Raw genomic sequence first — 576,716 nt, forward strand, 5'->3', positions numbered from 1 at the left:
GCAATTTGAGGGTGATGAGCATTTGTGGATCGAACATAGACTAACATGCCAGAAATAGAGGAGATGTGGCCATGGGTGGGTGGATTTTCATGAGGTCATTTTTACCAGGTTGTTGAAGTTGGCTTTTCTTTTAGAGTTAAAGAAGTAGAATATATTTGGGTTGGTTTTGAAAGCATAACATAGCTCTAAGTGTTATATGGGGAAAGATTAGATGTGTCTGAAAATCGAAGTGGAGGAGCGAGAGGAGGTATAACTGAGGTAGACACCTTGGGGACCAATATGAGAGGGGTTGTCCATCCATGGCCTGTGACAGTACTCAATGGGTTGTAGTGCTGAAAATAATGAATGTCTCTTCAGGATGCTGAATTGAGAAGACTTAGCAAGTAAATGATTTAAAAAGCAAGTAGAAGGTATTAAAAAAGAATGCTTGATGGGTACCTTAAAATTAAGGCAGGAGCAATGTTGCTTCTATGAGATGCGAGAGAGGGTGTGCTGGAAGGTGTTAGGAGTGGCGTAATGTCATAGTAGTAAGAAGCTAGGCATTGTCTCGAGCTTAGGCACTAGGTGACACAGCTACCACTTAGTCTGCCATGTTGAATGAAATATTTTGTGATATAGTGTGCTGAAAACTGTCCATGGGACTGCACTGATATGTCTGCATGTGGTAGGAGTTCAGCTGAAGCATGTTAAACCATCTCACTTCTTCTGAAATAGCCGGTTATAGTTAACTTGTGTTTTAAAGGCACACACTATGGTTTCCTTTTGATGACTGAAATAAAGGGGGCTATGATGCAGACCCAGTTTTGGGGTTTAATTTTTAATCATGTGGCTCAGCACTACTGGAAAATGTGCATCTTGAATATAGAAAATGTGCATCTTGAATATAGAAAATGTGCTTCAAACAGTGAATTTAGCTGGGACATAGCCATGTAAGTGTTCAACAATGCTGATGGTTAACTTACCTGCTATACAACGTAATTCTCCTTAAAATAGCAAATGAACTTTGCTGAGATCTATTTGGCTTAAGGGATGGTTGGATGATACTTGCTGAAAGTAAATTCTTTGTTGGAAGTCTAATTGAGTTAATAGTGGATTTTGGCCTTAAACACAATTCAACTCAATGCCAGGGAAATCCGGTGTCTGAAACTCAAGTAGAGAGAAAGCAAAGGTCATCTTCCAAAATAACTGGCGGTCTTCTGTTCTGTTGGGTGGGGAGAGGGTTATAAAAAATGTACTATAAACTCGGAGACATTTCACTGGAGGTTCACAGGGTCATGCGAAGTTGGTATTCATTTATATAATATAAATCTATGAAGGATCTTAATAATACCCAACTATTTAAATGTTTTAATTCACAGCCTTTGATTCAAAATACCCTAGGACTGCCCAGACCAGAAATTAGTTTTATCTTTGGTTCTGTGTATTTGAGAGATGTCACATTTATACCGTTGTGACAATAAAAAAAATTACGTTGCAGAATTCAAAAGTATAAATCATGTTGATGTTTTTAACACACTGAAAAGAGGGCAATTGTCTTTGAAGAAAGGCTAATTTGGAGGGATAAGTAAAACCCACCTTGATAAGTCATCAATAAAGATTGGTAGCCATTTTAGGAGGTTGGTCCTATCCCTATCTGAGGAAGAGTCTACGCACATTACTTATGAGGTAATATTAAGTTCTACAATATTTTTTAGCAACCAGTCTCAAACTCCAGGGGTATATTTCCTCCAGGTGGTACTGTGTATGAAAGAGAGTAGGGCAGTGAGGAATGCATTCACAAACCTGTACTTTAAAAACAGTTGGATGCAGAACCCCTATATTGAGAGTACTCCTCATCATCAAACATACTTTATTGGGTCACATATTTGACCATAAAAGCACAAAGTTAAAAAAAAAAAAACTAAAAAAAAAAAAAGTATAAAAACACAGCAATGTCATAAAAACATTTGGTAACAAATACAGCAAAGATTTAACCAACCCGCCATCATAAGCCATAAAGCATATGTTCTTCTTAGCCTCAAAGCCCGAATAATTAAGTTCAAAACTGAAAAATGTACTTTTGGTCACTCTAAACGATGTACAACCAGTGAGCCCTCATGATGTGTTTTAAAACGTTTACCTCTAAAAATAGGACGTAAAAACTGCTTTCTAAAAACAGAATACATTGTGCACTCGTATCTCAACTTCAACGGCTCAAGAGCGATTTTCATTTTGCCCTTGGATCATTTAGTATGTTTCTGTGTTACAATTTAGAGAACTTTTTCTATTTTTATACTTATTTGGAATACGTTCAAAACTTCAAAGATGATTTTTCCTTGTTAGTTACATTTCTACATTTTCTAGTGCGCTATATTTCAACAAGTGAGATGCTCGACTGATCACCAAACAATGGCAATAGGTTTTAGCCCAAAGCGCCTCTGCATAGGACGGTCACCTGGCAATGAGTGGGAATGAAAGACATTTCAATCCTTCCCCAGTAGCTTGACCTTCACACCGGGCTTCCCTAATAAACTGAAAACCCATTTCAAACTTGCCCTTGTAAAGGCTTGACTGAATGATAGACTGTAGTAATCATATGTACACAAATGGTAAAAAAATAATTTGTAGGAGTAAATATGATATTCTTGGGCTATAAAGTATTGATTCCTCTTGCTTCCAGTCCCTAACTTCTGTTTCATCTTTTAATAGGCACTTGCATTAGTCAGACATCCCAAACATTCTTATTTACCCTTTCCATTTTAAACAGAGCACTGCTTTGTCACATCTCCTGTAATCTCGTTTTCATTTGTGTGTAAAGGTGTCTTTGAAAGGTCCTCGCTCAGGTGGTCAGCTAATACCAACATTGTATCATTTACAAAATATTATTACGTGTAACTTAAAAAGCATGGTTGAAGTGGTGTGCAAGTGTGGACATTATATATTGGTTTTCTTACTATTATTCACTATGCTCATTTTAATTTGACAACCCTGTAAAATTAAGTCTAAAAACTGATTGTATAGGTTCTAGAAACACTGCTCCATTGCTGTTCTGAGGTTAAATAATTCAAGTTAGTTCAATCAAATTTATTGGATATTGATATTTTAAAAATATCCAGGAATGGAATTTCCGATTGTTGACCCACATTTTTAAATAAGGAAAATGTTACTTTCCCAGTAGACATCTTTTAGTGGCATTTAGTGCTGTAGATTCACATGCTTTGCATAAGTCCGCCATCTAGTGTGGAGTGTTACAAGTTTTTCTTAGAAGAATGTTTTGGAGTCACGAGATCGAGTGACTCCTCCTCTAGGTGATAGTGCACATGGGCATTGAGTCCTTTATTAGATTGTTTTCCCGCAGGCAGGTGAGGTAAGGAGAGTGTGTGTGTGTGTGTGTATATATATATAATATAAAAAGATGTGTATGCAGTGTATATACATATGTACAATATTTGTAGAAAGATTTTACTACAATGACTACAGCATGTGAATCTACAGCACTACATGCCATGAACTGATGTCTGCTGGGCAAGTAACGTTTACCGAGCCGCTGAATGCACCGTGACCTGTGGGCACCGCACATCCCATCGTCCCACTTCACACCGCAGCCCCGACGCCATCAACGCCAGCGCACCTGACATCATCAACGTGGAGTTCGATTTGCAAGGGGTGGGACTTCAAGGGCCTGACAACTCCTGCACCTACTCTGGAACCAACACTGCAACGCTGTTCTTCGGAGCTCACCCAGAGGATCACTATGCCCTAAAAATCCAAGGTACTGTTTGCAGGTCTTCTCTACACTGTAGCTGTCCTGCGAAGCCACGGTGGCCTGAACTGTTGGTTTTGTTGCTCACGATGCAGTGATAGTCCCAGGTGGAGCTATCAACTTCAAGGAACTGTACTTTTAAGATAAATCTTACAAAATTCATATCTTTAGCACTGTATGTTGGTTTTTTTATCGTTTTGGTCTTGTTGTTCACAGATAGGTATTGGCTATTTTTCTAAAACTGGTGTGGTGTCCTTTTGTAGTGTTTTCAGTTGTTACTTTGTGTTACGTGTAAATGCTTTACACATTGCTTCTGAGATCCGCTTGACTGCTCGTGCCAAGCTACCAAGGGGGTAAGCAGGGGTTATATGAGTGGGTATGTCCCTTATCCTGACTAGAGTGAGGGTCCCTACTTCGAAATGGGGTCTCTAGTTGGCAGTCGGTTTGCACTTCGTCCAACACACATGCGTTGCATAGCCTGTAAAGCAGTCCCCTCCAAGTAAGCTGTGGCTAACTTGTAGGAGTTGGAGTAGCTTGAAAAAGTGTCCTGAGCACTGCCTGGCCAAAACGTGCTTGTTGGCGAGCTAAAACATCTACACAATAGTGCTTAGTGAATGTGCGTTGTGTAGACCAAGTAGCAGCCTTATAAATATCTGCTATTGGAATGTTTCCTAAAAAGGCCATTAAAGCACCTTTCTAGTAGAGTGTTCCCTAGGAACTGTAGGTATGAATACACTTGACTATCCATCTCGCTATTCCATTTCTTTTAAATTGGATTGCCTTTATGAGGTTTTGAAAATTCTACAAAAAGCGGTTTACATTTTCTAAAACTTTTAGTCCTATCAATGTAATACATAAGAGCTCATTTAACATCAAGTGTGTGCAAAGCTCTTTTAGCAACTGAGTCTGGCTGTGGGAAAAAACAGGTAACTCAACTGATTAGTTAATGTGAAATGGTGAAACTACTTTTGGGAAAAAGTGTATGGTTTTTCCTAAGGACTACTCTATCTTCATGTACTTGGAAAAAGGGTTCTCCTAAATGAAATCTTTTAATTCACTTACACATTGTAGGGAAGTGTGATAGCTACTAAAAGGCAACTTTCCATGAAAGAAATTGCAGAGAACAGGATTGCATCGGTTCAAATGGAGTACCCATAAGTCTAGTAAGGACAATATTAAGGTTCCATACTGGAGCTTGAGGATCCCTGTGTGGAATAACCCTCTTAAGTCCTTCCATAAACACTTAATGACAGGAATTCTGAACAAAGAAATATATTGTTTGTTTTGAAGGTAAGCAGCTATAGCTCCTAAATGAAGTCTAATAGATGAGTATGTTAAATTTGCCTTTTGTAAATGAAACAGATAATACACAATGTCTTGCACTGATGCTTTGAGTGGATCACTGTGTTTAGGTTGACAGTAGCATACAAAATGTTTCCATTTTGCAGCATAACACTGTCTAGTTGTAGGTTTACATGCCTCTCTGAGATTGTCCATACATTCAGAGGGAAGTTGTAAATATCCACTTCAGGAGCCATATCGCAAGATTGAGTGTTTTGGGGTCTGGATGTCTGCTTTGACCTCACTTTTGAGTCAAAAGGTCTGGTCTGTTGGGAAGTTTCTGGTAAGGAACCACAGACAGATCCAATAGTGTTGTGAACCAAGGTTGAAGTGCCCATGTCGGGGCTTCAAGGATCAGGATGAGTGAGAGAGGCGGAAAACCGTAAGCAAATATCCCGGACCATTCATCCATAAAGCATTGCCCTTGGACTGAGGGTGTGGATATCTGAACGCAAAGTTTTGGCATTTTGAATTTTCTACAGTGACGAAGAGATCTATTTCTGGTGTTTCCCAGAAGTGAAAGTATTGGTGAAGTACTTCTGGGTGAATTTACTATTTGTGGCACATCTAATTGAATTGTTTGAGAATGCCTGCCCTTCTGAGACTATCAACTGACCTCTTTTTTTGATGTTCCTGTGGAAGTTACTCCAGTTCATCACAGTGGGTCCCATCATACTTTGTCAGAAGTGTCTGAGAATTTGCAATTCTCCAATGATTTGCAGCTTGAGCAGCTACCATTTTGCCCGCTCCATCCAGTTTTTTGCTCTCTTTATCAAGAGGATGAGCATCTCCTGTGGACTGACTATCAGCACGCTTTCGTACCGCACTTACTACTATAGAACCGGAAGGTAGCTGTGATTTTATAAATGTTGGATCCGAGGGTGCAGCTCAATTTTTGTTTTATTATTTATTTATTTTAATCGGCCAGTGGTGTAATCCCTCTGGCCCTAACAGGTTCTTTGAAGATCTGAGGCATGTCTAAGCATACCTGGCAGCATGGGTAGGAACTGACTCTTTATGAGTGTTGGTTAAAGTGTCAAAGAGGAAATCCTCTTAGATAGGGTCAGTGTGCATATGTACATTATGGTATGCCGCTGCCCTTGCAATAACCTGGTGGCATGCTATTGTATCCTCAGGGGTTGAAGGCCTTGCTGGATATAAATCAGGGCAATTAGGGAGTATGGGATCTGGATCATATAAATCCCATGGATCTACATCTTGTGGAACATCACCCAAGTCATCTCTAAGAGGTGATGATGACCCTTGTGGAGAGAATTGTGGCTGTATGAAAGATGTAGGAGACTATGGTGGTGGTGGATTAGGAGGAAGTACAGGAGAGTGAGGTGGATAAGGCTGAGGTTGATCTGGAGCCTTGTCTTTATCCTTGGATACTTTTTAGGAGGAGGAGCAGTGTCCAATGTTTCTTGGAAGGTAAGTCTCCTTTTTAATTGGAACAGGAGGAGAAGCAATTATATTCCCTGCTCCCTTTTGTGCTGATGAGCGTCCATGACTTCCAAAATGGGCTCCACTGATAAAGTCCCTTCAGCTGAAATTGTGGAGTCTTTGGTAAGCATAATTTTTGGTTCTCGGCTTTTAAGTCTTTTTTCGAACCAAAGGTGTCTGCTCCGAAGCTGATGTTGAAGGCTGCTTTTTCGGATCCAAAGTGCTTGAATCGAAAGCTCGAATCGATCCCGATATTGGTTGGGATGCTTTTGAGTCTTCGGTCGGTGCCAAAGACATCTTGGTCTTCGCAAATTTCGGTGCCAGACCGGAGGGTGGGGCATCCAAATATAATTTTCGATCCTATCATGGCCCGAAGGCAGTGGTGGACCGATGACCAGCTTGGAAGTCTTTTTCAACATCTTTAGGTGAGAAGATGGGGCTGGCATACTCACATACTGGCTGCTGGGATGGATTGGCTCTCGATGTCAGAATCTTGGGCTGACTCAGAGTCTCAGATCGAGAGGGCTGTCTGATGTCCAATTTATCCTTGTACATGTTCCTCTCCGAAGATGTCGGGAGTGTCATCCACTGTCTTCGAAGCCATCTCCAACCGTCACGCTCTTTGGTCCCAGAGAGTCTTCTCACATCGAAAAGACCTACAGGTGTCGGCGGTCTCTTTTTTATGTTCCAGGGACAAGCACAAGTTACACACCAAATATTGATCTGTGTGCAGGAACTCTGAGTGGCATCGAGGACAGAACCAAAACAGAGTTTGTTCCATTAGCTCAGCATTTTTCGAAAGCACTTGACAGAGTAGGCCCAATAAGGGTGTGGACGCCCCTAGGGGCATTGAACAGACTCAATGCTGAAAATCAGACAGAATAAAGTGTGGATATACATGACTGAAAAACTATACCGTCGTCGGAAGAAAGACAGAAACGAAAGTTCGAAGGAGACCGAACCGAGATCTACCGGAGCAAGAGGAAACACATCCGAACCAGACGGTGGAGAGAAATCAGTCTAACAAAGGGCTTGATGCCCATGTGCACTATCACCGAGATGAGGAGTCACTCGATCTTGTGACTCGAAAACATTAATTGCAGAAAAACAACTTTTAACACTCCAAACCCAACAGTAGATGTTAGGCTTATGCAAAGCACTCGTATCTACAGCCACACATGCCACTGAACATATATTTTGATTGTACATTTCTTCGGAGTCTTTAACTGTCCTTGTTTTCCAAGCTGGCTTGTTAAAATAGAGTGTGCAAATCATTGTTGAGTTTCAGTAAGCGTAGATCTCCTAACTGCCCCAAATGCCACCTCCAGGGGGCAGACTTTGCATACTTCATAGACGTGAAGTCATATTGAATCCTTCCTGTGCACCATTTTCTCTGTTAACCCCAGATGACAGACAAAGCTGTTACCCCAGATCTGCTACTAGTGTTACCGAGCTACGTATAAGATAATACAGAATTGGTATTACATGGCTGAGGAATCTTTATCCCACCCCACATGGTTGTGGTACGGTGCAGGGGCCTGAGTTAATGCTCAATCTGCAGCATAGGCTTCTTTTACCGAGTCTAGAACTAGGACTGAGAAAGAAGGCAAAATTACATCTTCCCCATGTGGGAGCTTGCGTACAAATTCAGGTGCCCAATCATTTTCTGCCAATATCACAGTTAAGTGCTTCCCAAAAAATAAATTTGATAGTGTGCTCTATGTCCCCCTCAATTTGGACATTTAATTTGTAGACTGTCAGGTAGGGAGATGCCTGTCCACTGTCTCTATGACCAGAAAGTGCTTAGTTGCTGTCACATGCAGATGATCTATAGGACTCTGGCGCTGTCTAGCAGAGTCACTGCCCATGTCCTGTTCTTCAACAACATTCTCAGCGTTGCTAGCATGTTTAATGGAAATTGCAGCCACCTTTTTCTTTTTGAATTGGGGCTTTTGTTGGGGAGATTTATCCTTTTTGACGTGGGCTACTGAGGAACTTTGCGAGTCATTCTTCGGCTTCGTATAGTCAGTGCAGTATTATGACCGTCCCACTCTCACTCTTTTTATCCAGCGTGACCTGATAGGAACGATAGGGACGTGTATCAGTATATTGATATCGATCAGAAGTTTTTAAAGTTTCTCTATTTTGGAGAGTATATCTTCTTTCAGATGTTCCCAGTTGCGGACTTCTTTTGTCTTTATTTTGTTTATCCCAGCATTTTTTAGAACCCTCTTGTGCTTATTTAGTATCTTCCTTAGTGGTGGTACTCTGAATTTCTGGTTTAAATGGTCTGGCTCCCAGACTATCTTGAACTATACTAGTATAAGTTTTGGAGATAATCTTTGCTACCTTGTTCTCCTGGTTCTGTTGAGGAAACTCCCGGAGCTGCTGGTGAATGGCCAATGCTGCTGCTTCCCCTTTAATACTGCGTAAGATGACTGAGGAGACTGTGTCGAAATTAGGCATCAGTTTCATTCCCAAGTCCAGAGCCGCCCGTGTTAATTTTTAATTTTTTTTAACACTTCCGACAAATTGGCAAGTGTCGGGGTACCATATGTCGTGTAAACTGCGGCGAAGACTGTAACCCAAGTGGCACAGTTCTCTATTGAGGGAACCATTCCGAATGGCAAGCACATTGTGAGAACTCTATGTTTATCTTTGGCTCCTGTATGGGGAAACACTGCTTCCAGCTGTTTTGTTTTTTGTGCATCCAGAACAGAATCTTTTCCTGTCCAGTGTGTGCTTTGCCCATTATTGAGTGTACTTTTTGAGGATTCCTTCCTGTAACGGCTAATTGATCGATAACTGGAGAGGCCCTTGCCGGGGCATTGTTCGAAATCCTCATTACAAAGTGTATTAGTCGTCTATATATCGCTACTAGCTCATTGTAAAGCGTGTGTATGTCAGCTACTTGCATAGCCTACACCTCAGGATGTGGTGTATATGGCAAACGTGGGCCACGTTGGTCCGTCATTGCTTAAAGGACCTAAACTCACAGGTTGTATTACATGTGGAAGGGCGCCACTAAACCAGTTTTGGTGGTCTTGATAACAAAGTGGTATTTCTAAATGCTGGAAAGCTCGGTATTGCTGTGGTAGGTTCGCTATTCTGTAGGTTTGAAATGTATTTGAATTGTCATTTACTTCAGGAAAAGTGCCCCAAGAATAAAATGTTTGTTTGGTATGCTTCATGAGCTTCAACAATAAATGTGACTTCCCCACCCTCTTCTGTTAAGCCATCGGCTAGAAGCTGCATTAAGTGCTTGTCTGCAGTTCGCAGGGATGTTTATGGTGTCTGCCAAGTTAAGGAGGACGTATCAGAGTTGGGAACACCAACAAGGAAATTACTTGTTGTGAAGGTTCAACCTAGAACAACCTGCAGTCTTGATAGATACACCCTATTCAGCTGAAGAGGATTGTCCCTAAGACCACAGATGTCTCTGTATAATGGTACTTAGGGTACATTAGTGTGTGCGGCACAGAGATACTCAAGAGACTCGTAAACTAGTGCCTACACCATTGTTGGTGGCATCATGTCTTAAGGACTCTTATCTCTACGAGGATGCTGGATTAGGGGGGCAGCAACTCTGCTTGTAGGCGAAAATGTCACTCCTACACCAGGTGGCAGCTGTCGGCCCAGTCCTTCTGGCTCTGGAGCAGCACCTCACCAAAACCCAAATAGTAAAGGTGATTTCTGGCAGCCTAGAGCATGGACTCTGAAAACCTCTCAGGGAAATCGCGGTGGAACAAGTCTCACCCTTTACTCTCGTTAACAATGAGTCACACACACACACACTTCTATACATTTATTGAAAAGACTGCAATCTGCAATAAAAAGTATGAGCTGCAATGATTAGGATAATGACAAGTAATAGAATCAGGGTTGTGAAAGTAAGCGATGTAAATATAAACAGCCTTAACATATTGCAATAAACATGAATATGCAAACTTCTCCCTAAAGTATACTTTATACCCTAAAGAGAGCAAGGTGTGATAAACCTAATCTGCCCAAGCCACGTCCATGAGAAGCGCCCCAACCCAGTTACCTTAGAACCCCGTTACCTTAGAACCCCGTTACCTTAGAACCCAGTCTCCAAATCAGGCTTCGTTGAGATGCGAAGGTTGAGGTCTGCTGCAAAGTGACGAGCAGTATAGATGGAATATCCTGCGAGGATCCACCTCTAATGGCCTTGGTCTCACAAGGTGTTTTTATAAGGCACATGTTATTGGTCGTGCAGACATCCCAACGCGGGTATGTGCCTAAGTGTTAGATTGTGTGTGCTAACTTGTATCAGCAAAATCATAACAAATGCCTGACATGTTCTAATTTTGTTCTTGTCTAACGTAAAGCAAAGAACATGACAATCTACATTACTGATGACCCTTTCACGGAATGGCAGCTGATTATAAAATAAAAACATTTCTTCTACAATTCAAGCAATGCTAAAATGAATAAAAACAAATAATAAAACAGGGCATGTTATCTACGCAAAAGGACACAGGCCTGCAGACCACAGCTAAGGTAAACTCCCCTACCCAGGCAAAACTAAAAAGGACACACAACACCTAAAAGCATCCGCCGCTTATCCGCCATCGCATTACTCCTGCCAAATACAAAATTGCCCTACACTGGAGTAGTAGACACCTGCCAACGACTAAGACTTGGCTTGATAAGTTAATAAATTGCAACACCACCAGTAAACTGTACACATCCCTGCAGCCCTTAACCTTTAGGCTGAAAGCCTTCTGGCAGCCCTACTACCTGCTGGTGATGGAGGGGGAGGACTCGGACACTTGAGCAGTAGTGCTACATCAGTCTGTATTTGTGTACTGTGTCTGTATTTGTGTACTCCTGCTCATGTTTGCTTGTCGCTATTCCTCCCCACTCACCATTTTTACCTCTGGATCCACCACCTCATGTGGCACGACTTCACTGTTCACTGTCCCATTCAATAATGTATGTAAACTTCACGTCATACTACAATGTTGTAAGTGCGTTATTTCCCAAACATTACGGGGTTAGCTATTGTTTGGTCGTCATTTTTGAAGGAAAAAAATCATAAATCTTTTTATTTTTAAAAACCTCTCAGTAAGCATACTATTCCTAACTTATCTATGTTGTGGCATACACACACACACACCATGCTGACAGATTTCACAACCAGACACTCCTTTACGCTAGCCCCCCACAAAAGGACAGGAAATGATAGACAACCACTCCTTTTCCAATGTAAAAATTATTTATTTCAATGAAGGCAGCCACATTGATCAAATAAGTTTAACCACAAATAGAAAAACCTTCCTGTCTTTCAGAAATAAACATGGGAGAATCTCAATTTCTTTCCAAACCGTCTTTCTGTGGGCGAGCAGAGTCTGTTCAACTCTTGACTCTCCAAGTGGTTAAAGGCCAGTTCAGAAACAGAAAATACAAAAATAAGATGTAAGACACAAAATACACAATTGTACAAAGTAATCAAACGGATCTCTCTATATATTTTTCAATTTTCCTTTGAATTAATTTGCCCTGGCTTACAGTTCATGTAAGCATTATGGCCTGCTCCCTTATGACACTCACCCTGTGCCCCAGACCCTAAAGTATCTGAGACGTAGTAAAACAGAGAGAACCGGAGGGCAGAAATAGAGTGTCTGGCCTAAGATGAAGATATTTAGAGGAGAGAAAAACATACTACAAAATATAACAAGTATATCCAGAATGTACTGATCAGTCATTGCCAAAACCAATAAGTTTTTCCTGATGCTCTACGGGGGATATCAATGGGATCCAGTTTAAATTGCAGAGATGTGCCTTCTGCTACAACCTGTAGAGATTCCAGCAAGTCCCTTTTCAAAACAGATTAAATGAGAATCATTAGTCAACCAGATAAGGATTTCTACAGATTAAGAAAACAAAGGCAAACACCACAGTGCACCTTAAAGTAACAGGTTTCTCCCATCTATCAGGCTTCTGGCCTATTGATTTAGATAAAACAAATTCCCGGTTCGGAAGGTAAAGCATGATGGGAAATCCCCTTGTATGCGTTATACTGCTCACTGTTGCAAGCTGGTGGCTCACAGCCTGACGCTACTCTGCAGCCTCAGAGCCCCGCAATGAGGAAACAAGCTAGGGCCCATAGTGATCATGAGAGAACCTAAAGGTAGGTGCCACCTAGTAGTGAGGAAAAAAGTCTGGAGTTTGGTCAAAAACCCATCTTTTAAAAAGGAAAAATAAACCTGCTCTACTGGTCTTTGGTACTACTGATTTATCCTATTGGTACCCTGCTCAAAAGTGCTGTTGACTAAAATGCTTAGAGCTGATGGAAGGTGATCCTCAGTGACTTAATGCTAGCTGGCAGCTGTGTGACTTTAGAAAAGAAAAATTGCAGGAGGTGTAATTGTTTGGGTGCTATCGGCATTAAAGAGTAAGGCACACCTTTTTCTAGTCTCAAGTTAACCACTATGCATGCTGGGGGCAGTGGCTTCACTTTCCTAATACAAGGCCAGAGATGCAAGATCCAGCGCCCTTGAAGCAGTTGGCTCAAACATTCGGACTCAGAGGAAGTACTTTGCATTCTAGCAAAAATATATCCCTCTTTTCAGCATTCAAGGCCACATTTGTCCCATTGAAATGGTTTTCTGAAAACCAATCCTAAACTCATCCGGCATCCATTGTGTCTAAAATCTACAAGAGGCTTAGCAACTGCAAATATAAATTAGTGTTCTGACTGTAATCCACACTGATTCCATCAAGGAGATGCCCTGGTGAGGTAAGAGAAAGCCGAATACAAGGATACACCTTTGTAACAGTGAAGAAAATCCCAAAAGACCATGGGGCCAAAAGGGCTGCTCAGACTACAAAACAAAAGGTGTCCACTTAAATTTTTGCAGTAGAGCCCCACAAAAAATTGTACCTTCTTACCCCTCATACCATCCCATTGGTTTCTTAGCTTAAGCACATGTTGCACTACTTTGCTGCATGGCTTCTTCCTCTTGTCCAATGTACACATCTTGTTTGCAACTAATGTGAGGCCTTCTGCTGCCTCAAGGGGCACACAAGCTAAAGCTCTGAGATGGTGCTCTTGAACAGCCTGTGAAACCCTCTGCTCCTTTATTTCTGAAGGGCAGTGGCTATACACCTTTTTGGGACGCTCCAGATTCTAAAAAGTATACCAAAGTCGGAGGGGTGAAGTGGGAAATTTGTTCAAATGAAAATTCAGATAATTCTTTCAGCAACATTTGAAGCAGTGTTACAAGTCTAGGGGGAAACAGGGTTGTTTGGCTAGAAGTTACAATCCATCCACAAGGACGCAATAATTTCTTTTATGGAGCATTTTGGGAATATGGCCGTTTTTGTTTTAACTAAAAGATAACCATCCTTCCCCCGTGTCCACAGGCCAAAATAATATCTGGCAAGAAGAAATTACGATTTAGATTGTATAATTAGTTTTCTTGCATCTCCCTTTTTATAAGTTCTGGCAAGACAGAACATAATACTCCAGCGCTAGGATACAGAGTGTTCTCCATGGATAGGGGAACTCAGTCACCCAAAACAGGGCTCTAGATTTGGTCTAAATACAGCATGGCTGCACCAGTGCACCTCATCCAAAATGTCAAACCGATAAAAGACTTGTGAAAATTCGTAGCATGTTGAGTAAACGGATGGGAGGTTAAATGTTCAAATTTAAAAGGAACATGGCAAGGGGTGGAATGGCATAGGTATAAGTCAACAGCAAGATAGTAAAAGTTGAAACTGATGAGATCAGTTTCAAAGTTTGCAAATGACACTTTGAGAAGGCAAAGCAGGCAATGAGGCTGGTGAGAGATTATTTACAAACGACAGAATCAGAACCTGGGATGGGGACAGAGAGAGATCAAGGAAATCTACATCTTCTCTAATTATCACCCTCCCTTCTTTAAGGCAAAGTAGAAACAATTAAGGCCTCTTCAATTTCCCCACATACACAGTGCCACATGAGAAAAGTACAATAAATACACAACGAGTTAAGTCCCTGAAATGTTCCAGTGTACTCCACAATAATCAAAAATAGTTTTGCCAATATGGTCTCTAAAAAGCACTGAACGTTTGTCTACAGGTCTATGCATGTGTATCTCTATACAACAGGAATTTGAATATGTTGGTCAAAGTAAGAGTTTACCAAACTGGCGATGCCTGGGCAAAGTACAAGAACTTCCACAATCCCGATGATGAACCTCAAAAATCGAGACCTACAGCACTCTAGGATTGTAGCTAAATGTACATCCACATGTAAGAAAATTATCCCGCTTATCCCAGGATCAAGATCCCATACAGACCAAAACATTAGTAGTTCTGATTAACTGATCTGAAATGTCTGTAAGATTGGGGTCCAAGCGCTCAGATGTCAGGCTGGGGATGAGGTGCTGCTCAATTCCTCCTAAGGTACTACAGTATAGAGACACTGGCCTGACTTGCATTACCCGACTTGACTATAGAACTACCTGCAATTGTTACTACCATGCACAGCACTTTCAGAGTACCTAATTCTTGACACATTGCATCCCCAGCTCGGTTTCTGCATTGATCTCCTCTTCACATGATAGACAGGATTTGGCATCACCTCCAACTTCCTTTTGTTCCTAAACATTTATCTATGGCCTAAACCAGTGACTGTCATTCACCCCTTTCGAGATTACCCCAGAGAAAAGCAATAAATTACACAGTGGGGAATAAAGTACTAAATTCAATTTATGTGCTGGAAAAGCCCACGCAAAAGGCACTTGGACAGACAACGGCAAACACTTTGTTGCACAACTCCTAGAACTGCAGACTTCTCCAAAGGAGCATACAAAGTAGTAAAACAACCTTATTCAATACCAAATGGGACAAATGGGGCATAAATAACAAACATGGTTGGTTGCTTCCAGGTCATAAATCTGTTCCTGGTAGTTATTTTCTTTCAAAATCAGAAAGCATTTACCGTGGAAGCAATCCAAAAACCATGGATTGTCACTGGGAATCCATTGATTGCCTGCCACTAGTGAAATTTGCCAGAATTCAGCATAGTGCGTCTTTTTTCAGTCTTAAATGAAGTTAACTTTCAAAGCGAAGGCCTGAATAAATAAATATAATCCTGTGCATAAATACACATGCATATGACCTGTTAAACTAACAAACCACATACATATAAAACTTTTCACAACCACAAGTGATTTTTCAGACGGGGTTGTTCTCAAGAAGAATCGTGAGGAATGCCACAATTCCTGGTAGAAACACTTCAAATCCTTCAAAGACGTCCAGTCCATTGTAAGAGCAGAGTGGGGAGCACAGAGAAAGAACTCTGGACAGCAACTCCCCAGGTTTGAAAAGATATAGGTGGGGAGAGCAGGAATTTGGAACAGATTCTGTTGGCAGCTGTTGCAGTCTATGCCTTTGCTACATCTGGCTGTGCTCTCCAGTCCTCCCTCCCGGGTACAGGAATGGTTCTGCTCTGCTCACCAGACTTCACACTTCTCCACCGGATTCATGGGAGACCCTGCCGGGCACCTGAAATGTTGTGAGAACTCTGGCGAGTTGGAGATGGTGCCAATGACTCGGAAGCGGGATGGACTGTGAGGGTCTGTGATGAGCCCCTCATGGGAGCTTTCTGGGGTGCGGACAGAACACCATACCTTTAAAAACAAAATTAAGCAAAATGTTTATTACAATAATAGTTGCAGCCAACTCTAATTCCTCTATGCTTTGACAATGTATTACTTAGTACTTTTGCCCCCCCTCAGTGAACAAAGTGTAATTATCTCTACATATGGATGGGAGCTATGGAGTGGTGCAGCATGTGATGTCTTAGAAATAGCGGGATGACTGCCCTGCGCATAAGTGTGTCTCCAAACTAGCAACTACGATGAATTGCCTTTTCCCCTAGCAAAGGCACAACCTTAGAACCAGGATCACTATATTGCTTCTACCCAGTGTCCACCAACACCAGGTGGCTGGTGCACTGTGGACCAAAGGTTGAGTTGCAACAGGTTTTGTGACTCAAACTTCTTCAAAGAAACACAAGTTGCAAACACATGGGATAAACTCAAGATGACAAGAATATGCTAAGTACAAAGATGAGAAAGGTACATGAAGCTTTACCTGAGCGAACCCTACAAAAAAAAGCTGGTTGTTGGAAAGTCCCAGGCTAGGCAACACCATCTCATCACCGTTCTTAGCGACCCAGTTTTTATAGGCCTGTGAGGGGAGACAGAATAGGTGTCAAGTTCTAGTGGTCTGAACACAGAATTATTGTCTGCATGAACAATAGCGGTCAGATGAAAGCAGAAAAACGAATGCACAGGTTTGTTGTACAACTTCAATACTGGGCCAGGGGATTCACCATCAACAGCCAACCTCACCTGAAAAAAATGAATTCATGTAGTCTTACAGAAGTGAGTAAGAGGTGGAGGCAGACCTAGATGGTTTTGCTATATCTTTTTTTGTTGAAGCAATCCGATTGTGAGCAACAAGAAATGGGTAACAATCGTTTTGATGCTTGAAGCTCCTCTAGATTCACATGCTGTGCAGTACTCCGGCATTCAGTAGTTTGATCTAGAAACTACGTATAAAGGTAGATGTTGTTTCTATGAGTCAATAGAACTACCTATGATAAGGGTCAACCTACAATATCCCATCATGTAGTGGTCGTCTTCAGATTCCTTTTTTGCATAAACTTCCCCTCAATCATTAGTGAGGCTGGAGGGGCACATGTGAATGTTGACAAGTGTTACGCAGCAAAGTATTATTCCAGGTTAGCAACCTGTTTTGCAGAAAGAATCGCCTCTAGATTCACACGCTAAGCATGGATTTTAAAGCTGTATCACTTTTAATAGGTGGAGGGATGTGAAATGTGGGTTGATGCAAATATTTGCTGAAGTATATTTCATCCCACCTTGATTGTGCATCTACAATGTATTGTTTAGTAAAGTGTGCACTAAAGCCTACAAGGGTATCTTCATATTATTGAAACTTCAAGACCTCAATTTAGTGTAATATCTTTTGTTACTGTGTGGCATTTGAATAGCACACAATCCGCCATTAGTGCAGCACCACAGTGTTTTTCAGTAATCCAGAGTAGAGTTTCCAGATGGTCAAGAGGTTTCCACCACCAACTAGATGACAATTCACTTTGTGGAGATTCACACTCAGTGGAGCAAACAGTGCGTTTATGTCGGCACTAGCCGAATTGGTCGGTGAGGCTGGAGTAGCTTAGAGAAGTCTATCATTAATTGGTGCAAGTATCGTTTCTTATGGCACACAGTGCTAAAGTTGGATGATCCAACAATCCATCACCCCATTTCCATAGTTCTACCACATTAACTTCAGCAGTAGTCAATGTTTTTACACCAGTCCATGGGGGAATGATAGCTGTGCATTGTCTTCAGGCCTACTATCCTTCTCCTGGAAAACAAAACTGGGCTAGACAATGAATTTCAAGGCCACTGTCTTAACAGACATAAGAAGCTGTGGGGCCATTTGCTACTCTTTCCATTAGTGCCCCCTATCCCAGTTCATTTGTACTGTCCTAAACTGCAGTATCATATGGCTGCATGTCACCTTTGCTATAGAGAATCAGATGCATACTTTTTAATAATTGACACTATCACTAATCATCATTACTGACAAAAAAGGTCCTGTACAAGTGATTAAATTGGACAAGTTTCTGCTTTTCCACTGTCCTTCAGGTAGCTATTCCTACAAAGTGATTCAATGTACTTTTAGCCCCAAGCTCTATATTATCAAACATTTGCAGAAAAGGACTTCCATCACTCCAGTTGGTCAGGATTTGTAGAAAGGGAAATGTCGGAGGAGTATTGAGGAAGTAATGCCTACCTCTAGCCACTCTCCAAAATCAGGCATGCCACAAACATAGGCATGATGATGGGCTGCAACAGAGCCTAAACTCTTCAAAAAGGCAGAACAGATTCCTTTATACCAGGCCATGCACGTGTATACATGGGCTCTCGAAACATACACATTAATTGCCTTTATTCTCCTAATCATTTCCCTAACCCATCAAAGTAAAGAACAGTGATTTACAGTCATGAAATGTGGATGGTGTTTCACATTTTCCATCTTTCACCATCTTGCAGGCCTTAATGTCGGTTTTCCTTTCGATGTTGCACATGTGGTGGACAGATCTACCCTTCAGGTTTTTCAGCTGAGGCTTTTCTTTTTGTCCGTGTCCCTTCTCTCCCTCTTCTCATATCCAAGCTCATCTCAGGTACATGATTTGTGGTTCAGTGTTTCTTCCATTTTAGGCCATGTTGAGAGCTTGGTGCAAGAATGATTAACTCCCCGCACCCCCCCCCCCCCCCCAAAAAAAACTTCCCCTAAAGCCCCCCATGAACAATTTCTAAGCCAACTGTCTTGATGCCCACTCTGAGAACGAAGTAAATGCACTAACTATTTTTATTGTCTCAAATACAGTTACCATGTACAACTCCTGGGCTTTGTCCAATGGGTTTGATACAAAGGGGGTGTGGGGAACATGTGAAAATATATTCAACAACCACTTGCCAGATCACTATTGTATATGCTATATTATACAAGCAAGCACAAGCTGAGTAAAAGGTCACTGTCCATAATGGAATCTTGTAGCACACAATTAATACAAACTCCATTCTTCAATTTATGCTGCTAGCAGGGCAATATCATTGTTTGTCTTTTTATCTCCTTCTCCAACCACAAGGAGGGATTACTAATATCTCTACTACCCTACATTTGTGATCTACAGCTGTTGTGTTCTCTGGGCCTTATTTCTTAAGGGAAGATACATCTGCTCGTCCTACAATCTGCTTTACTCTCTTGTTTGCAGTCAGTCGCTTTCCTAGGGTGAAAACTCAAAAAAACTTCTTAAGGGCTTCTTCTGGCCAGCCTAATTAAGCAGAAAGTAATATTTTTACTGTCGTATTTACTCGCATAACATTCTTGTATTCTGTACGCTCATTGTATATTGTGAGAAAATGTATACTCTTTGTGTTGCATTGGATGGGTTCTCTTCTTATAGCTGTAGGAAGCTGGCTGTTTATAGGATATATCAAAATGAGACATTGTGAAAGAGTCCAGGGATTCCCTTACTAGTGAACAGGGGCTTTCTCAAGCAATCCCAAGGTGCTATTTTTAAGGGGGCAGGTGGGGTGTGTGTTCAGGCAGCATTAGGCTTATCAGAGAGGAGTGTTAGACATCTACAAATAAGGTCAATAAATGAGACACGACTCAAGAAGGAGATACACAACAATTTACACAAATACCACGTATCTTTATATATGTTTTGGCACCAGAATCAATACGAACAGGTAAGTTCGGCAAGAAATATCTTTACAGTTTAGAAAAGTCAAAAGTGCAATTTCTGGAAGCCGCAATGTTATCCTATGGAGGAAAAAGAAAGACAGCAAGACAGGTACAGTACGGTGACTTACGAGGCCAATCTCCATGACTTTAAGCAACTGTTGGGCAAGGGTCAGGACCACATCAACAGGTCACAACAGGCAGCACTGGGGCAGCTGGGTGCGGGGCTGTAGTACGGCATCGGGTGCCCAATGTTACTCTATGGGGATCGGTCCAGTTGAAAAGATGCTGCAGGTGACGACTAGGGATCCAGTCGGAAGAAACCAACAAGAAGGGTTCAAATCTTGAGATGCTCTGGGATGTTGGGGCACTTCGGGTCCTCTTCTCCACGGGCCAGGGGCGATGGGTGCAGATGTGCTTTGAGGCATAAGGTTTACTCCACCAGGAGCAGTCATGTTGGGGGGGGGGGGAGGGGGGCAGGGGGGGCTGGCAGGCAGAGGCTGCATCAGTGAGTCCACAGTGGGTCAATCCAAGGTGGGCTTTGTCTCTGGAGAGCTGGGGAACTACATTGGCACCGTTGGTTCACTTCAACTCTGGATAGGCGGTACGGGTGCAGTGGTTCTTTCAGGTGTCAGGTTTTCTGTGGTTCTGAGTCCTACTGTTGTCTTGGGGTGCGCCTGCAAGATGCAGGGAAGCAGCTCCACTGCTCCTAGGGAGTTCCTGGGTCTTTGTTGAAGGCAGACAGGCCTCCCAGGCTTTTGAAGGCACAGCAGCTTGCAGGGCGAGTCGACTTTGGTGTAATTCGGCAGGAACAGCAGACCGATCAGCAGGGCTGCATCCAAGTCAGGCGCTTCTTCCTCAGAATTTTCTTTTGCGGCTCAAGAGTCCTTCATACATCAGCAGAAATCTGATTTCCTGGTGCCAGGGGGCTACACTAAATACTGCATTTAGGGGCATTTCAGGAAGTATAGGGTAGAAGCCAATGGGCTACTTAACCTGGTGTCACTACACCCCCCCCCCATATGACCACTTCCTGTGGGAAGTGGGTATAACCCTGTCCCAGAGTTACTACATCTGCCAACACCAAGATGGTAGGTTTCTAAATGTTGTGTCCACATCAGGCAGCTCACCTTAAGGGGGGGGGAATTGACCTGAGGGGTGGACACAACTCTGAATACTAAATCTCCTGCCTGCTCCGGTGCCAAATGGGCACTTTGGAAGGGGGGGGGGGGGCAAAGGGGTCATCATCTCTCCTGTGAGTGAAGCCCGATCTGCATACCAATATGGTGGTGGGGTTCTTTGAAGCCCCCTGCCTTGGAATGCAGATTTGAAGGTTATCCTGTTGGATGGGGTGTGTAAACACCTCTCTGAGTTGGCTTTGTTTATGAGTTCCTGAGAGCAAAGGCTTTCACCCTTGAGGGTCAAACTTGTGTCTGGTGGTGGCAGGCTGGCTAAAACTGGTCAGTCTGCACACGGACAGAAGGTAAGTTTTCAGGGGGGACCTCTAAGGTCCTCTGGGTGCATGTATCAATAAACCCATCACTGGCATCTGTGAGGGTGTATTAATACAAAATGTTTGATAACAAACATCCCTATTTTCGGTGAAGCCATTAAGTAGCTGGTGAACTCTTATTGATCAGTGTCCAGCCCGTACTTAAAATGACTACCCTGTTCACTTCCTATGTCAAAGAATTGACAAAGACATAGCAGGAGCATATCTGCTCTTGCACATATGCCCTCACACGTAATATATTGCACCCTGCCTTAGGGCTGTAAGACCTGCTGTATGGGTGACTTACATAAAATACATGCATTGTTAGGGATCATGGCACACAAGCTGTGTGCCCTCATGTTTTAACTTTTAGCGGCACCAAGACACGCAGCCTGCAATGGCAGTCTGCATGTGCTGGACGAGGAGCCCCCTGAGGATGGCACAATACATGCTGCAGCCCTTGGGGACCCTATTTGGTACCCAGGCTGTAGGTACCAGGGGTACCATTTACTAGGGACTTACAGGGGGCCAAAGGTATTACGAACTGGGGAACAATTGCACCGTTTTAGGGAAAAAGGCCTGGCTGTGCGTTCAATCAGAGCTGCTTCGAATACCAGGCAAAAAGTGTGAGTGAACATGCCAAATGGAGGCACTTTCCTACACTAGTCTTCTGCTGGTCGTTTCTTCGATACAGTGCTCTGTATGTACCGACACTGAAACCGAAGATTTCAAACTTCAAGGAAGCTAACAGTTCATTAGGCATCCCATCAGATTCCCCTAAGAGGAAAAAATACTGGTCCTCTGACATTCTGTACTTCATCTGGACTCTAAGGAGACTCTACAAACCAGTGTAAATAAGATCTTAACCTGAGAAATTAAGTTTGCTGGTGGCTGGCCGCCTAGCTGGGACCTGCTCAAAAAAGGAGGAAGCAGTACTGCCCAGAAAGAAGACCAGCAAAACGACAGAGAGAGACTACCATGAGACCCCACCAGGCTCTAGGACTCTTTGAAGGATGCCTTAAAGAAGCTGTCCAGAGCCACAGGACCCAACAGCTCAGCTGGTTAGAATCGTCAAATGTCTTAAAATTACCAGAGATTTCAGACACTTTGGTTGCACTTTCCCAGACCTCCTCAATTGCAAAGGCTGCTCATATCTGCCCGTCATGCATCGTTTTTTCCTCCCAAGCTGTTGCTGTATACCTCTGGGTGCAACCACCAATTTGATTTACCTCGGAAGCATGCACAGTTGTGGAGATATTGTTTGAATGTGAAATTGCTAATCCTAAGAACCCCAACTTCCAGTAATATCATTGGGGGGTTCGACAGAAGTTGGAAGGTTAAGAACCGCTGAGTTGATGAAGTGGGAACACTAGATGAGGAGACTGATGGAGGGACTAGTGGCTTTTTCCTGAATATGTTCTCTAAATGCTTCACACCTTTTAATCTTTACAGGTTTTTTTTTTTCCAATACTAGCACCTTCTTTCCATGGGTTCCCATCAAATGAAAATGTCACTTACCCAGTGTACATCTGTTCGTGGCATCAGTCGCTGAGATTCACATGGTATGCATGAGCTCGCCATCTGGTGTTGGGTCGGAGTGTTACAAGTTGTTTTTCTTCGAAGAAGTGTTTGAGTCACGGGACCGAGTGACTCCTCCTTCTGTGCTCATTGCGCATGGGCGTCGACTCCATCTTCGATTGCTTTCCCCGCAGAGGGTGAGGTAGGAGTTGTACTATAGTAATAGTGCCCGCGCAATGAAAAATGTAAGTATGTACCTATTAAAGGATTAAATAATATATATACAAATGTACAAAATTGAAGGTAACTTCTGAACTGCTACAGGCTTCCGGGGAGGTGGGTGGGTCCATGTGAATCTCAGCGACTGATGCCACGAACAGATGTACACTGGGTAAGTGACATTTTCAGTTCGATGGCATCTGTCGCTGTAGATACACATGGTATGCATAGACTAGTAAGCAGTTAGTTCCCCATAAGCGGTGGTTTAGCCTGTAGGAGTAGAAGTTGTCTGAAATAGAGTTCTTAATACAGCTTGACCTACTGTAGCTTGTTGTGCGGATAGCACATCTATACAGTAGTGTTTGGTGAATGTGTGAGGCGTAGACCAAGTGGCTGCCTTACATATTTCCTGCATTGGGATGTTTCCTAAAAAGGCCATTGAAGCACCTTTTTTCCTTGTTGAATGTGCCCTGGGAGTAATGGGCAGTTGTCTTTTTGCTTTAAGGTAGCAGATTTGGATGCATTTAACTATCCATCTGGCTATACCTTGTTTTGATATTGGGTTACCTGCATGAGGTTTTTGGAATGCAATAAATAGCTGTTTAGTTTTTCTGATGTTTTTTGTTCTGTCAATGTAGTACATTAATGCTCTCTTGACAGCTAATGTATGTAGTGCTCTTTCAGCCACAGAATCTGGCTGTGGGAAAAAAACTGGTAGTTCTACCGTTTGATTTAGATGGAATGGTGAAATAACTTTCGGTAAAAATTTTGGATTAGGTCGTAGGACGACCTTATTTTTATGTATTTGTATAAAAGGCTCTTGTGTTGTGAACGCTTGAATTTCACTTACTCTTCTTAGAGATGTAATGGCGATGAGAAAGGCAACTTTCCAGGTTAGGAATTGTATTCCGCAAGAGTGCATGGGTTCGAAAGGTGGGCCCATGAGTCTTGTTAGAACCACGTTTAGGTTCCATGAAGGAACAGGTGGTGTTCTTGGTGGTATAATTCTTTTAAGGCCTTCTATGAATGCTTTGATAACTGGTATCCTATACAAGGAAGTTGAATAGGTAGTTTGCAGGTATGCAGATATTGCTGCAAGGTGTATTTTAATAGGAGAGAAGGCTAGCTTTGCTTTTTGTAAATGGAGCAAGTAATTTACTATATGTTTTGGAGTTGCGTCTAGTGGTTGTATCTGATTATGATGGCAGTACCAAACAAATCTTTTCCACTTACTTGCGTAGCAGTGTCTAGTGGATGGCCTTCTGGCCTGCTTTATGACTTCCATACACTCTTGGCTAAGTTGTAAGTGTCCGAATTCTAGGATTTCAGGAGCCAGATTGCTAGATTCAGCGATGCTGGGTCCGGGTGTCTGATCTGTTGGTTGTGTTGCGTTAACAGATCTGGTTTGTTGGGCAGTTTGATGTGTGGTACTACAGACAGATCTAGCAGTGTTGTGTACCAGGGTTGTCTTGCCCAAGTTGGTGCTATTAAAATGAGTTTGAGTTTGTTTTGACTCAATTTGTTTACTAGGTAAGGAAGGAGAGGGAGAGGAGGAAAAGCGTAAGCAAATATTCCTGACCAGTTCATCCATAGGGCATTGCCTTGGGATTGCTTGTGTGGGTATCTGGACGCGAAGTTTTGGCATTTTGCGTTCTCTTTTGTTGCAAATAAGTCTATTTGTGGTGTTCCCCAGAGTGTGAAGTAGGTGTTCAGAATCTGTGGGTGGATTTCCCATTCGTGGACTTGCTGGTGATCGAGAGAGATTGTCTGCCAGCTGATTCTGGATCCCCGGAATAAACTGTGCTATTAGACCAATTTGATGGTGGATTGCCCACTTCCATATTTTTTGAGCTAACAAGCTTAACTGCGTTGAATGTGTTCCTCCTGGTTTGTTTAGATAATACATCGTTGTCATGTTGTCTGTTTTGACAAGGATGTATTTGTGGGTTATGATTGGTTGGAAAGCTTTTAGTGCTTGAAAAACTGCTAATAATTCTAGATGATTTATATGCAGTTTTGTTTGATGTATGTTCCATTGTCCTCTTATGTTGTGTTGATTGAGATGTGCTCCCCACCCTGTCATGGAAGCATCTGTTGTTATTACGTACTGTGGCACTGGGTCTTGGAAAGGCCGCCCTATGTTTAAATTTATACTGTTCCACCATAGAAGCGAGAGGTAAGTTTGGCGGTCTAGCAACACCAGATCTAGAAGGTGACCCTGTGCTTGAGACCACTGTGAGGCTAGGCACTGTTGTAAGGGCCTCATGTGCAGTCTTGCGTTTGGGACAATGGCTATGCATGAGGACATCATGCCTAGGAGCTGTAGTATTGTTCTTGCTTGTATTGTTTGGTTTGGAGACATGTGTTGAATGACCCTGTTGAAATTGTGGATCCTTTGTGGAGTTGGCGTTGCTACTCCTTTTGTCGTGTCTATTATGGCTCCTAGATATTGCTGTACTTTGCTTGGCAGAATGTTTGATTTTGCAAAGTTGACGGTGAACCCTAGTTTGTAGAGGGTTTGTATGACTTGATTTGTGTGGTTTGAGCATTGTGTGAGCGAACTGGTTTTGATTAGCCAGTCGTCTAGATACGGGAACACATGTATTTGCTGCCTTCTGATGTGTGCAGCGACTACTGCTAGGCATTTTGTGAATACTCTTGGAGCGGTTGTTAAACCAAAAGGCAATACTTTGAATTGGTAATGTATTCCTTTGAATACAAACCTTAGATATTTCCTGTGTGATTGATGTATTGGTATATGGAAATATGCGTCCTTGAGGTCTAGGGTTGTCATGTAGTTGTGTTTTTTGAGCAATGGTAACACTTCTTGTAGTGTGACCATGTGAAAGTGGTCTGATTTGATGAATGTGTTTACTACTCTGAGGTCTAGAATTGGTCTCAGTGTTTCGTCCTTTTTTGGTATCAAGAAGTACAGTGAATAAACTCCTGTGTTTATTTGTGTGCTTGGTACTAATTCTATTGCATTTTTTTGCAGTAGTGCTTGAACTTCTATCTCTAGAAGCTGTGAATGGTATTTTGATAAATTTTGTGATTTTGGTGGTATGTCTGGAGGGAATTGCAGGAATTCTATGCAATAACCATGTTGGATAATTGCTAGGACCCATGTGTCTGTAGTTATTTTGTCCCATGCTTCGTAATATTGACGTATCCTCCCCCCCACTGGTGTTGTGTGGGAGGGGTGAGTGACGTGTGAGTCACTGCTTGTTGGTAGTGGTTTTGGGGCTTTGAAATCTTCCCCTATTCCTAGGGAATTGCCCCCCTCTATACTGGCCCCGAAAACCTCCCCTGTACTGTCCCTGGTAGGTGGGCGGTGCGGACTGTGAGGTGCTAGCTTGTGTGGCCTGACCCCGAAACCCTCCTCTAAAAGGTGTTTTGCGGAAGGTGTTATAAGATCCTCTGCTCTGCGGGGAGTAGAGTGCGCCCATGGCCTTGGCAGTGTCAGTGTCCTTCTTGAGCTTTTCTATGGCTGTGTCGACCTCCGGACCGAACAGAAGTTTTTCGTTTACTGGCATGTTAAGCACTGCCTGCTGAATTTCTGGCTTGAATCCAGACGTTCTGAGCCATGCGTGCCTACGGATGGTAACCGAAGTATTAATGGTCCTTGCGGCCGTGTCTGCTGCATCCATGGAGGAGCGTATTTGATTGTTGGAAATGTTTTGACCCTCCTCAACAACCTGTTTTGCTCTTTTTTGCAGATCTTTTGGGAGATGTTCAATGAGATGCTGCATCTCATCCCAGTGGGCTCTGTCGTATCGCGCTAGCAGCGCTTGTGAATTTGCGATGCGCCACTGGTTTGCTGCTTGGACCGCAACCCTCTTCCCGGCTGCATCGAACTTCCTGCTTTCTTTATCTGGGGGAGGTGCATCCCCAGAAGTGTGTGAATTTGCCCGTTTTCTGGCAGCCCCTACCACCACAGAATCTGGTGGCAGCTGAGAGGTGATGAATACAGGGTCCGTAGGAGGCGCCTTATACTTTTTGTCCACCCTAGGCGTCACTGCCCTACTTTTAACTGGCTCCTTGAAAATGTCCTTTGCATGGCGTAGCATGCCTGGGAGCATCGGCAGGCTTTGGTAGGAGCTGTGGGTTGAAGAGAGGGTGTTAAATAAAAAATCATCCTCTACTTGTTCAGAGTGTAGTTCCACATTATGGAATAGTGCTGCTCTAGCCACCACTTGTGAGTAGGCTGTGCTGTCTTCCGGTGGTGATGGCCTAGTTGGGTATGTGTCTGGGCTGTTATCAGACACTGGTGCGTCTTACAAGTCCCACGCATCCTGATCTTGGTCATCGTGGCTCATGGCGGTGTGAGCTGGCGAATGTGACGGGGTGTAAGTTGGTGAAGCCGGAGTTACAGGTGGAGGCGAGGGAGGAGGTGTTACCTTTTGTGCTGTTTGTTGCTGAGGAGTAAACTGAAGCGTTCTCTTTCGTTTGACAGGTGGAAGGGTACTGATCTTCCCAGTCCCCTGCTGAATAAAGATACGCTTTTGCGTGTGATCCACGTCAGTGGATTGCAGTTCTTGTTCAAATCTATGTTTCTTCATTTGTGAGGACATAGAATGCTCTTCAGTATAGGAGCCTGAAACAGGGTCTGATGTCGCTTTTTTCGGCTCCGAAAACCCTGTTGATTGTTTTTTCGGCTCCGAGGTAACCTTCCTCTTTTTCTGTGCCGAAAATTCTTGGCCTCTATGGTCTTCGGCGCCACTGTCTCGGCGTTGATCCGTGTCGACACCGAACTCTCGGTGTCGATGCTTCTGTTTAGCACTCTCTCGGTCCCGAGGAGGCTGCGTGCCGGTGTCTCGACCGAAGTCGGACGATCTCGACACTGAATGGGCCTTTTTCGGTGCCGATTGTTGGTCACCGAGAATTTGGGTGGAGCCATGGCCGGTTGGCAGTGGCGTCCCCTGGGCCTTCTTTCCTTTTTTAAGTTCTGATCTCGACGTCTTACTCAGTTTTTGTAGAGCCTAGCTCGTCGGAGTCTGAATCCTGGATGGAAAAGGATTCCTCCTGTTCCTCTTCTGTCTCGAACTGTCGACGCTCCTTTGGCGTGGACGCCATCTGCAGTCTTCTCGCTCGACGGTCGCGCAGAGTTTTTCGGGACCGGAACGCCCGACAGGCCTCACAGGATTCTTCGCTGTGCTCGGGTGACAGGCACAGGTTACAGACCGAGTGTAGGTCTGTATAAGGATATTTGTTGTGGCATTCGGGGCAGAATCGAAACGGGGTCCGTTCCATCGGCGTTGTTCTCCACGCGGTCGGGCCGACTAGGCCCCGACGGGGTGCCGAAATCTACCCCGAAGGGCACCGAAGCGCTTCGATGTTCAACGCGTCGTCGTATGTGTCTATCTCGAACCGGATCGCAACGATACCGTCGAAAATCTTCCGTTTTCAGCTATCTTTCCGTTCCGAAACCCGGAGCGACAGGAACACGTCCGAACCCGATGGCGGAAAGAAAACAATCGAAGATGGAGTCGACGCCCATGCGCAATGAGCACAGAAGGAGGAGTCACTCGGTCCCGTGACTCGAAAACACTTCTTCGAAGAAAAACAACTTGTAACACTCCAACCCAACACCAGATGGCGAGCTCATGCATACCATGTGTATCTACAGCGACAGATGCCATCGAACAATATATTTCGTGCCAGGTCCCCAATTATACAGATTTGTCTAACAAAATAACACACTGCTTTGAAACAATCACATTGCTAAGTTCTATATTAATTAACGAGCCGTGTGACTTTTGTATGAGATGGGGTTAAAATATGTTGTAAGTGTAATTGGTCCACGTTGGAGGATGCTAAAACCTCTTGGTTCCGTTCTGTCCACTTCATTTTTCTGTCTGTAGCATTCGCGTCTAGTCCTGACCGAACAAGGGGTAGTCAGGTGATAATCATTCACGGTTTTAATGTGGGAACTTGGTCATGAATCTTCTCCAACTTTGAATATTAAATTGCAGTTTGAAGGGACTGCATCACATTTTTGGAAGGATGCTTCAAGCAACTTGCCACTTCATTAAAACCAGAAACAGTGAGGTCAGGACCATCAAAATTAGGCTAAACCGAGGGCTTGAAGCTGTGTCTTTAAATGCAGGCTGCATATTTTCACAGCTGAGTTCTTCCTTTGGGCTCACTCATTCTACTCAGTTAAAACTCATCACTGAATTAATTTTTTTAGGTCGAGCACGCTAGAGCTTTGACCTGTTGTAAGTATTGTGGGTTTTTAACCACGCCCACCGCACACCCATCACTTTCACTCGTTGGGTGCTTGTCTGTCAAAAATCCTTTATCATCATTGGTAAATGCTTTACGTTTGTCCCTTCTTGAGGTGGTTTTGTTACCACCTTGCAGACTACCCCTGTTACATTGATAATTGCATGAATGCCGATATGTTTGACTGCGAGCCAACTTTTTTCTTTTTGGGTCTCTCCTTTGCGCTCATGGTGGACATGCCCCTTTGAATAGGCTCGCTTATATCAACGGTTTTACTTTTCATTTTCAATTTATGTGGCAAGAAAAGTTAGGACTTTACAAAGCTAATCGCTCTAATGCAAGCAAATGCAAGACTCATTGCATTGCAAATGCTTGTTTGCTTTTACAGTTGCACTTTCATGCACATTTGGGTGTCTTTGAGGGCTGCTAACACAACATGGTGAACTCTCCTGCAGGATCCAGATTTTTTTTCTGTTTGCAGGCAGAAATATTGCTTCTGCAGCTGTGGAAGCTAGTTCCCCAGTTGGCTGTCAGGGTATGTTCCCTGCATGGTTTTGATCCAGATTACCAGCTGCCTGCTCTGTCATTTACAGGCAGTCAGATATCACCTAGTCCCTACAGGGCACTGCTGTACTACTCACAAGGTTGCTACTGGTGCTTAGGTGTGGTGTCACTAAGATAACTTGATTGGGCTGTTCCCTCTGAAAGCTCCAAAGAGTTGGATTCAGTGCTCACATCAAGCATAACGGCTCGAAAAGATGCGTTGCTCTGCCTTTGTGTGAGGAAAGTAATATCTTCTGGGAAAAAAAATGCTTACCCGAGTTGATGCGTGGTCCATGTTTAACAAAACTGTTTCACAATCATATCCCCGCTAGCAGTACTGCTCTTTATGAAGTGAGGTGGGATTAAGGGCCTACAGAACAGCAACCCCCAGAGAATAAAGGAGGTCGGATCAATGTGGTAGCTACATGGCTGAGGCCATGTTGATCTGTCTCCTCGCTGTTTTTCTTCTTGTTCAGTCTGCTGAATTGCGACCCCTCAACAAGTTCAGGCATCACTGCAAAATGGAGTATTGGTCTTTCCCTCTTTTAGTGCACTTCAGTTTTGACCGGATGCAGTGTGGCTTGAACTAATTTAGTATTGTGTAATGGAACTTGTTAGAAATGGGGTCTTTGGTTGACAGTCAGGTTACCCCCTGTTCAAGCAAGGACCCTCACTCTAGTCAGGGTAAAAGAGAATCACCCTCAGCTAACACCTGCTTACCTCCTTGGTAGAGCACTAGGCTTAACTTTAGAGGGCTAGGTGTAAAGTATTTGTACCAACACACAGTAACTTAACAAAAACACTACAAAATGAGAACACAGGTTTAGAAAAATAGGAAATATTTATCGAAACAAAACAAGACCAAAACGACAAAAATCCACAATACACAAGTCAAGTTATCAATTAAAAATGAAAGAGTCTTTAAGTAGTTTTAAACACACACTAACACTGTTAGCGTGAAAATGTACCTTGGGTACATTAAAAATAACCCCGCACGGGCGAGTGTGCATCAAAAAGGGCTTGCGATGCGTCGATTCCACTCACGAGCTGGACCTTGTGTCGTTTCTACTTTCGTCGGGGTGCGTTGTTTCTTCTCTCCGCAGGAGAGCGATGCGTCGATCCGGTCAGCACGCTCGGGTCCGGGCAGACCTTGCGTTGTTTTTACACGCCCAGCGGTACTTGTGTTGGAAATCCAGCCGCACGATTGAGATCGAAACCCGCGTTGCGTGGTTTTGAATCGAGTCTCCGTCAGCGATGCTGCGTGGCTTTTCTCCAGCTCCGTGCGTCGATTCTTCGGTTGCAATTTTCAGCTGCAGAGCCAGCAGCGCGTCGTTTCTTCAGCTGCAGACTTGAGTTGCGTCTACCTTTTCCACGCACGGCGCTCTGTGCATGGATTTCTCACTCTTGGGCTACCAGCTTCTCCTTTCAGGGTCCCAGGAACTGGATTGGCACCACGGGGCAGAGTAGGAGTCTCTCCAGAGACTCCAGTTGCTGGCAGAGAGAAGTCTTTGCTGTCCCTGAGACTTCAAACAACAGGAGGCAAGCTCTGAATCAAGCCCTTGGAGATGGAAGGCACACATAATCCAGTCTTTGCCCTCTTACTCTGGCAGAAGCAGCAACTGCTGGATAGCTCCACAAAGCACAGTCACAGGCAGGGCAGCTCTTCTTCAAAAGCTCTTCAGCTCTTCTCCAGGCAGAGATTCCTCTTGGTTTCCAGAAGTGTTCTAAAGTCTGTGGTTTTGGGTGCCCTTCTTCTACCCAATTTATCCTTTGAAGTAGGCCTACTTCAAAGTAAAGTCTCTTTTGAATGTGAAATCCTGCCTTGCCCAGGCCAGGGCCCAGACACTCACCAGGGGGTTGGAGACTGCATTGTGTGAGGGTAGGCACAGCCCTTTCAGGTCTGAGTGACCACTCCTCCCCTCCCTCCTAGCACAGATGGCTCATCAGGATATGCAGGCTACACCCCAGCTCCTTTTGCGTCACTGTCTAGTGTGTGGTGCAACCAGCCCAACTGTCAAATTGACCCAGACAGGGAATCCACAAACAGGCAGAGTCACAGAAATGGTGTAAGCAAGAAAATGCTCACTTTCTAAAAGTGGCATTTTCAAACACACAATCTTAAAATCAACTTTACTAAAAGATGTATTTTTAAATTGTGAACTAAGAGACCCCAAACTCCACATGTCCATCTGCTCCCAAAGGGAATCTACACTTTAATCAGATGTAAAGGTAGCCCCCATGTTAACCTATGAGAGGGACAGGCCTTGCAACAGTAAAAACGAATTTAGCAATATTTCACTGTCAGGACACATAAAACACATTACTATATGTCCTACCTTAACCATACACTGCACCCTGCCCTTGGGGCTACCTAGGGCCTACCTTAGGGGTGCCTTACATGTAAGAAAAGGGAAGGCCTGGCAAGTGGGTACACTTGCCAAGTCGAATTTACAGTTAAAAACTGCACACACAGACACTGCAGTGGCAGGTCTGAGACATGATTACAGAGCTACTTATGTGGGTGTCACAACCAGTGCTGCAGGCCCGCTAGTAGCATTTGATTTACAGGCCCTGGCACCTCTAGTGCACTTTACTAGGGACTTACTAGTAAATAAAATATGCCAATCATGGATAAACCAATCAACAATACAATTTACACAGAGCATATACACTTTAGCACTGGTTAGCAGTGGTAAAGTGCTCAGAGTTCAAAAACCAACAGCAACAGGTCAGAAAAAATAGGAGGCAGAAGGCAAAAAGATTGGGGAAGACCCTGCATAAACAAAAATGTCCAACAGAACTGTAGCAAAGCATGCAGGTGATCCCAGAAAGCATCAGGGATACTCATGAAGGTGGAAAGGTAAAGCAAACATTTGCCATTAAACTTACCACTTCCACATCTGCAGTTTAAGTAATTTCAACCCAAAGGATCAGTGTATGGAGTTCCTTGAGGGGGGATGGCCTGACGATAGTTGTTTCTGCAGCAGACAAGTGTGCAATTGTGCAAAGCTTCCTCAACATTTTGGATGAGAACAGAACTTGGGTACAAAGTGCATCACCTATATGTATCTCTGTGTAATGCAGTCAGTATAACATCTAATGTTGGTGCAGCGACACTTACACCCCCAAGGGCAGCAACAAATTTCATCTCCCCACGTGTGACCGAAGAGTATGCCCGAAAGCCCCTTATCATAGATGAAATCTTCAGAATCTTTTATCCCCCTTCTGCAACCCTATTGTATTTCTGACTTCCTTTCCTATACATTTCTAGCTCTCTCATTTGCAATTCCACCTCATTCTGGGGGACTTGGAATCTCTGACACCTCGATGATGGCTTTGTAACTGAAATAACAAGTGGCATGCATTTTTAAATTTTGTAAAATTACACGTATGCTTGAAAATCCTATAACTTTATTTGTGCTCCTTTACTGCACAACTCTGCCACGGTCACCAATTCTTACCCTGTATGCAGCTCTAAGGCCTCCGTTGTCAGCAATGTTCTCCCCTAGGGTGTGGTTGCCATTCACTGCCTCTCCATTTACTTTGTAGTTGCTGTACTGCTTCGTCATGCACTCTGTTTGCTTCTTGAACGCCTCCACTGATGAATTTTTCCACCAGGGACGGAGGTTCCCATTCTTATCGTACTCTCGACCTGCAGCAGAAAACACAAAATAAGAGAGGAGCATTTCACAGCTAAGTTTCAGGGTATAGGTCGAGACACCCAAAAAGTCAGACAACCACATAAACAGAACTACCATAAAAGCGAACAGTAGTAAAACATGCACAGAGATAACATACCTATACATGACCATAAAAGCATTTTGGTTCTCACAAAATAAATATCCATACTTGGGTCGCACACCAGAACTGGGTATATCCACGCTCCACTCAGATTCTAGGGACTTCTCTCACCGATCCTATTGAGCAGACTAGTAAGTGCATGATGCAAAAATGTCAAGCCAGCGGGCGCACAGTATGCCTTTCCCAAAGGGTCTGCCAGTCCCTGGCAAAGAACGCAAACCTCAACTGTGGCTTCCAACCATCTTCTGATGAGCTCTGAATTAGAGTCGAGCTGAGTGCTAAATCCAAAGAAGTACCCCACCCAATGGGGCAGAGTATGTGTATATCTCCACCAAACCAATTCTCACCCACTCAGACATACAGTACCATATGTCTCCCACATACTCTTGCCATAGTAGTCAAACAAGCCCAATCTCTCGTCCGTTCATTTCCATCTCCAGTATCGAGTCCACAGAGACTTGGATCAGGGTCGCCCTGAGCAATGTGCCAAACAATGCCTCTTATAAAATGCAGTTATAACCTGTCCAACCATTGTACCCACTGGAAGTCTGTCTAGACCAGTGGTCTTCAAACTGTGGGGCGGGCCCCCCTAGGGGGGCCTCAAGTGATCCCAGGGGGGGCTCCAGACTCTGGCCAAAAAGAAGCATTACACAGATGACAGTGTTTTGCTTTAAGCAGAAACATGCTATTGCATTTACAAAAAGGAAACAGTACTGAACTGCAATGTTTAAATACGTCTAGACTTATTTAAACATTGCCATCTTTATAAAATATTTCTGAAAAATTCTGAGGGGGGCCCCAATGATTTGTATTTTGCAACTGGGGGGGCGCGGCATTAAAAAGTTTGGAGACCCCTGGTCTAGACTCCTAGAGGAACCCTTCTCATACGCAAACTTTCAGAAGACCTCATGCATCTGTGCCCTGTCTTCCTTGGAAGTTAGAGCTGGAGTCACAGAGCTGCACATTGTGCTTTTCTGTCCCTTATTCTCTAAAAAATAATTTCAAACAAATTAGAAGAGTCTCACTTCAGACATTAATAGCCACTCCAGTTCAGACATTCAGTCTTGTGCAATTACTCCATTGCCCATAAGCGGTGCACAAATACCCTTCTTCCTCAACAGCGCTAACTCACAGCAAGCAAAGCAAACAGCATCCTTTAGATAGTGTGCTCTAGGGAAGAAGTCCCTTCAGTGTGATTGTTCAAGTGTTGATGACATTGAAATCGTGCAAGTTGTGAAGTCAGTTTGATGCTGACCCCTCCATCACTTTAAAAATACAGAACATATTTCTAGTCTGATGGGAAACTGAAAAGCTACAGAACAATGAAAAATATTTAGAAAATATTTGGAAAAAACATTGAACCAGTAAATGAGTAGCCAATGACTGCAGTTAAAGGCCATCGTTTCCACCTAACCAGCCAGTTTGTAAGCCTTAACACCTTAAACGCCTCAATCTCAGTGTTTTTGATTTCATACTACCTGGGTGGCTGCATGGGTGGGCAGGATAAAAATGTCACTTACCCAGTGTACATCTGTTCGTGGCATCAGTCGCAGTAGATTCGCATGTTCTGCAATAGCTCGCCATCTGGTGTTGGGCCGGAGTGTTACAAGTTGTTTTTCTTCGAAGAAGTCTTTCGAGTCACGGGACCGAGTGACTCCTCCTTTTGTCTCCATTGCGCATGGGCGTCGACTCCATCTTCGATTGTTTTTCCCCGCAGAGGGTGAGGTAGGAGTTGAATTGTAGTAATAGTGCCCATGCAATGGAGTGACTAAGTATGCACCTATTTAAGGTTGAGATGACACATATATAAATAATTGAAGGTAACTTCCAAACTGCTACAGTCTCCCGGGGAGGCGGGTGGGCACATGCGAATCTACTGCGACTGATGCCACGAACAGATGTACACTGGGTAAGTGACATTTTCAGTTCGATGGCATCTGTCGCTGTAGATACGCATGTTCTGCATAGACTAGTAAGCAGTTATTTCCCCAAAAGCGGTGGATCAGCCTGTAGGAGTGGAAGTAGTCTGAAATAATGTTCTTAATACAGCTTGACCTACTGTGGCTTGTTGTGCGGATAACACGTCTACACAGTAGTGCTTGGTGAATGTGTGAGGCGTAGACCATGTGGCTGCCTTACATATTTCTTGCATTGGGATGTTTCCTAGAAAGGCCATGGTAGCACCTTTCTTTCTGGTTGAGTGTGCCCTTGGTGTAATGGGCAGCTGTCGTTTAGCTTTAAGGTAGCAGATTTGGATGCATTTAACTATCCATCTGGCTATACCTTGTTTTGAAATTGGGTTTCCTGCATGAGGTTTTTGAAATGCAATAAAGAGTTGTTTAGTCTTTCTGATGTTTTTTGTTCTGTCAATGTAATACATCAATGCTCTTTTGACATCTAATGTATGTAGTGCCCTTTCAGCTACGGTATCTGGCTGTGGAAAGAACACTGGAAGTTCCACTGTTTGATTTAGATGGAACGGTGAAATAACCTTTGGCAAAAATTTAGGATTGGTCCTTAGGACGACTTTATTTTTGTGTAGTTGTATAAAAGGTTCTTGTATTGTAAACGCCTGAATCTCGCTTACTCTTCTTAGGGAAGTAATGGCGATGAGAAATGCCACCTTCCAGGTTAGGAACTGTATGTCGCAGGAGTGCATGGGTTCAAAAGGTGGACCCATAAGTCTAGTTAGGACAACATTTAGGTTCCATGAAGGAACAGGTAGTGTTCTTGGTGGTATAATTCTCCTAAGGCCCTCCATGAATGCTTTAATGACTGGTATCTTATATAGGGAAGTTGAATAGGTAGTCTGCAGGTATGCAGATATTGCTGCAAGGTGTATTTTAATGGAAGAGAAAGCTAGGTTAGATTTTTGTAAGTGAAGCAAGTAACCCACTACATGTTCTGGAGTTGTGTGTAATGGTTGTATTTGATTAATATGGCAGTAGCAAACAAACCTCTTCCATTTACTTGCATAACAGTGCCTGGTGGATGGCCTTCTGGCTTGTTTTATGACTTCCATACATTATTGGGTAAGTTGTAAGTGCCCGAATTCTAGGACTTCAGGAGCCAGATTGCTAGATTCAGCGATGCTGGATCTGGGTGTCTGATCTTTTGGTTGTGCTGTGTCAACAGATCTGGCCTGTTGGGCAATTTGATGCAGGGTACCACTGATAGGTCTAGCAGCGTTGTGTACCAGGGTTGCCTTGCCCAAGTTGGTGCTATCAATATGAGTTTGAGTTTGCTTTGACTGAGTTTGTTTACCAGGTAAGGAAGGAGAGGGAGAGGAGGAAAAGCGTAAGCAAATATCCCTGACCAGTTCATCCATAGGGCATTGCCTTGGGATTGTTTGTGTGGGTATCTGGATGCGAAGTTTTGGCATTTTGCGTTCTCCTTTGTCGCAAACAAGTCTATCTGAGGTGTTCCCCAGAGTTTGAAATAAGTGTTCAGAATTTGGGGGTGAATTTCCCATTCGTGGACCTGTTGATGATCTCGAGAGAGATTGTCTGCGAGTTGATTTTGGATCCCTGGTATAAACTGTGCTATTAGGCGAATTTGGTTGTGAATTGCCCAATGCCAAATTTTTTGTGCTAGCAGGCTTAACTGCGTGGAGTGCGTCCCCCCCTGCTTGTTTAGATAATACATTGTTGTCATGTTGTCTGTTTTGACGAGAATGTATTTGTGAACTATTATTGGTTGGAAGGCTTTTAGTGCTTGAAAAACTGCTAGAAGTTCTAGGTGATTGATATGCAGTTTTGTTTGATGTACATTCCATTGTCCTTGTATGCTGTGTTGATCGAGGTGTGCTCCCCACCCTGTCATGGAAGCATCTGTTATTACGTATTGTGGCACTGGGTCTTGGAAAGGCCGCCCCTTGTTTAAATTTATGTTGTTCCACCACAGAAACGAGAGGTAAGTTTGGCGGTCTATTAACACCAGATCTAGAAGGTGACCCTGTGCTTGAGACCACTGTGATGCTAGGCATTGTTGTAAGGGCCTCATGTGCAGTCTTGCGTTTGGGACAATGGCTATGCATGAAGACATCATGCCTAGGAGTTGTAATACCATCTTTGCCTGTATCTTTTGTGTTGGATACATGCGTTGTATGATGGTGTTGAAATTTAGAATTCTTTGTGGACTTGGAGTGGCTACTCCCTTTGATGTGTCTATTATGGCTCCTAGGTATTGTTGTACCTTGCGCGGCAGAATGTTGGATTTTGTAAAGTTGACGGTGAACCCGAGTTTGAAGAGGGTTTGTATGATCTGATTTGTGTGATTTGAGCACTGTATGAACGAATGGGCCTTGATTAGCCAGTCGTCCAAATATGGGAACACATGTATTTGCTGCCTTCTTATGTGTGCAGCGACTACCGCTAGACATTTGGTAAAGACTCTTGGTGCGGTTGTTAATCCGAAAGGCAGTACCTTGAATTGGTAATGTATTCCTTTGAATACAAACCTTAGGTATTTCCTGTGCGATGGGTGTATTGGTATATGGAAATAAGCATCCTTGAGGTCTAAAGTTGCCATGTAGTCGTGTAGTTTTAGCAATGGCAATACTTCTTGTAGTGTGACCATGTGGAAGTGGTCTGATTTGATGAAAGTGTTCACTACTCTGAGGTCTAGGATTGGTCTCGGTGTTTTGTCCTTCTTTGGTATCAGAAAGTACAGTGAGTAAACTCCTGTGTTTATTTGTGTGTTTGGCACTAATTCGATTGCATTCTTTTGCAATAGTGCCTGCACTTCTATCTCCAGGAGATTGGAATGGTGTGTTGTTAAATTTTGTGCTTTTGGTGGTATGTTTGGAGGGAATTGTAGAAATTCTATGCAATAACCATGTTGAATAATTGCTAGAACCCAAGTGTCTGTAGTGATTTTCTCCCATGCTTCGTAATAATGACCTATTCTTCCCCCCACTGGTGTTGTGTGGAGGGGGTGAGTGACATGTGAGTCACTGTTTAGTAGTAGGGGTTTTGGGGCTTTGAAATCTTCCTCTATTTCTAGGGAATTGCCCTCCTCTATATTGTCCCCGAAAACCTCCTCTATACTGTCCCTGGTAACTGGACGGTGTGGCTTGTGAGGTGCTGGCTTGTGTGCTTTGACCCCGAAACCCCCCTCGAAAGGGCGTTTTACGGAATGTGCTGTAATTGCCTCTGCTCTGCGGGGAGTAGAGTGCGCCCATGGCTTTGGCAGTGTCCGTATCTTTTTTGAGTTTCTCAATCGCTGTGTCCACTTCTGGACCGAACAGTTCTTTTTCATTAAAAGGCATATTGAGAACTGCTTGTTGAATCTCTGGTTTAAATCCAGACGTTCGGAGCCATGCATGCCTTCTGATAGTTACAGATGTATTAATTGTCCGTGCAGCTGTATCTGCAGCGTCCATGGAGGAGCGTATCTGGTTGTTGGAGATGGTCTGTCCCTCCTCAACCACTTGTTTTGCCCTATTTTGTAAGTCCTTGGGCAGATGTTCAATGAGATGTTGCATCTCGTCCCAGTGGGCTCTGTCATAGCGCGCAAGTAGTGCCTGGGAGTTCGCGATGCGCCACTGGTTTGCAGCTTGTGCTGCGACTCTTACCAGCTGCATCGAACTTGCGGCTTTCTTTATCTGGGGGTGGTGCATCTCCAGATGTGTGAAAGTTGGCCCTTTTCCTAGCTGCTCCTACAACGACAGAGTCTGGTGGCAGCTGTGTAGTGATGAAAACCGGGTCCGTAGGAGGCGGCTTATACTTTTTTTCCACCCTTGGTGTGATTGCCCTACTTTTGACCGGCTCCTTAAAGATGTCTTTTGCGTGCCGGAGCATACCAGGGAGCATAGGCAGGCTTTGGTATGAGCTGTGGGTGGAGGAGAGTGTGTTGAATAAGAAATCATCCTCGACCTGTTCTGAGTGGAGGCTTACGTGGTGAAATTGTGCTGCTCTAGCCACCACTTGAGAGTACGCGGTGCTGTCTTCTGGTGGAGATGGCTTCGTAGGGTATGCCTCCGGACTGTTATCTGACACTGGGGCGTCGTATAGGTCCCATGCGTCCTGATCTTGGTCACCCTGGCTCATGGTGGTGTGAGCTGGGGAGTGTGATGGAGTTTGTGCTGGTGAAACGTTAATCACGGGCGGAGGAGAGGGTGGTGGTGTAACTCTTTTCACCACTTTTGGTTGTGGTGTTTGTTCCGTCTGGAACTCCAACCTTCTCTTTCTCCTAATGGGGGGAAGGGTGCTTATTTTTCCTGTCCCCTGCTGAATGAAGATACGCTTTTGCGTATGGTCCACATCAGTTGCTTGTAGCTCTTCCTCAAACCTATGCTTCTGCATTTGGGAGGTTAGCGAGTGCTCTTCTGTATAAGAGCCTGAAGCTGGGTCGCTTGCAGTTTGTTTCGGCATCGAAACTTTGTCTGCGTGTTTTTTCGGCTCCGAGGTGACTTTTTTCCTTTTCGGGGCCGAAACCTCTCGGCGTCGATCTGTTTCGGTGCCGCTGTCTCGGCGTCGAGCCGTGTCCACACCGGCATCTCGGTGTCGAGGCTTGTCTCCAGCACTTTCTCGGTCCCGAGAAGGCTGCGTGCCGGTGTCTCGACCGGAGTCGGACGATCTCGGCACTGTTTGGGCCTTTTTCGGTGCAGACGGTCGGTCACCGAATTTATGGGTCGAGCCATGGCCTGGTGGCAGTGGCGTCCCCTGGGCCTTGTAAATGTTCCTCTGAGTGGATTTCGACGTCTTACTCACGGTTTGTGTATCGTCGAATCCTTCGGAGTCTGAGTCTTGGATCGAGAAGGTACCTTCCTCTTCCTGTTCCTCGAACTCCCGTTGGGCTGTCGGTGCGGACGCCATCTGAAGTCTTCTGGCTCGACGGTCTCGGAGTGTTTTTCGGGACCGGAACGCACGACAGGCCTCGCAGGTGTCTTCGCTGTGCTCAGGTGACAGGCACAGGTTGCAGACCAAGTGTTGGTCTGTGTAGGGGTATTTATTGTGGCATTTGGGGCAGAAACGGAACGGGGTCCGTTCCATCGGCGTTCTTCAGCACGCGGTCGGGCCGACCAGGCCCCGACGGAGGATCGAAAAAACTACCCCGAAGGGCACCGGAGCTCTTCGATCTTCGATGCGGTGTGGAATCTAAGTACGCCGATCCCGAACGCAACAATACCGACGAAAATCTTCCGAAATTAGCTAATTTTCCGTTCCGAAACTCGGAGCGACAGGAACTCGTCCGAACCCGATGGCGGAAAAAAAACAATCGAAGATGGAGTCGACGCCCATGCGCAATGGAGACAAAAGGAGGAGTCACTCGGTCCCGTGACTCGAAAGACTTCTTCGAAGAAAAACAACTTGTAACACTCCGGCCCAACACCAGATGGCGAGCTATTGCAGAACATGCGTATCTACAGCGACAGATGCCATCGAACATTAATGTTATCAATGTGAGCGTCTTTAATTTTCCCTCCTCCACTGCTGTTATTTAACCACTACTTGCTGATACAGCTGGGAAGTGATAAGAAAAATATGCTGCATAGTTTTCTGGCATATGCACTTAAGAGTATATTTATGTTCTACATATCTAAATGTCAACGATTCAGTTAGAGAAAATATCAAATATATCATAATTCCTGGAAACATTCTATTGGATTGTGACCGCCTACTCTTTTCCCCACCTCGTCCTATCACTCCTATCATTTTACATACCTTGATCATCAAATGCGTGTGTCAGTTCGTGTCCCATGACAACTCCAATTCCACCAAAGTTCAAAGACCTGTAGAAAGGGAGACAAAAAAAGGTTACTGAGGAGGATCTCTTTGTCGAGTATTGCAGACACTGCAATGCAGGTGGTGTGGACGTCGCAGATGATGCTGTATAATATTTGTGTATTTTTTGTGGAAGGACATAATTTAAGTTTACCGAGAAGGCTGTGAAAATAGCGTTCTGCACCGGGTGCCAATTAACTTGTTTGTAAAACAGAACAGCAGGAATTTTTATATTGTGAGGTGGGTGTGCTGGAGAACACGTGTGTGACTCGACGCAACTCCACACCACGGTGAGGATGCAAGCCACCAAGAAGGGTTGGAGAGAAGTGAAGATGGCTGCCAGCAGGCAGCTGGGATCCAGACACAATAGAAGCCTGCTGATTTAGACAAACTGCATGCTGATGTTGTGGTGAAGAGGACGGCTGTGGGTGCCACCGTTTTCAAGTGTGTATTTGCAAAAGGCCTAACACTCTTTAAGGGTAATTTCATTTTTACAGCACCAATTGCATACGGACATGGTTATTTTACTGTGTGGACCTGAGTGTCTAACTCCCACCATCACCTAAAGCACAGTCTTAACTGCTCACTTTCAACAATTCCTAGACAAGCAATGCTCAAAGTAAAAAACGTGGTTATCCAATTGGAGTGTGTTAGTACTGGTGGCTCTGGGACTCCAGAGTAACCATCAGTGCTGACCAGGATACTCCACAGTGACCACTGACCGTGCAGGGACCTAGAAAAAGCCAGTACATGCTGTAGAGCTGCAACAGGGAGGTCCTGTGGTCGTACATGGTTTCATTGAAAACTGATTCCATTCTTAGGAAATCACCTTAGGAGTTGCACCTGCAGAGGATGGACTTTACATAGTGTGTGTCGAGCTGGTCCTTCCCATGGCCTGGTATTTGTTCTTTCCAGAGTTTCCTGCTGACTGTCAAGCTCAAATGCTGCTGCATGTAGCGCCGATACAAAGAGTGATGCTGCAGATTAAATGTTTTTGAATGTTCTAGGAAGAGCTGAAAATGTCAGTTTCTTGAGGAGGCTGTGAAGATAGTCCGCTGCTTCTTGTGGGGTCTCAAACATCCAAATTATTTTTTCTGTAACTTGCCTAATAAAAATAGTAATAATAATAATGAAGCACTTGTAAAGCGTACAGCTACTTCAGCGATGCGTCCTGCTGCTCAGCATAATTCGTGACCTGGTGGCAGAGAATTAAGTGGAGAGCTTAATGAAAAAGGTTTTTAATTTCTTTATGAACAAAGATATCGTAGGAGCCTTCTGTAAGGCTTACGGGAGATTGTTCTAAAGTTTTGATGCAAGAAAAGCAAATGGTCTGTCTGGCTTTATACATTTTTGGGACCGTAGTAGCAGACAAGTGTAGGATCTGAGTGACCTAAATAGGTGGCAGAGATTGGGTCTGTTTCTCGTATAAAAGTGGGCCTTTTTGATGGAAAGCTCTATAAGCAAGTACTAATGCCTTGAATTCAATACGTACAGGCACCATTATTCAGTCAGCTCTTTCAAGTGAGAGGAAGCTTCTCAAATTCAGTCTAGCTGCAGCATTTGGAATAATCTGAAGTCTGTAAATCGCATACGCCAAAAGTCCCAAACACAGGATGCTGGGGTAGTCCAATTTCGATATGTCTACAGAGAGGACAATGTCCTTATGGGGTATTATCCAGAAATAGATGAAGCTTTTTTTTTTTTTTTCCCTTCAAGTGATTTCACTTGCATGAAATAGACCAATGATTCATTTTGAATTAGGAAGCACAAGAGAAATCTGTGCCAAATTTGATGCCCAGATTTCTTGCAAGAGAAGGGGGTGTTGTGAAGGCACTATCACTTCGGGCCAACACTTATAACCTTCAGGAGAGCCCTTTGTTCTGTAAAATCGAATTTCCATCTCTTCTGAATTTAGTTTGAGACAATTAATGGCCATCAATTCGATACATCTCTTAGGCACTGTTTAAAGTGTGCTACAACGTCACAACCGTCTGCCTGAAAAGGTAGAAGCAGTTGGGTATCGTTCACATTAGAGATCACGTTCAGACCCCAGCGATCAACTAGTTTGGCTAATGGTTGAAAAATACATATTAATGTGGGAGGACCGCAGAGTGGTTTGTCAGCGGACATTAAAGTTAGAAGGTGAACTGCCCACATACCATCCTCCAGGAACATCCGTTCTTGAATTTAACTCCCGCAATCAATCTAACAGAATTGGGTGAGACAGTGACAAACGCTGCAGAAAAGTCCAACATAACAACCATTGCTGAAGGACCCTGATCGAAACTGCTCTTAATAAATTCAGATACTTCAAGTAGGGCGTACTCAGTACCTTAACCATGGCAAAATCCCGATTGGGAGTTGTGTAAAAGGTTAGGCTCGATTCTAGGAAGGCGGACAACTGTTGATTAAGAACTTTTTCCAAAATCTTGGCAATTGCTAGCAACAGTGAAACAGGCCTAAAATTGATCAATATGGTGAGATCTGCTTTGGGCTTCAATAAAGAGAGGGATAGCCCTTGTTCCCAGTTTTTCTGCAATATTCAAGATTTCAGTGAATTATTAAAATATTGCTTTTCTCAAGATACAAAGGGGGGCAAGGGTCTACTAGAGATCCAAATGTGCATTTAACTCCTTAGTTAATTGTTCGGCAGTTATATAATTAAAAACGTTAAAATAAGGCCAGAATAGTTCTCAGAGTCTGACAAGAATTTGTTTCTGTAAAATTTTAATAAATAATTTGAATCTGATCATTAAAAAAAATGACAAGTTATTACACAATGCCAATGAAGAAGTAACTTTATTTTTTCGGGCCTTCGAAAACAGAAAAAAGTGAACAATTTTTGAAAGCTCGAGCCAAGTATTGGAAGCAGCTGAGAACTGCACAGAGAAATAATCATGGTACCGTCTGCGTAAAGATATACAATAGTTTCTCAAGGCTGACCTATATAAGCTTGTGTTCAATATTATATCTTTCATACCATTTTCTCTCCAGTGATTTGCAAAAGCTTTTCTCTTCCTTTCAAGAAGATGTAAACCAATGAGCCGTTGGTTTCGTCCATTTTGCAAAATGTATTTTGACAGGAACACTTTATCTAGAGTGTTGGTAAAACAATTATTAAAATTGTCTACATCAGTGTCTGGTGAGCCAGTTAAAGCTGGAAAAGTGGCTTGCAAACATTCTGATAGAAGGGGATTAGAAATTTTATAACAAGTCCTTGATGTTCTCTGTCTGCATTACCTGACCTACACTTAAAATCCACCTTAAAAATAGAAGGCACTAAAAAGTGTTCAGTCCAGGTCATTCTTTGCACAGGACTAACTTGAACGTTAGCGAGATTAGAAAATATAAGCTCAAGATAGTGACCTGCGCTGTGTGTACGTTCAAATACAAATAGGGGACGATTAACACGTTCGAGTGCCTCCTTAACATATTTGACTTTTGTACAATAAATGCTATCCATATGCAAGTTAAAATTACCCAAGAGCATAAAATTAGCATGCCACAGTGATAGCTGAGTTAGTTTTTATAAAACAATTCACATTGGAAGTCAGGTGGGTGATAATTCAAGGTTCCTGAATTTGAAAATGTTAGTTATTTTAATAGAAAAGACCAGCCCCTCAATGTCTTCAATATCCTCAACTTTGAATGTTAAACAGGTGTGGGTGGAGCGCAAAATAACGGATTTGCCTTCACGTATTTTAGAATCCCAGTTGAAAGGTTGGATAGAAAAATGAGGGGAATACCTGATATAATATCAGGTGTAGAAGAATCTTTTAACCACGTCTCTGTAAGAAATACAAAGTTCCACTCATCTTCAGAAAGTAGATCATAGATGTCAGAAACATGTTTGGTGAGGGATCTGCAATTAATAAGGCACCTTGTTAATGAAAACAGCAGAGGAGTATGCTTAAGAGTTGAAGGGCAGAGCAATCTGTTAGTTATGTTAACATTGTATAGATTGATCTTAGCTAAGCTCTTCTCTTGAACAAGTGAGGTTCTTGAAGGTTTTACTCACGAAACCAGCAGCTCTTGCTGGACACTTTCCGGGTGCAGACAGGCTTGCCTTTGGAGTGCCCAATGCACGTATGTGGCATGGCCATCTTCATACAACATGCTTGATAGGATCCTCTAACCACTAGAGCGTGTGTGTCCAAGATAGTGTCCCTGGAATGGAATATCCCCCAACAAGGAAAAATGGCTGCACCATTCCCAGGCTAAGGAACAGAAGTGAGACTTCCGTGCAAATAGTTTCACTTCCTAGGATATAGGAAGGAGCAAAAAATCATCTACCCAGCCATTCTAAGCTAGACGGGCCACCCAGAAGCAAATGTGCAAAATAAGCTAAACTAAATTCTCAATGTACATGAGGGGCAAAACCAAATTCAGAGTTCCTCTATTAAAACAAAAACAAAAAATTGAAAAAAATTCATCAGCTGCTAAAAACAATTCTATGCATTAAAAAAGTGGTCCACATTTTTTAAAAAATTGCAAAACTTAGCAATATCCCCCCCCAAACCACTTGCTCCCACATTAAATATAATTAAACGGGTCTTGGGTTTTTAACTTCTAGAAGAAATCTCATGCATGCATGTACATATCTGTGTTTGAGTTGCCTAAATACATTCTGCTATGCACAGCTTAAACTCATCTTGTGCCAGTCTCCCTCCACTGCCCTCAATGTGAGCGGAAAACGTGGCACGTACAGGGACTGCAATGGGCACTCAAAGACAATATTACTTGGGTTTTACTTATCTGAACTTAATGTGTGACATTTTTTCGCTTGTGTGAATTTAACATATCTTTGAAGGTATAACCCCTAGTGTTTTAAATCAGACCTCTCCAACGAGTAGCTCATGGGTTACTAGTAGCTTTTCAGCTATTTGCAAGTAGCTCTTCTACATGCAGCCCAGCCTACCAAGTTAGAATATTTTGCTTGGTTGAATTAATAGAAGCATACCCCATGGGGACAAAAATGTGTATATTTCCAGAACTCATATGCGGATGTTTAGAGAGAAATATAAGAATTTCTAAAATATATTTAAAGCGGTCATTTGAGTGTTAAATCATGCAGCCTTGGGGAGACTTAATACTAATATTACATTGGTGCATGGGGCAATGCAGCTATGGCTGTTATGCATTATCCATGTAAAGGTATTCCACATGGGTAGCCTTTTTTACACTACAGTTGGACCCTTGCCTGATGCACTGACGTGATCTTTCATAGGGTGGTCACTACTGTACTCTTGTCTGATGTGGTTACCTCTACAAACCAGGAGCTGGGGATGATTTTTTTGAACATAAATAGCTTCTATTGCAGGAAAAGGGTGGAGGTGCATTGGTTTAAATCTTCAACTGTCTAGCTGGAGACACAAACTAAAATCCCTGTTTCCTCAATCTACCCAAACCCAGTCATTCAGGCAAACAGCTTCAAATTTCCAAGCCTAAACAGCATTATCTATAGCATATACAGCATTAAGTGCAATATATAGAAAGTGGGAAATTATTTTTGATTGAACGTATTTTTAAAATAAATATGGTTGAACCCCTTTTTATGTACCAGTGTAAAATATCAGTATTTTATAGCAGTTCAGGTCCGCACATCTTAAATTGCTCAGATTGTGCAGAAGTGGCAAACCAAGAACCAATATGCAACCAAGTAAAACCTACCTCACTAGACAAGAACATGTACAAATAAGGGTGCTACTGGGTAGTTCGACATCTAAATAATTGTCAAGTCCGCACTCACAAACCCAAGACTTTGGCCAGTAAAACCCTGTTGAAAGTCAAGAACAACAACTGCGAATAATATGTATAAAAGTGAAAAGCAGAGCAAATTAGCAGACATGGAAGAGCACCGTAAACTTAATAGGAGAATTACATGGCTTGAGTCAAGAGACCAAGAATAAAACCTACAAATTTACAAGAATCTGGAATTTAGCTCCCATTTTGATTGAATATGCTAGCATTTGTTCTTCCTAAACTATTCCTTAGATCAGTGCATAATTTGTAAATAAAAAGGTGCCGTTGCCCAAAGCCCTCCTCTTAAACACGTGGCTGCTGCATTTAAATGTGTGAACACGGAATACTAAGGCGGCGTAATCCTGAAGCCATCTCGGGCCTCTTCAATCCATTTACAGCCACTTCCTGCCCAACAGCTCACGCTTGCAGGTTTATACTTTCTCCCTTTGTGACACTTTGTTTTTCTCCTCCTCAGTCTTCTCCATATGTGTCTTCAGCTCGCAGCAAATACTTGAGGCAGAAGAGTAAGCCCCGGCCCTCAAAAATAAGTGCCGGTGCTCAGCACCGGAAACAACAAGCACAAATTAAGCACTTTCTTGGATAAGTATCTCAAGCCCCCATGGCCTTAGGAGGAGCCATTACACTGACCAGTGACTGCCTGTGCTCTTTATGTGTAATAATCTCCTGTACAATTACCTACTACTACCCTTACATTTGTGCATAGATCCTTTGTTGATCACTAGTAGTTTTAATTAAATGCAAAACATTAAAATGTATTTAAGAAATAAGATTTATAAAGGAGGGTAGAAGGAAGGAGGCAGGTGGATCATAAAAAATGATCGGTGGGACATGGAAAAGTGAAATGGGAGAAACAGAATTAAGATAAGAGTTAGGGTAGAGCATATAGGTAGGCCGGAGGATCCAGAAAAAGGGAGGAGCTAGCAATCAGAGAAGGGAATCGAGAATCAATAGAGAAATGTGGCAACACAGACAATAAACAAACAAGAACCAAGACTAAGAGAAATACTGTTCGGGCGCACTCATTCAGGTTCTCAGAAAATTCCTTTTCTGTGCAACGTGCGGATTTCAAAATAAAATCAGGACAGCAAATACGTTTCACACTATATGCTTTTACAATGCTTTCAAGCCAGTAAAAAACACCTTGTATACAGAAGGTATTATTTTGGTGGCTGCGTGTTTTTTTTACCTTAAATCAAACTGAACTACCTTGAAAAAGAGCACAGTGAAATAGATGTTGGCTATTTTGAAATTAGTAGTCCGCACAATAAAATCAATTTCCCGAGAACTATGAATTGTGTGCCCCCCCATATATATTTCTCTTGGGAGCTTTCTTTGGGGAAGGTATAGTTGAATATTAGTGGCCAGTTACCTTTTGACTCAAGAACGAGGACCAAAATCCACTGCAGACAAAAAAGAGCCAAAAAAGCAGATAACAAGTAGTAAGATCCGATGTGGGTGAGTTAGAGCCGTGAGAAACAGAAGGTATATGACAACATGCACACATTTGGAGAAGGAGCCATAGGAAAAGTTGGAGAAACTATTCAAAGATCAAAAAAAGGGAACACGGAAGCCATAAATAATACACCATAAAAGGGAAAAACAACAACATTTTAAAGTCTAGAGTACTGCAGTAGACTGGCACAGTGGAACACATCCCACTGAGACGATCCTCAAAGGGGCTCTTGCAGCATCAGGTAGGGTCTGCTGAGAAAACTTCAGAAAGATGCAAAAATTAAACTTTCCATGGGGTAGAAACCATCAATCCTATCTACTTTCTGGGTGTGTTAAAGCAGCAATTGGCCATGATTGACAGGAAAAGTGGGCCCAGTATCATAAAGGGTGTTAGTACTGGTGTCAACGTACCAGGGGCACAAAAACTCCAGAGGAAATTCATAAGGGTTTTTAACTAGTGAGTGCCTCTGAAAGGCTGGGAGGAATGCAGTAGATTTGACAATACCCGTGACTGACTCCAAACTGACAAAACTCCTTTCGACGGTGCCTGTACGTCAGTAAATATCCAATTTTCCACCTGTAGTAAGTTAATTTCAATCCTCACCCCAAACACACCTTCCTGGACATTGTTTGGCAGCTCAAAGAGCAGAAGCTGCATTTGTGGAAACAGATGGATCACACACACAATAATACTGTCACACGTCCAAACAGGTGAACCACATCTAGCTGATAGCAATGTCCACAGAGAAGGAATGAGGCAGCCTTACGTAGGGGAGGAGCTGGTGTAGAAAGGAGCCTGCAGGATGCCTGCTGGGAAGACAATCTCATTCTTGGTCGGAGAGTAGTATGCATTCACAGTAGGAGGAGTCATGCTCCATCTGGAGATAAAGGTAAACAAAAGCATATGAGAAATACAACTGGACAATTTTACAAATCACCTCAAATATGAAATAACCTCAAGACCACAGAATGAAATCAATACGCCACAGAACAAGGTGGGTTTTACCCACTGTTGGGGAGGGAGTAGGGGAGAGGAGATTGATAATTCTTTCTCATGTTTCCCCTAGTTACTGATGAAGTACCATATAATGTTGCTTCTACTAAATGCATAATTCGTTATTGACAGATACAGTGCCTTACTAATTACCCATACTACTTATTAGGGTATATGCCTTAAGAACTTAGAATATTCGAATACATATTTTGTTTTCTACATATTGTCATACGATAAGATGCTTCCTAACAGAGAACTATCTATACGACAAGTATGCTGAAGCGGCATAATTTTTTTCAAGCATAAGTAAAGCTGTGAGTAAAGTATAGACTATGAATTCTTGAAGCAACGTTTCAATTTGACAGTAATGCAGACATCTATATTGAAGATCAATTTATCTGCAAAGGCTTTTGTAAAAAAAAAAAAATAATAATAATATTTTTTTTTTTAAAAGGACAACAACAAAAAAATGGATATTAAGCTGTAGAAGTCCCATTCGTGCCACAAAACTGTGGTGGCCGCGAACATGGAGAATGAAATCAAGAAGAGTTGGATGAAGAAACCGTACTTTATTCATATTACATAGCAGATGAGCAGAGCAGCAGGACATACAGGAGCCAAAGCCACAAGGAGTCCTATAGTGATGCTCTAGAACCTACAGCAACCTGCTTTAGAATGTGGAACCCATACAGGTAATACAAAGCAAATGAAAAGAAAGAAATACATACTACATTAAATACTACACATTCCCATGGATTTCGGAAAGCAAAATCAGTGGCGGACGGTAATTTTAGGAAGGAGGGGGCATGCGGGACACACAGACACACACACTAATTCATTCGCACATGCGTACACACACACACACACACACACACATATTCACAACACTTATTATCAAATATTCAAACATACACGCAAGCACCAAACATTCATTAAAAAAAAAAAAAAAACATACACAAACTTACCTTCAGCTCTGCCTCAGAGGTCCCAGGAGGGTTGGGATGGCGGTCTTCCCTCACTGGCTAACCTAAGGTTAGCCAAAGAGGGAAGGCAGCAGTCCCAAACTCGTCAGAGCGGGATAGGGTCAGAGAGACTGCTGACCCCACCCCACTCTGACAAGTGACCCAACCAAGGAACCTTTGCTAGGCCGGAGAGGTCACACCCACATGGCTGTGACTTCTTCAGCCCAGCAAAATTCAACTCAGGCAGCCAGGAGCCTGAGCAAATAGTGCATGTATAGCTCCTGGTCGCTTGAACTGAAAATGAAGAGTGTCTGTCAGGTTGAGCTTTGCTCAGCCTGACAGACACTCTTCATAAGGAGCAATAGGAGGGGGCGTGGACCCTCAGCACCAAAGGACGGGCTAGGCTGAAAAGCCTCTAATGCAAGCAAATGAAGGGGAGAATTAACACATTTGCTAGACAATTCTGAGAAAATTCTCCAGAGGCAGGACAAAGAATAGAGAGGAACACCAGAGAATAAGAAGCAGGGAAAAGAGACAGAAGAAACCTATCAAATCGGTGGCAGGAGGCTCAACCATTGCTTATTATAAATGAAATCTTTTGGAGCAACAGATATGCAGGAAGACCTAGGAATCTGAATGTTGTCATCTTTACGCTTGGCGTAATGTCCCATACACCCACGAGAGGGAGCAATAGCATTACACAAACTCCACAAGCCTCATCGACCTGGAGGAGCGACTGTTTGGATCCATGGTGAACAGGCTGTTCTCGTTTCTTACGAACGGTCTTGCTTATCGCATTTACAGGCTGCGTAATGATTCCGTGCAAGGGAACGCCCAAGGGCAGCACAAGCTCCAGAGACCTACCGCCGTCGCTTCAGTAAACAGCCGATGACGTACTATCTCCAGAGCACATTATCTGTAATTCTCCACACCAACCGTTCAACACTGCCGGCTCGGCCAGGGTAATATTTAAAGTGTAATCTGACAACGGCGGAGTAGTCGTCAGGCAATTCTGACTCCAGGGTGACTCAGATATTTAAAAGCCACGCTGTGCTATACACAATTAAAGTGCGAGAAAACACGAACATAAAGGATGAAAGGCTGAGATCCCTCGGGGCTTTAGGAATCTACTAAGAGGTCAGGCGGAGGTCTGAGCAGCAGATAAGTAATTTGGTTCCTGATAGTATTACTAGGGTTTACTCGTGCGGCCCATGTGCAAGATCGATGCGCATTTCTGCTTTCCTATTCTACCTAGAATGTCGACGACGGTTTCCCTCATAAAATAAAAGCTGCCCATTATGCCACCTGAAATGATGGTGCGTTTGTCCTGTTCTCTGGACTCGCCACTATAGCCGTGGGGGCGGGTTAGGAAAAAAGCCACAAACAAAATGCACTGGAGTCTTTGAAAGGAAGCGATAATTGAAATAAAGACACAGGAGCTGTGTGAATGATTAGCACGTTGGAAATGGTTTATTTGCAGCTGGCGAAACACATTTGCGGTAATGCATGCAAAAAGCAGCAGCATATTACGATAGACAAGAAAGAGACAGCAAAGGCAGAACAAGCATTTGCAATGCAATAGGTCTCGGATTTGCTCGACTTAGAGCTATTAGCGTTGTAAATTCCTAACTGGACTTCTTGCCACACAAATTGAAAATTAAAAGTAAAACAGTTCACGTAAGCGAGCACATTCAAAGCGCCATGAGCGCGAAGAAAAGAAAAATGTTTGCTCGCAGTCAAACGTTTCGGCAGTAGTGCAATTATACATGTAACAGGGGCAGTCTGCAAGGAAGCAACAAAACCGCCCCAAGGAGTGACAAACGTAAAGCATTTACCAAGGATGATAAAGTATTTTTGAAAGAAAAGCCCACAAACGAGTGAAAGTGATGGGCTTGCGGTGGGCGTGGTTAAAAGCCCACAATACTTACAACATGTGCGTGCTCAACCTAAAAACGTGGCTGCCGTGCAACTATGGCATCAGAGGATGTAGGATGAATGGCTGTAAATAACTACCACTCTGAGGTGTCCTCTGCTGCAGCGTGACCCTATCTGTTCTCACACTTCTCTTACACCTATGCGCATGCACAGGTACATGCCCCGGCACCTTCTGCCAAGGCCCTTCCACACATGCACCATACCAAACCCTCTCCTAAATAAGCTATACCTCTTAAACAACACTGTTGATCGAGAAACTAGCAAATTAAGTCTTAAAACATCCTATTTTTCACTCCTTTTCGCTTCAATACATGCCAAAAGGAAGTGACATGACAAGAGAACAGCACAAATCTTGCCCTCACACACACAATATCAAAACATTAGCACTTGACAGATACCGTTATCCACAGCAGTCCTAAAGTGTTTGGCACTACTCGTGTGCAAATGAGCATTGGTGCTTCCTCACGGGGCTGAAGCAATGTATAAAGGCAACTGCAATATATTAAAAAGTCACCTGTGCTACACTCTGCAAGCAATAGAATGGGGACTATTATTTTCAGCTCCATCTTTGCTCTTGTACAAAATGTGGCTAGACTATTTTTTTCATACACCTCTACCAATATTGCACTTTTCCCTAACTACCATATCTGACCATAAACTTACTTGAGCAAAAAACACATCCTTGTGCTCAACACAGACATGTTTTTATTATATGTTGTTTTTATCAAGGTTAACTTGTACTGGTCACAAGTAAAATCAGGGTCGAAAAATTATCTCAATATCCTTTCTCCGGGATTGTTTAACTTCTGACATCTCAGAAAATGTTGAGAACTCCAAGTATTTATGCTGCTTGAAGACCAGAAAGTAGCAAGAGCAAGATGATTCAACCAGGAAGATTAGGTCCACCCATGGCTGAATTTCAATGTAACAGTGTTTATGTCTACAGTGACAACATACTCTGGAAAGAGGACTATATAAGGTCTAGCTCATATCAAAGAAAGCAACTACTCATGCTGGCAAGTGAGAATTTAGGGATCTTACTCAAAAGTTGTGATTTTACATAAAAAATATTATTTCTGGATGGTTCAGTCTACTAAAGAAATGAACAAGAGAACACATCGCCAAGATGTAGCATCCTTGAGGAGATCATCAGGACAGTGATTAAGGGTGCAGAATCACGTAAAAAAGTTTCCCTTACCAAAAATCTTTTAAAATGAACATGAAAACATTATAAGCACTATTCCCTCTAGGCTGTGTGCTTGCTCATCTGTCTTCTTAATACTGCGCAGGGAGACATTTGCAGCACGCATAATCTTCATTTAGAAAATTATAAAAGCTTTTGTTTGCTTAAGCTGACAAACCTCCAGTTTTCTTTTTATTTCAACTGAGAAGAAAGAAAAAAGTATTTGTATTTATAAAGTGCATTCTGGCCGAGGCATCGAAGCGCTAAGAAGGTAGGAGACACGTCCACTGAGTAAAAGAAGTCAAAAGGGAGGCGTTAGCGCTGAAAGAGCCATGTTTTGACTAACCTCCTAAAGACTAAGAAATGTTGTTCCTTCCTGATAGTCAAAGGTAGGGAATTCCAGCATTTAGATGCAGCCACCGTAAAGGCTTTATCTCCCCATTTCGCTTTATAGGTACGGGGAACCTGAATTCTGAAAGCTCCTACTGAGCGAAGAAAACATTTGGGTTTATACCAAAGTAGTTTAGAAGCCAAGTATTTGGAGCCATTTCCATATGCTGCTTTGTAGGTCAAACATAAGGTTTTGAAAATAATATGCTGGGCCACTGGGAGCCAGTGCAATTGTTTTAAGCTGCCACTAGCGATGCTGAACATGGGAGGTTCAAAATAGCCCGAGCAGCAGTGTTTTGAATCAACTGAAGTTTAGAGATGTTTTGCCTAGATTAAGCAACAGGGCACTGCAGTAGTCCAATTTGGACATCACCAGAACCAAAGTCACTGTAATTTTCCATTCCCATTGAAGGAAGGGAAAGACTTTCTTTAGCATCTCTAATGTCCAAAAGCTAGTTTTCACAATGTGATTAACATGTGATCTAAAAGAGAGACAGTTGTCAAAAATGGCCCCTAAGTTTCTTGTGGTGGAAATAGGAACTGGGAGAGTGCCACAGTCGGTCGGACACCAGCGAGAGTTCCACAGTTCATTTCCTGATCCAAAACAGAGTATTTCGGTTTTGTCACCGTTTAATTTGAGCCAGTTAGAATTCATCCATGCATTGACTTCATGCATGCATTTGTTAAAACGAACAGCCACTTCCTCCCAATTCTTGTTAACTGGGATGATCAATTGGGTATCGTCAGCATAGGAGGTTGGTCTAAAACCAAAGGAACAAATCGATTTGGCCAGAGGAGCAACATACAAATTAAACAAAGTGGGGCTAAGTGATGATCCCTGAGGGACACCACAAGGTAGGAGGTAAGCAGGGGATTTAAAGTCACCGCAGCTTACCGTGGTCCATCTGTTTTTCTGAAAAGATTCCAACAACTTGAGCCTCATCTCTAATACCTGCCTGATGTAGGCGGGCTATCAAACTGTGGAGAGATAGTGTCAAATGCCGCGGATAGGTCCAATAGGATTAGAATAGCCCCTTGACCTTCATCCACCATTCTCCGGATCGAATCCGATGAGGTAATGAGGGCTGACTCTGTACTGTGTGTTTTCCTGAAGCCATGTTGGGAGGCATCTAATCCTCCTGACTATTAGGAATTAGCTAATTCCCTGTTAATATGCTTCTCCAAAATATTGGCCAGAAAAGGAAGTAAGGCAATGAGACGCAAGTTATTCAGGTCCTGGCTAATTCCATCTGGTTTATTTTTCAAAGGGATTACTGTAACCTCCTTCCAGGAAGCAGGATAGACTCCAGAAGTGAGAACCTCATGGAAAATTGGAGCTAAGGCTGTTGAAACAAGATCAGGGGCTAATTGAATAATAGAGGGGGCGGGGTAGGGGCAAGGGTCCAAGGGAGAACCGGATTTCATTTCAGACATCAACCTTTTTATTTTTCCGGAAGTAGGGGTTGAAAGTTAGATAGTGTGGGGTGGTTCATACTTGAATCAATATGAACTATATCAGGGTGGCCAACTCCCTCCTTACAGTGATTAAAATTAGCATAGATTTGTAAAATTTTGTTTTTTGAAGTGCAAAGCTACTTTATTGCAGGATTCCTGTGAATTCTCCAACTCTGACAGTATTTGTGTGTGTGTGGGGGGGGGGGGTGTCAAAGCATTAATCACCTTAAAGAGTTCTCTGGGGGCATTGGGGCCTCTTTAATTTTTAGGGTGTAATATTCAGATTTAGATTTAATACTCGCCTCTTTATAGTTTTTAAGAGCAATGTTTAATTTTCCATTCTCAATCGGAGTAGAATTCAGTTTCCGTCGCCGCTCTTGTTGGCAATACTTTCTTTGGCGTAGCTTAAGGTCCTTTTCGAACCAAGGTTGAAAAGTGAAACAAAGTGCAGGAACGAAAGGCAGCACAGCTAGTTTCAAGAGCCTTGCACGGTAAAATCAGCTTTGCAGGTTTACATTTCTCAAATTAACATGTTCCTAGCTGCTTTAGAATAATTTTTAACCTGAAAGTGGTTTCTTTATAACAAAAAAATGCATTTTCATGCCTTGATTGTTTTATGATAAAATAGTTTAGGCCTTTTAAATAGTGTCCTCTTCTGCATACTGTTTGTTTTTAATTATTATGTATATTTTGACGCTTTGTGGTGATGGCAGTAGGGACCGAAGCAGCAGTAAAATAAATAAATAAATAAATAAATAAATAAAGGCAGGGACTCAGAGTAATGCTATACATGCTGTGTGCTCAGCGCACATGTATGTCACCTCTGGCAGTCGCTGCACAATGCCAAAGCCTGAGATTGAGGTAAAGACTAAAGAGCAGATTTACAAAGTTGTGGAGCAATGCAGTGCGGAAACCCAAGTTGCTGTGGCGCGCTGAATCAAAGGGTGTGAGAAAACCAGCTCCATATCTACTTAGATCGCACTATTTGTCTCTCCTGCAGAGCTGCTGCACTTTGTACCAACTCACACACCCTGATACCATGCTTACTTGTTTTGAAATGTTTCATGTAAATCATTATTAAAAGAAAACATAAAAAAATGTCTGCCCACGTATGCACAAGCACACAGACATTTGAAGTATTTTTAGTAATAGAATTTTACAAACACCATTGAAAGATGGCCACCTATATGTGTGAAAGTGCCAAGTCCAAAGCCCTGAAGAAGAGGACTATTTTCTGGATGGGTATTTTGCTTTGGCAGAATGCTGTCATTTACAGAGAAGGGAGCCAATGGCTGATGTAGCGACCCAACTGTACCTTGTATAATGCTGTAATGAGCTAAAGAAAAAGGTAAAAGGCACTATAGCAGCCCAATGAATGAACAGGGCTGACTGAAAATCCCATATTGATAGATATGTTTTGATTAAAATGAAAAGGTTGTGGCTAACACTAGACGTAAAAAGCAACACCAAAAAATAATTGGCTGCTTTGGTTTCTTGCCATATTGTGCTATTTTATAGCACCGGATCTACAGCCTCGTTTAATGTTTTGGTCGGTAATGGAGGTATATCCCTAAAAAATAAAATACACTTTTACCTACAGTCCTGAATCCGCACACAACTGAGAAAAGGGCACTCACAAATATTCTGTTGCCGCACACAGAGGAAAATAATGAGAGGGAACATGGACAGTATACAGATTTCTTTTAACTGGAACCACTTGTAAACTACGACCACCCCCCACTGCACTCAACTCTTCTAAACTGAGCACTAAAGTATCTATATACAGAGATTCTAAGGAGCCCTCTTCCCATACACCTAACATAGAACTCAGAATTGGAATAAACGTGGCACTACGCAAGACGCCTAAAGTACTGGTCTTACCAAGTACGGCACTGCACAAGTGGACTTACTGGTCTCGGTTGGGAGGCTTCCGTAGCTGGTCAGCTGTGACTCGTGCAGAGAAGTTGTAGAACTGCACCACATTCTCAAAATACAAGTCTGAGGTAACTTCATACTGCAAGAGAGAAAAGGAAGACTCAACATGTCAAGACCTACTTATCCAGATAAATAGTATTGCTTAATTTTCAGAGACAAAACGCAACTACCAATATCCATCCATCCAAAGTCAAACAGAAAATGTCAAGTATCCTTCCCATGCTAAACTGTGAGCATCTCTCCTGGGTCAACTCACAATAGCCTCTCCCAGACCAAAATGCAACAAACTATCCCAGGTCAAACCACATGGATCCAGCAAAGGTAAATGCTGGACATACACTGAATTGCCACTTTACAACCTCCCTCTTTAGCTGAGAAAAATGTCTTACGTTTTATCCCACTTCCATTAGGCAGTTGTTGCCTCAGTGCCTCTACGGTGGAATGTATTGGTAACGGCTCCAGAGAGAATAGAAGGTAGGGCAGACAGCTGAAGTAACTTTATTTAGGTAGAGTGACCAGACGTTCTGGATTTCCCCAGACAGTCATGGTGTCCCGCCGCTTCTCTTAATTTTAAACAAATGTCCCAGTTTTTGGGACAAAGGTCAGATCATGTAGGGAAGCATAAGTAAAGTATGAAATAATTAAAGTAATTTATCTGTTACTGTCAGACAACACAGTCCCCTGTCTATAAATGTAGTCTTGTAAATGTGAGCGTTTGTGCATGTGTCTGTGTGTGAATGGGTATGTAAGTATGTATATATATATATATATATATATATATATATATATATATATATATATTATACACACACAAGTATAGGCACACATTCACAAAGCTACGCAAAAAAAAGAAAACGGGACATGCCAGATATAAAAGCAAGAGTAAAGTCTTTAGTCCTTCTTTTATGTCTGATCTGTCCCGGTTTTTGATCCTCAAAATCTTGTCACCCTAATTTAGGCCAGTGAAAAAATCATTACATACAACAATGCCATAACGGGGAAAGATCGACAAATTAATTATATATCATAAAACAACATAGGTGAAAACAAAAAAACTATTTATTCATATAAATATATTCATTTATTTACTTATACATAAATATCAATTTAATATATTCATCCTATATGGACAACCCATCTAGTAAAACAAAACACCAAAGGACAGATAGTGTGTGAAAAAGTGCTCGTGATAGATAGAAAGAAGAATACATATTCCAATGAATCAAAAACCTATACAAAAAAACATTAAAAACCAGTCGGTTGGTTCTTTTTGGTTTGCTGCATCAACTCCATTCCAAATCCTCAGAGTCTAAATCAATTCCGTTAATCCTCCAATGGGTCTTCTTCAGGACTAGTACGATGGGAGTCCCTTAAATATATCCTCAGACTTCTTCACTTCTTTTACTTGTCTACTTATGAGGAGATCATATCTAATTTTAAAATATCATTCCACCTCATATACCAGGTCACCAATCAATTCCAATGCACTCTTCATTCACGTGTGAGACTTCAGAAGACTGAGCGTTCACAAAGCAAAGTCATGGTGTCCCAACGCTTTTCTTAATTTTAAACAAATGTCCCAGTTTTTGGGACAAAGGTCAGATCATGTAGGGAAGCATAAGTAAAGTATGAAATAATTCAAGTAATTTATCTGTTACTGTCAGACAACACAGTCCCCTGTCTGCTCCCAGCAGAGAGACGGAGTGGGGAGCAGAGCAGGGTGGGTGGGGGCGGGTTGGGGGTGCACGGTGGGAGGTCAAGCCATAGCTAATTTTATAAATGGAGTCTTGTAAATGTGAGCGTTTGTGCATGTGTCTGTGTGTGAATGGGTATGTAAGTGTATATATAAATGTCACTTACCCAGTGTACATCTGTTCATGGCATGAGTCGCTGCAGATTCACATGCTGTGCACAGTCCGCCGTCTGGTGTTGGGCTCGGAGAGTTACAAGTTGTTTTTCTTCGAAGAAGTCTTTTCGAGTCACGAGACCGAGGGACTCCTCCCACTTCGATTCCATTGCGCATGGGCGTCGACTCCATCTTAGATTGTTTTCCCCGCAGAGGGTGAGGTAGGTGTTGTGTATGTTAGTAATAGTGCCCATGCAATGGAATGAATACGTATGTACATAATAAAGGTTAAAGTAATATATTTACAAATGTACAAATGTTGAAGATCTACTTCTAAACGGCTACAGGCTCCCGGGTGGGCGTATGTGAATCTGCAGCGAATCATGCCACGCACAGATGTACACTGGGTAAGTGACATTTTCCGTTCAATGGCATGTGTAGCTGCAGATACACATGCTGTGCACCGACTAGTAAGCAGTTATCTCCCCAAAAGCGGTGGTTCAGCCTGTAGGAGTTGAAGTAGTTTGAAATAATGTTCTTAGTACAGCCTGACCTACTGTGGCTTGTTGTGCAGTTAACACATCTACACAGTAGTGCTTGGTAAATGTATGAGGTGTAGACCATGTTGCTGCCTTACATATTTCGTTCATTGGAATATTTCCTAGAAAGGCCATGGTAGCCCCTTTCTTTCTGGTTGAGTGTGCCTTTGGTGTAATAGGCAGCTCTCTCTTTGCTTTAAGATAGCAGGTTTGAATACACTTAACTATCCACCTAGCAATGCCTTGTTTTGAAATTGGATTTCCTGTATGAGGTTTTTGAAAGGCAATAAATAGTTGTTTTGTTTTTCTAATTAGTTTCGTTCTGTCAATGTAGTACATTAGTGCTCTTTTGATGTCTAATGTATGTAGTGCTCTTTCAGCTACAGAATCTGGTTGTGGGAAGAACACTGGTAATTCTACTGTTTGATTTAAGTGGAACGGTGAGATAACCTTTGGTAAAAATTTAGGATTTGTTCTTAGAACTACTTTATTTTTATGTATCTGAATAAATGGTTCTTGTATGGTAAATGCTTGAATCTCGCTCACTCTTCTTAGAGATGTGATGGCAATAAAAAATGCAACTTTCCACGTTAAGTATTGCATTTCACAAGAATGCATGGGCTCGAAAGGTGGACCCATGAGTCTTGTTAAGACAATGTTGAGGTTCCATGAAGGAACAGGTGGTGTTCTTGGTGGTATGATTCTTTTTAAGCCTTCCATAAACGCTTTAATGACTGGTATTTTAAATAGTGAAGTTGAATGAGTAATTTGTAGGTAAGCTGATATTGCGGTGAGATGTATTTTTATGGAAGAGAAAGCTAGATTTGATTTTTGCAAATGTAGTAAATATCCTACTATATCCTTTGGAGATGCGTGTAATGGCTGAATTTGATTATTCTGGTAGTAATACACGAATCTTTTCCACTTGTTTGCGTAGCAGTGTCTAGTGGTAGGTTTCCTAGCTTGTTTTATGACCTCCATACATTCTTGTGTGAGGTGCAAGTGTCCGAATTCTAGGATTTCAGGAGCCAAATTGCTAGATTCAAAGATGCTGGATTTGGATGTCTGATCTGTTGTTTGTGTTGTGTTAACAGATCTGGTTTGTTGGGTAGTTTGACATGAGGTACTACTGACAGGTCTAGTAGTGTCGTGTACCAAGGTTGCCTCGCCCATGTTGGTGCTATTAGTATGAGTTTGAGTTTGTTTTGACTCAACCTGTTTACTACATATGGAATGAGAGGGAGAGGGGGAAAAGCGTATGCAAAGATCCCTGACCAGTTCATCCATAGAGCATTGCCTTGGGATTGATCTTGTGGGTACCTGGATGCGAAGTTTTGGCATTTTGAGTTTTCCTTTGTTGCAAATAGATCTATTTGAGGCGTTCCCCAAATTTGAAAGTAATTGTTTAGTATTTGGGGGTGAATTTCCCATTCGTGGGTTTGTTGGTGATCTCGAGAGAGATTGTCTGCCAACTGGTTCTGAATCCCTGGAATAAATTGTGCTATTAGGCGAATGTGGTTGTGAATCGCCCAATGCCATATTTTCTGTGTTAGGAGGCACAACTGTGTTGAGTGTGTACCTCCTTGTTTGTTTAGATAATACATTGTTGTCATGTTGTCTGTTTTGACAAGAATGTATTTTTGGGTTATTATGGGTTGAAATGCTTTCAGCGCTAGAAATACTGCTAACATTTCAAAGTGATTTATGTGAAACTGTCTCTGATGTACGTCCCATTGTCCTTGGATGCTGTGTTGATTGAGGTGTGCTCCCCACCCTGTCATGGAAGCATCTGTTGTTATGACTTATTGTGGCACTGGGTCTTGGAAAGGCCGCCCTCGGTTTAAATTTGTACTGTTCCACCATAGAAGCAAGATGTATGTTTGGCGGTCTATCAACACCAGATCTAGAAGTTGACCCTGTGCTTGTGACCATTGTGATGCTAGGCACTGTTGTAAGGGTCGCATGTGCAATCTTGCGTTTGGGACAATGGCTATGCATGAATACATCATGCCTAGTAGTTTCATTACCATTCTGACTTGTATCTTTTGTGTTGGATACATGGCCTGTATTACTTTGTGAAATGTTTGAACCCGTTGTGGACTTGGAGTGGCAATCCCTCTTGTTGTGTTGATTGTCACTCCTAAGTATTGCTGCGTTTGACACGGCAAAAGGTGTGACTTCGCGTAGTTGATGGAGAAACCTAGCCTGTGAAGGGTTTGTATGACATATTTTGTGTGCTGTGATCACTGTTTTAGCGTGTTGGTTTTGATTAACCAGTCGTCTAAGTACGGGAACACATGTATTTGCTGCCTTCTGATATGTGCAGCTACTACTGCCAGGCATTTTGTAAAAACTCTTGGCGCAGTTGTTATTCCGAATGGCAACACTTTGAATTGGTAATGTATTCCTTGGAATACAAACCTTAGGTATTTCCTGTGTGAAGGATGTATTGGTATATGGAAATACGCATCTTTTAGGTCTAATGTTGTCATGAAGTCTTGCTGTTAGAGCAGTGGGATTACGTCTTTTAATGTGACCATGTGAAAGTGGTCTGATTTTATGTAGGTATTTAGTGTTCTGAGATCTAGTATTGGTCTCAGAGTTTTGTCTTTTTTGGGTATTAGAAAGTACAGTGAGTAAACTCCTGTGTTTTTTTGTTGAATTGGTACTAATTCTATTGCGTCCTTTTGTAGCAATGCTTGAACTTCTAGTCCTAGAAGATCTATATGTTGTTTTGACATATTGTGTGTTTTCGGTAGGACGTTTTGAGGGAATTGGCGAAATTCTATGCAATAACCATGCTGGATAATTGCTAAGACCCAAGTGTCTGTTGTTATTTCCTCCCAAAGTTTGTAAAATTGGCTTAGTCTTCCCCCCACAGGTGTTATGTGATGGGGTTGTGTGACTTGTGAGTCACTGCTTATTTTGAGGGGTTTTGGGGCCTTGGAATTTCTCTATTTTTTGGGAATTGGCCCCCTCTAAATTGCCCCCAAAAACCTCACCTCTGATATTGACCCTGGTAGGTAGGCCTTGTTTGTGAGGTTGTGGTTTCTGTGGGTTGACCTCGAAACCCTCCCCTAAAAGGTGTTTTCCGAAATGTGCCACTGCTCTGCGGGGAGTAGAGTGCGCCCATGGCTTTGGCTGTATCGGTGTCCTTTTTGAGTTTTTCGATGGGAGTGTCTACCTCCGGCCCAAACAATTGCTGTTCATTAAACGGCATATGGAGCACAGCCTGCTGGATTTCCGGTTTGAACCCAGAAGTGCGCAGCCATGTGTGCCTTCGTATTGTGACTGCAGTGTTTATTGTTCTTGCAGCTGTATCTGCTGCATCCATGGAAGACCGTATCTGATTATTTGAGATACTTTGTCCCTCTTCCACCACCTGTTGCGCTCTTTTTTGGAACTCCTTGGGTAAGTGTTCGATGAAATGTTGCATTTCATCCCAATGAGCCCTGTCGTATCTTGCCAAAAGTGCTTGTGAATTGGCAATACGCCACTGATTTGCTGCTTGTGCTGCAACCCTTTTTCCCGCAGCATCAAATTTGCGGCTCTCCTTGTCTGGAGGTAGTGCGTCGCCTGAGGTATGAGAGTTGGCTCTCTTAAGAGCTGCCCCCACAACTACTGAGTCTGGTGTTAGTTGTGTTGTAATATATATTGGATCTGTGGGCGGTGGCTTATATTTTTTCTCCAGCCTCGGAGTTATGGCTCTGCCTTTAACTGGATCCTGAAAAATTTGTTTTGAATGTCTTAGCATTCCTGGGAGCATGGGAAGGCATTGATACTGGCTATGGGTGGAGGATAGGGTGTTAAAGAGAAAGTCATCCTCAATTGGTTCTGAATGTAAGGAGACATTGTGAAACTCTGCTGCCCTTGCGACCACCTGTGTATAGGATGTACTGTCCTCAGGTGGTGACGGTTTTGTAGGATAAGAGTCTGGGCTATTGTCAGACACTGGAGCATCGTAGAGGTCCCATGCATCGGGATCATCCTGACTCATTGTGGTATGAGCTGGTGAGTGCATCAGTGGTGGAGTTGTTGCTGGTGATGCATGTATTGATGGTGGCGGAGACGGTGGTGGGGTTGTTTTCCTTGCCACCTTTGCCTGTGGTTGCTTGTCCTTTTGTTGAAAGGCAAGTTTTCTTTTTATTTTGATTGGAGGAAGAGTGGTTATCTTCCCTGTGTCCTCATGAATATGAAGCCTTCTTTGTGTGTAGTCAGGTTCTACAGCTTGAAGCTCCTCTCCAAATCTATGTAATTGGGAGGTTAATCCTTGTTCCTCTGTATAGGAACTAGTTTTCGGCTCCGAGGCTGGCTGTTTCGGAACCGAAACCTTTTCGGAAGTCTTTTTAGGCTCCGAAGAAACTTTCTTTGTTTTCGGCGTGGTGTCTCGGTGCCGAAATTCTTTGGTGCCGCTGTCTCTGTGCCGAAGTTTCTCAGAGCCGCTGTCTTGGCTCCGAGGTTGCTGTGTGGCGGTATCTCGACCAGAGTCGGATGACTTCGACACCAGCATGCCCTTTTTCAGTGCCTTGGATGGGTCACCTATTTTTCGGGTTAAGCTATGGCCTGTTGGCGGTGGCGTCCCCTGGGCTTTTGTAGACTTCTTGTGAGTCTTGATTTTCGACGTCTTACTCACGGTTTTGGTTGTTTCTTCGGCGTTGAGTTCTTCCGAATCCGACTCGCGGACGGAGAAAGCTTCTTCTTCCTCCTCGAAACGATCTTGACCTGTCGGCGTGGACGCCATTTGTAGTCTCCTGGCTCTTCGGTCTCTAAGCGTCTTCCTCGACCGAAACGCTCGACAGGCTTCACAAGTATCCTCCTTGTGCTCTGGGGACAAGCACAAGTTACAGACCAGATGGTGATCTGTATACGGATACTTGTGATGGCATTTTGGGCAGAAACGGAATGGAGTCCGTTCCATGAGCCTTGAAGTCGCATGTGGCCGGGCCGACCAGGCCCCAACGGGGGATCGAAAAAACCCCGAAGGGCCACCGGAGCTCTTCAAAATTCGGTGTCGATTTGTTCTAACTAACCCGATACCGAACGCAAACAATACCGACGTTTTTTTTCCGAGATTCTAACTAACTTTCCGACCCGAAACACGGAGCGAAAAGGAACACGTCCGAAACCGATGGCGGAAAAAAAAAACAATCTAAGATGGAGTCGACGCCCATGTGCAATGGAATCGAAGTGGGAGGAGTCCCTCGGTCTCGTGACTCGAAAAGACTTCTTCGAAGAAAAACAACTTGTAACACTCCGAGCCCAACACCAGACGGCGGACTGTGCACAGCATGTGTATCTGCAGCTACACATGCCATCGAACATATATATATATATATATATATATATATACACACACAAACACACACAAGTATAGGCACACATTCACAAAGCTACGCAAAAAAAAAAAGGGACATGCCAGATATAAAAGTAAGAGTAAAGTCTTTAGTCCTTCTTTTATGTCTGACCTGTCCCGGTTTTTGATCCTCAAAATCTTGTCACCCTAATTTAGGCCAATGAAAAAATCATGGCAGCAGAATTTCTTCTTATTGGATCTCCTGTTTGTTGAGTCACGGCCGCTGTGATGTAACTGTGGCGCGGACTCATCCAATAAAATAAAGACATTAAAGGAAGTGCAGTCTTCCCTCCCCCACGTCCTTCCAGGTGCCTGTGAGTCAGCCTGGGTGACATGTGTTGGTAGTTAATAAAGAGGGTATGGCGGCTGCGCAGGTGAAAGGATTGGACGCAGCGTACAAGTATATTGGTGTCTGTGTCTTTAATTAACCGTTGCCTCAGAAGTACAGCAACACACTTGCCCAGTGAGCAACATAACACTGGCGACGAGGGTGTGTTACAAAGGACCCTGTCTACATCATACGCTACACACGGTGTGTTTCGGCCTCCAAACTCCTCAAGACTCAGTCTCCTCCAGTGGCAACGCCCGCCTGTAGTGCGCATCGGTGAATGGAAAGTGTTTGAGTCTGAGACGGCCTGCAAACACCCATGAAGCAGCGGTATCGTACCCCTGACACAGCACATCAATAAAGCTGGCTGGCAACCACCGAAGCGAGAATATCCTCAGGAGAGGCACGACGCACGCTGAAGAGGCCAGTCACCCTGGGGGGCCCATGACAAATACATGCCAAGGAATCCATTGACACCTTCTACATGCCTTTAAAAGAATTGGTCAGCACGTGCCATTTTGACAACAAAAGCAAGGAAATCAGAGGGCAAATCATTCAGGGCTGTGCATCTGTGAGCTACGAGAGAGGATTCTAGAGGAATCAGGTCGATGGCTAGCAGACATACTAACAATGGGAAGGACGAAAGAGTTGTCCAAAGCCTAGCCATCTCACATGGAGGCGGCACTGCAAGGAACGGTGAAGGTAGAACCGGTTAACGGTAGTTCATGCAGGGAACTAGCAAATCAAGACCATAGAGAGACAACAGCATCCAAAAGTTGTGGATACTGTGGTGGATCCATGCATCTCTTAACAGAGTGCCCAGCTAAAGGAAACAGGTGTACACAATGTGGAAAGTTCAATCATTTCCTTAAAGTCTGCAGTTCGACAAGAGGATCCACTGCAAAGCAGTCTGTCAACAAGGTTGGTGAAAAACAGCCCTGTGCCAGTGACCTGGATGATGACATAGGTGAGCACTCCATACACTCAATCTTCACGATAGGCAGAACAGCCAGCTGTGTAATCATGGTGGGGAACCACAACACTCAGGCAGTGGTTGACACAGGGGCCTCACTCAACATGTCCGCAGCTATACATCAAGGTATGGAGCCGAGGCCTGTGTTACGACCCACTATAATCAAAGTATTTGCAAATGGTCAGTCAACTTCGTTGAAGATCAGGGGAAAGTTCAAGTCCCAGATATCCCATGGGTCTAGGGCCATTGAGCAACAAGTATATGTGCCGGCATCAACGAAAAAATGACTGGGCCCACGCCCTAGGTCTCCCCAATCGTGGTCGCCAAAAAGCCCAAGCAGCCGGGGAGGTGCGCATCTGCACGGACATGAGGCTACCCAACGCGCCCATAAAGAGGGAAAGGCACCTCACACCTACAATAGAGGACCTGATTGGAAAGCTGAGTGGAGCTCGTTGATTCTCAAAAGCTAGACCTCAGATCGCGGTACCACCAGCTTGTACTTCATGAGCAGTCAAGATCCATCACCACTTTCTCGACCCATGTAGGGCTGCGACTGTATCGAAGGCTCAATTTTGGTATATCCAGTGCGGCTGAGGTGTTCCAGAATGTCATCCACAAAATACTTGCATATCTTCCAGGTGTTATAGACGTCAGTGATGACATTCTTGTTAATGCCCCCACCATAGCAGAACATCATGCTCGGCTGCGAAGAGTACTCCAGTGGATACAAGACTCCGGCCTCACCCTGCACCAAGACAAGTGCATGTTTTGAAGGACAAGTTTTTTTTTCTGCTCACCTGTTCTACATTTACTACTATACTACTATATAAAATACCAACGACTTGTGAGGTTTTTTCAAAGGAGCAAACACAATTAACTGTCAGAAAATTTATGACATGAAATTGTTTTTTGTTTTTTTAAGTTACACATGCAGCAGTAAAAGGTTTCCGAATTAGCCTCCCCCTTTTCAGTGGACCCCTGTGCAGCTTTTTATGGTCTAAGCCTCACATCTATGACGCTGGTACTGTGATCTGCATAACCATTATTGTATTAGGCTGGCCAACACACCTGTCAACCAACACACATCTAGCGCGTGTCTCTTTTTTTCAAGTTAATTCCCATTTACCTTAATGGGATTGCACTCTTAAAGCCAGACTTCACCTGCATTTTTAGGTGAAGCCTACTAGACAATGCATGTTTTGTCAGTTGAGAGGCGTATTGTGGCTTACCAAGATCATTGGTTGACCTTCCTTGGTCTCATTTGCCTGCTTCTTACTGGTGTCCCAGGCTGTCAATCTTGTGCATGTTCCTCCCATGGAGGACTGCCTCTTTACAATCTCTCGGACTGTCCTCGCTGCTTTTCACGGTCTGCTTTTCAAGCACTACCTCTTTTTGTGTGAGGCACTCCATTAGTGTGTGTTTGAGCCTTCTCCGTTGTGTATGCCTCTTACCCTGCACTCCACGTTTCTCTGTTGGCTGAATGTTTTTCCCTGCACCTTCCTCCTTCTTGTGCTCGCCTGAGTGTTTCTCTCCATTGTTTCCACCACACTCGCCCTCTGTGTTGCATTCCCCAAAACTCGTGTTTTTGCTCCCGCCCTTCAACTATTGCTTTCGCATGCCCTTCAGTCCCTTCCATCTGTTGATTTCACAGCCTCCCCTCAACATGCTGCTTTGTTGTTTGCCCATAACCTCCAATGTGTTGATCCGCTGTCCATGCCCTCAACCCTTTTGTGCTGCTTCCATTCCCACCTGCTTTAAAAAAAAAAAAAAAAAAAAAAAAAAAAAAAAAAACATTTGTATGATTTATTTTCTTTTTTTATTTCCTTTTTACTTACCGATTCAACTCGGATCAGTAACTGAACAAAAAAAAGCACCCGAGTCATTTTGTATGCTTGCACATTTTTTTTACTTTAGCGATGCTGCTCAGCATCATGGACTCTATACAGCCTGGCTAAAAACCACTGACGACAATAGGCCATGAAGGCGAAACTTACTGTCTTTGCCAATACTTGTTTAATCAACAAGCTGGCAGGTATGGGCCAGGCCCCTGGTTTTCATTCTGAGGTGCACAAACTTTCTGCTGTCATGCTAATGCCGACGTTTAGAGCCGCAGAAATAAACTAAAGACTGCAATCACAGGTACAACTAAATAGTATCAAAGACTGACAAGAATAAAAGTGGCCCCATCGGTGAAGGACAGACACGCAAGCTTGGAATCTGGGGCGCAACCATACATTAGAAGGGGCTAACTTACACCTAGAGTTGTCACGGAGGGGTGGCGTCATATGCCTGGCATTCCCCCAGCAGCATCACTTGGTCGGTCACATCAGGGCTGGTTCTTGGATGCGTAGGAAACCACCACCAGAAATGGGTTCATGCCACAGACGTGAAGCCTCCTCACCTGAACTTTACTGGAGAAACTCCGGCCTATTCAGCAATAACTTCAAGATTTCAAATCTTTGCTTCGGCGGCTACCACACGGCTGCTGAGCTGCTACATCACTTACACCGTGAGTCAGATCCACGGTAGCAGTGTTGCTGACCTGTTGTCACTGCTCCTCCTGATTCACTATTTTGCACTACAGCAAGACCGGTCTGTGGGTTCCACACCCCAGCGCCGAAGTGACAGCTGAGTTACGTTTGTGGTTCCAAGGCTGGTTAAAAGTTATTGTTCCCCCTCCCGTGGTTTCATATATGGAGGCTTATCAGCGACGAGCGACGCACTGAAGCTAGTGTGCTGGAAATGGCCCCTCTGTCTACAGGACTGTATCAGATGAAATATCCCTAAGGTCATCACTTTTGTGCTGGCTTGTTGATGGCTAGTGTATTACTACATACGAGATGAAAGCGATGCCCAGAGAATTTGCTTTAGCTGTAGAGCCAGAGAAACACAGTAAACCAGGCAAGACAAGAACACCCCACCTGCTCCCCATTCCCCTTTTGGCCATTTTACGCTCATTTCTTGTGTCCTACCGGGAGTTCAGAAATTAGTTCTGTACAGCAGAACCAGTGCTTTAAATGGGCCCGTACTGTCCGGTACGGAGTACCAGCACTTTTCTATTGTGAGCGGAAGAGTACCGGCACATCAAGAAAAAGGTTATACTTTTAATTGGGGAGTACCGGCACTTCTCAGAAACAAGCAGGTACTCTAGCACAGAGCACTTCATTTTTTCCATTTCAAGCACCGAGCAGAACCACAAGCCACGTATTGTACCACATTCCCTAATCTAAGATTTACATATTTTTCCCTGAGGCACTATTTATTTTGTGCTCCTCATATACCACCATTTGCACCCCCTGAGACTTGAGCCACCTCTCAAACACCATTTGCACACTTATGAGACATGAAGTGGAACTCCTTATAACAATTATTACACTGAGTTGGCTGTACTTTGTTTTAGGTCTATGGGAAAGACAGTACCAATGCCAGACACGAGAGTAAGCAGGCGTAGGTGGTTCATTGCTAACAGCTATGAATACAGAGCTCTATAAACCTGACAATGATGAGAGGTTCCTCCTGGGCACAAGGCCAGTGCAGAACATAGATCAAACCAAGGCAGCTTGGAGTACCAGCCATAATTCACAGCAATGGGACTGCTTCCACGAACAGAGCTTTCCGACTAATAGGAAAGGAGATAAACCTTTGAATTCACGTAATACTCAGATAATATTTACAGATTTAAATTAAAAAAATAGCTTTTTTTTAAAAAAATAGCGCTTAAAACCACATTTCAAAAATTTTAAGCACTGCATACAGTCGAGAGTACAACCCATGTGGCTCCCTTGCTCACTGTGCGATTGGAATCATGCAACTCCTGACTGAAGAGCCCCAAACAAGACGAAACCGAAATTGCAATTATCCTCCCATCAACTTTTGTGGGTTTGAACTCATGACATGTAGGTCAGGCCAAATGTCACGAGTAAGGGCTGAACGAGCCGCTTTACAGACCAACAGTTCTCTATACATATTATTTTGCAGAGTTGTTGATACCAAAAGTGTAGTTCCAGATAATAAGGATAGTTCACAGGAAAAGCATTGTTTCAAGCACCAACAAATAGGACCCCGTTTGGATAATTTGCACATAACTAAAGGTATGCCTTCACATTTCTTCAGCTGGTATAGATTCAAAGTATAGGACTTTTTAACAGGTATGTAAAATGAATAGTTAACAAAAATGAATAGTTAAAATAATGCAAGAAAAAATACTAAGTGGAAGTACCTTCTACGGGAAAGGTAATTGCCACAAATGTTTTAAATCGTTTTATGCTAGGCACTAAAGGCCTCGTGTACAAAGCAATAATACGGTCACCAAAGTCACATCGAAACCGTTGTGAATGCAAAATCTTTTTTTTTTTTTTAAATGTACAGAACTCAAATTGCAAAATGTAACACGTTACTGAAACGCAATTCGGGTTTGCAAGTAAATATTTGGAAGGGGTAATAAATGGAAGGGGTGTGGAAAGTGTATTCCTTCTAAATACAAAATTTCTTAAGTTATGTATTAATGTTCTGTGACTGAAAATCGATTGTAAAAACTATAATATTTTACCAGTAAGACAAAGCAGGTGGTAACAATTCTCAAACAATAAAGGGTCCCCAAGGGACGATTGTGAACGTGGGTGTAAACATGCCTGCTCCCAAAAATGTTTTTAAAATGTATCATCTTTAACATATCCAGTTTTCCTTATAAATAAACGGGGATACATTAATTTAATTTAAAAAATGGTTTATTTACAAGCAGTCACAGACATGATAGTGTGCTGACCACAGCAAGCCATATGCCTCAGTTTGCGACCCATGTTGGTTACAATCAAACTCATGCATATTAATGAGGTAGGTCGAATTGTGACACAATGATTTGCTATTTTGTGAACCAACCTATTATTACATAAGTTGATTTGCAAAATACCAATACATCCGGTTCAATTTTGGTGAGCAAATTGCAGACACTTCTATCAAATACATTTTAGCACATACCAAATAAGAAATCGCAAACCATTATTAGCAATTTCCGATTCTTTATTTGGAATATTAGTACGCGAGGCAGAACGTTTTTAAACAAGATTGAGACCCACTGCCAACACCATTCTGGGGACCAGTGTGCTGGTGCTCTGTAATCTTCGGGATTCGTCTGTTTTAAATCAAATTTTGTAAACAAAATTCAATCAATTGGTCAGAAGTGCTAGGCAAACGATAAATTGTAGAAACACTGCTATATTACACTTCTGGCCTCCGGTTTCAATGTCTCTCTGCGCAAGCTGGGCAACTCGGTGGGTTTGAGACACTGCTGGTGAGCTAGTGAAAAAGGGTTTAAAAATACTGCAGCCGAAAAACTCAGCACTCACAGAACAAGTGTCCCACCAAAGCAAGTTGAATTCTTGAATGTTAGGCTAGAAAGAGTCGAATTGTAAGGGTCTGGCTGGGACATGGACAGTCGTAGGGGATCTCAAGGATCTGCACTAGACTTCTTAGCTGGAGCCTGTACCACCGAGAAGAATGGCCATGAGACAAGCGGTTCTGCTGCCTGGGTCTGTTTTCTATTATTTATCCATTTTTTATTTGCTTTCTAGGACACACTCCTAACTAAGCGTGGAGAAAATAATGTGAAGGTGAACAGAACGCACAGTTAGCATTAAAGGACAGCCTTTTCTGTTTTCATGAAAGCAGGAGGTAATTATTTTCTCAAGTTGAGCAGTGACTGTTTCACATCTGAGGGCCCACAATGAAAATCTGCAGTCCCCTGTGGACCTCCCACTAATTCTTAAAAAACAACAAAGGTACATTCTCGGGCGCCTGGGATGAGACGCACGGCATCGAAGGAACTTAGGAGCCAAATATTTGGGCGCCAAGGTATGTATGCATTTGTTTTTCTGGGTGAGAATTGTAATGTCCATCCTTGCCTTTTTCGAAAGGAAAATATTATTAACCAGTAGACATCTGTTTATGGTATGTAGTTCTGTAGATTCACATGTTATGTATTAGCTCACCAGCTAGTGTTGGGTTTGGAGTGGTACAACTTGCTTTTCTTGTAAGAAACTTTCAGTCACGGGATCGAGTGACTCCTCCTCTCGGTAATACTGCACATGGGCATTGTGTCCTTTGTTAGGTTGTTTCTCCGATGGTGGGAGAGTGAAGCAGTATAGAGAGAGTAAGAGAGGAAAGATGTCCATGCAATGTATTTACATATGTACAATATTTACATGTTAGAAAATTGCAAAAGTCACATGCCTCAGGAGAGGAGGGAGGGTGCATGTGAATCTACAGCACTACATGCCACAAACAGATGTCTACTGGTTTGTAACATTTTCCGGTCGATGGCAGGGGTGGCTGTAGATACACATGCCATGCATAGACTGTAAAGCAGTCCCTCCATAAAGCGGTGGCTAGCGTGTGGGAGTTGAATTGTTTGAAAGAGTGTTCGTAGTACTGCTTGCCCAACGTTTGCTTGTTGACGTGCAAGTACATCTATACAATAATGTTTTTTTAAAGGTATGTGGTGTAGACCATGTAGCTGCTTTACAAATGTCTGCTTTAGGTATGCTACCTATAAATGCCATCGATGCACCTTTTTTTCTAGTGGAGTGCGCTTTAGGTGTGAAAGGTAAGTGTTGTTTCACTTTAGAATAGCAATCTTGAATGCACTTGACTATCCACCTAGCTATGTTTGCTTTTGATATAGGTTCTCTTTTGCGGGGCATGGAAAATGCCACAGAAAGTGGTTTTGTTATTCAGAACTCTTTGGTTCTGTCTATATAGTACATAAAAGCTCTTTCAACATCAATAGTGTGTAGAGCCCTTTCCTCCACAGAATCAGGTTTGGGAAACAAAACTGGTAATTCTATTGGACTGATTGATATGAAATTGTGAAAGAGCCTTTAGAATACATTTTGGATTAGTTTGTAGCACTACATTTTCCCTGTGAATCTGGAAGAAAGGTTCTTCTAAGGTTAAAGCCTGGAGCTCACTCAAGTCTAAGGGAAGTGATGGCTTCTAAAAAAGCTACCTTCCACGATAAGAACTGTAAGGAACACACATCGTTCAACAGGGTGACCCATAAGCCTTGTGAGAACAATGTTAAGAATTCCAGGATGGTGCTGGAGGGACCCTTGGTGGAATGACTCTTAACTCTTTCCATAATGCTTTAATAACTGGAACTCTAAACAAAGAAATATGCTGTCTGTTTTGAAGATATGCAGCCATGGCTGCTAAATGAAGACAAATGGATGTGTAAGCAAGATTAGCTTTTTGTAAATGCAGTAAATAAAAGATAATCTCTTGAATGGCTGGGTTAAGGGGGGCAATGTCTTTTGGTTGGCAATAACAAACAAATTGTTTCCACTTTGCCACATAATGTCTAGTTTGGGGCTTACACGCTTCTTTAAGAATATCAATACACTCTTGTGGTAGATGTAAATAGCCAAATTCTAGGACCTCAGGAGGCACATCGCTAGGTTGAGCGACTTGTGTTCTGGATGTCTTATTTGACCTTGATTCTGTGTTAGAAGATACAGTCTGTTGGGGAACCTCTGGTGTGGAACTACTGAGATATCTAAAAGTAGGGCACCATGGTTGACATGCCCATGTAGGAATTACCAGGATCATGGTGAGGGAAGATTGTCTGCGTTTCCGAAGTAGAAAGGGAATGAGTGGGAGAGGGGGAGGGGGAAAGTGTAAGCAAATATCCCTGACCAACTAATCGATAGAGCACTGCCTTTGGACTGAGGGTACCTGGAATCAAAGTTTTGGCATTTTTTTTGTTTTGAGGTGTGGCGAATAGGTCTATTTGTGGTGTTACCCACTTTCAAGTACTGTGGAAGGGCTTGCGGGTGGAGTTCCCATTCATGGACTTGTTGCTGCATCCTGCTGAGCAGGTCTGCAAACTGTCTATCCTTGAGAGATTTTGTGCCACTATGTGAACGTGAAGTTGAATTGCCTATTTCCATAAAGTTTGTGCAAGATGGGATAGTTGAGAAGATTGCCCCCCGCCCTCCACCGCCCCTGTTTTTGAAGATAGTACATGGCAGTCATGTTGTCTGTACGGACAAGCACCACTTTGCTTTGACAAGTATTGAAGGAATGCCTTAATTGCTAGGAAGACTGCTTGCAGTTCCAGCTGACTGATGTATAAGGTCTGTTGAGTGATGTTCCATAAGCCTTGAACTGAGGTTGTCGAAATGAGCTTCCCGACTGGTATGTGATGCGTCTGCAGTAAGAGTGATCTGAGGCACAGGATACAAAAAGGTCCACCTTTCATAAGGTTGGTTGTGTTCCACCACTGCAGAGAGCGAGGAGTCTGGCGGTCCAACAACACTAGATCTTTCAGTTGACCCTGTGCCTGAGACCATGCACAACATAGGCACTGTTGCAAGGGAGGCATGTAAGGTCTGGCATGAGGTACAATGGCAATGTAGGATGCCAACATCCTTAGCAGGTGCATAAACGTCCTCACAGTGTATGGATGGTTTTCTGTTAAGAGAGCAATCAATGTGTGAAAGGCTTGAACACAGGCTGAGCTGGGAAATGCTTGCCCTGTTTGTGTACTGAAAAACGTGCTTAGATAAGGTTGTATCTGAAGGGGTTGAAGATGGGATTCGAATGTGAATTCTAGAGTGTGTAGGAGATCGATTGGGAGTTGAGTGTGATGTTGACATTGTTGGAAGGTGCTGGCATTGATAAGCCAATCGTCCATGTAAGGGAAAAGATGAATGTGTTGTCTTCTGAGGTGTGCAGCAACCACTGCAAGTCATTTTGTGAATACTTTGGTAGCTGTTATGACCCCAAAAGGTTAGACTTTGAACTGGTAATGTTTTCCTACAGCCACAAATCTGAGGTATTTGTGGTGTGCTGGATGAATAGTGAAAATACGTGTCTTTTAGATCTAAGGCTGTCATAAAGTCACCTTGTTGGAGAAGGGGACTTATATCTTGAAGAGTGACTATATGGAAGTGTGTTCCGACAGGATGTAATGGTTTAAAGGTCTGAGATCTGGGATTGGTCTGAGACCCGTCGTTTTTGGATATTAGAAAATACAGGGAGTATACTCATGTACCTTGATGGGTTAATGGAACTGGCTCTATAGCTCCTTTGAGAAGAAGAGACTGTTCTTCTTTGATAAGAGTGAGATTTTCTTGCGAAAGCCTGTTTGTACAAGGGGGTTTGTTTGGTGCTGAGCCGAAGGGCGGGGCATCCAAATCAGTTTCTCAGCTCTGACCATGACCGGAAGGCAGCAGTGGACCGGTGACCTCTATGGATATAGACTTCTGCGGGGATGCAGAGGTCTTTTTAACTCACGGTCTACACCAACTGCACAGGTTGGCTTTCGATGTCGGACTGCTCATCAGACTTGGAGTCTTCAATGGAGATAGTGTTCTTGCACCAGCTCATCCTGTGCATGCTTGCCACCAAAGGTGTCCAGTGTGTCATCTGAAGTTCGACACGCGATTTCCATCTGATGTGTCAGAGTGTATTCTTCGACTGAAAACGATCGACACCCGTTGCATGTTTGCTCGATGTGGTCAGGGGAAAGACACTAATTACACACCTGGGGGTGATCGGAGTCTGGAAATGTGGAATGGCATCGAGGACAAAAGTGAAATGGAGTCCATTCCATCAGGTCTGCATAGTTGCAACGTTATAGACCCCAACTGGGCCCAAAGAGTTCAGTGGATGCCCCAAAGGGCAAAAAGTAGGCTTCGGCTGAGTTTTGAAACCGAAGGCAGAGTGTAAGAAAGAAAACACGATCAATGCATTAAAAAAAAATTAAGACTGTTTTAGACTGCATCGAGCTAAGAACTCTGAGCGAGAGGACACAAGTCTGAACCAGATGGTGGAGAGAAACAAATCTAACAAAGGACTCAATGCCCATGTGCAGTATTACTAAGAGGAGGCACTCAATCCTGTGGATCCGAAGGCTTCTTTGAAGAAAAACAAGTTGTACCACTCCGAACCCAACACTAGATGGCAAGCTTATGCATAGCATGTGTATCTACAGCAGGGGTCTTCAAACTGTGGGGCGAGCTCTCCTAGGGGGGCCTCAAGTAATCCCACCAGGCCGGGGGGGGGACGGGAGGGGGGGCTTGGGGGGAAAAAGCTCCATGCTGTAGCCAAAAGAAAGATTAAGCAGATAATAGTGCTTTGTTTTAAGCAGAAAAACGTTTATTGTAAAAAGGTAACAGAACTTAACTGCAATGTTTAAATAAGTCCAGAAGTATTTACACATTGCCAACTTAATAGAATAGTTGTGAAAGAAATCTGAAGGGGGGCCCGATTATATATATTTTTTCCCACTGGAAGGGGCCTGAGTTTGAAAACCACTGATCTACAGCCACACGTGCCATTGCACATATTTTTATTCATTTTTCATCAAGTGGCTTTGTTACAGCAGCTAATTACTGTTAGACTTACAACATATACTAATAAATAAAAACAATTTAAACATTTGCAGGCTTACAATTAGTCTAGATTACAATACATGTACAACATTTGGTTTATATTTTCAATTTCACTTGTCACTAAGTGCTGTATTGATAAGCTCATTAATCAAAGGAATTCTCATTTTCAGTTGAAGGTGTCTGGTCTTTTGTAGTTCTCTTTATAGGTGGGTGCAAGGAATCAATGTTTGTGCAAATTCATATGGCACGTGGTGTGGTCGATGAAGATGGTGGGGGTTGTCGAGGGGAGGAAGGAGGAGACCATGTGACTGACTAGTTATTGATGGTGTTGTGTTAAATCAGTAATCTGACTCATCACTGCATAAGACATACTTCGTGGTGACTGACATCTTTCACTGGCCAGCCCAGAATAATCGTGTCCCATTCAGCTTTCGTTGTTCCACTCCTTGTCCTGTTACGGATACGACCAAAACAAGCACTCTGCTTGCTTCATACCAATACACAACAGTAGCTGTGATAGCCATGCTTTGCTTGTAAAAAAAAAAAAAAAATGTATCTGCCACCTGTAAAAATCTAGTGAGGAAGCGGTGAGACAACCCAACAGGAAGGAAGGCCATATCATCAGTGCCATTACCTCCCCAAGTTTCTGACCACCACCTCTGCAGATTGCCCACCAAAGAAACAGGGTGATAAACAGTCCTCTTTAGGTCAAACCCTAGCAGACAGCACATCTGTCTGGTTTGCTGAAGACATCTTGGGGATATCCAGAGAGATTTCTTGAGAATGCATTCTGTCAGTTGCTTGCCATTGGCTTTGTAACTCACATGTCCTTGCTTTCTATTTGCTGGCTCTATTTGTTTTAGGCTGTCCAGATTGAGTTTGTCCCTGCCCTGGCCCAAACCTTGTTTACTGCATCCTTCTGAGATCCCACTTTCTGTTAACAAGCCCTTAAGTCTTGTTCTAATTTTGTCACATTTGGTCTGCATTTAAACAAAGGTCAAATGTGAAACTCCTTCTGAGGGAGCTTGGTGTCTAATTGTCTTCCTGTGACTTCAAAGTGAAGGCGTCAATAAGAAACAAGAGAAATGCAGATTATTCTCCCCATGGAGCCCGCTCGTGCCTCTCCTGTGCTCCAGTTTACGAGGCTCTAACATAACCCTTAAAACAGGCCTGGTGGGAGGATGTACACACCTTTTGTGGCAACAAATATTAATGTTGAGGCTCTTCTGTCAAAGCACTGTTGGCGTTTGATTAATTTGTCTCTCTCGTGAATGTCCAATGACCTTTCTGTTTACTGTAAGCGAGCCAGAGTATCCAACCCTTTTAATAGTAACACGCATTGCAAGCCAAAACGTGTAGCCTACACAACTACACTTAATGAGCAATAACCTCAGTATGTGCACCACGTGCAGTAGCTCTGCGCCATAAAAACCTAGACAACACAGGTTACTGCCTTCCAAAAACAACAAACAAGAGCCCAGAAACAACTACATTATTTACACTACAGCCTTAAACATCCTGCTTACGTCAAAACAGTTTTAATACTATTTGGTGGATGCATGTGTTGTCAACAATGAAACAGGTGAATATGTACCATTGTAATAACAATGGCCTACCACCAGTGCCAGCTTTAGCACTGCTGCCGTCTGGTGCGACACTACGCCACTTCACTCTACCTCTCTACTCTGTCCCACTCTACTCTGTAGAAGTGCTCTTTACCCCCACTGTTCTACACACCACTGCACTAGATACCAGTCAACTCTATGCCATTCCACTCTGCAACACTGCACTCTATGTAGCTACTATATGTCACTGTAGTCTATCCTGCACCACTCCACGCCACTTCACTCTAGTCTATAACAATCTACTCTATGCCACTGCACTCTATGCCATTCTGCGCCACTCCACTTTACACCACTCTAGACCAGTCTATGCCATTGCACTTTATACCATTCCTATATGCTACTGCACTCCACCTTGCACCACTCCACTCTATGCCCTTTCACTTTACTCTGAAACAATCTACTCTGTCACTGCACTCAATCCCACACTATTCATTCTGCGCCACTGCACTTTATGCTGCGCTACTCCACTCTATGCTATGCTCTCTAAACCACTGCACTCCATGCCAATGCACTAAACACAACTCTATTCTACTGTGTGCCATGCCACCCTACTCTGTAAAACTGCACTCTCAGCCACTGAACTCAATGCCACTCTACTCTGCACCACTGCAAGCTACGCCACTCCACAGCATTGCATTCTATGTGACTGCTCTCAACGCCACTCTGTTCTACTTTGCACCACAGTACCCTACGCCACCCTACTCTGCAAGACAATACTCTCCGCCACTGAACTCAACACCACCCTACTCTGCATTACTGCCATCTACATCACTATTCTACTCTGGACTACTGTGCACTATGCCACTACTCTCTGCACCACTTACCTCTTCGCCACTCTACTGCACTCTGCTCTGCATCACTGCACACCATAGTAACCTATTCTGCACCACTGCACTCTACTCCACTTTAATCTATTCTACACTACGCCCCTCTACGTCAATGCAATGTATTGCTTTAATCAAAACTAATGCACTCCACGCCAATCTAATCTGCACCACTGTACTTTAGGCCACTCTATAACACTGTGCAACACTACACTAAGATACTCCAACTCTATGACCATCTACTCCATTAAAATCTACTTCACTCGAACACTCTGCCACTACTCTATGCCACTCTACAACACTACTCCACTCTACAATACTCCATGCCACTTTACTCCATTCGACACTCTACTCCACTCTATTTGACATTCTATGACTCTACGCCACTCTATTCTATGACATTCTACAAGACTCTAGTCGAAGACACTACTCCACTCTAGTCGAAGACACTCCACGACACTCTACTCCACTCGGTTATCAGACACTATTTCACTGTTATCCAACACACTATCCTGTGACACTCTACAACACTCTACTCCAGTCTATTCCATGAAACTGTGCGACACTACACAACTCTATTCCATGAAACTGTGCGACACTACACAACTCTATTCCATGAAACTGTGCGACACTACACAACTCTATTCCATGAAACTGTGCGACACTACACAACTCTATTCCATGAAACTGTGCGACACTACACAACTCTATTCCATGAAACTGTGCGACACTACACAACTCTATTCCATGAAACTGTGCGACACTACACAACTCTATTCCATGAAACTGTGCGACACTACACAACTCTATTCCATGAAACTGTGCGACACTACACAACTCTATTCCATGAAACTGTGCGACACTACACAACTCTATTCCATGAAACTGTGCGACACTACACAACTCTATTCCATGAAACTGCGCGACACTACACAACTCTATTCCATGAAACTGCGCGACACTACACAACTCTATTCCATGAAACTGCGCGACACTACACAACTCTATTCCATGAAACTGCGCGACACTACACAACTCTATTCCATGAAACTGCGCGACACTACACAACTCTATTCCATGAAACTGCGCGACACTACACAACTCTATTCCATGAAACTGCGCGACACTACACAACTCTATTCCATGAAACTGCGCGACACTACACAACTCTATTCCATGAAACTGCGCGACACTACACAACTCTATTCCACGAAACTGCGCGACACTACACAACTCTATTCTACGAAACTGTGCGACACTACACAACTCCATTCTACGAAACTGTGCGACACTACACAACTCCATTCTACGAAACTGTGCGACACTACACAACTCCATTCTACGAAACTGTGCGACACTACACAACTCCATTCTACGAAACTGTGCGACACTACACAACTCCATTCTACGAAACTGTGCGACACTACACAACTCCATTCTACGAAACTGTGCGACACTACACAACTCCATTCTACGAAACTGTACGACACTACTCCACTCCATTCTACGAAACTGTACGACACTCTGCTGCTCTCTAGTCTAGGCCGCTAGTGCACTCTAACGTATGACATTTGTGCTCTCTAGTCTACGCCACTCATGCTCCCTAGTCTATGACACGCTACTCCACTCTATTCAATGACACTCTGTGACACTACTCCACTCTATTCGACGAAGCTCTTCAACACTCTACTCCACTCTATTCTACGACACCATAGTTCACTCTATTCTACAACACTCTAGTCCACTCTACTCCACTGACACTATGCAGCACTCTGCTCCTCTCTACTCTGCGACATTCTGCTCTGTGAAACTGTAGTCCACACCGCTTGTGCACTCTGGTCTAGGACACTCTATGCCACTCTAGTCTATGACACTGGTGCACTCTAGTGTACAACACTCTGCTCCACTCTAGTCTATCCACGACACTCTGCTCCACTCTAGTCTATCTATACCACTCTGTTCCACTCTAGTCTAGAGCATTCTACTCCACTCTACTGTATTCTATGACACTCTATGCCACTCTATTCTATGACACTCTACAACTCTACTGCACTCTAGTCTACGGCACTGTACTATTCTCTAGTCTATGACATTCTATTCCACTGTATTCCACACCACAGTACGCTGCTCAAGACTACCCCACTCCACTCTGTTCTATACCAATACAACTCTACAACACTCAATGCTAGAACACAGTGCCATTCTACCCTCCTACACTACTCAACTCTACAACAATCTACTCTGAATTACACCACTCTACTCTAGAACACTCTAGGCAACACCCTCTTTTCCACACCACTACACAGCACTCTATGCCACTCAACGCTTTACGCCACTCAGACGCTGTATGCCACTCAACTCCACTTAGCATCCTTCCACCTTGCCTCCATGACACTCCACTTCACTCTACTCCATGCACCTCAACTCTAAACTATTCTACATCACTCCACTCGATAACACTCAACTCTACTCCACTTTACGACACTTCACTCTCCTTTACCCGACTAACTTAACCACGCTGAACAGCAGCCACACTGGCGTGCAACATGGCTAAACCATATCGGCAAAGTCATTAGAGCTTGCATAGGTGAGACCCATTGGCTTTGCCAATGCTTGTTTTAGTTTCTATGGCGGCGGTGCTGGAAACATTTTCAGAGTGGGGGTGCTGCCTTCAGTGTTACAGCAATCCTTGAAAAATCCAAGCGTCACACAAATAACAAACAAGCCACGCCAAATTGGCAGAAGTGTGGCAACAGTGTGGTATGTTGCCTGTTGTGCCTTTTGGAGCACAATGTCACAAATCTATTACTCAGACATGGTGTGGTAGCACCCCATCATTTCCAGACAGTACCTTTTCCATTGAAATTGCAACAAAATTTACACTGACAGGCAGTTTTTAATAATAAATGAAAATGTCACTTACCCAGTGTACATCTGTTCGTGGCATCAGTCGCTGTAGATTCGCATGTTTTGCAATAGCTGGCCATCTGGTGTTGGGCCGGAGTGTTACAAGTTGTTTTTCTTCGAAGAAGTCTTTCGAGTCACGGGACAGAGTGACTCCTCCTTTTGTGTCCATTGCGCATGGGCGTCGACTCTATCCTCGATTGTTTTTCCCCGCAGAGGGTGAGGTAGGAGTTGTATTGTAGTAATAGTGCCCATGCAATGGAGTGACTAAGTATGTACCTATATAAGGTTGAAATGATATATATACAAATAGTTGAAGGTAACTTCCGAACTGCTACAGGCTCCCGGGGAGGCGGGTGGGCACATGCGAATCTACAGCGACTGATGCCACGAACAGATGTACACTGGGTAAGTGACATTTTCAGTTCGATGGCATCTGTCGCTGTAGATACGCATGTTTTGCATAGACTACAGGGAGTGCAGAATTATTAGGCAAATGAGTATTTTGACCACATCATCCTCTTTATGCATGTTGTCTTACTCCAAGCTGTATAGGCTCAAAAGCCTACTACCAATTAAGCATATTAGGTGATGTGCATCTCTGTAATGAGAAGGGGTGTGGTCTGATGACATCAACACCCTATATCAGGTGTGCATAATTATTAGGCAACTTAACAAAAAACAAATATATACCCATTTCAATTATTTATTATTACCAGTGAAACCAATATAACATCTCAACATTCACAAATATACATTTCTGACATTCAAAAACAAAACAAAAACAAATCAGTGACCAATATAGCCACCTTTCTTTGCAAGGACACTCAAAAGCCTGCCATCCATGGATTCTGTCAGTGTTTTGATCTGTTCACCATCAACATTGCGTGCAGCAGCAACCACAGCCTCCCAGACACTGTTCAGAGAGGTGTACTGTTTTCCCTCCTTGTAAATCTCACATTTGATGATGGACCACAGGTTCTCAATGGGGTTCAGATCAGGTGAACAAGGAGGCCATGTCATTAGATTCCCTTCTTTTATACCCTTTCTTGCCAGCCACGCTGTGGAGTACTTGGACGCGTGTGATGGAGCATTGTCCTGCATGAAAATCATGTTTTTCTTGAAGGATGCAGACTTCTTCCTGTACCACTGCTTGAAGAAGGTGTCTTCCAGGAACTGGCAGTAGGACTGGGAGTTGAGCTTGACTCCATCCTCAACCCGAAAAGGCCCCACAAGCTCATCTTTGATGATGCCAGCCCAAACCAGTACTCCACCTCCACCTCCACCTTGCTGGCGTCTGAGTCGGACTGGAGCTCTCTGCCCTTTACCAATCCAGCCACGGGCCCATCCATCTGGCCCATCAAGACTCACTCTCATTTCATCAGTCCATAAAACCTTAGAAAAATCAGTCTTGAGATATTTCTTGGCCCAGTCTTGACGTTTCAGCTTGTGTGTCTTGTTCAGTGGTGGTCGTCTTTCAGCCTTTCTTACCTTGGCCATGTCTCGGAGTATTGCACACCTTGTGCTTTTGGGCACTCCAGTGATGTTGCAGCTCTGAAATATGGCCAAACTGGTGGCAAGTGGCATCGTGGCAGCTGCACGCTTGACTTTTCAGTTCATGGGCAGTTATTTTGCGCCTTGGTTTTTCCACACGCTTCTTGCGACCCTGTTGACTATTTTGAATGAAACGCTTGATTGTTCGATGATCACGCTTCAGAAGCTTTGCAATTTTAAGAGTGCTGCATCCCTCTGCAAGATATCTCACTATTTTTGACTTTTCTGAGCCTGTCAAGTCCTTCTTTTGACCCATTTTGCCAAAGGAAAGGAAGTTGCCTAATAATTATGCACACCTGATATAGGGTGTTGATGTCATTAGACCACACCCCTTCTCATTACAGAGATGCACATCACCTAATATGCTTAATTGGTAGTAGGCTTTCGAGCCTATACAGCTTGGAGTAAGACAACATGCATAAAGAGGATGATGTGGTCAAAATACTCATTTGCCTAATAATTCTGCACTCCCTGTAGTAAGCAGTTATCTCCCCAAAAGCGGTGGCTCAGCCTGTAGGAGTGGAAGTAGTCTGAAACAATGTTCTTAATACGGCTTGCCCTACTGTGGCTTGTTGTGCGGATAACACGTCTACACAGTAGTGCTTGGTGAATGTGTGAGGCGTAGCCCATGTGGCTGCCTTACATATTTCTTGCATTGGGATGTTTCCTAGAAAGGCCATGGTAGCACCTTTCTTTCTGGTTGAGTGTGCCCTTGGTGTAATGGGCAGCTGTCGTTTAGCTTTAAGGTAGCAGATTTGGATGCATTTAACTATCCATCTGGCTATACCTTGTTTTGATATTGGGTTTCCTGCATGAGGTTTTTGGAATGCAATAAATAGTTGTTTAGTCTTTCTGATGTTTTTAGTTCTGTCAATGTAATACATTAATGCTCTTTTGACATCTAATGTATGTAGTGCCCTCTCAGCTACGGAATCTGGCTGTGGGAAGAACACTGGAAGTTCCACTGTTGGATTTAGATGGAACGGTGAAATAACCTTTGGTAAAAATTTAGGATTAGTCCTTAGGACAACCTTATTCTTGTGTAGTTGTATAAAAGGTTCTTGTATTGTAAACGCCTGAATCTCGCTTACTCTTCTTAGGGAAGTAATGGCGATGAGGAATGCAACCTTCCAGGTTAAGAACTGTATTTCGCAGGAGTGCATGGGTTCAAAAGGTGGACCCATAAGTCTAGTTAGGACAACATTTAGGTTCCATGAAGGAACAGGTGGTGTTCTTGGTGGAATAATTCTTTTAAGGCCCTCCATGAATGCTTTAATGACTGGTATCCTATAAAGGGAAGTTGAATAGGTAGTCTGCAGGTATGCAGATATTGCTGCAAGGTTTTTTTTAAATGGAAGAGAAAGCTAGGTTAGATTTTTGTAAGTGAAGCAAGTAACCCACTACATCTTTTGGAGTTGCGTGTAATGGTTGGATTTGATTAATATGGCAGTAGCAAACAAACTTCTTCCATTTACTTGCATAGCAGTGCCTGGTGGATGGCCTTCTGGCTTGCTTTATGACTTCCATACACTCTTGTGTAAGTTGTAAGTGTCCGAATTCTAGGATTTCAGGAGCCAGATTGCTAGATTCAGCGATGCTGGATCTGGGTGCCTGATCTGTTGGTTGTGTTGAGTTAACAGATCCGGTCTGTTGGGCAGTTTGATGTGTGGTACTACTGATAGGTCTAGCAGCGTTGTGTACCAGGGTTGCCTTGCCCAAGTTGGTGCTATTAATATGAGTTTGAGTTTGTTTTGACTGAGTTTGTTTACCAGATAAGGAAGGAGAGGGAGAGGAGGAAAAGCGTAGGCAAATATCCCTGACCAGTTCATCCATAGGGCATTGCCCTGGGACTGCCTGTGTGGGTATCTGGATGCGAAGTTTTAGCATTTTGCGTTCTCTTTTGTCGCAAACAAGTCTATCTGAGGTGTTCCCCAGATCTTGAAGTAAGTGTTCAGAGTTTGGGGGTGAATTTCCCATTCGTGGACCTGTTGGTGATCTCGAGAGAGATTGTCTGCGAGTTGATTCTGAATCCCTGGGATAAACTGTGCTATTAGGCGAATTTGGTTGTGAATTGCCCAATGCCATATCTTTTGTGCCAACCGGCTCAACTGCGTTGAGTGTGTCCCCCCTTGCTTGTTTAGATAATACATTGTTGTCATGTTGTCTGTTTTGACGAGAATGTATTTGTGAACTATTATTGGTTGGAAAGCCTTTAGTGCTTGAAAAACTGCTAGCAGTTCTAGGTGATTTATATGCAGTTTTGTTTGATGTACGTTCCATTGTCCTTGTATGCTGTGTTGATCGAGGTGTGCTCCCCACCCTGTCATGGAAGCATCTGTTATTACGTATTATGGCACTGGGTCTTGGAAAGGCCGCCCTTTGTTTAAATTTATATTGTCCCACCATAGAAGCGAGAGGTAAGTTTGGCGGTCTATTAACACCAGATCTAGAAGGTGACCCTGTGCTTGTGACCATTGTGATGCTAGGCACTGTTGTAAGGGCCTCATGTGCAGTCTTGCGTTCGGGACAATGGCTATGCATGAAGACATCATGCCTAGGAGTTGTAATATCATCTTTGCTTGTATCTTTGGTGTTGGATACATGCGTTGTATGATGTTGTTGAAGTTTTGAATTCTTTGTGGACTTGGAGTGGCTACTCCTTTTGTTGTGTTTATTATGGCTCCTAGGTACTGTTGTACTTTGCACAGCAGGATGTTTGATTTTGCGAAGTTGACGGTGAACCCCAGTTTGTAGAGGGTTTGTATGATTTGATTTGTGTGGTGTGAGCACTTTGATAACGAATGGGTCTTGATTAGCCAGTCGTCTAGATACGGGAATACATGTATTTGCTGCCTTCTGATGTGTGCAGCGACTACTGCTAGACATTTTGTAAAGACTCTTGGTGCTGTTGTTAAACCGAAAGGCAATACTTTGAATTGGTAATGTATTCCTTTGAATACAAACCTTAGGTATTTCCTGTGCGATGGATGTATTGGTATATGGAAATACGCGTCTTTGAGGTCTAAGGTTGTCATGTAGTCGTGTAGTTTGAGCAATGGTAGCACTTCTTGTAGTGTGACCATGTGAAAGTGGTCTGATTTGATGTATGTGTTTACTATCCTGAGGTCTAGGATTGGTCTTAGCGTCTTGTCCTTCTTTGGTATTAAGAAGTACAGTGAATAAACTCCTGTGTTTATTTGTTTGTTTGGTACTAATTCTATTGCATTCTTTTGCAATAGTGCTTGAACTTCTGTCTCCAGGAGCTCGGAATGATGTTGTGATAAATTTTGTGCTCTTGGTGGTATGTTTGGAGGGAATTGTAGAAATTCTATGCAATAACCATGTTGGATAATTGCTAGAACCCAAGTGTCTGTAGTGATTTCCTGCCATGCTTTGTAATAATGACCTATTCTTCCCCCCACTGGTGTTGTGTGGAGGGGATGAGTGACATGTGAGTCACTGCTTAGTTGCAGGGGTTTTGGGGCTTTGAAATTTTCCCCTATTCCTAGGGAATTGCCCTCCTCCCTATTGGCCCCGAAAGCCTCCCCTGTACTGTCCCTGGTAACTGGACGGTGTTGCCTGTGAGGTGCTGGCTTGTGTGGCCTGACCCCGAAACCCCCCTCTAAAGGGTGTCTTGCGGAAGGTGCCGTAGTTTCCTCTGCTCTGCGGGGAGTAGAGTGCGCCCATTGCTTTAGCAGTGTCTGTGTCCTTTTTAAGTTTTTCTATCGCTGTGTCCACTTCTGGACCGAACAGTTCTTTTTCATTGAAAGGCATATTGAGAACTGCCTGCTGTATCTCTGGTTTAAACCCAGACGTTCGTAGCCATGCATGCCTTCTGATGGTCACGGATGTATTAATTGTCCTTGCAGCTGTGTCTGCTGCGTCCATGGAGGAGCGTATCTGGTTGTTTGAAATGTTTTGACCTTCCTCAACCACTTGCTTTGCCCTTTTTTGTAGGTCTTTGGGTAGATGTTCAAAGAGGTGTTGCATCTCATCCCAATGGGCTCTGTCATAGCGCGCAAGTAGTGCTTGAGAGTTGGCGATGCGCCACTGGTTTGCAGCCTGTGCTGCGACTCTCTTTCCAGCTGCATCAAACTTGCGGCTTTCCTTATCCGGGGGTGGTGCATCCCCAGATGTGTGGGAGTTGGCCCTTTTCCTAGCTGCTCCTACGACGACGGAATCTGGTGGCAGCTGTGCAGTGATGAAAACAGGGTCTGTAGGGGGCGCCTTATACTTTTTTTCCACTCTTGGTGTGATTGCCCTACTTTTGACCGGCTCCTTAAAAATTTGTTTTGCGTGCCGGAGCATACCAGGGAGCATAGGCAGGCTTTGGTAGGAGCTGTGGGTGGAGGAGAGGGTGTTGAATAAAAAGTCATCCTCGACCTGTTCTGAGTGGAGGCTTACATTGTGAAATTGTGCTGCTCTAGCCACCACTTGTGAATACGCAGTGCTGTCTTCTGGTGGAGATGGCTTCGTAGGGTATGCCTCCGGGCTGTTATCTGACACTGGGGCGTCGTATAAGTCCCATGCGTCTTGATCCTGGTCACCCTGGCTCATGGTGGTGTGAGCTGGGGAATGTGATGGAGTTTGTGCTGGTGAGACGTGAATTACAGGTGGAGGAGAGGGTGGTGGAGTAACCTTTTTCACCACCTTTGTTTGTGGTGTTTGTTCAGTTTGGAACTCCAGTCTTCTCTTTCTTCTAATAGGGGAAGGGTGCTTATTTTCCCTGTTCCCTCCTGTATGAAGATACGCTTTTGCGTATGGTCTACATCGGTAGATTGCAGCTCTTCCTCGAATCTATGCTTTCGCATTTGGGAGGTTAGTGAATGCTCCTCTGTATAAGAGCCTGAAACTGGGTCGGTTGCAGGTTGTTTTGGCACCGAAACCCTGTCTGCATCTTTTTTCGGCTCCGAGCTGACTTTTCTTTTCTTTTTTTCAGGGCCGAAACCTCTCGGCGTCGATCTTCGTCGGTGCCGCTGTCTCGGCGTCGAGCCGTGTCTACACCGCTATCTCGGTGTCGATGCTTGTCTCCAGCACTTTCTCGGTCCCGAGAAGGCTGCGTACCGGTGTCTCGACCGGAGTCGGACTGTCTCAGCACTGTTTGGGCCTTTTTCGGTGCCGACGGTCGGTCACCGAATTTATGGGTTGAGCCATGGCCTGGTGGCAGTGGCGTCCCCTGGGCCTTGTCAATCTTTTTATGTGTTGTTTTCGACGTCTTACTCACGGTTTGTGGGTCATCTAATTCCTCGGAGTCCGATTCGTGGATCGAGAAGGTACCTTCCTCTTCTTGTTCCTCGAACTCTCGGTGGGCTGTCGGCGCGGACGCCATTTGAAGTCTTCTGGCTCGACGGTCTCGGAGTGTTTTTCGGGACCGGAACGCACGACAGGCCTCGCAGGTGTCTTCACTGTGCTCAGGTGACAGGCACAGGTTACAGACCAAGTGTTGGTCTGTATAGGGGTACTTGTTGTGGCATTTGGGACAGAAACGGAACGGGGTCCGTTCCATCGGCGTTCTTCAGCACGCGGTCGGGCCGACCAGGCCCCGACGGGGGATCGAAAAACTACCCCGAAGGGCACCGGAGCTCTTCGATCTTCGATGCGGTGTTGAATCTAACTACGCCGATCCCGAACGCAACAATACCGACGAAAATCTTCCGAATTTAGCTATCTTTCCGTTCCAAAACTCGGAGCGACAGGAACACGTCCGAACCCGATGGCGGAAAAAAAACAATCGAGGATAGAGTCGACGCCCATGCGCAATGGACACAAAAGGAGGAGTCACTCGGTCCCGTGACTCGAAAGACTTCTTCGAAGAAAAACAACTTGTAACACTCCGGCCCAAAACCAGATGGCGAGCTATTGCAAAACATGCGTATCTACAGCGACAGATGCCATCGAACACTATATTACATACAAACAAATACAAACGATAATGTGGGAGAAATCAGGTTTCAGCAAATATTTATCATTTGGAAATTGTCGGAGGGAGTTACTATGCCACAAATGTGACGGATATCCCGTCCGCCGTATTATGATCCCATTATAGCCTATGCAGATCGTAATACGGCAGGCGGGATATCCGTCATGTTTGTGACGAGTAACTTGTCCACCAAACTCTAAATCAGGCCCGTCTTCATTTGTTTTGATCCAATTAAAATCTTTGGTACCATCACACTTTAGAATTACAAAAAATAATGTGCTCATTTATGCTTCCTTAACTGATGAAGTTTTGAAATATTTGTGCAGTTCATTTAGAAGTATTTAACTGTTGATGTAAGAAAATAAAATGACACGCTACAGCCTTTTCATTCACACACTCTGTACCCAAGTAAGATTATCGGGTACTTCACTTTATAACATCTCTAACTTTGTAGAAAGTTTGTAGAAAAGTACCCAACAATCTAAAAGTATTCGGCAGCAATGTGCCAGAAGACAAACCCTGATATTTGATATCGGTTGTTGAACACTTAGCAAATGTGACAATATAAAAACCATATTTTGATGTATCTTTACTGCTCATTTCACCTCCTGAACCCCAACAGGATTATTTTGTAGGTGCTGCAGTCCCTCCATCCACCCTCCTCCAACCCTCTTCTTCCAGTGCCTGTGTAAAAACCCCACTAAGTCATGCAGAAAGAAAAAGGGATGCTAATACACTGAAAAGGTATAAGTGCCCAGTACTGGCGGTCCTCCTATCTCCATGCTCAATGAAAATTGTCAAAAGCATCCATTCCTGAGTGGGACTAGGACAATGCAGGTGGTAGAGCCCCGATCCCCAGAAAGAAGTTCAAAAAATGAATCCACTACGGATTGTCAATCAGATATTTTTAAGAAGTTGGTGCTCTCCAGGGCACATCGACACACCTTTTACAGAGTAATAGTGATGGACCTATAAACCTGCAGCAGCTTTCTGCTGCGTGGAAAGAGTTAATCCTAAGAGACATGCACCTGTATCACACGGTACATTGCGGCCACTTTATTTATCCCTCAGTGCCTCCAATGATTTTGTTCCCCCAAAAAAGGATGTGTGATAGGACGACAGAACGTGGTTAACATTGCTTTCTATGGTACCACAACTAGGGCATTTATCATGTATCACTGGGTAGAAGTTATATAGCTTACATCGAGGGCACGGCTGGACTAGGGAAGCAAAAGATTCCATCAAAAATGCTCAAATCAGCCCTGCTCCCTTCCTCTTCTCCTACTATCTTTGTCAATCCATCCATTCTCTCCTCGCCTCTCCCTCTCATTGCTTTCTCTGTACCTTCCGCCTTCTCTCTTGAACCACTCCCTCACTTACTGTAAGTGACCTGAGGAGCTGGGGAAAGTATCAGACATCAAGAGCTGCCCTGGACTTTCAAAACCTACCTCTAAGGGCTCCAGCCCACCAGGGAAATAACTGATGCAATAAAAGCCCTGCCCAGCCCCAATATAAGGTTTCTCAGGACCCTGATCAGAAAAATCTAGGACTCTCATCCATTCTACGTCATTAAATTCCCTTCCCAAATGTTTGTCTTGTGTTACCAACTAATTTGTCTGCCATCAAGGATCAACATAATAATGTTAGTTTAGTTATTGTTATCTAGCGATAGTAGTGCTTTGATGATTGAGTGTTTGTTTGTTTATCCCAACCAGCTCCCCAAGTAGGACTAATTGTCCGCTATAATTGTGTGTGCTAGAAACTGTTTTGTGCACAGAGTATACGTCTGTGAGCTTCCCAAAAATGGGAAGTTCAGTGTTTTCAATTAGATCTAGGCGTATTCACTCAATTGTATTAGGCCTATCTTGGTTGCCACTCCTCTAAACCAGGGCACAAACATTATTGATAAATCTGGGGCAATCTTAGTGTGGATCCTTGATAGGCAAAGTTTCCAACACCTTCTTGCATTTATCTTTTAAACTAATGTGATTAGTGTGCCTGCAGTGCTGCTTAATCACAGTCTCCAAATGTAGGGCTGCTGGGTAGAATAACTCAGTCTTGGACATTTAGTCAACCCTCCAAGATTTGTGTTGAGGAAACAAGAAGTACCACTCATAAATGTTCGTTCTTATAGTTGTAGGAGGCCAGCAGTTGAGGTCTCCATTGGCTATGTTCAAATCTGGAAATTGCCGGTGACTTGACAGAGGCTCGCATTACCAGCCTGCTCTGGCAGGTTATCACATTCTCTATAATTGAATAGCCAATCTACTATTAGCCTGAATCGAGCACCCGGTGATGGTGAAATCATTTGTATCCTCTCCCTCCTCTCAGGACATTCATGGGCCTCGTAGCTGGGGCTGTCCAACCTTCCCCTTCCTCTACTTGCTTCTTTTCACCTGGGGCTTCCTTTGGCAAGTGTGAAGGCTTTTTCACGCCGTCCTCAGTTAATGCAGGCTCCCCAACTCTCCGACACTGAGCTCGCATCACCCCTCAGGATCTGCCTCCTCAGCATCTCTGCGCCAATATGTTTGTTTTGAAGGTGACCTGAGCCAAGAAATTCGTGCTGTTTTTCACAACTTCAGGTTCAGGGAATGTTCCAATTCACCATGTAAGAGCCCCTATCAATTTCAAATCGCTTTCAGTGCAAGACGTTGACACTTTGAAGGGTCTATTGTTTCTACAAAGTGCAAGACTAACAGAAATTTTGAAGTTGCAAGAGAACACTCAAAAGGTGCTAGCGTAACGTCATCTTGCTAGACAAACTCATGTCAACAGACCAACTTATGTCTACTCTTTCTTTGACTAAGAAAACTATGCACAGCTTGGGTTAGATGGAAAAGACAGCCTTGTTTTCAAAGGTCAAGGAGACAGTGGAATTCTGAGCACAAGCAGAGTTAATTAATTGTTTACGAGACCACTTAGCAGGGTGTTTATCCGAATCAAATGTTGAATGAATTCGGGGCTCAACCACTACACAACAGACGTAAACAGGGAGAAAGTTATCATCGCCAGAACCCTTACTAGTGTTTGTCTCCATTTAAAGTTTGACATAAGTCTTGGACGAATCCTTGCTGCTATGACCGACAAGATTATGCAATTGAAGATCTGTGCGAAAGTCACCGCTATAGCTAGAAGCTTTAATGAAGATTTGTTGAGAGGTTACTTTTACAGAAAGATAATGCAAAAAGCTGCAAGATCCTTGTTGGCTTGAGTAATCAAGAAGTTCAATGCCTGGGTCATGGAGCTGGTGAGAAGCTTTCCTCCCTTCTTCTGTGTTAAATATAAAATGTCGGTTTCTGGGTCCTTCCAGGCTCAGGGGGGCGCACAGGCCTTTCCTCTCCACCCCTCATGTGAGGTTTGGTTTTGATGGCTGTGACTGTTTTGGTTGTCTTAATTCCAGAACGTTTGAGCCATGTAGTCCACCTCATTTCGAAGATATTACACTTCGGAGCTGCAGATGGACCTCTACTTATAAATCCATCTCACAGCTTAGATTAAGCATTTGGGTCCTGTGGGGAACTATGTCCATACAGGCCCGTGCATCTGGAAAAATGTGGACGATCACCACCCTTTTTTAAATAAACTCCGCTTCTTCAATGAAACCTTTTTATTGAAGATAAACACTTCACAGGACAACGTCAAGATGTTAAAAAATAAACTACAACACAGAATAAACAGAACTACAGCCTTCATGATTTAGAGCAAAGGGAGAAAAATACCCTTGAAAAGTCACAAGCTAAAAAATAGGATCTAGATCGAAGGATTACAAGGTGTGCAGTGTTTTCCTTGTTGTATAACGCACCCCTCACCCACGTTAAAAAAAAAAGTGTTTCATCCAATGAATGGGCCATAGCACCAGACTGACAAATACCACTCTCCGAATTTGAAATTCCCTGAACCCCGTGATCCAGGGTCAGGATTTCAAACTCAACCAACCAGCCAGGAACCCCCATATCCATAAACCGCTTCCAAAGCCTTTATGACTTGGGCACCATTGCAGAGTAGTGAATTTATTTTTGTGATTTTTACTTAGCAAGGACATGCCCCAGGGGCATCAGAGTGTTTTTCAAGCATACATTTCATAACAATCATTGTGAGAATACAGAGAAATGAAACAGAAAAACAGATACTCAAGAGTGTGTGGGATACTAGATTTAGCCCGGATGTCATTAAAATAGTCTTAATTTCCTTTTTAAAGGTAGCATTGCTTGAGGGTCACAAGGAGGGTCATAGTTCCAGGTTCTTCTAGCAGTTGTTACACCCGCTTTGTCTTTTTCTAGTTCTGGTATTACCTGAGGTGCTCCCGGAACTCACAAGTAATAAAGGCTCTGAAAGGAATCTAAAGTAAATGTTTTCAGAGCCCCGTTTCCACCACTTAATCTCTCAGCTGCAAATCCGATGCTGTTGCGAGACTCAGCATGGGTAGTAGGGGTGAAGCGCGTGATGTCATGGGTTTGAGAGAACGTAGAGGATGCGTGATGTCACTTATGCTACCACTAGCTTTTCGAAGAAACAACATGCACGTTCCAAACTTACTTTCAGGATAACTGTCAAATGTCATTGTGGCACAACTTACAGGACATAAAACGCACCCATTTTAATTGTATAATAATACAGTTAAAACTTTTGTGCATGTCTGAATTTCTATAACAGATTTTTTTATTTTTAATATTAAAATATTTCGGATGCCATACAATTTCAAAGAGTACAGACTCCTGTCATAATGACTAGTGCTTAATCTGTAAACACAAAATAAGTGTGAGGGCCTCAAGTAGTTCCTCAAGAGACCGCACTCGGTGCTGATGAACGCCAAGGTTGCTGAAGGTTAGCAAGTTTTTATTCTACTTCTTGCCTCTTCCATCACACTTTACACTTCCTAACCCCCGCAGGTTCGTTTTTCATCCCTGCGTTTTTTTTTAGTTGTTGTTATCCTTGCTTTTTGTTCTTCCTTTATCTCTTTTCTACCTTGCGCTCTCTGTCTTGCTCTGCCTCAAAGAGTGAGGATGAAAAATAAGGTCCCAATAAACAACTTCAATTCGCAAGACTTATAGGTCTTGGCTCAACATGCTAACACATGCAAAGCATGCACATTAAAAACACACAAGAAACAACATGCAGACAATACTGAATGATCTCCCCAACTGTAAAAGTAGTCCATCTTGCAGATTAATGCAAACACGGGAGGGAAGGGGGAAGTATACTCCCAAACAGCCAAGAGCATTTTGCGAAAAATGAATACTCACCTGGCTGAGCCAAGACGTAGACACCAAATTCTTCAGCCAAGGGCTGAAAGTGGCAGGTTGAAGAAAGGCAACGGTTCAAAGGGATGGGACCAAAGCCCAATCAAGCAATGATATCCACCTGACGAAACCAGACCTAAGTAGGGCTGTGCACATCACTTGAAACAAGTAGCACAAATAAAACTCTGGGAATTACACCACTGCGGAAGCCTGTGTCTACACCTGTACCTCTCCCTCCACACACACATACAAGATTTCTTAAGCTTCTTGTTCTCACACCTAGCACGACGAATACACAGCACACACGATGGAACAGAACAAAGTGATGCACAAAATTGATGAAGCCAACATTACTTAACTACAAGAAATTCCAGGAGCTCTTCACTGGTTTTACCAGTCTGTAAACCACAGAGGAGTTACACTCATGTGCACGAGATGGAGGGGCAATGGGGACTCTGGCTCTACGTCATGGAACAAAGCTGGAACAAAGCTGTAACGCATCTGCGGTTGATCTTATTACGGTGCAGGCGCCATATGGTTGCTCAAATTCCGTTAGGTAAACCTTCCCTTTTAACCATTTTACTCACTTGCAGCTTGAAGTGTATAGTTCCTCATTCCAGACACTGTGGTCTGCGGATGTCGACCAGCGTTATGCTGGGCAGGGCTGTTTGTGACTCATTTCTCATTCCAAAGGTTGAGCATGCATAGGATTTACCCCTTTGGTCCTCTCTAACTTTGGCTTCCGTCTATCTTTGCTTTTACCGCTTCGCAACTGAATACCCCACATTATAAACTTTGTGTAAAGGCCGGTGCACTTAATCGCAGGGTAGGAACCTCTTTGTATTTAACTGTTCTTACCCTTTGTGGTCAGAGCATAACTTACATGGACGATTTAAACTGTGTGACTGCACTGTTGCAAAATAATGATCGTTCAGCATGGGTGTGCCATTTCCGGTAGTGTACATAAGAAACTGGCATGCAACTACTGAACAATGAATACATATCCTAGAATGTGACCCTGGGAAGTGTAAGGCTCACTTACCTCTCCACAATTATTCTGCTTCCCTATCGGCTTTGACCTTTACCTTGATCATCCACTCCCAATGTTCCAGCCTTCTACCACATTTATCTGTCCGCCTCTGCCGCCTTCTCTTGCATTACATCTTTCTTGATTTCTTCACTCGTTGCTTTTATCTTTCTCTTGTCTTGCCTCTCCCGTCTCTCCAGTTGCTCCTTTCCCTGTGCATCTCCTAGATCGTATGGTCGCCACTAATTCTCACCTCCCTCCCTCCCTCCAGCTTTTCCCTTTTTATCCCAGTTTTTCCATTTGTCTATGACTCTGCCTTTATCCTTTGGCCTATTTCTTCCGCTCTCGCTTGCAGATTGTGTCAGTTTCTTTCCCACTGCTTTCCCTTTGTTATCCCATCTTCATCACTGCACAGTCTGTCTTTCACATTTATCTGCTTGTCACCTTGAACCTTTTTCTCTTCCTCGTTGCTCTAGTACTGCCCTCCCAGGCTCCGTTGGTCTAGGTTTCTCATAATCTCAGCAGGTGCTTACCCAGACCTCCCTGTTCTCCCTATGGTAAAGTCTTCCCACAGCCGCTCTGCTAGTGCCTACTTTGGCTTTCTTTGCCTCCGTTTTCCCCCAGTCACCTCAGCCACACCTTGGCTCCCTTTGCCCCAAGTACACCCCACCACATGGGCCTCCATTTACTCAGCCTCACATGGTCTTGACGCTCCTTATCCTTCCCTGGTTTTCATTACACCAGGCCGACCCTCTCCGCTAGGCTCCCACTGCTTCAGCTCCACCTGTCAGTCACAGCAACCAGTGTCTAATTTTCCATACCCTGACCCCATGGCTCCTTCTGCCTCTCCATGGCCCCATTTACCCAGCCTCCCATGGACTCGGTCCCTCCTGTCATCTCACCTTCCACCTGGTTCTACTGGTTCCGTTTGCCACAGCATCTCCTGGACTCAGCCTCCCTGGTTCCTGTTGCCCTGCCTCCCACCATCAGTGTCCCCCTGGCTGATGCCATCTCATCCTCCACCTGGCTTCTTTTGCCACTGCGTCCCTTGCTCCTTTTGCCTAGACTCATGATTTCCCCTTACCTTACCCTTGACTACCCCCCTTTATCTCAGACTGGCCTTTCTGTCTTTGTCTCAGCCACCACAGTTTCTCACTTTGTCCTAGTTCAAACACTTGGATGTTACAAAGGTTTAGTTGACCATACACATGCAGCAGAAAACATCACACCGCCTTGAGATCATACCTACTACAACTATTTCCGATGCCAAAGGACGTGATTTAACATTGTGATTTAAGATCTGACACCATTAAATTACATTCAACTCCCAGCAGAAGCTCTGCAGTCTTCATCCACCTTCCAGCAGACCTCACCAAATATTACCCAGCAGTTGAGTCACTTACATTACTGAACACCTTGTCCAGCTCTTTGGGGTCCATGATAAACTTGGGGTAACCAATCATGTCGTAGATCGCCTCCGCCTGTTTCAAAAAACAATAAAAGCATTTAGCATGTAAAGGACAGACCACTCCATACATATGTTTGCGCAAATATTGGCTTTAGAAGTGACTGCCTTGCATTAAAACAGCGCACAACAGTCAAAAAGTAAGGTTAGAAATAACAGAACCCGTCTGTGCTGTGCCTGGAGAAGCATTTCACAAAAGGGCTTTGGGCATACTAGCCCTATAATTCAATGTAGTGCGAGGTGGGCTTATTGTGAAGATGTGAGGGCATCAAATCTCCTATTGCCATACTTCAGGTGGGAATGGAATTGGGAATAAACTCCTGACTGGAATTACATGGATTATAATCTTTTGCTGATTTAAGATTTCTCTAGCAGTCATTACGTCTTTCTCAAATGTCAATATGCTAAGGGCATTTGCAAAAAGAGTATTTTCACCTGCTGCATCGGTTTCTGGGAAGTGTGCGCTCACAAAAAAATGTATGATCTCTCAAAATGTGACATTTTCAACGCTGTTTGTTGTACCAGCCTCGTTTTCCTGGTGCTCTGGAGGATGCACTTTCAACTCACATTTCCGCATACACTTCCTTCCAACAGCTCATGTCTCCGACAGAGAGAAACGCCTTGGAAATGAACCTTATGACTGTGTGGGCCCGAGGGCTCTGTGAGGCCACCCTAAAGCTATGGGTAGGGTCTGTATCAGACACCCTGGAAGTCAATGTCCAAAGAAAGGATTTTCAAGTTCTTGAACCAGTTGTCCAACCAGCAGTTAGCAGGGTTAGTACAGCTGTGAACCCGTTACATTCTCAAGATTCAAAATAGTTCATCGTGGAGGTAAGCAATGCTGTTATACGATAGATAAATTTATTCCAATATGAATATGGGAAAAGGGAAGAGAAGAACTGTGAGAGTACAAAGCTCATCAATGACGTGTAATAGCACAGCAGGGAGAAGACCCATCCCTTCAAGATTTCCCCCTTTCTCCCAAATTAAACAGCATCAAGGAGTCCCCAAGACCGTAAATATGTTCCTTTCTGTAGAATGAGGAACATTGAGAAGTGAGGAGGCCAGCTGCTACTAAGTAACATGAAAGAATATGCAATCAGCATGAATCCTTTATTGTCAGAGACTCGATGTGTAGAAGGTAACAGGAGGGGGCTCCTTGTGAAGGCGCTTATTGCGAAGGAGCTAGTGTAAGGTGTCCTGCTCTGTTAAGACAGAAGAACGAGCTGTGAAGGGTGTGCGTCACCCGTGAGGTAGGCATCCGTTTGTTCTACAATGTGTGGATGCGCTTTGGGGTGGGAGAGCCATTACCGAAGAGCAACCCTGTGATGTTGGGAAGAGTGAAGATCACTCATACTGTGTGCGCGCCTCGTTGAGGTCACACGGAGTTTTAAGAGGTGCTGCTTGGGGAGGATGCACATCTTAAGTGCTGTATGATCAACAGTATTGCATTATGTGAGAACGTTTCAGAAGGACTGAAATCGAGGCCATGCGCTATGCGGGACTGTATTAGAGAATTATACATCTCTTGTTATGCTTCACATAACGATTTACTTTTAAGATGCGTGATTCTATTCTGAAGAGGCTCGCCAATGCATTGCGTTATCTACTTTGGTATTGCAGTGTAACAATGGGGCTGGGAAAGGTAATTTTTGACAAAGATTCCCATCAACAAGGCTGCCCACTTCAAGGTGCATTTTCAGTAGGGGGCGAATTACTTTTCGAAAAAATGGGCCTCATCTGATGCTGGGTGCTTTTGTGTCTGTTGAATTATGCAAGGATGGACTTACAATAAGAAAGCAGATGAACACTGCAGTCGCTTTTCTCTGCTGCTCCTAATATGAGAGGATCAATCAATTTTAGATGGGTACGCTTCATCAGTGATGTGCTCACAGCATTATGACACATGGGAGGAGTGAGTACCTTGCACAATAAGGAACTTATCAATGTAGGGCAGCAGTTCCCCACTTGTGGTCCGCGGACCCCCAGGGGTCTGCAGGTCTGGGCCAGCAGAGGGGCTCTTCTCCAGCTGGGACATCTGGACAGAAATGTGGATGTTTTTATATTTAGTACTTCCTTTGTGCAGCAGTTTTCAAAGCCCTGCAAAGTTCCTTGTACATCCAGCAGCTTTCAGGCAAAAATAAAAGCTTCAAGGTAACTATTGTGATTAATGTTCCTGCTGGAAAGAGATGGGAATTTGGTCTAGTGGCAGTTTTGAGTCATCTAAGGTAGTGCAGATGGTTAACATGCCTACTGCAAAGAACGTGCATCATGCAAAGAACAGTATTTTATGTGCATAGCACAATGGGTTACTACTTTTGTCAGATTATTTTGTTACTGTGCAGTTCATAAATTACAATCACAATCTAGCACAGTGAGCTATGAACTGCTATCAAAGAGCTACATGCAAACTGCATGGCACAAATTAGAAAGTTATGTATTTTCCAAGTCTTTATCCTTGTGCTGCTAGAAAAAGTTTGCTTGCGTAGACGTCAATGCTAACCACTGTTACGTTCTGAACTCTGAGTTTGTGCTTCTCCAGACCACACACTCTCATACCTACAAGGGTGGGTGATGTGAATCCTACACTTTGGAGTCGCCTGTAAAGTGCTCCGACACCCCACACTGGTATGAGAGGTGCTATAAAACAAATTGACATGTGACAGAAGTTATGGAGAGATGAGAGGCCCTTATGGTTTTACTTCCTTTCCCCACCACATATTTATGTGAAAAAGCTTTCTCAAATGTTATGCACCTAAAAATTAAACAGAAATTGCTTGGTAAATGTAGAATCTGACCTGAGGATTCAGCTTTCCTATATAAAGCCAAACATTGAAAAGTTAGGCGCCAACATGCAGCACCAACCTTGCCATTAAAGTTTTTCAATTTTTGCATAGCTTTTCAATATAAAATAATGATATCCATAGTAAGTCAAGTATTTGTTTGGTGTGTACTTGTTTTTGTATTTTTTTGAGAATTATTGTTTTAATGTTTGTTGGGAATTGATCATAATGAAAATTATGGGACACACTAATCCTGTGTTGCCATTTACTGTTGCACTGTGTAAGAAGAGATGTTTTATTCACAATTAGGGATATCATGGCTGCTGCTTCGCACTGCGGTTTCATTATCTATAGATGAGTGATTATGTTGCAAACAGTGGGACTTACCGATGAGGTACGCACTGTGTTCCCATTAAATTTACGTAAGGAGAATGATAGTTTTGTGTATTCTGAGGATCACCAACCCTATCTGTTTCGCTTTGCTGCTGCATTGCGCAAGATTCGATTATTTTTCAGAATTATCCATTTTATCAATGCCGTCTATTTCTCTTGTGGTTTTGCTTCCAGGAGGAACACACTGATGCGAATTCTGTCAGTTTCATTGTGTAGGAGGTGTACACCTTTTCAGAAGGACAGGACTTCTTCCCTGGAGTGTCACTATGCGAGAGGCATGGATCTCATCTGTAACTCGTACTTCCGTTCTAGAATGTGAAGGGAGTGAATTTGTTGAGCGTAACACTGCTCTTGCTCTGTGAGAGGTACCTTTGGGATGGTCGGATTTCACTGAATGAGTGTTAGTCCTGGACCTTACCTTTTCTTTGGCGACCCGCCGGGTCTCGTCGTCCATCCACACTAGGCCAGCCAGGCTTTCTTCGAAGGCCGTTCGGATCTCCCTGATCATGCTCTGAGCCTGGGTGAAAGGAAATAACAAAAACAAATGCGTGAGAAAGATCGGGTCCTGGCAGGCAGAACAGCAAGCCGCCCTCACCTGCTTCAGGCGCAAACAACCCCTACAGACATAGGCAGCAGAAAGATTATACCAGCAGAAGAGACTTCAGTCCCATCAACAACGTGTTGTGCCAAGAGAACCTCCCCAATGGGCCATGTTCGAGCTGCTGCGCCGAGGCAGTCGCTGCAGTGCCAGGGATCCCCCAAACTCAACCTACCCCTCTTTTAAGGCTCTGCCATCTCTAAGGAGCACGTGGAAGCACGTGCACGGACATGCCCACATTGTGGCTTCCCGTCCCACATTCACTAGGGCAAGGATACCTAATATTGCATTTATCCCAAATAGTTGGAATCTGGAGTTCGGGAGGGAGCTCACCCTGTCTTAGAGCACAAGGGTCCTATTTCTGTTTTGAGGGAAAGGGCTGAAATACGGCTCGTTCTGGAAGCACAAAGGACGACAAACGAATAGCACCGAATGGTGAGCCTGCTCATACAGACAACTTAGAATACTCAGTCGGGGCAACTGAGCTGCTGACCTCCGGTAACATGCCATCCATCATTAGCTGTAAAGCATGTCACACCGAGCGAGACACTAAAGCAGTGAGGTGTGCGGTGCCGATGTGTAAAGGAGTGATTATTAAAATGAGACTAACCAGTGCCCTGTGGTGCGGTATAAGCAATACTACACTACCACCGACAAGAATGACAGCCGCCATTGACGGAGTCATTGTGTAAGCCAGTTCCAAGCGTGAATAGCTCGTGTTACAGGGCATGCTGGGATGTGTAGTCATGATTAATCTTAATGAAAACCAGAACTACAAGCTCGATACTTCCATGTAAGCTCCTGGACTGGATGAGTTCCTAACGCACAGAGCCGGAAGCGTGGGATAGTGCCCTGACGCAGGTGGGGAGGGACTGATGGGGGCACGGTCTTCACGCTGCGTCTTTCTGACGCAGCTGTGGGGAGAGATTACTGGGCGACGAGGGTCGTCGATGTTCTCTCTATCTGACGCAGATGTGAGGGGGGGTAACTGGAAACTGAGGACTGTAGGTGCTGTAGTGAGTCCCGTGTATATAGCGCAGTCACATCACCAGGGTGTGGGTTCCTTGTGCAGTACAAGGTCAAGTGGCCTGTGTCCGAAATAAACAGCGCCTTGTGCTCAGCTTTGCACAAAGCAACTACGGGAGGTCAGGACATACCGTACTCTTGCTGTCGTCGGCAAACGTGGCCTTCACGAACATGGCCCCGAGCGCAAAACCCAGATTACTGTCGGTGTCGCTGACGCAGAATTTCCAGCGCGGGAGACAGCTCTGTGGGGGCGAAATTATCTGATTAACGATCAAAACCTGGGCATTGGATTACTGCATCACCCCCACGTATGCCCCCTCCACCCACGCACCCTCCCATTTTATCTGTTTAATTACCTCCTCCCTCTCCATCCCTCATACATTATAATTTATTCCCGCTGATTTTGAGTCTCACCTTTCTCCTGTATTCACTACCCATGACACATTACGAAGAACACAGCACAGCGCTCCAGGGGCCACTTCGGGAAGCTGTGTTTAATTTACCTCGCCATTCAGTCAGTGAGTGAATGAATGATCCAGCGACAGGAAAATAGCGCCGGGAGAGCCAGCCCAAAGCGAAACCGACGTGGGTAGTGAGGGAGCAAAGGCATAGCCAGAGGGCGGAGAGAGACACCTGCCTCCTAATTCACAGAAATAAGAGGGAGAATACACCACCCTCCTCGCCCCCGTGAGAGCACAGCAGAAGAAAACACTGGCAGAGGGTTCGAAGCAAAAGTGACAGAACTGTGATCTGAATGACTGGCAACGAGCAGCCCTCAAATTCTTGCAATTTGGAAAGTTTCATGGACTATGCCCAACCAACACTTACAACATGGGTATCTCAAAGTTACCCCTTCAGCAAACTCTCCTGCAGTCAGTTTGGTTGTCTAGAAACTGATCTCCATACCACACTTTCTTGGGGAGGGGGGGGGGGAACTAACTGATCACCTCAGTTTGGTCACTCAAGGAATTTTCTACTCTGGAATTTTTTGTTTTTTTATAACTCCAGCTCCGTTGTTAATTTCAGTTCAGGAAAGAAGAAGAGGAGGAGCTGAGGCAATAAGTGGTTACTGTTCAGAATCACGTGTGGGTATGATAGAGTCAAGTACCAAAAGAAGTCCTAGAGCCACAATAAAACTCCACTATAATTAGATAATCAAATCATTCCTTTGGGGTTCTTGACATTATGCATTAAGATCAAGCAATCATGGCTTTCTGAGGGAAATGCCAAGTGTTAGATACAGGCGGATATAGCATGACGCTGTAAACACCTCATTTAAAGCTCTTTAAAATTAGTTAGGACTATAACTACAAAGACAAATAAGACTCATTTTCGGGCAGGAAAAAAAACGAAAAAAACCCCGCATAAAACAGCATACACACAGAAAATCAGAAAGTTCTAGTACTTTCAGGGATCGAAATACACCTACCAATATATTTATCGCTCGTTTTTTCAGACAAATATCATGTTGATTCAACAAACTTGAGAACTCCTGGGTTCTCAACTTGAAGAATCTTCCCTACAAATGCAGGGCTTCTAGACCAAGTGTTGCAGTGGCTGACCAACTCTGTGGGTTGAAGCCTCAGCTGTAGAGTTTCCAGCCGAAAAACAGAATAGCCAAAAATAACTAGACAGCAAATCTCAAACAACCAGGATCTTACCCCCAAAGAATACACTGTAGCATCTCGGGATTGTTTGGAGTTTGGGTTTAAAGTGAGTGGTGACCAGAGATTTGGTCACCCGTGTTTGGTTTAGAACACCGTTCCCTGGAATCCAAAGGGCTGTTGTGTTCAATATGGGCAGATGTCAGAGTGGGCCGGCACTAATGGCAGGATACCTAAACATAGTGGGCAGCAGATTACATTCTACCAGTTGCAGTCTATATTTTCCAGTTATTTTGGCAACCAGAGTAGCCTCCATTTACTCCAAGAGCTTCCCAGTTCCTAAAAAGAACTGTACTTTAAAGTTGTGGTCTCCACCGCTGCTTCAAATGTGAATACCCCGAAAAAAGTATAGGCAAGATACAGTACGGGGGGGGGGGGGGAGAAGAGTGTGTGTGTGTGTGTGTGTGTATGGAAAATGTATGTCACTTACCCAGTGTACATCTGTTGGTGGCATGTTCTGCTGCAGATACACATGCTGTGCACCGACTAGTAAGCAGTTCTTTCCCCAAAAGCGGTGGTTCAGCCTGTAGGAGTTGAAGTAGTTTGAAATAATGTTCTTAGTACAGCCTGACCTACTGTGGCTTGTTGTGCAGTTAACACATCTACACAGTAGTGCTTGGTAAATGTATGAGGCGTAGACCATGTTGCTGCCTTACATATTTCGTTCATTGGAATATTTCCTAGAAAGGCCATGGTAGCCCCTTTTTTTCTGGTTGAGTGTGCCTTTGGTGTAATAGGCAGCTTTCTCTTTGCTTTAAGATAGCAGGTTTGAATACACTTAACTATCCACCTAGCAATGCCTTGTTTTGAAATTGGATTTCCTGTATGAGGTTTTTGAAAGGCAATAAATAGTTGTTTTGTTTTTCTAATTAGTTTCGTTCTGTCATTGTAGTACATTAGTGCTCTTTTGATGTCTAATGTATGTAGTGCTCTTTCAGCTACAGAATCTGGTTGTGGGAAGAACACTGGTAATTCTACTGTTTGATTTAAGTGGAACGGTGAGATAACCTTTGGTAAAAATTTAGGATTTGTTCTTAGAACTACTTTATTTTTATGTATCTGAATAAATGGTTCTTGTATGGTAAATGCTTGAATCTCGCTCACTCTTCTTAGAGATGTGATGGCAATCAAAAATGCAACTTTCCACGTTAAGTATTGCATTTCACAAGAATGCATGGGCTCGAAAGGTGGACCCATGAGTCTTGTTAAGACAATGTTGAGGTTCCATGAAGGAACAGGTGGTGTTCTTGGTGGTATGATTCTCTTTAAGCCTTCCATAAACGCTTTAATGACTGGTATTCTAAATAGTGAAGTTGAATGAGTAATTTGTAGGTAAGCTGATATTGCGGTGAGATGTATTTTTATGGAAGAGAAAGCTAGATTTGATTTTTGCAAATGTAGTAAATATCCAACTATATCTTTTGGAGATGCAGTTAATGGCTGAATTTGATTATTCTGGCAGTAATACATGAATCTTTTCCACTTGTTTGCGTAGCAGTGTCTAGTGGTAGGTTTCCTAGCTTGTTTTATGACCTCCATACATTCTTGTGTGAGGTGCAAGTGTCCGATTTCTAGGATTTCAGGAGGCAAATTGCTAGATTCAAAGATGCTGGATTTGGATGTCTGATCTGTGGTTTGTGTTGTGTTAACAGATCTGGTTTGTTGGGTAGTTTGACATGAGGTACTACTGACAGGTCTAGTAGTGTCGTGTACCAAGGTTGCCTTGCCCATGTTGGTGCTATTAGTATGAGTTTGAGTTTGTTTTGACTCAACCTGTTTACTACATATGGAAGGAGAGGGAGAGGGGGAAAAGCGTATGCAAAGATCCCTGACCAGTTCATACATAGAGCATTGCCTTGGGATTGATCTTGTGGGTACCTGGATGCAAAGTTTTGGCATTTTGAGTTTTCCTTTGTTGCAAATAGATCTATTTGAGGTGTTCCCCAAATTTGAAAGTAATTGTTTAGTATTTGGGGGTGAATTTCCCATTCGTGGGTTTGTTGGTGATCGAGAGAGATTGTCTGCCAACTGGTTCTGAATCCCCGGAATAAATTGTGCTATTAGGCGAATGTGGTTGTGAATCGCCCAATGCCATATTTTTTGTGTTAGGAGGCACAACTGTGTCGAGTGTGTCCCTCCTTGTTTGTTTAGATAATACATTGTTGTCATGTTGTCTGTTTTGACAAGAATGTATTTTTGGGTTATTATGGGTTGAAATGCTTTCAGCGCTAGAAATACTGCTAACATTTCCAAGTGATTTATGTGAAACTGTCTGATGTATGTCCCATTGTCCTTGGATGCTGTGTTGATTGAGGTGTGCTCCCCACCCTGTCATGGAAGCATCTGTTGTTATGACGTATTGTGGCACTGGGTCTTGGAAAGGCCGCCCTCGGTTTAAATTTGTACTGTTCCACCATAGAAGCGAGATGTATGTTTGGCGGTTTATCAACACCAGATCTAGAAGTTGACCCTGTGCTTGTGACCATTGTGATGCTAGGCACTGTTGTAAGGGCCGCATGTGCAATCTTGCGTTTGGGACAATGGCTATGCATGAAGACATCATGCCTAGTAGTTTCATTACCATTCTGACTTGTATCTTTTGTGTTGGATACATGGCCTGTATTACTTTATGAAATGTTTGAACCCGTTGTGGACTTGGAGTGGCAATCCCTCTTGTTGTGTTGATTGTCGCTCCTAAGTATTGCTGCGTTTGACACGGCAAAAGGTGTGACTTCGCGTAGTTGATGGAGAAACCTAGCCTGTGAAGGGTTTGTATGACATATTTTGTGTGCTGTGAACACTGTTTTAGCGTGTTGGTTTTGATTAACCAGTCGTCTAAGTACGGGAACACATGTATTTGCTGCCTTCTGATATGTGCAGCTACTACTGCCAGGCATTTTGTAAAAACTCTTGGCGCAGTTGTTATTCCGAATGGCAGCACTTTGAATTGGTAATGTATTCCTTGGAATACGAACCTTAGGTATTTCCTGTGTGAAGGATGTATTGGTATATGGAAATACACATCTTTTAGATCTAATGTTGTCATGTAGTCTTGCTGTTTGAGCAGTGGGATTACGTCTTGTAACGTGACCATGTGAAAGTGGTCTGATTTTATGTAGGTATTTAGTGTTCTGAGATCTAGTATTGGTCTCAGAGTTTTGTCCTTTTTGGGTATTAGAAAGTACAGTGAGTAAACTCCTGTGTTTTTTTGTTGAATTGGTACTAATTCTATTGCGTCCTTTTGTAGCAATGCTTGAACTTCTAGTCCTAGAAGATCTATATGTTGTTTTGACATATTGTGTGTTTTCGGTGGGACGTTTGGAGGGAATTGGCGAAATTCTATGCAATAACCATGCTGGATAATTGCTAAGACCCAAGTGTCTGTGGTTATTTCCTCCCAAAGTTTGTAAAATTGGCTTAGTCTTCCCCCCACAGGTGTTATGTGATGGGGGTGTGTGACTTGTGAGTCACTGCTTATTTTGAGGGGTTTTGGGGCCTTGGAATTTCTCGATTTTTTGGGAATTGGCCCCCTCTAAATTGCCCCCGAAAACCTCCCCTCTGATATTGACCCTGGTAGGTAGGCCTTGTTTGTGAGGTTGTGGTTTCTGTGGGTTGACCTCGAAACCCTCCCCTAAAAGGTGTTTTCCGAGATGTGCCTCTGCTCTGCGGGGAGTAGAGTGCGCCCATGGCTTTGGATGTATCGGTGTCCTTCTTGAGTTTTTCGATGGCAGTGTACCTCCGGCCCAAACAATTGCTGTTCATTAAACGGCATATTGAGCACAGCCTGCTGGATTTCCGGTTTGAACCCAGAAATGCGCAGCCATGCGTGCCTTCGTATTGTGGCTGCAGTGTTTATTGTCCTTGCAGCTGTATCTGCTGCATCCATGGAAGACCATATCTGATTATTTGAGATACTTTGTCCCTCTTCCACCACCTGTTGCGCTCTTTTTTGGAACTCGTTGGGTAAGTGTTCGATGAAATGTTGCATTTAATCCCAATGAGCCCTGTCGTATCTTGCCAAAAGTGCTTGTGAATTGGCGATACGCCACTGATTTGCTGCTTGTGCTGCAACCCTTTTTCCCGCAGCATCAAATTTGCGGCTCTCCTTGTCTGGAGGTGGTGCGTCGCCTGAGGTATGAGAGTTGGCTCTCTTACGAGCTGCCCCCACAACTACTGAGTCTGGTGTTAGTTGTGTTGTAATATATATTGGATCAGTGGGCAGTGGCTTATATTTTTTCTCCACCCTTGGAGTTATGGCTCTGCCTTTAACTGGATCCCGAAATATTTGTTTTGAATGTCTTAGCATTCCTGGGAGCATGCGAAGGCTTTGATACTGGCTATGGGTGGAGGATAGGGTGTTAAAGAGAAAGTCATCCTCAATTGGTTCCGAATGTAAGGACACATTGTGAAACTCGGCTGCCCTTGTGACCACCTGTGTATAGGATGTACTGTCCTCAGGTGGTGACGGTTTTGTAGGATAAGAGTCTGGGCTATTGTCAGACACTGGAGCATCGTAGAGGTCCCATGCATCGGGATCATCCTGACTCATTGTGGTATGAGCTGGTGAGTGCATCAGTGGTGGAGTTGTTGCTGGTGATGCATGTATTGATGGTGGTGGAGACGGTGGTGGGGTTGTTTTCTTTGCCACCTTTGCCTGTGGTTGCTTGTCCTTTTGTTGAAAGGCAAGTTTCCTTTTTATTTTGATTGGGGGAAGAGTGGTTATCTTCCCTGTGTCCTCATGAATATGAAGCCTTCTTTGTGTGTAGTCAGGCTCCACAGATTGAAGCTCCTCTCCAAATCTATGTAATTGGGAGGTTAATCCTTGTTCCTCTGTATAGGAACTAGTTTTCGGCTCAGAGGCTGGCTGTTTCGGAACCGAAACCTTTTCGGAAGTCTTTTTAGGCTCCGAAGAAACCTTCTTTGTTTTCGGCGTGGTGTGTCGGTGCCGAAATTCTTCGGTGCCGCTGTCTCTGTGCCGAAGTTTCTCGGAGCCGCTGTCTCGGCTCCGAGGTTGCTGTGTGGCGGTATCTCGACCGGAGTCGGATGACTTCGACACCAGCATGCCCTTTTTCGGTGCCTTGGATGGGTCACCTATTTTTCGGGTTAAGCCATGGCCTGTTGGCGGTGGCGTCCCCTTGGCTTTTGTAGACTTCTCGTGAGTCTTGATTTTCGACGTCTTACTCACGGTTTTGGTTGTTTCTTCGGCGTCGAGTTCTTCTGAATCCGACTCGGACGGAGAAAGCTTCTTCTTCCTCCTCGAAACGATCTTGACCTGTCGGCCTGGACGCCATTTGTAGTCTCCTGGCTCTTCTGTCTCTCAGCGTCTTCCTCGACCGAAACGCTCGACAGGCTTCACATGTATCCTCCTTGTGCTCGGGGGACAAGCACAAGTTATAGACCAGATGGTGATCCATATACGGATACTTGTGATGGCATTTTGGGCAGAAGCGGAATGGGGTCCGTTCCATGAGCCTTGAAGTCGCACGTGGCCGGGCCGACCAGGCCCCGACGGGGGATCGAAAAAACCCCGAAGGGCCACCGGAGCTCTTCAAAAGTCGGTGTCGATTTGTTCTAACTAACCCGATACCGAACGCAAACAATACCGATGTTTTTTTCCGAGATTGTAACTAACTTTCCGACCCGAAACACGGAGCGAAAAGGAACACGTCCGAACCCGATGGCGGAAAAAAAGCAATCTAAGATTGAGTCGACGCCCATGCGCAATGGAATCGAAGTGGGAGGAGTCCCTCGGTCTCGTGACTCGAAAAGACTTCTTCGAAGAAAAACAACTTGTAACACTCCGAGCCCAACACCAGACGGCGGACTGTGCACAGCATGTGTATCTGCAGCTACACATGCCATCGAATATATATATATATATATATATATATATTATGTATCTCTATCTACATATGTAGATAAGTTGTTAACTTAAACTACAGGCTGCCGGGGAGGTGGGAGGGTGCATGCGAATCTGCAGTGGAACATGCCATGAACAGATGTACACTGGTTAAGTGCCATTTTCCATTCGATAGCATGTGTAGCTGCAGATACACATGCTGTGCTTAGACTACAAAGCATTTAGTCCTCCCATAAAAGCGGTGGTTAGGCTGTAGGAGTTGAAGTTGTTTGAAATAATGTTCTGAGTACACCTTGACCTACTGTGGCTTGCTGTGTTGCTAAAACATCTACACCATAGTGTTTAGTGAATGTATGTGGTGTTGAACAAGTAGCTGCTTTTCATATTTCAGCCATTGGTATATTTCCTAAAAAAGCCATTGTAGCACCTTTCTTCCTTGTGGAATGTGCTTTAGGAATAACTAAGAGTTGTCTCCTGGCTTTAAGGTAGCATGTTTGGATTCATCTTACAATCAATCTTGCTAACCCATGTTTTGAAATGGGGTTACCAGTATGAGGTTTTTGAAAGGCTGCAAACAGCTGTTTAGTTTTTCTGAATTGTTTTGTTCCCTCTATATAGTACATTAGTGTAGGAAGTTGGCTCTGTATGTACTATTTCAAAGTAAGAAATAGCATGCACAGAGTCCAAGGGTTCCCCTTCAAGGTAAGATAGTGGCAAAAAGAGATAATTCTAATGCTCTATTTTGTGGTAGTGTGGTCGAGCAGTAGGCTTATCAGAGGGTAGTGTTAAGCCTTTGTTGTACATACAGACAGGCAATAAATGAGGAACACACACTCAAAGACAATTACAGGCCAATAGGTTTTTGTATAGAAAAATATCTTTTCTTAGTTTATTTTAAGAACCACAGGTTCAAGATTTACAAGTAATACTTCAAATGAAAGGTATTTCACTTAGGTAACTTAGGAACTTTGAATCAGCAAAATAGCATGTACAGTTTTGGCAAAAATGGCAATAAGCTATTTTAAAACTAGACAATGCAAATTTCAGCAGTTCCTGGGGAGTTAAGTAGTTGTTAGTTTTGCAGGTAAGTAAACCACCTACAGGGTTCCAAGTTGAGTACAAGGTAGCCCACCATTGGGGGTTCAGGGCAACCCCAAAGTTACCACACCAGCAGCTCAGGGCCGGTCAGGTGCAGAGGTCAAAGTGGTGCCCAAAACTCATAGGCTTCAATGGAGAAGGGGGTGCCCCGGTTCCAGTCTGCCAGCAGGTAGGTACCCGTGTCTTCGGAGGGCAGACCAGGGGGGTTTTGTAGGGCACCGGGGGGGGACACAAGTTAGCACAAAAAATACACCCTCAGCGGCACAGGGGCGGCCGGGGGCAGAGTGCAAACAAGCATTGGGTTTGCAATAGGTTTCAATGGGAGACTTCGCTCTTCAGCGAAGCAGGCAGGAAGGGGGGGGGGGGGGGGGGGCTCCTCGGGGTAGCCACCACCTGGGCAAGGGAGAGGGCCACCTGGGGGTCGCTTCTGCACTGGAGGTCGGATCCTTCAGGTCCTGGGGGCTGCGGGTGCAGGGTCTTTACCAGGCGTTGGGTTCTTAGAAGCAGGCAGTCACGGTCAGGGGGAGCCTCTGGATTCCCTCTGCAGGCGTCGCTCTGGGGGCTCAGGGGGTCAACTCTGGCTACTCACAGGGTCGCAGTCGCCGGGGAGTCCTCCTTGTAGTGTTGTTTCTCCACAGGTCGAGCCGGGGGCGTCGGTTGCAGAGTGCAAAGTCTCACGCTTCCGGCGGGAAACGTGTGGTCTTTATAAGTTGCTTCTTTGTTGCAAAGATGTTTCTTCTTTGGAGCAGAGCCGCTGTCCTCTGGAGTTCTTGGTCCTTTTAGATGCAGGGTAGTCCTCTGAGGCTTCAGAGGTCGCTGGACCCTGTGGAACGCGACACTATTGCAGTTTTTCTTGAAGTGGGGAGACAGGCCGGTAGGGCTGGGGCCAAAGTAGTCGGTGTCTCTGTCTTCTCTGCAGGGCTTTCAGGTCAGCAGTCCTTCTTCGTCTTCAGGTTGCAGGAATCTATCTTGCTTGATTCTGGGAGCCCCTAAATACTCAATTTAGGTGTGTGTTTAGGTTTGGGGGGTTAGTAGCCAATGGCTACTAGCCCTGAGGGTGGCTACACCTTCTTTGTGCCTCCTCCCTGAGGGGAGGGGGGCACATCCTAATCCTATTGGGAGAATCCTCCATCTGCAAGATGGAGGATTTCTAAAAGTAAGTCACCTCAGCTCAGGCCACCTTAGGGGCTGTCCTGACTGGCCATGACTCCTCCTTGTTTTTCTCATTATCTCCTCCGGCCTTTCCGCCAAAAGTGGGGCCGTAGACGGAGGGGGCGGGCATCTCCACTAGCTGGAGTGCCCTGGGGCGCTGTAACAAAGGGGGTGAGCCTTTGAAGCTCACCACCAGGTGTTACAGTTCCTGCAGGGGGAGGTGAGAAGCACCTCCACCCAGTACAGGCTTTGTTACTAGCCACAGAGTGACAAAGGCACTCTCCCCATGTGGCCAGCAACATGTCTGGTGTGTGGCAGGCTGGACAAACTAGTCAGCCCACACTGGAAGTCGGGTATGTTTTCAGGGGGCATCTCTAAAAAGATGCCCTCTGGGGTGTATTTCACAATAAAATGTACACTGGCATCAGTGTGCATTTATTGTGCTGAGAAGTTTGGTGCCAAACTTCCCAGTTTTCAGTGTAGCCATTATGGTGCTGTGGAGTTCGTGTATGACAGACTCCCAGACCATATACTCTTATGGCTACCCTGCACTTACAATGTCTAAGGTTTTGCTTAGACACTGTGGGGGGGGCATAGTGCTCATGCACCTATGCCCTCACCTATGGTATAGTGCACCCTGCCTTAGGGCTGTAAGGCCTGCTAGAGGGGTGACTTATCTATGCCATAGGCAGTGTGAGGTTGGCATGGCACCCTGAGGGGAGTGCCATTTTGACTTAGTCATTTTCTCCCCACCAGCACACACAAGCTGGCAAGCAGTGTGCCTGTGCTGAGTGAGAGGTCCCCAGGGTGGCATAAGACATGCTGCAGCCCTTAGAGACCTTCCCTGGCATCAGGGCCCTTGGTACCAGGGGTACCAGTTACAAGGGACTTACCTGGATGCCAGGGTGTGTCAATTGTGGAAACAAAGGAACAGGTTAGGGAAAGAACACTGGTGCTGGGGCCTGGTTAGCAGGCCCCAGCATACTTTCAAATCATAACTTGGCATCAGCAAAGGCAAAAAGTCAGGGGGTAACCATACTAAGGAGGCATTTCCTTACACAGTGCTCTTTTTATGTCTAATGTATGTAGAGCTCTTTCTGCCACAGAATCTGGCTGTGGGAAGAAGACTGGCAGTTCCACTGTTTGATTTATATGAAAAGGTGATACCACTTTTGGAAGAAATTTGGGGTTAGTTCGTAAGACAACTATGTTTGTGTACTTGTATGAACGGTTCTTCAATAGGGAAAGCTTGAATTTCACTGACTCTTCTCAATGATGTAATTGCGACTAGGAAGGCAATCTTCCATGTTAAGAATTGCATTTGACATGAGTGCATAGGTTCAAATGGTGGGCCCATATGTTGCATAAGCACTATGTTTAAATTCCAAGAAGGAATTGGTGGTGTCCTGGGTGGAATGATGCGTTTTAAGCCTTCCATGAAGGCTTTAATAACAGGAACTCTAAAAAAAGAACTGTGCTGTATATTTTGTAAATATGCAGAATTTGCAGTAAGTTGTATTTTTATGGAAGAGAATGCTAAATTTGATTTTTGTAAGTGAAGTAAATAGCATACAATATCTTGTATTGATGCTGTAAGAGGGGCAATCTGTTTAGACTGACAGTAATTTACAAATCTTTTCCATTTGTTAGCATAGCACTGTCTAGTAGTGGGTTTTCTTGCTTGCTTAATCACGTACATACATTCTGATGGTAGTTGCAAATACCCAAACTCTATGACCTCAGGAGCCAAATCGCCAGATTGAGTGTGTTGGGATTTGGGTGCCTGATCTGCCCTTTGTTTTGTGTCAACAGGTCTGGTCTGTGTGGGAGTTTGGAGTGTGGTACTACTGATAGGTCTAACAATGTTATGTACCACAGTTGGCGGGCCCACGTTGGTGCTATGAGTATCATATTGAGTGTGTTTTGACGCAATTTGTTGACTACAAATGGAATGAGTGGGAGAGGGGGGAAAAGCGTAAGCAAATATCCCTGACCAATTGATCCATTGAGCATTGCCCTTGGATAGGGGATGTGGGTGTCTGGATGCAAAGTTTTGTTATTTTGCGTTTTCGCTTGTGGCGAACAGATCTATGTTTGGTGTTCCCCATTGTTGAAAGTATTTTTGAAGTACTTGAGGGTGAATCTCCCACTCGTGAGTTTGTTGATGATATCTGCTGAGAACATCTGCAAGTTGGTTGTGTATCCCTGGAATGTATTGTGCTACAAGGTGAATTTGGTTTTGTATTGCCCATTTCCAAATTTTTTGAGCTAGGAGGGAGAGTTAGGACGAAAGTGTCCCTCCTTACATGTTTAGGTAATAAATGGTCATCATGTTGTCTGTTTTGATCAGGACATTCTTGTGAGTGAGAAGAGGCTGAAAAGCTTTGAGTGCTAGGAAGACAGCTAACAACTCTAAGTGATTTATGTGTAGCGGTTTGTGTTGGGCATCCCATTGTCCTTGGATGTTGTGATTGTTGAGTTGAGCTCCCCAGCCAATCATTGATGCATCTGTTGTAATTATGGTCTGAGGCACAGGGTCTTGAAATGGCCGCCCCTTGTTTAGATTTGTGGAATTCCACCACTGAAGGGACATGTATGTTTGACGGTCTATCAACACTATATCTTGAAGTTGACAGTGTGCCTGTGACCATTGTTGTGCAAGGCACTGTTGTAAGGGCCGCATGCTTAGTCTTGCATGTGGAACAATTGCAATACATGATGCCATCATCCCTAACATTTTCAGGACAAATCTGACAGTATACTGTTGACCTGTCTGTATCTGTGCGATTATATTTTGGAATGCTTGTATTCTTTGCGTATTACGGCTTGCTAGCGCCTTTCGAGTATTTAGTATTGCACCTAAATACTGTTGTATTTGTGCAGATTGTAGTTGCAACTTTTTGTAATTTATTGAGATCCCTAGCGTGTGCAGGGTTTGTATTACGTAATGCGCAAGATTTTGACACTGCGTATGACGGTTTGATTTTATTAGCCAATCGTCTAGATATGGAAAGACATGTATATGTTGTCTTCTTAGGTAGGCTGGGACTACCGCTAGGCACTTTGTGAATACCCTTGGAGCTGTTGTTATTCCAAAGGGTAACCCTTTGAACTGATAGTGCTTTCCTTGAATGACAAACCTGAGATATTTTCTATGTGCCCGAAGGATGGGTATATGAAAATATACAATCTTGAGGTCTAATGTTGCCATGAAATCGTGTTTTTGAAGTAGTGAGAAAACATCCTGAAGAGTTACCATGTGAAAGTGTTCTGACAGGATGTAAAGGTTGAGGGTCCCAAGATCTAATATTGGTCTTAGGGTGCCATCCTTTTTAAGAATCAGGAAATAGTGAGTAAACTCCCGTCCCTACTTGATTTTGTGGCACAGGTTCTATTGCTTGTTTGAGTAATAGAGATTTGACTTCTTCCAGTAACAGACTGATGTGTTCTGTGGATAATTTGTATGGTTTTGGTTGAATGATTGGGGGAGTTTGTATCAATTCTAGGCAATAAGCATTGCAGATAATTGATAGTACCCAAATGTCTGCGGTAATGTTTTGCCGATTGGTGTGGAACGTTTGTAGTTTTCCTCCCACAGGGGAGGTATGGAGTGGAAGGGGATGAAACGAGTCACTGTTTAGTGTGCTGTGAGGTTTGTTTGGAGGTCTGATATTTCCCTCTACTTCTGGGATACTGTCCTCTATATGTACCCTTAAAACCACCTCGTTGGTATTGAGGTTGGTTTTGCTTGCGGTGTGGATGCCTCTGCTGTTGGAGCTCTAAATCCACCTCTAAACTGAGGTTTCCGAAAGAATCCCCTGTATGGTGTGGTGTATAGCGCACCCATAGCTTTTGCGATGACTGAATCTTTACGCAATTTCTCAATTGCAGTGTCCACTTCTGGGCCAAAAAGTTGTTTTTTATTGAACAGCATATTTAACACCACTTGTTGGATTTTGGGTTTGAAACCCGAGGACCTGAGCCATGCATGCCTTCTTATTGTTACAGCAGTGTTGACACTCATGGCAGCTGTGTCTGCTGCGTCTAGGGCAGACCTAATCTGATTATTGGTGATGGCTTGCCCTTCCTCCACTATTTGTTGTGCCCTTTTTTTATGCTCCTTGGGGAGATGCTGAATTAGGTCTTGAATCTCAACCCAATGGGCCCTGTTGTATCTAGCCAACAACGCCTGGGAGTTGGCTATCCTCCATTGAGTGGCTGCCTAGGATGCAACTCTTCCCTGCAGGATCAAATTTCCTAGTCTCTTTGTCTGATGGGGGTGCATCACCTGATGACGGAGTTTGGCCTTTTGCTGGCAGCGCTTACTACTACTGAGTCTGGAGGGAGTTATTGAGTTATGTAAACAGGATCAGAGGGAGGTGGCTTGTATTTCTTCTCTATCCTGGAAGTAATTATCCTTGCTTTAACTGGCTCGCTAAAATTTGATCAGCGTGTTTTAGCATGCCGGGGAACATAGGGAGAGACTGGTATGTTGAATGTGGGCAGGAGAGTGTATTAAACAAAAAAATCGTCCTCCAATGGTTAAGTGTGCATGGTAACACTATTGTATGCTTCAGCCCTAGCTAAAACTGGATTGTAACCTGTACTACCCTCTGGTGGTGAAGGCTTAGAGGGATAGCAGTCTGTGTCGTTGTCTGGAATGGGATCTGGATCATAAATATCCTGTGGGTCTACATTGTCTTGTTGCGTGTCAAACCAATGTGATGGTGACTGCATTTATGTAGGACTGGTAGGAGGAGAGATATGCAGGTGTGGAGAGTGAGGAGGAGAATGAGGAGGAGAAAATTGAGGAAGTGGTGGTCTCCCCTTTGGCTTTGGCACTTTAGATGGAGGCTGTGTATTGTCCAATTCCTCCTGAAAGGCTAATTTCCTCTTAGGTTTCAGAGGAGGTGCTGTTAGCATTCTGCCAGTTTCTTTGTGGATATGAATCCTGGCTTGCCTTTCGTCCATTACTTCAAGTATTGGCTGTACCTGAGACTCCACTTCAGAGGTTTTGTGGCTTTCTTAGAAAGTCCATGCTCCTCTGTGTAACCTGCTCTTTTTGGTTCCGAAGCCGGCTTTTTTGATATAGAAAAAGATGGTGTAGTGGATGATCTCAGCTCCGAAAGGGATTTCCGAATTTGACTCCGAAAAACGCTGTTTGCTCGATTCAGAACTTTGTCGACTGATGGTTTCAGAGGAGTAGCCCTTTTCGGTGCCGAACTGGCAGTTTGGTCACCAGAGGTCTTTTTTCATGTCGAGCCATGGCCTTCCGGCAGTGGTGTACCCAAGGCCTTATATTCTGGTCTATGTGATGGTACTGGAGGCAGGCGTACTCATGTTGTCCTGCCGTAACCGGTCAGTCTTCCTCGGATTCCTGGTCGGAGTCGAAACTTCGAACAGAGACAGCTGTCTGCATGATCTCTTCATCTTTGACGTCAAGATGCTCAGAGCTTCTGGACGCCATCTCGAGCCTTCGTGCTGTTCTGTCTCGAAGTGTCTTTATAGATCGGAAGGATCGGCAGGCCTCGCAATTTTCTTCCCAATGATCTGGGGAAAGGCAAAGTTTACAGACGAGGTGTTGGTCTGTATAAGGGAATTTTGCATGGCACCGAGGACAGAATCGGAATGCAGTCCGATCCATAAGGCTTCCACGCGGTCCCGACTAGGCCAGAGTTGGGTGCGCATGCCCCGATGGGCGAGTAGAGATGTCTTTTCCGATGGTACTGATGTGTCGATAGAAGATGTAAACCCGATCGATACACTTCCAATGAAAATAAAGCGTTTTCAATGTTTTCTGAATCAAACTCTCGGAGCGAAAGGAAACATGTCCGAACCCAACGGCGGAATGAAAACAATCTAACATGGAGTCGATGCCCATGCGCAATGGAACCGAAGAAGAGGAGTCACTCGATCCCGTGACTCGAAAACACTTCTTCGAAGAAAAACAAGTTGTAACACTCAGAGCCCAACACTAGATGACAGAAGTATATGCACAGCATGTGTATCTGCAGCCACGCATGCCATCGAACATATAAATATATATAACAAAATGGCAAGGGCCCCCATTTATCTTTTAATGGAGTGCACCAGTGGGCAGTACTCTTCTAAAGGGGGTGTGGGCAGGGGGGGTGGTAGTTCTTTTCTACCGGTGCCAGCAACTGCATAACCTGGATTGAAGAGCAGTAGTCATACTTAGGATGGATGCCAACTTATTATGTGCTCCTGTTATCACAACACAGCTTTAATAACAGTACAGAAAAATAGACCACCACCGCCACTGGGGTCTCACTGATTGCACAGGTTGCAGGAGAAAAAGCAAAGGGCAGGGTGATAGAGCTTGAAAAGTCTTGAACAGAACTTTAGCAAAGACTCCAGAAATACTCATAATAGCTAGGTTAGCTGATCATGTCCTGTCTGGCTGATTAGTGAAACAGATGCTGCATTCAAATGACTTAAACACAAGGCTGACTGAAAAGGCTAATCATGCCGGAATTAAAGATATAAGCCTGTTACACTAAGCTCAGGAGATTTGTCTCATTTAGTAATTAGAAACTTCCTTTGTAATTTTTCCAAACAGTAGAAGAAAGTGTGAAAAAACACACACACACACACACACACACACACACACACACAAAGGGAAAATGCATTATAATCATGAGCATAAAAAACAAGAAATCTGGAAGATCTGCAGATTAACTCCCTACATTAGTCTAGATCAGAGATAGCACAGTAACATGACAAACCATAAAGAAGCATTAAAGGGGATTAGTGCAGTTCCGTTGGTCGGAACCATACCTTTTTGGTCCCGTACATGGCTTGCAAGAACTTCTCCTCTGCATCCAGGAAGCGCTGATCCAGGAAAGCTGACGCCTTGCGCACCACGTTCCACATCATGTAGTTGTTGAGGAGACTGCTCAGGAGAAGTTAAGGAGAGAGTGGTTGATGCGCTCTGTGCCTAAAATTCAGCTTGGGGACCACCATGGACCACAGTCTCCATCCGTGGTGGCACAAAGGTTACAGTAACAAGCCAGTCAAGCACGCAGCATGCTGTAGGGGAGCTCCAACGTGCACTGTGGTAATCGCCAGGTAAACCTCCCGAAGGCAAGTGTGGCCTAGTCTTCAGTTATCGAGCATCTCTCCACGTCAGTGACTTTAGAGCCAATTTAAGGCAGGTGAATGGAATAGCAAGGGTGTGGAACTGACAGACACTCACACCCGCAAACATGTGCGCCCACGCTCACACACACTTTGTGCTGCATTTAGAAATCTATTTCCTAGGAAAAACAGAATCTGAAACCCTCCCCTGGCCCCTTTCCGGAGATCAGTAAGTGAACTAGGCACTCTCAAGTAGCTCACCTGAAAGGAAGTGTAACAGACTGAGGTTGGGATTTGTTGAACAGTTTTAAAACAAAAGTTCAGAAAACTACATAAAATGTCCCCCCAAAAACATGCAGTTAAAAAGGTCAGTTACACATTCGCCACCCCCAAGAAAGTAATCAACAGAGGGTACCCAGAAGATTGGGTCTGACCGATCCCAAGATCATTACTGTGAAGGGGTAGACAGGAGCAAGAACTACGGCAGACAGCCTTTCCCACCCAGCCTCAACAGTTCATACTCGACCCCAGAATAGTGTTGTACAGCCGAAGGGCTCTCCTGTAGTAATGCAGAGCCATTATGTTTCATAGTGGCATCACCAGTTCTAAAAGCCACGTACCCAACTTGTTATCTCTTCAGACCTTCTCCCCTGCAAATCTGGCCTTACCAGCCAACCATACCTTTTGTCTGTAGAATTGATGAGTTCCGAGACCTGCACCAGATACTCTTTGGCATACACCACAACCGGCTCTGACTCGTTAATCTCCACAGGGCTAAAGACTGTTCTGAGGAAGGGCATCCAGTCTATGGCTGGCGCTAACGTCTGAAAGAGAAAGAGACAAAACTATTCTTCTCCACCAATGGTCAAGTATACATGAGTGGGGAAGCGTGAGGTGCATTTGGTGTGTTGACAAACATCAAGAAGAATATCTTCAAAACTACCTCTTCACTACCCGCGTACATGGCGTGTCAAACCACCAGGAGCCCTCAAGCAGCGAAAGCAAGGCAGGAGTATTCTTTGCACTACTCGAGTGAGGTTGTGAATATTATCAATGGAGGTCGGGGAGGCATGCTCAACCAATCATTATTTGCATAAGTGTTCAAAATGCTCAAATGGAAAGTGGAAAACCAACAGTTGATTTCTGTGTTGATTTAAAAGCAATCGAACCACTAATTAAGTTAATCAAATCAAAACGTATGTGTTCAGACAGGGTCGTCTACCCAGCACTTCAGCACTTCCTAGCAAGTGCACCTGGCACCAATGTGTTCCTCTCTGGTGAGTTAGGCTGCTGTGCATGACCTGTGGCTTTGCACTAATCTCTGTCGCATTTAATTCAAGAGCACCTCTTGCTCAGGAAAAGCCTTAGAATGTGCCAATAGTGCACTGCTTTGTGAACGGGATAGTGCAAAATACTAACTTCATTTCACACAAGGCATGATTGGGTCACTGCAGGTTTCGTTCAAAATGGGTTAAGAAACTGCAAGCACGGTGCACCAGACTCTGCAAGCAGTACACTGTGGGAAAGTGAGTAAGGAATGACAAAAGAAAGTGTGACTTGAGAGAAGGAAAAGACTGCCTTAGGAGAGCCTTGTGGCATCCTATGTGTTGTCTCATCAATTCCATAAGCCAAAGACTTACTAAGGCGCACATGGAATGAGGCGTGACAAGAGACCGCAAGCGAGCAGCTTTGATAACTGTCTAGGACAAAGCAAGCAATGTTTGTCTGACGGGGGTAGCAAGGCATGTGGGGACACAAAAGATGATACCCAGCAGGGTCGGCTCTAGGGTGGTGCGACTGGTGCCACCGCACTGGCAGCTGACTTCGGGTGGGGGGGGCGCCATGTTTGCAAGTATATTATGATTTTAAAACCACCTGCTGCAGCGTTCTTTGTCTACAACAATTTTCAGGCAACAATAAAAATGTCAAGATAATTCTGTTGATTACCGTTATGCTTGGAGATAAATTGGAGTTTTGAAGGGCACTGTTAAAAGATGGTGGTCAGGCAATCCATGGCGGATGGAGTCATAGGGGGTGGGGTGGGGGGGGGGGGGCGGGGGTTGCCAACAGGTACTCTTATGGACCAAGAACTGTATATTCTTAAGCTTGTGGTTGTGGAGTAGGACAGAATTATTTTCCATGCACAATTACTTCACTTGTCCAATGTTGTCTCATGATTAGAACATTATATTGTCAAAAATACATTTGGCTTGTTGCAACATACCATGGCAAAGATCCATACAAAAAAAAGTACCATTATAAAGAGAGCAAGTTAAACAGGTAAAGCAGGACCTTGACATGAGAGATTTGTCATGAGCAAGTTGCAGCGCCTGCATCATTATCTAAAACAGTTTAGGCTACGTTACTGAGGTGCATCAGAAGGCAGCCTCGGCCTCCAGAGACATTAGATCAACGCTCCAACTTGTAAATAAAGGCCTCTTCTATAGAGCATTAGTTGTATGGTGCTCCATATGTCCATAGGCAGCAAGATTTCTGCACGTCTGCCAAGTTACTGTCAATACTGCAAGTTCAATAAATCCTGCTTTCACTCCTTTTGCCAAAAAGTGTTTACGGCGCACGTTAATTCAATTCTTTTTAATTGTGTCTGAAGTCACCCAACAGCAGGTAGCCATAAAATGGTAGTTCTTCAATTTCTCCTCTCAATTGGCAGCTGTTGAAATTGTGTTGATTACCTCATGCTCGTTACTCCCAAGCGCAGGATGGTGCCAGAGATCCCAGAAGAATGCTGCTGTTTTTGCCCTCTAAATCCAGCATTTTCTGTCAAATTAGAGCGCAATTCCCAATTCCCACGCTCCTCAGGAAGCAATTAATCCATTAACTCCCGCAGATCAAGACATCTGGTTCGTAAAGTACCTTGGCAACCCAAATTGTTTTGATGTTAATCTATTTTCTAAACACGCTGCCTGCTCTGCAGCTGCCTAGCGGCTATGTATTAGATGCATTTCTGCTCCCATCTTCAATTAAACTGAACAATAAAGCATCACTATGACATCCATTTTAGGTCTATCGTAAGTGTATGACCTCTTGTATACTTTTAAGTGTACTTCTTCTGTGAGTTTCCCGCTATTTCATTTGTTAGTTTCAGTGCCATTTAAAAATCCTTGTTTGCTGGTGGTCAGTCATGCTTCTTTGTCCCTCCTCCTTCCGTGTGGGAGAAGGAACCAACTACTGTATCATTACGCTTTGTCCTGTTTATCTGGTCTGTAGGGGACTTTATTATTTTTATTTTTTAACTTGGTTTACTGCTCCTGTTGAGGGAAGCTTCCTTTTTCATTTGCAGAGCATTCGTCCTCTGAGCTCAGCTGTAAATAAGGCTATAAATCAGGCTGTTATTTTGGTCACATATTGTCATTGTGGGATCTCTGCTTACTCTCAGCTGCTTGGATTCCACCCTTCATTGGCTTGAATTTTCTTTACCAAGTGTGTCCGCCTGTGTGTTGAGAGCTAGGGCGAGGAGGCTGGTTGTAACTATTTATAGCCTTGGCAGCCAGCTGTATCAGGGCTCTGCAATCATTAGAGACAGTGCCCACTTCTGCTCCATACTGGGATCCCACTCGCAACGCCATCAGTGCACCTCAGTTCACACACTCCAAGCCCTCAGCTGTGCCAGTAATCCCACACATGCTGTCTGCGAGAGCACCTCAGTTCTTTTAGTCAGTACACTCTGCTGCTCCAGTACTGAGACTTCAGGCACAGCTCCATCAGTGCACCGCAGTTCTACTCATTTTCTTTCCTATACTGGGACCCCGCTAACATACAGTTCCATTACAGCAGCTCAATTCTAATATTCAGTCACACTGTCACACCAATATTGGACCCAAAAGAGCAAAACACAGCTCAGCCAGTGCACCTCAAGTCTAACATCCAACGTCACTGTTGATGGGAACCACCACAGCTCTGTCAGAATCCACCAAATCTAAGTCAGTGCACATTTCTTCTCATTACTAAGGCTGACGCACACGCTCTTCAGGACTCCGCTTCTGTGGTTCAGAGGCAATGCCACTCCCATACTTGGCCCCACTATCAGCTTCACCAGAATTCATAAATTCTAACATTCAGTGCACAATTCTTCTCATTACTAAGGCTCACACACACGCCCTTCAGGGCTCCTGGCTTCTGTGGTTCAGAGGCATTGCCACTCCCATACTTGGCCCCACTAGAAGCTTCACCAGGGCACCTCCAGGCTAACACAGACACTGGTGCGCCAATACTAGGTTCCACACATCGCTCCATTAACATACGTCACTTCTGACCTTGTGTGCCTGTTACTATTCCAGTACACCAGCCCACATACAACTGTCAGTGCACCTCAACCCTAACCTGCAGTGCCACATTATTCCAATACCAGGAATTAGACGGGCTTTGTTTCTCATTCCTCACCTGCTGCCCTTCTGTTTTTCCAGCATTGCGCCATGACACAACTCGGTCTATAACCCAAATCCTGATCAGAAGTGCCCCAATATTGCTGTATTGGGGTTCACATAGAACTCTGCTAATGTACCTCCTGGTGTTCAGCAGTGACCCTGCTGCTCCACCCCGACTTCTGTTTGAGGACGTGGGGGGCAATTAAATCTATTTTCAGCTGCCATCTTCACTTGGGAGGGTCTGTTTCACCTATCTGACTTTGTTCTTTCCTTTACTCTCAATGTTTTCTTTCTCCCCCATTGTCCTCTTTCCAGCTCTTGCAATCAACACGTAAACAGTTTCGCTCTTTCAACTGTTTATTTCTATTCCTCTCCCTTTTTTATTTCCCTCTTCTTGTTGCTACCTCCTCTTTCAAACTTGAAAAAACTTGGTTATTTCTTTCCTTGTTTTGACTCTTTTTCTTCATTAGGCGGTCATTCTTTAACTATTGTTCTCTTCCCTTCATTCTTTGTTTTATTTGCTATTTCCTTTGACTTGATATGTGTCCTTTCACTTTTGTTTTTATTTAGATCTTACTTCCTTCCTTCCTTTCTCTGGTGTTTTTCTTATCTTTATCTGTCAATTCATGTTTTACGATAAATCCCTCGGTTTCCAGTCTGTATGTGGTAACCACAAGTTACTTGTCGAGATCCAAATTGTCAAAGTGGTTTTCCCATTTGGCGTCTGCGGGAAATGTGTCAGTACGTACATGCCCTGGTTCTTTTGCTGCTCGTTTCTCTCACCATCTCTCTTTTTTTCTCTCATGTTTATTTTTCTCTTTCCCCCCCCCCACACTTTTCAGTATTTTTTCCTCTTTATCTTTTGTTCACTAGTTTCCTTCCCTTATTTCCTTTTGTCTCACACGTTTGCTCTATTTATTCTTAGTTGTGTTTTCATGTTCTTGTTCTCTCTTTCCCTTCTTTCTTTCATTTCTTTGTGACCCTTCAATTTCTTCATTTTGTTAGTTGTATTACTTTCACTTCTTTTTCTGCCCTATCCGCTTTCTCTCATGAGGCCTAGTTATCAGTGAAGCAACAGGTGCAGTGGCACCTGGGCCCAGAGACCTATGGACCTCACATAACTCCAATTACTGCTGTATATTCCCACCACATTTGCAGTCAATCAATCAATGGATTTATAAAAGCGCACTACGTACCCGTGAGGGTTTCAAGGTGCTGGCGGGGGGGGGGGGGGGAGGAGGAGTTACTGGTCGAAGAGCCAGGTCTTGAGGAGTCTTTTGAAGGCGAGTAGGTCTTGTGTCACAGGTTGGTGGGGAGGGTGTTCCAGGTTTTGGCGGCGAGGTAGGAGAAGGATCTGCCGCCGGAGGACTTTCTTCGGATGCGGGGGGACGACGGCGAGGGCGAGGCCAGAGGAGCGGAGCTGACGGGTGGGGGTGTAGAAGCAGAGTGTTGTTTAGGTAGGCTGGTCCGGTGTCGTGGAGCGCTTTGTGAGTGTGGGTAAGAAGCTGGAAAGTGATCCTTTTGTCCAAGGGGAGCCAGTGAAGGTTTCTCAGGTGGTGGGAGGTGTGGCGGGGTAGGTTTCGGATCAGTTGGGAGGAGGCGTTTTGGATGAGTTGGAGGCGAAGTAGGTTTTTTGCTGGGATGCCTGTGTAGAGTGCGTTGCCATAGTCCAGCCTGCTGTTGACGAGGGCCTGTGTCACTGCTGTTCTTGTTTCTGTCGGGATCCATTTGTAGATTCTGCGGAGCGTGTTGTAGCAGGAGGAGGAAACTGCGTTGACCTGTTTAGACAAGGTGAGGGAGGAGTCGAGGATGACGCCCAGGTTGCGAGCATGGCCGGTCAGTGTCAGTGGGGTTCCTAGTGCGGTGGGCCACCAAGAGTCGTCCCAGGCGGAGGGGGTGGATCTGAGGATGAGGACCTCCGTCTTGTCCGAGTTCAGTTTCAGACGGCTGTTTCTGATCCATTCATCAATGGATTTCATTCCCTCGTGGAGGTTGGTTTTGGCGGTGCGCAGGTCTTTGGTGAGTGGGAGGATGAGCTGGGTGTCGTCGGCGTAGGTGAGAATGTTGAGGTTGTGTTGTCGGGCTACTTGTGCGTGGGGGGCCATGGAGATGTTGAACAGTGTCGGGCTGAGGGATGAGCCCTGGGGAACGCCGCAGATGATGTCGGTGGCTTCGGAGCGGAAGGGGGGAGGCGGACTCTCTGGGTTCTGCCGGAGAGGAATGAGACGATCCAGTCGAGGGCTTTTCTTTGAATTCCGGTTTTGTGGAGGTGTGATTCCAGGGTGCAGTGGCAGACTGTCGAAAGCAGCAGATAGGTCCAGGAGGATGAGGGCTGATGTTTCGCCGTTGTTCATTTGGCGTCTAATGTAGTATGTAGCGCCAAGAAGGGCGGTTTCGGTACTGTGGTTTCGTCTGAAGCCAGACTGGGAGGGGTCTAGGATGCCTTTGTCTTCGAGGTGGCTGGTTAGTTGTGGGTTGACGATTTTTTCAATCACCTTTGCTAGGTAGGGGAGCAGGGAGATGGGTCGGAAGTTCTTGAGGTCGTTGGGGTCTGCTTTGGGCTTCTTGAGGAGGGCGCGGATTTCGGCGTGTTTCCATTTTTCTGGTAATGTCGCTGTTTCAAAGGAGATGTTGATGACCTTCCGTAGTTGGGGGGCGATGGTGGAGTCAGCTTTGTTGTATACGTGGTGGGGGCAGGGGTCTGACGGAGATCCTGAGTGGAGGTAGTTCATGATCTTGCGAGTCTGTCGTTCACGTTGGTCCAGGAGGTCAGGTGGTGTGTTCGGGGGTGGGGTATGGCGTGGGAGTGGCGTCAAAACTGTCGTGATGTCGCTGATCTTCCGGTGGAAGAAAGTGGACAGTGCGTTGCAGAGTTCTTGGGATGGAGGGATGTCATTGATGTTGCCGCTGGGGTTGGAGAGTTCTTTCACAATGCTGAAGAGCTCTTTGCTGTCGTGTGCGTTGTTGTCCAGGCGGTCTTTGAAGTGGGATCGTTTGGCTTGTCTAATGAGTTGGTGGTGCTTGCGGGTGGTGTCTTTGTGGGCTGTGAGGCTGTCAGGTGTGCGTTTGAGGAGCCATTACTTTTTAAGCTTCCAACAGTCGCATTTGATATTTAAGAGCTTGTCTGTGAACCAGGTGGCTTTTCTTCTGGCTTGGTGGTCGGTGGGTTTTTTGAGTTGCGCGAGGGTGTTGGCGCAGTCGTTGATCCACAGGGTGAGGTTGTTGGCGGCGGTGTTGGTCGGTGGAGGGTTCTGGACGAGGGCGTTGGTGAGCTGGTCTTCCGTAACTTTGCTCCAGCATTGGCGGGGTGGTTGTTGGGTGCGATGGTGCTCGGTATGTTTTTTGTAGGTGAAGTGGATGCAGTGGTGGTCGGTCCAGTGGAGTACGGTGGTATGGTTGAAGGTGACGTGGGCACTTGAGAAGATGGGATCAAGCGTGTGGCCGGCGATGTGGGTTGGTGTGTTGACGAGTTGTCTGAGGCCGTGGTTGGCGAGGTTGTCGATCAGAGTAGTGGAGTTGGTGTTGTTGTTCTCCAGGTGGAAATTTAGGTCCCAGAGAAGGATGTAATCCGTTGAGGTGAGTGCGTGGGTGCTGGTGAGGTCGGCGAGGGATTCGCTGAATGGTGCTCGTGGTCCATGCTGTGAGGACTGGGAGCATGCTGTGGTGCGGCCGGGGTTGAGGGCGTTGAGTTGGTCGGCCGTGTAGCCGCGTCTGGAGATGCAGGGGTCTCGCAGACCGGGGGGGTGAGGGTGCGCTGGGCGCGGTCCAGGCGCAGACAGGCTTGCCTTTGGTGCACCAGCGTCGCAGCCGCACCGCGGCTGCCATAACAGGAGGGGAGGGTGGGTGTGGCAGCTGGGAGGCGTGAGGGCTAGTCCTATGAGAGGGCTGGGGCCGCAGCAGCGGGAAAAGGGAAGAGGAAAACGGTGTGGGAGGCGGGAGGGGCCGCAGTGGCAGGGGAAAAAAGGAATGAACGATGAGAGAACGAGGGGGTAGGCGGGAGGGGCCGCAGGGGATGCAGCAGCAGGGAAAAAAGGAATGAACTGTGAGAACGAGGGTGGAGGCGGGAGGGGCCGCAGGGGACGCAGCGGCAGGGAAAAAAGGAATGAACGGTGAAAGAAGGAGGTGGGAGGGGCCGCAGGGGACGCAGCGGCGGGGAAGCAAAAGCAGCAAGGAAACGGTAAAGGCGGTAGAGCGGAAGGAGGAGCGGGGAGCGACCTACCTGCAAGGAGGGTCAACTTGTTTATTTTTAAATCTTTTTGCTGCCATTTATCCAAATGCATGTCTATGGCTGCATCACACGTCATTTTCTAGTGAAGTGTTACTAGATTTCTTTAATATCACACCTACCATCATTGTGGTGAAAATTTGAAAAAATGTAAGCGTATCGGAGAATAAACGTTCGTAACTTTAGAAATTTAGGTGGTTAAGGACAGCTTTTCTCGCTACAAACTTAAGGTTGTCTTGTTGGTCAACTGCATCGACCAAGTGTAAACTGTGGGTCAACACCCGGCAAGTGCCGCCCAGCACAATGATCATTGGGACTATTATGACATCGAGATTAACACAGGCACAGAAGCTCAACGTTCCAGTTTCAAATCTTCTGAATCATAAGGCTGATTTTCTAAAGCGTGGATAACTTCGCTCCATATTTTGGCTATGGGACACTTCTGCACACCTCTGGCTTCCTCCCTTCTCAGTGCTTCTTCTTCAAGCCTGGCCAACTGCTGTCTGATATAACAGTAACCCACCCTGCCGTGGACGTACACAGGGTGGACTCTCTACTCAACATCTTATTAGGTGATAGGTACGTATTACGGAGATAATTAAGTAGCGTAAATTAAAATATAGTGTTCCTAGAAATTGGAGTGCATGAGGGAATGCATTTTCTTTGCTTATGGCTTATTTCTTCCCCGAGATTGGATTCCCAGTGAGTCTTAACCTTGCCGAGGCCAATGTCTCAGTATCTTTAGTGTTTTACAGAGCAAGGTAATCAGTTTACGGCCAGTCTCTATTGTAAATGGCACCTGTAAGATGTTATGTTGTAGGGTTCTTCTACAATCGCATCTCAAATGCCCTAACACACAAACATCACAGCTCCATGGGTTAAAAACTGCCCAGGTGGAAAACCATACTCTGAAGTCAGGGTCTCCAACGGATAATCTCCCTAGCCAAGTAGGAATACCAAGCAATGAGATTTCCACCACAGTCCATTGTGTTGTTTGTTTAGTGGCAAAGAAATTCTCCACGTGATGGCACCCAACTAACGGCATGGCCTGGGGATATAATTGGCAGCATAATATTTTGTTTTTTTGTTTTTTTAAATGCAGCTCATCCAGCATTTCAATACTATGTTATGGAACAAGGTCTGTCCCACTTCCAATCATTTCCTCTAAAGCAATGCTATGAAAGCCACCTGACAGGGTTCCTTGGCCAGGAATCCAATCTCAACCATACAGTTACCATCCAGCGATCTATCCACTACAGCTGTACTGCTAGATAATACAATTTCTAATCTGGTGCATCTACGCTGCCCTCCGTTATAGGCCTCTGAAGTAACTCTAGGGAGGCTAAGTCCCTCACCTGAGAATCTACCTATTTAAACCAATTCATCAGCAACGAAACCGGTAAGTTTATAAAGAAAGAGTAATCTGGGAAGAATAATCAGTTAGGTAAGGAGCAGTCTCACCATAAGGGGTAACTTACAGGATCTCCAGAAAGCCACATTTCCCTTCTATGACCACAAAGTAATGCCCAAGTTCCCTTACCCGAGGCACTCCACATTATGATAAACAGTTTCCCTCAAGTATTTGAAGGATGTCACTCCACAGTTTACCAAAGCCAGGCAACTGTCATATGGAGTGAGGGGGGATGCACACTTTTTGGACCAATTACTGGGAAGTCCCAAAGGTTTTCTGTAGGAAGTTGGCTCTGTATGTACTATTTCAAAGTAAGAAATAGCATGCACAGAGTCCAAGGGTTCACCTTAGAGGTAAGACAGTGGCAAAAAGAGATAATTCTAATGCTCTATTTTGTGGTAGTGTGGTCGAGCAGTAGGCTTATTAGAGGGTAGTGTTAAGCATTTGTTGTACACACACAGGCAATACATGAGGAACACACACACTCAAAGACCATTCCAGGCCAATAGGTTTTTGTATAGAAAAATATATTTTCTTAGTTTATTTTAAGAACCACAGGTTCAAGATTTACAAGTAATACTTCAAATGAAAGGTATTTCACTTAGGTAACTTAGGAACTTTGAATCAGCAAAATAGCATGTACAGTTTTCACAAAAATGGCAATAAGCTATTTTAAAACTAGATAGTGCAATTTTCAACAGTTCCTGGGGGAGGGAAGTGTTTGTTAGTTTTGCAGGTAAGTAAACCACCTACAGGGTTCAAAGTTGGGTCCAAGGTAGCCCACCGTTGGGGGTTCAGGGCAACCCCAAAGTTATCACACTAGCAGCTCAGGGCCGGTCAGGTGCAGAGGTCAAAGTGGTGCTCAAGACGCATGTGCTTCAATGGAGAAGGGGGTGCCCTGGTTCCAGTCTGCCAGCAGGTAAGTACCTGCGTCTTCGGAGGGCAGACCAGTGGGGTTTTGTAGGGCACCAGGGGGGGGGGGGGGGGGGGGGGGGACACAAGTCAGCACAAAAAGTACACCCTCAGCGGCACGGGGGCGGCCGGGTGCAGAGTGCAAACAGGCGTCGGGTTTGCAATTAGTTCAATGGGAGACCCAGGGGTCTCTTCAGCGAAGCAGGGAGGCAAGAGGTGGCTCCACGGGGTAGCCACCACCTGGGCAAGGGAGAGGGCCACCTGGGGGTCACTTCTGCACTGGAGGTCGGATCCTTCAGGTCCTGGGGGCTGCGGGTGCAGTGTCTTTACCAGGAGTCGGGTTATTAGAAGCAGGCAGTCGCGGTCAGGGGGAGCTTCTGGATTCCCTCTGCAGTCATCGCTGGGGGGGCTCAACTCTGGCTACTCACAGGGTCACAGTCACCGGGGAGTCCTCCCTGTAGTGTTGTTTCTCCGCAGGTCGAGCCGGGGGCGTCGGGTGCAGAGTGCAAAGTCTCATGCTTCCGGCGGGAAACGTGGAGTCCTTTTAAAGTTGTTTCTTTGTTGCAAAATTGTTTCTTCTTTGGAGCAGAGCCGCTGTCCTCAGGAGTTCTTGGTCCTTTTAGATGCAGGGTAGTCCTCTGAGACTTCAGAGGTCGCTGGACCCTGTGGAACGCGTCGCTGTTGCAGTTTCTCTTGAAGTGGGGAGACAGGCCGGTAGGGCTGGGGCCAAAGCAGTTGGTGTCTCCGTCTTCTCTGCAGGGCTTCAGGTCAGCAGTCCTCCTTCGTCTTCAGGTTGCAGGAATCTATCTTGCTAGGTTCTGGGAGCCCCTAAATACTCAATTTAGGGGTGTGTGTAGGTCTGGGGGTTAGTAGCCAATGGCTACTAGCCCTGAGGGCGGCTACACCCTCTTTGTGCCTCCTTCCTGAGGGGAGGGGGGCACATCCCTAATCCTATTGGGGGAATCCTCCATCTGCAAGATGGAGGATTTCTAAAAGTCAGAGTCACCTCAGCTCAGGACACCTTAGGGGTTGTCCTGACTGGCCAGTGACTCCTCCTTGTTTTTCTCATTATCTCCTCTTGCCTTGCCGCCAAAAGTGGGGCCGTGGCCGGAGGGGGCGGCATCTCCACTAGCTGGAGTGCCCTGGGGTGCTGTAACAAAGGGGGTGAGCGTTTGAGGCTCACCGCCAGGTGTTACAGTTCCTGCAGGGGGAGGTGAGAAGCACCTCCACCCAGTACAGGCTTTGTTACTAGCCACAGAGTGACAAAGGCACTCTACCCATGTGGCCAGCAACAGGTCTGGTGTGTGCAGGCTAGTAAAACTAGTCAGCCCATAATGGAAGTCGGGTATGTTTTCAGGGGGCATCTCTAAGATGCCCTCTGGGGTGTATTTCACAATAAAATGTACACTGGCATCAGTGTGCTGAGAAGTTGGATACCAAACTTCCCAGTTTTCAGTGTAGCCATTATGGTGCTGTGGAGTTCGTGTATGACAGACTCCCACACCATATACTCTTATGGCTACCCTACACTTACAATGTCTAAGGTTTTGCTTAGACACTGTAGGGGCATAGTGCTCATGCACCTATGCCCTCACCTATGGTATAGTGCACCCTGCCTTAGGGCTGTAAGGCCTGCTAGAGGGGTGACTTATCTATGCCATAGGCAGTGTGAGGTTGGCATGGCACCCTGAGGGGAGTGCCATGTCGACTTAGTCATTTTTCTCCCCACCAGCACATACAAGCTGGCAAGCAGTGTGTCTGTGCTGAGTGAGGGGTCCCCAGGGTGGCATAAGACATGCTGCAGCCCTTAGAGACCTTTCCTGGCATCAGGGCCCTTGGTACCAGGGGTACCAGTTACAAGGGACTTACCTGGATGCCAGGGTGTGCCAATTGTGAAAACAAAAGTACAGGTTAGGGAAAGAACACTGGTGCTGGGGCCTGGTTAGCAGGCCTCAGCACACTTTCAAATCATAACTTGGCATCAGCAAAGGCAAAAAGTCTGGGGGTAACCATGCCAAGGAGGCATTTCCTTACATTTTCAAAATCCTACTAGGAGATGTAAAGTTGGTGGAAGGCCTACCATACCGTTTTTTTAATAGAATAACGGGTCATCAGGGTACAGCAAAATGGTGTGAACTCTCCCGCAAAGAGCTGGCCCTCATCTATTCCTCAATCCTAACCACTGTGCCAAAGAGTTCAATTGCACCGTAAAAATAAATGGGAGATAGTTGACAGCTGTGCCTTGTTCCCTTAATTCATTGGAATTGTCTAGAAATAAAGATTCAAGTTTTTACTTCGGCCACAGATTTAGAGTACAGCATTACAGTCCAACTGGCCCAATCTCTCCCCATTCCCACACAACACATTACTGAGCTGAGATAACCCCACTGTAGCGTGTTCAATGCCTTTTCTATGTATACAGAGACCACAACTGCTCCATGTTGTTTAGCTGATGACCTCTTGTCAAGGAGCCTATAGAACCTCAGAGTGAGAGTTGCATTACATGTGGGGATGAACTGATTCTGGCCCACATTTATTAGGGTGGACAAGAAGGGTACAGCCTATTAGCTAGTATTTAGCAAAGCATTTTGTAGTCAAGGTCAAGAATAATGAGCGGCCTGTAGGGGGCTGCTTCCCATTTCGACCCATCTGGTTTGGCCAGAGTTACGATTGGTGCCCCTCTAGTTGAGGTGGAGAGCTCCCCACATACCAGCATGGCTTTGTTCTTCTTAGCAAGTTGAGGGACAAGGTAAATTGCATATGGCTGACAGAACTCTGCAGATAGCCCATCAGTAACCAGATTTCTGTCCTTAGCCAAATGCTCGATTACACTTTAATCTAATTTCCAGTGAGCCATTGACCAACTTAATTTATGAGTGACAGCATTCCTCCCTTTTACAAGGTGTAAGTCCACACACAAAGTAGTTCCCTCAAGTGCCAAGGACTTCAATGGCAATGTGTGCATTTGAAATCAAAGACATTTTTGCATTTAGGCAATGTTTTATAGATTATTGCTGGGGAAGCTACCAGACCCTCACCAAACTTAAGTAAACACCACAACAAAACAAGCACTGGTAAAGCCAAGAGGTGGGCAGCCGATACCAGATCAATTGACTTTGCCAACGTAATATCCCCTGCCAGTTGGCAGCCAATTGCACCTCCCATCCATCAGCAAGTTATCCCTACTCGGCACCTTATAATTTACATGGTCGTAGTTGAAAAATGCTGAACAGTGCATATTTCAACTGTGTCAAAAAGGAGCTACTTACAAAACTTATGATGGTCAGTGTAAGATGTTATTTTGCAGATAATAAACCCTGCCCCACCATGTGTAACCACCCTTGACAAGATCAGTGCCTGGCTCTTGATTTCCCTGATCTGACACAATTCAGACAGTATTATTTTGTTCAACTATCAAAAGCAGGCTGCCTTCATGCTCGTAATGTTCGTTGATTTAATTTACTTACTGTCTGTACTTTGTGCGCATGCAAGTCCCTATGTAACATAATGATCCATATAATAGTCCAAGAGAAAACCAGCAAATGAGGAAACTCAGTGAATGGTGACTAAAGTCAGCTGAGCTGTAGTAAACAACAAGGGCCACAATTTTGTCCTTACCAAATAAAAAATGCCATGCGGCAATGGGTTTTTCAAGTTTGGCAGTCTCGTATTTTATATTCACTAACCAGGATACAGTGCCTCCTGCTTATAAGTGTAGACCCTCCAGATAACCTACATGGTCTGGGAATGACCCAGATAAAATCCTTTGTCTTAGTTGTGGGCCAAGCTAGCCTGGGAATCCAGAATGGGTTCATAGCTCAGAAAGTTGCCCAGGTGGCATTTTTGTTTTATTTTTCTTGGTGGCACAAGGTGCCAAGGTTGGAACTTGGTGGCACAAGGTGCCAAGGTTGGAGCTTCTTAGGAAACTGGCGTTTCCTAAGAAGCAACCTTACAAGAAAAGATAGCAATCCCCGAGAACCATGCCACTAAGAAGGAATGAAATAAAACAATGAATTCAACAAGGTTTTGGGACGGACAGAGAAAAATGGGAGAGCCTGAAGTCCACAAAGAGTCTGTGAATCATGAGGAAAGAGGGAACACACCAGCAGGAAGGACCTGGAAAACATCGGCTGCCACATTGTTTTTGCGACTTCCAAGACTACTTGTACTCTCAGTCCCTGGACCTTCACGTGCACTTCAGCGGTCTCCCTTGGACACAGTCACAGTACAGACAGGGTTTGCACGGGTAGTGAGCGAGGGCACCGCTTAAATGGTAAAGCACCCCAGAAGCCCTTCGTGACTGTCACAAATGGAGAAACAAACAACTGATGCATCCTATTCAAATAGTATTTTATAGTGAAAACCAGAGAATGGTTTTGTAATTTATTGGTCAAACAAAAAGTATTTATTCTCACCAAGCTACTGTGTGATAAGCGACAACGCTGCAGCTTAGTTGACATTACAGGTAAATTTAAATTTTGAGTTCGACCTACAAACAAAACATAGGCATACTTGTCCAAAGTATGTAAACCCAATGATGATAATCACACCTCAGTGACACTATAAAAGTGACAGCCAGTCCGAGAAAACAACCATTGGCAAAGCCAATGGGTTCAACGTTCACCAGCAGCCTACTGGCTTAACTGACGCTAGTTTATGTTGTTATAGTTTTTAAAAATGTTTATTATTGGGGAAGCTGCCAGGCCCTTAAACTTAAAAATAAAAAAATAAAAATAATAACATTGGATTAATGCAAAAACATTCTTTGCTCTCAAACAGCACACCTTGCAATGACAACTGAGGGGACTATTTTGTGTGCAGAGATGCTCCTTGTGAAAGGGATTAAGCCCTTCACTCATAGTGAAGTAATCCAATGGTTACTGTGGACTGACCGCCGCCTCTTGTTGTGTGCTTAAGTGGGAAGAACTAAAATGGTAGCACACCAATGTAAGAAGAGGGCAGCTGGCTAACAGCCACTATAAGTAATGTTATATAATTTTAGGAAAATCAAAGGTCTTGGCCAACGCTAGGCCTAAAATGGCTCTATAAGCTAAAGAAACCCGTGTAACCCTTTCCACTCCTTGCAGGGAAAAGGCAACTCCTATTACATCCATAACACAGTAAAACGCAGCATCAGAGATAAAACATCCATTTTCTATTACTCAAATATGAGGCTTCCTCAAGTTTTGAAGTCAATAAGCAGGATCAATGGGTCACCAAGATTTTGCAGGATCGTATGACGATGTGGGAGGCATATTTTAGAATCTGTCTCAAATAACTTGTTTAAATAACTCGGTGAAATAGTTTCCTTTGAAGCACACTTTTTCAACCATATTTGTGAAATTAAGATGCCATTTTCTCTATTAAACTGGCCCCACCTGCTATCACTAATAAGTTATTAAATCAAGCAATATTATGCAATTGTCGCCACCAAGAGCCTCCAGCAGCTCTCAAAAGTCAGTACACCACATTCACAAGCATCAGTATATTGCTAGCCTCACACTCCCCTGCCCCAGACCTTAGGAACCCTTGGAACGTGAAAAAGGTATCTTAATCTCTTATAGATTAACAAATACCCCAAAGATAACCCGAAAAGAATATCATTACTTTGTGTTCCCACATATAGTTCCAGGTTAACTATGTTCCTGGATGCAAGGCCAAGGTAAACACTCAGTTAGGATTAATGCTAGTATCCTGACCGGTTTCACACTGTTCAATACTGTGGGGCCAAGACTTTGTATCTCAGTGCCAAAGTAACACGCTGCCCACGTTCTTTCAGCCACAATGCCATGATAATGCCAGGTCAGCAGGCTCACAGCACCATGATAATGTTAAGATCAATATGACTGTGCCAAAGTTTAAAGTGATGCATGAAGATCAAAAAAATCATACTGCTGTATAACAAAAGTTTAAATCGGCATATAGAATGCAAGGCTATGCTGGTAATAACACAAATTGCAACTCTTCTGCAACTCTTGCCTTTGCAAGGCATGTTGGTGTTTTTTCCACACCACTGACTGAATGCAGCTCTTCTTCCGACGTGGGACATTGAATGCATCACCTCTGGAACTCTTCTCCTGCTCCTGTGCTGCATAGCAGACTCCTGGTCTTCACCGTTGACCTTGTCCTGCATCTCCAGAAGGGTGGGTAGTAGCCCCTGCCCCAACCGGACACTGCAACTGGAACTTGGTCCCCCTCATTTGCAGGTCCACGTCTGCCAGGATCCATCTTCTGTTTCTTCCAGTCTTGCTTGGGTCTTACACAGTATTTCTACAATATTTGCCTGTGGCTTGGGGACCGGCCTGTTGGGTCAATTTACTCTCAAACCCCAACAACAAAACAAAAAAATCAAAATATTAGCAAGATCAACACTGCCCCAAAGCAGACATCACTATTCCTTACCAACTCTCAAGCCTGGCAACCTCATTCTTCCAGGATGACATCAAACATTCACCTTAGGATGAGTTGTAGTGCCAGATTTGGGTAGGAGGGCACTTCACCCTCTTAATCCACAAGAATCTCCATTTGTGCATTTCTTAACTGTGTTCTAATCCTGGGTCCCAAACGATTTCCATCCTCTTTTACTCAACACCATGTCCCCAGACAGACCTGCTCTCCTCCAAGAACATTTCCCTTTTACAAATGCCTGTCCTTACTTTCCACCACTGCCACCCACTTGGATAAGAAAGGTAAGCACTACTCCTTTGAAAGATCCTCTGGCACCCTCTACGCCAACCTTTACCTCTCTCGTGCAATTAGCAGTGATATCTTCCACTGAGACATCACACCCAACTCATAGTCTCTTCAACCTCTCCCACAACCATTCCTCCCTGTAGTTTCAGTCCCTGCAGAAAGACATGGACTTCTGAAACCGAGGATGGCACTTTGCCCTTCTTTAGTCATCACGCCTGCAGTTTTGGCTCCCTCACTCACGTAAGCAGCACTTCATAGCCCAAGTTCTCATTGCTTGGGCTATGAGGCTCCACTAGCCACAGATTCTCTCCAGCCTGCCAGACCTTCCAGGTTACACTATAGCGACCCTGTGTCTAACGGAAGGACTTGACTGATCACCCTGCTTGGTAAGCCCTGGTTCACTTTTCAATACGCCCCACTGGGCAGGTAGGGAAACTTAAAAGGGCACGCATGACCCAATGAGCGGCACCTCGTCTGATTAGCTCATGGCACTAGAACAGCTCACAACAACTTTTCTCCGCAAGTGTCCATCCTTTGAGCTTAGAGCAGAGTGAAAAAAACAATTTAACAAATCTAAAATAAATGATAAAACTATCGCTCAAAGGAGTCATTTACTTGCTGTGCTTACGTGGCAAGACAACTGCCTTATACAAGTTGTGGCTCATTCAGGGTACAGGTGCAAAGACTTTAGCAGAATAATTGAAACGCCACAGGAGTGGATTAGCAAAGCAAATTTCGGTCTATGAATGAGTTGCAGCCAAAATTCGGTGTAGGCTCCAGCACTGAAATAGCTGTGGCTTTTTAAATTGTGGGGCCAAGGTGCATTGACTATGTTCTAATGATGGAGAGCAGAGTGAGAGGTCTACTGGCCATGAAAAGTTGCACTGGCAGAGCTTTGTGTACCAGCACAGAGAGCAAGATGAGAGGTCTGCAGGCCGTGAGATGCACCAGTAGAAACCTCTTAGTGTTCTAGTAACAGAGAGCGGGGTCATGCTAAGTTGCTCTAGAAGAGTTATGGGTGAGTCCCAATACTAGAACAGCTTGGTGGCTGTACACCAGGACAGATGCATTTGCAGGGTGCTGTGCATGTGGTGGTTGAGATAATGTCCCCGCCCTCGATGTGTGTGGAAAGAAAGCAGATATTTTACTTTACACAGAAGCGCACATCCCCAGTTACCTGCAGTTCTCCAGCATTCATACGGTGGTAGATGAACTCCTCGTCCCTCCTCTTCTCCTGCGGGGTGGTGATATTGGCCAACGCAGTCTCAAAGTCCAGAATCTGCTGCATCTGCTGCCGTGTGCTGTCCTCGTGGCCCCCGAGCAGCACTCCCAGCTGCACCATGAAATCCAAATAACTGTTAAGGACCTGCAGGAAGATGGAGAGGGCCAGACGTCATGAGATTTAAGAGGATAAAGGTGCAAGAGACATGGAAGGGGGCGAGAGGACAGGTGGGCTTTGGTAACAGTGTAAAGGAGGATGCATTGGAGAAGTCAGAGAGACGCAGGTTAAGAATAAATTGACTTTTTTTTTTTTTTTTTTTTAAACTAGGTTCATGGAGATGGTGTGTGTTTTCACACTGCACACACTAAATTATTGCTGCGAGTCAGTTCGTCCATATGCATTCATATATGAAGCATTGGCAAACATAGCCCTTTATGCACAGATATTTATTGCCAAAATGTGAAATAGATTATTTTAGCCTGGCATCTTATCAAGCTATCAACTTCTAAGATTTTACTATGTAATGTATTTCCTCCCAAAATCCTAAGGAAGGATGTGATTTACACTTGGACAGAAACCAAACGTCTTCCACATCTTTGTCACGGAATTTTAACACTTCCTTTACATAGGGCTGGAGGAAGATGTGCAAAAAAAAAAAACAATGTAAATTCTGCCCTTTTCTAGCTCACCCACGTATTAAAGTCTGGAACAAATCTGCTTTGTGGATGAATTCTACAGAACTGCTGTATTTTAGCACTGTAGGTGGAAGTACAGCAGGTGAAAATGGTGGCTTCACACAAAAAAAGTGCACTGCCAGTTTCCATAGCCCTCCACTTTTCACAGAGACAAATAAACACACCTACCAATACAACTCACAAGGTGACGTTGTTAGTTTACTGATCAAATATGCCAGTTTTTAGTGCTCTCTGTCAAAGTAAAGAGTATTTATCTCCGGAACAACTTATGATCAGTATCCTACAGATGAAAATCTGGGGTCATTCCATCTTATTATGGCGGATCAGTGCTTCATTTGTAAAAAAAAAAAAAAAGTGCTGGGGCACAAAGTTTGGTTCATAAACCCTACGACCAATACTAGTGAATGTCAACCTGATTAATATCAAGTTTTGGTTCCACCTCATACATCTTTAATCCACCACCAGACTCTCCCTGCCCCTTTATCTCACTCTTGCGAGTTTCTGCTTTCTCCCATTCTCAAGATTTTTCTGTCTTTCTCTTCTTCCTTTACCATTGCGTCTTTCACTTTCTTGGTTTACATTAATGTCGGATGAAGAAAAATAAGTGCCAGGGCCTCACCAGCTCAAATTAAGTCCTATGGCTGATTGTAGGGAGGCATACTTGAGCTTCAGTCTGAATAAGCTGAGTTTTCCTTGGACAGGGACCCCTGGAAGGCACTTTGTAAGACTTTGCCAGGTCATTAGTCACAGAACTTTAGATGCTTAACTTTCAAATAAATCCAGGTAAATTTAGAATCCCTCTTCTGGCAGTTGCAACGAGATTTGATTGATATTTTCCGGTTGGCAAGATTAAGAACTGCCTAATTTAGTACGGTATTCCTGTAAGAGCAAAATATTGAACTAAGGTGAAAGGACTGATGGCGTGAAGTGTGGGAGCCTTTAACTGGCATTGCCTACTCTGATTATGCACTGCTTCTCAGAATTGTTCATTCGCCGAGACACAGTGTAAAGAACACAGACAGAAGCCTTTCATATTCTTTAATGAAAAGAAAACGGTTAAGACTTGAGGAGCGTCATTTTGACTCACTGTTATACCCCACAAATACGCAATTCATACATGCTCTTCTAACATGATTGTTGTAAAGTGTTGAACTAGAGCTCAATTTAATGTGGATATATGTACTGACATTTTCCTTGACTTTTAGTTGTATGTGCACAATTGACACATATTAAATATGCACCATTAAATTGTACGTTTAAACTTGACATAACTAGGCCTGAATTTCTTTCGACATGATCTATTTTCCTTTTCTGCTTGCATGCATTTCTCTGCAGGAACGTTCACATGAATTGTTAGCTTGATTATAGAAGTAACATTGTACTTCTGATTGAGAGCCTGAGAATAGGACCTTGAAACAGAGGTTTAACAGAGTCTCTATACAGTAATGTACCGATGAGTTACAGGTGCTCAAGGTAGACCTCGTTCTCAGGACGGGTCTAGGAGAGTCCACAAATGTTGCAGCTCACAACATGAGAATGGAAAGGACAATAGCGTAAACAAAGGGTGTTGCTTAGAAGGATTCTTGTCGTATTAACTAACATTCTTCCAGGATAACATAACCCACTGTAGCTTTGGACTTTAAAAAGTTATACATTTCTGTTTTTCCATTTTATTCCGTCCCCTTTTGGTGAATGTGGCTTTTGCTAACACTTATTTTGCAGACTCTGGAATACTCTTGACCGAACATCTGAAACATTGACACTTTACTTTACATGATTGCACATATATTTTTTTCTTTTTTTCAGTATTTTCCTGGTTTTGAGATTTTCTCTAAATTTAGACTTTTGATCAATGTAGGTCCTAAGTTAGATGACTTGGACATTTACCCGACTGTTAAATGTGATATAATTTCTTAATTTAATTCCTGGTCTTCATTGAATAGCCAAATGCATTACTCTTTTAATTGAAACTGTTTGACTAACGCCAACTATTCATTTCTCGAGTCGATAACAAAGGTCCATCAGGTAACCGATTTTGAGTGAGTGGCATAGTGCTCCTTTAAGATGAAAAAAAGACGGATTCGCCTGCAAAAAGGGTGACACACTCAACTGAGCCCCAGCCTCACACATGTTCAGCAGTATCCAAGCTGTCAGGATATCTCTTCATTTCCCTCATGTTATTTAAGAGATCAGCTTTGCCACTAGTGTGTCGTCAATTGCTCAAGCTATATCCTTTTCTGGGTTACCCAGCTACCTACGTGACACGGACATCTGGAATTTCTAATACAGCAAGGCATCAGAATTGTTACAAAAAAATTTTTTTTTTTTGGAGGTACACAAGTTCTTCATACTAAGGAGGTACCTTTGTACAAGGCACCCTCTGAACAGGCTGTTTCTTCCTCTAGAGGCAGCCACTGCTGCCAAATACAGAGGGCGCAAGAGAAGATTATTAGGTTGGTCGCTTGCAGCGCCCATCTTGAGGACAGCAACGACCAGCAACACTGGAACATGGTAAGGAGTAGAAACCCTTTGATTTCTTTCTATTTAGCTTACGAAGCAAACACAAGAATGCATTAGCTAAGTGAGAGAATAGGGAAACTAAAACAAATAAGGAAAAAATATTGACTTGATTTCCCGTTTACCATACTTGGCAGAGAGGAAACATTTTGTACCAGTTGCCCATAGCTTTAATATGTTTGAAAGTAAAACTTCAAAATGAAACGCTGTCAGTCTTTGCGGTTTTGATCTCAACATTATTAACATCTAAAGTTATTCCTATACACTCAAGATACAATTCTTTGATCCATCTGATTGGATGAGGGACCTATGAAAAGCAGTTTTTGCCCTAATGATGGCATCTCAGTATCACACCTATACTGCTCCCTTTTAGATGAGGGGGAAGTCCTAGGTATGCCCCAAGAGCCCCCTCCATTACAGCATGACGCAGAAGTGGTGCTAAGGGTAAAAGGGTGACTGCTTGCACTTAGGTCACACCCAAGGTGTGGTGCAGTGGGACTGGATGCCCTAAAACAAAAGAAAGTCCTGAGATTGCGATCCAACACTTTTGAAGTGAGCTTCCAAAAATGGAAGATGTCATCAAATACAAAACCGGCAGGTCTGTAGGTCATCTACATATGATGCAGGCAGTCCATAAACGCAGATAAACTGACGTGAGGGAGTCACTGTAGGTTAGAAAGATCCCAGGATTTGCCAGTAACTGACATTCGATAATGAAAATGTCACTTACCCAGTGTACATCTGTTCGTGGCATCAGTCGCTGAGATTCACATGGTATGCATGAGCTCGCCATCTGGTGTTGGGTCGGAGTGTTACAAGTTGTTTTTCTTCGAAGAAGTGTTTGAGTCACGGGACCGAGTGACTCCTCCTTCTGTGCTCATTGCGCATGGGCGTCGACTCCATCTTAGATTGTTTTCCCCGCAGAGGGTGAGGTAGGAGTTGTACTATAGTAATAGTGCCCGCGCAATGAAAAATGTAAGTATGTACCTATTAAAGGATTAAATAATATATATACAAATGTACAAAATTGAAGGTAACTTCTGAACTGCTACAGGCTTCCGGGGAGGTGGGTGGGTCCATGTGAATCTCAGCGACTGATGCCACGAACAGATGTACACTGGGTAAGTGACATTTTCAGTTCGATGGCATCTGTCGCTGTAGATACACATGGTATGCATAGACTAGTAAGCAGTTAGTTCCCCATAAGCGGTGGTTTAGCCTGTAGGAGTAGAAGTTGTCTGAAATAGAGTTCTTAATACAGCTTGACCTACTGTAGCTTGTTGTGCGGATAGCACATCTATACAGTAGTGTTTGGTGAATGTGTGAGGCGTAGACCAAGTGGCTGCCTTACATATTTCCTGCATTGGGATGTTTCCTAAAAAGGCCATTGAAGCACCTTTTTTCCTTGTTGAATGTGCCCTGGGAGTAATGGGCAGTTGTCTTTTTGCTTTAAGGTAGCAGATTTGGATGCATTTAACTATCCATCTGGCTATACCTTGTTTTGATATTGGGTTACCTGCATGAGGTTTTTGGAATGCAATAAATAGCTGTTTAGTTTTTCTGATGTTTTTTGTTCTGTCAATGTAGTACATTAATGCTCTCTTGACATCTAATGTATGTAGTGCTCTTTCAGCCACAGAATCTGGCTGTGGGAAAAAAACTGGTAGTTCTACCGTTTGATTTAGATGGAATGGTGAAATAACTTTTGGTAAAAATTTTGGATTAGGTCGTAGGACGACCTTATTTTTATGTATTTGTATAAAAGGCTCTTGTGTTGTGAACGCTTGAATTTCACTTACTCTTCTTAGAGATGTAATGGCGATGAGAAAGGCAACTTTCCAGGTTAGGAATTGTATTCCGCAAGAGTGCATGGGTTCGAAAGGTGGGCCCATGAGTCTTGTTAGAACCACGTTTAGGTTCCATGAAGGAACAGGTGGTGTTCTTGGTGGTATAATTCTTTTAAGGCCTTCTATGAATGCTTTGATAACTGGTATCCTATACAAGGAAGTTGAATAGGTAGTTTGCAGGTATGCAGATATTGCTGCAAGGTGTATTTTAATAGAAGAGAAGGCTAGCTTTGCTTTTTGTAAATGGAGCAAGTAATTTACTATATGTTTTGGAGTTGCGTCTAGTGGTTGTATCTGATTATGATGGCAGTACCAAACAAATCTTTTCCACTTACTTGCGTAGCAGTGTCTAGTGGATAGCCTTCTGGCCTGCTTTATGACTTCCATACACTCTTGGCTAAGTTGTAAGTGTCCGAATTCTAGGATTTCAGGAGCCAGATTGCTAGATTCAGCGATGCTGGGTCCGGGTGTCTGATCTGTTGGTTGTGTTGCGTTAACAGATCTGGTTTGTTGGGCAGTTTGATGTGTGGTACTACAGACAGATCTAGCAGTGTTGTGTACCAGGGTTGTCTTGCCCAAGTTGGTGCTATTAAAATGAGTTTGAGTTTGTTTTGACTCAATTTGTTTACTAGGTAAGGAAGGAGAGGGAGAGGAGGAAAAGCGTAAGCAAATATTCCTGACCAGTTCATCCATAGGGCATTGCCTTGGGATTGCTTGTGTGGGTATCTGGACGCGAAGTTTTGGCATTTTGAGTTCTCTTTTGTTGCAAATAAGTCTATTTGTGGTGTTCCCCAGAGTGTGAAGTAGGTGTTCAGAATCTGTGGGTGGATTTCCCATTCGTGGACTTGCTGGTGATCTCGAGAGAGATTGTCTGCCAGCTGATTCTGGATCCCCGGAATAAACTGTGCTATTAGACCAATTTGATGGTGGATTGCCCACTTCCATATTTTTTGAGCTAACAAGCTTAACTGCGTTGAATGTGTTCCTCCTTGTTTGTTTAGATAATACATCGTTGTCATGTTGTCTGTTTTGACAAGGATGTATTTGTGGGTTATGATTGGTTGGAAAGCTTTTAGTGCTTGAAAAACTGCTAATAATTCTAGATGATTTATATGCAGTTTTGTTTGATGTATGTTCCATTGTCCTCTTATGTTGTGTTGATTGAGATGTGCTCCCCACCCTGTCATGGAAGCATCTGTTGTTATTACGTACTGTGGCACTGGGTCTTGGAAAGGCCGCCCTATGTTTAAATTTATACTGTTCCACCATAGAAGCGAGAGGTAAGTTTGGCGGTCTAGCAACACCAGATCTAGAAGGTGACCCTGTGCTTGAGACCACTGTGAGGCTAGGCACTGTTGTAAGGGCCTCATGTGCAGTCTTGCGTTTGGGACAATGGCTATGCATGAGGACATCATGCCTAGGAGCTGTAGTATTGTTCTTGCTTGTATTGTTTGGTTTGGAGACATGTGTTGAATGACCCTGTTGAAATTGTGGATCCTTTGTGGAGTTGGCGTTGCTACTCCTTTTGTCGTGTCTATTATGGCTCCTAGATATTGCTGTACTTTGCTTGGCAGAATGTTTGATTTTGCAAAGTTGACGGTGAACCCTAGTTTGTAGAGGGTTTGTATGACTTGATTTGTGTGGTTTGAGCATTGTGTGAGCGAACTGGTTTTGATTAGCCAGTCGTCTAGATACGGGAACACATGTATTTGCTGCCTTCTGATGTGTGCAGCGACTACTGCTAGGCATTTTGTGAATACTCTTGGAGCGGTTGTTAAACCAAAAGGCAATACTTTGAATTGGTAATGTATTCCTTTGAATACAAACCTTAGATATTTCCTGTGTGATTGATGTATTGGTATATGGAAATATGCGTCCTTGAGGTCTAGGGTTGTCATGTAGTTGTGTTTTTTGAGCAATGGTAACACTTCTTGTAGTGTGACCATGTGAAAGTGGTCTGATTTGATGAATGTGTTTACTACTCTGAGGTCTAGAATTGGTCTCAGTGTTTCGTCCTTTTTTGGTATCAAGAAGTACAGTGAATAAACTCCTGTGTTTATTTGTGTGCTTGGTACTAATTCTATTGCATTTTTTTGCAGTAGTGCTTGAACTTCTATCTCTAGAAGCTGTGAATGGTATTTTGATAAATTTTGTGATTTTGGTGGTATGTCTGGAGGGAATTGCAGGAATTCTATGCAATAACCATGTTGGATAATTGCTAGGACCCATGTGTCTGTAGTTATTTTGTCCCATGCTTCGTAATATTGACGTATCCTCCCCCCCACTGGTGTTGTGTGGGAGGGGTGAGTGACGTGTGAGTCACTGCTTGTTGGTAGTGGTTTTGGGGCTTTGAAATCTTCCCCTATTCCTAGGGAATTGCCCCCCTCTATACTGGCCCCGAAAACCTCCCCTGTACTGTCCCTGGTAGGTGGGCGGTGCGGACTGTGAGGTGCTAGCTTGTGTGGCCTGACCCCGAAACCCTCCTCTAAAAGGTGTTTTGCGGAAGGTGTTATAAGATCCTCTGCTCTGCGGGGAGTAGAGTGCGCCCATGGCCTTGGCAGTGTCAGTGTCCTTCTTGAGCTTTTCTATGGCTGTGTCGACCTCCGGACCGAACAGAAGTTTTTCGTTTACTGGCATGTTAAGCACTGCCTGCTGAATTTCTGGCTTGAATCCAGACGTTCTGAGCCATGCGTGCCTACGGATGGTAACCGACGTATTAATGGTCCTTGCGGCCGTGTCTGCTGCATCCATGGAGGAGCGTATTTGATTGTTGGAAATGTTTTGACCCTCCTCAACAACCTGTTTTGCTCTTTTTTGCAGATCTTTTGGGAGATGTTCAATGAGATGCTGCATCTCATCCCAGTGGGCTCTGTCGTATCGCGCTAGCAGCGCTTGTGAATTTGCGATGCGCCACTGGTTTGCTGCTTGGACCGCAACCCTCTTCCCGGCTGCATCGAACTTCCTGCTTTCTTTATCTGGGGGAGGTGCATCCCCAGAAGTGTGTGAATTTGCCCGTTTTCTGGCAGCCCCTACCACCACAGAATCTGGTGGCAGCTGAGAGGTGATGAATACAGGGTCCGTAGGAGGCGCCTTATACTTTTTGTCCACCCTAGGCGTCACTGCCCTACTTTTAACTGGCTCCTTGAAAATGTCCTTTGCATGGCGTAGCATGCCTGGGAGCATCGGCAGGCTTTGGTAGGAGCTGTGGGTTGAAGAGAGGGTGTTAAATAAAAAATCATCCTCTACTTGTTCAGAGTGTAGTTCCACATTATGGAATAGTGCTGCTCTAGCCACCACTTGTGAGTAGGCTGTGCTGTCTTCCGGTGGTGATGGCCTAGTTGGGTATGTGTCTGGGCTGTTATCAGACACTGGTGCGTCGTACAAGTCCCACGCATCCTGATCTTGGTCATCGTGGCTCATGGCGGTGTGAGCTGGCGAATGTGACGGGGTGTAAGTTGGTGAAGCCGGAGTTACAGGTGGAGGCGAGGGAGGAGGTGTTACCTTTTGTGCTGTTTGTTGCTGAGGAGTAAACTGAAGCGTTCTCTTTCGTTTGACAGGTGGAAGGGTACTGATCTTCCCAGTCCCCTGCTGAATAAAGATACGCTTTTGCGTGTGATCCACGTCAGTGGATTGCAGTTCTTGTTCAAATCTATGTTTCTTCATTTGTGAAGACATAGAATGCTCTTCAGTATAGGAGCCTGAAACAGGGTCTGATGTCGCTTTTTTCGGCTCCGAAAACCCTGTTGATTGTTTTTTCGGCTCCGAGGTAACCTTCCTCTTTTTCTGTGCCGAAAATTCTTGGCCTCTATGGTCTTCGGCGCCACTGTCTCGGCGTTGATCCGTGTCGACACCGAACTCTCGGTGTCGATGCTTCTGTTTAGCACTCTCTCGGTCCCGAGGAGGCTGCGTGCCGGTGTCTCGACCGAAGTCGGACGATCTCGACACTGAATGGGCCTTTTTCGGTGCCGATTGTTGGTCACCGAGAATTTGGGTGGAGCCATGGCCGGTTGGCAGTGGCGTCCCCTGGGCCTTCTTTCCTTTTTTAAGTTCTGATCTCGACGTCTTACTCACAGTTTTTGTAGAGCCTAGCTCGTCGGAGTCTGAATCCTGGATGGAAAAGGATTCCTCCTGTTCCTCTTCTGTCTCGAACTGTCGACGCTCCTTTGGCGTGGACGCCATCTGCAGTCTTCTCGCTCGACGGTCGCGCAGAGTTTTTCGGGACCGGAACGCCCGACAGGCCTCACAGGATTCTTCGCTGTGCTCGGGTGACAGGCACAGGTTACAGACCGAGTGTAGGTCTGTATAAGGATATTTGTTGTGGCATTCGGGGCAGAATCGAAACGGGGTCCGTTCCATCGGCGTTGTTCTCCACGCGGTCGGGCCGACTAGGCCCCGACGGGGTGCCGAAATCTACCCCGAAGGGCACCGAAGCGCTTCGATGTTCAACGCGTCGTCGTATGTGTCTATCTCGAACCGGATCGCAACGATACCGTCGAAAATCTTCCGTTTTCAGCTATCTTTCCGTTCCGAAACCCGGAGCGACAGGAACACGTCCGAACCCGATGGCGGAAAGAAAACAATCGAAGATGGAGTCGACGCCCATGCGCAATGAGCACAGAAGGAGGAGTCACTCGGTCCCGTGACTCGAAAACACTTCTTCGAAGAAAAACAACTTGTAACACTCCGACCTAACACCAGATGGCGAGCTCATGCATACCATGTGTATCTACAGCGACAGATGCCATCGAACTAAGAGTTTATTGTCCAGAATTTGGAAATGGCACTCAAAATCTCTGATATGCGAACTATTGTTGATAATATGTGCATGTTTATGGATGTGCACAGTACTGAAATAAGGCAGGGCTAGGGCTGGATTAGCGTAATCACTTCAGTATCTGTACATTTAAATGACCAGAATAAACCAGGAAGTGAAAAAGCAGAAGCTCAATAAGCCTGCAGGCCTTATTTCTGAATTTAAAAACTTGTTACTGAAGTCTGTCTTTTTTTCAGCCCTTTCTGCCAATCTCTTTCCGCCCCCGCCACCCAAAAGAACATTCTTGTAATTCTGACCCTTTTTCACACTCACCTTTTTATTCTCTGTTTTGTTCAGGTAGTAATCCCGAGACGGCAGCCCCAGACCAGACTGGTCAATCTAAAAGATGGGTAATGAAAGAAAAAGGATCAAATGGTGAGATGACAAGGAGATGTACCAAATCCACATCATTAAGTCTCCTAGTTTTAAGGATTGCTGTACAGAAGCCAAACCGGCTTTTATCATCAGTTATAGGAGGCATCATCCTTTAACGCAGTCTCTTGTAGGTCTTACTCCAATTATGCTCTTTGTGAATGATAATGTAAGTGATCAAGTGACAGTTTGCAGTTTTTGATGCAAGAAACCAGGTTTGTTTTGGTGAGTACTTGAACACCTCTTTGTGATAAGAATGAGCCAAGGTATGGACACAAACTAGGTCTTTCCATCTTAGCCAGGGGTGTAAGTGACTGTAAGATGAACCTTATGAGAAGATACGAGCTTTCTCCAAGGAAGACCGTGCTGTGCTGTACCTAATGTTGTACTTGGTCCTTTTGCCTGAAAGGGTGAACTGTAAGACTGCTCTAAGAGAAAGAGTTGTGTACCTGGGTACGGATTGGAGAGTTGTCTGAGGTGACTTTGTGAGTGGAGAACGTAGTCAGTCATGAGAGAGAAGAAAATGTGACTTACCCAGTAGACATCTGTTTGTGGCATGTAGTGCTGTACATTCACATGCTTTGCATAAGTCCACCATCTAGTGTTGGGCTCGGTGTTGCAAGATGTTTTTGTTTGAAGAATCTTTACAAATCTCTCCTCTCGGTGATAGTGTGCATGGGCATAAAGTCCTTTGTTAGATTGTTTTCCCGCAAGTGGGTGAGGTAAGGAATATATATTAGAAAAAAGGATGTAGATGCAGTGTATATACATATGTACAATATTTGTAGAATAATTCTACTACAACAACAAGTTTCTGGGGAAGAGGGAGGGTGCATGCGAATCGACAGTACTACATGCCACAAACAGATGTCTACAGGGTAAGTAACATTTTCCGTTTGATGGCAAGTGTGGCTGTAGGTATACATGCTTTGCATAGACTGTAAAGCAGTCCCATTCAAGAAAGCAGTGGCTAGCCTGTAGGAGTTGGAGTAGCCTGAAAAAGTGTCCTGGGTATTGCCTGGCCAACATTTGCTTGTTGGCGAGCTAAAACATCTACACAATAGTCCTTAGTGACTATGTGTGGTGTAGACCAAGTAGCAGCTTTACAAATGTCTGATATTGGAATGTTTCCTAAAAAAAAAAAAAGCCATAGAGGCAACCTTTTTTCTGGTAGAATGTGCTCTAGGAGCTGTAGGTAATTGTCTTTTAGCTTTAACATCACACATTTGAATACACTTGATTATCCATCTAGCTATCCCACTTTGGTAAATTGGATTGCCTTTGTGGGGCATTGAAATGCTACAAAAAAATGTGTAGATTTTCTAAAACTTTTAGTCTTATCAATGTAATAATTAAGAGCTCTTAACATCTAGTGTGTGCAGAGCTCTTTCAGTGACTGAGTCTGGCTGTGGGAAAAACAAACAGGTAACTCAACTGATTGGTTAATGGTGAAACTACTTTCGGGAGAAATTTAGGGTTTGTTGTAAGAACTACACTCTTTATTAACTTGGAAGAGACTTACATGTCTTAAGGGAGTCATAGCCACTAAAAAAGGCAACTTTCCATAAAATAAATTGCAAAGAGCAGGAGTGCAAGGGTTCAAAAGGTGGACCCATGAGTCTAGTAAGGACAACATTAAGGTTCCATATTGGAGCTGGAGGAACCCTGGGTGGAATGACTCTTAAGGCCTTCCATAAAGGCTTTGATTACTGGAATTCTGAATAAAGAAATATGCTGTCCGTTTTGGAGGTTTGCAGCTATGCCTGCTAAATGAAGTCTAATAGAGGAGTATGCTAAATTTGCCTTTTGTAAAAGTAGCATGTAACAAACAATGTCTTGCACTGATGCTTGGAGTGTATCAATGTGTTTAAGTTGACAGCAGCATACAAAACATTTCCATTTTGAAGCATAACATTCTAGTTGTAGGTTTACGTGCCTCTATACAAATATCCATACAGTCAGAAAGGAGTTATAAATATCTAAACTCTAGGACTTCAGGAGCCATATCGCAAGATTGAGTGTTCTGGGGTCTGGGTGTCTGATTGGACTTCACTTTTGAGTCAAACGGTCTTGTCTGTTGGGAAGTTTCTGGTGGGGAACCGCAGACAGATCCAACAGTGTTGTGTACCAGAGCTGATGTGCCCATGCGGGGGCTACAAGGATCATGGTGAGTGAGGTCTGTCTCAGTTTGCGAACCAGAAATGGAATGAGTGGGAGAGGCGGAAAAGCAGAAGCACATGTCCCTGACCAATTATTCCATAGAGCATTGCGCTTGGACTGAGGGTGTGGTATCTGGACCCACGTTTTGGCATTTTTAATTTTCTGCAGTAACGAAGAGGTCTGTTTCTGGTGCTCCCACAGGTGAAAGTATTGGTGTAGTACTTGTAGGTAAAGTTCCCATTTGTGGACTTGTTGCTGCCTCCTACTTAGGAAGTCTGCAAACGGAGTGTCTATTCCTGGGAGATAGTCTGCCAGTAACTGAATGTGATTGTGAATTACCCATTTCCAAATTGTCTGAGCAAGAATTTAGATGATTGTGTTCTCTCCTCCCCCACCCTCTGTTTCTGCAGATAATACATGACTGTAATGTTGTCTATGCAGACTAGACCACTTTGTGGGAGAGTTGTGGCAGAAATGCTTTGAGCACTAGAAAGACTGCTAGTAACTTCTATCTGTGATGCATTTGTAGTGAGAGTGATCTGAGGCTCAGAGTCTTGAAAGGGCCGCCCCTGGAGACGTTGATGGGATTCCACCACTGCGGAGAGCAGGGAGTCTGGCGGTCCAACAACACTAGATCCTTGTGATGGCCCTGTGACTGAGACCACTGATGAGCTAGACACTGCTGCAAGGGACCCATGTGTAATCTGGTATGAGGTACCATGGCAAAACTTGAAGACATCATTCCTAATAGCTGCATCACTACTCTCACTGTGCAAGTATGGATCTCCTGTAACAGAGACAGAAGAGTTTGGAAAGCTTGAATGTGAGCTGGGTTTGGATATGCCAACCCTGATTGAGTATTGAGAATTGCTCCAAGATAAGGCTGCATCTGCGAGGGTTGGAGGTGGGATTTGAGAAAGTTGATTGTAAATCCCAGAGTGTGTAGAAGATTTACTGTGTACGGAGTATGATTCTGACATTATTGGATGGTATTTACCTTGATAAGTCGTCAGTCGCCAGTCGTCCAAATATGGGAAGATGTGAATATGTTGTCTTCTGAGGAATGCGGCAACTACTGCTAGACATTTTGTGAATAGTCTGGAACTGGTTGTTACCCCGAATGGTAAAACCTTGAATTGGAAGCATTTTCCTCCAATGACAAATGTGAGGTATTTGCAATGTGCTGGGTGTATGGGAATGGGAAAGTAAGCATCCTTGAGATCTAAGGCTGTCATGAAATCACCTTGCTGTAATAGGGGAACAACATCTTGCTAAGTGACAATATGGAAATGTTCTGAAAGGATGTATAGGTTGAAAGGTCTGAAATCCAGAATTGGTCTTAGTGATCCAAATTTCTTTGGTATAAGGAAGTATAGGGAATATGCTCCTAACCCTTGTTGAGACAGGGGAACTGGTTCTATAGCCCCTTTGAGAAGAAGGGATTTTACCTCTTCTTATTTAAAAAGAATGAGATGGTCATGTGAAAGTTTGTGAACCCGAGGGGGAATATTTGGTGGAGTGGAAATGAGCTCTAAACAATAACCATGTTGAATAATTGATAGAAGTCATTGATCTGTGGTTATTGTGGACCATTGGGGATAGAAATTTGCAGGTCTTCCCTCTACTGGAGAGGTATGTGTTTGACAAATCTGTAAACAGTCATTGCCGTGTACTTGAGGCAGAATCTCTAGAGGTGGATGCCTTAACTCTGCCTATATTATTTAAGCCCCTGTAAGAGCCTCTGAATGAGCCTCTACTGTAAAAGTGTGTTCCTTCTTTGGTTTGGGAGGTAGAAGGCTCGGGAGGCAATGTTCTGAAACCTCCCCTAAATTGTGGTCTACGAAAATTACCCCTACTTGGTGTAGTTAGTAGGGCCCCCATAGCTTTAGTTGTGTTCTGCATATTTTTTCAGCTTGTCAAAGGTGGTATCAACTTCTGGTCCAAACAAGTTTTCTTTATCGAAAGGCATTTTGAGAACTGCCAGTTGTATTTCTGGCTTGAAGCCTGAGCATCTCAGCCAAGCATGTCTTCTTATAACACTGGTGTTTACCCCCACTTGATCTGCCGTATCAATGACACATCTAAGAGTTGTTTGAGATGGCCTGCCCTTCTGAGATTATCTCCTGACCCCTTTTTTGATGTTCCTGTGGAAGGTACTGAAGCAGTTCTTCCATCTTGTCCCAGTAGGCCCTATTGTACCGTGCCAAAAGTGCCTGTGAATTTGCAATTCTCCAATGATTAGCAGCTACTCTTTTCCCTGCAGCATCAAGTTTTTTGCTCTCTTTATCAGGAGGAGCATCTCTTGTAGAATGACTAGTAGCACGCTTTTGTGCTGCACTTACGACTATAGAGTCAGGAGGTAGTTCTGATTTAATAAATATAGGATTGGACGTGCTGCCTTGTACTTTGTCAACCCTTGCCCTAGCAGGTTCTTTAAAGATATCTGTGGCATGTCTAAGCACACCTGGCAGCATGGGTAGGAACGGACTCTCTTTGTGAGTGTTAGTCAATATATCAAAGAGGAAATGTTCTTCATTGGGGTCAATGTGCATATCCATGTTATGGTATGCAGCTGCCCATGCAATAACCTTATTATAAGCTGTTGTATCTTCAGGGGGTGAAGGCCTTGCTAGATAGAAATCAGGGTCATTAGAGTGTGGGATCTGGATCATATAAATCCCATGGATCTACATCCTGTGGAATTTCACCTAATTCATCTCAGTGAGGTGATGATCCTTGGAGAAAACTGTGGATGTATGAAAGATGTAGGAGATTGTGGTGGTGGAGGAGTAAGAGGAAGTACAGGAAAGTGAGATGGAGAAGGCGGAGGGTGATCTGGAGCCTAGTCTTTATCCTTAGAAACTTTTTTTTAGGCAGAGCAGTGTCCAATGTCTCTTGGAAGGTGAATCTCCTTTTAATTGGAACAGGAGAAGCAGCAATTATTTTCCCTGTTCCCTTCTGTGTATGAATTTGGTGCTGACGAGCGACCATTAGTTCTAGAATTGGCTCCAACGGTGAAGTTGCGCCAGATGATAGAGTGGAGTCCTTGGAAGCCACTGTCCTCCGTTCCGAAGTTTTCAGAATGGAAGACTTTTTTCGGATGTAAGGATTCGGCTTCGAAGCTGATGTGGAAGGCTTCTTTCTCAGAGCCAAAATGCACGGATCGAAAACTCAACCCAGAGATTGTGTGGAATGCTTTTGAGTCTGAGTCAATGATGAGCCAGAGGGCGAGGCATCTGAATCTAACTTTCTGATCTGACCATGGCCCGAGGGCAGTAGTGGACCGACGACCAGCTTAAATGTTTTTTTTTCTTTTTTTTTTCTAAGTCTTTAGGTGGAAAGTTGGGGCTGATGTACTCACATGCTGTGCTGCCGGAATCGGCTGATTCTCGATGTCAGATTTGACGTCTGACTCAGAATCTCAAATGGAAAGGGCTGCTTGATGTCAGATTTCCTCCTGTGCATGTTCTTCTCTGAAGATGTCTGGAGTGTCGTCTGGTGTATTCGGCGCCAGCTGTAACGGACATGCTCTTCAGTCCTAGAGTCTCTTCTTGGATCCAAAAGACTTACAGGTGTTGCAGTTCTCTTTTTTATGTTCAAGGGACAAGCACCAGTTACACACTAGGTGTTGACCGGTGTTTGCAAATTTTGAATGTCATTGAGGACAGAACCTAAATGGAGCTGATTTCATCAGCCGTGCATATTTCGACAGCACTTGAAGGAGTAGGCCTAAGAAGGGCGTCGGGTGCCCCAAAGGGCGGTGGACCGACCCCAGTGCAGAAATTCAGATCGAGTACCTTAAGTTTAGAAAAACGCTATGGAAATAATAAACCGTCGCTCAAAGAAAGACAAAAGGGAAAGTTCAAGAGAGACTGAGCCGAGAAATACCGGAGCAAGAGGAAACATGTCCTAACCAGACTGTGGAGAGAAAACAATCTAACAAAGGACTCTATGCCCATGAGCACTATCATCAAGAGGAGGAGTCACTCGATCTCCTGACTCGAAAAGATTCTTCGAACAAAACCAACTTGCAACACTCCAAGCGTCCCAACACTAAATGGCAGACTTAAGCAAAGCATGTGTATCTGCAGCCACACATGCAATTGAACAGAATGTTTTTATAAGAAGACAGAGATTGTGTGACTGTGTGTGATTTGGTTTTGTGTGTGTATAGAGACCTTGTATATCTCTATATATCTCTATATATCTCTATATATCTCTATATATCTCTATATATCTCTATATATCTCTATATATCTCTATATATCTCTATATATATATATATATATATATATATATATATATATATATATATATATATATATATGGAAAATGTCACTTACCCAGTGTACATCTGTTCGTGGCATTAGTCGCTGCAGATTCACATGCTGTGCACAGTCCGCCATCTGGTGTTGGGCTCGGAGTGTTACAAGTTGTTTTTCTTCGAAGAAGTCTTCGAGTCACGAGACCGAGGGACTCCTCCCATTTCGAGTCCATTGCGCATGGGCGTCGACTCCATCTTAGATTGTTTTGCCCGCAGAGGGTGAGGTAGGAGTTGTGTATGCTAGTAATAGTGCCCATGCAATGGAGTGAATGCGTATGTACATAATAAAGTTTTAAGTAACATATTTACAAATGTACAAATGTTTAGGATCTACTTCTAAACGGCTACAGGCTCCCGGGGAGGCGGGTGGGCGCATGTGAATCTGCAGCGACTAATGCCACGAACAGATGTACACTGGGTAAGTGACATTTTCCGTTCGATGGCATGTGTAGCTGCAGATACACATGCTGTGCATAGACTAGTAAGCAGTTATCTCCCCAAAAGCGGTGGTTCAGCCTGTAGGAGTTGAAGTAGTTTGAAATGTTCTTAATACAGCTTGACCTACTGTTGCTTGTTGTGCAGTAAGCACATCTACACAGTAGTGCTTGGTAAATGTATGAGGCGTAGACCATGTTGCTGCCTTACATATTTCGTTCATTGGAATATTTCCTAGAAAGGCCATGGTAGCACCTTTCTTTCTGGTTGAGTGCGCCTTTGGTGTAATAGGCAGTTCTCTTTTAGCTTTAAGATAGCAGGTTTGAATGCACCTAACTATCCATCAAGCAATGCCTTGTTTTGAAATTGGATTTCCTGTATGAGGTTTTTGAAAGGCGACAAATAATTGTTTTGTCTTTCGAATTAGTTTTGTTCTGTCAATGTAGTACATTAGTGCTCTTTTGATGTCTAATGTATGTAGTGCTCTTTCGGCTACCGAATCTGGTTGTGGGAAGAACACTGGTAATTCTACCGTTTGATTTAGGTGGAACGGTGAGATTACTTTTGGTAAAAATTTAGGATTGGTCCGTAGAACAACTCTATTTTTGTGTATTTGAATAAATGGTTCTTGAATGGTAAATGCCTGAATCTCACTCACTCTTCTTAGAGATGTGATGGCAATAAAAAAATGCAACTTTCCACGTTAAGTATTGCATTTCACAAGAGTGCATGGGCTCAAAAGGTGGACCCATGAGTCGTGTTAGGACAATGTTGAGGTTCCATGAAGGAACTGGTGGTGTTCTTGGTGGTATAATTCTCTTTAGGCCTTCCATAAACGCTTTTATGACTGGTATCCTAAACAATGAAATTGAGTGCGTAATTTGTAGGTAAGCAGAAATTGCCGTAAGATGTATTTTAATGGAAGAGAAAGCTAGATTAGATTTTTGCAAATGTAGTAAGTATCCTACTATTTCTTTTGCAGATGCGTGTAAAGGCTGAATTTGATTATTATGGCAGTAATAAACAAATCTTTTCCACTTATTTGCATAACAGTGTCTAGTGGTAGGTTTTCTAGCTTGTTTTATGACCTCCATACATTCCTGTGTGAGGTCTAAGTGCCCGAATTCTAGGATTTCAGGAGCCAAATTGCTAGATTCAACGATGCTGGATTTGGATGTCAGATCTGTTGCCTGTGTTGTGTTAACAGATCTGGTCTGTTTGGTAGTTTGACATGAGGTACTACTGAAAGGTCTAGTAGTGTTGTGTACCAAGGTTGCCTTGCCCATGTTGGTGCTATTAGTATGAGTTTGAGTTTGTTTTGACTCAACCTGTTTACTAGATATGGAAGGAGAGGGAGAGGGGGGAAAAGCGTACGCAAATATCCCTGACCAGTTCATCCATAGAGCATTGCCTTGGGATTGATCTTGTGGGTAACCTGGATGCGAAGTTTTGGCATTTTGAGTTTTCTTTTGTTGCAAATAGATCTATTTGAGGTGTTCCCCAAATTTGAAAGTAATTGTTTAGTATTTGGGGGTGAATTTCCCATTTGTGGGTTTGTTGGTGATCTCGAGAGAGATTGTCTGCCAACTGGTTCTGAATCCCTGGAATAAATTGTGCTATTAGGCGAATGTGGTTGTGAATCGCCCAATGCCATATTTTTTGTGTTAGGAGGCACAACTGTGTCGAGTGTGTCCCTCCTTGTTTGTTTAGATAATACATTGTTGTCATGTTGTCCGTTTTGACAAGAATGTATTTTTGGGTTATTATGGGTTGAAATGCTTTCAGCGCTAGAAATACTGCCAACAGTTCTAAGTGATTTATGTGAAACTGTCTCTGATGTATGTCCCATTGTCCTTGGATGCTGTGTTGATTGAGGTGTGCTCCCCACCCTGTCATGGAAGCATCCGTCGTTATGACGTATTGTGGCACTGGGTCTTGGAAAGGCCGCCCTCTGTTTAAATTTGTACTGTTCCACCATAGAAGCGAGATGTATGTTTGGCGGTCTATCAACACCAGATCTAGAAGTTGACCCTGTGCTTGTGACCATTGTGATGCTAGGCACTGTTGTAAGGGCCGCATGTGCAATCTTGCGTTTGGGACAATGGCTATGCATGAAGACATCATGCCTAGGAGTTTCATTACCATTTTGACTTGTATCTTTTGTGTTGGATACATGGCCTGTATTACCTTGTGAAATGTTTGAACCCTTTGTGGACTTGGAGTGGCAATCCCTTTTGCTGTGTTGATTGTCGCTCCTAAGTAATGCTGTGTTTGACACGGCAAAAGGTGTGACTTTGCGTAGTTGATCGAGAAACCTAGCCTGTGAAGGGTCTGTATGACCTAGTTTGTGTGCTGTGAACATTGTCTTAGCGTGTTGGTTTTGATTAACCAGTCGTCTAAGTACGGGAACACATGTATTTGCTGCCTTCTGATATGTGCAGCTACTACTGCAGGCATTTTGTAAAAACTCTTGGCGTAGTTATTCCAAATGGCAACACTTTGAATTGGTAATGTATTCCTTGGAATACGAACCTTAGGTATTTCCTGTGTGAAGGATGTATTGGTATATGGAAATACGCATCTTTTAGATCTAATGTTGTCATGTAGTCTTGCTGTTTGAGCAGTGGGATTACATCTTGTAACGTGACCATGTGAAAGTGGTCTGATTTGATGTAGGTATTTAGTGTTCTGAGATCTAGTATTGGTCTCAGAGTTTTGTCCTTTTTGGGTATTAGAAAGTACAGTGAGTAAACTCCTGTGTTTTTCTGTTGAATTGGAACTAATTCTATTGCGTCCTTTTGTAGCAATGCTTGAACTTCTAGTCCTAGAAGATCTATATGTTGTTTTGACATATTGTGTGTTTTCGGTGGGACGTTTGGAGGGAATTGGCGAAATTCTATGCAATAACCATGCTGGATAATTGCTAAGACCCAAGTGTCTGTTGTTATTTCCTCCCAAAGTTTGTAAAATGGGCTTAGTCTTCCCCCCCACAGGTGTTATGTGATGGGGGTGTGTGACTTGTGAGTCACTGCTTAGTTTGAGGGGTTTTGGGGCCTTGGAATTTTCCTCTATTTCTTGGGAATTGGCCCCCTCTAAATTGCCCCCGAAAACCTCCCCTTTGATATTGACCCTGGTAGGTAGGCCTTGTTTGTGAGGTTGTGGTTTCTGTGGGTTGACCTCGAAACCCTCCCCTAAAAGGTGTTTTCCGAAATGTGCCTCTGCTCTGCGGGGAGTAGAGTGCGCCCATGGCTTTGGCTGTATCGGTGTCCTTTTTGAGTTTTTCGATGGCAGTGTATACCTCCGGCCCAAACAATTGCTGTTCATTAAACGGCATATTGAGCACAGCCTGCTGGATTTCCGGTTTGAACCCAGAAGTGCACAGCAATGCGTGCCTTCGTATTGTGACTGCAGTGTTTGTCCTTGCAGCTGTATCTGCTGCATCCATGGAAGACCGTATCTGATTATTTGAGATACTTTGTCCCTTTTCCACCACCTGTTGCGCTCTTTTTTGGAACTCCTTGGGTAAGTGTTCGATGAAATGTTGCATTTCATCCCAGTGAGCCCTGTCGTATCTTGCCAAAAGTGCTTGTGAATTGGCAATACGCCACTGATTTGCTGCTTGTGCTGCAACTCTTTTTCCCGCAGCATCAAATTTGCGGCTCTCCTTGTCTGGAGGTGGTGCGTCGCCTGAGGTATGAGAGTTGGCTCTCTTACGAGCTGCCCCCACAACTACTGAGTCTGGTGTTAGTTGTGTTGTAATATATATTGGATCTGTGGGCGGTGGCTTATATTTTTTCTCTACCCTTGGAGTTATGGCTCTGCCTTTAACTGGATCCTGAAAATTTTGTTTTGAATGTCTTAGCATTCCTGGGAGCATGGGAAGGCATTGATACTTGCTATGGGTGGAGGATAGGGTGTTAAATAGAAAGTCATCCTCAATTGGTTACGAATGTAAGGAGACATTGTGAAACTCGGCTGCCCTTGCGACCACCTGTGTATAGGATGTACTGTCCTCAGGTGGTGACGGTTTTGTAGGATAAGAGTCTGGGCTATTGTCAGACACTGGAGCATCGTAGAGGTCCCATGCATCGGGATCATCCTGACTCATTGTGGTATGAGCTGGTGAGTGCATCAGTGGTGGAGTTGTTGCTGGTGATGCATGTATTGATGGTGGTGGGGTTGTTTTCCTTGCCACCTTTGCTTGTGGTTGCTTGTCCTTTTGTTGAAAGGCAAGTTTCCTTTTTATTTTGATTGGGGGAAGAGTGGTTATCTTTCCTGTGTCCTCATGAATATGAAGCCTTCTTTGTGTGTAGTCAGGCTCTACAGCTTGAAGCTCCTCTCCAAATCTGTGTAATTGGGAGGTTAATCCTTGTTCCTCTGTATAGGAACTAGTTTTCGGCTCCGAGGCTGGCTGTTTCGGAACCGAAACCTTTTCGGAAGTCTTTTTAGGCTCCGAAGAAACCTTCTTTGTTCTCGGCGTGGTGTCTCGGTGCCGAAATTCTTCGGTGCCGCTGTCTCTGTGCCGAAGTTTCTCGGAGCCGCTGTCTCGGCTCCGAGGTTGCTGTGTGGCGGTATCTCGACCGGAGTCGGATGACTTCGACACCAGCATGCCCTTTTTCGGTGCCTTGGATCGGTCACCTAGTTTTCGGGTTAAGCCATGGCCTGTTGGCGGTGGCGTCCCCTGGGCTTTTGTGGACTTCTCGTGAGTCTTGATTTTCGACGTCTTACTCACGGTTTGGTGTGTTTCTTCGGCGTCGAGTTCTTCAGAATCCGACTCGCGGATGGAGAAAGCTTCTTCTTCCTCCTCGAAACGATCTTGACCTGTCGGCGTGGATGCCATTTGTAGTCTCCTGGCTCTTCGGTCTCTCAGCGTCTTCCTCGACCGAAACACTCGACAGGCTTCACAAGTATCCTCCTTGTGCTCGGGGGACAAGCACAAGTTACAGACCAGATGGTGATCCGTATACAGATACTTGTGATGGCATTTTGGGCAGAAGCGGAATGGGGTCCGTTCCATGAGCCTTGAAGTCGCACGTGGCCGGGCCAACCAGGCCCCGACGGGGGATCGAAAAAACCCCGAAGGGCCACCGGAGCTCTTCAGAATTCGGTTTCGATTTGTGCTAACTAACCAGATACCGAACGCAAACAATACCGACGATTTTTTTCCGAGATTCTAACTAACTTTCCGTCCCGAAACACGGAGCGAAAAGGAACACGTCCGAACCCGATGGCGGAAAAAAACAAAAACAATCTAAGATGGAGTCGACGCCCATGCGCAATGGACTCGAAATGGGAGGAGTCCCTCGGTCTTGTGACTCGAAAAGACTTCTTCGAAGAAAAACAACTTGTAACAGTCCGAGCCCAACACCAGATGGCGGACTGTGCACAGCATGTGTATCTGCAGCTACACATGCCATCGAACATATATATACACACACATATACATATACACACACACACACACACACACACACTGACTACCAAGAGACTGACAGATTAAGAGCTGTCACCAGAGGGTGTAGTGACTAATCATCAAACGAAGGGATATGCCTGTACCAAAAGAGGATATACCAAGAACTGGGTTCTTTCAGGAATTAGTCCCTTAGTGAGTAACTGGCACGAGTGACGCCTCCGATTTCAGTCTGCCTCCAGAATTCACATCTGTAGCTTAGCAAAGAAGGGCAGTAAGAGGGATTCAATAAATGGCCACATGTGGAACGAGGAGTAGAAGCAGAGGAACCTCCTGCACTGTTGTTCTAGGATGGTCCCCTCAAAGGTTGGACTGGAGAGCCACAGGGTCGATTATCCCTCTCATACCAATAAGCAGGACCCTCAATGGGTTTTAAGCAGAATAGATTTTCCATACGGGGGGGGGGGGGGAGGAGGGTGGATGGTCCCTTACCTTTGACCTGATCTCAGTACTGCTAACTTCCATTGCCCTTTGAGGTGAATCTGTGGTTGGAAACCCCTTCGGAGCTGGAATGGGTCGTGGTGTGGGAGGACTATCCAGGAGGGTCATCTGGGTCACGAGGAAGAATGTGTGATCTTCCTAAGTGAAAGACTAGTTTGTGTCCAACTATAAGTTGGACTTTGATTTATAGCAATCTAGACTTGGTACCCACTGGGGCATTTTTAGCACATTGGAGTCATAAAGCTGAAGGAAGTCACTGTAGGATGGCTTCACAATGTTAGGAAATCCAAATCTTGTTGGAGGAAGATAGGAGGATGGAAACAGCATCCTTCTTTTAAGAGGTCCGTGAACGCACAAGAAAGACATGCTTGTGAGGTAGCTAAGTGGGAAGTTGCCTTTATACTATATTCAAAGTGCATGAAAATAGTAAAGTAAACCATTACAATCCTATGGGTTACGGGTACAGACACCTTATACTATATTCAAAGTGCATGAAAATAGTAAAGTAAACCATTACAATCCTATGGGTTACGGGTACAGACACATGCAGTATCCCCCCAAACCCTCACAACCAGCTTCATTACTTAACCCGTTCTACATCCCTCCATCAGTTTACATCACAAGCCCCCCCCGTCCCCTTTTAGATTTCCACAGGTTGACTCACCTGTATCACGTTGCTGTTAGAATTTTTGGAGTCGGCACTAACGTAAGCAGAAAAGAAAGGTGAAGAACGTGAGGTGGCAGTGACCAACCGCAGGGTTTCTTGAAAGTTATCCTTATCCCAGGGGTCAGTGATGTTCCATCCACCCAACTACAAAACAAAAAGTGTGAACCAAGAGGTGTCAGTCAATAGAGTGGCCCACAAAGTCCCCTATAGCCTTGAGATCCAAGACTAAATGGTCCTCATGATACTCAGGCTAGAACAACTGAGTAAAAGAGCACTGTATAAACTAGAAAGAGCACCCCCTCCTCCAGCCCAAACCCCAACCTCTAGCCCCGGCCTGTAAAAAAGACCACATTAGTTGAAAAAACTACTCCAGGCATCTGCCAAATGAGGAACCTACATAACCAAGATAAGACATCTATGCTAGACCTCACCTACGGACCCCCACACTCTGAGGAGACAACTACTCTAGAGGTGGGCAAAAGGAGGAATGAACGTCACTCATTCAGAGTCTACAATTCCAGCCCTGACCTACAGGACACCCATCTGCTTAAGAGACCTAAAAGAAATTGATCCCACACAAAGGAGTAGCACACAGTGCTCGAAGGAGTCAATCAGTCCAGACATATCTAAGGAGCCCCACCACAGACTTGTTTGAAGAAGACCACCACATCACCTGCATGTAGCATAAGGAATCTATGAGTTAGAGGAAACCACTTACTTTGCATGTGGCACTGAGTTTCACATACCGCTCTTCAAATGTACCTCAGACTAGAGCTATTCCAGTGCTCTGACCTCCCACTGCTAAGCCAACAAAACTTAAACCGGACTTCAGCTTGGATCAGCACAAATATCTTCTGAACGACGCCCGGGACATCTTGTTTGGGGTCAAGGGCAACAAGTTTTTATGTTTACTTTGTCCTTGGGACAAGTAGGCCCAACCCCCTGCAGCACAAACCCTTTGGCTGCCTGTTTACAGAGAGTTGAACTCTCTGCAGTTGAGGTAATGTGTTTCCAAAAGATAATGCTGTTGGAACTTGTATTTATGGTTCATTATTTGAAAGCCTTCATTATTAGGGTGCGTGCTGTAAATAAATGTTTTAAGGTCACACTTCACTACTGACGTTGGTTCCAGTACAAAATAAAAAAACATGTACACACATGTTTGAAAAGTTTAGGCTAAGAGGCTAAGTATAATGCTCCCAGAATGCTCTCTGATTATATGCAAATGAAGTGTCATTTAGTAAAATGTGTTGATGCATGCTAGTATTTCCCAAAAATATTTCTAATGGAAAATCAGTGTAACCATTTTCAACACGATTATGGGAAGCATGAAAATAAACAAACACTGACAAAGCCAACTGATCTGACATATTTTTATAAGTCTTTTAGTTTCATCAATGCGTGTCTTGTTTTGACATGGCTTTTGTAACACTTTATTGTTGTGGGAGCTACCAGGCCCTCAACATTGTAACAAACATTGGCAAAACCCCCCCAAAAAGTTTTTGAACTCTAAAAGCACACGTTGCCACCAGCGGCATAACAAAGGCCCCGCAGCCGCCCTCCAGGGGGCCCCGTCAGCACAGCACCTGCCCTGAGTGCGTCTGGAGAGGGGGCTCCTCCATGTTCTTTGCAAAGGGGCACCCTCCAGTTTCGTTACATCACTGATTGCCACTGTAGTTCCTGACACTGAACAAAACTACTTTGTGTGGCAATATGCTCCTTGTGGAAGAGCAGAATGCGATCACTCAGAGTAAAGCCAGCCGAAAGAGAGAGAAATAGAAGTTTAATAAAAACAAAATGTCTTTGTTAACACCAGACCTAATTAGGGACCAAGTCCCACATGTAGGTAGCTTTTTGCATGTCGCAAACAGTGACTTTCGCTGTTTGCGACGTGCAAAAAGCATATTGCGATGCACAAACCCAGTTTTGCGATTCAGTAACCTGGTTACCGAATCACAAACCGGGTTTGCGACTCGCAATTAGTAAGGGGTGTTCCCTTCCTAATTGCAACTCGCAGTGCAATGTAGGATTGTTTTGTGACCGCAAAAGCGGGCTCAAACCAATCGCAGTTTGCACCCATTTCAAATGGGTGCTAACACTTTCGCAAAAGGGAAGGGATCCCCATGGGACCCCTTTCCCATTGTGAATGTCACTGTAAACATTTTTTCAGAGCAAGCAGTGGTCCTGTGGACCACTGCCTGCTCTGAAAAAATGAAACAAAAACGTTTCATTTTTCGTTTTTGTTATGCATCTCGTTTTCCTTTAAGGAAAACGGGCTGCATTACAAAAAAAACTGCTTTATTGAAAAGCAGTCACAGACATGGTGGTCTGCTGTCTCCAGCAGGCCACCATTCGTGAGGGGGTCGCAAATTGCGACCCCACCTCATGATTATTCATGATGTGGGCATTTGCGAAGCCCTTGCGAATCACAGATGGTGTCAAGGACACCATCCTACATTCGGATTTGCGACTCGCAATGTGCAGGTCACAAATCTGAACCTACCTACTTGTGGCCCCAAATTCTTAAAGAAAGTCATAAAAGTGCACCCATGGTATATGTCGTACCCCTATAAAATATTTGTGAACTGTATTTTAGCGTGGATAAATACGATGTGTAGATTTGCTCATGTGAAAATCTATTGAGCATTTGCAAGTTCATTTTCCCTCCAGCCACTTTCTTCCCAACCCTGGAAGAAGTTCTAATTCTGCCATTGTCAGGAGTAAATGTCCAACCTTTCTTATTATGGGAAAATATTAGAGAGAAGCTGGTAAAAATCTTTAAAACATGCAGGTTAGTAGGTTTGCAGACTCAAAGGCATTCCAGCCCTGGAACTATTGCTTACTGCTTCCTCCAGCCCCAGTATGCAGATCTGCAGAAAGGTGGCAAAATAAGGAAATTGCTACAGTAGGGATTGAAACTCCAAGTATTCAAGCCCTACTATGGTAGTAGCCCTGGCATAATCAGAGAGGCTATTAATTGCTGCCATAATTTGTCGCCACACTACATGGCACCAAAGGGACAAGTAGATCTTTTTACAGGACAAGTAGATTTGAGAAGCAACCTGTCCCCTGGACAAGTAGATATTTTAATAAATTCCACACCCCTGATTCCAACATAAGCATTTCCTTCCTCGCTAGCACACGTGTCCTTATTGCCTTGGCCTCGTCCATGTCCATATACATCACACTGAGAAGTGGGTCTGCAGTAGCAGAGGGTGGGTGAAAGGGTGCAGAAAGGTAGCAAGCAGGACTGAGTCATTTGTCAGACTCACCTTTTGGAGGAGCTCAATAAGGGGCTGGGCTCCCATCTCCTCGATCTTGGTCTCGTTCATACAGGCGAGGTAGTACCGCTGGGCCTTGCGCTCCGCCTCACTAGTCACATTCATGGTGGTGTTCTCTGAAATCACACAAGCCAGGAGTTACAACACTGCACTGCTGAGGCATGGGGGCAAGTGAGGGTGCGAGTCACAAGAAATCAGAAACATGGTGCTTCCACGCCTCCACTCACAGGGCTTGGCTGTGACTGAGGTCTGTGGTGAGGTGGGGAATGTTAAAAGTAGCTGAGGCAGGAAGAGAGGTCGTTGCTGCACAAAGGTAACAGATTCCGACAAGAGGTAAAGTGGTAGCCAACTCTCACCTGCCGCCAAGTGTTGCAAAAGAGCAGCAAAGTTGTCAGTAGATATTTCGGCAACAGACACCCTAATAAAGCAGGACGTGACCTTGGACAAGTGGAGGAGGAAAGCAAATAGGCGGTAAGGAAGTGAGAGAGGGAGTGGGAGAGAAAGAGGGAGAGAGGACAATAGTAAGACAAAGAAAGGAGAAGGAAGGAGAGATGGCAAAGAAAAAAGTGGAAGGCTAAAGAAAAACACAAGGAAAGGAATCCGTACAATTGCTAATTTGATCACACTGTATAAAAGGGACATAACCAGTGGTTCAAAGGGACAGGAACTGTCTGGTACCGAGTACCTGCACTTCTTTACTTTGTAAGGGAGAGTACCACCACTTCTCAACAGTGCTGCAATACATTTAATGGGAGAAGTACCAGCACTTCTCATGAGCAAACAGGTACTCTAAATAGTGAGTAACTACAGTTCTATATTTCCATTAATAGTAAAAATGAAAAATCCACACGTACAAATCTGCAAGCCAGAAATTACTAACAAAAACACACTCAAATTATCCCTTGAGATTTCATACTAGCCCACTCAAATTTGTGAAACCGAACTTTTAGGATATAACTGCAATGGCATTAACCTTACGGATTATATCTAGAGCCAGTGGCTTCTCACTATGCAATGTCATGACCATTTGTCCCCCTCCAACTCCACAGAAAAATCTGTGACCAGTCCAGCTATCAATTTTTGGCTACGTAGCCCTCAACGCATTTTGAGAACCAACGGACTGGAAGAGAGGAACCAAAATCATCTAAACTCGACCTAGGTTTTACACTTTAATTAGCCTATATGTTTTTGAGATACCGGCCCCTAAAAGAAGGTACCCTGCTAGAAATGGGGTTTCTGGTTGGCTAGGGTATGCACCTTAGCCGTGCAGAACCCACCATTCTAGTCAGAACAAGTAAGTTACACACCAAAGATAACCTGTGCTCAGCCCCGGTAGTTTGGCACAGAGCAATCAGGCTTATCCCCGGAGGTCATGTGTAAAGCGTTTGTGTCACTGGTGTGAGTATGTTGCACAAACGCTCCTCCATAGGGCTGCCTAGGGCCTACCTCAATGGTAGGTGACTTAGGTGTAGTAAAAAGTGAGTTTAGGCCTTGGAAAGTGAACGTGGCAGTAAACTGCACTTGCAGGTGCTGCAGTGGCAGGCCTCAGACAAGTTTGAAAGACTACTTCTGTGGGTTGCACAATCTGCACTGCAGGCCCACTGGTATAATTTAATTTACAGGCCCTGTGTATATAGTATACCACTTTACAAGGGACTTACAAGTAAATTAAATAAGTTAAACAGGTGTAAGCCAATTATACCAAGCTTTAGGGGAGAGAGCACACGCACATTAGCACGGATTAGCAGTCCTAAAGCCAACAAAAAGAGGTTCAGAATAATGGGAGAAGAAAGGCAAAATGTTTGTGGATAAGCCAGAAGAAAGGGACATTTCCAACATACCCTAAAATATCACATCTATCTAGTTCCTAAAATACCAGGGCTCAAGGTTACACTGATTGGGATTTTGTGTACTGTGTTCCTCACTGGACACCAGGTAGCCAGGACCCAACAGCTAGTACATGGTAAAACCCACAGACTCTGCATTGTGAAGTTCTAGGTGTCTGGTAGGTAAATTTATGGATTGTACACTTTGGGTGTGTCATACCTTTTATTCTTGCCTTACCTGTTTTTAGCAGGGCGGTACGAGGTTTGGGCAAGATTAGAGTTAGGTACCCAATGGCAACATCTGTATCCCATGTCCATCTTTATTGACACACTGTGAAGGTTTACCTCCGATAACATGTCAGGACCCAGGCAATACAGAAAATCCAAGCCCCGTTAGACATCATTAGTTATCAATACAGTGATATTAAAAAAAAAAAATTAAAAAAAAAAAAAAAGCTAGCACATCTGGGTATCATCTTTTTGAAGTATTTATCTTTAAAATAAGGAGTTTTCAATTTCTAAAATAAAGCACTGAGTAGATCTGGATTTTAATGACTGTTATTTACTGGGTCATACTGAACTAAAGTTACTGTACCATTCCACCACATGGAGCAAGTTTCGATCGTTCATCCTCGCTATCATGCCTGAAAAGGGTAACATGGATATCCAACTGGAGCCACCTCGTATTGTGGCCTTGGGACACAACTGGTAAACAGAACCATGCAGGATACCATCCTGGGCTCCAACAAAAAGTCTGACCGTGTCTTGCGGTTTTTTCCTATTCTTTTGCTTCATTTACTGTCTATTAGTTTGCAATTTAATGCGTCTTTTAGGTCACTTTTCACACTTCTGATAATGGCACTACAAATGGGATAAATTGCAATTTACCCGAACACAAGTGACTTTTTTTAAATAGATATTCAAACCAAGTGGGATACACCTTGCTTGTATGTAAAATGCATCGTATTGCAGATTTTGTTTAAAAAAATTAGAGTAAACATAAGTTATATATTAATGCCTTAACGTAATGCAACTTTAACAACTGAAATTTCTGTTTGTGTTATAGCCTTGAATAAGTGTAAAAGTGCTTTAGAGCAACAAAAAAGTCAAAAGACAACAATTAAACCAACTGGCTTCCTTTGAATTGTCTAGCAGGGTGCCCATCGTGTTTGTTTTCATCATGCTCCTAATTTCTGCTTTTACCAGATTTCTCGCTTTCTGATTCGTTAAACAGAAGAAGAAGTCAAACAGTAAATGAAACCAGATCGAACAGGTGGATACTTGACCCGGTCAGTTTGGAATAACTTGAGGCCTTCCAAACAAGAAGGGCAAGGACCAATTCAAAACAACCACTAATTTTCAAGAGGTCAGACTTGTCTCATGGCCAACTTGTTGAATGACGGCCACAGCCCTCTCCGTCATTCATAATGTGCAAGGCATTGTGCCAACCCTGCAAGAGTTGATTACTACATCTCTGCGTCACGCCAATTTTTTTGAAAGCAGAGTGGAGTCTTGTAATGACATCAGTTAACTTGGGGGCGGGGAGGGTTATACTAATACTTCTACTGAGAAATGTTAGCAGTCTCTCAGCAACGACTAAACTAAGTGAGCAATATAAAGTTTGGATTATTTTTCAAGGAGAACTCTCAAGTGTTTTTAAGGACGATTTAAGCATCTCTTTGGAAAGACTACCATAGTTGCCCTCAACACAACTATGCCACTTTCGTCCCAGCTCATTGGAATCTTCCAAGAACACCGAGTATTGTTGCCCTGCCTTACGCTTGAGTTATGCTTTGCTCTCTGGTTACACTACGCATGAGACCAGGATAACTTATGCACACACCTGAAAAAATGTGACGTACGATTGCTAGCACTGATTTGTGGCCAGCAAGTGTGGGGAATATATATAAAGATATAAGTACAGTTCTATTCGAGAAAACAAGGTGAGAGAAAGCTGCCTGTGCTGCACTTGTGGTGTGTATGCGAGTGAAGCTTGCACTGCTGCTGGTGCTAGATTTAGTCTGTGTGAGGGAGGCTGCCTCAGAGTAAATCCTCCACCTGACTGTGTATAGGAAGCAAGACGTTTTGCAGCCGCTGGCTGTGTGCGAGAGAAGAACCTGTTGACTTTGTTTCCCCAGTTATGTAAGAAAGAGATTCTTGCACCAAGTTTGCCTCTAATGCACCTGTGGATCTATTACTCCATAATCTACTTACACTGAGAAGCAGAAAAACATATCATAGACACAATGATAAATGCAAGAAGCGAGAACAGACAATTGGATGTAAAAAAATAACCACATGGGGAACTGAAAATTGAGGTGGGGCAGAACTGAAGGAAAACAGGTCTGTTCGTTGCTCCAGCAAAACAGGACATTTCTAAGTGAAGGAGGAGGTCCAAGTGCCCAGATCACCCCTATGCGCAGTGTTTTTCTCGCTCCCCCATATTCATCATTCCACATCTAGGCACACCTGGCACTCATTATGTCTGCATTATATACTGAGTTCAAGAGGTAAATTCCTCCACCTACCTCCTTGCACTGCCAAAGAGAAATATGAACCTCTGGCATCTTTTCTGCTAACATTTCAAGTTCCATGGGAAGTGTAGCAAAAGCGTTTTTAGGTGGGGGCATGGCCCTGGACTTCGGAAGGCAAGAAACCTGGCGGTTTAGACTCCAGGCTGCTTAAACATAAGCATGAAGAACCCCCTTCAAGATCTAGGTCCCACAGCATAGTCACGTCACGAGGATCCAAATTATCTTCCACATTTGCCCAGGACAGTGTGCCCTTCGCTTTAGAAGGCAGATTGCCATTTTGGAAAGGTACATCTGGTTGTACTCCTCCTGATGTGAGCTGCACAGAAATCTGTTGTACCTTGTTAGTTGGAACGGTCAGTCTTCTGTTCACAGTAATTGCCCCCCCCCCCCCCTCCTGAGTAAAACCCATTCGCCCCACTCTTTCAGTTTTGTTGTTAGTTCAATAATTACGTTTACATAGTCCTTCTTGAGTGGCAGTCTACACAATCTGCATTAGTCCAAACTGGTTTAACCTATAACTCTTGCCTCAGAAAAGAGAACATGCTATTTTTCCAGATGTGGGGAAGTGTTTAAACCATTAAATAAAGCAGGCACTCTTGTCTTTGGCGTCCCATCTTTACTACCAGAGAAGGATAAATACTTGCCTCGCTGACCTGCATTTGATAAGTCATTTGAAAACCGAGAAGGGATGCATGTCACTGTAGGAAAGGATAAGTATCCAAGAGTCAAATTTCTGGTGGATTCGTAACCTCCCTGCATACTGAGCTTAAGTCTGAGAAGCTTGCATGAAGTCCTGGTACTCGAATTTAAACAGTGGAGGACATCTTACTTCCTTGCTTTAAAAGCTGGCCATCCCAGCAGGACAGGAGTGGCCCCTCCACAAGAGCGGTGGAGCGTAGCCCTGCTAAAAAAAAAAAAAATGCACCCAAAAATGCTCCCAGAACGGATTAAAAAAAAAAATAAGGTTTATTTATTACCATTTTATTTTTCATCACCCAGTCCGGAACAGAGTATCAGAATGGGGCAGGGCCACTGCTGCTGAATTACTATTATTTCAATGGGTGGTTTTAGGAGAAATTGGTGCTTCCTGTCACTTCTATTTTAGAGTTATGACACTATGTATATTTCTTTTTCAGACGGTGCACTATACAAGGAAAAACACCCCAAATCCCTGCACATCAACAATCACTGATCGTTGATAACAGCTAATACATAATAAGGCACACGTCCCACCATTGTCCAATTTTACAATCTTCACAGTTTATTTCAGAATTCCTCTTCACTTCAAAATATCAGCTCTGCACATCAAAATGACAGCTTCAGTTCAAATTCCAGCCCAAAATAACAGCTTCAGTTCAGTTCCAGCTAACACATGTTTCATCTGGGAAATCACCCATTGACTTCATAAGGGCTGTCAGTTAGTTATTCCCTACACATTGAGTTGTCCAATTTCCGTTCTTATTTTGTCCTCAATCGCCCAATATATGACAGCTTCAGGGAGCTGTGCACTTTAGTTTAAAGTGGGCATGTCCCTTTGGCCGGTCATCTTGTGACAGCCAGTCTGACCTGCGCACTTTAAACTTCTCTAACCAAACTGTCTTAAGACAGCTGGGTTAGAAAAAGCATAGGTCTCCAGCGTTCTTGTGAGCATTGAGAGAGGCGGCGCCCAGCAATCCTAATGCTGCTTTCATGCTGGTTACCAGCAAGACAGCAGCGTCAGGATTTGTCAGTGATGTTTCCTGGTCCCCGTTGCCGCATTGGAGCCACAATAAGAGGACGCTGTGAGGAGAGAAAGACGCGTCACTGACAGGTAAGTGCCTTTTTCTTCTTTTTTTTAAATCATTATTATTGAACGCACCCCTCCACCCTAAGTACAAACCAGCTGCCACTGCAGCAGGAGCTGATCTGATCCCACAAAGACATGTACAAAGTTCACTCCGAGGAGCCATGAGAATGTTGCAAACCAGCCAGCTTGGAGAATATCAAAGAGGATGATCTGAGTGTTGGTCTACACCAACGGTACTCAAAGTACGGCCCGCGGGCCGCCAGCGGCCCCACGGACCTAGCTTGGCGGCCCGCGAGACGCACACCAAACGCCATATCATAATGGCAGCAGTATGTAAACATAGAAGAAGGCCGCGGGAGCATGCTCCCGCGGCCCTCCTCTATGTTTACATACGGCGGCCATTGTTTATGGCGTTGCCCTGACGATCCTGGAAGCCAAAGCCCCATAAAAGTCAGCTCTTGCAGCTAACTTTTACGGGGCTTTGGTCGTCTGCTTCCTGTCACCGGCTCCACGTCTGCTGCCCGCCTGCCTGCCTGCTGTTCCACATTTGTGACATCTTTACAGTGCTTTGAGTCAGGTAAGGCTCTTTGGTTATTTATTTATTTGTTTTTAATGTAGTGTGTGTTACTGGGGTAGGCGTGAGAGCAGATTGCGCTGTGTGTGTGTTACTGGGGTAGGGGTGAGAGCAGATGGCGCTGTGTGTGTGCGCGCGGTGTGTGTTACTGGGGTAGGGGTGAGAGCAGATGGCGCTGTGTGCAGATGGCGCAGTGTGTGTTACTGAGGTAGGGATGAGAGCAGATGGCGCTGTGTGTGTTACTGGGGTAGGGGTGAGAGCAGATGGCGCTGTGTGCAGATGGCGCTGTGTGTGTTACTGGGGAAGGGGTGGGAGCAGATGGCGCTGTAAGCAGATGGCGCAGTGTGTGTTAATGAGGTAGGGGTGAGAGCAGATGGCGCTGTGTGCAGATGGCGCTGTGTGTGTTAATGAGGTAGGGGTGAGAGCAGATGGCGCTGTGTGTGTTACTGGGGTAGGGGTGAGTGCTGATGGCGCTGTGTGCAGATGGCGCTGTGTGTGTTACTGGGGTAGGGGTGAGAGCAGATGGCGCTGTGTGTGTTACAATGTTTTGAAAAAGGGGGCGGGGTGGTTGTTCCCCCTCTAAGCCCCGCCCCCTCTAAGCCCCGCCCCCGCTGTCACTTCAATGCGGCCCTCGGCCGCAAACCATACTGCAATTTTGGCCCCCGAGAAAAAGTTTGTGAGTACCCATGGTCTACACGGTTACCTGCTTTTGGCTCGAAACACCCTCTGTTTATCTGCTTTCCAACCACAAACAACCATGGTGAATACACTCTTCATTCCCCAGACTCGGGCCAACCAAGAAACAATTCACTCCTATGCCCCCAGCACTGGGTCCATTTGTGTTGGCTGAGGAAGGGTTCCAGATCCTGAACCTTTTGAATCCCCCTTCCTAATACTCAAGCCTCAGATGAGGCCAGATGAATGCTCTGGCTGCTGGGCGGAAGGTGGGATGGGGGGAGAAAGAAGTGTTCTCATCACTGCTGTTTCAGATCTATGCCTCTAATAGTACTGTAATGTTGGAGGGGGGGGGGGGGGTTCAATTATTGGCTTGGTTGTCAAGTAGAAGAAGCACTACAGCAAAAGAGAAAGAGCACTCAACACCTATTCATTTAATCACCAATAATGTAATCTTCCTCGGCCAAAGAGCCAATCTACCCCTTTGGTTATATAAAAGTGGAATTTTTGATTCCAGACAGTGCAAGGGTTGGTTGAAACTCACAGGGGACACATGTTCACCTATATCCTACCATCTACATATTACATGTCACAGGCAGTGCCTCGGCCCCACAGACCTTGCAATTGGTTACAACCCAGCCCTACCATCCTTGGTTAAAGTCAACCATTTACCTGGTTTAGGTTTTATGTAATTCATTAATTAGTCATGCTGACGTACACAACATATTCGTAATAAAATAGAGGGGTGAAGGGGTTCTGCAAAGCAATGGTAGGAGTAAGGTTAAGAGGAGGCACTTGTGGGAACAGAGTTCTTCACAGTGTTCCTGAGCTGACATTTCGGGAAGCTGTCCAAGTGCCTGCTCCAGTTCTTCCCAGTCAGGAAATTAGATGAATGAGACACCACCTTGAGCCAATACCCCATCCAGATAGATGCTGGCTTTTTTCCAGCTGTGAAAAGGGCTTCCTGTTTGTGTACGCAACCCAAGGCGCCTGTGTTCTGGGCATTCATGGCATGAGCCAGGTGATGACTAGGCAAGTAGTAAAATCCTGGTTGAATGAACACTTTGCATCAAATTGATCAATTAAGAACTCATTGAATTTGATGCCCTGTGATTACTTGTGTTGGCAGCAGTGCCAGCCTGGCTGTCTGAGAACAGCCCGGCACCGGGCTTGGAAGCACGTAGATCAGCGTCTCTGTACGGGTTTCCATAGAGCAGTGAAGTATCCTTTAGTCACTTTATTAAATACTTTGTCTCCACCAACGGTTGGCGATTGTCCAGGTGCACAGGTTCTTTTAACCCACTCAATGGATGAATGAAGTGGATTTGAAGAGGACGTATGAAGGAGCTGCAGAGTGCACCATGGACCTCTTGACCTGGAGGAGCGTGCACTCCGGTAGAACTTCATTTTAGCTGAAAACCCTATTTCAATGAAGATGCGGTGGCTCTGGAAAGGCCATGGCAGATTGCCTTACAAGCCGGTGTTTCTTAAATGCCTAAAAATGTGCAGAGGAGCCAGCAGTCTTTGAATTAGGCCCATACATCGAAACCTTCCTTGAGCAGGACACGTCTGTTAGAACTCAGCCTTAAAACCTCTGGACTCTGTGGAATTCCATCGTTCTCCAACCAATACCTCTAGAGTTCACGTCCAACCCTGCACAGCTAAAGGTCATGTTCTGCCCTGTGCGAGCTAGGATTAATGAACCGACATTGGAAAGTTGCTGGATGTTAAGCGATGCTCCGCTGCACGTTATAGGAGAATGTCTCATAGGGGTTTTAACCTGCGTGGAGTGTAATAAAGGGGCAATGTGTTTGGACACAACGAGAGACAATTAAGTGAAGTGCAAAGTTTTGCACACACTAAAATCTTGAGGAGCACTACAGAAGAGGTGCCCACAAAGGTAACCTGGCGCAGACAATGGCTGTTGCAGTGTTCATCTACCTTCTGGTATTCAATTATGATAACATTCTGCAGACACCAAAAGGCATGTTTGGATGACTTGGTTGTTTTATCCACGTTTACCTCACTTGTTAATCCGTACCTGAATATATGTGTGTGTGTGTGTGTGTGTGTGGTGGGGAGGGGTTTAGGATTTAAGAATCTAACCTAGAGTGGTGTGCTAGAGCAGAAAATCTGAGACAATATATGACCGTGTAAGTTATTATGGCCCAACTGCAGCAGACCGAGAAAGGACACACCAAGCTCTCCTGGTTGAACAAAAGCTTACTGTGAGACGAGATTCCTTCAGTAAGCATTGTACCACCATAACAACCACTCAACCTGCAGGCATAGCTTTTTGTGAAATTGTCTCCCCTATGCTGGTACAATGGAACACAGTGTTGATGCAATGCTAAATTACAAATTTGTTTTTCTTGACAAATGAAATATAAAATTTGCTTCTAAAAGAAGCTAAACTTGTAGACTGAGAACCGAGGGTGTAAAAAAGGTGGTTTACCCGGAAAGTCTAAAGGGGCGAGGTTAGAAAGGTTAATTTTTGCAGGTTAAATGCTATGAGACTCGGACAACAAAACACGAAAGGGGAGAACTAGGAGGGGTCAGGGGAAACGGGATATTCTACTAAAGGTAGCACGATACGAGCTCGGGGGTTCTAAGTGAAATGAACATGACAAATATAGTAAATATATGAACGCCCTTCATTAGAAGTGTTGTGTTTGTGAAAGGTGCAAAGTAAAAAATAAATAAATAAAAATGACTAGCAAAGGTAAATAATGAAAGGGGGAGTGAAGCAGGAGCCCGTGGATGCTCCTGGCCTCAAGGAGCCATTAGTAAGCCATAGCTATCTATTATTAAGAACATGGGGGATAAGGAACAATAAAAAAAAAATAGCTCTTGGTAAAACACATTGGTTTGACCTTTACATCATACAAACGTCGAACTTATTGGTTTTGCCTGTGCTTATTTGTGCACGGAGGAGCAAACAGACAGACAAAATCGTTGTAAAAATATCTGCCGAGGAATACAAGGGTTGCTGCGTTCTTTTATGTAGCATTATTTTTACAGATAAGTCCTGGTCCACCTGTGTTAACGACTAAATTATAATTATAGTGGCCATCTAGCAACGGTACAGTAATAACAGGGAACATATAACGCTGTCACAAGATGGCTGTCCTGTTTTTAATCAGAGGGTGAGCGGTGTCAGCAGCAAGCCCCATCACAAGAAAAGGATGCTACAGAGAAATATAGCAACCATTTTATCTGCAGCGCCCATTTTTCAGATTCTTCTGTCAACGCTCGCGCTCCAGTATTGTAATGGAGTGACTTCTACTGTATTTTACTGTATGCCACAACCAAACATCCCGTAACAAGAACAGTGAGACTTGAAAATATTCCTCTGGGTTGATCCGATATTAGATTGGTAAGGTCTCTAGCTAATGGCTGTAGAATCTAGAGCAAAGGAAGTCGAAGGCTAAGGGGCTTTGATCAGTCTCTGTCAAAGTATACAAAACGCTGGTCATGAATGTCTCAAGCACCATAAAGGTCAAACCTAATAACGTATCCAGTAAGCTAAGGGTGAGGAGTAAGGTGGCCTTCCCACATAAATAAAAGGGAAATTTAGAAAGAAATTGAATTCTAAAAATAACTGAAATTAATGCAAAAATCAATAAATCTGCAACTTCACAATTAAATATCCCATATTAATAATTCATACCGGATCTCAAAGCAAAAAGTATATGTGAAGTTAAAACTACAAAGCAAACGTCAACTCGAGAATAAGGGCTTTCATAAGACAACTTTAATTGGACGTTACCGAGACATTTGTATTAGTGTTTTTCTGTTTTAGTCATTGATGTCCTCTTCGGACAGCAGCAAACTAGAGCCAGATTCCTCAGCTTTGCAGACTGACATTGTCTGGTACCTGCTTAGAGATTTTAGCGCTCTGAAGCTGGGTCCAATTGCTAGTCCGATATGCCCAAGACGAAAAGGTGCCCCAACACCTTCCCGAACCAAGAACATCATGAACAGGGGCAGGCATGAGCCGAGTGAAATAAGATTAGAAGGGGAGTTCCCTTCCACATTCCCCTTCAGAGACCCAAACTTTCTGCCAGTGACCATTGATTAGCCAATATGCAGCACATATCTAACTGCTCGCATACTCAGCAACATGTTCCAATTATCCCACACCCTGCTACTGCCCTCCATTAAAGGCGAACACTCACCCAGAAGGTGTTTCATAATGGCCTGGTTGCGCTCCCAGAGGTCGTTGAAGGTCCCCCATCGTGAATGGCCATCGGGCACTGGGTTTGCTTTGATCCACCCTCCACACGCGTAACTGAAGAAGTCCTGGCAGGGATCCACGGTCCGATCCAGAGAGCGCAAGATGGAACTGGTGACTGAGATGCACGCTTCGGACAAGCATACACGGGACTCTGGCATGGAAAAACAGAAAGGAGAGCAGTGAAGGTAGGCAGAGGGAGAAGCATGGCATACCCTGCCCTCAGCAGATGGTAAAAACAAACTTAGAAGCAAATTTATGAACAAAGTACTTCAGTCCACCTTTCCTGTAAGAAGGTCTGGAAATCACTTGTAAATTTCCATTGCAGTTATTCCTTTGGTGGTTCAGTGCTTACCATTGGCTACAGATTTAGCCAACAAATCGACAGCAATGAGATTCTGCTTGCACACTTGCATGTGCTAGCCTGATATGCTATATCAAAGCATTTATGTAATTCAAACAGTTTTAACTCCCATCTTATTTATTAGTTAAGCATATCTGTCCCAATCGTCTGGTCAAATGAATGTTCTGAGATTAGGTAAACTAAAGGAGGGATCAGTTAAAGGTTACATACTATGGATAGGGCCCTCTGAGAACCCCCCTGGTTGTGAGAGAAGTCACTGATTAAACAAAGAAAATCACTCACTTAAGCTTTAGGAGATGGTACAGAGGTAGGAAACCGCAAGAGCAGAGTGCCAAGATGCTTTAATAGAAGAAAGCATTTTCTTCTTGTGCAGTAATGAGTAAAATACCATATACCTGGCTTAATGGCAGACCTTTTTGAACTAAATGTGAATGTCCCTTGTATATAGAACAAATCGTCAGAGCAGCAAATCCAACCGCCAAAGCATATATTATTAGGATTCAAAACCAGAACATCTCTAGACCAGACAAAAAAAATCATGTACTACCATTCTTAGTATGACCTCTCAAGAAACTTTTGAGACCCAGCAACCTAGACTCCAGTGGAAAATAACCAAAAGTGTCGAAATAATAGATCTAAAACACAAGAACTTAAAAATTCGATTATGCTGTTAGTCCAAGTTCAATTGTTTTTAATGTGATGGGAGGTATAAATCTGAAGATGTAAATGTTAGAATGTGTGGAGTGAGGGTACAGGGGCTAGGAATTTCTGAATGAATTATAATATATATTTGTCTGTCCAATACTAAAAAGTATGGAAAATGTTACTTACCCAGCAGACATCTGTTCGTGGCACGTAGTGTTGTAGATTCACATGCTTTGCATAAGTTCGCCATCCAGTGTTGGGCTCGGAGTGTTACAAGTTGTTTTTCTTCTTAGAAGAAGGTTTTCAAGTTACGGGAATCAAGTGGCTCCTCCACTCAGTAATATTTCACATGGGCATCGAGTCCTTTGTTAGATTGTTTCCCAGCAGGAGGGTGAAGTAAAGAGTGTATACATGTATATGTAGATATATAGTAAAGAAAGGAGATGTCCATGCAATGTATGGAAAATGTCACTTACCCAGGGTACATCTGTTCGTGGCATGTTGCACTGCAGATTCACATGCTGTGCACTGTAACTGCTTACCTAGGGTACATCTGTTCGTGGCATGTTGCACTGCAGATTCACATGCTGTGCACTATAACTGCCATCTAGTGTTGGGCTCGGAGTGTTACTAGTTGTTTTTCTTCGAAGAAGTCTTTTTGAGTCACAGGACCGAGTGACTCCTCCCTTTCGGCTCCATTGCGCATGGGCATCGACTCCATTCTAGATTGTTTTCCCCGCAGAGGGTGAGGTAGGAGTGGTAGAATGAGGATATTAACGATGTCCATGCAATAAAATAGGTATGTATGTACATAGTTTGTGTTAAAGGAATGTTTGTTTACATATATACAATTTTAATGAAATCAACGGCTACAGGCTCACGGGGAGGGCGCATGTGAATCTGCAGCGCAACATGCCACGAACAGATGTACACTGGGTAAGTGACATTTTCCGTTCGATGGCATGTGTAGCTGCAGATACACATGCTGTGCATAGACTACAAAGCAGTAATCCTCCCCAAAGCGGTGGTCAGCCTGTAGGAGTTGAAGTCGGTTGAAATATTGTTCTTAGTACAGCCTGTCCTACTGTGGCTTGTGTTGCTAACACATCTACACAGTAATGTTTGGTAAACGTATGAGGTGTAGACCAAGTGGCTGACTTACAAATCTCTGTCATAGGTATGTTACCTAGAAAGGCCATTGCTGCTCCTTTCTTTCTAGTGGAGTGAGCCTTTGGTGTAACGGGTAACTCTTTTAGCTTTAAGGTAACAGGTTTGTATGCATTTGACTATCCATCTGGCAATGCTCTGTTTGGATATAGGGTTACCAGCATGGGGCTTTTGAAAAGCAACGAACAATTGTTTAGTTTTCCGAAAAGATTTTGTCCTGTCTATGTAATACATTAGTGCTCTCTTTATGTCTAATGTATGCAGTGCTCTTTCTGCTACCGAGTCTGGTTGTGGAAAGAAGACGGAGTTCTACAGTTTGGTTTAGATGAAATGGTGAAATTACTTTTGGCAGAAATTTTGGATTTGTGCATAGAACCACTTTATGTTTGTGTACTTGTATGAAGGGTTCTTTCATAGTGGACTCCTGTATTTCGCTAACTCTCCGTAGTGAAGTGATGGCTATTAGAAATGCTACTTTCCAAGTCAAGAATTGGATTTGGCAAGAATGCATGGGTTCAAAAGGTGAGCCCATGAGTCGTGTAAGTACAATATTAAGATTCCACGAGGGTACTGGTCTCTGTATGTTTAATCTGCAGGTAAGCAGAGATTGCAGGGAGATGAATTTTAACAGACGAAAAAGCGAGATTTGCTTTTTGTAGGTGTAGTAAGTAACTTACAATGTTTTGTATGGAAGCATCTAATGGTGTGATTTGGTTTGCTCGACAGTAGGAAACAAACCTTTTCCATTTATTAGCATAACAATGCCTTGTTTTCGGTTTTCTTGCTTGTTTAATGACTTCCATACACTCATTTGAAAGGTTTAGGTAGCCAAATTCGAAGACTTCAGGAGCCAGATTGCTAGGTTGAGCGATGCTGGATTGGTGTGTCTGATCTGTTGTTTGTGTTGTGTTAACAGGTCTGGTCTGTTTGGGAGTTTGTTGTTGAGTACTACTGAGAAGTCCAACAGTGTGGTGCACCACGGTTGGCGAGCCCACGTTGGTGGTATGAGTATTAGTTTGAGTTTGTTTTGACTCAGTTTGTTGACTAGGAAAGGAATGAGCGGGAGAGGGGGAAAAGCGTAAGCAAATATCCCGGACCAATTGATCCATAGAGCATTGCCTGTGGACTGATGGTGTGGGTACCTGGACGTGAAGTTTTGGCATTTTGCGTTTTGTTGCAAACAGATCTATGTCTGGTGTCCCCCAGCGGTAGAAGTAGTCCTATAGAATCTGGGAATGTATTTCCCACTCGTGAGTTTGCTAGTGATCCCGACTGAGATTGTTGGCTATCTGATTGTGAATGCCTGGTATATATTGCGCTATCAGACGAATGTTGTTGTGAATTGCCCAATGCCAAATCTTTTGTGCTAGGAGGCATAGCTGTGACAAGTGTGTCCCCCCCGTTTGTTTAGATAGTACATTGTTGTCATATTGTCTGTTTTGACAAGAATGTGTTTGTGGACTAGAATGGGTTGAAAAGCTTTTAGTGCTAGGGAGACCGCTAGTAGTTCTAAGTGATTTATGTGTAGTTGTTTTTGTTGATTGTTGAGGTGTGCTCCCCACTCAATCATGAAAGCGTCTGTTGTAATAATGGCGTGAGGCACTGGGTCTTGGAATGGCCGCCCTTTATTTAAATTTACAGGGTTCCACAATTGAAGCGAAGAGTGTGTTTGGCGGTCTATCAACACTATATCCTGAAGTTGACCCTGTGCCTGTGTCCATTGTTTTGCTAGGCACTGTTGTAAGGGCCGCATGCGTAGCCGTGCGTTTGGGACAATTGCGATGCATGAGGACATCATGCCTACTAGTTTCATGACAAACCTGACTGTGTACTGGTGGTTTGGTTGTATGCTTGACACTATAGTTTGAAACGACTGAACTCTTTGTGGGCTTGAAGTGGCAATTGCTCTTTGAGTGTTGTGTGGCTCCCAAGTATTGTTTCATTTGGGATGGTTGCAAGCGGGATTTTTGGTAATTTATAGAAAACCCTAGTTTGTGTAGGGTATCTGTTACATATTGCGTGTGACTGACACCAGTGTTGAGTGTTGGCTTTTATTAGCCAATCGTCGTGATATGGGAATACGTGCATGTGATGTCTCCTTATATGAGCTGCTACTACAGTGAGACATTTTGTAAATACTCTGGGCGCTGTTATCCCGAAGGGCAATACTTTGAATTGGTAATGTTTGCCCTGTATGACTAATCTGAGGTATTTCCTGTGAGATGGATGGATGGGTATGTGGAAATACGCATCTTTTAAATCCAGTGTTGCCATGTTTTCTCCCTGTTTTAGCAAGGGAACTACATCTTGTAGTGTGACCAAGTGGAAATGTTCTGATTTGATGAAGAGGTTTAATGTCCAGAGATCTAAAATTGGTCTTAGCGTTTTGTCTTTTTTGGGAGTAAGGAAATTTAGGGAGTAAACTCCTGTTCCATTTTGATGGTGAGGTACTAGTTCTATGGCTTGTTTTGTTAATAGTGCTTGTACCTCTATTTGTAGCAGGTCCAGATGTTGTGCCGACAAATTGTGCGTTCTTGGGGGAACATCTGGAGGGAAATGTGTGAACTCTATGCAGTAACCGTTTTGGATAATTTATAGAACCCATGTGTCCGTGGTTGTGTCTGACCAATGTTTGTGGTATTTTGTTAATCTTTCCCCTACTGGTGATGTGTGTTGGGGAAGTGTGGCATTGAAGTCACTGTTTGTTACCGGGGGTCTGCTTGGTAGGCTGAAATTTTCCCCTTGCTCTTGGGAATTGTCCCCTGAATGAACCACAAATACTCTGGTATTGTGACTGGCAGTTGGGTTTTGTTTGAGAGGTGGATGCCTCAGAGTTGCTGTCTAAACCCTCCCCGAAATTCTGGCTTCCTAAATGTCCCCCTATACTGGGAAGAGTAGAGCGTGCCCATGGCTTTGGCCGTGTGTGTCCTTCATTTTTTAGGGTCGAGCCTGCGTTGCATGCGCTCGCGCATGCGTATTACAGCGTGACGCTTTAGTTATTAGAAAAGGGCTCGGAGCCCTGTCGACATCACGTCAGTGTTTTTTATTGGTTCGTGGGCTTGCCTATTAAAATCTGCTTGCTTTCATTAGTCGAAGGCATGCACACATCATGCCTTTTCCGGTGGCTAGCCCTCCTTGAGTGCATCGACCAAGTACAGAAAACATGCGAGGCTCGCTGTTTTCTGTCCGGCCCGTGGACTACTTTTTCTCCATTTTACTAGCGCAATTTCGCTTGGCAGAAGTCTAGCGCTTTACACAGTTAAATGCACTTTCGGTTACGTACATAAATACACTTTTGCCGACAGGTGAAAAGTCGGGTTAGGAGTTTACAACGCTATCCGCTCTAACATGAGCAAACACCAGACCTGTTGCATTGGAACAGCATGTTTAACACCGCTTGCTGCATTTCAGGTTTGAAACCTTAACTTTGTAGCGATGCATGCCTCCTGATGGTGACTGCTGTGTTTACAGTTATTGCTGCGGTATCGGCAGAGTCCAGTGCCGAACAGATCCGGTTGTTGGAGATGGCTTGTCCTTCCTCAACCACCTGTTGAGCCAGTTTTTATATTCTTTTGGTAGATGCTGAATGATATCATGCATTTCATCCCAATGGGCTCGGTCGTAACGGGCGAGGAGGGCCTGTGAATTGGCGATACGCCATTGGTTGGCAGCTTGCGACGTCACTCTCTTCCCTGCTGCGTTGAATTTGCGGCTTTCTTGATCAAGAGGTGGTGCATCTCCTGATGATTGCGAGTTTGCCCGCTTACTTGCGGCTCCCACTACTACAGAGTCCGGAGGGAGCTGCTGTGTAATGAACACAGGGTCCGATGGGGGTGGTTTATATTTTTTCTCCACCCTCGGTGTGATGGCCCTTCCCTTGACCGGCTCTTGAAAGACTTGTTGTGCATGCTTAAGTATGCCTGGTAGCATAGGCAGGCTTTGATATGACGCATGCGTGGACGCCAGTGTATTGAAAAGAAAATCATCCTCCAATGGTTCTGAGTGCATAGTGACATTATGGAATGTCGCAGCCCTGGCTAGTACTTGTGTACAGGAGGTGCTATCCTCTGGAGGAGATGGCTTTGAGGGGTAGCACTCAGGACTGTTGTCTGAAACTGGTGGGTCGTAGAGGTCCCAGGGATCTGCATCGTACTGTGTCTGCACAGTATGTCTGGGTGACTGTGCAGTTAGGGTGCAAAATGGTGACCTTGTCCTTTGTGGCGAATGTGGTGGCGATATTTCTGGTGAGAAATGTTGAGTTGGTGACCTTTCTCTAGCCACCTTTGCTCTTGGCTGATCAGTTTCAGTCTCTGTGTGGAAAGCCAATTTCCTTTTAAATTCTAGAGGGATAGTCTGAATTTTTCCAGTATCCTTCTGGACCTGTAATCTTGGTTGACTTTGATCAAACTCCTCCACATCCAGCTCCTGCTCAAACCTGTGCCTCTCTAAGTTGTTTGGAGAGCCCGTATTCTTCTATATAAGAAGTATTTTTCGGCTCCGAAGCCGGCTTCCTCGGCACCAAAATACCCATGGTCACGGTTGGTCTCGGGTCCGAAAGGCTCTTTCGAGGCTTATTGGTTTCGACCAGTCAATGTCGACTTTATTCGGCGCCGGTTTCTCGACTCGAGTCGGAAGACCTCGGCACGATCTTGGGCTTTTTCGGTGTTGAAGATGTTACATGGTCACTGCTTTTCTTGTGGGTCGAGCCAGGGCCTTCAGGCAGTGGCGTCCCCAAGGCCTTCTGTTTTTTCGACTGACTGAGGTTGGGTCGGGGCAGGCGTACTCACTTTTTGGCCCGTGGTAGGTCTCCGTTGGAATCGTCTGATTCCGATCCCTGCATAGAGATAGCCATCTCTTCCTCTTCGATGTTGAGGTGTTGTGTCGATTTCGATGCCATCTGTAAGCGCCTTGCCCGCTAATCTCTCAAGGTCTTTTTCGACCGAAAAGCCTTGCAAGCCTCACAGGTATCCTCCCTGTGCTCCGGTGACAGACACAGATTACAGACCTGATGCTGGTCTGTATAAGGATACCTGGCGTGGCATGTCGGACAGAAACAGAAGGGGGTCCGGTCCATGAGGCTTTGACGACGGGTGTGGTCGGGCCGACCAGGCCTCGGCTGGGTGCGGAAGCCCCCGAAGCGGTTGTCTCGTCGGTGCCGATGTATCTATAGGAAACCGGTCCCGAATGCAACAATATCGACAGATTTTCGATGATTTTTAAACTTTCCCGATTCGAATCACGGAGCGAAGAGGAACACGTCCGAACCCGATGGCGGAAAGAAAACAATCTAAGATGGAGTCGAAGCCCATGCGCAATGGAGCCGAAAGGGAGGAGTCACTAGGTCCCGTGACTCAAAAAGACTTCTTCGAAGAAAAACAACTTGTAACACTCCGAGCCCAACACTAGATGACAGGAACAGTGCACAGCATGTGTATCTGCAGCTACACATGCCATCGAGCATACATATTTACCATATAATGTACTACAACGGCTACACGCTCCCGGGGAGGACGCATGTGGATCTACAGCACTACATGCCACGAACAGATGTCTACTGGGTAAGTAACATTTTCCGTTCAGTGGCATGTGTAGCTGTAGATACACATGCTTTGCATAGCCTGTAAAGCAGTCCCCTCCTAAAATTAGTGGTGGTTAGCCTGTAGGAGATGGAGTAGTTTGAAATAGTGTTCTAAGCACTGCTGTCCAACGTTTGCTTGTTGGCGAGATAACACATCCACACAGTAGCGTTTAGTAAATGTGTGTGATGTAGACCATGTGGCAGCTTTACATATGTCTGCCATTGGTATATCCCCTAAGAATGCCATTAAAGCTTCCTTTTTCGAAGTGGGATGTGCATTAGGAGTTATTGGTAACTGTCTTAGCTTTAAGATAGCAAGTCTCAGTACACTTCACTATCCATCTGGCTAATCCTTGTTCTGAAATAGGATTACCTTTGAGAATACTGGCAATTCCACTGACTGATTGATATGAAAAGGTGAAGCCACCTTTGGTAGGAATTTTGGATTTGTTTTAAGAACTAATTTGTCTTTATGGATTTGAAAGAAATGTTCTTCTAAAGTGAATGCTTGAATTTCGCTAACTCATCTTGAAGTGATTGCGATCAAGAAAGCAACTTTCCATGACAAACTGTAGAGTACAAGAAAGCATGGGTTCAAATGGTGGCCCCATACGTCTTGATAGTACAATATTAAGATTCCAGACAAGGGCTGGATGACCTCTTGGTGGACTAACCCTTTTAAGACCTTCCATAAAGGCCTTTATAATAGGAATTCTGTACAAGGAAATATGTGGTCTCTTTTGAAGGTAAGCAGCTATAGCTGTTGAATGAATCCTAAAAGATGAATATGCCAGATTTGCTTTTTGTAAGTGTAGCAAATAGCAAACAATATTTTGTACTGAAGCTTTAAGTGGATCAATATTTTTGGGCTGACAATAGTAGACAAAACATTTCTATTTAGCTGCATAACATTGTTTAGTTGTGGGCTTGCATGCTTCTTTTAGAATATCCATACACTAAGCTGGATGTTGTAAATAGTCAAACTCTAAGACTTCAGGAGCCAAATAGCCAGGTTGGGGGTTCTGGGATTTGATTGTCTGATTTGGCCTTTTCTATGGGTTAACAATTCTGGTCTATTTGGCAGCTTGTGATGCGGTACTACAGACAGGTCCAATAGTATTGTGTACCAATGTTGACATGCCCGTGTGGGAGCTATGAGTATCATACTGAGTGAGATTTGTTTCATCTTTTTTGTTCAGAGATGGAATTAGTGGGAGAGGTGGAAAAGCGTAAGCAAATTTCCCTAACCAGTTCATCCAGAGAGCATTGTCCTTAGATTGAGGGTGTGGGTACCTGGATGCGAAGCTTGGGCATTTTGCATTTTCTTTTGTGGCAAAAGGGTTCATGTCTGGGGTCCCCCACATTTGGAAGTATTGTTGAATCACTTGTGGGTGAATTTCCCATTTGTGGACTTGTTGCTACCTCCTGCTTAAGAGGTCCGCTAGTTGATTGTGTATCCCTGGAAGATACTCTGCTAGTAATTGAATGTGATTGTGAATTGCCCAGTTCCAAATGGTCCGTGCTAAAAGGGACAATTGAGATGAGTGTTCCCCCACATATTTTTGCAGATAATACATTGTGGTCATATTGTCTGTCTGCATTAAAACTACATTGTGTGTGATTTGTGTCTGAAACGTTTTGAGTGCTAAGAACACTGCTAGTAATTCCAAATACTGTAGTTTATGTGGTAAGTCTGTTGAATTGAATCCCATTCACCCTTTATAGTGAGGTTGTTAAGATGAGCTCCCCAATCTATCAGTGATGCATCTGTTGTGACTGTTCTGAGGCAGAGGGTCCTGAAAGGGCCGCCCCTTTGATAGGTTGGTGGAATTCCACCAGAGCAGAGAGTGGTAAGTTTGGCGGTCCAACAACACTAAATCCTGAATTTGACCCTGTGCCGGAGACCATTGTTCAGAAAGACTCTGCTGTAGTGGTCGCATCTGCAGTCTTGCATTGAGGACTATGGCTATGCATGAAGCCATCATTCCCTTATAGTTTCATTATTACTAGCTTTACTGGATAAGTGTAGTTGTATTGTAGTTGAGATATGAGATTGTGAAATGCTTGGAATCTTACTGGGTTTGGATATGCTAATCCTGATTGAGTGTTCAGAATTGTTCCCAGATACGCTTGAATCTGATGGTTGCAGATGAGATTTGTGGTAATTGATTGTGAATCCTAGATTGTGTAGGATGTCTATGCCATATTGAGTATGTTGTTGACAAGTTTGAATTGTACCAGCTTTTATGAGCCAGTTGTCTAGATATGGGAAGACATGTATGTGTTGTCTCCTGACAAATGCTGCAATGACTGCTAGCATTTGGTGAACACCCTTAGTGCTGTGGTTACCCTGAATGGTAGCACTTTAAATTGGTAGTGCTTTCCTGCTATGACAAATCTTAGGTATTTTCGATGTGTTGGATGTATGGGAATGTGGAAATAAGCAGCCTTGAGGTCTAATGCTGTCATGTAATTTTGTTTTTGTAGAAGGGGAATAATGTTTTATAGAGAGACCATATGAAAGTATGTATAGATTGAGGGGTCTGAGATCTAAAATTGGTCTTAGAGTACCATCTTTCCTTGGTATGAAGAAGTATAGTGAATATACTCCGGATCCCTGTTGGGATATAGGCACTATCTCTACGGCTCCTTTGAGTAGCAGTGATTGTATCTCCTGTTTTAATAAAGTGAGATGTTCCAGAGTAAGTCTGTGTTAACGAGGGGGAATGTTTGGTGGAGTAGAAGTTAGTTCTAGACAATAGCCATGTTGGATAATTGATAGAACCCATTGATCTGTGGTGATATTGCACCATTGTGGGTAAAAATTTACCAGTCTTCCTCCCACAGGAGGTGTATGCTCGATGGGGATTTGTAAGAAGTCACTGTTTTGTTGAGGTATAGGAACCTCGGAGTGGCCGATTTACCTCTTGCTCTATAACTAGATCCTCTGTAAGAGCCTCTGAATGAACCTCCACTATTGAAGTGTGGCCCTTGTTTTTGTTGTGAGGTGGATGGTTCTGTGGTTGATGGTTTCAAACCACCCCTGAATTGTGACCTACGAAAAGCGTCTCTAGTGGGTGTGGTGTATAATGCACCCATAGCTTTAGCGATCTTCGAGTCCTTTTTAAGCTTATTTATTGTGGTATTGACGTACATGTTACTTACCTTCGGTAACAAAATATCTGGTAGAGACATATTTTAGTTGCAGATTCCTTACCTTAGAATTTCCCCCCCACGCGTCAGACTGGATCCGGAGATTTTTCTTCAAGCAATACCCTTCCGCGTTGGTAGGTGGCGCCTGTCGACTCGACAGGCGTCACAGGCGTTGTGGTGACGTCGGGAGTAGTACATAGACGCCGCCCTCGTGCAGTGACGTCAGTTCTTTTCTTTCCGCGCCTGTTTAACACAGCTTGCTGCATCTCCAGTTTAAATCCTGAAGCTCTTAGCCATGCATGTCTCCTAATGATTATGCTGGTGTTGACTCACCTTGCCGCTGTATTAGCTGCATAAATCGTGCATCTAATTGCGTTGTTAGAAATAGCTAGTCCTTCAGCTACTATTTGTTGCCCCCTTTTTTGATGTTCTGGTAGATATTGCAACAAGTCTTCCATCTAATCCCAGTGAGCCCCATCATACCATGCTAGGAGTGCTTGGGAATTTGCAATCCTCCAGTGGTTGGCAGCTTGAGTAGCAACTCTTACCTGCTGCACCAAATTTTCGACTGTCTGGAGGAGGAGCATCTCCTATAGACTGGCTGTTGGCTTGTTTTCTTGCTGCACTTAACACTATAAAATCAGGTGGTAAGTGCGCCTTAATAAAAACTGGATCAAAGGGTGCAGGTTTGTATTTTTTATTGACCCCGGGCGTAATGATTCTTGCTTTTACAGGCTCTTTAAAAAGGTCTTCAAAATGTCCAAGCATGCCTGGAAGCACAGGGAGACACTGGTAGTCTGTGAGAAGGTATTAAAGTATTAAATAAAAAATAATCCTCAATAGGATATGTATTCAACTGTATGTTATGATACACAGCTGCCCTGGCTATAACCTGATTATAAGCAGTGGGATCTTCAGGGGGAGATGGCCTCGCTGGGGATAAATCTGGGTCATTAGGAGGAATGAGATCCGTGTTGTATATCCCATGGGTTTACCCCTTCTTGAGGATCAGTTAAATCATCCCTATGTGGTGACACAGATGAGGCCTGTGGAGATAACTGTGTTGAGTGCGTAGCCGAAGGAGGACGGGAAGGAGAATGTGGAGGTGAAAGCTGAGGTTGTTGCGTTGCCTTTTGTTTCTCCTTCTGTTAAAGGACTTTGATAGCAGGAGGCCCAGGGTCTAAAGTCTCTTGAAGTCAGTTTTCTTTTAGTTTTTGGAGGAGGAGAAGCTACGATCCTTCCGGTTTGCTCGCTGTTTAGCGTCCATAACCTCTAAAATAGGTTGTATCTCAGATGACTCAGTAGTTGGAGAATGTTTAATACTGGCAGCTTTCGATTTCGAAGGTTTGGATACAGAATGCTTGACTCTGACTGAAAAAGTTGGCTCTGAAAGTGGTGGTATATTTTTGGGCTCGGAGGCGGAAAAGTCAGATTTTCGGCTTGGTACCGAAACAGATGTGGCAGTCTGTTTAGTATATACTGAATGCACTCTGGTCTTTTGTTTTGGTGTCGAACCCGAGGGTTGGTCACCCGGAGGTATTTTTCGAATCAGACTATGGCCAGAAGGCCGGAAGGCAGTGGAGGACAAAAAAACTAATGCAGGAGTCTTTTTAATTCTCTTTGTTTGGTGTAACGGGGCTTGTGTGCTACTGTACTTCGCTGGTGGGATGGATTAAATGTCATCATCTGAGTCTCGCTCCAAATCTGCAATGGAAATCGCTACATGCTGTCCTACTTCCTCTTGCACGTGTTCTTCTCCAAAGACGTCAGGTTTGTGTTCTGACAACTTGGACGGCATCTCCATTCGACGCAGCCTTCGGTCCTGAAGATTTTTTGGGTATCGAAAGGATCTAGAAGTGTCGCACGTCTCTTCTGTGTTCTGGAGACAGGCAGAGATTACACACCAAATGCTGATCGGTGTAGGGAAATTTTGCGTGACACCGAGGACAGAACAGAAACAGCGTACGTTCTATCAGCCTACCACTGTTCGACTACAATGTGTCAAAGTAGGCCCAAAAAAGGGCAAGGTTGAAATTGATCCTGACGATTGCAATCGGGTCGACTAAGAGTGGAAAAACGCGATCAAAACTATACCAACGTTTATAGAAAGTCGGAAGAAAAGTTCAGAAGAGACCAAACCAGGATGTTCCGGAGCGAGAGGAAACGTGTCCGAACCATACGGTGGAATTAAAACAATTCAACGAAGGACTCTATGCCCATGCGAAGTATTACCGAGAGCAAGGGTCACTCGATCCCGTGACTAAAAAACCTTCTTCGAAGAAAAACAACTTGTAACAATTCAAGCCCAACACTAGATGGCAAAGCACTTGTTTCTATAGCTACACATGCCATGAAACATAACTACATGCTGTGTATATTTATGCATTATTATCGAATTAGTGGTGAAATGTATAACTTTTGAGAATTATGTCTTTGTAATTGTTAATATATCTTTATCAAAGATAAATAAAAGAATGGTTATATGTTTTTAGAACTTGTATGGTGTAGAATAGAATCTAGAAGAAATACAGATGTAGATGGGTTTTTCTTGTCAGAAGACATATGAGAACCTTCACATACGAGAGAACATATTTTTGAAGTCTTCAACTTTGTGAGCCTACACAATTCAGGACCCACCACAAGAACCAGCATCCCAATTACTGCACCCCCAAAATCATCTCAGTGCATGCGCAAGCCCTGAAGTAAGCCAAGGGTGAGAAACTTTATAGACCCCTTCCATGACTGCTCTTGTAATAAGCGTGCACTGTTCCCAACCTCCTCATTGGCCACAAGGAAGTCTCTTTCTGCCCCATCCCACCTCAGAACTTGCAATTTCACTACGGAACTTGGGGCAGTATCCTGTTGTTAACAGTCAACCTGATTATGGAACAATTAGAACCCTCTATCTAGCCCTTGCGGTTCCAGAGCTATATATGCTTGAAATTGCTGCTCACTGCTAACCTTAAATCCCAGCTCTCAACCCATATTAGTCAAGCCAGTGGGTCCAGTGGGTGCCTGAGGACCCGTCGCTGCCCATTGCTCCTTTGGTGACCCACCTCTCCCACCCATAGGAAAATTTGGACTTTGACAAGCTAGATTGGAGATGCACACATGTGAAGTTTGGTACACTAGGGTAAAATATTGTGGATGCCTTCACTATCTAGATGGAGACCAGTTGAGCTCTTCACTGATCTCTTCCCTAGTGACTGGGCACTATGCCAGAAGCTCAGACTACCCAACCTATGGAAGGCATACGTACCGGACACAGAGACAGGCATTTAGAATGCCAAAGGCAAGTTCATGCCGTGAGTGACTTCAATGGATTCCAGTTTTAGCCTTGGTGGTAGTTTTTGCACCAACTATATTTTTGGGAGTGTTTTGTTGGAATCCTAACCACAGGGTCTCCAAACCACCGAGTTGTCCTGCCTCAGATCTGGATCAACAAATATACTGGAGATAAGGGCTACCCATATCATATTACTATGGAACCTTGTTGATTCTGGTGTAGTGTGGTTAGTTTTACGTATTCATTGCGCTTTAGCTTCAGGCTTTTGTGCACTTTGCCCTGAATATATTTTATTCATTTGCTGACAGCTTAGAGCCTCTGTGCACTTTGCTCTACATGCTTTTTATTAGGCTTCGTACTGTTATTTTTCAAATAGCCAGTTCTACGGTGTTGTTTTTTATTCATATCACACTGTTTTGCCTACTTCAGCACTGGAGTTCTCCATAACATATTTACTCTGTGCTTCAGTCAAGGATACAGTCTGGTACATTGCCGATAGACGTGGTAGGAGTTTAGACTTGGAATTCCTGCGTAGGGACATTTTGTGATCACGATGACATGTTAGTTATAAAATCACTTCCTTGTCCCAATACACGCAAGAGGGAGATTCCGACCAGAGAACCACAACTAGACGCTGACTGCCTCGTTGCAGATGCTGAACCAAGATCACAGGTCTTTGCTCAGGTATGAGGGCTGATGTCTCCACAGTGATTCTAATAGGCAAGCTAGACGCTTAACATGCTGTGCTCTAAATAGAACAAGCAGAGGGAGAATAGAAACTGTTAGACAATATGATAGCTTTGTTCTCATGTTTTACTCTCCTGGTGACTATTTCAATCCGCTGCAACAAAAACAGCAATATAAAAAGATGAAAGTGGCTGCAGTCTCAGTTAGACATGCCGCTCAAGAAGAGAGTTCTCTTGACGAACAAGACGTGGGCGTTAGCACTGTTAGACAGCGCGGCAGAGGTCACAATAGTTCGCCGGAGTCTTCTAGAGCATCTGGAGGTGAAAGCAACTGATGACTTCATACAAGTCGAGACGGCGGACATGCGAGTCTCTGATCCTGATAGAGTATATGAAGTGACTCTACAATTAGAAGGGGACATTGACCGTATTATAAACGCCATTTTTTGGGACCATGTGGTAAAATCATATGATGTTCTGTTGGCCGAACAGGATTGGCCACCTGACTTTGTTCGCGACTGTCCGGTTGGGGAGGAGGTTATTACACCTTCCTTCTCACCACTTGTTCCGAGAGAACTAGCGGAGTCCTATAGTAAATCATGGGCTCTAGCACAGGCTCCCGCCCTGTATAGAAATAACGTGGGGTGGGATAGACAATCACCTTATCATGTAATTCCGATAAAGGGCGAACCTCAGCCACAGCATCCTATCAAATTTGAAGCAAGGGCATCGGTTAGGAAAATTCTTACACAATTGGAGTATCAGGGTGTAATTGAGCCCTGTGTCTCGCCAGTGAATAATCCCTTGTTTCCGGTTGCTAAACCGGACCATTCATATAGGATAGTGGTGGATTACCGACATTTGAATAGTCATACACGCACATATGCAATACAGAATTCACATAGCGCAGCGCTTATGAATAATATCGTACGTAAGAAGTACAAGACAACATTAGATATCTCAAATGGATTTTTCTGCCAGAATATAGCGCCCGAGAGTCGGGACTATACCTGTTTCAGTGCGTTTGGCTCTCAGAAAATTTTTTGTTGTTTGCCTCAGGGGTATAAGAATAGCCCAGGACTGTTTTCGGCTCGTGTCACTGAAATGCTGCATGAGTTCGACCCTGAAGCGTTGTCATATGTTGATGACATATATCTGACAGATGATGAGATTCTGCAACATCTAAGGCGTGTATCGCGCATTGCTGTGGGGTTTGCTGATATTGGCTATAAGTTTAATTTTAAGAAATCAAAGATTGCCTTCCTCAGCGTCATTTTCCTGGGATGAGTTGTCGAGTGAGGGCAAGAGCTTAGCGCCACATTTTTTGGAGAAATGTGCTTTATTGCAGCCTCCTAATACGGTTCGGAAGCTCCAGTCATTGTTGGGGTTTCTGAATTTTGGCAGAACTTACATTCCTGATTATGCGACGCGTATAAAACCCTTATACGAGTTGATTCGCCCGAATTTTTCGAGTAGATTTTGGACGATTGAACATACACACATACTACGAGAGTTACAGAGTGATCTCTTAGCAGTTAAACACTTACACACACGGGACAATAAGACACATTTAGTCATCAGGGTGATACCTGGGGCTGTTGGGTTTACTTATGTCACCTTTAATGAGGGAGACAGTCCCGATTGCATACAAATCTCATTTGTATTCTGCTGCAGAACAACGATTTGCACAGACTGAGAAAATTCTCACTGCAGTACAGATGGCTGTTATTAAAGAAAGACCGCTAGCCCAGGGTCAACGCATTATTGTTGTTTCCCCAATTCCGGCCTTAGAGGCAGTTACAAAAGCGAGTGTTCCAAATTCGAAAGCTTTGCACCCGCGATGGATACAATGGGCTACGTCTTTGACAGCCACTGATGTAGATTACGTATTTGACCCTAAACTGCAGACTCAAGAATTTCTTCAATATGAGATGGAATACCCTGTTCCTGCTGGTACGTTGCCTATTGACCAATATCAAGTGGTCATGTATACCGATGGCTCTGCGCAACCAGCGGTTGGGACTAAACAACAGTATTCTGCTGCATGTGCGGTGGTGAGCGGCAATATGGAGGGGGAAGTGTTCTGCCCCCGACATACTTATACTAAAACCTTGGGAGATTGCACGGCACAGCTGGCTGAGCTCAAAGCTCTATTGTTACATTGGAGCACGCGGATCCGGCGACTTTAACCTTGCTGGTCTGTGACTCCTACTACTGTGTTCAGTCTTTCAATGAATATCTACACTATTGGAAGATGAATGGGTTCAGAGATTCTAAAGGCAACACCATTAAACAAAAATGTTGTGGGGTAAGGTTGCGGATCTGAAGGAAACGCTTCCTAACGTCCATGTTGTGCATACACTTGGACACCAGCGCGTTGGAATACAAGTTGCTGGGAATACTTTGGCTGATGAAGCCGCGAAATCAGCAGTGGCTGTCGCCACTGTGGCCGCAGTGACTCGTTCGAGTTCCAAACCAGACACAGAAATTTCGGCTGCCATAAAGGCTACGGTTGATGGCACGCCCTTTCCTAAAGGATTTCCTTCAAAATATAGTTACTGCTTGAACGGTGCGCTGAATGCTACTGTTACAATTCCAGGCATTGGTGTACGTGAAATTCCCAATAAAATTGAGACCTCGATTAATTTCTGCAGCACATGAGGGGGTGGCTTCTGCACATGCTGGTGTGGCTGCCACGATTTCACTTTTACAGGCTCGTTACTGGTGGCCTGGTCTCTATAAAGAGACGAAGCAATATGTCCTTTGTTGTGACGTTTGTCAACAAATTAAAGTATCATCGGCTAGACGCCCGCAGCAGACGCCCCTTCTGATTTCAAATAGACCATTACAGTGTGTGTACTTGGATCATTGTGGTCCACTGACACCAGATTGTGCATACAAATATATATTGGTTGCTGTAGATTCGTGCTCCAGATTTGTGTGGGTATGGCCACAACGCTCGGCTGACGCTCGAACGGTTATTAAAGATTTGCGCATCTTTGTCGATATATTTGCAGTTGCGGCTTTTCATTCGGACCAGGGCGCTGCTTTTGCCTCTAAGGCATTCAGGGACACCATGGCTTTGTTGGGGGGTCCAACTCCAATTCTCGTCTCCATTTCATCCAGAGGGAAATTCTGTCGTGGAGCGTTTAAATCGTGATTTAAAGCAGTCCTTAACGGCCAGAGTTATAGGTACGGGTCGTGGTTAGCTAGCCCACCTATATGGAGTACAGAGAGCACTTAATAACTTGCCTAGAAGGTCACTGGGGGGTGGTACTTCATATAAGTGCCTGTTTGGAACACGAATGTATGTTCCTGATCTAGATGGTCCTGGTGTGGAGGCGGCAGATACGCCCTTTGACATAAATGATCGTGTCACTGTTTTGCAGGATTTACAACAATTCCGTGAAGATAACTTCTGCCAGTGCTGCCTCCTCAGGAATTAAGGATGAGCCAGTAACACCTACTGGTTGGATACCCAAGATTGGGGATCTAGTGCGTGAAAAGGTCGCAGTTAAAAAATAATTTGGTCCTTCTTATCGAGAACCTGTCCCTGTGTTGGGGGTGAGCGGCACGAGAACTGTGATTTTACCGCCGCTGCGAGGGGCCAAAGGAAATCGCTTTGTTTCCATTGATAATGTCAAGTTACAACATGTGGCCGATTCTGCACAGCAGACCAAGAGGGACACCCAGTAGTTCCGGAATCCCTCTCACTACTGGGGAAGAAGTCCCGCTGCAGGTGATTTTCACCGACACTGTTTCCTCTCCGAGCTTGGATGATCTTGCGATTGTTCCACCAACGGCGATTAATATGGAATCTTTTGATCAAATTGCTGTGTGTTCTACTGAGGTTTCTGAACATGTGGTTTATAGCGTGCCACGGCGAGAGCCTCCATCTGCTTCTTTGTTCAGTTGCACCTTTTGCTAGAACTGCTTCTGGCTGCTTCAACGACGCTGATAATGATGTGTCCGTCTCCTCGTCCTCGATGTCTTCTGTCCACGGTCCACGATGGCTGCTGGGTTGGCTTAAACGCACATATTTTGTTTTTCCTTTGAACTATTTTTGGCTGTTTTTGGCCGTGATGATTTTTTTTATGGTTGGGATTTGTGGTTACTTTTTTTCTGATAATACATGGTCATTTTCTTCCTGATCGATCTGACATTGAGCACATGGAGACTGTTAAAACCGCATTTTTCGTCTCATATGGTTCGAAGAGACTTGTCCACTGTAAACATTTCTGCAATACCAATTCCGGATGGGATTGTGTGGGATAAAGTAATGTTTGATATATATGGTCCCACTGAATTGATTCAAATACCGTATGTCCTCAAGTTATCAATGAATGATATTGTTATACCTGGCATTGTTTCTGATGATTGGGATGTGAAGACAGTAGATTCTATGCTAACGGATTTGCAATATTATACTGTCTATGACGATGAAGATGCTTACCAGTTTAGAGATAATCATGGTGACATGTTTTGTTACAACTATTACGGACACCACTTTATTCATAAAGCTAGTAGCCCTAAGTCCATGTTTAATTATGTGCAATGGGAACATTGCTCGACTCCTCCACAAGGGAGTTCGAAAACGTATTATGATAAATTTGCATATTTTTCTGGGCATGATCAACGAAATGCTAAGTCCTACTATTTTAAAGTTGCACCGTATTCTAATAAGCAAATGTTATTGACCGATACTAAATTACTGTATTCAAATTTGTTTGTATCTAAACTTTCGGTCGAGGGGTATGAATACTGGTTTAAAACTGTTGACTTAAAAAGTGTTTGGGGTTCGAAAAATTGGCAAATGCAAGGCAGGGACACGTTATTTAGAGCATGTATTATCCCTGTGCAGATGATTTTCCTCAATGACACAGTACAACAGACTAGCTGTTTGGGCTTAGCGACAATTAGGGAGTTGACTTTGCCTAGTATACCTGTCCCTTCTAAATTAAAAAATTGGCAGCACTATGTGAATCCTACTTTTAGTGACTTTACACATTGGGTCCAGAATGGTACGCTTAACACTTCGTTACATCCAGGCGGGTGGTTATTATGGCCTGTAGACACTAATGTGTGTCATCAATGTTTTGTCACCTCTTCAGGGGGGTTCAGGACTAGTAGGGCAGACCCTCGTTACGTATCACCAGAACATGCTGATATTATAACTACATACAGTGTGGGGAAGCTTTGTCAGCAATGGTTGAAGTCATCCACGCTGGATGCAGTTAAGTCACATCTCAAGTTACTGTCTAATGATACTGATTTACAAGATTTTTTGTCAGGTCCCAAAGTACCACGGAAGAAAAGGTTCTTATACGAGGTTTATAATGAGATTTGGAAGCTTTCACAACAAGAGGCTGCAGCCCGGTTGAGGCAGATTGATCAGGAAAATCTGATGCAGACTTTGTTGTTGATAATGGCATGCATACCCTTTCTGACCATGTTTACACGATTGACAGCATTGTTTCCTCTGCCATTGACATTATTAAATCAGACATGTCTTCTTTATATCATGGGCAGAGTCAGACGCGGTCCATCATGCAGCTGGGTTGGACTCTTCAGACCTTGAAGGCGGGTCGCGTTCCATGGCAGCACGTTCGTGCCAGAGAGATCTTTATCTCTTTTAATTGGACTCGTCAACAACAACTGATGGCAAAAAAGGAAGCGACATGTTATGTTAAATATTGAGAAATTAGAGAAACTGCCTTTCACGGTGGTTGAGATTCCGTCAGCTGAGTGGTTGATTCATGGGGTTATTAATTTGCCTATCTCCACTTAGCAATTTACTTCTTGTTTGAAGCACATTCCGGTGGGTAGATATGAACTATTGGGATGACAGTTACATACACGAGGTGTGGGAGCTTCCCTTTCAGTCCAGATGTGTTAATGGTTTGAAGGAGGTTTCTCTTAGCGGTAGCGAATGCGAAGCTTCTGTCAGCCATTCAATGGTTTGTAAACTGCTGTCCTTGCACGGGGCGTGTAACGCTTCGATTGCTAACTTAGCTTGTTATCTGAAGGGAGTTCCAGTCCCGGTTATTAAAAACACTTTCCAGGTGCTTTCTAACGGCAGTTACATTGTTCTTAACAGCGAACACTGCTGTGGCATGCGTGCCGGAATAGTTTACATCGTCGTTGTCAACAAGGCCGTTACATGCTGCGGGAATGTGTTGTTTCCCCCCACTCAATTTAGGGAGGTAGCGGACATCTGGCCTCATATTGCTACTTCCAAGGTTGATTTCGACAAGTTGAGTCGGCTAAAAGCTTTATTGTTTCAAAAGCATGTGGCCCTTACATCTGCTAGCGAGACCTACGCACTTCAGGTGGCAAGGTCATCGGCGGAGATACAGTCCCTTTTGAATACTAACTTTCCAAATCACTTCGGTGAACTTGTGGGACGTATATTTAATGCATCCAGCACTGCTGGTATTGCAAATTTTTTCAAAGTCGTTGGTGTTGGTTTTGCTCATACCTTCTCTTCCATATTCTGTTTGATACCTTCGGCTATACATTCTATTTTCGGAAGCATTTTTGGGGGTTTCCCGATTACTTTGGCTTTATTGGCTGGAGTCTTGCTGTTGTTGCTATTTTTTCGCAATGTCTTCCCGTCACGACGAGATCCTGTATTGCTGCTCCAGTCAGCGCAGCTGTGTCGTGAACGCATGATGCAGCATTTTGGAGCAACACTCCTGGGACATTTGGAGTGTGACTGGTCTCTGTCATTCAGACTGGTTTTGGATTGTGTGCAACCCGTGTTTCGATGCCTTTGGTGCTCGTTTGAACATGCACTGGCTCTCTGTCTCTCACTGCAGCGCCCTCCAATGGTCGATACTGATCTGTTGATGTTCCCGATTAGGGCTCATTCCCAGACTTGTGCACTACGGATGCGCTTGCTTCGTGAGGCGGTTTATGAGATTCCCTTCCTGGAGGAAGATGGTATTGTCTCTTTCATAGGCCCTGCACGGGGTGCCGCCCTGAATGGTTTTGGGGCTTTGGATCACACCTGCTCCATGGTACTTTGTGACGTGGATCTTCCGATATTGACATATATCGAAGTGGAGGAACTCCTGCGTTCTATTGCTTCTGTCGGACGATTGGATTTTTACGAAATTGACACTATATTGAATTTGGCTTTATGGTCACATGTTACCTAAATTTATGACTTTGTCGTCTTCTCACCTTGTCGAAATGATTGTTTTAGATATTGTTTATATTTGGGGCATCCTTTTATATTATTGGAACCACTTGCTACCGACAAGGGGAGGGTGTAGTGTGGTTAGTTTTACGTATTCATTGCGCTTTAGCTTCAGGCCTTTGTGCACTTTGCCCTGAATATATTTTATTCATTTGCTGACAGCTTAGAGCCTCTGTGCACTTTGCTCTACATGCTTTTTATTAGGCTTCGTACTGTTATTTTTCAAATAGCCAGTTCTACAGTGTTGTTTTTTATTCATATCACACTGTTTTGCCTACTTCAGCACTGGAGTTCTCCATAACATATTTACTCTGTGCTTCAGTCAAGGATACAGTCTGGTACATTGCCGATAGACGTGGTAGGAGTTTAGACTTGGAATTCCTGTGTAGGGACATTTTGTGATCACGATGACATGTTAGTTATAAAATCACTTCCTTGTCCCAATACACGCAAGAGGGAGATTCCGACCAGAGAACCACAACTAGACGCGGACTGCCTCGTTGCAGATGCTGAACCAAGATCACAGGTCTTTGCTCAGGCATGAGGGCTGATGTCTCCACAGTGATTCTAATAGGCAAGCTAGACGCTTAACATGCTGTGCTCTAAATAGAACAAGCAGAGGGAGAGTAGAAACTGTTAGACAATATGATAGCTTTGTTCTTATGTTTTACTCTCCTGGTGACTATTTCAATCCTACTGTGTTGTATGGTTCTGGTTATTGCGGCTCACGCCTTAATATCTAAAATACAGTCGTTTTATTAAAACATTATATAAAACTTATACTGTCTTTGTCATTTGTATATGAGATCATATTGGAAATAAGAGAGTTGGTAACCACGACTTCCCTGAGAAGTTCCAGAGATGTCATGCGCTCGGGTGCCGAATCATTCCTTCCACATGGGAGAAATGAGGCACTGCTAGTTAGCCGGAGCAAAAAACGGATTTAGGGTGACAGAGTTCTTTACACGTGGGTCAGACTCAGTCCCCCACACCGTTATAGATCCTGCTGCCTAGAAATCCTGTAGTCTCATTTAGAATAATGAGAGCCCACACGACACTGGAATGTCAGATTTATAGACTAGATGAAGTAAACAACTTGTAGAAAGACCGGGTCCAGTTTAGGTTTCATAGAATAATTGAAAGCTATCCCAATGGATAACACTGACCATATTTCAGATCGTATCCCGGCCGTAGAAAGTGCCAAATCTTTATTTGTGTCTATATCACAGTTTGTAACTGACCTATTCTACCAACCGGTAAATAGAGCCCTATTCTTCATCGAAATAATGCACATGTACAATGAGTTATTTACTAGGTCACAAATTGAACGTGGGTTTCTAAATCCTACCATATCCCAGGGCAAGCCCTGGCCTTCCAAGGGTAACGGGCTGGATAGTCAAGTGCTCAGCACTTTTAAGAGTGCAGCACGCACAGTAGCACTGGGCCCACTGAACATAAGTTAGGATTGTGTTTTACTACTCAGCCAGAAGACGGGCCAGCACTTTCCTTGTTTCCAGCAGGATACACAACACCCTTGATAGGCCACTGCCCACAGTGAGAAACTAGGTTATTCAAAGCAGTGACCCAGCACTGGTGCCGCTGAGACATGCGAGCCAAATGAGTACCCACTAGGGATACTGCCCAGTGACCACTGTATCTCCCAGGACCCTACCTTAGCTTGAACATTCCCATTATGAGGCACTGGCAATGGACACAAACTGGCATGCTTCAGAAACTGCCTTCTAGCACTTAGTGACTAATCTGCAGTCTCCTGCCAATATTACCTGGCTGGGTCTGGAAAGGAGCTGGTGTGTTCCCTGTTCCCCAAGACATGCCCGGATACTCCGCATCTCATAAGATACTTCATACTTACGGAACATGTGTAAACAGGATGAGCTGTGAAACTGGAAGAGTTTACACTACTGAACTCGACTTCGCTTTACCAGTGTTACAACTTGTGCCCTGGGCTCACTGTGTCCAGTTTAATGGCGGGTCTCCAACAGTCAATTGTTCCATCAAAAGACTTTGGGCCCTGCAAAGATTAAAGCCTGGAGCTGGATGTAGCAGCAGACACCACTCCTGCATCTTTTCATTAATTTCCTGCAAACTTATGGTTGACTTCAACTCGCGGTCACTGCCCCGCAGATTGAGGGGCCGACTGTCAGTGACCGTCAGCCTGCCAGGCCTCTGTAGGTCATTGAAACACCCAAGGCACAAGAACAGCTGATCTGGCAAGTGCTGGTGAGTACCCAGGGCAATATAGAACGTTTCAGTGGATCACCCTGGATTTCAATTCCACGCTCATCCGGACCAAGCACAATAAAAAAAGATGTAAACTAGAAACAGCTCTTCAATCTCTTGAAGAAACTTCTAGGGGGGGTCAACAGTCTTAAGACCTATTAGTTTTATATATAAAAAAAAGAAAAAAAGGAGAAGTGGTTCCTACTACTTAGTTCTAAGGCTATCTAAAGCTCTCTGGGTGAAGATACAAGCCCAGCCTGCAGTGCTGGAAGGCGCCAGCCTCTACGTAATATTTGTGGACCTTCGAGCTACACTTAACCTGATCCCAAGAGATACCCTGTGGCAAGTTCTGTTAATAATAAGTGTCCATACCTACTTGTGTGAGATCCTACAGCGACTCCACAAGGGGAACTTCACTCAGGTCCTGGAAATTAACATGGGTAAAATGAAGTACATGGTATTCCATCCTTCCCCATCCACCTAGCCATGTCCCAAACTCAACGGGGTACCCTTGGAGCGGGTCAAGACGTTTGACTACCTGGGAATCACGCTATCAGAGCAAATCGACTGGCTACCACATATGAACAAACAAAAGTTAAGATTGTCCCAATTCACTGGTGGCCTAGGGAGAGCCTTGAAAGACTCTTCCTTTAAGACAGTCAGCCCGGTGTGTGAGCTATACAGGTCGCAGTCTCTGGGGGGCATTGATGTATGGGGCAGAGCTGGTGGGGCATAAGAGGGCTAGAGGTATTTCAAAAGTGGAGAATGCATTTTTAAGACATCTATTAAAACTCCTCAGTACTCCATTTTTGCCTTTAAGGTTCAACCTGGGTGTTCACCCCTTAGCTGAGGAACTAGGCTTGAGACCACTTCTCTTTTGGACAAGAGTATGGGCATCCCCCAAGCTAGTCTCCTATAGGAAGGGGTTGGAAGAGATCGTGAGTTTGCCAGGCCTTGTAAATTGCCATGTCTTCAAGACATCACAGATACCATTAGGCAGATAGGAAGGGCCAGTTTGTGGGGGAACCCTGAGGGAGCCTGTCTCACGACATCCAAGAGTAATTTGGCTAGGGCTTACAGAAATTTCAAATTGACTACACATTTGGCTAACTCTGCACAGCTCCATGATTTCTATGTTTTTAGATTTTAAAGACTATTATGGTTTTGAACATTAATTTAGATGAGGTGTAGCCAGTGCCAGCGAAGGAAATTGTAATTGCAGTTTAGGCACCGGGCCGTTCCTCCTAGTACGTTGACCTGCAAGTGGGGGGCAGCCTGTGATGCATCGAGTGTGACATGTCCAGCGTGTGGCGGGCAGAGGAAACAGAGACGCACTTTTTATTTTTTTGTAAAGCCTACAAACACTAAATGGAAATGGTTGTTCCCCCCTCTGCAGAAATGTAGGTACTGCCCAACACCTAGTAGCTTTGAGAATTTTGAAAACCAACGTACACCAGCCAATTGTTTTTTTGTCTCCAGCTTTTTGTAGATATCTTGGAGTATCCGCAAGAGGTGTGTTTAACTGTTTTTAGGGGTAGTTAATGGGGGAAAACCCCATTATATTCTTTTTATCTCATATTATATGCTTATTTTTTTAATTATTTTACTACATCTGGGGCATTGACTCAAATTTTACGACTGTAATGAACCTGCTTATTTGAATGGAAAGGTTTTATATTTCCTGATGCACTTTTTTGGCTTTGAGCTGCAATAAAGTTATAATGATAAGCCCAACCTATGCTTAATGTCTCCGTAAGTCACGTAAGGAAATAAGGCAGAAAGAATAGGCTGCAATTCTTATGTTAAATAAAGCTTTCCAAATAAATGTCAGAAATGCACCAAGAACGGCTACACACGTGTTTGGAGGATCCTACAGGTGTCACCCTTAAAGCCATACCACCAGTGAGAAATCCTGAGGTACCCTAAAAGCGAAAGTAATGGCCAGCACAGTTTGCCTCATACCAAAGGAACATTCGTCAACGTTTTTAATTCGCCAACAGCTGTTGTGCATACCAGGAGGAAAGAACGTATTTTGTCTCCTTGATGTCTGGACTTTGTGTCTACAGCAGAGGACTTGTTTTTAAATAGGGACTTTATTTTTGGGTTGAGTAATTCTGTAATATTTGGGGTAGGTCCAATTGTGCCCGTTTCTATATTTTAGGATTCTCACTGATGTTTGTTTTTTGGTTAAAAGAGGAAAACACATTGGTTTAGTAATCAAATCTGAATATAACAATGAATTTACTACAATATTTTATTTACTGATGGTTGGGGCTTAGAAGGTGTGTGTGTGTGTGTGTTTTGTTCTACATGATAAGTGGGTACTCTTGCCTTAAAAGAAATCCCACTTCCTATTTGTTGGGTTGGACTATCCAGGACAATGCCTAAGCCAGACAGGCACGCTGGCCCGAACCCAATTAATGACTCCCGCCCCCCCTCTCCAACACCCCACTTCCCCTCACTGAGAAACAACTCAGCATGCTGACAACTTCATGTGCCTGTTCGTCCCAGGGCACACCTGCACCGGTGCTGCTGACATGGAGTGGGCCAATGAATCTGTATATTATACTCATGCACACCTTTACCTCTGCCAGGGTGTGTGAAGGTCCAGAAACTAAGCTATGTTGTACACGAGTGAGCAATCAGTAAATACTAGTGCTTGACTAGCGGCACCTAACCACTGAAACCTATGAACAGTGGGCAAAACACTAATCTCTACTGCATGGAACCAGAATTATTGTTGTGACATAAACGTGTAGAGCTGATCTACTTCACAGGCCCTGGCTTCTTAGCGCTACATAAATGCCAAAAAAGGATGCTGAAACATAATGATGAAAGTTTAACAGAGGGGGTTGGGAGTAAGTAGGGAAAGAGTGTAGTGTATTGCAACTTTTAGGTCAGTACTATGACACAGCTAGTGGAATGCCCCGATGTAATTTAGAATGTGGAAAAGGGACAGTTGAAACATAGAAGAGCAGAGAATGGTTGTCACCCTAATGCTCCTCATACGCCTAGTTGCAATAAACATAATTTTACTTAAATAAGAGAGTAGCGTACTTACTACACAGAGTCTTGCGGAAATGAGTGCTGGAAGTAAAAGAAAGCCAAAGGGGAGCCAAGCCTAGTTTACCTGAGGTCCAATACCTCCTAAAGAGGCCAGAGGTAAAATACAAGACCCTGACTGCAGGGGGAGTAGTAAGCAACGCCCAGGTCTTTAAGGAGGAGGAGCTCAGCTACAGGTATCCAGCGACTGGCAGACAAATGAGTGGAAATCCGGCCTCTCTTCCTCAAGCTTGGACCTCTGAAGGAGGTAATCAAGCATGCATGGCTGAATGAACGGCAACAGTCCAGACAGACCAGTAGATAGCAGACAGCGGGACGACTTCCGCAGCACTTTCAGGAGAAATAAACATGTAGAGGTTTGCTTGCATACATCCTCAAATAATGCCAGGATTGCGCACTTTATTTGAAAGACCAAGAGATAGACCAATACCAGCTTGGCGCCTTTCATCAGAACAGGGAGAGGCAGTTTTCTTCAGACAAGAACCTGTTTTGCTAGAGATGTAATTCTAACACAATGGATCTATGCAGGATGGATGCTGTTAGGCATGCACGGATAAACTATCAACTAACTGGGCGGTCATCATCATAGGCAGCCCTCTAAATGAACCAGGGCAACAGGAAGGTAGGGGGGAGAAGCAACAAGGACCAGCAGCATGGGAGGGAAGAAGCAACACAACAGGAAGTAGTAAATTATAAGAAGCGACACGAAGGAAACAAGCAAAAAAAAAAAAATAGAACCTCAACAAACAGCGTCAGCAGTGGAAGGACCCTAATCAAGATGAAGCAATCTGTACTTGGTCCGTGCTCCAGAAGAAAGAAGAGGAAGTGAAGCTGGTACGAGGTACCCAAGTCAAATGACAAAAATAAGTGACAATGAAGCCAACAAATGGTAGGCAATGGGTGTGCTCCAAGCCTCTTGTTTTATACATGGTCTATCGCTAGTGAGAGCACATGCATCCCTTTCTTACGCTAGTGCTGCAGTGCAAAGTTACTAGAAGCCCCCTGTGTGACAAAAGGACTAAGCACCACGGCAGATACTGCTATCTTTGGTGTTTTAGTGCCTATAACCCTATTATATCCTGATGAACCGTCAAGCTATTTTCACTTGCTTTTAAATTTACTTTTTCAACTTCTTTTTTGCCTATGGAAAAGGGGTAAGGCGTCATAACTTAATTGAAATATCCTGCTGGCTTTGATTAATTGTGCTTTGGCCAGTAACACTCGGTTTACGACCTTGTCAAGCACAGGATTCCATGTACTGAACGAAACACCGCAAACCCATATTTATGTTCTTTTTCCTTCCCAACATTCCCTCTTTCACCGTAACGTCCCACTACTCTTGAGGAGGGTGGGGGAGATCAAGACCTTAAAGTTCAGTCGCCTTGGTCCCAGACACATCAGGCCTGTGGTAAGCTGGGTTCCCCTGCAAGGCCATACACAGCATGCAATTTCCTGCCCTAAGCTGGAATCAGACGTCTTGGAAAGATCAAGCTGGGGGCACCAGACGAGGAATGTGCATTTTTTCCCCTCTATGCAGTGTACACGGTGAGAACGCAACCCGTTTCAGTTCTAGCCTTTTAGAATCGTTGGCTTTGGACGGCAATTTCACGGAATACTTTTCTATGGATAAGAGTTTTCAGGGAATGTCTAGTTTTGTCTCTACAACTTGATCTGCAATCGAGTAGTGCTCTCCTTTGTCACCTAAAGAATATGTCTTGGGCAATTAGGAGAGGCAATGGTTTGTAGTGCAGTCCTCTGCTAGAAGCAGTAGTTTGTAGTCCAGTACCCCATGGGAAAAATGCCACTACCTCGGAAATCACACATTATAAAGGGGGCTCTGAAGTACCCAAGGTCCATGCACAAGATTCTCACCCAGTTCGCTTGTATGATATTTTTCTCTCACAGGCTGGCGTTAGCCAAGACTATTTGGTTTTACTAAAATGTAAGTATTACATACTTAAAAGGGTTTTTAGCCAGCTCTCTTCATCCACTGGTTTGTTGTGTCTTTCACATTTTTCATCTGCGCAATACAGCATACTGCATGGAGCACTGGTCCAGCCATTGGCTAACTTCATTCTCAGGGCTGGCATTCTGCCCTTACACAAGTAGCACCTTCACACAGAAAGTAGTGCCCTGAAGTGTCACGGCCCAGTGCAAATCGGAAATGTGTGCTTTTGGAGACCAAAACTCATTTTTGCGTGTAGCTTATTTTTATTTAGATTTAGAAGGCCCTGGTAGCTCCCCCAAAGTTTAGCAAACACCATGACAAGATATAACGAGCACGGACAACGTGAAAAGGCTGGCGGCCTACGCCAGGCCTACTTGCTTTGCCAATGTTTGTTTATATAAGGAGGACTCCACGTCCCTGAATGCAAAGCAAACTTCTGTACTGGATGGGCTACTCACTCATGGAGCCGGAAAACGGGATATCTATGAGTAGTACTAGCACAGGGTGAGAGACATGAATGATTGCGCAATAGCAGAGATGGGGCAAATGTAACAGAATGGACTTGATGCCTAGTCGTGGTTAAAAAAAAACTAACAGATGACCTTGGGGCCTGGACGGCAATTCTGAGCAAGCTATTAGAATCCTGAGACACAAGGCAGCCGTAAACAATGAGTGTTGCTGATTGACAACTGAAACAGCAAGGCAGCCCAGACTAAAACACAACCTAACCAGTGAAGCTGTGGGTCAAAGTGGGATAGACTGCACAGGAAATGCGAATAAATACCTCGGTATAGGGAGACGGGGGAGCCCTGGATGGCTTCAATAAGGATGTTCGGGACAGTATTAGCCCTGATGGCACAAGAATGTTCAACTCGTGCTCCCGTACCTGAATGCAAAATCACTGTGGAGAAATGTATGCCAACAACGCCACTGGATGGCATTCTGCTGGTGAAATGATAAGTAAAGCTATACAAAAAAAAAAGTATGTGTTGGAGGATAATGCAGTCCTCAAGACAGGTCTTCAGAAAATTTATGAGACTGAAGAAGGTCCAATCAGTCGTGGCTTATAGGGTTCACAGGGGGCAGGGCAGCTGGTGCGCAGGTGAGGGGGTGGGGACATTACACAAAATATACAAATAAAAAAAATAAAAATAAAAACACACACCTTACCTCCGCTTCGTGGCCCAATCCTCTCCTCTCCGTCAACCGGATGCTGCAGGCACAGACTCCCAGCTTGCCCTGCGGCCAATCCTGTCACTGCTCAGAGCAGCATCATGATTGGCTGGGAGCCTATGCATGTTCTCTCAAGCCCAGCAACACAGTTGCCGGGCTTGAGAGAGCCTACTGCACATGTATGTTTGGCCGGCCCATGACAGACAGCCAAACATACAAGCCAAACATACATGCGCAATGAGGGGAGTGCACTGTGCACTCCCCTCACTACTCCTCACCCCACATGCCCCGCCCTTTAACAAGGAAAGGATAATGAACAGTTTATTATCCTTTTCTTGTTAAAGGTTTTTCAGATGTCGCTGCTGGCGGGAGTTTGCCGCCACTGGGAATTATTGCTAGTGGAATGTCTTGTTGCTTATTGGACGAATCCATCCAGGTATTGTGAGAGAAGACTGTGCTGAAATTAATTCAGATGTAGGGAAAAAAACAGTATTTAACAGTTTGTGGAAGAGAATGATCGTTTGTGGCACCAATGGTGAAGAGAAAAGTTCTAATAACTACTAGTCTGTATGGAAAAGGCTCTTAACACAAACCCATGGTCGGACAACGTACTGTGGTGGCAGACCTCAGATCGCACCTGTGTACACATTGGGGAATGGAGGACAACCCTCGTACCATCCTTCGTGCACAATCGACAGCAGTCTAAATTTAACGTGCCTATTGAGTGGAATCTGGTTAAATTATGGTGGGGCAGCAACTATGCGTGCTCTTTGACTAAAGTTAGGCAGCAATTGATATGTTGCATTCTGAATTCTCTGCACACTGTAGATGGAGTACTTCGACACTTCCAACAGCAGGTTGTTGCGATCAAGCTTGTAAGAAATCAGGACCACCCTCGTCCTGTGGGATGTTTACTGTTGTAGGTGTGTGTCCTTGCTCTTTTTAGCTTTGTCCTCTCAAAAAAAGGTAAAATCTATAACAATAACACCAGGTTTTACAGTGTTGTTAACACCCAGACCTGCACAGGTACAGCCCTAAACAGAGCTGCAGGGCGACAGCAAGAAGACATGTTTTGCAATCAAATATCTATAGGCATCACTAATTAGTGATCAGCACTGTATGCACCGCATCCGTAGCTGGAGAATATAGATACAGATGACAAGGGTGGGTGGACAAGGCAACATGGTTTAAAATTATACTCCTCTACCACACCAGCATTTCAGGACTGAGTGCATCCATGATCGGAAAGAGTGCTGACCAGGAACAATGACTAATGAGACGCAGGTGCAGTTATGGAATGAATCGAGAGTCATCATTATTCCACATACAACACTTCAGCAGAGACCCAAATTATCTCATGACGTGGGATCTTTCTCAACAATTTGTGGAGTATTCCACAGTGACAACCGCAAGGATCAGTACTGCTCTGACTAGGTGACAGCTTTCCACAGCCATCCTCACTGCAGAGAGCAATGGTCTGTGGGGAACAGGAGAGAGGTACCAACAAGACTACTTTGAGGCAGGTTCGAAAGGACACCGATAGTGGCCATCCTTACTGCTCAGTATCCAGATCAACAAGGGCAGCTAACGAGGAACCATCCTGAGTGCTCTGTACCTGGGTCCACATGGGCAGCCTACGGGGAACCAATCTCACTTCTCTCTACCTGGATCCACAAGGGAAGCCAATGAAGAGCCATTCTGAGATCACTGGATTGGGATCTGTGGGGTAGCAAATATGGAGACATTACTGCTCCATAGTGGGGATCCACAGCTGCATCCAAAACAGGGTCTTCTTCACGTTTTTGCAGGGAGGTATAAAATTGCAGCGATAGTGACCCACTCCGACTGCTCTGTAGCAGAATTCACCTAGTCTACAATAGGGAGCCAGTAATGCTCTGAACTGGAATGCGCACGGAAAGCCAAAATAGAGAAACTTTGGTCGGCAGCAGCAAACCTTTGTCATTCACAGTTTCCTTGGGGAGTGCCAGGAGAAACACGCACACTCTGTGGTCACAGACAGGGCTGGGAATTCTCCTACCCCTATCCTATGCGCTAGGGATATTATGTGCTCTGCCTGAAATCGTCAAAACGTTCCTAGGTCTTCGGAGGGCAGTTTCCTCTCGGTACCTGTTCAGGGTTGAGCAGTCCCTGGTTATTAGCTAGCTCTATAAATAAAATGAAAAAAAGAAACAGCAGTTGTTTTTTATCCCATACTGGACGCGAAGAAGGACTTCAAGTCTAACTAGGAGAGGAGAATAAATAAGAAGACTGGAAGGAGCCTGGAAGAAGCAGGCCCTGTCCCGGCTGGTGGAAGCCAGCAACGAGGGCAGCTGTCAATTGTCGAAAATGTGCCTTCTGTACAATGGCTAAAGAAAGCAAGCGGCCTGGAGTTCAGTGGCCGAGAAAGAAGTTAGCAAGAGGACTGGGTTCTAGTGGTTAAAGTTTGTAACCATGTTGGACATTTGAGGTGAGCACTGTGCTCTTTCATTATTTGGAAACAACGTGAGGTGGGTAAGGATTGGTAGTCACTTTTAACGTATGGAGAGGTTCTTCAATATACATATTCAATTTTTTGACCAACTGCGAGCCCCCACCAGCCCCCAGTCATCAATGTAAACCCTTACTTCAGCCTTGCATCCGTCACTGGAGCCGGGAACTTCCTGCTCCGATACCCAACCAACAGAAATGAGACCACAAAGGAAACACACACAACTTAATGGATGCATGTGTGTCTTTTTAAGATTCTGCGAGATTTTCCATCTGGTCAGTGCCTCTGGAAGGATAACAGGGCTGGATCAGAATTATGCTGCTGGCCAGCCGAGAATCTCCCAATACGACAGAGTGATGTGTTCAAATGTAGAAGTAATGCACGGGTAAAGTAATATTGGACATCTTGTTAAATCACACACATTTGAAACCCCAGTCTTTGACAGGCTCTACACTCCCAATCTGCCCCAGTCACTTACGGTTTCTGTACTGGAAGCTGAAGGACAAGATGCAGGCCAGAAGTGCAACTGCCAAGATCACCACCACGACCAAAAGGCGCTTCTCTACATGGGTGCGCTGGGTCCAACAACTCTGGGGCTGCCGAGAGCTCTGCACATTCACCTGCAAAAAAGGACAAATTATTGGCAGGCGTGCAAGATCACAGAATCAAGAGTGACCACGACGGTTAATAGCTGGTCATGTTTCAGACAAAAACCACCACCATGTTTCAGGCAAAAAACGAGCAACCAGTCAGGAGTATGAGTAAAAGCGATCGAAGGACTTCTGGGAGTGGTCCATAACAGAAGGCTTCTGTTCAGGAAAGTGCAGGGATAAGAAGGAAAATGTAGCACCATACAATGCAGGCAAACGTACGTTAAAAAACAAATGAAAACGTAGTAGGCTTTAAATGACTATGAAAAGTTTAAGGGATACCCGAGCTACTTTGCCCAGAAAGCAAAAAATAAAATACAATTTAAAAAAACGTAAAAATAAAAATAAAAAAATAAAAACGTAAAAAAAAAAAAAAAAAGTTTCAAAACGTTATAGGAGTTTCAAATTACTCACAATGATGAAATTTCTCAAATCTGGTTTTGTGGCCTGTTTGTTAAACTTCAATCAGAACCCCTGCAGCCAAGGGGTCTTGGACTCAAGATTTCAAGCAACTCAAGGTCTGGTGAGGGTGATGCAATGGTGATCAGAGATGGCAGTCGACCAGGATGGAGTCGTAGCATGCTTTTTTGGAGATGTGCAACCTGCAGAATTATCGCTGATGTCTGTTCTAGGTTCGTTACTTCGGCAATAACCCCCTAGTACGAATCCCAGGGAAGTGGTTTGATCAAGCAACATGCCATTCATTATACATAATGGTAGCCCCAAGCCAGATTTTCATAACAGAATATATAATGAGTCACATGTACATAATGTATAAGTAAATACATCTCATGCTGAGATGTAAGAACTCTGGCATGGATCAAGCCCTTCGGGACCAACTTCGGACACTACTATTTGAAAAGGTTCAACATCCTGTCTCTCACTCTGTTGGACGGTTTTGGAGCTTCAGCACCAACTCAGGAAGGTTTCAAGTTTCCAGTGAGGGGATGAACCTTTAGCTCGATCCCTATTTTTGTTTTTTCAGGTCGAGCATAGCAGCTACTTTTCTAACGTGTTGGCATCTATGTGAGCTTTTAACCTCGCCCACCGCACACCCATCACTATCACTCGTTCATGGCCTTGCCTTTTAAAAGATCTTTGATGACATTGTTAAATGGTTTATGTTTGTCCCTCCTTGGGGCAGTTTTGCTCCTGCCTTGGACATCGACCCTGTTACACAGATAATTGGACGTTTGCCGGTATGTTTGACTGCAAGCAAACTTCTTTTTCCTTTTGTCTCTCTCCCCTTCGCTCTTACACTCATGGCGGCAGTGGTGCTTTGAATTGACTTGCTTATGTCAAATGTTTTACTTTTAATTTTCAATTTATTTAGAAAGAAAAAGTCCAGTTAGGAACTTACAACGCCAATAGCTCTACCTTGTGCTAACGTGAGACCCATTGCATTACAAATGCTTGTTTCTTTTTGCATCCACGAAGGATTGACCAGCTGATTGCTTTTTAATTCAAAGACCGGGAATGTGGCAGCTGGGGGCTGGCACCACCGAAGCCCTGGGGAATCTGCTGGTGGTCTCCAAATAACCCCAAGAAACAGCATAGAAACTGGAAAGTGAGCAAAGGAAATTTGCAAGGATATCATGCGCCGCTGGACAAGTGACAGGTCTACAACTACGAACAGTTATGCTGTCCCCAAAGGTGTTGCGGTGTTGCTAAGGACTTCATAGTACTGTAACCCAAGGCCTGGTGTAGTGACCAGGATCCTTTCAGATAAGGGGCGGAATTGTCCAAAGCTGGGAGAAAAAAAATAATAATAAAAAAATCAGGACACTAGAGAAACTCCGAGACTCATCTGTGGGGTTGAAAAGGTATTCAGGTCTGGGGTAAGCAAACGCTGGGTCATTCTTATGGCTCTTGGCCCCTCATTTGGGCTGATCCTGACACGCTGGCTAAGTTTCTCTAAGGTTGCTCATGCTCGATGCACTTGCAACCAGAGGAGCATATGCCCTGAAATCCACTTGAAAGGTTTTGGTCTCCAACGCACACAGAACATACCTCAAGTAAGGCCCAAGATAACAGCAAGGTCGGGTCTCGCTGTAGGATGGCAGCTCTACCGAGAGCAGGTCACGTGATGACTCTGTAGCTCCCGACAGTCTCACTGCATGCACCCGACCACAGGATTCTAACGAGACTAACCCAACCAAGGGGGCTGACCTACGTTGTAGGTTACCAAGGGGTAGATCGTTTGCACGGGATACTGACCCGTTAGTAGCAGAAACTGAGCAGCGACAGTGACATGGGCAGACTTCCCGACGAGGTCCATGCCCTTGTGCCTCCGGATATCCATGCATACCACTTAACCCTGCTGCACATAACAGAACCTTACAAAAATGGTTGAATTCTTACGATAAATAAGGTTGATAAGTCACATGTTCTCCACATCGGACATCTTTATGTAGAGAGCAGCAGGGTCCGCCCCCTACATATAGTTCGGTGTAGAGGGGTCGGGAAGGGGTGAAGCCAAGGGGTTTGCAGGTCGGAGCACCACATCCCTCCCCTGAGCTCGGCTGTCAGATGCCAGCGCCGTCATGGTCCGGAGGCTGCAGAAGTTTTCCGAGTCTGGAGCAGGCCGGCCCAGAATGAGATGAACTTCCCCGCTCTGCAGAAACACTAGTGTAGGGAAGAGGATCTGTCGATAAACTTCGTCTTTTCAAAGCCCCGCGTTATGAAAGCCTCGTGTGCAACCAATCACTGAGCAGGTAGCCTTTGAGCAGAAGCTGATCAGCGAAAGACCAAAGTGCCTCGTAAGGCAAACAAAGCTTTCTCTTATCCACAATGTGCAAAGAAGCCCGCTGACGCGCGGAATGTCCGCACAATAGAATAAAGCGGCTAACGTATTAGGCGCTGTATCCCGGGCACATCCAACCCTAGGCACTGGAGAAGCCTCCAGTGGCTCGGGCACCCTTGTTTACTTCAGATAAGCGCCTGCTCGTCGTCATCAATGAGTAGTAAACATCTGACTGGAAAAACTCTTCAAACAAAGCTTGGGCGGTTTTCTGTAAAGCTGAATGTATACAGTGAAATCGGACACGTTCGGTGCGGATGGTGGATTTTCCCTCAGGATTCAGGAGTCCCAAGTGTACGTCTACTACTGAGATGAACACTGTGGGAGAAATCAAATGATGGCACGACTGCCTACTGCACACGAAATAAAGCGCTGTGTGCATCAAGGGTCTTTTACTGGGGACGGGGGAGGGAGGCGCTAGATCAGCTTCAGGGAGCGGTTTCTGTTGCTCTTTTGTAGAAGCGCGTCCTTCGGCAAAACTGTAACAATCCCCTCGGGTCTCCGTTGCAACAGCAGCAAAGCCGCGAAGTTTGGCACTGTGCGACATTTACCCTCTAATAAAAAGTTATAGGAAAGGGAAACACCTGCACTGGGGGGGCCCGCGGAGAGAGAGACTCGCTCTAGTCTCTCCGCGGGTCTTTTCGGGACTACAGGAAGTGGCGCGGGTGCGCCATGATTGGGGGACAGGTGAGTAGGGGTGGGGTTTTAGGGAGGGGATAAAAGGGTTGGGTTGGGTGGGGTCGGCCTCTTTCCAGGCCGACCATTAGAGGGAGGAAGGTGTTGAGGGAGCGGCAGGTTAGTGTAGCGAGGTGAGGTTAGGTTTAGGCGGGTTAGTTAGGAGCGCGCGGGGTGGTCCCGGCGCACACGCAACCGGCCGGGGCGTGTTTGGGCAGGCAGGGAGCCAGAGTAGGAACGGTGCGCAGGGGCCGGGCAGGTGAATTAGGAGGCGGCGCCCCGCCGTCAAAAAAGGACACACGCGGTCTCGGCCGCGCCCCCTGGGCGTCCCCGGCAGACTCCGGGAACCCGGTTTTGGTTTTGGCGGCCCCGGGAAGCGGACGGTGAGGACGCAGGCGCGCGGAGGCCTGCGGGGGTTTCCGCGATTGCTGCGCGCATCGCGGCAGAGCCGTAATTGGTGCCGGGAGGCCGCGGGAGCAGGCAGGCTCGGTGAGCACACGAAGGCAGGCAGATTAGGCCACGCGGCCGCGGTGCCTGGGAGACTCGGCCCAAAAAAAAAAAGAAAAAAAAAAAGAAGAGGGGAGAGAAAGGGTAAGAGCGGTAGGGATATCAAAGTGAGGGGGCCAGACACACGGGGCAAAAGGGGTGGGGGGCCACAAGTAGGTGGCCAGGCCATATATATACTGCACAGTAACAAACAGGGAGGCATATCAGGGCAAGGTATTGGGGGACATGGCTAACGTTCCTGATGCGGAGGCGGTCAGGGCAGCGCTACGGGTAATGGGCGAGGCGGGGAGGGCTGATTTGCTTAGGCCCGGGGTATTGGAGCAGGCTTGGGTGGGTATGACACGCACAACACGGGCTGCGTCAAGCGGGGGTAGCGGCGGCAATCGCGGCATGCGATTCCCAGGTTTCAGAAGGGGATACAGAGGCAATACCAGTGAGACAGGAACGGGCCGCGGAGATAAGGCCAGAGACTCTTAACGTGGCGAGCCCGCTGATGTTTGGGGGGGAATCTCAGGGCACTCAGGACCCGGGCGCAGGCGATATCGAGGCAGGCTTCGCAGGCTCGCCGCACGGGGGGCCCATAGGCAGAGCAGGGGATGACATGAAAGGGCAAACCCCGGGGCAACAAGGGGACGGGATCGAGCAGCCAGCGCCGGGGCCCAGTGGGATGCATTCCCCATTGGATCTGTCACGCCCTAAGAGCGGGAGTGCCTCACACATGGGCCACGGGCCGCCAGCCAGGAAAAGAGGTAAATACTTGGGGAAACCCAAGGCAAGGGCGGGCCGGGTCCCCCCGGCCCCACGCCAGGCGAAGTTACCTAAGCAGGCCAGGGAAGGGGTTTTGGTGGGGGGGCTGCGGGGACCAGCCCCACAGGCCAGTTGGGACCAGTCAGAAACATGGGACCTAGAAGCTAGAATTCGAGAACAGCGCAGGGCTGTGGCAGAAACCGAGGCCAGATGGATGCAATTATGCAAGGACAGGGAGGAGCTAGGGAGGCGACACGAGGGTACTCAAAAGGTCGGAGAGGTCACTGACAAGAAGGGGACTCAGACAGCAGGGGTTAGCGAAGGTACTTGGGTTTGGATGCCACAGGCAGGAGAGGGTAGGGTTCAGGAGGCTGTTGCGGCCGAGGGGCAGGTTGGCTTGGGAAGCCCCGGTGGTTCAGGCGGCCACAAGGGGAGAGGCAGCACAATGTCAGCGTTGGAGGTTGACAAGAAAAAGGTGGCACCAACGGGGCGCAATACGGCCCTAGCGCGTTGGAACGAAGCAATAGAGGGGTCTACGGCGGCCTTCTCTACACCGCGGGAACGGGGACACCAGCAGGTTGGCGGACGCCATGTGGGTCAAAACACAACGGAACCGCCGTTAAATAAATCTCAAGTATATATGGAGAACAAAAGAGGTGGGGAAGAGGAAGATGAGTTGGAATTGGATTATGACGAGGATGAAGGAGAGTGGGAAGATGGAGAAGTGCGTGAGGAGGAAGTGAGCGGGTTTAAGAGAGGGGGGGTGCGGGGGCGCAAGTGCGGCGCAACCCCTGCCTCTGCTTTTCTTTTGCAGGACAACGTCATGGCGGAAAGACCGTCAAGTGGAAGGCTAATGAGGCCACGTGGCGGAATGACGAGGCGAACGCCGCGTTATGGGGATGAACCAATTGGAGGTAAGGGGAGATGGTGGTCGGTTTGGGGGGACGGAGGAGTAGCTAGCACGGTTACTCGCACGAGCAAGTCAATAGTTGTGGGAGATGGTCCAGAGAAACCATGGGGGGACGTAGATCCGGAATTATGGATGCAATGGATGGCATCAGCACAGACAGCGGCATCCACTCATACGGCGAGCGGATTGCCGGTAACATATAAGCCTTTTCAGGCGTGCCCCGCCCTGGGAGGGGCGGGAAATACTACAAAAACGCAGGCGAGTAACACAAGGGCTTGTTGGAATTTCAACAAGGGTTTCTGTTCCAGGGCTCAGTGTAGGTTCAAACATGACTGCTCCAAGTGCGGGGGTCGTCACCCAGTCATACACTGTTTCTCCCTCAACAGCCCGGCAGAGCAATGGAGGGCGTCAAGAGGAAGGGGCGCACAAGGTGCTCCTGCGCAAAAAGGGGCCTACGCCAGTTAGATTAGAAGTATTGTTGCCATGGCTGCGCAGGTATCCAGACAAAAATAGGGCCAGACAATTGGAATGGGGTTTTCGAGAAGGTTTTAGGGTAGGGTATCAAGGTCCTCGGCAGAGGCGATGGGCAGACAATTTACGGTCGGCAAAAGAACAGCCGCAAGTAATACGCAGCAAAATAGACAAGGAGGTGGCACTCGGGAGAATAGCAGGTCCATTTTTTGACTGGCCAACGGATCAGTTAATGATATCCCCACTAGGAGTAGTACCCAAGAAAGCGCCAGGCGAATTTCGGCTTATACATCATCTGTCATGGCCGGAGGGGGCGTCGGTAAATGATTTTATCGCGCAAGAGGATACCAGAGTAGTTTACGCGTCGGTGGATGATGCAATGAAATTAGTCCTGAGGTGTGGGTTAAAAGCGGAAATGGCGAAATGCGATATACAGTCTGCTTTTAGGTTGTTACCAATTCACCCAGCAGATTTTGACCTCCTAGGCATGCAGTTAGACGGAGCCATATACGTAGACAGGGTTCTACCTATGGGTTGCGCGATATCATGCGCGCTATTCGAAACTTTTAGTACCTTTCTGCAGTGGGTTTTTGTGAAAACAAGTGGCCACAAAACGGTGACACACTATCTGGACGATTTTCTGTTTGTAGGGGAAGCGGCATCTGGGGCTTGTGGACGGGCCTTGGGAGCTTTTCAGAGACTTATGCAGCAGACAGGAGTGCCATTGGCACCGGAAAAGACAGAGGGCCCGATGTCAATCATGACCTTTTTGGGCATTGAGCTAGACGCGGAACTAATGGTAGCAAGACTGCCAGCAGCAAAAGTGAAGGAAATCCTAGAATGCTTAGCATGTGTGCGAACACTGCACAAAATGGAGTTACGGACTGCACAGAAACTACTAGGCTATCTCAATTTTGCGTGTAGAGTGGTGAGGGGAGGACGTGCTTTTTGTAGAAGACTTGGGCTGTCCATGTCAGGGGCGGTGTTACCTCACCATAGGATAAGAGTGTCTTTGGCCCTGAGGGAGGACATAAGGGTATGGGTGATATTCCTGAGGGAGTTTAATGGAGTACCAATGTCTTTTGGGGATGTGGACACAGTATGGCAAGTTCAAATATTTTCAGACGCTGCAGGCGCGTCGGGTTTTGGCATATACTGGGATGGGAGGTGGTGCGCGGAGTCATGGCCTAGGCAGTGGTTGCAACAAGGAAGGAGTATCGCGTTCCTGGAGTTTTTTTCCTTTACTGGTGGCGCTGGCGGTCTGGGGACGGGAACTGGCCAACCGGACGGTAGTCTTCCAAGTGGACAATATGACAGTAGTTGAGTTGGTGAACAGACAGAGAGCCAGGGATCTGAGAGTTTTGCGCTTGTTGCGTCAATTCATGCTGCAATGTTTATCTCTTAATGTTATTTTTAAAGCTGCACACATACCAGGGGTATACAACGAGATTGCAGACTCCCTATCTCGTTCACAGTGGCGGCGTTTTCGCGACCTGGCGCCAGGAGCGGAGCAGTCCAAGACTACGGTCCCGGCAGACATTTGGGAGTGGGGGGGCATGATGATCTCGGGGCTGGTGGAAATGTCTTTGGCAGTCTCTACGCGGCGAAGTTACAGGCTGGCATGGTTGGACTTTCAATCTTTTGAAGAGTTTAAGGGCAATTTCTGGGCTCAGGGGTCTGAGTGTTTGGAAGCACGGGCTTTACGCTTTGTGCTGTACTTGATTAAAGAAGGGCTATCCCCGGCCACGATAGGTGGGAAATTAGCAGGAGTGTCATTTTATGGGAAGCTTTTCTTCGGTACAGATCCGGCACGGAATGATTTGTTGGGGAAAATGTTGAAAGGATGGGGCAGGTTTAGGGCCGGGGAGGGATTCTAAGGCAAGAGAGCCCATTACGTTTGGGATACTGAAAGAACTTTTGCATGTTTTGCCAGTATGTTGCATGGATGAACACGAGGTAGGACTTTTCAGGTTGTGTATGGTTTGGATGTTTTTTGGGGCTTTTAGGGTATCTGAATTGCTAGGCATAGGCAAGGACTGCGGTGTGAAGGAGAGGGAGATCTGCATGCATCAAGGGAGATTGGGCATATGGCTCAGGAAGTCCAAGACGGACCAACTAGGAAAAGGGAAGTGGGTGTGGTTGGAGAAAGGAGGTGATGAGCTAGCATGCCCAGTGAAGGAGTGGATGGATTTCAAAAAGAAGTGGGGGCAGGCGGGGGAAGCAGGGGTGTTTGTACATGCATCAGGAAAGAAACTTACCAGCTATCAGTTGCTACAGGTTTTGAGGATGGCTTTGGGCCGGACGGGGCGGCAGGCAGGGGATTTTGGCACACACTCCTTTAGGATTGGGGCAGCAACAGCTGCAGCCCATTTGGGATGGGATTGGGCTAAGATTAAAGCAATAGGTAGATAGAAATCCCGATGCTGCGAGCGCTATGTTAGGCCATAAGGAAACCCAGGTTGAGGGAGGGTTTTTTTTAGGTTGTATTACATTTGTTACAGTGTTTTTTCCTTTTAGGGTGCGTGGCCGGACCGCGGAATGATAAAACAGTGACTTGGCTGGTCGGCCATTCATTCGTACACTGGGCGGCAAAATTTGCGGAACAGATCTACGGCAGATCAATGGGACTGCCCAGCAGACACCACGAAGTGCGTTGGTGGGGAAAGAGCGGAATGAGGTGGGGGAGTTTACTCCCATTTATCACAGGGATGTTGCCACAGTGGGGATGCCCGGACTTGTTGCTGATACACTTGGGAGAAAATGATTTGGTGAGGCAATCAGGGCTTACATTGATGCAATTCATGCAGAAAGATTTGGAGCTGTTGAAGCGGAACCTGTGCGGGACATGTTTGGTATGGACAGAGTTTGTACCCAGACGGGTATGGAGAGGGGCAATTAACCATGGAGCCATAGAACGGGCTCGGAAAAAGTTGAACAGGGCAATGAGGGTGTTTTGCTGGGCTCAAGGAATTAAGGTGCTGAGGCACGAGGATATTAAGGAACGAGAGGGGTCATTGTTCAGAGATGACGGAGTTCATTTATCGCAAATGGGAAATGCGTATTATTTAATGGGTTTGAGGCTGATGCTGGAGAAGTTGAGGGGAGAGGATCTGTGGATTAGGACATGAGAAGGAGCCAGGGGGCAAACGAGGGTTTGCCGGGTGGGGCAGAAAAACGCCACATGGGTTTTCCTGGGTGGCAGGAAATGGGGGAGGGGGGAGAGCCAGATGCGGGCTTGTTCCCCCCTTCCAAGGGGAAAAATGAGGTGAAGGATCAGAATGGGGGGGGAGGATTGTTTACAAACAAGGAGGGCATGGAAGGAATGGGGGAGTGTCTAGGGGAGGGGATTTGAGGAGAGCTATTAGAAGAGGAGGAAGGGCATAAGGAAGCTTCTAAGTTCAAAGATGGGTGAGAGGGATTTCATACAGTTCAAAGTTGTTGTTATTGATGTTAAAATCCTGTCCTAAATAAATGACCTTTTGCACTAGAAAATGAGTGTCAATGTATGTTTGTCCCGATGGGGGGGCCCGCGGAGAGAGAGACTCGCTCTAGTCTCTCCGCGGGTCTTTTCGGGACTACAGGAAGTGGCGCGGGTGTGCCATGATTGGGGGACAGGTGAGTAGGGGTGGGGTTTTAGGGAGGGGATAAAAGGGTTGGGTTGGGTGGGGTCGGCCTCTTTCCAGGCCGACCATTAGAGGGAGGAAGGTGTTGACCACCCACCCGCCCTGCACAGAAGGTAGGCAACAAGGATTTGGGGTTAGGGGTAGGGGGGGGGGGGGGGAGTCAGTTAGGTAGGTTTTTAGGTTTTCAACGTCAGCTAGGACAGGTGCAGTGCACAAGGGTTGGCAGGAAATGGGGGAGGGGGGAGAGCCAGATGCGGGCTTGTTCCCCCCCTTCCAAGGGGAAAAATGAGGTGAAGGATCAGAATGGGGGGGGAGGATTGTTTACAAACAAGGAGGGCATGGAAGGAATGGGGGAGTGTCTAGGGGAGGGGATTTGAGGAGAGCTATTAGAAGAGGAGGAAGGGCATAAGGAAGCTTCTAAGTTCAAAGATGGGTGAGAGGGATTTCATACAGTTCAAAGTTGTTGTTATTGATGTTAAAATCCTGTCCTAAATAAATGACCTTTTGCACTAGAAAATGAGTGTCAATGTATGTTTGTCCCGATGAAATATGACGGTAATGCGGCTGCAGACCAGCACACTTAGTCACTGACGGCAGCTGCCGACGCGCACACGTGGGGGCAGTGGCACCTAGAGGAAGGAGGGCGAGCGGAGCCAGGAATCTGGCTTGGCTCTCAGAGCCCGAGCAGAGTCCGGAGAATGTTTGCCATCTAAATCACACAACAAACATCATTAATAAGGTCTTTTCAAAATTCAAAAAAGTACATTCTTTAACATATGGAAGCTTTGACATTAATTGTTTTTAGACATGAACTTAGAATCATTTCTGGTCTGGTATCTACTGGTCTCTCCTTTTTACTCTAAAATCTTAAGCTTGGATTTGACCTCTTTGTGGATGAGGGTACAGGCATAAGCCACATGAAAGCTCGGCTCGTCATGGGCTCGAGGTTCCAATGGGACTTGCAGTAGAGCCAGAACTAGGCTTCAAGCTCGAGATTTCCGTGGCCCGCCCAAGTGTGGCACAATGGTTCGAGGGATGGACCCTGATGCAGAGATCTGGCCCAGGAACAGGCTTCAAGTCCCGCCTCGGCAGGTCTTGGGCTCAATTCCCCTTGGACCAGATAATTCTCACCTAGGTGCCTAATCTAATTAATGGGTCCCACTCTAACTCTGGGCAATAGCTTTCTTAATCTCTACAACAACACTTGGATGCCTGGCTTCACCCTGGGGGTGCCCAGGAGTGGTCCCAGGAGTAGGCACCACACAGGGAAAAGCCAGGAGGGGTTCCATAGCGGTATGTGTACAGCACCTGGAGACCCTAAAGGGTGAGTAGTGCGCTATACAACTACAAAGTTTACAGTTTACCTCTAGTGGTACCTGCAGGGACCTTTTGGACCTCCTGGAAGGCGGTTACCAAAGCTTTCTTGTCTCCTACCCACTCAAGGAAGGTGCAACGTACAGCACTCCGGCACTCGGTAGTAGCAGACGAACCCGCCTACTGCAATTATATAATCCCTCGCATATATGTTGCCAGGGTGGAGAGAGCCTGCACAGTCTCCTAGTCTGCCTGGGAGCCCCGTGGCTGGGCACTCCCAGCCAATCCTAACGCTGCTTTGAACAGCATCAGGATTGGCTGCAGGGAAGGATGGGAGCTTGTGTCAGCCACCTGGAGCGATGATGAGGGAAAGAGGAGCGGTGCAGCGGCAACATAGGAGGCAAGTTTTTTTAATTAAATGTTCCCCCAAACCCTGACCCCCTGCGTGCCGTACCCGCTCGCCCCTTTGTAGGTCAGAAAGCTGTGACCAAGACGCTACATAAATATGCTTTTAGTGAAAAGTATGTCAATCACTCTGGATTTTCCACTCCTAAGGCTTGAAAATAGTTTGCTTCGACACTTGTGTGGTCTGAAAAAACACCTGTATTCCCTGGCATTATGTGCTATGTTACACGCACAAGATTAACTGAGCCAGCATGTGCAGGGAAGGGCAGAGTTGGGCCATGGTAGGGGGAAGGCGGGAGGAGGACTGGAGTGCACTAAGTGCACATGTCAGTTTGGCCAGCCGTCTTAGGCCAGCCAAACTGACATGCACACTTAAGTTTCTCCAACCCGGGTGTGAAACACAGCCAGGTTGGAGAAAATGCACAGACCCTGTGTATTTTCTGAGCAGCAGACCAAGTCGCTCAGACCAATCCGAATGCTGCTCTCATGCTATTTATAGCATAAGAGCACCACCAGGATTGTGTGCGGGGGGGGGGGGGAAGAGTCTGTTCTGGTGTTCCAGGGACTGCTAGGACACCAACACCATCGAGGGAAGAGAACTGAGGTGGCTGGAGGCGGCAGCAGAAACAGGCAAGTCTTTTTAAAATATATATAATTTTATTCCCTCCCATACACTGCCCTCCCACCCCTCCCCTTGATATTTGCTGGGGCAATCCATCTCCCCTGCCAGCGCTGCGAATGACAGTGCCATAACAACTACTAAACATCACACTCCTACAGCTGTGACAAACCCGACTATTCCAGGGTCTCAAAGCTATAAGAACAGCTTGAGCAGCAGGTACTTGTCATTTTTAATGTATATTGAATTAGTAAACAACTGTTGTGCTCCTCTCTAAAACAGACAAACAACCCCACCTTGTGGCAGACTGTCACACGTGCCAGTGTGGACAATTAAAGGCGAGTGCCGAGCACCGGAAACCAGGGACTCAAATTAAGCACTGCAGGAGGGGCACCAAAAACAGAGTTTTACAATAATCCAGGCAACAGTCTAGGGATTAGAGGATAGCTGGACAACAAGACCAACATATAACCTCTGCTCGCTTGCAGCACCTAAATAACTTTTTTTTTTTTTTTAAATAGCACATCTTATCGTACCTCTGCGGTTTTAAAATATGTAAATAACATATGTTATAACTGTCCAATTTTTGGTACTCCATTCACAGATCTTGGCAAGATCGAACGTTGAGGTGGCCTTGCGGAGATGTGATTTTTATGTCTTGCGGATCACCTCAGATGTCAGCAGTGTGTAACTACCAGGCTACCTCAAGTCCGTAGAACCTGCTGAATTCCCAAACAAAGCAGTAACGGCTACAGCAACTACAATCAAGCTTACTATGATGAAGGACCTCCATCTCCCTGCCCCTCCACGGAGGACTGGAGCGCTTTGATGAGACTGGGCTGTAACATGGGCACAAAACAAAAACCTCAAATAAAATGAAACTCTGAAAGCTTCCAGAGTGAAATGAGACTACTTGGCGCCAGTGCAGCGGTTTAGGACTCCCTAGGAGAAGCAGCCATTTTATTCCTATTTGCAGGGAACAGGACCCAAACCCGTTGCTTCTAGCCCAGGGGAAATCTAGTGTCTCTAGGCAGTGACCTAGTGTTGAATTATCCTTCAAATGAACCTCAGTCTAGTAGTTAAAATACACACATATATAGACAAATCGTTACACCACAGAACCATTGGAGCAAGTGAAAAAAGCAAATCACTTATAGATGGTTAAAATAGAGGCGGATTGGTCCAGACAACGTGGTGAGATTTCACAAGTGCAAAATATGACTGATAATATCCTTTAACTTGGAAAGCACACCTCAGTTAAAATCTTTATGCACCATTTCTAAAGTAGCAGTTTGGTTACCATGCAAGTATAGATAGGTCTAATTCGAATTCATTTTAATAATATAAACATACTTAATAACTGGACACGAGCATCTTATTCATGTTTAATAACGCCAGATTTCTTTACACTTAGTGCTTTTACACTAATAAAATTGTCATAAAAAATTGAGTGGGCTAAGTCCGAAGGCTGTGCCCAGGAAGTATACAAAGTTGACAGTTGCTGCTTGGAGTCTGTCCGGAGGAAGCCCTCCACAATATGAATTTGAAACATTTCTGGAAACCTGTTACCCCATCTGACAACCTAGCGTGGTAGCAAATTTTCACTGGCCCTTTGGAGAGAGTTTGTATATGGTTTTGCCAACTGTAATTTTGTACATATTTTTAATTTTATAAATGTACATATGATGTTTGCTAGCATGTGTACTGTATTGGTTATGGCATCAAGCCCAATGGTAAAGGCTATAGGTCTTACTGGTTTACTAGAAAGTTATGGAAGGTTGTACAGGTTTGATCAATTTATTACCAAAAGATATGACCAAGTTAGAAACTTAACCTACTTATTGTGAAAAGCGTGAATTAAAGGTAATGCATGTTTAGGGGTGGATTGTTATTATACCGCGCTAGAGCCTGAGAGGTATTTTTACATGCTATCTCACAGATCACCATAGTTTGCAAGGGATTTGGTGTTTAACCCGTGCACTGCAATAATCTTTGTTACTTCCTATTGTGAGCTTCTGCATCTTCACCCGCCTCCCTTCCATCTGTGATGTCATCGTGCCGCGAGGCGCGCTGACATCCGTTTCCCCACGGGAGCAGTCAAGCAGATGAGGTGAGTGACCTCTCTTCTGTGGCGGGGGGAAAAAGGCCAATACGTGTGCCCCAGATGAGTCTCTCCTTTCCATCGATGCCTCCCTGGCACCATTTTCTGGCTGTGGACTGTGATTGGCCCAGAGGTAAACCACACGTATTAGAAAAAAGAAGAGCGAGAGACTGACAGTCTCTCACTCGCTAGTGCGATTCTGGATGACAGAACACAGTGAAAGCCCCCACAAGTCTCCTCATACTGGATTTCCCTAGATGTCTAGTTTTAAAAAAAATGTAAGATTTCCCTAGGTGCCGGCTGAGCTGGAGACCAAATCCAAAGCTAGGCACTTTGCAAAAATAAAAATAAAACACATCTGTTTTCATTGGAAAAATGTGATGTGTCCATGTTTTGGGGTATTTCCTGTCGCAGGCACTAGTTCTTCCTACACAAGTGAGGTGCCATTTTTTCAGGAGACTTGTGGGAATGCTGGGTGGAAGGAAGTTTGTGGCTCCCTCAGATTCCAGAACTTTGCAGCACCGAAACGTGAGGAAAAAGTGCTTTTTCAGCTCAACTTTGAGGTTTGCTAAGGATTCTGGGAGACAGAACCCAGTGAAAGCCCTACAAGTCACCACATCAGTGGCAGCTCCTCTGCTAGGGTAGAGGAGCGTTGCCCCTCCCCGAGCAGCAACCACTGCAAATCCTTTAACGAGGAAAGGATAACCAACTACGCTCATTATCTTTTCCTTGTTAAAGGGCGGGGCATGTGGGGAGACGAGTAGTGAGAGGAGTGCACTGTGCACTCCCCTCATTGTGCATGTATGTTTGGCTGGCCGTCTCAGGCTGGCAAAACACAAATGCACGGTAGGCTCTGTCCAGCCCGGCAACACAGTTGCGGGGTTGGAGAGAGCCTGCACAGGCTTCTAGTCTGCCTCGGAGCACCCCGGCTGGGTGCTCCCAGATAATCCTGACACTGCTCTGAGCCGCGTCAGGATTGGCCGCAGGGCAGGTTGGGAGCCTGTGCCTGCGAGACGGAGGAGAGGAGCAGCACGCGGAGCGGAGTTAAGTTTTTAAAAACATTTATTTTATTTTTATGTTTTGTAATGTCCCCACTCCCCCGAGCGCCAGCCGCCCTGCCCCTTGGGAATCCCACAAGCCGTGACTGCACCCCATCCTGGATTCCCCTAGGTGTCTAGTTTTTTAAAATGTACAGGTTTGGTAGGTTTCCTTAGGTGCCGGCTGAGCTAGAGGCCAAAATCCACAGCTAGGAACTTTGCAAAAAACACATCTGTTTTCATTGGAAAAATGTGATTTGTCCAACGTTGTGTTTTGGGGCATTTCCTGTTGCGGGCTCTAGGCCTACCCATACAAGTGACATACCATTTTTGTCGGAAGACTTGGGGGAACATAGTATAGAAGAACAAGTGTTATTCCCAATTGTCTCTCTACATTTTTGAATTCCAAATGTAAGACAGTATGGAAGAAATAAGTCATTTTGTGAAATGCCCTGTAAATCACATGCTAGTATGGGGACTCCCGAACTCAGATTGGCAAATAACCACTGCTTCTAAACTTCTTACCTTGTGCCCATTTCCTAAACACGTACGTTTCTTTGATATCTATTACAGTATACAATGAAAACCCATTGCAAGGTGCAGCTCATTTATTGGCTCTGGGTACCTTGGGTTCTTGATGAACCTACAAAATCTATACAACCCCACAACCAGAAGGGTCAAACAGACGTAACAGTATATCGCATTCAACGATCTACCACAGTTGGAAAAAGTTACAGAAAAAAAACAGACCGAAATGGCTTTTTTCCAACTCAATTTCAATATATATTTTTTTAATTCAACTGTTACTTTCTGTAGGAAAATCTTGAAGGATCTACACAAATTACCCCTTGCTGAATTCAGAATTTTGTCTATTTTTGTTTTGGAAATGTTTGGCTGTCTGGGATCCACCACTGGTTTCACACCCATTTCTGTCACTGACTGGAAGGAGGCTGAAAGCACAAAAATAGTAAAAATGGGGTATGTCCCAGTAAAATGCCAAAACTGTGTTGAAAAATGTGGCGTTCTGATTCAAGTCTGCCTGTACCTGAAAGCTGGGAAGATGGTGATTCTAGCACAGCAAACACTTTGTTGATGCCATTTGCAGGGAAAAAAAACAGATTCTTTTTTCTGCAGCACTTTTCCCCATTTTCCCCCCAAAACACATTTTAGCTGTATTTTGGCTATTTTCTTGGTTTCCTCCAGAGGAACTCAAACTCTGGGTACCTTTACAATCCTCAGAATGTTGGGGAACAAAGGACAAAGTTGGCATGGATAGCTTATGTGGACAAAAAGTTATGGGGGGACTAAGCGCAAAGTACTCCAAATCGCCAAAAAAGGCTCAGAACTGGAGGGGGGTGAGGCCCAGCAGCTAAGGGGTCAAGGGTTTATTATTACTGCACTGTGTTAAATTCTGCATGCAAACTATTACATGCAATCTCAAATCTCCATTGTAGGCATGGATTTATACACACATATGTATACATTTAAAATAAAAGGAGGAGGAGGAAAGTAATGAAAGGGAAATCCTAAAAGCAGACAATTGACAACTTAAGGACTGGCCCACCAGCACAGACGATGAAGTGCACTAATTTTCAGACAGGGTGCACATGTTAGCCAATGGCCCTATTTCACCATCACTGACCGCATTTGTCTCAAGTACCCTGCCGCCATCCATGATAGCGTACGGCATGGGACAATGGGTTAATCCGCTTCAGCCACTGCCTCTATTGCCCTGTGAGCGACTGAATTTGTCTGACCAATTAACCCGTGTAAGGCAGTGTCAGTCCTTAAGTTTTGCATTTTCTCCTTTCGAAGGTCTTCCGCAAGACCACATCCTCTAAACCAGGTAGCCATCATGGAACGTTACTGTCCATAGTGCATCATTTTATACCATTACAAGACAGCCAATACATTTGTTCTAAACATGGTGTCAATTCTAGAAATGGAACCAGCTAAACATTGTAGACAATACCATTACAAGGCGGCCACCTGCTGCAATGTGTAATTTTATTATACCAAGCACAAGTAGACCGTGGGTGGGTGAATTTATGTGCGTGCAAGGGTATGTTGTCTGCACACAATACAGATGTGATGACTGGGAGGAAAAAAACCATCAATAACTGAGGATGCATTTTCATTTATAAGCCAGATCTAGTGCCATTTACAATGCTTGCTCCAATTTACACGTGGGTTAACCACGACCTGCTGTACCCTCACCCCCCACGTTTTACTTAAAATGACCCTCTTGAGGAAAAGGGAAAAGCTTGCAATACATGGCGGGAAAAAAGATGCTTATCTGTAGCACCATAAATTATATTATAAGTGTACTAATAACCCTGAAAATCAAAGAATAAAAAAAAAAAAAATAATAAAGCACTACACACATTCTTAATAAAAATAAAATAGACTACAGAAATTTTCACTGGAATAATTGAATGAAAGATCAAAGAGTTCAGTATGCAACAAACAGCACAGTGATCAGCTTTAAATACCCCCCAGACGTTGTATTTTGTAGGGCTGGTGTTAGCCAAGAATTTGTTTTTTATTACAATTATTTGCACAATACACTTTTCTTCGAAAATGTGTTTATTGGCATTTAGAAAGAGGGAATAACAACATTGTAAAAACCGTAGGAAAGGGCGGGGGGGTAAGGTCAGGGTAGGTCAGGGTGAAGGCAGTACACATCAGCTTATATTTCTCGTCAGGAAGGTGAGGACTAAAGCATACCATATCTGAGGGAATGTCCAAATCAACCAGCCATGCAGCCATCAGATGTCCAACAGCTCATTGATCCTGCTGGTGAGCAAATGAAGGGCCAATCGATCGCGTATACAGGGCACCCCACCAAACGGGGGCTGTCTCTGTGTCCGGCAGGGCCCCTGCTACGTCCAACGTGTCAATTATCTCTCTTTCTCTCAGGTCATTGCAGTGAAGTCTAGGGCTCGGGAGAGTGTGGGCATCTTCGATATATCCAAGGAGTCTCTCCAATGGGGTCTGTGGCAGCGAGTGGCCAGTGATCTGGGCCACGTCCCTGTAGACGCAGTCCAGTAGCTAGCCATATGCGGGTAGTCCCCTGCTAAATAGAGGAATGTGGCCTGTGGGATGGTGCAACTCGCCCAGCACGCTTCCTCGACTAAGTCCATACAATGCAGTTGCACTAGCATGTGGTCTAGCCTAAGCAGGAACTTAAAACGAAGGAGCAGTGTCTGTAATTGGGTGACAGGGCCGCAGTGTGAGTGCAGCAGTATGTCCATTGTGCTTCAGAGATAGGGGGCGGGGCTGGGGCCTGTGCCAAGTTCCCAAGCTGTACGAGCCACGAAGGCACACACTGGTGCCTTTTCGTGGATTGTGGCCTATAGTTGAGTGACCTGTTTGTTGGTGGGTGGGGGAGGAATTTGTTAACAAGTGTTCCAGCACATGCAGTGAGGGAGATGGCACAGGGAACGAGTCATGTCGCGTGTGGCATGTAGTGCAGAGCTGGTGAAAGAGGAGAGGATTGAGCACGAAGGAGCAGGGATACTCGTCAGTCTCAAGTGAGGGTAGGAACTGACCATCTGGGTAGAGATCCCTAAATGCAAGAAGGCCTTGCCTTTTGGATCGCCACCTGGTGCACTCCTCCTGCAGTCATGGGAGCATGGGGTTGAGCATAATTGGTACAGTGGGAGCGTAGAGTCATGACAACTGGCCGTTTCACTGCAGGCCGACCCAGGCCCATCAGATGCAAGGTATTGTGTCAATCTTTAAATGTGTATAACGCATTAGTGAGTGGAGAAGGAGCCACCTGGTTTGCTGCCACTGCCGTGTGAGCCTGTAACTGTGTGGAGTATAGTCAGAAGTGTATGTATTGTGCTTGTGCACAGTACAATTATAGCTGCATGTTGGGCGTATTCAGACCTACCGTTTGGAAAGGTAGGGTGAGCATCTCCTATGCAATGCTGTGGCTGTTTACCAGCTCTAAGTAGGGATATCACATTTGAGTCCAGTCATTTGAGAAATTGTGCAGTGAGCGGGAGGTTGATGGAGATAAAGGAATTTAAGTAGGACAACCATCTTGGCAATGGCTATGCTCCCCGCCATTTAGAGGGGCAGCGGGGTCCAGGTCGGAATTCACGCATCCAACCAAGACTCAACATTACCATAGTTTGTCTTCCAAAGTTCATCTGTATCTCGGATGAGCCATATTCCCAGATAAAAGACCAGGGTCAGTAGCCCACTGCAGAGGGTATTCAGACTCGTATGGTTGTGTTCCTGAGGAGAGAGGGAATAGAGTGGTGTTAGCCCAGTTGACCTTGATACCAGAGTAACCGCCAAATCCTACCACCTTGTGTAGAACAGGGGGGACAGGTTTGCTTGTGGTTCTCTTACATAAAGTGTTATGTCATCCGCATACATGGACACTAGTATCCTCCTGGCAGTGAAGTTAAGGCCACTGTAGGCATGATGTCACAGCCAAGCTTCTAGTTGCTCCATTGCTATAGCAAATAGCACAAGAGATAGTGGGCATCCTTGCCTAGTCCCTCGAGTAACTGAGAATGGAGCAGCGGTCACAGCACTGAGGCGGAGGCACACCATCAGGGAAGTGTATGGGAGGCCAATCGGGTGTTGAAGGTCAGGACATTGCTGATCAGTGGCCAAGTCTATTTCGGACCATGTACCATGGGTAGACGTAATGAAAGTGCCTTCTACGCCGTCATCATGTTTCAGTCACCATACATCGGATAGGCAGTTATTGTGCATGAGCATGTGGAGCAGTGCTGCAGCATTGGGGTGGGATAGTCTGGAGATACTGGAGTGGTCCACGGCGTGGGCAAAGATGATGTTATAATCTCCTACCCAAATAATGCCCCCCAGGGCCCATGGTGGCAATTAAGCACCAGACGTCTGCAAAGAACTCTGGGCTGTCAGTGTTGGGACCATATTTCGAGAATAAAATTACTTGGTCTGTGCGCAGGGGGCTGGTGACAATTCCATATCGTCCATCTCGATCGCACAGCACCAGTCGCATGTGTCAAGGTAGCCTTTTACAGATAAGTATAGCTGTTTCCCCCAAGTACAGCGGAGTACAGGGACACATGGGTCTTGGTGATCCACAGAGCCTGAATGCAGGGAGCATTCGCTGGGATTAAATGGAGTTCCCGGACAAAGTATACATCTACATGGTTACTAATGATGTAGGTGTGGACCAGCCTGGTTTTCCGCTGGTCGTTGAGACCCCATATGTTCCAGGTTAAGCAACTTATGGCGGTCATCCCATATCTAAGGAAGTGGTATGTGGCAAAGCAGAGATTGTCAGTGCCGTGTGCATGCCCATGGGGGCAGTGTGGAAGCATGGTGTCTCGCCAGGTGTGTGACAAGTACAGAGCAAACAGGGAAAAACAAACAGTCCAACATATCCACCCCCTGCCTCCCACTTCAACCTTCCAAATCGGTTGAGGTATCCCACCCTCCTCCTCAAATCATACCCAAGCAATAGCTGAAAGCAATGGGAATCATCCTGTGAGGTGTCAGAGCCGGGCGAATTGCCATGTCGTGAACCAAGTGGGTGGCCAACAAACAGTAGAAGGACACCCCCCCTTCCCCCCCCACCTCCTCGCCCACCCGCCCCCTCAACCTTCTCCTCCCCTCCCTCCCCCTGCCCCCCCAACCTCCTCGACCCAAGATTTGGGCCATACTTAAGTGATCTGCTGCACTAGCTTGCGTGTCCTCCACATTGGAGGTGCGGTTCTCTAGATGGTTTAGGCGGTCGTCATGTTTTTTTATACTCTCATTTATACGGTTGATGCGGCTACTTAGGAGATCAATTTTGGTGCTGACGTTCACCAGCATCTCCTTAATGTCTAGGTGCTGCATTCTAGCACTTTGGGATGACTCCGAGGAGACCTCTGTGTCTCTGTAGTGGTCTGTATGGCGTGTTTCTTGTTTCCCCTTATACCCCAGTTAGGACTGGTGAGCCTCCAATTTGCCCATGTTGTGCAGGCGAATGAAGGAAGTGTATGCTGGGTCCCACCACACCATGATCCCACACTCCTGAGGCACGCTACGGTCTGTACCGCAGGAGACCGCAATTGGGGGGGGGTGGGGCGGGAAGAGATCCTAGGGCGCCACAAGGATTTCCTGCAGGCCGTGGCGTGTCCCAGTCGGATATATTGAAGTTTATTGGAAAGCTTTGTGATTGTCTAATGCCCTTTGGGGTGCCGCCTCACCCCAAACTCAGCAATAGTGGGACAGGGGGGCACAAGCAGACCCAGGGCTGATGGGGGTGGCCAATCTATCTCTATTGGCGACCCATGGGTCATAACACAGGGATCCCAGCAAACAAGAGGGTCCAAAATAGGGGGCTCTAACCCACCCCCTGCAGGTCTGAGCTTTTGCCACCTGCGGTCACCCCCCGTTGCTCAACTGTATTGCCTGCTTTTAGCACCTCGGCCACCCGCCAGAGCCCCTTCTGGCCTCCTTCACGTTCGCCCTCGAGTTGCAGCAAATCTTGGAAGGTCGGGGAGGGGGTATAGGGGTCAGCGCACCAGCAAAGGTCAGGGGCTGCAGCAACAGAGGGTTGCAGGCCTCCCGGGAAGATCTCTGTCAGCGCAGATACCGGCCTTTTGGGCTCAGCAGGACCCCAGAGACAGGTTGGTCACCCATGGGCTAGCTGAGATTCCCAGAACATGCAACCCCTGTCTTCGCTGCCCCAGTCGCTCCCTTGGGGCAGTGATGCATCAGCCCGCAGGGCACTTCCCACAGATGTACAATGACTAAGGAGTGCAGGCATTCTTCCCACTGCAATTCTTCCCGCCAAGAGGATAGGCCGGGGCAGCTCGCTGGGCTGTGATGTAGGCCACAGTAGGCCGAGCTGCTGTCCTGCTAAGGGGATATCCTGAAAGTGCTTCAGATATTATAAAATTGCCTTTCCAAATTGAATTATCCCCTATCCAAAAAGATTTACCTTTTAGGTTGGAGTAAGGTACTACCTAAAAGTACTCGGTGGAGAACAGTTTAAGGGCAATAGTCATGTTGAAGAATCCTAATATAGAAAACACATAGCGTGAGCATCAAAGTTATTATAACATGCATTGTGACGCATTAGGGAGGAAAGTGCAATGTACAAAAAACATTAAAGCCTCTGATTATTCGCAGAGCAGAGTAACTGAAGCAATGCGGCTCTCATTATAGACACCCAAGGGAAAAAAATACAGAGGCATGTGCAAGTAAGCATAAAGGGAAACCCCAAGAGAACCGTGAAGGTGCTCTTTGGGCGTTCTTCAATGTGCAAGGTTCAAAACGTGCCAGTGCATGGAGGAAAGTACCCCTGGGGGAGAGGACAGTGGCGCAGAAGTACACAATTCCGAGATCAGCTTGAGGTTGAGCGATTGAGAGCGCCGCCGCCAACAGACTCGAGTGTAACGTGGAAATTAGGGTGAACAGATTACAAAACTCACGATTTCGCAGAGCAGATGTTATTTGTGGACCCCAGTTTGGCTGCAGCAATCAGGAGGAACTTGACAGCTTTCACGTTCAATATGGTGTTGTCCAGATTCAAGCAGGCCATTACCGCCTGTCAGTAAGTTCGAACTCCCGCACAAATAAAATCACCCTGAAGAAGGATATTTCTTCTTTGCTCTAGACGGGATGGGCAGATGCACAGAATATGAATGAAGATTTATTTTCCCATTCCACAGAATCTGCTAATTTCATATAATAGGAATCTGAGCGGTGCCCAGAAGTTCCACTCCCCCCGTCTAAGTGCAACTAGCCTGGGCTTTATCCACAGCAGGTATGTATGTGCAAGTAATGTAGCCCTGTTTGCTGGGCGTATAAGAATGAATACCTGACCAGGCAAGAGAGCGCATGCTCATTGTTGGCATGTCCTCAATCCTAGACCACTTTTTTGCTGAGCTGTTGTGAGCTTTTTAAAAGTCTGCTGCGAGAGATGCATACCCCAAGCATTCCAGAGTGAAAATTCCCTTAATTTGTCATCAAAGCAGCACTTGTAGGACGAAGTTGAACCAGCACCAGCTAATTGGAGTCAGATTAGGCCCTGCATAGAGCCTTGCTTGGCAGATCTCAACTATGACAAATTTAAAAACGATCCACATCTGGCCCAACCCTGTTTCACTATGTTAAACTCAAGCTTATGTGCGCCGGAGAAGCTCTTTGCAGGCCAAGAACAGCTTTATAAATTCGAATAATGCAGCTGTCCAGAATAGTGGCCTCCCTGCAAAAAGTGATTCAGCTCATGTAGAATAGTGTAGGGATGACCTTGGCTTTCAAAACTTGAAGAGGGTCGAGACTCGGTCCTAGCAGATTCTGGAAAACAAACGAGATGGCGAATGTGAGGCTCGTGCGTTTAGTTTTCGTAGCACGCAAATGGGGTTTGAACGATCCTTTGCTGTACCAGTAAATGCCCAGATATTTGTGCTCAGGGCTATGATGCTGCCAGTCGCTGGTAGGATGCCACCTGTCTCGGCGTACGGTTTTAGCTCTGAATGCAACGGTCGTGGTCTTTGTGTGAGTTATCAGAAGCCCGTACCTCACGGTATATGCGTGTAGGATAGACAGTTGACGATGGAGGCCAATCTTGGTCTGACTAACCAGCACAAGGTCGTTTGCGTATGGGAGGTGGGTCACGCGGTGGGCTCAGTTTAGGAGGATGGCAGTTCACTTTGACAGATCGGCAATATAGAAATTGAAAAGCAGAGGAGCGAGAAAGCAACCTTGCTTCATCCCTGCTTTGGTGTGTATCTTCCTCAAGATTCAAGGGCTATCCCCCTAGTTTGACCCGTACTCGGGTGTTAGTATACAGCGGCTCGACAGGTAGACTCCACTCTTGCAATTTGCACCACAACAGGCCTCCGAGTATGCTGCTGAATGCAGCTTTGAAGTCTACAAAGGAGGAATAAAGTGCTGAGCTACATCTGAGAGTTTTGTCGCGCATGTGGGCCAACGGCATCAAATTGGAGGTGGTGCCATAGTTGTCTTTAAAGCCACTCTGGTTCTCGGGAATGATCTGGTGAGCTTCTGACCAGGCTTTTAGGTTGTCAAGCAGAAGGCTGGAAAATAACTTAGTGTCATTGTCAGCTAGCACAACTGGGCAGTACTGGTGAGGATCAGATTTCGTGCCACCTTTGGAGATTGGCTGAAACAGATCCTCTCCAGGAATCTGCAAAACTGCCTTGGCGCAAAAGTGCTGTAAATCACCTGAATGCCGAATGAGAGGTGGTGTAATACCTGGTATAGAATCAATTGAAAAGTGTGACGTTAGGAATAAGAACCAGGAAGTTTCTGAAATCTTTGCATTGGAGCCCCCCTTGCTACTGTTTGCCACTTGATTAACCATCGACCAGAATTGTTTGGAGTTTTTTTTTTGCTCATGAGCATAAGTTGAGTTCATTTAGCAAGCCAAATCGGTTTTCGAAACTTCATTCTGCATTCTTTAAGTTGGTTTTTGCAGTTGGAAAAGAAGGGTGCTCTAGGAGGATGCGCGTATTGCAGCGGACTTCGCTTTTCAAGGCCTTCTGGGACCTGGTCAGAATGGAGTGGAGGGACCGAGTGACTTTGTGCTGGAGTTCTGAAGAATCTGGTCTATGAAAAATGCCCATTGCCTAATAGAAGAGCTTGTTTGAGAGGTGGGTGCTCTATACAATGCTCTAATCCAGGAAGGAGTCTCGGGCGGTTTTCATTATCCCATTTTACCCCTTTGAGATGTTATGTAATCACCCCAGAGCTGGTGGAGGGAGCAAGTTCCAGTTTCACTGGACAGATGGCCAGATAGATTTGCTGTGGTTGATGGTCACAGTCGAAGTGCCCCCCCACCCCCCCCCCCAAGAAAAAGTTGTTAATAACCGAAAAGTGTGTCCGAGCATAGAGTAAAATAAATATAGGCGGTAAGCTTTCCTACTGCTAGAGTCCACCCTGGAGGCGTGTCTCCACTTAAGAGCACATTAAGAAGACTTCAGTGGTTACAATCTGTCAGGAACGTAGGAAGAGTGACCACGGGCGGGTAACCTTTTTCCTTCACCCTTTTTGGTACAATGCCCCAGCCTTCTAATAATGCTGTTTGTGCCATGATTGCTTACACCCAAATGGGAGATGCAAAGGTAACCTGGGTAGGTTCCGAAACTTGGTCCCCTCAGAGTTGAAGAAATTCTATTGCCAGAATGTCTACAGACTTGGATTTAAAGCAGAGATCGATTGAAGCAACCAAGTGTTTCTATATTTAAAATATTGTGAGCCTCTTTTGTTCGTTATTCCAGGTGAAAATCCGCTCTTTGGGCTTGAACCGGTGGCTAAGAGAGTCCTGGGGATTCGATAGCACTGGCGGAAAGTGATTCTTTCTGGCAGAGTTCACGCAGGAAAAGACCTGATCAGTGCACAAAGTAATATTAGGCTTGGTATTAACTAGATTGCTGGGAAGCGAATAATTTAATTCATTTGGCATTCTTGGCGCACTAGGAGTCTTGATGGTGCGTGAAAGGCTTCATCTCAGGAAACGGGGGAGCCTTGACCCAGTCCCGGGGGGGGGGGGGGGGGGTTGGAAGCTGAATCTTGAGCCAAAGCAAGAGGTTAAGTTGCACATTGTTGCTTCAGGAGCAAGGGATTGGTCATATATGGCACAATCTGCAGTCGATGTGATTAAAGATGTTCCTAAGGCTGGAGCTTTAGGTGCAGGAGGCAAGTGCTTTTGTTTTGTTGATTTATGGCTAACATTGGGTAAACTTCCCTTGCAGAAATAGATGCCCTATGGAGCTTGTTACGTTGTTTTCTCAATCATTTGTGAAACCATTTGTTCAGCATGGTTTGAGGGGTGTAACTGGGTGGGGGAGCTTCGTCAAGGTCTATGAAGAAGATTGCAAGACCTTTGGAGGGGACTGTGGGGGTGCCACAGCTGTACTGATTTGTTACCAGAGTGGCAGACCAACTAATGTTTACCTACCCATAGCCACCGGAGTAGAGTTAACTTTATAAACGTCTTGTTGCCAGTCTACATGAGGAGAGGGGTGCAATGGAGCAATCACCTTTACTTGAGGGTTGGATAATGGATACTGCGACCTGAGGTCCTGAAGAAAGGCTTCATTACTTTGGGGAAGGCCAGTTTATTAAAAATTTGAGGACACGGACATGTCCTCTACAGTCTTTCTAGATCTTCTAACAGGCCCGCTGCGGACTGTGCACGCTTCCTATCTATGCCTGTAGTAGAGGATCCGATGTTTGGTGGTGGGTGGCCTTGATCTTTAGGGAAAGAGAAAACCAGGGAAGTATCTGCACATTGAGAGAACAGCTCATACACAGAGTCTTTGTAGAAACTCGATGAGTGCGAGGTCATAGTCGGAATCAACCGAGCGCTTTGGTGGCTCTGGTAGTTGGTCAATTCCTGGGCTGGCCAAGGCAACTGCGTTAGGGAATGAGGCAAAAATAAAGCTAGAATGAACCTCTGCAACTTTCAAGTGTGAGACATGGACCATTACGTCTGAAGCCTTTCCATGGATTTTGGGATTGGGCAGTGCCCACGATTGATTGCAAGCTGCGGTGGATGTTTTTCTCCTTTCACTATGAAGCAGAGAGGTGGAGGAAATGTGCACCTGAGTCTGAATAAGAGCTTGAGCTTGAGCTTGTAATCTGCCTAGTGGAGATTGAGATACTATAGCTGTTGCCCCCTCCTGGGTGGCAGCCTCTGTACCAGCATGGATAGTCTCTCTTGTTGTAGTTCCGCTCTTCGAAAAAAAGTCCTTAATTCGATTCCCAGGAGCTATCAAAAGGTGGTCTTTTGAGTTTGCAAGATGGATAGATGAGCTGGGGTCTGAGATTAAGTTTAAATCAGTTGATTCTGATGTTTGGGGTCAGTAGAATCTGTGGTGTAGGCCCCAAGTCTTCCTGGGCCTCATACTGGTCTCACCCACCATGCCACTTTAGGACTGGTGCTAGAGCCGGATGTAAGTACTTAGATATTGCCAATCACCCCAGTGAACTCAAAGGAGGAAGCAAGTCTGGGAGGGTGCTCACTAGATGCACACTAGACGTGCACCTCCCGTCCTCCAGAAGTCACCTTTCTCTGTTGCAGCGCCTCCAATGATGCACCAAAAGGTCTGAGAGGTCTTGCCGGGATTTTCTATGCTTTTTTGGGAGGCTTGAAATGCATGCAAAAGTGGAACTATGTTGGGTGCGCTTGCATGTTGGATGTGCTTGCATGCTGGTTACGCTTGCTGCTGGAGAGGGTAGGAAAATGGAAGGGGTCTAGTCTAGAGGGGTGTGGGGCCGCAAGCTACACAGAGTCCTGTCCTGGATGCCTCCGCTGCACTTTCGCTCACACCCAGGGGGCCCCCCTATTATGTGACACTCACCATAGAGACTGACCTCTCCCCTCGAATCCCCCACGACCTCCGATTCTGCGCCTCAGCTCCACGTTGTAAACCGGCAAACCCAGCCGCATTAGGAACTTATGTCAGGCTGCAGACATTGGGTGGTGAGCGGGCAGCAGACGGTCTGACAGGCCAATGGGAGGGCATGGTGAGGTCACCAATAGCTACCTGCCTGATTTCCAAGGCCTGGTTTCCAAGACCAGGGCCTGGAAGCAGCCACTGACTGCCTCCTTTGCGTGCCACCCGAACTCTCACTGTCCCATGGCCACTAGGCTCTGCTGGGTTCCTGCTTCTGTATGAGCAAATATCTCACAACGAGGTTCCCTGCCTCACCCTGACTTCAGTGTGCAAGGCTGCATTCTGCCATTTCAGGATGCAGGCTTAGGGGAAGCCAACGGGGTGGGGTCTGGCAGGTGAGTGGGGTGGTGCTGTCAAGATAACTGCAGGAGGGGACTAGCTCATTTTGGTGGGCAAGGGTGGGGCGACATCTATGGCCCTTTTTCGTTAGGGCTACCAGCTGCCATTTTGTTGTACAGTGACACTTGATTCGTGGCACGGGAAGGGTCATTTTGAAGGCTAGCTCTACCCCTTCTACTAAGGGTTGCAAGGGTGTTGCATGGAGGATAGTTTTGATGAGTCAAGTGTACAGGAAAGGAGTTGTATGTAAGTAGCCTTGTTGCTGATGGGGGGGGGGGGGGGGAAGGGTGCTTGCCTGGAGGCTTGTCAAGACTTTCATGGTTTGAAACAGCTTTAATGCCAGTTCAGAAGGGAAACTTTCAGAATGCAAGAAGGTGCAGCTTTACAATGTTATGAAGTAAATAAAGTTTAGGTTGTAAGGAATGGGTACAGTGGTGGCCACTTGAGGTGGGGGGGGGGGGGGGGGGGGGTTTATAGTTTGAACCATGGTGTTGCCAGGTTAGAAAAATTATACACACACACACATATATAAATATATATCACATATATTTGATTGAAACACAAAGGTTAACATAGCATTTTAGTTAGGTGAATGTCAGACAACATTTATGTTTTGAACTTTAAAATAATTAAAAAAAAAAAAAACAGTAATTCACCAGTTATATTTAGCAGAGCCAATTATAACTTGCGCCCTGCCATGCACCCCCTTATTTCTTTTTTTTTCTTTTTTTAAACTTCAGGACAGGGGTCTAAGTCCCTGAGTCATGTAATGGGTGCCAGCGACATTTTACTCATGTTGCTGACAGCCAATCAGAGTGCTCGCTCCTGCGGAGTCCAACTCTTACGGGAGCAAGATTGCCCAAGGGGGAAAAAAGCTTCCTGGGGCAATCAGAGCACTCTATTTTGAAAACATCACTCCCGCAAGAGTCTCTCTAGCCTTTTACGGACCCAACCGGACAGATACACAAATTATTTTACCCTTAATTTCTGAAAAACTAATCAACAGATTTATATCAAATCACATAAGCACAACCTGCAGGCCAAGATTTAACTTCCTGCCAAATGTGATGTAACTGTTCAGCAGTTTATGCTCTAGTCCTGCCTAAAGAAGTCTATGGAAAATGCATGAGGATTTTGTATTTTGGGGCCACTTTTTTTTTTTTTTTTGGAGCCCACTTTGGGTTGTGCTGTGGGGCAATGTATGTGTGTGTTTTAGTGCACCTACTTCATTAAAGCAGGCCCTTTTCACACCAGTGGTCTGTCCTGCACCCTGTCGTCCAAATAGCACATCCAAGCACAAAGCAGTTTCTTTCAGTCCCATCACTATGGCAATGTCTGCTAATTGAGACCAACAAATATTTTTGCTTTTAACTAATTTTTTTCTCCCTTTATAATGACGTGGGCCTGGCTGCTTTCCCAATAAAGTTTTGTAAAAAGCATTACAAAAATCAAGCACAGCAAAGCCAAAAAGGCTTATAAGGAATGCCTGAACTAGTGGGTTTGCCATTTTTTTTAATCCAATTCGAATCAGGTAGCGCTATTGACTGGCCATTGTAGTGGAAAGTAAGTAACATGTTGGTGACCACACAACCGATTAAAGTGGAAAGCAGGGGCCCTTTTCGCATTTCTAACACTACACAGTCATGAAATCAAACCCACACCACAGACCAGTCCCATTTTTGGTTAGAAGTCTTGAATTAGAAGCATTTCAGAATGGCACATTCCTGGCACAGGCCTCGGTTTAAAGTGCAATCTCTTTTCACCATAAAAGGAAATTACATGCTACTGAGGGGCCAATTGTCACGCTATTGAGATGATAGATTAAAAAAATGCCTGGAAGGGCGGCCGCATCCAACCAGCGAGGAGAGTGAACTTGGGTCTCTGGCCAGCCACGGCCTGCGCTCCGGATGTTCACCGCGGCCCGCTGACTTGGGTTCAATGTTTTTTTTTCTTTTACTTCCCAAAAATGCCTGTTATTTTAGCTGAATAGAACGTCTATCCTCCGATTAGCCGGTCAGCTTGCGAATGATGCTCTCCGGAGCGGTTAAGTATTGTAGTCGGAAGGGAAAACTTCCAATGGCAAGGACCGTCCGTGGTTATACCTTCGCAGCAATGACAGGTTATAATATATGGCGCAGCTCTGTGAGGCTGGCGAGGAGGGCGATCAAGCAAGCAAAGCCACAGGGAGAGCCACGGCCAAACCCTAAATATGTAGGGCAGGGGTCTTCAAACTAGGAGGCTGGCACCCCTCGGGGGGGGGCACATATGATCGGTGGGGAGAGGGTCAGGCTCTTGCAAAGAGAAGTATTATGCTGACAACAGGGCTTGGTTTTGAACTGAAAACAACGAGGAGCATTAACCCTCTCTGTACGGACCATCACCAACATGTTTTGTCATTTATATCCACGCTGGGAGTAGGTGTCAAAAAGGAGGAGACTTAACATATTCTTCAAAACCCCAATTTCTAATAATCATACTGTGGATACTTTCACACAAGGCCTGCCTGACAAGAATAATGTTTGGTATCAAGTATTTGCATTTTTAAAACAGTAACACAATTTAAATACAATGTTTAAATAAGTCTAGGCATATTTAAACAAAAATTCGAAGGTGGTGGGACAGTTATTTTCTTTTCACTGAGGGCCGGGCTGGGGCGTCTTTAAAAGGTGTGAAGACCACTGATGGAGATAATTCGGTTAGGAAGGGAGTGACATGATGTCATAGAAAGCTGTTTCAGAGGAAGAGAGGTCATAGTCCTGAAATACCCCTAATTGGCTATTTTAAGTAGTAACTTAACTTTTTTATTGGTGGGGGGGGGGGGGGAATATTCAAGGGATCACACAATTTAGCGAAGGGCCGCAGGGCAGATTTAATCACAAATTCCACAGTCCAGCCACAGGACAGACATCGCCTCTTCTCTTCAGGTCAGCATCAAAACAATGTCTTTCCAGAGCTCGCAGTGCGCAGTAAAGCTGCTTGAAGCCAACCAGACGCCGTATGGTAAAAGATTTACATATAGTTTAGCTTTATAATGGGGCAAACAGAAAAGGGTATTCCGGGGGCATACACAACGCCACCCAGCAAACCACGAGGACTTACGAAAATGACAATTGGTGCATTAGGTGTTAGGGAAGGCAGGGTGCCTTATATTTTATTGGATTCCCAATCAAAGCGTCCATGGAGATGCCACAGATTCTGCTCTTGGCTTTAAGGTTTCAGCTGCCACGGCTGCCAAGTCCGACTTTTCTGCCAACTGCTGACATATTTTCACTGTGATTTTCTGTGCTTGCGGTCCAAGTCCAGACGAAAATCATAAAGTAAAGCAATATTTCGGATTTCCTGTATGCCCTTGGGAGCATAAATCACAGCTCTCTTTCGATACGCATAAAGGCACTCCTAAACTGTATGCGGCAGAGAACCGTCTGCTTCTGTGCTCCCCCTCAACCACTCATTGATGACAACACACACGTCACTTGGGTTAAACACAGGTCTCATTCAACCACCTGACACTACTCGGGCAAGAGTCATTGTGTAAAGATAACCATACACATGTCCACGTGGATCGTCATGGTTATGGAGGGCTTGGCCAGCTCGGAGCCACCTCGCCAGTCCCGTGGGACAAGGGCTGAGCCGGAGTCTGGCAGCTGGCTTGGTTAGCCCACCTTTGCCAAAGAAGGGCCCTTGGCGCACCTCTGAGCTCTACACAGAGGAGTAAAGCTGGATCTGTCTGCAGCAGAACTGGGCGCACTGTAAAGAGGGGGTCTTAGCGCAACCACCCCTTCTGCAGCTGTGCCAAAGATGCCTCGGGCGAATCACATTAATCATTAACAAATTGTGCCAATGCCAACAGGTCTGACCTTAGCTGCCAGCCTATTGGCTTTGTCAATATTTGCTTTGGTTTGGCCTGGTTTTTGTAAAATTTTGATTATAGCCATGTTTTTTTTTTTTTTAATATTGTCATTGGACTGACACCATCCCACCCCCCACACCCAAATAAATAATAATCTCAAAAAGCACACTTTGCTAAAGTAATCCTGGTCTCTGAAGGGAACTACCTTGTATGCAGACCTGGCTCCTTGTAAAAGGGAAGAATGCTTTCACTCACAGTGAAGCTAGCTAGTGGCTGAAGTGGGCTGATCCACTACCCCAGCCGTAGGCTGCAGTAGGGGTAAGAACAATGTGAATGACAACAGACCAATGGATGAAGTGGGCTGGCTGAAACCCCCAGAAGTGTATGACACATTTAATCTAATACAATCAAATGGTAGCGACTAACATCAGGCCTAAAACTCAAGTGATGAGGGGCAGATTTAAGCGCAAGGGAACCCGCTCTGTACTTCCCTTGCCCACTGGCTTTCCCTAAATTAAACAATATAAGGAGATGCACCCAGCGCCACGAAAGTAATTCATCAGGTTTGTCAAACAATAAAGTCCCCAGGACCCAACAAACCAAAGTCCTCTCTTAACATTCCTTTTCCCAACTTTTACTGAAGTGTGGTGCACTCTGACGGGATGCTCCTCGTAACATTGCATTTTATAATGTCTGTTTTGAGTATCTACTGTGGGATTTTTAAAGCGCTTTCCTACCTCTTCGCGAGGCTACAAAGTGCTATATGGTTATAGTGTATTCCTGAGCAGTTTTTGGCAAGGATGACAGGGGGAAGAAACCAGGATTGCTCGCACTACCACTGTGTCTCTAACAACAGGGTGTGAGCTATCTGCATAAAAACACTACACATCCCCCGTTGGCTCGTCAAGCAAAGGCCGCCTTTACAGAGAAAAACAAGTAAACGCGAGCTCAAAGCTGTGCTATGCACTGCGTGTAAATCTCAATGTCCGCGTTCTTGGTATGCCAGGCCCCTGTGGACACCCAGGACTGCGCACTTGTATTAATACCATTCATTTAAAAGCAGAGTGCCTCGAGCAAAATAATAATGAAAACGGACGACACCACTCGGACTCCTTCGGGTTTGTTACTTAAAGGACATCTAAATAGAATGTAACGAACTATCAGGCCAGGGTGGCCCAGCCGCATCGGACATGAAGCAACAAGACCTTCGAGCTAGAACACGGTGTCACGTCCACTATGTTCACAAGTTGTCTGCGCTGCGGCTGCTGAGAGCTACAGAGCTCGCTAAGCATCTCGCAGTAGCCACAGGAGCTAATTCAGTCTATATTCGGCCAGTTCACAGTGGCTTAAGTTTTACTTACGCTTTCTGGTAGCTTTTGTTTTGTACTGATGAAGGCTTGACCAAAACTGAAGCGACAGGTAAGTGCAAAGGATGTGTGAGCTACTCAGGCCTGACATGGCTCCAGGCTGACCTGCTGCTAACTGTACAGTGTGTGCTGCAGTTGTGAGTGAAGGCTGCACTGCATCTACCTGTTGGATGTCAGAGAAACTCGGAATTCTGCATGAAGGTGCCTCACCTCTCCTGTACTTGTGATATAAGCTGGAAAAGCCTCGGTTTTGGCTGGAGATCAAGATATATATATATATATTTTTATTCTTCTACGTTCAACTGACGCTGCGCTGCTGCTACCTGTACCGTTTCCAGCAGCGGCTCCTCTGCTAAGGCGGAGGAGATTCTCCCCACTGCTCTGAGCAGTGCAAAAAAAGCAAAAATAAAATAGTAACACAATGTTCATAATAATTTTCTTTTTCAGTGCAGAGCCAGGTTGGGGTGGGGCAGGGGCGTGTCACATGGAGGAAGAGTGGTATGTGCACCACAAGTGCGCATGAAGGTTTGAAAGCAGACATGCGCACTTGGCATTTCTCCACCCAGATGTATTGCACAGCTGGGTGGAGAACATGCAGTCTCCCACTCTGTCTGAGCACAGAACCAGGCCTCTCAGACCAATCACGATGCTGCTGTCATGCTGAGGACAGCAGCGTTGATTATCTTAGGGGAGTCTGTGTGCTTCCATGAAGAGAAGAAAACAGAGGAGAGGCGGCGGCCATTCACATGTAAGTGAATTTTAATTATATTTATTTTCATTTTTAATTTTTTTTATTTATATCGACCCCCCTTCCCCCCACCCACTACTACTTTTCCAAAGTGGTCCCCCACTGACCATTTTGGTGAGTGTGAAACACTTGCACTAAAGCTTCCTTCTATAGACCATCTTGATATCCATCACTGATGCTAAGGACTGTAGTAAAAGACACCCGTACACTATGCCCATCCCAGTACTGGACTCTTTGCTGAGACTGCAAGCAATTATTAAACGTACAATACCCATTTCAAATAGTTCTCTACTGACTAATTAAAAAACTTTAAAAATTGCTGAGAAGTTATGTTCTCCATAATGAAAAGGATTGTCACACGTGGAGAGGTTTTGTTATGGCTGCATTAACAATCTAATAACTTTGCTGAGAAGTTCTGTAGGTTCAGGTACTGTTTCAATAAGGCTAGATCAATCAACCAATTTAAAAAAAAAAAAAGACACTCCAGCCCCAGTCCTATTAAAGCCGCTACAGATAGGGCTGTTCCAATGTTAATAAAGACACAGTAGTCTCGTTAAGAAGTTTTGAGTCTCCCCAATTAAAGCAGGATATTCAGAATGACTAGCAGGATGGTATTCAGAAATGTCAAATTTGCGTACTGTACGGCAGCATTTATAGAGTGCTTACTCATTGCTATGTGGGATGCTGAAGCACTTGCCTGCATGGGTAGCCTGCTACACTCCTTAGCTCAAAAGAGCTTTTTTTTGCTTTGATCTTATGTGGGAAGTGTTTCCATGTTGTGCGTGATCACCACTGTGATGCAGGTGTGTTACGGGATGCACCGCACTCCAGTGTGTTGGATGATGAAGTGTAAGAGACAAACATGCAATTTTAAAGTTTTCACTACGCTGGTAGCTTTGAACAGGTCTGCCGGTCCCTTTAAGGTAGTTCTTATGGTATAGTCTGCTTAGCTGGTCAAACTATATGGTTGTCCAAACTGAGTTCGTTCTGTATAGTTTGTTCCTGAGTTGGCAAGGCTGGAGGGGGAGAGGTGGAGGGATCTGCTGGGATGGGACATTTTATTATCATCCATATCCGAGTCTCTTTGGGGGATGTAAAATGCGGGTAATGCCTCAGTAGAAAGATAGCAGACCTGCCAAGAACTTTTCGCATGGTCACCATGACAATTTAAATTAAATTAAAGAAGTTCAACTAGTACCCCATTGAACTTTTAGCAACGTTGCTTAAAATGCTGTATCTTGTCCATTCAAAAGAAAGAGGCCCTGTTTAGAAAGGTTGGTACATTCCGATTAAGCTACAGCAGCAAAGTTGAGTAGGAATGGTTCTGTCCCACTGTTTAGTACTTTTGCAAAGTAGTAATATAAACGCCTCATTACATGAGTATTTGCCCCTGGGAATAGCAGGAAAAGTTTCATGCTTCCTATCAGTGTGCTCTAGAATAACTCAGAGTCACCCGAATTTAGACTCCATTGTTATTATACTCAATACTTTCTCCGTTGACATTACTAACAAGTGAAAGATACAAATAAACAATCTTACAAAAAAAACTTGACAGACAACTTACTCAACCCTACAAAACCTTTAATTGGGAAAAAACCCTTTACATTTTTTTGTTGTTAAAAAAGGCCATATCTACTGGCGTTGACCATGATTATTAGGGAATGGTCCGCTCACTCAAAGCATGATTCCAAGCACTGATTTCATTCAAGTCAGTGATTTTTTTTTATAATAGGAAATGGTGCCCTCTGGAAAAAATGATAATGACCAAATCAAAGGTTTGTGTGATTTGTGCAGTTCATAAATAAACATCAGCTAAATCTTTAGTTGCATAAAGACTTAAAAGCTAAGCAGGGAGCAGAGGCATAGGAGGGGCGGGGCTTAAGGGCGACGCATGAGCTCATAGAAGGTGTCCAGTTTTTTCATCCGGAAGTGCTACTGGGCCAAACGGGCCCTGCGTGGACCAATGTCCTTCACTGCTGGTCCAAAAGGAGCAGTGTAGGCTCTTTGGCACAGAGGTACGGGTTATTTACAACACAAGGAGCTTCTTGCACGGTGGAGGGCTCTCCAGCTTAGGGTTGAAAGCAGTGCTTAATTTGTGCTTGTTTCCGGTGCGGAGCACCGGGGCTTATTCTTATGCCTCAAGCATTTGCTGCGAGCAAAAGACACATATGGGAAAGACGAAGAAGGAAAAACTAAAAAGCGTCATAAAGGGAGAAAGTAGAAAGTTGCAGGATGAGCTGAAGGGTGGCCGTAAATGGATTGAAGAGGCCCGCGATGGCTTCAGGATTACGCTGCCTCAGTATTCAATGCTAGTAGATGTAATTACAGCAACCTCGTGTTTAAGAGAAGGGCTTTGAGCACCGCACCTCTTTATTTACCAATTAAGCACTGGTTGAAAGCGCACTTTGGTCCGTGACGGTGCCCTGGCCGGCACTGGAAAGGCGTGCACCAGTCTGCCTTACTCAATTGCTTGATGCAGTTCGCCCCAGATCTTCGAGTCGGATGCCTGATGTGGCTTTCGTGTAACAGGATGCATACCCTGCCAGCATATCCACATGTAAAAGGAGATCAGAAAATGTTCAGAGCTGTTTGGAGGAAGGCTTAAGCAGCACTGGAATCTGGCCAGTCAAAAGTAATTAGCACTAGAAGTTAAATCTGCCTGGATTTAGTACGACATTAGCTCTGAGCAGGGTTGGTTGCGGATTATACCATTTTACCAAGCTCTCCAGGAAGTTGAGGGTCAAGTTTGCAGCATTACTCACCAATGCTCCTGGTCTGAAACCCGCTAGTGCAGGAGGAGAATTAATTTCATTATCCTTGGGCAGGGATACCAAGAAACAACTTGCAACAGCTTTCTGACACGAACGTGGTCTGCAATCAGTTCTAAGAGGCCTGTTCTCCATATTTGAAGCACACCATTCTCACTATTCGCTGTTACACAACCTCGCAGTGAGTGAGTCATACTAGCTGATGCACAAAATAAAACATTGTTTATCAACCAATAGATCACGAAAAAACATGTACCATGCAAACCAGGAAAAGGTCACTAATGCAACACCACTGTCCTTTATACACCATGAAATTGTAGCAAGACAGATTTTCTAACACTGAAACGTTCAGCACAACCACAACTTCTAGGCTTCCCTGGTGAGGAAGTGGACTGAATGTGTAGCGTATGAGAGGTACAATTTCATTGAGGAATTACATAAAAGTACTGACCTGATCATTGAACTGCTCTGCCTCCCATGGCTCCACCTGGTAAGTAGAGCCCTCATCTCTCGCTCCTCTGAACTCCTAACCCCTGTCAGGAGTTCGAGGCCCTTCTCCACTCACAGGGTTCTGCCTGCACCGAATCCCTAGTGTCTAGTGGGAGAGCTGTGCTTTCCTACTAGGTTGCCTCGCTCCTCTTCTCCACTCCGTGTGCCCTCTTCCATGTCTGCCCCCTCTGTGCCCCTTCTGCCGTTTGCTTTTCACAGTGCTACTTTCTTGACTTTTGCTTTACTCTCGCTCTCTATGCTTTTGCCCTCCGCTCCCTCTCTCACTCTCTCCCCTGCTGCTACTGCCCCTGCGGCCCTGCTCCTCTCTCTTGCTGCATTCCTAACGCCTCTGCCCCTGTGGCCCGCCCCTCCTCTCTCGCTGCACTCCCACTGCTGCTACCCCCGCCCCCTTCCTCTCTCGCACTGCACTCCCGCCGCTGCTGCCCCAGACCCTCTCCCTCTTGCCACTGCTGCCCCCACCCCCTCCTCTTGCGCGCATGCACTGCACTCCCGCCGCTGCTGCCCCCGCCCCCTCCTCTCTTGTGCGCAGCACTCCCTCCGCTGCTGCCCCCGCAGCCCTGCCCCTCCTCTCTCACGTTGCACTCCCACCGATGCTGGCCATGCGCCCTTTTTCGCGCAGTTTTTCGCTCCAGCCTCCCAGCTGTCCTCTCCTCCCCGACTCCCTACTTAATAGCGGCCACGCCAAAGGCAAGCCCATCTGTGCCTCGATCGCGCCCAGTGCCGGAACCCCTGGCTCTCGTCCCCCCCCCCCCACCACGTCTTCATTATGACGACGCCCCCCTCCGCACCCTCAACACCGGCCGCTCTCCTGTCTGCCTTTAAGCCTCCCCACAGATCACCCACTGACCCTTCTCCTGTCGGAACTGCAGCTTCACCAGCCTCCATGCCAATGACCCACCCACCAAGACAGGAAGCAACCATCTCAGATGTATCCTTCTCAACACCCGCTCCGTCCACAAACATGCAGTAGAGCTTTGGAATCTACTCAACTCAGCTTACCCAGACATCGCCTTCCTGACCAAGACAAACCCATCCTCAGCACCTGACATCGCCATAGCCATCCCGGACGGCTATAAGATCACCCGCAGGGACCTCTCCAACAAACTAGGAGGAGGCATCGGCATCGTCCACAAGAACACCCTCAGGATCACGACCAGCACCGAAGACACCCACAGACCGCCGAACACCTGCACTCCCAGATCCACACTGACGCAAACAGCACCCTCCAAGGGAATTCATCTACAGCCGCCCGTCCCCACCCACCCCACAACAGCATTTCAGCGACTCCATCACGGACGTCATCAGCACCCACGCTCTCGCATCCACTGACTACATACTCCTTGGGGACTTAAACTTCCATCTCGAGAACACCAACGACAATTCCACCTGCACCCTGCTCAGCAACCTCAGCCTCAAACAGCTGGTCACGACACCGACCCACTCTGCAGGACACACTCCAGACCCCATTTTCTCTGCCAGCAATCATGTCTCCTTCACCGAACTCCACTGGACAGATCACCGCTGCATCCGCCTCCTACAAGAAACCCACAACACACCACCACCCACAATGGATTCCCCACCGTAGCTGCAACAAGGACCCTCTCCCGGAACCCACCCATTGACACCACTGACACTGACAGATGCCTGCAACTTCAGGCAATGGATCGACTCCTGTGCCAACACTCTCGCCCCGATCAAGAATCCCTCCAACAGACTGGCCTTCTGGGTTACCGCAGACCTTCACGAATCTAAGCAGACCTGCCTAAGACTCAAAAAGAAGTGGCAGCAAGACCAGACACTGGGCAAACACACAGCCTTAAAAAAATGCCACCCGCAGACACCACCAACTCATCCGAACCACCAAGAGAACCACCTTCAAAGACCGAATCAACAACAATGCACACAGCTACAAGGAGCTCTTTAACATTGTGAAGGAACTGACCCGCTTCCTCGAGGAGAACAGCACCCTGGACCCTTCCCAATCTAGATTCCGCAGCAACCACAGTACCGAAACTGCTCTCTTCGCCGCCCCGACGCGTTAGACACCGTCCGCCACCACACCCTACACACACACCTCAGCAATGCAGGAATCCGTGACAGCCCTGGACTGGGTCACCTTTCTCACCGCCAGAACCCAGAGAGCCCGCCTCCCCCAATTCCGCCCGCAGTCACCACAATCATCTGCGGCGTACCCCAGGGTTCGTCCCTCAGCCTGACCCTCTTCAACATCTACATGGCCCTGCTTGCTAACATCGCCTGATCCCACAACCTCAACATCATTTCATACGCCGACGACACCCAGCTGATCCTCTCCCTCACCAAGGACTCCGCCAAGACCAACCTCCAGGAAGGACTGAAGCCCATCGCCGAATGGATGAAGAACAGCTGCCTCAAACTCAATTCTGACAAGACGGAAGTCCTCATCTTCGGCTCCACCCCCTCCGCATGGGATGACTCCTGGTGACCTGCTACTCTCAGATCCGCTCCGACACCCACCGACCACACACGCAACCTAGGATTCATCTTGGACTCATCATTAATCATGAACCAGCAAGTGAACGCCACCTCCTTCTCCTCTTTTAACACCTCCGCATGCGCCGAAAGATCTACAAATGGATCCCCACGAAACCAGGAGAAGTGTCACCTGAGCCCTCATAAGCAGCAAACTGGACTACGGCAATGCCCTCTACGCAGGAACCACAGCCAAACTCCAGAAGAGGCTGCAACGCATCCAGAATGCCTCTGCACGCCTCATCCTGGACATCCCCTGCCACTGCCACATCACAAGCCATCTGAGAGACCTGCACTGGCTCCCCATCAACAAGAGAATCACCTTCAAACTCCTCACCCATTCTCACAAAGCACTGCACAACACTGGACCAGAATACCTCAGATGGCTCTCCTACTATCCCCTGACCTGGAACCTCCGCTCCGCCGACCTCGCCCTCGTAACCGTCCCACACATCCGCAGACCTACATCTGGCAGCAGATCATTCTCGCACCTCACCACCAAGACACAGAGCACTCTTCCCACCTACCTGCGTCTGACTAAATACCTCCTTACCTTCAGGAGACTTCTCAAGACCTGGCTGTTCGAGCAGTAGCAGCACCTTCCTCCCCCTCCCTCCACTCCCTCCCCCAGCACCTTGAGACTCTCACGGGTGAGTAGTGCGCTTTACAAACCCCTTGATTGATTGATATTATATGCAGGGGCGTGGGCAGAACTCAGAGTTACATAAAAACTCAGATTCCGTGCAGTTCTACTACTGGGCAGAAATATGCATGTCGCACTGCGATGTGGTGCTGGTATGGCGTCCCATGCTGAAAAAAATCAGAGTAAACAGCACAACCCAGTGTGCAAGAATCCGCAACCATTCGAGTGGCTTTTGCTGCACCTCAAGTAGAAAATGTAGTCAAGCAGCAGCCCTCTGACCTCAACCGCAACCACCCACGTTAGCAAACCTCACGGGTGTCCTCATTGTAATACGAAGTTCCACTAGGGACGCCAAATCTCACTTTCTCACCAGCTCACATTTCTTGAGCCTCAGAGGAGGAAACAATAATTTAGTAACACAGCAACTGGCGGAATCTGGCGAGACCTCCGCATTACAAGAGTAACACAGTCACCAAATTCCACCAATTCCGTGAGAGGAATTATATTTTGTGCCCGGGCCAAATTATATGATAAAACTACACTGCGAAAAAGAAGACTGCATAATTTTCTTGGCTAAAAAGAAGCAGAAAGAGATACCTGGCTTGTTTGCTCAATATACAATGGAGGTTTTCCGCAGCATAGTTCAAAGTATCAGGATGAGCTAAGCCAATCACAGTGTGCTGACGCGTTAAAGGCCTGCAGGCTGTGTCCTCTGTGATCCAACAATTATCTCAAATACCTCAAATCCCTTCCTTTCTATATTGCTTTAAATGCACAAACTGGAGGTAGGCATGTCAACATTCAGGTACTGGGTGAACAGCGGGCATATTGACAAGACGTTCTGCTGACTGGCTTACCTAAGAATCACTGTTTGGATCCTTGTCACTTGCAATTTTGGTACTAGATTCAATTAAGAGAAGGTCTTAATATTTTTTTTATGGGGAAAATACTTGGCGTGCATCCATTGCATTTAGAGGCATCACAAATGAGACATCCTGTAGTTCCACAACTCTTGCAACTCATCTGTGATGTACAGAACACTGAGTAAACAGAAAGAAACCGAATGGCCGCAGCAGACAAACCAATAGGGAAGGAAACCCCCACCACCAGACACTGAATGTTTGCTATCATATTTACAATGACGAAAAGCAACGTGAAAACTCAACAAACGTCTCTAAAATTCCCATCCACCACCTCATCATCATCATCGCAAAGACCTCTTCCGATCATACAAATCAATGAAAAACATTTACAGATGGGATTCTGTACACCACAATGAAAACGTCCAGTTTTCTAGGTTGAGGCAATGACTGCATAATTAGTGGAGAAGATAAATCAATTGGGGGGGGGGGGGGGGAGGATTTTTAATAAATCTTGCACTTGGGGCTGCTTCTCATCCAGTATTTCATCAATTCATGAGTAAACGAAGCTTGCAGTGCTGCTATCCATGCTGTAACAGTTGTGTTTGTGGGAAAAGATGCTTGCAGTTATATCCCATGTTGGCTCTAATTTATGTATTAGCTTTGTGTTTCGCTATGAGGAAAGTTTCGGCTTATGTAGTAAGCTTACATCGCATCATCTGAAAAAAAATATTGTATTGGGTCTATGGAAGAATGTGTATTGGCAGTTCTCTCTCATGAGTGAAGCTTGCATTAAAGCTGCCTTCAGTGTACAAGTTCAGTGTAAGCGGGAAGGCTGCATAGCTGCAATTAGAGGTCGGCAAATGGAAAAGGAATCCAACGCATGGATTTTATCCTGGTTTACACTCGAGCCAGCTAGTATGCATATAAAAATAACCACGCTACCAATAGTATTGTTGGCTCACCACAACAACTTGGCAGAGGAACAAACAATGCTGGAGTCCTCTGTGGAGTTGCAAATTAAGCTGGTCGCGACTCTTTCAGCCGAAGAGATACTGTGAGCGAGAGTTACTGGGGAATATTATCTTGCAATGGCGCTAGCTACTTGGATGTCAGGAGTTGCTTGCTCATAATATTTCACTCTCCTTTATCCAAGCTGGAGCTCACAGAATCCCTGATCTGCAAAGGGCAAGGTCCACTGCTCACCTAACCAAACGCTTCTGGTCAAGTTAGACATTCAGTTTTACTCTGATTGGTATTTTTGTGCACTTGATCTTGCCATCTTGATCTTGTCAGAATTTTACAATTGTGTTGTGCAGTATGAAGGGGAATTATTTTATTGCAAAGCATCATTTTGGGACAATATGAAGATAACTTATACATACTAGGGTCTGACAGCTATGACTCCTCCATAGAAAGAATTATGGGAATTTTCCTCCATAAACCCAATCGCAAAAGAAGGGCCGCCGCAATTTTAGCCACATTTTCTTTTCTTCGCAAGGACAACTCTCGGCTTTCTAGGAGACAAGAGAAGAGCAAATGACAGGGCAGAAGAGGAGAGGAGACTCCTTAACCAAAAGGTGGGATTCAGTTTTTACTTTAGCACTGCAAGAAAATGAATTGATTGTGCCTTAAACAGGCGAGGTTTTTTTAGGCTGAGTGCGCAAGCGCTATGACCTGTTGTAAGTATTGTGGGCTTTTAAACACGCCCATCACTTTCATTTGTTCCTGGGCTTGCTTTTCAAAAAAATCACTAGATGCCATTGGTAAATGCTTTATGTTTGTCCTGTCTTGAGACGGTTTAGGCATGCCTTGCAGACTGCTCCGGATACATGGATTATTGCACGGCTGCCAATATACTTCAGAGGGGGTGAACTATTTTTTTTTCTTTTATCTCTCTTCTTTGTGTTGCATTGTGGCCATGGCCCTCACAGCACGAACAGGCACAACATCGTGAACTCGATCAGCGGTATTGGAACGCTGGTCACATTGTTCACAGTTACCTAATCAGAGTCATTTTTTGTGTCTCTCCCCTTAAACACTTGAAATTGGTAAATGTTTTACGTAAAACAGAAATCCTGAAAGCGACTCTCCCGCTGTGCCAGGATACTACAATATTCACTGCACTCAGGAAAAAAAAATATATATATATATACAACAACAACCACATAATGCTTTGCAGGGCATTACTTTTACGAAACATTTTTGCTCATAACTCAGCCTGTGGTGGTCCTAGGACAATGGGACCACCACCAAAACGTTCAGCACGACACTTTCTCTGGGTGCCTACACTAGGTTAGTGGGGACCCCCAAAAAATAACCCCCTCCAACCAGTCAGTGTCTTTTTAAGCTCTCATGACTGGAACTTTTGTTTTACAGCTGACACTAGTAAACGTTTTAAGGGCATTTTTTTGTAATGTTGCAGTAGGCCTGCCAGCCCTGAAAATATGTAATGCACTACACACTCCAGGGACTAAATATACTGTTACAGTGTAGTACTTTCTGCCATTTTCTTCATGTGGTTATGTCCTCTAAGGGCTAACTATATAGTTACATGATCATGTTTCTTACAAATTCTGTTTTCATTGTGGTGTCCTTTGGGGGCTAGTCTAAGCATTACAGTCATACTAAAGTATTTGTGGCATGAAAACTAGCCCCATAAAGCTATGTAGGGCATTACAAAACATTTTGCTCATAAAACTCAGCCTGTGGTGGTCCTAGGACAATGGGACCACCTTCAAAACATTGAAAACAATGTGCTCTATATCATCTCTGGGTCCCCACACTATGTTACTGGGGACTCCAAAATAATAACCCCTACCACCATTTGTTATCTTTTTAAGCTCCCTCATGTATGGAACTTATATTTTGCAGAAGGGAGAAGTTATGTTGTATGGGCCTTGTTTGTAATATCATTGTAATAGGCCTGCTAATCTTGAAAATGTGTTATTGCCTAGGCCCTCTAGGGGCTACATATATAGTTACATTGCATTGCTTTCTTCCGTTCTTTTTTTATGTGGTTATGCTCTCTGAGGGCTGACTGTATGGTTACATGACCAGGTTTCTTCCAAATGCTATTTTTACTATGATGTCCTCTAGGGGCTGATCTGAGCATTGCAGTCAACATACTATGTTATTCGCGGCATGAAAACTTGCCCCATAATGCTTTGCAGGGCATTACTTTTACAAAACATTTTTGCTCATAGCTCAGCCTGTGGTGGGCTAGGACAATGGGACCACCTTCAAAACGCTCTATCTAAATCCTCTCTTGGTCCCCACACTAGGTTAGTGGGGGGACCCCAAAAAAATAACCTCTACCATCATTCAGCGTCTTCTTAGCTTCCCCATGGCTAGAACCTTGGTTTTACAGCTGGGAGAAGTTTTCTTTTAAAGGCTTCATTTGTAATATTGCAGTAAGCCTGCTAGCCCTAAAACCATCCTCTAGGGGCCAAATATATGGTTGCACTGCATTACTTTCTCATGGCTTTTGTTTCATGGGTTCTCCTCTGTGGCTGTCTTGCATCTTTTTGTTTTTTAGACTTGTGTTAGCCAGCCAGCAACTCTGATGGTGGCGTGGTGAAAGAGGTATTCTATTGGAATTAGCAAAGAAGATTTAAATTAGGATGCTAAATGGCAACATTTTCATTTTTTGCTGCAGATAGAGGAAGAAGGTACATGGAAGTACTTTAGTTATGCGCAAGGCCACTGGAATTATATGGCAGGAAAAGACTAAATTATGAGGCAGGTTGACCAATTTATGTGGCAAGAAAAGTCCAGTTATGCACTTACAATGCCAATAGCTCTAACTCAAGCAAAAGCGAGACCTATTGCATTGCGAATGCATGTTTTATGACGGCACACTAACCCCCAAAGTGACAAAGCACACCAACTAGGTGTTAGCTCAGATCATGTTGCTTATTTACATGGACCATTCCTGGTGTACAATGGAACTGAATCTTTCTACCCAAGTGTGGAAGGCTTATAGCACTGTGCTAGGGAACAGATTTAAACCGTGCTCTTGGACAGTCTGTAAAAAAAAAAAAAAAACACCATTGTAAGCTAAGAAAAGGGATTATAACCAGATTTGTCTCCAAAATAAAACTAAAAATTTGCAACTAAATTTGTTTTGGCAACAGTGTCTACTTCGATGGACAATATGTAAATAAACAATAGCTTAGCATACTAATTGTTTAGCAACACTTTTTTAAAATACACGGTTGGAAATTGGGTTACTAGTTGGGGGAGTGAAAGCCTAATAAAGCAGCAAGCACTATTTCTGTCAGGGTGAAACAAGTGAACGCCAAACTTAACTCGGGTAGCTTGGCACAAAAGCAGTCATGAGAGGCATTGTGTAATGTATTTATGCAGCACTTCAAACACTAATAAAGTGAAACCACACCACAAGACAAATCTCATATCAATTTAGAAAAATAAAGTAACATTAAATATATTATTTGAGACCAAAATGACAAATATCCTATCAGTAGAACCAGAGATGTGAAAGTTCAACATTTTAAATAAAAAGTGTCTACAAGCACAAAGCTCCAACTGAAGTTACCTGGTTGTGCCAGACTGAAACAAAGTCACAAGCTCAGGCCAACTGCGATGGACAGCAGGTCAGATACTGGGACCAAGTTAGGTCTGCTGAACAAAGTACCTTAAATCCTGGGTTGCACAGTGTTGTAAGATGTTGAGAATGCGTTGTGTAGCTGTGGTTCCAAGGGAGCTGTAGGGCTGCAATGCAGAGTCCTGCGTCATCAACGACAATTCAATCAACAAGGGGCTTGTGATTTAAAGGCTTACATCGAGGATGTGTCATGTTGTGGCAATTTGGAGAAGATTGCAGTCTGTGAGGCGAAGTCCGGCATGGAGGATGTATTTAGCTGTGGTAGTGCTGATGTGGCTGCAAGGAGATGCATTGCATTGCACCGGTTCTGCTAACAGGACCGTAGCTGGGCTGGCAGAGCACCTTCAGGCCAGCTTCCAAGGGTCCACAACTGTGTGTATTTGGGAGGGGGGGGGGTGGGGGGAGGAGTCACCACTTAGTGAGAAGGACTCTCAGAAAACAGAGCCCAAGTGCTGAGTTCAAAGTTGTTGGAGCCTTTTCTGTCCCTGAGGCTCTGATCAAGAGGCCAGCCCACTAGCCCGTGGAGTCACTCTGATGTTCTGGGTTCACGATGCAGGTCCCGTCCGTTCCACTCAGGCAGCAACGAAGGAGGGCATCAGAGCAGCAGTCCTCCTTGCAGTGCAGTACGTCAGTCTTTCCAAGTCTTACCAAGGTCCAGAGTAGTACTGAAGAGCTCAGCACCAGGTATAAATACTGGACCCTCAAACCACTCTGAAGCAGAAGGTTATAGAGGTTTCCACCCACAGGTGTTTGGAAGGAATTTCCTGCCTCGCTGCCCAGGCCCCAAGCTTGTCTGGGGTCACCAAAACCCAGTGTCAATCCCTCTGTGAGAGTACTAAGGCAGAGCCTATGTGATGTGCAAGTGTTGTAGGCAACTGCTCCTCCTCCTTATCAAATCAGAGATGGCCCATTCTGCCAACACCTATCCCTTTTTGTCTCACTGTCTTGGAGCAATACACAAAGTCCAAGTGTCAGCTAAACCTAGTTCTGTGGCAGAGGATAGAGGCTGCAGTCACAAAATGGTTAGGATGAGAAAGTGCTAGCTTTCTAAAAGTGGCATTTTCAGAACTGTGATTTAAAAATCAGACTTTACCATTACAAAAGGTTTTAAATTACAATTCCTTCATGACCAAACTCGACATTCCTATCTGCTCCCAATTGAAATTTACCGCTTATGAAATGTGTTAAAGTAACCCAATGTTATCCTATGAGAGAAATAGGCCTCACAGTAGTGAAAACAAATTTAGTAGGTTTTCTCTACCTGGACAGGGAAAACTTAAAAATACATGTCCAACTTTTTAAATATACCTCATCATGCCCTCTGGGTTAGGGCCTATTCTATGGGTGATGTATAGGTATTAAAATGGTGGTTTGGGTCTGGCAAGAGGTTTACCTTGCCAGGTCGAAATGGCAATTTAAAACTACATACACAGGCTGCAATGGTAGGCCTGCGGCATGGTAACAAGGCCACTTAAGTGGGTGCCACAATAAGTGCTGTTCGCCCACTAATAGCATTTAATTTACAGGTCATGGATACAGGTAGTACCACTTTGCTAGGGACTTACACTCAAGTGGCATGTTTAATTTACCTACAAGTCAATTTCACATTGTTTACAGTGTTTAGAGGAGAGAGAGAGAGAGAGCGAGAGAGAGTACACACCATGTCCTGCTTAGCAGTGGTAAAGTGCAGCGAGTCCTAAGGGCAACAACATTTTTTACTGAAGTCTATAAGACACTCATCGCCTGAGACTCATGGAGTCTCTGAAATGTCTCTTCATACTATCCAAGATATGAATTACATTGATCTTCGGTGCCCCACTTGTCCTTTATTGCAAAACTCTACCTAAGTGTATTATTTTATCCAAATCAATTGCTCCTTCTACCAGAAATCGTGTAGGTGGTTCTGTTTTTCAGTACCAGTGCTATTTAACTAAGTACTTGCATGTTTTGTGCCCATAATGCATATGTACATAACTGAGCTGAGATTCCATTTGGTGGGGTAACATTCATTATACCGGCCCCTTCCCATACCTCAATCTGTCCCAGATCATTTCACAACAAATGCACAAAAATGCTGGGGTTGTGCAGTGCTTATATATTTTTTTCTTTCCAGTGATATTTCTTGCTAAAGGCAGTACACGAGATATCACTCGAGGCACAGCACAGTTCATCGAAAGAAGACAAAGAAAAGTACAATCCCAGAACATAGGGGTAGATAAAAATATTTTTGTTGAGTCAAAATTTCAAAGCCCCCTTGCATTCAATGAACTCAACTATGTTAGAGAATTGGAGCAGCCAACTCTTTGCTCAAACCTGGTCACTGATACACACTCAATTTAGGTCTTGCATGCCACTTTCAGAGTTCGGAACTCATACCCAGTAAACTATCTCATGCTCACACATTGTATCATCTGTACTCCCACACTCCATATCTCAAGTCAGACCTGAAGAACTGCACCCTAGGACAACCAACTCCTCAGAAACTGACATTTTAAACCTGACTGGGGCCACTGAAATTATACTATTGCGCTGCTGCTGAGTTTCACATAATTATGGATTTACAGCATTTACCACAATATCCAATATCTGCTGCCTAAAAAAAAAAAAATAATAATAATAATTTAGGGTCTAGCCCATGTAAGGTTGGTTAGATGTGGTTTTATTTGCTTTTGCAGCTTATTCTGAGGCTTCAAAATGGTGCCCATATTTCAATGAGGAAGTGTGTCATGTTTGAAGTCACCTCCTCGATGTTTAGTTATTCTCCACACGCGTAGCTAGAGAGCCTGCCGGGGCTCTGTTTATTGATTTAAAACACGACTCTTGCGAGCGCGTTTTTCTTAGGAGCTTCGAGTCTTGGAAATTACTCTGCCGGCTTCACAATCAAATAAGAGGTATGCAAGGCTTTTCTGGACTCGTTTTTTTGTAGCAGTTTTAGTTTGCCTGCTGTAGCTCTGCTAAATGGTTGTTCATATATATCTTTGTTTAACTCTGCTTCCTTCTAGAGCATTAGCCCTTTTGCTATAATCATTTATGTATCATTTTTCTACTGCCATGCAGGTCAGTCTCTCTGGCTACGCTTTTCTTACATTTTTGTAATTATATTTGTCTTCATAGGTTTTGTTTATATGTCGTTTCTCATATTCGTTATAGGATTTTGTGTAATTTCTTTTGAAATGTTTGCGTTTGACACATCTCGGTGACTGGTTTTTGGGTCTAACCACTTCTCTACAATTTAATTGTCTTGCTCTGGTCAGCATCCTTATTTATTTATTGACTCATATTGGTTATTTTTCACTTTATATTTTTTTTGTGCACCTAGGGGTGTTTTTGTGGTGAACAGGTGTGGTATTCCCTCACCTGGTAGTGTACATAGTCGTTATGAGCCATAATGGTTTAGATAATTTTTCTATGTTGTACATAGAGGCACTGTTTCCATTGTCCTGAGGAGGCCGGATTTGTTAAGGCTGAAACGCGTCGACTGTATCTTTTAAGGAGTGACTGTTTGAATTTTCGAACTGTGGGATTTAAGAATTTGTGGACTGTATCGGACTTCTTTCCAGTGATTGTTACCTCTCACTGAGGCGAGATACGTTCCTTGGACAACTGTCACTTCCTTCTTCTGTGACTGCTGGGCATTGGATGGTTAAGCAGATCATATCTGATGTATTACAGTGCTCTAATGGAACTGTGGGTTGATTTTTCTATGTATAATATGTGTATATATAATTAGAATTGTCTTATTAGTTTGGTATATAACGTTCCTTTTCGGTGCACAGGTAATCAGTAGGCACTATGATTCGATTGGTTTAATTGGAAATAAAAGAAATTATTTTTCAGTGAACAATTGAGTTTTTCACTTAGATAGTTGGGTACATATCTATTCCTTCTGGATATTTTGATTGGAGTAATGTCATCTTGAGTACAGGCCTTTTAACCCCCACTCTAACCATTCAAGCTTCAGAATGCATTTAGCAAGTCCCATTTGTTATGTGCATTTCTATTACTAATGTAATCACAAAGACCAGCCCTACATGCCCAAGGGGTCTAGGGTAGAACTATAATAATAGTCACAACTGTGCTGTGGGACTCTTTCTTATGGAACCCACACAAAGCCAATTAGGGATGCCTTAACGGACGCTATCTAAATAATTACAGTAATCATTATGTTAGACCCAGTCAGCCTTTGGGTGGTCTGTCCCCAAATGTTTTGCATGCTTGCGTCTATCTTGTCTGGATTTTTCCTCTGTTGGCCTTTGGAATCTAGCACTGGTTAGGAGTGGTAAAGTGTCAAAGTGCATGTGCTCACTCCCCTAAACATGGTTTGTTTGGCATACATTTGATTGGCATATTTAATCTACATGCAAGTCCCTTGTGGAGCGGAATATCATATAGCCAGGGACTGTAAATTAAATGCTACCAGCTGGCCTCAGCACCTATGGTGCAACCTACTCAAGTAGCACATTAAAACTTGTACCAGCTTGCCATTGCAACCTGAAGGCAGTGTCCCACTGCCATGTCAATGTTGCATTTAAATCCCTTTGCAAGCCTTAACGCCCCTTTTATTACATATAACTCACTACTAAAGTAGGCCCTAGTTAGCCCATAGGGCAGGGTGCTGTGTAATTAAAAAAGGTAGGACATTGTTCTTTTTACTTTTACATATCGTAGGAGTGGAAAACTCTCAAATTCGTTTTTCACTATTGTGAGGCATACCCCTCCCATAGAATAACATTGATGATTCCTTATTATATTTAGTAAGCTGTAATTCCCAAACCAGATGTGGTAGCTATATCATGTCTGGTATCTATGAACTTGTAATGATAAACCTGCTTTAATGGTAAAGTCACATTTATCATTACAAATTCAAAGATGCCACTTTTAAGAAGTTAAAAGGACAGATGGTGTGCCAAAATAAAATAAAAAAGTGAATTAAACCCAGATCTGTGACTAGGGGTGAATGTTTGCATTGTTCAGCATTCCGTTCATCATCGGTTTTAGTTGGCCGGAGTGTGAAGGGTATGGCCAAACGTGGGTCCAGTGCTCGCTGCGCCAATGGAATCAAGCTAGCCTGGCTGATGAGGATTAATACCCCAAAACCGGTCCCTGGATGCTGGTTTCCAGTCCAAGGAGGACCTGGCCTGGCAGTTTTGGCTGGACTGTTCCCATGGGGAGCAGGGACAAGATTTATTTGCATATGGCTGGGTCCAAACTGGGGGGTGTGGGGGGAGGGGGGGGGGGGGGGGAGGGAAGGGGGAAGGGGTGTGGCGAGCAAAAGAAATTATGGATTTCACCCAGATCTGTAACTGGGAGGAAAGGTTTGCATTGCTCAGCATTCCGTCCATCATCCATTCTTTTTAGTTTTAAAAAGTTGGCATTTTCCTGCCCTTAGCCCTCTGTGCCTGTAGTCTACCTTAGGTCATGTGATTGTGAATTCACCCCAGACAGTTACACCCAAAGTCCCAACTGTCAGTCGCACACAGGTGGGAGTAGCAGAGCCTGAATGGACCATTAACTGAATTTTGGGGGTTGCGGCGGAACTAAGCATATCCCAACTTGCAGTTGCATAGGCTGGGTTCTGCCACCACACAAAAAGCTGGGCGTCCCTGTGTTGTCAGTGCAGCCAGCTAGGAGCCAGGGGAGGCAGGAAACTCCTGGAACTTCAGAAAAACCTTCTGGAAACTTCTCCCAACTTCTAGGAGCAGGGTGCCAGGGTATATTAAAAAAAACATTTTTAAAAATACAAAAATTTAAATAAAGAGCTCGCATACCTACTCCTCAGTTCACTACTGGACCTGTGAAAGGGGTCTTAGAGGACGGCCTGGCGCTGTGACCTTATGTGCACTCTGCCAGATTGCTGCTGTACCTGAAAGGACTGCTTTTCTCCCTGGAGCCTGCTTGGAACTTTCAGAGGTCAGCCCTACATCACATCTTGCACCAAGGACTTGAGAAGTGATTCGAAGAGCTAGTTTAGCTGATCTGTTCTGAGCCACAGGGACATAACTGGCTCCAATCATAGTAAACCTGCATCTGGACCCAACCTGAGTCGTGAAACCCCAAGAGGTGGCCATCCGTTCATGGACCCTTGGTTGTGGTGCTAAAGGTGCCCAGGTGGCTATTTCCCAAAACTGAGGACTTGTTATTTTGAACCTTAAACTTTAAAAATTCAGAACTCTGGCTCTACTAATCAGAATTTCAAGGTTTTGGTGTCAATTTATTAAACTTCTCTATTTTTCTTAATTGGTTTGGGATTTTTATTCTGTTGTGTTTCACTGTGTTTCTATTTGTGTACTGCATAAATACTTAACACATTGCCTCTAAGTTTAACCTCGCTTTTTTTGTGCCAAGCTACCCAGGGTTTAGTATAGGTTAAAGCAACAACTTTTGGTGGTTCACCCTGCAAGGGATTATGGCTTTAGCTTGACCAGGCCTCACGCCCATCACCTAACAACCCAATTTCTCACACAATAAAACATACAAGCTTACATACTAGTAACCACAATGATTCTTTATATTTTAACCTCACATAGGCAAAATCATACATGAACCGAGTGATATGTAAGTGCAGATCATGCAGTGAAAGTGACATGTATAAACAAAAAGATCCCTGGTCGTCTTTATGTACGAGTATAGTTCTGTTTCCAAGCAGAGCTGATTTAGAGCCATTTTGTCGTTTACAGGCGACCTGCTGTAGACGTTTAGACCATTAGATTATTTGAAGGGTCACGTCAGGATGATGAGGAAAAGCTCATACCCCATATTATATACCAGAGCCTCAAATACCATTGGGTCAGAGTAAGAGAAGTTGTGTCAGGGATGCTGCCTGAAAAGTGCTTAATGCTGCTCTATCCCTCCTCAAAGAGCCGAGGGGACGATAGAAACACAGAAGAAGAAACAGGGTAGAGGGAAGGAACCTCTACTGCAAATTTTACTACCATGATGTGGTATTTTTCAGATTCCGAAATCTCTTTGGCCTAATACTTGCTGCTCCAAGGACAGACTACAGGACTTTCATAACGATTTCCCGTCATCTTAAAATCACAGAAATTATAACGACCTGATGAACCGTGGTGAGGGTGTTCAACGTTTTTGTAGGTTTGCTTCAGCGATTCCAAAAAAATAAAAATATTAATAATTTGTTGTGTGCAGCATTTGCTTTACTGAGCTTTTAAACAGAGCCCACATCGGGTACTCAATATTACTTTTTAATAAGTGCATTGTAAAGCTGGAGTATTTACTTTTTCACTCCTCAAAGCTCTGTCTTAATGTATTTTTTATTTTGGACAACACTGGGGAAGGTTACTGAAAACACAGTCACTTCCTGGATTGCAAAAAATGCCCCCTTTTCAAAGCAGAAATCAAAAAATGCCATTACATGGAACAGAAGTCAATACTTTCAAAGGAAGGGAAAGTCCACGTTTTGGCTGGAGATCCCCATTATAAAATCAAGTTGGTGAACTACTCACTGTAAACTAGGTGGTTTTCCAAGCTACTCAGTTTCCAGAGTTCCTCGTCTGGCTTCCTGAGAAATGCCTGGTCACCCCGATAAATGCAAAAAATAGACTTACTGAGAATTCTATGTTTCACAACTGGCCCTCGCTTTTAAAGGCCCAAATGGGTGAGCGCAGCTGAGACTGCACTCTGTTATCCTGCGAGACATTTGGAGGACCATTCTATGGTTAGTGGCGGCTGCATACCCGGCATCTTTGAGAGCACCGCACCATCAACACCTGGGGGCCTAGACAACAGGAAAGGGAGAACATGTGGAAAATTCTATTGTGTGGGCGTTAATATAAAAGGCATAGTCTAAGGTAGAAAAAAGTGAAGCATTGGCGAACTCATGTTTTCCAGACCATGTCCAGGATGCACATACATCCTGGATTCTTTTCACTTTAGGACTTGTTCTCCTGATTTTCTTAAGGGATTTCCAGGATTCCAAGTCCCAGAATGCAACGATAGAACCTAGCCTGTAGGAGTTGCTCACCCACAGAAATGAGTTACTTGAAAACTTGGGGCCTTGCCCCCGTTTGCCTACTATCTATTTCAAAACAGTTTCACATGACAAAGAGAAGAGGGGGAGTGTATAGAAATGCATATATCCCTAGTGAGGGACACCACACACATACTATTGTTAACTGCACCCAAATAACTATTCTTACACAAGTTTAAACTAGTTTTAAGTAGCAAAGATGAAAGCTATTCCTCTGAACCGAAGCAAATGTTCTTGACAAATATTCCATTAAGACTGAAACAACATTTGCCTACTATATATTCAAGTTCAGTGTGCAAAGTTTATGTGACTTAAATATACCCACGTCCCCAACGTGAGAGACTGTCGAATGTTGGGCCCAAACGGTCAGATCCACATCAGATTTTCAGGCTAACCACAGACAATGTAAGTAGCTCCCAACAAAAGACATCTAAAGTACATTTATCCAAACCTGAATACCTAAAAGTGTGGTCTGGATTCTTCACTGAAAACGAGCGTTGGGCACCCTTGCCTCGTTGTGATCTACCGACAGCACGCTGCACCTCTGCTCATCTACGTGGATCAATGTAAGATGTGACCTCTCCCTCAACAGAGCTGCTCAAGCTCTAGTCTCCCTGCAACTCAGAAGACATGCGGTCTACTGTAAGGCCTACCGCTCACATGTTACTGTGGAGTTATGGTAAAAAGGTTTAAAAAACTGCTTTATGGTTATGCACCTATTGCATTCACTTTAAACAATAAATTCTGCACACCCACATAATCTTGATAGAATGGCATTGTGCAAAGTATACCCACGACATGGTACTCGCATGAAAAAGCGTGGGTCATGCTAGCAGACAACACAAATGAACGGCTCCTGTTCGCCGGTCATGGGTGGGAGCAGACCGACTGAGCTAGGGGATGAGCTTAACTAACATCTACTGATGCTGATGCGACTCAGGGGAACCCCAGTGTATGATATCAGGATAGAATGGAAACTCGGACATCAAAGATGGCGAAGATCAGGAAACCCTCTAGGCGATTCGTGATGGGTAACAAGGGATGCATTTTTCCTGTTAATGGATGTGAATTTTAGTTCGCTGTCATGCTTGCAGTCGGAGTTACAACAAAAGTCTCCATCTATTTAATCACTCACGTTGGAGCTCGGTTAGCTAGAAAATCAAAAGCAGACTCAATTTCACAAAAAAACTGTCTCAATTAGATACAGCAAGCGGCGCAGACCCGTGGGGTACAAAAGAGGGAGCGCTGTGATTATTCAGCTGCCGCAGACTCGGAAGGCGCCATTTTATCATTTTAGGAAGTCAATGAACATTTCGTCTCCGGCACTTTGGGAACAGCAAAAGGCTGCATTCGCTGTACAGTCCGAAGGAAGGCAGCCTGGCAGTCTACCCCGAGCAGAGAGGACTGATGATAAGGAATCTTATTGGGTGAGGGGGTAGGAGCTGGTGACAAGGCACAGCTTTGCAGAAGGGCGAGTTGGCAGAACCGAAATGGAGCAGGCCTCGGACCTTTCCAGTTGGCACTAATTTCACAGTCAGGCTCGGAGTGCTTAGTAGGGGTGCCGCGAGGACGAAAAAGAGGGGGAAGGGGAATGGCGAAAGGGAAATTAAAAAAAAAAAAAAACACACACACGTATATGTCCGTTCTCTCCTCCCGTTTCTGTCTGGGTGTCCGTCTCAGGCGTTAGGGCAGCCAGAAAAGAAGGGTGGGGACGAGAGAATACGCTGGCTAGAACTGCTGATCGGTCGGTGACACCGCATAGCTAGGCAAACGAAACTGCACTGGTGTGCAGGACTGCGCAACAACTACCTCGAGTGGGTGAATGATCCCATCTAACCCCATCCCAATCACAAACGGTTTAAGAATCTGTTGCGCTAAATGCTGCACTTTAAAATCACTCTGGGACAGATAATTAACCAAAACGAAATAGTATTTAATAACCGATTTAAAGGAGGTTGAGCATTCTTCCCCAGGTCTTGGTAAACAATATTCTGGCAATCCGAGCATTTTAAAGCACAATGAACAAGCATCGGTGGCCAAGTTTGGAGATAATATCTAGGGAATTTAAAGGGGTGACTCGGTGTCTTCTCCTAACAATGCCTAGGAAATGATTTGGCGAAGAGTATGTTGGAGCACAACAGACCAGTAACAAAGATCAAAAGCACACAGCATTTTAAATTAATTTTCAAACTGGGGTATTCTGGAAGTATTTCTGGGGACAGTTGGTGGCAAACAGATTTTTTTTTTTTTTTTTTTTTTTAAAGACAGCTGGGAGAGTTAAACTTTATTCTATTAAGTTTAAACAAAAGCAAGTGTCACTATTTTCACTCTGACGCCGCACTGCTGTAAGGCCACTAAATAATTTAAAGGGATACAGGTGCTCTGTCCCTTGGTGTCTGTCAAGGGAGGAGGCCGACAGGGTTGGCTCAACAGCTCTTTAGAAGAACATGAGGCATTTCCGATTTGGTGAGTGACCTGCCCAGAAACTCAATACACGCGGCACCAGAGTACACGCTGCTGTTCCACGGACAGTGGCTGAGTGACAAAGGGGGATACTGTAAAAGTCCAGCGAGCTACATGTAATTTGTCCAGTATTGAGACATTGATAAATTAATTTAAAAAATAAAAATAAAAAATAGTGCGTTGTCGATCTAGTGGCCGTTCTTCGGAGATAACGGATGCATTTACCTACTTAGAACCACATAAGATTAAGTGCAACAGGATTCATCTGTTGGGCCTTCTCTCAGCTACCCCCAAATAAGGCCAAAATATTAAAGATTATGCACAAAAAAAAAAATGGAAAATGAATGTCACATGCCCGCCCCCCCCCTCACCTGCATAAAGTGAAATGGTGCTGCTATGTCGGGGGAGAGTAGCTCATACAGTCCAGCGTTCTTTGTACATCCTGGTGCTTTCATATACTAGATGTTACAATACAACAATTATTTCGACACTGAAGCTCCTGTTCCCAAGCCAGATCTCGAGTATCCGAACAGTACGGGGAGGAAACAAACCAAAGTGTATCTTTGTTACTTCATCTTTTTGGTGCAATAAACTCCCACACGCCTACACAGGAAAGGTTCCTTGAGAAGGACCAGAATCCTCGGTGCAACAAAACGTGAACGCCAGGCAGGCTGTGCTACCCGGCAAGAACCCTTTAGTTCGGCAAAGGACTGACCGACTCTCACAGACAGCTGCAGTGAGAAAGTGCCACCCCTTGCAAGTGATTATTACATTTCACATATTTACGCATGCATTGCACAGATCTACATTTTAAGCATTGTGAAATTAAGTGGTTTGTCCAGAATCACAGCGTTTATAGACAAGTGCTGCTGGAGCAGGGATGCAAACCTACGTTCGAAGGTCAAATTCTTAGCCACTAGACAGCTGTCTCATTCTCTCAGAGTTTGTTTTAAATAGAATTCATAACGGTTCTCCTAACATTACCCAACATTTTAAGACTGTATACAGCACGGAAGCGGTACCGTCCCTCAGCAACACTAAACTTTTACGTCATCATACTCTTGTGTGTCGCACAAACCGGAAGCACTGGACACAGCAGAAAGGTTAGTGTCAAAGGATGCAAGGTGTGGATCTTACACACTGAGTAGAATAGTCCATCCACTGCAGGGACACACAAAAAAAAAAAAAAAAAACATTAGATTTCCTGTTCCATGAAATGAGAACGCCCGTCAAGAGTTCCCGTGCCAGACTATCACTCATGCAAGGCGTGGGAGACTGGACACAGAATGCCCACACAAGCCTGGTGCACGCGACGCCAAAACAAATGCAATTCTGCAAACTAATTATTTTAAAGACCCATGGGCACAAATAAGCTCTCTTAGGAATTCGGCTTTTCAGTTTACTTTCAGAGAGGTTGAAAATATTTTCAAGTTACTATTTAGGAATATTGCGCATCGGGGCACATCGAAGACACTGAAAACACGTTTGCGATTTGGTTTTTTCTCTTCCAATGAAGTGTTTTATACTACCGGTTTGTTTGAGAATAAAATTGCAAAAGCAAAAACAAAAGTATCCTAACTAATTAAAAACTAGCGTCAATCGTTTACTTCTTCTGTAATTTTAGTTATTTAACACAAACATGATTAAAAGCCAACACGTTGGAGTCCTTTAGGTGAATATGTTTCAGGACTCTGCTTGTGTATTAGCGTTTCAATCTTTAAAATCTGAAAATTAGAAGAGCCGACTACTGAACCGGATTAGATGCAACTGTATATGACAAAGATGAAAGCGTTTAACAGTTAGTCTTTTTTTTTTTAACTGAAAGGGAGTCTGGAAAGTTGCGTTCTGTCTAGCTGAGTTTAATTTGCCTTCACACTCGACTGGATTAGAGTGACCACCTGGCATTAAGGCAAATTCTGGACAGGACTGGTAAAAATTCAGGACAAAGGGTCAAAATTCAGGACAAAAATTCAGGACAAAGGGTCAAAATTCAGGACATAAACTCAAGAACAAATGTCAGTTTTACAGACACACGCAAGAGAGGCCATGCCTCACTATCTTGTCAGTGCATTTAGTTACTCTTTTTTAACATAGCACTATTTATTCACGGTGGACCTTTTGTGATTGCCTCCTGGTATGCTACATTCAGGTGTCACATTACCTCCTTGTTCAGTAGTAAATTAATGCCCTTCAGTACTGCAGCAAGGCCATCGCCCCTACCCAAATCTACCCGATCTTTCCTGAAGAGAAAGTAACAGCAACATTTTGATTAGGTTTCTGAACATTTTAAAACCCCTGGCAAACAGTTTGAGACATTAAGGTAATCAACCTTATGCTAGTTTAAACAAATTGAACAAAAACATCTGGCTTACTCCAACCGCCCATGGACTTTCAACCTAATTTTTTTTTTTTTTTTTTTTAAAGAGGCAGGGCAGATGGTGTGGGCGGCAGTCTCACACCTAATGTCAGGATGTGACGTACCCATAACTTGTCTGTAGTCTCACTGCACTAGAGTGTATGAATGGCACTCTACATTTATCTCAGAAATGGGAGCCCGGACTACCAATCAAAGATAATAAAAGAGGAGGATGAAATTGAGATCAAATGGGAAATCCACAGCAAGTAATTCAAAGGGTTGTTGCTAAAAACTGGATGAATAAAGAAGAGAAGAACAAGGTGGGACAATTCCTAAAATCAGACAAGATGGGTCCACCAAGACTATTCAAAGGTATTGGGAACCTGGGGAGTTGTCTCTGCACACAGGAGCGAAACAGAAGGGGCACTGTCAAGTGGTTGAACAAGCAAACCCCATCCACCTTGGCAAACTCTTCTGGTGCAATGGTTCGCTGTTAGTGCTTTTGAAGGGTGAGCAGGGGCCAGACCCCTTGCAAGGTTGTGCAAGGCAATTGCTCGCTTTGTCCATGTCTTTATATGGTTTTGAAATTGAGCAAAAGCCAAACTAGAGATCTGGGTTATCCCGAAGGGTCAAGTACACATAGAATCTTCAAAATATTTGGGATGTAAATTGCACAAACAAAATTTAGGAATTTTAAAATGTAATTAGTGTTTCTATAACATATGGCACTGTTTTCACCTCCACATACAATTAGATCTCAGATTGGACTGGGAACCAGTTACCTTTTGATACCTAGTGATTAATATCTACCATGCTTACACTCATTTCCAGTATGAAAATCTCAGCAGAGTGAACGGTCCCTCCAAGCCCAGTTTGCTTTTTGGTCTTCTCTTCTGCTTTCTGTAAAGGCCACGTGGCACTAGTGAAGATGGTGTGCTACCCCAATGATAGTATTATTTTGCAAACCTTCCCCTGCTCGTCCTTCATCCCTTCTTCAGACAGGCCACACATCTGATATGTTCACTGCGGCGCCATCGGGACCGCTTTCCACTCTGAAGCTAACTGTGACTGCGGGTGGATTAGGTCTTCTGGACTTAGAATGCTATTATTCAGCTGCACAGGTCCAATGAGTGGCTCACTGGCTTTCTGCCCACCTCCCTGCATCAGATGGGGTTTACCAGTAAATACTGGTAAGGAAGGCTTAATGCACTGCTCATTGTTTCCTACTGACCATTCTACTGATCACCATCCAGGGTTATCATGCACGGCTTTCTCTTGCCTTGCCAGAGCCTGTAAACGGACACGAAGAAACCCTATGCTCCTGCACTACCTTTGCTCAGCCTTCCCACTCGCACAGGATGGCTGTGCTCAGAGCAACTCCATCAGTGGCATGTTGCAGGTGTCTTGAAATTGGGGACTTTGTTTCTGAACAGTGAGCTACTAAATTTCCAAACCCTTGTGGCAGACTACCATCTTCACCCGGTCAACTCCTTACTTACAACCACCGTAAATAATCATTAAATGCCCTATTTCATGTCTGCCACCTAGCACTAACACTACAAGAGATGTGCCAGAAGCTCTGTACCATAAGAAATGGTGGCAAACTGATAGAACGGGTGTTCAGACCTATCATGCAACATGGAAACCACTCCAGGTCTTCTTGTCATACTACCTGGGTGATTGATGTAGCCAAACCTCTGCAAGATATGGACTAAAATACTGGACTTTCCCCCACAAAGTACCCCACAGCTGTCACTTTAAGTAAATTCATAGTGCTTCCTTGTGAATGCATTCTGCCCGTTGCTTGCCATTGACCTTGTATTTTGTAACTCACAATTTGTTGCTTTCAATTTGCTGGCTTTATTTGTTTTAGGCTATGCAGCTTGAATTCGTCCCTTCCCTTGCCAAAACCTTATTTACAGTATCCTGCCGAGTGCTCCCTTTCTGTAAACAGGCTGGTAAATCTTGTTCTTATCTTATCATATTTGCTGTGCATTCAAAGAACAAAGTCAAATGTCAGGCTGTCTTCGGTGGGAACTTAGTGTTTACTTTCCTTTCTCCGACTTCAAAGTGAGAGGATTTACGAGACAATCTTGCTGGATACTGGGGTTAGGAATGAGTTTTTTCTATCACATGACAACATTTAAATAAACTTCAGAATATATCAGAATTAGAAGTACAAATCAGGCACATTTTTGTTAATTCTGAACTGTGCTGGAAACAAATACCTTTACATGATTAAAACAAATCATTGCATTAGGTGATGCAATTTCCACACATCATCGTCTGTGCACAGTACAGTTTGAAATGACCATTAAATTTTTCAAATCAATCAAAAATGTGTTGTCTGTAATGGCAGTGTGTTAGCATGTCATCCATACTGCACTCCACTCTGCACCACTACACGCCACTGCACCCTACTCTGTATCACTTTACTCCACTCCATGCCACTGCACTCTTCTCCATTCGGAACCACTCCACGTTATGTCACTGCACTCTATGCTACTTCACACTATGCCTCTCTACTCTCCTCTGTACCACTCTACTCTATGCCACTGCACTTTATGCCTGTCTACACCACTGCGCTCTGCTCGTCTGCACGCCATACCATTCCAGTCTAGGGAACACCAATCTAATCCCACAACTCCACTCTCTGCCACTCTGCAACACTGCACTGTACACCACTGCACTCTAAGCTAATACACTCTATGCTAATGCGCTTTATTCTGTAACACTCAACTCTATGCCCCTGCACTCTACATCAATACACTGTACATCACTCTAATCTACTCTGCACTCTATGCCACAGCACTCTACACTACTTTGCTCTATGCCATCACTCTATGCCACTTTATGCAACTCCACTATAACCTGCACCTCTCCACTCTAAGCCACCTCACTCTACTGTGAAATAATCTACTTTATGCCACTGCACTCTGTGCCACTGCATTCTATTCCCCTGCACTCTCCCTGCACCTCTCCATGCAACTGCACTCTACTCTGAAACAATCTATTCTACGCCACTGTACTCTATACCACTCTGACCACTGCACTCTAGTTCAATGCACTCTACACCACTGCAAGCTGACACTCTGCAACACTGCACTAGCGCCACTATACTCTACACCACTCTGCTCTGTACTACTGCATTCTACACCAATATACTCTATTCCACTGCATTCTATGCCACTCTACTCTGCCTAATGCCACTATATGCAACTGCACTGTACACCAGTGCACTCTAAACAACTGCACTGTATGCCACTGCCCTTTACTCTGCACCACTGTACTCTATGCTACTGTTCGCTGTACCACTACACCACTACACTGACACTGTACTCTGCACTCTACACCACTCTATGCCACTGCACTCTAGGCACTATACTTTACACCACTCTACAATACTCCACTCTACACCACTGCACTCTATGCCACATGAGTCTACTCTGCACTCTATGACACTGCACCACTCTGCATTACTGCACTCTGCTACTCTATTGTATGCCACTCTGCTCCACTCTATGTAACTCTACCCCATGCCACTCTATGCCACTGCACTCTGCGCCAATCCACTCTAAACAACTGCACTGTACGCCACTGCCCTCTACTCTGTACCACTATACTCTACGCCACTGCTCTGTGCCACTACTTCACATCACTGCACTGACACTCTGCTCTGCAGCGTTGCACTCTCCACCACTGTACTATACACCGATGTACTATGTACTACTGCATTCTATGCCACTGCACTCTATGCGACTCTACTCTGCATCACTCCACTCTACAGCACTTTGCTCTACTCTGCACCGCTCTACTCTGCACCACTCTACACTATGCCACTGCACTCCCTGCAACGTGAGTCTACTCGGCAATCTATGTCACTGCACCACTCTACGCTACTGCTCTCTCTGCCACTCTAATGTATGCCACTCTACGCCACTCTACTGTCCCACGCCACTGCACTCTAAACCACTGCACTCTACGCTAACGCACTCTAAACAACTGCACTCTACCCCACTGCACTGTACTTTGCACCACTGGGCTCTACGCCACTGCTCCTATGCTACTCCACTCCACTCCACTCCACACCACTATGCCATTAACTTTAAGCCATGCTGAACAGCAGCTACTCTGGTGTATAACATGGCTAATGGCTAAAACACATTAGCAAAGCCAATAACTCTTTCGTAGATGAGACCTATTGCTTTGCCAATGTTTGCTAGTACCATGAGGTACCGAAGTACCTGAAAGAACTGTGAAAAAATACAATTACATCATAATAAAGGCTGCTACAAAATGTGCAAATACATTTTGGTTAAATAAAAAAAAGTGCTTCTGAAATACAGATTTGAATAATATACAGTTTATACCTAGTACTAAAAAAAAAAATGTATAACACTCCATTAAAACCACACACTCCACAGCTCACCTTGGAACACCATTACAATACCTCTCTAAAAGAAATATCTTTGCCACCAGAAAACTTCAAGTGACTCCTTTTAGTAAAGTCAATGCAGGTTTTCAAGCCCTTTTGTATTTGCAGATTTACCAGTTGGGCACATTTGCATGTCTTTAGTGAAGGAGACCCCCCTGGCAAGAAGGTCTGATTCTTATCTGTCTGCCCCTCCCTCCCTCAGAGCACAGGAGACTCCCTGCCTTCCTGTCCAGCTGGGGAACCTGATCTGCCCATAATTTCGCCCTGCCTAACTTGCCCTTTAGATGAAAGGCTAAAATTACGGGACAGTCGGTGAAATTTATGGACGGGTGGTCACCCTAGACTGGATCCGCTTCCTCTTTCTCAAGGGGTCAGAAGAATTTGGGTCTACTGCCAACCAGAAAACGAGCATTGGCGAAGCCAATAGGTCTCACCTGAACAAGAACTATTGGCTTGCCAATGTGTTTCTGCCATTTAGTACACCAGTGGAGTGTCAGAGTGGGGAGGCGAGGTAGGATTTGTTAGAGTACGGGGTCGTAGAGTTGAGCAAAGTTCAGTAATTCAGTGGCAGAACGTGCTGCAGAGTGGAGTGTGGTGGAATAGGTTGGAGTAAATTGAGGCAGTCTGGTGGATTGGAATGGGGTAGAATGGGGTGGACTGGAGTGGGGTAGATTAGGGTAGGTGGATTGGACTGGAGTGATAGGATGGGTGGATTGAGTAGGGTGAATCGGACAGGGGTAGAGTGGATTAGATTGGACTGGAGTGACGTGGATTAGACTGGACTGGAGTGGGGTGAATAAGCGGGGTGGATTTGAGTGGAGTGGGTTGGGCTAGATGGATTAGAGTAGGGTGGACTGAACTGAGGTGGGGTGGATTGGATTGGGGTAGAGTGAGGTGGATTGGGGTGGACTCCAGTGAAGTGGGCTGGATTGAAATTGTGTGGGGTGGGGTGGAGTGGAATGGAATGAAGTGGAGTGGAATGGATTGGAGTGAGGTGGATTGGAGTGAGGTGGACTGGATTAGATTGGGGAAGATTGGAGTGTGGTGTGCTGCATTAGAGTGGGATGGATTTCTGGAGTGGGGTGGACAGAAAAGGGGTGAACTGGATTTTTTTGGGGTGGTTTGGAGAGTAGTGGAGTGAACTGGCCCGAAAAATGGTGGATTAAGGTGCTTTAGGGTGGAATAAAGTTAACTGGAGTGGGTGAATAAAGATGAACTGGATTGGAGTGGGATTGAGTGAAGCGGGGTGGGTGGATTGGGGCAGCTTGAGTGAGGCGGACTGGAGTGAGGCGGACTGGTTTGGATTAGAGTGAGGGAGATTGCTTTGGATTGAGTGGGATCGATTCTTTTGGATTGGAGCGTGGCAGATTGCTTTGGACTCTAGTGGGGCACACTGGAGAAGGGCAGTCTGTTTTGGATTAGAGTGGGACAGACTGTAGTGCAGCCAACTGTTTTGGATTGGCGAAGAGGCTGATTGCTGTGGATTGGAGTGGGGCAAATTGTTTTGGATGGGTGGGACAGACTGTATTTGCGCAGACTGTTTTCTATTGGAGTGGGGCAGATAGTTCTGGATTGGAGCAGATTGTAATGGGGTAGATGGATTTGGATTGAGTTGGGCAGACTCTTTTGGATTGTAGTGGAGACGATTGTAGTGGGGCAGACTGTTTTGGATTGGAGTGGGGCAGACTGTTTAGTTTTGGAGAGGGGCAGAGTGGAATGGAGCAGATTGTTTGAGATTGGAGCAGAAAGGAGTGGGGCAGATTATTTTGGAGTGGGGTAGATTGTTTTGGATGGAGTGGGGCAGACTGTGGTAGGGCTGATTGCTTTGGATTGGAGTAGACTGTTTGGGACTGGAATGGGGCAGACGGCTTTGGATTGGAGTGGGACAGACCGTTTTGGTTTAAAGTGGGGGCCCATAAGTAGTGGAGCCAATTGTGTTGGATTGGAGTAGGGAAGACTGGAGTGGGGCAGATTTTTTGGGATAGGAGTGGGGTAGATTGGAATAGGGCAGATTGTTTTGGATTGGAGTGGGGGAGATTGGAATAGGGCAGATTGTTTTGGAGTGGGGCATGTTGTAGTGGAGCTGATTGCTTTGGATAGGAGTGGGGTAGCTTGTTTTGGATTGGGGTATATTGATTTGGATTGGGGCAGACTGGAGTAGGGCAGACTGTTAAGGATTGGAGTGGGGAAGACTGTTTTGGATTGGAGTAGGGCAGACTGTATTGGTGCAGACTGGTCTGGATTAGAGTGTGGCAGACTGTAAAGAGCAGATTGTTTTGGCTTGGAGTGGGGCAGAATGTCATGGATTGGAGTGGAGTGGGGCAGATTGTTCTGGGTTGAAATAGAGCAGACTAGAGTTGGGCAGGTTTTTTTGGATTTGAGTGGGGTATATTGTAGCGAGGCATACTGTTTTGTTCTGAAGTGAGGCAGACTGTAGTGGGTCGATTATTTTGGATTTGAGCAGATTGGAGTGGGTCAAATTGTGTTGGATTGGAGTGGGGCAGATAATTGTGGGGCTGACTGTTTTGGATTGGAGCAGATTGGAAAGGATCAGATGGCAGTTGGGCAGATTGTTTTGGACTGGAGTGGGACAGATTGTCTTGAATTGGAAGGGAAGATTGTGGTGGGGCCGACTGTTTTGGCTTGGAGCAGATTGTGGGGGGGGGGGGGCAGATTGTTTGGGACTGGAGTGAGGCAGGATATTTTAGATTGTAGGGGACAGATTATTTTGGATTGGAGCGGGGCAGAATGGAGTGGGGCAGCATATTTTGGATTGGAGTGGACAGATTTTTTGGGGCTGGAATGGAGTAGATTGTAGTAGAGCAGATTGTTTTGGATTGTAGTGGGGCAGACTAGAGTGTGGCAGATTCTTCTGGACTGGAGTGGGGCAGATTGTTGTGGACTAGAGTGAGGCAGATTGTTTTAGACTGGAGTGGGGCATATTGTTTTGTATTGGAGTGGGTCCGATTGGAATGGGGCAGACTGAAGGGGTGATGGATTTGGCTGGGAGTGGGGCAGATTGTAGTGTAGCACACTGGGAAAGATAGTTTTTGAATGGAGTGGGGCAGATCGTTTTGGAGTGGGGCAGATTGTTTTGGATTGGAGTGGGGCAGATTGTTATGGCTTGGAGTGAGGCAGACAGCAGTAGGACAAATTGTTAAGGATTGGCCTGGGAAAGATTGTTTTTGATTGGAATGGGGCCGATTGTTGTGGATTGGAGTGGGGCAGATTGTAGCGGGACAGGTTTTAGATTGGAGCAGATTGGAGTGGGGCAGATTGTTTTAGATTAGAGTGGGGCCGAGTGATTTAGATTAGAGTGGGGCAGTGTTGTGGACAGGAGCGGATTGTAGTGGGGCAGATTGTTTTGGAATCAGGATGCGTGCAGTGGGGAAGATTGTTTTGGCTTGGGGTGGGGCAGACTGTTACTGATTGGAGTGGGGCAGACTATTTTAAAAAGGAGCAGGGCAGATTGTGTGACCGATTGGAGTATGGCAGATTGGAGCAGCTTTCAGTGGGGACCAATAGTTCTGGATTGGAGTGGGGGAGTTTGCTTCTGACTGGAGTGGGGAAGATTGTTTTGGATTGGCACAGGGTAGATTGGAGCGGGGCACTTTGCTTTTGACTGAGTGGGGCAGACTGGTATTGATTGGAGCGGAGCAGATTGTTTTGGATTGGAGTGTGGCAGTTGGCTAAGGGCAGATTGTTAAGTGGGGCAGATTGTTTTGAACTAGAGTGGGAGCGATTGGAGTAGGGCAAAATGTTTTGGACTGGAGTAGAGTAGATTGTTTTGGATTGGGGTGAGGCAGATTGGAATGGGGCTGATTGTTTTGGATTGGAGTGGGGCAACCTGTTTTTTTTATTGAGTGAGGTGGGTTGAGAAGATTGGGGTGTGGTTGACTGAGGTGAGTGGGATGGACTGGACCGAGTGGGGTGGATTGGTGTGTACACTATTATGGGTTAGAAACCATGTTGCCATGCAATACTTATAATAAGATAATCGTCATCTTTTCAGAACAGCACCCACAAACAAAAACTAAACAAAACATGAGTTGAAAGTGAGAAAATAAGACATGGCAAAATAAGGGAGAAAAGTTAACTATAGAAAAAAAAAAAAGAAAAAAAAACACACAACACCTTTGACATTTTGTTTGTCCTACTTTGCATGTTTTTGGCAGTCACACGCCTTGCAGGTCCCTAGAAGTTAAAAAGTAGTACCTCAATCACGCCAGGAGTAGTACTAAGTTGATCAATCAGTGCTTGGCCCCTGCTCCACAGACAGGAACGGAAATACTAGGTCTGTAGAGTCCAAGTAGAAGGCTGTAAAGAAGATTGCAAGGCAGGGGAACAAATGGTAAACAACGGGAGGGCTCAAAGCCCTTTTTAGTTAGAGTCTTGCAAGTTAGATGCATGCATTAGCAAAGTAGTTCCCAACCTGTGGTCCGCGGACCCCCAGGGGATCTGGAGACCTGGGCCTCTTCACAGAAATACATGCGTGCTTTTATATTTAAGACTGCATTTGTGCAGCAGTTTTAAAAGCACTGCAAAGTTCCCTGTACAAACATCGGCTTTCTGGCAAAAATAAAAGCATCAAGATAACTTTAGTGATTAATGTTCCTGTTGGAAAGAGTTTTGTCTAGTGACAGTTTTGGCTCTCTAAGGTAGCGCAGGTGGTTAATATGCCTGCTGCAAAGAACATGTATCAAGCAGAGAAAAGTATTTTATGTGAATAGCACAGTGGGTTACTACTTTTGTCACAGAGATTCTTGTGTTACTGTGCAGTTCATAAATTAAAACCGTAATCTAGCATTGTGCTTTATCACCTGCCATCAAAGAGTGGCATTCAAACTGCCTGGCACAAATTATAAAGTTTGTTTTTTCCCCAGTGTTTCGTTATCCTTATGCTGCTGAAAATGGGTTGCTTGTGTAGAAATACATTCTTAATATTAAAATCAAAGCTGACCACTGTTCTGTTCCAAATCCCGAGTTTGTGCTTCTCTAACAGAGCACTCTTAGAAAATGCCTACCAGTGTGGATGGCATGTGAATCCTACACCTTGTCGTCCCCTGTAAAGTGCTCAACACCCTACAGTGGTATGAGAGGTGTTATACAACACATCAGTTACACGTGACAGAGAGACTATGGAGATATGAGAGGCCCTTATGATTTTATTTCCTTTCCTCACTACGTATTTACGTGAAAAAGCTTTCTCAGATCTTGTGTGCCTAAAAAATAAAAACAAATTGCACAATCTGACCTGAAGACTCAGCTTTTTTAAATAAAACCAAACATTGAAAAGTGTAGCAACGATGCAGAGCCAACTTTCCCATTAAAATGATCGATTTTTGCATATTTTTGAAATTTGAAATATTTAGTAATTTTAGTATTTGTTTGATGTGTACTTGTTTGTGAATTACTGTTTTGACGTTTGAAATTTAAGTTGTACAAATTGCTCGAGGGTCCCCGGCTTCCAGTAGTGATTCAATGGGGGTCCTCTGGAATCAAACGGTTGGGAACCACTGCACTAGCGCATTCTCTCGTAGGCTCGACCCTAAATATTGGTCAAGGCATCATGCACTAAATAGTCAATGCCCACAGTTAATCCGGTGCTTAATACTGGCATTATTTTACATGTCTCATGAACAAAAAACAAAAAAAAATAATAATAAAAAAAAAAAAAACACTTTCGTTCTGTGTCAAAGAGCACTTTCAAATAAAAGGTCTCAAAGCGCCACAAAAATGCCAGCCACTGAAATGTTTAGTTTAAAAGTAATGGAGAGAATGTCCTAATTTGCTCAACAAAACACAACATCCTTGTGGAAATGCGATGAGAAACAAAAAGCACCGAAGGAGACCGATTTGTCAATATGAACAATCCCAGCTTGGGCAGGACCACCCATTTCTTCTGCTTGTACCCTCTTCTCTCCACCCCAAAGCTTGGTTCTGGATGCAGGGCGGATTGGCCACTTGCCCCTCCAGGCATTTCCACAGGGAGGGTGTTCCCAGAAGGCCATTTTATTAAATCTCAAGGCCCCTGCTGGCGCCTCTGTCTTTCACCAGCTCCAAGGTTATTCACAGTGGGGACATGGGGCCACTAGCGAGGCAGATCAGAAAAAGACCGGGTGGAAGGAAAGAAGGTCGGACTGAGCTTGTCCGCCTCGGCTGTTTTTGATAGGCGGAAAGGGGACTCCTAATAGACCAATAGAACAGTGCTACTGTGAAACACCCCAGGATGCGGAGGCAGGCGCTTTCTGAATGCCCGGCTTAGAAAAAGGTCCCTCATAAGTGCCGCCGCCGAGACGGTAATGCTAAATAGGCAACGTGTACAAAAAAGTTGTCATTTTACGACAAAACTGTAAGCTTTCCTGAAGACCCGAGGCTTTGGGGGGCAAGTGACTCTTAGGCATTCATTGACTTTTGCATTAGAAGCCCCGCTCTACCAGCCTTTCCGATGGGCCTGCCTTTACACCGATAGCGCCAGATGCCACGGTGACCAGATTATGAAATCCAAAAAACGGGCCTTTGCACAAACTACAATTTCACGTTAACGAGGGCAGGGGTGTCCTGTACCCCCACTCCCCGACGCTTTAGCAGCTACAGCGAGGGTGGGGTTCTTGATGGGCCTCTTCTGACTGCAACACGGCAAACAAAGGCTCAGAATTAACCTGAAAGGGTGGGAGAGTGAGTGAAAGGATGGATGAATGGGAGGGAAAAGGAGGGAGGATGAATGGGTGAGTGAAAGGGTGAATGGATGGGAGAAAGGATGGACGAGTGAAAAGGTAAACGTACGGATGAGTGGATGTACGGCGTGAAAGGCTAGATGGATGAGCGAAATGATGGCAGTATGGAGGAGTGTAAGAACGGATGGACGAGTGAAAGGGTAGATGGATGGCTGTATGAAAAGGAGGGAGGGTGAACGGATGATGATGAAAGGGTGGATGAGTAAGTTTAAGGATAGACAAGTGAAAGCGTAAATGGATCGATGAGTGGATAGATGGATCAAAGAATGGATGGATGGCGTGAAAGGTTGGATGGATGGAGTGCATGGAGTGAAGGAGGGACGGATGAGACAGAGGATGGATAGATCGTTTTGGATATGGATGGGCGGATGGACTGAAGACAGACTGAGGGAATGATGGATGAAAGATTGAATGGATGACTGAATGTAAGGGAGAAATGGTTATCAGCAAGTGGATGGAAGCATGAACGTATAGATGCTTGGATGGAAGAGACAAGCAAGTTCTTCTGGGGCGGGTCACAATGACCTACCTCGCTTGCTGGGCGCCATAAAAGCTTTTGTTGAAAAAATGAGGTATTTTAATATCCAGGCTACTCCCTTGACCGAGGAGCACAGAATGACTTAAAAGACAGCGCTCACAGAGAACACAAAGAAAGGCACTATAGGGAATATTAAATACAAAGTTCACTCGGAGTATGATCTGTGTTCATTAAGTTGTTTTTTTGAACCGGCTGGGCTGGTAACGATTCCTGCATTGGAACACACAAGGCGCGCTTCCCTCGGCCTTCCGATGAGCCTCTCTAAAAACCGGGACATGTGCCGAATTTAGAGAACTCTGTCAGCACAGATGAAGAAAAAAACAGGACGCCTGGTCGCCCTAAGGAAGTGTAAAACGAGGCTTCGCCCTCTGGGCACGCTGCTTGCTTCACCCTCTGGGCACGCCGTTGGCTTCCTCATGCCAGCTCCTGTAATGGTAACACTCGCATGTGGTCAGCGTGCCAGTGCCAAGTGCGACAGGTTTGCCTTTCTAATTACAGGCCCTGCGGAAACAACCAGATTGGAGTATTTACACTAGCAGGGTAAACACTCACGCATGTCTCGGGCTTCTTCATCAGCCTTCTACTCTCCTCGCGACCGTCATTTTTTCTTAACAGTGCAGTGTGCGAAAGAAGGGACCACGCATGCGCGTCCGGGCATACCTAGTCCCTGCACAGAACTGACTTCCCTCACCCACAGCCTCACTAGCATCTTAATGGCTCCAGCACACAATACTTCTCTCCAAATCATTTTATTTTGTATTTTAGTTCTGACTAGCCTGCGTAGTCTCGATAACCCCACAATTAAAATTAAAAAATAAATAAAAAATACAAATAGAAAGCTACATAGATCCTTCCATAACTGTGCTATATAAATGTCCTCCTTCATCCATTGATGTGCTCAGCTATCATTCCAGGTTGGTTCTGTAACCAGAACATACAACTTGTGTCAGTGAGTCAGCCCACTTCAGCCTTTGTCTATCTTGGTCTGTGAGGGACAGCATTTAGCGTGCATATGAACAACTAACTAAAAAGAAGCTGTGTTCTGTGCCAAGGCTTGTTGGCAATTTTATTTTGCGACTGCACCTTTGTTTCATTTTTTTAGGTCTCTATACTAGGCAACCGCCTGTGCTGTATCTTCGAGACCTCTTGTATTAGTGGGCTTAGAGACTGACAATTGCTTACCATTGGTTGGCTTTATTTGCCACTCATTTGTTTGCTTGTTATTGGTCAGATGCTGTAGGCTTCCTTATGCTTCCATTTTTTGTCCGACCCCCTGGATCATGGACACATTACTTGTGTTATTCCACTGCTCATTTTTAGGACTGCTACTTTCTTTGTGTTTGCCATTGCGTCAGAGCGCAGGTTTTTAAACTGGATCCCTCGTGTAATTCTCTCCCTTCCGATGGCAGTCTTTTTCACCACCTGCCTCACTACTCATGTTGCCTCCCGTATTGCTCGCACCTTCCCACCCCTCACTCCTTGCACTGTTGCTCGTGTTGGTTGTCCACTTCCCTCCTGCCCACCACTGTTGCTTGTTCCCACTCGCCTTTAGTTCTTGTTTTCCCCCACCCATTCGCCATCTGTTGATGATTGCCAACCACTCAACCCTTCCCCGTTGCTAGCATTCCTCACTCCATTGTTGCTGGATGTCCTCCGCTGTCCATCAGTTGTTTGACCCATTGTGTACAAACTTTAAGCAATGGGACCCAAGCAAGATGCTCTATTTTCTGCTTTGTAACTGTATCATGGTGGTGAGCACTGTAGAAAAAGGATCCTGAACGGCTCAGGCAATGGCTCCATATGCAGTATTGAGGACTTGATCTGTGTAAAGAAAGAAAACCCAGGGGCGGACCATTTTGAGCCCTAATACTTTACCACAGTACCACTACAATTAAGGGATAGAGTAACTACACAATTTATTTCGTCTCGAGTCCAATAAGTGTTGTGCTACTTGCCCAAATCTACTCACCAGGGCTCTTTTGTATAAAGCAACTGCCCTATGTTGTTCCCAGTTTGGATGGGCAAGACCAGAGTTCTGCAATGCTGGAAGCTAGGTGTGCTTCGGCAGCGTTCCCTGTGCATTGAGGAGAGGCACTGCACATTGACCTGCAGGACAAACACCTTCATTTCGATGCATTAAAAAAGGTAAAAATAATGACCTAGTACAAGATGGCAAAATAAAGTAAAACGAGATGCTGGTATTCCAAGTAAGGAAACTTGTTTGCAAGCATCAGAAATTAACACTAACCTGAAAGGGCCATCGAGTTCATAATGTGCAATGACATTTATTTCCCAACATGGTGAAGCTATAGTCTATAGTGTGGAAAAAGAATTTATAGAGTAATATTTTTTCTATTTTTGTGTGCAAAACCTGGGTTACACCAACTCAAAATACACCTGTCTCAGGGATTGTATAATTCATCAACCATTTATGAAAATGTACAGTGTGAAAATTCATCCATGTTAAGCCATCACCCCCCCCCCCCCCCCCCACCCGGTCCACTGACTGGTTAAGCTTGGTAAGGATCCTGGAGGTGGTAGCTTTACCTCCTCCTGCAGTGAAGATGCAGTCTCAGGCTTTGTAAAACTGGCTAAAATGCAGGTAACGGAAAAGGAAACCTACTTGTGCAAGTTATTTTGTTGCAATAATTTCTGGTGTTACCTCAATTCTTTTGCCTATAACAATGATTTGTCCTAAAAATCAATGGAATTGGCCTATTTGCACGCTCCCATGAGAAGGCAAGTTGAGTTTGTAGTTAAGCTTCCAAAAGAGGCTCTATAGTGCCAAATAGTTATTTCCCCTATAACCAATGTCTTCTTGATATCTTTCCAATGGACCCTTGTTCCTACCTAGAAGCCTGCATTTAGTAGTGTCCTTGTGCTCCACCATGCCCACTAACACTGACTGCTGCCTCTGTTGCAGGACTGGGGTAGTGTATGGGTCAGCAAGGTATTATAGGAGTGGGTTTCAGGTCATTGGTGCAACAGCCTCAGGTTGTTTGTTACACACTGATTTTTTTTTCCCCTTTATGGATTTAAACTGATTTTCCTGGAGAGATCTTTCTGCTGGCCTCTTTGCTCCTTTACCTGTCTGCAGCGTTTGATGCACTTGACCACAGTATTCTTGACGACCATTTGATACATTTCTCTTGTTATCAAGATCCCTTCTCCCAAGGATTGCCCTTTTTGTAAATCAAAGAAAGGCGGCTTGTAATTTCCTAAAACTGCACAGCAATAAAAAACAAAAGGTCTATAATCTTCGGGGGAATCACTCCTGTCGGTCCAGCAGCTTCACAACTCATGACTTGCCTGCTCCTGATAAATCTGGGCATCGATTTTGATCATGAGCCATATCTCAACTGTCAAATTCTCAAGCTTTGCTACACCGGTTTTCAGTGTCTTCATTGTCTGAAAAAAATGAGCCCTTCCTTCCAAGATGCATCTCCCAGTGGTATGCTTCCAGCAGAACAATGCATCCATTTAAAAGTTTACTTGGTTGATCGTGCCTATTACAAGATGGGCCCTAAGATGCTTTTTCACCTTTGGATACTTTATGCCCCCTTGGATACCACAAGATCAAGCTCTTTCTCTAGTCAATATTCCATATGTAAGAAATTACGACACGGCGGAAGGCCCTTTCATGTCATGTGCCCCAAGATTAGAGCTGCTTTACAGATCAACCTGCAATATATCTTCAATTTCGCTCAGTTTTGTAAAAAGTTAACAGTTTGCATTCCTAAATCCTTCCCTCGTCTCCTCATGGTTGTTCTTGTTGTGTCTTCTTCCTTAATGTCAGTGTCCTGGTGCTAGGATGCCCTCAAGTAGCCTTTGCACTTTATAAATGAGAATTTCTCTGCTACTCGCCCAGGAGTTGGGAGCGACTGCAGATCGCTTCACTTCAACATTAGGACACACTAGTCTGCAACTTTCCCCATAGTGGGTCGATATAACAGGGGAAAGGCAAGAGCCAGAAAACTTGCTCTGACTCAGATCAGGGAATTGTCTATCTCCAATGGAAAAAGAATCCAGACCTTCTTAGATCCCCTAATGCCACTGTAGAGATGGACATGCAGAACAAAGTCCAGATCATGTACAATTTCCAATAGCTGCCTCAAGCAAGGCTGCAGCAATGACCCTACAAACATTTAGGCTGCTCCTCGTGAGCATTCCGTTACCCAGTATCTTTATGACAAACGGTGACTTAGTTCTTGTGAAACCTCAGCCAGGGACCACACAAGTTTTAAATAATCCCTAATGCCCGTTTGTAAATATATACACACATCTACTTACAAAAATAAGTGGCCAAGCCCAAGGTTTTCCTGGAGGACCAGGGCCATCACTGCTAGATGTCAGTTGGAAAATAAGAGGAATGCCCCCACCTTTGTCATTCTTCCACCACCCTGCACTTAGTGTAATTACATCACACACCCGATTTCTCCATTTGACACTGTCTTACTATATTAGTCCCTTTCAGCCTTTATCTCTTGCCCTGGGTCAGTCTGATGAAGGAAGATGAAAAAGAAGTCTCGAACCCCAAAGATGAGGGCCAGTGCTCACTACCGGCACAAATCAGCACTCCCTGAAATGGCTACAAGACAGTAGCTGAGCCCTTACACTTCCCATGCTAGCTGCAAGAAGCTCAATAAACTGATACCGGTTTGTAGGAATCAGGACCAGGAAGTGACGCACTCGAACCGGGGCTGGAGGTCGACATGGGTGGTTGTACTTTAGCATGTATGTGATGTTACACACACCTGACTAGAACGCAAAGTTATTAGTTACAGCACGCCGCATCTCGCCACTTCCGGGTGGGTGATGGCTCAGTGCACCCTCGTCACGAGGCTATCCGAGATCTTTACTGCAGGCCCGGGGAAGGGGTCTGGGCTAAAGAACATTCAGAGCATTGGTTATCAAACCTGTCTCACACTTAAGTATCCAATCACAACACAGTTGTTTTTCACGGACACCGTGGGGGTTGCACTGACAGTCAAAAAGTGAAACAGGCACGGTGGCACATGAAATGTTATTTAATCAATGTAGGAAGGTGGTTCTGGTATTTTGCAAAGGGGAAATGAACAATGAGACGAGTTTGCTCAGCTGGGAATCACTGAATCGACATCCGTCTGGGCCGAGCTGATAACGCCAATGAATACGAAGACAGTCTGGGAGCCGAGCTGCCGCCATTCATCTTTAAATTCGTCATTTAAGTATCGCTCGCAGCGTTTGGAGCCTATGGCGCCGACATAAGGTCTACTGGGGCAGGCTCCATGGTGGTTGCGGGTGTGCAGTGTCAGACCCCCAAAGCTTTAAAATACAAATAATCTCAACAACACGCCTTCACCGTAGAAGAAAACGAAGCAACTCTGCATGAGGCGCTCCCACCGTGAAAGGCAAGACACGATGATTGATGCGCGTGGACGGTTGACTTCGGTGATTCACTTTCCGCACTGTGTGCCCTTTTCACGCCATCTCCTGGAATCAATCGCAGCCCCTTATGCTTAGCAACCTCCCTAATAATTCTCTTTCTCCCCTCTCACCCACCATGGTACACCGACAGACCAGTCCAGGCCAACATCTCCCTCCCCTGCGCCTGGCCACCACCTACCAATACCAGAGCCCCTACCTTTCTCTGGCGAATGGCACTGACCTCCTGCTCAATCGTTATTTGAGCTGATTTGCTATTTCCCCAAATGCAAGGCCATCTTGCTAGATAACTGATGATTGCACGCAGCGGCGTGGCGGGGTGGGAGGTGGGGGGGCGGGGGGGAGGAGGAGGGGTATTATCAAAAATTGATCTCGATTTTGGATTTTGATCATGCTTGTGAACAGAAACTTCAAATCCGTACAGGGTTCAGTATCATGAAGACTAGCTACAGTTCCTTCAAACTATCTCTACTGTAAACATTACGTTTTTTTTATTTTTTTATTTTTTATTATATAATGCGCTGTTCTGGGATTTACCATGTCCAAAATATTCTTAACACCAGGTAGCAGGTAGGAAAGTAAGGCACTGGGAGACAATGTACCTTGATAAGAATCGAATCTTGCAATGCGGGAGGGGGGCTGTGGAGAGATTCCGTTTTCAAGAGACAGGCTTATGTGTGCTAGGGGCTGGTGATTTTAGATCCACTTTAGTGCGTTCTTGGAATGCCAACGGAATATGGAATAAGATAAAAACAGGCATGGTGTCAAATATTCTCCTCAGGAATAGACTAGGCATAGAGTTCCTACACGAGAAGCCCCTTATGGGCACAAATGGGGAGGAGTAAAACCTTGGTACAAGTAGGAATTATAATGGGTTCAAACCATGACACTTGGCAACTGACTTATGGGTGAGGCATTTTAGCACACATGCCCCATTCAGTCCATTGATGGCAAAGCCAATAGATTTAGCCTTTGTTTTTTCATTTGCATTCTATGTTACTATGTAACTAGATTATAAATATTAGAAAAATGTTATAAAAATGTTTTACATTTGATAAATCGTTAAGTTGTTCATGTTGTAATGTATGTTAAATTAATAAACATAAACAACGATTTATCCAATTTAAAACAAACATTTTTATAACATGTTTCTAATATTTATAATCCAGTTAGATAGTAAGATAGAATGCAATAGAAAGAAACAAAGTGAAACCTATTGGCTTTGCCAATGTTTGGCTTAGCTTTCTGTGCAGTCTGTATCTCTCCGTTTCCATTGAAGAGTTCAAAGTTTATTTTAAAAATCATACCATTGTCTTTGGTGATAAAACCTTTTATGGTTTTATAGCGCCTTTTATTTGGTATTGAGACTAACTTTATTATCTTCATTAACGGGGTCAGGACAACATGACCTGCTCGAGGCTTCACCTTCCTAGTGCTCACCTCCTCTTGGACTCTTGTCATTCAGTGATAAGCACGCTTCTCGCCTTCAGCCTTTCCTGCTGGTCCTCCGAGTCCGTGGAGGGAACAGGAGGCGGGTCATTGCTTTCTTGCCCGTCTTGAGGCTCTATGCTCCCCATGTTTATCACCCACCATCTTCCCTGTGGTCCTGGCGGTTACTGCTCAGAGCCACTACTTGAAGCGGGTTTCTGCTTCTGGTTTCTAGGCCACTATTTGTTTGGAATGGACTCGAAAAAGAATGCATTCTAAATTAGTAAAATCCATTGAAGAATGTTTATTAATGTGGTGTCCATCTTAAAAGATATAGGGCCTGATTACAACCTTGGCATATGGGATACTCCGTTATAAACTCGAACCATGTTACAATTTCCATTAAATTTAATGGAACTTGTAAAACAGTGGGCGGGATATCCGTCACGTTTGTGACAAAGTATCCCATTCGCCAAGGTTGTAATCAGGCCCATAATGCTGGTTATACCTAAAGGCCTCCAAAGTAGATCATGCCTAGAATTATGTTTTTAGGATCCCTTAAATGTAGCTTCTTCCCTTTATATGTGATTGTTTATTTTATTTCTGTGAAATAAAAAGTCACGAGAACCAGGGCATGTGAGCATAAGGGTTGCCGTAGTAGAACACTTTTTGTGACATTCCCTCAAAAAAGTGGTTATCACAAAGTATACACAGTGTTGATTTAGTTTCGATAAGGATACTTGGTGCAGGTATTCCTTTTCTTTAAATACATGTGTCCCTTTTTTTTTTTTTTTTACTCCCTTTAATGGATATGAATTCTGGTATTTTTTGGCAAACAACCGTTCTTTACTTATGTTTATGAACAGGTTTCTAAGATAAAAACATTTAGGTTTCTCAAGTGTTCGAAAGATGGAGCTGCACCATGTTCTCGCAGTTACTTTGAATTCAATGTAAACTGCACTAGTCAAATATGCACACAGAGCTGTAAACTAAGATGTAAACAAGTACAGCACGCAATCGTGTGCCATGCAGGCAAAACCTAATAAAAAATAAAAAAAAAGTTGCTGCTGGCCAGTGAAAGGACACTGGCCGCCAGAAGTAGTACTTGGTCTCACAGCCACCGCATGGACAGAGAATCTGAAGAGTTAGAAGAAGCCGGACGTAAGGAGGAGCTGCTGACCAATAAGAAGCAAGGAAATGAGACCCATGTGGGAGTCAGCCAATGGCAAGTAGAATGATGTGGGATCAGCCAATGGTAAGTAATAGGCAGGCTTTTTACCCCCACCCCCCCCCCCTTTTAATTTTTTCCCCCCCCCCATTTAGTAACACAAGACTTCACACGCACAGCACGCAAGCACGCACACACAGGGCAAAACCTGAAAAAGGCATTGCTGTTTAGCAATTTCAGTAATGCTGGCCAGCAAATATTTGATAACCTTCCAGAGGAACAAGCGCAATATAATGAACTTGGCACTTGGGATGAGTATACAGAGGCCATTATACATGTGGGAAGGCTTCGTAGAAGAGCCTTGTAACATGCTCTAAATGCACTGATACCAGGTGAGAATACATTGTTGCTTTCCACATACCGGCATCTACATGCAAATTTGAGAGAAATATTGACATAATGTTAAGGGATCAGTTTGTATTTAGTTGGCATTAAAAAAAAAACAAAAAAAAAAACAAACAAAAAAAAAAGATACAAGGGAGACTGTTGAGTCTGGAACCTCGCCCTGGATACATTTTGAATATTACACAGAAGATGGGTTCCCCCATCTTATTAATTTGAGGTCTGGGACCACGGGTAAACTAAAACAAACAAAACACAACATCCCACTCGACCTGTATTGCTTCTATTGCAAATTTCATTTACTGTGGTCTGAGCAAAGAACCGATTCTGGCAATTGAAACAGTTATTACATACATTTTATTTACTACTTGTTCATCATTGATTTATATACGTTTCATTGCTTTTTTCATATATCAAAACATTGTTACAATACTCAAAACCACCATTTTGTGAGCTAACAGTACATTGAGCATTTCCATAAAAACATGGTCAATACAATGTATCACAACACTACTACATACACTATTAATATCCCCCAATTTGTCAATATACTCTCGCACACCCATGGCAGAACCTCATGCATCCACACTAACCCCATTCTCACCACTCCCATCCGCAACCAACACGCACCAGAAAACGCAACGGAAATAGATCTTCTCAGCTGTTGTAGTGTTGCAGGTTGGGATCCCACTTTAAAAATTGCAGACGCGCGTTTCAGTGGGAAAAATAATTCTGAATCTACCTTCTTCAGGTAGAAGCTTTGATGAAAATGTACTCTGGTTGACCAATGGGGGCTCATCAATCCCAGAGATTCACTTTATCTTGCTTCTAGGTCTCAATACAAATGTTTTTTCACAGTGACTTAAGCTAAAAATGCTCCTTATATTTTCCCCTTTGTGCCTGTGTTTGGTTTATAACATTTTGACTATTACAAGGGCATAGAAAGGTTAAAGCCATCTAAGGTATTGGCCGACGATGGAGACCAACATGCATCTGTGTATGCTGTTTAACAATAAGAGAAGAATACTAAATAAAAAAATAAAAATAAGTGGGTCATATTCTGGTACGTTACAGATGCATTTTCCCTTCACCTTTTAAAATCGCTTACGCTCTCATGTCTTTCCTGCATATTTGTCTAGTTTTCTGGATGCCTGACTCACTCCCATTCCCTCCACGCCAAATTCCACTCTTTTGGGACACTCTTTTTGTTTGAATAGATGAATGGAAGGAAATTTAATGTTCCTCTTAAGTGATCAGAGCTGACTGGTAAACTTCCGTGCTAGGTAGGGCACAAAGAAGAAAGCATAGTGAACCATGCACATTCTTTACGGGTTTAATATTAAACTGCAAATAAATGACGAGGCACCAGTTACAGCTTTGTGGAATTTAACATGTTCCTCACCAGCCAACTTTCATGCAGTGATATCCACGATTTCCTTCACAGACATCACAGGCGGATGCGGAACAAAGACTGCTGCTCCTCAAAGGACTGGACTGTTGGGTTTGAGGGACAAAGTACCATAGATCATCCAGCTATTGACAAAGTCTAGTCATTCTGATCATTCGGTGACCACCTCTAGCCTTTCAAGGACTATTCCACGGACAGATCAAGACATCAACCCTGAACACCAGCCACAGATGGTCTGGACTGCCTCCAGCAGCCAGATGGCAAAATTAACTCCCATGCATGCATCCCTTTCCTAACCATGAACAGACCATGGAACCTCATGAGTAACCAAGGGCAGCGGGTGAACCTCAACCATTCTGCATGCACTTTACAAAGATAGAACCCTAAACATTGATTCGCCAAAACATAAGGGGTGACAGAAAGGAAGTTACACACTCTCAGATGCTAGAAAAAAAAAAAGACGGTTGTCATTCTGACCCAACAATACTCCTTAAAAAGCCTCCTCTTTGCTAACAAGTCGGTTAGGGGAAGAGCAACAAATGAAAACTACAGAAAACAATTTCTGTTCCAGATTTACTCTTTATGGCAGAGACTAGGAGTGGGGAGGGGAGCCTAAAGAGTACCACCCATTCCAGGTCAGAATGGTTACCAATGTCTAAATCCAGGATTTCTGGTAACTTTGGTGGTAGCATGATTAGAGTCTAAGGCACAGGTTTTTCTCCTTTACTCTGCAGGCATACCACTTCTTGACTCTTACATGAAAAAGATCCGTTCAGTCTCCATAACTGGGGTCTTTCGTTTTCATCATGACTAAATTATGGTTGCTGAAAGGGTGGATGTGTGTGATACGAAGTGGTGGTTTCCTTTTGATCAGAAGTGAGTGTGAGAGGTAGAAAACTCTTCTCTTTTGTAATGGGTGAGAGATGTCCACCTGTGACGTCAGATTCTGCACCTCCACACCCTATCCCCACCTCCACAACAAAGATGTATCTCGTGGAAGCATGAGGTGAGTGGGTCTTCAGCCCATTCCTTCCGGTTTTAGACTAGGCTTCCCTTACCGGAGCAAATCTCATCTCTCCCCCCACTGAGGCCATCTGCTATGACAACAAAGATTAAGACAGAAGAACAAACATCACACTAAACTGGTTTGAGTGTCTACAGTCGGCAGGAAGTCCACTTAAGTGCCCAGCAATGGCACCTTTGTGATAAATGGGCAAAGAGGCAGCCATCTAGTGAGTGAATTACATATGTGAAACAAGAAAACCAGGGGCCAATAATAGCTTCCCAGCGTGACCAAATTGAGTTATCCTGGGGGGGGGGAAAAAAAAAAAAAAAAAAAAAAAAATGTATTTTACTGAGCTTCTCGCCCACCCCCCCCCCCCCCCCTCCCCACCTCCCCACCTCATTGTCAGGTATGATAGCAACTTCCAACACAGGACTTCAGAGAGTGAGCTGTTAAAAAAAAAAAAACCTTTATAATTTTAAAGAGACTGCCGTATTTTCACACGTTGTTTGCTGCATTATTTAGATGCAAACTGTTTTCAGAGCTCGGATCCTGCATTGGCTCTCCCTGGCAATTTGCTGGCTCGCCCACCTTTTGGTTCTACATTCAATGCCACTGGGTGAATTTTAGAAATTGTACCAAGGCATATATGAAAACTGTAATGAGTTTTGGTCTGTATTCCAACAGCGAAAATCGTAAGGAGTACCACAAAAGCATACACTTCAGTTGTAAAGCCGAAGTTCTATATAGATTACATGCTTGTGAATCCTTACAGGATGCACAAAATCACAGTACAATCATCCGTTGCTTTTTATGTGGGTTCTACTGAGGTACTTTGCAAGGAGTACATCAAAAGCTTGCAATATTACTTTAACAATGTTCTATCAGGGGAAATTTAACGATCACTACGTTTGTTCTATGTGCTTGTGTGGTGAACAAGTCATAGCTGGATCCACAAGGGGAGAACACTTAGGCTTCTCACAAGCATGTCGTACAATCACAGCAAGGAGGTCGAACCTCAATGTTTGACCTGGTGGCTATGATCGGTAACGACGAGGCCCGTCTGGATTGCTTCAAGGATGAAGGCCTACATTCATAGCACAAGCATGTAGCACAATGATAGCTATGAGGTTATACTTCCATAGCAATATGGGCGCAGGTTTACATCTACGGCACAAGTACAACAAAGCATTGTGGTATGTAGGAGTACCTACCAACTCTGCATTAGGGATGAAGGTTTACATGCGCTGCACAAGCACAATGGTAGAGATGAAGGGACCCCTCGATTGCACTGTTGATGAATGCTTACATTTGTAGCACAGGCACAATAGCAGCAATACTTTAATTGTATTACAGGTGAGAATTTACCTACATAACATAGCACAGCATTTTGATATCGGACTTAGAGACATAATTGCATTATAGGCGAGTGTTTACAAGTGCCTTAAGGAGTGCATAATATAGTGCAACAGAGTCAGTGAGGGAATAGCAGGCTTGAATTAGGGACACGTTTACATGTATCCCAAAACCACATATAATATTGGTCGCAATGAGGTACTTGGATTGAATTATGTGTTAATATGAACATTCGAAGTAGAAGCTTATAGCTCAAAGATATTAGAGAGGTCATAGATGAATTCCATTGTGTCAAGGTCTACATTTATAGTACACATAGCACATTGGTAGCACTGAGGCCCCACCTAGATTGCATTATGTTTGAATGCTTACATTAATAGCAGAAGCACATAGCATGATGAGAGCAATGAAGTCATGCTAGGATTGCATCACACGTGGTTATTTACATGTATGGCACAAACACGTGGCTCAATGGTAGCAAGGGGGCTCTCGTGGATTACGTTCTGTGTGAATGTTTACGTTTATTCCACTTAGCACAATGGTAGCAACGAAGCCCCCTGTTGGTCTGCATGATAAGTCAATGTTTACATTCACATCACAAAGATGTAGCACAGCGACCCAATAGAATGCTTGCATTGCCTTTGCAACCATAACCGCTTTCGGTGCCCACTCGAGAACCAACAGCAGAACAACCCACGTAAAGACCTACAGACAGTTTGGTCACTCCAGCGGCAAGTCCCACCCCGATGTAGGCAACAGAGTGTCTCACAGTTACCCATAGATGTGCATACAGCAGTCGGGGGTTTAGAGAAGCCTTTAACTTTGCAGACCAGAACATGGCACACTAGCTCAAGGACATATGTTGAGGGAAAAGCAAGAGAGGATCTTTTGCACCATAGTGGCAGTACAAGATTAGTATCCTATATGGAAAAAAAAGTATTTTTGACGACCCTTGGTAGTGCCAAGAAGTCATGGGGGCTTTAAGAAGATGCCTCCAAGCATTTTATACATATTCTTCTGCGCTTTTCCGACGTGGGTTAGTGTCGGAGGCACTCCAGAGCACTCACTAAGTAAAAAGGATTACGTTTGCAGCCTCAGCGGCACTGGCTGTGCCCTACTAGCTGAACCAGGGCTGCCGCAGTCTGGAGGAGGTCCGGCTGGACACTAGCCAACTGTAAAAGCTGCCCAAGGAGGGGGTGAAGGCACACTGACTTCACAGGGGACACGGTTGCCATCCACCTTAGAACAAATACTGGCCGTTTGTTTACAATCTGCTGTTCTTGAACAGCCAAGAGCTGGAAAGTGAAAAAAATAATGTAAAATTGCCAGCATTCTGTTGTAACCTAGCAATTACTCCTTTGTTTGCTGTAATTATCGTTGTGAAGCAATGTTCACAGCTCTGAAATACTTTTTACCTATTTGTTCGCTGTTTTAGGTTTACAAAAGAGAAAATACCAGATTTCACTACTGTTCCCGATATTTTGACAGGTCAGAACTTACAAATACAGGACATGCCAGTGAAAAGCTGCCCTATGGGACCTACTGACTTTGCCTATGGTGATTGGCCATGCTGTACATCATCCATGACTATTCAATATGGCTAATGAATTACAAAAACAAAAAAAACTAAAAACTTTTGATAGCTTGCTACCTCATTTGGTAGGTGCACACACCACACATCCTATAAAATGCAGTGGCCACTTTGACATTAACTACAAAGAAAAATAAGTGTTGGATCAGTAACTAAAAAGAAAATTGTGAATGTGGGTTTTTAAGCTGGTGGGGGGAAGCAACACTGGAAGTTGAAACACAAGGGGTAGGGGGATTAAGCAACACGTGGGGGACAAAGGGTGGGAAGAAAGACTGAGAAAGAGCTATGTGGAGCACAGGGGAAGTAAGCTGTAAAAATAATATGGAGCAGTTGGGGAGAAGCACATTGGTGAGACAGCAAAAGGGGCAGTAAGATTGCAACATGAATTGGGCAGGGAGAAACAACAGGTGAGAGAAAGCAACACAGAGTGCAAGGAGAGAGACACAAGGTAGACAGCTGGAACACACATGAACCACCCCATAGAGTGCTTAACACAAAAGGAAATCAAGCAGTGGAAGCATAGAAAAAAAGCCACTGAAACAAGAAGGTGAAGAGGTTATGCTCCAAGGGAGGAATAAATACATGATTGAGAAGCTGGCACATGAATAACAAGCAGGCACAAGAGAGTGGCAGGAAAGCCATCCAATGATAAAGCAGTGGGCGGGCTCTAAGCACCAGTATGCTCTTGGGAAGCCCACACGTTCTTGCAGGAGGCAGCGCATGAGCTTTCTAGTATAGTAGGAAAGACCTAATAAAAGGATGAATATAATGCAATGCATCACAGAAACTCACTTTCATTGAAAATCATAAAGGAGGGCTTTAACACCGCCAATCCGGGTAGATTTCAGATTCCCTTTACTCGAAACCGAATTACACATTCTGATGCCCCTCCCAAAGGTCAAGAAGACCTCCTGCTACAACCAGCATAGGAAACCAGAGCGAGTACAAAAAAGGAAAAAAATACAAACAATACACGGACATGCAGAGCTAATCAGAGTTCCTTGTGTAACACAACCTAGAAGAATGTGCGAATGTCACACTTCCTCATCCATCACAACAATAAGAGCTGCATCCCAGAACATGATAATAGCACCACGTTGGCCAGCATACACAACATGCAAACACTTCCCACATAGACTCAAACCAGAAAGAAAACCCTTCTAAACACACATTAACATGTTGCAGAGTACACCAGCGCGGGTTAGCTCTTCAGCACCCCACACCGGTGTAGTAAGCGCTATACAAATAACAGTGCAATAGTAGCACGAGATCATACTTGGATTGCATTAAGGGTGAATATCTACATGTACAGCACAAGCACAAAGCAGTACCGTGGTATTAACGAGATCCTACCTGGATTCCATTGGGGTAAATCTCGCCCTCGCCGATGGAGTCCAACAGCTCCTCTTCGTCCAGCGTGGCCCGCTTGTAGGTAGACATCTGGAGGGTTAAATGGAGAACAGATTCTCTTAGAGTTTCCATGACTCCACGGGCTCCGGGAAAGGCTAGGTATATGCCAGGTCAGAGGGGCAGCTGCCCGGCGTGGCCTGCCCAGTACATGCTTCTTTAATTCCTTCTAGGGCCGTGGCTGGCACAAGCCCTCACGAGCACCAGCAACCGGACTGAAAGGGGCCCAGACCACGCTAACACCCCTTCTTACAGAAACCGGCCGCGCATGGCAAGAAAAACACCTCAAATAAAGAGACGGCAGCAGCACCTGGGACCCGGGCCTGTGGGACACCAGGTTATATAAAACATTTCTGAGTCGTGCCAAGTTCGGAAGAGCTCTGCGGGTAGATTATGTTACAAGAGCGAACGAAATAGCCCACCCGTGGGGGGTTGGTGCTTCTTGGGAAGCTTTCAGCCGTGTGAACGTCTTAGTCTGAGAAAATACGCGCTCGGGTCAGGGGGAAAAACAGGAAGCACTGTAAGCTGGTGAAGTTTGTAAGCCTACATTCCAAAGTAGGTTAAAAGGCCGGCCAATGTTCGCAAAAGCAGTCCACCCGGTTTTCCCATGCCCGTCAGTCATTTGTAAGCTCCACCCCCACCTTCGATCACAACAGAAAGCGCCTGTCATTAGCCCTATTGGCCCTAGAAATTAAGTTGTCTGGAGTCCCGCCCCCTTTCTTTGCGTCACAGCGTGCAGGGAGTACAAATACCACAGCCCTCTCAATTAGCCATCACAGGTTCCAGGGGTCTTTGGACCTAGGGTGACCACCTGGCATTGATGCAAATTCAGGACAAAGGGTAAAAATTCAGGACAAAAGGGTCAAAATTCAAGAACAAATGTCAGTTTTACAGACACACTCAAGGGAGGCCATGCCTCAGTATGTTTTCAGTGCATTTGTTTACTTTTTAACATAGCACTATTTATTCACTGTGGTCTTTTTGTGATTGCCTCCTGGTATGCTACATTCAGGCGTCACATTACGTCCTTGTTCAGTAGTAAATTAATGCCCTTCAGTACTGCGGCAAGGCCATCACCCCCTACCCAAATCTACCCAATCTTTGAGGAGAAATTGAGGAGCACATTTTTGATAATGTTTCTGAACGTTTTAAAACCCCTGGCAAACAGTTTGGAAAACTGTAAGGTAATTAATCTTATGTAAGTTTAAACACATTGAACAAAAACATCTGGCTTACCCTAACCACCCGTGGACTTTCAATCTAAAAAAAATATATAAAGTGGCGGGGCAGATGGTGTGGCCGACAGTCCCACACCTAAATGACAGGATATGAAGAAGCCACAACTTGTCTGTTGTCACACAGCACTAGAGTGTGTGCCTGGGACTCTACATTTATCTCACAAGTCTACTCTGCACGGACACTGCACCACTCTGCGTTACTGCACTCTCTGCCACTCTATTGTATGCCACTCTGCCACTGCCCTCTGTGCCAATACACTCTAAACAACTGCACGGCACTGCCCTCTACTCTGCATCACTGCATTCTACGCCACTGCTCTGTGCCACTCTACATCACTGCACTGATTCTACTCCGCAACATTACACTCTCCGCCACTGTATTGTACACCAATCTACTCTGTACTACTGCACTCAATGCCACTGCACTACATGCCAGTCTTCTCTGCTTCACTCCACGCAACTGCTCTGTAAAGCAGTATACTCTACACCACTCTGCACTACGCCACTGCACTCTGCCACATGAGTCTACTCTGCACTCTATGCCACTGCACCACTCTACACTACTGCACTCTGCCACTGTATTGTATGCAACTCTCCTCCACTGCACTCTATGCCACTCTACTCTGTCCCATGCCACTCTAAACCACTGCACTCTACGCCAATGCACTCTAAAAAACTGCACTGTACCCTGCAACACTGGGCTCTACGCCACTGCTCCTATGCCGCTTGACTCCACTCCACACCATTATGCCATTAACAGCAGCCACTCAAATGTACAATATGGCTAAAACACATTGGCAAGGCCAATAACTCTTGCGCAGACGAGACCTATTGGCTTTGCCAGTGTTTGTTAGTACTATGAGGTACCGAGGCCCCTGGAAGAACTGTGAATGTGTAAGTTCTTATTTTAAACATGCATTTGACGCTTCGTCAGGGATAGTAAGCGCTATATAAATACAATTACATCATAATATAGGCTGCTACAAAATGCGCAAATACATTTCGGTTAAATATTAAAAAGTGCTTCTCAAATACAGAGTTGAATAATACAGTTTATACATAGTACTAACTTTTTTTCATAACACTCCATTAAAACCACACACTCCACAGCTCACCTTGAAATACCCTTAAGGTACCTATCTAAAAGGAAAACATCTTTTGCCATCAGAAAGCTTTAAGTGACTCCTTTGTTTAAAGTCAGTGCAGGTTTTCAAGACCCTTTACATTTGCAGATTTACCAGTTTGCACATTTGCATTTCCTTAAGGGAGGCACTCTAGCAAGAAGGCCTTTTCTTATCTGTCTGTCCCTCCCTCCGAGCACAGGGGACACCCTGCCTTTCAATCCAGCTGGGGAAACTCATCTGCCCGCAATTTCGCCCTGCCTCCGTTGTCCTTTAGGTGAAAGGCTAAAATTACGGACACATGCCATCTGTTAAGGTTTTCATCACGGACAACGGACGGCAGGGCGGAATTACGGGCAGTCAGTGAAATGTACGGACGGGTGATCACCCTATGTGGACATGTTAGTCCGAAATGACCGATTAATGTTCGGAATACACTTATACCCAGGGAAGGACTTCCTTAGGGGAGTTTTTTAGGGTCGAGCCTGCGTTGCATGTGCTCGCGCATGCGTTACGCAGCAAGACTCTTTTGTATTTAGAAAAGGGTTCGGAGCCCTGTCAACTTCACGTCAGTGTCTTTTATTGGTTAGTGGGCTTCCCTAATAAAATCTGCTTCTTTCATTAGTCAAAGGCACGCATATGTCATGCCTTTTCCGGTGGCAAGCCCTCATCGAGCTAAGTGACCAAGTACAGAAAACATGCGAGGCTCGCTGTTTTCCATCGGGCTCGTGGACTTTTATCTCTAATTCACGAGCGCGATCTCGCTTGGCAGAAGTCGAGCGCTTTACATACTGGATTTCACTTTTTCGGGTTTTGTACATAAATACACTTTTGCTCGATAGGTGAAAAGTTGTGTTAGGAGTTTACAACGCGATCAGCTCTAACATGAGCAAACGCAAGACCCATTGCATTGTAAATGCTTGTTCTTTTTGATACTCGAGTTCATGTCATTCAGGTCACCAATTTCCATTCCGAGGCCTTCCTAAAAAGGCACAATCTGTAAGTAGTAGCCTTCATTCATTTCAACCAAACCAACTGAAGTAACACACCTGAAAGAAACAATTTCTAAAGGCAATCAAAAGAGGTACCCTTGTGTACCTGATGACATGGAGACATTTTTGGTACTCAAATGTAAGTCCTAGCTGTCTAGGTATATGGCTGCCTCTTGAGGGTCCAAGATGTGCAATGGACGAGGACTGGTACGGAGGCAGGGGACACTGGTACACTGAAGTTTCCGGTGTGTTTGGAGACCTTGCATTCAGTGGAGGATACCAGGCGCGTTTGACTGCTCATGAAGTTCCAAGGTTCCTGGTACAATTGTACCCTGCAGTAACCGAGACAGTTCTAGACTGGAACCTTGTGGTAAGGGATCAGTGCACCAAGCACTTCAAGAGGGTTTGTAGAAGAGCGCCCTCCCTACCCGGTTGGTTGTGGACCATGACCGTCTGCGATAGGGTGTAAATGAAAGTGCCACTGGGATTTTGCAAAGAATCCTAGACGTGTGAACAGCTTGATCATCAGGACTGTGTGCGACCCTAGGGGTAAAAGAATAGGACCTTCAGGCCCAAACCTTTGTATAGGTTTATCCCCACGTGTGAGGTTTTGTGGTCACCTGAAGTCACAGGTGCTCTTCTAGTTCAGTTACCTAATGCTCATTCTCCAAGTATACCTACATGGATAATGTCTAGTTCCAGAGGCTTGTTGTGTGCTTCAGAAAACATGTAGTGAGGCAAATTATTTCTCTCCTGTAACAAATCAAATTAGACCTTCCCATGGTTGTGGCCAGCCAATCATCTGCTTAGTCTGTTGCACATTAGGGGGTGAATGTGCATGTCTACAAGAACCTCTGCCCTACCAGGGTGCAGTACTTTCAGATGAACATGTGAGGGATTTGGAAGAGGACTATGCTTTCTGCCTTGCCCAAAAACACAAGACACAGACACACCCCCGACCACCAGTAGAAAGGACAGTCGAACATGATCACATTCAAGTCTCATTGAACCTATATGCTATGTATATTAGCTGTACCCCAACCCCTCCCAAATTCCCCTTTAACCAACCTCTCCACACTAGTCAACAGCAACAGAAAAGACTGACAATCCCTCACATTATTTTTTATTAGACATACGAACTGTGCCCACTGCAGGAACTGAGTGGCGACCAGATGGGTTCTGGTCCCAACAACTGTTCACATGCTGGAACCAGGATCTAGGTCGACAAATTACCATAACCGTTGTTTCAGTACAGTGTTTCAACAATTGTACCCACACTGCATCCGGGGAAAAAAGGAATCCACCTCAACTTGAAGAAGAGCTGGAAGTTGTCTCCCTCACTTCCCCCCATGGACTTCTTACAAATGATTTACTCGAAAGACAACCAGAGCTTCCTGGTGTCCGAGCTGCAGCCTGGCTTGCATTAGGTGTCAAAAGTAAAACACTCATCGGAATTAGACACATTCTGCTCATTACGTCACATACATTCAAAATTAACAAGCACTGGTAAAGCCAAAAGGTCGTTTCTTTGACCTACTGACTTCGCCAATGTTTTTACTAATGATGTACAAAAATAAAGAATGAAAGAAAAATGGCACAGTGACACTAGCATGCGTTTTCTGCTTGCACGAATGTGCTTTTTCTACAACAGGGCAGCCGGTCGCAGACTGGAAAGAACATTTGGCTAGTGAAGGAAGGATTGGAGAAGCCAAGGTTAAATGGACGGAAACGCCAGTAAGGAGGGGGATTTTTTTTTGGGGGGGGGAGGGGGGGTGAGCAGGAAACAGGCAAGAGAGCAACGAAGGAGCTCTGGGTTGCTGCGCAGATGGGGGGTAATATATTAAAAGGCAGAAAAGCCTCTGGTATTGAAAACAACTAGCTGGGGTTGGGGAGGAGGAAGATAAACACGGGCAGGTATTTGAGTGGTGGCAAACATTATGCTGGGGAGAGGACAGGAAAACACATGTACTCTCGTGGAGTCTTTAAAGAAAAAGTAATTCACTAAAAAATGAGCAGTGGAAAGATAGAAGTCAGCCACTCGAAAGATGGTAAAGAAGCTATACTCAAGGAAATGGACAAACTCAAGAGAAAAGAAAGCCACTGAATAAGAAGAAAGCAAAGGAGAGCGGCATGAAAGCCAACCAATGCTAAGTAACAGGCCCGCTCTAAACTCACTGTCAATTTCCAGTGCGCTCTAGAAGAGGCCTTTCGACAACAGACCGCTAAAAGTGATCAGCGACACCTAAACATAGTTACAATATTCCAGCTGGCAAAAATATATAATTCCTTTTAAGAGTGCATATCAAATATTATCACAGTAAAAATCTTGTACCCTCTTCCCCACCACCTCTCTGGTTTGTCAGAGGGGCTATCCAGAACCAAAGTCCCTAAACCTACTCCAATAATTTGAGTTTCCATTTAACAAAATAAATATTTACAGGATTCAACATGGCATAATACCAATCCACTCTTAAGGGATTTTGGCTTTAACATACGTTGTTTGCAACAAGTAAGTCTAGCCTTCTGCTGTAACTTTTCACAAAAGGTTGACATGACCTATAGCATCAGACATAACTTTTCCTAATAAACCAATCAGGTCTATAACATTATCTCTGGCATATCACCATAATCAACTCTGACCAGCTGTGCTGCACATAAGCTTTCTCAAAAGGCAACCCCCAAGTAAGTACTCATACAAACACAAAACAGGCCAAAGCATATATAGTCTTTAAGACAGTCAACAAGATTATCAAAGTGGAAATCTTCAACCCCCCCAAAGTTTGTCAGTGGGAGTAACCAATGCCAAAGCCTCTGCCTACTACAGTAATGTATAAAATTCTAGGTAACAATACCAGACTACAGGCTTTAACATTTTGCAAAAACGATCTACTCCTGAAGGCCTAGTGTATTCAGTATGAAAAAGGTAACCATCAGGAATACAGTCAAAGTTGAGAACTTGCGCAAAATTACAGTTTTAATTAGGGAACCTAAACAAGAACCCAGACAGCCATCAATACAGGACAATCAACTGCATCAGCATTCATCTGCATAATGATGGGCCTTCCTGGGCAAGAAGGGTGGAGAGGCTCTCACACTTCAAAGGCTAGTGGCCTGTCCTCACACAAAGGACCAATAACTCTCCTCCTCCCCCTCAGATCTTCTGGCAGACAGGACTGGGGTAAAAGGTGAACTAGTCCATGTCGAAACCATTCTCTGAAGTCTCCTCCACTTCAAAGGCACATTTGGGTATGTATACTGGGTCTGTGAACCCCCTCACACACTCAGACACTTCTGGACCTACAACTTGACTGTCAGAAGGACTGTGGTGCTGGCCAAAGGACTCATCTGGACTGTTGTTCTGGAAGGACTGCTCTCCTGCTGCTCCCTGACTGTGCTGGAAGGACAGTGCCTTCTCTACAAGTGATCTGCACGGATTTGGACTGAGCTTGCCCCCTGTCAAGAAGTCTCAGGACAATCAAAGACATCACCAGAGAGAGAAAATCCACCGTCGGAAAATCAATGCAAGGCCTGCAAAATTCGATGTATTGTCTGTCTCGCAGCTGGAAAAAAAAAAACACTGAATCACCTACCGGATCAACGCAGCGCCTGTTTTATGCTCCTAGCATGTTTTTTATTTCTCACGCATTTCCCTAGGTGTCAAAATATCCCTGCATCGCAGTAAGGAGCCAAGGTTGCAGACACGGAAATCGACGCATCGCCTTCCCCATGAGGAAAGAATCGACACATCACCGCTGGCACGCTAGAAAAAAAAAAATAGATGCATCACTTTATTTTTCAATGTATAACCTCCTCTGCATCGTTATTTTTGACACATCCCTGGTACTGTGTGTTAAAAAAGCTACAGCTGCTGATTTTTATGGACTGAGACCCATCTAAGCCTTTAAAAAGTGATATCTTGAGTTGTGCACATTGGATTTTTGTTGTTTAGGTCTCTTTATATTCAGATAAATATTATATTTTCCTAATGTGGTGTGAAGGTTTCGTGGTGTTTTTACTGTGTTACTGTGCGAGTTTTTGCAGAAATACTTTACACATTGCTTCTATGTTAAGCCTGCCTACTCTGTGCCAAGCTATTGGAAAGTGAGCATAGGATAATTTAGGCTGTGTCGGGACGTATCCGGACTAGGATTGTGGTCCCTACTTATACAGGGTGCATACCTCTCCCAACTAGAGACCCAATTTCTAACAGTGGGCTATTAGGTACACCTTGCATCAGTGGTGTAAAGAAACTTGAGGGGGGCCAGCAAAGTACATGGAGGGCCCATCTGCCCGTGCACAGTCATTTTGTGTGACTGCTGTGCCCTCTGGATCTTCGGTGTCTCCCGCACCACAGGAGCTGCAGAGCTAATGCTATGCCAATGCCCTGTACTCCTGCAGCAGAAGTGCAGTGTTCAGGTGATGTTCCCTCATTTATGGGCAACTGGCCATCAGGCAGACACCAGCCCTGGTCACACTGTATCCTCTAAATACCCTGTGAAGCACTCCATTCCTTGGTCATCTATGACTTGGAACTTGAACAAAGTGTGTTTATTTAAGTCTAACTTTTATACATGTTGATAGCGGATCCACATCCCGTACCTACAAATCTTAAAAAACAAACAAACAGTCTGGGGTGGGTCTCTTTTTAATTGTCCTTCCCAGGCTGCTCTCCACATACAAACTGTGTACACTGATCTTTCACAAAGGGTTTAGTCCAAGCCTGGTGCACCAAAACAGCGACATAAAGAAGTGTGAAACGTCTGCACCTGGCTGTCTTTAGTCAACTGAAGAGTGAAATCAGACAGATGCAATTCACCATTGCCAGTATTCGGTCTAATCAGCAGCTCCTGTTCCAGCAAGGCCTAATTGAATTGCTAACTCTTTCTTCAGTATACTCTTTCAGGTTCCTCACTTCAGCTTTAGAAGTGTCAGTAAAATACTTCCACTATCTGGGAAAACAACCTCATCTCCATCTTGTGCAAATAGCCAGGCTTAGGGTATCTAAAACTGATCACAGGAATTCATTACTTTGGCTTAATAGCACACGCCATGCAAGTACCATGGAGGTTACACAGACACAACATACGCTTGGGATGTTATCGCTAGGATTTAGGTAAGCCTATAGAAGCTGAACTTTACACAACTGGGCCACTAGGCTGCTACTCCAGCGACACAAAATCTGGTAAAAAAATTTTTTTTTACTCAAAACGTAGTAGCTGGCACAACCAACCGCGGTGCCAAACTCACATCTAGATCAGTAGACCACTGTCTGTCAATGAAAGCATTTTGGCGCTCCCCACCATGTCGCACAATAGGTCCAGCACTTTACTCATTTCAAGAGGCAGGAGTAGGCCTCTGTAGATACGCTAGATTAGCATGACTCCAATTCAAAGCCAGGAAAACAGATACTCTCAACTGGCCTCTAAGGGCAGAGAAACATGGCTGTACAACAAACAGGGCACATTCCCATCCCAACACTCACAGACACCATCATCCTTCATCCTAACACATGAGAGCACCCTCCAACACGCTTGCCTTACACTTCAGAATTCCAACCCTTTTAATACATCTCATTCCATAAATTTAACAGGGGCACCCCTGCACTCCTTTCTTAAAACTAGATTTCCCTCCTCCTAGCCACTCATTAGTAAAATCAAAAGTCTCCATGTGACAGGAAAGGTCTTCTTTTTCTACTGAAATGAACAAGATTTATAAGAGCGCGTAAATGCCCTAAAGGCGTCAAGGCACCAATTAGTCCAAATATGAAACTCTACAGTTAAGTGGCTCTAAACTCCGCAATTAATTCTGACCTCGTGAAAGAGTCAGATTTTAAGGCCTTTCTGAAGTAAGTGTGCAATTTCAGGCAGGTTAGGTGAAAAGGAAGAGAATTCTAAAGCTTGGCTGCTGTCACTGAGAAGGATCTGCCTCCCCACCTTGTTTTATGAAATCTGGGGACCACAACCAAGTTATGGTCTGCTGAGCAAAGATTTCCAATTGTGGCGTACCAGTGCACATAGTTCTAGTTCTGTCGGGCCTTGCATTATACAGGGCTTTATGAACAATGCACAAGGCTTTAAACATAATGCACTTTTACACAGGTAGCCAGTGAAGTTGGAGTAATACTCTAGAGACAGACTACTGTTTAGGGATGTCTAGGGTCAGTCTTGCCACTGCATTTTGCACCATCTGCAGCTTCGTTTGTGCCGTCTTGTTAATACTGAGGTAAAGTGCACTACAATAGTCAAGTCTAGATTTAAGCAGCGCCAGGGCTGCTTGACGTATAAACTGAAAGTCATTCGGCAAAGTTTTAATGATCCAGAAACAAACAAACTGTACGGTTAACCCGGAGGTCAGCGTTGGCCCAAAGCCCCTTTTTCTGTGCATTTTTGAGATGGCATGTGGTCTTCTACACAAACAAGCTGTTTGGAGGCAAACCTAAAAAAAGGAAGCGTTTTTAAAATCTAGTCTTCAAATAAAACCCTATTCTCCAGAAAGCAGGTCACTACTGCCACAAAAGCATGATCTATCCCAGTCTTACAACTGCAATTAATGTTGTAAATTAAACAAGGGGTCACACATTGTAATTCATGCAATACTACCGATACATTAGCCTATACCACGTATCCCCGGAGATGAGCCATTTGGAGAATCCATCTTTGTTCCAAGACTGTCCAGCCACATGAATGGATAAAGAAAAAATATTAAGTTGGGCAATTTGAGGTTCTGTTGACACAAATATGTCTTAACTGTAGTCTGTTTACACCTGAACTGAAGAAAGAGAAAGCCAATTTCCCCAAACTTGAAATGAACTGAAGGAACATTTATGAATCAAAGCAGAAAAAAAAAAAAAAAAACACATTGTGAAAGCAGGAGGTTCCTTGTGTGGTTTTACTCAAATCCTTGAACATCATATGTAGCTCCTCAGTCTTAAGCAAGTGTGTCCTGGGCTGTCAAACGCTGGCAAATACTTTATGGGCTCTTTTAAATGATCAAGAGCGAACTTTAGAACCATCAACGTTTAGAAGACGTTAAGAGATCTAGAGATCTCCCTAGAGGAATTAAATGCTTTAGTTCAATGAATTTAAATTACTCTCTCCATTAGAATATGAAAACATCTTTAAAAAAATAGTAAAACCAGATGGCTTCCACTAAATCCATCCCCAAGAAAAATATTACTCTTGGAGAAGAGGACATTTGTCCTTCAATACTGAATATCATTCTTTGAACAGTAACATAATCCGAGCAGTGTAAGAGGGCCATCTTCTGTCCTATAGCCATATTTATCAATACTGCTCAAGAGGGTTCTTCCCACAGTGAAAGATTCCGTTAAATTCATGCTCTTCCAGACACGTTTAACAACGGGATTTCAGCCAGTTCTAAATGCTTTTAACATCAGTGCTGGAGGAATTAATAATTACGCTGTACTATACAAGGCCCGAGAATTATGCTTCCGCAATGGAGTGAATGTTCACTCAAGAACACAGGGACCATCACTCTGGAATTGTCTACCTCCACACATAACCTTCCCAACCACCCTCCAACGCGTCTGAAATCCGTAAAAATAATCTTCCCCGTAGGAAAAAAAAAATGAAAATCTGTCTGCAAGATAAAACTATTTAATGCTTTACACAGTAAGTTACAGTCTCCTTGTTCTCGCTCTGAACTTCTGCTGATCCCATAGCGCCCAAAAGCTTGAAGTGTATTCTAGCGCTTTAAAAATATGAGAGAGCTAAGGGTATATGTTTGCAGGTTTCATACAAGAGAACATCCTGTTTTAGCTCCTTTCTCTTGTTTGGGGAAAGGTTTGTGCTGCATGTTTTCCTCACTGAAACATATCGGACCACTTTACCATCCACGGCATCGAAAAGTTGTTAGAGGGTTTCTGTGCATCAGATGGAGTCTGAAGACTTTGGAAAGTGACAAAGGACTTGCAGTTTTCATTCCGTATTCTTAGAACATGTTAATGAATGTGTGTTGCAGGAAAGGTGCCCGACAGAGTTACAGGAGGGCTGGGTGTGGCCCAGATTTCCAGGATAACCACAGAAGAGACGATTAGTTAATATGAATGTAAATAGAACTCGGTTACACACTCAGTGGTTAACATAATGTAATATAATTATGGCCTTCCTGAACATAAAGCTGGACATCCCTTTGGTAGCGTGGTTCAAGAGAGCTGGATTTGTCATTAGCACAGAACTTTATTAGTCTTATGGTGCCTGACGTTTGTCTGAATTTGCAACTGTGACAGCAATTTCGTTCTCAGTCACTGGCACACTGTTAGGCTTAATTCACAAAAGGTGATGGAGGAATGCTTGCAATGTATCTAACCACTGGCGGTTGCCTGGGGGTAGCACTCTAACCCATCGTTTTTTGTTCACCATGCCACCTACCAGCCTTTGTTCTGCTCCCAGGGGAATATTCCTGCCAGAACGTCTAAGACACGTCCTCCCACAAGCAACCCATAACCGAGGTTGGCCTATCTGGGCCTCTTTAGTCAAGTGCAGCTGGTTTCCAGGGGCACACTGAGCATGGATGGGTCTAATATGAGAAGGCAAAAAAAAAAAAAAAAACGATGGGTTGGAAGGTAATCCCGAGCGATTGACAGTGGCTAGACTATTTGCAAGCAGCCATCCCTTCACCTTGTGTATTGGACACAGATACATTTCCCAACAAATCAGTTGGCTCCTCGATGTGTCCCTCAGGTGAGATATTTAAAAAAGTTTTTTAGCCTTTTTGGTGAAGTGATAGAATAGCATGCTTAAAACCTTTACAAAATACTGTAATTTTACAGATTACATGAGTAAACTTTAGGGGGGGTGAAGAACTTTCAAGAGAAAATGCACTACTTTTCACCCTCTGGCAAAAAAAATGCTCTGTTAGGTTTACAATCTGACAAAACCCCACACGGACACCATTTCCTGGAGATGGTGAAGGGGGAAGGTGGTACTGCCCTTCCATCACTTTTTGAACAAATTTCAATCCTAACAGCTGGGAGTGATATTTTAATCCACTGCAAACTTTGGAAATCAATCACTGTCTGTCTCGTAACTTTGGAAGGAGTTTGTCATTTTTTGCTTTAAACCAGTGTGCATGGCCTTGTGACCAACTCTTAAATGTCTGATTTCATTCTGATGTGATCTGCCAATGAAACATACGGAGAGTGGCTCCTGAGATCCCTTACAAGGCTAAGAGGTCACTCGTAGCCGAAACAACAGATTAGGAATTAGAAGTACAGGCCTTTTTATCTGCCCCCATACCCGGTTACATGAATGTGGGTTTTCCATAACCTGGGTACTTGCACTTGTGTTTATGCAAATCACACAAGATGGGATTCCACTACAGATAAGACATCTTGTTTTTTTTATTTTTTTTTATTCCAGCCCATCTCGCCCAAACTGGAGAGCTTTAGTGGGCTGAAGGCGAATCCCCCTTTTCACTGCAGAGCAGGTACCCTGATTTCCCCTGAAGCGCCCCCCCTTATCTCAAGCTGTTGACTTGGAACCACTATGTTGCTTTACAATTCTGCCTCAAATCCATAAGGAATCATTGTCAGTTTTGGCTAGACTACTTGTCTGGCGAAGCTTGCTACCCAAAGATTAAGGCCAAAGCACTTCCGGATTGAGTTACAGACAGTTTGAACTTTGGGGCACGTGTGGCAAACCACAACCAAAGAGGCTTCTGGTACTAGAAAGCAGGGTCAGATTGGGAAGGTGGGCATTTGGGCATTGGCCGATGCCCGAGAGTGACCTGTGATCTGGGTTTTTTAGGGCCTCTGTTAACCGGCCCATGGCATGCCATTTGCTTTATTCCTCCCCTGCCCGACGATCATCACTCTTCAGAATATAACGGGTGAGGGAGGGGTTAGGCTGATGTGGTCTCGCTAGGGCCAGGCGTTGCCCTTGTGCTCAAGCCATTCTCACTAACTCCCACACTTGTCTCACTCCAGTATCTTTTACATAGCCCATGTTTACCCCGCAACCAGCTCTCAAAGCAACCAAACAATGCACAACCATCTATCTGTGGATATAACTTGCCCGCTTTTATTAACATAGACAATTGCCCATAAGCATTAATAATCGTTGTTCTGGTGAGGCATCAATTTCTATCACATAGCCCTCATAGTCACTGCTATCATAATCACATTTTTATTGTCACATCATCACCGGCTGTTGGTGGTCTTATAAAATCAAATCACTCAAAATCAACATTCAGTTCTTAAATCCAGAGAAGCAGTGATTGATCGGCCTTTGAGTCCTGGCCTCTGCTTGTCATGTCTCTTTCACACTTCTCTGTAGGCAATCCCACATTTCATCTTGGAGGGGGCAGGCACACTCCATAGTGTTTGTTTTACCATGTTTCTCTGAGGGGGTAGCCTCTTGTTTTTTGGATTAGGCCCAACGGCTACCTTGAGTGTCTCTGTGCCCTGCCATATGTCCTGGAGTGCCATGGTCTGCTTACTCCCGTTTGATTGCCCCTTTTCACCCTACCATAAGGTATCCCCAGGTGTGGCCTTCCATTAGCACACCACATTAGTAGGTGTGCTTACCGTCAACTTTGCTAAAACCTCCTTTAATTACCGCCACCCTGCCCGAGAGGCTCATATCTCCAGGCAGCTCCCCCCATTTCCTTTTTTTTTTTTCCCTCTTCTTGGAGCAGCCAAACTGGGCCATTCCTGCAGCTAGGTTTACCTAGAAGACTTACATTCCTTCCGATGATAGGAGTACGCCATCCAGCGCGTACAACTCAATGGGTCTGGGGTGGATCAACCCGTGGTGTAAGCACTCCAGCCCATTTGCTTTGCAATACTTGCAGATTGCAAATCTCAACTTTCTCCTGGAGTTATCCACCCTGCTCAATATGGCCCCCGCCATTTGATACTGGGGATTATTTTTGACCAGATGTTGCTAGTGCTACCGAAAAGCCTGGTTATTTTTGTCAAACTGTGCCTGATCTCGTTCAGGAGGACCTTTATCCCTACTTGAATCAAATCGTTACCCCGAAGATGTAGGATTATTATGTCTGGTTGTCTGTGTGCTGTCTCTTGTAGTCCCCGGAGTGTCTCAGAAAGCTGGGCCCACTTCATGCCAGGGTAACCCCACCATCTGATGTGCATTGCCATTCAGTCTCCTCTCACCTTCCTGGCGTTATGATTCCACCATGCCTGCATTTTATGAATAAAGGAGTGCCCAACCACCCACACTGTTCTTGGTAGGTCACCTGTCAATGTAATCAAGAGGCAACTTTCGTCAACAGAACACGTGGGTCCATGGTCTGTTTATATTAAATGTGGCCATACATAACTTTTGTATGCTTTGGAGCGCCACTTACCCACTGCCTTGATGGCGTTCTCCTCCAACCCAAAAATCTGCTGCCGTTGCGGCTGCGCCTATAATAAAAGAATGTGAACCAAATACTGCTGGTGCCATGCTTCCTTGCCTTAATGCTTTGCGCATGACTGCAGAGAACTGGTATTTTCTCAAGCACTCCCCATTACTGTGCATAATTAGGGGGCCCAGTGAGCCAGGGCGTAACGTCAGGTAGTCTTTAAGACTGCAGACCAGACAGTACTTTGCCTGCTTTATGCAGCTGAGCTGAATGCTCCTGCTCGCGTGCTGTCCCAGGTCATCTGTCTGCCCTTCGAGGGGACTGCGTGCTATTTGTGCCTCCCTGGCCCCCTCTGCAGGTCCCTCCTCATCCCCCCCCACCCCCCCCCCCCACCCCCTACTTCTTCATTGGGGGGGGGGGGGGGGGGGGGGGGGTTTTGAAGGACTCAAACACCCCCATTGGCCTTGTGTGTGTTCGCGCACCTCCCCTCCTTAACTTGGTGCCTGCGGGGGGCGTCCAAGGATGAGGCGTGACCATCGCCCAAAAAAACAGTTTGACTGGTCCCTTCCGGGTCCAAGGAGGCCATCATGGCGCCGGCCCTTCATGCCCCCTTTGGGAGAAGCCTTTGCTACTCCGCCATGCCCAGAAGCATTTTTTTTTTTTTTTTTTTTTTTTTTTTTTTAAATGGCCTCCATCCCCTCTGGGCCATTACATTCAGGGCATGGCTGTATGCAGGGTTTCCCTGGAGGAGAGGGGACAGGAAGGTGATCTTCTGAGCACTGGGTCATTTCACCTCAGCCCCACAGAGAAGTAGCACTGTGTTTTTCTTAACCCTTTCCCCTGCGGGGTGATGGCCCTGAGATTATGGTAGGCTGGAAGGAGAGGACTCGGGCGAGGTGATTTTGTGGCCTCTTGCCTCCACCTCTGCTACTGGAGCAATAACAGCTGTGTGCTTCACTTGACCCTTCCCCCACTCTGTCACATTTCTCTAAAAATTAATCTAGTGAGACTAAGCAAACAGTATTTCTTGAAAGGGCGCTGTCCAGGATGTGGGCCACAGCTGCCCAGAGCGACAGTCTGCCTTCTGTCACAGCCGTCCGCGTTTCTATATTGTTTACCACTCAGAAGTCGAACGGGGGGGGGATCCACTGGGATCGACGTTCCCGGGCCTTTTGAATTATACCAAACCAGCTCCCTTGATTTCCTGGAGGAGAATGCAGCAGATTCCCGTACAGTGAAGGAGAGAGCAGGTACAGACAGCCGAAGAAGGAACAACCTTTCTAGTCAGATCCTCTCTTTTTACCCACCCTCCGGGCCCGCCCTCGGTCTCTCTGGACTCAGGAGCACAGTTCCATCCCACGCATTTCGCCCCACTCGGCCACATCCAATAGCTGCGCTGCACACTTGTGAAACAAGCTTCAAGACCTACAGGAGGGCCTCGCAGACATCTTTGAAAATACTGGCCTGGGGCCCTCGTGAAGGTGAGCTTGTACACGCCCTGGGCAGCTGCCCACTACAATCGCTGAACAAGCCCATGTTATTAGCCATTTTGACAGCTACGTCCCATTTCCTCGTCAATGGTAGGCGACTGGTTTACTTGGCGCTAGGGTCCGAGCACTTTAAGTGCTCTTTAAGTGCTCTTTAAGTAGATTCACTTCACACTACATGAAAGCGTACGGCGCTTCTTATACAGTGTGTGCAATGGTTGCTACATAGCGCACGCATGCCACTGGTGGACATGCCACTGGTTGGCAGTTATGACAGGATTTAACCAAAGTAGAGGATGTGGCGTAACGACCAGAGCTTCCGACCCTAAAGCAGGGGAACCAGGTTCGAATCTCGGTGTCAGCAAATCACTTAATCTCCACCAACGTGTGCTCATATAAAAGGAGCTCCAAATCCTTCGGGTCTTGTTCGCGCTTTATAAAACTGCAAACCAAAAAGAAAAAAAGAAAAATTGCGGTTCCCGGAAGAATATTAAATTAAATAGCAGGATTCCTGCAGCTGCACGTGGGAAAGAATGTGAAATCGCTGCCGATAAGAGTCTGCGGTTGGTGCAAGGTGGGGCTGGAGAAAGGGAGCGAGACCACGGCTCTAGGCTGAGGCGGAAGTGAAAAGGGCGCCAAACTGACTTGTCACCTCTGGACGTGCGAGAGCAAAAACTCCAGGGGCCCCGCTCGGCCATCTCCCTCATTATCATCATTATAAATTGGGCCGAAACAGGTCTTTATTTTCTTCTTTGAGATATATCCACATCTGGGCGACAAAGCCGCAATTTAGAATGTAACGAGCAATTTTAGTAATAGCCTCTAAAACATAATAAACGGCTGCTCCCCGCTGCGCAGTTTCCTCTATATTTAAGCAGTGTAACATCTTGTTGATTAGGGCAGTTACGCCTTAAAATAGTGGATTTGAATAAGGCTCTCATCTGCTCTATTGCGGCCTATTTTTGCTTTGGTATGGGTCTATAATGGTACATTTTTCGCTCCAAGCATTCACTGGTCTTCTGATATCTCCATTACCGTGACACGGCCCATATGGGAAGTCCGGGGATTCCTGGCACGCGGGTTATATGGACGTCGCTTTCCAAGGCTGCCGTATTCCCTCCAGTGTTTGCCGTCACCAGCAGCTGTCCCTTGAATCATCACTTGATCCGCTCCTTTCTATGAGCGGAAATAGCTCTCATTCCACAGGGCCTCGAACAGCAAAACTGGGTCTGCCACTGTGTACAAACACTGCACCAGTGCCATTCCAAACCACAGATATTGAGTGCAGTGGGGCTGAACAAACACCGGCGCTGTACCCTTTCAAATTATACGCACTACAGTAACACTCCACACACGCCGGGGCTGTGTGTGCATTCAGTTTCAATGCTGTTAGTTCGAATTTGCTAGTAGAAAAGTAAAAAACAACATTACGAAAAAATACATAAATAAAAGTCACATTTACAAAAGAAAGCTACGGGCTGTGACATTCATTAATAGATAACGAAACAATATAAGGTTCTCTAAACGATAACAATATACGCAACAATAACCAGACAACTCGTCAGTGTGCCATAAAACATGTCCGACATTTACTGCGCCAAAAATCTATGCGAAGTTGAGGCCGCTGACGCATCAACCGCGCAGACATAATACACGTGGCGACTAGGAAAACCACAACTGTCCTTGTGTCGCTTTTGCATATTCGCAGTGAGTTGATGCGGTCAGACTGCTCCAAATAACGACATAGGTGCAATCCACCTAGATCTCAGTCTGGAGTATCCCCTACAGAAAAAAAAAAAAAACAAAAAAAAAAAAAAAAAAATGCTCCTCCAATTTCGTCTGTCAAACAACAAACCGGACAGAGCTTCGAGTTGTCAGCCTACACGTGCCAAAATGACGTTTAAGTTACGAAGGGGAGATTATGCTAACACAACTGCAAAAAAAGGAGTGTGCCTGCATCGGATGGATATAATCAAGGTCTTCCTCAAATTTAAATACATTATTATGTATAAGAAAATATTTAGTCTTGGAGCCTACAGCAGTGAGTGGAAGTCCCACTGTCTGTGTTAAAGTTCACCCAGTATACCCATTGAGTAATGTCTTTGTCTTATTGATATCTGAAGAGTTCTTTCAAAGCTTCCCAACCCCAAGCAAAAGTGGTTTGTCGTATGCTATCCAAAGTCTTTTATGTGAATTCTGCAAAGCTAAAATCGCGCTTAAGGCTTCTCTATAGGATTCTTGGACCTCAATGAACCACAACCGAAGCAAGTACATCAAAGGGAACAATCGTGACTCCCATAATGGGCCTGAGGGCAAAATCCAGCTTGGCGGCCAGAGGGGAGTCCTGCACCCCCAGCTGGCAAGATTACTTATAAATTTGTTTTCAGCCACACTGAGTGGAGAAGAATTGTAATGACCCGACACCTCGACCTCACACAACACAGACCTCTCGACCTGGGCATTGTAAATCTGGATCTGGGGAAATCGGGCAGGAGGAAGCCCTTTTGGCAAACCAGAGAATAGCAGAAGCTCTATGGTTAATTACAGAACATCTCTCTTGAATTTGAGGACCCCCATGACTCCTTGCCCGACAGTCCAATCCTGAGGTAGTCAAATTCCTTTACTTTCTCTAGTATGGTGCTATCTAGTCGTATACTACCACTGACTCTTCTGGTTGGCGAAAACCACAGACTCAAACTTTTGGGCATTTATCTCTAGCACAAGTGTATCGCAAGCCCTGTTGATAAGGGTGTGAAGGCCACCGCGCATGAAAGCAGCAAAGCGTCATGGGTGACTAGCATAAAACTATCTCCAACAAAAAAAAACAAATAGAGTTTTTTTAAATATTTTCACTAATTTTAATTTATAAAAACTTGAGGACACTGCCTAATATTCATAATGGCATGGGTTTAAAGCAGAACCAGTTTCAATGTCTGTCAAAGCCAATGGTGTCCACATATTCAAGAGGTTTTTACATTATCACCAGATTTTGAAAGTTAGCTAGTTGCTGAATAAATCCTGTAGTTTAGACACAGCCAGAGCTGACAACAAAAAGACCACTACATGGATTAATGACATCAAAACAATGAAAACACAACTCAACATACTACATAGCAAATTGAGATATTCAGGAGATGAAACAGACAAAAGCAAACTATGCCACTGTAACAGAGCCTGCAAAAAAGCCATCACAACCACAAAGAGACAGAACTCCTCCACACGCATAACCGAAACAGACCCTTCTTACGAATGCCATAAAGCCTTAAAAGAAATCCACAATCCGAAGTGTCTAAACACAGAAACACCATGATCACAAGCTTTTTGTGACAATCTCCAATGAATTGATCTATCAAAGGGACAATTCTTAGGAAATATCTTTTGAGAGTGCGGTGTTTACCCAGCTGACCAATTTTACCCAACATTAGGGCTTATTGACAGACAAACAGTTCTGTTTCAGAGCCGGCAGAGGCACAGTTTCAGCCATCGCATCCATCTGGGACAAAAATGGAGCAGCTGCCTTATTGATTCTGCCTTTGTGGGCGAGGAGGGAGCTCGGTGCCGCATCTCGCCGTGCTGCTCTTGTGGCCTGTATTGTGAGCTTTGCTGTACGGGGAATGCTGGACAACACCCAGCAGACGCCTCCTAACACCAAAAAGACCTGCTGTCTCTGTTTATTACAGAGATTGCCAGTACTAGTTAGTTTCTTCCTTGTGTCTGCCACCCCTGGTGTTCACCCACAAAAAAATCCAAAAGCGTATCTGTGCACTGTGGAACATGAAATGCTTTCCTTGTCAGTTCATACAGACTATTAAACCCGCCCAGGCCAGCCCAGTGCACTCATGTCTGCATTCTTCTTTGATCAAGGTAAGGAAAATACAATGTCTTAATGGTAAGTTCGACAGTTTCAGATGCCTTTATATTTTTCAAAATAATATTTATTTTCCGTTATGAAAATGAGAAAATCTGAAACATGTTGATAGATCGTGGCCGTTTGTGCCTGGATTTAAAACAGACAAATATCCAGTTGACGCATGCAGAAAGGAACGGTTTGTGTTTTCAGTTAACATTTGCCAGGTATTTTGACAGTTTAGTTGAATTCCAGTGGACTGGTATACTGTTGTGGTGACAGACGATCTGCCTAGAGTGGTTTTTAAAAACACACCTTGGCAAATGGCACATCATGCAGATTGTTCCAGGCTTTACAGTGTGCTTCTCATCGCTTCCTGTTGGAGATCGATATTGGAGAGGCTGAGGGAAGAGGTGTGTGTTCAGAATGAAGGTTCATATGTCTTTCACGGACGGCAGTGCACGCGGTAGATTCAAACAAATCTGGAACTACATCACCTCATTTGGCTGACAACCATACGAATAGGGGAAAGTGGCTAAATGAAAGTTTTAACAAGCACTGACAAAGTCAGTAGGTTTCACCTTAGTTTTTTCTTTTGCATTCCATCTTACCATCTAACTAGATTATAAACATTAGAAAAAGGTTATTATAATGTTTGGTTCAAATATGAGAAACGCAATAGTTCTTTATGTTGTATATTAATTCAGCATACATCACTAAATAAACAAATATGAACAGTTTGTCAAATATAAAACAAACATTATTGTAACCTTTTGTGATATGTATTATCCAGTTAGATATAAAGCAAAAGAAAAAAAAAAAAAAAAAAAAAAGGTTATTAGCTTTGCTAATGCTTGTTCTGCAATGCGGCCATTTCAAACTACATGTAATACATGAATAGCCTGCCTAATGGCATAAAAATGCAACCAGTGGGGCAGTGATGTACCGAACCAAGGTGATGACAGACTGGCCGTCCCAGGATACTTGATCAGCAGGGAGCCCGTAAGCAGACAGTGGCAGCACCCTTCCAAATTCTAAATAATTCCTTAAGAGGGGGAAAAAAACTGGAGAAGTGCAAGGCACGCTGCAAATTACTATCAGAGATACTATATGTAAAGCAACCTACATCAAACCGGAAACCCAGCAGGGAGACACGTGCCCACTAAGCTGCGGGCACACCAGTGAGACACTAAGGAGCAGTGCCATTTGCCGCACCTGACTATGCAGGGTACCTTCTGCATGCGGCTTGGTGCCACCCAAGGGGTATGAATAAAAGCATTTTTACAAACCATAATGAAGGTACCGGGCTCTGCAAAAGTAGTTTTCAGGGGAAGCACTGCAAAGCCTTGAAAAGACTCTGGTACCATACGTTCGATTGGGACTGAAGAGAGAAATACACACTTGGTTCAAAAAAGTATCAGCGCCAAGGCAGATACACATGCATCTCCCACTGCCCATCTTCAACTGAGTCATCCGGTAACACTTTCACTGTATTTTAACGACTGGATACATCCTCCTCTTTACCAATTCTACTAAACCTTCCGAGGAGCAGGGAAGAAGGCGGCTTTTAACCTTCTCCCAGGGGAAAACCCATGACAATTCCCCGTCCTATCACCTGCTCTCGTCCCTCTGCCAACGAATTGCGTTCAGAATTTGACAGCTATAATCAGAACGATGTCCTCAAACCTTTCTCCATCACTAAACCCAGATCACCGCTGGAGTCTTGTCCCACTCATGACTATGCATTCGCTGAAGACACCATAACCCCTGTTCTAAAGTAAAACTAGTATCTCTCTCTGCCATCATACCTGCTAGTTGTAACTTGTTCAAGTCATTACTCTTCTCAAGAAACCTACAGTCTACCCTAACATTCCGATTAATAATTGCCCCTTCTCACTGCTCCCCTTTCCAGCCAAAGTTCTGGAAAAGGTGGTCAATCATTTTAATTTTTGGAAACAAACATGCTCTACTGAATTGAGCCCAATCTGGCTTTCACCCTCTTAAATAGCTCTGAAACAGATCAGAATGAACTTGGGTAAGGGCAGCTCCACTCCTTTAATCCTATTTCTTTGCAGTTTTATATAGCACAAACTTGACCCGAAGGTCTTGACATGGGGCGATCTGCCCAGAATCAGACAATGTTCAGCCAATGCAGAGAATCTAACTCGATGCCCCAGTTCCAGAGTCAGCAGCTTTGGCCATTACACCACATCTTTTCCTTATTTGACCAATTCGCCATATTTGACAGTGTCTCATTCTAGTCGCTCAAATGGCTCTGATCCTTTCTGACATCTAGAACTCAATCGCTTAAGCACCTTTTCACACAAGCGCTTCAACTCCTACTCGTAGGGGTCCCACAGATCGCATACTGAAGTCCAATGTTACTCAATGTCTATCTCCCATTTATGACCCTTGGACCACTCCTTTGGATATGATACAGGGTTATAAGCAAGTAGGCCCAGATCATTCTTTCCATCTTTGACAAACCTACATTCACAAATTACTGTATTGCTTCAGTGTCAACATGGATAAAAGGACAGCTGTCTTAAATGCCACAAAAACGTAAGTCCTTATCTTTGGAACGTCCTCCATGCATTGGTCTCCAGTGTGGCTGGCTGAACATGGCACAATGTCTACGACCCATCAACTCTGCAAGAAACATAGGGCAGTGTTTCCTAACCTTTTCAATTCTGTAAACACCCACTTTATCATTACTGCAACCGGAGGACCCCTACTGAATCATTACTGGAATCCGGGGACCCACGTTCCCCACTGAGTCATTACTGGAATCTGGGGATCCAGGCCTTAACAGTGTTGATGATGGGAACTGCAAAACAATACACATAAAATACAGAAACAAGCATTCACACACACAAACTATAACACATTTAATTTGCAAACAATTATAAATAAATAATTTTAATAGGACATTTTGAGCTTTTTTAATTTCAATTGAAGCCACACATTACCCATACTATATTCTCTTTGATGCTCCCACAAATCAATCTAAGGATACCAATTACATTTTTAGACTCCAATTTCAACTTCCTTGACATTTACAGAAGGTTTTAAAATGTTCACCTTATATGCACTTTAGTAATTTTTTCATATTATTTAATTATTGAAGCAGTCACAAACCCCTTGAGGAGGCTTTACAGACCCCTATGGGTCCCAGAGCACAGGTTGGGAACCACTGACCTAGGGTTTAACATGGGTAAAAACCGGACCTTTACTAAACGGTACTAATCTGTCTGCACTTTGCATCTCCATACATAGAACTTTGATGAAAAACTTGCCTCTTCTACCTCTGGCTTTCATAAACACCCTAGTCCAAGCTCCCATCATCTCACCACAGCTTTTATGGACTTCAACCTACGTTGACTGAGTGGCTAGACCAATACTTTGGTGAACATTGACGGCTTCGGGTATACAAGCTAATTTACTGAGACTAATTATTTTACTACACTGATCCACATGGTGTAAAGTTCTGCTAGGAGCAATAAAGATCTTTCTGCCCATATTACTCACTACACTTCACAGCTTAAAACAGGGATGTTTGTTGGTGCCAATTGTATTCACTGTATTTGTCTGATTTACAACAGCAAAACAAAAATTCCTAAAGCTGAAAATGTTTCCACCAAATTGGAATCCAAAACGATATACACTTTTCTGTATGATTAAGTGGTATTGTTTGATTTACCACCAATAGGTCTACAATGACATGTGACAGTTGAATAATAATGCCAACAATTTTTTTTTTTTTTCTTTAAAGACTGACATTTCTAGCACAATATTTAACTTTTAGGGAGAAAAAATAAAAGCCAACACACAACTGGTTGTTTGATCAAGAAAAACTTGGTGCAGTGAAACATTATATTTCCTTAAGAAAACCTTTTTCAAGCAACATAAGAAATAAACTGCAATTCGGCACCGTACAGCTCACAGCCTTGGTTTATGCTTCTACTCTGCAATGCCTTTGTGAGCCGCTGGGCGGGAGACATTTCTATCAAATTAACATCCCTCCCACTTTAAATTAAGTACTTGAATAAATTTCCAACTTTTTAAAATATACATGAAGGGAAGATCTTAAAGAAACAATGTACCCCACGTACAGCAATTCCTGTACAAATACTCAGGTTAGAACTCAAATTAACTAGTACCTATACCAAACACTGGCAAAGGTATTTTTTGGGGATACAAGCTTCTGTACGTTATGCTCTCCTTTGAAAGGACTTAGTTAAGTGCTCTGAGAAGCAAAGAACCTTTTCTAGGAATCTAAATTTGTTTTTTGACAGCTTTAGTTGTAATGTTTACCTACTCAAAATACGGGCCCAAGGGCATCTACTACTATTTCTCAAAACCCAGAGCAACCAGTTGAGTTACAATCAGGGCACAGAATCTGGAAAATTGAAGGAGTTAAAAGGGACTGCAAATGCTGCTTATGGTCACGTTCAACCTTCTTTTGCCTATTGTATCGACCACAATGCAGGATGATTATTAATGACTTTTTGAATCAGTACCGTGCCTCTAACCGTTAACAGGGAAATGGGTGGGTCATTATTCTGACATCTCCAACTTTAATAACCGTCAGGCAGGCATCCAAAATCTCTTCCACATGTTGCAAGTTTATCCAGCTTTAACTGATGCTATGAAAATAATATTTACATTTAATAACTATTACAGTATTAAAACTCAATGAACTGATCCAACTAATTATGAACCTGCCAAATGAGCCAGTCTGATTTGAGTTGTTCAAATTATTATTATTATTATTATTTTTAATAGTATCAAAATAGTTTAAAGCTGACTGGATTGTATACTATTGATTATCAAATGGTGTTTTATATATCTGTCAGTTTATTTTAGTATTATTGTAAAATGTTATTAATTGTTGATTTAGTCGACAGCTGAACTAGTTTTCATAACAAGCACTGGTGAAGCAGATAGGTTTAGTCGCTGCAAAATCTACTGTTTTTATCAATGTGTTTTAATACATGTTGCAAAGCGGCGCTGGCTGGTGTATAACAAAGCTTTGTTTTGAAAGAAAAAAAAGAGTTATGACAGAGCATGGACTGTCAGTTTTTTTTTTTTTTTTTTTTTTTTTTAACTTTAAGATGTGCTGTACAGCAGCTAGCGCTGATGTGTAACATGTTGAAAAAAAAATTAACAAAACAGATTTTGCAGAGGCGAAGCCTACTGGCTTTGCTAATGCTTTTATTTTACTGCTATTTCCAGTTTCCTGCATCACGTGTTGTGGCTGTTAGACACATCCACAGTAAGAGTCTTATTTCTCTGCAGGGAACCGCAGAGAAATGAGCCCATGTCACTCGGACAAGATATTATGTGCTTGAAATGTTTTCTCAGATCCAAAGTGCTCAAAATAAAATAGCCTTGCTTTTGCTCCCAAGCCTTCGGCATTGGCGGAGCAGGGTGGCCACCTTAACAGTGAAGCTATTAGATTTGGCAGCCTTAAATTTCATAAATAAAATACTGTTTAAATGTAAAAGGCGAATTAAAAATCAGAAAATCTTTTACAAAAAAAAAAAAAGCAGGCTCAGCCAACCTGCCACCAGTGAACACTGCCATTTAGCTGTAGCAGTCGGACTGTTAGTGTAGAGACATCAAAGCTAGTTTGAGAATAAATCACTTAAGAAACCAAAGTGTTGCGTGACATCACTGAAACGCACTGCATACTGTTTTAGTTCATTTGCTTACAGTAAGTTGGTATTTGGTGTTTTGGACGCTGGTAGGTGCACTCAGACATTGATTGGATTGAGTCTTGTAAACTACTTCAATGAAATCCAAACTGGAACGATTTCAGCATGCAACTTAAGTTCCAGCAAATCATTCATTAAACAAGAGGTGGAGTGCTTTATATGAGCACCAGTTACATTACACAATGAGAGATTAAGTGATTTGCCCTGAATCACAGGATGTTGGGCCTCCCTTGCCCACCGAGACTCAAACCCGGTACCATAGCTTCAGTGCCAGCTGCTCTAGCTGTTACGCCATAGCATCCCTCATCCTCTTCACTGCCCCGTTCTGCTCCCTCCCTTCTCCATGGCACCTTCCTCTAGGTCCACTCTTAAATACAATTTCCTTTCAACACAGAAAGAGTGAGTCATGTTTGTTCATGGTTGTAAAGTGTGCCGTGTTAAGTAATACTGTAAGTAGTCACTGATTTCTTCTTATGCCTCTACTAAATCGGGCCAAATTTGTGTTATACAAACACTTGCACCTGTATGGAATGCGAGGACAAAAGAAAAAAGGAGAAAAAACTAAAGATACCTCAGAAGTGCAGAGGGAGTGAAAGGACACTGGCCGCCAGCCACTAGCTGCCAGCTGGAAACAGTACTTGGTCCAAGCTCCATGGAACAGCCAGGAAAGTGAAAGCTGACGACATGACCCGGATACTGCTCACCAGTGAAAAGCAAGAAGATGAATGACTAAAGCCTACAAAAGGTAAAGTAATGGGCAGGCTCAAGTCCCTTTTAAGATTTTTTTTTTTTTTTTTTTAATTACAAGAGATTTCACAAGCACAGCATGAGCGCTGTGCAGGTGAAACTTAAAAACCTCAAGAACGGGCTACCGAACCTCTCGCACTACAATGTTACCCTATGTCTTCTGCATGCCCTGCAGATGGTTTGAAATGCAGCTGCGCGCCACAGTCCGAATATTCTTCCAAGAGTTTCGATGTAATTTTATCTTCGAGAGCTGCCTTGACTATTTATCAAGCAGCGTTCTGTCTTCAGATCCCTGTGCCTAGTACACAGTGCCAAATTACATTTAGGCCTCTTCTATTTAAGGAACGTATTTGGACCATGCAGTCCTGAAAGTGTTTTGCGGTCTCCATCCTCTACTTTAGACCTCTTGTTATATTGCATCAAAGTCGCAGTCGTGCCTTTCTTACCTCGCACCCAAGCAGTGGGCTGCTTCTTAAACACGAAAGTTTCCATGCCCGTTGCAGTTCAGATAGAAGTTGAAAACGTGTTTTTCTTCTGTTAACTTATGCTGGTCGATGCGTTTTCTGACCCTCAGCACCAGGATGCCATTGGGTTTAACAGTTGCGCTCTATAAGATTACATAAAAATTGCAGGGCAGATTAATTCAGCATCCCCCTCCCACTATTTGATGGAACTATTAGTTTAATTTTGGTTACCAAGCAGAGTAAAAAAACGGAGGCATAGAAGGGTGCCAGGAGTCCCAATACAAAGCCAATCCCATCGCGCGCCACACCCGACATGAATGGGTAGTAAAATACAGCTGCAGTGGAACCCCTTACAATGTGTGCCTCGGTGTCACTAAACCTTCCGCACTCCCGGTCACAGGGAGGGGAGGCAGTTTAGCTGCAAGCTGGAAACCCGCTGACGAGCCCAACGGCCGGCGTGTACACAGCCGTATTACGCACCTGCTGTTTCGACCGTGTGTTCTGCGGCACCAGCTCTGGGTCTGTGTACAGAATCTCTTCGTCGTCACCCCTCACACACCTGCTCCTGCGCGCGAGGGCAGCTGGGAAGCCAAGAAGGTGCGGATGTGTTCAGGCGGCCCTTTGATAACGGCATGGTGCTGCTTGCTGGTTAGCCCGAGGGTCAACCCCCTCCGAATGCTCATTTACCAGGGTCCGAATAGCCCCCATACCGGTGGCCTTGGGCCTCGAGGCGCCAACTCTGGCACAGCTATGCAGTGCTTAAAGGGCGAGTATTCCCGAGTACCTGTGCTTTCATTTGAGTGGCAGAGTCCCGGCACTTCACAGCAGTAAACAGGTAGTGCCTGCACTTTCTTGCTCCCCTTTCCAGCACTGCAGCGGTCTACTCGCTTGATTGGCAGGAGTCGGAGGCAAGGCGGGTCACCACTTCACCGTTTCCGACTCTGCAACTATCTTGCAGAACTAAGAACGGTCTTTAGTCAGAGTTTCATCCCACACGTCTGCCATTTTAGGAGTTCTAAATAACATATGCTAGTAACATCTATTACAGAGTATTACTATTGTGAAGTTCATGTTTCACTGCATATTGGAAGGGATTTTAGCCTTCACTAGGGAACCACCTGTAGAAGAGCTCACTACACTGGGAGTGTTTCTCTCCTAGAAAACGGAAAAGCCATTGCATGGTCACTAGGCCTTCCCCTAGGCTAACCGTAACTCTCAGACAAAACTGTCCACAGTTTCTTACCACATTGTTCTGTTCCTCGGCACTTCCATTAAAGATGCCACTGTTACCCAGAGTAATGGCATTCATGTATCTACGTGAACGAAGGAACGGTAGCGTTGGACCTGCTGGATTCTTAACTTGTAACCTGCAGGCGGATCTAATGTCTGCCACAAGTCTTCATTTAACCCCGATCCTCATCGTCGGATATATAAGTTTTCAGGAACGTTTTTAAGTGCGCTAATAACGGAGTATAGTGTATTGGTACCACTTGAGGCCTTCTGTGAGGTACCCAATGATGTTATTTGGAAGGTCGTCAAATCATGTCTTTGAACATGTGGAGTGATGCAAAGTGCAAGGTGATTAGCAATTTATGACCGGGTTATAAGTTATGGTTAGCGTACCGAACTTTAACTATACAATTTTAGTAGGGCTTAGGTTTTGTAATCACAACGGAATTTTAACTGAATGTCATAGTTTTGTTTTTTAAGCATATCTTATGGCCCTATGAGGAGGAGATCGGGCTCCCCCCAGAATGTATTAAGCAATTCCTTTACAAATGTAAAACCTTCGGCAGTATAAATGTTAAGTCTGCAGGTCTAGTATTTAAACTCTACCAATACAATGCAGCTATGGGTGGCTCACAGTTTACCATGCCTGTCCTGAGTGGTGGGTTTTTAGATTGCGCTTCAGGTTTCACACACAGGCCTTCTTTTTGCCATGGCCTGTAGAAAAGCAGATGTATTTTTGTACTGAATCACTTACGGTTTATGGAAAGATAAGATTTTGATTATTTTCAAATGTCCTTTCAGCTCTTTCCAAATGCCTAGTTTATGAGAGAAAGAGGAGAGAGGAATAGCTGAAGGCTCCACCACGACCACAGACTTATGCACAGCAAAACAAAATCTGTAAACATCTATGACATCTGTACAGCTAGAGATGCATCCTACAACACTATGGGCAAAAGTTTGTCATGGGAGAAGATTCAACCACAGACAAAGTAAGTTGCATTATCTATTAAAGGCCAAAGAAGTGCACAGCAAGAACTGCAACCAACTGAAGTATGACGGATGCGTAAAGGAACCATATGAACCGTCATGAACGTATGCACCACAAGAGCTGCAACCTGCACGGCCCAAAGAAGATAGCTGCGGGCATCATTCCAAAACAGTGAAGGGTAGCAGCGTTGAATAGTCTCTCAACAGGGTTTGTGATCCAACAGCGGCCAAGGGCTGATACTTCATAGTGTATGAAGAGATGCACAAACCAGGCTCACCATGCAAAACACCCAGAGTAAGGTGGACAGAGTCAGAGGCACATCTGTGTACGGAAGTACAGACACAAACCGATGGCGAGACACAAACCAGAAAGACAGCTGCACAGGGAATGCATCAGCCACGACCTGACAAGGGCAGATGCACAGACAAGGGGCAACTTGTGAATAGCCAAAGAGAGCTAAAGCCACTACCAGCACCTTTGAAGAGGCACAAACCACCAGCAGCCAAGGACAGCTGTGCAGAGAAGTGCTGCCTCCGTTAAGCCAAGCTCTGCCCGAGGCACAAGCCAAAGACTGAAGAGCCAATGGCCAACTTGTGCGTGCACTGCGCCCTCCCCCACCCTGTGGCTCTGGTTTTCATCAAACCGTGCTGCTATGCGACTGTGTGTTATCTTACATCAAGGCCACCCTGCTGGCGTGAATCTTTTAAAGGGAATAGAAATACTAGATCGAGGTTCGTCCTGGGGTTGGAGGGGAGGGCGACAGACAACGCCAATTTGCATCACATCTGTCGCCCCCACAACATTCCAGTGTTAAGTCATACAGATGTGTGCACTGCGCACAGTTTGTTTCATAAGGGGCTTCGCAGGCCGCGTTTCTGTATTCATATCCAGTTCCACCGAATTTAAAATTAGGACTTGCTGACTGGCAAGTCAGGATAATTATTAATACAACAAATCCGCGGGGCGACCGAGAAGCACCCCCCAAACTCCGCCAAAAGCGTCACCCACTACCTCTACCGCGAATTTCCTGACGAAACCCAAGCCACAATTCCAGGAAACACAGAAAAAAAATAATCTCCACAGCCGCTGGCGAAGATCAGCGCGGAGGAGCCTCGGCCCCACTCCCTCTCTCTGCCTCCAGCTCCCAAAAGAGGTCAAAGGAAACAGTAATAAGGCCACCTGGGCCTCCGACTCCCACTCTCTGCCGAGGCCGCCTGAGCTCCAAATCCAAGGCGCACACTGGGCGAGAGGTGGGGGCTGGCATCGAAGGGCACCCTGCCAAGGACACGGAGCTCACAGACCGGCGGAGGGAACCCCATAAAGAAGCAAGACTTGGCCTCACGGCGCTAAGAAAGCTAAACTGGGTCGTGTGGATCCGTGGGTTAATGCACCCAATGCAGGCATCCGTGTTCTGGTCTCGTGGTCACGAGTGTAGAGCCCAGTATGTCCACTCTACCTCTATCCCGTCTGAGACTGGCGAGAATCAATAAACGATTATCACTGTATAGCGCCAAGAGGCCCAGTGAGGGCGAGCGTGCTCTGTACTAATACACCTGTGATGTTTTCTTTCGTAGGTGAATCCCTGGAGGCTACATTAATCTATTATGCGGAAAAAGCTCAGGTGACAGAGCAATGTACAAGTCTGTGAGGCTGCGCATCGTGAAGGGGCTGTATTTGGGCCACGGCAAAGGACACCCCCCACGGGACACGTACTGCTTAACGTGCGCGGAGGGATGTTATTTTCGGGCAGGACCCACCCCGTAGTTTGGCAGTTCACGGAGGTAGGGACTCTCAGTGAAGCTTCTTCCGTGGCACTGAACCCACTCAATGGACCATTAAGACCCGGTACAGGCTCGGGTCAGAATGGTGCCCTGGACAAGTGCTGCCCTATTCGTTGGTAGATTGTTCCTAATTCAACGTCAAGGCACTGGTCGTTTCACACCCACCATAAAATCCCGTCCACACGAGCGGGACCCGGGATAGATTCACATCTTCACCAAGGTGCTGCAAACACAAAAGAGGGGCTGCGTTGTTCCTGCGTCCCAATGTAAAGGCCTCTTCCGGTGAACATTCGTCAGAACCTACTAATGGGAATAGAGCGTTCGAGTACTCTCCCGTCTGTAGGTCTCCCAGATGAGGGCATCAGCCGATAGTGCTCCATCGCAGAAGGGTCACAGAGTACGGCATGGTGTGGCAAAGATTCACCCCAGCAACTCCTGTGGATTGGAGAGAAACCACGGGTGCGGGCTGGGTGACCATTCACTCACCTTAAACGTGGCAGCGCCCAGAAACCTTGATTGGTAAAGTTACTAACATAGCTCCCAAAATTAAAAGCACTCACGATTGGGATCAGAAAGTGGGGCGGGTTTCGGCGTCTCACTACCATACGAAACACTCAAAAGTGCAACATTAGAGCCCCTGAAACAATGCTAGGAATCAAGTGGGACACACCTAAAGTTTTCCATTTAGCGCCTTTTGTTAGTCTAGGTGCTACCGTTTGCCACAAAAAAAAAAAAAAAAAAAAATACAAGTCATTCATTCTGCGCGCGTTTTGAGGCAATCCGTGTAATTTACAGGTGATTCACTCAAGAACAGACTATTGTTGGAAAGGAGCACTTTTAGAAAGTAAGAGAGATATCAAACACTATGCAGCTGGACCATTTGTAAACATCAGAATGGCATCCTCCAAGTTACTATTACAAGTTTAAAACTCATATTAAAAAAATAACTAATTCTTCGATCCCAATCGGATTATATGCCCCGCAACTTTTTTTTTTTTTTTTTTAATGAACTAATCGTGATCTAGGTTCCTAAACACACTTAACCACGCATCCCTATATACATAAAGCCTTAAAAATACATCTTAAACACAGGATTAGACGTATTTATTGACGTCAGAGTGAGTAGGGAAAATGATAAACTCGAGCGTAGACGCTGCCGGCTCTGTGTTGGCAAACTCACTTTGTGTGCGAAAATAAAAGTGCCCACTTCAAACTTCTGAGACCAATCTTTCGGGAACGTAATCTTACTCAGTCATAGATTGTGGGTATGTTATGTGCACAGCATGCCGCTTGTAAATATTTTTAAAGTAGAGGACCTGTAATGACAAGCCTTACTTCCAAAAACTTTATGGTTATAGCACTTCAGTTTTATGTACTCATGTTCCTGGACAATTTATTTTCAAAATATTTAATCAACTCTATATTTTTAGACTAAGAAGGTCTAATTTTAAATTATTCATGCATATTTTGATTTCAAGCAATCTTCAATTAAATATACTTCACTACATAAAGCTTTCATGCAATCACATTATTTTAAGTGCTGCCTTCCCATGTAATCCCTGCATGTTACAAAACCTTTCCAGACTATCCCGCCCCTCTTAATAAGGAGTTCCCGTGTAATGGGCGTTTTAAGATGAGCCCAAGCAATCACATGGCACTACTAGGGGTTACCATGCACTCAATGTACTAGATATGACGAGTTTTGCTGCCTTTTATATCTTCTCTTAACTTCTCAAACCACAGATTAAAAGCTGTAAATATCTTGGTGACACTGCATCAAAGTTGTTTAACCTTCTAACACGCTGCTCTTCCAATACCCCCGGCAGCGTGGAAAGGGTGCTAGGGGGGTCACAATTTAAATGAGAATAATGGCCATCCATTGTAGTAGCTAGGTGTAAAAGGCAACCATAATTCTGGTCCAGTGGTCTTGTCACACTTGGTCCCCAGTGCCACTTCTGCTGCTGCACTAGTGAAAGTTACGCCCTTAAATGCATCGCAGAGGGCCTCCTCCATGGAAAAGAAGGAAGAGCATCTTTAAGGTACAGTGTATTTCTCATGGGTGTCCAGGTGTAATGTTGCAAATAATGACCCCAATCATCTGGCTACAGGTACTTCCTCTTTTCCGACTGTGCTCATCATCACCAGGACCGTTTAGCAGCGGAGGACCAAATAATTCAGCAGCGTTGGCCAAGTTATGTGGCAAAGAAAAGGCAAATGGTGCAGCATTATGCTCACATTCTGTGGTGCGGTCCAGTCTATATTTTGACATTTTAACAAAATGTTTTACACCATCCCGAATAAACGGGGACACTTTTTTTAATGCCAGATTAGAGCAAATAAAAACTAAAGTAACTTTCAAGTGCCTGGTGTGGTGTTGCCCCGGAGTCATTTTAATAAATGTAGATGCATTGGTGAGCTAGAAAGAACATTTTTAGTTAAAAACTTAAAAATGTTATTGAAGTGTGTGGCGACTGCAGAGAATGAATTTTAAATTGAAAGTGCCTGTATGTCCCATGAACTTTCCTACAAGAACATGATATTTAGTTCACATATTGCCAGAGAAGGCGCATTTGCATCCATTGCTTTTGGGTTGTATCAGTTTTCTTACAAAGGGGTAATGCCGAGAGGTTCTTATGTGGAGGCTCACTTTCTGATTCATTGGGACTGCGGGGAAGGGAAACGTCAACAGCTGGAAAGACCTCAACGCCCTCCCAGGGAGGCAGGCGGCAAGCAAGCACTTGCAGCAAGCACACACCCCTGGGACCTGAAAGGCTTTCACTCTTTTTCCATGCAGGTTTGTTCCCTTTACAGTGTTTACAAACCAAAAATAACTAAGCAGGTTTGGAAATCTGCTCGGGCCCCTCCTGCGCCCTCCTGGGTTACACGCGTGTGCTTCACCTACAGCTACTGATCTTTTCGGCATACAGCAGCTGGGATGCTGCCTCCTTTCATCCAGTCACCATTACAGGCCTCAGGGAATAAACACAATCTCCGGTAGCCCTGGAACCCCAAGCACCTGGGTCGCACGTACACACATCTAGAAGCGAGAAAGGATTAACAGAATATGGAACAACAAATAGCAAGGTGACGAAAGTAATGCTTGAGTCAATTTATGGTATTGGCGATCGAGCAGGGCCACGTTTCACTCCATCCTGTGCCACTTTAGAAATAGACCAACCATATACAATAATTCCTGGTCCTGCTGCAGTAGAACAGTCCAGTGCGAACAGATAGGCCATGTCCCCTCAAAATCAGGACGCAAACGATGCCAGACCATTTTCAGCCAACCTAGGCCTCTTCAGTGAGGTCGACCTTGAGAATTAATGTTAGCCACTGGCTAACATTGGTCACATTAAAGTCCATTACTTTTTGCCCACTATACCTTTCAACATAGAAATTAGCCACATGAGTATCAGTCTTGCTACTGCTCTGATAAGCAGAGTTAGCCTGGACTGTTAGGCACATCCCCTCCAGATGGGAATGCAAACCACCCCAGATGAGGTTTCTTATCAGTTAGGTACAGGTTATGTCCTGTGGTACAGAGCGTACAGATCATATGTCTTACCATACCCATGAACAACAAAGTGACAGAATAATAATTAAACTAGGCTTAGCTACTGGGGACTACTTGGGAGCGCATTTAGTCCATCACCTCTGCCACTCCAGTGACTAGTCGTATCAAAATCAATCTGGGTTCTGCTTCAGTAGAACAGTTAAGCTCAAATTGCTAAGTTGGAAACTTGTCAGATATACACAAGCAACGCCACACTGCTGCTTTCAGCCCATTTGGACCAAAGTGACATCCAGCTTGCCGCACAAACACTAACAAGGGGGGGTGAAGGTGGTGTATTTGTGTCACAAGAGAGAAAAAAATTCTATAGCGGGACACTCATCTATAGTCACACTGACAGAATGGAATAATTAATCCAGCATAGAACACACAGTTAGTAGGCAGCATCAACAGCCCAACAAAACAATTCCAAAGCACACCGCAGTTGATAACTGTGGTAGTGTGTCTAATAGCTCCAAGTGGAACATTACTCGAGCCATGCGGGAGAGGGACGCACTACTGAAAAGTCCTCACAGCTGGCACCGGCACCGCTACCACATCACGTGGTAGTAGCGATATGAAAGAAATGCCAGGGCACACTTGACCGCTAATGCAGCGGCTCCAAAAGGGGTGGAGGGGATAGAGATGTAGAAGAAAGCCAAGACACTCAACCGCTTACGCAGTGGCTACAAAGGAGCGGAGGCAGAACAACCACTGCAACAACATTCACCACACGGGTCATAATATGAATGCCTATATGTGCAAGAGTACGACGCCTGTCAAAGTAAGGATATCACCAACGCCACTGGTTCAGCTTGCCATCTGTGGCATGGGCGTGGTACCACATATGGTCAAATCCGCAGCCACCCCTTCCATGACTGACGGCAAGACACTAGGCTCCCACAAACACCAGCTACATAGAGCAAAGGGTGAATACACTCTAGAAGGCACACAGCCAGAGTCAGCGTGTACCCCCCACCAACTGCACCACCACCTCTGAACAGGAACCCATGCCTTAAAATGGCACAACTCCTTCCTGCTGAATCCCACTGGATAGTATCAGGTGGTGGCAGGAACTGTATTATCCCAGCACGAAGCGGGTCCATTAAAAATAATATCAGGTCACTTTACTATCATAAAAGAGCACACATTACAACAATCACATCACATACAACCATCAATGCTGGAAAATCATGGTGACCACATTACAATTTCAGTGTTTGGTGGTGTGGGGAGGGGGAAGGAATCGGGAGGGGGGGGGGGGGGGGATGCGCGGGGGGAAATGTCAGTGCTTTTCAGGTGGACTCAGGGGACAGCATCTTCCAAACCTGGTAATGAATGGGTCAGAAACAAGCACTGAACTTACTAATGAGGATGGTTGCAATGTATTTATCAGCTACCTTGTTTTGCGAATGCCAAGGCTGCATGGTCTTGAATCAACTTCATGCCTCTTTCTTTGATCACCCATCGATTGCAGTCCCAGTCTCACTTTTGCAGGTTCTTTTTCATCATCACCCCCTTCCCTTGCCACTGTCCTATCTTCCACTTTCCCAGTCTTTCCCTCTGGTTCACATCGGATGATATTAAATTAGCCCAAGGCCTTAAAAATGCTCGCCAGTGCCCACTACTGGCATAAACTAAGCACTCGACTCTAGTGCTTCATAGGAGGCAAACTGCAAGTTATCAACACAAATATCTGACAGCACAAGAAAGGTTCGAGTCCGGAAAGCCTTTAACACACCCAACCACACTGGTCAGCCTAGCATCTGAGCACTGCAACTGCTGCAACAGTGGCCTGTTCCAAATGACCTAGCAGACACTAGAAGCTCTGGGGGTCTCACATTGGCAGTGTGCGGGACAATACTGTCTACGGTCATGCCTACTCTGTGAAATACAGCAGACTATCTAGCAGTAACTACTAGCAGACACAACTGCAAATCTTTCTCCAACACAAACAACCCCTAAGCTTTAAAAAGGGAGCAGTCCCCTAGAATGCTACCGCGTGCGGATCACCTTTCAGCTGTTACTGCAGGAAACTGAACCATGCAGTCTCACTCCTTTCAATAAAGAAGGTGCTTCAGAACATCTGTCTACACGTACGCATGAAAAGTACCACCATGAACAACCAGAACTTCAGTGTGCATGTAAACCAGAACTTTATGCAAGCCCTCTATTTAGCGGACCACTGCCCTTGAAGAGAGCAGGAGCAAATGAACAGGCTTTGCAGAAACAGATTGCAAGTTGGGTGGTGTAGTAATTATTGGCATACGCTATGCACATTAAACAAAGTGGTGAATGCCAACAACATGGTCAGGAGTAGCCAAAAGGCCTCACTGCAGCAAAACAAAATCAAGGTCACCATATACACTTGTGCTTAAAGAACCACTTTCTGGCAAGTTAACACAGACGTCCATATATTGCCTAACATCTAAAAGTCAAGATGGTCCTGCCGGTTCATATTGAAATACTAGCCTATACTAGAAACCAAGTTTATTCATGGGCCGAGGGGACAGGATGCACCAAAATGCGCATACCTGTGTTGCCACAAGAAACATGGTTCCCTGTCAGAACTACTGCCACTCCACATTTTGTAGTTGTCTGAAAGTCTACAGAAATGCAATATTTTTCAGCTTGGCATGCAACTTGCCACCTGTCCTCTTTCCTAGCCTAACATGTAGAGGACTAAGTGGGAACCACGTCTTTCCAAGAAAACACAAAACATCATAGCCATTAATTTACACACAGTTTAGGAAATTACCGAAGATTTTGCAGTTCGCCCATCACCCGGACCATGCGAGAAGGCCGATTTAAGACAAGCTCTTCATTGCCTCCCATCTAGAAACGCAATGATCAGTCCAGTAAATCCTAAACAGCAGGTGTGATGCATGTATATCGGCAAAATGTTCCTAGTTACTGTTTAATCAGATGTATTTAATTTCCTACAGCCCAAGGAACGCAAGAAGCCGCATGTCAACAATTCCTTGGCTACTGAAGAGTACACCGACCTTGAGTAAATATAGAAAATTCGGGCTCCCAATAACTTTTACCGTACACAGCTGAGCAACAGGAGCATTAGTTCATGTGCAAGCCCATATATCTCCCCAGAAAACACAACCTGGAAGCACACATTTCTGGGGTCACAAGATCCCTTCAGACACTCCTCTTTAAGGGAGATAGAAAAAACAAAACACTAGCTCTGGTAAACAGATATCAATTTTCAGAGAAGCCTCTTGTGCTGCTGAGAAGGGTAGAGGTTTGCCTCTCACTTGTTGGTGCCCCTAGGTCTGCTGAAAAAAACGAAATATAGCTTAATATGCTATTTTTTACTACAGTTTTGTTTAAAAAGCACTGGGACCTTGGCACTTACACAACGTAGGAAGTGACAGCCCAGCATACACGATTTATCAGCCTAGAGGGATATATTTCATGACGTCCTTGCCCACTGATGCCTAAGGGAAGCATACTTGCAATAGCGGAGGTCACTACGACGGCCTACTGACCTCCACCTCCCTATGATCCAAAATTATGTGAATTTCTAGCAACAAAACGGGAGTGGAAACATCTTATAAATACATGTCCTTTAAAATAAATAAAAAAAATTAAGGAGTAACATGAATTACTTTAAGAAATAATATCACACCTAATTCAAGTTCCTAAAAACCAGGGAGTAAATACTCGCACTCCAAACCTTATCCAGAGCTTCAAAATGAAGGTTTCTTCCCGCGAAAGTATAAAAACAAAAAACCAAGCACTGGCCAAGCCAGCAGGTCCGACTGATGTGCTAACACCTACAAATATAGGCATGCAATGCAAAAATGCCGTTTGCAGTGTTGTTTCCACAACTGTGGTGCAGCATAGTAAATCAAGACCTACTGGCTTTGCCAAGTGTGCGAAAAAAATAAATATAAGGAAAATATTTATTTATATTTAGAATGTATATAGGAGATAAAGAAGTGAATGTGACAAGCATGGAGGCTACTTTTCAGATGTAAAATTAGTCCTGCAAGCATTCTGATGAAAGCACTTTTCAGGCGGCAGAATGGTGTACCACATAATCAACAGCATGAGGGGAAAGTGAAATACTCTTCTGTTTGTAGGCCAAGGGCCCGAGCATAGCTTAACTGTAAAAGTGTGTTAAATATAATACACTGGCAAGACAGGCCTAAAAAGTCCACTTTTCTTCTTTGGTACACCCGTGGGACAAAAGGGAGTGGGTCGACAGCCACCTGGGGAATTAATAATCTACGCACTGCCACCAAATAGGATTTGTTAGGGTACCGTCCTAGTGTTCATGTTTTCGCTAAAGGAGCAATGCAATTGTGCCAGTGGGATTTTGGGACAGTGTAAGCATAATTTCTTAATCTTGGCTTCATATGTGTGACCCTTCCCTTCCTGCTTGTCCTAACTGCCCTAGAGAACGGAGTAAGCCTTTGCCTGGCTATCAGAGCAAGAGAGGGCATCTCTGTAGTGGGCCAACCAGCTCAGCTCATGAAAAACTACTCCAGCAGCTTCTTCAAAAACACATCGCCCTGCCTGAACCATTCTGTGAATAGGTAGGTGTCCTCTCTTTCGTCTACAGCATGGGTGTCCAACTCTGGTCTAGTGGGCTGGATCCATTCCAGAATTTCTAGCCAACCAGTGCCTACATAAATCATTTCTATTTAGGGGTCTCCAACCTTTTTTTTGTAGTAAAAGCTACTTATGTTGATGAAAATCATCCAGAGCTACGAATATTATTAGAATTTTAATACTGACCACATCATAAAAGTTTACATGTTTGTTTTAAAAATAAACTTTTCAGTTTTGTAGGTCGGGCTACACACAGGGGAGCTTCTTGGTAGCTCACAAACTACTTGTTGGAGACCCCTTTGAAAGTGGAAGTCATCAAAAGCTGGAAAGGATTTGGCCCACATGGACCAGTGCTGGACTACTCTTTTCTAGCGAAGGAAGGATAAAAGTTTCCGTTTTGTATACATGTAATATCATATGCTTTAAGAAGGGATTAGCCCTGCAGAGTTTCCATCTCTTATACAAGATTCGTACATTTGACCTTTTGATCCAGTCCTATGGAGAGGGTTGGTCACTGCTGGTGGTCCAGGAGAAGATTATTCTAGATAAACAGACTAATGGGCTAGGAGTGGTGTCTCATGGCAAAGAACGAGGAAGACAGTCAATCCTTCCCAAGGTGTAGTACTAAAAACAACCTTAATCGGGGTGCAGTGGGCCCAGTGTCACTGCACTAATGAGCTACGCACTTGAAGCAGCCAACGGAAACAATCCTGGTAGATTAGGGATTCTAGGTACACATGAAATCCAAGGCCTCTTCTAAGATCTTTGAAACTCCAGGGACCATCAAACAGCAGTAAAGGAGAGCCTGGATGCCTTCTCCACTAACCGGGATGCTGGGTTTCTGGTTTGCGACAAAGTTGACCTCACAAGTTTACTTCATTCAGCACGTTAATCGATCAGTTAATTTGTAAAGCGCGTTACATACCCATGAGGGTTTCAAGGTGCTGGGTGGCAGGGAGGTGGCGGGGGGTGCTGCTACTGCTCGAAGAGCCAAGTCTTGAGTAGTTTTCTGAAGGAAAGAAGGTCCTGGGTCTGTCGTATATCCATGTTAAGCAATCAAGTGCCATGTCACTGGAGATATCTGGAAGGTTTTGCCAGACACAAATCACAGATATCACACTCACTAGAAGGATGTGTGCACTTTGCAGTTACATTACAGAAACAAAACCACAAACACTTTAAAAGTACAATAAAATAATCAATGGTCGTAGTCTCAAGTTCCTTTCAGATTAGAGGCTTTCTAAACCTTAGGGTCATTGTAGCTTGGTCCCACTGCACAGAACCACAGAGGACCAAAGGTCCTCATTCCACATAGAGCCTATTTTGGTGGTTTAGAGGTCCCAGATTTTTGTCTACACCTCCAACTGGCTATTTGAAATCGGAACTCACAGGGCCAAAGATCTACAAACAAACCTTGTGTTCCCATCTGGATCAGGAGACACTGGTGCTGTTGAGCTTTGTTGCAGTCCAGCAACTAGTCAAGGCCAGAGGTGACCTGTAGTTTGTCCGTGGGATATTTCTTAATCATAAGAAAAAGGATGGTGATGGAATAATGTTCACACTACAGACAGACACGGGGTACCCGAGACACTGAAGCGAGAAGTGATCCCAACAGTTATAAGAAATGCAGTTAGTGGGTGCATTTGAATACCCTCTCTAGGCATAGACACTGTCATGAGGCAGCTCAGTGACACTAGGAAAGAGCCCAAGCTTGATTATAGCCCTGGGGAAAAGAGCAGCAGGTAACTCCAAACATCAGAAAACAAACACTCCACAGATGAATGATTTAATGCGAGTCTCCCAAGTGCTGGCGTGATGGGCTTGCTTCCCAAAGCAGATTAGGCTCAATGGAATGTTCAAAGTTTTGATGCCAACAAATTAAGCTGGTATTTGTTTGAAGGCTTTCTCCCACAGTAGAAAGTAAGAAGTTGGCTCACACGGGATTCTCATTTGAGTATTCCAAATCAAACATAAGAAAAATAAATCCATATACAGAGGTTCCGTAGGATGGGTCTGGGTAGAAGCCTACTTTCTTCTCAGACTTTGAGGTACATGTGTGGATTTACAGGTTTGTGGATGATCACCAGACAGTATATGAAGAAGAAAAAGAGGTCGAACTTAGGCACATTTCTAGAAAAACTGCTTTTCTATTAACTCAGGCATTATCATGCAATCCAGGATCACAACAGGAATCAGAGGAGAGGACTGAATCAAAAGAGGTCAACATATTATATGCAGCTTTCAGAAAACTGATTGTGGTGGGAAGAAGAGAGGTCAATGGCAGAAAAGCCAGATTTGGCTACCTACCTCTACTACGAAGCTGCCCAGGTGCCTGCCTGGAGTTGGCAGCTGGTTGCCAAGTTGACCGATCACCCAGCTAGACCATAAACAACAAACTAGAAATACTTCATTTAGGATGGGGTAAAAGTGGGGGGTTGAAAAAAGTTGGGTGAAACTGAAGCAGTTGGAAGGAAAATCAGGTACAAACATACCACCGTGGCCTAGGACAAGTGGAAATAACCGGATAGGCATGACACTAGAAGACAGGAGAGTGTTTACAGCTAGTTTCCAGCAGCTGGGGCTAAGGAGCGCACTACTCCTGCTCTTCTGCAGCCTGGGAGGGATAGCCCTAAAACCACTAAAGGTCAATGCACACAGATTGAACGGTAGTCAGGAATTATTGGAAGACCACGCTCTACACTTGTTTTAAGTAGGTTTTAAAGGACGGGGGAGGTACCAGCACATAGGTCTTCAAAGACCTGGGGAGCACTGGTTGGGGAATGAGCGTTGATAAAGAAAGTGAACACACAGGGCATCTTTAATTTCTTTTTTTCTCTTCGGTCAAAATGTGGAGGCCTTTCACAACCTTTAGCACTCAATAGCTTCCAAAATCTCCTTCACTCCACATTCTTCTCCATTGATCACTCCAAATCCTTTCTGTACGCCTTTCTTGATCCCTCTGGGTCTAACTCGGAGGAGGGACGCCTTCAGCCCAGGTGATTTTCAGTATGCATGTACTCAAAGCATGAAACCTAATAACATAACAAAAAGGGCTTACCTGAACTGGTCATGTTTGCTGTTCAAACCCAAGCTCGTGTAAATATCTATACCAGTCTCGTACCACCACACCCAGGAACTAGCACAGCAAGGGTGCCATGGGCTCTAATGAAACCTATGAAATGGTGGCCCCAAACCCTAATTCACTGAGATTGATAGTCAAAAAACCTACAATAAATTGGGACAAAGTAGGCCCTCACCTCTCCGTGACTCGGTACCACTGCATCTGCTGCACTAGCTACTCTCCTGCAATCAAGGGAAATGTCACATTAGCATCTTGCCCCATATGCACGTAGCATGAAAAGGCATAAGGTCTGTAAAATGTCACAATGAAAAGGTCAATCCTCCCATTTTTCAAGCAAGGCCTCCGGGCAATTTTAGCGTCAGGAGTTAGACTGACATTCGCCTGTGGATCGTGCAATGATTTGAGTACGGCGTGCAGTCACACAAAAGTGTGATTTAACACATTTGGTCACAGGCGCCACGTTATTTAAGGGCATGGAGTCTGGCTCGTGCTGCATTGGCTCGCGCACAGCGCATGCGTGCTTTATTCTTTCCATAAAGAGGTAACGCAGCTAAAAACAGTATTGGATTTTCCTGCACCAGTGAGTGAATCAAGAAGGAGAATCATAGAAACATTAAACACGTCGTTCTGACTGAATCATTAGACGAGAGGGTGAGGCCAGAATGAGTACCCACCTGCACACTTTAGCCCATTCAGTATCGAAAACCGTTAGCCTGCGGAAATCTACGAGTCACCGAGTTCCGGCTGTCAATTCTATTATCGGGGATATTAGAAAGGCCGATTTAGTAAATGATAAGCCACACTTGTATTTAACTTACAATGCTACCTTCACGCGAATTTTTTGGTTTGAGTGTGAGAGATAGCGGACCTCAATTTGGTCAAAAACACAAAATAATGTAGACACATTCCCTTTTTTGTCACGTGGCCAGACATATTCTTGTTAGCAACTGAAAGCTGTGGGTTTGTCAAAATAAACAAAATCGAGCACCCCTGAAGAACTGAACTACATGACCGAGTAAGTAAACATGCCTAAACAACATCAACCAATATCTGGCACTGGATTTCGCAACAAAGTGGTTTAAGTACGTTTTATATTGAATGACGCACTTCCCGTGTGTTTCTAGAGCACCGCACGTGGTTAGACTAGTCTATACACCGCAGGCCCTGGTGTTATGAAGTGCGTAGGTTACACAAGGCTGGGAAGCCAAGAAAGAGAAACCTCCACATCTGTATTTGAGCAGACAGCGTCCTTTGAATAAGCTGTGCGGGGTCAGCAGCTGGGTTTATTTCCAGAGTCAATTAAGACAACTGCTAAACAGTCAGCCTGGGAGGGCGAACAAGCCTTCACACAGGGCACCCGCAGAGAGGCAAACATGCGAGGCGGAAGGAAGCGAGCACCGAGGGAGAGAGAGGGAGGGAGATGGGAGAGGAGAGAATTACAGTCGGAGGCAGAAAGAGAGAAGGACAGTCGGGGAGAGAGAGCAAACGAGAGAGCGATAAAATCGGAGGGCAGGCACGTGGGGCGAGAGACAGGCAACAGGGGGAGATAAAATAGAAGGCCTGCGAGGGCGAGGAAAAAAAATGAAGCAAGCAGCAGAATAAAAACAAGCAATGGAATGGGTCTCGCGTTTGCGTGAGGAAGAGCTATTAGCATTGTAAATTACTAAATGGACTTTTCTTGCCACATAAATTGAAAATAAAAAGTAAAAACATTTGACATAAGTGGGACGATTTAAAGCGCCATGGACGCCGTGAGCGCGAAGGAGACACACAAAAGGAAAAATAAATTTGCTCACAGTCAAACATATTGGCAGAAGTGCAAATATCCATGTGACGGGCACTCTGCAAGGTAAAGCAGTTAAAGATGATAAAGAATTTTTGAAAGGCAAGCCCATGAACGAGTGATAGTGATGGGCATGCAGTGGGTGTGGTTAAAATCCCACAGATAGATTACAACAGGCCAGAGAGTTTGCGCTTGGAGGGATGGGTGAAGGTATCAGGTAGGGCGTCACATTTTCCTTGCTCCCTTCAGGGCTCATGAGACTTGGCTACCCCATTGAGGGAGAAGTGTGGGTATTAAGAGAGAAAGAGAACCATGAACCACACAAAGAAGGTATATGAGAGAGTTATGGATGGTCTGAAGTCTGTGGAAGAGGTGGTTAGAGATGCTGTCGTGGAGTGTTGTTGTAGTGCAATCTGCTAGAGACGAGGGCTTCAGTAACTGTGCACCTGTTCTTCCTGGGTATCCATTCTTGAGGTAGTATTTGGAAGCAGGAGGAGCCATCTGCATGTCCCTATGCTGACATGTTGAGTTTGCTTTGAAGATGATACCCAGGTTTCTTGTGTGGTGTCTGGGTGCTCGTGTAGTGCCGAGCTCAGACGACCATGAAGCAAAGTCCAAAGGAGACATTGAGTTCCCATTAATCAGCACTTCCGTCTTGAGTAGAGTTTGAGGCAGCTGTTTTTCATCCAGTCTGCTAAGCTGATCATCATCAGAAATTGGTTCTACTGGTAACAGACTTGTCAGACAGACAGGATAAGTTGGGTGTCATCAGCGTTGGAGATGATGGAAATGCTATGTCCTCTGATTAAGTCAGCAAGATGTTGAACAGGGTTGGGCCGAGTGATGACCTTTGGGGGACTCCTCAGATCAAGTCCTTGGGCTCTGATATGTAAAGTGGGAGTCTGATGCGTTCTTCCTGTGATAAAGGAGCATGTCCATTTGAGGGCCGGTCCTTGGATGCCTTTGTTGTGAAGTATTTTGATAAGGCTGTGACATGGTGTCAAATGCAGTGGAGAGGTAGAGAAGTATGAGGCCAGTGGTATATCTTCAGTCGTGCAGGGCTCAGCTCTCATCTGTGCCAGCAGTGAGTGATGTCTTTTGGTGCTCTAGTTCCTAGGAGTGGTTGAAAAGGTTGTGGAGTTCCAGGTGGTTAGTGAGATTTTGGTTGATCATCTCCTCAACCACTTTAACTGGGAACAGGAGCAGGGAGATAGGGCGGAAGTTGCTCATCTTGTTGGTGTTGAGCAAAGGTTTCTTGAGGAGTACCAGGACTAATGTGTTTCCAGTATTCAGGGAAGGTGGTGGATTCAATAAAGGAGTTTATGATGTGGGTGAGGAATCTGCTGATCAGAGGCCTTCCTAGGTTGTAGATATAATGTGGGGACAGTCTGTTGGGGCCCCAGAGCAGACATTTTTCATGACTGTAGTGGTGTCTTCCTCTGTGTTTTCCATTTGGTTAGGTGGGTGTTCAGGAAGACTGATGATGTCCTTGGGTTGTTTTTCTAAGTTGTTGTAGATCTTTTCGATTTTGCTGTTAATGAGATTTGAAAGGTTGTTGCAGAGTTCTTGGGCAGGAGAAAGAGTTGGCTATGGCTTCTGGGGGGTGAACTCTTTGATGATGGAAAAGATTTATTGTGATTGTAGGAGCTAGTTTCAACCTGGTCAGTGAGGGCTTTCCTCTTGGTGTCTCTCAGAAGATGGTGGCAGTGGCTGACCACGACCTTATGGGTAGATATTGCATCACTTGTGTGATTGGATTACAATTTCCCTTCCAGCTGCTTGCGGTATATTGTGTTGTTCCGGACTTCGTTGGTGTACCAGGTGACTTGCCAGCTCATTCTGTGGCTTTTATTAATCTTAATGGGTTTGAGTGCGTCAGCACAGTTCAAGATCCACTGGTTTAAGTTGGTGATATCCTCAACCAGGTTGTCGGTGGTGTTAAGCTGGTTTGTTTTGAGTGCACTTCAACTGTCTCTTACTATTATTTTGTTCCAGTTCTAGCCGGGCATGTTGATGCTGGTGGGCGCTTTGACTTGGAGTGGAGATAGTGAAGTGGTCGGTCCTTGTGAGTTGTGGGACGGAGTTACAGTTGACGTTGCTGCCGGAGAAGATTCCATCTAGAGTCCTGAGATGTGCGTGGGCTCAGGAAGACATACGTTGTGTAGCCTCTTGAGTAATTCAGGGGAGGGGCAAGGAGTTCAAATTAAGCATGAGAGAATGAGTTAAAAGTGAAGTGGAAGTGGGGACAGGAGAAAGGTCCTACAGTGCTACGTGGTGTGATGCAGCAGCAGGTGCTTTGGCATCCTGGGTCTCGCGAAAGAAGGGTAGCAGCTGAGTGGCGTCAGGAGGTGACCCGACCAGGGGTCCTGGTGCTGGGCATGGTCCAGGTGCGGACGGGCCCCAATTAAGTCGATCATAGAAGGAGAGGGAGTGGGCAAGAAAGATGGAGAGGAGAGAAGATGACGCAGTAAGCAGCTAAGGAGCGGGGGATAAGTGTGAGATAGGATGAGGGAGCCTGAAAGGCAGCAAAAGAGACAAAAGGGGCACAAATATAACAAGGGGAAAAGGATAGTACACAGTGAAAGATGGCAGGAAAAAATAGAAATCAAGGGGCGAGAGCTCAAACAGAGGCCGAGGAGGTGATAGAGGCACGTAAAAGTGTCAAGAGTGAGAGAAACACGTCCAGTCTCAGTACACTCACACCCACATTTTCCTATGAGTACAGCAACTTTAGATAATTTCTCAGGTATTTCAGGCCCAACCCTCACCTCGCAGGTTCTGAACAGCTACCATGTATTCACATGACAGACCCCTGCCAGGAAGCCGTGGAACATTCCCATGATGTATCACCTCTTCACTGGAACTCAACAGCTAACGGGAGCTGGAAACACTTTCACGGGCTTTCCCCCACTTTCACAGGCTGGAGCTCAAACATGAGATGTCTTGTGGGATGCCTATCAGTCATCTCAGTCTAGACATCAACGAAAGAAATAGCCTCCACAATGGCTGGAACCTGTGATCCATGGTTCACAATCCCAATGGCATTGAGCCATTAGCCCAACCTGATGGCAACAAACCACTAGTTATTGTAAAGTATGCTGGTTCTCCCCTAGAGGCAGACCGTGTTACTCCTTCCCCTGCCTGAGCTAAAGGGACAGCATTCACAGGAACTACAAATAGAGTGAGAATCTGCAAACCTCACTTAAGTATGCAACATAGAAATAAAGGAAAGCACAACTGCAGCCATACGACCTGAAGGCAGGTCAGTGTTTGTTTAATGCAAGCTAACATTGTCCTGTGCGCTGGGAACTTGTGCCAATAGTGACAGAAGGCTGCCTCAGCATCAACACAAATACTAAATTTTAGGAGGGGAAACTGCTCTAAATTTTCACTTTGAATTACTCGAGCACAAACAGCAGAAGGTAGTGTTGGTGCAGGCTGGTGATCCATCTCAGATCATGGCCTGTGAGTAGAACGGAGACACTGCTTCAAAAATCAGAGGGGATCTTGTAGAACACAGTGCAACCATTTCTGGCTTGGAGACTGAAGTTTCTCAAACTGGAACCAGTGAGCAGAAATACATAAAGATTGACATGAACTCTTTAGAGACATAGCAAACATTTTGATCAACTGATTAGTATATTGATAAATGTTATTGTGAACCAGCAGAGAACTTTAGCAAAAAAAAAAAATATATATATATATATATATATATATATATATATATATATATATATATATTAGTTTAAATGTTGTAATTCAATGTTTTTAACTGGACCCCATGATTTTTATATATGTCTCCTGAGGTCTTTTTCTATTGCAACTCCAGGCCAGGAATGTTATGGGCAAAGTTAAAAGTACCCAAGTATTTTTAAGAAAGTATGAAAAGTTGTAAGTTTTTACTGCTGAAAGTGCTGCCAGAGGGCATCTTCGGCTGCCAAAGAAATAGGAATCTATCATGTGCTTTCATTTTGTAGCTATCCTTTCTCGGCATCATTATGGCTGTTTAGGATTCGGTCTGAAACAGTTGCACTATGTAACTCGTCACTGATCTACGTGCAACCTGCTAGCTACAAGTTCCACCCCAGTAAGAGGCAGTCAGGCGTTAATGAATTGACACAAGAGATCGGTTTATGAACTGTAAACCAAAGGTTCCAATCCAAGTATCATAAGACTTCGGCCCCGATTAAGATTTAGGTGGAATTCCATGCAGAGATTCCAAAAGGACTGGAATCAGAGTTGCCGGCCACTACTTCACCAAGAAGTCTATTTATTTCTTGCTAGACCCCTTGGAATGGGGAATGGCTATGTGGACACAATTACAATGAAGGTATTCCATATGAGTTGTCACTGCTCCCCTTTATTACATGCCCTAAGCAGGTGGCAAAGGGAAGATGCGGTTTGCCTGTGGGGCAGGGGTGGAGGCAGACAGGCTCAAAGGGTATGAGACGGAAAGGGAAGAACGGTTTTGGCAGGTGGAAGCATTACTTAACAATCCCATTTTCCCCCCAAAAATTGTCAAGTATTCTAGGGGATGGGCCTTGGCTCCTGTTGCAGTCCGAGTCTCGTGCAATTTAACAAAACTGTTCATTTAGGTCCAGGGTTCCTGTACTGGAGGGGGGGGGGGGGGGGGGGGGGGGGGTTTGAGGCGGGGTTGTCGAAATCACTTTTTTTTAAGCTTTCGAAACAGGACTCAAGAGCTCTCACTTGTCCAGCAACCCAGCTCACCGAATGAAATCCATTGTGCCCATTCATCCTCACGTATCCACCAATTCCCACGCTATGGTTTTTAAGTCCTTTATGGCTTCTTGTACTTTGCCATCCTGCCTACCCTTGTGCATTATCTTTGACCTGTACTATTTCCTATATGTGAAAATGAATCTTGAGCACACAGGTGCTCCACAATTTGCTGTTGCTTCCCATGACTTTGTAAATTTGGCGTGAGAGGCACATGCATTGCATGCTAGAGAAACATATGCAGGAGACTAAGGATTTTCACGTGTGCAGGGAGTGGACAGTTCACGTCACCTATTGTATACATCAAAAATACGTACTGCCACCGGGCAAGTAGACAGTCTGCACACAAGAAGTGTTGCAATTCTGGACCCTAGAGGAAAACATTTCTTCAGGCACCACCAGAGGATAGAAGCCGAGGGTTCTACTGGTAGCCATGTTAAGAAATGTCCAGAAGTGAAAGCTGCCATGGTGAGATCAAAAAGGGGGCTAAAAACACAGCAGGAGATACAAGCTATCCAAAACGTAGGACTGCCTCACTTCAGCAGGAATCTGAGAAACGTTCAAATGACCTCGACTTGAGAGCAGGACTACTGAGGGTTTGAAATGAGCAAAGTACTCAATAAATTGGCATTTATGGAGTTGGTTACTTGGATTCAAGCATTCAAGGTGGCAGCAGAACCAACTACAGACCTGCATCTTCCACGTTAGGACGAATCAAAGAAAAGCTGTGAAGATCGGAGAAATGTAATAAGACCTTGAGGTTATGAACACCTATCTTATTAGATGTTTGCTGAAATTCGGTTTATTAATGAGCAAGGAACTTCTTATGCTGAGGACCGACGGTATGCTCGAAACATTTTTACTTCGGAAACACACAAGGGCCTGGATTCTCTCTCGCAAAGAGAGCAAGGCAAATGACAGCAGGGGCTGCTGCAAAGCAAGACACCTAAAAAACAACGAGCAACCAAAATACTCCCACTCCTCTCCCCCCGTCCCCCAGAGGGAAAAACAAACCAAAACACAGTGGATGAAAGACCTCCACAACCCAAACACCATGTAAAAATAGTCAGCAAGAGCCTGCTCGCCCCCAAAACCACACAAGAGCCTTGTAGCATGCTCACGGAACACATCACAGACAGCTAAAACCGAAAATCCCCGCCGAAACAGCTTGCACTCTATTCATATAAATAAAACTAATGTGTGACAAATTAGGAAAACACCTTTCACGACGACTGGAAAGCCAGGGCACTCTAGAAACCGAAAGTAGATCTGAAAACCAAGATAATCCCCCAGCGTGAGAAAAGGACCATTGTCAGACCGGAAGTAGGGAGATCGAGGAATGAAGCCTCTGTCGTCACCCACACGGCCGCTCCTCACACATTCCTGAAGCACTCCATCGACGCCGTGGGGCACGAAGCTCGGCATCACCCTACTGTGCGCTGCCACGGCCGGTAAACTTCACGACGTGACATGCCCACGACGTTCAATCTACGTAGTGAGGATGGTGGTGCCCAACCCCCGCCTGCTGCTCCCCTGAGCACCTGCACTGCGTCACCAGGACGCAGGCATTCCTATCCGGACCTTCGCTGGATAAATCATGCACTGGGGGAGATGCAGGCTTGGTTTGTTGCCACTGAACAAACTGGGTTCAGTCACTTGATAACAAACATATGTAACACAAAGGGCACGGACTGGTAAATAGTGTCCTGCTGACGTGATGCAAATGGACCAGCCAATCACTGTTACTCCTCGCCTCCCTCGTCTTGGGTGGGAGAAAAATAAACCCCAAGTCAACAATCTTTACTGGCGCACTAAATCTTTGGAAAGCTGTTGTTTCAGGACCCTACGTTCTGCTACTACTGCCCCCTCTCCCCAGCCCACCAACCAACTGATCCTACATAATGTGTTTGTGCTTGACTGAGACTAGACTAGAGGAATATTGAGTAGACACTGTGTCCAGTAAGGTCTGGCAGAACTTTTCGTGTGCTCTAGGAGCCTCACGTTGGTTTGGGTGTCCTGTTAATGTGTTTGTGCGATGCCTGACCAATATTTTGTTACTTTTTGTGTTTCCAAAGAGGGAAAAGGGCTTGTGTCTTGCTCTTCCTATGGTCGGTTTCCCTTCGCCACTACGACTGCCATGCCACATGGAATGGGCTATGATACTTGCAAGTGCTGCTCCGACCATCACACCCGTTGAGACCGAGGCCGAGTAGAAGTCCCACGCTTCCGATAGGGAGGCAGAGGGCAGGTCATGAAAGTAACCCGAGACCGGTCCTGATGTTTCCAAAACGTATCCTGATCTGTGAAGATACCTGCTCATACTATGAAGTCCAGACTGATTACGAGACCCAAATGCGAGCATCGGGCATTCCTACACTCTGCCAAGGACGGATTAGAACAGTACAACAGACAGGAACATACACCACGTTTTAATTTCCCATCAATATTTAACTCGGAAGTGGTTAAAAGATCAGCATGCATTAGAAAGTGAGGATCATGGGTCTGCTTCCTCTGCAAATAATATGCAAATACCAGGAAGCAGTCTGGTATACTCAGTAAAGGAAACAAAGGGTTATTACGTAGGAGTGGGCGGAAACTGCAGAGTTTAACTCGGCAGAGCCGCATAAAAACCCTGCAATATTTCGCGGAGTTCAGCGAGCGGGCAGAAGTGGGTACATTGCACTGCCAGTGATTTTTTAGTTTTTAGTGCCGGGAGCATGTTCCGCACGGAGAAATGCGTGTGAGCGTCACCATGGGGCCCAGAGGGCGCTGCTGGATTATTAGGTTTTGCTGCTCCTCGAGTAGATGGTCTACTCGAGCAGCAACTTCTACAATGTGAGCGGTCGCAATCGCTTGCACCAGACAAATCTTGCAGGTGTCCTCCTAGCATCTGAAAATCGCTCTATGGGATTGTCAATTCTCAATCGCCAATTTACCACTGGCGAGCCACCCAACTGAAAAAGTTCTGCCACCAGATTAAGTGTGGAATTTGTCCAGAATGCTGTGTTACAGTCGTAACACAGAGAGGGCAAAACTCCACTGGTGAAGCAAAATTTATCGCCCACTGCTATTATCAGGTATATCATCACTGCAGATGTTGTTCATATAAAGCGACACGTAATGCAGCAAAGTGGTGCGCAATTCCTAGTGATGTACAGTACACAAATACAAGTGTAAGTATCAAGGAGTGTTTCAGTAACAGACCGTTTTTGACTCCTATTAAAAAAAAAAAATTAAAAAAAAGGGGGGGGGGAGAGAGATAGAGAGAGAGAGAGAAGGAGAAGAAAAGTTGTGTGTTGTTCAAACCAACAAAAAGAAATCATCTTGTGAAGAACACAGAGCCGACCCACACATCCCTTGGCGTAATGCGAATGTGATGATTTGCCCAATTGTTTTACTAATTCTCATCTGAATTTGTAATCAATAAAAGTTGAGGTTTATGCGTAATTATAGAATGGGTTTCAATGTACTTTTACACCTTCAGAAAATGTACTTCCCCTGTGTGTAGGGCATACACGACAAAAGAAGTGTAAAAACATCTCAATAGTAAACATGAGGAAAAAAACATACTCGATCAGGACAGTTTGACATATATATTATCTAGTAGTGGTCACCACCATGTTTCCATAGAAAAAGCGTTTTTTTTTTTTTTAAAGAAAAAAGTACCCTGGTGATTCTTGTTATGCATGAAAAGTTTTAGGAAGGGGTGATGATCTGTCACACGAGGCCGAGAAAAAAGGGAGGGGGTGGGGTGGAACATGCGTTTCTCATAAGACTTTTGAACACGACTACAGCCTGATACACTGGACAGAACTTCCCCAAATTTGGCTGAAAGCTTGCTTTCAGAACGCAGACTAGACTTTCGCTTATTTAGAATAGATTCTTTCAGTAGTTTAAGAGAAATTCAAAGGAAAATAAATTTGTATATCTAGGGACAGGGATCCCTCCAGACGACTTTGTGAATAATGACAAACTTGTGCAGGGAAATGCCCAGCTCAGATTGGCTCTCAACACTTCAACCAGGAAGTGTTGGAAGCCATCTTTGGACTCTGCATAAGCTGAATCACAACAAGAAATGCAAATAAACAATTTTTTTGTAAAAAAAAAAAATTTACAAAAAAAATATGGAAAAAGGGGCAGGGTAGAGACGCCCTCACCCCTTAGCTCTTGTGCTGGATTACCAGAGGGACCCCGCCAGAGAAAAAAAAAAACACACATTTTTGCCACAAATTCGCAATGTTGTGAACTCACAGAACTAAGAATAAATAAAAACAAACAAAAAAAAAAAAAAGTCTCCTGCGCTTGTTTTTTTTTTTTAAATAAGTCTCCTCGTGGGCCAAGTCCCAGGGGCATTGAGAACCTAAGGAGAGGGGTGCATGGGGCCACCCTCCAGGGCTTTTATTTGCAGCCGGGACCGCCACCTCTCCGGGGCTTTGTTCATATTACATGCAGGCGGTCTAGTTGCAGCCCCGAAGACCCTGGGGCTTAATTGTGTGCAGGAGGGAGGGCACCCCCTCCCGTAGCCTCAGGGACCGCCACCTTCCTGGATCATATTTTTTGTTTTGTGTGGGGGGGCCGTGCAGCCCACCAGCAGCCCCAGGGGCCGCCACCTCCCCAGGACTATTACATTTGGAGAGGAGCCAATGATGGCCCTGGAGATCGCTACCCGCCATGGCCGGCTCCTGCTATGTCCTGGACATAGCTGTTTGCTTTTGCTCTTGCTCTGTGAGAGTAGAAAATGGTGTGATCCCCTTATTGTTCAGTGATCAGTCTTGTGTTCAAGGTTTTGTATCAACAGAGGGTACAAGCTGCCATTCTTAGGCAAGGCACCTCTGTTGCGCACATAAACCAAATAACACTCACATTTAGCCTGAGCACTTCTGTAATCTGGCATGCTACCAGTTTGTGAAGCACGTCAGAGCCTTGTCAGAAGTAGAAAGTGTTATATAAATGCAACTACAACACAATATATTGTGTTGATTTCAGCATACTTCTGATACAGGCATGGTCACCACAATTATGCGATTTTGCTGCTGGTTCATTATTTCACATTATTATAAATTGGCCACATCATACAGTAGATGCCTACTCTGCAGATTTTAAAACAAAAATATTGTTTCTATCAAACGTTAATAAAAATGCAGTGACATGTTGTGTAGTGGAAGGCCCTTCACAAAGACTGACTGGCCACATTTCTGTTGCTTATTGCTGTATTTGGATATTAAACTGCTACAAATGAGATGAAACCTTAGCCCGGACAGTGTTAACATGCATAAACATGACAAAAGAATAAAGTAATAGCATCATAACATGTGCTGCATTACACCACATCCTTTATCTTTTCTCGATTCATGATTAAGTCAACCCTGTTGAATAATTTGCACGGACCAGGACGTCCCGGGAGGGACCAACAGTAGAGGTATGGGCCGAGAGGTCACCTTGTGGGCCAGAGCTGGTAGAGCATCCTTCACCTGGAGGATTCTGGGGGAATCCAGAGATGTCCCATAGCGGGGCATGTGGATGGAGGAATTGGGAACACCTGGAGGGGGACACAGGTTCAGACCTGAGTGGTGCTAGTGATGGTGGGGGAAAGAGACAGTGAAGCAGGGAGCTGAATCTGGTAGAATGCAAGATAAGATGCCAAGACCAGACCACATATTGAGTGGGACTTGCTCAACCTCTATTGCAACGGATGCTGTGCACTGCAGACACACCGAGGTGGTATAAGTTGCACTTTCATCCCCAGATAGGACGTGACACGTACACACAAATCCACGAGGTGTAAATACAAGGCCAAAAATCTGCACCCAATTATGCGACACAATGATTTAACTCCTACCCCCTCGGCGACCCCCATCTTTTGTTAGTTTTTATATTTTCGTTAGCCAATTTTTCACTGTTTCACTAAGTTACTTTCTTATTGGACTGGCATTGACAAATGGTTTAGTTCATCCTATATTGAATGTAACTGGTGGAGGCTATGCACAATCAGAAATGAGTCACCACTGCCTAAATTGATGGGGCATCCACACACATTTTGACATACCTTCACCTAGAGACAGACGTTGCTAGCACTGCGATCAACTGATGACTGGAACGCTGGCCCTGGATAGGGCACCAACACCCAATGATTTATCCCAGTAAATGTTATGCTTGCGAACTGCACGTTTCTTTTATGAAACGGGAATAACTCATGTTATGCATTATTGCTGCTGTGACCACACATGCTAATAAAGACCTATTAAAAAAAACAAAAAAAACTGCTGAATAACTTCAGTGGCCCTGGATACAGGTTATTGGTGACATTTAGGGACAGGAACTTGGATGTGTGTCACTTATGATTACTGTTGTTATCCAATTTAAAATGAGTGATGGAAGAAGGTGCTTTCTATGCACGAGTGTGTTCATAACAGTACAATTTAAGTCACAGAATTCCACTTTCAGATGTTTATTATTCTTTAAGTGTGCAGCAATAATAATACAATGCACATAACATTCAATACAGTATGTGAGAAAGACTACAGTGATTTAAGAACAATGCACACGGAGAGACTGCACATCTTCCTACAGTTACTGATTTATTAATTTGGGAAGGGGTGAAAACACTTAATGGCACTATTACTTTAGGTTCCACCGTTTACGCACCAGATTTAGGTCAAATCCCGAGAGCTGTGGCACAAACACCTAGTACTCCACAGAGAAAAGCACAATAGACTCAAGGAATATACAACACATTACAAAGAAAGAAACAAACAAATTTCGAAAAAAAAAAAAAAAAAAAAAAAAAATCTAGAAAAATGTATAAAATAAAAATAAACCCCCCAAAAAAGGTTGGAATCAATTTCGGGAAACTGGAGATATGGGCTTTTAAGCAAAAAGCAAACACAAAAAACAAAGCGCCCATGTGTGTGGATGTTTCAGGTACACTGGTACATAGGTGTGATTTCAGGCCAAGCCTGATGGAGCAGGGGTCCGGTAAGCTTTGCTGGTCAAACGTTTTTTTACCGTGGAAATCGTATATTTTTCCATTTTCTTTCACCTGCCCCCCCAAGTTCTACACAATTGGACTGAGGTTCTTTTTTGCAAGGCAGCAAGAGCTCCAGCAATCGGATCCGGTTTTTATTCAGAGGGGCACAAGACATGGCTGCCTGTGCTCACCGCTGCGGTTTGCTTTATCTATCGATCCACTGGTTAGAAAATTATGCAACCTAGGGATGAAGCCAGTTGAGTTGAAAGGGGGTAGTACTAAGATATTGGCTTATGCTGATGACATCTGACCCAGTGGCTGCTATACAAGAGATTGAACAAGAAGCAACTCAATTTGGGAGGGCTTCTGGATACCTGTTAAATAGGTCTAAATGTCAAATTTAGACTAATGTTTGGGCAAATATGGAGGATAAACGTAAGGTGACTCAGGCTCAGTATCTACGGGTCAGGCTGTCATCCAATTTGGACGAGGTTGTCGAAATCAATTTGGCCCCGGTGTTAGCAAATGCTATGAAAGAATTGAGTCGTATTAGTAATCTTCAGCTGTCACTGGTGGGGCGCTGCAATGTGATTAAAATGAATTTCTTACCCAGGGTGTTGTATTTTTTTTTTTAGGACTATACCACTAGAAATAGGACAGGAGTGGTTCAAGCATATGGAGGAATTGACCAATAGTTTTATATGGTCCTATGCTAAAACTCGTCGGGCCGCTCGTTACTTAATATTACCAAGAGAGAGAAGGGGGATGGGCTCTTCCTAGTTTTAAGCTATATCATTTGGCGGTGGTATTACAATATGCGCAGATGTTGTGTTTTCCGGGCACAGCTGTACAAGATACCCACCCCACCTTCCACTTATGCATTGATTTGAGGTAATGAAGCTGATGCAGCTTTTTTTAAGGATAGTGGAACCCAGCTATTTTAGGAAAGTTAAATTTAAAACAATAAGGGCGTGTTTGTTATTATACGCGGCTATGGAATACCCCAATGTTGTTGGGGATTTTAAAAGAGAAGGGTTGTTTAAAATGGTTCAACCATGGGGCTCAGAAAGTGGGTGATTTATTTCACAAGGGTGGTCAATTAGAGCGTTTGAGGACTTGAAACTGGAGTTTGCCTTGGATAATAAAGAGTTTTAAAAATGTTTGCAGATTAAAAGGTGGTCAGTAAGCAATTCCTAAACATAATGGGTGTGGGGGAAAGATTAGGTTAGTGGAGGCTTTGGGTAAAATGGCATGCTGTACCATTAGTAATCTTTATTTGATTTTGTTATTCAGTGGAAGATGATCAAGAACTCCTTGCTAGGAATTGGGAGTGGCAGACAGGTGCTAGCGAAGCTTCAGTCTGAGAGTCTTTAGATATGGCTCAATATGTACTTCTATTGGTCGGACCGCAAGCTCAGCATTATAAGGTTTGATTCAATCTCTATTATACACCTGCTAAGATTGCACCCTGTGGCCGGACAGAGGGTATTGCCTGTCCTCGGTGTGGGAGCTCGGAAGCTGATCTTTGTCATATGTTTGTCAGCTGTGGAAAATTATCCGGGCTTATCAGCGACATTTCGGAATTTTTGGGAAACGTGCTGAAGCAGGACATTACCCGAACACCCCAACTGGTGTTGCTAGGGGTGGATGAGATAGTTTGTACAAGTCAATCTCGCTTTTTTTTCTTTTTCTGGCAATGCCAGTATTGCGTGGGTGTTTCACATCAGATTGGCTGAAAGCCGAACCCCCTTCCTGGAACCAATGGATTACGCGGTGTTGTCTGCGTACCATTTGGAGTCCTGCTTATATAGTATCAAAGGCACTACTTCTAGAAAAAGGGGTTTGAACATTTGGGCCCCTCTGCTGTCATGGCTTCAAAGGATCAAGAGGACATATTAGTAAAAGTATGGTCAAGGAATTTGCACCTGCTATATGTAGCTATGTATTAGTGATTGAATATTTTTATTTTCTGTATGATGGATTAAGGTACTTGATTAAATTTGTAACCTGCTGTGTGACTAAAAATATAAATAATAAAAAAAAAAAAAGGGGGGGGGGGGGGAGAAAGAGCTCCACGTGGCCAGTTATTCCATTCTTGCGGTTCCCATTTCACTGGAAAAAGGTCGCAGTAGGAGACACAGTCAATCATTAGCCCCAGATAGCTTGAGCGCATTTCTTGGGGAGCTCTAATTCCTTGCCGTGACCCATCTAGCCATGGTCTTTCTAGTACATACACCTCCCATCCTTCCCACCCTCTGCAACCGCCACCCCCCCAAAAAAAGCAGAAGGTAAACTGCTGGAAAAGCCACTTCTGTCTCTTCCATAGCTCTCAATCTTTTAGGAATGACTGACTTGCACAGGGTCAGAGCAGTCAGCTCCAAAGTGGGCAGTTGGTTCTTCTATCAAGAATGGAACCACTCGTCAGGCCTCAGTGGATACGCCTACCCAGCCTCGTTGCCAGTGTACTTGTAGTCCAGACGCGGCACCATGGAGGTGGTATTACTTACACGAACTAGCCTTGATAGTCCAGGCTACAGAGATGAAACATGTCAGTTTTCTAACATTTCTACTGTTCCTTGCTTATGTCAAGAAGTGTGACTACAACACCAAATGTCTAAGTAGCTTTATTGGTCAATACATTGATGGGTGACCTGTAACAATCCTGTACTTCGCCCTCAAAACGTTGTACTTCACATTTAGCTAATGCACTTTATTGGTACTAGAATGCTGCCCCAAACTGTAACTCGATTACAATCTACACTTCATATGGTTATTTCTCAGCGCCAGCATGTGGCACTAGGGGTACACTAAACAAGCACCGATTTTATAGAGTATCTTTCCAAAGTTCTTTGACATCATGCTGTAGGGCAGCTCAAGGCATATATTCCATATGGTAACTACTCCTTTTTCTGTAAAAGCATGCAGCAGCAAAAGTGGGTATAGTATGCATATAGTATCTACTTACCGTTCTTGCCGAGGAACAACGTAACTTGCAGATCATACATCTTGTATGCTCTAGAAAGCAGCAACATCACAATGCACTCATTTCACAGAGAATTTCAAAAACCGTTCTTCTGCAACAGTATTCTGTAGTTCTGTGCCTGCAAAAGCACAGATGAGCTAGGTGCCCTCATTGTGTATCGAGATTTCACATTTGCACAGCACTTTGCCGCCACTTGTTAGGACTGGCTGCACTTGAGATTGTGGATTCTGTTGCAGGCTGATGTAAAAGTGAATGTGAACACATTCTGTGCAAGTCCAACTTATTTTTTTTATTTTATTTTTTAACTCAGCTGTCTAACAAACACTCAAGTCAAATGTCTGCACAGTAAACACTGAACGCTAACCCATATATTTCATTAAGGGTACACAACTCAAAATGCGTATTTAACACACCGCGTGCATTCTAACCTTAACTGAGGGCCTCGTGAAGCTTTTATTAGTGGAAAGTATGACACCAGCAAATGCACCAATACTTAGCTTCAAGCTGTAAACTGAGCATTCATTTGTACAGAGTTCTTACACTATAATCAGTGCCACTGCAATTATGACGCAGAGTCGGTCCTAATCACGCAGCAGTGATCACAAAATTATGCGGCAGCAAAAAGCAAATAAATGTAGCATAATGCGGCACATTTATAATAGTATTACTTCATTATTTTGCAATTTTCATAGATGTAAACGCTGTTCAAGGAAAGGGTTCAGCACCTTAATAACAGGTTAACATCCAAAATAAAAAAAAATTACAAGGTTAAAAATAGTGGGTGGAGGGGTGTTGGGGGAAACTTACCCTGCTTGCAGCAACTGCAGCGCCACTCCTCAGTCCTCACTCACAGTTGTCACAGGCTCCCAGCCTGCCCTGCGGCCAATCTGAACACTGCTCTCATGCTGCTGGCAGCACAAAAGCAGCATTAGGATTGGCCGGAGCACCCTGGCTTGGCGCTCCGACGCAGACTGGGAGCCTCTGCCTGCTGTCTCCAACCCGGCAACACACTGCCGGTTTGAAAAGAGTACAGTGCGCATGTGTGTTTGGCTGGCCCAATATGGCCGGCCAAACACACATGCGCACTGAGGGGCGGGCACACCACTCCCCTCAGTGCTAGTTAACCCTAGGACCCCGCCACTTGAAAAATAAAAATGATAATAAGCATTGCTTATTATGGCTTTTATTTTTCAATTTGAAGCTGCTGCTGCGTAGTTTTAGGATTACAAAGCGTCAACACCAAGCCTCCAGAAACACTTTTACCAGCAACAGGCAGTACCATAAATAAGGCATATATGATGGAGGCACTGTCAGATTTAAGATATCAATTTACACAAAAGTGTGTGTGTGCTGGAGGCCTGATTACGACCTTGGCGGATTGATACTCCATACAGTGAACGAGGTATCTGATACATCTGCGATGGAGTATCCCATTCGGTGAGGTCATAATCAGGCCCTTTGTTACTCAGGCTGCCTTCCCAAAAGAACTACTAGGTTGAGAAATGGGTGTGTCGCGTTACATTAATTTGCACTAATAAAGCAATAAAGCATTTTCGTGACAAAGAATCATTGTTCCAACTTCTTGAATTACATTTAAATGTAGGCCATGACTTTCTTCATGCATCAGGCAAAGGTCCTTCTTCAGTATTACATTTGGGGACGATAGATTTCACCGCTATACTGCCAATTTCAAATATTAACATTGAAACTGACCAACGGGTCAAAGTGTCTGCAGCTTTCCTGTACTGTAGATGTCGTGTTTGTTTTGTAACTTTCAATCCGGTTTTGGAAGAAAAAATTTATTGTGCACAGGGCTTTAAGTGGGGCAGGCCCCTCTGGGTCTCGGATCCGGTAGTAATTTAAAAAGGATGTTGAAAACGGGTCCCTATCGGGCCCTTTATTCATGTCTAACTTTACTGTCAGAAACGCTGAACTATTTCCGAATAATGAATGTAAAACACGTGGAAGTAAGGTATGTCCTTGATTTACTTCCGGTTTATATTTCACATGTTTACTATTAGGGAATGACGGGTATTTCCAGGACGTTTGGTTTCTCCTACAGCATAACGCTCTTACGTGGGGGGCTTACATGTGAGTGTGTGCGTTGTGTGTTTAGGAGGTGGCGAAGGAGATGCGAGTGTGCGCATTCAGGGCAGAGTGAAGGGAGGATGCTGAAAACGAAAGAGATGAGGGCTTAGATGTAGAGAGATGATATAAGTGATAAATGCCTCTAATGTTTAACTCACGGTCTCAATTTCAGGACTGAAATATTTTCAATATTATTTACAACAAAATCATGCTTGTTAGTCCTTTATCTCAAACAGCTAGCAACCACTGACAAAGCCAATAGTGGTCTTGTGTTAAGCGTATGTCAGTTGTGTTCTTTGTCTGGATGCTACAGCAGAAAACCCACATAGGATCCAAAATACTGGTCAGGTAGCACACTATGGAAATCATAGACTCTTAGTTTATGTGTCTAGTGGTGCTGTAAGTATTGTGTGTCTGTCTTGTGACTGTCTTTTTATTTTGCCTTTTTCACTGCTTTTGGTCTCCATTTTCTCAGCCTCTTTCTCCTTTTCTTTAGCCTTTCTCACCCTCTTAAGCCGTTTTCTCCTTTCCTTAGTGTTTACGCTCTGTTTGCCCTCTTTGCTTCCCTAGTCCCGCCGCTGCGTCCCCACCCCCCTCGCGCCCCCATTCGCCCACTGCTCCCAGCTGCACCTCCCTCCCACCTCCTCTTCTTAATGGCGGCCACTGCATGGTGAAGTGAGTGACCCTTGACCTTGTTTTGGTCAAGAGAAGCTCCCCACTCCGCGCAGCTCCACCTGACTGCACCCGTGCCCTTTACCCTGCCATCGCTGCTGGGATGGCAAAGCCCTCCTCCACCCGCAGGCTCCTGCCTGCGCCTCATCCCTGGTGTTTACTAGTGCTGTAAGTATTGTGTGTCTGTCTTGTGACTGTCTTTTTATGTTTTGCCTTTTTCACTGCTTTTTGTCTCCATTTTTTCAGCCTCTTTCTCCTTTTCTTAAGCCTGTCTCCCTCTCTTAAGCCGTTTTCTCTTTCTCTTAAGCAGTTTTCTACTTTCCTTAGCGTTCACGCTCGGTTTGCCCTCTCCACCTTCCCCAGTCCCGCTGCTGCGTCCCCGCCTCCCTCGCGCCCCCATTCGCCCACTGCTCCCCACCTGCTCCTCCCTCCCACCTCCCCTTCTTAATGGCAGCCGCTGTGCGGCCACGCCAGACGCAAGCCTGTCTGCACCTGGACAGCGTCAGTCCCCTTGGCCCCCGCGATCACCACGCCGCCCGATGCTGCTACAGTGCCAACATCCTCAAAGCTGTCCAAACAGCCACCTGCTTCCAAGCCACTGCGAAGCTCACCCACAGACCCTTCTCCTGCCAGAGCTGCAGCTTCACCAGCCCTCGAGCTGCCGCCCCTCCTACCAGAACCGGACGCAACCACCTCACATACATCCTCCTCAACACCCGGTCCCTCCACAAGCACGCCATGGAACTCTGGGACCTACTCATCTCATCCTCCCCGGGCGTCGCCTTCTTAACAGAGACCTGGATGAACCCCTCCTCAGAACCTGACATCGCCATAGCCATCCCAGACGGCTATAAGATCACCCGCGGAGACCACACCAACAGACCGTGAGGAAGGATCGCCATCGTCCACAGGAACACCATCAGAATCTCGAACAACACCGAAGACACACTTGATGCCGCCGAACACCTGCACTTCCAGATTCACATCAACGCCAACACCACCCTCAGATGAACACTCATCTACAGACCCCCCCGGACCCTGGCCGCAGTTCAGTGACTCCATCGCTGAACTTTCACCTCGAGAACGCCAATGACAGCAACTCCACCGCCCTGCTCGACAAACTCGTTCTCAAACAACTCGTCACGACACCCACCCACCCACCCACTCCACCGGCCACACGCTCGACCCGCTCTTCTCCACCAGCAGCCACGTCACCTTCAGCCACACTAGCGAACTACACTGGTCCGACCACCAACGTGTCCACTTCACCTTCAAGAAGCCCACCACGCACCACCACCCACAACAGATCCCCCACCACAGCCAGAACAAGATCACAGAAGACCAACTGATCTCCACCCTCGTCCAAGCCCCGCCACCCAACATCGCCGACACCAACACAGCCGCCCACAACCTCAGGCAATGGATCGACGACTGCGCCAACACCCTTGCTCCGATCAAGAAACCCTCCAACAACCACATCAACACTAAGGCCATCTGGTTCACCTCCCACCTTTAGGCCTCCAAACGGGAGTGCCGAAAACTAGAGAAGTGGCGCCACGAACAAACAGAGATCAACCACACTGCCCTCAAGAACGCCATCCGCAGGCATCACCAGCTCATCCGGATCGTCAAGAGATCCTCCTACAAGGAACGCATTGACAATGCACACAACAGCAAAGAGCTCTTCAACATCGTGAAGGAACTTGCCAACCCCAGATCCTGCTCCAACGACACCCCACCTTTGCAAGAACTCTGCGACTCCCTCTCCACCTTCTTTCACCGCAAGATCACAGACATCCTCGATAGCTTCAATACCTCGACCTCCACAACAGCCGCCATCACCAAAAACCCAACTCACCGGACCCCAGCCACACCAACCTCCTCCTCTCCTGGACCCATGTCAACAACAATGACACCATCAAAATCATGAGCACCATTCACTCCAGCTCACCATCCAACTCCTGTCCTCATCACGTCTTCAACAAAGCAAGCTCCATCATCGCCCCCTAACTCCGAATGATTGTCAACAGCCCCTTCAAGACCGCCACCTTCCCGGAAAGCTGGAAGCACGCCAAAATCAATGCCCTACTAAAGAGATCCAAGAGATCTCAAGAACTACCGGCCCATCTCCCTGCTCCCTTTCCAGTCGAAGGTCATCGAGAAGATAGTCAGTCAACTGAACCCCTTCCTTGAAGACAACAACACTCTGGACCCATCTCAATCCGGTTTCCACAGCACCAAGACCGCCCTCATCGCCGCCACCAACGACATCAGGACCATGCTAGAAAGAGGCGAAACTGCGGCCCTCATCCTCCTAGACCTCTCGGCCACCTTCGACACCGTCTGCCACCACACACTATGCACACGCCTCCACGATGCAGGGATCCACTACAAAGCCCTGGACTGGATTACACCCTTCCTCATAGGCAGAAGCCAGAGTCCGCCTCCCTTCCTTCCGATCTGAAGCCACTGAGACCATCTGCGGCGTTCCCCAAGGATCCTCTCTCGGGCCGACCCTTTTCAACGTCTACATAGCTCTGCTCACCAACATCGTCCGATCACACAACCTCAACATAGTCTCATACACCAATGACACCCAGCTGATCCGGTCACTCACCAAGGACCCTGTCACCGCCAAAACTAATCTCCACGACGGAATGAAGGCCATCGCCCACTGGATGGAGAGCAATCACCTGAAACTCAACTCTGACAAGAGAGAGATCCTCATCCTCAGCTCAACCCCCTCTGCCTGGGACGACTCCTGGTGGCCGGCCACTCTAGGAACTGCACCAACGCCCACCAACCACGCACGCAACCCAGGATTCATCCTGGACTCATCTCTCTATGACCCAGCAAGTCAACGCCGTCTCATCATCCTGCTTCAATACCCTCTGCATGATCTACAGGTGGATCCCCACCAAAACTAGAAGGATGGTTACCCAGGACCTCGTCAGCAGCAGTCTGGACTTCGGCAATGCTCTCTAAGCAAGAACAACGGCCAAACTCCAGAAAAGACTGCAACGTATATGGAACGCCTCATCCTCGACATCCCACGCTGCAGCCACATCTCAGCCCACCTGAGACCTACACTGGCTCCCCGTCAACAAGAGGATCACCTTCAAGCTCCTCACCCACAAAGCACTCCACAACACCAGTCTAGCCTACCTCAACAAACAACTCACCTTCTACACCCCCAACTGACAACTCCGCTCCGCTAACCACGCCCTCGCCACCATTCCACGCAACCACAGGATTACAGCCGGCGGCAGATCATTCTCTCACCTCACCGCCAAGACCTGGAACACCCTCCTCATCCACCTACGGCAGACCCAGGACCTGCTGACCTTCAGGAGACGCCTCAAGACCTGGCTGTTCGAGCAGTAGCAACTCCCCCTCACCTTGCATCCCCCCCCTTCAGCACCTTGAGACCCTCACGGGTGAGTAGCGCGCTCTACAAATAAATGACAGATTTAATCCAAGCCCATAATCACATAGGCCACACACCCTTTAAAGGACACCCCCACCACACACTACTGTTCTTCTCCCACTTAAACCACTGATTAGGCAACATATGGTGAAACATGTGCAACTGCTGTAATTGCACAACTGTGCATAAATCGGCACAGCCACACAACTGCATATTTCCTTTGCCCCTACCAAACACTGTTACACTGCCCACAATACCATATCACACCCAGCACATCTTCCTTGGAACGAGGCAGAGAGGCCAAGCAATGAATGCACATCGAGTATGAATCATGCTATGACTTGAGCAGCGCTCGAAAGTCACCTCTAGGTGACCACAACACGGTTTATAAACCTGTAAGTAAAAAACTTCTTGACTTTCCTCCTGTGCAACCCCCCCCCCACCCCCCAAATCTCCCTATCCCCCCCTCCCAGTGACTCAAACCCCAGCACTCCTGCCCACTGCTGCTCCAATACCCCCAGGGGAAAAAACTAGAGTAAAATCTGGAATGTATCTGACCTTATATGGTTAGATGTCAAGGTGTCGACCTCCCCTGTGGCCCACCATGAATATTTCTCTATAAATACATCAAAACAGTGAAGAAAAAATAAAGACGCTCACGTAAGACGTCACATTCCTGTAAGGAAAGTTTAGCTAAAGGGATGAATAGATGGATAAAACCAGGATGCCTTTATCTGGCCAAGGACCCAAGCAGAAAGGCAGTTGGTGAGCAACAGAGGTAGAATAGGCAGCAGTTTACCAGCTTGCCAGGAAATGTGACCCTGGCCTATCTCTCCCAGCTTAAACGCGGGTTGCCTCAGACAGTGCCAGGTTTTCACAAGCTACACACCTGGCTCCCACTGAAAATGTGAATTTTTGCACCACATGGCAACTGCCTTGGACGGCACCTCCTTCTGGCCCTAGACGGCACCTCCTTCTGGCCCTAGACTAAATGCTGGTGGCTCCTACATGGAGTACCCTTTGTTCATGTTTGCTGTCTTTTGTTTTTCTGATAAGGCATGCTCTTTCCTTTTCATAAGTTGAGGAGCATTTTAAGTTCTATCACATTGTCCATTTGTAGGCAGTCACTTGGGTCTCAGCAATACTCTTCCTACAAGCTGACCATGCAGTCATTCTGTCCACATGCCATTTTCTCCTCTTCTGCTTCCTGTTATCTTCCTTTTTTATTTTTCTCCACCTTCTGCTTCCCACATTTCACTTTGACAACTTTTTATTTTATTTACCATTGTCTATTTCCTTCTGCCTGTACTTACCTGCTCTATCTAAATTTCTCCACTACCAATGTAGACCAAATGAACATATAAAAATGACAAAAATAATGACTGTCAAGAACCTCAGAACAAAGCATAGCTGGTAGGGAAGACGGGGAGGGAGAAACTGTACGATTGACAGGGAATAAGGCGACAAGGAAATTAAAAACCAGAGGTGCAATGGCAGTGCAAACCATCACCTCTCGAGAGGGCTGCAGCACAAACTACCAATTGAGGGTCAGGATTGCCTGGGACCGAGAAGCACATTTCAGTGCTTGTTTGAATAAGGAGGGGAACCCAAAACTAAATTTGGTTGTACCTCAACATATACGACTGAATACCTAGAAAATATAAATGAGCTCCTGTATAGATAGAAATGGTTTCAGTACATGCAGAGAAAGTGGGACACTGTCACAAACTAACCACCATTGTCTTGAAGAGTGGCGCTCATTCACAAATAGAGCTGAGCTCCAGCACAGAAGCAGCCGAGTCCCTGCAAACACAGTGCTGAACCCCTGCAATATAGAGCAGAGTCCCTTCACAGACTGAACTGAGATACTAAAGTTATATTGTTGAGGTTCTTTACAGTTCAAAAGGCAGAGTTGAACTCTTTCACTATTCATTCCTACAAGGTAAAAACTGAGGTTCTGAAGGGGCTTGAATACCCGTCCCCAGCTCATCTGTAGCAGCCCCACAAGACTCTCACCCAGGCTAGTTTCTAGCATGGCCTGTCTCTATTAGGGCGTGAGGTGGGAGCCAGGATGAGAACAAGAGCCATGGAATTGAGTGAAGAAAGTACGACAAAAGAGAAAGAGAGACAAGATAGAGAATAGTGAAAGAGATAGGAGCACAAATGTGAGAGAATATGGAGGATGAAAGAGAATTAAATGAGATAATGTGACAGTTGGTAACGAAGAGAGAAGGAGTACACAACAGGAAATGATAGAATGAGTGATGTGTGAGCCAGCAGTACAACAAGGATGCCAAGACAAACTTTACAAAACGTTTCACCCATTCCTTTCGCTCCCTTCTTCACCAGACGTCCGATTGTCATCTTGTCAGTGAATGGTTCAGGTTCCAACCGCCAACAAAACATTTTGCACATCAGTACTTTTTTTTCTAACAAATTAGGGGCTTAGGTGTGAAAGTGTTGCACACATGATATAGTCACTTGACAGCCATTATTTGGAAAGGTGGTATAGTTAATTTTGAAACGGTGATTCACATGGAGCATCAAAATTAACTAGCAAATTTTGCAGAAATCAGTCTTTTATTAAGATCATGTATACAGATAAGTAAAACAAAAAAATTGACTTGTAAATTCTTAAGCTAAACGCTTTATTAGATGCATCACTCAAAAAAGTATATAACAGCCACACTGACATTGGCAGCATCCATTGCACAAATAATAGGTACTGGGCATGTGATGCAGAAGGAGAAGCAGTCCAAGGTGCTGTCAAACAGATTAGGTACAAAAAAAGACAACAATTGGTATACCGTGCCTACAGAACAGGTAGACGTCAAGCAGCAGTAGAAATGTGTCTCTCACAGACCAGGTACAGATAAGGCAGCTGAAGCAAAAGCTTCACTTCCTTAAAGTACAGGTGCAACTGACGTGACAGCAGTACAAGCTTCCCTCTGTTAGAGGATACACATGCCCCGGTAGCAGCAGAGTAAGCTTCAAAACATGTTGGTACCCTGCAGTGCAAGTTTTCTTTCTTCAGAAAACTGGTTCTCTTTGGCAGGTATACACATACTTTCCCTGCTTGCTGTAGTTAGCAGCAGTGCAAGCTTACCCTCCGTTTAGAACAGGCACCATCTGGCAGCAAATGTGCAGTCACACTCTGTCTTAAGATGCTTCTGTGATCCTGAATCTTCTGACAGTCATGATGGGCCCCATTGTTACCTCAACTCCTACCTTTGGCATATCTTGGTACCTTGCTGTTGTCATAGTCTCTTGCTTTCAGTGCCTGCAGGTCTAAATTCCGCTATCCCCCCCCCCATCAACTCATGCTCCTGTACCTGCAAGTGGCTGTTGCTGCTACTATATAGTGTCTGTTCCTGCTGCTCCCACTCAGAGTACTAAGGTCAATGGATAGAACGCATGCCAGTTGCCAGCTTCTTTAGTTCATAATGCGCAATGGTGTCAACCACTGCTGATCCAGCTGTCAGTCCTCCTGCTACCACCCCTCAGGGTTTGGCTGGAGTAGGCAAACTCCAAATTGAGTGGAAGGATGTGTCAAGCATAAAGCCTGTGAGGTTGTCTCAACTTCAAAGGTTACAGGCGGAGGAATTTCCTGCAGCAGCTTCAAACTAAAACCATGGTTCCTTCTGAAGCTATTCCCTATATAGCTAGCTATTCCTTCTGTCTTCCTGTGAGAGATCATCAGGCATCTGTTCATGTGGAGGAATGTAAGCGCCACACTGACTGGGGTGCAGGTGTTGTCCAATATCTGGAGCTACAGGAGAAGAGGTGCAGAAGGTTCATAGGTATGCTCACGCCTTCCCACATACAATGTTCTATGCCCAGATCTATGTCTGCTATCCACATGTCTCTGTCTAATCCTGCAGCATCGTGTGCTGTCGATCTTCACCATTACAAGTTCTAATCTATTTTTTTCTTTTTTTAAACACAGCTTTACCGGTCATAAACATGGCTGATATTATTTACCATGATGCTTTTCTAGTGTAGCATATGCACATTTAAATCTTGTCATATTGAGCCAAACCCATTTCATTTGGAGAAAAGGAAGTTTCACGGTGCAAGTTTGCCCTAGGCATACATTGGCATTTTTATAAGAAATTAAATCTACAGCTCACAAAACAGACACCAGTGTTACAGTTGTAATTTGGTGCTTTCTTATTACAGCTGGGCACAGCCATATCAAGAAAGACCAATATTACCATTTTGTACACTAACAAATGATAGAAAATAAGAGTTAAATAGAAATGTACTTATCTGGACCACAATCCCTGTTCTACCCGTATCAGTACAGTAGAGATACATTACTATTAATAAATCATTACATCTTTGAGAAATATGTAAACATTTATGTTATATATCATTAGGCACTTTAAACTATAGAGTATAGGCACATAATCAAACCTGATCCTTCACCAAGAGCCAACGTAATCAAAGTCCGGTCCCTAAGGAATATCTACATACCACAATAATTTGCATTCGGTCTACCCACTAGATATCACGGGAAACACAACATAACGAATACTGGAAAACATCAAAGGAATACTATTGTTCATAAGGTTTCATGAAGGTGAGATTTTGGAGCAGCTGCAACTCCCTACTTAATGTTCTTCGTTAAACCAGCTAAGGAAGTAAATGTGATGTAGTAAACAGGTCAACCTGCGAAACTAGTTTTAAATCCAACATGGCACTGATGCCAGTGTAGGGAGCGGATGCGGTGTCACGGCCAGAGCTGCCGACTCTGGTGCTGGGTAATCAGGTTTGTGTCTCCACAGCAGCTCATCATCATATGATTCTGGGCAAATCACCTAATTCCCAACACCCCTCAAAATAAATGAAGATGTACATATGTACTGTAACTGGTGCTCGTGTGAAGCTCTCCAATACATTCAGGTCAAGTTTGTGCTATATAAAACTGGAGAAAAAAAAAAAAAAAAACTATGATGCCAGTGTATTTTGTATGTTAAATATGTAAGACCTCACTTCACGTACACAATTTTCCATTGTCCTCCATCACTCAAAATATAATACAATGCTGTGTTGCTATTTAGCTAGGTCCGTGCTTTATTGTGAACAGGTATCCCGGCTTATTCCACTTAATGAACGCTCCTACCTTTTAACCTTTTGCCTAACCCTCAAGACTTTGAAATCCTGGTAGAAGCCCCGCATAATTTTCTTTATCCCAGTAAACGCACCACGCCGTTAATGGGGCTCATGTAAATTTACTTCTCATTGTCTAGCAAAGCAAATGCTTTAGCTCACTGGTGATCCTCTCATAAACATCTTGTTCGCTGGAAACATGTTTACTATGCAGCTTATGTTGCTTATAGTAAGAAAAGACACCTTTCCAACAAGGCGTCAGTGCCTTTTTCTTGAGTGTCAGACAGGCACACCTAGCACTCTGCCATCTTGCAGCCATCTGATGCTCACAGGTCTGGTGGACGCTCTTGAAGCTCCAGCAGTGCTTACTGTCCCATTGGGAAGTACTGCCAAAGCCAACAAAACTAGCTTTAATGTACCAAAACATAAAATACAGAGAAACACAATTGCCGCTTGAATGTGTTAGAACGTTAAAGCCAGACATGTTGAAGGTCCGAAAACCCAGCTCGTCCCCGCATTTCATGGCTCACGGGCCAGAGGCACCCAGTGTTTTGGTACTGCCCAGGTCCAAGGCTATATATGAAACCCCATTTAATTTGCAGAAGCTCAGGTTTTAAGTTTCATTCGTTGGATAGATTTAACGTTTTTTAGGCATGCGGTTAGCAAGTGGCCTTTGAACTGTCCTTTGAGCTACTGGGTTGGTGGCAGTCTTGGGACGCGCGCAGTAATGCTTTCTTTCATATTTGCACCTCGAGACACAAACTTAATTACTCGTAAGGAATCACGTGTAAAGTGTAAGCAGAACCCTCCCTGTAGCTGGTAAGCAGCCCCATAAGAGACCCGTGAGAACACAGTTATATAACCTCCAGTCCCCCGAGGGGGGATGTAATGGGAGAGTTGTCTTTAACCCTTTAGAAGAGGATCCAAACGGACACCTTGGTAGGAAGAGCGGCACGGCGCGCCGTGATCACCAGAGAGAACCAAACTGAACCCTAATAATACAAAGGCATCTGTACACCTCACAGCAATCATCACTGGCGACCCTAATTAGCAACGCAGCGCAACGCAGAAAGCAGGCATGCACTAAGACACCTCACAAACTGAACCCAGGCACCCCAGAAACAATGCAATAGAGAGGGATGCTCCCGAGGCAAAACTCCCAGTGCTTTGAGCAACGAGACCCCCAACGCGCGCACGAACACATCTTTCCAAAGCACAGGACCTCCGCTCCGGAGCCCCTTCGCACACTCACGCGTCCTGCCCCAAGCGGGGCCGGAGCCAGGAAGCTGCGAGCCTTTACACCCCCAGTCCACAGCAAGTACCCGCAAACGAACCACCGCCCCGGACTCCCAGGTCCCCTGTTAAATGCTCCAGACCCTCGGCGGATATTCAGCGCCCCTCCCCCGGAGAGCAGAAGGGGTGGCAGCGGCTCTAATTGCCCCGGTGCGCCTTACTCTTGAAGGGGTCGAGTACTACAGCTCCCGGGCTGACACCCCACCCCCCTGCGGGTCGCCCCAGGCCTGACGGAGGGAAAGGAGGAAGCAAATACCCCTCGGACTCACCGTGCCCCAACTCCGCTCCTCGGCGCTGCCCTGCTCTTCTGAGACCCGCGCCTACAGACCCTCCTCACGCCTCCACTGACGAGCAGCCCCGGCCCTCTATGAGCGTCCAGGGCCCCGGACTACCTGTCCCTCCGCACCAATCACAGAGCCGCTGCCACTTCCTCACCCCCAGTTAACCCCTCGGCGCCCGGCAGCGCGGCAGAGGAAGGAAGCCCTCGCAACAATTTCCATCTCGGCGACCGAGGGCAGCTGTGCCAGGGCGACGACGGTGTCGGGGAGTTCACAGGAAGCGGGGGGCTGTGGAGTAATGAAGAGAGAACGCCAGGGATGAGGAGGCGCTGGGGAGCGAGAGAGTGTGGCGATGGAAGTCAGAGGAAATGTGGGGAAAGGTGGAATGGGAAGGGGGTAGAGAGGAGTTCAGGAAGGACAGAAAAGAAAGGTAAACATTGAAATAGAAACAAGTCGCGCAGGAGGCACTAAAGAATAATAGAAAAATAAAAGACCAAAGGAATGAAGGCGCGGAAAGAAACGATACCTTAGATAGGAAGGACGTTTTAGAGGAAACCAGAAAAGATGAACCGGTAGGAAAGAAAGGAAGAAAAAAAGAAGGTAGTTAGTAAAGGTGAAAGCACGTGGAATAAAGCAGAAAAGAAAACACACAAACACATAAGAGATAGAAAACAGAATGAAAGAAAAATGTAAACCACAGCAAGAAAATAAGGGGTAGAAAGAGAAAGAAGACAAACATCAATAAAAAATACCAAAAGGCGGAAGGAAGACAAAAACGAAAAGCAAATAAAGGGAGAAATAAAAAGGCCAGTCAAAAGAAAGTGGGAGACAAGGCAAGTGAAAGAGATAGAGTGAAAAAGATTAATAACAGTGAGAGAAAAACTGGAGACACAGAATTAGAAAGAAGGACGAAAAAGAGAAAACAACAGAATGGTAAGAGTAAGAGGAATAAAGAGCAAAGGAAACAACTGTGGATATAAAGTACAGATGAGAGATAAAAAGAAGAAGGAACATTTAAGCATGAAAAATAGCGAACGAAAGAAAGGTGAAAGGAATAGCGAACAAAGACAGACAAAATGAAATAAAAGGGTCAAAAGAACATAAGAAATAGAATATTGCAATAAGCCGAAATAAGAAAACAAGAAAGTAGTAAGAAACTGCATGACAAAAACCAGAGAGAGAGAATACATTCACGGAGAGAAAAGGAAAGAGTGGTATCAAGAACAAAATAAAGGGAACGGGATTTAAAGAAGCACAAACAGCTTATGTGCTCTAAGGAAATGTTTGTGTGTGAGGGTCTTAATCTCCTGTATTAGGGTACAGGTCCACCTGCAACTTTTATTGAGAAATTTCACTGAGTTTTAGGACACAACAGATAATTTGCTATGAAAAATTCTTCCTTGCGAGAATTGTGAACACCGGGTGTCACAACTGCTCAATGTAATGGTACTCGGTTTACCAGCATCAGAAGGATGAGGGTTGAGTTAAACTCTCGCGGAGGTTAAAAGTAAAGGCCCGCAGATCGCAGCAGATTTCAATGTGCTTGTTTAACTCGAAGCAGTAATGCACCCCAGGACTGCAATAAATAAACGTTCTACCATAAACCTGGTTGCAGCTAAGGGCCAGGAAAAAGAGATAACATTTTCTTATCCACTTATTTAAAGGAGAACTATTTTTATGCCGTAACATGCATGCCACTCCTCACGTCATTGTTTTTTTTGGCAGGAGTATCACAACTCAATTGAAATAGATTGTTAGGGTGGATTTGTAAGGTAATTTTCTTATTACAGGTGGACAACAATGTCACAACTAGACTTTATTAAGCAAATTAGATTTGTGGATTTATACAGTTATTTCTGGGATATATATTACATAATTAATAAATACTTTAGTTGAAATATCCCTTACCCACCTCCTGCACCCTCATCTGTTGCCGAGTTTCATATGTCGTCGAAAGCCAATAACTAGAGTAATTGATTAGCTCGGTAGTCAGTAATGCTACACTGAACTGATGTTTTGTTTTTTAATTTTGTTTATTCGCCTAACCCTTTTTTATTGCACTTTATGGGAACACCAATGGCACACTCAAATATTTAAAGCAGTATGTCTCATGTTATGGTCATGGGAAAACCTTTGGATTATTTTTATCCAAACTGTTGTTTATGTAATACAGCCAACCCATGTTTTGTCCATGTAGGCAGTGGAATTTTTCAGGGCTTACATTTGTATTCCACACCAAGAAGAAGCACACTTATTCAAGATTGTATGCATTACTGTATATAAGGACTACAGAACGATCTTCAGTCTAGTACTAGTAAACTCGCACCAGAGAATAATGGGGAAGAATGTGTTCTGTAGTTCTTCTCCAGAAAAAAAAAGTTTCACCTTTTACTCACAGTGTGAAGAATTTATGTTGGAGAATCCTTTCATTCCAGTAATCCTTATTTTTAATATAAATCCCATGACTAAAACACAAGCAGTGCCTCAGAGCATGCTCTTTGTGAAGTAGTCCATTTCCAGAAACCTTACATTTATCTCTGTTAAGAAGTTGTGTCATACTGCATATCGGAGCAATCACCTTACAATGTACTTAAATGCAGTAGCTCAAATCACAACTAAAGCTTAAAATAGAAGTTGTATTATGTTTGGAAGTGTGGATGTGTTGTCAAGTACACACGTAAAGTGGCAATTTCACCCACTGACCTCTGGCACAAGTCTTCTCCTACTAGATTGCAGGTGGTCATTTTCTTAGTCTTTTTATACCACAATACATTAAATTGTGAATCCTGGTGCTTCGCTAGTGGGCTAAGGATGCGAGTCTTGAAAAAGTTCTTTGTATTGATGTATAAAATACATGTTGCCTGTATGAGTTAAATATCTATCTGAACAAGAATAAAACAATGATTTACTTCCAACTATAACATGACTCAATCTACTTTAAATTTGGGTTGTGCAACTTGTGCCCCAATAAAATATTGAGAGAAAAAACAAGAGCTTCAGCTTTTTTTGCTTTGTGAGCAAGCCTGCAACCTGGGTGTTATCTTTGATACCAATCTCTCTTTTATCGCACAGATAAAACGCAGTCTGCAGAAATACCTTTTTTTACATTCATCAACTCAGGGGTATCTTTCCGTTGCTACACTGGACACAGAAAATTGCATTCATCCTAGCAGTAGGTATGTCGCACTTGGAGTACTGCACTGGGCGGTACACTGGCCTACGTACCACTTCTCTTAAGAAACTCCAGTGAGTCCAAAACTTTGAGGGCCAACTGGTCTACAACCTCAAATGACGCAACCATGTTACCCCTGCTCTCAATTCTTTCCATTGGCTCCCAGTTCAAGAAAGAGCCAAGCTCACATGTCTTTGTCTCATCCGCAAGGCTTTAAATAGTCGTTGAGCAAGCCACATCGACTGCCTCTTTGTTCTATACCAGCCATCCTGGCCGCACAGACCGCTGAGGAAAGGCTCCTAACACCTCACTAATTCAGATTTAAAATATATGACAGCCAAACCCTCCTTCACCAAGGTATCTCCCTTTGGAAGGCCCTACCCATTCACCTCATATCAGAACAAAATCATTGCAAATTCAGGAGACCCTTAAATACCTTCCTCCCCTGGCGTTCGGGTAACACCGCCACCTGGAACATTTTCCTCAGTATTCTCCATCTAAAAGTCAGACTCCTAAGACTGGTTGCCCACTGTAAGTGTTCTATTATCCATGCACTTAGGGAACCCACTGTCACTGTGTGAACTGTTTAAAAATATGCACTGATGATTACTGATCACTGATGTCTTATACAAAGATATTGTTCAAACAATGAGGCTAGACTGTAAAATGTTGAATCTATCATGTATCATAGTATCTACCAGAAGACAGCAGGCCACTAACCAAACAAGCATTGATACAAATTGCAATCTCCTATAGTTTCTATTGAATCCTATAAATATCACAGAGATTTTCGAGAAAAAAAAATCCACTTGGTTCCAGTTGCATCTTATGACTGGCTGTTGGCGTCTAACAGTGCTGGTTACAGGTACAGCTTCTCTTAAGCTCTCACTTCAATTGGTAACAAGCCATGGAATATGCAAAAACCCACCTGTCAGCAGGATCTAGGAGAAAACACTTGCAACTGGGGAACAGAAATTTTCCCTGATGAGGAGATATTTTGTCCAACATTGTGCTTTTAAAGAGATGTTGACATTGAAATGATTTAGGTGTGAGATCGTTAAACAGCAACAACATTAACTTGTGCTTATTTTGTTTCTTTTTCACTCCTAAAATACCTTTGTGGAAAAAACAGAAGTGAGCCAACCTGGGAACAACCTTCTGTTTTCTCCAATTTGTCTCTCGTGACACCACCAGATAAAATCAGAGGTTATAAAAATACCTGTGCACCGTGGGAAAACGTATCAGCAACTGCAACGCAACTAAATCAACTGACTCAGGGAAATAACAGGTTCAAAACAATTGTCTGGAAAGATCTTATGCGTGTTAGTGTTTGTGCAATAATTAGACTAGAAGGGAACATTTACTGTATGTTAGCACAAAATTCCATACAATTGGCATGTGTTTTTCTGACTTATTTTTTTACAGTATGCGGGTAGGTAGTGAGACTCAAACAAACTACAAATACGGATACAAGAAGTGACAATAGAGCAGAGGGTGAAGGACATAAAACCTGAACTATAATGCCAAAACTAATTACACTGAAAACATACTGTAATCTGAACACTTCGCAAGCACAACTTTTATGGTTATGATCGGAAAGATGTCTGTAATAAAGAAATGTATTAATAACGAAAAAAGAAAATTCAGCAAACAAGTACTGAACCTAAGCGTAATGCTCTGCTCGAGGACCACTGAATCTAAGTCTAACACTAACCTTAGGCATAATTCTGCCCTTGACCCAAAGTCCAAGTTTAACTCTATGCTAATAACTTGCTAAGCATAGGCTTAAACCTAGCACTAACCTTAAGCCTCTAGCAGTGAGCCAACATCTAAACCAGTGGTTTTCAAACTTTTTAATGCCACGCCAATCCCAGTGGCAAAAAAAATTCTCCACCCCCCCTCAGAATTTCTCACAATTGCTCTATCTATTGGACAATGTTTAAATATGTCTAGACCTATTTAAGCATTGCAGTTAAGTTCTGTTACCTTTTAAAAAATGCAATACATGTTTTTCTGCTTAATGCTTCTTTTGGCAGAGCCTGGTGCCCCCCTCCCCCGAGATCACTTGAGGCCCCCAACTGAGGAGCCCACCCCCAGTTTGAAGACCCCTGGTCTAAACCTAACTCCAAACCCAGAACCTGCTAAGCATACGTCTAAGCCTAACACTAAATTTAAGCCTATCTGTAGCAGTGAAACAGCTTTTAAACCAAACATTAATCCCAGAACCTTCCAAGTATATGCATAAGCCTAATACTAAACGTAAGCCTAACCCTAGGAGCAAACCAAGGTCTAATTCTAAACCCAGAACCTGCTAAGCATACACCCAAGCCTAATGTTAACTTTAAGTCTAACTTTAGGAGCAAGCCAAGGTCTAAATCTAACTCTAAACCCTGAACGCGCAAACCATCCGCCAAGCCTCACATTTGACCGATACCTGACTAGCTTACTGTTTACCCTAAGCCCAGCCACCAACCTTGGTTCGAAGGCCTTTATTAGGAGTGCCCATACCTAGTCCAAGTAACTCTGCCCATCGAGTTACTGATACCAACAGTACTGGAAACCCAACATCTTTGGAGTTACTGAGTATACATGTGGAAACCTGATGTTTCCTTAGAAATGAAGGGCCTTATTCCTAAACTACAATTTGTAGTACATACATAGTACAACAGCAGTACTACAAAATGCAGTTCACAAGCCTTCAGCGGGGGACCTCCACCTCTGTCTCCGCCATCTTTTCTGTATGGAGCGCTCCACCACGTGTGCTGATGTTTCCAAATACATATACATTTTTTGTCAACCTGAAATGTATCTGATTATACTCCAGTAGTACTGACATTTAACAGGCACAGCTTTGTAAAGGAAGCTATATTTTCTTCAAATCTCCTTTGAGGGGGAGACTGGCATCCTGGCTGGGGTGCTGTGTTCTTCTGGAGCGCAGCAGTGGTTGGCAGGTTGAGCCAAACCCTGCCTCATATTCTGTTTTGCTATTCAGAAGATAGTGATCCTATTTTAGCTTAATAAGCTCTTATTTTCTGTTTCCTCACATTTCTTTTTCCACGTCCTATAGTGTCATTTCCATCTAGTGGTGTCATCAAAAATGTACACTATTTGTTCAAAATGAACTGTTCAAAAAAGCGCCTACTTGAATTTGTTTTACTTGCATTTTTCTGGAATAATTTTTCCCCCTATATATTCAAATGAAACATGTTGTTTTAAAATGAAATGCTCCAAAACAGTTTAATCGTTCACATTAAAACTTAAATTCACTACATAGCAAGAAACTAAGGCCCTCATTACGACCCTGGCAGTCGTCAGTGCGGGAAAAGGTACTGCCAACAGGCTGGTGGTACTTTTTCCCAAATTATGATATTGGCGGTTTGGCTCAAGCCAAACCGCCAATGTACCACTCCGGCCGCCAGGGTGGTAATGGCCGCTGGCTGGAGACCCTTGGGATTATGACCCTGCCTATCACCATGGTTTTCGTGACAAGTGTACCGCCACGAAAACCATGGCGGTAGGCCCTATAAGTGCCAGGGAATTCCTTCCCTGGCACTTATAGGGGTCTCACCCGCCCCCCTCCCCAGAGTCCTCTTCCACCCTCTCCTACCCCCAACATTTACACACCCACACACGCACACATACACAATCATACACACACGCATACCCACATCCACCCACGCATGCACTCATACACAACCACACACCACAACACACACCAACATACATTGTCGCACACATGCATTCACAACACAGAACATACGCGCACACTCACATTCAGTCATTCACACCCGCATTCAACGCGACTCACACCCGCAAGCACGAATACAAAAACAGACACACAACCACACACACACACAACACCCTCACACACGTACAACCACCCCCTCTCCTGTCGGAGAACCCGACTTACCTGCTTGCAGGGGATCCTCTGGCAGGAGGCGGGATGCAGCGCTGCTGTCAGCAGCAGCGTCCACCAGCAAAAGACTACCAGGCCGTATCATGGCTCATTGAACTTCTAATGAGCAAGGAAGTCGAGCACCATCGCTCGTGCTGCTGTAGCCAATCATGCACCTTGCTGACATTGCAGAAGGCCGGCTCACTGGCTACTCACTCACTAACTGAAAGCACTGTATTGGACCAAGGGTGGACAGAATGGTACATGCAGTAGTCTGCACTCCTACAAAGCTGGTGTCGCATGACAGGTCAGCACAGTAGCCAGCATGTGCACCTAAACCAGCAGCAGGAGTTATGGAGAGTGGTGGCTCATGGTGAGTTGCTGATACTGCTGCCATAGACTGCTAATCTGTCGGTAGCATGCTAGTGCCACTTGCATGCCAATGTGAGTGTGTATGCTGACTATGCTGGCAGACTGCAGTGGCACTAGTGTGACGTTGTGGGCCCTAGGCCAGCATACTTAATAAATTATCACACGGACAGTGTGTAAATAGTTAATGAACTGCCCTTGAACACGTGCACCTGGGGCCTTTTATCAGTAGGGTCACCTGACTGGTGATGCCCGTGTTTGTTGAGTGTGGGCTGGTTATTAGGACTGCCCCCAGGGAGAAGTCTGTCTCATGACGTGTCCAGCAGGACACTACAACTAGCAGCCAACATATGCCTGACTTGGTGCAATTCAACACTTCGACTCCTTGCTGTTACTGATTGACTCACTCAGTATGCAGAACGGTCTGTCTCTGGTGCAGGCCTGCTGTTTTTTTCAGTGGCCGACCAGTGACGATCACTGGATTACCTCAATCAATCAATAAATAAATAAAAAAAGAAACCAAATTTATACTGTTTTTGGCAAGGGATTATTTTAGTCATTAGTAATGGAGGTGCTGGGGTGGGGGAGAGGAGTCATAGATTTCTCAAAAATAATTGAGATGTACCAAACTTCAAGGACTGGGGATCTAGTGCCGAATGTGGTAGGGGTAATGGGCAGAGTTTGGGGTAGACAGGCTTGGCCATTACTTTGAAGTCTTTGGAAAAGAAATGATGATTCTTGGTGCCAACAATGTATAAACAGAGTAATAGCCACTGCAAAACTTAAGACAGAACACAGTCACAAACACACGTTAAGTGTATGTGTGTGCAAATCAGCAGCAGGCAGGAGGATGGACGGTTCTTATTTTGCCTTCCATTGCCGACTAACTGCAAATGCATCCTATCAATGGAAACAGTAATTCCTCTTGTTCATTTTGTCTATTGACGAGGACCATTAGGAAGTCACACAAAGCCTATCTGGACACTTATAACTAACTATCTGACTCGAAAGTTCATAATTGGAAATATACCGTATTTTCCGGCGTATAAGGAGTCTTTTTAACCCCTGAAAATCTCCTCAAAAGTTGGGGGTTGTCTTATACGCCGGTATACGGCGTGCTGAAACTTCAGGGACAGGCGCCCTGTAGCTGAGCCACCGTGCACTGCATTTGGAAATCGATTCCAAGCGTACGATAGGTTCCGCATCCCACAAGATTCAGTTACTTTTGGACACGGAGCTGATCGGTCATGAGTGAGTTGAGCTGTTCTTTACGTGTGCCGCAATCCTCGCAGGCAGTTGTCTGGACAGGCGTGTGTTCCTGCGCGTGCCCCAGGCTATTCCAAGGGCGCGATTACTATAGCAACTACATTTGTTTTCTTTTTCTTTTTTTTTTCTCGCGCATGGCACGTATTAGGAGATTAGCATATAGTAACGACCATTTTGGATTGGGATATAACAATATTATGAAGAAAAAAAAATTTGGACCGCATTTAACTTTGGTTGTACTGCAGTTTCTACAATCTTACATGTAATATTCATTCTCTGTGATTGGCTGGTTGTTGTATACTGGGATTGGTGATTCTGAGGGAAGGCAGTCTATCTGGTGAGCAGATACATGTGGTGGTGAATACAGTACAGCACCAGTACCAGTACCAGTATCTGTACCGGTTCATACAGTACAGCACCAGTACATACAGTACAGTATACAAATGGCTAACAGTCAAGACCCCATCGTGGCTCCACCAGCAAGAAGAAAGAAATATGAAGCCGGTTTCAAACTTAAAGTTGTAAACTTTGCCAATTAACATAATAACTGTGCTGCTGCACGGCAATATGGAGTAACGGAAAAGATGGTTCGGGACTGGAAAGCAAATGAAAAAGCATTAAAGAGTATGCCAAGGGGTAAGTGTGCATTATGAAGAGGCACCCCACATTGGCCAGAACTCGAAAAACATGTAGCAGGCATGGTGAATGAGCATCACCAAAGCGGTTATATAGTGACACGAAATCAAATACTTTTGTTTGCACCTCAGTGGGCCAAATCTAACCAAGATCACAGCAACAGATTTAAGGCCACTGTATCCTGGTGTACTAGATTCTTCGAAAGGCATAATCTGGTACTGAGGCAAAAGCCAAAAATTTGACAAAAATTACCTGCAGATCTTGATGCCAAAGTAAATAGTTTCCATTGATACGTAATACAACAGCGCAATAAACATGGCTATGCGTTAAGTAGTATCGGAAATATGGATGAAACCCCAATGAATTTTGATATGGTTGGAAATAAAACTGTCCATCCAAAAGGTGAAAAAACAATTTTAATTAAAACAACAGGACATGAGAAGTCCAGCTTTACAGTGGTACTAGCATGCACAGCTGATGGTGCCAAACTGAGACCAATGATTATTTTTAAAAGAAAAACAATGCAGAAACTCAAGTTTCCTGTTGGTTGTTTTGTACATGTACATGAAAAAGGCTGGATGGATGAAGAAGGGGTAAAGCTATGGCTTGATAATGTTTGGAGCAGGCGACCAGGTGGACTTATTAAAAAACGTAGTCTACTGGTGTGGGATATGTTCAGGTCTCATTTAACTCAAAGCACCAAGCAAAGGCTGGCAAGAATAAACACAGATGTGGTAGTTATTCCTGCAGGATTGACATCATTGGTACAGCCACTGGATGTGTGCCTAAACAAGCCATTTAAAGATAGCATTCGAGAACAGTGGAATGAGTGGATGGTTAGTGGCGAAAAGTCATTCACAAAAGGAGGAAACATGCGTGCTCCACAGTTGGATGTTTTGTGCAAGTTTGTCATAAAAGCCTGGAATGATATTGATGCAGAAACATTAATCAAGTCTTTCAAGAAGTGTGAAATATAAAATTCATTAGATGGTATGGAGGACGACTACTTGTGGCAAGATGAAGAGAAAGCCGAAGCTGAGACCACACCATCTGATACGGAATTAGATCCATGCGATGACTGCCTTACAAATGTACCACAAGATGTCATTGATGTACTTATGATATCAGATGACAAACAGGAGGATTTTGAAGGCTTTTAAAGGGAAACTGTCACACCAGCAAATCCTGTAAAAATAGCTTGGAGTTATGATGCCCGTTGCTGACTCGCCAGGGACTTGCCCGGCACTTGCTCTCTATCTCTATTGTTTGTTATCTTCCTCCTATCATCATCAGTTCCAGTTTGGTTGACAGCTTAGAAACCAAACAGCATGGCAGTTCCCATGGGTTTATTGTCTTATCCTTCCTTTCAGCTTTAGAGTGAATTAGGAAAAGTTTAATCTACTTGCACTGTTTTATGTTTACATGTTTGATGACAAACAGCCTTATGTTTATAAGTGATAGTTTTCCTACTAAGTACCTGCATGGCATAAGCATTTGAATTAAACTTACCATATTAAAATCAAATCTGATGTTTTAAAATTTTTGTTTGGTGTGCGTTGGAAGAGGGGTAGTCTTATACGGCGAGTATAGCCCAAACCCTATATTTTAACAGGAAAAGTAGGGGGTCGTCTTATACGCCGGAAAATACGGTAGATATACTCAACGTTATCACTTCATACATTTCCAAAAGATGTGTATAAGTACAAATGTATGTGCATTTTACTTAGCTTGAGAAAGTAAAAATCACTTTAAAATTGCAGTTTATGGAAAGGACAGTGTGGTTGACACAATGCTAATCTTATGCCTGAAAACTCTGCTAGAAAATCAGACATTTGAGGTGAGCATTTTCAGAGTATCAGGGGTGTTGTAGAGTGTGCCATATACAAGAGCTGCTCTCCAACTTATATAGTATATCAATAAATATATCTTTTTTCACAAATGGGATTTTGGGCATAACCTCCCAATTAAAATATATATAAAATATATATATATATATATACTCTTTACATCTATCTATCTATCTATCTATCTATCTATCTATCTATCTATCTATCTATCTATCTATCTATATATATGTATATATATATATATATATATATATATATATATATATATATATATATCAATAAACAATTCCTTTGTGTTATACTCTTGAAAATGCCTGCACTCCAAGATGCTGTTTAGAAAAGTTTATTTAACGCTCATGCTTGCCAACAAGGTCTTCATCAGAGCACAAAAAGTGGAACTAAACGTCATCACATTTAAAGACACAGCAACATTTTTTTAACAAAGTAAACATGAAGAAAATACAGATCCTATCGCTTTGTTGCCCTTGAAACGACTGTCACAACAAATCAGTGCTGACAGTTACTTGCAACAAAGTATCACCGCAAGATCATTTCCAACAGAAAAAGAAAGGTTAAACTAAATTATCTGTTCACGAAAATTATATACATTGAAGACATTCTCTTAATTGCCTGCCAAGCATTGGTAGAAAAAAACAGATTGGCCGAAAGATAATGGTATCCTTACTACATTTTCATACGAAGAATATACCCAAACAACCAAGCCAAGTGGCGTTTTCAGGCACAATACAAATAAACATCAGAAAAGGCAGAAATGATCAAGCCCAGTGGCCTGTATGCCAGTGCTAACAATTACTTGCATCAAAGTATCACCACAAGATAATTTCCCACAGAAAAAGAAAGGTTAAACTAAATTATCTGTTCATTGAAGTCATTCTCTTAACGTTGTCTGCCAAGCATTTGTAGAAAAAAATAGTGCTAACTGCCAGTTATTTAACTGTATTGGGCCTATAAAATGCCACTTGGATTTGGGCGTATATTTTTCGTATGAAAATTCAGTGCATATACCATTATTATTTAAGTCACTCTGTTTTTTTTTCTACAAATACAAATATATGTATCTTAACAGTTTAAAATATATTTTGTATAAAATAAACATTACATTTTTAAAAAGAATGCGTTGTACTGATTTTCATTGTGAATGTAGTTTTACATAGTGATGCGTTGTAAACGTATTTGTTGTAATGAATACGTTATAATGTACCATGTTGTAAATTACATTGTTGCAATGTCTGATATCCCAATTCCTTATCATATACTAACTCCTTGATAAAAACAGTACCACTTTAGTGTTATGGCTTCTCTGAATCAAATTGAGCTGAGTTGATACCCCAGGAACCACACAGCAGGCCCACTAGTAATTGCCTGATTTGTGCTAGTGTGGGGGCAGCTGAGCGAAACAGACAATAGCTTGTGGAATTAAAGTCTGCAGGGACTCAGACTGGATCTCTAATGCAAAGATGATAGTGCAACGCATTTAATCTGCCATCTGCCATTGGGCCACGGTTTGGAGAGGATAGTGAAAGGTGGTGCTACACTGCTGTAGGGGCTTGATACATGATTTCAATTTGCTGAAGCATGTCCCAACAGGATTGCCATCTCTGAACTCTACTACTGCAATCAAATTGTTGCGTTCAGCGTGATATAATGTGTGAGTGACGTCAGTGCCTGCTTTAAGACGGTGTAACGGGTATCGCCAGTCACCTAGGGGCGCTGTATTTGTGGTAAAAGCACCAAGTGAAGTATTGCTTATCTGCCCAGCAATTTTCAGGGAACTATAAAAATGTCAAGGTAACTCTGGTGATTAAGGTACCTGCTAGAGAGATCTGAGTTTTGGCCATTTGCAGTTTTGACTCACCATAAAGCAGCACAGAGGTTTAATGTGACTGCTGCAAAGCATCTCGTAGCATTCAGGTCACATATTTGTTTTTTATGTGGATAGTTCAGTGTGTTACTGCTTTTGTCACAGAGACACTTCTGTTGCTTGCAGATTATAGATTTCAGTTCTTCTAATATGGCATCAAGGAGCTGCTTGCAAACCACAAGAGACAGGTTTAGAACTTTATGTGTTACCCCAGTCTTTTGTTATGGAAATGTTGCTATAATGGGGTTGGTTGAGTAGAAATACAATCTTAGTAGTACAGCCAACCACTGTGTTACATTTTAAAACCTGAGTTTGGCTTCACCAGACTCAGCACATTAAACTATAATGCCTACCGGTATGGATGACTTGTGACTCTCACACCTTGTAGTCTTTGTTGTCTTATGTAACATTTCTTCTATGATTCATTGTCTTTGTATCAAATGTGTGTGATGTAAAGTGCTCTGATACCAAACATTGGCATGAGTAGCACTATAAAAAGTGAAAAAGTGTCTATGAGGGACAGAGGTGGAGTGTTGTAGTGATGAATCTGAAGAGAAGGTGACCATGGGAGGCCACTAAAGAATATCACATCGGGCACAATCATTGCTTAAGCTGGCCTGGAGTGCAGTGGCAGCCTCCGCAAATCTGATGTGGGTGGGGGGGTAGGGGTGGGGTCGAGGAGGTATAGGGATATAATATTTTAAAAAAGTATGTGTCCTTCTGCCGGCTGCCTCACTCTTCATTTCTACTCCTGATGGTGTCCCAACTGTCTGTGGGACACCAACACAGGCTCCCCACACAATCCTGGTACTGCTTTCATGCTATACCTAGCAAAAGAGCAGTCCTAGGATTGGTCTGACCGGCTTGGTCTGCTGTTCACACAGTGCATGGAAGTCTGTGCTGTTTCTCTAACCCGGCTGTACAACAGAGCTGGGTTGGGGAAACCAAAGTGTGCATGTCTGTTTGGCCGGCCTAAGACGGCTGGCCAAAGTGACATGCGCACTTTTAAGTGCACTCTACTCCTCCTCCCCTCCCCACGGCCTAGCTGGGCCCCTCCCCGCACTGGCTGGCTCAGCCAGCAGCTGAAAATAAATAATAAAATATTGTTTTATTTTTCAGCTGCTGGCTCTGAGACAGTGAGGCGACGTTCCTCCGCTATTGCGGAGGAGTCGCTGCTGCCAGAATGACATACAAGGGTCCACTGCTGTACGATCTTCAATTACATCAGCATCCAGGCCCCTGCCTGCATCTCATTCACGTCACTGTGAAATCTCACCACTCATCAAGCACTAATGTGAGGACAAGATCCAAACATTACTAGGTCACATGACCCAATTTAGAATTTATTGGGGTGGGGCTTCCCTCGCCCCCAGAAGACATGCCACTTGTTCTCGGGTCAGCTAGTGACACTAGCTGAGCAGTATTTTCACACTACAGTGAACAGCAGATTAGAAAGTAAATCATTGCACGTCAATCATCAGCTACGTGCCCCCGTCAAGGTACGTGCCTGGCGCAGTCTGCCCGTGTTAACTTGTAAACCAGAAGAGGCAATAGGTCTGAGCAGACAGTAGCAATAGCACTTGCCACGACATTGACATAATGTGACAATTTCATGTGGGTTTCAACGGGGCGCTCGGTGCAGCCGGTCAAATCCATTAATAACAAACCATCACGCTGTGCTGTTCAGTTGGTGACCCCTGGGGAGTCCTAGACATTTCCTTCCGTGTGTTATTAGCAGATTAATACATATAAAAGCTAATTTGAAAAGTTAACATTTTAAAACACTGCGTAAAGGTGAAGACGTCAAAACGAAAGCTAAAAAAGAAGTTGGTATCCTTGCTCGATTTGTGGGAGAAGCGTTAAGTAACGCAAATGGAATCTAGTATGCATGATTGGTGTCTTCGATTGAAGCAACACTGCTGGGTGCTGCCAAAACAAAGTATTAGGTGGAACAGAAAGGGGCTTTTAGAAAGAAGACTTTTATAAATAAAAATAACTTTTGATAACCTCGAAACTTAAAATTAAAATTTCGATGCAACTATTTGTTCCTTATGAATGTAAACATTTAATAATTTGCGTATGTTTGATGTGACCTTGTTTCTGTATTTCATTTTGAGGTTCAAAGAGTGAACATTGCTAAATTGTGTTCCCTACTTTCCGGTAGTGATTTGTCAGCGGTCCACAGAAGTCAAAAGCTTAAAGAACCACTGCCCTAAGTCTTTCAGATCATTACACATAGTGTGGCACACCAATTTAAAACAATATCCCTCCTCATCAAATTCATGTCAGACCTGACTGGTCATTGTTTCAATTCAAATTTGGTATTTGAAACGTAAATGGCCTTTACAAATACAAAATACATCCATTTCGAAGTACAAATGAAATTCATCTGGAAAGCAGAAGGAGGGCTTTTGTTCATTACAATTCAATAAAGTAGTATCACAAAGAAACGCTAAAAACAAGGCTAAACTGAAGCATTTTGTTAGTTACTTTGGGAGAAGGAAGATGAGAAAGGATGAAGAATTGCTGTAAAAGTAAAGAAAAAAAGAAAAAAAGACATAAAGCAAAAAACATAAATCAGCCAAGCGAAGCAAAAATATATGAAAGCATAAACACATTTTTTTCTCAACCTCTTCGCTGCCAGGCCTTTTCCCTCTCAGGTGCCAAGCCTGTTTTTTGGCTAATTGGGGCAGTTTGCGCTTAGGCCCTCATAACGTTTTGTCCACATAAGCTACCTAAGACAAGTTTGCGTCCTTTTTTCCCAACATCCTAGGGATTCTAGAGGTACCCAGAGTTTGTGGGTTCCCCTTAAGGGGACCAAGAAATTAGCCAAAATACAGCGAAAATGTCATAAAAAAACCAAAAATGGTGAAAACGGGTTGCAGAAAACAGCTTGTGGTTTTTACCCTGAAAATGACATCAACAAATGGTTTGTGGTGATAAAATCACCATCTTCCCAGCTTTTAGGAACAGGCCGGCGTGAATCAGCAAACCACATTTTTCAACAGAATTTTGACATTTTACTGGGACACACCCCATTTTCACTATTTTTGTGCTTTCAGTCTCCTTCCAGTTAGTGCCAGAAATGGGTGTGAAACCAATGCTGGATCCCAGACAGCTAAACATTTCTGAAAAGTAGACAAAATACTGAATTCAGCAAGGGGTAATCTGTGTAGATCCCTCAAAGTTTCCCACACAAAGTAACAGCTAAAATAAAAAAATATTGAAATTGAGGTGAAAAAAAGAGCAATTTCTGTCCACGTTTTCTTCTATAACTTTTTCCAGCTATGGCAGATGTTTGGAGGAAATATACCATTACGTCTGCTGGATTCTTCTGGTTGTGGGGATATATAGGGCTTGTAGGTTCATCAAGAACCCAAGGTACCCAGAGCCAATAAAGGAGCTGAACCTTGCAATTGGTTTTCATTGCATACACGATATACAGCAATTAATTTGGTGAAAAATAAAAAGTGAAAAATAGGTATCAAGGAAACCTTTGTATTCCCAAAATGGGCACAATATAATATGTTGAGAAGCAGTGGTTACTTGCACATCTCTTAATTCCGGGGTCCCCATACTATCATGTGAATTACAGGGCATTTCTCAAATGGATGTCCTTTTTACACACTGTCTTACATTTGGAAGGAAACATTGTAGCGAAAGACAATGGGCAATAACACTTGTTCTTCTATTCTGTGTTCCCCCAAGTCTCCCGATAAAAATGGGTAGATGTGTGGGTAGACCTAATGCCCGCGACAGGAAACGCAACGTGGACACATCACATTCCCAAGGGGGGCAGAAATGGCCTAAAATAAATTTGCCCTCGGGGGGAGATACCCTCGCCTAAGCGGTGGCTCCCTTTGCGTGAAAACTGACATTGAAAAAAAAATACCTGGTGTCTAGTGGTTTCTGCCCCCCTTGGGCAGACTGGCCTAAGAAAAATAGGCTGATCTGCCCCCAAGGGGGGAACAAATGGCCTAAAAACAATTTTCGCCCAGCAGAGCGACCCTTGCCTAAGGGGTGACTCCCCACATGTAAAAAAAACTCCAAAACAATTAGCCCTGGTGTCTACTGGTTACCCTCCCCACCGGGAGCAGATCGGCCAAATTAAAATAAGCTGATCTGCCCCTGGGGTGGGGGGGGGGGGCAGAAAAGGCCTAATAAAAAAATGCCCCCCATGGGGACCGGCCCTTGCCTAAGAGGCCGCTCCCCTTATATGTAAACACATATAAATAAAACAAAACACAAAATTCAAGGTGTCTAGTGGGCATTTCTGCAGCCTGATCGCTTCAAGATCAGGCTGCAGAAATGCTTAAAGAGACATGAAAGGAAAGGCCGGTCCTTTCCTTCCTTGCCTCTCTGCCTGCCCCCACCCCCGATCGGAAGAGAAATGCTTTCATTTCTCTTCCGATCGCTCGGGAAGCTGAGCTTTCAGCACGATGGGGGCAGCCTCTGATGATGAGGTCAGCAAGCAATTGCGCGCTGACGTCATCAGACGTCACTGGGGGCGTCAGGGGGTGGTCAGGAGTGGAAGGGGAAGTGATTTCCCTTCCATCCCTGCCCTGGGTGGGGGGTGGGTGGTCAGCTCATGGGGGGAGTGCTAAGCCGGTCCTAGGACATAATCGTTACATCCTTGGCACCTCAGCGCTGCAGCCAAGGACGTAACCGTTACATCCATGGCAGGTAAGAGGTTAAGCCGAAAAAAGACCATTCATTCATTCAAGTTCACTGAAGTAAGAAAAAGGAAGAGCAGAAAACAATGTAAGCAGCAGCTTTTTTCCATTTCTTTGTTAGAAGGAAGAAAGTAAAAGGGAAAATATATTCAGTAAATGAGTAAAGGAACTATCATAGGCCATAATAGTGATGTGGGGATACACAGCATTTGACCTCCCCTCTCTTTTCTCTTTTTTTGGGGAGTTTTAATTATTATTTTTTGGCTTTTCCTTGTTTTCCTTTTTAGATTACCTGTTGATATGTAATTTGTTTGTGATTGTATGATTTTTTAGATTGGTTCTAAGAGCTAGGAAATGTGTTTTTGACTTTACTCTGATTATGGTATAATGTTAATATTTTTAAGCCACTTGGCATTGTAACACTTGGGATATATGTATATATTTTTTCAGGATCATGACATATAATATAGGGATGGCCCTTGGGCCCTGCCCATTTAAGTTCATTGTATATACATTTTTTGTTGATGATTAATCCAAATTGACTATTATTTGTTGATAATATTGAGTGAGAAAAATATACTGGTGTTATGTTTCACAGATGTTACATGAGACAAAATGACAATGCTGCTGAATTATCTCTGGCCGGACAGGGAGAGTCTTTTCTTTATGTTCATTAAACTGAGGTATATAATTTCAATGGGAGATAGGGAACTTTATTATTGGTAAAGGCTATGAGGAAGCCTGTGTAGGTCGAAACGCGTTAGCCTAACCTAACTAAAATCTTTGGATCACACCGTTTTGGAGTGGCAGTATTTCCTTGCTTCAAACCCGAAAAAGAGAGGTCTGCTGTATATATTTAGCGGATCCTGCACCCTCTGCCATGCACCACCCCATCTGGTAACTGAGGTTGGAAGAACTGCATGATTCAGTGACTCTATATATACATATATATATACATATATATATATATATACATATATATATATATATACACACACACATATCTAGACACTGAAAAAAAAAAGGTTAAAGTGACGTGATAGGTGAAATGTTCAGTAACAATGTAACGTTTTAAACTGTAAAAATCAGTTATAATTATCTCAGATATAAATCGTGCCCTAAGATAATTATAACTCGCATCCCTTCCGTGCACAGTTTTCTTATCAATAATTTCATTGCAAATGTTGCAGTGATATTATCAAGGATGTCATCGAAGATGCCATGAGTGATGTAATATGTGGAGTGATTTCCAGTGCATGGCGATGGCATGAGTTATAGTTATCTTAGGATAAGAGCTATAGTTATTTGAGATAACTATAACTGGTGAATTTCTGTGGTTTTTAGAGTTTACATTGCGTTGTTACTGAACATTTCACCTAACTATAACGTTACTTTAACCTTTGTTTTTTTTCAATAAATTTCTAGTTTTTTTTTAATGTAAAGTAATATTTTGTTACCATATGTAAAGCCAACCCCTGCTGCGCACAGCCGAAGGCCCAGCTTCCACCCCCTGCAGGCATCCAACCCCACTCTGTGCCAAAGTTCGTCCACAGCAGGGGGTTAGGCAAAGGGCTTGGCCTGTGGCCTACCCCCCCACCCACAGGCAGCCAATCATCCTCTGCACATGGCCTTTGGCTACGCACAGTAGGATTGACCACAGGGCCAATAACCCTCTACATGCGGACAACCCCAAATGAAGTCTGCCAACCACATACTAAGAAAAGCCTTTTGCGATGCTGCATAGGATTGGCGGGGGACCCCATTCCCAAGGGCCAAAGCATATATAGATCTATATATAGAGAGAGAGGAGGGAGGGGTGCAGCCCCCTTCTCTGAGCCATAATAGGCCCCGGGGACCCCATCACCTGGGGTCCAGTTCTAAGGAGAGGGGACATACGGGCCCCCTCCCCAAGCCTTGTTAGCTTGTCAGGCTCCAGGGACCCCATTCCCCAGGGCTGACTTGCAAAAAAAAAGGGCCGTGCAGGGCCTGGCGGATGAGGTTCCCAGTGGCCTTTAAAGGCTCAGAGGGGGGTGCATTTGGTCTCCCTGTCTTTTAATTAGAATGATAGCCTTGTGGGATGGTGCCCCGCATGCCCCCCATTTTTATTAACATTTTGGCCATAGAGGATGTCTTTCAGGGGGGCCTAATTAGGCTTAGGGAGGGGTGCGTGCGTACCCTCACCCTTAATTAATTACTTGGCCCCAGGGATGGGGTCCGGGGAACTTTTTAGGCTCAGGGTTGGGGACTGGTTGCCCCCTTCCATTTATTGAAATGGCAGCCTGATGGGATAGGGTCCCCGGGTCTTATTAGACTCGGGGGAAGCCACGTGCCACCCCCAACCACTATCTGCAACACCTCTCCAAGGCCCTGGCCCATCCCAGGGGGTATTGTTTGGAAAATAGTGGCAGCCCATGCTTTAAAAAAAAAAAAAAAAAAATCTGCGGTTTTGCACATCCTCAGCGAACTCATGTCAAAATTAAAAGAACTGTTTTTGGCTCCCACAAGGACCCCCTGGGCTCCACCACCAGGACTAAGGGGTCAGGGTATTCCTACCCTGCCTCTTATGTCTTTTTTTGTGTTTCTTTAAGACTCAGAACTGAGGACTAAAGTCCTAAGATGGCTGCTACCACTTCCTGGTTTATGTGGTGCCAGCCAATCAGATCTCAGCAGGAGATTTGTTGAATTCGCGGAGGCTCTGTGTCCCAAGATAGACAAAGTACTTGAATGTTAATTGCGCAAAAACTAGCAAACGGATTTACCCCAAATCACAACAAGCATTTGCAATGCAATGGGTCTCTCATTTGCTCGAGTTAAAGCTATTAGCGTTGAAAACCCCTAGCTGGACTTTTCTTGCCACATAAAATGAAAACGAAAAGTAATACAGTTTAACATAAGCGAGACAATTGAAAGCTCCACACCATAAGCATGAAGGAGACACGCAAGGAAAATAAGTTTGCTTGCAGTCAAACGTATCAGCAAAAGTGCAAATAGCCATCTAGTGGGGTCGATGTCCAAGGCAGTAACCAAACCGCCCCAAGGAGAGACAAACGTGAAGCATTTAGCAATGATAACAAAGGATTTTTGAAGGGCAAGCCCATGAACGAGTGATAGTGATGGGCGTGAGATGGGTGAGGTTAAAAGCCCAAATAGATAACAACACGTCGGAAAAGCTGCGCTTGAGCGCTGCTATGCTCAACCTAAAAAGCACTCTTTCTTGACCAAGATGCAGCTTTCTGACAAATTTGCTGTAAATCCATTCAGCAATTTGGGCTGTAGCTGTGTCTAAAGTTCCTATGGAAAAATGAATGGGGAAAACTCTGCCCCCGCTTTAGTGGTCCCCCCAAACTTTCCATGAGCAAACCAACGAGAATGTAACACATTTCTGGAATGTTATGTGAAAATTGGTCAAACGGCTTCAGTTATTAGCAACACATAAATGGCATTTCCTATGGAAACATGATCCTAACTATAATTACCTAGTGGTGGTCCCCACTAGGTAATTATAGTTAGGACCTAGTTTCCATGGACAACTCCCTGGTGTGTGTATGGGACCTGGCCTGGGCAAGGCAGGCTCTTACAAACAAGAGAGACTTTCCTTTGAAGTTTGCCTACTTGAAGGGCAGAAAGGGGTATAAGAAGTGGACCCAAACCCCCTGGAAATTAGATCACTTCTGGAATCAAGAGGAACCTCTGCCAAGGAGAAGAGCTGAGGAGAAGTGCTGCCCCTACCTGTGACTCTGCTTTGTTGGGATAGCCTGCAGTTGCTGCTTCTGTCTGTGAAAGGGGACAAATACTGGAATTTGTTGTGCATTCCTGCTTGAGAAGACTCTCCAAGGGCTTGAACTGAGCTTGCCTCGTGTTGTTGAAGTCTCAAGGCCATCAAAGACTTCCCCTGCCAGCACCTGGACTCTCTGCTGAGGCTCCTGCCCTGACAAGTGGTGCCCTCTCCAGGCACTGGCTCTTGAGAGGTAAAGCTGGCAGCTAAGAACTGAAAATCCATGCACAGAATGCCATGTGGGGAAGTTTACGACACACCTTCCACGATGCGGCTGATAAACGATGCGCTGGTGGCTTCGCAGCTGATATCGACGTTCATCACGGCTGGGAGATCCATGCTCACGGCTGGAGAAACGACACACAACACCCGCTTACGGAGCCTGATAACGATGCAAGCCCCATGCAGTGCAGTTTTCTAATACTGTGCAACCGGATTTTCCACGCATCGTCCCCGGCGTCCGAGTCAACCCGACTCCGCGTGGATCCGAGGTGCCTGTCCCGAAATTGACGCATCGCTCTCTTGCGAGGGAGAAAAAGGATGCCTCGCCGACCTGACCGGAGAAGGAAACGACGCATGGGCTCACTTGCGAGTAAGGAATCAACGCATCGCTGACTTTTCCGACGCAGCTTTATTTTTTATGCTACCCAGGTACTTTGTGTAACAACAGCATTCTCACTGTTTTCTAAGGATTAGGACTGTTATTCTTTTGAAAATTCATGACTTAACTTGTGTATGTTGGATTTTTGTTGTTTTGGTCTTGTTTAGATAAATATTCCCTGTTTTTCTAAACCTGTGTTGTGTCATTTTGTAGTGGTTCACTGTATTACTGTGTGTGTTGGTACAAATACTTTACACATTGCTTCTGAAGTTAAGCCTACCTGCTCGTGCCAAGCTACCCAGGGGGTTTGTGGGGGTTAGCTGAGGGTGATTCTCCTTTACCCTGACAAGAGTGAAGGCCCTTGCTTGGACGGGGGTAACCCGACTGCCAACCAAAGACTCAATTTCTAACAAGCAGCATTTCATAGAGTTGAGTGCCATGCTTTAATATTGGGGGTCACTTAAAGGGAGGTGGATGTAGAGAATTATGCATCATGTCTTTTATACATCAATGTGTAAATAATCATGTAGCAGGGACTTTAGTGAACAAGAAGCCTGGAAGCCCTTCCTTCATACATCCACATTATAAATAGATACAAACAGATGGATGAGTACACTCCTGTTAAAAAAAACAGTGCCTCAGATTTTCTACGGCGATCAACTGAACGGATGGAAACTACTGCAGGGACCCACCTCAACAAGTGAAATTATCATTGAAAGAACTGTACGTGGAAAATATATTCCAAACGTATCCATAGAGGGAACTGAAGAAATCAACATGTTTCTGTTGTTTCTGTATAAGGGTGTTCCCTTGTGACACTCCAGGAATTGACTGACCAAAGTGAAAGACTGGGAAAAGGGAATTACTCCACGTAGAGACAGTTGCTCCTATATCTATGTTTTACTAAAACATCTATCTTCTTCCTTACAAAATAATGTCATTGGAAGACTGAACTTGCACCTTCATAAAGTAATAATAAAGGAATCCCCAAAGTGGAACCATGAATTGAATCGAAGGGGAAAACAATCGAGAAAGAAGATTGGATGTGTTTCCTCTGTTGCTGGTGATGGAAGCCTTTGCCTCTGTCTATTGGAGATGCTTCCTATTTGTGGTATGGTAGTAAGAAACTGGAATGTACTGCAACTGCGAGTAAATCACTGTACCCTGTTCCAATTGCTAGATGTATGCTTTGATATCGTTCAAAAACTTCCACTAGTACAAATGATGAGGGCTGAGCATAGGTGAATTTAATTCCCCCAAATAAGCAGTGTCCTTCTACTTACTAATACAGCTATGTATTATGAAAAGCAGGCCGACTGAGGCATATAGTATTGACTGGGATTGAGGAGCAATGGTATGCCGTAAATGGATGGACTGAGACTAAGGGCCAGATGTATCAAGATTTTGCTTTGCGAGTCTCAAATAGCGAATTTTAAGAAATCGCTATTTCCGGCACGCAAAATGTGATGTATCAAAATTGCGAGTCGGAAAAAGCGATTTCTTAAAAATCGCTAATGCAATTTGCAAGGTCCAAATACCGAATCGCAAATAAAATTGCGATTCGGTATTTGAAAATCACAAATTGTGAAAACGGCTACCCGGCACAGCCTGATGACATCACAAGCAGGAAGTGAGTCAACCCATGCTGTTTCCAGGTACCACACCCACAGGAGCAGTCAGAGAGTCACAGACCAGCACCAGTGAGGCATTTTTGGGAGCAAGCCAGGACCTAACACCAACATGGCCAATGCTGGCAATGGGAAGGAGAAGGGAGACAGGAAGAGGAAGCTGAAATTCAGGGAGCAAGGATTGGAGGTGCTCACTGAGGAGGTGGTCAGGAGCCATGACCGACTCTTTGGGAAGAACTCACGCCAGGTACCAGAGAGTGAGGAGGGGAAACTTTGGGCTGACTTCCAGACCAAAATCTGCACAGTGGGGGTTACGCAGTGCTCGGTGGAAGAGATATGCAAGAGGTGGTACGACCTGCGTTCCCGTGCCAAGGAGAGGGTGGCCAGCAGGCTAAAGGAGGCAAGGAGCACTGGAGGCGGACCATCCACCCAGACACCCTCCACCTCCATGGAAGACCTGGTGGAGTCCACACTGCTCCCTGAAGCTGTCAGTGGGGTCACTGACATTGACACTTCCGGCACACTCAGCACTAGCAAAGGTAAGTCCAATAATGATGTGTATCCCCATATGTGCATGTACAAATGCCCCTTAGGAAATAGCAATTAGTGCAAAGCATTGTGATAAGTAGTCCATTCCACATCTTACATGCGGCACAACAATGCCTTATGGGAGTGGTAGTCCACAACCCTGAGCTGAAATAGCACATAGATAGCAATTAAGTAGACAGACACACAGAGGAACAACACACACAACTCACAGTGATACGATGTAAGTGTACATTTATTACCATTGTGCAACATTTGGTGATACATTCATAAATGACATGCTGCACATTGTCGTTGCAGATGTCTCAGGCCCAGCAGCAGCAGAATGTGCCAATGTGGGGGATGCAGAAACGCAGCCACTGTCGGACTCAAACACCAGTGAGTCATTGTGTATAGCACCAATCAGACGCAGGGCAAGGGTGTTACCTCTCCACAAGTTGAACCTGGACTCCGATGAAATGCCGGATGAAGGCCACACACCACCCCCAGAAGTTAGATCCACAGGAAGGCAGCAGTCCCTGCCCCAGCATCACTCAACCCCCCGCAGGAGGCCTCATGAGGCAGGCACACAGCACACAGATGAAGGCGAGGGCCCCTCAATCTTTGGTGGCCTTGAAGCGTCCATGCTCAAAGTGCAGCGCCTGCAATGCAGACACATGAGGTCAATGCACAGGCAGTTGCAGTCACACAATGACAATATGGGAGGACTGCACAAGCAGTTGGAGTCTCTGAATGCAAACATCTGCAAGCTGCATGAGGGACAGCAAACAGCAACAGATAACACGAAGGAGCTGACAAATGCCATTAAGGAACTCTGTACTGAGATCAGGCATGAGTGTGTGAGCCATCGCAGGCGCCAACAGCAATTCATGGGAATGTTCAATGTCTTCTGCAGATCTGTAAATCGGTTCGCTACTTCAACTGCCCATGTTAGCACTACGTGCTGTGGCCGCACAGGTGGAGGCATCACATAGTAGTCGGGACGTTGCACAGGGATTGGTGCAATTAACCAACATTCTGGATACTATGCAGACAGCACGCAGTGCTACATCCAGCGAACTGGGTGTTGGGGATACTGAGGAGTCCTCTAGCCTCAGCAGTCTTACAGTCCCCGTGATGGATCCTAGGCGTCGCAGTGCCAGGCACAGTACTGCCTGTGAGCCTGATACAAGAGGTGCCGGCGAGGCCACTGCGCACTCAAGTGGAATGCGTGGACGTAAGAAGTGACATTGAGGGCTACAGGGGACTACCTTCACATGTAGCAATACAGTAAAACTATGATGATAATAGTGTGACACTGTTAATGGCTCATGTCTGCCTATTGTGCATAGCTTGGTCCTAGTGACACATATGTTACCTGAAGTCAAGGTAATAAAGGTGCTAACCACAGTAATACATCTCAGTGAGGTGGTGTTGTCATAACTAACATCTGAAATGGTTGTGCGTGATGTCAGCACGCCTTTGCCTGCCCTCTGCTGCACTGGTCCTGTCTGCTGGCTGTAGGGGTGCTATGGGATCATCATCCTCATCTGAGTCTGGTTCCGATATTTCCACAGGTATGCCCCTGGTGGTTGCTATATTGTGCAAGATCGCACATGTGGCCACTATTCTACAGGTCGTGTCCGGGCTGTACTGTAGTGCCCCTCCACTTTTGTGGATGCACCGGAAGTGACTCTTCAGCAGGCCAAAGGTGCACTCCACCACATTGCGGGTTGCCCTGTGTGCTGAATTGCATCTCCGCTCTGCTGGTGTTGCAGGATTTAGGTAGGGCGTCATCATGTAGGTGCGCACTGCGTAGGCACGGTCTCCTGGAAGGAACAGAGGGTATAATGAGTAGCTGTGCCATCTGACGTCACACTGACATCAATGCAACATTGTAAAGGTGCAAATTACCTAGTAGATATCCTTCACCAAATTCCCCAGCTAGCAGTCTTGTGTGAATCCCGCTGTGGCGAAAGATGTACGAATCATGTGTGCTCCCTGGGTACCTGGCCACGAGATCAGTTATGATGTAGGAGGCATTGCATATCACCTGTACTGTATATTCATGGAATGTTGGTGTTTACGGTTGAGGTACACATACTCTGTGGCTGATGGTGGACAGATTGCAACATGTGTCCCATCTATGGCACCTAGGACATGGGGGAACTATGCTATCTAGTATAAATCTATTTTTGTCTGCTGTATTTCCTGTGGGGTGTGGGGGAATCTGATGTACTGGTGTATCCTGCTCAGCATGACATTGAGAAATGCGTTGAGAAATCTAGAGAGGGCACTCTGTGATACCCCTCCAGCTGCTGCTATGACCCCTTGATAGCTCCCTGATGCTAGTAGGTGCAGGGAGCGTAATACCTGCACATGTGTGGGTATGCTATTGGTCCTGTGTGTTGTGCGCTACAGTATGGGTTATAGCTCAGCTATCAGGTCAAGTATCATGGCTGAGCTCAACCTGTACTTCTCATAAATCTCCTCCTCAGTCTGGTCAAAAAGGGTTATGCGCACTCTGAAAATGCGCTCCTGTCTCCTCCTCCCTCTCCTCAAACCTGCCAAGATCCTCATTCTCCTCACCATCACGTAGAGTGCAGCCATTGTGGAAAAGAGGCTGAGGCATTCTGGACCTCTTTATATAGGTTGCACCTGGTTAGCACCTGGTTTCAATTCTTGGTAAATTGCATGTGCAAAAGGCCATTCTGCGAATATTCGCAATTTGCGATTTTTTGATGCTTCGCATTGCGACATGGTTTTGCGTGTCGCAATCTGTGTATCGCAATTTGCTACGTGAAATACTGAATCTCTATTTGCGAGTCGCTATTCGAGCTCGCAATTTGCGATATGAAAATAGCGATTCGGTTTCTCATGTCACAAATTGCGATATGCAGATTGCGACACGCAATACCATGTCGCTTCGCTAAAAATCGCAATTTTAGCGATTCCTTGTTTTTGGGCTGCGAATGCCTTTCATACATCGCAAACCACGTTTTTGCATTCGCAAACGGCCGATTTTTGCAATTCGCACCATTTGCGAATGCAAAAAGCTTTGATTCATCTGGCCCTAAAATCTGATTGCTAGGCATAGCTCTCATAGAGCGCCTTTTACGTCAATGACTGGATTTGGGTCCAGTCATTTACTGCTAAGATGTAGTAACAGTGGGTAACAGAACCTGTTAACCACTGTTGCTAAGTCATAAAGGAATTCCAGGCTGCTCTGGCTGGGCTCTGTGACAGCCAGTTAGAGCAGTGCGGGAATGCCGGGAGCGCAGTTTCTGGCGGGAAGGGAAGGCACAGAGAGTGGTTGGGATGGGTTACAGGAAGCCATAGATTTCCTTCCTTAATTAGGGGCAGGGAGGAGAGGTCATGCTATTCGTGGCTTCCCCATTACTCCTCTGCATAGCAGTTGAAAGCTGGGCAGATAGTATGGGGGGGCATAACACAAAATTATAGATGAGTAAACAATGAATTAAGGGGATGTTTTATACCTCAGGGCTCTGAGTGACATCATAGACATCTCAAGCTTTGCTCTTGTTGTCTAGTTAATGTCACTCAGAACCCCTCAGTGAAAAACAATTAACTGTTACCCATCTATAATTCTAAATGTTATGTGTGACTCTGACAGAGATTCACTAACATGAATAACTAGATTCAAATCCAATAACTCACTGCATTCCAGTGCTTTAAATGGGCCGGTACTCACCGGTACTAAGTACCGGCACTTCTGAATTTTCTGCCCAAAGAGAGTACCGGTACTCACGGGGCAACAAGGCAACCTGAAAATGGGTGTCTTAGAAAGCAACGCAAAACTGCAGACAACAAGTCGGTCCGTTTTCGTGCAGCACTCTGGTAATCGAGTGCTAATCTACCCTTAGACTGTGCTAATTAGGCAGCGGCCCCAGGCATTTGATTCAGAGCTGCCAGGGAGTTTGGGAGGGGCCCAAGCCACACTGTGACTATTAACACAGTGTCCAGTCAGGCTCAATGGAGTCAATAGCGCTGTAGGTGTGTGAGTAGAGCCATCTAACAGCCATACATCATAATTGAGGTAAATCTAAGTGAAGGCTTCCTGCTGTACATCAGAGTAAGCCACCACTTATTTGGTGCCATTGTGAGGAAGAAGGTGGTGATAGTAACTCTGTGGCAGAGCGTGTGGGAATCCAGGTTTAATAATGTGGAGAGACATCAGCTTATATGAGCATTTCTAAAAACAAAACAACTGAATGCCTGTATGCATGCATGAGTGCTTGTAAGTGACTGTGCGTGTTCTTGTATGCGTGAGTGTTGTCTGCAGTGTCCAGCACAGTAACTCTATAGCTGCCAGCCCGACAAGCCCTGCATTTACACAGTTTGGCTGTGAAGCAAATGTAAAAATGTTCGATTGTAGCAACTGCAACGCCACTCTCTCTCTCCAGTGCAGATATGTTTTTTTTCTGCAGTGCCTCCACACCACTGTACTTTGTTTTTAATAGTCCGTTTTCTCTTGGGTTAATGGAGTAGCTGGGAGAGGCAGAGATGGGCAACCAACAAATTAACAAGGAGACCCCAGTCAGAGCCGAACCAAGAGTCTGGCTTGGCTTTAAGAGAAATGCAGAAGTCGAGCCTTGAAAACATTAACATTTTAAATACAATTGTAATTTTTAACATGTGGGAGCATTTCACCTTGGTACATAAGCTTATACACTACCATTGACAGGAGTTTATTAAAAGTGATAATGAAGTTAGAAATGGTTGTGCTCCCATCATGATGTCAATCCCACTATTAAAATAAGAAGCAAGTACATTTTCATGTGTACATTATATATGGCCTATTTTATTTCCATGAATGAAACAACACTATAGTGTATTAATTCTAACACAAGATGTGATTGTACGGCATACATCGTGAATTCGCGTATTTGAATATACTAGCATGTGTGATAATGAAGAAAAAGGAGGTTTGGTGACATGAAATATTTGCCTAGGATCACACAAATTGGGCAAGTGGGGAAGCTGGGATTGATCCCAGAATTTCTGGTTTCACATTGTGAAACTCAGCCACCAGATGGCTATATTTTAATTTCTCTCATGTTTTACAACAGAGGTCACTGTTTTGTCTTTATAGTTTACATGTAAAATTAGAGTTTGAGTGGCAGGCAGATTTTACAGTAGGTAAGGAGCCTTGAAGCAAAGCAATACCATTTAGGAGCAACTGGGTGATGTCTGCTAGGAGGCAGTGAGACAATAGGTTTTACCATAGATAAACATTTCCAAAAAATGTTATGGATCCCAAAAATGTTATGGAAAATAGCTTGTGCAAGTCATATGTAATGTAAGTGTTGTACCATGGGAAGCCCACTTCTACTGTGCTATGCAACCGTAGGAAAGAAAAATATCTGGAAAATCCAAAGAAGTTCCCATGATAAGGGCCTCTGTTGCCTGCAGAGTTGGGTATGTATTTGCCGACATGTATACTTTGCTTTTTTTCAAAAGATGATGGTGCTTCCTTTCATTGTAGTGCTCTGAAGGCTACAAGTTGGCTCGTGGGATCTGGAACCCGCAGAAGTGAAGGTCGGGTGTGAATTCAGTCACAGACATGTTTTCTTTTTCAATCTGCAATCAAGAAGTAATGTAATAGGAGTTTTCATCAGGCATCCCCTTAAATGTGCCCATTTTGTTGTTTAATGTCCCCTAGAAGTTCGTTCAAAACCAAGGTCTCTTTACTGGAATCTACAACTTCTAAAAAAAACATCCATTGCCATACTTTGTAAAGGGTATGATGCTGGTGGGTGTGCAAGAATGAAATTACATCTCATCTTAATGCCAAAAGAGAGGCAATGCCACTGGCTAATGTAAGGGTCATAGAGTGGAGTAACATGCTGAAAGACTTGTTTGGTGTAAGGTGGTTTGAAGTTTTTGAGCACTGAGTACTATAGATCTATTATAATGCTATTAAACAGATAAGGCTGTTTTTAAATAGAATGAGATTATGGAGTCTAATTTTCAAGGTTTCTTTCTTAAAAGTAACCAGTGGCGGCTGCTATGTATTTAGAGTGGTACGGGCAAAATACATGTAGCATTCAAATAATAATAATAAAAAAAGGAAATGGCACTTACCTTCCTCACTTGCAATAAACATCCTCCTCGCTCTGGTGTCTTCTCTCCTCGAAGCTCTGGACCCAGGAAACTGCACTGTTAAGCAGCATGAGAGAAGTGTCAGGATTGGAGGGAGTGGCCTCTCTCAGCACTCTTAGGAGCACTGGAGGCATGTGCTTACTCTAACTCAGCGTCTTAAGACAGCTTGGTTAGAGAAGTTTAACAAACTGGCTGTTGCAAGACGGCCGGCCAAAGGGGCATGCGCACTTTAAGCATAAGTGCAGAGCTCCCTGCTGCCACTCAGCAGCAATTGCCCTGCCCCGTCCCGAAACTCAGTTCAGGATGGGTTGTTGAAAAATAAAATGGTGATAAATAAACTTTATTACCATTTTATTTTTCAGCTGCTCTGGGCAATGTTTCACGTTACCATTGATTGACGGGAGCAGCTGCTCTCGTCACACTCCTGTAACATTTGAATATAGACTTCTAAAGACAAGCCGATGGGGGTGGTGTTCATTTTGTACCTAGTGTATGTAAATGTTTAAACATATATTGTCAGGGCAGCAACATGACGGAAAATATACACGCTAGGATCAGAAATAGTTTTCTGTGGATCCGGAGAGAAGCACAATACATGAGACATGTCTGGGATGAGCACTGTAGCGCTGTGAAGCACGTTGCACTGTGAATTTGAATAACGATTCCGGAACCGGCTCGCTCTACAACAGGCCACTGTGGAAAACTGGGTTGCATATGGCGATTTAAGCTTTCAACAGCCTCATGTGAGATGCCAAGCAATGGATGTGCACAGCTTGTTTCTCCTTAATGAACAGTTGTAAACATCGTATGAAAATGCTGAAAATATTGTTCTTCTGCAACATATCTAGTGGCATCCAATTGGCATCTTGAACCACTAAAGTCACACACAGACCTAGAAGCCTTTCAGTTCCTGGTATGTGCTTTACAAAAATGATTCTCTCAGTGGTGCATTCGTCTTCAGTGTCTATGGTAGTGTTGAATTAACCAGTGAGGAGGACTGAACAGAGGAGCTGATGACTGAAAACAAGTCATGAATATTCATAACTTGAGTTACATACAGTACCGGTGGGGAGGACGAGAAAGTTGAAATGAAGGTTTCGTCATTACACCTGATTTCTTTCAGTGTGACACAATCCTACAACACGTTGAACTATAGCCACTCGAGGAGCACTTTGCAAATAAGTTTGGTATTCTATCTCTCATCACATAAACCGAAAGAGGACGATTTAAATGAGAGCAAAGGGTTCCTTGGCACCGTAATTTCTCATACTAACAAAGTGCTGAGAAGGAAACAATGGCCCATACTTATACTTTCTTAGCGCCGCATTTGCGTCATTTTTTGACGCAAAAGTGGCGCAAACTTACAAAATATTAATGTGTTTTACAAGTTTGCGCTGATTTTGCGTAAAAAAAATGACAGCAAATGTGGCGCGAAAAAAGTATAAATACAGGCCAATGTTCTTTAAGCAAAACAGTGCTTCTTCTAGTCTAACCGTACAGAATAAATATGTGGGAAATTATCCATCTTTTTTACATAAATGTGTAAAGAACCATGTTTCATAGAACTTCAGCGAAAAACAAACATTAAATGCCCTTCTTTGCAAAACTATCTGGTAAATAGACGCTAACATGTGGGCGAGCACCCTCCAGTTAACAAGTCTCCTGGGAGGTGTACACCCTGAATGTCGAGCCAGAATATCGAGATCTTCAGATATCGAGGACAATATATCAATCCAAAATATGGAAAAATATCAAATAACTACAGATTTTCTATATCTAATATGTACCTTGATGATATATATCTTCAAGGAATGTAGATGTGGAGTTAGGAATAGTAAATATATTATTTTCTATATGCACTTACCTTTCAATACTTTGCCCCTCAGTATTCTGTCCAAGATATTCTTGTATGTTCATATTCTTTGGCTCGATATTCACTAGTACAACCTCCTGGAACTATCAACCAGGGGCATCTCCTCTGCAATTGCAGAGGGGTGTCGCCCCCCACACCCAGGCCAAGAGCCAGCAGATGAAACATAAAACAATAGCTTACTATTGTTTAATGTCTCATGTGCTGGCTCAGTCGCCAGTGCAGGGAGGGGTAGGGCTGGGCCACAGGAGGTGCGGGGGAGGAGGAGGAGAGAGTGCACCTACATGCACGTGTATTTGGCTGGCCATCTTAGGCCGGCCAAACACATGTGCACTTAGCTTTTGCCAACCTGGCTGTGTAGCCAGGCTGGAGAAACTGCAGAGACCCCAGGGTCCAAGCCGCTCAGACCATCCTAATGCTGTTTTCATGCTAGGTTTAGCATGAAAGCAGCACCAGGATTGCTTGGGAACCTGTGCTGGTGTCCAAGTAAATGCTGGGACACCAGAAAAGGAGCGAGGCAGCAGGAGTCGATGGTAATGACAGCGATGACGAGAACAGTAAGTGTTTTTATTTTGTTTCCCCCATCCCTGTCGTCAACCGTGCCCCCCCATTGACATCTGCGGTGGCCGCCGCTGCGACCATCACTGATTTTACAGATTGGACAAAAGGTACTGCAGAAGCCCATCTGAAGAAGTGAAGTCATCAATGAAAGAGCTGTCTTTGGAAAATCTGTTCCCATTGTATTCATAGAAGGAACTTAAGAAACCAATGTCCAATGTATTTTTCATTTGTCTGTATATAAGGGTGTTGTACCATGTGAAACTCCAGCAGTTCCATGGCCAACTTTAAAGACATGTCTAAGTGTATTACTCTGTCTGGAGTGATTTGCCATTACGTACAAATCGCGCAGTATTAGAAAATAGTTTATTCAAACCTCTATCTTCTTCCTTGCCAAAGAATGTCACTGTCGTATTGAGCTAATGGTGTTGAATGGTAAACAAGACCCTCCACTGGAGAACCATTAATTTAAGGACCAAACAGACTGCAAAAACAGATTGGGAGTTTTCCCACAGAGGCCACATGGCAAGGCGGAACTAAATCTAATAAAGAATAGGAATTCTTCTTGAAGCCTGGTAACAGCAGCATGATCACAGTTCTCGCACCTTTCATTCTTATCATGCAAACAAAATGGTGGTACTATGTCCCACGTGGCTGCTTCTTGGTTACCCTCTTGTGGGTAATGCTTCCTGACTTTGGAATCCAACCTTCACTTCCAGAAGCTTTGTGGGCCAATTGCAGAGTGTTTTGCAACCTAAATTCTACCTATCATTTGGTCTGCGGTCTTAGAATGGAGTACAATTCTCAGCAGGTTATAAAGGACTTATTGTACATCACACATAGCAAGATATCAGGATGTGCCTAGACTTAGCACCCTGAAGTCAATGTGCATCTTATAGTTCCTTTGATCTCCCACACCTTACATTACTGTGCAGTGTAGGATGGGGTCTGAGCATTTTAATTGCACTATTAAAGTAAATGGAGCATCAGCTATTCTTTTTGTAGGGAATTCTGGTGCATTATCTTGATGAAACACACACACAGTACCCATTGCTACCAGAAAAAGTTAACTTTTTTTAACGATGCAAGCACTGAGTGCACGTTTTGGATGCACCCAGGACACTCTAGTTTAAGAGTCAACAGTAGCCAAAATATATTTAAGTTGGTTGATGGGCAGTAGTTGCCCGATATGATTGATCTAAGTACACCACCTTAACATTTCAAAGGGAGTGGTGAACCTCAGCCTCAATATGGTGACAATTGTAATTAATTCACAATCTTGACAGTGCAAGACATTTTTCTTCCTTTGTATTGGCATCAATAGCTATCACCATTTCAGCTGAAGTAAGGTCAGTGCTCCAGCAGTTGCATCATGGGCAAAGACCAGCCCTTCTTGACCTGCCCTAATGTGCTCCTCCCTTTCTTTAGTATTCCAAATGTAATACTCCCTAATCTTGAGAATACCAACAGGCCTAGGACTGACATGTCGTGTTATGTGAGAAGTTCTCTGCCCGACTGTTGAGTCTCTGCAGGTGTACACTTACTATTAACTCGTAGGTTGTGAGAAGCAAAGCAAAAAAATAGTAAACTTACAAAAAAATGTAAATTTACCTTTGTGAATCAGGCCCTCAGTGTACCTTCTTATCCAGCTTCTTTAAAAAAAAAAAAGTTTTTTATTAGAGATTATAGGGTGGTACAGAGTATATTTGAACATATCTTCTGGGTGTTTCATCACAACAGTTAGTTTCACAGTTGATATATAGGTGAGTTTAAACTAAATCATAATCTGAGTAATAAGCTAAGGGATCATGGGTGAGTGGAGGTGGAATAGAGAGAGGGGGTGACAGGTGGAAGAAAATATTCATGGGGGAGGGTGTAGAGGGGAAAGGAAAAAAAAGGGGGGAGGAGGAAGAGAGAGAGATAGGGAAGAGGGGGGGTTTGGGTCAACACGTCAAGGTTATTAAGAGAGTATATAGTTTATTTTTTATTTTCCATCTGGCGTGATTTATCATATAAGGTTCTGTAATGGTGCATGCGTGCCTACGTATTTATAGTGTGAGGTGTAGTGTCTAGTGCGTGGGGGGGGGGTGGAGCAGGGGAGGGGGAATCAAGGGGTGTCTGAGTAAGTATCCTTAATGAGTTTTTAATGTCCTAGGGACGGGTCCTTCATTTCTGCACTGGGTAGTCAGGGGCAAGTCGGATAGGAGCAAGGAGAGGGTTATTGGGTACGTGTTTAAGTGTTCTGGGGTGGAGGGTGCCTTCTGAGGCAGATATTCTGGGAGTTGAAGGAGAGAGAAAGAAAGAGGGGGGAGGGGAAAGGGGGAGGGAGTTCTGGGTGAACAGCTGTCGACTGCCGGCTATCCACAAGCTGCCTTATGATCCTGTCAAAAAAGGGCTGCAGACCTCCGTGAAGAGAGCCGCTTGGTCCTGTAGATTGCAGATTACTTGTTCATGGGTAGCAGTTTGGAACATAGCTGTCAGCCATTCTGCCGGGGTTGTTGAGGTACTAGATCTCCAGTGTTGGAGTATGCAGATTTTGGCTGTAGCGATTGCCATATGGAGCAGTCGTTTCTGGGGTCGAGACGGTGGGGGGTACGGGCGCATATCGTGTAGAAGGATAAGTGATGGCGGAGTCGGATGTGGTATCTGGATGGAGTCCGCCAGTGTGTGATGCACAGCTTCCCATAGGGGCTGTATCGTTGAGCAGTGGCATATGTAGTAGGTCGCAATGAAGGTCTGCGCATCGCCAACACTTCGCATGGGGCATCAGGCCCGCCCTGAAGAGTTTTATGGGGGTCCAGTACCAATCTTGAAGAACTTTAAATAGGCAGAATTTCAGTCGGGCCTCACGGACACCCTTATCAAGGGCTTCCATTATGTCCGACCATTCCTCTTCAGTATAGGTGATCTCAAGTCGATCCCGCCACTTTAAGCGTAACCGTTCGAAGAGAGGCTACGAGTAAAGGTGGTTTGTTAGCTCTGCGTATAGGCCGTCCACAACGCCTCTGTGATGGCCCCATGTCTGTAGGTAGGTGACAATTGGCGAGGCTTTGATCGTCCATGGGGGTGTTCCCAGGGCTTTGCGCATGCAGTGCTTGAGCTGTAGGTATTGCCACTCTTGACTGTTGTGAATGTCGGACTCTTCCCGTAAATTGTCGAAGGGTTGGGGTCGGTCACCATCTGTGATTTGGGCTATGCTGCGGATACCGCCGTTTCTCCATTGGGGCCATCTGAGGGTGTTTCCCCCTATTTTTATGCTTTTGTTTCCTTCTATAGGGGCCTGGGCGTGAGAGAAGGGGTGTATTCCCAGTAGGCGGTGAGCCCTGCGCCATGCTGTGTTTGTTGCCATGAGGATAGGGTTGGGCAGGTTGGGACAATCAGTGTATATCCCTCCTAGCTCTTCGTGCTGAACCTGCAAGAGTTTCTCCGTGGCTATCCACTGTGGGGGGGTCCTGGGTTCAGGGGAGTGTGTATGCTAGTTGCGTTAGTTGCAGGGCTAGTGAATATTGTTCTACTGAGGAGAGTCCTAAGCCACCATAGGATCGTCGTGCCAGTATTATCCAGTCAGCTTCTAAAAATGTAAGTGAAATTAACTGATATAATTTAGGCATAGTGAGGCATGTACGTGTTGTCCAAAGTCCATAAGTGCTTAGAATTAATTTTGTGGATTTAGTGGTCTAGTATAGCACATTGTCCTACGAAATCAGAGGCTAATTATTTGTTTTCACTAGATAGTTAATTTTCAAGGAAAATGGCATATAGGAATGCAATTTTAGATTTCCTAAAATTAATCCTCTAATTGCAATTGTGCTACAATAAACGCAATCAAATATTGTAATTCATTACTAATACTCTGGTTCAAGAGACTATTCCTTATGTCAATGGTTATTTTATATTTTTTTGCACACAAGATTTGTCATGAGTTCTGTGCTGTGTGCATTTAACACAGTGTGAGATTTGTTTGCTATAGAGATTTATATAATATAATACCAGTCTATAACAACTACTGGAGTTAACCACGAGGATCATCTCAGTATTTCATAGGAGAATGGTATGGTACTATCATCTCCTAGTATGGGGCTCTTTTTTATATCCTGCTTTGCCTCAGGCTTGAGCAGTTACAGTGCTTGAGTAAGTGGATCATCTCTCAGGAGAATAACGTGTGGGGTAGCTTCTTTATCCCAAACTGTATGGTTTTCATTGAGAGTAGGATCTTATTCTAAAGCCCACTCAGCTAGCATGCGTATCACAGCGTGTCCTGGGCACTATCAGAGAGAATATTTCAGTTCTCCCTTCCTCAGGTGCTTCCGCATTAACTTGTGAAGGCCAATCCAATACTGATAATATTATATTGTGGGGCTTTGATAACTGGATACAAAATATTGTTTTATGGGTCTTTTTGTGTCTCTATTTGAATTTGAGTGATATATTTATGAACATGCGCATTTAAGTCCCTAACCTGCATGCATTGTGTGGCTGGACTCATGCTATGGAACGGCTGGAGACTCTGATAGAGTATTGTAATTGCTGCTTCACCGTCTAGCAGTGCTGTTGACCACATAGTGTTTGGTAGGAGAACCCTGTTTTTCTGATGCATGCTGCTTTTTCGTAGTTCACCTCAATACCCTTTTCTTTTTCAAATGGACTTACGGACTTAAACTTTCTCTTCGTCTCATCAGTGAATATGTGATGTCGCTGTTGCACTTGATCCTAGTCTGCTGTTTCCTACTGATAGAAATGCTCACGCCAGCTTGAACACTTTTTATATCGCCTTATGGGTGAAGTTTTGAATTCACCAACCCATATTAAGAATCTGTTACATTCATATAGAAGACTCATCAAAGGCAGTATTATGTTCATGGGGATCCGCATCTGTTGTGAAGGCATGATGTCTTTGGTCCTTGCACTCAGCGCAAGGTGTGTCATCATCTCCTGTCTTGCTTAGTGTTGGTTGCTCCAGGCAGCTGTTTCACAGGCTGAATGGAGTGTCAGGCCGAGAAGGCAAAGTGTAGAAGGACTGAAGGAGGAAGAATGTCAAAAAAGGAGCTCTGGTGCTTAGAAGATGCTCCTCTCCTGAAGACGTAGACACAGTTAGCCTCTTATCCATTCCTTTCAATGATGGCGACCTTACCAATGTTCGTTATCTGAAGTTACCAATCAACAGTGGTGCTAACCTTTTATCCTGCAATGTTATTCCTTGCTAGGCCTGTACATAAATAGGCTTTGCATTGAGATGTATGGTCTGCAATGCATTTGGTTTTCTATTCCTCATTGCATTCATCACCTACCTACACGCCTTTTTTATTCTCTTTTTCTATAGTTGACTTCCCTTTGGATTCTCTAGTTTTGGAAGATCCATTTCTCGGGTTTAGAGTGGTTTTGGTGCCTTGCGTACCAGCCTGTCTATAACCCCTCATCTTCAAACAAGAGCCACTAACATTGCTAAGTAGGTTTTTTACCGTTCGTGGCTTTTTCTTCATAATGGCACTTTTGTAAGGAATTATGTAACATCTTTACCATAAATATTAAGTGCAAGGTCACACCATGGCTACTGGGACGAGTCACCCTTTCTTGGGCAATCAAGAAGCAAACGGAAAAGACTTCCGTTTGCATCCTCTGGAACAAGGGAACAGCGCCATGCGAACTGCAATTTAGCAACCCAGGTTGTTTACCACCTCAATTGTAGTATTAATTATGTCTGGAAATGGAATAGCTTTGTCTCTACAAATAACCTTGTCATTTCCTGAAAACATTTTTTGCCAAAAATATTACATTGTTATCTTTAGTAAACAAACATATTTTATAACTAATGTCAGATTAAAAACACACACATTTAGCCCTCTAATAACAACTTTTTATTTGAGTAAATACAGTTCCTGTAAACATCAGCAGGTTGGTTTCAGAAAATACATTTACTGATACCACACGTGGCCAATTTCTTTCCAGTGTACAGCCTCATATTCTATAGAATTGTCGTCATATAACAGGCACATTTTCTTTTCTTTTGCCTAGATTCCATCTCAAATGTTCAGGTTTAGCTTTACGTACTCATGTGTCACCCACTTTATGCTAGAGAGATTCACAGTACCCACAGAAATTGCAATTGAATGCGAGATGTGATCAGCATGTGTCAGGGATGACTACCATATGCTTCGAATTATCAGGAAAGGACATGAATGGTCCACATGGGCAAGGATGACTACCATTTGTTCTAGACGAACATTTTATCTTGTGGATAGTCCTCCATATGCTGTAAATTCTCACTACATGCATGTGATTGCCACTATTTGTCAAAAGTGATCACTTCATGTAGGGGTAGCCCAATATATGTGTACAGTGATCAACCTGTGCACAGATGACCGAAATATGACAGGGATGTATATTATATACCAAGCAAATTCATAAAATGGTAGCATTCGCCACCAGATGCAAGGGAGGGTTATCGTATGCAATGGGTATCCGAAAATGCCAGCAGTGTCCAATTATGTCCCTGATAGCAAATATATGTCAAGGACTGACAGGATTTGTCTGGGATTGTCACTAACTGCCGGGATCATTTCCCCACATTTAGAGTTTCTGTTTTTCAACAGAAAACAAGTTTAATTGATTAAACACCACCGAAGGGAATATGTCTGTTTCAGGAGAAATTAGAGAACAACAGATTTTCCTGCACTTGTCCTGCTTTTGTGCTCTCTGGTATCTAAGCAGCAGACGTGCGGGCTCTACCTCCGAACACTTTTCTATGATGGATACCCACTGGTATGACCCTTTAGGGCACTGCTAAGTGTTAGAAATGGGTCTCTAGTTGGCAGACGGTTCGCATTCTGTCCAAGTAGGGACCCTCACTCTAGTCAGGATAAGTGAGATACCCGCTCAGATAACCCCTGCTCACCCCCTTGGTAGCTTGGCACGAGCAGTCAGGCTTATCCCCGAAGCAAGGTGTAAAGCATTTGCACATAACATGCAGTAACAAAGTGAAAACACTACAAAAGAACACCACACCAGTTTTAGAAAAATAGCCAATATTTATCTATGTAAAACAATACCAAATACAATAAAAATCCACCAGACAGTAGCAATGTTCCCTCTAATTTTTTTCCACTGTGTGCGGCAGTGTGCGGTCTCTGTGCGCTGCAGCCAAGGATACGTGCGCCAAGAAATTGTCCATTCACGCGCGCGCAGCGCATAGCTAGCCAAGATCTTTGGCATTAGCCTCTCCATACCACTAAAGCAAAAAAGGGATATCATTGCTCCATGCAATAGGGCATCAAGGCAGTTTTGTGACCTGGTTGCACACCCCAAGGACATGACCTGTTAGGGGAGCACGTATATTGCTCTAAAAGGCTTATTTAGGCTTAGAAAGTGATAACGCATATAAACTACCACAAAGTATAGGAATGGTGGAACATTTGATAACAGCACATTTTCTACTGTTCTGAAGCATTTCCTAGCTCATTAACCATTAATTTCCAAGACAAATATCACTTGCTCGCTTGTATGCTAAAGCACGCCAAATGATGTTTAAAACACTCCCCGCGGTATTTAAAAGCTGTTTTCATTGACTTTAATCCAGATTCAAATATAAGCATTATCTGCCTTAGGGGAGCACGTATATCGCTCAAAAAGGCTTATTTAAGCTTAGAAAGTGATAAAGCATATAAACTACCACAAAGTATAGGAATGGTGGAACATTTGATAACGGCACATTTTCTACTGTTCCGAAGCATTTCCTAGCTCATTAACCATTAATTTCCAAGATAAATATCACTTGCTCGCTTGTATGCTAAAGTACGCCAAATGATGTTTAAAACACTCCCCGCGGCATTTAAACGCTGTTATCATTGACTTCAATCCAGATTCAAATATGAGCATTATCTGCCTTAGGGGAGCACGTATATCGCTCTAAAAGGCTTATTTAGGCTTAGAAAGTGATAACGCATATAAACTACCACAAAGTATAGGAATGGTGGAACATTTGATAACAGCACAACGTGCGCGCTTGCCAAAGGGGCCTGCGCGATGGGGGAAGGAAAGGTGCGCGTGCGCCTTACAGGGAACATTGGACAGTAGTAAATATGTACATTCTGCAAGATTTACTCAAAAATACAGTTCCTTGAAGTCGATAGCTCAACCTGGGGCTATCATGGTGTCATGATCAACAAAACCAACAGATCAGGTCGGCCGCGGCATCGCAGGCCAGCTACGGTGTCGGGAAGACCCGCAAACAGTACCTTTGGAATTCCAGGGCGTCGTGATCCTTGCGGAGAGCTCTGGGGAGTGGTGTTTTGACGGCGTTGCAGTGTTGGTTCCAGAGTCAAGATGGGAGACGTCGGACCCTTGAAGTCACATGCGGTGCAAATTGAATTCCGGGCTGATGAAGTCAGGAGCGCTGGCGTGGATGGTGTCGGGGTTGCGGTGCATAGTGGGACGATGCAACGTGCAGTGCCCACAAGTCACGGTGCAGGCAGCGGCTCGGAGACAGCATCCAGCGGCATCGGTGAGACCAGGGCTGCGGTGTGAAGTGGGCTGGTGCAATGTGCGGTGTCACCAGGTCACTGTGCAGGCAGCGGCGGCATTGTTGCTGAAGCGCTGTCATCGGTAGGCCCAAACCAGTGGTGCGGGATGGACGTTGCTTTGTGACCCTCATGAGCGGTGTCCATAGGCCACGGTAAAAGCAGGGATGCCTGGTGACGACACTGGAGTCGATGGTGCTGGCGTTGGTGGACCGGGGCTGCGGTGCGGGATGGAACGGTGCTTCGTGTCCCTCACGAGCAGTGTCCACAGGCCATGGTGCAGGCAGCGGCACTGGTGTCAGGAGGAGCGTTGTTGTCGGGGATGCCCAGGCTGCGGTTTGAGCAAGGTGATGCAGGAGTGCGAGGCCCACAGGTCACGGTGAAAGCGGCGGCTCGGTGGCAGCGTCAGATGGCGACAGCGGTGAGACCAGGGTTGCGGGGCAGTGCGACTCTGTGGTGTTGGCAGGTCACGGTGCAGGCCTGTGGCGGCATTGGCGGCGGCGCAGTGGTTTTTCTTCTTGAACAGCACAAAATACACAGTTCCCAGTGCTGTAGGCAGATAAAACTGAAGTCTTTGATGTCCCTGAGACATCCAACAGGAAACAAGCTCTACTCCAAGCCCTTGGAGCACTTTCTCAAGCAGGACACAAAGCAAATTTCACTCTTTGCACTCTTTTCAGGCAGAAGCAGCAACTGCAGGCCAGTCCAGCAAAGCAACACGGCAAAGGGACTGAACTCCTCCTTCATCTCTTCTCCTGGGCAGAGGTTCCTCTTGATTCCAGAAAGATTCTAAAGGTCTGAGGTTTTAGGTCCACTACTTATACCCCTTTCTGCCTTTGAAGTAGGCAAACTTCAAAGGAAAGTCTCTGTTGTTGACAAGATTCTGCCTTGCCCAGGCTTGGCCCCAAACACACACCAGGGGGTTGGAGACTTCATTGTGTGAGGGCAGGCACAGCCCTTTCAGGTGTAAGTGACCACTGCTCCCTCCACTCTAGCCCAGATGGCCTATCAGGATATGCAGGATACACCCCAGCTCCCTTTGTGTCACTGTCTAGAGGGAATTCACAACAACCTAACTGTTCCTCTGACCCAGACGTGGAATACACAAGCAGGCAGAGGCACAGAATGGTTTAAGCAAGAAAATGCCCACTTTTTAAAAGTGGCATTTTCAAAAAGACAATTTAAAAACCAACTTTACTAAAAGATGTATTTTTAAATTGTGAGTTCAGAGACCCCAAACACTGCATTTCCATCTACTCTCAAAGGGAAACTGCACTTAAAAGTTATTTGAACTCAGCTCCCATGTTAACTTATGAGAGAGATAGGCCTTGCAACAGTGAAAACCGAATTTGTCAGTATTTCACTGTTAGGACACGTAAAACAAACCAGCGCATGTCCTACCTTCTAAATACACTGCACCCTGCCCATGGTACTACCGAGGGCCTACCTTAGGAGTGCCTTACATGTAGTAAAAGGGAAGGTGTGGGCCTGGTGAGTGGGTACACTTACCAGATCGAACTGGTAGTTTAAAACTGCACACAAAGACACTGCAGTGGCAGGTCCGAGACATGTTCACAGGGCTACTCATGTGGGTGGCACAACCAGTGCTGCAGGCCCACTAGTAACATTTGATTTACAGGCCCTGGGCACCTCTAGTGCACTTTATTAGGGACTTACTGGTAAATTAAGAATGCCAATCATGGATAAACCAATCACCAATACAAATTTACCTAGGGAGCACTTGCACTTTAACACTGATTAGCAGTGGTAAGATGCGCAGAGACAATAAACCAGCAAAAACAGATCAGAAAATAGGAGGAAGAAGGCAAAACGTTTGGGGATGACCTTGCACAAAAGGGCCATTTCCAACAATAAGCCACTTAATATGGCCTTATAATAATCTGCAAGGCCCTTGGACTTCCTGGACCATTTCCATGCCTACTTTGGGGGCATTACTCACCTCGTATGGAGACAGCTCACTGTTCACTGCAGATTGGTGTGCACAGGCCAAAAGGTTTGCAGCGTAATCAAGAGCAGGGACTCATTCCTGGAAAACAGGCACCACTATGATGTCATCCTCCTTCACTGAGAGCAGGATGGAACTTTGCTTTGTTTTCTGAAAGCTCATATATCAAGATTGTGGCAACAAAGATCCCGATGTCTCTAGAGCCACTGCCCACCTACAAAGCATGTTGCCTAACACTACTGTTCTTAGATTTACACAGCAATGGTTTGAAGAGCCTTCCTTTGAAAGCTGAATCCCCTCCGAGAAGGACAACAACTATATCTGTGTACCAGTTTTGCTGAGAGTGCAAAAGTACATACATGAAGTAAGAAAATGTATACATTTGTGTATAAATACACCTTAATTGAAATGTATAGGTGACAGAACATTCTGAGCAAAAATATGAGCATGAATCTTTTCTGAGCCTACATAATCACGAATAGCTTATTCATGATATAGCCCCAGGATCACCAGGTTCAAATTTCTTAACTATTTCCACCATTCCAAAATTAAGCTTGGAACCTCAGGTGCTGAAAGAAGACCTAACACTTCAAGAAATCCCTGTACAAACTAGAGTAATGGAATTATATTAAAATGTGCTTATTTTTTTACCCAAGGTAGAAAATCCACTAGAACAGTGAATGCTGTACAGAACACAAAAGTAAAGTGCCTTGGGAAATTCGTAGACATGCCTTGAAGGAGCCTGGTTCCTGATCTTTGTCAGTTGTCTGAAGAGTAGACCAGCAGGAAGGTGGGTTAAATGTTCATAACTAACCTTTTATCTGTTGAAATCAAATCTTTGTGGACTTGATTTCAGGAGATGAAATCAAACATATCCCCCTCCATCTGCATCATCGACACGTGGTGGACTGCTGGAATGAGGAATTTGAATGCTGGGAAATGACAAGGCAGTTAGATGAGGAAATAATGAAAAGTAACTTGGGAAAGAAAACTCATGGAAAAGATACAAAGAAGAGAATTAGAGGCAAGGAAGAAGGAAGAATCAAGTATGGAACTGAACAATGGAAGGACGCAAATAAAAACGGAATTCTTTATAAGAACCAAAAACACACCATACTCATAATTTTGTATGGCGCAAAAAGGGTAAATAGTGATAACCAACAATTTTTGAAAACACTGAAAATTACACACCAAAATTCACAACAAATAGAAACATAAAATAGGAAAGCCTACTCATATCAATGATGGCCACTGTTTATCAGAGACATTCTACAGAAGCCAGGAATGGTTACCAAATACCAGGATGTCAATCATAAGCTAAAGATCCCCACCACAAATGAGTGAAGATAGTCATTTGCCAGGGATGACAATCATATGTCTGGGATGTCTATTGTGAGTACAGAATTGTTGTTTGTTATTATGACCCACAAAATGCCATGGTGACTCTCCTAATTGAAGGAAAACCCAACATATGCTAGGACCACTAACTTTAAGCCCAAGATATATTTACCATATACCAGAGATGATGATCAAAAATCTAGGAATACAATCATATGCACGGATGGTCACTAAATACCATGGATGGTCACCATATTTTGAAAATGGCCACCATCGGTCATGTGTGCCATTCAAGCATACCAAATGCATTCATACATGTGTGCATTCACACACATATGCACAGGAAGACACTAACACATACAGACTCATGTACAAAAACACATACAGAGACATGTGAGTCCCCACAATAGCAGTCTTTGACTACACCTTAGCGACAATTGGATCTTTGGAGTGATGATATCATGAGATGACACACATACATACATACATACATACATTAATAGACACGTAAGGCCTTTTCAGAGTTTTGCAGACACTGTAGTTTGCCACAAACATGGTTGCGTACACTGCCTGCCAATGTCTGCTCACTCTATTTAAGGTTGGGTGAACCACCATGTTTTCATTTGTGGAAATATTTGACTGGCGACCTGATTGACACTGTGCTGTGAATCAAGGTGCTTAAGGCTGTTATGACCTATTTAAGTTGGACGTTTTGACATACTTGTTTCCTGTTATGGACTCTCAGGGAAAGCAACAAAGTTACCCCCGAAGAACAAAAAACTTTGCTGATGGGCAACATGAAATATGGCAGCTGCTGAGCAATCTTTCAGTGCCTTCAATGGAGCCAATGTGAAGGCTGCTCTGCCCACGGCAAAGGGATCTCCACTTGCTTGGTGGAGAACTCTGTTGAGGGCAGTTGGCCTTCCACAAAGACAGCTGAGTAAATCCCTCCACTGCGCTGGTGAACCAAGAGATGGGCTCCCAAACCTAAATTAGGCCAATTGACACTTGCTTAGTCGCCTCCTCCTTACTGCTCCTTCTGCAGCCTCACTCATCTCGATTCCTAGCTTAACACTGTTGCTTTCTGGCAGGAATGAATGCCAGACATCCAGGGTGCGGGGATCACCGAGCAGGTTCAGATGGAGGTCAAGTGTGTGATGTACACCAGACGCAGGACATGGCACTGCCAGCACCAGTGTTTACTGAAGAAGACTGGGGGAACATGAGTTGTAAGCAGTGGTCAAAAGGAAAGGCTGCTGTGCTATACGAGTACATCACGGCCGCCCCCTCAGGCCCACTGTTCTCCTAAGAGTACTCTCTTCCTGGAGGGGGTGATCAGCTTCTCCAGAAGACCCAGCTTGCCTTCCTTTGTAATGAAGCGTAGACTGAACAAACACATTGTACACAGGCCTTCCTCTTGCAGGCTGCCAACCAATGCAAAATACCTTCACAGTGGAGAATGAGTCCCGACCAGATCGAATAGCCTCACGAGGGGCACTGAGCATGTGTGCTTAGGCGATGGCTGAAGATGCCCCAGCCACAGCGTATGAGTTTTAAGCTATAGAAGAAAGAAGACAACTCATTCCTCAATGCCACGGTGAAGGAGGAGAGAGTGGTGGCTGGCTAGAGCAGTGATGTGGGAGTACCGCACATGCCCTAATGATCCAGTCACCTATACCTTTCAGTACCTTAAGCAGAGGCGGACAAACTACACAATTTATAGGGAGAGTTGAGCAACATCCTTTGAGCCATGCAACATATAATATGCAAAAGTATTAAAAGACTTTTTAACATTTCAAGATGGTTAACTATTTTTTGTGATATTTGTGTTTCTATTTAATAGTAGTGAATGTGGGATCTGAGTCCAGTGTCCCTTTTCAAATAATGTGCAATTCAGCAACGTGAGTCACCTCATCCTTAATCGGGTTTGATAGGAAAGGACATTTATTGCAGCTTAGTAGTCTTTTAAGAGCTAAATCAGTACACTGTCTTCAATAAAGCTGACTATGAAAGTACACAAATCACATTATCAGTGATTATTCTGCCTTACAGGATGTTAAGAAGCAGTTCTCAATACAAGTTAGTCAAACTGAGTGTGACTCAATCACAGAATTAGGGCAAGGTACAAAGAAGGCTGACCATCTGCAAAATAAAGCAAACTACATCAAGAAGCGTTGGCAAAGTCAATTGGCCTTGCATTTTTGGCAGACATTTTGGCTATGCCAGTGGTTTTTTTGATGCCTTTCAACATAAGCCAAAAAGAGAAAAAAAATATTATTGCTGGTATTCAGCATCAGCAAAAAAAAAAAAAAAAAGAAAAGGAAAAAAACGCAATGATTTATATGTGTGTATGTGTGGAGCCGCATGGGGTTGCAAAGCGGCGCTACATATTGGCTTATACACAGGGCCACTGGAATTATGTGGCGGGGAGGACCATATTATGCTTCAGGGTTTATTTAAATATGAAGCAAAAAAAAGGCAAAATACGAAGCTTAATGGTGCACATTTTGTGATGTATTACCTCATTATTTTGCCATTTTTACATGTGTTAACACCATCTGAGCAAAGTTTTCACCTTATTAGAACCTGTCTGACACCCAAATACAGCAAAGCGCAACAGTAAGATGACCAGTCAACCTTCACGAAAGGCATTCCAACGGCCCAGGAACACGCGTTGCCTCGTTTTGGTATCTTTTTATCTATTTTGACCAAATACCTTTTATGTTAAAATCTGTAGATTTGTAACAGATGATGAATTCTGGTAAATGCAGCAAATCTATAATTATTCGGAAAATATCACAGCTGCAAAATGGCATAATTCTAGTGACTGCATATACTCACCCATGTATCACCATGCACGCAAGTGCATTTGTTCACACAAGGGGCATTTTATTTATTTAAGTAATTACCTATTCCAAGTTGGTGGACGCCAATCTTGGAGCGAAAAATTATAAAAATATGCAGAAAGCCTCCTGGTCCATGCAGTTTATAAGACTGCTTTGGAGGATTTTTGAAATGAGCATATGTGGTCAAGAAGAATGGAGGACACGAGGCATCTTATTCTTATTAGATCGTTGTTCAATAGATAGTGTAAGGAAGAGAACACATTATTGATGGAACAGTACTGAAACCTAGGGGCAGCAACTTAGCCAAAAATCCAAAAATGTGCAACGTATATGCTAGTCTCATGCCTGAAGTTCGAAAGGTGCAGTATAAAATCAAAGAAAAAAACATTTCTCATGCTTGCGCTTCACGTTTCTTGAAAAAAAATATATATTCCTTTTATTCCAGCTGGTGCAATTAAGGGGCAGATTTATGAAAAGTGGCGCCGCACCTAGTGCAGAGTCACTTTTCTAGTGCCCCTTATTGCCCGCCCTAACGCCACCATGTGTGTGCCATATTCAATAAACTGTGCACTATGGCGGTAGTTAGGGAACTAGCGTCATATTTTTATGCTAGCACTGCGCTTTGCAGGATTAGTGTAAAAAATGTTGACACAAATCCTGCAAAGCCCATTGAGGCCCATTGTAAACAATGGTGTGTGCCTCATTTTAACACCTGCTCTAAGCAGGTGTTAAAAGCGCCCAAAAAAATGACGCTAAGAAATCTCTTCTATTTCATTGCGTTCAGCCCCCCCCATGGCGGAACGCCCTCTTTGCATACATTATGCCATGACGCTAATGTGATGCAAAGAGGCACTGGGGGCTCTTAAATCTGCCCCTAAGACCGTACAGTGGCATAAACATTCTTCAAGCAACATTGGTTTTATTTCAATTGGAGAACAGCAAATGTTTTTAACAAAATTGTTTTTCTTGTGTAAAGCTAAGTTTAATGTCGACATTGATTGTCCTCTTTTTGGCCAAAAAGTATTAAAAATGGAAATTCAATTCAAAAGTTTAGCAGATGTTGATGATCTTCCCCAGGTGCCTAATTTCATGTGCACTAAGGTAATAACGTGTGGAGTACAGAAGGCAAGGTGGTGGGGGTGCAGCGTGTTGGGGCGTCTTTCCATCAGTTTTGTCACATGACGTCTAACAGTTTTCACTCACACTGGTGCTGCCCTGCAGCTCGCCGAGGCTTGGCTATGCTTTGTGAGGGCTGATGTCATACACTGAGGTAAGTCCCCGATGAAGCAGAGACCAATAATGACCATGTAGGCCCTGCTTGGGCCTGCCCAGGAGTGTGTCACCTTCCTGTTCCTGTGAGACACCACACGCTTCCCAGGAGGTCCAGAACGGATGAGAACCCTGGAAAGAGGAAGGTCTTTTGTGCCAACTGCCTGAAAGGGTTCTGGTAAAGCACTCTATGAAGATACAGGGAAGATGCCTGCCACTCAAGGTCAGTACAAGCCTGTCATGTCCTCGCCTGAGATATGCCGAGTTGAGAGGACCAAGGTCTGTCTACAAATACTTCCTTACAGCCTCCCGGTGGTGACAAGTGCTGCCCTTTGCACACTAGGTACCATTGGATTCGATGCGGTGATTCCGAGTTTGTTTTTGCTCCACCAGGGCTCGGGTAAACCTGTGCTATTTCGTTAATTTAGGAGGGGCTTCCATAAGTGGGTGGGTTTTGTCCTAAATGGGGTTGCGTTGTGTTTTTTTAAATTCGATCCAGAGCCCTGAAGCTTCCTTTGCCGCGTGCAGACGCCCGTAAATGACATAAAGTAACATATTTAATGCCCTCAGTCACACAAAAACCCTGCTTATTAAATGCAGTCTTGTTAAATGTCCGGTTTAACCAGTCTTCTTGAAAGGTCAAATTTAAGCAGTCGTCTTCAGCGTCATGTTTTTAGTACTCCTGTAAAAATCCTGCTTTGAGCCTAGTTGTTGGGAGCCCTCAGCGAACGGTGTTATTATTTCGAAAGACTTGCAGTGAGGGTGTGGGTGCTGTGTTGTGAGTGTGGTTGTGCAGGTTCGGGTGACTGCCTCGGTTAGAGGCCTTGGAGTGAGATCACTTGTTGGCAGACTTTAAGCGAATGTGGATGTCCGGAGCCCTTAGTGACGGGTGTTATTCATTTAAAAGACTTCTAGTAAGTCAGGTTGCTTCAAGCTTTGTGTTGAATTGGTTGTTTTGCGAGTTCTGGTAATAACTTTTGTTAAAGGCCTTGGAGTGAATTCACTTGTTCGCAGACATTAAGTGAAAGTGTGTGTTGGGTGCCCTTAAGTGAACTATGTCATTATTTTAAAAGATTTCTACTAATTAAGGGTGTTAGAAGCTGTTGTGAGTGTGGTTATTATGTGGGCGCTGGTGACTGCTTTCCTTGGGGGCCTTGGACAGAGATCACTTGTTGGCAGACATGAAGGGCTTGGTTACCACCTTGGCGGACATGATACTTCATCACAAACGTGATGGATATCGCATCCGCCGTATTACAAGTTCCTTAGGATATAAACGAACTTTGCGACAGAGTATCCCATCTGCCAAAGTCTTAATCAGGCCCTAAGTGATGCTGCATGTTGGGAGCACTTAAATGAACAATGTTATTCATTTTCAAAACTTCTAGTAAGTGAGGCTGTGAGGACCTCTAATAAGTGTGGTTGTTTTGCGCATTCTGGTGACTGTCCTTGTTTGAGATCCTGGAGCGAAATCGCACGTTAGCAGACCTTAAGTGAATGTGCATGTCGGCAGCCAATGAGTGAAAGGCTGTGGGGTTAAAGCACATTATGGTAACAACTGAGTGGAAACACATGTCGGAGTTGCTAATAGCTCTCTTGGGTGTGGAGTTGTTGAAAGCCCTTGAATATGCACTTAGGCACAGTTAAACATTTCTAAGTGGAGGTGCTGGCCTTCAATGTCACCTTGTACAAGACATTGTGTTTGTGAAAAATGTAAGCACTAATAAAGAGGGAGTGAATCAACTGAGGCAAACTCAGTTCTTTAGACATACTTCATCCTCGTAAATTGAATTTATTTGTAAATCTAGTAGAACCATACCATAGATCAAAAATCAACATAACACATGATACACTGAAACAAAGTCGGACATTTGAGTTCACTAAGTATAAAGAAATGCAATACAGGTCATTTAGAACACGTGCTAAACTGGGACGTGAACCCTGACGGAGCAGGCATTGCTTCTGTTGGGCTTTACCCCTCTATTTTACATTTTAGGAAATTAGAATGAAGTATGAAGTGTTGTAGCAATAGTATAGCATGTGTTGGCACATTTCCATTTCACCATTGCTTTTATTACCTACGTTTTGGTCGTGGTAATTAGTTATGCTGCTGCATGTTATGAAGTGGTTGTATCTTGTTATTGATGAACCTCTTTCTCTCTCTCTCTCTCTCTCTCTCTCTTGTCATAGGGTTAGCAGAGATAGGGATGTCTTGGATTTTGTCCCTTAATAGATTTGCATCCATTTGACGAATCTCCGTGAAACTTTGCAGACTTGCTGTGTCAGTGACATTGTCAGACGATTTAAAGTTTTGTGGCGTTTAGTCAAGGGGGTGCAAAGAAAAAAGGGGGGTACAAGATACACTTGAAATCCAATGTATTTTACACAGACGTCTGTATTTCACATTGCAGCCTGATGGCTGAGCGGATTGTAATGGAATTTCACAGAAAAGTACCTTAGGCTATGTAGACGATTATGTCTTACTACTGCAGGCGATGTATGAAGTGGTTATGAAGTTATAAGGCTCTTGCACTGTACGCAAGTCCAATCTTTGCCCCTCTACTGTATGGTTTTCCACTCTACCCCACTCCACTATACCCCACTCCAATGTATGCTATTACCCTCCATCCCAGTATGCTACTACCCTTTATGCCATTACACATTATGCCACTCCACTGTACACCAGTCCAGTCTACCATAGTCCACTCTATGCTATTCAACTTTATGCCACTCCTCCTCCCTACGCCACACCAGTGTACTCTCCTCTACTCTATATAACTCCATTCTACAAAACTCTACTAGACTCTACGCCACTCCATCCCCGTACACTCCACTGTTCAATTTCGCACTCAACTCAATGCCCGTACACTCTATTGTACAGCATACTACTCCAATCTATGGCAGTTTCCAACACTGTACAACAGCACTCAGCTGTACTGTATAAGATGCCACTCCAATTTATAACAGTTTCCTAGACTCTTCGCTGTGCTACTTCAATGTATGCCGTCCCATTCTCAGCTAATATACTGTACCCTACAACACTCTCTGCACCTCCACTATACAACACTCTACCCTACGCTATTCCACTCTATGCCACTCCAATTTTCTACACTCCACTGTATAGTATTCCACTGTATGCTATTCCACTCTATGCTACTCCACTTTACAGTAAACCACTGTACGCCACTCCACTCTACGTCGCTCCATTGTATGACACTCTCCTCCGCTCTATATAACTGCACTCTATAAAAGTCTACCACACTTCATAGCACTCTATGACATTCTACCCCACTCTATCCCCTTACACTCCACTGTCCAACACTATACTCCACTCTCTGCCCACACACTCCAATGTACAACACTCTATTCCACTATACAACACTTTTCTATATAACATAGTACTCCAGTTTATGACCTAGGCTACACCATTACACTCCACTCCATGCCACTCTACTCTGTGACACACCAATACACTCTATTGTACTTTAATCCACACTATGTTACACCAAATTACTCAAGTCTACTCCACTGTACAAGACTGTACCTCACTCTACACTATTATACAACAATACCCTGTATGCAGCTCCAATGTTTCACACACTACTGCACTCTATGCAACTCCACTCCATAACACTGTATGCCACACTTCAACACTTTACTCCTGTCTATACCCCTTCACTCCATTGTATTACACTGTACTATAGTGTATGCTACCGTACAACACTCTACGATACTCTAGTCCACTAAACAACACTGTACATAACTCTTTGTATGCCACTGCCCCCTACTTTACTCCACTCTAGTTTGACTCAGTACTCCATTCTACTCCACTCTACCTCACTCCACTCTACGCCACTCAGTGCCATTATACTCTACAACACAGTACTGCGTACCACTCCACTCTATAAAAATCAGGTTGACTATATGCCACTGGAATCTAGTGTAGTCTACATCCCTTTCCAATACTGTACAACATCCCACTACATTCTACTGTTCAACATGGTACTCCAATTTATGACACTTTACTCAACTGTATGCTTCGTCACTCCACACAGCTATAGTTTACAACACGCCACTTCACTCTATGACACTTTACTTTACTCTACACGACCACACTCCAGTGTACTCGAGTCCACTATGCTCCACTCTACCACACTTTATCCCACTCGACACCACTGTACTGTACTCCGCTCTATGCCGCTCCGTTGTCTGACACTCTACTACACTGTATGCAACTCCACTCTACTCCACTTTACTATACCCTATGCCACTCTATGACACTCTACTCCACTCTATTCTCATCTACTCTACGCCACTGTACTACACTGTATGACACTCAATTACACGCCTCCCAACTTCTCTCTACGATACAACACTCCACTATATTACACTGCACTTCACTCTAAAAACACTCTCCTCCACTGCACTCTACGACACTCCACTTGATGATACTCCACTCTATCACACTCTACATCACCCTACTCCACTCTAAAACATTCTACTCCACTCTATAACAGTCTACAACACCTTACTCGTCTGTTCTACCTGCCATTCCACTGCACAACCCCCTGCTCCGGTCTTCGATACTTGGCCCCACTATATGAGACATCAAGCCACTAATTATATAACTTTTTACTACGCTGTACGATAGGCTACTACACTCTACTCTACTCCACTCAATTCCAATCTACAGCACTCCTGTATGTGACAATAGACTTTACATAACTATCCTCAACTGTACTGTAGTACACTCCACATAACAACACTCCACATGCGACACTGGACTCTATAATTTGGAACACATTTTATTAAACATTAAAAAAACATTTAAATTCAATGAAAAAAATCTAAGGTTAAAGCTTAGTGATAGTTAGGAAATGTTATTTCCCCTGTACAAACCCAGTTTAAACCACGCAAACTTTAAACATTTTAAAGTTTTATATATATATAAATATATATATATATATAAAACTTTCATTTTCTATTTTTCTACCACTGTCCATTATAAGTAGCGGACCTTGTTGCACACTCTTTTGTGCCTCAGAAACTATGTAAAATTAGGAAGGAGGGATAGGGGTTTGGACTAAATTGAGGAGGTGATTGACAATGAAAAGTCTGACTTGAACTGCCTCTTAAATCAAACCAATGTGGACCTACACCTTGGGCATGGGCAGAAGAAACATTCTTGTCTGTCCAGTCCACTAAAAGGACCAACAAGCCTAATTTCTCCCAGGCATGGAGGAAGAGACAGAGATAAAAAAAGCCCTTTATTTCCCCATGGCCACCTTGCATGCAGATGCACAATCAGTGAAAGACAAGAACTTTGCATGAACTTAAATGTGAAATATCCGAACCTAGAACCTGCTGCAACTAGCAAAATCACCTTAAAAATTCCCTATAACGGTGAAATAATATATATATTCTCTTCATACCTCCACTTCGTCACAAAATGCTAATTACCCTGGCTTTCCAACCCTTGCTCCTTTTGAACCTGCTGGGTCTCACCTATAGCCATGTCAATATGTCGGCTACTTTCTCTATTAGTTATCTTAAACTTGTAGGATATTCAAGTCGATCCTTCCCTAAGAAAGATCTAACAGCCCGCTTTCCTCTCCTGGATTTACTGGTCGCTATTCAGCCTTTCTAATACATCTGTGGTTATCGTTCTCCAGAGCATACCAACTCCCCCGACACCCAGCCCTCATGGGGTGACCTGTCTTCACTGGCCTCTAGTCTGTACAACCAAGGACCCCATCACAGAATGTTTCTTTTAGAAAGAAGAAAATTAATGTCTGCAGATTTCCAGAAAGGCATTGTGCATCTCCAATCCAACATCTATGGCAGTTCTTGTTTTGAAACATTGACAGTGCAGAGCTTGTAACTTCGCCAGTTACTACAGGCTTTAGCTATTTGACAATTGGCTGTACTATATTGCTTCTGTTGTCAATCACATTGTTACCCTGAGACTTCCATGCCCTACACCCAAAACGGGGAGCTGAGCGGAGGATTGTGAAGCAGAGGTGAGGCAGGCTCAGCAAGATATTTTGCAGCTGATCAATGCGAAGTAGTGTTTATATACTTAAAGTATTGCATGTTGCTGTGTGTGTGTGTTTGTGTATGTGCCTGTGCAAGTTCATGTGTGTATGCTTTGAGACTGAGAATGCTGTGATCGTTCCTGGTATGATATAGGCTTCGGCATAATAGTGGTAATTATAGGTATATTGTGGGTCTCCATGGTATGATGATACCCACCCCTTGAAAAGTACTGGTCCTGGCATCAGGTTGTAATTCTTAGTATAATATGGGCATTAATGGCATGATGTTCTCAGCCTTGGAGTAATGCCGTCTTAAATATGATAGTGGTAAACTATGACTTATTTTGAGCATTCATGGGATGGTAGTGCCCACTGGATTATTGAAGGAAATTCATGGAATGTTGTGGGCAACCATGAATGGTGGTGGTAACCCACAAGTTAATGCTGCTCCTCATATAATGGTAGTAATTTTGGCATATTGCTCTTGCATTGTATGCAAGGGTGATTGTGGGGCGTACAAGGCAGAACTGATTCATATGTGTACTTGAAGAGAATTTAACAATGAAGGTTCGACATCGTGTACATGTTATAAGGTGGTATTTCAGGGTAAAAACAGTATTTTGCCCAAAATCATGATAAGCCTTTACTTTGAAGGATGAAGCTTACTTTCTTAAAACGAAAAACTTGCTTTTCATAGTAAATTATGTGTACTATCATAAACTGATAAGGTAATGTATAGAAACTAAGGCCCATATTTATACTTTTTTTGCACAGCATTTGCGTAGTTTTTTTGATGCAAAATCGGCGCAAACTTACGCAATACAATTGTATTGTGTAAGTTTGCGCTGCTTTTGCATAAAAAAATGACGCAAATGTGGTGCTAAAAAAATATAAATATGGGCCTAAGGGACTGCATTCCCTAACATAGCTGATTTTTAAGTTAAAATCACAACTGTTGCCTAAGATCTTAGTTTGTAGTAAGGTATATCTTGTCTGCTGTCTGAACCTCTAAAGTCTTGTAACATGAGTGAAGATATAGCAATGTACTTCTGTAAAATCTGTGTGCTGCCTACTTGCCGAGATTATGAGATTTGTGTAATATTTCTCTCCACTTTATCGCTACCAAGGCAACAGCCAGTCAAAACACATACCCAAGACTCTACTTAGAAGAGGCAGGATGGAAAATGAAAGGAAGTAAATAGCAGAAGTGAAGACAGATCCTATAAAATGATTGGCCACGTGTCATCTATGGCTTTTCTGACTTTTTGTGGGAAATTGTGTAGAAATAAGTGTCACCTTGCCACCATTTTCTCAAATCTTTCTTGTTACGGGTGAATATCCAACATAGCTGGGCAAGGTCAGAGATACATTCCACATTATGAAATTACTGGAATATTTCACATAGGCCCAATCAGCACCTATTTCTTTAAAATAAATGTATGTGAAAATTGAACTATGACATGCATTATGTAGTCCCGGTTAGAACCCCTTCCCCCCAATGATCTTCCCAGGGGAAGGCACACTCTCCAACTGTGATTGCTCACTTGGGGCAACTTGGGGCAGGTAAGTGTGGAAACACACTTCACCGTTATCAAAGCTCACCAGCCTCCGCTGCCCCCTAGAATAATATGCATTACCTTCCGTTTGATCCTTCTTAAATCTCTCAAGTCTGAATCACAGCCCGTCCCCCCAAACCTCGACATCACCATAGCAACCGCGATACAACAGAAGCTCCAAAAGCGTCCAGGACAACACACCCTGGTTCATCTCCACCAAATAAAAGCCCCCTAGGTTCATACGATCCCTTCTTAGGGAGATTCATTTCATGAACAATTTACTAGGGATACTTGAATTCCTACAATATTAAGCAGACGGTTCTCTGGCACATGCTGTTCTTTAGTGGTCTTACACAATAATAAATGGTGTTTTTGCATCCGTACAGCTTCATGAGCATTACACAGTTGTCTGAGGTACAGCAAGCCTTGGCTGCTCTGCGCTGTACCAGCTGCTGTTACTGTGCAATTGACGCTTCTGAAATAAAAGACAGAAAGTGCTACCCGTGGTAACGTTTTGTCTGTTATCTATTTCATGTATACCTTGAGTCAAAATACTGACTAATGGATTTAGTTTGCTAAACAAAATTCAAAGCTATTATCCATCAATCAGCTGGTATGGTGACACCTTTCTATATTCCATAGTTTTGCAACTTGTGGGTGTTGCGCCTATCTGCTGTCGGAGTCAATTCACAAAATGTACCGCATTGCGAATGAGCTAACACAACTGCAGAGTTACTGTACACACCTAGGGCCATATGTATGAACACATTTTCCCAGAGACACAGAATGGGCAAAACTGCTTGCAACATCTGGCCCCTAGGCCCAAATTTATATTTTTTTAGCACCGCATTTGCAATTGTATTTTGTAAGTTTGCGCCACTTTTGCGTCACAAATGCCGCAAATGCGGTGCTAAAAAAGTATAAATATGGGCCCTAGTATGTATCTCGCCCTAAATGTAATGTGAGTCACGCTAAAATCCAAAAACTCACAACATTTTCAATAACTTTTCATCTTTGGCCTTCTGATTACTCATGAACAACACAATGGTTTGTCTGCACTCCTATCACCTTTACATTGAAAGCCTCTTCAGTGAACAGCAACATTTCCCACAGCTTATCCTATTGAGGTTTACAATGCCATTTTTATAAAGAATGTATTTTATTAAATAATTCAGTACATTATAAACAGTGTACCATCAACAAATCCAAACAGATGAGACATCATTTCGGACATTTAGTGTAATTCTGTACAAAGGGACCAGTGTTTGCAGAACATTAAGGTAGGAATAATCGTCTGTTAAACCTTCTCCCCAAAATGTTCACCCACTCCCCATGGCTACCTGTATTTGCCTAACACACAGACTCTGTAAAAACCTTCTCGAGCCTTGTAAGGATCCCCCTCCATGTTTGCAAATCTTCCTCTGCATACTCATCCCTCCTACACTGACGGAGCCCCATCTCTTCTGCCACCGCCCATTCCAACACATCTTCGATCCATCCCTGTTCCCTGGGCCCCAACGGGCTCATCATTGAAATGGCAACCCCTGATTTCGCTAGCAGCAGGGCCAGGTGCATAAAAGTCCACTCCACTTTCCTACCCTTTTGTTTCCTAATAACCCCCAGCAGACATGTGGCTGGGTTCAAGCCTACTGCTACACCCTTAATACAGTCCAATCTCCAAACCACTAAGTTCCAATAGGCATGCACTAGGGGACAGTACCAGGCTAAGTGAAGGAAGGTTGCAGGTCTGCCCTGACACCTGCGGCATCTGTCTGTTTTGACGGGGTCTAGTCTATGTAGTAACACCAGGGTGATTTATGTGTGGTGCATGTGAGTGAAATGTGCTAGCTCAAACCGCACATTCTATGCCCCCTGCTTGACTAATGCGCAAATCCCTTTCCATTGGGTGTCTTCTAGTGGTGTACCCAGTTCTTTTTCCCAAGCCGCCCTAGCCCGAAATGTGGTCATGGCTATATGTAATTGGGAAACTAAGTGTCTCCCTCCACCAAATTTCAGTAGCATCCTAAACAGTGAAGAGGAAGTCGGGACTTCTGGTATGTGTGCCAGACATCACGCACTATGTCCAAAATACTTCCGTACAATAGGAAGTGGCCGGACCCACACCATAGGTCTGCGGTACCACTTATAATGTAATGAACGTCTCATTAGAGTAGAAGTCACCCAGTATCAGACACTCCCCATCTCTCCAGGCACTGCGTCAACTGCGGAGGTCAACAGTCAGAATGCAGGGAGGTCCCAGAAAATGACTCTTGTGCGATGGGGACACGTCTCAGCACCACTTTCACTGCATGCTCCCACAGTGATGCTGTGTGTTTGATTAGATATGGCACTGCAGGGTCACCTCTCCCACCCTCATGCAGCAACTGCGGTTGCGTCCCCTCCCATGAGTTGTCTGTGAGTAAATCCTATTCCCACTTGTACCCATCGGACAACCAGTGAGCTGCATGTTGCAGCTGAGATGCTAATTAGTACAGTTTCAAATTGGGCAGTGCTAATCCCCCATCCTCCAAAGGTAGGTGAAGAGTCTCTTGTCAAAAAGGTGTGTGGACATTTAAAGACTGTCCTAGGTAGTGTCTCTGAAGAGTGCTGTAGAGTATATAGGCAGCGTGGCAAGAACACCATCTTTGCCACTGCTACATGTCCCATAAGGGACAGAGGGAGCGTGTTCCAGAATTTAACTTGCCTTGTTAGTTCCTCTATCACATGTCCGAAATTGTTGTTCCACTTCTGGACCGTGTGGGCCACCATTATTCCCAAATACCTGAAGTGGTCAGTTTCCCAACGCAATTGCAAATCCGGCAGTGTGGTGGGGTCCTGTGCCACCAGCCAGCCCAGCTGGAATATCAGAGCTTATCCATGTTAATACGCAATCCTGAAATGCTCCCAAAGGCATATAAGTGCTTGAGAAGCAATGGTAGCGATTCCCTATGAGCCGTCAGGTAGAATAGTGTGGCTTCCGCATAGAGCGAGATTAGATGATTCACCCCTCCCAATCGGATTCCCCAACTCTCCATGTCCCGTTGCAGCCTCACGGCCAGAGGCTCCAGTACCATCGCAAATAATAGGGGTGACAACAGACACCTCTGTTGTAGGCCCCTCCTGACCTTCAGAAGGGCGGAACATATTCTATCCAACCTGACTATGGGTTCTGTGTATAGCAAACCCATCTAATTTCTAAATTGAGGGCCAAACCCCATTGCCTCCAGTACTGCTAGAAGGTACTGCCAGTTCACGGTATCAAACGCCTTGGCAATATCAGTAGATACCAAGGCTAATTCTTCCTCCCTGTCCTCCACTGCTTGCAGGCCATTAATTGTGTTATGTTCATGGCAGTGCTCTGCCTGGGTATGAACCCTCACCGGTCCTGGTGAACCAACCTGACAATTTCCAATCCCAATCGCATTGCGAGAACTTTACACAGGATCTTCATGTCCCTAGTTATCATTGTGAGTGGATGATAGGAGGATGGGTGAGATGCCACAGCACAGGTTTTCAAGAGCATTTCAATGGTACCTTCTGGCATTGAAGTCGGGAGTAATTTCTTAACTAGTGCTTCTACAAACCACGAGTAGACGGGGAGCCACCACTGTGCCATTAGCCTGATAAAATTCAACTGTGAAGTCATTTCCTGGCATTTTCCCGGTTGGTAGAAACTTTATGGCCACCCAAACCTCCTCTAATATAAGCTCAAAGTCGAGTTCCTTTTCTGCCACTTTACCCAACTGTGGAATCTGTATCCTGGTCAAATAGTCTGCCAGTCGTTCGCGGTCCAGGTCCCCTGGACCGGTGTACACCCACTCCAAGTGTTCCCGAACCACCTCTAGTACATTATTCTGGGTTCGCGCCTTACCTCCCTGGGAATTTGTAAGGTTGAGTACAGAAGTACAGGGCAGCTTGTGGCGAAGGAGCCAGGCCAAGAGTCTTTCTGATTAAGCAGTTGTCAATACATTTTCAAAGTGTAATGCTCTAGCCTGTCCCTAATTTCCATCAGTTGCCTCAATAGCTCCATTCCAGTTCCCTGTCCACACTCCTTCCCAGCTGGCTCTGTAATGCCGCCAAAGCTTCGTCCTTATGAAGGATTTCTGCCTGTAGTGTGTCACACTCCGCATGAAAGACCTGCACATCTACCCTGTAGCATCGCTTTTAGTGCCTCCCATTCCATCATGTGATTCTGTGTGGTAGTCCAATACGTGTCAATATAACCCATCAGGATCTTTTCCCAACCCACCTGGTCCTGTAGTATCTCAGAAGGAAATATCCATGAGTGGGGGTTTTCCCTCCATTAGAATCGACATGCAACTTGTGCATGGTCAGATAAATATTATGTCAGGTGTACTCCTGAACCCTAATAGTTGTGTGTTGTGTTACCAATATCAATACAACCTGCTAACGGTACCATATGTGACCGAGAGACAGGTATACTCCTGGTGCCCCGGGTGAGTATCCCTCCAGATATCGCTGAACCCCAGCTGAGACATAACTTCAACCAATCTGGTTGTCATCCTAGGTTTAGTGCCCTGTTGTGTGTGTTAGGGTGGGGAGGAATCCAAATCCCTATTCACCACACAATTAAAATCACCCACCCAGAATGTATCAATCCCCATTGTAGCTGACATTACATCTGTCAGTGTAGGATAAAAGGAGTCATCATCAGTATTTGAACCATATGAATTAAAGACCACCATTTCCTGGCCGTCTAATGCACTCTGAACCAGTATATATCGGTCCTCAACATCTGCCTCCATGTATGCTAATGTGAACGGGACCCCAGGAGCTATCCACACCAGCACCCCCCTAGAGAATAACAGGAAAGTAGCTTAATATGTTTGCCTGCTCCATTTTTTGGCAAGCTTTTTAGCTTTGGGGTCTGTTAAGTAGGTCTCCCTGAGACATGATATACTAACCCCATGATGTCTGAGAAGTGATAGCATTCTATAGCGTTTGTTACAGGTGCCGAGCCCTCTCACATTCCAGGAAAGAAGTTTATAGGTAGCATTGACAGTCATTGCGTGGTACGTTCTGATATTCCAGTGCTAAATTGCCCACATGCTAAGATGGCTACAGCTCCCTTGTAACAACCTGAAAACCTTTCTCATATATAGAACTTAAAAAACAAACTTCTCATGCCCCATCCTCCCGCGGGCAACCATACTATCAACATATGGCTACAGGAGCCAACCCACAGGTGCGTTAGGACGAATACAACACCCCGGTTGGTCCAATAGGGACCTGCTAACTGAAACAAGGGACCAGCCACCCTCACAGTCAGGCACCCCTACCATCACCCGCATATTTAAAACCTCATGCAAAAGGCACCCATGTGTAGTGCAATGTATCAACCCGGATCCAGTGGACCTCAACTGCCAGTACACCTTGCTGCCACAGTATGTGAGTTAAGAATCAGCGGTGACAATTATACATACTAAAACATTTCCATGAAACACAATTTCCTACCTGAATAGGCCTCCAACTACTCAAATAATAAAGCATCTCTGAATGTCACCTAAACAGGTCCCCTCAACCCTCTCTATTCCCTCCCCCGATAATAGTTGTGTCCAGAATCATCTCAGACGTGGGGCTCATTTATGCAATATCCACTGATGACGCCTGCCCTGGTGGATGCCAGTGGTGTCAAGTGCATTGCTCCATCCTCTCCTATCTGTATTCTGTCGGAGCTTAAGGGAACCATAACCGTATTGTCACTACCAGTACGGGTCTTTGCAGGGGTAGCATGGGGCGCGTTCCTGTTTTTCGGCGTTGATTAGTACCCCCATCCACAGTAGCAATAGCATCCCTAATCTCAAGCCACTCCTAAACATCTCCAGGTCTGTCAGAAAAGGGGGCTTTATCATTGTGTAGGACTTACAACTTAGCTGGATACAATAACATATATCTCAATCCCATTGCTCTAAGTTTCTGTTTGGCGGCCATGAAGGACTTCCACTGTTCCCAAACCATTTTTGTGTAATCCGGAAAGATATCTATGTTACAGTTCTCAAATCGAGGGACTTCTTGTTCCTGAGTTGCTCTCGAGATGCAATCTCTGTCCCGATAATTGAATACCTTGGCAATGATGGCCTTGGGGATGGAGTGGGGGAGCCCTGGGTTGCAGAGGTAGGGCCAAGGCACTGTAAGCTTGTTTAGTTAAAAAGATGTCATAAAGGCCCGTGATTTCAGGGCTGATCTAATCCAGTCCTCCAAGAAGTGTTCAGTAGATGAGCCCTCCACTTTCTCTGGAGAACCCAAAACCTGAATGTTGCTGCGTCGGAAGCCGACCTCTGCACCCTCCTGTCCAGCTCCGCAACCGTGGTAGTAATGGTGGCCATCTGATGCTTCAAGGTTGCCACCTCCCCCTGCAGGGTTTTGATGTTAGTTTCAGCACTGGTGACCTTGTCAGAGACTTTTAATAAATCAGCTCTCAATAGATTGACATAGATCGACATGGCCTCTATCTGGTGCTCCAGCACTGTTTGTGTCTCCTGAATAGCTGTCAGAAGATCTGCCCTTGAGGGTGCTGAGGTATTCTCCCCCGAGTCCCCCGTGTCTACTATGCTTGATTACCTTGTCAACCTGCGAGTAGGCTGTCTTGGGGTGGTATACTGTATAATAGTGCTCGTCACCGATGCTTGTGCTGTTTTGTCCTTATCCATAATGGCTGTCACGATGCTGCTCACACCTCACAGTGCACAGCTAATTTTCTGCTCTAGAGAATCCTCACTGGTCAGGGGTGGCATCCGCAGCCAACTATACACTCTTCAGTCTTACTGAATCCACCAAAGGAGAGGGGCCCAGGTCAAAAGTGAGAGTGGGTTGGAGGCCGGCTGTCAAGCAGGGTCTGAAGCACCAGTCTGTACACCTCCAAGCCTTTATACCATATCCCCTGTGTCCTCCACCAGTTAAGTGAGCACCGTAGCTCTAACCGTCCCCACACTAGTCCACCTGGTCCAATCAGTGACAACCGACAGAGAGGCAGGGCTAATTACACAGTCAACAAGGTGCACCCCCTCAGGGGGCTGTAGCAACCCTAGGCCCCCAGATGGCAGCGGACAGTGTAGGAGGCTGGACTGGCTTGTAGTGAGTACCAAGGGGTACTTGCACCTTGCACCAGGCCCAGTTATCCCTTATTAGTGTATAGGGTGTCTAGCAGCTTAGGCTGATAGATAATGGTAGCTTAGCAGAGCAGCTTAGGCTGAACTAGGAGACGTGTGAAGCTACTACAGTACCACTTAGTGTCATATGCACAATATCATAAGAAAACACAATACACAGTTATACTAAAAATAAAGGTACTTTATTTTTATGACAATATGCCAAAGTATCTTAGAGTGTACCCTCAGTAAGAGGATAGGAAATATACACAAGATATATATACACAATAGCAAAAATATGCAGTATAGTCTTAGAAAACAGTGCAAACAATGTATAATTACAATAGGATGCAATGGGGAAACATAGGGATAGGGGCAACACAAACCATATACTCCAAAAGTGGAATGTGAACCACGAATGGACCCCAAACCTATGTGACCTTGTAGAGGGTCGCTGGGACTATTAGAAAATAGTGAGAGTTAGAAAAATAACCCTCCCCAAGACCCTGAAAAGTGAGTGCAAAGTGCACCAAAGTTCCCCTAAGGACAAAATAGTCGTGTTAGAGGGAGAATGCAAGGAAAACACAAATCAGCAATGCAACAACGATGGATTCCTGTCTGAAGGTACCTGTGGAACAAGGGGACCAAGTCCAAAAGTCACAAGCAGCTCGGAGATGGGCAGATGCCCAAGAAATGCCAGCGGTTGGTGCAAAGAAGCTCTTACTAGGCTGAAGAACTGTGAATACTGCAGGAACGACAAGGGCTAGAGACTTCCCCTTTGGAGGATGGATCCCCCACGCCTTGGCGAGTCGTGCAGAAGTGTTTTCCCGCCGGATGGACGCCAACAAGCCTTGCTACACGCAAATCGTGCGTTTGGCGTTTTTGGACGCTGCTGGGGCCCAGGAGGGACCAGAAGGTCGCAAATTGGACCTGCAGAGAGAGGGGACGTCGAGCAAGACAAAGAGCCCTCACTGAAGCAGGTAGCACCCGGAGAAGTGCCAGAAACAGGCACTACGAGGATGCGTGAAACGGTGCTCGCCGAAGTTGCACAAAGGAGTCCCACGTCGCCGGAGACCAACTTAGAAAGTCGTGCAATGCAGGTTAGAGTGCCGTGGACCCAGGCTTGGCTGTGCACACAGGATTTCCGCCGGAAGTGCACAGGGGCCGGAGAAGCTTGCAAAGTCGCGGTTCCCAGCAATGCAGCCCAGCGAGGTGAGGCAAGGACTTACCTCCACCAAACTTGGGCTGAAGAGTCACTGGACTGTGGGGGTCACTTGGACGGTGTCGCTGGATTCGAGGGACCTCGCTCGTCGTGCTGAGAGGAGACCCAAGGGACCGGAGATGCAGCTTTTTGGTGCCTGCGGTTGCAGGGGGAAGATTCCGTCGACCCACGGGAGATTTCTTCGGAGCTTCTGGTGCAGAGAGGAGGCAGACTACCCCCACAGCATGCACAAGCAGGAAAACAGTCGAGAAGGCGGCAGGATCAGCGTTACAGAGTTGCAGTAGTCGTCTTTGCTACTATGTTGCAGGTTTGCAGGCTTCCAGCGCGGTCAGCGGTCGATTCCTTATCAGAAGGTGAAGAGGGAGATGCAGAGGAACTCGGCTGAGCTCATGCATTCGTTATCTAAAGTTTCCCCAGAGACAGAGACCCTAAATAGCCAGAAAAGAGGGTTTGGCTACCTAGGAGAGAGGAAAGGCTACTAACACCTGAAGGAGCCTATCACAAGGAGTCTCTGACGTCACCTGGTGGCACTGGCCACTCAGAGCAGTCCAGTGTGCCAGCAGCACCTCTGTTTCCAAGATGGCAGAGGTCTGGAGCACACTGGAGGAGCTCTGGACACCTCCCAGGGGAGGTGCAGGTCAGGGGAGTCGTCACTCCCCTTTCCTTTGTCCAGTTTCGCGCCAGAGCAGGGGCTAAGGGGTCCCTGAACCGGTGTAGACTGGCTTATGCAGAATTGGGCACCTCTGTGCCCAACAAAGCATTTCCAGAGGCTGGGGGAGGCTACTCCTCCCCTGCCTTCACACCATTTTCCAAAGGGAGAGGGTGTCACACCCTCTCTCAGAGGAAGTTCTTTGTTCTGCCATCCTGGGCCAGGCCTGGCTGGACCCCAGGAGGGCAGATGCCTGTCTGAGGGGTTGGCAGCAGCAGCAGCTGCAGTGAAACCCCAGGAAGGGCAGTCTGGCAGTCCCAGGGTCTGTGCTACAGACCACTGGGATCATGGAATTGTACCAACAATGCCAGGATGGCATAGAGGGGGCAATTCCATGATCATAGACATGTTACATGGCCATATTCGGAGTTACCATGGTGAAGCTACATATAGGTAGTGACCTATATGTAGTGCACGCGTGTAATGGTGTCCCCGCACTCACAAAGTTCAGTGAATTGGCTCTGAACAATGTGGGGGCACCTTGGCTAGTGCCAGGGTGCCCTCACACTAAGTAACTTTGCACCTAACCTTTACCAGGTAAAGGTTAGATATATAGGTGACTTATAAGTTACTTAAGTGCAGTGTAAAATGGCTGTGAAATAACGTGGACGTTATTTCACTCAGGCTGCAGTGGCAGGCCTGTGTAAGAATTGTCAGAGCTCCCTATGGGTGGCAAAAGAAATGCTGCAGCCCATAGGGATCTCCTGGAACCCCAATACCCTGGGTACCTCAGTACCATATACTAGGGAATTATAAGGGTGTTCCAGTAAGCCAATGTAAATTGGTAAAATTGGTCACTAGCCTGTTAGTGACAATTTGAAAGTAATGAGAGAGCATAACCACTGAGGTTCTGGTTAGCAGAGCCTCAGTGAGACAGTTAGGCACCACACAGGGAACATATACATGCACACCTATGAGCACTGGGGCCCTGTGTGACAGGGTCCCAGTGACACATACATATAGGCCACAAACCTATGAGCACTGGGGTCCTGACCAGCAGGATCCCAGTGACACATAACAACCATACTGAAAACATAGTGTTTTCACTATGAGCACTGAGGCCTGGCTATCAGGATCCCAGTGAGACAGTGAAAACAGTGACAAACACCCTGACATACACTCACAAACAGGCCAAAAGTGGGGGTAACAAGGCTAGAAAGAGGCTACCTTCTCACACAACCCCCCCCCAAACGAAGGACAATAAGGCTAACCTTGGCCAGTTGAGACTTTATTGTCTAAGTGGTGATAAGTAGAGAGTAGCTCTGCAATAGACTGGTTACTCCCTTTATCATCCACTATATGGTTACTTCCCTGTGGGGATGTAAACCACCCTGTTTGAAGTTTTTTAGCTAACCAACAATGTGAAGATGTATTTTCAGAGTTTCTATCAGTAAGTTTTAGTTTAGAGCAGTGGGAATTATCCACTGAACCTATTTGTAATGATGGAAATGCCAGACAGGGATGCTGTCTCAGTAAAGCCATAGCTGGACAAAAACTTTGTCCATTTGGCTGGAAGAGAGAACAGGGATGCTGTTTCTCTTGAGTTGGAGCAGGGCAGGGATGCTGTCCTATCAGCTCCACACTAGGGCAGGGATGCTGTCCTAAGTGTTGTGAGGCAGTGCAGAGTTTCTGCACTAAAGTTTCTCTGGGAGGGTTGGAGGGATGCTCCATGTTAACTAAAATGGTGCTCTTTTTCTCACCAATGTTAGTTATCCCACAGAGAGGTACTTCCACCTCAGGGAGTACAGTTTTGCCAACTGATGATTCCCTTGGAACAGGTGCCACCCCAGGAGAGGTTTCTCCCACCACAGGAATGGTATCCTGAATGGTAGGGTGGTTAGGGGATACTGTGATACCCTTTTTACCTGTTGATGGAGAGGGATCCTGAGTTTTCAGGCCTTCTCTCCTTTGCTTTTTCATTTCACTTGAAATGAGAGGGAACAATTCCTCAGGGATGCCCAGCATTGCTGCATGGGCATAAAACTCTACATCAGCCCAACCTGAGGCCTCTAGGTCATTACCTAAGAGACAGTCTACAGGTAAGCTAGGTGATACCACCACCTGCTTAGGGCCAGTAACTCCACCCCAACTAAACTGAATTATAGCTAAGGGAAGAAACTTAGTGGAGTTATGGACATCAATAATCTTATACTGTTGTCCAATGATGTGTTGATCAGGGTGCACTAGGTTGTCAGTCACCAAAGTGAAACTGGCACCTGTGTCCCTGTAGGCCAAGGCCTCAACACCATTTATTGAAACTGTCTGCCTGTACTTATCCATTGTAAGGGGACAAGCAGCCAGTGTGGCAAGGCCAGTGCCACTAGGTGTGACAGAAACTGTCTTGGGACTGATGACATCAGTTTCCACTATGGACCCATAAGTGAACCCAACTACACCCTTTGCTTGACTGTTGCCAGCAGTCCCACCACTAGTACCACTACTGCTAGGGGCACTAGAGCTTGATGTATTAGTGGTGGTAGGCTCAGGGGGTTTACCTGGACAGGACTTATCCCCTGGCCTATGGCCTCTGTTTTTACACACAAAGCACCAAGGCTTTTTAATGTGTGCAGGTTGGGAAGAAGAGGAAGAATTTGTTTTATCCCCACCCTCTGAAGAGTGTTTAAGATTTGAAGTGGGATCTTTGGTTTTACCCTTATCCCCATGCTTATCTTGAGATTTTTCACCATCTTTCTTCTTATTGCCATCTTTGTCACCCCCTGTATGAACTTTTCTGTTCACCCTTGTTCTGACCCATTTGTCTGCCTTCTTTCCCAATTCTTGGGGAGAGGTCAGATCAGAGTCTACCAGGTACTGGTGCAACAAATCAGACACACAATTATTAAGTATATGCTCTCTCAGGATTGTGTTATACAGGCTTTCATAATCAGTAACTTTACTGCCATGTAACCACCCCTCCAAGGCCTTCACTGCCTGGTCAATGAAATCAACCCAGTCTTGTGAAGACTCCTTTTTGGTCTCTCTGAACTTTATCCTGTACTGTTCAGTGGTTAAGCCATAACCATCCAGGAGTGCATTCTTAAGAACTTGGAAATTATTAGCATCATTTTCTTTTACAGTAAGGAGCCTATCCCTACCTTTTCCAGTAAATGATAGCCATAGGATAGCAGCCCACTGCTTTTGAGGGACATCCTGTACAGCACAGGCCCTCTCAAGTGCAGCAAACCACTTGTTAATGTCATCCCCCTCCTTATAAGGGGGAACTATCTTGTGCAGATTCCTGGAATCATGCTCTTTTGCAGGATGACTATGGGGAATACTGCTGCTGCCACCATGGGTATCTAAACCCAACTTCTGTCTTTCCCTCTCTATTTCTAAAGACTGTCTATCCAAATCCAGCTGTTGCTTCTTGAGCTTCAGTCTGGTTTGTTCCACTCTCAATCTATTGAGCTCCCTTTCTAACAATCTGTCATCAGGGTGGGTGGGAGGGACATTTCTAGATACAGAGGTATGATGGGAATGAACAGAAGGAGACCTGTCCCTTACAGAGGGCACCCTAACAGCTTGGCTACCAGTATAATGTGAGAGCACACCATCAGTATGGTGTGATTCAACCTCTGTACCAACTATGCTAGACTGTCTAGTAATGGGCAGGCTGAGAAGTTTCTTTCCTGAACCTTTTCCTGGGGGAGTCCCTGGATCAGATTGAGAACCATTAGCTACTTTTTCTACAGATTGGGCACTTATGGCCTTATCCTGTACTCTAAGCATATTAATTAACAGTTCTAAAGAAGGATTCTTCCCTACACTCAAACCTCTCTCTATGCAGAGACTCCTTGCTCCTTTCCAGCTAAGGTGATCATATGCAAGTTTGGACAGTTCAACTTTTTGGCCTGTGCCAGACATTTTTAGAGAGAGTTAAAGTGATAGATAAAGAGAAAAAAGTTTTCAGAACTTTTTGGAAAGACAGAAAAAACTTTTTAAACTTTTAAGAACTTTTTGAAAGTTTAGTAGTACTTTTCAGCACTTAGAAAAGAGTGAAAAGAGGAAATGCAAAACTTTTTGGCTATGTGTATATACACTGACCTTGTTTTGTATATTTTTCTCTTATGAAAAGTACAATGACAAGAGTGGTAAGTAGTCTCAAGCACTTATCCCACCACTGCACAACCAATGTAGGAGGCTGGACTGGCTTGTAGTGAGTACCAAGGGGTACTTGCACCTTGCACCAGGCCCAGTTATCCCTTATTAGTGTATAGGGTGTCTAGCAGCTTAGGCTGATAGATAATGGTAGCTTAGCAGAGCAGCTTAGGCTGAACTAGGAGACGTGTGAAGCTACTACAGTACCACTTAGTGTCATATGCACAATATCATAAGAAAACACAATACACAGTTATACTAAAAATAAAGGTACTTTATTTTTATGACAATATGCCAAAGTATCTTAGAGTGTACCCTCAGTAAGAGGATAGGAAATATACACAAGATATATATACACAATAGCAAAAATATGCAGTATAGTCTTAGAAAACAGTGCAAACAATGTATAATTACAATAGGATGCAATGGGGAAACATAGGGATAGGGGCAACACAAACCATATACTCCAAAAGTGGAATGTGAACCACGAATGGACCCCAAACCTATGTGACCTTGTAGAGGGTCGCTGGGACTATTAGAAAATAGTGAGAGTTAGAAAAATAACCCTCCCCAAGACCCTGAAAAGTGAGTGCAAAGTGCACCAAAGTTCCCCTAAGGACAAAATAGTCGTGTTAGAGGGAGAATGCAAGGAAAACACAAATCAGCAATCCAACAACGATGGATTCCTGTCTGAAGGTACCTGTGGAACAAGGGGACCAAGTCCAAAAGTCACAAGCAGCTCGGAGATGGGCAGATGCCCAAGAAATGCCAGCGGTTGGTGCAAAGAAGCTCTTACTAGGCTGAAGAACTGTGAATACTGCAGGAACGACAAGGGCTAGAGACTTCCCCTTTGGAGGATGGATCCCCCACGCCTTGGCGAGTCGTGCAGAAGTGTTTTCCCGCCGGATGGACGCCAACAAGCCTTGCTACACGCAAATCGTGCGTTTGGCGTTTTTGGACGCTGCTGGGGCCCAGGAGGGACCAGAAGGTCGCAAATTGGACCTGCAGAGAGAGGGGACGTCGAGCAAGACAAAGAGCCCTCACTGAAGCAGGTAGCACCCGGAGAAGTGCCAGAAACAGGCACTACGAGGATGCGTGAAACGGTGCTCGCCGAAGTTGCACAAAGGAGTCCCACGTCGCCGGAGACCAACTTAGAAAGTCGTGCAATGCAGGTTAGAGTGCCGTGGACCCAGGCTTGGCTGTGCACACAGGATTTCCGCCGGAAGTGCACAGGGGCCGGAGAAGCTTGCAAAGTCGCGGTTCCCAGCAATGCAGCCCAGCGAGGTGAGGCAAGGACTTACCTCCACCAAACTTGGGCTGAAGAGTCACTGGACTGTGGGGGTCACTTGGACGGTGTCGCTGGATTCGAGGGACCTCGCTCGTCGTGCTGAGAGGAGACCCAAGGGACCGGAGATGCAGCTTTTTGGTGCCTGCGGTTGCAGGGGGAAGATTCCGTCGACCCACGGGAGATTTCTTCGGAGCTTCTGGTGCAGAGAGGAGGCAGACTACCCCCACAGCATGCACAAGCAGGAAAACAGTCGAGAAGGCGGCAGGATCAGCGTTACAGAGTTGCAGTAGACGTCTTTGCTACTATGTTGCAGGTTTGCAGGCTTCCAGCGCGGTCAGCGGTCGATTCCTTATCAGAAGGTGAAGAGGGAGATGCAGAGGAACTCGGCTGAGCTCATGCATTCGTTATCTAAAGTTTCCCCAGAGACAGAGACCCTAAATAGCCAGAAAAGAGGGTTTGGCTACCTAGGAGAGAGGAAAGGCTACTAACACCTGAAGGAGCCTATCACAAGGAGTCTCTGACGTCACCTGGTGGCACTGGCCACTCAGAGCAGTCCAGTGTGCCAGCAGCACCTCTGTTTCCAAGATGGCAGAGGTCTGGAGCACACTGGAGGAGCTCTGGACACCTCCCAGGGGAGGTGCAGGTCAGGGGAGTGGTCACTCCCCTTTCCTTTGTCCAGTTTCGCGCCAGAGCAGGGGCTAAGGGGTCCCTGAACCGGTGTAGACTGGCTTATGCAGAATTGGGCACCTCTGTGCCCAACAAAGCATTTCCAGAGGCTGGGGGAGGCTACTCCTCCCCTGCCTTCACACCATTTTCCAAAGGGAGAGGGTGTCACACCCTCTCTCAGAGGAAGTTCTTTGTTCTGCCATCCTGGGCCAGGCCTGGCTGGACCCCAGGAGGGCAGATGCCTGTCTGAGGGGTTGGCAGCAGCAGCAGCTGCAGTGAAACCCCAGGAAGGGCAGTCTGGCAGTCCCAGGGTCTGTGCTACAGACCACTGGGATCATGGAATTGTACCAACAATGCCAGGATGGCATAGAGGGGGCAATTCCATGATCATAGACATGTTACATGGCCATATTCGGAGTTACCATGGTGAAGCTACATATAGGTAGTGACCTATATGTAGTGCACGCGTGTAATGGTGTCCCCGCACTCACAAAGTTCAGTGAATTGGCTCTGAACAATGTGGGGGCACCTTGGCTAGTGCCAGGGTGCCCTCACACTAAGTAACTTTGCACCTAACCTTTACCAGGTAAAGGTTAGATATATAGGTGACTTATAAGTTACTTAAGTGCAGTGTAAAATGGCTGTGAAATAACGTGGACGTTATTTCACTCAGGCTGCAGTGGCAGGCCTGTGTAAGAATTGTCAGAGCTCCCTATGGGTGGCAAAAGAAATGCTGCAGCCCATAGGGATCTCCTGGAACCCCAATACCCTGGGTACCTCAGTACCATATACTAGGGAATTATAAGGGTGTTCCAGTAAGCCAATGTAAATTGGTAAAATTGGTCACTAGCCTGTTAGTGACAATTTGAAAGTAATGAGAGAGCATAACCACTGAGGTTCTGGTTAGCAGAGCCTCAGTGAGACAGTTAGGCACCACACAGGGAACATATACATGCACACCTATGAGCACTGGGGCCCTGTGTGACAGGGTCCCAGTGACACATACATATAGGCCACAAACCTATGAGCACTGGGGTCCTGACCAGCAGGATCCCAGTGACACATAACAACCATACTGAAAACATAGTGTTTTCACTATGAGCACTGAGGCCTGGCTATCAGGATCCCAGTGAGACAGTGAAAACAGTGACAAACACCCTGACATACACTCACAAACAGGCCAAAAGTGGGGGTAACAAGGCTAGAAAGAGGCTACCTTCTCACAGACAGCAAGGATGCACAAGTTTCAGTCTGCAGCAACTCAATCCCCTGCGTAACATCAGGCAACCAGCAACCTGTTAGAGTCCTGTGTACCAGTATCACTACGCTGTAGGGATGGAGCCTCCTGTCTCCACAATCACAGATTATCCTGGGAGCCCCCGTTGCCCAGCCCAGGATTTCACTTGCAGTCTGTGCACAAGGGACTCACTGTGGCATTATTAAACTGTAGGCCAACCGGCTTCTCAGTGGGGGTTCAGAGGGGCAATCATGATGCCCCTCAAGTTCACTGCCTCGTGTCATGCAGGGTGGGATCAAAGGGCCACTGGGACTGCAGGGTGATTTATTATAAGGCGGCAGATGTCATATCTGCAGGGGAGGGGGCCAGCAGATGTCCGCCTCACATCTCTCCAAGCCCCACCATCTGCCTCCTGTACCTCGTGGCTCCTCTCAACAGCCCATGGACTGCATAGCACCCCCGCAACATTGTTAGGGCAGGCACACACACTGGTCCCAAGGCAATGCCACTACTGGGGGATCTCTTCAGGAGGCACAGGCTCCCTCGTAAGCGCAGCCCCTGGTCGCCAAGGCTGCCGGTCAAGGAGAGGCAGCCCTTTGGGGTCAGCCGCACCCATTTCGTTGGTGGTCTAGTTGTATGTTGCGGTCAGCTGCACTCAACAGGCCTCTGGTCTCAGGCGCTGCAGCAACCGTCAACATTTGACTGAAACGGCGGCATGTCGTATGTCATCCACAGGTCGGGCGTAACACTCCCTTAAACTGTGCCACTGCATCTGTCGGTTTGAATCACCAACCGGACGGTGGGGCTCAGTCACCTCCTGAGCGGTCACCTCCAGCTGTAACAAATACGAATGCGGTCCGGAACGGTTGAGACTCTCATCCCCAGCCAGCCGTCCTCTGCTTACCACCTCCGAGGCCGCAGGACCAACTAGGCTGCAGTCAGCAAATATCCCAGAGTCACCTCAGTCGTCCGGGAAATAGGGCTAGGATCAGCTATGCTGGTATTTGCTATGACTATGTCATCGAGAAGTACGTCACTTTAGGCAGGATTATGTAGGATACGGGGAGAAAGTCTCCTGGTTGGGTGAGAGCGCCAGGAGCTCATGTCCTGTCGGCCATGTTGTCAGGCCACTCCCCCATGTCCAATTTTAATAGTGTTCAACTTGGTGCAAAACAATTATTTGTTTACTATTGAATCAGAAAGCACTAACCTTGTAGTTGGGATGCAGTAGAAGAGATGTATGCTTCCACACTTCTACATATCCATTGTTCATCCTACACAGTTGCAATATGTTAGTGAGTAACAGACCCAGGAAAAGAGGAATGGAATAACAGAGGGAAAACAGAGACACTGGTGTTTGCCATTCTGACTTGTGAGTTCTGCTGGGCATGGACTTCATAGAGGTTGCATGCAATTAATAAGACTATTTATTAGATGCCCATGAAGTCACGGTTAGGACATCAATGAAATATACCACATGAACCGTTATTACACCACTGTTGAAAATGGCCCTTTTTGCAGGGTTATCTCCAAACGTTTTGCTTCCGACCCTCCTGTTTTTGATCCTGTGCTGAATTCTGTTTTTGTTGGCTTTAAGACACTGGGCACTCTACCACTGCTGACCAATGCTAAAGTGCAAGCATTCCTTGTCTAAATTGTATTGGCAATTGGTTTACCCATGAATGGCACATTTGATTTACTAGTAAGACCCTATTATAGTGCACCAGGTGTACCCAGCACCTGTAAATCAAATGCTACGAGTCAGCCTGCAGCACTGATTGCGCCACCCACATGAGTAGCCCTGCAAACAAGTCTCAGACCTGTCACTACAGTGCCAGTACTTAGCGGGTGCACCCACCTGCCAGGCACAAACCTTCCTTTTATGATATGTAAGTCACCCCTAAGGTAGGCCCAAGGCAGCCCCATGGGGCAGGGTGAAGAGTATTTTAAAGGTAGGACATGTACTGGTGTATTTTACACGTCCAAGTAATGCAATACTGCTAAATTCGCTTTTCACTATTGCAAGGTCTAGCTCTCCCATAAAGCAATATGGGGATAGCCTTGAAATATCTTTTAAGTGTAATTTCCCATTGGGAGCAGATGGAGATATGGAGTCTGGGGTCTCTGAATTCACAATTTAAAAATACATCTTTTGGTGAAGTTGGTTTTTAAATTGTAAGTTTGAAAATGTCACTTTTAGAAAGGGTCCATTTTCTTGCTTAACCATACTGTGCCTCTATCTGTTTGTGGAATACATGTCTGGGTCAGGTTGACAGTTGGCTGTTTGTGGATTCACTTTAGACAGTCACACAAAGAGATCCGAGGTGTGCCCTGCTTATCCTGATGGGTCCTCCTGAGCAACGATGGTGGGAGGAACTGACTCTTGCACTTGAATAGGGCTGTGCCTGTCCTTACACAAAGCAGTCTCAAACCCCCTGGAGTGTTTCTAGGACCAGGGCAGGAAAGGCAGCAGGTCTTGTGCACTGCAAAGACTTCTCTTATAAGTTTGCCTACTTCACAGACAGAAATAGATATAAGTACTGGACCTCTGACTCCATAAAGTTAGAATCCTTCTGGACTGAGGACATTCTGCCACAAAGAAGAGCTGGATGCTGTAGGAGGGACTGCCACTCTGCCTGCTGCTTTGCTGTGCTGGCCTGCTGCTTGCTGCTTCTGTCCTGAGAGTGAAAGGACTGGACTTTGCTTTCTACATCATGCTTCCAAAGGTTCTCCAAGGGCTTGGACTGAGCTTGCCTCCTGCTAAGAAGTCTGAGTGATACCAAAGACTTCACCTGCCAGCGTCTGGGCTCTCTTGCTGAGAGTCTTGTCTTTCCAAGTGATGCCAAATCCAGTCCCTGGGCTGTTGGGACTGAGTTCTAGTATAACAAGGAAGAAACAAGTGCATAGACATCCAGAAAGACTTCAGAACTGGTGCTGTTCTCTAACCCAGCTCGCTGCCTGCACCTGAGCCGTGGTCCCCGCTGAGTGGAACAACCACAACCAATTTCGCTGCAGCTCCTCCGAAGTCCCGCCACAGCGTGAGTCCACCTATGTCCGTAGCACCTGGCTCCGACTCCACCACAGCACCTGTGGCTCCATGGGGTGATTGCGACACAGCAAAGTCAACGCCTCGCCTCTTTACCTGCTGGATTAATCAACCCAGCCTTGTTGTAAGGAGCTGACGCCTCACCGCCAAAGCCACATCACCTCCCCTGAAACCGTAAGGAATAAATGCCTCTCCTCTTCTGCCTAGCAGTAAGGAACCGACACCTCACCTCCCCAGTGGCAGTATTGAACCGAATCCACACCAGCTCCAGTGACGCCTCACCTCCCCGACTCCATGCATTGTCTTTCTTTCCTCATTGTTTTCCAAGGTACTGTGACCGGGTCCGTGTAACGTGACTGGCCCACACTCCCTCGCGAGTGGCGTCGGACTGCTGGAGACGACCCCCTAAAGACATCATGATAGCCCTAGTTGAAGCTATTGTGTTTCTTAGCGTTATCTAAGGTTTAATCTTTGAAAATGTGTATCTTTGCATGTCACCAACATCTGTGGTACCTGTCTCTGCCTCCACCATAGCATCTGTGGCACCGTGGTGTGACTGCGACACCACAAAGTTGGCATCTTGCATCCGACCTGCTGGATTCATTGACCCCACCTTCTCGTAAGGAACTGATGTCTCATCGCCAATGCCTCATAATTTTCTAAACTGGTTTGGAGTACTTGTGTGATGTTTTCCCTGTGTTACTGTGTATGTGTATAAATACTTTCCACGTTGCCTCTGAGATAAGCCTGACTGCTTCAGCGAAGCTACCAATGGGGAGAGCAGGGGTTTTCTTAGCTGTGTGACTCCCTTACCCTGACTAGAGTCAGAGTCCCTACTTGGACAGGGTGCAAATCACTGCCAATTAGAGACCCCATTTCTAACAACTACCATGATGTTTTCAGTAGTAACCCTTGCTGAACTATCAATACTTTCAACTCTACATACACATTGTAAAGACTATAAATATTTTTAGCTTTAAAACTCCTGTCCGTTAACATACATAAATGGATCGAAGTGCACTAAGAAACTTTAGTTCAGAAATCCTTTTAATCTGTATTTAATGTTTCATTACTACTTTGCGGCTTACAAAATCCAATAGCCTTCAAATAACTGTTCAGATTCACTTTTCCAATACTATTCCATTGTTAGAATACTTCTGTGAACACAGTCATCAGTTGCAGGAGGTGAGGCGTCTGTGGAAACAATTCAACTTAAGTTGTTGTGGGTCTTAAATATCAGGAAATTGGCTGAAGCAACTAAACATCTCAATCGCTTAGCAAAGACACCATTGACTGTGAGAAAACTTATACAAAACATCAAAGATGGCAGCTGCTATTCTAAAACAATGGGAGAGTTGAAAAAACATGGACAATGTAGTTCATGCTAAGTGTCATCGCACTGCATGTCCCTCAAAGGCGCAAATCCATTTGCCAAAAGGCACTCATGTTCCCTGTACTGCTAGTCTTTCCTTCCCTTGACTGGAGCTAACTTGATTGCACTCAGAATATGATGCCTATGCACCTGCAGAGTTCGGAGAGTTTCAATGAATTTGGAGCAATTGTTTGTTTTGAAAGAAGGGGTGTGCAATTGGAGCAGAAGTGGTATTCCTGAAAGAGTTTAAGGAAGGACTGTGGATACCTTTAATATTACGTAAGTGAGTGGGCATTAGATGAGTGGAGATTGATGGATTTCCTGAGGATGTTTTGATGAGGAAGGATATTTTATCTTGTGTGGTTCAATTGGGGCTCCCCTATCTATCAGTCCTGATGAAGACCCCTATGGAGCGGGTATCTGGCCCAGGAGCGTGAGGGGGTCGAAACTTCGACGATATTGCTCATGCCTGGATTGGTTGGATTGTCTTTGGAGAGAATTTAGAATGGGGGATAGAACTCTATTCTTTTGAAGAAATAATATGATAATTTAAATGTGGTGAAAGGTGTAACCAACAGGCTTTTTCTTTTAAGTGTATATATTTTTAAGAGTTATCTGTGGAATGGTTTGAGGGATAATTTCTTATTCTTTACTATAAGCACACGAGCACTTTATATCTTTTGCACTTGTTTCTCTCTCTTCTTTATGATAGGATGGGGGGCTATGAATTGTATTTAAATGTTGATATTTATGTGATAAATTGTAATAAATTGTTCTTTGAGATAATTGAATGGTAATTATGTGTATGTATGTTGAAGTGTTTTTTTTAGTTGTTTTTTTGCCGAGGGGTGTTGTTTTTTGTAAAAAGAGTTTGGAGTGGTAAGCCATGGTTCCTTGGGTACTTTCCTTCATCTAAGGTGCCAAGTATCCACAATCTCCATCCTACTGCTTGTTTTAGATGCAAAAGTGTGCCATAGTCACCTGGTTTGATTACTTAGCCTAGAAAACGTTAACGGCTGATTTAGCGTTTGGTGAGAGGGTACTCTGTCACAATGGCCATGGAGTACCCTCTCTCCAAAACTGAAGGTGCGCTCGCCTGATTTACAGACAGGCGAACCATAAGTACATCAATGACGAAGACTACTCTGTCACAGTCCCTCATATACTCCTCTGACGGCGTGACAGAGTAAGCGCAGTTGGAGGTTTGGACATTCAACATTCCACCTGATTTAGAGCAGGAGGTTGAATGGCCAGTTTTTATTCTCCCTTATCACCATGAAAAACATGGCACTAAGGGATTGTAAAAATGTGCAAATGACCCTGACACCATGGGAGAAAACTCCCATGATATGAGGGTCATTCATTGTAATTTTTTTTCAACAAACAAAATCCTGCTTTGGCAGTTTGTTTTTGAAAAGAGAAAAACATGTTTAAGTTTGATGGATGGTACTGTAATGTTGAACAAGAAGCCATTTAAACATCTAAGCAGAAAGACAAGCACATAAAGGGAATCAGGCATCAACTTTTGGGGAAACTGCTAAAGGAGGTTGTAAGGAAATGCCTCCTTGGCATGGTTGCCCCCTGACTTTTTGCCTTTGCTGATGCTATGTTTACAATTGAAAGTGTGCTGAGGCCTGCTAACCAGGCCCCAGCACCAGTGTTCTTTCCCTAACCTGTACTTTTGTATCCACAATTGGCAGACCCTGGCATCCAGATAAGTCCCTTGTAACTGGTACTTCTAGTACCAAGGGCCCTGATGCCAAGGAAGGTCTCTAAGGGCTGCAGCATGTCTTATGCCACCCTGGAGACCTCTCACTCAGCACAGACACACTGCTTGCCAGCTTGTGTGTGCTAGTGAGGACAAAACGAGTAAGTCGACATGGCACTCCCCTCAGGGTGCCATGCCAGCCTCTCACTGCCTATGCAGTATAGGTAAGACACCCCTCTAGCAGGCCTTACAGCCCTAAGGCAGGGTGCACTATACCATAGGTGAGGGTACCAGTGCATGAGCACTGTACCCCTACAGTATCTAAGCAAAACCTTAGACATTGTAAGTGCAGGGTAGCCATAAGAGTATATGGTCTGGGAGTCTGTTTTACACGAACTCCACAGCACCATAATGGCTACACTGAAAACTGGGAAGTTTGGTATCAAACTTCTCAGCACAATAAATGCACACTGATGCCAGTGTACATTTTATTGCAAAATACACCCCAGAGGGCACCTTAGAGGTGCCCCCTGAAACTTAACCGACTATCTGTGTAGGCTGACTAGTTCCAGCAGCCTGCCACACTAGAGACATGTTGCTGGCCCCATGGGGAGAGTGCCTTTGTCACTCTGAGGCCAGTAACAAAGCCTGCACTGGGTGGAGATGCTAACACCTCCCCCAGGCAGGAGCTGTAACACCTGGCGGTGAGCCTCAAAGGCTCACCCCTTTGTCACAGCACCGCAGGACACTCCAGCTAGTGGAGTTGCCCGCCCCCTCCGGCCCCCACTTTTGGCGGCAAGGCCGGAGAAAATAATGAGAATAACAAGGAGGAGTCACTGGCCAGTCAGGACAGCCCCTAAGGTGTCCTGAGCTGAGGTGACTCTAACTTTTAGAAATCCTCCATCTTGCAGATGGAGGATTCCCCCAATAGGGTTAGGATTGTGACCCCCTCCCCTTGGGAGGAGGCACAAAGAGGGTGTACCCACCCTCAGGGCTAGTAGCCATTGGCTACTAACCCCCCAGACCTAAACACGCCCTGAAATTTAGTATTTAAGGGCTACCCTGAACCCTAGAAAATTAGATTCCTGCAACAACAAGAAGAAGGACTGCCTAGCTGAAAACCCCTGCAGAGGAAGACCAGAAGACAACAACTGCCTTGGCTCCAGAAACTCACCGGCCTGTCTCCTGCCTTCCAAAGAACTCTGCTCCAGCGACGCCTTCCAAAGGGACCAGCGACCTCTGAATCCTCTGAGGACTGCCCTGCTTCGACGACGACAAGAAACTCCCGAGGACAGCGGACCTGCTCCAAAAAGACTGCAACTTTGTTTCAAGAAGCAGCTTTAAAGAACCCTGCAACTCCCCGCAAGAAGCGTGAGACTTGCAACACTGCACCCGGCGACCCCGACTCGGCTGGTGGAGAACCAACACCTCAGGGAGGACCCCCGGACTACTCTACGACTGTGAGTACCAAAACCTGTCCCCCCTGAGCCCCCACAGCGCCGCCTGCAGAGGGAATCCCGAGGCTTCCCCTGACCGCGACTCTCTGAAACCTAAGTCCCGACGCCTGGAAAAGACCCTGCACCCGCAGCCCCCAGGACCTGAAGGACCGGACCTTCACTGCAGAAGTGACCCCCAGGAGTCCCTCTCCCTTGCCCAAGTGGAGGTTTCCCCGAGGAAGCCCCCCTTGCCTTCCTGCAGCGCTGAAGAGATCCCGTGATCTCTCATTGACTTACATTGCGAACCCGACGCTTGTTCTAACACTGCACCCGGCCGCCCCCGCGCCGCTGAGGGTGAAATTTCTGTGTGGGCTTGTGTCCCCCCCTGGTGCCCTACAAAACCCCCCCTGGTCTGCCCTCCGAAGACGCGGGTACTTACCTGCAAGCAGACCGGAACCGGGGCACCTCCTTCTCTCCATTATAGCCTATGCGTTTTGGGCACCACTTTGAACTCTGCACCTGACCGGCCCTGAGCTGCTGGTGTGGTGACTTTGGGGTTGCTCTGAACCCCCAACGGTGGGCTACCTTGGACCAAGAACTGAACCCTGTAAGTGTCTTACTTACCTGGTAAAACTAACAAAAACTTACCTCCCCCAGGAACTGTGAAAATTGCACTAAGTGTCCACTTTTGAAATAGCTATTTGTGAATAACTTGAAAAGTATACATGCAATTGAAATGATTCAAAGTTCCTAATGTACTTACCTGCAATACCTTTCAAACAAGATATTACATGTTAAATTTGAACCTGTGGTTCTTAAAATAAACTAAGAAAAGATATTTTTCTATACAAAACCTATTGGCTGGATTTGTCTCTGAGTGTGTGTACCTCATTTATTGTCTATGTGTATGTACAACAAATGCTTAACACTACTCTTTGGATAAGCCTACTGCTCGACCACACTACCACAAAATAGAGCATTAGTATTATCTATTTTTACCACTATTTTACCTCTAAGGGGAACCCTTGGACTCTGTGCATGCTATTCCTTACTTTGAAATAGCACATACAGAGCCAACTTCCTACATTGGTGGATCAGCGGTGGGGTACAAGACTTTGCATTTGCTGGACTACTCAGCCAATACCTGATCACACGACAAATTCCAAAATTGTCATTAGAAATTGATTTTCGCAATTTGAACAGTTTTCTAAATTCTTAAAAGACCTGCTAGGGCCTTGTGTTAGATCCTGTTTAGCATTTCTTTTTAGAGTTTAAAAGTTTGTAAAAGTTTGAATTAGATTCTAGAACCAGTTTTAGATTCTTAAAAAGTATTCCAACTTTTAGAAGCAAAATGTCTAGCACAGATGTGACTGTGGTGGAACTCGACACCACACCTTACCTCCATCTACAGATCAGAGAGCTAAGGTCACTCTGTAAACTAAAGAAAATAGCAATGGGCCCCAAACCTACCAAAGTACAGCTCCAGGAGCTTTTGGCAGAGTTTGAAAAGGCCAACCCCTCTGAGGATGGCAACTCAGAGGATGAAGATAGTGACTTGGACGGAAATTCCCCCCCTCCAGTCCTACTTAGGGAGAGCAGGGCTTCTCAAGCCCTGACTCCACAAATAATAGTCAGAGATGCTGGTTCCCTCACAGGAGGGACCAACAACTCTGAAATCACTGAGGATAACTCCAGTGAAGAGGACATCCAGTTAGCCAGGATGGCCAAAATATTGGCTTTGGAAAGACAGATCCTAGCCATAGAGAGGGAAAGACAAGAGATGGGCCTAGGACCCATCAATGGTGGCAGCAACATAAATAGGGTCAGAGATTCTCCTGACATGTTGAAAATCCCTAAAGGGATTGTAACTAAATATGAAGATGGTGATGACATCACCAAATGGTTCACAGCTTTTGAGAGGGCTTGTGTAACCAGAAAAGTGAACAAATCTCACTGGGGTGCTCTCCTTTGGGAAATGTTCACAGGAAAGTGTAGGGATAGACTCCTCACACTCTCTGGAAAAGATGCAGAATCTTATGACCTCATGAAGGGTACCCTGATTGAGGGCTTTGGATTCTCCACTGAGGAGTATAGGATTAGATTCAGAGGGGCTCAAAAATCCTCGAGCCAGACCTGGGTTGACTTTGTAGACTACTCAGTCAAAACACTAGATGGTTGGATTCAAGGCAGTGGTGTAAGTAATTATGATGGGCTGTACAATTTATTTGTGAAAGAACACCTGTTAAGTAATTGTTTCAATGATAAACTGCATCAGCATCTGGTAGACCTAGGACCAATTTCTCCCCAAGAATTGGGAAAGAAGGCGGACCATTGGGTCAAGACAAGGGTGTCCAAAACTTCCACAGGGGGTGACCAAAAGAAAGGGGTCACAAAACCTCCCCAGGGGAAGGGTGGTGAGACAGCCAAAAATAAAAATAGTCAAGAGTCTTCTACAGGCCCCCAAAAACCTGCACAGGAGGGTGGGCCCAGAGCCTCTTCACAAAACAATCCTGGGTACAAGGGTAAAAACTTTGATCCCAAAAAGGCCTGGTGTCGAAACTGTAGTCAGTCTGGACACCAAACTGGAGACAAGGCCTGTCCCAAGAAAAGTTCCACTCCAAACTCCAATCCAGGTAACACTGGAATGGCTAGTCTCCAAGTGGGATCAACAGTGTGCCCAGAGCAAATCAGGGTCCACAATGAAGCTACTCTAGTCTCTGAGGGTGGGGTGGATTTAGCCACACTAGCTGCCTGGCCCCCTAACATGCAAAAATACAGGCAGCAGCTCTTTATTAATGGGACAAGTGTAGAGGGCCTGAGGGATACAGGTGCCAGTGTCACCATGGTGACAGAGAAACTGGTTTCCCCTGGCCAATACCTGACTGGAAAAACTTATACAGTCACCAACGCTGACAATCAGACTAAAGCACATCCCATGGCAATGGTAACTTTAGAATGGGGAGGGGTCAATGGCCTGAAACAGGTGGTGGTCTCCTCAAACATCCCAGTAGACTGCCTGCTTGGAAATGACCTGGAGTCCTCAGCATGGGCTGAGGTAGAACTAAAAACCCATGCAGCCATGCTGGGTATCCCTGAACTGGTGTGTGTAAAAACAAGAGCACAATGCAAGGCACAGGGTGAAAAAGTAGAGCTGGAGTCTGGAAAAATGGCCCAGCCTACCAAGAGAAAAGGAAAGTCAGTTGGGAAACCAACTGCAACACAGTCAGAAAAAGAGAACCTCTCTTCTCAGGAAGAAGTTCTGCCCTCTGAGGGAACTGAGCCTTTGGAGCTTGAACCTTATCAGGTTGAGCTCTTAGGCCCAGGGGGACCCTCAAGGGAGGAGCTGTGTAAGGGACAAGAAACCTGTCCCTCTCTTGAAGGCCTTAGGCAGCAAGCTGCTGAAGAGTCCAAGGGCAAGAAAAATGGAACACATAGGGTCTATTGGGAAGATGGACTCCTGTACACTGAGGCCAGAGACCCCAAACCTGGTGCCACTAGGAGAGTGGTAGTGCCTCAGTCGTTCAGAGAGTTTATTCTGACCTTAGCCCATGATATTCCCCTTGCTGGGCATTTGGGACAAACCAAGACGTGGGAGAGGTTAGTCAACCACTTCTGGCCCAATATGTCCCAGAAGGTTAAGGAGTTTTGCCTCTCCTGCCCCACCTGTCAATCCAGTGGTAAGACAGGTGGGCACCCAAAGGCCCCCCTCATTCCACTTCCAGTGGTGGGGGTCCCCTTTGAAAGAGTGGGTGTGGACATAGTTGGTCCACTGGAACCTCCCACAGCCTCAGGAAATATGTACATCCTAGTAGTAGTGGATCATGCTACTAGGTATCCTGAAGCTATTCCCCTTAGGTCAACTACTGCCCCTGCAGTAGCCAAGGCCCTCATTGGTATCTTTACCAGAGTGGGTTTCCCTAAGGAGGTGGTGTCTGACAGAGGTACCAACTTCATGTCAGCATACCTAAAACACATGTGGAATGAGTGTGGAGTGACTTACAAATTCACTACACCATACCATCCACAAACTAATGGCTTAGTTGAGAGATTCAACAAGACATTAAAAGGCATGATCATGGGGCTCCCAGAAAAGCTCAAAAGGAGATGGGATGTCCTCTTGCCATGTCTGCTTTTCGCTTACAGAGAGGTGCCACAGAAGGGAGTAGGATTCTCACCCTTTGAACTTCTGTTTGGTCACCCTGTAAGGGGACCACTTGCTCTTGTTAAAGAAGGCTGGGAGAGACCTCTTCATGAGCCTAAACAAGACATAGTGGACTATGTACTTGGCCTTCGCTCTAGAATGGCAGAGTACATGGAAAAGGCAACCAAAAACCTTGAGGCAAGCCAACAGCTCCAGAAGTTTTGGTATGACCAAAAGGCTGCAATGGTTGAGTTCCAACCAGGGCAGAAAGTCTGGGTTCTGGAGCCTGTGGCTCCCAGGGCACTCCAGGACAAATGGAGTGGCCCTTACCCAGTGCTAGAAAGGAAGAGCCAGGTCACCTACCTGGTGGACCTGGGCACAAGCAGGAGCCCCAAGAGGGTGATCCATGTGAACCGCCTTAAGCTCTTCCATGACAGGGCTGATGTAAATCTGTTGATGGTAACAGATGAGGATCAGGAGGCAGAGAGTGAACCTCTCCCTGATCTTCTGTCATCAGACCCAAAAGATGGCTCAGTAGATGGAGTGATCTACTCAGACACCCTCTCTGACCAACAGCAAGCTGATTGTAGGAGAGTCCTACAACAGTTTCCTGAACTCTTCTCCTTAACCCCTGGTCAGACACACCTGTGTACCCATGATGTGGACACAGGAGACAGCATGCCTGTCAAAAACAAAATCTTTAGACAGTCTGACCATGTTAAGGAAAGCATCAAGGTGGAAGTCCACAAGATGCTGGAATTGGGAGTAATTGAGCGCTCTGACAGCCCCTGGGCTAGCCCAGTGGTCTTAGTCCCCAAACCTCACACCAAAGATGGAAAGAAAGAGATGAGGTTTTGTGTGGACTACAGAGGGCTCAACTCTGTCACCAAGACAGATGCTCATCCAATCCCTAGAGCTGATGAGCTCATAGACAAATTAGGTGCTGCCAAATTCTTAAGTACCTTTGACTTGACAGCAGGGTACTGGCAAATAAAAATGGCACCTGGAGCAAAAGAGAAAACAGCATTCTCCACACCTGATGGGCATTATAAGTTTACTGTTATGCCCTTTGGTTTAAAGAATGCCCCTGCCACCTTCCAAAGGTTGGTGAATCAAGTCCTTGCTGGTTTGGAGTCCTTTAGCACAGCTTATCTTGATGATATTGCTGTCTTTAGCTCCACCTGGCAGGATCACCTGGTCCACCTGAAGAGGGTTTTGAAGGCTCTGCAATCTGCAGGCCTCTCTATCAAGGCATCCAAATGCCAGATAGGGCAGGGAACTGTGGTTTACTTGGGCCACCTTGTAGGTGGAGGCCAAGTTCAGCCACTCCAACCCAAGATCCAGACTATTCTGGACTGGGTAGCTCCAAAAACCCAGACTCAAGTCAGGGCATTCCTTGGCTTGACTGGGTATTACAGGAGGTTTGTGAAGGGATATGGATCCATTGTGACAGCCCTCACTGAACTCACCTCCAAGAAAATGCCCAAGAAAGTGAACTGGACTGTGGAATGCCAACAGGCCTTTGACACCCTGAAACAAGCAATGTGCTCAGCACCAGTTCTAAAAGCTCCAGATTATTCTAAGCAGTTCATTGTGCAGACAGATGCCTCTGAACATGGGATAGGGGCAGTTTTGTCCCAAACAAATGATGATGGCCTTGACCAGCCTGTTGCTTTCATTAGCAGGAGGTTACTCCCCAGGGAGCAGCGTTGGAGTGCCATTGAGAGGGAGGCCTTTGCTGTGGTTTGGTCCCTGAAGAAGCTGAGACCATACCTCTTTGGGACTCACTTCCTAGTTCAAACTGACCACAGACCTCTCAAATGGCTGATGCAAATGAAAGGTGAAAATCCTAAACTGTTGAGGTGGTCCATCTCCCTACAGGGAATGGACTTTATAGTGGAACACAGACCTGGGACTGCCCATGCCAATGCAGATGGCCTTTCCAGGTTCTTCCACTTAGAAAATGAAGACTCTCTTGGGAAAGGTTAGTCTCATCCTCTTTCGTTTGGGGGGGGGTTGTGTAAGGAAATGCCTCCTTGGCATGGTTGCCCCCTGACTTTTTGCCTTTGCTGATGCTATGTTTACAATTGAAAGTGTGCTGAGGCCTGCTAACCAGGCCCCAGCACCAGTGTTCTTTCCCTAACCTGTACTTTTGTATCCACAATTGGCAGACCCTGGCATCCAGATAAGTCCCTTGTAACTGGTACTTCTAGTACCAAGGGCCCTGATGCCAAGGAAGATCTCTAAGGGCTGCAGCATGTCTTATGCCACCCTGGAGACCTCTCACTCAGCACAGACACACTGCTTGCCAGCTTGTGTGTGATAGTGAGGACAAAACGAGTAAGTCGACATGGCACTCCCCTCAGGGTGCCATGCCAGCCTCTCACTGCCTATGCAGTATAGGTAAGACACCCCTCTAGCAGGCCTTACAGCCCTAAGGCAGGGTGCACTATACCATAGGTGAGGGTACCAGTGCATGAGCACTGTACCCCTACAGTATCTAAGCAAAACCTTAGACATTGTAAGTGCAGGGTAGCCATAAGAGTATATGGTCTGGGAGTCTGTTTTACACGAACTCCACAGCACCATAATGGCTACACTGAAAACTGGGAAGTTTGGTATCAAACTTCTCAGCACAATAAATGCACACTGATGCCAGTGTACATTTTATTGCAAAATACACCCCAGAGGGCACCTTAGAGGTGCCCCCTGAAACTTAACCAACTATCTGTGTAGGCTGACTAGTTCCAGCAGCCTGCCACACTAGAGACATGTTGCTGGCCCCATGGGGAGAGTGCCTTTGTCACTCTGAGGCCAGTAACAAAGCCTGCACTGGGTGGAGATGCTAACACCTCCCCCAGGCAGGAGCTGTAACACCTGGCGGTGAGCCTCAAAGGCTCACCCCTTTGTCACAGCACCGCAGGACACTCCAGCTAGTGGAGTTGCCCGCCCCCTCCGGCCCCCACTTTTGGCGGCAAGGCCGGAGAAAATAATGAGAATAACAAGGAGGAGTCACTGGCCAGTCAGGACAGCCCCTAAGGTGTCCTGAGCTGAGGTGACTCTAACTTTTAGAAATCCTCCATCTTGCAGATGGAGGATTCCCCCAATAGGGTTAGGATTGTGACCCCCTCCCCTTGGGAGGAGGCACAAAGAGGGTGTACCCACCCTCAGGGCTAGTAGCCATTGGCTACTAACCCCCCAGACCTAAACACGCCCTGAAATTTAGTATTTAAGGGCTACCCTGAACCCTAGAAAATTAGATTCCTGCAACAACAAGAAGAAGGACTGCCTAGCTGAAAACCCCTGCAGAGGAAGACCAGAAGACAACAACTGCCTTGGCTCCAGAAACTCACCGGCCTGTCTCCTGCCTTCCAAAGAACTCTGCTCCAGCGACGCCTTCCAAAGGGACCAGCGACCTCTGAATCCTCTGAGGACTGCCCTGCTTCGACGACGACAAGAAACTCCCGAGGACAGCGGACCTGCTCCAAAAAGACTGCAACTTTGTTTCAAGAAGCAGCTTTAAAGAACCCTGCAACTCCCCGCAAGAAGCGTGAGACTTGCAACACTGCACCCGGCGACCCCGACTCGGCTGGTGGAGAACCAACACCTCAGGGAGGACCCCCGGACTACTCTACGACTGTGAGTACCAAAACCTGTCCCCCCTGAGCCCCCACAGCGCCGCCTGCAGAGGGAATCCCGAGGCTTCCCCTGACCGCGACTCTCTGAAACCTAAGTCCCGACGCCTGGAAAAGACCCTGCACCCGCAGCCCCCAGGACCTGAAGGACCGGACCTTCACTGCAGAAGTGACCCCCAGGAGTCCCTCTCCCTTGCCCAAGTGGAGGTTTCCCCGAGGAAGCCCCCCTTGCCTGCCTGCAGCGCTGAAGAGATCCCGTGATCTCTCATTGACTTACATTGCGAACCCGACGCTTGTTCTAACACTGCACCCGGCCGCCCCCGCGCCGCTGAGGGTGAAATTTCTGTGTGGGCTTGTGTCCCCCCTGGTGCCCTACAAAACCCCCCCTGGTCTGCCCTCCGAAGACGCGGGTACTTACCTGCAAGCAGACCGGAACCGGGGCACCCCCTTCTCTCCATTATAGCCTATGCGTTTTGGGCACCAATTTGAACTCTGCACCTGACCGGCCCTGAGCTGCTGGTGTGGTGACTTTGGGGTTGCTCTGAACCCCCAACGGTGGGCTACCTTGGACCAAGAACTGAACCCTGTAAGTGTCTTACTTACCTGGTAAAACTAACAAAAACTTACCTCCCCCAGGAACTGTGAAAATTGCACTGTGTCCACTTTTGAAATAGCTATTTGTGAATAACTTGAAAAGTATACATGCAATTGAAATGATTCAAAGTTCCTAATGTACTTACCTGCAATACCTTTCAAACAAGATATTACATGTTAAATTTGAACCTGTGGTTCTTAAAATAAACTAAGAAAAGATATTTTTCTATACAAAACCTATTGGCTGGATTTGTCTCTGAGTGTGTGTACCTCATTTATTGTCTATGTGTATGTACAACAAATGCTTAACACTACTCCTTGGATAAGCCTACTGCTCGACCACACTACCACAAAATAGAGCATTAGTATTATCTATTTTTACCACTATTTTACCTCTAAGGGGAACCCTTGGACTCTGTGCATGCTATTCCTTACTTTGAAATAGCACATACAGAGCCAACTTCCTACAGAGGTTACCTGGCTTGTCTAGTAGGCCAACATCCTGGTGGCAGGTGGTCACTCATCCAGCCCTGGGTGTGATTGCGTATAGCTTCAGGCTGGCTCTGATAGCCGTTGGAAACACAGCTTAGTCTGTACAATGCTTCTTACGAGCTGCTGTATCTGTTGCATGGACACAACATCAAAAATGTTGTTGGGTACAGGTCCCTGCTCCATACTTACTACTAGCTAAATACAATGTGATTTGTGAGTAGGGGCAGGAGGTAAGCATGACTGCATGCTCATAGCCCCCGGATGGTTGAAAAGTTGCTGTTTCCATGTCTTGCAGTAGACTGTAAAAGTGCATTGTCGAAAGCATATGTTTTTTATTTTTATAACATCTAGCATTAAGTATTAGGAGGGTAATAGACTGAAGATTTTGCTTGAGAGCTTCCTGTAAACTAGAACAATGCTGAATGACATTGATAACTGAAAAAGGGTGCTTAATAGTGGCTCTCTTTACTTTCCTGCCACGGATATCTGAGTCCTTAGTTCCCTGTCGGGCCACCTCTGGGTTCTTGGCTCAGGTCTTATTCAAGGTTACATAGGCCGATGAGTACCCCTCCAGCCCAATGAAGTATTTTTTTCTTCAGCCACAAGAGGTGATGTATCCATGTGTAATCCATCTCTAATTCCTTTGTCACCACTCAGTGGTGACACACTTAAATTATCCAAAGGCAACTACTCAAATGGTCCAGTCACCCTGCCTTCTGACACTTTCCTGTTCAATTTCTTTAGTCAATCTCAAATTATCAACTCATCTCCCAATTCTAGGCTCTTTGAAACTGAGCTGGAATCCTACTTCAAAGGCTTAATGCAAATCTGCTGCCATTTGCACATCCTAATCATGATGAGCTTCCCCTATGCTCCTGCAGGATAAAAGATATTTGGGCTTTTACTTGTGAATTCTCAAAGGCCATTCCTGCTTCTCTGCTGGCCGATTGGTTGACTACTGAGGGCGGAGCATTTGCTAATATGGTCTTTAATAATGTCTAAATCTGCAGGTTACTCAAAATCACATTCCTGTATAAAATACCAAGCAGATGGTTTCTTTAACTCCATAGTTCCCACTCACTCTAGCAGTCTGACCTGGGTGAGGCAGCATAAAGAAATCCTATAAAGCAGCATTTAACGGTTGGCCGGGTGCAACAACTCAACCAGAGATGTTTGTTGCAGCCAGAGATACTTGTCCTACGCAACTTCTTAACCTTCATATATCTTCACTTTTAACTTTTCACCAAACGAGCCCATGCTAGCCCCAATTATCCTGGGATTTTGTGATGTTGGGTTAAAACTAGATGTGGGCTTGTACCAGTGGTCGAAAGGGAACTAAAAAAAGTATGGAACTGTGATGCTGAATGCAGTGGGGGTGGGGTCAATGATTGTGGGGCAGGGTCAAAGGTGTGATAAAAAAAAAAAAAATTCTTTAAGTTTTTTTTGTCTTTCACCATCAGGTAGCTATATATAAAAAATGTGTAGCTTACATGAAAAATAAATTAAAACAAGTTCTTACTCTGTGGGAAATGCATTATAGTACATTATGAAACCTCTCTTAATTAATGCACTGCAGATATTTGTATGTAACCAGAAAGCCACAAAATTTAATCTTGGTTGGTGCAGTGGAGAGTAGTGACTTGTGTATTTTTGATGCTCCGAGGTCACAGCCTGTGGCAGAAAGCACTTTAAATACGTAAGTCATCATTTTAAGCTTGCATTACACACAGTATGGGATAGACTGTAAATGTGAAAAAGTGTTAAGATAGAATGGTGCTTCCAAAATACAGATTTTTGTAATAGCCAGACTGTACGTACTGCAATTTCCTTTTACATGACTGTCCGGTCAACACCACCAGGAGTAGTAAGCGTTATATAAATAAAATTAAAAGCACACATCTTACAGCTCAGTTGTTAACTCTTTGCACTACCTCTCAAAAAGAATAAGTGTTTGTCATCACAAAGCTTCAAGTGATTCGATCAATTATAGCCAGTACCGGCTCCCAAGCATCCTTTAAATTTGCAGATTACACTTTACATTTGCAGATTAATTTACAGTGCACATTTACAGTTCTTTCAAGAAAGCAGGCACCATGGCAGGAAGGCTTGTTTAGCTGTCTGCCGGCTTCGGTTTTACAGCACAGGACAGTCATTGAATGACACTTCAGATGAAGCATTTAAGCTACTGGAACTAACTGTTCCAGGACGGCTGTCTGTTTATTTAACGAAAAGTAGGGGAATGTTTTTTCATAAATAAAAAATGGATGGGCATGTATTCCTCCTCCAATTCCGCCCACTTCGATGTCTAGCCTGACCTTGAACGACACCATACTGGTAATGTCCGACAGGTGAAAAACACATGTTGGGTTGTCTTCCCAATCAGGGGGAGATAAGCCTAGCTTTTTAGTCTGGAACGTGCCTTTTGGGGTGGGGCCAAAATTGCTTTATACATGGTTGGACTTGTCTACATTGCCACAGATAAGCTAACAAAACAATGCCATTGAATAGCTTCAGATTAATTCCCAGTGGTTCTAATTTATTCATATATTTTTATCCATTGTGCTCTTGTCTGCCTTTGAATCCTTATACTTGAATAACTTGAAGCATTCTGGGTGGTATTAAAATTACACACTGCTGTATTGTCCTAGAACATCATATTGTGGCTTTCCAGATTGGTTTAATATATTTCAGTATTGTATTGTAATAGTATTTTTATAGCACTTACTACCCCTGACGAGGCGTCAAAACACTTTTCGGGGAGTAGCACGCTACTCCAGAACCCAACAAGAATTATTGGTGGATTAGTATTGGGAAATATGAGTACAGTTTTAGTATTATTCTGAGTTAGTTTGAGCCGTGGATATGAGAGTTTGTTAGTTAGGTGGACTGAAGTAATGGAGGGGTGGAGAAGGGAAGAATCCAGAAGTGTTAAATGGGAGTTTATGGTAATAGGATTTAGCCTTGGGATGAGTAAAGGGAGGACAGAGGGGGGAAGAGTCTGTGGAAGGGGTTAGGGAGATCATAGTAGCAGGGTGAGATAAATGAGGGAGAATATAGTAGGGTTGTTTGGGAGATCATGGTAGTAAGTGAGGTTAGGTGAGTTAGATGTGGAAGCGGAAGGAAGAGCTTAGGCACAGTTATTTAGGAGATGAAAGTAGTAGAATAGAATGGATTTGGGATGAGTCAGAGTGGGAATGGAGGATAGATTAATAGAGACATGACATATGGTGATGGGTAGATAAGTGTGATATATGATGAGAGCAGGGATTCATAAGTATCTAGTATAACCCCTTATCTAGGAGTTATGTAATGACCTATGAACATGTTAAGCATAGAATAACATACATATATATATATATATATATGTATATATATATATTATATATACATGCACACACGCATACACACACACACACATGAATACACACACATATGCACACATATATGTACATACATATTTAACCCATGAGTAAATATACTTAGTCAAACAGGTTTAAAGAGTGTGTGTGTAGTTTATTGTTATGACATAGTAGCAATACATACTTTCTAAAGAACTATATATAACTAGAATATACACATAATCAGAAAAAAATATTTATCAACATAGGCATATGCAGTCCATAGTTGTTTGAATATGGTGGTTATGAAGGAAAGAGCCAACTCTTGAGTAGTTTTCTGATGACAAGATAGTTATCTGTGGCTCTAATAGTTGGGGGTAATGAATTCCATAGTTTGGCTGCTTGAACGGAGAAGGATGTACCACCTATAGTCTTTTTCTTGTATGGTGGTGTTCTAAGGCAGGGTGCCAATCTTGAGCGGAGGTTTCTTTGTTGAATGTATTTGGTTATTTTGTTTCTGATAAAAAGCGGTCCTGTTCCATGTATAGCTTTGTTGGCGATACAAAGCAGCTTGAATGTGCATCTTCTGGCAACGGGTAACCAGTGTAGTGCTCTCAAGGCAGGGGAGATGTGGGCTTTACATGTAATAGTAGCCTGGCTGCAGAGTTCTGAATACGTTGTAGTTTTTTCATAATAGATAGAGATGATCCATGGTAGAGGCCGTTGGCATAATCCAGTTTGGATAGTACAAGCAAGATAGTAGCTTGCACCTTGTGTGGAAATCCGAGGTGGGGGAAGATGCGTTGTAGAGTCTTCAAGGTGATGAAGCTTGTTTGTGCTAATTTGTCCACTTGGGCATTCATAGTTAACTTGGAGTCCATGGTGATTCCAAGTTTTTGACTTCCTTGGATAATTGAGGAGGTGGTCCGAGATCGTCAGGCCAGGCGCACAGTGGGTCATAACCTTTCCAGTCACCACATATGAGTATTTCTGTTTTGGAGGCATTTAGTTTGAGATGGCTCCAAGTCATCCACTGATCAAGGGCTCTGAGGCAACTGAAGATTTATGAGTTTTCAATGTTTTGGGGGAATATACATGTGTATATGAATAACACACACACATAAGCATTCAAAATGCAAGTTCCCTCCTGTCGCTACCACTGAAAACCTACCCTGATTTCAGAGGGGAAATTAACACTTGCAGCGTCATGATGTAGTATTAGTTATGCCTCTTCGGTTCCGTGTATTCCTAAGCCGCCATTACACTTCTCAACTTCCACAAATTCTCTCATTTATACATTTTTCTCAGGGATATACCAAGCAATAGTGTAGCAGGTGCAGTGGCACGGGGCCCACGGGTGAGGGGTCATGTATGGCTGCTTTTAATACGTAACTAGGAAATGTTCCTTTCTCGCAATAGGGCCTATGGCAGCTTTTTTACGCCAATGGCTTTCTCAAAACCCTGTGCTGACATAAAAGGTTCCCTGACATCCTCAGCAGGAAATGAATCCTTCCTGCACCCTGCGCATGTCTCCTCTTCGCACGCATGTACCGGCGTGGCCGTCAGAATCATCGAAATGTATTTTAAATCAAATTGAAGCAAGATATCAGAAGAAGCACGATCGGACCTTTAACACGCACTCTTCCGGATACGGCTCTTGCGTGGGAGCAGTATTTCCTACGTCCACGCGTAGGCTACCACACCCTTTGTGCCGTGTGTCACGACCTTACTCTTCCTTCTTAGAACAAGACGAGCTTTGTATTTTGTGTTCTTTATAGTCACGCAACGACAGTTGTTACGCAAGGTTGTTTCGCTGTCCTGATCTGGGCAGTCGCTCGTTTCTACGAATCAATGCTGCCATCTGGTGGTTACAAAAGAATTGGTACTGGACAAAATACTTAACAGCGTCCCATTGGCTACGAACAGGTTTGATGTGGTAGATTCAAATTTCACAAATGAAAACGTATCCCCAGTGTTTTAAATGGGGTGAAAACACTGGGGGGTCTCTCGAGGTGGCGTGGTTGATATAATTAAGGTCGTGGCATAAAAACACATAAAGTAAAAATCTGTGCTTAGCATAGAGTATCTCCCCAACTGGTATTTTGCTGCTTCTTTCTAGCATTACTTCCAGATATATAATACAGCAAGTAACATTACACCTACAACAAGCTAGGACTATTGTCTTTGTCAATGGTCGTTAGTTCCATAAATTAAATATGCCACAACAATGGCTTCGTTGTATAAAATATTGAAAATGCTTCTGTTCTGAAATGATGAGACTGTGAATGATGTAACAATAACAAGTCTCTTTGAAGTAACATCAGAGGCAGAGCATGGTGGTACTGCTGCCGAGTTAAGGTTTTTTTTTCACCCTGAAGGTGACGGCAAAAATGGGGAGGCCGATAGGGACCCGCCTCGGTGTCTGATTTTCAGAATTGCCGGTGCTGAGCTGAAAGCCCTCCCTTGTCCCTAAATTTGAAGTGCTACTATGCAAAGAACAGTGTTGGAATTAGAAAACATTTACTTTAGGAACCCATAAATTAGGGTCAAATTGTGGGAGAGTAAAGGGGTGGGGTGGAGTCAGCAGGGGTCAAGCTTGAAAAGGAGTCTGACTTTCAACTTACACATTTTTTAGGAACAATTTTGTTGATTTTCAATATAACTGTTTCTATCACAAGACTAACATACTGTACACAAAACATCACACGTACACCCGCCTTCCTCAGTAGTCCCTCAGGTGTAAAAAGTCTGTAGCTCCTTATAGGGGAGGATGAAGCAGCCAGAGCTGCTTAATCCAGATTTATTAGCCAGAACCCTCCAGACTATGAAAACCCCACCATTTGCTCCATAATCTGTGGTACTTGCAGGGGCACCTGCGTACAGCATATATTGTCTCTTCCAACTTCACACACCAGTCCTTACCTTTCTTCCAGGCAGCCAGGTGGGAGCACTAAAGGATTGCCAATGTTTGGCTATGTACCTTTGGCAAGCAACATACCTATCCCCACCAGTGTCCTGTCCCACGGGGCTCCCCCATATCCTTGAGAATGCCCAATAGTGCAAGTCTAGGGTTTACCACCCTGTGTAATCCCACCTCCTTGGGCAAAGTGGAGAGTATGCATACCCAGTGTTGTTGTATGACAGGGCAGGCCCATACAGTGTCAGAGAAATCCCCTTTGGGCTCCAGGCATCAAAGGCATGTAGGCGAAGGGCTCGCATGGGCCTCCCAGAGGCGATAGGATATGAGATATGCTGGGTGGAGATATTTAAATTGAATAGGCCTGAGCCTCACCGAAATTGCCAAATTTATATATAGGCGTCCTGCCAGTCAGTTTCATTCAGGAGGCCCACCTGCTCTTTCTACCGGGATCTCGGGGTGCCCAACTGATTTGGGGAGTATGTAACCTGGGTGTTATAATTTTGTGAAATCCCTCCCCGCCCCAAGGTACCCATAAGTACCTGTACCTCAATCTGGTTATACTCCGGGACATCCCCAAAGTCTTTGTGATATTTTGAGAGGGTATGACTGAGTTGTAATTATCAAAAGAATTAGGATTTTTGCATGTGTAACTCAGTCTGTAGATCTTGAAAGGAGCAAATATAATCCCTGTCCCAAGCATCTCCCAGGTGCAAGATGCCATCCAGGTCCCACCCACAGAATCCCTCAAGGCATGCCACTTGTGCCATCCAGTGGCCCACCCACAGGAGAGCCTCCATTGTAAGTTTTTGGTCCCAGCCTGTCCAACACAACGCCACTCTCCTGACCCTTAACATCGCCATAGTCGGTTCTGAGGAAGAGGTTTAGGGACTGGTGCCCCATATAAAATATGTGTTATGGTCTCCAGAACAATCAGAGCTCTTTCTCCCCAGTATGCGAGGTCCTCCCAGCCCTCGTGTAACCAGTCAATTATTATCAGGATGTGTGATGCTGAGTAATATAGATGGATGTTCACCATGGCGAGTCCTCCATCATAGGATGCAGATGCATTTAACAATTGCGACTCTGGGGGGCTTATAAAGCCCATAAGAACCATCTTACGAGCTAAGCCAGGGTGTTAAACCAGGTCTGCGGAATGTAAAGGGGGAAGTTTTGAAGGGCCTAAAGTAACCAAGGGAGTATCGTCACCTTAAATAGGGCACCCCTGCCCAGAAGCAAAAGGGGCAGCTTGTCCCACCAGGTCAAGTCCTCCCAGCCAATGCACATCAGAGGTTGAAGTTTCAGGCTCCAAGTGAGTGCCAGTTCCCGTGATATGTGCACTCCCAGGTACAAAACACTAAGACAATGTATGGGGATCCCTGGGTGCCAAGTCTCATCTTGTCCATCACCTAGCAGGGGGCCCAAGAGGGACTTATCCCAGTTGATCCTAAGTCCAGAGGCTGGGCCAAAGGTAGTCAGGATGTGAATTAACTGGGGTCCCGTTACGGTGGGTTAGGAGAGGAACAGGAGGGCTTTGTCTGCATATAGGGCGATCCTGCCCTCCGTCACCAGTCCGCAGTCAAAGCCCCCACACCTGCACATTGCAGCACACCCAGGCCTCCAAGCGCTATTGCAAATAGGAGGGGATGCAGGGGACATTTCTGTTGGGTGCCCAGCCGGATGCAAACTTGGGGGATACCACACCATTTATTTTCACATGGGCTTGAGGGGCTGCATAAGGGACCCCGATATAGGCCCAGTACTGAGGGCCGAAACCTATCTTAATAAGAATTTCTTCCAGGAACGACCGTTGAAGTGTTTCAAAAGCTCTCTCAAAATAAATAAGTACACGCGATGATGAATCGTCCATTGATCACATTAATTAGATAAGTAAGTGCACTTCCAGTCATAAATGGCAAGCCTTGTAATACAGCACAGTCCTCTATTTACCAGCATCAAAGAGCTGCATGCAAACATTAAGCCAATAGTTTTGATCCTTGTTGTTTTTTCCTCAGTATGTTGTTTTTCTAAGATTGCAAAAAATGGATCCTTTGAGAAGTAATAAAGTCTTCTTAGCACAGACAGTCACAATCACTGCATTAAGTTTTATATCCCGACTATGTTTCCCCCACCTTTTTACTCTTAACCAGACACCCCAGGATATTGAGACACAGGTTTGCAAATTTTGCGGTGCAAAACTGGAAATTTTGCAGCACAAAAAAATTAACATTTTCCAACACAAAAAAACGGAAATGTTGCTGCATTGTTGCTGCACTTTATTTTACTGGAAATCATTTATTTTCAGACTTAAATCGGTGGAAACTGTTTTAGCAGAGCATTCCACTTTGAAATAGGCATCAGCTGGGTGGTAGTGTGCATGTGCTATAAGCCCAAGAAACACGTCCTGGCCAAAGCTTTCTAGGTTTAGAGCAAGCAACACAGCTAATAAAATTTATTTTGTGTGTAAGGCGCACCTAGCTAAATTGTCTCCCGGGACTTTAGCAGTAGAAGTTGTACCTAGCGTGTCTGCACTGGAGCGACAGGGAGATACTGCAAATATTTAAATTTCTGAATGGCTGAGCCCAGTAAACAAGGTATGCTTTCATAACAGGGGCACACTTCCAATACTGAAGGGCATCCTATGATATGCATGTTTGACTCATGTTTAATAGCCTTTGCTGCACCATTGTGGGTCTCTAGGTGCCGTGTGCTTGGGTTCAGCCATAGCCTCCGAACAGGGTACATGGAACTACCCCAACAAATACAAGTAGTAGCAACCTTAAAAGCACAGTACGCTGACTGGAACTTGTCCCGGGCAGAATCCAGGGTATACTGCTCAACATATGTGGTGACAGTCTGTGTGTGTGCAGTGCATAATTTGTGCTTGTTGTTTTGGTAGGGTGACCAGACGTCCCGGATGTCCCCGGACAGGCCCGGTTTTTAGAGGACTGTCCTGGTGTCCCGACGCTTCTCTTAATTTTAAATAAATGTCCCGGTTTTTGGGACAAAGGTCAGATTATTAAATAAATGTCCCGGTTTTTGGGAAAATGTCAGATCGTCTAGGGAAGCATAAATTAAAGAGGCCTACAAAATACGAAATAAAGTAATTTATCTGTTACTGTCAGGCAACACAGTCCCCTGTCTGCTCCAAGCAGAGAGACTGAGTGGGGAGCAGAGAGGCGGGTGGGGGCGGGTTGGGGGTGCAGGGTTGAAGGCCAAGCCATGGATAATTTTATATATGTAGTCTTGTAAATGTGTGTGTGTGTGCGTGCACAACCTTGTTTGAATAATCAATTTAATTCATGACAATGCCTGACCTAATTACTCTACCTGAAGCTGCACACACTTAAGTCTAACAGAGCCCCATATTACTTTCAGGCCAAGTGGTTGTCCTAAATTTGTCCTATTGCCTTCCACCCTTCTCCCATCACTCTTTGATTTACTGGTCACAGCTACTGGACCTACCCAACCTCCATCTTGTCTTCTAGGACCTGCAGCCCCGCTTTCTGTCTCCTGGTCCCACCCCTCCTCATTTTTTTGACCTCTGGAGCTTTTAGGCCCAAAGACCTTAGCTCTTCTCTTACCCGCTCCCTCTTTCCCACAGCAGAACAAGCGCAAATCTGCTGTCACTAATTCCCCTGAAATAGCAAACCTAACATCACTCTCCTTTCCCATGCACCACATCAAGGGACACTCTCCCCCACCCTTCTCTAGGGAGTTTAAATGCTTCTCCCTTCTCCACTTATTATGTTGGCATCTGTTTTTTTAGCAGTTTTACATAGCGTGATCCCGACCGAAGATATTGGAGTGTTTTACATGAGCACCAGTTACATTACACAAGGTTACATTCACTTTTTTAAGCATGAGGAGATTAAGTGATTTGCTCGGAATGTCAGGATGTTGAGCCAACACCGAGACTCGAACCTGGTTTCTCAGTTCCAAAATGGGCGGTCTCACTGTAATACCACAACTTCTCCTAGTACCGGTATCTGTACTACTACTGTGTCTTTTTGGTGAACCAGTGGCGGTATCATTATGGTTCAGAGGTTTGCAACACAGAATGGAGATGTATTTGATCCGTTACGTAAAGTCATTCCACAAAAAGGTCAAAATCTGTAACAATAACTTTCTTGCTGTGTATTCCATATTCGCGAGTCTAGACCATGCCATTTACAGAGCCATACGTCCATCACTAACTTACCCTGGAGAACATTTGTCTTCTTCTGCTCTCATTCTTGTTATAAATGCCTTAGTGTATCAGTCCCAGGAGAGCATACCAGTGCTTAATTTGTGCTTGTTGTTCCCAGTGCTAGCACCAGCACTTATTTTGGAGGGCCGGTGCTTATGCTTCTGCCTCAAGCATTTGCTACGAGCAAAAGACAGATATGGGAAAGACGGAAGAAGAGAAAAACGAAAAAGCATCACAAAGGGAGAATGCAGAAAACTGCAAGAGTGAGCTGAAGGGGCAGGGAGTGGCTTTAAATGGATTAAAGAGGCCCAAGATGGCTTCAGGATTTCAACATTTAATTGCAGCAGCCGCCTGTTAAGAGGAGGGCTCTGGGCACCGGCACCTTTTTATTTACAAATTAAGCACTGGGGCATACATCAGCTTAAATAGTGCAATTTCATGCCAGTGAATCAGCATAAAGTAACAAAGTAACATATCTCTCTTCCACTTGAAATGTGTTGGAGAATAGCAAACAGAGAGAAAAATGGCAGCTGCCAATTATTCACATACAGGTGTTAAAGTAACACATTTTAGATTGAAATATAACACATTTTAGATTGAGATAAATAATTTGATTTCATTCTTACGAGATATTTAAGAACCATCTACAATCATTTCCAGACATGACTATCTCATTATTTAATTTCTGTTATAAATTTATGGAGTATACCTGCCATGGAAATTTTATCTTGTAACCTCTGAATTATTAGGGAAATACACACATTCAAGTTTATGCATTTTCAATTACCTAAAAGTATTTAAAGTGTGTGTTCAGTATAGGGCTATAGATCCAATTGTTTGCTTGATTAATTCAAACGGTTTGGCAAAATGTCTGCATACCAAGGAATGCCTCTAAGGGACTTGAAACAGCTTTGTTATCTGTTAACAATGATGGCGCAAGTCGCTTAATGGCTAAACAAATCCAGGTTAGAGAAAGATATGAAAATAAGGTGTGGAATTAAGAACAAAGGGGCTGCTTTTGACTTTGGAGGGTGGAGAGTAGTCCGTGGGGATGGTGAAGGACATTGCCCTGCCATCCAGAGGGGCCTCTGCCCTCCAAATCTGGAGTTCTTAACCAGCCCCGTGGACACCTCTTAAGGTTGGCAGGAATCTCTGTCATGGCAATTCTTGTCAAGGTATGAAAGGTTTGACATATGGGTTCATCAAGCAGTCGGACAAGCGTTCATAAAGTTTTTCATTTTTCAAAAACAAACTCCCAAAGAGGGAGTTTGTTTTAAAAAAAGTAAAAAATAATCACTGCCCCCACACCATGTGACTTCTCTACCCTGGTGCTTGAGGGTTGGGGGGGTGAGGGTTCTAATATTTTTAGTGATGAACAGCAAAAAAAAAGCATTAATTGCCCTCTCTACCTTGGGCAGACTGACTCCAACAGCCCGGAGCTGGAGTAGGCTCCCTTGTTGACATACTTAAGCTCTGCCTACCTCCAAACTGGGCTGGAGGTTGGCAGAGCGGGTATTCTGTGTTCCCTCTCTGCCAAACTCTAAATCACCCCCAAAGCCTAGGTTTTGGCACATTCTTGTTTAAAAGGAATTCAAGTCTGTCTGACATTTGTCATTGACATTTATCACCTATCATGTTAGGTGACATTTGTTACCTATATTATTTCATGTTCTCTTTATAGAAATATATTGAGAATAATGATAGCTGTAGTTCGCCTTTTATGCATATATGGTTGAAAACTTGCTGATAAGACTAGGGAGTTTACTGACTTCGAAGTTGCAACTACAACTTTGTGTTTTAAGCAGCCAATCAGAACAGGAATGCACAGTGTTTTGAAATGAAATGTTTTTATTAACAAAAAGGTGATTGAGCAGTGAAGGTTTCCTTTAATAATGAAGTTTTATGATTATTAGTACTGTTTCCATTGATTTAAATTGTGATATAAAGATAGGGTATGACATGTGGCTGATTTTATCAATGTGGTGACACCATGACCAGGCCAATAAGCCTGATTTGCTTACAATTATACCCCCCTATACTGTGATGTTAAATTTGGTATAGGTGGAGGCATTTTGTTTATGGGGTTCAGGACCTATTGGGGTGAACTGTGATATAAAGGTGTCACCAAAGGTATTTTTCCATCTTCCTGATGTATAGGTATGTAAATTAATGCACAGTATTTAGCACTGTGGGGGTGAGAAAGGGATTTTCCCATTTAAAAAGGAAAAGCAATGGCTGGACAATAATTTAGTGACTGTTGTTATTGTGTGGTAGTGGCTTGGGATTGCTGGTCCATACCACCTTCCCTGAGTAGGCCTTGAGCTGCTTTGCTTTACTACTCTGAGTGAGTTAAGTGCTATAATGGGGTTCTTGATTCCTAGTAAAAACACAAATGCAAACTTATTATGTGTGCAGGGCTCACATCCTTTGCAATAATGCAATTTCTTACAACGATGGTCTGTGATGCCGCCCCAAATAATTACCAGTGGCTGAGGATAATTCAAGAATTCAATCCATCTCATTTGTGTATACTTCAGTGCACACTACTGTTTTTCGAGTCCTAGTAGAGTTGTCAGCCAAAGAAATGGACAAGAAATGGATAGAAAGGGATCAGGCCGTGCTGGGTAGAATGCCAGCTGATATAGCATGGTTACTAAAGGCTGATCCACTGACAAGCCTTTATGTCTCTCTATGCTAATGAAAACGGAGATTAAAAATTGGTACCCCAGAGCAACTAGTGTCAAAGTAACCTCCTATCGTCATGGCAACCCCTACACAATATAGCCCTAAATTGCTGCTTGCTTTCTCTGGGGTCCATTTTGAGGAATGGAGGTGGGAGAGTACAGCTGGTATCAGATATGCTTGATAGAAGGTAATTTATATTCTCCATGACATGTGAGGTAGAAGCTGGGGCTGTAGAATGGGACAGACTGCAACATTTTCAGAAGAGCTACTGAGTTCCTCACCTGGACAAATAAAGGGACAGCCCTCAATAGTAAACAGAATGTTAGATAGTGGTTATGCAACACTTGGGGGCACCAGGGACTGATCTTGAATATATATAAGGTATTGAAGGAGAAAGGTATGGGGGAGTGTGGGGGTTACCAAGACCACCGACATAAGAAGTGAAAAGTAGGGGGAGCTGTGGTGTAATATCCCATAAGGATGTACACATGAGAGGCAAAGAGTGCTGTAATGCAAAGTACAATTTCTTGCAAATTAACAATGCAATGTGACATGGTTCACAGAGTCTGCATAAGACTTAAACAGCTGCATCAGACAAATGCTGGTGCTGTGAAACAGAGATAGGAACTTTTGTGCACCACTGGCAGAAGTGTACTCCACCAATGGAATTCCATAAGCTAGTTCTGTGGCATATAAAGGGTTGCTGCCATTCGCAGGATACAGAAGTCATTATTCTGGGTCTGTGACATACAGCCAATAGTAACATTTTTTGTCCCTCATTAGATTCTGATCCCTATTCAAATCAAAAGTTGTACAGGGATCGGAATTCTGTATTGTGGGTTAATTATGAGAACCCAACTCCTTTCTCCTTATAGATTTTGTGAGGTCAAATCTCCCAAAATTTATCAAGGGAAAAGTACTAGAAACAAAAGAAAAACATGCAAAATGTGATGTTAAATACAAATTGTACATGTTATACTCCATTTCCGAGTTGAAAACAAGGAAAAGGAGGTAGATACCATAGTCAGGTGTGATATTGGGTGTATGGTAGTTCCCCTGGTCAATATTACCATACGATTCTGATTTAGGAGGTCAGAATGAGGCATGACATGTGGTATGGGACTTTACGCACAAGACTACTGCACAGTTCTGCAAGGTCTACTGAGTGTTCAAGTGATAATGTTATTAAGGGCCTGATTCAGCGTTTTGGCATAGAGCATGCTCTGCCTCAATGGTGATGGAGTATCCTCTCCACCAGACTCTCGGTCCACCTGTCCAATTAAAGACTGGGCGGACGAACAGTATGTGTCAGGAAAACTATTACCAGTGTTGTTAAGTTCTTCCCTTAGCGAAAACGATTCCCCTTTTCCTTGTACCCATGTTTGTTGCAGCGGCTTCCTCAATCCCGGTGGCTCTTGCAGAGGCTGTTCTTAGAACTAGTTTCTTCAAGTTTAACTGCCACTCAAGATGGTGGCCGCAAATCTTTGTGAGGTCAGCGCTCTAGTGTTTCTAACTTAGAGGTTCCCTCCAGCTGTTTCTCTCTGGGAGCTGTGCACTTCAACTGTCATCCTGAGGAGAATGAGCAGTGTTCCTGAGGCACTTACTTTCATAGAAAATTCTTCCAGTTTTGAGTAATTAATTCTTTTTCTATTTACGGTGTGCACACAGCTACTTTTTCCCTTCTGGGGAAGCTGAATTTCTTCCTTCTTTCAACAACTGGCTATCGGCTTTCTGAGGAGAATTCATTTTTGCTTAACAGAACTTCAAGCAACTGCAGTAAGGAATCCCTTTGTATGATTTCCAGACTTGCCAATATATATGTACATATATATTCAAAAACTCTTTCCCTTGCAGACTTGCCAGTCTTAGAGACAAACCTCAGTGCTCAGACTAATTCCTAGAGGCTGTGATTGAGAAAACTGAACCTTGAGAAGGAGTTTTCGTTTCCTGTAAAATACATTAGTAGATTGTACATTTGTGAACCTTTGAACTGTTCTCCAGAGAACCTTGGATATCTCTGACTCCTGGAGAAAAGAAGATATTAAGTTAACATTTTTCTCTTAGAGAGAGGCTAGTCTCTCAAAAGATCCAGGTTAGGAGAACGATAGAATTGGGTGACTGAGAATGGCTGAACAGTTGAATGGGCAGTATGGATGTACTTATCTATGCTCTTATCACCCGACTGCAGGTACTTCCTTTAAAGAAATCCAAATAAGAAGAAAGATGCTGGTTACAGAAGCACACACTGAATATCCTATCTTCAAGTGGGAAACACAGGCTGGAACTGGCTCTGGAGGCGGTCTCTCTTTTTCTATTCCCATTCCCCTTTCCCCCTAGCGGATGCAGGGTTCAGATAATCAGATAATCATTAAAGTCTGAGCACGCATCTGTTGGAGGGAGTTGGGTAAAAGGCATCTGCTCCTGTGGAAGTTTGATTTAATGGATACTCTTCTGACATAATGTTGAGGACTTTGGCTCCGTTGCCTACTTTGCCTCCCTCACCTACTTACTCCTCCTACGGCCTGATGGAGTATAGGCTGTAGGAGGAAAGCTATACGATCGTCCGCCCCATTTAGAGTGGGCAATCTAATGGCTTTGCGCAAACGCTGCTTTTCCAACATGGTGGTGTGTATCTAGGCTTTTAACCATGCCTACCAAACCTCCATCACTATCACTTGTTCATGGGCTTGCCTTTCAAAGATCCTTTGTTTTCGTGGGTAACTGCTCTACGTTTGTCCTGCCTTAGGGCAGTTTTTGTTACCGCCTTGGCCATCTACCCTGTTATATGCATAATTGAACTTTTGCCAATAACTTTGATTCCAGCGAACTTCTTTTTCCTTTTGACTCTCTCTTCATGCTCACAGAGCCGCTTTGAATCAGCTCGCTTATGTCAACTGTTTTACTTTTTATTTTCAGTTTGTGTGGCAAGAAAAGTCCAGTTAGGAATTTACAATGCTAATAGCTCTACATCGAGCAAACGCGAGACCTGTTGCATTGCAAATGCTTGTTTTTGCTATCTGTCACTGCCAGTTATCTGGTGGTGAGGGACAGTAAAAATTCAAAACTAACCCCAACACCATGGGAGAAACCTTCCATGGCTGAGTGCCATTAGTTTTACATTCTTCAAAAACAAACTCCTGATTTGTGAGTTTGTTTTTGAAAAAAGTAAAACTTTGCAAATGTTTGACATCCAACTGTCAATATTTGATGAAGCAGTCCATTAAACTATTCCAACGTTGACAGGAACAGTTCTGACAGCATTTCCCGCCAATACATATATATACTCGGGTTGGCAGACATTCCCCAGTTTGGTGGGCAACGTGGAGACAGGGTGGCAGATGTAAAGCCCTCTGCCACTCTGTTTGCCGTTACACCATCCGCCAAACCTTAAATCATGCCTTGAGTTTGAGGTAAACTATAGAAAGTCACCCCTAAGTGACAGTCATGCTGGTAGCCATTCAAGGCTCTTGCATGCCAAATAAAATTGTGGATAGGTATTTGATAAAATGCAGGTGTTGATAAACTGCTTCTTGTACGTATACATCATTTGAGCTATGAGCAAAACAGTGAAAATGCAGTCTGCCAGAGTAAGTCTGTGTAGACGGGCTTCTCCACTTTGATTTCGTATGACTTTAAAGAGCCTTGAAAAAGACTCAGGCATGAAGGCCTCTAAGAGCTAAAACACTGCATCCTCTTCCTCAGGCACATTTCACATTTCTCTACCCATCCTCAGTTCCACCACCACATGCGACTACGCATCCACACCCATCTATGATTCTATATTTCATTCCCCATCACAAATTCTTCACTCACATTTCTCTACGCATACACATTATTATCCTACTAACGGTCCAGCACACACCACATCCCATCACCTTGCACACTACTTCCCCAAAATGTAACTACACATCTGTAGTACTCCTCCCCATATGCCATCTGAAGATTCACAACTCACAACCCACACACAATTCTTCCACCATTTCCTTGTGGAGAACCACAATTCTTCTCATCACGCATGCGCCGTTCTTCATACACAGTTCCACACTACCCATACATAATTCTGACGCCCACTGACTATTACCCAGCCACAGTGGTACCTCAGTGGCCCAGCCACAGCCCCTCCTTCCCTATTCATTCACATGTCACACATATCTCATCCCACTCCCCATCCACACTTCTGCGATCACATTCTTCGATACACACCACCACTTATGCAGTCACTGCCCGCCATTTTCCGCCCTCCCCCGCCACTCGTCCTCCAAGTTGTTACTTTATTTATTCTGTCTCTGAAATAATGTGTATTGTACACATTATAAACGCATCCTCCCTGCGCATTTCTGTGTGGGTGAAGGTCAGCCTCCATGCGTGACGAGTCTGAGGACGGGAAAGTGACATGGAGAACATTTCATATCCACACACAACTGCAAAGGTCGCGTTCATTAAAAAGGTAAACAAATACTTTTCGATTTGCAAAAAAAAGTACGTGCTATGTAAAAACAGAAAAACAACACAACACACTCACTTCATCGCATAAAGCTGTCTAATGTCGTTACGCATCATTTTGTAAAACTCCAAGATTGTGTAAAATAGTCAATTTGTTTGTAAAAGAGAGTTGGTCTTTGATGTATTTATCGTTCTTGTGAATCTATCAACTTTACAATTTTCGCCCAATGATTGAACATAACGCCCAATCTCTGCTCGCATCCATCGCTTGCTTCCAGTCTGTAACTGTGAGACCTGAACAGCAGAGGGCAGTGCTGCTGCATGTTTTGCTGCATGTTGTAAGAACCTTTTCCATGATTACTGCAGCACATCGAACAAGCTAACCCTTTTAGACACCCCCGCCAGATAGCACATGCTGTTTGCGAACGACTTATTGTGGGCGTATCAAACTCTTGTAGTGGACTAGGAGCCCGCCTATTGCTCAACACAGTTGGCTTTATTGGCACTCCTATTTTTTTTGCTTCTTACTCAATGGCTTGAATTCCCCTTCTGTGTGTTTGTTCCCTGATGCGTAGCTTCTGTCCCATTCTTCTGCTTGGCAGGCATGCATCCTTTCAGTCCGGCACAGAGACAATTACTTTTTTGGGTCGAGCCTGCAAGCGCTTTGGCCTGTTGTAATCTCTCTGTGGGCTTTTAACCACGCCCACTCTTGCTATTCATTCTTTGTTGTGCTTGTCTTAAATGGTTCATTTTATTGGTGCATTTGTGATATGCCCCTCTTTTGTGGGCTGAGTTCCCTCCCAAGCGATTTCACTAAGTGAACATTTTTGTTGGCCATCACACTATGTCAGGCTTCCTGTTACAGCATGTGGCCCCTCCTTCAGTTTCAGTTTGCCTTTCATCCCAGCCGCGATCCTTTGTAGACATTCACACAGGGAGCTAATAACTCTCACGCTCATGGTGGCTGTGGGGCTTTGAATTGACTTGCTTCTGTCAACATTTTTAGTTTTCATTTTAAATTTATCAGGCAAGGAAAGTCCAGTTAGGAATTTACAATGCTAATAGCTTTAACTCATGCAAACACGAGACCCATTGCATTGTAAATGCTTGTTTTCTTTTTCTTTCAGCCGTCCATGCGAGTACATATAGACTGCTTGGATTTCAATGCATGGGAACCATTTCAAGTCTGAAAGATATTCTCATTCATAGCACATTCAGGTTTTAATTTCACACGTATTTTATAGAGAAAGTAATATTTTTATATTTTTATTAATGCATTAGAGTAGACTTTTAAAAAATGTTTGTAAGGACACAAGTGTGAGGCATTGGCATCACCAGCTTCAGCACCGCATGCTACATTAAAGTTAAACTTTTTGTTTTTTTCCACTGCTTGTTTGTTTTATACAGGCCATCTGCATGCTCAGAAATCAAAGAAGCATTTGCAATTCAATAGGTCTTGCACTTGTGAGAGTCAGAGCTATTGGTGTTGTAAATGACAATGTCTTTTACCCTTGTGTTTTGGTTTGGAGTCAGAACCACTGACTAACCAGACTGTTAGTGCCTCCTTGTTCCCAAAAATATTAACTGGTTTACTTTCAGAGACAACAAATAGATCATACAGTGTAGTGATATTTATATAGCGCTTTCCTACTGCTTACGGGTTAAAAGTTATTAAGCGTAAAAGGAAATACTGTTCTGCAGAATATTCTGTGGTTCTGCCACAGGTGGCAGTAGATATAAACATACGAATCAATGGAAGATTTTGGGCTATCCCTCGTTGCAGAACTCGTGTTAAAGAAATACAGTTTAAAGCGCGGTGCGCAATTAGTGTTTTTTAAGAGTACAAATACACGCTTTTGAATGACATATTGTTCATTTGAAAGTACAAATAGAATACACACAGTGTAAGTAAATCTAATCATGGGGACAGGTTATAGCCTTTTGCAGCGTGTTTGCAGGTTGGTTTCCACACTGAAAACAATGGGATATCTTCTGAAGCCAAGGGCGGAAGTAAATGTGTTTTCTGGGTCAGAAAATGGGAAGTGTGGAGGGCGTAAAGCGGGCACCGCAAGCCTAACAAAACACAAACACAAGTGGGAAGTGCTGTTTCAGAATTCCAAGAGGGTGTGGCGTAAGTTACACTGCTGCCGACTTAGGGTCTGGATAACTGGGTGTGAGTCTGGGCGTCAGCTCTCCCAGTTCCTATGCCGACTGGAACAAGATAAATTAAACAATCTGGTATCGGAACAAATTAAATGAATGCCGATCTGTACTAGCCAATATGTTCTGTAGGCCACATCAAAGAAAGCAAGCGAGTAGCAGAAAGGAAAGTGGGTGATCACTTTCTAGACAAAAGAAACAAGTCAAAGCATTTTGGCTCCCCCGCCACCTAGTAGCACAAGGAAAGAGGAAACAATGTGATGTAACTGGTGCTCATGCAAAGTGCTCCAATACCACCTATAGAGTTCACACTGTATGAAACTTCAAAGCGCCATGGAACACGAAGGGGCGAGACAAAAGAAAAAAATAGTTCACCCACACTTAAGCATATCAGCAATGGTGCAATTATCCATGTAACAGGGTCAGTCTGCAAGGCGTAACAAAATAGCCTGAAGGCGGGACAAAGGTGAAGCATTTACCAATGACATTAAGGGACTTTTGAAGGCAAACCCAGGAACAAATGAAAGTGATGGGCTTGAGATGGGCGTGGTTAAACCCCACAAATAGATTACAACAGGTCAGAAAAGCAGTGCTTGCGCGCTGCTATACTCGACCTTAAAACATGCAAGCATGTGCACATGTTCTTCACCCCAGCCGACTCTGCTCCTCTGTCTGCAAAATGTGCACCTGAAGCTTGGCTATGTGCAGATATAAATTGGAGAATTAAGTGAACTAAAATAAGTCTCTGTTTACTGCATTTATCCATTTTTGTTGTTTTCTATAGCGCCACCAGCCAGCACACAGCACCTTGTTTTCTGCCACTGTGCAAGGGATTGCATGTCTCTAAAATCTTTGAACTTTGTTGACTAGTGTATGCAACATAAACGACAATTCACCAGAATGCCAGGGACAAAGAAGTGACATCACACGCTATTTGATCCTTACTTGCACACATGCTTACGCATACACACACGCACATTCACACATACACACACACACTTTCACATGTAAGCACACACACAGCATACATTTAAAAGCATTTTTTACTTTCCTTAGTTGCCAGGGAGGGTAGTATTCTAGCTAATTCTTTATTACACTAACAGTGAATTATATATTATTCACTATTGGTGTAATAAAACACTGACAGAAAACATGCAAGGTGGAGCCCCAACCGACGCACGAGGACGACCTTCCCTGTGTTCCTGGCACTGATTTGCCACCTCTGAGGCCGGGGGTCACAAAGTCAGTGGTAATGGTCACAAGGGGCAAGCCAGGGGTCGCAGCCGCCCTTAATGACATCCAGGTTATTGCTGTCCTCCTCAGTCTCCATTAACTGCCTCTATCTGGGGTCATACAGTAATAATAACAATAATAATAACAACAACAATTATAACAAGAATAATGATGATAGTATTGTTATTATTATTATTATTATTATTATTATTACTACAGGGAGAGTAAATATGGAATGCAGCCTTGCTCCAAAGGCATAGGTATGCTTCTTTTTTAGCTTGTTTGTAGTAGTTTACAAATATTAGCATAATATCCATACTGTCCTCCAGTTTTTCAGTTTACGTATTCTTGATGTAGAGACTCGGACAAAGGGCTCCATCGTTAAAGTTGATGTTTCAAAATGACGTGTGATTACTCCTCACCGGAAGGTTGCAACCAGGATGCCATGGATCATCAGAGGAGTACTGGGGAGAGCTGATGCTGAAACTGAGCTGAGCTTGAAGAATGAGAGGGGTCAAGGGGAAGTTGAGGTGTGGTAGATCTCAGATTGGGTATGCAGACTTTACCCTGCAGGACCTACCACACAGACCCTTTTTTGGTACTTTGCCCAGCTGTACTTAACGTACAGGTAACTATTGTTTAAAATGACATAATTATTATGTCATTTAAGAAAAAATGGGATTTAAGGTTTAAGGGATGAGTAAAGGTAAGAAGTGGTAGAGGTAGAGGAAGGGGAGGTGTTGTAAGGGTTTGGGGAGGACAGTGGTAAAGGGAGGTAAGAGATTCTTAGGGTTCAGGTGGGGGTAGAGTTAAAGGGAGGTAACCTTTTTTTCAGGTAGTGGCATAGAAAGTAAAGGTATTTTCAGGGCTCAGGGGCATCTAGAGTTAAAGGGGGGGGGGGGGGTAAGTGTTTTCTGTAATGCCCAGGGGGTAAAGGCATGCGAGTTAAAGCCCTGCATTGTCATGTTTGTTATTATCCAGGTTGAAGTGAGATGGGGTGATATCAAAAGATATTAGATAAATAAACCCTTATGCCAGCTGTCTGTCCAGTTTAATTCACCAATTCCTCATTCGCAAACAATCAACAGCGGTCATTGGTGTTGCCCCATGAATGCAAATGCCAAGGGGTGGCTCAGCAGAAAAGAAGATACCCGCTACCAAGTCCACAGCAACATCTAGGAGGGGGTGCTCCTCTGACATTTTCACCTGACCCCGTTGCATCACTTACCCGATTCCCAGGGCGAGGGTCTTTGAAGGGAAGACTATATTTTACGCTGTGTACGTGATTTGGGGTTCGGGCCTCGTTCTTTTAAGAGTGCACCTGGAGTGAGGCACAATCTTAGGCAATGCTTGTGTGGCTATGAGTTGGGGTCTATGCCTTCCTACCTCGGTTTCCATGCACGATTGTGTTTGGGAGCTTCAGTGTAGGTGACGAGGACCCTTCTGACACACTAGCAAATCCAAAATTCAAATTCAAATAAATTGTGTTGGCTTGACAACCTGTACCAATACTGTGTAAGCAAATACATGCATGTCATATAATCAATGTAAAAACAGCTAGGCTGATGCATTGGACATTTGTGTTTTGATACAAAGGTAAAAACAGGCACAAAAATGTTTTGGAAATAAACGCTTGAGATTGCAATTCATGTACAACCTACTGACAGGATGTCACGACAGGCAGCAATTTAGTGCCTCTGTGTTCCTCTGAAGAAGAAAGCAGTTTTACTTCGCGTTTTTTCTTGTGAATTAAACTTTCTTTCTAAAACAACTTCAGAAAGTCTGTTTCTCTGAGTCAGTGTGCTTTGTACAGTGTGGGATAAATGCACCTGTTTCAGCGTTTCCCTTGTCACACTGGGTGCAGAGCGTGGCCTCCCGGGGCTCGCACTTCTGTCATTGTCCACCGGTTAGGGGTTTCTGTCTGTGGTCACCAGGCCCGCGTCTCTTGAGTGTCTGTGTTGTGTAATCTTCACAGATGTGAGGTAGCCTCATGGGATTTAGTTCCTGAGTATAGATGTACAACACTAGACCCCTCAAGCTGCCCTTCCCAGAGAGACATACGTTTTGTTTTTAGGGCTTGTCATGGTTTCTTGAGTGCGATGCCCTCCTGAGAAGTGGCAGTGATCCAAAACACCATTCTGATGGTGTTCTCATAGCCTGGAACTGGGCCGAGCCCTAAGCAGAACTCTAGAATACTGTGTTACACTTTCTGCTTTTGTTTGCTGACAGTGTAATGTGTTTGTGTCACAATTATTGCTAAGCAGAACTGCTGGGAAATTACTTTTATGGGTGTATGGGTGATAGTTTTGGGTTACTCTTGGTCACCAGACATTACACATCTATGAAATAACTAATGGAATTTTACTATAAAATACTTTTCCAGTTATTTTCTTGTTTTTCTTGTTTATTGTTAATTAAAACCATTACAAGTAAATCAGAGTCATATTCAGTAGCCATATTCAGGATAAAAAGAATCAGCAGCAGCACATCAGCAGCAGCAACACATCAAAATAACTCAATGTATAATATGTCAGTTGTTTTACTGAAAGAATACATTTACAGTAGTTTATATGCAGGGCAGAAAGCATATGGTGTTTTCCAGTAATTGTTTGTGCCTATGTCAGCATTGAAAATGAAGAATTGGACTTTATTTGACTGATTTTGATCCATCAATTTAGGTTTTTCAATGTGACCTGCAAAGCCCTGTTTTACAGCGGGTTGCTGGGAGATCCAGGTTCCTTTGCAAGTCTTCCAGACTGGCAGCTTTACTAACAAGTTCATTTTAAAGTAGCAGCCATGTTATTTTCTCTGCATTGCACCTGTAGCCATTGGGGGGGGGGGGGGGGGGGGGGGGGTCCTCTCAAGAAGGGTTGGTATATCATTAAAGTATTTGGTTAACAGCGTTTTACTGATGTTGAGCCACTGCCTTAGTCCCCACTTCAGATTACATACACCTATGTGCCTGTAATTGATCTTCCACTTAAAGGCCGATATTTATACTTTTTAAGCGCCGCATTTGCGTCATTTTTTTTATGGAAAAGCAGTGCAAATTTGCAAAATTCAATTTGTGCAGCTTTTGCGTCAAAAAGCGGCGCAAATGCGGCACTAAAAAAAAGTATAAATACGGGCCTCAATTGTATTTTGTAAGTTTGCGCAGCTTTTGTGTCTAAAAGTGGCGCAAATGTGACGTTAAAAAAGTATAAATATGGGCCACAATTCATAGATTAATACATTGATTTTATTATTTAATTGGTTGATCATCTACCCCAGTTTTTAAATTTTTGATACACATTATCTTTAAGGAGAATATGTGGCCACAAAGTCAGTTTATTCATGGTACTAACCAAAAGCACAGCCAAGCTTCACGTCTCATCTTTGCCAAGAGATTTTCAGATGGTGAATCTACCCTATCTTCTGCTCCATCACCCAATCGTAGAGAGACAAGTCAATGGCTGAGGACTCTCTTAGCCAGACCTAATTGTGAACTCCATTCTTACAGTACTCTGGCCGTGATTTTGGTGTAAAGATACTTCAAGTGTCAGGGCTTGGGGCAATCTTTTGGCCCCGGCCAGTGTTCTGGTGGTTATTATTATGGCTTCTTCGCACAATAATCTGTATCGTTATGAGTACACCAACTCTAGGATGAAGCATGTCACCCAAGCCTGGGTGAAAACCTTCTGGCCCAAAAAGTAGGGATTTCAGAACTTGACAACTTTTTATTATTCATAAACATCACAGATAGAAAATCAGTTGGAACACATAACATAAAGTTCCACTGTTTCCAGAGTACATTTTGCTTGCATGTACCAAATAAACAACTACATTCATGGTCAGCTAAGCAAAAGATATTTTGAAATAAGTAATATCGTAAATCAGACAGAACAACAAGCTTATTATTTTATTATAAAGTGAAGATGTCAAAGAATATACAATGTTGAACGACGGGCAGCATCCCCAACCAGTGGTGCTGGAATACTTCTAGGAGCAGGATGCTAGCAATTGGCATCACTTCACTAAATTGATAAGGTTGCAATATTCCAAGTGCTACTTAAACAAGCATTTGCAATTCAATGGGTCTTGCGTTTGCTCGAGTTAGAGCTATTAGCGTTGTAAATTCCTAACTGGACTTTTCTTGCCACAGGCTGTAACAAAACTTCCCCAAGGTTGGAGAAACGTAAAGCATTTACCAATGATAACAAAGGGTTTTTGAAAGGCAAGGTGGGCGTGATTAAAAGGCCACAGATAGATTACAATGGGCCAAAGCACTTGCGCTCGACCTAAAAATGAGTGTACTGTATATATATCAAACTCAGCATCAGCAGAATCTTCTGCGAGTAGTGGTGTCTAGAGGTGCATTTTGGAGAAGCTTTATGTATTGCTAAAGCCTGGTGTGGTAAGATTGTGATTTTAGAGAGCACGTTCTTCAGCAAAATTACCTCTACAGCAATTACATCACCAGCGGAAATATCAACTGACCTTCGACCACGTACTCAGGCCCTCATTACGCCACGGTCAGGGTCGCGGGCGGACCTCCGCTTGACCCTGACATTACAACCATGGTGTTACCGCCATGGTAGGATCACAGGCACCACTACTTTTTGGCCGCCCAAAGGCCTGGCCGTGCTGGTGGTCCCAAACCGCCAGGGCAGCGCTGCAAGCAGCACTGCATTGGGATTATGACCCCTCTCTCTGCCCGCGTTTACAAGGTGGTTTCACCGCCATGTAAAGGCTGGCGGAGACGGGGCACTGCCCATGCACTTGTCATGGGCAGTGCAGGGGCCCCCTCGCCACACCTGTTGCAAAAATCACTGTCTGCTCTTCTGGTGCACCCGACGCACAACAGCATTGCTGCCGGCTTTATTATACGCCGGCGTCATTGTTCTTGTGCGTTTCCTGCTAGTCCAGCAGGCGGCAACTGTGTTTCCACCCGCTGACCCAGCGGGAAACTCATAATAGGGCCGGTGGAAAGGAGACTGCACTGGCAGTCTCCTGACCGCAGAAGTTTGGCGGGCACCCTTTTCTGCCCACCAAACTCGTAATTAGAACCTCAATTTTGCCTGTGGTAGAGAAAGGCCTTGATCATTTGTCACATATTACTTTGGTATGTATTAATGACAGTACTGGGAAACTGTGGCGTCTGAACACAAATTGCACTGTGCTGAGGGGCCTTCCACTTTCAAGTGAACTGGTTTTATCCCACCTTCCACCAGTCACTGGTCCACACAAAAATGTAAAACGATTACAACCTGGCTGGTGGTTGTTGTTCTTTGCACCTTTGGGTGGCGTATCATGAAACGGTTTGGAACAACTAGATTGTGTCTCGGAGGTGTCTTTCTCTCGCTATCTCTGCTCTGTTTTTCCTTCTGCTACTGCTACAAGGAATGTGGAAATGCATAATTCTGTTGGCAGTGGTGCAATAGTTCTCAGTCATGGCTATCTTTAATCCTTCAAAATCTGAAAAAAGACCGATCTGATGGAGACCACAATAACACATTGAATATTTTTCAAACACGGTTCCCAATAGTGCCACGGAAAGAAAAATATTGTTTCCCTGGTTTGTGTAATTTTATACTTTGACTTGTTTGAAACATTGAACCACATTAGTCGTAATAACCATCCCAAGAACTGTGCCTGGAAAAGTAAGGTCACCAAGAATGCAGTGTTTGTGTAAAATAATAACCCACAAGAAGACGCAATGAGTCAGATACATTATGCAGCAGTAGAATGTGTCCAGCAGAAACAACTTGCAATACTGGTGCTGGAGGGAAATAAATTCCTCAATACCATCCAACAGAATAGAGCTTCTTGGAACAGTGGGGAAGGACCAAGCATGCACATTACTGTGGGGAGGCCAGACCAATGCTCGGTTTCACTGCCAGGCTCTGAAACAAGGGTTGCCTGATGCTGGCAGCCTTCCAGGATCCCATGACTTTATTTCAGAATACATTGGACACGTTGGAAACCAAAACGAAATGTGACTCACAGAAAGCACACATTTGTTAAATAAAACCTAGGATGGAATAACAGTATCCTGCTCACACGAAGGCCCATATTTATACTTTTTTTAGCGCCGCATTTGCGCCATTTTTTGACGCAAAAGAGTCGCAAACTTACAAAATACAGTTGCATTTTGTAAGTTTGCGCCGCTTTTGCATTAAAAAGCAGCGCAAATGCGGTGCTAAAAAAGTATAAATATGGGCTGAAGAGTCCTGGCAACCCTATATCAAACACAGCACAAACTCATTGTCAGTCAGATGCTTAGCAGCCCACACACTGAGCAGCACCCTCGCCCATCTGCCTTAACTGCACCCTGGTCAGAAAACGTGAGGATGAAAAAAACGATTGGTGCAAACTCCTGATGTCTGCAGGTGAACTTAATCCAGACTGCCACCTACCAACTCCCCAAGCCAACTCCACCTAGTGAGTTGTGAAATATGTATGTTGATTGGTTAATGTAACTGTGCACGGTACTTTGGGCCATATGTACAAACACTTTTTCCCATAGTCACAGATTTTGCTACATCTGGCCCTTTGTGTATATGAAGTCGCAATATTTGTTTATTTAATATGGTTGGGAACTTAATTGGATGGTAAAGCCTGACAGTGGATATAGCTGCTCCTCTGGACAATGCAACCCTGATTTGATACCACTGGATAAAAATGAAGCCAGACATGCGGTAACACTGTTACTAATTGATAGTTCCCATTTACATCTCTGTATATTCAACCCCATTGTTCTTGGCGGTAATCGGACATCTGTTTTACTTGCTGTGATGCAGTTTTAATAGATCGTGTGAAACTACATCAAAAAAGGCAGCTCACTGCTATACCTACGTTATGGGTATTTACAGAGCACTTTCCATACCCCTTGTGAGGCATAAAGTGCAATACCACATACAAACAGTAAGAGCTGCTTCATTCGCGTTTTTTGCACATATTTATGTTTGCCCCGCTCTAAGTAAGTGCCGTCTAAGTGCAATATGTAAGATAAATGGTATGTATGCCAATTATACAGGAGGCTGGCATTTTCAGTTGCAAAATGCAATTCTTTTTGGGAATTTGCATTTTTTTTAATTTTAAATTAAAATAAAGCATACGTAAAAAGTACAACCAGTTTGTCACACAGGTTAAATTCATATGTCTTGACTTAATTGAAGAATTAAGAGACAATGTACTTCATCTGTACAACCTGTACATTACACCATACGCCTGGTCACGTAATTAAAGAGTTTATGCAGAAATTCCCATCGCAGGAGCACGGGAACAATGTGAATGTCCAGAACGTAAGTGTCTGTTGTTTGTGACACGAATATGTTCTGCTTTGTTTGGTGCAAAATGCGTCACACAAGGACATAGCTCTAAAAACCCCTGACTCGGTTCCTTGTTCCTGTTGTTTCCTTCCAAGTTTCTTGGCTCCTCCTGAGGAGCTGATATTGTTCTAAAAGTGTTGTGGTCTTCAGGCTTTGCTCACTTCCGGGGGTGTTGCTGTCCAAGGAGCCTGAGGTATCAGTATCAGTGCATGTGACCACACTTTTGTCTGATGTGGAGATATCATCCTGTGCAGGTCCTGCTGTTTTCACTACCTGTCATAAAATTCACTGTCGAATATGCGGCTGAAAGTTAGTGGTCTGTCACACTTGTCGCCCCCTATATCCCGCTGCCATTTAGTACGTTCCCTTGATTTAATGTCATCTTCATATTTCTTGAGACGTGTGGTAATTTCTGTCATGAATTTTGTAATGTTGTCTTTATCAGAACCCATGGCTAGTTCAGCTTCTAAAGTTTAAATATTTTTCATTAGGGTTTCTCTGTCAAATCAGGTATATTTAATGAGGATGTCTAACATGCATTTCCCACCCACTCCGCAAGCATTTTAGGGTTTGGTGACCTGCAAGATGGGACAGTATAAATTATCAAGCCTCTTGGGACAATTCTGTTGTCCACGTATTTCTGTAAAAATGTTGCCTCCCACCATTTTGAGATTCCTGATCTTCGCAGTTTTTCAAGACTCCTTAATTTCTGTCTATACCTGTCGGCCGGTGCTGGATCTGAATAAAAGAAAACACAGAGTGATGAAGCAAAATGATCCTGCACCCGCGGGGGGTGAGCGCTGTGCCAGTCGAGCCTCTGGCAATATAATCCACAGTCCAAAAAAAGGATATAAATAAAGCGTTCACGCGGGCAGCCAGTGTCCATTTGTTTATTTGCTACATAATGCGGTTCGGCCGTATATATATATATATATATATATATATATACTTATATATACATATATGTATATACTGTATACATATATAGTAACATCATAAAGAAAAATATGTATTTTACATTATATTTTAAATCTAATTAGTTTAAATCTATTACTATGAATAGAGGTATAAGCATATATAGTTTCACATTAAAACATTTAAAGTGTTAAAATACTACAATGTAAAATACTTTTTTAATAATCATATATATATACAAATATATACATAACAATAGATGTAAAATATAAACATAATGTAAAATACAGATTTTTATGAATTACGTTACACTATGGATATAAACACATATGAATACAAACATACATATACATGTGTTTCTGTAGATAAGTATATATTTACATATAGTGTTAAATATTAGTGGAATATATTTCATTTACAGTATAGTACATATAATAAAATATTTAACATTCAATACTTTAAACTTTATATTAAAAATGATATTATGTCTTTTTTTGATGATATCAGTGATATTTATTTCCAATATTTATGTGCTTACCATTATAAATATAAATATATGAGCACGATATTATGGTAAATGATATTTTTGATACTATATATTTGTCAACCACAATATTGTGTCAGTGATTCTAGCCCCGGCCGAGCTCTTCCCAACAGACCTCTGGCGAGCCACACTCACCCGAAGACCGGGGAAGGAGGCAGGAAAGGCTTATAATAGACTGTAACCCCAAAAGCTCCATTCCAGGGCTCAAAGGTGTGATGAGGGGCGCACCGTTTTTCTGTCCTCACTCAACATTGCCTGATTGTGCTCTTTACTAATGTTTATTATACTTCTTGCTTTGATTCTGGCTGTCACACCCTAAAATGATGTCCCCTTGTGTAATCTTGGTATTATTTGCTGTGATCTCTTATCTCCCGGTGAACTCGACGTCACCACTGATTGTGAAATGGCTGCTTGGGTCAGAACTAATGTTTATCGCTTGGAGGCACAGTGTGCATAAGATGACGTACACATCATCAAATTTTTTGGTCCATGCTCTTCGGTGTTGGCAAACAAGCATGTTAGCTAATAGGCCTCCATTTGCAAAGCCTAAAGGAGGGACATACTGGCGTTGGCAGTGTTTTTTGATACCTGCACTGCCACTCTATGGTGTAGACACTTTTCATCAGAGAAGGCCCCTCTAAGGGGCATATTTATACTCTGTTTGCGCCGGAATTGCATCGATTTTTTTGACGCAAATCCGACGCAAAGCTATCTCCATATTTATACTTTGGCGTTAGACCCGTCTAGCGCCAAAGATCTTGGAGTTTGCGTCATTTTTTAGCGTGGACACCTACCTTGCGTTAATGATATGCAAGGTAGGCGTCCCCGTCTAAAAAATTACTCCAAGGCATGTGCGCCTTATTTAAACTCCCGTGCAAAAATGACGCACGGGAGTGGGCGGATGAAAAAAAATTACGTCCAGCCGCTTTTGCGTCATTTTTTAACGCCTGGTCAGGGCAGGCGTTAAGGGACCTGTGGGCTCGGAAGGAGCCCAGAGGTGCCCTCCCATGCACCCAGGGACACCCCCTGCCACCCTTGCCCACCCCAGGAGGATGCCCAAGGATGGAGGGACCCATCCCAGGGAACTTAAGGTAAGTTCAGGTAAGTATTTTTATTTTTATTTTTTTGTGGCATAGGGGGGCCTGATTTGTGCCCCCCTACATGCCACTATGCCCAATGACCATGACCAGGGGACATAAGTCCCCTGGGCATGGCCATTGGGCAAGGGGGCATGACTCCTGTCTGTGCTAAGACAGGAGTCATTTCAATGGGGGTTGGGAGTAAAAAAAAATGGTGCAAATCGGTTTGAGGCCAATATTTTGCCTCAGACCTGACTTGCCCCATTTTTTGACACCCAAGCTCCATTTTCCCCTACGCCGGCGCTGCCTGGTGTGGGTCATTTTTTTTGACGCACCCCAGTCAGCTGCGCCGGCTAACGTCATTCCATAAATAAGGCGCCCGCATGGCGCTTTGGAATGGCGTTAGCCGGCGTTAACATTTTTGACGCACAACTGCGTTGGCGCAGTTGTGCGTCAAAAAGTATAAATATGGCCCTAAGTTTTTCATTGAAGCGCATAACAGGCATTGCCAAATGCTGCTGTTTGCCTAGTACCACGGCTGCCTTATCTTAATTCAACCTCAAGCTTCTTTCTTCTTACACATCCTTCCTCTTTAACTTGCCCTTGCAGATTCTTTCTACCTCTGTGTTTTCCCTTTGTTATTGTTTTCCTGTATCCTTCTATTTTGCACTTTTAAAAGGCGAGCGCAAAGCGCTCCGTCCCTCTTTTAATCTCTCTTTAGGGGGATTTTAACCACGCCCATGTTACGTCAGTCACTTTCATTGGTTCGTGGACTTGCCTTTTAAAATCCACTTGTTTTCATTCGTGAAAGGCATGCATACTTCATGCCTTTTCCGATGTTTAGCCTTCCTCGAGAGAACCGGTAAACTACTGGAAATATACGAGGCTCCATGTTTTCCATATGGTTTCTGGACTACCTTTTCTCTTTATTTCGCAGAACGAATGCGCTCTCACGCTTGTTTTTTTTTTCCCCATTTAGTGTGGCAAGAAAAGTCCGGTTAGGAGTTCCCAACGCTAATAGCTCTAACTCGACGTAATGTGAGACCTGTTGCATTGCAAATGATTGTTTTGCTATTCTCTTTTCTGCTCTGGGTCAAAAACTATGGCCCTCATTATGACATTGGCGGTAAATCCCACTTACCGCCACGCTGACTGCTGCCAACATACCGCTGCTGCAGCGGATATACATTCACCATATTATGATACACACACCAATCCGACAGAATTCAGCCACATACACAAATCTGCCACACCAAACGTCAGTGATAAACTAGCAGTATCAAAACCCACACCGTTACGCCAACAGAACTATGCCCATCACATTATGACCCACGAATCACCACGGCGGACATTCAATGGTGGTAAACCATTGGCGGTACATGCTGCCGTGCACAAAATGGACACACACAAACAAAACAACACCACATTGGGCAATTCATTAACACACACCTGACACCCATACACACACCACACCCACACACCCACACCACTATAAAACACACACCCACATTACCCACAACCCTTTACGAATACAATTACTGCTAGGAGATTGACACCAAAATCACTGACACAACCAGAGCCACACACTATACACACCTATACACCACTCACGCACCCCACATCACACACCCCAACACATTTCCCAACACACCCTCACCTACACACCTCACACAACACCCATGGCACCACAAAGACACCCCGCTTCACAGAGGAGGAGCTAAGGGTCACGGTGGAGGAAATCATCAGGGTAGAGCCACAGCTATTTGGAGCACAGGTGCTGCAGATATCGATAGCTAGGAAGATGAAGCTATGGTGGAGAATCGTGGACAGGGTCAACACCGTGGGACAGCACCCAAGAACCAGGAATTACATCAGGAAGAGTTGGAACAACCTACGGGAGAAGGTACGTTCCATTGCACCAAGACACCAGCTCGCTGTACAGAGGACTGGCGGTGGACCCCCACCTCCTCCCCTACAACTAGCAGCATGGGAGGAGCGAGTCTTGACAATCCTGCATCCTGAGGGCCTAGCTGGAGTAGGAAGAAGACTGGACTCTGGTAAGTCCACTCTCTACTACTACTACCCCCTACCTGCATGCCATCACATACCCCCACACTCACCCTCACTCTCATCACTCCACCACTTCCCACACACCCCACCATCACATCTCACTCATCCCAATGCCAAGCCTTCCATGCTCTAACAATGCATGGACACCACTCACAGCCCTGCATGGACACTCATCACAAAAGAATGCACAATATAGAGAACTAATCATCCCACCATACACCAACGTACACAAGTGAAAGCTGCCAGGGCAAATACAACCAAAGAGGGCAAGCCACGGATGCACAATATGTCAGACACAGAAACCATAACACATAATTTACATTCCCACAGGTACCCCAGCCAATGTCAGCGGAGAGGCTGTGCCAGCAATATCCAGTCCCCCAACAGAAGAGGCCCACAGTTATGACAGCAACTCTAGTCTTCAGGATCTGGATGACCAACCTGGCCCATCAGGGACCTCTGGACAGCCGGTTACCCAGGCCCAGTCAGACACCACCACAGAGCCTCCCCCATCAGAAAACACCACCACAACACCGACTCTGCGTACCCACACCTCTGTCCCCAGGACACGTCAATCAGCAGTGTGTCCAACTTTACAGGGACTCCAGGCCACACCTCATACCCAAGACAATCAGGGACCTGGGGTCAGTGGCAGTGGGCACACTGTTCAGGGTACAGAGGCACAGGCCAACAGGGAAACTGAGAGGACTGCTGTACACCAGGGGGAGAACAGGCCCAGGGAACTGACTCTCCAGGAGGCACCTGCAGAAATCCTAGGAGCCTATCAACATTCCCAGGACACGATGGGCCAGATCCTGGACATTGTGAAGGAGAACAGGCGGCTGCAGGATGGACAGTACCAGGGGATCAGGGAGAGCTTGCAGGCCATCAACAACACCCTGATCTCCTTAGCAGGGGTGCTGGCAGACATGACCAACATTATGAGGGAGGCAGTCATACAACTGCGAGCCCCTGCCACTAGCCAGACATCTGAACAGCCTTCCACTTCCGCTGCTGCTAGTGGCCAGGAGGCCCTGACACAGGACTCACAGGCCACAAGCATCCCTCCCCCTGTAGAAAGAGAACCACCCTGCAAACGTTCCCCGCGATCCAAACAGAAGCCAGAGACACTTGCCAAGACCCCCGCCAGGAAATGAGACTCTCCTGATTGTCACCCTTGTGTCCCACTCAGTCACCCTGTCCACCTTGGACTGCCATTGCTCCCCTTCCTATGTCCCGTTGGGCAATGCACCTGTGCTACAAACAGACTGGAACAATACCCTGGACTTTCCTCCATCATCACCCCATCCCCTTGCACTTGCCCCTCAATATTTTAGCACTCCAATAAACACCCCTGGAAAAAAGAAGTTTGGAGTATGTCATATTTTTCAATTATGTATTAATTGAAACAGGTACAAACATTGCAATTCAACTGTACAGAAAATGAGCATAGATTAATGACCTGTAGCTGGCTTCAGTGATCACACCAGGACTATATGTGAAGTCACCAACATCTGCAAAATGAATTGCCAGAGGGAACAGTAAGTGGGCATAGAAGTGGGAAATATCAGCATGCCAGTGCCACAGAAATTCAAACAAATGTAATTGAAATGTGAAGTAACACTGTCCTACCTGTGTGTCATTGGAAGCATCATCTGATCACTGATGTACTGTTGTCCTCATCCTCTTCCTCCTCATCGTCACTGTCCACAGGGTCCACTGCTGGCACACGGGCATCTCCAGCCTTCTCCTCCTGCAAAAAAGGCACATGGTGTCTCAGGACCAGGTTGTGCAACATGCAGCATGCCACTACTATCTGGCAGACCTTCTTGGTTGAGTAGCACAGGGATCCAACTGTTAGATGGAGGCACTGGAACCTGGCCTTCAGGAGTCCAAAGGTCCTTTCAATTTTCCTTCTGGGTCTCCCATGGGCTTAATTATAACGTTCTTCTGCCCTTGTCCTGGCATTCCTCACAGGGGTCAGCAGCCATGATAGGTTTGGGTAGCCAGAGTCACCTGCAAATATTGAGTAACAACATTTAGCCACACACTATCCCATATGGCCCGCACCATGCCCATACTACAACATATACTGGGTAGGAAACAGGGCTCACGTATTAGCCACACCCTGTGCCTCTGTAGTTGGCCCATCACATTTGGGATGCTGCTATTCCTCAGGACAAAGGCATCATGCACTGACCCAGGATATTTAGCATTGACGTGGGAGATGTACTGGTCCTCCAAGCACACCATCTGTACATTCATAGAGCGGAAACTCTTACGATTTCTGAACACCTGTTCATTCTGACAGGGGGGGGGACAAATGCAATATGTGTTCCATCAATCGCCCTAATTATGTTGGGGATATGTCCCATTGCATAGAACTCGGCCTTCAATGTGGCAAATCTTCAACCTGGGAAAATACAATGTAGCTGCACATGTGTTTAATCATGGCAGACAACACTCTTGTCAGCACAATTGAAAACATTGGCTATGACATTCCTGCTGCCAATCCCACTGTCACTTGGAAAGAACCAGTTGCCAGGAAGTGGAGCACTGATAAAACTTGCACAAGAGGGGGGATCCCTGTGGGGTGACGGATAGCAGATATCAGGTCAGGCTCCAATTGGGCACACAGCTCTGTGATTGTGACCTTGTCCAGTCTATAGGTGAGGATAATGTGCCTGTCCTCCATTGTTGTCAAGTCCACCAGGGGTCTGTACACGGGGGTATGTCTCCATCTCTTATTTATCCGCAGCGGTAGGAATCTATGGGCCGAAAGAGTGAGGAGCTGGTCACAAACTGAACAATGGAGCTACAACAGAACTTTGCATGCTGTTAACTTGTAATGGGTCAGCATGATTTGTCCAGTATGTCCTAATTTCACCAGGGATGCAGCAATTTTCCAGGGCCTACGCCCCCCTGAAATGGCATCCGCCTGTCCTGTGTGGAGGAACAGGTGGAAGTGAGGTAATTCCGCTGACGTTGTGCACTGTTGCGGGAGGCAGTCGGGAACCGCTGTGCAATTCCTCATTGGTTAACATTGAGCCCTATGGGTTACAGTGGCCAATGTTGACCTACGCCGGTGGTGACGATATGCACAGCAGCAGACGTGGCCGCCATTTTCTATCTGATCCCTTACTTGCTACCTGATCTTCCACAGGAGAAGACCTACACTGCATGTGCTGCTGTGACCTGTGTCTGGAACCTACCATGGCCCGTGTGACTGGGGAAAGGGCCCCAGCCTTCAATTCGGCGGAGTTAGAGAGACTGGTGGATGGGGTCCTACCCCAGTATGGACTGCTGTATGGGTCTCCAGACCAACAGGTGAGTACACTGTGGGCACGATGCATGTGGCATGAATGCATGAAGTAGTGTGTGTGAAGGCCTCGTGTGAGGGGGTGGGTGGATGTCCTCTGGGTGGCATAGAGGTTGTGTGCTGGGCCATGTGTGTGTAACTGGTGATGTGAAGGGGTATGGTGGGCCATAAGTGTAACAGGCAGGACTGTTTGTCTAATTCTATTTTCCTGTGTGTATTGCCTCTGTAGGTCAGCACCCATCATAAGAAGGGTATATGGCGTGCCATCGCCAAAGAGGTGCGGACCCTGAGGCTTTATGGCATCCACTGTTGCAAATGGTGGGATGACCTGAGACGCTGAGCATGGAAGACTGTGGCGGCCCAGCTGGGGATGGCCTCCCAACGAGGAAAGGGCGCCCATCGAACCCTGACCCCCCTGATGGCCCGCATACTGGCGGTGGCCTATCCTAAGCTGGATGGGCACTTGAGGGAATCACAGCAGCCACAAGGGGGTTAGTACAGTTCCCATCATTACAACTTACGCATGGTAGGGTTGTATCTGGGTGGGGGATGTGTGTCAGTGGGTGCCCCTAGGCCAGGCCTGACATTGCAGCGTCGGTCCCCTGGTGGCTAGGGTTCAGAGGGGAAGATCTTGCTACCTAGCTCATAGGCATCCACTACTGGTCAGGGCTGCGTGGGTCCCAGGTGTGCTGCATTTGGCGATGTGTGCCCCTCCCCATGCCTTGGCTGCAAACTATTTCTCTGGTAGTGCTATGGCATATTGCGTAGGTCTGTTCCCTGTGTGTGAGGGTGCTGTGTACGCCAACGGTGGTGCTAGTGCAGCCATTGACCAAGTGTATGCTTTGTCTCCTCCCCTTTTTGTTTTGTCATCCTGTCCTTATGTGCATTAGCAACATCTGGCAGAGGAGCAGAGGCACAGGCGACGGAGGGAGCTGCATCCCACAGGACCCAGGAGGCAGAGTCTACTAATGCTGAGGGCACCAGTGGGACGGAGGGTGAGGGGAGCACCACAGAGGAAACTGGAGGGGACATTTCTGACACAGGTACCTCCTCCGATGGAAGCTCCCTGGTGGTGGTGGACACTACTGTGACCACCCCAGCTACAGGTACATCTGCCACCCCCATACCAGCACCGCCCTTCCAGCAGCTCCTCATCGAGTTGCCTGTGCCCGCTCACCCAGGAGGGTGGGCATCTCCTTCACCCCAGGCCCCTCAGGCCCTACCCCAGTGAGCCCTGCTGCCCTGAGTGGGGAGGCTATTGACCTCCTGAGATCCATCTCTGTAGGGCAGTCAACCATTGTGAATGCCATCTAGGGGCTAGCAGCCCAGATGCAACAGACCAATGCATTCCAAAAACTATTCCTATCCACCATTGACCTCTTCCCTACCCTCCCCCGTCCTGCATGTATGGGCAGGTTTGGAAGAGCCCAGCCAAGCACCTCAGCCACCCAGTCCACGGGCCCAGTCGTCACCACACCCACTCGTGGTGGAAAAGGATCCAGGCCACATGTCCTGAAGGTGAAGGAGCAAAAACAACAAGTGATGGACGGAATGCTGAACATTGTCAGACACTCACCCCCAGTCACAGATCTGGGATTAAACCCAGATCTATGACTGGGGGTGAGTGTTTGACAATGTTCAGCATTCCGTCCATCACTTGTTGTTTTTGCTTTGTCGCCCTAAGTGGGAAGGGTATGCCCAGACGTGGGTCCCGTGCTTCCCATGCCACTGGATTCAAGCTAGCCTGGCTGATGAGGGGTGAAACCCCGAAACCGGTCCCAGGATGCTTGTTTCCGGTCCAGTGAGGACCTGGCTTGGCAGTTCGGTCTGGACTGTTCCCATGAGGAACAGGGTTGAGACTGATTTGCATATGGCTGGGTCCAAACCGGGGTGGCATGGTGAGCAAAAGAACGATGGATTAAACCCAGATCTATGACTGGGGGTGAGTGTTTGACAATGTTCAGCATTCCGTCCATCACTTGTTGTTTTTGCTTTGTCGCCCTAAGTGGGAAGGGTATGCCCAGACGTGGGTCCCGTGCTTCCCATGCCACTGGATTCAAGCTAGCCTGGCTGATGAGGGGTGAAACCCCGAAACCGGTCCCAGGATGCTTGTTTCCGGTCCAGTGAGGACCTGGCTTGGCAGTTCGGTCTGGACTGTTCCCATGAGGAACAGGGTTGAGACTGATTTGCATATGGCTGGGTCCAAACCGGGGTGGCATGGTGAGCAAAAGAACGATGGATTAAACCCAGATCTATGACTGGGGGTGAGTGTTTGACAATGTTCAGCATTCCGTCCATCACTTGTTGTTTTTGCTTTGTCGCCCTAAGTGGGAAGGGTATGCCCAGACGTGGGTCCCGTGCTTCCCATGCCACTGGATTCAAGCTAGCCTGGCTGATGAGGGGTGAAACCCCGAAACCGGTCCCAGGATGCTTGTTTCCGGTCCAGTGAGGACCTGGCTTGGCAGTTCGGTCTGGACTGTTCCCATGAGGAACAGGGTTGAGACTGATTTGCATATGGCTGGGTCCAAACCGGGGTGGCATGGTGAGCAAAAGAACGATGGATTAAACCCAGATCTATGACTGGGGGTGAGTGTTTGACAATGTTCAGCATTCCGTCCATCACTTGTTGTTTTTGCTTTGTCGCCCTAAGTGGGAAGGGTATGCCCAGACGTGGGTCCCGTGCTTCCCATGCCACTGGATTCAAGCTAGCCTGGCTGATGAGGGGTGAAACCCCGAAACCGGTCCCAGGATGCTTGTTTCCGGTCCAGTGAGGACCTGGCTTGGCAGTTCGGTCTGGACTGTTCCCATGAGGAACAGGGTTGAGACTGATTTGCATATGGCTGGGTCCAAACCGGGGTGGCATGGTGAGCAAAAGAACGATGGATTAAACCCAGATCTATGACTGAGGGTGAGTGTTTGACAATGTTCAGCATTCCGTCCATCACTTGTTGTTTTGCTTTGTCGCCCTAAGTGGGAAGGGTATGCCCAGACGTGGGTCCCGTGCTTCCCATGCCACTGGATTCAAGCTAGCCTGGCTGATGAGGGGTGAAACCCCGAAACCGGTCCCAGGATGCTTGTTTCCGGTCCAGTGAGGACCTGGCTTGGCAGTTCGGTCTGGACTGTTCCCATGAGGAACAGGGTTGAGACTGATTTGCATATGGCTGGGTCCAAACCGGGGTGGCATGGTGAGCAAAAGAACGATGGATTAAACCCAGATCTATGACTGGGGGTGAGTGTTTGACAATGTTCAGCATTCCGTCCATCACTTGTTGTTTTTGCTTTGTCGCCCTAAGTGGGAAGGGTATGCCCAGACGTGGGTCCCGTGCTTCCCATGCCACTGGATTCAAGCTAGCCTGGCTGATGAGGGGTGAAACCCCGAAACCGGTCCCAGGATGCTTGTTTCCGGTCCAGTGAGGACCTGGCTTGGCAGTTCGGTCTGGACTGTTCCCATGAGGAACAGGGTTGAGACTGATTTGCATATGGCTGGGTCCAAACCGGGGTGGCATGGTGAGCAAAAGAACGATGGATTAAACCCAGATCTATGACTGGGGGTGAGTGTTTGACAATGTTCAGCATTCCGTCCATCACTTGTTGTTTTTGCTGAAGGTGAAGGAGCCTGCACCAGGCAGCCTCAAGGGAAAGGAGCCTGCCCCAGCAGGCAAGAAGGGAAAGGAGCCTGCTCCAGCTGCCAGGAAGAGCAAGGAGCCTGCACCAGCTAGCATGAAGACCAAGGGGCCTGGGACAGGAACTGTGACGGAGCCCCTACCACCAACCATGGTTGTGCAGCCGTCCGAGGTTGCTGGGGATGAGCAGGAGCCCCCCCGCAGGACCACCACCTCCACTGAGCAGCCGTCCGAGGTTACAGGGGATGGGCAAGAGCCTCCCCACCCTCAGCAGCACCACCACTACCTCCACTGAGCAGCCGTCCGAGGTTGCAGGGGATGTGCAGGAGCCTCCCCCCACCAGCAGCACCACCACCACTGAGCAGCCGTCACAGCCGGCAGACGGTATGTAATCCTGCCTCCATGGGCTGCTGTGCGACCTGCCCCCTGAAAATCCAGTGGGTATGACACCCACCAGAGAAACTGTGACCTTGCACTCCCCAGGATCAAGAGCACATGGCATGAGGCCCCCTCCAGAACTGGTGGGTAGCACACCCACCTGCCCAACACTCCCCACGATCAAGAGCACAGGGCACGATGCCCCCTCCAGAACCAGTGGGTAAGACACCCACATGCCCAACACTCCCCAGGATCAAGAGTACAGGGCACGATGCCCCCTCCAGAACCAGTGGGTAGGACCCCCACATGCCCAACTCTCCCCAGGGTCAAGAGCATAGGGCATGATGCCCCCTCCAGAACCAGTGGGTAAGACACCCACATGCCCAACACTCCCCAGGATCAAGAACACAGGACACAATGTCTCCTCCAGAAACAGTGGGCAAGTCACCCACCTGAGAGACTGTGGCCTTGCACTCCCCAGGACCAAGCACAGGGCACATTGCCCCCTCCAGAGCAAGTGAGCAAGTCATCCTCTCAAGAGACTGTGGCCTGGCACTCCCCAGGACCAAGCACAGGGCATGTTGCCCCCTCCAGAACCAGCGGTCTTGTTACATCTCCCGGCTGAGGTGCCCCCCACTCCCCCTGAGGTGCCTACCTATTTACCAACTGATGCCCCTGCAGTGTTCTCTCCATGTTGAAGCAGGTGACATGTGTGGCTTTGGATTTTGGTCTGTGGCGAGCTGGCCTACGAACATTGTAGACTGGGCTGTGTTCCTTTTTGTGTACATATGTGTATATCTATCATCTTGCCTAACTTATTTTTCATTCTGTGTTGATCTCATTACATTCACTTTTTTTAAATCGTTTTGTCCTTGCATTATTCATACGAGTTAAAGGGTAAAATTGTTTTTGTAATGCAGCTGATTGTGTGTATGGTGTTGGGTGTGTGTGTGTGTGGTGCGTGTGTGTGTCAATCTCTTTTTCCTCCCTCCCTCCCTTGTGTGCTAGGCGTCTGTACTCACTGTTGTCGTCTTCGCTGGCATTGGTGTTTGTGGTGGAGCAGAACATAGAAGATCATGGGGAAAACATGCAGTTCAGGCTGCATGGTGGCGTGGTTGTTCCCTGTGTCTCCAATGGTGAGTCCTTTCGCTTCTGAGCTCAGTTTCCACCAGGCTTTTGATGTCGTTGGTACCGCCCTGGAAAAAGTGACGGTTTGCAGTGTCTTAATATGGTGGGCGGAACATTGACTTCCGTCTGGCTGTAGGCTGCTACCACCGTGGTGGCTGTTGTTTCCACCCTGGTGGTCGGTGTGGTACATTGGCTGTCTTTTGGATATCTTCCCGCCATGGTCATAATTTGGCAGTAGTTACCCCCAGCCTGTTAGCGGTATTACTGCCACTTTAACACCAAATGACGGGGTTGCAATGAGGAGCTATAAATCTTTAATTATGAAAAATATGTCCCCGTATGCAAAAATTAAGCACAGTTGACATTTGAGATGAAAATCTATGAGTTTGAGAGAGGGTGATTGGTAGGCTGAGCTGCATCCTTCTGACAAATACCAAACATATCTAATAGTCCCTCAGTATCTTTCGGCCATTTTTTTCACTGGAAACCTTTGTGAGGAACACAATCTTTAGAGATGTACAGAAAAGTTTCTAGAGTAGTGTTATCATGCCGCCAGCCCTAAAGTGTACAGAGCAGCAAAACAATTGCCCCACACAGAACATTACTAGAGACAGATACCTTAAAATCCATTTCAATCATATCCTCTTACAACAGCATCCTTCCTTAAACTAAGGATAGAGCACTTGGCCACTTACCCTGATGAATGTGCCTGACCTCAGAGGGGGTCTTCAAAGGGCACAGAAACATGTACATAGTGTTAGAGGGTTGATAATTAAGCCATCTTGTTTTTAAACCTTGTGCGTGGGCGGCCTTAGTAAAAGTGCTGTTCACCTAGTTGCACAAAATTTTAATTATTTTTTCCTGGCAATTAACCATTGTGATTTTGAAATGCTGGAAGAGTGGCTGCACTCTTGTAATGTGGCAACATAGGTGTGGATTTCAAAAGAGGTGAAGAGGAGTAGACTTAAAAATATATATTCCCCTCCACGCACTGGCTAGTATAATTCCCATCCAAAACCTTAATAAGTCCACTCATCTTGACACTTTGGCCTCAATTTACTATATTTTAGAACCTAACGTTGATCTCCTGCTGTACAAAAAATGTTTTTTCCCACGAAGACCAATCCTCTGGTAAGTTATGCAAAGGGACATGTCAGGGAGTAACAGAGCAAACAATCCTAAGCTGTGATATCGAGCAAGATCAAGTAACATAGCCTGACCTGGCTTTGTGTTAAAATGGTATCCCAAGCACAAGCCAGTTGCCAAGTAGTCAGTCCTTAATTTGTAAATAAAGAGGTGCTGGTACTCAAAGCCCTTCTCTTAAACATGAGACTGCTGTAATTAAATCTGCCAGCACTGAATACTGAGGCACCGTAATCCTGAAGCCATCTCGGGCCTCTTCAATCCATTTATGGCCACCCCTGCCACTTCAGCTCATCCTGCAACTTTCTACTTTCTCCCTTTATTACGCTTTTTTGTTTTTTCTTCTTCCGTCTTTCCCATATGTGTCTTTTGCTCGCAGCAAATGCTTGAGGCATAAGAATAAGCCCCGGCCCTCACAAATAAGTGCTGGTACTCAGCACCGGAAACAACAAGCACAAATTAAGCACTGCAAGTAGTAGATCATGTGATATACCTATACGTAACATGTGTGCTTCACACAATAGCACACATCTTATGAGGCGAACCTGCATGCGGTTGTCTTTGTGTAGGAACTTGTACTAGAGGGTGTACTCAAGTACAAAGCCTATTCTAGACACTGATGGGGTCGCTTGCTCCACAGCGCAAGGCTGAGCAGTGCACGCAACAGCCTTTTTTTTAGCACCGGTGATTACATCATCTGCAGACTCTTTGGAAATCTGGTGTTGTGCTGTTTTCTATCACTCGCACAGGTGCAACTATTATTTTTCATTTAGTTGTCTATTGCATGAAAGGTAGAAAATCTGGGCTCTAGTTTGGGTGGTCCTCGGGCAATCCTTGGTTATTGGGCTTCAATTGTAACAACTGGAGTTGATTACCACTGGAGTGCTGGACTCACTGTGGACCTCAACTCGAATGATCAAGTACTCCCGTTTAGCATACGTACCTCACTGGTAACGAGGCAGAGTAGTCTAAGCCTCACCTAAGGAGTACTAAGAGTTAAACTCTCAGAACACAGTAAAACACACTCATATCCACTAATAGCTAGATGTGCAGTCAGTAGATGACTTTGACCAAAATAAATATCTTAATACTCATTTACTACTAAATACCACATGTGTAGCAGAGATATACAAAGAAAACAAAACTTTCTAGCTCCTTATTTGCCACACATCTGATACCAAACTTTATTATAGCACCTATACGCTAAATGCTACCGCTTTCTAAAACGTTGGAGTATATGGCCAACGCTGAGTCTATGGAAGTGTCCAAGATTATTTTCCAACTTCGAGAGCACAGAACCAAGGCTCACATATAGATGACATTCTACTTCGATGGGAAAAATTCAAATAACATGCTGGTGAGCACAAGCCCAAACAGTCAAAAGTGCACTGCACAATCTCAGACATTCACTAAATACATTCAGTGTGGCCAGCTGTGATCCTGTGAGAATCACAAGGTGTTGATGCATTTCGGCCCCTTCTATTTTGGGCCTCATCAGGACTACTATGGGACCACTTTTGCCTCTGGTTGGATATTGTTACACAGAATCTCCTGCCCATTGAGATTGTGCACGAAAATGGTTTGTCTCATGCGTGTGGAAAACATGCGCTGTGTTGCCCGTAGTTGCTGACATCGAGTATTTAATTCGGACATTGACCTTGTGATCCTTGGCAGGTCTTGGTAGAAAGTGCCAATGATTTTTCAAAAAACTGGACAATGCAATAAACCCTAGGAAGTTGTTGATTTGGGTTCAGCATCTGTTGTGATGACTAACCACGACCACCGCATTTAAGTGGATTTAGCTTTTAAGTACTTCACATACCACTGCCTCCAATAGGGGCGATTGAGTTGGGACGCTTTTCAGATGTTCTATTGCCAGTTTTCGTTTTGTAATATGTTTACATTTATGTATTTGTACATTTTGTAAATATGACAACATTGTGATGTAAATATTAGGGTTGATGTAATTAGTTAACTTAAGAGTGAAAGTTTGTTTTGCATATGATTTTCCTCATTCTAAAATAATATAGATGAATAAATTTTTGACAAAGAAATTATGTTCCCAAGAGAGTACATGGCACTCGTCTTGTCAGAAAACTGAGTAATTTATCCCAGCCTTATGACCAACTGTTTTTGTACACATGTGTCCTTACCCAGGTCAGGTAGGGTTATCTTTGGGTAAACCTCTTTATTTTTGCATACACACAATAATATCTGCAGCAGGTGTCTTAACCATGTAAGATAATTTTAAATGTAGCCTCTTTGTGACTAACTACGTAATCTAGACCCAACTAAGTAATCTAGAACACAGTCAAGTGTCCTTGTTGTCAATTTCTTTGCAGATTTAAAAACAATATAGTTGTACAGGATGTATAAACAAACTGCCAGACTCTACTTTTCAAGCTCCACCCTCTGTGACTCCACACCCTTTCCTGTGCCACACCTTAACATCCAATTTATGGGCTCCCAGAGTAATTTATTTTCAATTCGGGCACTGCCTACAGCAGACTCTTTTCACATCGCGTGGTACAAGGCCAACCCATAATTGGAAATACCCAAACCAACTAAAAGACAAACCACTTCAGCAGTTCATCTCCACATTTAAAATCTGGTAGCTTCCACTTCCTGGCACAATCCAGGAAAGACCTCGAGTCAACAGCCTATAGACTTCTTAGAGCCCAATGTACGAATATTTGGAATTGTGATTTTCAAACTGCGATTCCATGTGAATTGCAATTAGGAAATCAAAATTCCAAATGTAAGAAACCACATTGGGTTTCTTTTGCGATTACCAGTGGGTAGCAAATAGACCTACCTCGTTAATATTAATGAGGCAGGTCGCAATTTGCAACCCACCAGGAATCCGAAAAATCACAGGGATTGTGGCCTGCTGGGGTCAGCAAACCACCATGTCTGTGATTGCTTCTAAATGGAGCAATCTTTTTTTTTTAATGAAGCCCGTTTTTTATGGGCAAGCACAAAGTGCTCCGTCCATTCTGTAATCTCTCTTTGGGCTTGAAACCACGCCCATGCCACGTCAGTCACTTACATTGGTTCATGGGCTTGCCTTTTAAAATCCACTTTATTTAATTTGTGAAAGGCATGCATACGTCATGCCTTTTCCGGTGTTTAGCCCACCTAAACAGAACCGCTAAAGTACCAAAAACATACGAGTCTCGATGTTTTCAGCCTGTAGTCCGGACTACTTTATCTGTTTATTTTCCACACAGCGCAATTGCGCTGCATTTTACATAGCGCGATCGCGCTGCGTGTTTTTTTGCTTTAGAATAGCTCTAACTCGAACAAATGCGAGACCCGTTGCATTGCAAATGCTTGTTTTTTAAGGAAAACAGGCTGCGTTTAAAAAGAAAAAAATGGGACCAGTGCCTGCTCCTAAAAAATGTTTTCACATGCATTCACAAAAGGGGACCTCTTCCCCTTTGAGAATGGGTTAACACCGAATTAGATATTGGTGCTAACTGCAATTGTTTTGCGACCGCATTCACAAAACAATCTTACATACCATTCAGATTCGATGTTAGGAAGGGGCGCCCTGAACATGCCCCTTCCTAATACTGAATTGCAAAACCCAAAATATGATTTGGTAACAAGTTACTGAATTGCAATTTGCGTTTTGGACATCCCAAAAAGCATTTTTTTTGTCGCAAACGGGCCAACTCTGCGAATCAGCCCGTTTGTGACTAGAAAAATGCTTTGTACAAGTTGCTCTTAATGTACTACAGTACCAGTCTTGGCTTCAACATTGCACCCACAACCCACTCATCTATCCTTCCCAACACAAATGGCCATGAATTTGCTGTCATTTTGTATATTTACCAAACTAGCTATAATTGTACTATCTAGATGTGAAAATGCATGTGGTTTTCCAGCAATTGGTTTGAGATATTGTTTAACACTGACCATAGCTAAACGTTGAAAAGTTGTGTGAAAGTCAACAAATTGTCATCCACCCTTGCAAAATACTGTTACAAAGTAACTTACGATGCACCTTTCTCAAGTCCTTGCAGCACTCCAACGGCCCTCTCCTGACTGATAAAAGCACACATTCGATGAATGAATGAATTCATGAATCAGTCAGTAGTTTGGATACCCTGGTTATACCCCGGTCAATGCATATTAGTTCAATGCAGCAGAGTAACTGTCAGTGAGCTATCTAGTTCACAACATAGTTTTTACTCGGAGAGCAAATGTTTAAATCTACCATTCTTCTCTGAGGGACCTTGCAGTCCAGCCCAGACATAATATAATAATAAACCATTAAATTGAATCATAGAAAATCAAAAGAGCGCCTTTTGTAACACCTCTGGGGAAAACTCCTCAGGCCATTTGTAGTAAAAGTATGGTGAGTGCAATATTTATCACTCCTGGTAAAATCTGCCTCCTCTGAGTCTCAATTTATCGGATGTGATTAATACCACCGAATTGAAATCATGTCCCATTATTTTCCAGGCCAGGTGAAATGTAAATGACACTGGTGTAATTCACGTTATGTTGTGATTTTTGCTTCACTCTTGTTATGAGAAATTCCCGAAATCACACCGTTATGCCAAGTCGCATAATTATGCAGCGTTCACAGTGAAAGTTTACTGCAGGTGTGCGTGTGTAACGCAAACAGCTGGAAGGCATGCGGCTGTAGCTTGGTAATACTTGTGTTCCTTCGTGTTTTTTTAACACGAAAATCATCATGCGAGGAGGCATTTTGCATTAAAATATAAAACTAAATGATGGTATTGCATATTGCGTATTTATGCATAATTGCATGGAATTTCCATGAAAATCCACATAATTAACTGAAAGCAAATTACGGAATTTCTCACACCAATAATATTTACCAGACATTTTTCTCAATAAATTTCAGGTTTGCCCTGCCGAAATGGATCCAGAGGGATGCGATCTACTGTCAGGGTTAACAGGATTAACCACAGATAATGCAATTTAACAGCCAACTAACAATGATGGCCGTAGACTTCTAAACAAATGCGTCATTTTCCATGCTGTGTGATGGCAATGTTGACATGCTGCGCACCACCCTCCCCCATGCTGAGACTTTTAAAATGTTTCCGTGGGAGATGGCTACGCTGTATATTTGCTCCTCCCCCCGCCCCAGCATAATTTGATGAGGGCTCCCTGAGCCTTCTATACCCCTTTAGCTGACTTGGGTCACCCACTCGGGAGTCGGGCTCTCCTGCGCCGTAGGTGCTACACGGCCCTAGGTTAATCTACGCCCCTACATCAAGCCCTTCCCATGTCTACTCTTGACAGACGCGACCAGCCTTGCCTTGGCACTCACGCGCCTTCCACCAGTGTTCTCTCTGTCTGTCGTTTTCTTTGTTTTTTACGTACTTCTCTCCAACACAGATAATAATGCCGAGGATGGGCGGCTTTGTTCAGAGCTGACGAAGCAAAATGAATAAGAGGTTTCTGAGGAAAATAAACAGTCTAATCACTGCGACAGTTAATCAGTTGGGACCAACTCACATATGCGCTTCGCGATAAGGCCCATGGCAGATAAAACACATATTTGTCTAAGGATTCCGTCCCGGAAAACTACCGACGCGAAAACAAAACGCCCTAGTCCCGCTCTCTGACCCCAGCGAGGAGCCCGACTGGCTGGAAAGACAATGGAATTTACCCAAGAGTTAATGACGCCCAATCAGCTGGGGCCTTTGATTAATCTGGATTCAGGCCCGAGAAAAAGCCAGAGGTCTTCGGTACACCTAAGGTTAACCCAGTATTCGTGTTGGGTCCTAGGTTTAATTTGATTTAATTGGACACATTGAGTTATTGGTTGTGAATTAACCGCATGGGTGCTGCCACGCACAGCTGAATGTAAGATTTCACCTATTGGTTCTATGCACCTGCATACCCATCCCCAGAATTGTATTGTAGCGTTTGTACTTATGTATTTTGCATTTTTATTCAGTGCGAACATTACCCAAAGGTTCCAGATCGCTTAACATTAGATATATGTTATTACGTGGATTGTTACAGAGGTGCATGTGATTCGTACCTCCCATAAGGCCCAAAAGCGATTTGTGGGTGGAGAAGTAAATAGCTCCTATTGAATTTGATGCACATGGCTAGAGAGCCATTGGTAAGCCGTGCATCATTGAAATTAAGGGGCATATTTATACTCCGTTTGCGCCGGATTTGCGTAGTTTTTTTTTACGCAAATTCGACGCAAAACTAACTCCATATTTATACTCTGGCGTTAGACGCGTCTTGCGCCAAAGTCCATGGAGTTTGCGTCACTTTTTAGCGTGGACACCTACTTTGCGTTAATGATATGCAAGGTAGGCGTTCCCGTCTAAAAAATAGACTCTGAGGCATGTGCGCCGTATTTACACTCCCGGGCAAAAATCACGCCCGGGAGTGGGCGGGTCAAAAAAATTACGTCCAGCCGCTTTTGCGTCGTTTTTTAGCGCCTGGTCAGGGCAGGCGTTGAGGGACCTGTGGGCTCGGAAGGAGCCCAGAGGTGCCCTCCCATGCCCCCAGGGACCCCCCCTGTCACCCTTGCCCACCCCAGGAGGACACCTAAGGATGGAGGGACCCATCCCAGGGAACATAAGGTAAGTTCAGGTAAGTAATTTTTTTTTTTTTTGTGGCATAGGGGGGCCTGATTTGTGCCCCCCTACATGCCACTATGCCCAATGACCATGCCCAGGGGACAGAAGTCCCCTGGGCATGGCCATTGGGCAAGGGGGCATGACTCCTGTCTTTGCTAAGACAGGAGTCATTTCAATGGGGGTTGGGAGTTTAAAAAAATGGCGCAAATCGGGTTGAGGCGAAAATTTTGCCTCAGCCTGACTTGCCCCATTTTTTGGCGCCCAAGCTCCATATTCCCCTACGCCGGCGCTGCCTGGTGTACGTCATTTTTTTTCACGCACACCAGGCAGCTCCGCCGGCTAACGCCGGCTAACGTCATTGAATAAATACGGTGCCCGCATGGCGCTTCAGAATGGCGTTAGCCAGCGTTAGATTTTTTGACGCACAACTGCGTTGGCGCAGTTGTGCGTCAAAAAGTATAAATATGGCCCTAAAAGTCTAGTGTTGTGCGTGAGTTTTGGCCGCGTGCTCAAATCCTGTCCCAGCAGCGCTTGAAATGGAAAAATAAAAGTGCAGGACCTCTGTTGCAGAGTACCTGCTTGTTTCTGAGAAGTGCCAGTACTCTCCAATTAAAAGTATTACGTTTTTCTTGAGAGGTGAAGGTACTCTCCCTCTCCAAATAAAAAAGTGCCGGTACTCCGTACCGGACAGTACCGGCCCATTTAAAGCACTGTGTCCCAGGTATTGGTAGGAGTACTTGCACATTTGTAAGTGCCAATGGAACTTTGAGATACCAGGTTTAAGAAGTCCATAGATGCATGCTGGAGTGACATATGGATGATTGGGGAACAGAGAGAGGTTTTCGAGGGTAAATACAATAGTACGAGCTGAAAATAAAATACACCACGTTACAAGCGGGCCGGTAATCCATCCCCCAAAACTACTGATACCGCAAATACAGGTAATTCCAAATCAGAGGGAATTATCTCCAATTGTACATCAGGCAGTTGTACACTACCAAAATGCTTCAATTTGATTTGCTCCCAGCTGGTTGCTATCTACCCAGGATATTCTAAGCTTGTACCTGAGATGAGCCTCCTCACAGTATCAATCCATATCTCACTGCTCCTTCTTTCCATAGCAGCTGCTTGTGAACATCACAGAGTTCTAATAAAGAACTAGAATGCTCACTTAGGTCACAGAATGCTCTTGTGCTGAGAAACATGATGGTGGTTAAAACAGATCTAGAATCATTCACTTTTATGTGTAGAAGGCTTTATTTGTACATGAAATTGTTTCTTATCTCTGCTGCTACAACTTCCTTATGTAAAGGTGTTTCTGAATATATTCCTTTCTGTGCATTTGTTTAATATGTTAATGACATAGGTGCTGGAACTAGAGGTGTGGGAGGTGCAGCAGCACCATGAGATATGTGAGGAGGTAAGATGAACAATCAGCCATCCAAAGGTTCTGAAGTGTGTTTTTTGTATTGCACTTGCTGCTTCTTGAAATACACAGGGTCCAGTGAAAGCCAACTTCACAAAATAAGTTGCTGCTAATACCTTTGCTAGCGCGCCCGGTCCTTAGTAAGTAAACTTACAAGGAGACGCGTATAGGTCGATGAATCTTTTGAATCGCATGGAGTATCCTAATCATGCAGTGATAACTAAATCAATAATCAACATCAATAAACAAGATAACCATTTTGTATAACCACAATTGAAACCATACTAATCAGAAATAACCACTACTCTTGGAAAGGGTTAACAAGTTTTATTCCCTATTGCTTACAATTCTAATCATCTGTTAGTTAAATCTTCATTGAAAATCAATTCTTTATTAATTCATCAGTTATAAGACATTATTTCTCACGGGAAATATACGCAGCAAAGCAACACCATAAGCTATGAATATCAGCATTAATAATGTAATTCTGCAATTAAGTTCATCAGTCATTTGTCACCGTCAACGTCACCCCAACAACCTACCCAACCAAGATTAGCATTAGAATGGGGTCTTCATGCTAAAACAATTTAGAGAAAACATTAATTTGGAAAAAATCTACCTAAGTGTGAATCTCTGTAAAACAGTGCAGAAGGTACCTAGAAGAAAAGGCACAAAATCGTGAGTTACATTTTCATAGCTTCCTATCCAGGATGGATCAGCAGCAAGTCAGTCTTCATCTTCAGGTCATCAATAGTCAGCTACAGATCAGGCTCATAGAGTATGAGCCCAATATTAGCACCTCGGACAGCGTCTCCTGACGTCATCAACTTTCTCCTCACAGTTCTGATTCCTCACCCTTTGTCATGACTTTTATTAGGGTCTCCCAGTCCATCCCACTAATTGCTAATTGGTCAATCAGTCGGAAGATATGACTCTAACCTATAGTTTTTATTTACCAAATCATATTCTTATATTTCACAAAACGCTGATTAGTTCTTCTTGCAATGAGGACATCATCCGGCTCTTCAGGTATCAAAATTGTTGCACATGGTTCTCTAGTCAGTGCTTCCATTATTCAAGTCCTGGGAAAGTACATTTAGCCTACACTACACATAATTGTTTCAACTTGTCTTCACCATCTCCTGTCTGTCGGTACATTGCAGAATGTTCTAGCTAAGCGACTTGAACTCTGAGCGGTTCAAGGTCTCTGTCTCCAGTTACCAGTCCTTTGCAAGGCGTTTGAATTTTCCGTGTTCAGAGCGAGCAAGGCCCAGTGAAACATGGCCTCTGGTACAGCTAACTTAAAACTATTGAATTAATACAAAACATAGGTTATACATTTCATTATGACATATTAGTGCATTTTTCTCATATTTTTTCATTATTTCACATATTTTAGTGACTTTTGTACGTATGGTGATCACTCCCTGAGAACACATTTTCTAAACATGCACATTATTTTCTATTATTAATTTCTGTATGCATCTTTCTCATTAGCATACACACATATAAATCATTAATAATTTCTTAATTAACATATCTGCTCCAACACTTTCGATATGGAAATCTTTATTTACCTTTCATTCCTCTAAATGCAAAGTGAGCACATGTTAAAACTGAAACACAGAGACGGTCTTCCTGTGGTCCATGAAAATGTGTGAAATGATGAGGCTGCAGTATTGAAATTTATTTATGAGGCATGTAAATACCTACATGTGCTATATCACAATATTTCAACAGCTGAGTACATACAAATGGGGTACAATTGGGCAAGGGTCGCTCCCCAAGGGTGGCATTTTTTTATAAGGACATTTCTGCCCCCCATTGCAGTTAGATCTGCCTATTTTAATTAGGCCGATCTGCTCAAAAGGGGCAGATGCCACTAGGCTCCATGGATCTTAGTTTTTAAAAAATATTTTACAGATGGGAAGCAACCCCTTAGGCAAGTGTCACTCCCCTAGGGGTCAATTTTATTTTAGGCCATTTCTGCCCACCTTGGGGGCAGATCAGCCTATTTTTATTAGGCCAATCTGTCCCCAAGGGGGGCAGAAACCACTAGAGATCAGGGATTTTTTTTGTGCCAATTTCACACAAGGGGAGCGACCCCTTAGGCAAGGTTTGCTCCCCTGGGGGAAAATTATATTTTAGATCATTTCTGCCCCCCTTTTGGGAAGATCGGCCTACTTTTATTAGGCCAATCTGCCGCCAAGGGGGGCAGAAACCACTAGACACCAGGGATTTATTTTTAAATTAATATGTACAGATGGTGAGCGAACCCTTAGGCAAGGGTCACTCCCCTGGGGGCAATTTTATTTTAGGCTATTTCTGCCCCCTTGGGGGCAGATCAGCCTAATTCTATTAGGCCAATATGCCCCCAAGGGGGGCAGAAACCACTTAGGCACCAGGGATTGGTGTGATGTGTGTGTTTTGTTTGAGGGGGCAGCCTCTTGGGCAAGGGTCACTCCTCATGGGGGCACATTACTGTTAGCCATTTCTGCTCCTCTTGGGGGCAGATCAGCCTACTTTCGAAAGGCCCGTCTGCCCCGATGTGGGGCAGAAAGCCCACTAGAAACCAGGGAAATACATTTTTTTTCAGAAAAAGAGGATGGGGACATGACCATACCCCCACCCCAAATAAATGGGGACAACGTTGTTCTGCCCACCGGTGGGCAGATGGGGCAATTACCCCCGATCCACTCCCTGGGGTTTGGGGGGCAGAAAGTCTTCTAGATGCCAGGGAATTAAAAACAAAATAGTGGGGTGGTGGCTACCAACCAGTAGGGCCATGGTTAATGCCCCACCCCAACCAAAGGGCGTAACAGTCTTTTCGCTCCCCCGCACACTAAAAGATCTTATCCCAGTGGCAAGCAAGAGGACATTTGATTATTTTGGGTTTTGATTTTACATTTGAGCCATGAGAGCTTGGCTAACTCTCATAATCATCCCACTTGGAATGGTGAGGGCTGCACTTTTTGGACTTTGGGATGTTGCCATCTAGAAGAATCTACAACAGCTAGACACATCTGAAAACAAAACATCTGGGTGAGTCCAGGGTGGTGTGCTTCACATGCACATGCACCATTTTCTTACCCACAATGCCCTGCAAACCTCCAACTTTGCTTGAAATCACACATTTTCCCCACATTTTTGTGATGGAACCGTCCGGAATCTGTAGGAGTCCACAAAATTCCTACCACCCAGCATTGTCGCATCTATACCAATAAAAAGTTTGCCCCACTTGTCAGCCTACATTTTTTTTTCTCCAAACTGCCCTTTTGGACCCACTTTGGTTCCCCCTCAATTTTAACATGTTTTTGGCTCTTCCCTGTCACAGGCACTTGGCCTACCTACACAAGTGAGGTACCATTTCTATCAGGAGACTTGGGGAACACAGAATAGAAGAACAAGTGTTATTGCCCCTTGTCTTTCTCTACATTTTATCCTTCCAAATGTAAGACAGTGTGTAAAAAAATAAGTCTGTTTGAGAAATGCCCTGTCATTCACATGATAGTAGGGGTACCCCAGAATTCACAGATGTGCAAATAACCACTGCTTCTCAACATCTTATCTTGTGCCCATTTTGGAAACACAACGGTTTCCTTGATACCTATTTTTCACTCTTTATATTTCACCAAATGAATTGCTCTATACCGGGAATACAATGAAAACCCATTGTAAGGTGCAGCTCCTTTATTGGCTCTGGGTACCTAGGGTTCTTGATGAACCTACAAGCCCTATTTATCCCCACAACCAGAAGAGTCCAGTAGACGTAACAGTATATTGCTTTCAAAAATTTGCCATAGCTGGAAAAAGGCATAGAAGAAAACGTGGACAGAAATGGCTGTTCTTTTCACCTAAAGTTCAATATTTTTTATTTTAGTTGTTACTTTCTGTAGGAAAACTTGGAAGGATCTACACAAATGACCCCTTGCTGAATTCAGAATTTTTTCTACTTTTCAGAAATGTTTAGCTGTCCGGGATCCAGCATTGGTTTCACACCCTTTTCTGTCACTAACTGGAATGAGGCTGAAAGCACAAACAGTAGTAAAAATGTGGTATGTCCTAGGAAAATGCCAAAATTGTGTTGAAAAATGTGGTTTTCTGATTCAAGTCTGCCTGTTCCTAATAGCTGAGAAAATGGAGACTTTAGCACTGCAAACCCTTTGTTGATGCCATTTTCAGGGGAAAAAAACACATCTTTCTTCTGCAGCCTATTTTCCCCATTAAAAAAAAAAAAAAAAAAGTGGCTGTATTTTGGCTAATTTCTTGGTCTCCTCCACAGGAACCCACAAACTATGGGTACCTCTAGAATCCCTAGGATAAAAGAACACAAATTTGGCATGGGTAGCTTATGTGGACAAAAAGGTATGAGGCCTAAGGGTGAACTACCCCAAATAGCCAAAAGAAGGCTTGGCACAGGAGGGGGAACAGGCCTGGCAGTGAAGGGGTTGAATGAGCTGAGTGCTGTCTCGTAGCATACAGGGGCCAACCAGCATCCCCAGAATGCGCAATGTCTGCAAAGCAGACTGTGCACATTCCGATTGTGTTGGGCAAGGGAACCACTGCACTGCTTGTGCCATGGGTAGTGCAGCCCCCCCCCCACCCCCCAATAGCCCCTGGCACTTGCTCTTTTCCAGCCTTTTCATGGTGGGGAAACCGCCATAAAAAGGCTGGCAGAAAACAAGGAGGTAATCAGACAGGCGGTGCTGAGTTCAGCTCCACCCTGGCTGATTACCACCAAGACCGCCTTCAGCCCGTCAGGATCTTGGATCCTGGCAGAGACGGCGGTCTAATGGCGGGTCCAACCTCGTAATGTGGTGGTCAGATCACCATGGCGGTCTGATGCCACTGCAAGTCTGGCTGTCTTGTGGCCAATGTTTCTTAATACTTCAGTTAAGTCAAGACACATTAATTTAACCTGCATGACAAAACACTTGTTAAACTTTTAAAATATACTTGATTGTCATTTAAATAAGAAATGTCAAATCCCCCAAATCTTTGGATTTTGTAGGAGAATATGCCAGCCTCCTGGATTATTGGCATACACACAATTTATCTTACAGACTGGCACTTATTTAGAGCAGGGCAAACAAAAATATGTACAAAAAATGCAAATTAAGCAGCTCTTACTCATGGACGTTATTTAGGGGTCTGGCTTGCCCCATGCGACCCCGGGCACTGCATTTTGCGACCCCTGGCCTCATATGGCATCAGATGTGGCAAAATCAGTGGCAGGAATACAAGGGCAGCTCGTCCTTATGGACGTCAGTTGCTGCTCCCCTTTCCCCGTTGTCTGACAACTGTTTATCACAGTAATAGTGAAGAATATATTATTATTCACTATTACAGTAATAATGGAATACAGTTAGCTGGCATATGTCTCTCCCTAGCAGTTAATGTGAGTAAGCATTACTTTTAAATATATGTTGTGTGCATGCTTGCGGGTGCGAGTGTTTTTAAGTGAGAGAGAGTTTGTTTAAGTGAGAGAGATGGTGTGTATTTGTGAATGTGTGTGCAAAGCATGCATGGGTGTGAGAATGAAAGAAAAGATTTAATCATGTATGATGTCACTTCCGCTACCCCAGGCATTTTGGTGAATTGACGTTCGTGCTCTTACTGTTTATATGTGGTATTGCACTTTATGCCTCACAAGGGGTATGGAAAGTGTTTTAAATACCCATAACATTAGAATAGCAGTAAGCTAGCTTTCGAGATGGAGTTTGACATGATGTATTAAAACTGTATCAGAGCAAGCAAAACAGATGTCACATTACCACCAGCAAAACAATGGGGAAGCACATACCAAGATATAAATGTGGAAAATCACTAAATAACAGTGTTAGCGCATATGTGCTGCATTTTTATCCAGGCATAATAAATCAGGGTCTTATTGTCCAGAGGAAATCTTATATCCACCATCAGGCTTTAGTGAACAATTTAGTTACCAATCATATTAAATCAACATATATTATAACTTCAAATACACAAAGTCCTATACACAGTTACATTAACAAATGAATTAATAAACAAACGTCACAAATTGCTAGGGGCGAGGCTTTGAAAGTTGGTAAGTGTCAGCCGGGGTTAAGTTCATCGTCCAACATCAGGAGTTTGCACCAATCTTTATACTTATCTTCACATGTTCACTGACTAGGGTTTAGTTAAGGCAGTTGGGCGAGGGTGCTGCTCAGCATGTGGGATTCTAAGGATCTGACTGACAAGGAGTTTGTGTTTCCCTGTGTTTGAGATAGGGTTGTCTGGTCTCTTCATATCACTAGGACACTGTTATTCCCAGCCTGGGTTTTATTTAACAAATTTGCGCATTCTGTGAGTCGCACTTCTTTTTGGTTTCCAAAGTATCCATTGATTGGGATCGTGGGATCCTGTCAACTATTAAAAAGGTAGCACCCCAAATAACTGTTAAAAGGTATAGAAGTAGGCCTTCAGCACCGTAGTTCTCTTTGCAGCTCAGGGAACTAACACAAAAATGTAGAAGACAAACAAATTAGGAGGAAAGACTATTCCGAAGATGAAAAAGTGAAATACAAGTAACTCCTTCATTAGTACATAAATCAGATAGTTAAGGATAAGACCAAATATTTCGCAGATAAGATTTTATTAGCAAGAAATTCCTCAAAATAACTTTTTTAAAACAGTACAAATCCTGTCCTCTCCTTCAGCTAGCTGTAGGGCTCCTCCTAGTCAGGATTTTTGTGACAAGCTAGCTGATTTAAAAATAAAAATAAAGTGAAGGACATTTATGATAAAGCAAATACCATAGGTAAGAAGTATACCTGGAGCTCAGATACTGTCACAGCTTGGTTGGGTGATGCTCTTACTGAGTTTCTTTCCTTCACAGAAGTTAAAGTTAAATATCCAACCTATTATTACCGATAACATAAGGGTTCAGCCATGTGCGTCCCAGTCGGCAAAGAAAGTACTTTCTTTGCCGACCGGGACGGACATGGCTGATCCCTTACTTTATGGGTAATATTAGGTTGGACATTTAATTCCAATAATATGGAAAGACAATCAATTCAAATCCCATGCAAATATAAGCCCTGAAGAAGTCCTTTTGTGTAGGACGAAACGCTTTGGCTGATTGTTCGTTTGTTCAAGAAAAAGCAATAATCAAAAATGAAGATTTTTAAAAGACAACGTTGTGTTACTGGACTTTACTGACTTTGCGCAGTGGTGCACTATCCATATCTTTTTGCATGTAATCCTTTCAGGATTGCCCCTGTGGTGGCAGGTGCCGTGATTTGTGCACAGGTATAGCCATAGATATTGGGCGACAATATAGTTCACAGAGTTTTAATATTTATGGTAGTCCAAGACAGGTGCATTTGTAAGGTTTAACCCGCCACCAATTCAGTAGCAGAAGTTAAAGTTATGGAGATGGTTGCTCAAACTAAATCTGGAGCACCTTTGGATCCTATTCAACCATATATTGTTCATAAAATTGCAGGAACAATTGCTCCTCCCTTGACATTGCTACTTAACTCTCTAATGGAATCTGGTAATTTCCCTAAGGATTGGAAGAAGGTGTCCATTTTGCCACTATTGAAAAAACCTACTTTAGATCTTGTGGTGGCAAAGAACTATCGACCTATATCGCCTGCCTTTCCCAGTGATGATTCTGTGAAATTATGAATAGCTTACTCTCCAAGTACCTGAAAGATAATGATATTTGGATTCAGCTCAATTTGGGTTTAGGCCCAACCATAGTACTGAGTCAGTTTTGGGAGTGGCAATTGATGAACTGAGAAATACTCTTGATAGAGGCGGAAAGGCTGCAATGATACTTTTAGATTTATCGGCAGCTTTCAATACAGTCAACCATGAGATCTTACTGAATTCTATGAAGGGTGTTGGGATTGGAGGCGTGGCTCTGAAACTTTTGGATCTTTCGGACAGAAAGCAATCAGTTGCCTTCCAAGCCATTTTGCCCCCTTGGGGTGTTCCTCAGGGCATTTAGTTGAGCCCTACACTTTTTAACATTTATATGGCGCTCTTGACTGTACTGATTCGCTCATTTGGCTTTACACCAGTAGCTTATGCTGATGACACACAACTTCTTGTGTCAATCAGTTATGACATTGATGAAATGGCACATTGTTTCAAGAACTGTTTAATTGTTATACTAGACTGAATGAATAGCAACGGTCTATTGCTGAGTTCTGATAAAACAGAGGTCCTGTTGTTCGGCAAAGATACATCATTTTGGGATCATTCGTGGTATCCACAAACACTTGGCCTGATTCCATCTCCAGTACCTTCAGTAAGAAATCGACATAGTTGTTGATGCCAGTCTGTCTTTTTATGCAGAAGCCAACAAATTGTCTTCCTCCTGTTATTATTTGCTCTGTGTCCTCAAAAAGGTTCTGCCTTTAATTCCGTATGATTTGCAAAAATCAGTTGTTACCGCCTTGATTTTATCAAGGTTGGACTATTGTAATGCCCTATATCTGGGCATTCAGCAGCGCTCTTTCAATGAACTGTAGAGTGTACAAAATACAGCAGCATGACTCTTGAAGAAAATTGCAAAGTTTGTATCAGTAGCTGATGCACTTCAGGAACTGCATTGGCTTCCTGTAAGAAAAAGAGTTGTGTTCAAAGCTCTATGTCTAATAAATAAATCCCTATAAGGCAAAAGTCCGGCCTATTTTGTAAAAGACTGTATTTAGTGTATCCTAAGAATCTCTCTCCACTCGGCATCTTCCAGGTCTGTTAATGCCGTGAGATTTAGAAGAAGCTGCTGGAGAGGCAAAGGCTTTTTTCATATCTCATCTCTAATCTGGAATAAACTACCCCTTCAATTAAAAACTCATTTCTGTTTTAGAAAGCTTCTTAAAACATAGTTGTTTTCCTATTCTTAAATCTTCTGTTGGATCTAGCAGTCAGCTCAGTTTTTTTGTATCCTCTTTCTTGTGTCTGCAGTTGTAGCACCAAGACTGCTTGGTATTTGCGCTCTTTGTCAGAAATATCAATATCAACATGGTGCAATCAGGCAACCCCTGTTACAGAGAATAGCATGATATAGGCCACAAAACTAATTATTTGTCTGGCCTCCGCACAGTAATGTGCACGCTTGGTCCTTCCCCACTGTTCCAAGAAGCTCTATTCTGTTGGATGGTATTGAGGGATTTTATTTCACTCCAGCACCAGTATGGCACGTTGCTTCTGCTGGACACACATGCTACTGCTGCATAATGTATCTGACTCATTGCGTCTTCTTGTGGGTTATTATTTTACGCAAACACCGCATTCTTGGTGACCTTACTTTTCCAGGCACAGTTCTTTGGATGGTCATGACCTATGATGTGGCTCAATGTTTCAAACAAGTCAATGTAAAAAAATTACACAAACCAGGCACAAAATATTTCTCCTTTTGCGGCACTGTTGGGAAACATATTTGTAAAATATTCAATGTGTTCTTGAGGTCTCTATCAGATGTGTCTTTTCTCAGGTTTTGGAAGAATATCTGCACAGACTGAAGAGGGAAGGATCGCCATGACAGAGAACTATTGAGCCACTGCCAGCTGAATTACAAATTTTTCACATATTTTGAGGCAGTAGCAGAAAGAAAACAAGCATTTGCAATGCAATGGGTCTTGCATTTGCTTGAGTTAGAGCTATTAGCGATGTAAATTCCTAACTGGACTTTTCTTGCCACATAAATTTAAAATGAAAAGTAAAACAGTAGACATAAGTAAGCCAATTCAAAGCGCCATGGCCGCCATGAGCATGAGCGCGAAGGAGAGGCACAAATGGAAAAAGTAGTTTGCTCACAGTCAAACGTATCGGCAAACATGCAATTGTTCATGTAACAGGGTGGATGGCCAAGGCGGTAACAAAACTGCCCCAGGGAGGGACAAACATAAAACATTTACCAATGATAACAAAGGATTTCTGAAAGGCAAGCCCATGAACGAGTGATAGTGATAAGTGTGTGGTGGAAGTGGTTAAAAGCCCACAGATAGAGTACAACATGTCGGAGCACTTGCAAGCTCAACCTAAAAAAGAGGAGAGATGGAGTGAGACAAACACCTCTGAGACACATTCTAGTTGTTCCAAACTATTCCATGAGAGGCCACCCTGACCCCAAGAGACAAAGAACGGCAACCAGCAGCCAGGTTGAAACCTTTTCACATATTTGTGTGGACCAATGACCGGTATAAGTTGGGATAAAACCAGTTCACTTGGAAGTAGAAGGCCCCTCAGCACAGTGCCATTTATGTTAAGATGCCACAGTTTCCCAGGACTGCCATAAATACATACTAATGTAGATTATGAGAAATGATCAAGGCCTTGCTCTGCCCCAATCAAAACTGAGTATGAGAGCAACGGTCACTTCATTTTTCTGTTGATTTCATTGCACTAACAGGTCATTTTGCTGAAGAATGTGCTCTCATAAATAGCAGTTTTACTATAGCAGGTTTTTAGCAATATATAGTATAAAAAAAGCTTCACCAAGATACACCACTTTTCCAGATTCTCTTGATGCTACGTTAGACATATTGGTACACTCTGTCTTTAAGCAGCACTTCGAATGCTGTCAACCTTATCAATTTAGTGAAGCGATGCTGATGGCTAGCACCGCACTCTTGGAAGTGTTCCAGCACCACTGGTTTATTGTGCTCCCAGTCTGTCAACATTGTACATTCGGTACATGCAAACAAAAGGTACCCTGGAAACAACAATGAAACCTTATGTTGTGTAATCCGAATGATATTCTATCTGTGGTGTTTATGAATAGTCAAAAGTTGTCAAGTGCTGAAATCCTTCATATTTAGGACGACAGGTCTTCACCCATCCTTGGGTAGCATGCCTCATCTTTGAGTCGCTCCTCACACTGGTCAAAGGTGTTAAACAGGTGTCGGCTACAACCATGCATAGGGGAGCTCTTCTGACCCTATTTCGATCAGATTTCTTTGATAGGAACAGAAGTGGAACAGAATAAAAGAGGTAAAAGTACCTACAATCTGATAAATGTTTTATTCATGTCACTAGTGACTAAGATTAAGAACAAAAATGCAATGGAATATTTCAACCCTGTTAGGTGATTGACATGCTTCAGCCATCATACCAGTTCACCTTGGCAAGATTTCTGCAGATCCATCAAATAGGGGCCAAAAAAGGAGGGATATCACAAGTGCCATTTTCCATTTTAATTCTGATAGGATTCTTTACTCTTCGATACAGAAAAAAACCTGCTGAATGGAGTTACACCAAACGTTGCATTATGGTAGACATTTACTCAAGGTTTGTGCTTTTATTGATTTGGTGTAAATCTGTTAGATAGTTTTTGAGGAATTAGACTTTAAAAAGGTAAACGGGTTGGCTATGAAGAGGTTACATTTTAGATTTGTGACTCCAATTAAAAAATAAAGGCATCCCATTGAACTAGGGAGTTTTTCCTCCCACTGTGCTTTGCAGTTTCTCAAGTTCAGGTTTGGTTTCACAAATCTGCACTATTCAAAATGGCTGGCAATCTCAGAAACATTTCTGTTGCTTCCGCCGCCATTACCTCATTACCCAACAGTGAGCAATGTGCTGGGAGAAATGGAAAATAAGAATAAAAAGGACATAAGGAGGCTGAGTTTATGCAATGACCATTCATAGAGTTGGCAACGTGCGGCAAGACAGGTGCTTTAGCAAAGTACACATTTGTAACATGCTCTGGAGAAATCTGATAGAGGCAAAGATACCCACCAACCTCTCCCACCACGGTCTCTAGTGTGTCCTTCAAGCTCCTTATGGAGATGCCCGTATCCAGTTCCTATTATTTTGTGTCAAGGACAAGGGTAGTTGTCCCCATATTGTAGTCCTAAAAAAGGAATCATTAAAGACCCTCCTGGGATTTGCAGAACAGATCCCAGGATCGTTTGTTTTCCGGTGCACGTGACAAGGTCAGACGGACTGCTTGAGAGCACTTTTACAGTGGTATTTCCACAAAGAGCATTGTAAAATTAAATCTACTTAGGTCTTTCTGCCAGGAAAGGTCTACTGCACTGAAAAGGGTACCGGTTATTAAAAGAAGTAATCTAGCGAAAACCTCCAGAACACTGACAGGCCCAAGATCGCCAAGAAGCCAAGGTCATACATCTGTACTTGCTCTCACTCCAAGTACCTTTACAACAAAATCACGGCCGGAGCACAGTAAGAATGAAGTTCACAATTAGGTCTGGCTAAGAGAGTCCTCAGCCATTGACTTGTCTCTCTACGATTATGTCATGGAGCAGAAGAGAGGGTAGATTTGGCACCTAAAAATCCCTTGTCAGAGATTAGACATGAAGCTTTCCGTGATCATGGTCTGTACCACAAATAAACTGACTTTGTGCCCACATCTTCTCCTTAAAGGCAGTGTTTAACAAACATGTCATAACTGGGATAGCTGGAACAACCAATGAAATCGTTAAATCTATGTACTCATCCATGACCTGTAAGCAGGAGATCAAATACAGGCACATGGGTGTCTGTAGACTGAAGTGGGGGCTAAGGCAGCGGTGCATCATCAGTAGAACCCTGTTAAGCGTAGACTTCAATGTTATGCCAGCCCTGCTTGAGAAGCCCTCCACACCATGGCCACAGGTGCAAAGCAGAGAACTAACATGTCTGCTACTCGAAAATGAACTGGTTAGTAAGCCGCCCACTCTGGAAGACCCCCAAAGAAACCTGGATCTCCTAGCAATTCGCTGTAAAACAGAGGTTTTGCAGGTCATCCTGAAATAAACCTAAATTTAAAGCTCAAAATCAAATTCTATGTTTTCATTATTAATTTTGACATAGGCACAAATAATTACAGGAAAACATGATATGCTTTCTGCACGGTGTAGGAACCACTGTGAAGATTTCATCTCCCAACAAAACAACTGGAAAAAGTATTTAACTGCCAAAACAGTAGCAACTGTCCACAAAAATATTTTCCAGCAGTTCTGCTTAGCAATAATTGTGATACAAACACATTACACTGTCAGCAAACAAAAACAGAAAGTGTAACACAGTATTCTAGAGTTCTGCTTAGGGCTCGGCCCAGTTCCAGGCTATGAGAACACCATCAGCATGGTGTTTTGGATCACTGCCACTTCTCAGGAGGGCATCGCACTCAAGAAACCATGACAAGCCCTAAAACCAAACGTATGTCTCTCTGGGAAGGGCAGCTTGAGGGGTCTAGTGTTGTACATCTATACTCAGGAACTAAATCCCATGAGGCTACCTCACATCTGTGAAGATTACACAACACAGACACTCAAGAGATGCGGGCCTGGTGACCACAGACAGAAACCCCTAACAGGTGGACAATGACAGAAGTGCGAGCCCCGGGAGGCCACGCTCTGCACCTAGTGTGACAAGGGAAACGCTGAAACAGGTGCATTTATCCCACACTGTACAAAGCACACTGACTCAGAGAAACATACTTTCTGGAGTTGTTTTATAGGGAAAGTATAATTCACAAGAAAAAACGCGAAGTAAAACTGCTTTCTTCTTCAGAGGAGCACAGAGGCAATCTAAATAGCTGCCTGACACGTGACATCCTGTCAACAGTTATTTTAGATACATTTTTGTCCTTGTTTTTACCTGTGTATCAAAACATGAAAGGACCACTGTATCAGTCTTGCTGTTTTTAAATTGATTATATGGCATTATTGGCTTAAACAGTATTGGTACAGGTTGTCAAGCCAATACAATTCATTTGAATTAGAATTTTGGATTTCGCTAGCACATCAGATGGGTCATCGTCCCCTACACTGAAGCTCCCAAACTTAATCGTGCATGGAAACTGAGGTAGGAAGGCAGAGATCTCCCCCAACTCATACCCATAAAAGTATTGCGCAAGATTGCACCCCATCCCAGGAGCATATTTAAAAGAATGAGGCCCGAACCTCAAATCACGTACACAGCGTAAAATATAGGGCCTCATTCTGACTTTGGCGGGCGGCGGAGGCTGCCCGCCAAAGTACCGCCGTCAGAATACCGCTGCGCGGTCAAAAGACCGCCGCGGTAATTCTGAGTTTCCCGCTGGGCTGGCGGGCGACCGCCAGAAGGCCGCCCGCCAGCCCAGCGGGAAACCCCCTTCCATGAGGATGCCGGCTCCGAATGGAGCCGGCGGAGTGGAAGGGGTGCGACGGGTGCAGTTGCACCCGTCGTGATTTTCAGTGTCTGCTTGGCAGACACTGAAAATCTTGGTGGGGCCCTGTTAGGGGGCCCCTGCAGTGCCCATGCCAGTGGCATGGGCACTGCAGGGGCCCCCAGGGGCCCCGCGACACCTGTTACCGCCAGCCAGGTTCTGGCGGTCAAAACCGCCAGAGCCAGGCTGGCGGTAAGGGGGTCGGAATCCCCATGGCGGCGCTGCCTGCAACGCCGCCATGGAGGATTCCCCAGGGCAGCGGGAAACCGGCAGGACACCGCCGGTTTTCAGTTTCTGGCCGCGGCGGTACCGCCGTGGTCAGAATGCCCATGGATGCACCGCCAGCCTGTTGGCGGTGCATCCGCGGTCGTTGGCCTGGCGGTAGTCTACCGCCAGGGTCAGAATGACCCCCATAGTCTTACATTAAAGGAACCTCGCCTTGGGAATGGGGTAAGTGGTGGAACGGGGTCAGGTGAAAATGTCACAGGGACACCCCTCCTATATTTTGCTGCGGCTTAGCAGACCTGTAGCCTCTTTTCTGCTGAGCTCCCCCTTGGTATTTGCATTCATGGGACAACAGTTACCACTGTTCTTTGTTCGAGGTTGAGAAAGCGGAGAATTAAACTGGTCAGAGGGCTGGCATGAGGGTTTACTTATTTAATCACTTTCGATGTAGTGCTGCTAAACCACGGTGGGTGACAGAGCTCCCTACAACGAAGGTTAGAGAAGAGGACAGATCATGTTTAGATTGATTGGAAGGGCATTCCAGGCCTTGGTAAGGTTCCCTGAGAAGGTGCGATTGAGAGTGGACTATTTTGTTGCAGGGAGTTTTCGCAAGTAGAATAACTTGTTTCACAAAGAGCTGTTTTTGCCTGACTATTCCAATTTTTGTACGAGTTAAAGCGGGAAATGTAAGTGATTAACCATGTATTCACAGGTGAATTATTGTGGTATTTCTGATTTTACATCCATGCAAACTACTGTAGAATTATGGGATTAAAAAAAAAAAAAAATTCTGTCAGACGGGTATAACCAGTTTGGTACCGTACCAACAATGCCCATCCTGTTATATAAGGTGCGTGGGAGGATGTATTGATCAATATTATTGAATGATGCACATTTGTAGAGAAATATACACAGTGCTTATTTTGAGCCGGTGGTTGTACGTTGACCCACCAGAGACTGGCACTTATTTATCCCCAACAAGCTTTGATCCAGAGCAAGAGGAGAAAAACACAAAGGGGGGGAAAGAGGGAAGAGTAAAATAGAGTGACAACTAAAATGCAGCAATGAGAAATACAATGCAAGAGCGAGATAAAGAGACAAGTAGTGTTTGTTGGTAGAGTAAAGATGCATGAAGTGGAATCAAGACTATGCAGCCATGGTATCTGGAACTCCGACCTTTGACATCGCGGGCCACAGGCATCTGAATTAAAAACTTTGGTCACTGTTACTTTTCCACAAAAATAAATGACAGATTAGGCACTGAGTACACACTATGTTTTCTCTCATGAAGGAGAGGTAAGTTCCCTTCAACATGGAGGTTTCTGTTCTGTGATCAGATCTATATCCAGATTTATGCAGCCAATTAGGCGGTTTGCGTAGTAATAAAGGTTTCCAATTGAGTGGCAGCACAATTCTCCTTGAGCTGAAGGGGGAATGCCAGTCATGTGATGAGTTAGTAATTATGACAGTTTTCCGGGTCTGCATTAAGTGTTTTTTTGGAAGAAGGCAAACTTTAAAGGTTTTGGGACCATAGCCCTGTGCAAAAAGAGGAATTGAGATAATTCCCAACCAAATGAGCAGGGGCGGCTCCTCCATAAGGGTGGAGGAGCGTTGGCAACCGCTAGCAATGGCAGCTACAGAACTGTTCCCAATAAACGATAATATACTGTGTTTATTTTCGTTTTTTGGGAAAAAGGGCGGGGCCACAGGGGTGATGAGCAATGCACTTCCCCTCAGAGTGCATGTGTGTTTGGCCGCCTGTCTCGGGCTGGCCAAACACACATGCGCACAGGGCTCTCTCCAGCCCAGCAACACAGTTGCTGAGCTGGAGAGAGCCTGCACAGGCTCCCAGTCTGCCTGGGAGCGCCCTGGCTGGTCGCTCCCAGCCAATCCTAACGCTGCTCTAAGCAGTGTCAGGATTGGCGCAGGGCAGGCTGGGAGCCTGTGCATGCCTGCAGCGAAGAGACGGAGAAATGGAGCGACGCGCGGCGGTATGGTAAGTGGCTTTTAAAAAAATATATATTTTAAATTTAATTTAATTTAATTTCCTCCCACTCAACGCCCCACCCCTTCTACTTCTGCACATGGGCATGAGGGTATACATGTGGTCCTGGATAAGGGATGCTACAATGGGGTCAGAGGACTAGGATGAAGCCTGGCTGCTTAATAGGGCTAATTTTAAGTCAGTTTTAGAGATGGACCCTAAGGAGTATCATGATGCATAGGGTGTTATCCAGGTAAGGGGAATGTGCTCACTCTTGGCAGTGCATATCGACCCTGATCTTCTGGATTTTATGTTTGTAGGTCATTGCTGCTGGGAATTACACATAGAGGAGCACAGTGGTGTAACGAAACTGGAGCCCCTGGAAGAACATAGAGGACCCCCCCTCTGGACTCACTCAGGCCAGGTGCTGTGCTGAGGGGGGCCCCTGGAGCTCAAGGGCCCCCTGCACCACAGATGTGCAGGGGCCTTTGTTACGACACTGGAGGAACAGGAGAAGCATGTGATTTGATTTGCAAACATTTCACTGTGGGGCAAACACCGACACTCTTGACTTCGGTTTTTACCTCACAGTAATTTTAAAGGGATGCCCCCCTATTCCCTCTGCTCTCCCCACCCTGCCCATGGGCATTTTGCACCTACAACTTCAGTGCTTTTTAATTAGGTGCTGCAGTGCAGGGAGCGAAATATCTGTCAGCATAACAAATGCGCCACAAAGTCAGCATACCACACGATTTGTCCTGTTAATCTGAATAGGTTTCTTTAAATATAAGGGTGCCGAAAACCAAAGCTGCACATACTTGATCTTATCTAATGCCTCTTTAATCGACTCCCTGGCCTTTTATTTCACTCTTGAAGGTTCTTTGCATCCCTGCTTTTTAGGTCGAGCGCACAAGCGTGCCGTCCCTGTTGTCATCTCTCTATGGGCTTTTAACCACGCCCATGTCACTCCCGTCAGTTAAATTGGTTCGTCGGCTTGCCTTTCATAATCCGCTTGATTTCATTAGTGAAAGGCATGCATGTGTCATGCCTTTTCCGGTGTTTAGCCCTCCTCGAGCGCACTGGGCAACTACTGAAAACATACAAGGCTCCATGTTTTCAGCATGGTTTCCAGACTACTTTAATTTTTTATTTTCCACGCAGCGCTATCGCACTGAGTTTTACATAGCGCGATCGCACTCGTTTTTTTGGTTTTCAATTTCAACGTGATCGCGCTGTGTTTTACATAGCGTGATCACGCTTGTTCTTTTAAATTTCAATTTGTGTGGCAAGAAAAATCAGGTTAGGAGTTTACAATGCTAATAGCTCTAACTTGAGCAAATGTGAAACCGGTTGCATTGCAAATGCTTGTTCCCTTTGTCATGATTTTTCTGTCCCTATCATCCTTCTTATTTCTCCTGGTGTATTTTCCTCTTTCTGGATTTGGACCAAAGTCTGATGAGAAATAATAACTGCCAGGTTAAAAAATGAGTGGCAGTGGGCCCCACCTGTAACCGTGTGCTCAAATTAAGCACTGCTGACAAAGTTGGAGGACAGCAGAACATGACTGTAGTATAAAATGGTTAGGGTTGGTTCTTTGGTAGCTGTGATGTTGGGCACAAGTGTGCTAGCTTCACTGGATTCAAGACTCTGGGCCTCATTACGAGGTTGGTGGTCCGTTGACTGCCAAGTACACATCTCATCTTGTACACAGTCCAAATCATACATGAAGATGGACACAGTCACGATACGCTCCCTTTGGGCAGCTCACTCACACTGCACAGCAACACTACACAAAAACACCCGGCCACAGATCACAGACACAGTTACAGTAAAGGTTACACAACATTGTCTCACGCACCACCAACATCACACAAACATCACATATGCAAATATAACTCACACACTCACATTCCACACAGGCCAGGGACTGTCATCACATATTACACACATATGTATTGATGTGTCATAGAACACAAACAACACTTCCAGTAAACTGCCCTGCAATGGGCACACAGATTACACACATCACAGCACAATGGAAGGACAATGGCATGAAAAAATAGACAGGGAGACAAGTAGACAAAGAGCACTAAGCTAACAATACCTGCAAAATTGGAATGGGGGCATCAGTAACAGTCAGAGAAGGAGGCTGCACTGGGACACATATCACTTTGCACACATACCTCAAACAACATGTGTTCAGGAAAGGGCCCTACTTGTCTCGCAGGGACAAACACTACAATACCCAAACGACATGCCAATCTGCACAATGTGGAAGTGCAACCCAACAAAGCACATACAGCTCCAACTGCCCGGGGCATACCCATTTGAGGCTCGTGGGAGAGAAAAGGGGGGGGCTGCGAGGCGCGTGGCAGGGGACAACAAAAAAAAATAGATAGTAATTTTTTAAAAACGTACCTTTCTCGCCGCGCTGATCTGCTCCTCTGGCTGCCAGTACTTGCAGGCACAGGCTCCCAGCCTGCCCTCCGGCCAATCCGTACGCTGCTTTCATGCTGCTAGCAGCATGAAAGCAGCGTTAGGATTGGATAGAGTGCCCTGGCTGGCCACTTGGAGGCAAAGTGGAAGTCTCTGCTTGCTTTCTCCAACCCGGCAACACAGTGCCGGGTTGGACAGAGCCTAGTGCACATGTGTGTTTGGCTGGCCCGAGCTCTCCCGCCATAGTGCAGGAGCCTCCCCTGGGCATACCTCTACATGAAGTAGCTGCAAGGGACACACAGATAAATGGACACATGCACAGTCTAATGCAAACAAAGCTAGCACAACTGAACACACTCCATGTCTGCACAAACAAAACTGACACACATCAGATGAATACATTAGGCATATCATGGGGACAAGTCCACCAAACATGCACACACTGGACAACGCAAGGTGAAGTACTCTTCATAACAAACAACACAAAATGCCATGACACCACCATTGCATTTACACCCACATATCCATACAGTCAACATATACCCTTGTCTTGGGGGACACCAGCACTGCCCACAAAGTCAGATACTGTAAACAACAGCAAATGGATCAGCAAGCAGGCTCAAACGCACACAACTGTAGGCACAAATCGCAAGTTACTCAGGAACACCACTAAGCTAGAAAAAGAATTGCAGGACAAATGTATACACCCAAAAAACAACTGTTGAGTTTATTAACCTGTAAGTAGTATAAAGGCCAAAGGCCGTTGGGCAGTCCATAAATATTGCTCAAAAGCCGCACAGTGTTGTGCCTAACCTTGACTCCCAACAGTCATGGAGCCTCCACAGGAAGAGGCATCAAGGGGGTAGGAAGGCACCTAACGGATTATTAATGGGTGGGGGGGCTGGATTTGGGAGGGAAGGTTGGGCTTTAGCTTGGAAGGGGCGGTCTTCTTCTTGGGAGGGCTGGACTTCTTCTTGGGAGGAGAGGCATGGGTGCTTGTAGTGGGGGCAGGAGAGTCGTTGGAGGTGGAAGGGATGGGTTGGGAGGTGGGTTGGGGCCTTTTGGGATTGGGACGGATGGTAGAGGGAACAGAAGTATGGTCTAGGTCTAACAAAAAAAGTTTTTTAGGAAAAAGGGGACAGTCAGCAAAGGGGGTCGGGATTTGGAGGTCGAGGGAGTGGGTGTATGCTATGTCTGTGTGGATGTTATGGGTGCGTGCTTATGGGAGGAATGCTTGTGTGTGGTGGGTGTCTGTTGGGTGGGTGAATGTGGTGGCTGTCTGGGGGTCTGCTGGGGTGGTGTCTGCGCGTATGATGAGTCTGGTGGGTGTGTCAGTGACTGTTGGTGTGGTGCCTCAGGGTATGCTTGATGTGGTGTGCGTGATGCTGTGGGTGGTGGGCGTGTCCAGGGAAGTGGGGACTGTTGTTGTGTCTGTGGGTGGATGTTTTTTGTGTGCATGCCGGTATGTTTATGTGTGCTGCTCTTGGGTGTTGAGGTGGATGTGTGCTGATCTGTCTGTGTGCTCTGGGTAAGTAGGGGAAGGGGAACCCAGTTTGGGAAAAGGGAGCTGGAGGGGGGACAGAAAGTGAGGGGTGACTGACTGAATTCGTTCCAGGAATGAGTTGGTTTGTTGGAGTTGGGTCACTGATCCCTGGATGGCATTCACAATGGCTGAGTGACCCACAGAGATACTTCTCAGGAGGTCAAATGCAGATGTAACAGGGACTGGGGGAGAGAGGTGCCTGTGGCGAAGGAGACACCTACCCTCTGGGGTGAGTGGGCACTGCCAACTAGGTGGAGAGCAATAGGGAGGGCATTGATAGAACGGGATTGGCAGACAAGGATGATACTGGGGGTTGCCCCGATGGGTTTGCCACCACTAGGCAGTGCCCACTGGAGGAGGAATCCGATGATGTTGAGGATCATGTTCTGGTCTCCCTGGTGGCACTCTCTTTGCCCTCCGGGCCACTGGGTCCCTCTGTGTCAGTTGTGTCTTGACTCAAGGTCCTGTGGCCAGATGCCTTCCCACTTGAATTCAGAATCTCAGACAACTACAATTGCATGGCTGAAGTTGTGCAATCACAGTAATGAAGTCAACAAGTAGAAGGCCTCATCACCCACAAAGCTTTGCCCCATGTAGAAGACCCCAGTTACCTGTTGTCATTCAATAGTAGGCCAATGCCAACTGCATTCGCACAGATCCCACACAAGGTCATGCACACATCTATTTGTCACATACATAATGACCCTACAATAAGAAATGATGCTCCAAAATTCTGCTATGTTGATGTCAAAAGTACAATAGCTTGGATAAGGTGACATGGAAATACTCATGTCACACTGGAAACATATCAACAATGTGCACTTCACCATGTGACATTTGTCCCAATAGAGTCAAGGAGGTAGTATTGATGTTGCTCATATATGCCACACAAGTGGCATGGAAATGAACACTGTAGCCATCATGTGCAAGATGTCAGGGAGAGACGTGCCCAAGGTACACAGCACTCTGAATCAGAAAGCCCCGGGGTAATCACCACTAATGTCTGGCACCCCTTATTATGAAGTACTCTGAGTGCCTCAGTAGAAGCCAATAGTCCTTTACATGTAGCAGAGACACAGAAATTGCAAGGACTTGTAGAAGGCCCTCAACAGGTTGCCCAATGTAAGAGATGTCTAAGGCGGGTTCTTCCCCTGACAGGGCCTCCCTTCTAGTGGCTGGCAAGGATGAAGGGCCTGGTTTTGCTGTGCCAAAGGAAGGGGTAGATTGTTGCTGACAATCCCTGATCAGGGTACTGTTAATGTCCCTCAACACCCCTATTAGAGAGGCCACATTGGTATTGGTGGCCTTCCACTGTTGAAGCATATTCTTATGGATGTCCCTCTGCAGCTGCTTGATCTCCGGAAGTTCAGCAAGTATCTGGTCTATCCCACCTGGGACTCCTGATAGACCTCCAAGATGTGGCTGATGGTGTCCTGGCCTGGAGCATCCCCAGTGGCCTCATCCCGATGACCCACAACATCCCTCCCATGCACCCTAGCCCCATGGGCCTGTGCCCTTGCAACAGGGTGCACCCTCCAACTGGTACCAGGACCATCACTGTTTGGGGGCATGAGATCGTTGCCACAGTCCTAGGGACACAGGTTGGGGGTTAATGGCTTCCTGTGATGTTGAGACAGCCAGGCAGGGAGGTGTTGATGTGGCCACAGTGAGACTCACTATTGGGGTCTGACCAGGTTGCCCATATGGGCCTGAACCTTCCTCCACGTCCAGACGTCCAGGAGTGTCTTCTTCACCGAGGGCTTTATCCCAGGGGATAGTGGAAGTCTCGCCTGTGGCCTCTTTGTGCCCAGTGGCAGCTCGACCTGTAGATGTGAAAGATACAATGTTACAGGTTGTATTGTAACACCGACCTTCAAAAGTTTTGCAGTGACCTTTTGCAAGGCCTGTGTACATAGTTGATTTCCAGGTTATCCTATTTTGACCCATGCTATTGGTTGTGTTGACCTGACATTTGCGAAGCATGGCAATTCCACATAAGGCAAGCCGCTGCTTAATTTTAGCAGGTCATTAGCACTTGGGAGGATGGGCAGATATTTATATTTTGCCACCAGTGCAGGCACCACAGTGACTCAGCAGGATGTGGCTTTGACCATTTTGAGGCCTAGTTGATTGTGATTTAGGCAGACCCAGGAGTTAGTTTTACATGTGATTTGAGTCATCATGTGGTCAGTGCTTTGTGAATGAATCTGCTGCCAATACCATTCTGTTGATGCACCTTGAGGTCTTGGTGATCATTTTTGTTTACTCTAGGTGAGCTGTCCTTCCTGTCCTCAATGGTTTCATCTTGGGTTAGGTTGTCAAGATGGAGCTAGGTGGCCAGACCCATCTTTAAGTTGGGCATGATCTGTATTTTGGTCCCTTCCAGGTGAGTAAACATCATTTAAGAGTGAGCAGGCAAGGGTTTTTGGAGTGATAACTGTTCTGCTGTCTGGAGTCACTTGAACAGTGCCTCCTGGGAGTTGCATTCAGTTCACTCCCTATAGTTCCCAAAACTTGACAAATGGCCTCAGAGCCTATTGGGCTTTGCATTCAGGCCACACCCTCCACTTCCCAACACTAGACAAATGTTGTCCTCCCAGGTGAGTAAACTTCATTTGAGAATTCACTAACAGATGCGTTGGGGCAAGAGCACACTTGGTTGGTGACTGGAGTCACAGAGACAGGCCCTCCTGGGTGTTGCAGTCATGTTACTCTCTGTACTACACACAGTACACAAATGGTATCCTCCCAGGTGAGTATATTTCCATTGTGAGTTAACAAACAAGAGTATATGGACACGTGAATACAGGGCTTGTGCTTGAAGTTGGTGAGACAAAGCCTCATGGCTTTGGCTGTCATGTCATTCACTCTAATTCATACACGCTAAATTTCATCACCCAGGTGTATACACTTCATGTGTGATTTCCCATCCAGGAGTCTTTAGAGAAGAGAGCACTGGACTGGTGGTTGGAGTGATATAAGGAGAGCTTCCTGGGAGTTGCAGTCATATAACTCCCTGTACTGCATACACTATACAAATGGTTTCCTCCCAGGTAAGTACACTGCAATAGAGAGTTAAGACACAGGGATCTTATGAGGAGAGAACTCTGGGCTGGTGTTTGGAGTAGTGAACAGTGCCTCCTGTGAGTTGCAGTATTGTCACTCTCCCTATTCCCCAATACCTGACAAATGTTTCCCCCCCCAAGGTGAGTAAACTTAATTTGTGAATTGACAAACAGTGGTCTTTGGAGAAGAGAACACTGTGCTGGTGTTTGGAGTTACAGATACAGGGCCTGCTGGGAGTTGCAGTACTGTCACTACCCAAATACTTGGCAAATGTTATCCCCAAGGTGAGTAAATGTCATTTTGGAATTGACAAACAGGAGTCCTTGGAGAAGAGAACACTGTGCTGGTGTTTGGAGTAACAAATATAGGGTCTTGCGACAGTTGCAGTCAGGTCCCTCTCTCTAGTACACACACTTGACCAATGTCATCCCTCCTGGTGAGTACACTTCAATCAAGAGTTCACTGACAGATGTATTTGGGCAAGTGCACACTGTGCTGGGGGGTGGAGTCATAGAAACAGGGCTTAATGGGCTTTGTAGTCATTTCACTCCCTCTACTTCCCAACACTTGACAAACGGTATACTCCCAGGTGAGTAAACTTCATTTTGGAATTGACAAACAGTGGTCTTTGGAGAACAGAACACTGGGCTAGTGTTTGGAGGTACAGATATAGGGCCTTCTTGGATTTGCAGTCAGGTCCCTTTCTCTAGCACACACACTTGAACAATGTTCTCCCACCTGGTGATTATACTTCAATTGAGAGTTCACTGACAGATGTATTTGGGCAAGTGAACACTGTGCTGGTGGTTGGAGTCATAGAAACAGGGCCAACTGGGCTTTGCAGTCATGTCACTCCCTCTACTTCCAAATACTTGACAAATGGTATCCTTCCAAGTGAGAAAACCTCATTTTGGAATTGAAAAACAGTGGTATTTGGAGAAGAAAACACTGTGCTGGTGTTTGGTGTTACAGATATAGGGCCTGCTGGGGGTTGCAGTCAGGTCCCTCTCTCTAGTACACAGACTTCACCAATGTTCTTTCCCTGGTGAGTACATATGAACTGAGTGTTCACTGACAGATGTATTTGGGCAAGGGAACACTGTTCTGGTGGTTGGAGTCATAGAAACAGGGCCAATTGGGCCTTACAGTCATGTCACTCCCTCTACTTCCCAACACTTGAGAAATGGTATCCTCCCAGGTGAGTAAACTTCATTTTGGAATTGACAAACAGTGGTCTTCCTCCCTGTATTACTCCTAATATGGCAGTCTATAAGACTGCACACATGGTGGACTTTTTGGGACCACCAACATGGCGGTTCGAACGCCAAATTCACAATGAGGCCCTCTGTGTCACTATCATGGATTGAAGCACAAGAATGGGTGATTATCTGTTTATCTTTGTATTATGCCTGATACACCTATGGTGGAGTTAGTTGCGTTACGTATCTGAGACAATAATCCACCTTGTCATCATTCTTCAAATCAAAGTCATTGACATAGTATCACTATCAGAGTTGCTGGTGTTAGAAGTAGAGAGGACAGCACTAGGAAATTGAGGGTTTTCCTCCTGTGCATAGGGTTTGTCATGCCAGGTATGCATGAAGTAGAGGTTGTGGTGGTTTGTCTTTGATGATTGTATTTATCATGGCCATCACTGCAGTTGTGGGAATTATTGATTACTATAATTTACAGTGTTGGCCTTGATAGGGGAGGTGATAGCAGATAAAGGAGGCAGGTCTCTGTGAGAGTTTGTAGTGACTGATTTGACGGATTTTGGTTGCTCGTTTCTGGTGGTAAATACATGGAAATTTATGTCTTTAGGTTGGAGCATATGCTTGCCATTGGTAAAGAGACTCAGTTGAAGTTCGTAGACTTGATTAAAGCTTTTGATATCATTTTATTCCCAAATATGAATATAACAGTTTCTTGTGATTCAAAAGAAATAAAAAAACATACCTTTCCATGAGAACTGTAATTGAAAAAGAGGGGATCTAACTTTGGTTTACACTAGGCATTTGGGTTCTCAGTATAGATCATTGTGCTTGAATGTACACACTCTTTACTGTATTATTTCCTGTGTCACAAGGACTATTGAGGTCAGTGCTTCTTTTTTTCTCCGTAGAAAATTTAATGTACAGTGGGAGCTGGTAGACAATCTCTGGATTATAATGATTACATTTTTTAGGTCAGTGATTAAACAGAAAGACATCACCAGCAGTGAAGTATATCAGGCCCTAATGAAACAAATGTAGCTTTCCTGAGCCCTTAAGGTCACCCTTACGAGAATGCCAGATTTTGCTGGGAGCTACTCAGGGCAAGGGCAGAATCTCCAATTCTGGCTAGTATCCTGGCACAAAATTATGGAAAACACATGTTATCTGCAAAGAAGGGGGTATCTCTAAAGGCCTATAGACCCTTTTCAATGTGTCAGTCAGTCAGTGAAATTATTCATTCGATCAAACAGGAGGACAAGATAGAGCCGGTTTGGGGTGGAGAGGATGGGTCGGGGAGCTTCTGTCTGTACGTCGGGAGCACTGTCTGTTCCATCCCTGCTGGAGTCAAGAGGGGCATAAGCTATAATGAAAACGGCAGGCCCTGTTTCTATAACAGTAAAGACAGTACCGGTGTCTACAGGCCTGTAGATATCAGATCCGGAGTGTGCGGACCCGATAAGATCCAGATAGACATTATCATTTACAGAGATATATCTTAAGTTATCACTCCAGGTGACATTCTGCCACTCGTAAAGAAAACCTAAATGTTGCAAGAGTAGCATTATGACTTACCTCCTAAACGTCTTTATATTACCACTCTTGCCTCCTTCAAAAAAACCTCGGGACAAATTTCTTAATCTGTTGTCACTTATGCATGTCATGTATTTAGCTGGATATGGTTTTTGATATGGTCTTGCTTTAGTTAATTACTTCTTTATCATTTGAATGGCATCATTGACACAATATCGTGGTAAACAATATCATTGACAAAAACATTGTGTCATACTATTGTGCTCCTAAAAACATGGCTTTTCGAGCAATAACCGCCCCCACTCCCACCCTCCCAGCGCCTTGAGACCCTACCGCATGAGTAGTGCGCTTAAGAAATTATTTGATTGATTGATTGATTGAAATGTGAGTTATTGCTCACTGCCAGCCCTCCAAAGCCGGCTGGTTGGGTGCACTCAACACACTGCCAGTCCTGTGGGGAACTTAGAATTTGGCGGTCGGATGCCGCCAGCTTGGCAGCCTGTTTTCGACCCCTACCGCAACAGGCTGGCAGTGTGCCCACCAAATGCGGAAACAGGCCCTTTGTCAGGATACCCACATGTTGTGATGTACACTCCACTCCAATATGGCTGAAACTAATGTTGCTACAGAAAATGCTTTTTCTGCTTAAATCTGTTTTTTATATTTATCACTTTAATATTAGCTTTAAACGACGGCTCAGTGATTGATTGTGCAAGCGTGACCAAGGCCAGTGTGCAGAAACATGTCTCTTGTGTTGGTGTTGGGTACCTAAATAAATAATTTTGATGCAGAGCCCTGAGTGCACAAGTTTTCTAGTTGGAAAAGAGAAAACAAGAGTTTTTGAATGAGTATTTTCAGATCCCCTACCGAATCCATATATACCTAAAATATAATCAATAAAACATTTATTTTACATCATAATATTTCTTAAAATATATTAAATGTATTAGTTTGAAACTATATATGTATATTGTATATAATTGTAGTATTACATTTAAAATAGTACAAGAAATATACAATATGAAATAAATATTTTAATTAATTATGTTACCCTATATATAGTATGTATATATATATATATCATACATGCACACAAAAACATAAAAATACAAACAATTGACTAAACAAAAGTATAACAATTAATATAGCCAATAAATAAAATATTAAAAACTGAAATATCAAAAAACACATTTACATTAAAAAATATAAAAATGATAAACATTAAAATACATTTAAAAATAGAAACAAATAATATAAAATATAATCAAATGAAACAATTAATGCTATAAAAGCTATTCAACCAATATTGTGCAAACCACTTGGATTTAAGAATATTCAACATACTATTCCCACTCTAGTTTATGCAACAGTAGGGAAAGCATTGGGCTTCAGAGGGGTGAAATGCACTATCCTCACTCCTGTCCAAGCAACAGAAGAGAAAGTGTTGGATTTCCAAGGGGTGAAATTTACTATTCCCACTCCAGTCTACACGACAATAAGGACATTTTTGGACTTCGGAGGGGTTACATTTACTATATCCACTCCAAACAAAACAACAGCAGGGAAAATGTTGGACTTTGAAGGGGTACAATTTACTATTCACACTCCATTCTGTGCTACAGTAGGGAAAGCTCTCGATTTTGCAAAGGTGAAATTTACTATTTCCACTCCAAACAGCGCCATAGAACTGAAAGTGCTGGACTTTGGAGGGGTAAAATTTACTATTCCCATTCCAGCCTGTGAAACAATAGGGAACACATTGGATTTTTGAGGGGTCAAATTTCTCTTCTGTTGCCCTGACTGGGGTATATCCCCAATAAGGGTAACAACAGGGAAATTCTTGGACTTTAAAGGGGTAACATTTACTCTTCCGACTTCAGTCTCTGCAACAGTAGGGAAAGCATTGGATTTCAGACGTGTAAAGTTTACTATCACCACTCTAAACAGCGCAATAGTAGGGAACGTTTTGGACTTAGGAGGGCTAAAGTTTACTGTGCCGACTCCAGTCTCTGCAAGAGTAGGTAAAGGGCTGGATTTCAGAGGGATGTAATTACTTTTCCCACTCCAAGCAGCGCAATATTAGGGAAAGTGCAGAACTGCAAAGACATTAATTTTACTATGCCTACTGCCATCTAAGGAAGAGTAGGGATAATACTTCATTTGAAACACATTACATATATGAGTAACCCCATAAATGTAGAAAAAATATCAAACTAAAAAAGTAGAATACAAATATAGCTGTATTTACAAGCTAAAAATAATTAATCAATGTACATAATTACTATTCAATAAATACTAATGATCAATTAATAAATAATTGTTCATCAATAATTAACTTCCCACCTTGTACCCCTACAAACCCAGCAGTACTCACCCAAAATACAACTAGAAAATAATGATTCCATAACTTTCATATTTAAAATACATGAAATAATTAATTAGCAATAATAATTCATTGTTGATTAATTATGAATTAGTTAACTTCCCACCCTAGATTCTAACAAACTCATGATTCCACTACTAAAATAAAATGACATTAAATAAGTAATCCACCATTTACTTATTTAGAATTCAATTTAAAAATCAATTTACAACTAATAATTAATAGTTCATTTTGCTTCCCACATTAAACCCCTACAAACCTAGCATCCCACAACTAAAATAAATCACTATTCCATATTTTACATAATTAAAAATCAATTAAAACGTTAATTAACAAAAAATAATACATTGTTAATTAAGTATTGCTTAACTAACTCACCACCCCACACCCCTGCAAATGTAGCAGCCACTAACTAAAATATAAGTGAAATAACTAAGGGCCTCATTATGAGTTTGCCGGTCCCGCCGCCGGACTGCCATACTTCGGGGGAGGACGCCATCGCCATGGCAGTTACATCCTTCTGAGCATATTACAATGTTCCCAACGGGCTAACAGGTGGGAAAATTGTAATATGCGGTTCCCACCGGGCTGCCCGGCGGGAATAGTGCTACGATATTGGTCTTGGGTCCCTTAAGGGAGCAGAGGCCAATATTGCAGCACTCCAGCACCCTCAGAATGCACACTGTCTGCAAAGCCAACAGTGCGCATTCTGACAATGCTGGGCAGGCATTGCCCATGCCATAGGCCGCCGGCACTGGCTTTCCGTCAACCCTCTCATGGCGGGGACCCCACCATGAGAAGGATGGCAGAAAACTCTTGTACTCAGCCAGCCAGCGCTGAGTTCACCACTGCCCTGGCTGAGTAAAACTCAGGTCTCTGTCACCACCAATGTCGTAATGAGGCCCTATATCTCACATATGGAAAGGGGAGCAAAAAGAGAATTTTCAGGTTTTTGCTAGATAGTTGGGTCAAGTTTACTAGTTTACTTGATAAAGTCGGAGGACTGATACACTCGTGTTAATGGTCGGACTGCCCCACTCCAAGTGGTCCGACTGCCCAATTACAACCCTGGTGGATGGACCCGTCAGGAGACCGCCGTCCTCGCCAGGAACATTGTTCCCAATAGCATGACAGCGGTCTGGGTTGTACTCAGCCAATGCGGTGCTGAACTCAGCGCCACCTGAGTGATTACCACTCCCATCACCGCCAGCCTTTCCATGGCGGTGTGAGTGGAGGTATGTTATCGGCCACAGGGGGCGATGCACTGTCCATGCCAATGGCATGGGGAGTGCAGGGGCCTCCCTGCCCAGCAACATCGGAATGCACACTCTATGCTTTGCAGACAGTGCACATTCTGAATTTTTAGGCGTCCTCCTCTCGAGTTTGTTCCATAAAAATGTAACCAACAGACTGTATATGAATGAAAAAACATTTTGGCAGATAAACTGGAAACATCAGTAAAGTAAAATGTATTATTGGCAACAGCATCATCTTAATTGTGTCAAGTCTACCCTACCAAGATATGAATAGAGGCGGCCATCTCTCAGACAGCATGATTTTTTTTTAACTACCGCAAGGTTGATACAAATAGTGTTTTTTATGGCGGTGGCGTATAGAATACCACGACATTTGATATGTTTGAAATTCCATTTAAAACCAGATTCAATAAACGTCTCTTTAGGGCAATACTTATTAAAGGGCATCACTGCTGATTTACCAATACCCAGCCTATTCCCTGATATAGTAGAGCATTGATTTCTAACCATAAATAATTCAGGGGTGGTTGTGTGTGGGTCAGATACATAAAGAAAAGCACCATCTGTAAAAGCAATAAATTTGACCTCAGTCTATTTATTGAGTTGAAGCTGTGCCACTGCAATGCTCAGAGCATAAAATCCCAATGAATGTGGTCAAATGCTTTTTGGCATCAAGTGTGATGACTGCATGAAGGATGTCTGGTGAACAATGTTCAAAAAAGTCCTATAATTATCAGCAATATATCTACCCTTAACAAATCCGGGTAGTTCAATTCCAGCTAAATTGAGGACGACTTGATTAAGACATTGAGCCAAGAGTTTTGCAAAGATCTTGCAATCAAAGAAAATCAGGTAGATGGGTCTGTAATGTCCATATAAAGAGAGGTCTTTATCTTTATTAGGAACTACACAGAGCTTAGCTTCGACAAATGTGCCTTGTGCAATGCTTAACAAAAGTGTTGAACTAATAATAAAAGTTTTGGGATTAATATTTGAGAAAATTGGAAATTAAACTGAAGAGAAAATCTACCTGGACCAGGAGCCTTATCTTTTGATAATTTAGTAATGGTTGCCTGAATCTCAGTTACTGATATGTTCATTTCTAAAGAGGGAAGGTTAACTGAGTGGGCTGGATTTTTAGATATAGTTTAAAAAAATTATTCCAATGCATCTTGCAATGGGTTATGTTGTAGGGCATATAGTTCTTTATAATACTCCATGAAACATTCTAAAATGTTTAAATCAGCACAGTATCTATCACCAGAACTATCAGAAAAAACATTTATTTTAGATTTTTGTTTTTTAATTTTTAGGCTATTTGCTAACATTTTACCTGATTTATTATGGCCACCATAAAACTTTGAATTGACTTTTTGTAAAGATCCACTTACTTTCTGAACAGATGTTTTATTAAATTCTAATTGAGCTTTAGTTAGCTGGGCTAGAGTGCTTAGTGATTGGAGGAAAATATTTATATCCAAGAATTTTAACGCTATTTAGTAACATTGGGATTTCTTTGAGGGAGGTACATTTTTTTCGATGTTACATAGTCAAAAATAAAACCTCTGGCAATTGCTTTAAATGCATCCCAAATGTAATTCATTGCAGTATCAGTGGTAAGATTGAGCTTAAATAATTCTGTACTAAACTTCTAAAACATTTCAACAAAATCTTTATCAGTCAATAATGCATTATTGAATTATTGAATGCATCTATGAAAATGTGAGCCATCTGGCAGGATATCTAAGTTGACTATAAAAGGCGCATGATCAGAAAAACCAATTAAACTAAGTTCGGTCCATACAACAGATTGCAAAATGCTATAGGTTAAGAATGTATATTCTATCCTTGAGCTGGAATGGTGCACAGAGTGACTAAATTAATTGCATAACATCAGAGTTACAGGTTTGCCAAGCATATGCAAAACCCCAGGAGAGTATTGAGTTTCTAAAAGGGTGTTGCATTTTGGTAGGAACATATTTAGTTTGAAAATGTCTTCCTATGAAAGGATTCATCTATTGATTGAAGTCTCCTCCCACTATAAGGTTTTCAGTAGTACAAGGGAGTACAATTTTTCCCAAAACTGTACATCAACACAGTGAGTGTAGAGAACTGGATATTGTTAATTTTAAGAGTTAATGACAATCCCCAGCCATCATCACTGATTACAGTTGTTTCAATAGCTAGAGATAAGGATTTATGGAAAAGAACCATTACACCATTTCTGTTATGTTTTGCAAGGAAACAAACCCTTGACCAACCTAACTTTTTGAGAAAAACAATAACCTTTTCTTTAAGATGGGTTTCTTGTAATATTGCAATCTAGTACTTTTGCATGGATAAATGAGTGAGTACTCTAGGACATTTAATTGGGGTTTGAAAACCTTTGACTCATATTAAACAATCAAGAAAGAGGTAGACTATATTACAGATAATAAACAACTTTGAATCATGGAGGAGACAATATGGAGGTATACAATAGGTGCAAAAAAAAATGTTACAATAAAATGAGGGTGGAAGTGAAAGTCAAAATATAACAAAAGAAGAGGAAGGGAATGGAAGAGTGATGGAAGACAAGAGAGTAGGAAGAGGAAGAGAAGAAAAAAGGGAGAAAAAAGAAAGAAATGAAGAAAAGAAGGGGGAAAAATAAATTCTCTATGCTAAAGAAAGAAAAGGTGGCAGAAAACAAAAAGACTTTAACCATAAAACGCACTCCAGAAAAAATGAGAACAGTACATGTAGGAGGATGTGGAACACAAAAAAAGGAAGATGAGACCAGCCGCAGGCAGGGCTCCAGACATATTATTAAATAAGAAGAGAGAAAATGAGAAGAAGAAAAAGTATGTGAACATTAAAACTGTGTCACATCAACAAACACGCATAATAAAAGGGGTTTAATCACTTACCAACACTTGGTGGGACAATATACTCATGCTGAAATGAGGGAAACAATCAGAATTACATGGAAACAAGGAACACAGCAATCCAAAAGTCATGGACAAACAAGGTAACTATAAAGGAAACTGAAAATGTTAAACATCAGTAAATATTAAAAGAGAAAAATGTTTAATTAATTAAATGGCATACAGAAGCATGGCTTTACATAATCCATTTGCAACAAGGGTAATCATACCTTGCCAAAATCCATCACCTCGCCTTTATAGAAGAGGAGGAATTTTTTCAAATCCTCTGTGCTGTCAAAAGTAGAAGGTTTGTCCTTGTAAGTGACCTTGAAGAAACAAGTGTGAATGAGGTTAAAGCTGGTGTTCGTAGATTATAAATCTGGGTAAAAATCCCCAAACTCCTTTAGTCTATTAGCAGTTGATCAAGCAAAATCTTGAGTAAAGAATATCTTCTCACCTGACCACAGCATTTGTTTTCGTTGTTTTGCAACTGAGATGATCTTTATAAGATCTGAGTACTGTAGGAAGAAGGAAATAATACTTCTTGAATGATTTAAATTGGTCTTGGAAGTGGACATAGAACTAACTCTGTGGGCCTGTTGTATGTTAAGTTAAGGTGCATCAGGTAAGCTGCCAATTTTGTGAATAGTAAGTTTTAGAAATGCTATCATGTCAGAGCCGTCTGCACATTCAGGAATCCCATAACTTCTCAGGTTATTCTATCTGTTATGATTTTCAAATCTTCAGTTTTTTTTTTAGAAAAATAACTTCTTTAGCCAGCAAATCAACTTTCACCACAACGTCGTGAACGTCACTAATTCTCTGTTCAACCTCTGAAATTCTGGATCCCAAGGTGGACCATTTTTCTTCAACTGTTTAGAGGGCAGCAGTCATCTCCGCCACAAAAGGTTTTAAATTCTTAATTTCGTCCATGATATCCTCAAACGTTAGAGGGAGAGGAAATTTTGTAGGGGAAGATGGATCTTTCTTTGTACTTTTATTAACATTGCAATTCATTCCCTTATGAGTATTGATAGAGGGGTAGGTGAAGCAAAAGGTTTAGAAGTAGAGGAAACATGGTTAACCGTTATGAAGAAGTCAAAATAACTTGCTGCTCTGGAAAAATAAAAGAAATATTTCTGACGTAAATGACCATCAAACATGTCAATAAAACCTGTAAACAGGGCATAAACAGAAGGGGTGAACGGCAAACTGCTATGATAACCATAAACAGCCATGAATGAGAGATCACAGCAGCAGTGAAGCGTAATATGAAGTACTATATACTGAGAAGTCAAAATGGCAGCATTGCAAATCAAAGAGCTCCAGTCAAAAGGTTTCTTAAAGATGACACATCAATATTTGGAGAAAAGTCATGTTGAAAAATTCAGGAACAGATAGTTGCCGTACGCGTCAAATTCAATTTGCAGGACAAAATGGTGTCTTCGGTGGCGCTGTGTGCGGAAAGGCAGCAGTTGAGAAAATGTGGCATGAAAGACTGGTGAGCAGTCAAAGAAAACGTACTGAGTCACTCTGTGATCACTAATCAGAAGGATACACGCAGACTTTAAGCAGTTGTATGTTTCTATGTTTATTTGAATGGTTATATTACTTTTGGCTACAGAAATCTAAATAAGTTTATGCAAGTGTATTCAGCTCTTCGTTCTGTGGTCGGGGGGTGAGTGGACCCTTCTTTTCCCCCCTTGGCTGTCTTAATCTTTTCTTCAGGATATGACGTTCTCTCCTTCAACTCAGGTACTTGTGGCGATTCTCAGACAAAAACAATATCTGAAATCCAAAATTAATGGAACAAAAAATATCAAATAACTGGAGCTGACTAAAAGTAATTCTGATTGCTTGGGGCAAAGTGGTGATCACCAAGTGCTCAGAGTCTCAAGCTGTGGTCTAGTGCCTGTCTTTGTATATTCTCCCCATGCTCTTGTTTTCCTCCCCGTGTATCCCTGCCCACCACCTTTTTAGATAAACACCTGACAGCTCAATCACCTGCTTGAGACCACAGCCCTCCAGGACCATGGTTGTGGAAGCCTAGGTGTCCACCTTCCCTTGGGGATCACTAGACCTCTGAGCAGTCTTCTCTTCATGTCCCTCCGTCTCCCTCCACCGCTCACTACCACACCTGCTGGCTCCCTTGCTTCTGTAACTCTCCTCCTTGCTTCAGGTTGGGTCTTCAGGATCCAGGTGCTCTGGGCTCTCCATTTTCCTGTGTTGCTCGTTGGTCCACGGCCTCCGATCTGCTCGCCTCCGTCGACTGGTCTAAGGGTAGTCCTTATTTTATGGTGCCCTACCACATTGCAATGTTGCGGTCTTCATCTTGCCTGTGTTCTACACTTTCAGACAGAGGATTGGCGGCGGCCATGTTGGAGGTAGCCAGCACGACCGATGCCGTACTACACTGCTTCTCCTTAAAGATTGGGCGGTCGGGCCATTCCAAAACAGGATGCCGGGATAAGAAGTGAAAAAGGATGTAAGGCAAGAAACCACTGAAGCACTTTCTGGTTCGTGTCCATATGCTGAGATAACGAATGAAGAGGTGCATGGTCAGTGAATAGTATAAACGGACATCCTAACAAATAGTATTGCAATGCTTCCATGACTCAGTTGATAGCTAGGCACTCCTTTTCTATGGTAGCGTGGCGTAGTGCTCCTCCCTGGGAAAAAGCTTACGAGTGAGATATAAGACAGGTTTCAGTTCCTCCTGTGAGCCTGGTTGGGATAACAGAGCCCACAGTCCACAACTCAATGCATTTGTCTGTAAGACAAAGGTTTTCTCAAAATCAAGACCTAATGGGATGGGAGTATGACACAGGTAGTCTCGCAAGGTTAGGAAACTTTGATCATGTTTGTCCATCCAGTGAAAGCTCCTGTTGGGATGTTTGTGGGTTAGGAGGTCCACAAGGGTGTTTGCTATATCAGAAAATTGTGGTATAACTTGACAGTAGTGTCCCACCAGGCCCAAGAAGAATCGTATTTTCTTCTTGGTCGTACGTTGAGGTATTTCCTGGATGGCGTCATCCTTGGTGATCTGGGGCCATAGTTTCCCGGATTGAGTGATAAAACCTAAATATTCAATCTCTTCTGTGGCAAATGTGTTTTTTTGGGTTCAGTGTCAGGCCTACTTGGTACAGAGACAGCAAACCTGGTTTAGATGTTGCATATGAGACTCCCAGTTGGGGCTATAGACCACAATGTCATCCTGATAGGCCATGGCATACTTTTGATGGGCCCATAACAGAATGTCCATAAGCCTCTCAAATGTGCCAGAGGCACTCTGGAGGACAAAAGGTCTGAATTTAAATTGATAGAGCCCTGTGGATGTCACGAATACTGTTTTTGCCCAAGATCCCAGGGTGAGAGGAATTGGCCAATACCCCATGGTAAGGTTAATGGTGGGTATCACTTGGGCTTCGCTCAGTCTTTCCACTAGTTCATTGACTCACGGCATCAAGTATGTATCAAACTTTGAAATAGCATTTAACTGATGAAAGTCAATATAGAGTTGGAGGCTGCCATCCCCTTTGGGAACTATGGGTGAGGACCAGGCACTCTGGGAGGGCTCTATGATGTCTGCTTTCAGCATCACCTTTACTTTCTGTTCTACGGCCTACTTCCTTGCAGCTGGAATACGATATGGTCTAACCTTATTCACCCGTGTCCCCTCAGTGTTGATACTGTGTGGCACTTTTACGTCTACCAGGATTTCCTGACAACAATCCTGGATGGCTTCCAATTGGGATTTCTTTTTTCAGTAATGGTCTTCCCTATATTGACTGTTTCAGGTGTTTCGCCCCTAAAAGATTGAATGGGGATGTCAAGGGACCTGGCTGTATTCAAGTAGTGTACTGCATTCGCAGTGGGGTTGTTTACGGATACAGGTTCACAGGTTCCCACACCTTTAATAAATTTACATGATGTATCAGCCCCTCTCTACCCCTGTGGGGAACAGCTACTTGGTATGTCACTCGAGTGACTAGCTCTTGTATTTGCATAAGGGTCTTGCCAAGTGGCGAGTAATTTCTTGTCAGAAGATAGCAACAAAATAAACCCCTTGTCTCCAATGGCAAATTCTCTCAATTTAGTTTCCACATTGTAGGTCTTCTTTTGTCTACTTTGGGCTTTTTTTCAAATTATCATGAACCTCCTCCCACAGATTAGCTAGGGTATTCTTTAAGGTCGCACTGTACCCCAGGAGGGGTTGATCACTATCTTCCTCTTCTGCCCATTGTTCTACCACCATGTCTAATAAAGTAAGTGCTTTTCTTCCAAAGAGGAGATCAAAGGGAGTTAATTCCACAGACTTTTGTTCATGGGTCCTAATAACAAACAAAACAAGAGGAATTTTGTGACCCCGAACCCTACCTGTCTCTTGGACTACCTTTATGTAGCATGGTCTTGATGGTTTGTTTGTAGCGTTCCACCAAACTGTCCATCTGGGGGTGGTACATGGCCATACCTATTTGTTGGATCCCCACAGAAATCTAAATAAGTTTATGCAAGCGTATCCTGCTTTTTAGTCCTGTGTTCGGGTGGGAGGGGGGAGTGGTCCCTGCTTCTTCTCCCTTGGCTTTCTTCCTCTTTGCTTCGGGATATGAGGCTCCCCCTTGAACTCAGGTGCTTGTGATGGCCTTCGGCCCCAAACAAATAATACATGAAATTCAAAATTAATAGAACAGAAAATAACAAATCCCTGGAGCTGAATATAAGTACTTCTGAGTGCTCGAAGCGAAGTGGCGATCACCAAGTGCTCATGGTCTCATGCTCCGGTCTAGTGCCCGTCTTTGTAGATTTTCCCTGATTCTTGTTTTTCTCCCCGTGCATATCTTCCCACCACGTTTTTAGATAAACATCCGCTGGCCCAATCACCAAGCCAAAGCCTCTACATCCATCTGCCCTAGGGAATCACCAGACCTCACAAACTGGCACAGTCTTCTCTACACATCCCTCCGTCTTCCTGCACCGCTCACCTGCCTGCCTGCTGGATCCCCTGCTTCCGTCACTCTCCTCTTTGCTTCTGCCTGGGCCTTCAGGGTTGGCGTGCTCCAGCTCTCCGTTTCCCTGTGTTGCTCTGTTCGCTGATCCATGGCCTCCGATCTCCTTGCCTCTGATGACTGGTCTAGTGGTAGTCCTTCTTTTATGGCACCAACCACGTAGCGATGTTGCTGTTTTCATCTTGCCTGCGTTTTACACTTTCAGAATGGGGACTGGTGGCGGCCATGTTGGAGGTGGCCGGAGTGACCAGCGCCATACTACATGCTCCCTCATGCTCTTAATCTCTCAGTGGTGCCCGGGGTGGCCGAAGCGCTATGGACTGGTGGCCATAATGTGGGTGCTCCTGAGCGCCTCCCATAAAAATACATTTTCAATGGGGAAATAATAAATAGAATAGCTCTCAATTAGTTGAATTTCAATTACAGTGACAGCAGTACATGATTTCTAACAGGATACTGTTAACAAATAATTTTTCAGCATTAGCATATTCACTGTCTACAAGGTTCATTAACATAACATTCCACTAAGAATTCAGAAGAGTAGTTTCTTATATATCATGTATTCATCATGCATATAGCTAATTTCTGCCATTTGCATGGTGCCAAGTGCTTTTAATCATAAGGCCCGCTGTTTTCATAAGGAGTTTCCATTGCAGATCACTAACGATGTAAGAGTTTTGTGTATCTAAGTACTGAAGATGGTTGGTACAACTGATGACTTGGGCTACGGTTTTACGGTATTTTTTATTGTTTCTGTCTGTTATGGAAGACAGGCAAAGAGTAATGAAATACTACTCTGCACTTCAAATATGTTTTAGCCACAAGAAACAGATTGCCCTCACTGGGCATGCATGCACAAAGCACAGTACTTTATATTCAACGTACCCTTTCAGCAAGAACCACAGGATGGATTTGTGACACTTGTGCTGGATTTCACAAATTAGTTTAGCAGCTTCCCCCCTATGTTTTCTTTAGGCTTTGTAGGCAACCCATGGTGGGAGTATTCCTCCTTTTTCAATTGAGGTTAGTACCATCTGAGTTTAACAATCTTTGCTCACATCTTGTGATGGAGTTTATCAACCATTGTGGCCTTCTCATGCTGGAGTTAGCACTGTTTTTAAGCATTTCATGGAGTCATTTAACTTATTTTATACATACCTCATGGACACCTCATGGTTAGGCTAACTTTGCAGATATCCTTTGGCAGACATCTGCAGACTTTGCAGACATCTTATGTTGGAGTGTGGCTGCTTTTGTAGATATACCTTGGTTGGATTATTGAGCCTGTATTTGCATTGCAATGTGGAGTTTAGTAGCCTTTGTATACATTTAAAGATTGGTTACTGAGGTAATTTAGGCCCATATTTATACTTTTTGATGCAAAACTGCGCCAGCGCAGTTTTGCGTCAAAAATATTACCGCCGGCTAATGCCATTTTGGTGCTCCGTGCGGGCGACATATTTATACTTTGATGCAGGGCGGCGCAAACAACAGGTGGGAGTCATTATTTTTGACACACACCGCAGCGTCAAGTCGTAAAGGAAAACGACGTTAACGCGGCGGAAATGACTGTGGGTTTTATTTACGACACCGCAAACCGGATATGCGCCGTTTTTTTGGACGCAATAGCGTAAAAAAACACAGCAAATACAGCCATTTCACCAGAGGAGAGCCAAAATGGATCCCAGACGCCACTACAGACCCCAGGAAGATGACAGCAGAGCAGGAACCAGCCAGGAGGACCCACACAAGAACCAGGACACTTTTAAGAAGAAAAGAAAGTGTCGCTGTAGTGCAGAGGAGCAGGAAATTCTGGTTAAAGAGGTGACGGAACACCAGCACCAACTGTTTGTCACATCAAAGTTTCCAATCAGTAGGAGAGAGACTATATGGCAACAAATTGTCGACAAGATTAACAGTGTGGCTGAAGTACGCAGAACAGTCATCGAGTGCAAGAAACGCTGGCATGACTGCAAACGCAGGACCAAGGAAAAGATGGCAAGGAACAGGAAGGCAGCACTGCAGACTGGAGGGGGGAGTCCAGCACACCAGGAGGCCCTGGACCACATGGAGGAGATGGTCGCAGCCATCATCCCTAAGGAGATCGTCACAGGGATTCAAGGACAGGACAGCGCAGACTACAAGGAGACAACGCACATGCAGGGTAAGTTGCATGGGGAATTAAAATGCACAAATGTTAACTGCAAGCGGGGGGGATACCGACCACAAAATGTATGGAAGTCAACATATACATGGAGTGGCCTGGGTAAAGGGGCATGGCATTGGGGTATGGCCTGCACAGACAGAAGCTGGGGCACACCATTACACTACACCAACAACAGTCCCATGGGGGCATGCTGTCATGCCAACGATGGAGCAAAGAGAAAGCCACGACAGGAGGGAAGGCCACTATGTCAAACTTATATCCTGGCACTCGTCAGCCAACATACCTCCTACATTAACTAGGGCCCTATTAGCAATCCTCTAGCCAAACCGACAACTGCAATGTAACTGCGACAACAGTTGCCACTACCACCTCTGATATGTGTGCAGCTCAAGTAGCCAATGGAAGTAACCTATCCATGGATCATACACACCTAAATTAGAGGGTGAGGATGATATCTGCAACAATCCCCAGAAACAAGACAAAGGCCCCAGTACACTCAAATGTCAATGCCCATAGTTGTCACAAACATCAACCAAAGTAAACAACAATAGGAGCGACACAGCACTAAGGACACACCCATGTTGCATATGTCAGGGTCCATCCTGTGCCTGGGTAACAAGGCAACATCCCAAATGTCATACTGCTCAGACAACAGCATAGAGTAGGGGACACATGTAACTGGTCACTGAAATACACCTGCACAGTCAGAGGAGGAAATAGGACACTGATCCGACTATCAGGGCAATCCAATGTAACACACATTACCCAACATCAGCAGGACCCATTAACAATGTCAACATCCATATCGGATCATAACATTGCCATGCATAGGATATGCCACATGTCAATTACATTTAAGTTGATGTGAACGATCAGGGATTGGGGCATGTCCAGATTGTTAAGTGTGCTGCCAGGGCCATCAGAACACCCACAGCCAGTGAAAGGTCTCACCATGAGAATGGATGTACACGAAGGGTCGAGTAGGGAAAGAAGGTGGCAATTCTCTATTTGGCTAAAATCAACACCTAGAGGCGATGAGGCTGACAAGTCTAATAACTCAATAACATACATGTGACACACAGGTGGGCCATAGGCCTGAAACAATGCCCATCGGAAGGATTGCAGATATTAACACAAAACAAGATCACAAAGTGAATTAATCAAAAGGCAGGCACGTCACATCAAAATTGCCACAACACAGACACACTAATTGTACCCTGTTTCATTGCAGAGGAAGATGGATCTCCTGCCGATATGCCTGTCCCAGATTTCCCTGATGACATGGATGACGAGCCGATAAACATTCCCCAGGAGACTATCCAAAAAGGTCCTTGAAACCCTCCAGACCCACCTTCTGTCACAAGGAGGAGCACAGAACAAGCAGCCACCGCAGAGGAACCACCCACCACCCCAATTGTAAGACTTGCCAGCTCCAATACAGCTGAGCACTCAGACGACACCGGCACCAGCTTTGAGAGAACTGTAGTTGGAGTACAGCGGGAGCTGGCCAAGGAGGTGCGGGTGGGGATGCAAAATATGGCAGCCAGCCTTGAGGGGGTGCGTTCGTGCATGATGTCATTTGCAGATCAGGCAGCAGCTATGCACGCCCTAACATCTATCTTGCAGGAACTGCAGAAAACCCAGAAGGAAATCAGCACAGCTGTAATACAGTTGACCCAACACCTACAACAGCAATCCTGTCAAAGCGTGCACAAATGCAACATTGAACCCCTCAGGGCCGACCTGGCTGCCTACCATCGTGATGTGGCTGCTATTCTCAAGAACCAGCAGGTCCTCCTTGCAGCAGTACTGCCCTTAAGACCTTCACAGGGAGCAGCGACCGGGATGTCTGACTCCACGTCTTCTAACACTGAGGTGTGTGTTGCCCCTTCACAACCAACAACAACAAGGACAAAGCAGGCAACACACACATCAGAAGAAGAAGACATGGAACAGATCACATTCACAAGGAAAAGTACCCGGAAGCACTAGTCCCTGCCACATGGCCAACTATTACCAAAGTCCTGCGTTTTGAAACATGACAGTCTTACAACAACTGAACTCAAGCACTGTTCTGCTAACCACTGTATAACTTGTCACCCAGCCCAGTGATTGTCTCTCTCCTACTCATTGCCAAATCCTGTCCCTCTGCACTGTCTGAAACATCAACCCCAGCATGTCAAAAGCATTTCCGTAACCCCTTGTGTTGGATCCCAATTTAAGATGTCACCATGATGGACTCACAATCATGGACAATGTACAGATAGCACTACAGCACTTTTCAATAAATAGCACTTACACAACAAATCTGTCTCTGGGTAATGTGACATATCAACTGTGCAGTAGATAACTGAAATGTGCCTACTGTCAAATTACGTAGCTTGTCAATACAACTGTCCAGATATTATGTAGTTAGAGAAATCTGCACAGTGACCATGATTGCATCATACTCTGCCCATCCTGAGGGAATAATCTGTTGAAGTGAGAAACCATACACCACCATGCTGTGTAGGACAGAAGAATGCTTCCTCAGGGGATAAGTAAGTCATCAAATAGTGCCCGCTAAATGTTGTCAACATGTACAAATAACACAATAAACATGCCACACTAATCTAAGTAAATACAAAAAAAACTGCACAATTAAAGGTGTCTGAGTTAACATACAAATAGGTAATCATGCCAAACGGTGTCACAAATGATGTATGATGGTCATGAAGACAAGAATACAAGATTGCCAATGAGAACTCATCGTATAAGGGTGTGCATGATCATCACACTGCAGTCAGACCTAAAACTGTTTCCCCAATATCAAGTCTGGAAGCACTGTTAGTGACTTTGTAAACACACTTATCAACAGAAACACATTGGGATCCATATTAACTGTGATGGGTGGTTGCAACAAAGGGTCGATACTTTGCAAGGTAGCTCTGGGCTAGCTGCCAATCGTACAGCTCAGTTGGGATTTGTTTGTAGCATAGGACACAGATTTTATAGTACAAAATTGATGTACACTGAATCCAAACCCACGATCAAGTACCATTCAACACATACTATTAAGGGGTAACCAAATATTTATTAAAAGCTAACCATAGATGAGGAAACTGAAGGAAAAATCTTACCTACCCTAATCTACCCTGACTACTCATTACCCACAACTGTCCCTAACTAACCTAAGCTACACTTACTAATCATGTGTAATGAAACGTTCTAAACATCTACCCCCCACCCCCCTTATGAGGCTGGACACATTGAGGACATCACATACTAACCTAAACACATACTATACTATCCTAAACAAATATATATATATATATATATATATTATTTTTTTTACACACAAGAACCCCAACATAGCCCCCCACCCACCCACCCACACATGTAATAAGTCAAAAAAGAAACAAGCAGGACCACCCACTAACACTAACTAAACTAACAGCCTATACTAACCTAACACTAAGCCCCCTAAGCCCACTAACTATAAGAACAAGGAAAGAGGAGGGAGGGGAGGGTATCATGTCCATCAAATCAACTGTCTAGAGGTTGGCCCTCCGAAGGGTCCTCTTTATATCCTTGACCCGCCAGTTAATGTGCCGCACGTCCCGGGTCAGGTGGCTCACCTTGCGCAGCACTTTGTCCATCTTATGTTCAAGTCTATTGAAGGCTGCAGGGTCAACAGCTGGAGCAGTAGCAGTCTGGGTACCTGTGGAGGAGGTCTGTGTGGGCTGTCCTGCACTGGTGGCAATGCTGGGGCCAGGAAGTCCAGCAGATGTTGGATCAACAGTGGCAGCTGTGGGTGGGGCCACCTGGCTCTGATTGGTGGTTGTTTCTGTGGTGGCTGTGGTGGGCAAAGTAGGCCCACCCTGTAGGAAGGCTCGCCATGCCCCGGAGGAACGTTCATGGCGATATCGCAGGGCCATCCTCCGGAACCCCGACTCCACCAGCAGGATGTGCTGATATCGCATGGCCCGACGCTGAAATTCACGGACCTGGTCTGGAGTCATGTTAGCTGCTGTGAAGACAAATGCAGATATGCTACATTAGTAACTGCATTGTGTGAAACGGCACAGCAAGTTAATCAGACATTACATCTACTGTACTTGTAACAGCTCATATCACGATACAGAGCATTGAATGTCCCTGAGGAAGTATATGGCAGGCCAGACAACAAAGGTGACATCACAGAAAGCACATCCATAACCCACAAGATGAGTAACAACTGGCTTTGACTTGCAATCTGAGTTCTGACAGTTAACATCTAAGAATCATGCTGCATATCCTCCACCAAGAGCTGGGCTACAAATGTCAGTGTACGAAAAGAAAAACTAAAGCCTCATGGTCTGCAAGTTGTAACTGGACTTTCCAGTATGGTACCAAGTGCCAAACCTGAGTGTGTATACTAGTATGCAACCAAACCGTCACTTATTCACAGGTATGTGTAACATACTGGTAGCATCAATACTAGGTACCCCATTCACAAACCCATGGCCGTGTTTGAGGGGGGGTGGTGGATACACAACTATAATTTGCCAACAACATGTACACCAAGGAGTGTATAGGCAACTCCACACATGTTTGTCTCTACAGACACACCACAGGTAAGGTCTATCTACAATTTTGAGTCAGCAAACCCTAGAGCACTCGTAGGGTCAGACATGTCAGGAAATTCAGAACTTAGTACACAACATATACTTCCAGTGAGGCCTGACTTACATCAGACACAGAGTTGCTAGAACACCCATGATCATGAATTGCATGCACACCTAAGCCATTGCACTCAGGTTCCACATACTTGATGCACTACATGTGGAAGTACATGCTGCTAGGAGGTTCTATCTACTGTTTCAAACTTACGTAGGTAAATAGTGAAGCAGATGTCTATTGGGAAGCTATTAGCTCCACCAATCTTAGAGAATGTGGGTCTGACAGGCTGACTAAATAGGGGCTGACTTCCATTGCGACTCTTGGTGATACAAGTGTAAGACACATGACTATCCCCTGTACTCACAGTGGGGCCTACAGGGATGTCCTACAGTCCCTACATGATACCATTGGGTACGCATTGGCAAACTCAAAACATGTGAGAACTGCTTTCCCACTCATAGAACAAGTGAAAAACGTGCCCAACGCATCACACCTTGCTATGCGTCCAACTCACACGAGTCCATAACCAGCAAACACAACACATAACAGACATATCAACACTTACTGGAGTGGTCGGGGTCCTCAAATGTCGCCACCTCTCCCACAGTGTAGGGTGCCGGTCCACCTGTAAGGTATGGAAGGAAGATATGTGCTCAAAATCTGTGCACAGTGCAACAATTTCATAATCATTTACAATGTGTAGGCTGAATAAGGACATGGCAGCCATTCAGACATGATGGTACTGCATCTGATATTTCACGGCCAACTTGTACATATCATGAGTCTCATGTGACAGTTACACACATATCTGCACACATACATTGGCCCTAACTATCATGTGGTTGCAAACTTGCCCCATAATTGGTGAGCACTAAAAAATATGGAGTGTAATCGTCTCATCATGTGCATCCAAGAGAAACATCCAACGCCTGGTTACTTGAGGACTGCATTACCAATCAAACATGCCTTGTGGCCATGACACATTTATTGCACATAGGCCCAATGTACAGAGGGAGGGGCAGGGACTCCTGTACGCCATCCTGTTGTTACAGTATAGTCAATTGTTGTGGCCCAGCTATGGTGATTTGCACCAACCATGAAGATGTGAAGCCATGTGCATACACTTGGACTGCCATCCATATTTGGATTGTGGCTCAACTAATTCCAACAAACATCTTAAGATGTTAGCTGAGGGCACCTTACACCTTTTCACGATGTTTTCAAATCATGAACTGACATGTATCCAAAAAGATCAAGAAACCAAATAATCCCACACATTCATAGTACTTCTGTGAACGCTTTCCTTCCACACTCACCAGACTAACATGAGACCAATGTTTGAGCCACTTTGCTATTATCAATTGACGTGAAGGCAGCACTCATTTTCATCATCATGTAGTGATTCTAAAGTCAGTCTAGCAATTGCGTCAACATAGTTGTCCTAAATGTTGGTACATCTGTACTTCTCTGTCAATAATACCCTATATAGACATGATTGGCTCCTATTTTGTTAGCTGTGCTGACAAAAAGGCTGCACCAATTTCCTTCATGGTAAAGTTACCTGTAAGTTTGCTGAGCACGTGCTACCTGACAGCTAGCAATTGTGATCCTTGCCATAGTGCATCAATGATCCCCTTATATTTCCCCAGCATTACACACAGTCATCAAGTTAGCTGGCAGACATTGCACTAATCCCCTGATGTCAATACAGAGCATTTAATCGTGCACATTAACAATTGTCGTACTCACCAACAGGGCCACCAATCATGATTCCCAGGTGGTCCAAGAGATCCTGCTCCCTGGTGATGAGGTCAGCCTACCGGTGCTTCAGCTGGTGGTCACTCCTCTGGCTGGCATACACACGCTGCAGGTGATGCAGCACCTTTGCCCACCGGATGCTGCGTGCCTCTGTCGGGTACCTCTGTATGACCCTGCCCCCTGCCTGGATCATGAGCGGCAAGAAATGTGTCACCAGCCAGATGAAGCCCCCCAACTCCTCTTCCCCCATCCTGCCAAGACGTGGCCTACCAGACATACTTATAGTTGAAGATAAGGAATAGGGGTAAAAGAAACAGAAAGGGGAAATGGGTGAAAGTAGGGGTAAAAAGACAGAAAAAAGTAAACCTAAACACTAAAAGAGCCCAACTATCCCCAAACTAACACTACCCACAACAGACTCCGACAAACAAGAAATACACAAGATAAATGGACAAATGTAGACAACACACAGTACTACAGTATACACAAACAATATTTATTTCACAAAAGGACTTTACAGATAACACACAGGACAACTACAGCACAAAATCTCTGGACAACAATCTCCACACAGCCACACAGCCTAGAAGAATCATAGACTGCAAAGTGAAAGTGAAAGTACACCCACTGTACATGATCTGTAAACAGGATATCCTATTACATCACTTCCTGTATGAAAAGTCCCGGCGTCATTTTTTGTTTACCAAAACTGTATTTGCGTCATTTCTTTTGACGCACAGACGTGAATATTAACCCGCATCAACATAATGATACATGGACTGTACAAATATCTGGATGCGGGCTAAATTTCACTCCTGTGCGTCAAAAAAAATGACGCAAATACAGTTTTGGTAAACAAACAATGACGCACACCGCTAGGGACGTCAAAATTACAGTGCATTAACTGGTTTGGGACATTTTTACTTGTTTTTTGGTTATTTTACATTTGGAACACATCAGAGATTGGCTAATTGAAGACAGTATGGTGTTGATGGTATATGTTCACATGTGTGACATCATACTGCAGCGGAACATCATCCACTACACCCTTCACAGTATGTTTACAGTTGGCTGACATCATAGATGGTCATAAGTGTGGCCTACATATATGTGTGGCACAAATTGTGCATGTTTGTCATAAGGAGAGGATAGCAATGTGACGCACATATGTACAATACCTAAATGCCTTTGGCTCAAAGTGTGTGCTTTGACAACTAATGTGTTGGTTGACCAAGTGTGTGTGTATATCACATGAAGCATTATTGTACATATGGTTGTATGAATGTGACGTCCATGTGTCCAATCCTAAGATGCAAGTCAAATTTGGAATGAGCAAGGGCATGTGTTAGTCATACATGTAACAACACCCGTAAAGTATACTTCCGAGTTTTAGGGTCACGTAGACACCACATGTGACATAGCATGCACCAGATGGATGGCAGACGCATGTTCATGTCAATGGTCCACATTTTCTACATCCTATGTCCTAGAGTATTGGTAAGAGCTTCCTAGGCACTAGTTGATGAATCCCACAGTGAGTCATACACATGCATTGAGGAAGTGGGTACCATGTTGTTTGCACAGACAGACAAGGGTCAATCTCATATGTATGATGACACCACAGTTGAGGCCATAGTAGTAAGCCCCAACTATGAAGTGGCTGTGGTGGACCAGCATACAAGACAGCACGTGTCCACATATTTCCTGTGATCAATTGCACATAGGTGTCTTGTTCATGTGTGTGGTCCAATGATGATCCTGTAGATTGTTTGGGGTGTAATTTGTCACAGTTCGGACCAGGACTCATCATGAGTCAGTGGCAGCTATTCCTGTAACTACTGAGTATCCGTTGTTGATCAATGTGAGTGAAGTAGATGTGGACATGTGAACCAACATGTGGATGGTCCCACCCTGTCACTAAAGACGTGTAATGAGACAGTCAACAGGGCAACCTTGGTGTGCTGAGTGAGATAATGTCTCAATTGTCATGTTCCAGCAGGTGTCATTACAACATTTGTACACAGGTTGGCCTCTGCACTTCCCACTGCATCTGGGAACATCATAACCTCTGTGCTGTTTATTCTCGCAGCTATTCACCACACACGGCCCATCACTATGTTGTGCGCACTGTGATGCTGTGTGTGAACTGTCATGGTTCTGACATTTGTGTATTATTCATGTACATTATCAGAGGTTGCTGGTTGTGCTGAAAGCCCCGTACCCAATCCCTGTCTATGACCCTGGGACACTGTCACACTTTGTCATTCATGCATATATGCAACCCAGACAAGGGATGGGCCATGAATTTTGCATTTCCAAGAGGATGTAACTCAAATGGTACAGTTAAAAGACAGATGATGCTATACAATGTATTTGGGTATGCATGGAAGTAGCCCATGCCCAATGCCCCCAGATGAATGGGAGGTTTTCTTACGCATGTGTGGTACATATGTAGACACAGGGATACTTTAGTGTGATGCACAGACAGTTGCCAGTCAGCTGACAGAATGCAAGGTGATTCAGGAGCCAGCTACTGGACAAGTTACATAATCAGTGGTATGACTGAGACTGTTTGGAGGACAAACTAGACAGTTGACATGTCAAACTGTGTACGTCCTGTGTTTTTGAAGATGACAAATGAACCCAAGGGCTGTGTTACACGGCTTAATTAGTATCAATGGTTGACGGTGTATTTGACATAATGACAACTCCTATGCTGTTCCAGGCATCATCAGGGGCAGTGCTTTTTGAAATGGGTGGTGTGCATGGAGGTGATCACAGGTGTGGGCTGCATCTGTTTCTCACCAGTCCTGTAGGTGAGACTTGCATTCTAAGGGCCAAAAGACATTTTCACAAGGGGAAGCAATTTACATGTGCTAACAGGGCTTTGAAACTAGAAGACAGTGTATGAATTGACCTGACGTCCTTGCAGTCAGATGTTCTATGACCATGGCATACCTTAGGAAAGGGTGTAGCACACTGGTTTGCTAATGTTGGTCTGTGTGTGTAGAGGAGGTATTATCAGGGTACACATCTTAGTATTCCAGGGACCTCTTCTGACAGGTGGGTTGTGACCAGGTGCACGGGTGTGTCAGGAGTTAGGAAATGGGCTGACATGTGCATGGAATGTCATGTGCGCAATGCATGTCATATGTGTGGCACTTGTGCTGTCTATGTTCTGCTTCTATGGAACTCTAGTCACAGATATTCCTTGCAAATATTGGATGCAGTTGGACTAACTGCTGTCAAGGGTCTTGTCAGACATTCCTGTTAGTGATGCCAAAGCACATTGACTGCCTCATGTATGAGGGTTGTTTTCCGCTTATTGAGTGATAGTTGTGTCCCATATGCTGCGTTGGACCTTGCTTTCAACATGTATGTGTGAAATAGTTGTGGTCCTCTGCTATTGGCCTTCAAAGGAGATATGTACTTGATATATGTCATTAAGAGTGTGTGTGTATGTGACTATTGTATGTTAGGCATCACATTAGCTCTGGGATGTTCCGTGTCCTACTCAGTATCTCAGCAATGCTCCATGAGGCAACACTCTTATTCTGATAAGTAGAGATGAAGGTGTGCAAAAAGGAATAGCCAGACCATGATATGGTGATTAGAATAGGTGGATATTTAAATTAGTTAACTAAAGTGGTGAAGGTGATCATATTCAGAAGAAATTATTTACAATCTGTTACCGCCTGCGTATACCAGCAGCTGTGTTCTGTAGTTCCCCCTCCTGTTGCAGGCCAGCATCCTCCTCTTCCTCCTCTTCAGGCATCTGTGGCTCTGGTTCCAGGAGGGGAATGTTTCTTCTGATACAAATGTTGTGCAATATTGCACATGTGAGGATGATCCTACAGACCATCTCTGGGGAATATAGGAGGCTACCACCAGTGATGTCGAGGCAGCGGAACCTTGACTTGAGGATGCCGAAGGTCCGCTCGACAATGCTGCGTGTCCTCCTATGGGCGTCGTTGTATGCACGCTCTGCAGCTGTACTTGGGTTGCCAAATGGTGTCATAATCCATGGCTGGATGCCATACCCCTGATCAGCTGCAAGAGGAAATGAATGGGATCATGTTGATGTAGCTGCCACTATTGAAAAGACCTTTAATGGCAGTAGTTGTCTTGTGTTGTCTGTGACTCTTTTGTGTACTAATGTGACATCCTATGCTTGTAGGCTGTACCATCTGCATTGTGCTGTTTCCTTGGCTGAACGAGTGTTTGTCTGCTAACCGTTTGTCAGCAGTATGTTTTGGGATTTGCAGTACAGTGTGCCCTCCCTAGCATTGTGACTTGTGATACAGGTGTCCGTGTGTCTTCACTGGGGGTGAGATGATAGTTCCATGCACAGTTAAAATTTAAAGTGTTGTTAACACGTTCATATCAAAGTACCCTGGACATCCCATACCTTGACACTTATGCAATGTATTAATGTAAAGGTCATTGGGACACTTACAATTTGCAAGGTGACATTTAGGCAACCACATTCATTGACGTCTTCACATTAGGTTGTACAGTAATTTCCAATGTGTGACAGGTTCAATGGTGACTTAAGAAACATGGCTAGTGATGTCACGACCACAGTGTGTTCCTGTTGACATGTTGCTGTTGTGGTGTATGTGTTGTGTGTCCTACAGGGTTGCTGTGCAGTGTGTATATAAGTAGGTTTTTGTACTTACCAACAAGTAGTCCATTGCCATACCGTCCATCCTGGAAGTGTTCATTGATGGTGCAGTGACGGAAGATGTATGAGTCATGTACACTCCCAGGATATTTAGCCACGATGTTGGTGATCAATCCCTGGTGATCGACTATGGCCTGCACGTTGATGGAATGTGTGTGCTTCCTGTTGCGGTAGAGGTGTTCAGTTGCAGCAGGTGGCACAAGGCGTAGATGTGTGCAGTCGATTGCACCAAGGACGTGTGGGAAGCCACTGATTGCGTTGAACCCCTGTTTTGTTTCCTGCTGCTTCTGCAGTGTGTTAGGGAAGCAGATGTGGCGGGGTGTCAGTCGAATGATGGCATCCAGTACTTTGGGCAAAAAGGCGGAGAATGATGGTTGTGATATTCCGCCAACCAGGGCACCAGTTGTTTGGAAAGAGCCACTTGCCAGCATGTGAAGTACGGCAAGCAGCTTGGTTTCTGTTGGGATGGTGCGGGGTGTCACCAAAGTGAGGGCCAACTGCAGTTCAATATTTCGCAGCAGGTGCTGAATGGCCTGCCAGTTCAACCGGTACCTCTGTATGATGTTGTGTTCCCTGAGGCCCTGAAGGGTTGTTCTTGGGCGGAATATCCTCTCCTGCCTTCTGCGCTGCCTTTGGGGTCCCTGCTGGGATTGTTGTAGCTGCTGTTGTTGCTGCTGGGCTCTGCGTCTGCGTGCACGCTGAATTAGAATCACTTCCATTGCTCCCTGTTGCTGCTCTGCTGCTCTGCTGCTCTGCTGTTTGTTCTGTGTGTTCTGATTAAATACAGGTGTGTTTGCCCCATTTTAACGCCTGCCCTGACCCAGGTGTTAATTTTTTGCGCAAATCGGGCTGTGCGTCATTTTCTGGCTCCGCCTCCCGGCCGTGTGTCATTTTTGCCCGAAAGCATAAATACGACGCACGGCCGTTTAAGCCATTTTTTGGATGGGAATGCCTACCTTGCATATAATTAACGCAAGGCGGGTTGCCGCATCCAAAAAATGATGCACACAGCGGAATTTTATCATCCGCGGGCGTCAAAGTTTAAATACGGGGCAACGTTTGCGCTGATTGTGCATCAAAATTTTTGATGCACAATCGGCGCAGACGGAGTATAAATATGCCCCTTAGAGTTTAGCAGAGTTGGATCTCCATCCGTGCAAAACTTGTCTTCCCCCATGCAGCTTTCTATAAGAAAATTGAACAGTGCTACAGCTAAAATATCTGACCCAAATTTCACAAACTTTGGCAGGAAGCTATAACTTTCTCCAGAAAACGTGCTTTTTTGTGATTTGGTGAAAATACTTTCAGTAAATTTTGAGAAAGTAAGGCTCAAAATGAATAGATATCGAGAGACCTAGTAAGGCAGAGAAATGTGAAATGACGCTTTTGGGATTGCCAGTTCTCTCAGTCTTCTACCAGAAACAAGTGAAAAGTATTATACCTCTCAACTGCATTATTCTCATTTTAGTTTCAGGATTGACCATTTTCTCTGCCTTTTCCATCATTGAGCATTGTAAGACTGAAAAGGTCCTTCTTTTGATCCATGCACTGTTAAAGAATGTCTGGCATCCAATGGCATAGGCAGGGCTTTTTGTCAGGTGGGGCCTAAATCTTATACCTTTTACCCACAGCATGTGGTGGAGTGTATTTACGACAACTGATAGCCTTCCAATAAAGAGATTTTAGGGAAATATTTGTGAAGACGCATTTGGGAAATACTTTTTCCCAAAAATATATCCAGAAAAACATACCAAAGTGATGCATTACCTGAAGGAATTTTGCTCGTCATCAGTCATGAAATTGACCTCTGCTAAAGCACTGCCAGCACAAACCATAATCAATGCCAAGGTTTCCTTCTCAACATCCTGAAAACGGAGTGATCTTCTCACTGCTGAAGGATGCCAACATCGACTTTAATGACTTATCGCTTGAACTCCTCCCCATCCTTAGCAGACCAAAACCAAGGCTTTCCTACGGCGTGTATATGGGGTTCACTCTGCTTCCAGAATTAACATATAGAAAAATCAATCGGAGTGCACCTAAAAAAGTCGTCAACCTTAAGGTGGAAGCATGCTGAAACATGTCGACCTTTTTATCAGCACCAATTAGATGTACAGAACACATACAATATTCAGAATAGATCCTACAATTTTTAATCTTGCCCCAGTCCCCCCTCCTTGTTTGTAGTAATTAAAGAGAGCTTTTCAGGGGTCAGAGACAATTTCAAATTCACTTTCTGCACAGATTATCCCAAGTCTCTTATGAGAGAGACTCTACCTCCTGGGAGAGGCGAGACCTTCTGATGATGCCACTGGCTACTGGTACTCCAGTAGAAAACAAAAACCACAGGAGAAAAGTAGCCAATGAGGCTCCCTCTTCTACTTTAGGAAGAGGCTCGAACCTTGTGATAATGACGAGGGTGCACTCCCATCGGTTTTTCTACCTAGATGTTGAAAGCCTACGTAAAACTAAACCCCCGAAAATTGAGCTTGTAGCAGACAAGCTGAAGTACAAAAATGTGTCTGAACAGTGACCTTCAGTGGATTCACACAATAACTGTTCTATCAATTAGTTTGCATTTTTTAATAAGGTGATGCAGGACTACAAACTTGTGCATGAAGTGTCATTAGTTCAGGTTCAAAGCATTCCTACACCCATTGCATTTCCTTACACCAGTAAGAAACTTAATTAATGTCAACATATACATTGTTCCAAAACCAAGGCAGATTTTAGGCATACACAGCAGGGGCCATTGCCTTTGCCACTCTATAATGATGGGTAGCCTATTAGGACTGTACCAGCTGCCATGTAGTCAATATCGGAAGAGAGTGATTTGGTATAGGAGATGCTGTGTCCCATGGCTCTCGCTAAACATTTCTCCAGTGCTGATCTGTGTGTACTTAAGTCAGGGCAGTGCTTAATTTGGGCCAGTGGTTGAAGGTCTGGCCCACAGCTACTCATTTTTGAGCGCGAGTAAGTATTTTTCCTCATCAGACTTTGTTCCCGAGGCAACTAGAAAAAAACAATAAAGGTGGAAAGAAAAGAAAGGGAAAGGCGGAGAATAGCGACAAACAAAAAAAGGAAATATAAAACAGAACCTGAAAAAGTGAGAGGAAGGACCTGGGAGAGTCTGGTCTGGTGGTTGATGAAGGAGGCCTAAAGTGGAATTAAGACTATCCAACATTGGTTTTCGGCACAAAAAATGTTCGATAGCGCCCATCGAACACCTCTGAGCAAAACCGTGGGCACCAGCGCTGATTCTGTCTCAATTTAGGAACTGAGTTAGGGCGAGTATCCATCCAGTGGCATAGCAAGGATGCCTTGAGCCCTAGTGCAATCAAGGAACAAGGGCCCCCTAAGTGCTATTTGAGATTAAAGTATGTCATTAATCATGGCTCAGTGAGCCCCTCAGGCCTCTTAGACAGGTGCAACTGTGCCCGCTGCACCATTGATTGCAACAACCTCTACATCCATTACCCAAGAAAGTAGATTTTCACTTTTATCTTCCTTTTATGAGATCTTATAGCATTTTTTTTAATACAACCTCATGTACCTGACTTGATTGCCTCCTGCCTAACAGTGTATGACGTTGATTTATTGTTTTTTGTGTACTTTGCAAGTTATTTTATTGTAATTAGCTAACTATTTTTTATTCAATTTAATACTATCTGTTTTTAAATCTAATAATTGGCTTTATAAAATAACACAGTCAGAATAAACCTTTGTAGACAGACATTTCTGACATCAAGAAATGGAATAAGAACAAGGATAAAATGAGGACGCATACCTGATTTCATAAGGTCAGCTTTTTACCACTGTCCTGTACACCTTGACTTATTCCATGGGATCAGTAAAGTGTCATGTTGGGTTCCAGGTTCGTGTTAACTTCAAACAACTTAACCACAACTAACACCATTGTTTCCTGTGGACCTTAATGCGCCATTTTTCTTGTCACCTGCAAAGTTTGTGTATGGCAGGTGACAGATGCACAGTGCCCTTAGAACTGAAAGAACCTCGGCTCCTGTCAGCTGCATTATCCCTGGCAGTGTGGCCTGGGGCTGCTAACCTAGAATGCCCTAATTTTGAATTGTTTGCCTTTTGCTTCTTGAGCCAGGCCCCCTGCCCCAAGCCTCGTAACTAATGTATTAACTTAACTGATACTGAGGTGATTGATTTATGATTTTGGCAACTAAGGGCTTGATATAAAATGCTGAGTACTGTTTGAACTCTGTATGGGCGTCGGAGTACGATATTCCATCGTCTTGACAGAGTATCCATCCCCTACATTTAGAGATGTTTGCCAGCCCTGTGGACATCGACAGGAAGTGGCAGGAACTTCATCGCTGTGTTTCCTATCAACCTGTTAAATGTTTCACTGATAATACTGTCAGACTGACGGACATTCTTCAAACTTTTAAAATGTTTTGGAGTTTTCAAACATAAACTCTCAAATAAGGAGTTTAAAAAAAAACCAAATATTAATGACCCCAACACCATGAGGTTGTCTCCAACGGTATGAAGATCATTTAAAGGACTCATTTAAAATTTTTCACTGTCCACTATCATCAGGTTCTTCCCCGCGGTGAGGGACACCGACAACTGGCCATACAACTGCCCCCTTTAAATAAGGCCAGTGGTCTAATTGCCAAAACTTTATTCCGTCTGGTTGTCAGAGCACTATCTCAGTGATGGAGCCGGAGTAGCTCCATTATCGAGATACTGAATGACAGCGTGCTTGTAAATCAATTGGGTGGACTGAGGTTTTGGTGGAAAGGGTACTCCGTCAAAGTTGGGGCGGAGGGTTATATTATGAAACAGCTCATGCCATTACCACACACGCCTTAAATATGCAGTTCTTACAATGCATCCACCACTACAAAGCATGTTTTTACCATGCATGTCATCTCACACACACTCATAGCGGTATATTATAAGTATCATTACAATGCATATAATTACCATGCTGACATTTACAATGCAACTATTTCATATATGGAAAACGTTACTTTTGTAGTAAAAAAGTGATAGGCTTAATTTTTTTTTATTATTAAAAAAAAGGTTTTGTACATTGATTTACTCTGTTAGGACTCTAGTAAATTTAGATGAAATAGACTGTGGAGCTATTCTGGATAATCTGTGTAAATAAAAAAAAAAATGTTTTGGGGATTTTGCTGGTTAATTATAACAGTGTTTAATGTGAACGTTGTACTTACTTGTGCAGATAGATGGCAGTATCTGAACACCAATCTCTGTTCTCTATTCCTCTCTCTGGATTGAAGTCAGTGTACCACTAAGAACAAAATGGTGGACAGCACAATCTATGAGTTGTTTTGGTGTATTCAATAACTCACTTTAAAATATGCTTTGGAATGTAGTTTGTAATGTGGTTTACATTCTGATTGAAAGTACATTTCAATTGTTTGTTTTAAAAAAATGCTTCAGACCTTCGTCACAGACATCTTGGTTGGGGACAAGGTGCAAAGATATGACTGAGATGAAGCATCGACCACTGTATACATGGAAAACACGTAGAACTGTTTATTAAGGTCTCTTTGATCATATGCATTTTTTAATATTAATTTATTTTAGAAATGTGTATGAACATTTCCTGTAGTGCTTTGTTTTTCATTGTGCAGTGTGCCAGTCTAGTCCTTTTAATATGATGGGGGGACGCCACCGGTACGACGGTGGTGTCCTCCCCGTGACTTTGGCAATCCTGTGGTGGGACCCCCAAAGTCGTAATGAGGCTCTAAGTGTTTTATACTAGAGAACCTTTCCTCCTCTATGCCTTTTAAAACACTCTAAAAAATACTAATATTCTGCACAACCCATAACTTAGTAACCCTTAAGAATAGTGGAATGATGGCTGAGACATTTAAATCAACACCCCATTTATTCACCCAAATGTACACTATTCATGCTAACATAAACTACTGTCCTATTAGTGTACAGATTACTGCCTGACGAGCAATCAATCCTCAACATAAACTGAATATGTATTTTTGTAAAAGCCACCATTTTGAAAATCAAATCCTAGGAGTGTTATAATTGACTTTAATTCTTCATTAAAACTGACCCTGAAACCCAAATTCAAGGATGTTTTTTTCACTTTTCCCAGGCTTATTGGGGGGAAATTAAAAAGAAAAAAAATCCTAAATTGAGGTATAGATATTAAGCAGTAAACTACAGTATGAGTTGAAAAAGCTAACAGCTTTGTGTTTTGTACCACGTAAGTGTGCAGACAAGTTATATGCATTAATTACAAAATCAGATTTTTTTCTCAAATGAGGACATTTTGGTTGCACTCCTAAATCACTTTGAGGACACATGGATTGGCCATCTAAGCATCTAACAAGGTTTCCCATTGACTGGTGGAACTGTTACTCAACCTGCTTAGAGGGTGGTGCAATGACAAACAATGCCATAGAGCAGTGGTTCCTAACATTTTGACTTATGTGGACCGCCACTTTATCATTACAGGAACCCGGGGACCCCCACTGAATCATTATTGGAATCTGGGGACCCCCCTACTAAGTCTTACTGAAAGCTGGGGACCTAATCTATTAATATTATTTAATTTTCTAAGCAGTCACGGACCCCCTGAGGAGGCTTCGCGGAACAAATCAATTGGAAAATATCAACCTAACTTTAATAATTTCTTGGAAAATTTAAAGAAAGAATAACGTTTCCAAAAATAGAACGCCACAACCATTGTCTGGTAGTCTGAACCCTCTCATTTAAAAAAAAAAAGAAATGTCTGAAAGACTATTGGCCAAAATCCATCAATTGTTTTTGATGAGTGCTTCAGACTACCTGGACAATATTACGCATATCTTACACTTCTAAAATGTACTAACAGCCTGTAGAATTACGTACCTGTTTTATCAACACTTACTAATTCAAATGACATTTTTGCATTTTCTTTAAACAAATTTAAAGTGCAAATAATGTTCCTACCTGTAGTTGTCTTCTTGTTTTAACTCTTGGTGATTTTTCAGTCCACCTGTCACCAAAAGTCTTAAATAGTACAGTTATCCAAAGAGAGAAACCAACAGCCACGAAAAAGCACAACTTCAGAAATCTTTTTTCAAAACAACCATCTCCAAACCTCCATTGGTTGTCAATCCATCCAAAAATCAACAAATAATAGCAATTCCAAAACGAAATTCCCGAAAATATGAAAGTTTTAAAAGAATTCCAGAAGGAATATCCAATCTCCAAAATGAAATTCTAAGAAATTGTCCAGTAGAATTCTATCCATGAATCCTGAGTTTCTCCAGCAACGATGTGAGCTTTGTCTGAAAAATTTGACTCTAGAAAAACTTTTTTTTTTTTTTAAATCTCCAAAGCTCCACTGATTGGCAACCCACAATAAAGTAGAAAATAAAAGCAATTCCAAAACCAAATTACCAAAATCTGAAAAAGTTTAAAGAAAATTCTAGAAAGAACACCCAGATGCCAAAATAAAATTCCAAGAAAAAGTCAAGTTTAAATCCATCCACGAATCCCAAGTTTGCCCAGAAACTACAAGGTCTTTGCTTGAAAATTCACAAAACTTTTTATTAAAAAAAAATGAAGCAAAAAAAGCTTTATCCAATTTTTTCAACTTTTTAAAATCCTAATTTGAAAAAAAAACAACCGTCCTGACATGGGCATACAAACGTTACCTGCGTGAGGATGTAAAAAGGTTTAACGCTACAATAAAACACAACTCTGTAGTTTACAACAACTACCTACCTCCCGCTCCTCTAAACGTAACCACCTATATCTTAAAAACAGTAAAGTAAACTTTTCTTACCTGACCGCAGCTCTCCCTGGCATCCGACTTTGACCGCAACACTTCACTGACTGTAGAAACAGATGGAAAACGTCAAGCCTGAAAATAAAAATAAAAACAGGATGATGTTTCCCAATGAAGTCAATGGGAAACTTTGGGAAAATACTTATAAAAATATAAAAATATTTGTTAACTACTTTTTAAAACATGTGATATATTTGTAACAAAATAAGTAATATTTTTTGCTATGCAAATATTAATGCATTTTTTAAATAAGCAACATGGTGTGTTTATCTTTCTAATTCAAAATAATGCAAAATGTTTTAATCTTTCTAAATTTTATTTTTATTGGTGTTTACATTTCAACAGTATTTTAAATATTTTACAAACTATCACTAATTTTATAATCAATTATAGTATTTAATAAACACAACATTTATGTTTATAAATTAATACTCAGGCATTAAAATTAATACCTGATATACTCAGGTAGTACAACTATTTTTTATTATAAATATTATTATTCTACCTATAAATATACCATGTACTTATCTAGTTAATCACCTGTATATTAACTGAATAAAGCATGGTAAAGTCATGTGTGGTAAAGGCATGCAAGGTAATGACATGCATGGTAAAGGTGTATGTGTGGTAGTGACATGCGTGGTTAAGACTTATGTGTGGTAATGACTACGTGGTAAATGTATTTAATGATTAAGGCTCTGTTGTAATGGTTGTTTCCTGCGAAGGAGTATCCTCTCCACCAAACTCTAAATCAGGTCCTTAGTGTCCTGGGAATGAGAGTAAAAACTGTATGCATGAATTCTGCTGTAGACACATTAACATTCCTTGGGCCTTACCATTTTTTCTGCATTGCCTCCTGACACTGCCTTTGTTTCGGCATCATTAAATACAGGTCCATATCTACAAAACATTTTTACTGTTGATAGATTTGGAGCTTATGACTGCAATAATGCTTTTTTCTGTACCAATCCCATTTTAGAAGACGATAAACGTTTATGACCCTAACAATTTGGTATTTAGAAGGGGTGAGATATGGGCAGCCCTCCTAAATATTAAATCAGTATGTAGTGGATCAATGTTATGCAACCCGACTACAGACATGAAACATTGAAAAATTAGTCTCCCAAGCTGAGTTTGCAACCCATTCACAAGAGGGGATCCCTTCCCCTTTATTGATATAAAAACGTTTGTTGATTAGTAAGCAGAAGTCCTGAGAACCCAGGCCAACTCTCAAACAATCTTTAAAAAAGAAATACACTTTTATTTTACGCAGCACCATTTTCTTTAAGGAAAACAGACTGCATTTAAAGAAAAGTTCACTTTTTTAAAGGCATGGTGGTGGTTTGTTGATCCTAGTAGTCCACCATCCTAATGATGGCCGAAAACCACAGTGAGCCACAAGGACCAACCTACATAAAAAATATTCATGAGCTAGGTCAGATTACAAACCACTCCAAGTTGGAATTTTACAAACTGACTTGGTATAGAGGTTGATTTTTAAAATTGTACTGCTCAGTCGAAGAGCCAGGTCTTGAGGTCCTTCCTGAACTGCTTCAGTGATGTGGTCTGCCTGAGCTTGAGAGGTAGAGGATGTTCCATGTCCAGACTGCTAGGTAGGAGAAGGATCTTCCTCCTGCTACACTTTTCCAGATCTTGGGGTTGGCTGCAAGGGCGAGAGGGACAAATGGACATGTCTGTTGGGTACGTAGAAGGTGAGGCAGTGGTTGTGGTATGCAGGTCCTATGTTGTGCAGTGCCTTGTAGGTGTGGATCAGGAGTTTGTATGTGATGTGCTTGTTGACTCGGAACCAGTGTAGTTCTCTGAGGTGGGAGTAGATGCGGCTGTGTCGGGGGATGCACAGGATGAGTCTGGCTGCTGCATTCTAGACTCTTTGTAGTCTTGATTGAAGTTTCTTGGTCATGCTGGCATAGAGTATGTTACCATAGTCCAGTTTGCTAGTGATGAGTGCGTGGGTGACTGTCTTCCTTGTGTTGGGGGAATCCATTCGAAAATCTTCCACCGGAGTTGGAGAGTGTGGAAGCATGACAAAGAGACGATGTTGACTTGGCGGGTCATCAAAAGAGAGGATTCTAGGATGATGCCAGGTTGTGCGCATAGTCAGCGGGGGCATTACCCAGAGCTACGAGCCACCAGGAGTCGTTCCAGGCAGAAGGGGTGGAGCCGATCATGAGGGTCTCTGTTTTGTCCGAGTTGAGCTTGAGGCAGCTGGCCTCCATCAAGGTAGCGACTGCTGTCATCCCGTTGTGGAAATTTCTTTTGGCTTGAGCAGAGTCCTTGGACAGGGACAGGATTAGTTAGGTGTCGTCTGCATAGGAGACTATGTTTAGCCCTTGTTTGGTGATCTTGGCAAGTGGGCCTTGTAGATGTTGAAAAGCATCAGGCTGAGTGTAGATCCTTGGGACACTCTGCAGAAAGTGTCTTTATGTTCTGTGGTGAATGGTGGTAGTCAGACACTCTGGCCCTCATTCCAACCCTGGCGGTCTGTGACCGCCAGGGCGGAGGGCAGCGGAAGCACCGCCAACAGGCTGGCGGTGCTTCCTGGGCTATTCTGACCGCGGCGGTAAAGCCGCGGTCAGAAAAGGGGAAACGGCGGTTTCCCGCCGGTTTTCCCCTGGCCCAGGGAATCCCGCGCCGCCATGGGGATTCCGACCCCCTTCCCGCCAGCCTGTTTCTGGCGGTTGTCACCGCCAGAACCAGGATGGCGGGAACGGGTGTCATGGGGCCCCTGGGGGCCCCTGCACTGCCCATGCCACTGGCATGGGCAGAGCAGGGGCCCCCCTAACAGGGCCCCATACAGATTTTCACTGTCTGCTTTGCAGACAGTGAAAATCGCGACGGGTGCCACTGCACCCGTCGCACCCCTGCAACTCCGCCGGCTCCATTCGGAGCCGGCTTCCTCGTTGCAGGGGCTTTCCCGCTGGGCCGGCGGGCGGCCTTTTGGAAGTTGGAATGGCCGCCGCGGTCTTTTGACCGCGGGGCGGTCATTCGGCGGTAACCGCATAGCGGGCGGCGACCGCCGCGGTCAGAATGACCGCCTCTGTGTTCTTCTGGTGTGGAAGGACCTGATCCAGTCCAGGGCTTTGTCTCAGATGCTGGCGTTTGCTGGCGTGTCGCAGAGGGTGGAGTGGGAAACAGTGTCAAATACGGTGGAGAGGTTGAGGAGGATGAGTGCGGCCATGCCTCCGTGGTCCAGTATGTTGCGTATGTCGTCGGTGGCTGCTAAGAGTGCTTTTTCAGTGCTGTGGTTGCTTCTGAATCCAGTCTGGGATGGGTCTAGGATACGGTGTGTATCAAGGAATTCAGTGAGTTGCTGTTTGACGCTTTCGCTGTTACCTTGGCTGGGAAAGGGAGCAGAGAGATGGGTCTGTAGTTCTTCAGCTCCCTAGGGTCGACGGTGGGTTTCTTGAGTAGCGGGCTGATTTTGGCATGCTTCCAGTCTGAGGGGAATGTGGCGGTCTCGAAGGATCAGTTGATGGTTTGGCAGAGCTCCGGTGCTATGGTGGACTCTGGCCAGGTTGAGGATGTGATGAGGGCATGGACCCGACGGTGCTCCCGAGTGGATGGAGTTCATCAGTCCATGGGTGTCCTCTATGGTGATGGGGGCCCAGGAATTCAGTATCTGGAGAAGTGCTAGGTCTGTGGTGGTGAGCAGTGCTGGTGGGATTTGGTTTCTGAAGCCTTCATGGATGTCCTGGAACTTAAGGTCAAAGAAAGTGGCGAGGTTGTTGCAGAAGTCTTGGGAGGGAGGGATGGAAGAGGTGTCTGTCCCGGGGTTCGTGAACTCTTTGACGATGGAGAGCTCTTTGCTGTTGTGAGCACTGGTGGTGAGGCGTGCTTGAAAGATGGCTTTTTTGGCAGCTCTAATGTTCTGGTGGTGCGAGGTGAATGCATTTTTGCAGGCTGTGCGGTCTTTGGTTGATTTGCTGATCCTCCTTTTACATTCCAGTTGTCTGCAGGAGTGCTTGGATTCCTGTAGGTCTGTCGTAGACCGCTTGGGTGTTTTTCTCTGTCTTTTCCCTGCTGTTTTCCTTAGGGGGCTACGTTGTCTGTGCATTTTGATAGTCAGCTGTGTAGGTTGCTTTCGGCTTCATTTGCGTCTGCTGCGTCCAGTGGGAGGAAGTGTTTGAGAGCGTTGGTGAGTTGTACTTCTGTGACTTTGCCCAAGCATCTGCTGGGGGAGAGGCGTGTAGTGGCGTGCAGTGTTCTTTGTGTCGGTAAGGTGGATGCACTTGTGGTTGGTCCAATGGTGTTTGGAAGTGTGGGAGATGGTGATGTTGTCCCCTGGTGAGAAAACAGGGTCGAGCATGTGTCCGGTTCTGTGGGTTGGGACGTAGATGTGTTGTTTGAGGCAGAGAGTTGTGAGGTTGTCCAGGAGGTTTGAGGTGTTGGGGTCATCGTAGGTATCAAGGTGGAAGTTGAGGTTGCCGAGTAGGATGTAGTCTGAGTAGGTGAGCACTTGAGGGGCAACGAGGTCGGCGATGTCTTCGCAGAACTGGGGTTGTGGTCCAGGTGACCTGTGGATGAGGGTGCCATATAGGGAGGTGTTTGTGTTGGTCTGGATCTGGAAATGTAGGTGGTCATGAGTTGACTGAGCATGCGTTGAGGAGTATGCACTTGAGGTGGTTGTCCGTGCTTGGTGCAGGATCATGGAGTGGTCCTTGGAGGGTACTGGAGCAGGAGCAGCAAGAAAAAGGTCCATGGGTGTTCCTGTGGTTGGCTTGGTGGTAGGCTGATGATAATCCCTTGTTGAGGGCACTTAGAGTGCTGGCGTTGAGACGGTGATGGGGCGAGAACCAAGGTCTATGGTGCTGGGCGCAGTCCAGGCACGGGCGGGTGGAGATGGGCTTGCCTTTGGTGTGCCTGCTGTGCGCATGTGCTGCGCGTCCGTGCTGCGGCCGCCATTAAGAAGGGGAGGGAGGTGGGATCTGGTCAGTTGAAAGGTGGGAGGACGGGAAAAGTGCTTCGCGAGGGAAGGGGTGGTGCCGCAGGGGCAGCGGCACGGGGAAAAATGCGGGAAAATGCAGGAGAAAGAGACAAAAAATTGATTCAGAGACAGAAAAAGAAACAGAAGTAAAAAACTGAAGTAAAGGCAGAAGTAAAACGCAGCAGTAAAGAGAGACAGAAGATACTTACTTGCAAATGGCCACTAGGCCACCAGGGATGAGGCGCAGGCAAAGGCATGCGGGTGGAGGAGGGCCTCGAACTGAGAGTCAGACAGGCTCTCAGTTTGCCCAAGCAGAGGCAGAAGGAGCTGCACTTGGGAGGGCAACAGACGCTGACCAGGAGATTACCTTCTACCTTTCTGTTTTTACATAGCTCAGATTATGGGCCTGATTACGAGTTCAGCATACCTCCGATGGGGAGGTTGCTGCCTTACTGGCTACCTCCCTGCCGGGCCCAATACGATTTACTACTGGTTTCCACCCGTCAGCCCAGTGGGAAAGTGGCAGCAGCATTATTTCCAGGTTGTAATCGCTGGGGCACCAGCACCCTCGCAATGCTCACTGTTTGACAGTGAGCATTGTAAGGGTGCTGGGCAGTGGGACTCCTGCACTGCCCAGGCCAAGTGCATGGACAGAGCAGGGTCCCTACTGTGGCCCCCTGCACCTGTTTTCCGCCAGCCTTTTCATGGCAGGGAAACCACCATGAAAAGGCTGGTGGAGTACCAGGTTGTAAACACACTGCGCCGTTCTGGTTGATTTGCGACCTACACCCAGCATCGGAGATGGAGGTACCCTGGTTGTCTGACTGCAGGGTCATAATGTGGCGGTCAGACCACCACAGCAGCGGCAGTCCTGACCGCCACCACGAGTCTGGTGGTCTACTGACCACCAGACTCGTAATCAGGCCCCATATATCTTGCACCAAACCCTTTCCCCAGCTAGAGCCATAATTAGTCTATCTGTGAGACCCTCACAGCTGACCTGCCAGAGACATTTTGAAACAGGCAGTTCTAATGGGTATATTTTTATGGTTAGAATTTATGCCGGAAAAAAAAGCAATGATTGTGCCTAATGTTCTTTTGACCACTGGAAAGGGCTTAAAAAATTCCTTGTCGTATTGTCTGCATCAAGGTCTGCTTCCATTATATAAAACTGAGGCACAGATATGTTCTCAGGTGTATTCCAACCCATTCAAAAATCCCAAAGTCTCCCTCATTGAAATGCATACTAAGAGCTCCCAGGTGCAACATGAGGTACGAAGATACAGTTAGTGAAAAATATTTTAATGAGAGTTCACTTTCACATGAATCCATAAAGTTATTTGCAGTCAATGAGAAAGAACATAGTAGAAGTCAGTAAGTAACTCATTTTATAGAGTACAAAGAAATCCACTTCATACATTTAAATATCCAAGGCCTGATTCAAAAAGCCCTTTGCAGCCATAAACCTACGTTTGTGGCTAGATATGGCTCCATTGACATCTGCCAGGCATCCACAAAAGGCAGCCTGACAGGTATAAATGGATTTACTACTGTGACGTTGTTTACCATGATTGCAGATAATTCTGCAGTAGTAACAACCCACACTAAAGGATGAGGAGGACAAGTGTTCTTTGTCTTGTAAGTTCTTTGATGTCCACAAACAAGTGAGTTTGAGGCATCCTTAATCTTCTAGACGCACATTTACCCACCCTGAAAATGGTTGAAGTTTTACTGTAGCAAAAGGCTGGAGGGACTGTCCTTCTGGAGTAGGAATGGGAGTGTATCCTACCCATTCTTGGTGGGTGTGTAAAGGGGGATTACTTGAGTTAACCATAACAATAACTGGTGAATTTCTATGGTTTTGTGCGGGTAGGTTCAGAACCTAACAATTACATCCCAGAAACCTTTGTTTTTTCCAGTGAATTTCTATGGATGTTTTAGTACAAACACACGTAAACATAACCAGCTCCATGCACGGACTTTGGCCGTGCACAGCAGGGGTTGCCTGCAGGGCCTGGCATATGGCCAGGCCTGGCAGAAACACCCCCTGCATGCACTCAATCCCAAGCTGTGCACAGCCAAAGGGGTTGGATGCAGTTGATGGTTTTTAATTTTTTTTTCTCTGAATCCACTTATCCATGTGTAGATCCACGATCTGTAGATTGGACAGAAAATACAATTGGGTAATTTTTTGCCCACATGGGGTCCCTAAGTGACCCTTCTTTGTGTCCTATAGAGGCAGGATACCTGTATCCTGACCCCTTATGTGTTTTTGCACTCTTCTTTTCCCACCCCCCACAGCCGATTCGTCAAACAAAATGGCAGCTGCAACTTTTCTGTCAGTTTGCAGCAAGTCAATCAGGGTCTTGCTTTTCCCCCTAGGTCTGCAAATTCAAAGGCGAATCCAGGGATTCAGATCTGCAGATCCTCTGCATCCACATATATCTATTTTTGTACTTTAAATAGCTCCAAATTTACTGAATGGATTTACTTCAGATCACAAAAGGCACAATTTGCGTACCAAGGTCTAGCTTCCTGACCAATTTGGTGTAATTCCATTCAGTGGTTCTGGCTGTAGGCGTCTAAAGACCCAATGGGAAAATGAATGGGGAAAACATTTTTTGAGATCCCCCCCTTTTTTCCCCAGCCCCTGCTTGACAGATCACCCATAAACTTTCAAGCCAGCAGGTGAACTGACTGTTTTATTAGTTTTTAAAATGTCGTGAAGGTTCGTCAAGCTGTGGCAAAGTTATTGGCAAAACAAAAAAATGCTTTTCCTATGAAACTAGATCCTAACTATGACTACCTACTTATAGATATATTCAATGAAAAACCAGAGTTTGAAGCTTAGTTATAGTTCGAAAAACGTAATTTCCAAAAACAAACCAAGTTTTCAGTACACAAACTTGAAAGATTCTAAACTTATAGTTATAACTTTAATTTACAACGTATCCACTACCTTCAAATTATTATAAGTAGCGGACCATGTTACATACTCTTTCCACCTCTCTAACCAGACAACACTGTCGTGTACTGTGGCATACAATGGAGTGACATAGAGTGTAATAGTGTATTGTGCAGTAGTGTACAGTGGAGTGGTGTAAAGTGTAATAGTGTATACTGTAGTAGTGTACAACATGGAGGTGTACAGTGAAGTGGTTTAGACTGGAGTGATGTATTGGATGGGGTAGAGTGTAATAGCATAGATAGAGTGGGGTATAGTGGAGTGGAGTAGAGTGGATTACTGTAGAGTAGAGGGGAAAAGACTGAAATTGTGTACAGTTTAATAGCGTAGAATGGAGTGGAGTACAAAGGAATGGCGTAGAGTAGAATAGCGTAGAGTGGAATAGCAAAGAGTAAAATAGCATAGAGTAGAGTAGCATAAAGTGGAGTGTACTGGAGTAATGTACAGTGGAGTGGGGTACAGTGAAGTAGTATTTAGTGGAATGTATCTAGAGTGAAGTGGTGTAGAGTCGAGTGGTGTCCAAATGACTAGTGTAGAATGGAGTGGCGTAGAGTGGAGTACTGTACACCAGAGTGCCATAGAGCGGAGCAGCGTATAGAGTAGTGGCATACAGTGGAATAGCATAGAGCAGAATGGTGTACAGTAGAGTGGAGTAGACTGAAATAGCGCATAGTGGAGTAGCGTGCAGTGCAGTGGCGTAAAGTGAAGTGGTGTAGACTGTCGTGGCGGACACTGAAAAGAGATAGAGAATACAGTGGAATGGTGTACAGTGAATTGGCATCCAATTGGATAGTGCAGAATGTAGTGGGTAGAGTGGCACACACTTGAGTGGCGTAGAGTGTAGAAGCATACAGTGGAGTGGCATGCAGTGGAATAACATACAGTGGAGTGACATACAGTGGACTTGGGTTAAATGGAAAACTCTACTTTATTTAAATGGTAATAGGTATGGAACTGTATTTTTTAAATATATTTTTAAATATGTTTATGGCTATGTACTGCAGTAGTTTCACAAAATGTTGTACAATTCTGTGAAGGTACCATGGTGAGAGATATCACTAAGTTTAAATGCCTTATAACTTTAAAATATACTTACCCTACTTAACTGCAGTACCCAGCAATCCTACTCTCTGCGCCATATTTCATGTAAATCCATTCAGCCATTTTCGGGCTTCGTCAAATACAATTGTCTATGGAAAATGCATTGGTGGAAAACACATTTTGGGACCCATTTTCATCTTTCCACTCCCTTAAGGATCCACCACAAATATTTACACCATCTAAAAATGCAAAAACATGCCATAGATCTGGAAAGTTTTGTGGTGATTCGTTAAATAGGTGGATAGCTATTAGGGAACTAATATCAGAGGAATTCCTATCTTTGGGAACACTAACTCAGAATCTTAATAAGAAATTTTTTATTTCGGCTCAAAATAGCCATAAAAGAGCATACTACATAAAACAATTCACCAATAAAATATCAATTATGTTCAACAGTTTATGAGCAGATACAAACCACTCCACTTCTTCCTTTGAACCTGATAAAGTGGGCAGAAAAATACATGTTCTGCTGTTTCTACAACCCAGGTGCAAAAAGGACAGGTTCTAATGGTGTCAGGGTTACCATGATTTCATGCAGCCATAAAGGAGAGGCTAAGTAAGGTTCCTCTGCAAAATTTATGTATATGGTCTTTGCAAGGAGTGTTCAATCTCGTCCAGGAATGGTTCCAAGCTGTTCTTGTCTTTAAACTCCAAGAACGAGACAGTTAAAGAGCCCAACTGACAAGAACCTAAAGTAAGACGATAAATACAACACCAGTAGGCACCCTTTAATTCCTGCTTCGGGACTACTGCAGCATCCACTGGAGCAGACCAGAGATTCTCAAACCTAATCTTTCTCAGTCGGTCCCTAACAGTTCTTGACCAAATGATCTTAGTAGCTCGAGCCTGCCCCATTACTTCTTCTAAGGCCCTACAAAAGGATTTAAGTTCAGGGACTGTCTATATCTGCAAACAGTACAACAATAGTTTCAGGCCAACTATATCATTAATGCACCTTAGGCCATTATCTAACCGCAGAGGGCACAATGGAGTACTTATTGGGAGGTTGCTTGGATTCCATGTAAATCGGTTCTCTACTTGCTCAAGGGCCCTGATGACTAAATTGCTCCACAGTTCTCCACCATACAAAGAGGCCCCTAGGGCCTGGCACCTGTACATCTCAAGAGCTGGAGAGATTGGACGCAAATAGGAGCTATGCTGGGCCCTCAAAATACCCCTACACATTGCTAAAGCTTGAGCCTGCACTTCTGGACGTGGAATGACCAATCAAAGTGATCTGATAGAGTGACCCCCAAATAATCAAATGCCTGAATGCGTTCTAGACTTTCACCATTAAGGGTTGAGTTCTGGTATGATGTTGGGCAAGGGTTGAGTACCATGTATTTGGGCTTACCAAGGTTAATCTCCAGCCCCAGCTGTCTGCAAAAGGCCCCAAAACAGGCAAAGAGCTTTTGAACTCCCATAGGATTCTTCGACAGAAGAAGGGCCAGAGTCTTGACTCCGACAAGGCACGGAAAATGCCCCTTGCATTTCCCTAGTTCAGATACTTAGGGCCTGATTACGAATTTGGCAGCAGACGAGCCGACTGCCAAACTCACAGGGATGAGACTGCAGTCAACCCAGCGGCCTAACCCCCGTCATATTACAATGTTCCCACCAGGCTGACGGGTGGGAACATCATGTTACAATGTTCCTGCCAGTCAGCCAGGCGGGAACAGTGCTACAGTATTGGCCTCGGCTCCCTTAAGGGCCAATACCATAGCACAACAGCACTCAGCACCGCTGTGGCTGTCCACGTGTCTGACTGCTGTCAGCCTGTCATTAACCATGTTCCTGGAGGGGACAGCGGTCTCCTGGCGGTCCGACCCCCACCTAGTCAGACCACCAGGAGTGTGGTGGTCCGACCGCCACTGCAAGGTGCCAGTTCATAATCTGGCCCTAAATCTTTAATGTAAAGGAGAACTAGGGTTGGGGCCAACACACACCCTTGTCTCACTCCCCGATGAACAGGGATTTGGCCAGTTAGCTCGCCCTCATGCCCACATCTAACCTGGGAATAATTCTTAGTGTGTAATCTAATGGTGACTTTAAGAAGCTAGGGAGGAATCCCCATTCCCAGCAACACCCTCTACCACACCTCTCTAGGCATAAGGTCAAAAGCAGATCG

The 576,716-nt window shown here is 44.6% G+C and overlaps 1 protein-coding gene across 2 annotated transcripts; it reads right to left on the reverse strand.

Moving 5' to 3' along the window:
• Positions 1 to 11,746: 11,746 nt before the first annotated feature.
• ECE1 (endothelin converting enzyme 1) lies at positions 11,747 to 367,548 on the reverse strand. 2 transcript variants are annotated; one of them, XM_069240079.1, is made up of 19 exons: positions 367,258 to 367,548; positions 295,735 to 295,821; positions 210,054 to 210,195; positions 176,527 to 176,736; positions 164,945 to 165,069; positions 161,670 to 161,816; positions 148,077 to 148,142; positions 137,887 to 138,075; positions 119,765 to 119,907; positions 118,784 to 118,898; positions 102,343 to 102,453; positions 101,006 to 101,104; positions 97,350 to 97,427; positions 57,398 to 57,501; positions 49,336 to 49,446; positions 41,294 to 41,361; positions 33,287 to 33,477; positions 16,637 to 16,732; positions 11,747 to 16,170 (listed from the first exon to the last, which is right to left on the reverse strand). In XM_069240079.1, exons 2-19 carry the CDS (start codon positions 295,819 to 295,821, stop codon positions 15,994 to 15,996), a joined length of 2,259 nt encoding a protein of 752 aa, XP_069096180.1. In that variant the 5' UTR covers positions 367,258 to 367,548; the 3' UTR covers positions 11,747 to 15,993. The 2 variants fall into 2 exon arrangements, with proteins under 2 accessions (XP_069096180.1, XP_069096179.1); XM_069240078.1 differs by lacking the exon at positions 367,258 to 367,548 and having other exon boundaries at positions 295,735 to 296,004.
• Between the last annotated feature and the right edge of the window lie 209,168 nt (positions 367,549 to 576,716).

This window comes from Pleurodeles waltl, chromosome 6 (genome assembly GCF_031143425.1).
Source record: "Pleurodeles waltl isolate 20211129_DDA chromosome 6, aPleWal1.hap1.20221129, whole genome shotgun sequence".
NCBI classification, from domain to species: Eukaryota; Metazoa; Chordata; class Amphibia; order Caudata; family Salamandridae; genus Pleurodeles; species Pleurodeles waltl.

Bases quoted from the DNA above. Each gene is read 5' to 3' on its own strand.
- ECE1 (XM_069240078.1), bottom strand. From the start codon at position 295,863: ATGGAAACTCTAAGAGAATCTGTTCTCCATTTAACCCTCCAGATGTCT. The intron at 138,076-148,076 runs GTGAGTGTGAAA...ATCTTCCTGCAG, and splicing joins ACAAAACAGAGAATAAAAAG to GTCCTTAACAGTTATTTGGA. The intron at 49,447-57,397 runs GTAAGTCCACTT...CTTTATCTCCAG, and splicing joins AAGCCTCCCAACCGAGACCA to ATGGAGCATGACTCCTCCTA.